Consider the following 576,716-nt stretch of genomic DNA (forward strand, 5'->3'; position numbering starts at 1 on the left):
CATCTTTCATTGCTTTCGAAATAGGGAGGTATCTGTTTATACGTATGAAAAAAAAAGGATCAGTTTTGTTCTGGATATTAATAGATCGACCGTTAGTACCTACACGTGTCGCTTTGATGCATTGAGTTTCCACTGTTTTTTCACGTCACATGACAGACAAGCGAGATGAGCGTGGGCCGAGAACATTCCCACCAATCGAGCAATACCAGTGGTGACAAAGGTGTAGAATCGGAAAGAAGTGTTTCTTTTCTTCTTCATCCTGATCATGCGTTATCAGTGTGTACACGTAATCTTGAGATGAGGGGCTCTGGAGGTTTTTCGTGACGTCTTGTGGCAGGACGCCGACGTTGCGGCATGGTCCCAAAAATCTTTCACACATCGCAGAGGGCTAATGAAGGAAATGAAGGAAAGACAGATTGGAATAATTTTACGTTATAGCCGCCACTGTAATACCGAAAATAGATTTAGCTCATTCTTGGATCTAAAATGAAGTCAAACTTTATACTCGTGATGAATGACAAAATGCGAGAGAAGTGTTATTTGCTTCTGAGCTAACTTGACTTGCCAAATTTGCAGATCCTTCCAGGAAGGAAATAAGATGGCCAACCGATATCAACAGTTTCGTGCGAAAGCCGTCGCTGGTATAGTATTCAGCATCATGCTAACCAGTAGTCACTAAAACGCTAACATTTTGTAGAATGCTGATTTATGGGCGTGCATGGCATATGACATTCAATTGTGGCTGATTCATCATCACGCTATTGTACGTCCACTTGTCGGACGATGGCTTCACCCGGCGAGCTCCTGTTACCCGCGTCTATAGCGTCATCCCACTAGGTCCTGCTGCTGCAAACTTCACATTCTAATCGCGCCGCGTAATCCTCTCTCGCGCTGACAGCGCCCATTCCTTTGACACCCGTTCTATTGTTTGATAGGTGAGGTTCACCGTCCACGAGAAAACGGCAGCTTTGAAAGACGCCGGTGCTGGGGGCTCCGGTATATTGCTTACCACCCAAGTTTACTTTTAAATCGCACCCCTGAAGCTCAATACACGAGCGTACTTGCATTTCGCCCCGATCGGAAGGCACTTCGACGCGCCAGTGTATCGTACTGGCGAGTACTGGCCAGTACTGCATCTGTCTGTCTGTCTGTCTGTGTCTGTCTGTGTCTGTCTGTCTGTCTGTCTGTCTGTCTGTCTGTCTGTCTGTCTGTCTGTCTGTCTGTCTGTCTGTCTGTCTGTCTGTGTCTGTCTGTGTCTGTCTGTCTGTCTGTCTGTCTCTCTCTCTGTCTGTCTCTCTCTCTGTCTGTCTCTCTCTCTCTGTGTGTGTGTGCGTGTGCGTGTGCGTGTGCGTGCGCGTGTGTGCGCGTGTGCGTGCGCGTGTGTGTGCGTGTGTGCGTGCGTGCGTGTGCGCGTGCGTGCGTGCGTGCGTGCGTGTGCGTGCGTGTGCGTGCGTGTGCGTGTGCGTGCGTGTGTGTGTGTGTGATTTTCGTTAGTAAAAGGCAACATAAAGCACACGGACAATTAAGCCAAGGAAACATAGGAGAAATTATTTGTTCCTGCAACTGCAATGTTGACATGATAATGTAAAGGAAAACAAGATAACGAAGAACAAATTGGCGCCGTTGGTAGGGCCGAACCAACGAAATGTAGCGGGTGTTTCAACGAACACTTTCAAAAATTTTTAAAGGTTGCTTGAGGCAGATAGCACAATTCCAGTTGAAGAGCTGGTCTACTTGAAAAGGCGGATGTTAGTTGCACAAAACAAAGTTGAAATGCATAGTCGAGTAATAAACAATAATTCAGTAATTAAGTATCTAACTAATTACTTTATGGGCCATAATTCAATTTAGGAATTCTAGCCGTGGAGTTCAAAAGACGGATCGTTTCGGAAGGAATTTTCGGGAAGACAGCAGTTTCGAGACACTAATTCCCAGTTACTCTCTTAACAAAACGTCGTTTTCTACATGCAAGTACAAAAGTAGGTGGAACCGGAATGTATTTCTTTGTAAACTTCGGGAACGAATATGTGAAATCTGGTGTCATCCTGAAAATTCGTTACAAGTGGATTCGCCTTCCGAACTGCACAGCTACAATTCGTGAATTACAATATGTGCCATAAAGTAATTAGTTAAAATATGATCAGTGATATTTCTGTTAATGAGTCAATTTCGCATTTCAACTTATTGCGCAGGCATTGTCCGCCGCTTGTAATAGACCCCTTCATGAACTAGAATTTGGCTATCTGCCACGGGCAATGTTTAATAATTTTTAAATGTGTTCGCTGAAACACGCTCTATATTAAAGCGTCGTTTTATTTGCGTTTTGTTGTCGCTTTCTTTAGACTATCCAGAATTTTGACAAAAAAAAAGGCAGCGAGCACGGCCTTTTCTTTCAGTGGAGTTCCTAGGCAACGGGGTCATAATTTGTTTCTAATAACATGGCTTCCACAAGAATTATTAACGGAAATTGGCAAATGCCTTTTTCACTGTAAACTCGGCCATCGGCGCTTGCTTCTATGTCAGTTTGAAGGGAGTCAGCTTTTTAACGCACTGCCACTTGTTGAAAAACTTGAATATCGCAGTCAATTATATATTCCTACTATACAACACACAAAAACATCGCACACACACACACACACACACACACACACACACACACACACACACACATATATATATATATATATATATATATACACACACACACACATTGCCCCGTCTCCTGATGTCGTACCCGCCGTGGTTGCTCCGTGGCTATGGTGTTAGGCTGCTGAGCACGAGGTCGCGGGATCGAATCTCGGCCACGGCGCCCGCATTTCGGTGGGGGCGAAATGCGCAAACACCCGTGTACTTAGATTTAGGTGCACGTTAAAGAACCCCAGGTGGTCGAAATTTCCGTAGTCCTCCACTACGGCATGCCTCATAATCAGAAAGTGGTTTTGGCACGTAAAACCCCATAATTTAATTTTTTTTCCTGATGTCGTAGCAACCCAGGCCTTACCTTGCGCCGTGTGTTCGATACACTGTGCGCTGCCTCCCGACGTGGTGTCATATCAGTTTGACAAACGCCGGCCCCTACACATTGTTACGCAATCTGCTGTTCACCTTGACTGTGGCCGGCTCACACCGTCGCCGTGTGCAGGTACGGGTTGCGTGTGGCACGCCCCCCTCGGCGGCCCTGGATATGCGGCCGCTTTCTCTCAGCCAGAGGGAAACCAAAGCGCGTTTTTTTCCCCTCTCTTCATCGCACTTTCTTTTCGTTACGACGCATGAAAATAACCTAACAATGGTTATACGTACAGCCAAAGACTAGGTGGCATTCTAAACCAATATATGTGAGCACAGGAAATGAACTAATTGCCTTTTGCAAAGCAATCAGTACGCAAGAAATACATTTCTACCGAGAAGGAAGTGTTGGTTCGTACCCCGCCTATGGAGACAGCAGTACAACTCGCCGTGCCATAACGTGTATTATCTAGTACTGTCTAATGAAATACTCCTATATCTTGGTGGTGGTGGTGGTGAATTGTAGCAACAGGCGGGTTTAGCCTGGCGATCAAGGCCGGCAATTGCTCCGCCCGAGCGTCTCGCACAATACCGCTGAAGGGTCACCATATGTCCATCAAACCAGTCTCTCTTAAGAATTCGATGAGGAGACGTGAAGTTTCTTTGCGGACCATAACTGATCCCTCGGGAAATATAAGGTGTTGCAGGCGCGCATACAGAAGGTCCTTCTTTTGCAGATTCTTCAGGAGAGCGTCCCTTTCAACTTGGCATTGCTGGCAGGACCACAAAAAATTACCGACGATTACGTTACTTCCTAATGCGAAATTTGAGCGCAGCAAATAAGCTGTTTCACCTTTTCGATAGATTGAGGCAAAGAAATCGAGCAACACATGTATCGGAGGCGGCGATGAGCTTCTGCTTCAGCCTCGCTTACTGCTGGTTGCTCTCGACGGCGGCGATGAGCCTCCGTTTCGGCGGTGCGAACGGCAGGGTCCTCTCGGCGGCGGCGCTTAGCCTCTGCTTCGGCGACGCGTACTCCTGGATCATCTCGACGGCGGCGACGGTAAGCTTCTGCTTCGGCGGCACGCACCTCTGGATTCTGACGGCGACGGCGCTGGGCCTCTGCTCTGGCAGCTCGTTTAGCAGCAGCAGCAGCAGCAGCAGCAGACGGAGGACTTCCATCGGTCGTCTCGCTCATGGCTCAGAAAGAACTGGCAGATAATTTCGCAGTGGCGAACGGCAGCGGCAATTTCGGCTCGGGCGGTGCACATATACAGATCCGCCGCCACCGATCTGGCTCTCTGATTGCAACCGCACAGGGCGAACGGCAGCGGCAATTTCGGCTCGGGCGGTGCACATATACAGATCCGCCGCCACCGATCAGGCTCTCTGATTGCCACCGCACAGGGGTTGCATTGGAGGAGGAGCGAAGAAAGGAATTAAGTTCGAGCCGGCGCTTTGACAACCGGAGACTCGCAGGATGAGGGGGGAGGGGGGGCGGCGTGTACACCCAGCGGCAAACGATGGGGGCAGAAGCGCGCGCAGCAAGCGGACAACACGATAAAGGGAGGAGGGAAGAGATAGCAGCGACTGACTGATGCCGCTGACGCCGATAGTGAGTCAACCCCAGCTGCGGAGTTGGTTTCAGGGACAACGCCGCCGATGCCGACACAAACAATATGATACCCTCGCTTCCGCAGCGCTAAGAACCAGGTCTAGCCGTGGGAAGGTGGTCACGTATTCGTCGACGTGCCGGGGCCTACGTGAAATAACCGGCGCGTCGGCAACTGAAGAGCACCCTATCCGCCACACAAGAACAGGGGGGGGGGGGGGGACCCTTTCCTCCTCTTTCTGCATGACGGCGACGGTGTTCTATGCAGTCACGTTATCTTGACTCTCTAGCGGCGTCAGCGGCATCCAGCGGTGTCAGTCGGTCGCTGCTAGCGCTGGGGGGATGAAAGGGGGGCGGAGCTGGTTACGAGGCCGACGACAACGCCGACGACGACTCGAAACCCAGGAACGGACGCCAAAGAGCTGCGCTCTAAAAGTGCTCAATGTCTCCTGTCTCGTTGCATGCCGTACAGTTCGGAGAATTCATTCGCCCCGTTTTAAATAACCATGCCGGTGTACTAGCAGATCCAGCCCTTATCTTCCACGCTACCGCTTGCGAGAAACCACCATCGCTGAATGCTTACCAGACCATTATCTGGCACGTGATACGCCGTCAACAGCCGCGCGAGCGCTCACGGGAATTGTGTGGAGAGCGCGCAAGCGGTCGTCACCCTTTCGCTTTTCCGCCTGCGCCATACGATCACCTGTCAGCCGTAATAACTCAAGCGAGTTTGGCAAGGTGGCGCATGCTACTGCCCGACTCAAACGGGTGCTTCATATTTGTCTAGCTGCGGCATCCTCTCGCTCCTGTGCCATTGCCTTCCGCGTATTGTTTGGGCGCACCACTGCTCTCGGGCTAGCTGAGCTGGGAATATACCCTTTGATTTATTTAGTCCACAAGCCCTCCGACACTGAAGAATCCTGCGTGGTGGCCAAAGTTAACCCGCATGGCAAATAGAATTAGGCATAAAAAATATGATTGGGCTATGTGGAGATTGAATACAAAATCTAGTGCATGGAACACGCGGGCAAGGGGGTAGATGAAAATTCAAGACGATTAGCAAAACGAGAACAAGGAAAAAGCGGGAGCCAACGTTTCGACAAGTGGACTCCGCTTTTCTAGGTTTTGAAAAAGACAAGTCCCCTTGTAGAAACGTCGGCTCCTGCTTTTAACTTGTTCTCGTTTTGCTCTAGTCTAGTGCATAACCTACAGACGTAGAATCAACTGTCAGGTAGATTTATGTTGCACCTTGTTTTATTCTACGTTTTTTACAACTGAACATTACTTCTTTTCAATGCCAGGTAGGGGAAGATGAGTTCACATCACATCCTCTGCCACAATTCTTTTTATGCCTGTATCTATTTTGCTCTGCGGTCGTTGTGCGGTAATGTAAAGCACTGCATTTCATAATTGCGTCTATATAGCCACGTCTAAGACTGAAGACCTAAAAAAAAATTCCATGTGCTTCGCGAAGTTGCTCAAGTGCGCTGATGGGGCACTTTGCTTAGCTGCGATTGGTGCTTCGATGTATGAACCCTGCTAAGTACAGCACATGCCCAGAAACATAAAAAAATGGCCCTACAATGTTTTCATGTAGAGTGCAACTGATTGTAATCACAATCAAAAATGATTTTTTTTTTTTTGCCAGGAAGCAGCAGCCTACTTCACTTGCGACCAATGCACTCAAATGTAAGCGCGACTGCGAGCTACTTGCTAGTTTCGGTTGATCGCGGCCGAAGAAGGCAATATTGGGAGTACCCGCGGGCCATGAATTAGGTGTCAGTACAATGGTCTCTCACAAATTACACAGGAGCGTAGGTAAAAATCACCTTTCGTTCTTTTTCTTATCTAGAAATAAGAGTACATAAGCCCCCACCCTGAGAGCGACTAATCGCGGCGAGCACCCTGGCGGTTTCTAAAAAACAAGAACAGAAAGAAGCCTCCACCGTATATGTGCTTCTCTTACACGAGGCCACCGTGGCAGCAGAATAACGATAAACATCTATTATTTTAGCAAGTCACGGCCACTTTGACTGCTGACCTTGCGGCTTTCCATTGACGAAGTTTTTAAACGATAGAGGCAATGTGTTTACGGCCGTGTTTCCGCCGAAGAAGGGCGGCCGAACGGTGATACCCGTACTGACTGCGTTATTTCGTTCACGTTTCTTAGCATAAAGATACAGAATGGAGATCCCTGTGGGCGCTTGCGACACGAGCAGAGTGGGGAAAGAAGCGGCGTCTTGCTCTCATCGTTTCGTAATATCCCGCGGCTGCAAGCGGTCAAGCCTTCTACAGTTGGGACGTAGGCTCTTCATGCGAAACACGTGCGTCGAGCACCCGCGGGGCATAGTGGGAAGGCCCGAGAAAGGTCGATTGGAGAAGTGATAGAGTTATGGTAACCCTGGCAGTGCGGCATAAGCTCACGGAAGAAATAGCAAAAAAAGCGCACCTAAATGACATACGGTGGACCAATATATATGAGGAAAAAAAGGTGCCTCATAACTGAGCCACGCAAGTACGATCGACTTGGGTTTCCACGTTACAATGACTATTACAATTAATTCAGGTGTAAAAAGAAAAGTAAACGTTGTGCAAAGTACTAGAGACGCCAACAGTGAGCTTGCCGATGAACGTTGAGTAACCGGCCGCGGTGGCTTATAGGGGCAGTGGCGTTCCGCTGCTAAACGCGAGGTCACGAGATCAAATCCCGGGTCCCGGTGGCCCCATTTAGATGAGGGCGAAATGCAAAAGGCGCTTGAGTTCCGCGCGTTGGGTGCACGTTAAGGATCCCCAGGTGGTGTCTCCCATTACGGCGTGCCGCACAAACAGACCGTGATTTTGGCACAGAACGTTGAATAGATTGCCGCGAAATATTCTCGACATCGAATTTACTTTCGGATGATCCTGTCTCCGGTGGATGAGTCGCGAATACTATTTCGTTTTTTTTTTTGGCGGCGCGCAATACCAACAGTTGCATAGTAATTGTTTGTAGTCAAATGTAAACAAGTCTATTCGGCATGTCTAAACCACCACGCACGCATTGTTTCACGCACTTTTGAGATCCACAATACCCTGCTACGCTCTTTAATGTCTAGGTTTCGAAACGAGGAGCAGGAGGAGCGTTGTTGCTTTCGGCGGGCGGACCTACAGCCTTGCAAAAGCAGCCCGAAAATTGCTCCTATCGCATGCGACATACGGTCTGAAACTTCGCTGTCCAGGAAGCAACGCCAGGTATGAAAAAAAAAAACAAGTTGACACGGAGCGTGACACGTTGCGAGTTTTTGAATCGCCGGCGACCTACACGGCTCGCCGCTCACTTTCCAGCCGTGTGTCGCGGAGGAACGTTGGGAGAAGCCGAAGCCACTGCCCTTCCTGACATCCAATGTCCTCCTCGCGGGAACAAATTATCGCTTGCATTCATGCGCGGCCCCGTCTTTCGGTTCAGTTCATCTGTTAACATCGTACGTTACGCTTGAAATTCAGGACACTTTAGTATGTAATGTTCAAGGTCAGCAAAACCGTGACATTGCACGCACGACGATTATAGGCCAAGCCCTGCCATGCACCGCCAAGCTGGCGTTTGTGCTAACCCTCTACGAAAGCGACATAGGAGCGCGGCGTCAGTTCCTTTGAATTGAATAGAAATTGAAATGGATTTATTCATTATAAATTACAGGTTATAAAAACACTAATATACCAGAAGACGTCCCATAGCCAATGGTTGTATCGGGACTTCCTGTTACATATAAATATGCTTTTTCTAAAGATAAATTCGTTCCTTAATTAAAGAACTTAATTAACGTTCCTTAATCGCGCAAGGTTCACGCAATGGAGACTACAATAAACTGAAGTGGCTTAAGATGGCTTTCTTCATGTCTATGCGTCCTGGGGAGGCTTCTTCTATCACCCGAAATGCAGCGCTTTGCACGGTAGACTGTCAGCGGTCCCCTTATCTGCTAAGCCACTACGGTATGGTACCCACTGGAACACGATGGTCAATCTGTCCTTCTGTAATTCTTTAACAACATGTAAGGTACGCTGAATGCACTTGTCAAAGGTAAAGACTCGCAGTTACAGTTGCAGCGCAGGCCTCTGAAGAAAACAACAGGCTGAGGCTGATAATTCAGTTCCCACAAGGCTGCTGTGATGACGACGCGTTCACATTCCATAGAAGACACTACACTGCAAAAGCAGGCGTTCAGATGCAAGGACGGGGAAACAGTTGAAAACCCTCTTGCTATAGCAACTGCCCTTGGCACACCAAGAGCTGTCCTGAGACGTTTCCGATGTAAAGACTCCAATCGATCGTACGAAAACTTTGATGACGGTATTAAAGGGAAGCTGAAGAGTCTATCGAATTCAATGAGACGCTCATATACGGATGCGGGAACCTTATAAACCATGTAGGTAAAATTTGGGGGTTTTTTTTCAATTAGGAGCGACGTAATCGTCGGTTGAAATTGTGCTGTAGCTCCGCCCCCCGTTGAGTGAGCGAGCGGAGCGGAGACCGGAAACCGTGGTGTTGTGACGTCAACTCTGCTTTTGTGACGTCAACTCTGTCCGCGACCGTGCCTGGCCGCGCTTGTTTCTGCGTGCGTGCCGTCGTAATCTGCTTCGATCGACCCTGCATTCCTTTGTTGGTGCGTCTGCGTGTATGTAGAGTGGTAGTCAACGTGCGTGGTAGTCAACGTGAGTGGTAATCAACGTGAGTGGTAATCAACGTAAGTTGTAGTCAACGTGAGTGGTAGTCAACAAATGAAGGTCACTACACGTACTGCATGAACCGGGAAGCTTTTCACGCGTTTAAACCGTCTTTTTAGACTGCCGACAGCTTTGGACAGCGCAAAATTGCCGACGATCGCATCCACGCTTACGTTCCACGAGGAGGCATGCAGGAACACAACACTACAGTTGTTTGACCAGAAACGAGCTCACTAGAACGGTGAAAGATCGGCGAGATCAGTAGATCGCTTTGCAAAAAACATACTCACCAAAGAGCATTTCCAACACGAGGAGATCCCAAGACTTTGCATTCGTTCGTGTCGAAAGCACTGCTCGCACCAGCATCGTTTGCTTCTTCGAGAGGCCGCCTCTTCGCAATCGGCTCGTACATGTAGGGAGTAACGCCGAACTCCTCAGAAAAAACGCAGTCTCTCTAAATTTTCCATTACCGCCTCAGAAAAACGGCACCAAACTACCTGGCACCGCGCTTCATGTGTAGCGGCAGCGGTCGGTTGCTGGAGTTGACGTCACGAGGCGCACCGACCAATCACAGGCGGAAACGAGACGCGCGAGCTGGGCGTGTCCGCTGCTGCACTTTTCGTCGAAATAAAATATATTTGCGCTTTCTTTCGCTCAATTTCGATACGATATTCGAATTCAGGGGGTTGAAAACCATTATGTACAGATGTTCACTCATTTTTTCTAGTAAACCTTTCAGCTTCCCTTTAAGGCAAACTGGAAAAGCACGCGGTCATAAGAACCGGTGCCCAGTGCAACTTCAACGTCGAAGAATGGCTACCCTAGCGTACACTCGCCATCCTTCACATCGTGTTCTAGCGTGGTTCGAGAGAGTTCAAAATGGTTTTCAAGCGGTTCTCTTCACGACCGCATACAGTTAAGTGCGTGGCATACATAGTCCTGTCTGTTGCGTGTTCGCAAGACGGATGCGCCCTAATTTTCTTTTAGTTCTGCTTCAAACGTTTTGGTTATAGTTGTGGAGCCTTTGAAAGCGAATTTTTCTCGTAAAAAGCACGTGTGAAATTCAATGAGCAACTTTTTCGGATATATAAGAATGTCGTGCGATTAAGCTTGTTCGCGTCAGAAAGAATGATGAATGTTATCGTGGCACATCAGAACATAAGAGAAATTTTGCCTGGAAAGGCATGCAGGAAAAATAAGCTTGACAATCTGGCACAGCTGCAGGCCATGACAACGGCAGAGAGGAAGGGCCGGGTGTCGTGTGTTGCGTAACGGTAATATAAACGGTAAAAGCAAGGCAAAACGATTGCGAGAAAGTACACGTAAAGCTGTGCGTGTAGCGGCTCTACGTGTTGCTTGTGTAATGGCCGCACAAAGCAGCGACGTTTGAAGTTGACGTTAAGAGAACACAGGGACGAGCACAGTATGTCGACGTTCGAAGTTGACGTAAAGAGAACACAGGGACGAGCGCAGTACGTCGATGTGTGAAGTTGACGTTAAGAGAACACAGGGAAGAGCGCAGCACACGTTACAAAAAAAGAAGGCGTAAGCTTCGTATACACTAACAGTTTTATTCTATTGCTCTCAAAGGGCCGCTCCGGAGGTTCGGCCACTGCGAGCCAATCGCGACACAGACGTTGAATGCGACATGTACTGCGTTGGCACAAACATGCGAATTTGGACGTCAACAAATGTTGGAACAGGAGGAGACCGAGATCCACAGACAAATACGTGAAATTTAGGTACCAACAATACCGAAAAGAACGAATGGTTGTGTCGTAATTAGGATTCGCATAACACTGATGCCCACGTAGCGTATTTAGGACATGTGCGGAACTACACGTACAATGCGTTCGCCCGAGCGTGCAGGTTGTGTAGTTAAAGCCGAGTTCGACTCCTGTCGTCTAGGTCTCGAGATAAGGTTTAGCTATCAGGTGGCTCACCCATCACACTGAAAAACGCTTCATTGCGAAAGAAGCCCCGTCAATCCATTTTGTGCGATGTTTGGACGAAAGCCGCCGTTTTGATATGAAAGCTTGGCCGTCCTTCATTTCGCTGAAAGGCGTGACGGGGAACTAAAATTGCAAAGTGCTCACTAAAACTGTCACGTGTTCGCTTATGCCTCACTTTAGTCGTTCCAATAAGATATCACTGAACCATCGCGGCTTTTTTATTGAAGCTATGTGGCGGAACGAAAGATTTTAGTAATGCTAGTCGAAAGAGGCAGACATGCGTGTCTCACTCAGAACCGCCATAACGAAACGGCACGTTCCGGCGACTCACGTGGGATAATGTTGTGCGCTCCTAATTCGTTCGCTCCTAATGGGCTCGTCAACCTTCTGCATGCGGCGCTGAAGGCCGGCGCGCCGCCACGGCATGTTTGCCGCTAGCGTGGCTCGAGGGTCGCCCCGTATCTAGGGATGCCCCGAATTCCTCCACATTCGGGCATCCCTGCGTAGATCCCGCACTGATAAACCAACAAAGTGCCACCCGGCTATCTCTTCGTGCGGCGCTTGCGACGGGCCACTTGAAAAAAGCACTTGGGCTTCGATGTCTTATAAGGCTCAGTCGCGCGTGTTTATAATCCAACTAGCGCGAGGTGCGCTGCCGCGTCGATTCTGAGCGCGCTGCTCAGGTCTTCGAAAAGCGGCCCCGAGAAGCTCCCGCAGGTCACGCAGCGCCAGCACCGTGGATTCGCGAGTCTCCCACCTTGGAGGCCGAGGTTCTTGGCGGCCGCTCGCAGGGCGCACCGAAGCTTGTCGGCGTTCCTTCCTGCGACGCCCCAGCGCAGCCCCTCGGAGGCACGGTGCAGCTCCTCGACCACGTGGGTGCCCGTCACGCCGGTGGCTCCGAAGAGGACGATGTCGAGCTCCCGCGACGCGCTCATGCTGCCGCCGCCGACGCCTCGCGCCGTATGCGGCGAGTCTCTGGACCGCGTGCCTGTTGCCGCGCGCCGCCGCCGTTTCCTCCTCGCACGCGCGTCCTGCGTGTATCAAGCGCAAGATCGCCAATGGACTTCGGCCTCCCGCGGCCTCGGCCTCGCGCGCCGGCCATCGCCCCTGGATGATGCTGACGTCTGCTGCCTGAAAACCTACTCTCCCTTTCCCCCTCTAGCTTCTCATCTCTCTTTCTCCGCCCCCATCCCCTGTACGCTGCGTCGTGCTCCCATACAGGGCTGCAGAATTCAGCGTATTTTTCCCTCTCCCAAATCGCGTAGCAGAAGGTGGCGGTGGCGGGGCTGCAGGAAACACGCAGACGGGATGCAGGAAACAACGCAGACGGTGCGTTCCGACTCATGAGTGACACTTTCATTTTTTTTTTTGCCACGTTTATGGATACTCGTTTCAAGTGACGAACGGCTTCGCCACATTTGTGAAAATCTGGACCCGCCGGTTGAGCCATTTATCGGAAGAGCGAGAGAATGCCTTCCTTGCGTGTTTGGTCGTAGTGCCCTGACGCATCCAAACGAATAATTTTATACTGAAACAAAAGAAAAAAAAGAACAAAGAACAAAGCACGGAGCGGTTTTGTCACAGCTGCGGGGCATAGGCGTTGAAAAGTACGGGTAGTGCGGCGATCCAGCACCGTATAGATCCAGAGTCCGACTTATCCAAGCGCTCCTGTGAACTTACAGCAATAATATTTTTGTTCATATTATTTCTCTAGCCTGCATGGTGCAGAGGGTGGTGTCGAGAGAGGGAAAGAAGTATGCTTTTCTTGCGTGTATACAAGATTAACGTTTGTCGCGTCTTTTTTTTTCTTTTTTTTAACACTCACGTAGCCTTGCATGTACTGATGGTGCTGATGTGTTGGTAATCTGCGTTGGATAGACAACATCGCACGTAAGTGTATGGCAGATGTATCGTGCTCTCTGACTACACACGAAGCATGTCAGAGAGAGAGAGAGAGCAAATGATAAATGAAAGGTAGGGAGGTTAACCAGGACTGAGCCCGGTTCGCTACCCTACACTGGGGAAAGGGAAAAGGGGACGGAAAGATTAAAAGAAGAAGAGAAAGTCCGCTGGGGATATCGTTCCGTAACTGAGTCCGGATCACAGACGCTGACTCAATCCTGTAGCTTTCAAATATCGCAGCAGTACTTTTGTGGCCTTTTGTAGCTGCGATATGCGAGGCCGTGGTCCCAAGATCTTGTTCAAGGTGAACGGTTTTCTATCCAACAGGTCATGACATGAAGCATGTCGGGCTATACGTGAGATCGACTGATTTTATTCCCTTCGGTTGTTCTCTCTATTCATTAACCTGCTCCTCCTTGGAAATACCTGGTGGATTAACGTGGAAATCATTAATAAAAGAAATCATTTGTGGTATGTTCGCGCCACCTCGCGCAATAATGAATAAGGAACGCGGCGACACACTAGTGGACGATGGTGGCACTGCAGCCTGCCTCGATCAATAATCCAAAATATTATCCCTCTACAACTTTTCCAAATTAAAAACTGTTGCGCAAAAGGGATCTTTCTTCTTTTTTTCTTTGCGGTGAATCTGTTTTACAATGTCTGCGTTTCCCAGGAATCGACGAGATCACGCTGCTGCTTGCTACCTAATTGCTTGCCGCGAACCGCCACGTCTGTGAGGTCATCTAGCTGTGAAGTCATAAGACATTGTCTTGTTAGCCTTTTTTTCGATATCTGCTGCTAAGTTATGAGCGATTGTATCTTTCGTGTTATCAGGGTATGAAACAAATGTGGCATTATCCATGCAGAGCACGATGTCACTTATGCAAACCAGGAATCACAGTTGCCCTAAAATGCTTCATTGCGGCACACCAGAGATGACTGGCTCCTTCGTAGATGTCGCGTTGCCGGTGTGTACGAATTACGTCCTGCTGGAAAGATAAGATTTAAGAAAGTCAAAGGCACTTCCGTGCACAGCGTATTTATCTAATTTGTTAAGAACGATGGAATGGTGAAATAATTCAAAAACCTCGCAGAAATCGAATGTTTACACCTAATGCCGAGATGGCTACAACAGAACGCATATATAATAACTTCTTTTTTGAGCCAGGAGGGCCATTTCAGTTGAACGGTGATTCCTAAAACCACGTTGAAAATTTCGAAGAAATTTGTGGCGATTGAAGAATGACAGCAATCCCATTTGCATTATTTTCTCAATACCTATAGAAAAGAGAAGGTTATAGCAACAGGCTAATGATTATTTAGTGTAGTCTTATCATTGCGCCTAAAAACGGGAACAACGCGGGAAATTCGCAATTTTTGCGAGAAATGTGCCTGACGACGATATTATGTTATAAATGTGTGTACGGACAGTGCTTATGACATCTGGCGCATACTTTACGGGTTGAATCAGGATACCGCCGGCGTCCAGAGACTTGATTTTCTTTTTCTGCAGCTCCGATACAAGAGAAAAAATTCAGAAGAACTAGTTGCGGCGAGCAAAAGACATGCTTCATTCCTATTCACTGAGGGATTCAGCGTAGCCGTTGAGGCACTGGTGGGGTTTAGGGCGAAGAACTCGATCGGTAAACGCGAATGGCGTTTCGCCTCCATAAAGCCGCTGACCGTCTAATTAGAAATTATCTGGAATAGCTCTATTGTCAGTACACTACAACAGTGCATTCAATTCATGCTAAATCACATCACTTTGTTCACCAGCAGAGTCACTAAACATACCTAAAAAAAATAACCATCATTTGCAGGCCTAAGATTATTCCTCAATGTGTTTCGGAATTATTATAGCCTTTGAGTAAAGCTTCATCTCGAAATTTTAAAGATTTGGAATGCAAAGCATGTCTTTGTTTAATCACAACTACAAGCTTAGGAGTCAGCCGGGGATCCCGTGGTTTAGATTGTCTAGATTTTTTAAATATCTTTTTACGGGAAATTAGCATTATATGATGTTTTGAAAATATTTGCGAAGGCTGAATATGTGGAGCCACTGTCCTGGGCTTGGGAAACGCAGTTTCGTATATTCGAATGTTCGCATACCCCCCCCCCCCAAAAAAAAAAAAAAAACATATGTAAAGCTAACTTTTTTAAGGCATGGCCTTCAGCTACCGCGGCTCCTTGTATAAAAATAGAAGTAGAGGCTTTCTTTCTATATCCTTCAAAGGAAAGTAAACAGGCCGTGTTTCCTGCTTACCGTAATGGAAGCGCGAGCCTCTGTTCGAGCAGCCAAAATTCCACGCACCCAAAGCCCACGACGCAGAAGAGGTGACATCCGAACACACGTCCGCTGCTGCCGAGCCCGACCTTGTGTGCGCGCGCAGCCCACTTAATTGCAAAAGCATTCTCGAACCACGGACACCATCAAGGCAGGAGACGCCCGGCTAATGCTGCGGCGACAAGGGAAGACGCCGCGTCCATAAATACGCCAACAATTGGACAAGCGCGTCAAGCGATAGAGAGAGATAGATAGAGAGAAAGGCAAAGGAAAGACAGGGAGGTTAACCAGAGATTATCTCCGGTTGGCTACCCTGTACTGGGGGAGGGGAAAGGGGATGAAATAGGTGAGAAAGAAAGCAGGATAAAAAAAGGAAAAAAAGAAACCTAAGCACACACACGCACGTACACACGAACTATTTCTGTGGGCACTGTCACGCAACCCGCAAAGGTATTCCTAGTCTTACGCAGTGTAACCGTACAGTCCTGCGCAACACAGTGTACTGTCACAATTTCTCAGAAAGTCCCGTGTCTTTCAAGTATCAAGCGTCAAGCGAGCCATATGAAAAGGATTTGCGCTTACAGTGTAACTATTTTGGAAACAAACGCGCAGCGCTACAGCGCTAACAATGCACACGAATTCTCCTGATCTGGCACTACATTCTCACGGCACCCCCAACTGAACTAGGTCAGTAAGTGCAGCCAAATCGAGGAGACCTACAGAGAGCGGCATAAGGAAAGGCCACGCGGAGGTAACGTAAGCTGATACGCTCTGGCGCGGGAGATTAAATGGAGGAGCAGCAGCGGGACCTTCTGTGGCAGTTTCCTGCCCAACAAACTGATATATTTGCGCACAAGAAGACGGTGATAAACTTCTAGACGAATAAGCTATAGATATAGCTGGACTTATTATTCACCTTAAATGTTCCTTTAAACAGCGCCAGGAGTTAAAAGTTGATCGATTCCAATCCCTCGTCTATACGTTGTCTTATGTAGGGAGTCTCTGTTTTCTTAGGCGGTAGAGACATTTTTTAAATAATAAAGGCCAGGATTTAGAGAATCACCAGGTGTTATCTCGTTCTATAGTAGGTATATTTTGGGCGCTAATAACGTGAGTTTCAGAGTACTATTAAATAAAAGCTAGTTAACGCCTTTTATATGGGAGCCTCAGGGGCAGTTTGTATGGCATATTGGAGGTAGTGTCACATTCTATTGCTAACCCAGTCTTTAAGGATCTTGAAAATCACAACTGAGAAATTCCCTGATGATTACGATACTCCCTAAGCGAAACTTGAGCACAGCTTGTTGCTGCTCGGGGTTGCGTTTAGGCTAGGGATCCTCCATGCACATTTACCAGTGCCTCCGGGAATAGGAGCGAAGGAAAAAGGTTTATTTTACACTATCTACACTGCCTCCAAATACAAAAGCCCAGCCCATGTAGGAACGTATTAAATGTCTGAGCGCACATCAGGACACGTGGGCTCCACTCCCTGCACAAAAGGTCTCCGCTTTTAAAACCGTCGTCTTCCCTAGGATACTAGACTAGGGAATCTGATGACTGTATCTCGGCCAATCCTAATCGTTGAATCAATCGCAGAACCCTTCCCATGTTGTCGCACCATTCCTCTGGACTCCGCGTTGCATGTTGCACCCTCGCCCCCGCACACGAGTCAACCACGTCCAAAACTGGGAAACTCAAGTCGACGCCGTTCTCGCTGTAGCCCTCGACTTTGGCCCCTTTCATCAGTTAGTGGGCTCTTAGTGACGGTTAGGGCTCCTCTATTTTAACAAAGGTAGCGACAACTACACGTGCGCCTTCGAGGGGTTCAAGGAACAGCGCTAGCAGACGATGCGCCGCTCGATCCCATGCATGCTTCGGGATGTAATTAATTAAGAAAATTATTTAGCGCAGTTGGGTTATTCACTCAGATGAGCATTTTTGATTTCTCATAGAAGTAATGGCCCCCTCATGAAGGGTTAGAATGGTGCTATCTGCCACAGGCACATTTTAAAAGTTTGGTGCAGCTGAAAAAAAGCAGTCTGTATATCTCAACCCATAATCCGCTACGGAACAGAAAAAATAATGTGGCCTCGTGTCCAGATAAAAATTCTGCATCATGAAATGCACATTCGTAAACTGCCTTGCCAAATGCCCAAGACAAAAGAGGAACAAAAAACACCCAGCCCATCTTGCAAGTTGTTTTTTATTCATGAAGTGCCTGCTGGGATTTATCGCTCACGGCCAAAGCAGGCCTGAAAATATTTCATCGACCAGCGAACCCAACACGGAGACAAGGAAGGGTCCTACAAAAAGTCGTGCCGTTCGTATGTACATGTGCACCTCTGCAAAATTGTAGGTGCGCGTAGGTGTGCACCTCTGATTAGAAAAAAAAAAACACCTCTTGCATTAGCTAGAAAGGCTGTATTGCCTATATTTCTAGCGCTGCGTACAGGCTCGGCGTTAGCAATGTTCAAGGCGCCGAAAGATGGCGCCCCCACATCCGCAACCAACCGCATTGTTCGCGGTAGCCTAAAGTTTCGTTATTCCAAGCCCGCGACACTTACCTTCCTGACACACGGTACGAACGGCGATGCGAACTGAGGTAGGCCACTCACAGTAAGAGGCGTCAAATTGGCGGCGCTAGGCAAAATTGCGCGCAAAGCAACGTGCTCCTGCAAAGGCGACCATGAGCAGGTAGCCAAGAAGATCGCAACATTTTAGTGGCGCGCAACCGTAGCAGCCATTCGATTCGACGTGCGAACGACTGTAGCTCGGCCGAACGCCCAGTATACGCAGAGTGGCCGTCACCAAACGCGAACGAAAAGTATTAACAGGCGTGTCACACGCGACCATGGAGTACGAAATGAAACACGTTGACGTAATCGCAAGTCGGCGGCTTTGCGCGAGAACGAAAGAGGATCAGTTTCGAAGCGGGAATATTTTTCCAGCGGCGCTACCACGGCCCCCGAGGCAGTAAAGAATAGTAAAGCACCCAAGCAAATTATTTCCGCAGCGCCCGGTTGCCTGATCGCATTTGTGATCGCAAACAATGCGCAAGCGTCGGGCCACGAGGAAAGCAATCAGGCCACGCAGTTCCACGTCGCCAAAGGAGCAACACACTGCAGAGTAGGAGTCGTACAGTTTCCGCACTAGTAAGCCCGGGTAATCAACCATCCCGAACGCATTCTAAGGTACATGGATGAACCCATTATAATTAAGAAATAATGTTTGTCATTTGTGTCTCACTGTAAGTGGCATGGGGATCAAGAGCTCAGAGGAAAAAAACACTTGGAGGACGTTTAAGCTACGCCTTTAAGGGTGGAACGCGATAGCATTCAACGATCTCTGACTGCTTCTCGCGCTTCCCGGTAGCTGCAGCTTATGTAACCGTGATGTTTGCCGGGAAATGCTGGCGGCGAATGCTATGCACGAACACGAGCTTTCTGGTAGAAACGCGGCCTCTTGCGTGGGCCGATCCCAGAGGTAGTGCCCACAGCCACGCCCTCAATATTTACACCATTTTCATATTTCTGTTATTGTTTCCCACATTTAATATCCAATTAAGTCTGAGAGAATTTAACGTAAAAGGCATGCGCTGCCGGTGCTTTGTCTCACGACATTTGTTTGCGGGCTGTCATTATTCAAATTCCCAGGAATAACTTTCTCAAGAACGAGCAAAACGAGAACAAGGTGACCTTGTTCTCGTTTTCCTCATCGTCTTAAAATTCCATCTCCCGCCTTCCCCGTGTTTTCCCTGGATTTCTCAAGAATATCGGAGAAGGTACGAGCAACTTTAGTGATAGAATGGTGCGGCATATAACCCGCATATACCGTATGTCGTACAGCAAGGTGTGGCAAAACATGCACCTAAATATATACGATAATTCTCGCTCACGGACAAGTCCGCCGACGCCAGCACCCGATTTCTTGCGACACGGGGGCTCTCAACGCTGTCGCGTTAAAACATGAAATCGCGAGAAATAGTTGCTCGCGATGTGGAAATAAATGGCCCCCAATTCATGCTGTAAAGCCGGTTGGACAGCGAAGCTGTAAAACACTATAACGAGTACCCCTTGCGACGCATACGTTGAAGTTATTCACGTGGGGACATTCACATGCACTTTACGTAATTACTAGCCGAGGACTTTTCGACGGCCTGCGACTTGGCTTGCGCCACTGCTTCGTGCACATACAGAGAGTGGACCAGAGAGAAGCTAAATTAGCAGCTCCTCGCATGCAGGCTGCTCTTCGGGAGTCCTCGCCACACGTGGCCTTCCCATAGCACTGTTACGACACAAATCAGTTGCCAGGCGGGTTCTTCTTTTGCGTACGAAAGTGTAGCACGTCACTCCCTACTTCGTGTACTGTAGCCAAGCCGCGGTTGCAGCGGCAGCTTGTGCAACCGCGGTATTTACCGGGAAACGTGTGCGAGGAGCGCTACGTGCTTCGCATTTGCATGTAGGCGCACGAGCGCCTTGTCATCAATTACGTGGTTCGGATGCTTGTTTTGAGCTCGTTCTGCATTTAAACGTACGCTGTTTTGTATTTGGTACCCGTGGTTCCAAGGAGTGTAGGCGCTGTACGCTTCACTTTGCTGAGTGCTTGTAGCCTCTGCCTTACTGGGGTGTGGGACATTGCACTTGGAGGTGTCAGCCATAGATGATACTTTTCTGTCGACGTTACGCTACGACGAATTCCGGTATCTTAGCCATAGACAGCTTTGCTGTAAAACACTGGTTTATCTGTGGAATTACACGTGCCACTGCTTAAGTAGACGCGCCAGCATGCTCACAGCATGCCTTTCGAGCTTGCCTCGCAAACGCGAAATCCCCATACAAAGGACATTTCCGCGAAACGAATCTTAAAAAGAGGCCAACTTCATCGGCGAAACGGAGTGACCCACGAGGCAGGATCCGCTTTCGGAGTCAAAGAATAAAGCGACGGCGCACCACCCATGGGTCGACAGCATTGGTGTACACATTGACACCACAGAATGAAGAGCACGCTCTGTCAGTGTTCTTAAAGCGACACTGAAACGAATCAATAAATAAGTTACGGCTGATGAAGTAGTATTTGCGATATCTTTAGTCGCAGATTTCACGATAATAGGTTGAATATTCGAAGAACGAAGAAGGTCAAAGTGTCATTTCTAATATTGTGCCACAAAACAAACACCGGGACCTCACTGGGACATCACTGATTTCCAAGTACTTTTTCGTATTTGGCCGGTGTCGGCTATGTACAAGAAATCACACAGAAGCTCCTATGGGAGTTTTTTTATAACCACTTTGCCACTAGCTCATCTGCACGCGTCTCGCTGTCTTTTCGAATGTCTTGAAGCTTATTCCGTCAAGTGTAAACGACGTACAGGGCTGCGGTGACACGAACTGCTGCGGACAGCAGCACAAGGTGAATTGATGACGCAAGCAAACTACTGCCGGGGGGCGGGGGGGGCGCCAGGTGCGCTGATGACTTTCCGATCATGATAAGCTATTACCGTTCTTTAGCGTCTTCTCCATCCGCGTCGAACCACTATAGACCATTGTCAACCGTACCCCGGCGGCGGCTGCATGCGATGATGGCGCGGCGTGGGCCGTATCTTGCAAGCGATCTGCAATGCGGACTCAGTGCATTGAGTGCTGATAGCTTCGTGTGCGCTGTTTCCTCACCCTTTAGCTCGCGTTGAAGCAAGAGGCCGCATGAATGTCAATTCGCTTACTGTTGCGGGCCCTATATTGAAAGCGATTGTCTTACGTGACGGAAGGAGGAACGAATGGGTTTCCCCTTTGGGTGGGCATAAAAATTCTTATGCATTCAAGATCCCACAAACTTCTCATAATTCTTTGGCGTCTTTAGAACACGATATAGTGCATTTTTACCGATAAAACGCTGACTAGGCTCCACGGGATGCCATCAAAATCTATGACGTAACAGCGGAATCGATTGGGAACATCGAAGTTAAATTCTTGGGTCTTACGTGCCAAAGCCACGACTTGATTGGGAGGCTCGCCGTAGTTGAGGACTCCAGATTAATGATTGACCCCCAGGGGATCTTTAACGTGCGCCCAATGCACGGGACACGGCCGTTTCCGCAATGCGGCGTCCGCGGCCGGGGTTTTATGCCGCAAACTCTTGTTTAGCAGCGACCTTGTCCTTACACTGCTCTTTACAAAAAGAACAACGCAACTTTATGCATATTTATCCCGTGCAGGACAACAGAGAGAAAAATATTCTTTTCACTTTTAGTATGTATAGCAAAACAAACTCAGTATGCAGAGTGCGAATAATTAAAACAAATCCTGCCGGCTCTCAAAGTGCGCAATGTAAATTCAACAGGACTCATACGACATCAATAAATATATAGCCACAGCCGCTGCATACTCCTGAAGGTCAAGGTAACCTCCTGCTGACTCAAGCTTTATTTAGGAGCGTGAGAGTGCCGTGAGTGTCCACGCTCACCTTCACTTAATCCGAAATTGCAAATTACCCTGAAAAACAAAAGAAGACAATAAAGAAGTGACATGATGCTAAAGATTAAATCGCTGTAAAATAACTGTATCCAAACGCATTTTGCCTTAAAGAAATCCCAAATATTCTGCAGGCAGAAAATAATAAGAACGACACAGACGTGCGTTCTCCTTAGCGTAAGCAAATTTTTTTCTTTTTTTTTTATGGCTTGCTTTGCGCTGATGGGACAGCGATGCAGAGCTAGCTGTGCGTTCGCGACCTTTCAACGGGGAAAAATAATTTTCTGAGCCTCATTCAGATCAGACGGTGTAAATTCCCTTTGACACGAAGCAGTTGTGGCTTTGAAACATCGCCGTAAAGCTTACTTACGTACGAAGATCGGCGCGCGCCGAAAGTCGTGCTTCGACAGCGCAGTGAAACGGAGGAGGACCGAGCGCTGTATACTCCGGGCCGGTGTATACGTTTGGCTGCACTTAGGCGTCGTCCGCCACTGGCGCCGCAACGGTGGACAGGAATTCGAGAATTTAGGTTTGAAATTTAGCGTTAGAAAATCAGTTGTTATGGTATTCAATGAAAACAGCGAACAGACAGTGGCAATATAGGGCCAGGAAGTACCCCGGGTAAAAGAATATAAATACCTTAGTATACGGATAAACGAAGGCAATAGATATATGGAAATGGAGGAAAAAAATAACAGTGAAGGGGAAGAGAAATGTAGCCATAATGAAGCACAGAGCGCTATGGGGATACAATAGGTACGAGGTGCTCCGGGGCATGTGGGAACGTGTAATGGTTCCCGGACTTACTATTGGAAATGTGATTGTTTGCTCGAAATCAGGGGTACAATCAGGACGAGGTGGCAACCAAAGGTCAGTGGGACGCCTCGCACAGGGCGCTCGCGGGAAGACTACAAATGGAGCTGTGCAGGGTTACATGGGCTGGTCAAGTTTTGGAGTGAGGAAAGCTCACGGTAAAAGTGATTATGAAGAACGACTGAGGAATATGGAAGAAAGTATACGGGCTGGGAGAGTGTTGAGGTAACTTTACAGAAAAAAACATTGATTCACAGTGGAGGAAAAGAACTAGGAAGCTTACCAGCAAAAACGCGGCCTGTAGGGTGAGCAACACAGCAGAAAAGAACGCAAGCGGAAAGTCAGAGAGGCTGAAATAATCTCATCGGTGGCGACAGTGGAAAAGGGACCTGCCATGAGTAACTAATTAAGAGGAGAAAACGAAATCAGGAAATAAAATACAATTGATGGTAACTCAAAGGGAAGCTCATTACTTTTTGAAGCGAGATCGGGATGCCTTAGAACACGCACCTATAAAGCGATATATAAGAACGAAGAAGAAGCATGTGCCTGCTGCAGTAGCCATAGGGAAACGATGCAACATGTTTTACTAGAATGTGAAGACGTCTGCCCGGCGGTCGATTTAGGCACCACTGGACTCATTGAAGCACTTGGGTTCAGCGAGAGCAGGGGGAAAGTAAACGTGTCCGCAATAGAGATCGGTAAGAGGCGATTGGAAGATTTGTGGAAGAAAAGTAGGGAAACGTCAAAAAGCGGAGACGTACAAAAACAAAGTTCACAATAGGGGGTCAATATATTTTGTTATGGGAATGCATCGTGCGCTTTTTTTCTTTTTCTTCTTTTCCTTCTTAACCTGGTTAGGGCTTTACGCAGTATAATAACAAGAGCTTGGTGGCGCAACTTAATACATCCACTCGCTCAAAACATCCATCCATCTAAAGCCCCTTAAACTTCGTAAAGTAGTGACACTCTCCTCCTCTGTCTTCACTCCTCCTCGTTTCTCCTCTCTTTCGCGCTCCCTCCTCGACCGTGGCGCCACCTACATTGCTCTAGCGTATCAACGGCGTCAACATGCGCTCCTCGCCACTCCATAGACGCTTCTCGAGCAAAAATGGCGCTGAAGCATGGCGCGAGGGCCCACGTGATGCTATTAAGCCAACAGCGACGTGGCGGCGGCCTCGGCCAGAGCGCGCGAGGAGGAGGCAGCGTTCTTCAAAGCGTGGCACTACTTTACGAAGTTTAAGGGGCTTTACATCCATCCATCCAGCAGCGCCATCTCGTTGCGCTGTGGCGAGGTACTCTGGCACTTCAGTAACGGGCTTGAGGTACCGCGCCAGCGCTGAAACGCAAGCATGCTACATTAGGGACGTTTAGCGTGTCCGGTATTCGGGCAAGCGCGGGCGGTTTTCCGGTTTAGCGGGGGCGTCAAGGTGAGCGGCCCGATCGGTGGCGCCAGCTGGTGGCGCAAAGCTCAACCACACAAACACAGAGGTAATTACTGTATTCTGCTTAGCTGCTGGGGTACGTTTTCGATAGTGGCGTAATCGTGTTCACAATTACGCCGCTGCCAAAAATTTGCACGAGTGGCGAAGCAGGATATGGTGAGTTACGGCAGTTTTAGCTATGCGTTTGTCTGGTTGAGCTCTACAACACCAGGCGGCTTCACCGCTCACGTTTACGCCCCGACCATCCGGTAATCCGCCCAAAGCACTCCCGTTTACCGGAATAGCGTACAAGCTAAAAGTCTCTATTATTTCGGTGCTCCCGTAGAGCTAAATCAGACGGAGAAATCGTTTTTATCGGCAATCGTTGCATCGACATTTGATGACGCTTGTTGCGTTTGAGAAAAAAAAATGAAATCCGGACAGTAGTGCGGGATGGAGAGCTTTAGTTGACGGCATCGCTCTCATTAGAAAAATGTCTCGAGAATTTCAAACTATCACGCTTACGACATTGCGGCAAAGCAGTAAAGGAACGATATCCCAATTCTATAAACTGCGCTTAATAATACATTTAAAGCGCACAAAATGGATGTGCTATGCACGGCTCGGAATTACATTTCTAATTCGCGAATGGGATTGTTCCGCAACCCTTGCAAACGCTGTGAGAAGCTCACGTGCACTACGAACTAATTTATATGTAAAGTGCTCTAACAGGTGCACTTTATAGCGCTATACAATACTGGTTTTGGTATCGAGTTATGAGTTCCTAAACGTCGTGCTTTTATTTAATATAAAAATATTCCAAGTAAATACACGAGGAAAGTTCGCTCAAAAGAAAGTTGTAACACGGTACAAACAAACTTTGCATGCTAAAAATTTCATAAAAGGCTTACAACGTGTTGCGGTCCACATTGAAAATCGACATGCTGTTGTTACATATACTTCGACAAAACGAGCTCGCCTTGATGAAATGCATGATACGCTCCTCTCCCACCAAAGCGCCCAGCAATATTTATACCAGCTATTTTCGCTGTCACAGAATTTATAGGTATGTAATAATAAATAGACAGATAGAATGGACGGTTGGGTGCCACCACTTCAGATAACGCGACGGTGAAAAGCGTAATAAACTAGTAATTAATCAGCCTGAGATAATACCGTTCTTTGCTGCTAGTTTGAACACCGGACAGCATTTTTTCGATGCAGTTTAATGTGAAGATTTAGACAGAAGCGATAAACCGGCAAATCAAGCGCTGGTGGGGAGATTGTTCAGGCTTCCGTGGCATCTTGGGAAAAACGCCAGTAGTGACAGCGTGCGGCAAGTCAGCCGCGCAGAAACCTCAACAGAGTGTTACTGCGCGCGAGCTTCTGCGACAAAACTGTATCATTGGACTCGCCTACACTGTAAAATACTTTACACCCTTATAGGTGAAAAAGGGTGTAAATGTGTCTATAACTCCCACCCACAGGGTGTTAGTTGCATAAATCACACCCTGCTGATGTGAGTTATAGACACATTTACACCCTTTTCACGTTTAAGGGTGTAAATTATTTTACAGTGTATGCATCCATCTGAAACAGGCACTCAGACTTAATATTGCGCAGGTGCTCTGCGCATGCGCACGTTTTCTGAGATCCGCCCCGCATCGCAGTGGGAGCTAAATGCGAAAACGCTCGTGAATTTAGACTGAGGTGCACGTTATGCACCCCAGGTAATGAACATATTGAGTTGACACCATGGCGTGCCTCATAATGAGAACTGAGGTTAAAGAGCACGAACAAAACAAGGACACGAGGAAACAAACACCACCGACAAACGCTGACTGCCAACTTCCAGTTGGCAGTCAGCGTTTTTCTGTGGTATTTGTTTCCTCGTGTCCTTGTTTTCTTCGCGCTGCTTAACCTCCGATCTAAATATGAACCAACTAGCCCACATCAAGATCCTACTCATAATTACATCGTAACTTTGGCACGTGAAACAACGCAGTTTATTTTGTTAACGTTTTCTCTCTGCGTGTGTTTTTTTTTATTGAACGGTGTTAAATGTCTTCGGTCATGTATGTGCTCACCCACGCTTTGTCACTCTCGAGTTCAGCCCAAATCTTCACGTCTGACTCATTTTTTTTTTCTTCGCGAAATACTAGCATTGTGAAACATAGTTCCAGGGCACAATTGAACAAGTACGAGGAGAGAAAGACAACACGAACACCGGACTTCAACTTCAACAACTTCAACAAGTTCAACAACTTCAACAAGTTGAAGTCCGGCGTTCGTGTTGTCTTTCTCTCCTCGTCCTTGTTCAATTGCGCGCTGGAACTATGTTTCACAATGCTAATCATAACCAACTAGCCCAGCTGTCCATACTTCGCTAAATACGTTTAAACGCTACGGTTGAAAATACAGCACACCGATATGTGTTGTTAATAGAGATGTGCACATTCTGTCACCTTTCAAGGACGCTAAATGACAGACCGAAGGAAAGGAAGGACATGTACGTGCTGCTTGAGAGTATGTAAAGTGGGTATTTGGAGCGCCAGATATGTGACTACTATATAAAGCCTAGGAAGGCACCAAAATTTGTCCCCTTTTATATTTATATCCAGATATGGATTAGCCAGATATCTTCTAGACGTTTTCGCAAAATATTTTTAGTCATCTTTAGGCGACGTTTCGCAAGCATCTGACCAATATTTCTGAACCTCAGTTAAAGGTCTTCTGGTTTTCTTTTGCAAAGCGTCTTCTGCACGCGCACAAAAAGACTTTTTGTAGCCGTCCTGGGTAGTTGTAGATGTTTTAGCTCATTTTAGCTGATCCAAGATGGCTACACATCATCTAGATGGGCTAGCTTGCAGAAATGTACTTGAAAGCGTTTAGCCGGACGGGGAGAAGCGATCAATAACCATGTTGACTATATACCGGAGATACAAGTTGATAACCCGGAGTTATCAAAAAGAAAGTGAGAAAAACACACGACAAGTTAGAGGCAGAGGATGGAAACGGAAAGTTCCCCTTACCCTTACAAGGACAGCAAAGAGGAAACCTAAAAATTTGTCCGGAAACCAAACTTGTGGCCCATTTGAGACCGGTGCCAGCTAGCTGCTTTAGTATAAGGACGTTCTAGAGGAAATACTCGCAAATGGGGGAAATTGGCGTCTGCTACGCGTAAACGAAATATCCGGGAACGACTCAGCACAATGTAATAGAATGCGAAAATGTAGAGACAGCGGAGAAATACTTGAGGAAACGCAGAGCGGTTTTATTCTGATACTCCACTCAGAGAGGAGGGGAAGATGATAAAAAAGTGGCGGAACCCATCTCAAGATGATCCTTGATGATGATGCGTTTAGCCTTGAACTAATATAGTGACACATCGTATTTCCACCGCCGAAACCAGTTATATATGGGCCCTGTACTGCTACTGGATTCCTCTTTCGCTCTTCCCTGTGAACCCACAGCGCCATCTAGAGTCGCCGCCACGGAGTCTACGTGTGGCCTCCGAGATGCATGGCGCGCCGGTGCATGTCAACGCTGCATACAACGCATGAAACGCGTCATGGGACAACCGGGCTTCTTTCTAGACACGCTGCCAGTTCTAGAGGCACTGCCGAGAAGTCCACGCGTGGCTTCCGAGATGAGCAGCGCGGAGCGACGGCACCTGCGAACGCTGAGCACTGTTTCCCCGCTTGCAGCCCACTCGGAGGCCCACGCTCAACGACACAAATTACAGAGATGACCATTTAAGAACGGCAAATAGCCAGTGCATTCATGGCGCAGCTCGCTAAAGCGTTGGCGTGAAAAGCGTTCGTTAAAAGCGTCACATAGACAGTGCATTTGTGGCGCAGCCTGATAATGCGTCGGGTTGCTGTCCCTGAGGACCCCTTATTACGTGGCGCATTCCCAGCGACTCATACCTAGTTTCCCAATTTGAACACGTTCATTGGAGAGCCGCACACACCTACTGGCAAGATATCATTTAAAGGCTTCATTGAAGACCAGCAAAAACCGAGGGGCAGACACCTGGCGCACCAAGTCTCGCTCAAAGAAATTCTTCGAACTGCGGCGCGTACTGATTCCTGAATGTACAGTGGCCCATGAAGGCATGAAATAGGTTCACTGAAGAGCGGCACGTATGTGCACATTGGTGCATACTAAGTGAGCCAAGTTGGTCCGACAATGGTTTCGAACCCTGTTGTCACCACAGCAGCCCAATACGCTAACCATTCGACCGCCGACTACCCAGTGACCTAGGTAGGCGGGAAAACTGTTAGATAGATAGATAGATAGATAGATAGATAGATAGATAGATAGATAGATAGATAGATAGATAGATAGATAGATAGATAGATAGATAGATAGATAGATAGATAGATAGATAGATAGATAGATAGATAGATAGATAGATAGATAGATAGATAGATAGATAGATAGATAGATAGATAGATAGATAGACAGACAGACAGACAGACAGACAGACAGACAGACAGACAGACAGACAGACAGACAGACAGACAGACAGACAGACAGACAGACAGACAGACAGACAGACAGACAGACAGACAGACAGACAGACAGACAGACGGACGGACGGACGGACGGACGGACGGACGGACGGACAGACAGACAGACAGACAGACAGACAGACAGACAGACAGACAGACAGACAGACAGACAGACAGACAGACAGACAGACAGACCCCGAAAAGTGCATGGAGTACACGAAGAATTCTAACGCACTAAAGACAGGGTATTAGAAGTTATGATGGGGATATGAAGTAGGATATACGAGTATACACGTTCATGTCGAACCTATTGTCTGAGATCCTTGAATCTAGGCGTATGTCAGTTAAAAATTCTAAGAATGCCTTCCACGTTGGACTGACGGAAATGCCCACTTCCTTGAGCACTGGAGTTCACTTATAACGGAAGCGTTAGCTGTCTTTACGTTCATGTCGTTGAGAATTCTGTAGAAGTTGTTGCGATAACGAATGACCAATGTTGGCAACAAGGAGGTTCATTAAGGAGTGCCACATGTCCAGTGGCGCATACCCAAGTTCGCGTCGAAGTGGTTCAATGAAGAGCGGCACATACTCATCAACCCCAGACAACTACGAGAACAGCCGACGTTTTACAAGGAAGCTGTTATGGGCTACTTTCCCCACTATCGTGTCCGCGTGCAGCAAAAAATCCCGAAGATAATACAATGCCGGGCCCACCCCCCGACAGAGGTGAGGCAGGTGTTTAGCACTCCCCGCATGTGGGGAGTGCTTAACGCCGTCACAGAGTGGAAGAGCACATCTTTTTTTTTTAGACAGCGCTACCTTCGCGATGGACCCACGAAAAACAGCCAGAGGCCAAATACCGGCCCTATAGTCGTAACAGAAAAATGGGTCGAGCCCGACAAGAATAGAAAGTAAAAGCAAGAACACTTGCTTAGGCAACTCATCAAAATCAGGTACAGTATGCAGACTGGTATATTGCAACTATATATAGTCAAACCTAATTACCTCACGTAGGCAACGTGACCAGCTATTTGTCGCCATCCCGATTGAAAGGTGATTACATTAGCAAACATCATCATAATCACCACAATCTATTGACATTTCTGGTGCCGCTTGTCTTAACCAAACATAACTAATCAGGTAGTATGTTCACTACTCAGAACAGTTGTGAGACATAATTGTGCAAGCCCCATTGTGATAATGGATGTTATTTGTGAACAATTTATTTTAAATTTAGTGGTACTTTTATGCCAACCGGCAGCACACGACAGTAACCCAAGGGGGGAAAGCAAAGGGCAGGTCCTGTCGCGTCTCTACCGTTCTCGATTCAGCGCCGCGCTGTACTATTGCAACTACCCGTTTACTCTTACTAGCCAAAATACGTTTTTGTCCATAAAGTTAAACTGCAAAAACTACGACGCCTGTCAGAAAATGTGCTCTTTTTGGTGTGGGTAAGGGTAGATGTACTATCGCGAGCAACATGAGAGGGAACACGGGAACGCGTGGCAAGTAGCCTCGAAACCGGGTTAGAGTGACGCGCGGATGGGGCTGTCAAAAACAGAGGAGAAAGGGGGACCCTCTTTCGCTAACTGTTGGCAGTCCCACCTTTACTCCCACCACGCCTGCGTTTGTCGAAAACGGCAGCTTGCGGCACTTCACTGCGCGCGCCGATATTCTATAAGACGGTTAAGTGAGCAGTAACTCACAACGAGTCGTTTATATGCGAAGCATATTACTAGAGCTCAACCCAGCTCCTCAGGCGCGGCGGTGTCGCCTTCAATACCACGTGACACCGTGACGTCACGACAGAGGAGAAACGGGGCTCCAACTCGCGCCGTCGCTCGAGAGCTCAACCCAGCTCCTCAGGCGCGGCGGTGTCGCCTTCAATACCACGTGACTCCGTGACGTCACGACAGAGGAGAAACGGGGCTCCAACTCACGCCGTCGCTCGCGGCGTCGCCCCCCGCATCGGACGCGGTGAGCGTCGAGCAACGCAGCGTTCGGCGCGACAACGATTTATTCATGAAGTGCGCAACGCCGCAGACACCGACACCGACGACACCGGCTTTTCTGCGACACGAGCTCCTTAACGCTGTCGCGTTAAAATAAAGGCTAGTATGCTTCGCATCCTGGGCGTAACCTTAGCTAAGCCACAGTCATTTTTTTTTCAGTCATGCTTTTTTAGAGCGCAGCTCTTTGGCGTCCGTTCCTGGGTTTCGCGTCGTCGTCGTCGTCGGCGTTGTCGTCGGCCTCGTAACCAGCTCGCCGACGAATCTGCTCCGCCGCCGCGCATGCGCGCTGTCGGCTCTCCGGGCGAGGGAGGATGATGGAAGGGAGGAGGAGAGACTGTGGAGGAGGGCTGGCTACACAAATGGCTCTTTGGCGTCCGTTCCTGGGTTTCGCGTCGTCGTCGGCGTTGTCGTCGGCCTCGTAACCAGCTCCGCCCCCCTTTCATCCCCCCAGGGCTAGCAGCGACCGACTGATACCGCTTTCGTAAGTCCGCTACCGCACTCACGAAAGACGTCGTGCACTTCCTGCAACTCGCATTAACCGTCCATCGATCCACACCGATGTTAGTAGTGGGGGACTTTAATGTTGACATAAAGACAAACAGCAATTTCCTAACACTTATGCGGGAGAACATCCCGTTCCTCTCGCTCGTAACGCGTCCCACGGGTGTGACAACCTCGCGAGGCACTTGTATAGAACTCGTCTTTGAGAATCAAGCATTGGTGTACCAAGTCGAACATATATCAGTCTATTTCTCCGACCACAAAGCTTCCTTCATGACTGTCAAGAACTGTTAGTGGAGTCTTTGTTAAAGGAATACGTGTGAAAAATAAAAAAAAAATTATGTGATAGCGCATACATGTGTTGCTCGATTTCTTTGCCTCAATCTATCGAAAAGGTGAAACAGCTTATTTGCTGCGCTCAAATTTCGCATTAGGAAGTAACGTAATCGTCGGTAATTTTTTTTTTTTAGAGCGCCGCTCTTAGGCGCCCGTCGCTGCATTTCACGTAAGGTATTTTCAGATAACCCCGCCCCCCCCCCCCTTACGACCTGATGTATATCTTATGGAGCGCATCGTGTCAGACAGACAGATTTCCCAGGGAAGTAGCTTTCGAATATTTACGCTTGAAGTGAGTGCTGCAATTGGCCACACTTCGGTGCACAAAGTTATCAGTAACCGCAATATCAAGCAGCTTTATGAATGTGCGCCGGCAGTGAGAAGTTGCGCACTTTGTATAAAGAAACGCACGGTGGAAGTGCCAACATTTGTTAGAGCAGCGTCCTCCTTTCCACTTTGTTTCCGACGGCGGCCGCCAGGTATCGCCCATAGCAGGGTTCGAGGTTGTATGACACGCGCTCCTGTGTTCCAGCTCACATTGCTCACGATAGTTCATCTTTCCGCCATTACTCAGCGGTTATAAAGCAGTGCTGCTAAGCACGAGCACGCGCGTGCGATTTGCAGACGCAGCGTTTGCATACCAATCGGGACGAAGTAAGTGCTACTACGGATTAGGTGACCGAGACAAATCTTCAGGAGGACAATATCATTCCGAAGTTTTACGCTACCCCACATCTCGTGACTCTGTAGCTTTCTGACGTGAGGCCCGTTCAATCAAACGGTGAGTCAATTCACGGCGTTCAATAACGAAGTCTACGTTCTCTGCATGAATCTAACACGCCTGGCACGAGCAGCCACCTAGCTGCTCCTTGAAACTGCATAGTGGAACCTGTCGAATAAGGAAGTGCAACCCGTATCGTGAATTCTTAACCGCATGTGCCAAAGTGCTCCTCGTTGGTCACATCCCATTTTTCTCGTAAGTGCGTATCGGAGGACACGGTAAATTAAGAAATTATCGATGTCGACAGCCCCTGCTGCGTGCGTTCAGTAGAAATTGTTATAAACCAGCAGTATCTTGTTTAAGGGCTTTTACTTTCCGATATTTAGCGCTAGAAACTGATCATTAAAACCATACGACATGTGTTAAATGCGATTTTGAAGCGGCACCACATCGGCAAGAATGCGTGTATTCCGGGGGCTAATTACAGCCGTTTCTCTATTCAACAAACTTTTGCGACGTAACCTTTACATGACTACGTACAGAAGCCACATTTATATACGAGAGTGACACCAAGCATTTTCTGAAGAAATTCTATACAGCGCGGTTCCAACAATGTACTAACCGCGTGCACTTGCATGGCCCGGGAATAATTAGAAAAAGCGCACAACTACATCCAATAGAAAGATAAAATAGTAATACGCAATAGTGAGGGAAAAAATGTGAACAAATTCAACGCGCCGGCGAATGTGTTATATTCTCAAAAGTTGAGCATGGCGAGCATTGAGAGGGTTTAAGGACATCACTTGAAGCTTTACGCAATATTCCTTTCGAATGCGACGTGCCGATATAGTCGCCATGGGACGCTCTGCCACATGTCTGCGTGCACTGCACGCGCTGCGTCGCTTCACTCAACACCTGCCTAAAGCCCCTCAATAATTACACCTGCCAAAAGCGTCCAGCACGGATCCACCGAAGAGGGCGTGACCGAGACTGCCGTAGTAGAAATGGTTCGCGAACGCGTAGCGCGAGAAACTACCGCTACACTCGTCCACGTAGTTGTCCCCGTAGAAGTCCAAGAGCAGGACGCAGGCGTGCGGAGGATCGTCCGGTGCAGCTGCGATCTGGGGCAGGTCGATCGCGGCCCAGCTGAGGCGTTCCTGCAGAACGCTCCGTTGGCTGGTCAAGAGAATCCAGTCGTCGAAGGCGTCCGTGGTCACGTTCTGCACGACGTGCATAAAGCACGAGTATCCGATGCCGTCGCTCCTGCAGACGCCGGGCCTGTTGCACCCCCAGTACACTGGCACGCGCGTATCGACGGCGTCCGGAGAGTACGTGAACCTCATCTGAGCGTCAAGCGCACCCTTCACAAGAAAGGGCAAAACGCTGTCGGTGAGGCAGAGCTGGGATCTCCGGAGCTTGGCGGGAACGGCGGCGCCGGCGAGCCGCCGGAGTGCCTCGTGCATGCCTTGCGTGACGTTCGCGCAGAACCGGTCGAACGTCGTCTGCCGGTTGCTGGGAACGATGCGGTGCGTCGCCAGGAAGACGTGGTCCACGGCGTCGGCCGCGTCGTGGGCGAGGCGCTCGTTGGCCGATCCCGGTTCGAGTATGACGGTCACGAGGCCGCCGGGCAGGCTGGCGTCGAACAGGGCGCGGAGCCTGCGCAGCAGCATGCCCAGCACGCGTCGGTCGTCGGGCCCGCGGCAGTCGGCGCTCGGCTCGGCCCAGTGCACGGTGACGCCGTTGAGGCCGTATCTCATCGCGGCGCCCATCACGTTCCTCATCAGCAGTTCCAAGGTGCCGTTGTCCCAGCCCAGTCTCGAGAAGTGCGGCGCGTCCTGGCGGTAGCCGCCCAGGGCCAGCAGGATCTTGACGGCGGGAAATCCTAGCGCGTTCGTGATGTTTCTCAGCTTGTACAGGCCGTACTGCTCGTCGAACGTGGGCAGCCGACTCATGAGCTCTCCGTTTTCGATTCCCACCGACCAGTAGACTATGTTGGGGCACAGGATGAAAGGCAGTTCTTCGAACACGTAGTGCCACCGAGAGGTGTGGTAGGAAGAGCTCGTGTCGACACGGCTGTTGTTGAAGAGACAGAAGATGGGCCTGGCGGTAAGGTTTGTCGAGTTGCCCGTGAGCGGGGAGCCCACGCTTAGCGGGGGGGTCAGTTGCGGTAGGGCCACAGGCACGATGCACGTGGGTGGCACGTTCTTCCACGGGTCTGCGCTGTTCGGTGGGGACAGGGCCACCGTGGGCGCTGGCTGCCCGGGCACCAGGGTCCAGTTGGAGTGGACCAGGTACGGGACCAGCAGAAGCCATGCGGCCACGGCGAGAGGGAACGCGAGGGCAGCGCCCGTAATCCAGATCATGATGCAGAAGCGGCCAGCCTGGGTGGTCTGCTCCTCTTCAGATTCGGATTCGGATTCGGATTCGGATTCGGTAGACACCACCACGACTTCTGGTGCCTGGCGAGCACCCGTCGTCGCATGTGCAGGCTGCGCTGTGCCTCGGTTGGTCGGTCTGCCACCGCGGTTCATCCTGGTTCCGAGATAGAACTTTACGTGACGCCGCCTTGGGGATCTCTTCTTCTTCTCTTCAGTTGTCACGTGCCTGCTCGGATTTAATGTGGATGACTGTTCCTCCTTTTATGGCGGTGACGATCTGGTGAGCATGGCTCAAAGAAAACGATCGTTTTATTCCCTCGTGGTTGGGGTAAACTGAAGTTGATCCGATCATTGTTTTTTTTTTTACAGCGAAGCTGTTAAGGTGACTAGAAGCGCGCACAAACGTTATATTCCAGTTTTCAGTTTTCTGTAAAAACTAAATCACTCAAGAATTGCACATTTTGGAAGAATATGCGAGATGTAAAGGGCAAGATTCCGGTCAAGAGTTGATTGTGCATGCGTACTAGGGGTGAGATGAAAATTACTAAAGCCTCGTTTACGGCCTATTTAGTGGCGTTATAGAAAACGCTTCAAAAGCCTCTCCACTTTTCTGGGATGACGGAAAAGAGGTGGAAAATACTTATCTTGAATGAAATGGAAACCATTCTATGAGTGACAAGTACTGAAACTTCGGAGTGCGGAAGGTATTTATGTACTTCGAAAAAAATTAATGATCATTCGCCATCTCCCAATTTTTATCTGCATTATACACCACATTTAACTGATTTCCCCCCGTCACCTCGGTGAACTATGCCAGGCATAGCGTTAATATTTCGTTGAAATAAGGAGCATGTTTCGAATGAGGCGCGAAAAATTTTCAATCGGTGTAGGTTATTCACAGTCCTCGTAGAAACTTACCTATTCAATCTTTCCAGAGTGCCATACTGCGTTTATTCGGAATGTTTCCCAGACTGAAAAAATAACTGAACAAGATATCAATTCCACATTTGGCCCCAGTATACGGGGAATCGTAATGCAAAGTGTCGCGAGACATTAACGTTTCCGGTTCAAATAAAACCGTTCTAAAACATGCTTAAGCCTCGTCTTCTTTTTTTTTTTCGCTTTTCGTGTGTCATACGAGGTTGGTCCATCCAATTTTTGCAGTCAACTAGACAATGCGACTTGTCAATATTTGGCGAAAACAAGAGCTGCATCATGACAAATGCATAGGGGAAGTTTGGAACGTTTGGGGTAATTACGGGCTTTTCAATGAATTACGTATTGAAGTGCTCCGGACATGTGCATTACGAGTGGCCCAAAATTTACCCCCTGCCATACCACCAATATCAAATTCAGTGAACTTGGGGAAATGCTGTCGCGAATCTCTGTGCGTAATAAACTCACGTTTATCAAATAAAGATTTTGTAGAAGATTTTGTAGAAGATGGCAGTGTGTAGAAGTCACACTGCCATCATTAGCTACGTTTCCCAATGTCCAGAGAAAAGACTTATTTACGCTAAACTTATTGTTAGGGGAATCGCGGGACATCTTAACAGCAATGCGTCGCGTAATGTTAGCTTTTCCGGCTTAATTGGGAACGGTACAAACGATAATTCAATGCTGCTCTCTTTTTTTTTTTAATGCGGGATATGAACTTTGCATGGAGTCATCGCTGAATTAAACCACACAGCATCTTTATGTTAGGTGACAGCTAGGACCAAGTAATGGCTAATTCGGGCCTCGGCAACCATGTGGAAGCACTCTGGAGCTTTATGCGCCTTTACGAACGCGCGAATGGTTTAGCCTGTTGTCCTGGGAGAACTGTGAACACAACTGGGCTTCAAATATAGATGAAATTGGGAGGGTGGAAGGGGATACAATCGCCAAGGTTCTGGCGAAGTAAAATGTGCGTGGATCCATTAGTGCCGTTGTAAAAGTTCCTTAACAAGTGCTCGAAACGTCACATGCTGGAAATTCTCTTTCAAATGGACCCGCCATATACGGGGAGCGTATTAAAGGATGTGATTTAATTGCAGGTAACTGGAAGTGTTAGTGCAGCTGCTGGAACGAAATAGCTTCCCTGGAAATGGGTTTGTGATGCTGCACTGTGGCACTAGTCTGCTATCCGTCGCCCGCGTTTTCTTGTGTATTTATTTGCGCATTTGCTCATTTGTTTATTTTGTTGCTGTTATCCTGTCAAACCAAACACTCATATCAAGATCCCTGAATATAGCCTACAGCTGAAACCTTCAGCCGTCACAGATACATACGGCTGTGAATTCTCTAAAATCTGAGTGTCGTTGATCTTGTGCAAGATTACCTATGTGGTTTTTCGCGCAGCTTCCTGATTTTTGCTAACACGCACATACACACATGTATGTATGTATGTATGTATGTATGTATGTATGTATGTATGTATGTATGTATGTATGTATGTATGTATGTATGTATGTATGTATGTATGTATGTATGTATGCATGCATGCATGCATCTATGTATGTATGTATGTATGTATGTATGTATGTATGTATGTATGTATGTATGTATGTATGTATGTATGTATGTATGTATGTATGTATGTATGTATGTATGTATGTATGTATGTATGTATGTATGTATGTATGTATGTATGTATGTATGTATGTATGTATGTATGTATGTGCGTGTGTGTGTGTGTGTGTGTGTTTTATCGGCAAATGAAAAGTTGACAGTTCTTTATTGTGCATAATGATAAGGTTACAACTGAGGTGAGTAAAAACTTTATTGAATATAAACAAAATAAGGGACGATAAGAAGGCCGCCGTCCTGTTGTTTGTGTCCTTCTTCAGTCCTGGTCTTTTTCGCCTTGCCTTTACTCATTCAAGCATGAACCAGCTAGCCCAAGCAAGAGTTTTACTTAAGGGACGATGGTCGGGGCCTTTTCCAGGGCCCCACTGGCACGAGCGGTTCGCTGGGCTTGGTCCTGAAGAGCCAACTGGCTCTCAGGACCCCCGTTCGGAAGCCATGCCTCTCACTGCCTGTTCCTCATCAGTGTATGTTGGTGTAATACGGGGCTGTCTATGTGCCATTATACATGCATACAGAGGGAAGTCTTATAGTCAACAGACTGTACAGGGGACCTCCCATTACAAATAATCAGGATATGTAAATACAAAGCAGCTATATGCAAACAAAAGACACCATATTAAGTTAGTCACTATATAGCTAACGCTGTAAAATATATAATGACACAAAGCAATTATTAATAAAACTATAACGATCAAATTGTTATAATGAGTGCAAAAATTTGCGAATGTTTGATTTGAATGTGTAAAAATGAGAGAGTATCTTAATATGACATGGTAATGAGTTCCAAAGTAGTGTGGCTGAAAAATTAGTAGTACATTTACCACAATTGCTTCTAGGTTTTGGTAGTACATATCTGTTGGTAGAAGCGAAACGGGTAGACGTGGAATGTGGATACTGGCTGTTAGTAATTATATGGAATAGGACCTTCCGTTAACAAATTTGTAAACAAGTATTCCAAGTGAGTATTTATTTAGTTTCTGTAGCGATAAAATGCTTATAGAGCTGAGCAATAGAGATATTTCCTTTGTGTAGCTGCTGCGTCTAATGATGCGAATTGCTTGATTTTGGGAATGCTGTAGTGGGGATAAATGTGTGGGATACGTGTACCCCCATGATGATATGCAATGATTAATATGCGTGTGAATAAAGGCGTAATAGAATGAGTGTCTTCACATTAAAGAAATTGCGACGTTTACTTAATATTCTAATTCCAAATCCTGCCTTCTTTGTTAAGGGTGAAACATGCTCATGAAATTTAAGGTGTTTATCTAATAAGTAAAGATAATAAAAGTAAAGAAATAATAATAAATGAGTAATCAAATAAAGAAATAATGGGGTTTTACGTGCCAGAACTACTTTCTGATTATGAGGCACGCCGTAGTGGGGTACTCCGGAAATTTCGACCACCTGGGGTTCTTTGATGTGCACCTAAATCTAAGTACACGGGTGTTTTCGCATTTCGCCCCCATCGAAATGCGGCCGCCGTGGCTAAATAACCAAATAATAAAAGTGCTGATAGATGCACCGTGCAATTCTTTTTTTTTTAGATGGTGTCAAAACGTGTATTTTGTATGCATTTCACTCGATTGAAATTGATATTGTTATGCCTTATCAGGGTGATGCGGCTCGTCAGGCTGGCTGTAATAGCCTTTAGTCGATGGTGCCTACGAAAATTACTTTGTCATTTTTTGAACTAAGATACAACCCGGTTCACTTCAGCTTTCACTGAACTCTCTTTCTCTCGATCTCTTCCGCGCTCTGTCATTGTCTTCAGAAGAGCTCTTCCAACAAACCTTCTAAGACCTTCTAACGGCCCTTCTTGCTCCTTAGCATTATGAAACATAGTTCCAGCGCACATTTGGACACGGACGAGGAGAGAAAGACAACACGAACGCCGGACTTCTCTCTCGCCGCTGTCTTTCTCTCCTCGTCCGTGTCCAAATGTACGATGGAACTGTGTTTCATAATGCTAATCATAACCAACTAGCCCAGCTGTCCATACTTAACTTCTAGCTCCTTAATAGCCACACCAAGGGGGTATTCTGTAAGTGTCCACAAAGTGGTCTGTTGATCTCGGCGCGCACTGAGTGTACAGAGCTTGAAGCCGCTAGGGCAGGGAAATCCCCTTCGGGGAAATCTCGTCCACCCTTGTGAGGTAGTGGGAGACGGAGCGTAAGACAACGAGTGTCGTGTCGGAAGGGAAATGGATGCTCGAGCACAAGAGGAAGGGGAAGCCAGTGCGAGGGGAGTCGGCGAATGCGTGTGCCTCATACTTTCCCGTACTTTTTATCTGTGACGTCACTGAAAGGGGACATAGCACTGTCCTTGTACCCATTGTACGTACGAACACTGAGAGGCGAGTCGACGGCTTCGTATTTTTCGACACAGCTATGGAGCCTTACTGGCTCGTTTGAGCTGTTCAGTGGAGCTCAACGAATCAGCGTTTGAACGAAACGGCTTTTGCACTAGAAGACGCGCGCAAAGAAAGCGGGGTACAGGGTGCACACGCAGCTCTTCACGAGGCCGGCACCCTCTCCTGTCTATGTTCACGTCTTCAAGGCAAGAAACCCATTTCGCAATGCATAACTAACTCGCCTGAATCCCCACAGTGTGTAAGAGTATGTGTGTGACGTTCGGTAAGTAGTAGGGCGCTTCACTACCGTCACGTTTGGCCGGAAGCGAAAGTAAACTCAAGCCAGACTACCTAAACGCGTAGGGCTGACCCATGCCATGTCAATAGGTGCGCGAATGGTAATTTTCGAGACCGAAGCGAGTATACTTATTGAGTAGCACCGGAAGCGAATCGAATCGAACGTGAAGTACTTTTGGAACAATTTTCGAATAATGATCACAGTTATTGTAAAACGACGTTCGCCTGTTGGTGTTCATAAAGTGGGCAAGTTTCTGCGATTTCGCTGCTCGTTGTGAAACGTTCGTTGCTGAAAACACAAACGGAGCATTACGAATAAATAAGCAGTTTGTTCGCGCGCACTTTTCGGAGAGTGCGAAACTCCTTACAACCTACGTGTGGCGGGATCCGCTACGCGTGAGTTCTCGTAATTTATGTCAATGTTGTGCCCACTGGGATGAAGCATGTTTCTTTCGATTTGACGTTTATTTCCGCACAGTTAATATGTGGAAATATTCGAAAAATATTCACATTTACCGATGGTGGCCATTCAATCCTTTATGCGAATGTGCAAACTTTATGCGAAGAAATGCTACTGGCGGCGCAGGTCGCACAGCTATTTTCTTTCAATGCTTTCACTTGTGTCAGCGATGGCGCGATTTCCGTTGGTAACGACGCTCATGTCAGCCCCCTACTCACAAAGCATTCGTGCCTTTAGAAAATGCGCCCGTGTACTCAGATTTAGATGCACGTTGAAGTACCCCAGGTGGACCAAATTTTCGGAGCCCCCAACTACGGCGTGCCTCATAATCAGATCGTGGTTTAGGCGCTAAAATGCATAATTTTTTTATTCGTGCCTGTGTAGCTGCAATTACATCAAATGAAAATCAGTCAAGCGTTTTTTTTTTCATGATTTTATCTTAAAAATTCGGCTAGGCTGTACCAGGGGCTCAGCAGCAATGGGGTCTAGTGCATGGTGCAGAGGGTGCATGTGGGCATGAAACTACAGAAATGGAGACGTAACCAAACACGCAAGTTACATTTAACGGCGAATTGGAATGCTTGCATATCTTAGGTTGCAACTATTGTCCATTTTGCAATCCTGCTCGCTCCTTGTTCGTAGTCGGCCCGTTCGTTTTGCAGAGTGTGTTTCGGTGTTAGGGCATCAAGAAACGACTCCTCCACAGTGAGTCGTTTTTTTTTATTTTGTTTAGCTGCCCGAGTCTTTCCACGCCATTTGTGGGCCCCACGCGACGAACGCAAAAGCTTCGTGGCATAGGAAGTTTGAAATGCATGTAACAAATTGCACACTTGTAGGCCCTCTCACTCCTGATGAGCACCAGTTCGAGTTTCAACGGTCCCGTTTGAGGCCTTCCCCCTCAAACGGGACCCCTCCTGTTGGGATGGGAAGAAAACGTACTGCTGACCTCTGCATCTCAACACTGCGCGCGAGGCGAAACTTAGCTTTGATTGGGTCATCTTCGAGTCATCTTCGAGTCATTGGGTCATCGATTGGGTCAACTTCGATTGGGTCATGCGTGACGCGACAGTAGCGCGCCAGCCACTCACTGGGCATTAAATGCATGATCGAGTACTTGCATGTTTCCTCTGGTCAACGATACCAAAGTAAAGCGCATTACATTTATTCACGCATGAAACAGCTTACATGTCGAACTTATGGTGCAACTATAGCGGGGGCCCTATAGGGTCTTTCAATTGCGCTCGCTCTATATTCGTAGTGGGCCTGCCGAAGTCATAGGAGGTGGATACGAATGGGCACCTGCTTGTCTTGCTGACCGAGCCCTGTACAAAACCTTTCTGTACCCTGCCTGTCGAACGCGGCGGCACCATTGCCTACAAGTGCGTATAATGCCTGCCAAGAATTGCGCACTTCTGGTCCTTATAAGTCTTGATCAGCGCACATATGAGTTTATTGATTGTACTCTTACGTACTATGGCTGAGGCAGCTCTCTAAAACGTTACCATTCCCGTTCGGATCGACAAACGTACTGCCGAGTTAGGCCTCTTTGAAGGCCGAGCGAGGAGCTGATAATTTAACTACGATTGCATCAGGCTACAACGGCAACCTCTTTGCACGCGAAACGTGCCGGATCAAGTAACGGGATCTTTCCTCCACACATTTATGCTAAAGGAAGGCGCGTGGGTAGCTTATTTACATAGATAATAACGATAATGCTTAGAACGACATAAAGCTGAGCTAGTTGGTAAGGATTCATTATGCAAAAAAGAGGTGAGGCGTGCAGACAGGACACAAGAGTAGATAAGTGGACAACACGAACGCCTACTATCAATTGAAGGGAGCACTGAGGCGAAAAAAAGAAGCAAGACACAAAACTCACCTGCGCAAGCTCTGGCATGGTATCACCACGTGTCAGTCGGGTACATGTGCCTGTCTTCGTGATAGATAACTGTTAAGGCACCTAATCTCTTCCTTATGTAAAGTAATCTAAGGCTGACTCACGCACGCATTTCCACCATTATAGATATGCCATGCCTCATAAGAACGGATACAGGGCCAAACTTCGTGGTCGACCAGTTTACGAGTATCTGCTCGAAATTAACATGTCAAGCCAAATGACCATATCCCAAACGTGACTAGAGGGCGACGCTTTCTGAAGGAGGATGCTGTGCCGACGCAGTTTATGTTTGCCAAGCCTGTGAAACAGCGTCGGCCTCCTAAGGAACGAGCACTACGCCGCAGCAAGCCTTACAAGCCATCTTTTGCAAACAGCAAGCCCCGACACTGATCTCAGTCAGCACGATTGTAACAGTGACCAAGATATGCCCTCGGAGAACTGCCGCTTCTTCGTACGAAGAAAATGCGAAAAGGTTTAAAATTTTCTCCAGAGTCCAGTGTGCCTCCAAGAAGCAGCATTTGCTGCTTAAAAGTGCAAATCACACAATTGAGAGAGAAAGAGAGAGAGCGGGAGAGAAAAGGCATTTTTATTTTACGGATCAAGCTTAGGGAAGGCATCCCTATTCCTAAATTCCTTGAGCTCGGGCGGCCTATCGGGCAGTACATCGGGACCAGCTGAAGCTGATCCTCGAGATTGGAGCTAGAAATATTTTCCACGACTTTTATAGAAAACTGCCTCAGGTAAAGCGAGGCATGAACTAAAGTTAGCTTAGAACGTGGCTCGATAAATGATAATAAAAGTCATGAGTAAATCGGAAAAGAAATCCTTCGGCTTATTGTGACAATAAGTGGTGTCCAAATCCAAGTCTGAGTCAACGTTTATAAATACTTTGATACGTTATAGACGTTAACGATATAGATACATTTATAAAGTATCTATAAACGTTGGTCTGAGTGGCAGCTCTCACTAGAATTCTTTACGCAGATCTTGAGGCCAGCGTTGTGCTGGTTGCATGCGCCGTAAGTAATTTTGACACTGGAAATATGCGGTGAGATTCGCACACCATCTATAAGAAACCTGCAGAGCATCGTCAAACGTTTCGGCTATGTTTTTGGCTACTTTTCGTTCATTCAAAAATTGAGTCTTGCTATTCTTGAGCTACATTGTAAAATCATTTGGCGGTATTTTGTTGGGACCATCCGGCAACCCTGGAGAACAGACCGCGGCTATAGAGGCTTCTAGCCTCTATAGCCTCTTCTAGCCTCTGACCTTCTAGCCTCTGTACCGCGGCCACGAAGGAAGGAAACTCAGGAGAGGCCCTGACGTCACTTTTTGTGAAGCTGAAGCGAAGCCGGAAGTTGTCGTCGCTTATGGCGTTGCTCCGCCTATCGGGCCCGCTCTCCCCTCTTGTTTACGCTTCTCGCGAAACCACGCCGCGCTGCACGCATTCGGCCTGCTCGGACGCGCGCGCTGCGCAGCAACACTAAACAATCGCGATGTCTCATTGCATCACCGTTGCCGAATTCATGTTAAAATAAGTTCATAATGAACTTCGCAAATTGGGCCGTGAGGTCGAATCGGCTGCTTTTACCGGCTATTATGAATATAGAAATAAAGACGTATAAAAAAAAACATTCCTTATAAGGCCAGCCAAGTGAACTGTTCTCATCAACCACAGTACCGGCCGCTGCCCAGTTCTTGCGTGTTTTTTTTTTAAAGGTCACCATTATCGCTGCCTTCTACTTACTTTTCCCTGCTCGGGCTTCCTGGGGCTCTCAGACGGTCTTGCGATACGAAAAAAACGTACGCATTCTGACTGCACTGCAAGAGCGCACTGGAGACGTGTATGACACACGGACCCATTTGCGATCCATTTGGAGTTTATGAGCGCCAACACATTCTCGCTTGAGAAATCGATGTGCTTTATTTAACAAACTTCGGGTGGACGCGCATCACTGCGAGAGCGCGCCAGTGAGAAAGCAGAATGTCATTTCTGACTGCGTGTTTAGATTCACTGCGGCCTGAGGTGCCTTAACCTTACCACGGTAAGTGAAGCGTCACGGAACCAAAGCTTTGCGATAGCCGGCGCACGGTGCAGAACAGTACGCGCGAAGAACCGGCCTACATGCGACCATGGAACAGCCGTTTGATATGTTCGCAGGCATACATTCTGTGGAGCCTTGCCGACCCTTGCAGCGCATCCGCTAACCTTCACTTCCCTGCGCTTCTCGCGCGCACAGATAGAATACGTCTACGGTAGGGAGGATTCGTTCCTTAAGTCAGAGCAGCCGCTTGTTTCTCATATTCCAGGATGAAGCGTCGGCTGGCAGGCGCACGGTGTTAGGATTGGCGAGGGTTGGCGTCTGACACCACGTGTTGAATGGAATTTCAACCGACCATCTCACCCTGCCTGGTTGAAATGAGGCGCGACTTCGCCTGCTATTGCTGATCCAAGTGCAGAAAGAACTTTCTCTCACCGGACCTTTTACCAGGCCTCGTCGAAATGAAGCGTGGCTTTCTAATTCGCCATGACCGTTTCGAGTGTGCCTATCTGCCGGAAGCCCCGTAGTTTACAGCCTCTTGTGTGTGTGTGTGTGTGTGTGTGTCTAAACTCGCGCGCGCGCGACTTTAGGGGGGACCTTTCCTCGAACTGGACCTAGAAGAGAACTTCCACGAACCCGCAAAGCGCAGATAAGGCGGACAGGCGTCTACGATTCCGGTAGGCGGGACGACTTGTTCCTTAATTTTCAGCAGGCTCGGTATAACTAAAGTATCCTCGTATCCTAAAGTATCCTCGCGCCACCGCCGGTGGCGCGAGGATGGAGGGGCTTTAGGTATAACCAGAGGAGGGGGGCCCTCCTCTGGTTATATATATATAGAGAGAAATTGGGTCTAAACGTCCAGCCTCCTCCCCCCCCCCCCGGCCCGGCTCGGAAAATAGCTGGTATGCAGTACGTACTTCATGCAGATTAAGAGTTGACTTCACTTGTAATATGCCGTCATGTGTCATTAGCGAAACGTATTTTCTCTTTAAGCACGCCACAGATACTTGATCAAATCGATGCTTACTGCAACGTGGTCCCTTGAACACCGACGCAGCCGAATCAGTTAAATGAACGGTAGAAGGCATGAGTATTGTTTGGCAGCACTTTTTTTCAACCAGACACGATTACAAAGGTGGTGGACACCTGAACAGTTAAAGCGTTTTTTTTTTTGTTCGTGCGGACGCTTGCATACATGATCGAAGTTTGCGTTAGCTCTATTGTAAAGCGTTTTTCTGCCTAAACATGAGGCGTAGTTAATTCTTTAAAACGCCAACTGTGTTGTCCTTTGCGAGATAATGTTTACACCAGGCTGTGACGCATCTCCAAGTTACAAAAGCTGTATTAAATATGGCTAAGGCACGAACAAGTTCATCGAGCTGTAAAAAGTTGAGGTTTAACTACTGTCCAGAACCAGTCGAAATTCTGCATATGAGCGACATGTTATTTATAACAATGTTTTACGAAGTGAAACTGCTGTCATCCGTATTTATCACAACTTATTCGTTGTCACAGCACTTTTTTTTGGCAGACAAGTATGCCGGCCATCGTGTGGTTATGCAGTGTAGCTAATGCATATATTTCTACGTAAGGGGACTATACTATCATTTGGTTATGCAGTGTGGTTCGCGCATATAATTCCACTGACAACTGTCCAAATTGTGTCGCGAGACGTTGGCTGAAAGGAAATGACAATGATTTATAGTGACAGAATCGAGCACGCTGTTCGTGATTTAAGTAGGAGTTATAACTTGAAATTTGCAAAGTCTGACAAACCAGTAAGTGGCTAGACCTGGCGTTGGAATCTTGGTACTTTGGAAGTAGTACATGAGATTACTGTACGTAAGTGGGCTCTTAAGTACAACATAATTAAGTTGCTTAAAATTGCGGTCCCTATAATATTAAGCACTTGCACTTTATTCTATGCTCCGGAAATCAATAATGCACGTATGGCTACGGCAACTGCGTATCACGTGTAAAAGCGTAGTTTCATTTCGATCCAATTGGTTTCATTTGGACTGGTTAAATACCCGAATACTTTGACAATAAACTACGAAAACATGTACGTATCATTGCAGAAATATTTTAACATTTAGGTAAACACGAATCGCAGGACCATCTAGATAATAAACAAAATACTTTCTCACAGTTATGGCCGCACGTGATGCCGGCATATAATCGCTATCGCACGCACCTATCACAGTTTTAAGCATGTTTCCAATCATAGGCGCCGACTACGAGGGGGGGGGGGGGTTTCTCCGGGGCCCGAGTCCCCTCCAGTTTTCTAGGGCAGTGGAGGGATATGTAAATAAGGATATGTAAATTGTGCACTATGAATCAAGTTGCAGCTGTGACAAACCTGTACGAGAACACGAGCTTCGTGGGACTAAAAGCAGCAAAGGTAGGTGTCACTAGTGGAGCAAGGACATCATCTTCAGCAGATCACTTCATGCCTGTGGTAGAGGGACAACTACATGGCACACGGGCGTCTATTCTTCGGGACATCAGCTTGAGTGCAGTTATACTTAGGATAAGTCTAGATAAGAACAGTCAGCTCACAGGCAAAACAGCACCAATAGTTTTAGGCAACGGTACAATGAGGTGGCTGCCGAGGCCAATATACAGTAATAACAACAAAACCATACTATTCGGGGCAATAATAATTCAATGTGTTGAGGAACCCTCGTACAATTGGAAATACGTTTTTATTTTTTTTTTATTTTTTTACAACCCAACTTTTCCGAACTTTCACTGGGTACATGGACTAGTGAATTCTGGTGCCATGCTTCAGGAGTTATACTTCGTGTATTGGGCAATGAGATGTGTCAGAGGACAGCGTCAGAGGACATTCGACTGCTGAGGAATGGTCGTGTGCAGGGTACACTTTCTATGGAAAGTGATGTGCGTGCGTATTAGGGAAGTGCTAACCAATTCCTGCTTCAATAGGGACGCCACACTGAAGGCAGAATGAAGATCATCGCACCGGGTGTTGTGGAGCAGTTCTTATCAGAGAACTCTTGAGAGGAGGGCACACTGTCATGTTTCAATTATTAAAAAGATGCAGAACAAAAAGACATCAGACAGAAGTAGAACAATAGAGTAAACTGACGTGAACTGAGTTAGTGAATAAAGAAAGGACGCACAGAGTTGAGAGTGCCAGAGTAAAATGCGTAAACGAAGAAGTCATAAAAGAAACCACGCAATGACAGAGAGCAAAAAAGACAGGACATGCAGCGGAAGCGGCAATCAGACCTACAGCTTAGGACAGTGAGGGCAGCTGTCTTGGTGCAACCCAAACCAGCGTGGTGCCTCCAATGGATGACGTGCCTCCAATGACACTCCACTGACTAACATCCCACAGCTCCAACAGCAACGCTCCATGGACTTAGCAGGCACAAGGGGGAGCACCCACAGCAACGACCTGTCGGCACCTTTTTCACGAGGCCGGTACCCCAGCTCCTGGGGCTATGCTTTGAAGGCTAAGCTCATAGGTTCAAGCAGTCCAGACAGTTCAGCTCGACGACATCGCCACCTTCGGGCCAGGCCAGCCATCCCGACGTTGACACCAGTGATGCCAGATCTCTCACCATTAAAGTCATGCTATGCGACGTCAGAACCAGTTCAGCCTGCTTAATGCTGCGTCAGCGCAATTTCTGTATCGTTGTTCCATGTATTTTGTCTAAGAACCTGTCTTTCAGTACAACACTAGGACTTCTAGGAATTCTTGGTAAATACACCAGAACTTTTTTACTCTGGTTCTTTCCATGGTTCTAAACTAGTAACTTGCAGTACATGTGCAGCGTGTTTTAGTTTTGCTCTTAATTGTACTTAGGTAAGTATATTGCATCAGCTTATGCCTATTTTCAGCTTCGTTCCCGCATAACAGCCTCTCATTATCAAAAAGGTTCCTGCGTCGTGTATATCATTTAGAGACTGCGGCAGTGACATTCTTTCTCTATGACCCATCCTTGAGTGAGTCAGCTCGACACCTCCAAGGAGGTGGAAGTCATGTGCTCCGACTGCACGGTAATTTAGAAAATGCAATTCCTGGCAAAAAAACACAGCTAGAGGTATTCTGCTGCTCTCTTGAAATGTATCAACAGCTGGCCTTCTAACAGTGTGTCACGGCTCAATGCCCACCAACCACCTGTATGTGATGGCACTTTGGACGATTCTGCTGTCCGAAGTACTTGTCTACTACCTTAAACGCTTTTTCTGCCACTTCTCAATAAATAAATAGCCTAATATCGAAAAGTGAAAACGAACATAACGGTGAATTATTAGAGGGAAATGATGACAGATTCTTGCGTCCTTGTCAGAATTTGATTACATTTTCACTATGTAGCATGTGGCGATGCTGCATAATGCTAACTGACTTCATCACTCATGCAGCTAGTAAATAACTCGTAGACGCACCACTTCCATACCTTTATTTCAAACCACAGAGTATCATGCTGCCGAGTTACACCTTGTTCCATCTTATTAGAATAGAAAAATAAATAAATACAGAGCACGCAATAACAAACCAACTTGAAATCGGGCAAGATGGCCCCTCTGACGGTCTGCAATGCGAGATGTCTTGTGGCAAGAGAACAGCCACAATTTCTGTTACTGATGGCACAATTAAGCACCAAGAAGAAGTCCCACAAGATGTATAAATTGGGCATCGTAAGTAAACATGAAACTAAGAAGCCATAAGGTTGATTTGTCCCACCCCCTTGCTTACACAGAAAGAAAAAGTCCTACTAAAACACCAAGAAGCACTACAGAAATGCATGGCAAAATGTACAAATTCATGAGAGCCCCCAAAACACATAGTATAAGTAAACATGCACTTTTAATTTAGGCATACAAGCAGACAAAATGCTTTTTCTTCCTTGTTTCCAGTTGCCTATTTAAACCCGAGCAACCATGGCGCAAATTTCATGATGTACGACAGAAGTGCGATTTCTCAATCTAGATTACAGTCATTCAGCTTTAGTGCCGCTACAAAAAACGCAGCGTTATCACAGTAAATGGTCAACTGTAAACAAAATAAAAAGGAAGGCATTTAAAAATGTTTCTGCAATGCAGGAAATATAGGCACCCTTATTTATTGCTGCTCTCGTGCAAGCCACACAAAGCACAAATGTGAGAGGTGGCTTATGCCCTACTAGACAGCTAGATGACATTCCCACATTTCCATGCTAGTAACAAATCAACTTCCTCGCCATGCGTGAAAGCCTGGCACAAACCGACTAGATGAGGATCTGCACATCCCATGCAAGTGACCTGAAACAGGTTTTGCAGATTTTGGACAACCTGCACACTGATGAAACTTGAGGACAGTGCTAGAAATCACATGAGTCAATGTTTTTCCATTTTTTTCAAGCATCCCTGTAAACTGTCACACGGCAAAAGCTAATCCCATTTGCAAGTAACAATTACTATGGTCGGAAAAAAGGCAAAAATGTTCTGCGTGCTTTTCTCAACATTTTTTTGCAACAATCAAAAGTGGCATAAATATGCGATCTGCAGTTTTAGATTTGTGAAAAGAATATGCAATAGAAGCCAAGTCGAGCCGAGCCAAGTCGTCAACATAGTGGAGTGCATGGAGTTTCCTTCCTCCATGGCATGGAAAGAGAATTCACCTAAGAGAATGGCATTTACATATCGCCGCAGCTCTCATGTGCATGGAAAACAAGCACTGAAACGAGCAAAAACTGCTGACTCTTTAGACCGCAGCGCAGGAAGCAACTTCAAGAGCAGTGTGGGATGTTAACCTACCTGGGGGCAGGTTAAAGATGCTGAGGTGGTCGAAATTATTCCAAAGTCCCTCCCTACAGTGTGCCCAATAATGAGGTGGTCGTTTGGCAAGTAAGGAATAGCAACTGTACGAATTGGTATAGCAAAAATATACATTGCTTACATGGCCATCAAGCCAAGGAATCAAGAGCATATTTTTCTAATGTGCAAAGTGATGTAAATTAATGGAGGGTTTTAGAATAAGGGCCCCAAAGAGCTTCGCAGGGGTTAGCGTTAGGGTGCGAAGGAGTGAAGAGTTTTATAACAGGGTTTCGCTTTTGCGGATAGCATTTTGCACTGACAATGCCACTGCGGTGTCAAAAAGAAAGCTATTAGAAATAATTAAATAAAATATACAATTTTATGATAAGAATAGTAATTTTGATTTTCGTGTTTTAGCATCTAATTACAATTTCGAGTAATTCGATTAGCAGCAAATGATTAGTTGCGCTTAGTTTTGAGTAACCAACTTTACGTGCCTTCACCAGCCAAGCTAAGCTGCGCTAATCCGCGATCGAATTCGGAATCGGCGGCATCTAATGAATCAATCTTCATAACACAGGCTAGTTGAGAGAAAGCGATAACTGCAGTAACTTCTCCTAGCTTGCGAACTTCACGCGTTACCATGAGTCGAGCAATTTCATGCTAGGTTAGAGCCGTCGCTTCGATGGGCGCCACCATGTTTGTTTACGCCAATATTTTGGGGTGGCTTTTGGGGCTCCCGCTTAATCAGTGAAATGGCATGCCCGACACAAAACCCAAGCGAAGTTGGCGTCTCGTGCATGCTCAGTGGCTTCCACGCTATTTGCTTGGGGTCCCAAACGTTCGGTGCCCCTATTCTAAAGCTCTCCAATATCAAGTAGATAGCAATTATTCTCATGTGGTGAATATTACATGCGATCCTTTGCGGCCTATCGAGCACCTCCCGACATGCGAAAACATCCGTTCTGTTCAGATGTAAGGAAACACCGAACACAAGTGCAGGCTCAAGGTTGCTGGTTATTTGGGCTGGTAGCAAGAGCTTCTGGGAATTGTTTTCCAAACAGCAATTTTACTTGGAGGCACTCATCAGGTGAGTGGGAGAGGACGTGCAAAGGAAATGTCCAGAATTGCGAAGGCAGGATCAGTAACAATCTCGATAACAACACCCCTCTTCACACTGCTTAGTCTGTGCCACGGTATTAGGCCTTTCAGCAAGAGGCCATCATTCTCCAATCACCTGCTCACTCAATTCATCGGACATACCTTTGTGACTGACAACAAAGATAACCCCATTAACAACAAACAAATTCCATTAACGGAAGTTGATTTGCCATAGAAGGCAACATAAGAACAGCTTTGCACAGGGGCACCAAACAACATCAAGCTTCAGGAGTTCCTGGAGAAGCTTCCAGGAAAAGTTGGGTAAGTGTGTTGCCTGCCATGGAGATTATCTTGGAGAAAACGAGATGCCCTCTCCCAAAAGCTTTTTTTAGAGACAGCACTCTGCTTGTTTTCATATATTTATTTAGAGTAGAGGGGGGTGGGGGTGGGGAGGGGGTCCACCTTTGCACAATTCTGAGGCAGTGTTCTTAAACGGGCCCTGAACCACTTTCTATAGAAGTCGAGAAATGTATCTCAAGTTAAATAGACTACTTCAGATATACCTTGGTGCAAAAAGTACTCGATGCGTTCAGCAGAAGCAGAGTTGCAATCAAAGGTCACCTGTGATCCCAATCGCCGAGCTCGCGCTCCTTCAATGCCTTACTTTAATGCGGAGCCCAGCAGGCTCTGCCACAGTTGTAGAGGTCTCGGCGAGCGGACTTGTCCCAGCACCTTGCAGCAGTTGTGGCATCTACGCTACGCAGCAGACCGTAGCTACACGCAACTGTGTTGCACAGCATTTGCTTCCTGTACGACAGGGCTTGAATACGTGTCCACACTCATATAATCCAGTCTATGTGGTGCTACGTGGGGCAGACCGGCATTGTTCTGTAGCAGCTTGACCAACGGATAGTAGCCACATCCAATTTGCATGTTATAAATTGAAGACTGCCAAGGCGCCTAGCCAGGCGCGGCCAGGAGCCAGCGCATGCCGGCAAACGTGCATGAGGTATGACCTCAAGTTTCACGTCTTTCAAGGCTACTTGAGTGTCCAAAGGTAGTCAAAATGAGCAAGACCCGATGGCTACGACACCGATAAGCAGGGTGGCAAAAGTTGAATCCCTACGTGGACAGCTGCGGTCGAGCGCGAGTAGAGAAGAGTCTGCTTGTTTCGCAACGCAATTATTATAGAAATTTGATAGCCGACTTTCACTTACTACAGCCTGTAAACCAAGCAGCATCAATCAATATGCGCAGTAACAGCAGGAAGAAGCTCACTGATCCAAACACCCTTCTTGATTGACGTCAACTATTGGCCAAAATCAGCCGTGTATGAGAATCTGCTATGTGACGAACATAGCAGCCCAAAAAGATTGTGGAGAACACTTCTGTTAAAGAAGGAGTATGAGAAAAGGGTGGCTTCATGCTTCACATGCAAACTCCATGTTCCACGCACGACTATGAAATTTCGGCGAGATGATCACATCAGGGCACGCTATCCGCGGAATGCGTTTATTAATGAATCTTGAGGGATGGTTCAGGACCCTCTTAAGCAATCCTTTCAAGAGACTTCGTGCGATTCAGCAATGGACGTGCTGAAATATGTGACCAAGAGCATTTCTAGCTCTGAGCCTAGCTTGTTATCTTCACAAGGTGCCTGTAATGCTTTTGGTCATATATTTCAAAAAGTTCAATACCGAGTCATGTGAAATCTCACAAAAATAATCACATCTGCAAAAGTGACAATCCGTAAATACTACTCCTCCTTAGCTGCCTCTGGGCTTCCATATCTTTAGTACACTAATGAATTACCTCAGAAAAAAAAAGAAACGCCCTTCATAACAATAATGCAGTCTTGCGTGCAATCAAATTATTGGTTCACCTACATTGGTATGTAAATATATTGACAGTGCTGGAAAAGTGCACAAGCATTGTTAGGGACTTTTAAAACACATGCCGTTGAATACTTGCGATATGGAAAATCTATTACAATTTCGAACAAACGGAGTTTGTTCGAAATTGTAATAGATTTTCTATATCGCGGTTCGTGAATTCTATATAGCGCGGTTCCAACAATGTACAAAACGCGTGCACTTGCATGGCTCGGGAGTAATTAGAAAAAGCGCACAACTACATCCAATAGAAAGATAAATGATTAATACGCAATAGTGAGAAAAAAAATGTGAACGAATTCAACGCGCCGGCGAATGTGTTATATTCTCGAAAGTTGAGTATGGCGAGCATTGAGAGGGTTTAAGAACATCACTTGAAGCTTTACGCAATATTCCTTTCGAATGCGACGTGCCGGTATAGTCGCCATGGGACGCTCTGCCACATGTCTGCGTGCACTGCACGCGCTGCGTCGCTTCACTCAACACCTGCCTAAAGTCCCTCAATAATTACACCTGCCAAAAGCGTCCAGTACGGATCCACCGAAGAGGGCGTGACCGAGACTGCCGTAGTAGAAATGGTTCGCGAACGCGTAGCGCGAGAAACTACCGCTACACTCGTCCACGTAGTTGTCCCCGTAGAAGTCCAAGAGCAGGACGCAGGCGTGCGGAGGATCGTCCGGTGCAGCTGCGATCTGGGGCAGGTCGATCGCGGCCCAGCTGAGGCGTTCCTGCAGAACGTTCCGTTGGCTGGTCAAGAAAATCCAGTCGTCGAAGGCGTCCGTCGTCACGTTCTGCACGAGGTGCATAAAGCACGAGTACCCGATGCCGTCGTTCCTGCAGACGCCGGGCCTGTTGCACCCCCAGTACACTGGCACGCGCGTATCGACGGCGTCCGGAGAGTACGTGAACCTCATCTGAGCGTCGAGCGCACCCTTCACGAGAAAGGGCAAAACGCTGTCGGTGAGGCAGAGCTGAGATCTCCGGAGCTTGGGTGGAGCGACGGCGCCGGCGAGCCGCCGGAGTGCCTCGTGCATGCCTTGCGTGACGTTCGCGCAGAACCGGTCGAACGTCGTCTGCCGGTTGCTGGGGACGATGCGGTGCGTCGCCAGGAAGACGTGGTCCACGGCGTCGGCCGCGTCGTGGGCGAGGCGCTCGTTGGCCGATCCCGGTTCGAGTATGACGGTCACGAGGCCGCCGGGCAGGCTGGCGTCAAACAGGGCGCGGAGCCTGCGCAGCAGCATGCCCAGCACGCGTCGGTCGTCGGGCCCGCGGCAGTCGGCGCTCGCCTCGGCCCAGTGCACGGTGACGCCGTTGAGGCCGTATCTCATCGCGGCGCCCAGCACGTTCCTCATCAGCAGTTCCAAGCTGCCGTTGTCCCAGCCCAGTCTCGAGAAGTGCGGCGCGTCCTGGCGGTAGCCGCCCAGGGCCAGCAGGATCTTGACGGCGGGAAATCCTAGCGCGTTGGTGATGTTTCTCAGCCTGTACAGGCCGTACTGCTCGTCGAACATGGGCAGCCGACTCATGAGCTCTCCGTTTTCGATTCCCACCGACCAGTAGACTATGTTGGGGCACAGGATGAAAGGCAGTTCTTCGAACACGTAGTGCCACCGAGAGGTGTGGTAGGAAGAGCTCGTGTCGACACGGCTGTTGTTGAAGAGACAGAAGATGGGCCTGGCGGTAAGGTTTGTCGAGTTGCCCGTGTGCGGGGAGCCCACCCTTAGTGGGGGGGTCAGTTGCGGTAGGGCCACAGGCACGATGCACGTGGGTGGCACCAGGGTCCAGTTGGAGTGGACCAGGTACGGGACCAGCAGAAGCCATGCTGCCACGGCGAGAGGGAACGCGAGGGCAGCGCCCGTAATCCAGATCATGATGCAGAAGCGGCCAGCCTGGGTGGTCTGCTCCTCTTCAGATTCGGATTCGGATTCGGTAGACACCACCACGACTTCTGCTGCCTGACGAGCACCCGTCGTCGCATGTGCAGGCTGCGCTGTGCCTCGGTTAGTCGGTCTACGACCGCGATTCATCCTGGTTCCGAGATAGAACTTTACGTGACACCGCCTTGGGGATCTCTTCTTCTTCTCCTCAGTTGTCACGTGCCTGCCCGGAGTTAATGTGGATGACTGTTCCTCCTTTTATGGCGGTGACGATCTGGCGAGCATGGCTAAAAGAAAACGATCGTTTTGTTCCCTAGGGACGGTTTGTGCGCACCAGAGCGAGTCCCTCGTGGTTGGGGTAAATTGAAGTTGATCCGATAATTGTTTTTTTTTTACAGCGAAGCTGTTAAGGTGACTAGAAGCGTGCACAAACGTTATATTCCAGTTTTCAGTTTTCTGGAAAAACTAAATCACTCAAGAATTGCACATTTCGGAAGAATATGCGAGATGTAAAGGGCAAGATTCTGGTCAAGAGTTGATTGTGCACGCGTACTAGGGGTGAGATGAAAATTACTAACGCCTCGTTTACGGCCTATTTAGTGGCGTTATAGAAAACGCTTCAAAAGCCTCTCCACTTTTATGGGATGACGGAAAAGAGGCGGAAAATACTTATCTTGAATGAAATGGAAACCATTCTATGAGTGACAAGTACTGAAACTTCGGAGTGCGGAAGGTATTTATGTACTTCGAAAAAAAATAAAGATCATTCGCCATCTCCCAATTTTTATCTGCCTTATACACCACATTTAACTGATTTCCCCCCGTCACCTCGGTGAACTATGCCAGGCATAGCGTTAATATTTCGTTGAAGTAAGGAGCATGTTTCGAATGAGGCGCGAAAAATTTTCAATCGGTGTAGGTTATTCACAGTCCTCGTAGAAATTTACCTATTCAATCTTTCCAGAGTGCCATACTGCGTTTATTTGGAATGTTTCCCAGACTGAAAAAATAACTGAACAAGATATCAATTCCACATTTGGCCCCAGTATACGGGGAATCGTAATGCAAAGTGTCGCGAGACATTAACGTTTCCGGTTCAAATAAAACCGTTCTAAAACATGCTTAAGCCTCGTCTTCTTTTTTTTTTTCGCTTTTCGTGTGTCATACGAGGTTGGTCCATCCAATTTTTGCAGTCAACTAGACAATGCGGCTTGTCAATATTTGGCGAAAACAAGAGCTGCATCATGACAAATGCATAGGCGAAGTTTGGAACGTTTGGGGTAATTACGGGCTTTTCAATGAATTACGTATTGAAGTGCTCCGGACATGTGCATTACGAGTGGCCCAAAATTTACCCCCTGCCATACCACCAATATCAAATTCAGTGAACTTGGGGAAATGCTGTCGCGAATCTCTGTGCGTAATAAACTCACGTTTATCAAATAAAGATTTTGTAGAAGATTTTGTAGAAGATGGCAGTGTGTAGAAGTCACACTGCCATCATTAGCTACGTTTCCCAATGTCCAGAGAAAAGACTTATTTACGCTAAACAATTGTTAGGGGAATCGCGGGACATCTTCCCTTATGAAAATGGTTATGTCCTTTATGTTTACTGTATGTTTCCCGCAGTTCACATGAGGAAATATCCTTTATGTTTCCTCCATGTTGAAATTTGGCCACTGCTTTTATGTTTCCTTCGTGTGTCCTCCCTGTATGTATCCCTTATGTTACCGTACTTTATGTTTCCTCCATGTTGAAATTTGGCCACTGCTTTTATGTTTCCTTCATGTGTCCTCCCTTTATGTATCCCTTATGTTACCGTACTTTATGTTTCCTCCATGTTGAAATTTGGCCACTGCTTTTATGTTTCCTTCGTGTGTCCTACCTTTATGCATCCTTTATGTGGCCGCAGTGACTAAATCCTGTATTTTACGTAGACATGCATAGATGAAGAGTTCCGTGTACACATTTTATATCTATAAATTCTTCCTGAGTTAAAAAGTTTTGCATTGGTTTTCATTGTAAGGTTACTGTTCCCTACATGATGCAGCGCATGGATTGAAACTCTGCTATGGCACAGAAATTCATGACAATTTGTTCTAAAATTGCAAACTAATTAGCCTTCATAGATTATTTCAGTATAACACTTGGAGAACCACTGTACGTTCCTCACTGCAGTGCTGCTGTTCTAGTTATGTCTTTGTGACTAATATAATATGTAATGTTTGCATGGAAAGATCAGGTTGGATCAGTGCTTGCACTTTTAAAAGAAAGTTTTGACTATACTTTGCAAAAGTTTGTCTGAAACTACGAACAGTTTATTGGACTATCTGAATGTTACTTCAGTTTGCCACGTCTGCTCACAGCAGACCTCTGGAATGTGTTGCTTGGGTGAGAGCTCACAAGGCACCTGAAAAACAAAACAAAAGCCAATCTTTTTCACTTATTCAAAAATATTCATTTAAGCAAGAACAGCCTGGCCTGTATGCACACAGCGAAGAAACGTGGAGAAGTCAAAAACAGATCATAAAAACATCAGGGCAACACAGAAGCTTTTAACTAATTGTTTGAAAGAGACTGAGCTGCCAGTCCACTCAGGTATTAAATTGCTCACAAATTTTTTAAAACATTTCTGCAGCAGCTGCTAAGTAGTACATGACCTATAGGAGTAGGCAACTGGCCAAGAAATCTTTGTGTGCCTGCTTGTACAGATGTCTCGTAGTTATATCTCAAGTGGTTACACTGTTATATGGTAAAATTCAGGCGGGAATAAAACCAGCCGCAAACATCAGACTACATGGGAAATTATCACCAAAACTTAAAGATCTAGTAAATCAAATGAACAATCGATTACGAAGGGTCTAAAACCTAGACCGCGATTTTGTAGCGATCCCTTTTCCGATGCTACTCCTTTGCTCATTGATCTGACCGACATTCCGCTATCGTTATTAACTATAACAGCCAGCCGTGAAAGGTGGGTTATAAGAGTGGCAAACATCGAGCGCAAAGCATCGCAAGAAAATCGCATCCCTTATTAGGCAGTGCTACAAACCACTGTCTTTAACAATCGCAGGAACTCACATCCCGTTCTTCGGATGAAAATATTAATGAAAACGAGCGTCTGATTGAGATGCCTCGATTAAAAAGAAATTTCGCTGTTGTAATGTCGGTCTACATTTGCCCTACAATATAGAAGACAAATACACGAGCACGTCGAAGAACACAAACAATGCAGACAAGTTCTCGCGAAGCTGCACTTCAATCTGAACACTATCAATAAAGTAATCTTCACACAAGCTAATACCTGTTCAAGTGTCAAACATCGCAGTCGCGTGCCAACTCGCGATGCCCGTGACACATCGACATGCATTACAAACGTAACTTGCGGAAATTCATATCTACGGAAGAATTTCTTGCCGGGAAACTACCGAGAAAACAGTAACTTTCAGCGTTTACGTAAATATTTGCCCATTAAGTCCCAACAATCGGCGGTGGTAGCACATCACTCCATAAAGCAAGTAAGCGGTAAGAAATGATACATTTCACGGAAACTCCCCTCGTGAAACGCTTTGCTAAATGTGCACAGCAACATGGTCAACGTACGCTCAGAAAGTGTTCTGTTGTCGTTCCACAAAGCTTACTACATGAACCAAAAGCTGCGAGAATGCGCGCAAGCGTCAGATCTGCTTACCTTCAATGTGGTCAGCAAACGGCTTCTTCGTCTCGCAGGCACCACGCGACGACACTCTTTCCAGCGCGAACACTGTTGAATCGCCGATGAACACCAGCGCACGAAAGCACAACTGTCAACAAATTCTTTCACGCACCATAATTCGAAGCCACAGTATCAGGTATTCCACGAGCGAACGCGGACAGGCGAGAACAAAGGCCGCTCGCACGGGTGCTGTAGTACACAAGACACTGGCGTATCACACGAAACATAAGGCGAACTAATGGCGTTACACGAGTCCAGAGGTTTCCTGATGGTTAATGCACACGGTACGGATCACAGTTTGTTTAGGCACTTCGAAAATATGATTAAATTACTGTGTAACGAACACTCTCACCGCTCACAGCAAAACAACGTGACCCAGCTCACCGTCAACCGTTACACTGCGGCAGCGCCGCACTGCGGTTAAAACGTGAATTTAGCCTCCGAGATCTACATTTTTCTTTAGGGCGTGCATTTTGGAAAAGCACGGCCTTCGAGATTTAAAAACGTCGTTGCTGGAAGGAAGGCTGGTATTTAAACACAAATTATTGATTTTAAAGTGTCTTGGTGCGCTGCCTTGTTTTTTTAAAGTATATGCAGAGATTTTAGACGAACTATGCGCGAACGCTTGTCCTGTGGTTTGTCGGCGGACACGAGCCAATCAGCGCGCATCATGTGCTGTTCCATCGCTTGGGATGGCGCACGGTATCCGGGCAGCCGCGAGATCTGTGACGCCTACCGATCAGAAATTCGGAATTGCCACACATATACACGCTTCTTATGGTGCCCAGTGACGTGTTTTTGAGAATGTCAGGCTTTATCTTGCATAGGTGGCACCATATTTGCTCGTAGCGTAAGGAATGAAGGCGACAAAATGTGGCGATAGCTGGCTTGCAGCGGCAGCGGAATTTCGGCCAAAGTGAAACAGGCGTACTGCTTGCATGCTCGCGTAATCAAATACGGCCATACTCCGCACACAACTTTCATACTTAGCCAACTCACAATTATAAATTGTTCAGTTGTACGCCCAAGCAAGCATTTACGGGATCCGCGCTGCCCTGCTTCTACGCGTGCTAATATCGACACAGCAGTTACTCGTACTTGTGGTCAGCGCGAAAGCGACACGGACAAAAGGAAGAAACACAACAAGACGGCGCTGTTTCTTCGGAGTGTTCCTTGTTTCCGCGTTGCTTTTGCGCTGTTGCTAAAGGTACGATGAATCGTAACCAACTCGCCCACTATATGCTCTATGTTACCTACGTGTGTACTGAAGTGCACACCTAGGTAACATCCTGCCGTAAACACAAAGGACACATCCTACAAGAATTATAATAAGGGTTGTTTTCTTGGACCAAATGAAAGCATAAGTCAAGATTTAGTACTTACAATGACTCTGCTGAGTGTATCAATGCCTGTCACACAGTACAGATAGATCTGCCTATATTATATGTAAAGACAGTTGTTATGTGCACTCTATGTTACCTACATGTGCACTCAAGTGTACACTCAGGTAACACATAGTGCACATCCAGTTAACATCCTGCCGTAAACATAAAGGACACATCCTAGAGGCATAATAAAGGTAACTTCCTCGAGGTATACGTTAGGATGAGTAAACACGTAGTACACACAAAGTTCACATCCTGGAGGTCACACAAAGGACAAGGAAACATAAAGGTCACATAGGACACAAGAAGGAAACATAAAGGAAACATAAAGGCAATGGCCATTTTCATAGGGGTTAACAGCAATGCGTCGCGTAATGTTAGCTTTTCCGGCTTAATTGGGAACGGTACAAACGATAATTCAATGCTGCTCTCTTTTTTTTTTTAATGCGGGATATGAACTTTGCATGGAGTCATCGCTGAATTAAACCACACAGCATCTTTATGTTAGGTGACAGCTAGGACCAAGTAATGGCTAATTCGGGCCTCGGCAACCATATGGAAGCACTCTGGAGCTTTATGCGCCTTTACGAACGCGCTAATGGTTTAGCCTGTTGTCCTGGGAGAACTGTGAACACAACTGGGCTTCCAATATAGATAAAATTGGGAGGGTGGAAGGGGATACAATCGCCAATGTTCTGGCGAAGTAAAATGTGCGTGGATGCATTAGTGCCGTTGTAAAAGTTCCTTAACAAGTGCTCGAAACCGTCACATGCTGGAAATTCTCTTTCAAATGGACCCGCCATATACGGGGAGCGTATTAAAGGATGTGATTTAATTGCAGGCAACTGGAAGTGTTAGTGCAGCTGCTGGAACGAAATAGCTTCCCTGGAAATGGGTTTGTGATGCTGCACTGTGGCACTAGTCTGCTATCCGTCTCTCGCGTTTTCTTGTGTATTTATTTGCGCATTTGCTCATTTGTTTATTTTGTTGCTGTTATCCTGTCAAACCAAACACTCATATCAAGATCCTTGAATATAGCCTATAGCTGAAACCTTCAGCCGTCACAGATACATACGGCTGTGAATTCTCTAAAATCTGAGTGTCGTTGATCTTTTGCACGATTACCTATGTGGTTTTTCGCGCACCTTCCTGATTTTTGCTAACACGCACACACACACATGTATGTATGTATGTATGTATGTATGTATGTATGTATGTATGTATGTATGTATGTATGTATGTATGTATGTATGTATGTATGTATGTATGTATGTATGTATGTATGTATGTATGTATGTATGTGTACGTATGTATGTATGTATGTGTACGTATGTATGTATGTATGTGTACGTATGTGTGTGTATGTAGTAATGTATGTATGTATGTATGTATGTATGTATGTATGTATGTATGTATGTGTGCGTGTGTGTGTGTGTGTGCGCGCGTATTTTATCGGCAAATGAAACCTTGAGAGTTCTTTATTGTGCATAATGATAAGGTTACAAATGAGGTGAGTAAAAACTTTATTGAATATAAACAAAATATGGGACGATAAAAAGGGCACCGGTCCGGTTGTTTGTGTCCTTCTTCAGTCCTGGTCTCTTTCGCCTTGCCTTTACTCATTCAAACATGAACCAGCTAGCCCAAGCAAGAGTTTTACTTAAGAGGAAGCTTTAGCTCGGGTGCTCCTATCTAAATACATGTAAAAGCAGAATTCGTTTTTCTAGGAAACCACTGCACCAAATTTGACGGGGTTTGCTGCATTTAAAAGAAAAACTTAAAATCTAGTGACTGTTGGTTTCGAATTTTCGATTTCGGTCGTCAATTTTTTACAAAAATTTGGCAAAAATCGCAAATTTTCAGAAAACGAAACTATCAAGTTTACAACTCCGCAACTCAGCAAGCAAAAATGATATCGCAATTCTGTGAAATGTACCTGATAGCACATCTAAAGCGGACAAAATTGATATGTTACACATGAACCTAAAAAAATTGGGAAATGTGCAATTACAACTTTTGCAGAACCCTCGTAAACAATGTAACAAATTCACGTAAGATGGAAACTCACATAACAAATTTGTCCGCTTTGAATGGTCTAATGGATGCCTTTTACAGAATCGCGATATCTGTTCTTGATGCATAGCTATTAGTTTGTAAACTTCGTGCTTCTATTTTTTTCAAACGTCTGAATTTTTGAAAATCCTTTTAACAAAATTCAAGCCCTAAATCAAAATTCCACTTCCAACAGTCACTAGAATTTAACTTTTTCTCTCAAATGCAACAAATTTCATTAAAATCGGTCCAGGGGTTATCTCAGAAAAACGTTTTTGCGTTTTTACATGTATTTGAATAGGCCGCGTCGGAGTTGGGCCCGAGCTAAAGCTTCCTCTTAAGGGACGATGGTCGGGGCCTTTACCAGGGCCCCACTGGCACGAGCGGTTCGCTGGGCTTTGTCCTGAAGAGCCAACTGGCTCCCACGACCCCCGTCCGGACGCCATGCCTCCTACTGCCTGTTCATCATCAGTGTATGTTGGTGTAATACGGGGCTGTCTATGGGCGATTATAAATGCATACAGAGGGAGGTCCCATAGTCAACAGACTGTACAGGGGACCTCCCATTACAAATGAGTAGGATATGTAAATACAAAGCAGCTATATGCAAACACAAGACACCATATTAAGTTAGTCGGTAGCTAACGCTGTAAAATATATAATGACACAAAGCAATTATTAATATAACGATAACGATCAAATTCTTATAGTGAGTGAAAAAAATTACGAATGTTTGATTTGAATGCGTAAAAATGAGAGAGTATTTTAATATGACATGGTAATGAGTTCCAAAGTAGTGTGGCTGAAAAATTAGTAGTACATTTACCACAATTGCTTCTAGGTTTTGGCAGTATATAGCTGTTGGTAGAAGCGAAACGGGTAGACGTGGAATGTGGATACTGGCTGTTAGTAATTATATGGAATAGGAGCTTCCGTTAACAAATTTGTAAACAAGTATTCCAAATGAGTATTTATTTAGTTTCTGTAGCGATAAAATGCCCATAGAGCTGAGCAATAGAGATATTTCTGTTGTGCAGCTACTACGTCTAATGATGCGAATTGCTTGATTTTGGGAATGCTGTAGTGGGGATAAATGTGTGAGATACGTGTACCCCCATGATGATATGCAATGATTAATATGCGTGTGAATAAAGGCTTAATAGAATGAGTGTCTTCACAATAAAGAAATTGCGAAGTTTAATTAATATTCTAATTCCAAATTCTGCTTTCTTTGTTAAGGGTGAAACATGCTCATGAAATTTAAGGTGTTTATCTAAAAAATAAAGATAATAAAAGTGAACAAATAACAATAAATAAGTAATTAAATAACGAAATAATGGGGTTTTACGTGCCAGAACCGCTTTCTGATTATGAGGCATGCCGTAGTGGGGTACTCCGGAAATTTCGACCACCTCGGTATCTTTAACGTGCACCTAAATCTAAGTACACGGGTGTTTTCGCATTTCGCCCCCATCGAAATGCGGCCGCCGTGGCTAAATAATCAAATAATAAAAGTGCTGATAGATGCACCGTGCAATTGTTTCTTGTAGATAGTGTCAAAACGTGTATTTTTGTATGCATTTCACTTTATTGAAACTGATATTTTTATGCCTTATCAGGGTGATGCGGCTCGTCAGGCTGGCTGTAATAGCATTTAGTCGATGGTGCCTACGAAAATTACTTTGTCATTTTTTTGAACTAGGATAAAGCCCGGTTCACTTCAGCTTTCACTGAACTCTCTTTCTCTCGATCTCTTCCGCGCTCTGTCATTGTCTACAGAAGAGCTCTTCTAACAAACCTTCTAAGACCTTCTAACGGCCCTTCTAGCTCCCTAATGGCCACACCAAGGGGGTATTCTGTGAGTGTCCACAAAGTGGTCTGTTGACCTCAGCGCGCACTGAGTGTACAGAGCTCGAAGCCGCTAGGGCAGGGAAATTCCCTTCGGGGAAATCTCGTCCGCCCTTGTGAGGTAGCGGGAGACGGAGCGTAAGACTACGAGTGTCGCGTCGGAGAGAGAGAGAGAAGATTCTTGATGGGAAGGAAAGGTTGGGGTAAAGTGCAGCGCAGTAACTGTCTCTCAGCAGAGGACGCCTCAACCGCGCTGCACAAGGGGTAGGGAATGAATGTAAGGGGAGAGAAAGAGCACCAGAAACAGCAGCACGCCGCGGAAATGTGAGGGAGCTAAAGGCGGTCGGAAGGGAAATGGATGCTCGAGCACAAGAGGAAAGGGAAGCCAGTGCGAGGGGAGTCGGCGAATGCGTGTGCCTCGTACTTTCCCGTACTTTTTATCTGTGACGTCACTGAAAGGGGACATAGCACTGTCCCCATTGTACGTACGAACACTGAGAGGCGAGTCGACGGCTTCGTATTTTCCGACACAGCGATGGAGCCTAAAGGCCTAAATGTAGTCCGACGTAGCGTGAGCGTGCGCACACGTTACGTCACGTTGGCGAGAACAGCAGCACCTATAGTTCGACTAGCGCCTGGGCGATGGTTCGAACGATGGTTCGACCCATTGGCGCGGGATGCGGCCAACGTGCTCCTACGCGCCAGGCGTCTAACGACACTCGCCCGCGTGCCGATAACGTCTGACTATAAACGCGTCTTAACCGACTCGCTTTAGCTGTTCAGTGGAGCTCAACGAATCAGCGTTTGAACGAGACGGCTTTTGCGCTAGAAGACGCGCGCAAAGAAGCGGGGTACAGGGTGCACACGCAGGTCTTCACGAGGCCGGCACCCTCTCCTGCCTATGTTCACGTCTTCAAGGCAAGAAAGCCATTTCGCAATGCATAACTAACTCGCCTGAATCCCCACAGTGTGTAAGAGTACATGTGTGTGACGTTCGGTAAGGAGTAGGGCGCTTCACTACCGTCACGTTTGGCCGGAAGCGAAAGTAAACTCAAGCCGGACTACCTAAACGCGTAGGGCGGACCCATGCCATGTCAAATAGGTGCGCGAATGGTAATTTTCGAGACCGAAGCGAGTATACTTATCGAGTAGCGCCGGAAGTCAATCGAATCGAACGTGAAGTACTTTTGGAACAATTTTCGAATAATGATCGGCCGCTTTCACAGTTATTGTAAAACGACGTTCGCCTGTTGGTGTTCATAAAGTGGGCAAGTTTCTGCGATTGCGCTGCTCGTTGTGAAACGTTCGTTACTGAAAACACAAACGGAGCATTACGAATAAATAAGCAGTTTGTTCGCGCGCACTTTTCGGAGAGTGCGAAACTCCTTACAACCTGCGTGTGGCGGGATCCGCTACGCGTAAGTTCTCGTAATTTATGTCAATGCTGTGCCCACTGGGATGAAGCATGTTTCTTTCAATTTGACGTTTATTTCCGCACAGGTAATATGTGGAAATATTCGAAAAATATTCACATTTACCGATGGTGGCCATTCAATCCTTTATGCGAACGTGCAAACTTTATGCAAACTTTATGTAAAGAAATGCTACTGGCGGCGCAGGTCGCACAGCAATTTTCTTTCAATGCTTTCACTTGTGTCAGCGATGGCGCGATCTCCGTTGGTAACGACGCCCATGTCAGCCCCCTACTCAGAAAGCATTCGTGCCTTTAGAAAATGCGCCCGTGTACTCAGATTTAGATGCACGTTGAAGTACCCCAGGTGGATCAAATTTTCGGAGCCCCCAACTACGGCGTGCCTCATAATCAGATCGTGGTTTAGACGCTAAAATGCATAATTTTTTTTCCTGCCTGCATAGCTGCAATTAAATCAACTAAAAGTCAGTCAAGCGTTTTTTTTTATTTCGTGATTTTATCTTAAAAATTCGGCTAGGCTGTACCAGGGGCGCAGCAGCAATGGGGTCTAGTGCATGGTGCAGAGGCTGCATGTGGGCAGGAAACTACAGAAATGGAGACGTAACCAAACACGCAAGTTACATTTAACGGCGAATTGGAATGCTTGCTTATCTTAGGTTGCAGCTTGTGGGGGTCTTATTGTCCATTTTGCAATCCTGCTCGCTCCTTATTCGTAGTCGGCCCGTTTGTTTTGCAGAGTGTGTTTCGGTGTTAGGGCATCAAGAAACGACTCCTCCACAGTGAGTCTTTTTTTTTTTTTGTTTAGCCACCCGAGCGTCTCCCCGCCATTTCTGGGCCCCACGCGACGAACGCAGAAGCTTCGTGGCCTAGGAAGCTTGAAATGCATGTAACAAATTGCACACTCTCACTCCTGATGAGCACCAGTTCGAGTTTCAGCGGTCCCGTTTGAGGCCTTCCCCCTCAAACGGGACCCCTCCTGTTGGGATGGGAAGAAAACGTCCGAGCTCTGCCTCTCAACGCTGCGCGCGAGGTGTCATTGGGTCATCTTCGAGTCATCTTCGAGTCATTGGGTCATCGATTGGGTCAAATTCGATTGGGTCATGCGTGACGCTACAGTAGCGCGCCAGCCGCTCACGGGGCAGCAAATGCATGATCGAGTAGTGGCGTGTTTCATCTGGTCAACGATACCAAAGTAAAGCGCATTACATTTATTCACCCATGAAACAGCTTACATGCCGAACTTATGGTGCAACTATAGCGGGGGCCCTGTATGGTCTTTCAATTGCGCCCGCTCTATATTCGTAGTGGGCCTGCCGAAGTCATAGGTGGTGGATACGCATTGGCACCTGCTTGTCATGCTGACCGAGCCCTGTACAAAACCTTTCTGTACCCTGCCTGTCGAACGCGGAGGCACCATTGCCTACAAGTGCGTGTAATGCCTGCCAAGAATTGCGCACTTCTGGTCCTTACAAGTCTTGATCAGCGCACGTTTGAGCTTACTGATTGTACTCGTACCTACTATGGCTGAGGCAGCTCTCTCAAGCGTTACCATTCCCGTTCGGATCGACAAACGTACTGCCGAGTTAGGCGTCTCTGAAGGCCGAGCGAGGAGCAGATAATTTAACTCCGATTGCATCAGGCTACAACGGCAGCCTCTTTGCACGCGAAACGTGCTGGATCAAGTAACGGGGTCTTTCCTCCACACATATATACTTAAGCAAGGCGCGTGGGTAGCTTATTTACATAGATATTAACGATAATGCTTAGAACGACAGAAAGCTGAGCTAGTTGGTAAGGATTCATTATGCAAAAAAGAGGTGAGGCGTGCAGACAGGACACAAGAGTAGATAAGCGGACAACACGAACGCCGACTATCAACTGAAGGGAGCACTGAGGCGAAAAAAAGAAAGAAGACACAAAACTCACCTGCGCAAGCTCTAGAATGGTATCACCACGTATCAGTCGGGTACACGTGCCGGTCAACGTGAGAGATAACTGTTAAGGCACTTAATCTCTTCCTTATGTAAAGTAATTTAAGGCTCACTCCCACACGCACTTGCGCCATGATAGATCTGCCATGACTCATAAGAAAAGATACAGGGCCAAACTTCGTGATCGACCAGTTTACGAGGATCTGCTCGAAATTAACATTTCAAGCCAAATGACTATATCCCAAACGTGACTAGAGGGCGACGCTTTCTGAAGGAGGATGCTGTGCCGACGCAGTTTATGTTTGCCAAGCCTGTGAAACAGCGTCGGCCTCCTAAGGAACGAGCACTACGCCGCAGCAAGCCTTACAAGCCATCTTTTGCAAACAGCAAGCCCCGACACTGATCTCAGTCAGCACGATTGTAACAGTGACCAAGATATGCCCTCGGAGAACTGCCGCTTCTTCGTACGAAGAAAATGCGAAAAGGTTTAAAATTTTCTCCAGAGTCCAGTGTGCCTCCAAGAAGCAGCATTTGCTGCTTAAAAGTGCAAATCACAAAATTGAGAGAGAAAGAGAGAGAGCGGGAGAGAAAAGGCATTTTTATTTTACGGATCAAGCTTAGGGAAGGCATCCCTATTCCTAAATTCCTTGAGCTCGGGTGGCCTATCGGGCAGTACATCGGGACCAGCTGAAGCTGATCCTCGAGGTTGGAGCTAGAAATATTTTCCACGACTTTTATAGAAAACTGCCTCAGGTAAAGCGAGGCATGATCTAAAGTTAGCTTAGAACGTGGCTCGATAAATGATAATAAAACTCATGAGTAAATCGGAAAAGAAATCCTTCGGCTTATTGTGACAATAAGTGGTGTCCAAATCCAAGTCTGAGTCAACGTTTATAAATACTTTGATACGTTATAGACGTTAACGATATAGATACATTTATAAAGTATCTATAAACGTTGGTCTGAGTGGCAGCTCTCACTAGAATTCTTTACGCAGATCTTGAGGCCAGCGTTGTGCTGGTTGCATGCGCCGTAAGTAATTTTGACACTGGAAATATGCGGTGAGATTCGCCCACCATCTATAAGAAACCTGCAGAGCATCGTCAAACGTTTCGGCTATGTTTTTGGCTGCTTTTCGTTCATACAAAAATTGAGTCTTGCTATTCTTGAGCTACATTGTAAAATCATTTGGCGGTATTTTGTTGGGACCATCCGGCAACCCTGGAGAACAGACCGCGGCAACCTTCTAGCCTTTGTACCGCGGCCACGAAGGAAGGAAACTCAGGAGAGGCCCTGACGTCACTCTTTGTGAAGCTGAAGCGAAGCCGGAAGTTGTCGTCGCTCATGGCGTTGCTCCGCCTATCGGGCCCGCTCTCCCCTCTTGTTTACGCTTCTCGCGAAACCACGCCGCGCTGCACGCATTCGGCATGCTCGGACGCGCGCGCTGCGCAGCAACACTAAACAATCGCGATGTCTTATTGCATTACCGTTGCCGAATTCATGTTAAAATAAGTTCATAATGAACTTCGCAAATTGGGCCGTGAGGTCGAATCGGCTGCTTTTACCGGCTTTTATGAATATAGAAATAAAGACGTATAAAAAAACATTCCTTATAAGGCCAGCCAAGTGAACTGTTCGCATCAACCACAGTACCGGCCGCTGCCCAGTTCTTGCGTGTTTTTTTTTTTTTAAGGTCACCATTATCGCTGCCTTCTACTTACTTTTCCCTGCTCGGGCTTCCTGGGGCTCTCAGACGGTCTTGCGATACGAAAAAAACGTGCGCATTCTGACTGCACTGCAAGAGCGCACTGGAGACGTGTATGACACACGGACCCATTTGCGATCCATTTGGAGTTTATGAGCGCCAACACATTCTCGCTTGAGAAATCGACGTGCTTTATTTAACAAACTTCGGGTGGACGCGCATCACTGCGAGAGCGCGCCAGTGAGAAAGCAGAATGTCATTTCTGACTGCGTGTTTAGATTCACTGCGGCCTGAGGTGCCTTAACCTTACCACGGTAAGTGAAGCGTCACGGAACCAAAGCTTTGCGATAGCCGGCGCACGGTGCAGAACAGTACGCGCAAAGAACCGGGCTACATGCGACCATGGAACAGCCGTTTGATATGTTCGCAGGCACACATTCTGTGGAGCCTTGCCGACCCTTGCAGCGCATCCGCTAACCTTCACTTCCCTGCGCTTCTCGCGCGCACAGATAGAATACGCCTACGTTAGGGAGGATTCGTTCCTTAAGTCAAAGCAGCCGCTTCTTTCCCATACTCCACGATGAAGCGTCGGATGGCAGGCGCAAGGTGCCGAGGGCAGCAAAATCCACGTATTCTGCGTAACGCTCTATCAGCACGTGTATTGAGGTACACCTGTGGAGGTGTGCATGAACCTCGAACGCGCTCTGCCTAAAAGACTTCGTGCTGTCACGAGTACTGCGAGGAACAAGCAACAGTTAAGCAACATGTGTTTTAATATGCACAAAAGCAAGTTGTTATTGAACACGAACTACGCATTTATAACGTACGTTCTACGTGCCGCAGATGCACCATATGCGCTGTCAAAAGCAGGAATCACTGACTTGCGAGGCGTTCATCGTACAGATCCTGAAACGCAGGGGTTTCAGCCTGCGACGGCACGTTAGCGCGATTCCCCCAGAGGGCAAAATTTCCCGCGGATATTCCTTCGTCCGTTGCCATTGCCGTGGCGGGGTACATTGCGTACAGCGTTGCATGTGCGTTCATTTCGCGAACTTTAGTTCCTCCTGTCCCACCTGGCCACCGCAACATCCGGGAGAGCACGGTCCAGATAACGCAGCGCAACAAAACACGGAGACCAACGCAAACCTGCCCGCGCGGCGCCTTTGCCCCGGTACGAAACATTCGGAGCAGCAAGTGTGAGCGCACAAAACCATCACCATGGAGGAAGGAAACTGAGGAGAGGCCCACGTCGCCGGTGTATGGTTCATCACGGTCCATAATGCTTCGATGCGTATGGATAAGACGCTAAAGAGCGATGAGGCCTTATTGTAATCGGAACGTCACCAGTGAACCTGGCGCCGCCACCTGTAGCAGTTAGATTGCGTCATCGATTCACCAGCGCCGTTGTCCGCAGCAGTCCGTGTCACCGCAGCGCTGTCGTTTACACTGATAGGATCAAGTTTCATAACATTCATGACAGCGGGATATGCGGAGATGAGCAAGTCCCGCATTGCTTACTCATACTTACACTCCTACAGGAGTTTCTGCGTGACTTCTTTTACCGTTCGTTCTAGTATTGTTAGAGCAGTATTATTTGATAGCTTGTTTTTATACCGCGCGTAATGTCATTCCGCAGCGTGTCCTTGTTATATTTGTACTAACTTGTGTATCCTATTTTGTACTGCATCGCATATTGTATTTCCGTATTTACGTTGCACGCGAACTTGCTGTTTCTTTTTATTCTTTAATTTGCGAACTTAGCGCCACTGTATTGTAATCATACTGGCCTATGTATTACTCGCAATCGCACTTAGGGCATATCAAGAAATAAATAAATATTCATAAAAATTACCGTCAATCCACTTCCAGTATCAGCTACACCAGTTTGATCTGTCTCTTGTGTCGTCACCTCCCCCTCTCTTATCGGGCCCTTAACTTTAACTCTGTAACGCATTGTTCGATAGCTTGTTGCGCACTCATTTCCTTCTTCTCATGTTACCTTATTATGCAAAAAGCTTTCTGCACAAAATTACAAAATGCTTCCATATCTTTGCTGCTTGTCTTAGGCTGGGTACGGATATTAATAAGAGGGCTATACCAACATGTCAATTGCATCATTGCCAATGGTCCCAAGTGGGAGACATGGGATCTTTGATAAAATATGGAGAGGAAGCAGGGGTCCAAGAAAATGGTATCGCTCAACACTTGAGTGACAGCAGCCTAGAGTAGCTGCAGCCTCATATGTGAGGAAACAAGTGTGTGAAAATAAAACAAAATGTCATTACTTCATCAGTGCCCATGGAGATTTACACACACACATATATATATATATATATATATATATATATATATATATATATATATATATATATATATATATATATATATATATATATAACGAATTCCGGCAATCAATTTATTATATCCAGTGGGCATCATGCTGGCCCACTGGATTTGGAAGTGGAACGCTCCCCGGCTGCTGCATTTGCTCTTTGAGCGAAATTATTTTTTGACCATACGCTTAATAAAACTTCCTTGCGTTTGCCTTCCCGTGAGTTTAAACTGAAACTCTTGGAAGGACGCACACCAAAACGTCCCGCGAAGGTGCTTGCGCTTAAGGTGCGCAAGCTGACAAATGCCATCCTAAAGCTACCTTCTCCAGGCAAATATCCGCGCTTTGACAGCCTCGCAAAAATACGAAACGACGTCTACCCAGGCGAAAATGTAAGCCAAGCGGACACCCGCCTGCGTGACATGCGTTTCCCCGCAGGCCGGCTGAGGCCGGTGAACAATAGAAGGCAGCATCCACGTGACCCTGCGTTCCCGGATGTTGGTTCCCTAAGTTGGTTTCCATCTGTCCCTATGAGGCCACTGAATACCTAGTGTGTCACGTGATTGGGGAGGTTTCTTCCCTGTATTACTGCCGGAATATACAACAATCCTAGCGCGTGCAATGACGCAGAAACCACGTGCTTCTAAACGCCGTCTCTCCGCTTCGGAATGGCGCACGTCTGTGATCGAGCTGCCATAGGCGATGACGATCTAATCATACAGAGGAAGAACATGCTGCAAAACATCAGGAACGTTCACAGAATGGCCGTGGATGTCAAGAAATTGATGAAATGCGACGTATGTGGCACTTCCCTGCCTACAATGAAGAAGTATTCGGTGCACCAGATCGCTGCGCACAACTTCGAGGCTGACTACGTGCACCTGTGTTCCGGAACAATAAGGGTGAGGAACAGTTTTATTAAGTTTATTCTCAGTCATCGTAAGCAAATGACGTTTAAACGCAATATTATATGTCGGACTTTTTAAAATTTCTTGTTGCGCAGTGTGCCTCCAAAAGCAGTTGTTTATACCTTGCGGGCCTTTGTTTTTTCTTTCTCCATCTGTTTCGCGAAGAGTATCTTTTGCGCACGTGCCTAATTTATTTCCTTGGGGTATGTTGAAGTTTGTATTCTCGTTAAATATAATTTGTTTGTTTATCCATCTATGTATAGTACAGTCATGTGTGCGCGCTCCCAGCGATGCGCTACATGACATACGTTTGGCATGGTCTGCTTTCCTGCCCAGCAAGTGGAGTGAAATTTGACGTTTGCACATCTTTTTTTCTTTTTTAAGCGACAGGAGTAAGCTGTTCTGCGTTCTGACGTTGCTCTGTGCCACATGCGTGCGTGGCCTAGTCTTCGCCTCAATGCACGTTGCAATGCGGCAGAGACGCAGAACCGGGACCATACTTGAATTTGCGGATGTCGCCGGGATGGTTTCCCAGTGTATTGTTTGCAAACTCTTTAGTAGTACATTTCATAGAATAGAGCGAAATGTGACGCTCGCGCACCCTCCCCCCCTTCTTTTTTTTTTTGTTTCTTAAACGAGAGGAGGGATTTGCTCTGCGTTCTCACGTTGCTTTGCGCTACTTGCGTGCGTGGTACAGTCTTCGCCTCAGTGCCGACCGCAATACACTTGCAATTGCGGCTGTCAGCGGCTTGGTCTCCCGGCGTACTTTGGGAAAATTCTTTAGTAGTACCACAGTCCTTCAATTGAAGGACTCTGGTTGTAGGTTTCATAAAATAGAGCCAAATTTGACGCACGCGCAATCCTTTTTTCTTTAAGAAGAGTGTGTTAGGAGGTTACTTGGTAAGACATCTTTTTGTGAACTTAAACTGCGCTTGGGAAAAGACACCAACGTAGAAGAAGACAGGACGAACGCAGACTAGCAACTGGTTTATTGAAATCACACATAATGCTGCCTCTTCGAACCAGGCGCATGCCCAAGCCAGATCATAACCGCGTGACCATGGAACACTCCCTCGCCAAGCCCCTATCTACAGTAAAAATTCAAGCTCTTCTTGAAAAGAAGGAGCTTTTCAAGAAGAAACTGAGGGAAGGGACTCGCACTGTTCTGGGGCGTAGCTTGCACCACGTGCTCTCAGTTCGTCTTTGTCTTATCGTAACAGCATTGCTGTGAATGTGCAGTCTGATTCAATATTGAGGAAGGAGTGAGCATAGATCATGCTTAAGTTTCATACTTGTGTCTTATTAAAACAAAACTAATATGATAAATTTTTTGAAGTTATGGCGCATTGCGTATTTGAAATTCAATTTTAACAGAAATTTGAGCATGATCAAGGGTGACCTCATGACACAGTCGAGTTGAAGGTGAGGGAGTAAAATAAATGCTACGTTAGCCCGTGTCCAAAGCCTTCAAAGTGATTATTTTTGTTTGCATCTCTCTCCCCAAAGTACTTGTCACCATCTAATGCTATTTTGTGCTTTTATTACAGAATTTCATGAATGGAAAGCAGAAGAAGAGGGTAGCCAAAACTGCTGGTTCATTTTGCCCAGGGACCCCAAAAGCTGGCTAGTGGAGAGACAAGGATCCACTATTACTGTAATAGATCAGGTGAGGCAAGGAAAAAGGAAGGTCATAGTGACCGTCGGGAGAAAAGTCAGGGGAGCTGTAGGTCTGGTAAGATATGTCTTTCATTTATTACCATCACAATGGACAACACTCAGAGTCCGACACCTGAAAGCACCACCATAAAAGTTAGGTATCAAAGAAACCATTATGGTCATAAACCAGAAATTCAGCACTTGGGAATGAGTGACAAGGAAAAGGCCAGCGTAGCAGAGAACCTAGAAAGGGGTGTGCCCATGAAAACCATTCTAAAGCGAATAAGAACATCTGTGGCATCCAAGCTGAGGCCAGTGCACTTGGCAGAGTGCTCAACCCTGCATAACATCAAACGGCAGTTTAACATTGCTGCTCCTGAACGTTGTCACACTAATGACGCTGTCAGTGTAGACATGTGGGTGCTTGTGATGAAAGAAAAAGGTGAAACACTTGTCCGCCTGTACAAGGCACAAGGTGCAGTGGACCCAAGTGGTACATTTTCTTCAGCAGACTTTGCTCTTGTTCTGATGACAGAGCCTCAGAAGGAGCTACTAGAAAAATTGGGCCCTGCAGGGACTGTATGTCTCGACTCCACACATGGAACTATAGAGTACCTGTTTGAGCTGACCACTCTTCTGGTGCTAGATAAAGTAGCATCAGTTGTAGCTATAGCTTATTTCATCTGCAATCAGATGAATGAGCAAACTTTGACAGCATTCTTCAAATCTCTGGAGTCGGCCATGGCCCAAAAAGTGGCCGCTAAGACATTGATATCTGATGATGCCTCGCAATTCTACAAAGCATGGTCCAGGGTCATGGGTGCCGCAAAACAGAAACTTCTCTGTGCCTGGCATGTGGATAACAATTGGCGTAAGAAGACACTCGAGTGTGTAGAGAGACAGCTAAGGCCACATGTTTACCATAGTGTGTGGCTACTCTTAAGTTCCTCGCGGAAAAGGCATTTGAAGATTATTTTAAGCAATTCCTTTCTAGTGAGGAAGAAAAACTGAGGGACTTCCTGAAGTACTTCAAAGACCACTATGCAGTAAGGCCGCAAGAGTGGGCCTATCGCTTTAGGACTAGAGCAGCTGTCAACACTAACATGCACCTTGAGAGCAAGCACAGGACGTTAAAGCATACTATGCTGGAGAGAAAACAGAATAAGCATGGTGACAAACTAATTTCTGCCCTCATGGACTTGACAAATCATTTTTTCATGAAAAGGGCTAGCCAGATGATGAAAGGGGCAAAGGGTAAGGAGCTGAGAACAATTCAGAAGAACCACAGGTCTGGCAGTGAAATGGCAGCTTGTGCCAAAATAAATGAAGATAGCATATGGACTGTGCCATCTCAGTCTATTAAAGGGCTCTCATATAAAGTGTCAAAAGTGAAAGATGGTGCTTGCTGTCCTTTGAGGTGCAAGGAATGCGCAGTGTGTGTGCAAGCACAGTCACTGTGTGGTCATCGCTAATCCAACTAGCAGCAACAAGGCCCATGAGAGCTCACCCAAAGAAGCATGTGAGGCAAGTCGGGCATTGCACATTGTACAGAGTATAACAAAGCTGGAAGCAGCCAAAGCAGTGTCAAGCTCAACACTCTTAAGAGCAAAAATGGACTCAGTCAGACAGGCAATATCAGATGGTGAAGTCTCTGAGGGTGTGGCTGAGAAGGCAAACAATTTGTTTGAGCCAGTTTTCATGCTTGTGGAAAGTGAAAGTGACCCAAAAAGAAAGATGCCAGACCATTCAAATGAACCAGCCAACAAAAAAGTTGTGCACCTGTTAAGATTTCACTCTACAAAAAACCCTAGATTGTCGCAGCCATCATCTAGCCTTTCAAGGCCCACTGAAGCTCAAAAGGAAGTCCTTAAATAACAGCTTAGGGACAGCAACATAGAAACTGAAGAGATAACCACGTCAGCAAGGCACGATTACTGGTAACAAGCCGCCAGTGCAGTTAGGAAGAGAGAAGTGGTGCAGTAGTGCTGTGCTGTCATGCCTTATAGAAGCAGGTTGAGGGCTCGCATATAAACAAATCATGACATGTGGTCTCTGATGATTAGCCCGTCTGTTTTTGTCTGTGGTGTGCAGCCATATGTCACAGCTGGATGGTATGTGTGTTAGAGCACGAGAGATGCCTCCATGCTTGTTGTATGAGCTGCTGGTAAGTGTTCTGTGAAAATAGGTACAGACCCAGTGGTTATCTCTGGTAGGTAGCAGCTGTTGGATAGTAGTGTGTTAGAGCACGCCTCCATGCTTGTCATATGAGCCGCTGGTAAGTATGTCTGTACATAGGAAGCGCATTGGACGGTGTGTAGCGTTTCAGTGTGCAAAAGCCTCCAATGTGTTTTGCTACTTATAAATTTGTGTAAACACTCAGTAGCGCAGTAGTCATGATGTTGCACTGCTGAGCTCAAGCCTGCGGGTTCAATCCCAGCAAAGGTGGCTGCATTTCAGTGGTGGTGAAATGAAAAAAAAGAAAAAAAAAGCGTGTAGTTGAATTCAAGTGCACATCACAGAACCCAAGGTGGTCAAAATAATACTGAGTCCCACACTGTGGCATGCCTCATAATTCGATCTAGATGTTGTGTTCCATGTGATGTTCTTTATTGCCCATTTGAATAAACTTTTGTTTTTCAGATTACCAAAATAGAGGGTATATGCAGTGGTGTTGTGTGCAGTCTGGATAAGTTGCTCTGGTCATGAGCACTCAATGAAAACTTCTGCATATTTGGCTGCAGCAGACAGTGTCATAATGATAGTAAAGACTATGCAGAAAGCTTTAGGCCACTCTACATATCAGATCAGTTTTATATTGCATCCCTTATGGTGCTTATGGTGGCAGAATAATAATTGGCAATGCTTCCTTACACATTTAATATTTTTCTTTTTTTCTTTTGGAAGAGCAACCTTGGAAGAATAATCTACAACAATGCTCCTACCTTCTCTTTCACTGTCTCCCCATTTCTTTTCTACACTTCAACTTCATTCTACACACTATCTTATTCTCCTCTTCATCCTACATTGACGGTGTGGGAAAGTGAGCTAAGCGTGCATAAAGATTGCTGTGCAGAACTTAATTGCAGCACTGACGAAGACAAATCTTTGTCAAAAGGTTCATTACAGCTACATTCCCCCTCCAAACACTGTTTATCACTTCAAGCCTTCATATTCCTGTGAGCTTTTGTCTTGTTTAACAGTTGTAACAGTCATACTATTTATTACTATCAATAGCCAGCATACATTTAGCACTGCAAAGTGCTGTTTAGAAGACGTGTGAGTTTCTACTTCCCTTATGATAAATACTCCAGACATTCAGTCTCTAATTTATGAAAATCTTTCAAACATTGCCAGTGATGACCACCATATGGGTTAATGTCGGCATGGGACTGAGGCTTTCCCGCAAAAAGAACAGTTATGTTTTGCTCGTATCATGTGACTGACAGTTTCTGCTGTAATTTTTGCACTTGTCAACTGCACTGTGAAGAGTTCATTTCTGTAAATATGTGCTGGCCTGATTCTTCTTAATCACGCATTTCAGATCTTGTGCTGTGAGATGAGGAGGTGTAAAATAAAAACACCGTGTAGATTTCACAATGCCTTTAAGGAACCACGCAAAGCTTGGAGATGAAGCATTACATGCAACTTGAACCAAGTGTCTGGACACAGCAAGTGAAAGTTGTTTTGTCATGAGTGAGGGTGTCGGCGTTACTTGTAACTGCCTTTAAATAAAAGTTTGTTTCAAAACAGTGGCTCAACTCTGTGTTCCCCCGGTAAAAAACAAAACCATTGGGATCTGCAATTCTCTTTTTAAACATAATTGACCAATATGAATAAAAAAAAACTTTATGAATCAAGATATAAGCTTGCCATACCATGGAAACACTTGAAACTCCTTTTGAGAAGCTTACTCATACGCGAACACATTACAGCAATTATTTTCAAACGTATGCCCACAATTTGCCTCGTCACCATGTCAAGTTTCAAGGCAGATTTTTTTTTAGACTCCAGGAAGCCGTATGCTTAATTCTATCCATTGTTTACTGCATTGCATTTGATTTTCTATAACAAATAAAATCGAATTCTCCATTGATTGCACCGACGCTCACGTTATAATTATATGCTATTATTATTGACTACTCTTTTATATATATTCTTGGATGGTGGGGGCTGCACTGGTGGCGTTCTACGAATTTGCGCCGCGTGTTTGTGCGGGTAAACTTAAGCGTAGAATTTTTTTTTTTGCGCGTTATGAAAACAATGCACTGCAGGTATTTTAATTAATGCAACGAGCTGTATGAAATATCAGTCAAGGGCTTGGAAACGTCGCTATAGAGAATTCCGACTATTTTTTTTTTGCGTGTGTGTATTTGGAGTTGATGCACAGTTTTCTTTATTTACTTATTTTGGCTACATTGTGCCAATTGCGCTTCCATAGAATAAAGAAACGCGCTTCCGCGCGCTTGCCGACTCGATCGCAAGGGGACAGCCCGATCAACATCAACATCAGCAGCAATGGCGAGCAGGTGGAGACGGAATTGAATTGAAGAATTGAAGAGCAGGTAGTGGCGGCAAATGTAGTGATTAGGGAGTTGGGGCGAGCCCTGAAGTGTGATGTGGTGGAGGTGAACCGAATGATTGGAGGGAAAAACTTCCCCCCTTTCGGCCCGGATGGCATCCACTACACTACACCAGCGGGATGGCAGGTAGGAACGAGGGTGGGTCGTAGGGCTCAGGCTTTTTTGCAGGTGCGCAGGGCGGCCCTGCAAGCCAAAACCTAAAAGATGAAGGACAGGGGAGGGGGGGCAGGACAGGAGCACGGAGGAGGAGGAGGAAGAGGAAGAAGGCAGTAAATGTGGGGTTCATCAACATGCAAGGGGGAAGAAATCGCATTAAGTGGGACGAAATAGAAGAACAGTTACAAACGGAAAATTTTCAGGTATATGGTGTTGCCGAAACCCATTTAAGAGATGAGGAAGAGCCACCATTCATTGCGGGATACACCTGGGTTGGTTGCAACAGAAAAAGGGAAGAACGCAGAGGAGGAGGCCTTGGGGCGCTAGTGAAGGGACAGGACTGGGAAAGGGTAAGAGAGAGCTGCAGTGAGCACATGTGGCTCAAGGGCACCGTAGGGAATGTTGAGACAATCCTGGGAGTTGTGTATCTGAAAACGGGGAATGGGTCGAAAGAGGAGAATGCAGAACATTTCAAATGTATGGCCAAGGACATCAGGGAGGTAGCTATGAAACGGGAGATAATCATCCTAGGCGACATGAATGCACATTTGGAATACTTTGACGGGGCGACAGATGCAACAGGGCAGATGTTAGTAGATTTTTGTGAGGCTCATGATTTTGTGATAGCTAATACTGAAATTAAATGTGATGGGAAAATAACATGGGAAAGAAATAACACCCACTCGACAATCGACTACTGCCTAATGTCCCACAAGCTGTATGAACGGTTGGGATGTATGGAAATTGATGAGGAAGGTACAAAAAGCCTGGGGAGTGATCACAAACGAATCAAAATCAGTTTTGGAAGGACAGTACCACTGGTAGAAACTAAAGAAAGGAAAGGTATGAGCAAATTGAATGACAGGCAGCTACAAGAAGTGGCGAAAAACATTGAAAGCATGGTATCCAAGCAACCACAAAGGGCATGGACATACGACGAGATAATAGGTATTTTTAAACGAGAGCTAGAGAAGGGACAGATTAGGAAACTAGGAAGTAAGCAGGGTAAATATAAACCGAAAAGCTGGTGGGACCGAGAAGTTAAGGAAGCCGTAGAGCAACGCAAAGATGCGTGCAGAAAACACAGAGCAGCGAAGAAAAGGGGAGCCACACCAGAAGAGGTGGAGACTAAATGGGAGGAATACCTCGCAATGAAAAGAGAAGCAATGGCATTAATTCAAGCCAAGATAGCAAAAGTTGGGGTACAGTGGATGTTAGAGATACGAAAAAAAGACAGGAATGCCTCTAAGAAATTTTGGGAACACATTAGGCAACAGAATAAGAAGACAGAGGTGGTTCAGCACTCACTGACCACGCCAGATGGAACAAAGGTAGAGGGAGAGGAAGCTCAGGAATATATTAGGTTAACAATAGAGGCAGCATTTGCAGAGCCAGTGGGTAACGAAATGGAGAATAATGACAACAGCAGGACAGCATTAGAGGAGGAGTACAGAAGGATGACAAGTAAGGAATGGGACAGAATTGAACACAAGGTCCCAGTGGGAACAGCGACAGGACCTGACGGCATACCTATGAAATTGATAAGCATATTAGGCCAGAAAAGTAAACTAAAATTACGACAACTTATTGAACAAATAGTAGTAGGGGGAGATGTTCCACAGGACTGGAAATCAAGCAGAATGTTATTAGTTTACAAAGGTAAGGGAGCAGTCCGGTAAGGGAGCAGTCCGGATCTACCGGAGCAGTCCGGTAGTTCAAGTACTAGCCGGACTGATGTATGCAGATGATATAGTACTGCTTGCTGACACCCGAGAAGGACTACAGGAACTAATGAGCATATGTGGAGAGGAGGGAGAAAAATTGGGACTCCAATTGGGTTTCCTACAGGCCAATAACTATCACATCAGTCATATACAGAGTAGCAATGCAGATGGCGAAGGAGAGAATGGAGGAATGGGCAGAACGAGAAGAGATCTTGGGAGAACTGCAGAATGGATTTAGAAGGAACAGAAGGCTAGATGATAATTTATTTGTTATAACACAGTGCATAGAGATAGCGACAGCCAGGCAGAAACCACTATGGATAGCCTTTTTAGACATTAGAGGAGCTTATGATAATGTAAACCGAGAAAAGTTATGGAGCCAGTTGAGGGAATATGGTCTAGAGAGAAAGATGATAGAGTTCCTACAACAAGTTTATACAGATAATGAGGTAGAGATAACATGGGAGGAGGAAACTACAAAGCCAGCTAAAATAAGAAGCGGTCTCAGACAGGGCTGTCCATTGTCACCTCTGCTTTTTATGATCTACATGAGCCAAATGGAAAAGAGACTAGAACAGAGCACAATAGGAACCGACATAAGCTATATGCTGGAAGGGCAGAAGGTAGTTCAAGTACTAGCCGGACTGATGTATGCAGATGATATAGTACTGCTTGCTGACACCCGAGAAGGACTACAGGAACTAATGAGCATATGTGGAGAGGAGGGAGAAAAATTGGGACTCCAATTCAGTAGAGAGAAGTCAGGGGTAATAGTATACAATGCAGAAAGGGGGGAGCCATTGGAAATACAAAGCACTAAGATTGATCATGTTCAAAAATACAAGTATTTGGGCATATGGCTAAACGAGGGCAAAAAGTACTTGGAAGAACAGGAAAAAATCATGATTGAAAAAGTGAAAAGGAACTCGGCTGTAATGAAACACAAGGCACTTTGGAACTATAATAGGTACGAGGTGGTTAGGGGCGTATGGAAAGGGGTTATGGTACCTGGCCTCACATTCGGAAATTCAGTACTGTGCATGAAATCGGAAGTTCAGGCATGCATGGAAACGAGACAGAGAAGTGTAGGCAGGTTGGCCTTAGGAGCACACGGGAACACCCCAAATGAGGGAGTGCAGGGGGACATGGGATGGACGTCATTTGAAGGTAGAGAGGCAATAAGTAAAATAAAATTTGAACAGAGACTCTCAGCACTGGAGGAAAAAAGGTGGGCAGGAAAAGTGTACAAATATCTGTACATGAAAAGTTTGAACACAAAGTGGACACTCCGAACGAGGAAGCTGAGGAATAGATACCTACAGCCGAGGGAGGGGATCCAAAGTGGTTCTAGTGTGGGAAAGGAGGTGAAGGAGACGGAAAGAAAAATGTGGGAAGAAAGAATGCTCGGAAAGCCATCGCTATCAATGTATAGGTCACAAAAACAGGAGATTAAGAGAGAGCTCTTATTTGATAACTCGCGGGGCAGCTCACTATTATTCGAGGCTAGGACGGGGGTTTTGAGGACGAAAACTTACAGGGATAAATTTGAAGACGTGGACCTTCGGTGCGCAGCTTGCGGAGCAGAAATGGAGACCACTGAACATATAGTGCTGAGATGCACAGCCCTTCGCCCGACCCAGGCAGAGGGAACAGAGGCAGATATGGAAGGGGCATTAGGTTTTCCCGGGGAACGAGGGCAAATAGATGAGAAAAGAGTGGCAGTAACGAAGGGGAGGCTAGAGGATTGGTGGAGGAAGTCAAGGGATAGATAATAACATAAATCGGGGACAAAATGTTTCCTCTACTGTGAGGGGAGTAAAAACTAGGTTGGGAAAAAAAAGAATAATAATAAAATAGGAGGGGGGAGCAAAAGGCTAGGTGGCGCCAGCCGCCGCCCGTTACAAAGGGTATAGCCGCCATCCATCCATCCATCCGGATTTGCGCTTGCCGTGGCGTTTGCGAAGTTTTCAATAGTTTTCGCCTTTTAAGTGATTCTTTTGCTATTTTAACGTGTGGAGGTTCATTGTACGTCTGTTTTTTCAAGTTTGGCATGTGTTTTAACACATGTGAAGGTGTAGTCTTTTCTTCTTCAGCGGATATATGTACAAGACCCCGTTCACCGTCTATCAGGTAAGATGTGTACGTATGCTACACGCAAGCGTAGTGCTTCATTAAGCCACAGTGCACTACAAAGTTAAGCATGAACGGTACACAAAATTCACAAGTTCTAATTATTGCCAAGAACAACCATTGATTGGCGAAGTTCTCACAGGCGTTGCAGAAGTTGTTGGGCGCGGCAGTGCTGAACGTAGCGTTAGCGGCTTAAATCGTGTTTTTTTGCTAGTAACAACGTGTCACTATTTCATATTATTGGCGGCGTCTCCAGGACACCAAATCGGTAACGGGGACACCAGAGCTAGAACCCGGACTGGTCCATGGGTTGGGGCTCGCCGAGGCCTGCGCGTAATAGTAGTATATCTATGATGCCCGTAGGCTGTGTGTAAGTCGTACTTCCCGAATTTTCTGACGCATTTTAAGATCAGCTGTCCGCTTTCGCGGACAAAAAAGCAGGAGTCGGGGTGGTCCGTGGGTTGGGGCAACATAACCTGCTTCCAGTTTGGGACCGCCCTGCTTCCAGTTTTGATCCCTCCGCTACCCCTTGGGTACCCTGCCGCCTCCTTGATTATAATCTAATGCTCTCCTGAGGCCTCTGTTTGCCGGTTACATGTGCCCTCCTGGAGCAGTACTTGTAAATGAATCCGATCTATCGTCGCAACGAGAAAAGCGCCCCGCGATTTCTACAACACAGTCAGAACCTTGCCCATTGGTTTACCTATGTGTGGCCGCAAATACCTGAAACTCAATGCCAGTTCAACATATTTGTTGGCAAGGGTGTCAGGTCGTTGCTTTGTGTGGAATCGGCCTTTTCTCAATTCTTAAGAATTTAACTGGAATGCACCTGACCAGTGCTGCTCTGTGGTGCTTGCCACCAATCCCTTGGACAGGGAAGACATGAGTATCCCTGTGCATACACTTTATACGCAGTGGTGTGACCGCTTCCTTTGGGAAACTACCACGTTAGCGATATTGTGAGCGCAATGTGGCTTTCCTTCATCTTCCTCATCCGTACGTAGTGTGTCGCTTCTTCCTCGCCATAGCTCTAGCTCGGCAAGAATAAAGCGGTTCCTTGGAAGTGGTGAAGGTGCTGAGGTTCTGCATACCAAGGGCGTATAAGGTAACAGTGCTTGTGCCTTTAATATGTCGCATTCGATCATTTTGAGACGTGGTGGTGTTCATGCGTTAGCACAATTCCAGGACATCCACAATGTAAGAGGTACATGATTCTCCAATTGTATACTCTCTCCAGGTCTTTCTCGCAACCTCAGCACAAGTAGTGGGAGCATAAAAAAAACTGACAAAGCTGGTGCATGAATGTTGCCCAGTCAGAAAGATCTGGCTCTTGGATCAAAGCCAATTTTTTTTTACATTGTAGAGGCAGACGGGCATGCTGTGAAGTTTCTAAGAACTGTCCCACCATTGCTGACTCTGTTGTACATTTATCAAACCACTTGATTCTCACCAAGCTCAAGCTATGGTGACAAAGACGCGCCACATGCTTTACAGTCGCATATTGCACTCGCAATACATCTGTTATGCCAGTTTGCCGAAATGAGCACGCACAGTAGTGACGAATTCACTATGCGTGCACAGGGATTTGCCTTTCCTGTCCTATGGGCTGTTGGCAAGCATCACAATGCTACACTCGTCAGGTACACCTCAGCTTTCAGTATGTTTACATTCGGTTGCATGAACATGGAGGGAGTGCGTTCGCTGTAATCAGTACCACACATTTTGCTAACGTAGGCTTGAGTGGCTTTCCCATGCCTCCACTAAATAGTCGGAATACTTCCATGTATGATAGAATGATGAGCATTTAACCTCCAGACATGCAGCAGTCTTTACACCACTGCAAGGCAGAAGCAGCCTTCTCACCATGTTCACGCTCAAATAAATCCCATTATTAAGGCATTTTATGGGCCTCCCAAACCGCCTGCACCACCTGAATGATGTCACTTGTTGTTGCACCTGGCTGTTCATTTCATTTGGCATCCTCTGTTCGCACATATTCGCTTCCAATAATTCAAGAAAATTGCAGGGCTGGTTCGCAGTCTTTTCTGTTTTCCTTATTTTTTTTTTATGGCCTTGTAAAACTGAGAAAAGATAATGAAAAAAAGGAAAGAAACGCTGTCTTCCTGTTCACCAGTGAAAGTATTGTTGCATAGAAAGAGGCGCAGAGAAAAATATGTATATACATGTCGGACAGCCTGCACAAAGTTTTATCTCTGTCTCTTCAAACATAGCGTACCTGTCCGGGGTCAGTGGAATAGCTGTTCTGTAGCATTACCCCTAGCAGTGGAAGCACTGTCCCAGAGCTCTAAAGAGTCATCGGAAGCACAGTGCTAAACCTTCATCCTTGAAATGTGAAGAACGTCACTGGACAGGACGAGAGATGACAAGGTGAGACTGATTGGGGCAATGTTGTGGTGATGGGTGCCACCTGGTTAAGCGCACAGTATGGTCCCCTGTCCTGAGAAAAGCTTTTCTGGGAGCTCTACACAGTGGAAAGGGGACCAGAGAAGTACAAGTGCACCAGGGGAGAAATGAAAGTCGCATTGTGAAGCATGGTACTGTCATTTCTGGTTGCTTCATGACGCAGTAATGATAGTCGCAGCACAATATTTTCAATTTATTCTGGCAACTCGCGATATGCAAGTGAATGCTGCTTACTCTGATCATGTGGCTGCGTTTCAGTGCTTGGATATTTAAGGCCACGTTGCAAAATGCACAAGAGATTTATAATCGACTTCGTATACACAGAAAATACAAGAACAGTTCTAATAGCACTGAAAAGACAGAGCATTCATGGCGTCGTTCAAGCTCAGTGTCCTTGAGCGTGCACAAGAACTAGTCTAACTGATGTTATGACTAGCCTGTGTGGTCAACGATTTGTGTCGCGCCACCAAAGCAACAGCGAAAGGCTGGAGCCTTTAGATACGCCGAGCCGCCTGCAACCGTTGGAAAACGCCTAGGAGGCCCCAATAGCAATAAGACGTTATCATTTGTGCAGGCATTTTCGCCTTCTTACCCATGGCTTGCACAACACCCTGATGTCTGCTTAGTCTCCACAGTGTTGTCTCCCTTCAGCAAGTGGGACGATTAAGCTTCGTGTGTGCATTCGTTCTTTCTCTTCGTCCTCGGCAGGGAAGATGCCAGCGTTGTGTGCGTGTGTATGCGCATGTCAGTGCCTTTCCTTCTACTGAGCCAGTGGGGGTTAGAAAATTCGTTGAACACTTCCATGTATCGAGCGGCAGCCGCCAGCGTGGAGAGTGTTTTCTCTCTCCTTTTCTTGAGCGAGGGTATTCCAAACACTATAAAGGACGTCTTCGCTAATGGACTTCAGCCTTCAGTTTTTGAGCAAACTAGCATGTCTGTCGCTCACCATCGGGAAACTTGCAGAGTTGACCACTCCGTAACAATGTGAAGTAAACATTCATTGCTACTCGTTGAATTGTTGCCGTATCTCCTGCCTGGCCCCCTCGGCACTCATGAGCCGCTGCAAAATGCAGTCAGCGGCACGATCCGACAACCAATGGTAAGCTCCAGACCACCAAGCCCACGCTACTTCCACAGTCTTGGGTTCCCATCTTTAATATGGAGCAGCAGCAAAAAAAGAATTGACATCTGTGAATAAGGTATGCGGATGTGGGCTGCTTCCCTTGAACATAGGAGGCAAATGCCTTCGGGAAGTTCAGTTGCACTTTGTTATATGAAAAGGCGTCTCACCAAGATTGGAAGTTGCAAACCGACAAGTGCAGTGCATAGATCACACACTAACAATCCTGTCTCCAAATTATCAAAATGATGCACAGTGGGAAAATAACTGAAATTTTAAACAAAAGCCATCATGGTCTCAACGAAGCCCTGCTTCAGCCAGAGTCAAGGTTACATGCACAAATGTCTCTATGTAAAACGTGCTGCCTGCAATATCACCAACCATGGCACGTGACTTTCGTAAGCCAACCAATGTTAAATGCCATCCCTGGATGTGTGCCCCACAGCAAAAAAGGAAGAGAAGAAAAAAAGGAAAGAAAAGACGGCTCGTCATGCGAGTGTGACATGAACCCTTGGCTCCGTCATGAGGGAAGATGAAGAAGGAAGATCACTTGGAGGCAAAGGGGTTGAGTGCCGTCACTTTTAGCACTCGCCTCCTGGCAGCGTGAAAATGCAACATTTCAATTTCTTCCATTTCCTTTAATAACGAACTAATTAGAAATATTTGTTTGAGGAAATGCTCCCTTGACGGCATCTTACAACTTCCAATGTACCTATAACTAAAATTTGCCATGGTGCTTAATGAGAGGGGCTTTTCAGCCCAAATTAGATCCTGCAGACTATAGTACTGTATGGAAAATATGGTACATGGAACTGTAAAATTTAATTTTCCACAGCAATTTCTACCTGTGCAGTTGGAGTTGGCTTTGTCATAGCATAGATATGAGGACCGTGAAACAACCTTTATTCCCTAAAGATCCTGTCCTGTAGTATATTTGAGCATTTACATAAAGGCATGGAGACCCTCAGTGTGTTGCAATCTAAGTGGCAGCATATAGGTGGTGTGTGCTGCCTGTAGAGATGCCACTGTAAGCCATCTATGTATTGGCGGATTTCTGAATTGTGGATGGGAGAAGGCTCATGGCTGTTCTGCCTTTGCACCAAGCACTGCAGAGCACAGTGCGACAATTTTCTGTTTGTGCAGTTCGAAGAAAATTATTCCTGCAGTGGCAGTGACTACACAGAAAATGCACCCTACGAGAGTGGACAGAGTTCCAATGTGACTGTGGTTTGAAATGGTCCAGCCCCTGTGTATACAAGCACCGATTTTCCCAGACAAGTGTGACAGTGCCTGGCTTTGAATGCAGTGTGCTGCTTCATAAATATTGCAGTTGCCCAGCACTAAGCTGCCTGGATTATGTGGTTGCCATAATGACTTCTCTGTACCCGTGGGACAAATCTTTGCACTCGAAATAGCGACAGCAGCCATGCATTTCCTGCTGACATAGAATTAGGTTCCACAATGTCATCTGATGTATGCGCATGCTGTGATGTGGTTGGTGTGGCCATGCTCTTTTTTCCTCCCTTCAAGTATGCTGGTAAACTGCCACTAGTTACAGATGTCTGCAAGGAGTGCACACTGTGTGAGTGCTGCACATGAAGTGAAATTACGATCACTACAGTGATGATAAAGGACACATTGAAAGGTAATCTGACAACACTTATCAAGACTGTCTACAAGTTTTCCGTGAGAGATTTCCTCAGGGTTGACAAAAACCATCTTAGGGACCATTTAATGGGGTGTTACCGCCCACATTATGAGATGGAAGAAAAGGAAGCCATTAGGATTTCTCTGGTGGTGCAAGGTGCTCAAATAGATGGCTTTGAATTGCAGTAGACATAAATATTATCATTCTTTCTGTATGGGCACAACTTCTTTGCCAACCTCTCTGTCATCTCTGTAGCACATTAATTTAGGATAGTAACTCCACTCTGACGCAGGAGATGAAAGTGCATGCCAGACATGCTGACCACACTGACTTGGAGAGTGCCACTTTCTTAAATGTGGCAAAAGTCTGTGTTTTGGGCGAAATAAGAGCTCATAGGCAATTTTTATCTGTGATAAACAGAAATATGTGCTGCCAGTGGTCAGACGTCATTGAGGTCGAGCTTCTCAAGCAAGTAGATGCCATCGAGAAGACCAAAGAAGCCAGTGATTAACCATTGTGCGCAGCAGCTTCAGATGGCAAAGTCCAGCTGGGGTTTCTGTGCACAAGGTCACCAAGTGGCATTCCTAAGTAACAGATATTTTTTACCCTAAACTGCTACCCTAGAGTGGCTGGAACACGCACCGTTCGTTCCAAGCATGCAGCTGTTATCAAAGCTTAGTTTAGTCAATTATTGAGGCTTAAGATGGTTTTAATGAATGTACATTAAGAAACAATTCTAAAAGAATGTAAAAAAAATTTGAACTGTGTTGACTTTTTGGTGGCATACTGTTGCTATTCCTGAAGTTACGTCCTCAAATGACTTATGCTCCAGGTATTTGAGTAAAAACTATGGGTGTGGAAATATCAATTTTTTTAATTTCAAAGCTAATTCGAATAATGAAACCTAAGTGCGAAGCGAATATTTTTCGAATATGAATACTATTGGTATTGCAAAAATCCATTTCTTTTCACCAACCAGAGGTGCAAAATAGTTATACTACATAGACTGCATAGCAAATAATGTACAGGGATATTATGCTTCGTCGTTAACGAAATTCTCTAATACAACACTTTTGTTTGACAATGTCATAATTGTAGTTACTTAATGTTTCATGAAGCAAGGACAACAGCTCAACATGTTCGAAGAGCAGTGACACCTAGTGCATGTCACCATCGATTCAGACATCAAAAAGAGCTGCTTAAGTGTCTGGTATCAGCAGGTCGCTCTTCGCAAGCCGAGCCAACAGTGGGCACCACGCTTACACCATCGCTCAAACGGATCTTCTTTTTGGACCAAAATGTCATCATGCAAATATCTTTGAACCTGCGATTGTGGTAGTGAAAATTTCTGCCACGAGTGAAAATTTCTGCTGGTTGATAAGCTCATCAGAGTCTTTCCACAGTGCTGATGTGGAAGTGGCCCGTTCAGAAGCTTTTGTTGTTGAATGCATACTTCGGTTCCTTGGTGGTGAAATTACCCTTCCTTTCTCTAAATCCAAGGGCGAGATCTCGCATTCTGAATGTTTGCTTGCGCTCTCATTATTCGCCTTCACTGTGCTTTCGTCAGCGGTTGTCTGCTTGGTGAAGCGGGAGCGCCAATTGAACGCTGCCTACTCACTGATGTAGGAGGTGAAGACAACATTCAGAAAGTTAGAAGCTGGCGCAATTTCATCCCAGGTTGTTAATCCAGTTTGACATTGAAGCATCCTGGTAGTATTAAAGTACTTTAGAATGAGGTTCCAGAAGCATTGCCAAGTTTGCCACTTGGTGAAATTTGTAGTTTGGAACAATTTAGGCTCTTGGCGAGATTAGCAGTGAACACAGAGGTTTTCACATGGCGATTGGTGTTGTCCAAATGCATGAAGAGGTCACAGTATAGGTATTTAAGCTAGTGTCGGGTAACCATAAGCACCCGCAGGGGCCCCGTGACAGTGTCTCCTTTAACTTCAGATATGCTTCACTGCATGATGATAAATATGCTTCGCCGCATAACACGACTCTGCTGCAGCAAAGGTGACTTAAACCGACAACAGCCGAGAAGGTGCAAATAGCACTGCGCTGCCTGGTTCTTGCTGTTGGCCTTATTTTTCTTCTTTTCACAGTGTCCTTACTGTAAGTGCACTCCAGAGTTACAATGCAGGAATATGCATGTGTGCACAAGCTTTCTTTCAAGAGTAACTCACGATCATAAGTTACGTCATCATGGTTTCGTACTATGTTACGGCATCATAAGCGAGACATAATAAAGGGGGCCTCAAAGGCTGCGGGAGAGACTAATCTTTTGTGCGAGATTGTGCTATCCTTGCTGCACGCAGTGCAATATTATATGACTCATGTCTATGGTGGCATTGTCGATTATGAATGTTTCCTTACTGTGTTAAAAAAATGTAGTGCATCTTTCAGATAATAATGGCATTATAGCTTCAGAGTTGTTCCAAGTTTTGGGGACTTGTTCACTAAAAGTACATTATTAGAAAAGCTTTAGAATGTCTAGGTCATAATTGCATTTGAAGAACTGTAAGTCTTCCTACACATAGCAATTAGTAGCTTACTGTGCGATGTTGAAGGTGGTTTTTATTCATAGGCCCTACGCAGAGAGCAGCAACACAATGCCTGGCATGTGACCAGGGTTCGTAACAGTGTTTGCATTTCCAGTGCTCGTAACTGATTCCAGTATTAATGCATAAATTTGCTTTATGAATTCTTTGTAGGCAGAAGGTGCTTGAATATTGGTTGCATGAAATGCTCCAATGCACACTGTATACGTATAGGGTGTCTTTTATTACCATACAGATTTTCTTGTTTTCAAGTTATGAGCGCGGAAAATGTGGCATTCTTGCAGAGGAATTCCTCTAATGCACTCTCATTTCTTACAAATCTTGAAAGTTGCACCTAATTCAAGATATTCATCATTGAATTTCACTGGTAAATCGAGGCAATATTGGAACTGAGTGTGCTGGGAGTGCAGAAAAGAAGGTCCCGCTATCTCATCAGATGGAAACATCTTGGCCAGTCATTGTAGCTGCTGATACGACACACTTTGCCTGGCAAGCATGTGCGTCAGTGTGCCATGTCAGGCTATCATTTAAGCTTTGTCCCACACTTCTTGACAGGGCAGTGCCGCCTGATGTGGAGGAGGATGCACCAAGTTTTGATTGTACTCAATTGAGCACGATAATGAATATCTCAAAATAAGTGCAATTTTCGAGATTTAGAAAAAGAAAGGGTGTGCGTTCACATGCAACTGCCTCCAAATATGCCATTTAGAAGGCTGCCGTCAAGTTACTAATAAAAAAGTGACTGAATTTTTCAAAATTAATTTTCTGAAACTCGCATTATTAGCAGCATAGTGTGTCCACCTCACCTAGAAACTCCTTTGCAAAAACGCCGGGCTCTCCGTGCTCAAAACTTTTTGCTAAATATCTGCATGGTTAAAAAAAAGTAGATATGCACAATTGTTTATGCATGAAAGTCGTACACTATCACTTTTCAAGATTTTTGCCCTTCTATGCAACACCAGAAAAATTGGAAATAGAAGCTTCAGGTGACCTATCTGATTTGTTGCAAGTTGCATGGCCATATTATTGTTTTAATTTTTCGCTATTACCTTTTACTGTGATGTCGCCACTGCAGCAGCTCGATCTCGATGGCTGTGGCTTTTCATTCCAGGTCACAAAGCTGCACCCAGGTAGAGGCAGATTCCAAAAATGCTTGTGTACTTAAGTATAGCTGCACATTACAGAATCCGAGGCCCTCAACAATCATCCGTAGCCCTCTTGTAGCCCACGAGTTCCTTATATTTTATTAGGATTGAAGAGCAACGTTTGTGCTATATCCCTCTATTTCAGACGAAATAATGTGCATGCAAAATTATATCTTCATTACTTTACACCATAGTACCTATATCTGTCGTGCGTTGATTTTTGATGTCTTTGCATTTGCTATAGCAAGGATTTTTAAACATCAGCCACAAAAGAAAAAATAAATGGTCAAAGAACCAAGAAATGGTGTGTAGCAGCTCCCTTCTTTTTTTAATTGGCGGCAAGTTTTGCACTCGTGTACTTCAAAAGAAGTGTTACCTTCCTGCTTTGGAACTTTGTGGTTTTGTTCTGCCAGCTGCTTGACCAAAAGAAGCAAAATGTACTTCGGATATTCCACAATTCTGTATGCATTTGGTACAATAAAATTTGTTTCAAGAATGGACAAATGCAGTGATGGTTGTATTGAAAACTGCAACATGCCGATTTTAGTTTCATGCTTCATTAATTTTCTCAGAGCCCCAAAGAAAGCATGCGAGGTTTGAAAATATATCATGCGACAAAGTGCTGGCCTGCCATGACATTAGTGCACTCGGTCTAGAGAACTGATTGATGCTGCACATACATTGAACATGGTGGCCATGACCATCCCTCATGAATTGGCATTCCCTGCCTAAACCACCTCACCAACACAGCCTGTTAACAGCAAGAAAGCTGACGAGGCTTCCAAGAATTTTTATGCACTATTAGTATCGCCCTACTGAAATTACTCCATTTGTTTGCTGACAATTGTCTTGACAAAAGTGGAAGCCGAATCGGTTGTGTTCGATCAGTTTTATTTACATACAACCTATTATAATGTGGACCTTTCTTCGCCTCTTCAACTGTTCCACAGCTGCTGCTGCCATCTTGCATGCCACATCGAGGAGGGGGGGCAATGTACATGGCAGGTGCATGGGAGGATTTTCCAAGGAACTCTGGAAAGCTGTAATCAAATTGTGGGCAAAGTTTAAAAAGTCTTAAATACAAAAAGGGTGAAGAGTATTGTAACCTTGTACATGTTGATCACACCACATGTTTCAGCTGCAGCTGTAAGTGCCTTGTCTCAACCAAGCTACAGTTCTTGCAATGTTCCACTTGGTGATACTCAGTATGAATTGATAAGACTAGCTGCTATTCTAGTGGTTGTGCAGGCCACAAGGGAACAGTGCCTGGCCTTTGTGCTCGTATGTGTAAATTTCTCTCTGTCGGTCTCGCCCAAGCCACACCAAAATGTTATCCACAAGTGTCGTGCCAAAAAGGCCTGGCAACATCTCGTATTAAGCCGTTTGACCCATTTTATTGCACTGATGCACACGGTGCAACCAAATGTAGGAAATGACATTGCCTAGGTGATTAGTAAATTACCCTTCTAAAATACCACAAGAGCAACTTTGCTGTGGCAAGAGCCTTAGCAAAAACATAAGAGACACAAAAATGAAGGAAAAGCGACACCTTCAAGTTCCCGCACCAACTCACCGTGACAAGCACAGATTTTGACAGTCTGCTTGAGCTTAGTTATTTGGAGATACATGCAGTTGAATGCTTTTACGAGCATTGAGATGCCCCACTATGCTAGCTTGCCTTTTATGGCTATAGAAAGTTGTATACTGCCACAACTCTGCCTATTCCGATTAGAATCTATATTGAAGCTGCTTTGAGCAACAACAGGTGGTATTCTATTTCAGCGCTAATGATACATTGAGAGTAGTGTGCCTGGAAGGAATAGACAAAAGCATTGCAGAAGCTGCAGTACTTTGTGCTCGCTGAATGATCACACGAGAAGGTAAAGATGCCATCAGAAAGCATCTTTCGTATGGAGTCTCTTTAAAAGAAAAACACTACAACTAGACATGGTGACAGTTGTGGGCAAACTAAAAATATAATGATAGTTCTAGGTGTGGTATGGCATGTTTATGCTATTTCTGAAAAAATAAACACGGCAAGTGTGTCCATGCCAACAATTGACACAGGATGTGCAGATGCAAAACTGCAATACAGCACCACGCCGTCAAAACGACAGTATGCAAGTGGTGGTCCAGCATCAAAACTTCAATGTCCCTACACTGCAACACTGGGAGGCCATGCTGCGTGACAGAAGCCTGGGTGGCCAGCAGGCACTGCTCTGTCGGGCACAGGACGTGGCAGCAACTATTTCTCCTAAGGATTCAATAAACGGATTTCTCTACCTCACCCGCCATGCGATGCGCCATGTGAGGGAATGACAGTGCCACTACTCTCACAGGATATGGATGGTGCACAACACCACCTTGAGCATCGGAGCGCACGTCTGCCTGTGAGCTCTGTGTACTACAAACACAAGTGGTGCATGCAAGGTAACATTTAACACATCACTGCCAAATGCCATCAACGAACAGAAGCAGCAAAGAAAGCTGGTTACATAATTTTCACAGTGTGTCGGAACTGCATATTTTTTACATCCTGTCTGCATGCCGCATTGTTCATCACTGCTAAAAAGTGCATAGTTGCATGGTACTTTTTTTCGATTTTGTGCACTTTCTTTTGTCTTGAAAAAATAAAGCAGATGTCTCTCAATGAGCCGTAAGTACTAAAGTTGCTCAAAAGGGTAGTTTACTGAATTGATTGCATTTGAGTACTGCAGGCCTAGTTTCTTTCGGTCTTTCTCTTTTAAAGCCTCGGCACAAGTTAGCTGAAACACCCTGTATACTGGACAGCTTGCCTGGGTGCCCGCACCGCCGAGGCGGAGTATCTTACGTTTTTGTGGTGCACTTGTCGCCGTCTCGTGGCACCGGTCGTCCATCCTTATCGCGTACACGCCAGCGTCGTCTGGTGTTCCAATTGGCTGTAGCAAAGCGGACAGCTCTGACGGGCAGGAAAAAAAGTGGTCCGCGAGCGATTGGGCTTGCTGCCTCGTTTAACGCCTGCTTTTATCCGCCTGGCCAAGAGCTTTGCCCGGTTTAGCCGCTCCGTCTTCAGTGTGAACGTGCCTTTAGAGTAAAAAATCAACAGCTTACGCTTCCACTTTTTTGCTCGGTAGCTACATTCAATTTGCTTGCTCCTCGTCTTTTAGATGTCTAGGCTCCTCACATTTTAACGTGGCTGAATAGTGCACAAATCAGAAATGAGAGTTTCTGTGGCCTAGCCTTCTCACACTTGCAAGGATACCATCCAAAATTGACCTATTTTTCTTATGGGGTGCCCACTGATTATGAGGATGCTGACATCGAAGGATCTCGAGTGGTTCTCTAGCATTTTGGTGACAAACGGAATACAGTAAATGCCGAGCTACAACTGACTTGATATCTGTCAGCACCAATGAACGCAGTAGTTAGTATTCTCACTAAATTGAGAATCCAGCCCAACAGCAGATGGACACCAGTGGTTTGAATCCCCCGTGTTGGCAAATTTAACTGGCTGAAATCAAGCATTTAAAAGACACGCACTTAGTTCCATCCCTTCAATCTGTGAGCATAATGAAGATCAAAGGTCAGGTTATGTGGCTGCAGCACCTTCTGTTCATGCAGCTTACCTTGTGTGCAAGCCACATCTATTTACAACAGAAACAGCGCTTTCCACCCGTGAGCAAATGTTTGGAGTTAAAATATGGTAGAATATGTGCCTGTTTAATCACTGCAATGCATTGAGACACTTCCGACAACGCACGGCTGTACCAGAAAAGGTTTTAATTTTTTCCACTAATGCCATGTACTTACGAAATTTTATGAATGTACCTGCAGCTTTCGAGTAGCTCGAGCGTAAAGTGGCCTGTGTGTTATTGCTATTCAGCCGGAGTGCAATAGGAGCCAGTCAAATGAGTAAAACATGAAGTCAATGTGCACACAAAGACTACATGTACCCTTGCATGACTTCGTGCCACAGGTAGCTAACAGCTTCCAATTCACAGTTCTTGTAGTATGCTTGTGGCAGCCATCTACAGTGATCTATTTGATTTAACGGGGATGTGCATGTTGGCTGAAAAAGAGAAAATATGCTAGGAAATATACTAACACCGATGGATGCAATATATTCTTTCCGGTAGAGTTTTGCACAGAAAAGTTAGCAGATTCCATGCATATGTGAAAATCGGTTATAAGTGAAGCCTTTGTAATGTTCAGTAAAATGCAACCACTCGTTCACTTCTATAACTCTGCACACAGTGCATGTCCTGGTCTCGTTTAGTTCATTTTTGTCCATACTCTGTTGCTTTCGATGCTGACTTTCCGACTTCTCTGTGGCTGACTTCTTAAATTTCCTGTTGTATACTTAATTTCTTGCCTCTTGTTCTACGTGTCTACCCAGTGGTACATGTTGAGCTGCACTTAACAGGTAATCCAAGTTGCCATTTGGACACATGCCAAGCAGCACATATCCAGTGCCATACACAGTGACCAATATTGGCAGGACTGCAGCAGCCACCACCCACTGAGCAAGGAAGAGGCAAAGAGGGTTTCGTTTTAAGAACCGCTCATTAAAGTTATTCAATCAATCAATCAATCAAAAATATGTAGCAGCTTGCATATGTAGGAATGCGATTTATTCGCGATGCTAATAATTTGATCACCTGTTTTGGTAGCTGTGGGCACGAGAAATTTAGACACCTAACCGCACCAAAATTCAGCTATTATGAAAACGCGGAATTTCGATCAAAAGAGTCCATTTGCCGCTGTGGTGGTTTGAAGGACGGCGACAGAATAAACCAAACATTGTAGAAAGGGAAGTAAACAATCTGCGCAACCGCTCTATCGCGTGTTTGACAAAGAAATTGACGAAAAAATGTGCTTAACGTGATTCAGAAACATGTCTACACAGGAACGTTCAATGGTAGAAATTACACTTCACCGCTACAGAGTAGCGAAGTTGCCCTGAATAGTGGGACCAATATTTTCCGACCGCCCAACAAAGGGTGAAGTGCGCACAGTATGTACGGCAACACTTGCTTTGTTCACCGCAGTAATGCCACCCTGTAATGGAGACAACTACGACAAACGGTCCGCATTTCTTCAGCAGCGAGCAGCGAGAAAAAGTGAAACATTTTTTTACCGAGTCAGAAATAAGCCAAGCGTGTTCCTGACGGTATGTAACGGCATGCCGCTGGAAAAAAGGGGTCCATACCTCGGGGTTCAAATTCCGCAGACACGGCATGCGCTTCAGCGTAGCCGTCAATTTGCGGTTGAGCAAGCGACGTTTTTGCATTTTCTGTTCCGCATCAGCATCTTCTAGCCAGCGAGAGAGCACCTTGAAAACCAGCACGACGGGCGCCGTCTCGCTGAACAATCAAGGCCTAAAATTTAAAAGAAAACACAACTATGAGCGCTTATTGTTTCAAATTTTGTGATTTCAGTAGACTTACCTTGATGTTGTTGCATATTTCTTGTAGATCCATGTTGCTTTCACGGTCATTTCCGCCAATATAAAGAACGGCGAAATCGACACGCTCGAAGCGCATCGTGGAGACAGCCCACGCCAGCCACACTGAACTGTAGCCAGCAAAACTGAATGTGCAGTCTTTAATAGACTCAATTAGGCGCAGGCGCGACCTATTAAAGAATTTAACCTGACTCGCCGACAATGACGCCGCGCAAGGACGGCATGACTGAACACGATCCAGCGAGGCGTAACAAGACCACGCGAACGAACCTACGTGAGCCGGCAGAAACCACAGGGATTTAGCAGCAGCACCTAGCAGCGTCTTTCCCTAGGCGTACAAGTACCTATCTGGGGGCAGGGAGTACGGCACTGGTTCACGTCACATCCGGTTTGCCTCTAAACCGGGTACAGCCGGCCTGCGGGGATACGCTTCTCCTGCGTGCGTCGTGTAGGTTTTTGAAACCGCCATTACTCACGAGGCGGGGCACACTCAAGGCGCGTGGGCGCTGGCTTTGACGCGCCGGCAAGCGTAAGCGTAGTTTGACCTTATAATAATAATAATAATAATAATAATAATAATAATAATAATAATAATAATAATAATAATAATAATAATAATAATAATAATAATCAGCCTATTTTATGTCCACTGCAGCACGAAGGCCTCTCCCTATAATCTCCAATTGCCCCTGTCCAATATCATCAGGGAGGTTGTGGCCGAATACTGCAACAGGAATGCCAATTCCTGTTCTGGTGAGGGGGTGTCTTTGTTCAAGCTCAGTGGGCCTTGCAAATTTGGTCGTACATGGATTAGTACAGCCCCACTCGCTCTCGGCATCTTTTGCCGGTGTCAGGCGTCCCTCCAAGCCTGCAGATGTAGTGCTGATGCGACGTGAGACCATACGAGAACGTTTTTCATATTATCGAGAGTCTGCGCGGCAAATCAAAATTGAAAAGTGCCCCAATTACTTGAGAGTAGGTTTTAAAAATGCGGAACGCTTCACAATTTTGACTTAAGACCGATCCAATCAACCGTCGTGGAAAACCTTTTCTGAGCAAGCGTTTACTTAATATGGTGTCTTTTGTGTTTTCATATAGCTGCTTTGTATTTTATATATCCTACTCATTTGTAATGGGAGGTCCCCTGTACAGTCTGTTGACTATGGGACCTCCCTCTGTATGTATGTATAATCCCCATTTGTAACCTTATTAAAATGCAAATAAAGAACTCTTGAACTCTTAAAAGTATGGGATCCTAAACTGCCGAGTTGGCGGCTTTCGTTGATGAACGGCCCGCGATTACTACGCTATCACTTTTTCCAAAGATCGTGCACGTTTACGAGCGTGGGACGGGGAGACACCGCAGGTCAATCACCCTGCCGCCTTAGCTTGCAGGTGCTGCCTGTTTATTAGTATTTTATTGTGCCCCTTGTGTTTTCATCTCTGGCTTTGCGCGGGGTACGATTACTATGCGCTTGTGACCCTTTCCCTAGTGCGTTTTTTGTTTGTTGTTTTTTAAGGAGAGGAGCAAACACCTGAAACTGAGGCAAGCGTACCGGGGCGCAGAAGAGGCTCATTGCTCGAATAGCCGGCAGGCCACTCACACGACGATCCTCGTACAGGATTGGCGACCTGGTGCGGCGACGGACCCCCCTCAAAGCCCGTCGGCAGCGATTGGGCTGTAAATGTTTGTGGCGGCGCACCGAGGGGTAGAAACCATGGCCCAGTTTAACCCAACACTTTTGGACTCAACTACATGTGTTATGCACCATCAGTGCAGGCCAGATAGGGTCGCCCTATGGGTTCCAGTCCCAACTTGCATCTGAATGCGTACATCTTAAGAGTAAATAGTTATTGCGAGTACGAAGTGCCTTCAAGCTTCACCTCGGTCCGCTTCCATTCATCCGGAGCCTCCAGCGAGCTTATCGCCGCTATCTTTATCGGCAAATCTCTTCACTGGCGAAATACATCTACCCTCGAGCGAGAGGAAGTACCTGGATCCTTACTTCCACTACAACACGGCCTTAATGTTTTCGAGCAGCATGTGTCACTTTTGACATTGTCTGTCAGTTCTAATTTATATGTTGTTTGTACATGAAAATTATACTAGCACATTTCTTTGTACAGCGATACGTTTAATGCAAATAGAAGCGCTCGAAAAGGTTATGCGCCAGTTTTCTGAAAGAAATTATTCGCGAAGATTATTTTTTGAGAAAGCTCGGCGAATGTTAGGCGTAATACGCTACAAAAATTTGAATTGTGTGCAATTAGAGGTAAAAGGGACCCGCCGCGTTTACATGAATGCGACAGTGTCGCATCGCATCGCATTTTTAGCGCATCACATTCATGTAAACAGCAGTAATGCGCTAGAAAGGCGCCAGGCGAGGGTAGATTTACGGACGCGAGTCGACTCTCGCGGAGCATGTAAACGCAGGATCGTCGCATTAGGAATGATGGGAAGGAATTATTGAATTTGGCGTTGCTTTTGTAAAATGCACTTCGTTCGCAGCAAATGACTGTGTAAACGGCTTTCGCTTAGTATCAGGCCGCTTCGACGACAGGGTATTATGGATAACCTTGTGGTGTTTTCGAGATCGCTTCTCGCACGGAGGAAGGAAACTAAGGAGAGGCCCTACCCCCTCCGCGCGCTAGGAGAAAAGTGTGGCGGAAATGACCTATAGGTTCTCATTTTTTTGCTGCTTTTTATTTATTTTTTTTTGTTGCATGGCCACGCTTTTTGGGCCACAATGGCGGCGTTGTTATGGTTTTGAGCGGCGCTCACGTGTTGCTCTGGTAGGTTTCGTGCCGTGGCAAAGGCGCTGTGTGGGCGGGTTTGCGTTAGTCACCGTGTCTTGTTGCGCTGTGTTACCTGCACCGTGCTCTGCCGGATGTTGCGCGAGCGCGCGCGCTCCACGCGCGAAACCACGCGCAGTGCGGCGTGGTTTCGCGAAAGATGTAAACAAGAGAGGAGGGTGGCACAAAAGGCGGAGCATCGCCATGAGGAACGCCAATTTCCGGCTTCACTTTTGCTTCACAAAGAGTGACGTCAGGGCCTCTCCTTAGTTTCCTTCCTCCGTGGCTTCTCGTTTCGAACGAGTCGAAGCCTAACGAAAGAAACATTCGAGATGTCGGCGCTACCTATCGCTAGAGTCAGAAAATAGGCGCAACGGCGGCATATGGCCTCCGAGATCCGAACATCTCGCTGGCCAGCTAAAGCTGCAAAAAACGTGCGCTGCTTCGCGTCCGCTAGACTATTAGCCCCGAGAACGAACACGAGCGGTGCTGCGAGCGCCGCTCGCGTGACGTCAGGGCACGGACTCGCGCCTGTCGTCTGCTACAGTTCGGGCATTGTCCGGGCGCTTTCTGCGGTGTTTTCGTTTGTTCGCCCTCGTTCTCTCTGCTTGTATACTTATGGCGGTCGTCTCAAATACATTTCTACGACGTCTTCCTTTGCGAACATTTATTCAAAGAGCTAATTTATTATACAACAATGCAGCTCTCGAACGCAACGCTACAGTGCCAGCCGAAGCGACGCAGACCAGCCCATTGCGGGTTTTTCATACGCGGATAGACAATCGCAAAAGCATAGCCTATAGGAATCCTGTTATGATACCATACCTGCCGCGGTGAAACAAGTATGTCACAAAGCTGGCTATATATGACTTCTACAGCAGTTACGTTGATTTGATTCCGCTAAAACAGATTTGCTCACGACGAATAGTTCATGGTATAATATCGAATTTTTGCATTTCCTCACAGAAAAGCTCGGCAGTAGCACGGGGACTTAACTAATACTGGAGCTTAGATTCTACACGCCTCACTTGCTTCTTTAACTGCTTGTCGACATTAGGTGGTTCTTCACGTGTTTATTTTTTTTAAGCGGCGGAAACTTGAAGTAAAGTTAATGAAAGCTTACAGATATTTACAGAGTGCAAATAGGAATGTACCAATATATATCCCCTTTTCCGTGCTACACGTTCAACTCACCTCTTTATAGCGCGTTTGCTAATGATTAATAATGTATGTTATGTTCCTCTTTTTTGTCTATGTTACCAAGTGTATATCATTTTATTTCAATGCCGCAGCGTATTTTGCATTGTTATTGTGGAAATATTTCACTGTTCTTTCATATATTGTATAACTGCAATGTTTTATGGCCACTATATAAATGTAATTTATATGGCGCTTGATGTGTTACCCCATGCAGCCATATTGTACCTAAGGGGGTGAGGTCACCTCAAGCCGCGTCTGTGCGGCTTTTTTCCCTCATCCACCTCCATTTACCACTCCTCTGTACATGTGTGTCTGTAAATGAAAATTAATAAATCAAATCAAATCAAGCTCGCTTGAGAAATTTACTGGTGCTTGTTGCTTGAGGAATATGCATGACGAATCTGTTTGGCGAACTGACACAGGCTGCTCGGCCCAATTTTTTTAGTGAAGTATGCCTGCTGGACCGCATAGCTGCAGCCAAAAAGAAGTCGAAGCGTCGATGACTAGTAGTATGGGACATATTGAAGATATCGGAATTCCCCCGGTGGAGGGTCAGAAATCAAGTGAAAGTATTTGCAAGGCTTGTGGTGCTTTCTTTATGAATGTTTGCGATTGGATTGGAACAAACTTAATTTAGCCTGCAAGGTTCTCTTTTATATAACGACGAAGCGAATCGTTATCCGTTTGTATAATTAAATAACGCTGGATCGAGACATGGTGAGACAGAAGGTGCTTGAATTTTTCTTTTGTAGGCAATCTAAGCTGCGGTGTAGGAGCTCGAGAATACTTTAGCCATTCCAGTTGGCGCTGTAAAAAAAATGCTTTATGGTTTTAATACGAAGTTGTAGTGAACTGATGGGTTTCGCGAACATAGCGTGCCTCGCAATACGGACAGTCGATTATTACCGTTACGTGATCAGGGGTGTGCCATATTGTCGATAAAGGCTACTGAGGGCCACTATGAAACATTTCGTCACTTTCAATTGAGTGGCTCTCGATCTTAACAACGAAACTTTTCTCTCAGGTGATTGCTACTATGGTGTTTGTGAATTAACTATGTAAATACTCTACATGACGCGCCGTCGTGTTAGCAGCCATGAGAAATTCGTTTTTTTTGGAGGCCTGTTTCAGAGGGGGATGAAAGTAGCAGCCAACTTTTTCATAAGAAATGCGCACCTAACTATTTTTTATGCATTAATGAATGGCCATATTTGAAGAGAACAACACACCAGAGTAATAGGAATCATGATGACAGCTTCGATGGGCAGTGTCTTTCTAAGACCGGATAACATGTTGACGCCAATTACCAAATTTTTCTTCCACGTAAAATGCAATGCCTCTCATAGCTAAATACTAAAGGAATGTTAAGTGTTTAGCGAAGCATCATACACAACTTCGCGCGTTGAATTTGCAGATATTCTTTTTTTAGTCAAAATTTACCGATAGACACGGCGCATATATGCATTGCAAAACCTAGTAGACCCCTTTAACGCTACTTAGCTTGCGATATCCAAGCCGCAAAGTTTCTCGACTCACACGCTTTTGAAGAAGAAACTGTGGTTAAGGTATGGCAGCTGAAAGAAGCCGACGTATTCTTCAATACGTACGGCTCGAGCCACCCATACCCCAAGCATACACGAAGGGAACGAGCGCGCGCGGCAGCGGAGCGAGCCGGAGCGAGCGGCGTCCTGGCCGTGACGTCACTCGCGAGAGGGCGCCACTCCTAATTCTCGGGGCTAATAGCGTACACTATAGGTTGCGTACGTTAAACTAAAACTGTCTATTTGTTGTAAGCCCCCAAAACACATAGTATAAGTAAACATGCACTTTTAATTTAGGCATACAAGCAGACAAAATGCTTTTTCTTCCTTGTTACCAGTTGACTATTTAAACCCGAGCAACCATGGTGCAAATTTCATGATGTACGAAAGAAGTGCGATTCCTCAATCTAGATTACATTACGATTACAAAAATTTACAATAATCTAGATGACAATAAACGTAGTGTTATCACAGAAAATCGTCAACTGTAAACAAAATAAAAAGGAAGGCATTTAACTACGATTCTGCAATGCAGGAAACGTAGGCACCCTTATTTAGTACTGCTCTCGTGCAAGCCACACAAAGCACAAATGTGAGCGGTGGCTTATGCCCTACTAGACAGCTAGATGACATTCCCACATTTCCATGCTAGTAACAACTTCCTCGCCATGCGTGAAAGCCTGGCACGAACCGACTGGATGAGGATCTGCACATCCCATGCAAGTGACCAGAAACAGGTTTGGCAGGTTTTGTACAAGCTGCACACTGATGAAACTTGAGGACAGTGCTAGCAACCACATGAGTCAATGTTTTTTTTCCATTTTTTTCAAGCATCCCTGTAAACTGTCACACGGCAAAAGCTAATCCCATTTGCATGTAACAATTACTATGGTCGGAAAAGAGGAAAAATGTTCTGCGTGCTTTTCTCAAAATTTTTTTGCAACAATCAAAAGTGGCTTAACTATGCGATCTGCAGTATTAGATTTTTGAAAATATGCAATAGAAGCCAAGTCAAGCCGAGCCAAGTCGTCAACATAGTGGAGCGCATGGAAAGAGTTCACCTAAGAGAATGGCGCTTTACATATTGCCGCAGCTTTCATGTGCATGCAAAACAAGCACTGAAACGAGCAAAAACTGCTTACTCTTTAGACTGAAGCGCAGGAAGCAACTTCAAGAACGGTGTGGATGCATTGGGTATTGTTAACCTACCTGGGGGCAGGTTAAGATGCTGAGGTGGTCGAATTTATTCCAAAGTCCCTCACTACAGTGTGCCTAACAATGAGGTGGTCGTTTGGCAAGCTCCACACTTTAAGGAATGGCAACTGTACGAAGTGGTATAGCAAAAATATACATTGCTTACATGGCCATCAAGCCAATGAATCAAGAGCATATTTTTCTAATGTGCAATGTGATGTAAATTAATGGAGAGTTTTAGAACAGGGGCCCCAAAGAGCCCTGCGGGGGTTAGCGTTGGGGTGCGAAGGAGTGAAGAGATTTATAATAGGGCTCTGCCTTTGCGGATAGCATTTTGCACTGACAATGCCGCTATCCAGAATTGCAAAGGCAGGGCGATTGGTTTCTCGATAACACCATTCTTCATACTGCGTTGTCCATGCCACGATATTAGGACTTTCAGCAATAGGCCATCATTCTCCAATCACCTGCTCACTCAATTCATCGGACATACCTTTTGTGACTGACAATAAAGAAAACCCCGTCAACAACAAAAGAAATTCCATTAACGGAAATTGATTTATCATAGAAGGCAACATGAAAACAGCTTTGCACAGGGACACCGAACAACATCAAGCTTCAGCAGTTCCTGGAGAAGCTTCCAGGAATATAGGAAAAGTTGGGTAAATGTGTTGCCTGCCATTGAGATTATCTCGGAGAAAACGAGATGTCCTCTCCTAAATGTAAATAAAGCTTTTTTAGAGACAGCACTCTGCTTGTTTAGATATTGTGACGCTCTTAGGTGCATAGTGGTTTCACGCCTCAACAAACAGTATGTGGGGGCACCGAAGAGTGGTGAACGAAGAAGACGACGTGTGGCTGGCTGGCTGAATCTCGACAGGCACTCAGCTGATCAAGGCCATCGCTTCTAACTCTACCCGGCTTCAAAGTAACGCCTTTTGTGGGCGTAACAATATATTTACTTAGAGAAAAGGGGGGGGGGGGGGTGTTCCACCTTCGCACTATTCTGAGGCAGTGTTCTTAAATGGGCCCTGAACCACTTTTTATAGAAGTCGAGAAATGTATCTCAAGTTAAATAGACTATTTCAATTATACCTTGGTGCAACAAGTACATGATGCGTTCAGCAGAAGCGGAGTTAGCAATCAAAGGTCAACTGTGATCCCAATCGCAAAGCTCGCGCTCCTTCAATGCCTTACTTTAATGCGGAGCCCAGCAGGCTCTGCCACAGTCGCAGAGGGCTCAGTGAGCGGATTTGTCCCAGGACCTTGTGGCGGTCGTGGTATCAACACTACGCAGCAGGCCGGAGCTACATGCAACTGCGTATGCACAGCATTTGCTTTCTGTACGACAGGGCTTGAATATGCGTCCACGCTCATGTAATCCAGTGTATGTGGTGCTACGTGGGGCAGACCGGCTTTGTTCTGTAGCAGCTTGACCAACGGATTAGATGCAATTAGATGTGACCAACGGCCACATCTAATTTGCATGTTATAAAGTGAAGACTGCCAAGGCGCCTAGCCAGGCGCGGCCAGGAGTGAGCGCATGCCGGCAAACGTGCATGAGGTACGACCTTAAGCTTCACGTGTTGCAAGGCTACTTGAGTGTTCAAAGGTAGTCAAAATTAGCAAGACCCGATGGCTACGACACCGATAAGCAGGGTGGCGAAAGTGGAATCCCTACGTGGACAGCCGCGGTCGAGCGCGAGTAGAGAAGAGTCGGCTTGTTTCGCAACGTAATTCTTATAGAAATATGAAAGCAGACTTTTACTTACTACAGCCTATATACCAAGCAGCATCAATCAATATGCGCAGTAACAGCAGGAAGAAGCTCACTGATCCAAACACCCTTCTTGATTGATATCAACTATTGGCCAAAAGCAGCCGTGTATGAGAATCTGCTATGTGACGAAACATAGCAGCCCAAGAAGGCTGTGGAGAGCACTTCTGTTAAAGAAGGAGTATGAGAAAAGGGTGGCTTCATGCTTCACATTCAAACTCCATGTTCCACGCACGACTATGAAATTTCGGCGAGATGATCACATCAGGGCACGCTATCCGCGGAATGCGTTTATTAATGAATCTTGAGGGGTGGTTCAGGACCCTCTTAAGCAATCCTTTCAAGAGACTTCGTGCGATTCAGCAATGGACGTGGTGAAATATGTGACCAAGAACATTTCTAGCTCTGAGCCTAGCTTGTTATCTTCACAAAGTGCCTGTAATGCTTTCGGTCATATATTTCAAAAAGTTCAATACCAAGTCATGTGAAATCTCACAAAAATAATCACATCTGCAAAAGTGACAGTCCGTAAATACTACTCCTCCTTAGCTGCATCTGGGCTTCCATATCTTTAGTACACTAATGAATTACCTCAGAAAAAAAAAGAAACGCCCTTCATAACAATAATGCAGTCTTGCGTGCAATAAAATTCTTGGTTCACCTACATTGCTATGTAAATATATCGACAGTGCTGGAAAAGCGCACAAGCATTGTTAGGGACTTTTAAAACACACGCCGTAAAATACTTGCCATATGGCAAATCTATTTTAATTTCCAACAAATGGAGTTTGCGGAGCTTAATGTCAGTACTCTTGTATGCTGTCACAGTGCAAAACTAATATCATTTGAAAATAATTACTGTTGTCAGAAAAGAGATGAAAATGGCGTTATACGAGCTTTTGGCACTCAAGCATTATTTTGCAATTGCAATAATGTTATTTTGAATAATGCAATAATCCTGCTTGTTTGCAATCGATAAATGTTTTGAAATGTGTGCTCTGCCGGTTCAGACAATTTGTTCAAACTGTATACAACAGGAGTTGAAACAAGTCATGCCAGACATTCAAAGGCCGGGTAACATGGTTGATGCACAATGCTTGAGAGATGATTCATCTTACAAGAAAAAGGTAGTTACCCTTCATCCCTGCTCTTATATGCCTGTGAGACCAACACTGCAAGAAAACAGTTAATTTAAAATTCTAGAACAGGAACGTCTCCAAAACCATATGAAGACAAACTATGAACTGGTATCGTCGCAATTATTAACATGGCTGATATGGCCATCTAGCCATTGAGTCAAGAAGATATGTTCTGCAACTGTGATGCGATGTGATGCATTGCACTGTGATGTTCCTGAGAATGTCATGTAGCTGGCACTTATTAAAGGTCACATGCAGATTATTATTTTAATTTATAGCATTAGAGAAGCATGATTAGTAAGGAATGCAATCAGCAGACCCCTGGTGTAGAGACTATAGATTTGGTACCAAATGCTGAAAGAATGAGTTTACTTCTGAGGAAATGTTTTCAATTTATTTCGCTAAGTTTCCCCAGCGACAAAAGTATTATACATTTGCTGCGCTCTAAAATGGAGATGTTATTTTCGAAATGCCTCTCGTTTTTTAGCTGCCTGCTCATTTCGCTTGTTTTGACAGGTCTCCTGCCCCTCTCTTTTTTCTCTTGGCTCCCTATCGGTTGATTTCACTCTTTCACTTCTGGATGCCCCGTCATTATCTCCACAAGTGTCTTTTCCATTTCCTAGTCCACCTCCTTCTCCAGAGCCACCAGTGCCTTTTCCATTAGCAACGTTTCCAGTTTCTGCTCCAGTTCCTGTCCCGCTTCCTCCACCACTTCCTCCGTCAGTATTATTTCCCGGATCTTTTCCTAGTTTGCGTTTCCACCATAACCCCACAGAAGATGCCGCAGCACCGACGGTGGCACCTCCCGCTGCAACCCCAGCTTGTACAGCGACCGGCAGCCCTGCGGCTCCGAAGCTTTGGCACAGGGCAAACACGCTGCCTTGGGCAATGTAACCCCCTAGCGTTGCTTGGTATGCAGCAGCTGCCGAGCCCGCTACAACTCCACTCGATGAGAACCCAGCAGCAGCCAAGGCAACGGGTGCTGCAAGCACAGCGGCAGCACCTACACCTGCAAAAAAACGAATGTCAGTTTGCGTTGGGTTGGCCTAATAGTGCAGAGTATTGCACAATGAGAGAAGAGAAACAAGTTATAACCAGAGTTCAGCACTTTTCGCTCTCATTGTTGACTGTTAGGCATACTTGTGTTAGTGTTCATTCAAAAAGAGAATTTGATTTCATTTCTTTCAGTGACAACACCCTTGATTGAACACTTGCTAGACTTGTCTTTTATCATTAAAATTTTTTTTCGCACAGGAACAGAGTACTCATCTCTTACCACCTTCATGTAAAAGTTTATATTCCGTCATCCATATGAGATTATTTGGTGTGATTGTGATTGGTGATGACCGCTCCTGGCATTTTTGTTGTTGTGTGCTGATGAAAAATCACCATAGCAATGAAAACAACAAACAAGAGTGGCGGTGAAAACATTCATTGAGCAAAATACAAGAGTGTTGACCCCCGAAGGGGAGGCCACCTAAGTGAGCGCCCTCGCCTGGAACTCCATTGGAGACTCCATTGGAGCTGCTCAAAGCATGCGCCACCAGGGCACGCTGAGCACACGGTAGAGCAGCTGAGCAGGGTCTCCTTCCAGGCCTCTCATGTGGCAATGAGGAAACGGGGGACAGCGGAAAAGAGGGACAAGCAGCCACCATGTGGTAGGTGTCGGCCAGGACCCCACAATTGTGACAGTGCCTACTTGTATTAGGCAGAAAATGATGAGCCACAGATAGACACAAGTCGGTCTGTGAGCAGTGCAGGGTTCGCTCATCGGTCTTAGAGCACAGGACAGGGTAGGAAGGAGCCGACGACCATCGCAGTAATCGGACAAGATTGTTTGAATAGATGTGAAAGACTGGGTTCCAGGATCAGGCGAGGGGGAGGAGAGGTAATGTACCAGAGAAGAAGCGTGCGACTCATAACTCAGTGACCCAAGTTGTCTACTAGTTTGGGTCACAAAGTATGTGCTAGCTGCTGTCTTGATGAGCAGATAACATGGGCCACTACATGGCTCATGCAATAGTGTGTTTCGGCTCTTGCCATGCCATTGTCATCATATTGTAATCATGCAGTCATCATATTGTCATTATGTCAGAAACATCAGCACATTGTCGTCATGCTGTCGTCATCATGCATTTGTTGTCGTACCGGCGTTATCATGCCAACACCGTCATTCCATCACACACACAGTCGTCATACCAACATTATATCATTGTTATCATTGCAGAGTCATCATTCCAGTGTCACTGCTGAGTCGTCATAATACACGAGTCCTCATGCTGTCATGGTCATGCCAACTGTGGCGAGTGTCATGACAAAATGGCCTGATCTTGAAGCCAGCGCATGTCGCATATTCCCAAGCTGAATTAATGAAAATCTTAGGATGACCCTGCAGACTCTAAATAAAGGAGTCTCCAGCACTATGATGTCGCTAAATTGCTTGAATATGAATTGCAGTTATATCAACATTGATCGTGAGATGGGTGCTGCTAGGATGTTTTTCTTTACAAAACTCTCACAAAACACTTCAGAGATTTCAGTGATGGACACTGTAGACATTGGCATACGTCACTATGACCACAGAGAGAGCCCATAACAGCTATCGTTTTCAAAGGATAACTCTCATCTGACAACAGGTGTATGCTTTACTCCCTGGCGTGTGATATTTCAAGATGAAGGCTGGGAACGAAGCCAACAACACTGGTGTACAAACGTGCCAGATGGCACAACACGAGGTATTCAAATAGAAGATTTCTTAATTTAAAAAATAGCCTAAGTTTTGTAGCAAACATCTCCTTTGTTGGCGCCCTTGTCTCTGCTTCAGTTCCAGTTTTTCTGCTAGCTCCCTTGTTGCTGCCCCAGTAATCACAATTTTGGACTTTAATTCCCGTCTGAGTTCTCTCCGCCACTTCTTACATCAGTCACATTTTCGATATCCCCTACTCGTCTGCATCTCCAGTCTCTAACCACACTAAAACCAGCAGACATTGACCCTGCTTCCACTCCAGCCGAGGTGAACCTAACAGCAGTTAGGCCAAGGGTGCCGCAACTACAGCAAGGACGGCCTCACTAACATCCGCAAGAAAGATAAAAGCACAAGAAAAAAGATAAAACAGTGCAGTGCTGGTTCATCCGTACACGGAGTATCATGCAAAGCACGATGCTTAAAAAGGTGTTAAAAGTAAGGTTCACTGTTTCGGCTTTCATTTGTTCAAAAATAAGCGCACTCTTGTTGCTTATGCAAAGAAGAAAGTTTTCTTTCGCGGTGATATTCAACTAAGAGCCTGCCCTATGTATTTCTTTTCTCAGGTTAATACTCCTTCATATAAGCAAACACTGTTTTTTACGTTGTCAATTCAATGAAAGTTCATGAGTATGGCGATCTTACAGGCATGTCTTGTCTGAATAACGTACAATACCCAGCCTTTGCTTGTTTGTTGGAGTAAAGACACCACAGATATAAAAAAGCTAGCATGATTGGTTCCTTCAGGGTTGCTGATTGGCATGTGTTTCAACAGCTGGGACCACCACGCTGTGTGCAATGAAGTATACAGCTCTAGACCCGGCCTTGGCACATGTAAAGTCAACATACATATATCGCAATTGTTCTTGTCGTGACAAGCTAACTTCTGCGAACATGAAATGCGGCTTTCTCTCAGGACCCTGGTTAGTTTCGTGCACAAGATGGGCGGACCATTACAAAATTCCATTGCAAAATTCCATATACAGGGTGTCCTACATAACTTGAGACAAGAATTTAAAAATGAAAGGTGCGTCGGAAGCGAATTGAACAGAACACATACTATTCACAATTGCCTATAGTAACTCAATTTTTTGTTTTCGCCATAAGTCACTCATTAATTAAGTTTAACTACCCAACTCTTTATTTATTGGTTGAGGATCCCAAGCATGATATGAAGATTTGTAGAGCACCTTCAGAAACCACCGATTGAGTTGTTTCCTTTACGACATGTCTCATGTAGTCCTTTTTTCCGGGTTGCAAAGGAAGCCTAAGAAATATGAAAAAAGACACGTGACAGAACACTTGCGCAGTGGTATCGCGCTTCTCTCAAGCATGCGCTTGATGAACAAGGTGAGCTCCTGTCAGATGACGGCGAAAATAAATGCTGCTGGCCGAGCGCTGCCGATGAGATAAACACCCTGCCGCTTCCTCGTCACCAGTCACGATGCAGCTGACTTTGTTCACTGAACACAGGTTCGAGAGCAGCCCAATACCACTGCGCAAACGCTCCATCACATGGCTTTTTCCATATTTCACTGGCTTCTATTGTAACCCGGAAAATAGGACTACGTGAGACCTAGTGTAATGGAAACAACTCGATCAGTGGTTTCTCAAGGTGCTCTACAAATCTGCGTATCATACTTGCGGTCCTCAGCCAATAATTAAGAAGTTGAGTAATTAACCTAATTAGTTATGGGAGGAAACAAACAATTGTCCAAGTTACTATAGGCTATTGCAAATATTATGCGTTCAGTTCAATTCGTTTCCGACGCGCCTTTCCTTTTTAAATTCTTGGTTCAAGTTATGTGGGACACCCTATAAAACTCCAAGTGCAATGGCAGTGGTGGCTTTGTTGTCAGTGCAATGCCAATCACTGTGTTAGGTGGTGCATGGGATGTGGATAGTGCAGGCTAGACTTTTAGATGGTACAGAAAAAGTAACTGATTACAATTACAACTATTCCTTTCAAATAGTTAATTGACTATGGTTCCCGATTGCTGTCAAATGAAAATAAGTAAGGAATTACTCAAATGTAATCGATTACTTAAGTATTCCTTTCTTTCCCATTTTTTTAACAATGCACAAATACAGTAAAATAGAATGAGTTGGTCTGGCTCTATCAGTGTATTTTCTGCAGCCATTTCACATGCTGTCAACTTTCACCAAGAATTGCTCTTGAAATTTTTCTCTGGTAATCTTTTCTCGTTTGCTTACGAAGATTTCTGCAACGACACTGTAGAGGCGCTCAGTTTGCAAACTGGGCTGTATTGTAACGTGCGTACACATTGCTCCCAAAAAGTTGGTTACTCAAAATACTGTGATTATCTGGTCTGAGTCCTACTGAAGCACAGCACTTCATTGTTGCTGAGGCTAGGGGAACGCGCTTCTGACAGGGCGAGTGAAAAACTGAAAAATAGTTGGTAGGTTATTTCTAGACATAAACATTTGAAGTGTCTATCGAGCCATAGAAACGCTATGTCAATTTCTCGACCAAAATTTCACGGACCTATTCCCAATGTCCTTTACGCATTAGCCATTGAGTCCTAAACAACCTATTGTGACGGACGCCATCATACTTTTTCATTGCTTGAAAAATAGCCAAGTCTCCCATGTAATTTAATGTAATCTTGCATATCATATAGCCCTAAAAACACTGTTATTGTGTTACAATCTCAAAGATAGGTGTATATGAGTCACAGATGCATCATAATGATAGAAACATATGCGTTTAATGGCAATAGACTTCTTTCTATATCACAAATATCATAGGCTGCACTTAAGCAAAAAAGCATTGAGCAGCAGCTATTATTGCTTATAAAGGCCGCATAAGGGTGCTTCCAGAACAGATTACAGAAATTTATTATAAGAGAAAAGCTCACACGTCAGGCTTCCTTGAGAGATATGAAAATCTGCAACCCTGCTATTTTCAGGGGATCGATGCATAGCTGCCTCATGGAGCATAGCTACCTAGTGTAAGTTATTGTTCACTGCAGAAAGGAGGTAACCTTTGTACAAGTCTTTTTTTTCTCTTCTGGACACTAATTCCTGCTAAATAAAGGTGCTCGTAGTTGCAATGCCTGTTACGACTAGTTTTGTCAAAAATGCAACTGGTTACATTTAATTGGATACCGAAGAAAGTATCTGAACGTTACCATTGTATCTGAATACCGAGTATCTGAATGTTACCGAGTCCGCAAAGCATTCATTAAATTAACGTATTGTTGAAAACTTTATTGATTGCAAGCAATCAACTACATGTAATTCTATACAAGTCTGATGCAGGCAGAAGTACGCACGTCAACAGCGCAAAGGAAAGGCTAGACGGGCTACGAAGCATGCACTGAACGTGGACGCTACATAGTGCACTTTGTAGGAAGGCCAAGACGAGGTGGTGCAGATAGCAATGGACGGTAGTGTAAGTGGCTGACGGCTGCACCACGCAGAGAAATGCTGGTGACCGCAATGCAGTATGGTTAGCCAGCCTCACTGAGAGTTGCAGAAGTCGATGCAGCCGTCACTACACTGTAGAAACTCGGAAGCCGTGGAATTAACAGCAGTAATACATGTACGCCTAAAATTGGAAAGGTTGGAGTGACAATAAGGTATGGAAAAAGTTTGGCTGCAGGAGCAACTAGGGAACGGTGCACAAGGCCTGTTGCCGAGTGCGAGGGCAATGGTGGACTTACTAAAATACGCAAATCAAGTGGGGGATGAAGCCATGAGGTGGCTAGTGGCAATGCACATTTGTCCGTGGACGTAGTAAACCTGTGTACTAAGAGCTGGCCATTTGGAACAGAGATCTGTGTGGGCAACCCCAAGGACAGCACTGACTGCTGATTAAATTATACAAGTGATGCCGGTGATGGTAAATAATTTGAAATGTGTTCACAGTGGTGACTATGGGCATGGATGCCGGGTGCAGAGCCGGCAGGAGATCGGGCCAGGGTGATGGCTCTGAGACTATCCCACCAGACTGAGCAGATGCAAACCTCTAAGGCAGAGACCTTTGAATGCCAATTGAGGGGTAAAAAGTGAAGGTTTGAGTGGGTGGACAGTCAACTGGCGGGCAAATGTGAAGAACAGCATTCAACATTCTGTACAGAATGAAATACGCAGTGCATGGGAGCCAGCGTTGAGCCCGTTGTGTCACGGATGTCACAAGCTATCAATGGTGGCGTGAAAGGCGCATAGGAAGCAGGTGTGCTTGGTGGGGTAAAACCCTTAAAGGGACGGTATGTCCAGACTCTGGCAACAGAGGCCACACGCAGAGATCAGGGCAAGGACACCGAAGTAGTACAACTATCGGCTGATGGGGTAGACGCATCACTGGTTGAGAGGAGACAGCTAGCCTGATCGCGATGGCAGAAGGGCACAGAAAGGAACGTGATCAGGGCTGTCTGTGAGGCAGCAGGCATTGAAACAGAGAGGAGGCAAAACCAGTACTAGAGTTGAAAGTACAGGGCTTCATATGAGAAGCTCCAACAGAGCATATATTGCCCTAGATTTGCAACTTGGTGGACAGTACAGCGAAGAAGGGACAGATTTTGGCTTGCATGGCATCAAGGACGACGGCATACTTCAATGAATGAATGGTGATGCTGCTGAGCTACAAGATGCCCGATTCACGTTACCAGAGCAAAAGAAATGAGAAACAAATAGAGACGGATGCTAGTGATCCAGTGTTAGAGGTGCCTGCATCTTTTCTTTTATCCTATCCATTTTGTGCTGGTAGTGTAAATTAAGAATCTAGCAACCCATCAGCCCGTTATCAGCAATGATTCAGGATAATAGTGAGCTGTGTAAATTACCCTCCTGTTGAGTCATGCTAACCATACTCCTCTGGCTGGCCAAAATGGTGGACTTGGCAGGAGGAGCTAAGGAAAGTCCATGACAGCGTAAGGTGCTGATTCTTAGGTCTTCACTGTAAGGACGACATGACGGAGACTGACATGATAGGCCATCATCTTATTTATATTGAACGTGAAGGTGAAACAGCGAGTGAAGCAGTGGCTGCAGCATCTAACCAAGCCAGCGAAAAGGCCGGCGCTGGGTGCACGCACGTGGCAGCAGACGACCCCAAGTGGAGTCCGCTGCTGCCACGCATGATGACGTCACAAAAAGAAAACTTAGAAAAAAATACATGAAATGCTAACGTTATCGTTTTGTTGTTAAATACACTACGGCTAAATAAATAAAGCATTTATTTTGTGCAGCGTTTTAAAATCGAAAATGACTGTCGGCGCCTACACGCGTGCACGCAGTGGGAGGACCGTTGCGATTCCTTGTGGCTGTGTGGTGTGTACAAATCACTGTGTAATATCGGCGAGTACGAATAACGTTGCCGTTACGAAGCTACAGAAGCTTCGAACGAACTGTGCTGCATCCACGAAACAGCACGACATGTCGCATCATTTGGACTGTCGGTTTCGAAGAGTCGTGGTAGCACAGCGCCGACTGCATATTGGGTCACTGTGTAATATCGGCGAGTACGAATAACGCTGCCGTTACGAAGCTACAGAAGCTTCGAACGAACTGTGCTGCATCCACGAAACAGGACGACATGTCGCCTCATTTGGACTGTCGGTTTCGAAGAGTCGTGGTAGCACAGCGCCGACTGCATATGGTGCCGACACGGATCATGCATATTGCAGGGTGTGTCGTATGTAGCGATTCTTTAAGTTGTGTGTACGCCTTCTGGCAAAGTCGGATGCCTATTTGGCCTTGGACACCACGTCGACACACTGCTCTCGAGCTCGAAAACGCAGAAGTGGTGCGCGTCGGCATTGACGTCGATGTAGGGTGCATACACATTTCCAAATCGTTGTGCAAAGTAAGGGCGCCTTTTGTCGATGAGCAAAGTGCGTTCAAACATTTCGCCTTACGCACGCAGAAGCGTAGTAACGAAAGCCTGGACGTGAAACGTGAATCTAACAGAAAGGCCTGTTCCCGCCTGAAGGCAATGTCAGCAAGTGTCCGTGACGAGTGTCAAGTGACTCACACGAGGCTGGGCGTTGAAAAGTGTCTCTCGAGTGCCGCTGCTTCAGTCTGGCCAGGGCCCAACCCGCTTTCATGAACCATTTGAAATGCCCAGTGTATTAGTTGCTATAGATTGTGGTGCAGCGAGACAGCCATTCCATAGCAGCCATGAAAATTACCTGTGGAAGTAATAGTAATGCGATAGGCTTTCGTGGTGATTGTCATTATGTATCACATGCATCGGAGTGCGATCATTTACACCCTGTGCTTGTGTTTAGATGAATGCTTTATCTTCTGAAGATACGGTACAGCACCTGGATCTTGAGTGGATCTTTCACTGTGCAGGCTATACCAAAACCTCTCTATCCTTGTGTGCTTCATTTTTGCCAACTGTCTTTGCTCCACAAAGAAGGCCAAGTTTCTTTCACTGAGTTTCACTCACTAAGGGAACAGGCTTGTGCGACTTGCAATCAACAGGGGTCAAACACATGTGGTAGAGCTTTAGTTGTACAATATTCAATTGGGTGCCATTGTACATGCACCCCTAGGAAATCATTTGCTATGGCAAATACTAACGTAGTGGCATTTCTTTTTAAAATTTGTATGCCTTAATAATATTGTTAAAATATAGAAGTATGTCTGCAAATTTAATAAATTTGGAGATCCTCACGTAATTCCTAATGCATGTTGGTACATTATATTATTCCCAATGGACTCCTCAGTATCACTGTTATTTCTCAGCATTCTCCCACAACAGGTATTCTTTCATCTCTGAAACAAACGAAAGTCCTCCCGCTTTTCAAATCTGGTGACTAAGGCATTTGTAGCTATATATAGATTGATCTTCTTAGCACCTTATTCAAGTAAAATGTTAGAATACATAGGTTATAAGCATACTGTTGAATTCATTGAATCGCATAATGCCCATGTAAGTTCTAACATGGTTTTTTGCATGGATTTAGTATGATGTCGCAGTTAACTCACGACGTCACTCATGCTTGTGTTTTCTAGCAATGTCAATCATGATTAATAGTTTGCACTTCATTTGCTTGCTTTTTTTCACATTGCATGGTGTGTGCATATTATTCTTGTATGTATACCTGAATAAAAAATTCAGTTGCAAGTCAGTGCTCCTGTTGCGTTTTCACTGTCCTGCATACTTTGTGCACTGTTTCTACTCTTTCAAAAACGCACTAACTCGTCCAGCTCTCAGTATGGAAGCTTAAAGTCAGCTGTTAAAATGAGAATCCAATAAACATGGAAACTGTCTGTAGGACAATAGCAATGATTTTGCTGTTTGCAACATGCAGTTTGTACATGTTTGTACAAGAAGATTTCAGAGAGATATACAGAGTGTTACAGTGCGTAAGGTTGAATGGTCCCGTCCCTGCCATATATACTGCAATATCATCATAAGTGTGCACAGGTCTTGCACTGCAAGCCAGAGACTTGCTCCAGGGCTTTCTTATTTTATTAAGTGTCAGCTGCTTGCATTGATAATGTGGTTGGTAAATTGCTTACCTATTTCCCACCTAAGTTCTCTCCATTTCATTCTGCTGTATTTATCGAATTGTTTTCAGCACTGTTCTTTCAATGACATCAAGGGTTACTTTCATTTTGTGTCAAGGTGTTTTCTAATGCACCAAGATTAAAGATTCTGACAAGTTTTCAAAGCTGACACAATGGCAAAAATATTCTTTTCATTCTGCTATATTTATCGAATTGTTTTCAGCACTGTTCTTTCAATGACATCAAGGGTTACATTCATTTTGTGTCAAGGTGTTTTCTAATGCACCAAGATTAAAGATTCTGACAAGTTTTCAAAGCTGACACAATGGCAAAAATATTCTCAGCCATAAAGTGTGCTCATTGAGACACCAGGCACCCTGTCCCACAAAACATCCATCAATTCTATTTTTAGATAAAAGCACATCAGTTTCTTACTTGTCAAGCTACATCTCTAGGCACCACATGGTCTTTCCAAAAAGAAGATTGCACAAGTATTTAAATGCACTGTTTAAAAGTTTACTGTTAAGACTTGTGTTTCCTTCATTTCAGTTGCAGTATGTGAAGTAGGTAGCAAGAGTGTTCAGCTTTAGTGCATCTGCTGTTGACAGAGCTAAGCTTACATGAAGGTGAAAGGGCATCCCTGCATATATCAACCCAATGTAAAGGTATGGCTTGATAAAGACATGTTGTGCTGGAAAGGTTAATTAAAGGTCAGCAGGATTCTCTGGTAATGTGGCATGCACAATACAGCTGGGATACAATATGCAGATCACTTTGCAATTACTCATTCGCTTCTTGCTTTCTTTCTGCAGCATAAGTCTGCATGCTATGGTGTTATTTATCTTCATAACATCATAAAAAAAATTGCAATTCATTGCTCCACCAAAGGCACCATCAGCCAGCTAAGCCGTTCTTGACATAAAGCTTCTCAGCCTGGTCTCTACATATGTTAGCTTTGAGAATGTCTTTTCACACAAACTTATCACAGGAACTCTGGAAAGGAGGTCAAGAACGTAACATAAATCTTTGGAAACTGATTTGTCCAGCCCAGTATCATTTTACAGTCCTGGCTTTCTTGATGCCAGTTTGGGACTTAAGAAGCTGCAGCTTAGCATGCAAGGTGTCGAATTATATATATTTCAGAGGAGCTAGACTTGAAAAGCCATTTTATTATCCCCCACATAAAGGTCCAAAAGGCTCTACATGAAAACTATGAGATAAACTTGCGTAAATCCCACGCAATGTGAAAATTGATGTTATGTGAAGTATTTTATAGGTAGTTGGCTATGCCAAGGTGAGGTATTGCTATCGGTGATTCGAAATGAACACTCGTGTGAAACTTCCTTTTGAATTTCAAATGGAGGTGACCAACAACGGGTGGGTGTGCTGCTGCTGAGACACCTGAATCTTTTCATGTGAGCCATCTGGTTCCAACGCAGGTAGCGTGAGAGTCGCATGACAAAGCTGGAATGACGACAACGCAGCGAACACGATGGCATCACAAACATAACTATGAGAATGACTATGACTAACTATGAGAATGTTGAAATTATGTCCTAACAAAATTCACTGTATTGTATTTATTGTCTTTGTAACCTGTATTACCCACTCCCCTCTGTAATGCCTTTGGCCCTGAGGGTATAATAAATAAATAAATAAATAAATAAATAAATAAATAAATAAATAAATAAATAAATAAATAACACATCCACACTTCTAGTGGCACAAGCTAATATACAACTTGGGCTACTGGGTTGGCATAAAAACATGTAAGAGTAACAACCCCATTATTGAAATCTTTCAATACAAACTATAACAAAAAATTTTGTGCTTTGTTGCACCTATAAAACTACATAAAAAAAACGTATACTAACATAAGCAAATACACAATAAAAAGTCCATTACAGCAAAAGCAATATTGTATTACTTATGCGTATTACTTTATTGATGAGGCCATGAAAGTAGAAATGCCAGGTGATAACACTTGCCAAAGCTCAAGCAAATGTCTCGTTTAGTCCACTTCCTGTTTGGTGGACTTTAATTTGCTGGTCATTGATGCTTGTACACGTTGACATAGCTCCTGCCAGTCATGGCAAAAGCTGATATTATTGTGATTATGGCATGCAGTTTTTAAACTCCAAGCCCAGCTGCTGCTCTTTTTTTTAAGCATAGCTTCCTTCAGCTGCAGCAATAATATAAAATTAATATGTGCTGGGCCAATGTACAGATATTTCTGTACTCTTGCATGTCATCCTATCTTCTCACTTCTCCCATTTCTGCCCAGGATGATGCAGTTGATTCGATTTCCAAGGTTGCTTTTGCATTGCTTGTAATTAAGCTTGGAAGGCAGCATTCTCCACTCTTTTTCTGTCCTTGCTGGATTAAGCAACAAGCGAGAATACTGCTTCATGTGGCCCAGTGGTTGCTTTATTTTGTCCTCCAGTGTAATAGCAGTTGCTACGAACTTAGCAAGAACCTGGTCCAGATGCCAGCAATCCTTTCTGCACCTTCGTCACATATGTCTGACAATGCAAATTATTGGCAGAAAATTTGCAGATCATGCACTTCAACTTGCTCACCAGCTTCAATGCATGTTGCTATGCAACGCTGGCAGCAGTTTGTCCAGTTAACATATTTCACTGCCAAAAAAACTTGTGTGTCTGTATCAGCATCACTCTTTTCTCTGGTGTTTGGTCGGATGAAGTTCTGCAAGAGAAGAATCTGCCAGTCATCGCACGAATTCTTGCGTATACATTAACCAAAATATTAATTGAATTGGTTTAAGCAATGTAGGTAGTTGGGCGAGTTGGTCCAGCATTGCAGGCTTGTAAATGTATATAAGATACAAGGACAATTAAAAGAAAGCACAAGAATCAGTAGTGCATGTGCTACATGTGTGTTGTCTTTTCTTTTGTACTTGTATTTTAGGTGCATTTACATGTCTGAAATTGTTTAAGCATGTCGCATCTTAGTTTCAACAGGTATGGCTGACTAGATATTGTGCGGTTTTTGGTTTTTCTGCATGGGGTTTACATCTGAGAGAGAAAGAAAGGAACAAGGAAGGCCGGGTAAGTTAACCAGACGTACATCCAGTTGGCTATCCCTGCATGGGGGTGAGGGTATGAGGGTTTAAAAGAAAAAAAAGGAGGCAAGTCGAGACAGTTCACTCGCACAAAAGACAGATGGTGTCTATAAGTATCTTTTCAGATTCGTTTATTTTAGAAAGTCATAAGAGCACGTATGCATAGCTTTCTTCATTAATATGGCCAAGCACCCAGGATCCTAGCCTCTGTGAAAGGTCGACTATCCAGTTGTGTGGGTAAACTCTAAAAGGGCTGACATTGGATATCAAAGACTGACAGGGGAGGTGTTCAATGGTCTTTTTGCAGTTACAGTGGTCACATTTAATAACAAAGGACAGTGAATTTGTAAAGGCACTTGATCAAGTATGCCTCTAATTACCAGGGGTTACAAAGAAGGCCCAGATGTCATAAACAGTTCTAATAGGGCTTTCTCTCACCCCGAAGAGGAAATGGTGATGTTGCAGCACGTGCAAACATCTTTGAAAGTGGAGGCTAGTGAGTAACAATGGTTTTTGAAAATGTAGCCTGAGAGCTCACCACTTTCAAGCAAACGAGATGGTACTCAAGCAAGATGGTGGAATGTTGAATATGTGCTCTGAGCCCTTTAGTATGTATAGCTATGTAGGCCGAGATTAGGTCTCTCTGCTGATTGCAATTGTAACAATTCAACTGTCAACAATCGTGAGTGTGTTTTACACACAGTAGATTCAAGAAAATGCTACCTCGAGACGTACCATGGCTGTATCACCAATTTAACCACTTCAGAGCTAAACTTGCATTTCAAAATGCTAAAGGTCTCGTTAACGGCCATGTGCTCAAGAGGGATTTATTTAGAATTATTTGTCTAGCATATGCCACACATGTACCCGCCTGTTGTGTTAACTAGGACAGGGACCATTGATTTATATTTGCAGAGGCTTTGTAACAGTGAGGGCTGTCTTTAGGAATTCAGTAGCCACACAATACACGATTTGTGGTGCAACCAAAAATATATGTGAGCTGTGCTCCACAAAGGCAATGAGAAAATCACTTTTGCGATAGTGCATTTCGCACGGATGTAAGTGTAAGTCAGTGTGCTTTTTTTCTTTTTTTGCTCACTTCCTTTCTTTAGTCCCTTGCCGTCTAACATGGAGAATAGTTTTCCAAGCCTGGGGCTGGGGCTTCTCTAGATGCAATTAAATTTTATCTCGAAAGAGAGAGAAGAGCTAGACGTTGAAGATTTCACAGCCACTGACAGTCCACAGTACACTCTAAAAAAAGTTTACATCCTTTAGGGCTTGTCTTGTCCTACAGCGATAATCGTCATATCTGCCTTACTTGCATATTTCCTTTCTTGAAAACTCGGTGTTGGATACTTTACTGTTGAGACTGCTGTGTCAAGCTGATTACGCACAAGCCGTTCGTGACTAGGAAGTACCGGCCTCGCAGCATTAAAGAAAGGAAATGTGGGCAAGATAAATGACGATTATTGTTTGGGGACAAAATACAACCCACAGGGGGCAAACTTGACCGCAACGTATACATCTTGTGGGCTAAATTGTACAAAATGCAGTGCAGAGGAGCATATGTGCTATATATATATATATATATATATATATATATATATATATATATATATATATATATATATATATACACACACACACACACACACACACACACACACACACACACACACACACACACACACACACACACACACACACACACCTACACGTGGGCAAAGGTCTTGTATGTGTTTCTTAATGGTTGTTTTTTTGCTTTATCTTCACCACAATACAGACAAGTTATGTGGTGAGTTATACAAACTAACTGCATTGCTGTGAAGCATACTGAGATTGAAAGGGGGCTCAGTTCAACTCTCACGGGGACTATAATAAGAGTCCCTAATTACACACGTGCGTACACGTCGTCTCCGGTCACAGTATGAGCACAGAACCATCTTATATGGGTACCGACATGCATTCAGAGGTGTTTCTGGTGTGGTGTTTTAAACCGTTTTTTTTGCCCTCAGGATTCCTCTCTGTTTGCGCCCTCTTTACACAACCGCTCGCGAACAACAATAAAGCCAACTAATAAACCCAGCTATTCGCTGCAATGCATAATTGTTGTCTGCAAATGGGCTTTGCAGCAGCATTAAGTATTATGCAGTGAAGCGCTATCGTAAAAATTTTTAACTCCGGTAAACACATTGCGCTTCATCATGTTTTCGCAATGTTCAGTCTCGCAGGTAGCCAGTACATATATATATATATATATATATATATATATATATATATATATATATATATATATATATATAGTTCATCGCAGCCACTGCAACTGCTGAGAACATATCGTAAAAACTTGATTTGTGTGCGAATCAAGTTTCTACGATATGTTCTCAGCACTTGCAGTGGCTGCGACGAACTAGCTTTTACACCAAAATCTATCGGCTTCATCGCATAAAATTTTTGCTGCAGTGAAAATGTATTCGACGTGTACCATACATATCCGACTGCACTGGTACAATAAACCATCCACAAAATTAAGCCAATAGCTGTTTAGCTTGAGTTTCGTAGTTTTAATGTCTTCGTGCGAGTGAGATGTTTCCAACTTTCTAGTTTTTTGTCAGTGAGGTTCATTATTACGTTGTACTGCAAAGAAGCTGCATGTCAGAAGTACATATTCTTTACTCGTTGCACAGTGACTACCAAATTAGTGGTTCTCGCCATGAACTGCTGTCCATATTCACAATGGTCACAGTGATCTCACAGTTCCTGCAAATCAGTACTCATTCAGCTCATACTACGTGTCTTTTGGTGTGCGCTACCAATCAGTGATTCATTCTGTCTGCTGTTTGCAGTCGTCCATTAAAGCTGTATGTGTTAGTACTTAGAAACTGGGACAATATGCAATGATTTACTCATTTTTATGTGTTGTATTGACATTTTTTAATTTTTTCCTTTCTTATTTCCAATGCAATACAAGGCGTTGTGCAGGCTAACGATGCGGTACTTGTAAATTTATTAAGATAGCTCTGTTTTTTGAACACTCTAAACATGCATGGTTTTGAATTTGTCTTCGGTTATATGTGTAAACGGCAGGAACTCCTTTCTGGTATAACGTTCTTGGTTGCAGTGAAGGATGTATAAATATAGCTGATTTCGTAATAGCTTCACGATTTTTTTGCGCCGCAGTTCTTTGATAGCGCACTACCAATACATACAGAATACACTATAAAAATGTCTTTCCGCACTACACATTAGAATTTTTGGCGAGGTGTTTGCACCTGTGAAATTCAGGAGCCGTTGTGTTGTGGCTGCCCAATTTACGTGTCCGACATTTGTGGCACGTTTGCTAGTATAGGAAACAAAGGTGGCAGTCAGGAACTGCTCTGCTTCATTTTTACCCAATCATGTTGGTGTTCTGATCTTTTAGGTAGTCAGAGTTGTCAGTTGATAGTTCTGTGTCTACTGTCATTGAAAGCTTCATAGTTAGCCTTTGCGAAACATGAAATAGATTATCATATCTTGGAGGTGAAGCAGTGCACTGACAAAGACAAGGCGAAGACACCTAAGAATTTATGACACTAGCTGCAAGGTATGATGATTAATCAGCAACTAGCCCAGCTTTCCACATTAATAAAATATATCATTTACTTGTAGCGTGAAAGAATGACGCAATAGAAATGTCAGCTTTTCATATGAAAGTATGCATGCACGTGATTCATGCATGTGTGCTTTTTTGATCCAGCGATTCCACAAAGGCCGCCCTGTCAGAATAACTTATTCTTATGTGAGAATAAACCAAAGTTATTGTTGAAATGTTCTTTCCCATACTCACTTGAATGACTGAGATGCCCTTGTACTTAACTAGGGATAGCTAGTTGGTCAGCACACTTGGTCAGGCAATGGCCTGGCCAACTAAGGTACCACTTTGCCAGAAATTAATGGTGGTTTTAAATTACACCTTATTGTGCAAGGTTTTGTGTAGAGAAAGTAGATCACCACACAATAAGTTAAATGACTGACAGTCACTGAACAAAAGAATCTTCTGCCTGGAGTCAATGTTTGGACAAAGGGACTTGCCTTATTAAAAACTGATTTCCACATAGCTCATCGCTCGCAAGGGTCGAGGAGGATATCAGGTGCGTAGGAGTAAAATGAAGGCTGTGGAAAGGGGAAGTGGAAGGCTTTGAAGGCAAGGATTAGTTTGCAATAGTAAAAGGGGTGTGCTAAGTGTTCTTCCAAGTGGAGTGACGAAAACAACCCACAAACTTCAAATGAACCATTACATACAAGTAGGCGTCAACCTACTGTGGCAGCCTTTTAGGGAAACCTAATTAAGGTAAGGCTTGCACTGTCAACTCTGTGGACAGCTGAAAGTCTCATAATCATTTCACGTTATGTCCTGGCCATGACCAAATATAATCTGGAGCTCCTACTGTTCCACTTGCCCTTTCTATTTACTATGATATAGTGTTACCTGAAAACACATCTTTCTTGATGGACAGCTCTTAAACTTGCAAAGCCTTTGCTCACTTTCACATACTCGGGCTTCTTAAGCACAATATCAATTTTATTAGCTTTTTGTCAATGGGTAACTGTTCTAAGACCTGTGGTGTACAAAAATTATTTATCTTCCGATGGTGCTTACTTGTTCAACATCTCCCAATATTGCCCACCATTTAATATTTAAGACAACAGCAGTTATAGTGGACTAAGGATGACTGTATTGACTGATGGAACTACCCACATAAAAATATTTCACTTTTAGTACTCTTAAGAGTTCAGCATTTGAATTGTTGAAGCATTCAAATGCGGTCAAGTACACTGGGTTACAATTATTGGATTGTGTCTACATTAGAAAGAAAAGAATGAAACTGCTGCCATGTCATGTATGGAACACCTGGCTTATAAATTAAGTCATGAACTCAAACCCTAGCAGGAACACGGATTTTGTTTTTTCTACAACAATGGTTTTTTTGTAGGATCATTTCTGATCTGATCACTAACTCAGCCACGCTAGCACCTATGAGTGGTATACATGACGGCTAAATTAATATTTGGTACATTATATTTTAAGCTTGTTTTTTTAACTAGTATATGCACTTGAACTGATTTGACTAATGGTTGTGCACCTGTGCTAAGGTTCCCTTCTTTATATATTGGATATGCGTTTAACGGGTTCACGGCAACTCCATTTTTAATAATCACTCTGTTGTGGCAATCTAAATGTACTGACAACCATCATCTTGCACTCATTTCTCTCCTTCCAAGTTGAAAAAGAAACACAAAAGAAAGAACCATGGTCACTAAGAAAAATGTTTTGCCTTTAGTGTACTTATCTGACTAAACCTGTATTCCATACATACTAATACAACTAGGAAGACGTTACAGCATGGAGCCCCTCTGGTTGCTTGAAAGTTCCGAGATTCATGCAGCTCTAATTAATATCAATATAAGTGACCTTTCCTCTGCATATGTTCCAAGTAGTACTTAATGAACAGGATTGTGGAAGTATATGCCTAATGCTGATGCTATTAAGCCAATTTGTCAAAAGACATTGCTACCTGATTTGTGTGAAGCCTGTCTGCAGCTCCTTTTTATAAGTTCAGGTGTATAAAAAAGGGTAATATTATAAACCTGATGATAAAGCAGTCATTGTAGAGAGAATCTGGTTCATATTTTAATGTCTGGAACAGGAGCCAGAAATATCACCTATCTCATCTGCCATTGTTAATGATGTGTGGGCATGTCCTACATACATCATTCTTAATCTGCTTCTGAGCCCCCCACCCGGGCCGGGCCCCTTGCTTTAAATCATTGTCCAAACAAAAAGAGCATGTAAGTGGCTGTGCTAAGACTTGTTCTTCATTACTGCCTTTCACTGAAAGCCATATGACCCCAAGCTCTTAACAGTATTCCTTTGTCTAAGCAATGCAAATTTGTGTCATCAAGCTTATTAAAAAGAACTGGTCTGCCAAAGTCATTTTCATAGTAGCCTAATAATTTACCCGCAGTTTCTTTGCAAAAGCTACCCAACATCTTTCACCGCATGCCTTGCATTCTTAGACTTTTGTCCTTGCTGTCTAGTTTTGGAATTGCTGACGTGCATCATTTCAGGCATGCTTTCTAGCAAGATTGGTAGACTTAGCTTTCCGTCAATTGTACAAGCAATACTTGCCAGGTGTGCAGCTTGTGTTCCCCTACTTGATTCTGAAATGAAATACTTGTACACATAGTGGTATGTTTAACATTTTCCGTGCCTTCGACGAGCTAGGTTCGTCCGTGGCTTTTTGCTAAAAACGGCCAAAAACAAGCTCAGCTCATAAACACTATTTCGCATTCTCTAGCATTGCCATGGACAAGCCAAGATGTGTCTCAATGCTTAGTCAGGCTTTTGATCGAAAGCAATGCATAATCCATGGGACAGCACAAGAAGAAGCAAATTTATTCTTTCTGAGCAGGTAAAACACGTTGTCAACTGAGGTTTTAAAAATACATTAGCCACTTCTCATCAGAATGAAATGAATTATGGGGTTTTACATGCCAAAACCATGATATGATTACGAGGCACACCGTAGTGGGGGATTCCGCATTAATTATGACCATCTGGGTTTCCTTAATATGCGCCAAATGCACAATACATGGGTGCCTTTTCATTTCGCCTCCATCGGGGTAACAGTGCGACATGGAAGAGGATAAAAAAGCGCTTGGTAGTACATACTGCACGAGTGTGCTTAACTGAGCTGGTTAGTGCACGTTTATAATTGAATTTACCAGTGCTGAAGAGTGGCGGAGAGAAGACGACAGACAGCGTTTGAGGGGTGAAGCCTCAAAATACCGTAAATAATTCAATATAGTAGCTTCGTTACAGCCACTTTTGTTTTCCAGAAGGATACTATGCCTTGATGTCACGACACAGTATATGGTCATGTGGGAGCAAGACATTACGATGTTATGACACTCGCTCTAGCTCATTCAGTCGTCCACTGTGCTGCTACATTGACCTTCAAAATTTGCAGTGCACAAGTCGACTGAGCTAGCCGGAGGCCTCAAGAGAGTGTCAAAACATTGCAATGTCCTTTTCTCACATGACCACGTACTGTGTTGTGATGTCACTACATAGTATCCTCCCAGAAAACAAAACTGAAACCGGCTCCAGGAAAGCTATTATACTAAATCACGCCACTCCAAGGCTTGTTATTATATTTTTAGAGCTCTAGAGCCTTAATTTAATGAGAGAAAAAAAGGAATAATTGAAGATATCATGTCAGTACCTCTTCAAATGGAACCTTGCAGACAATGTTCGGCCTAAAGTGTATTGGGTGCTTTGAATAAGCATTTATGGTCTTAGGATGTGTTGTAAATGCCAAAGAAAAGTCGAAGGGGGACAGCCCCCGGGCATAGTTTTGTTGGTAAAGTACTTTATATCTTTTTGGTGCAAATATTGGCTTGCATAGGTGTAACTGACACAACAATTGTTGAAGCTTGAAGCAGCATCAACTGTGTCACGGGCACTCAAGCAGTGGGCATTCCTTCTCTGGACAAAGACCTAGAGTGAGGGGGCAGGGTAGAATTGAAAAATATTGCCGTCCATTATGAATGCAAGGACATACTTTATGTTATGCACAACATACGGTATCTGTCAACAATAAACTTGCGCACAGTCATAAAATACAGATATGCCTTCTCGTGGATAGACATACATGGATGCCTTATACACGACATTTAGCATGACAGCTATTTGGCTTTGCCAAAGTATGCAGTAGTCTAACAGCCATGCAAGACTGTATGGCAAAATCTATGCAAATTAAAGGGCAGGCTATTGCTTCATGTCAAGATAACTTGATTCAGTACAATACCAGTGCAATTTATATCTCGGTATATCTGCCCAAAATAGACCCTATTTACACATTGCACTTCTGCCCACGTTAACTCTCACACTACTGCACACAAATGTTAATGTTCTTTTCTTTCCCATTGCCGAACTCCTATTTTGGTCACCACTATAGAAGTTTGACTAATTAATAACTTTTCTGCTAAGCAATAACTGCACACATTCAGCTTATGCAAGCCACACATCCCGATTTGCTCACAAGGAACAAATTCTATTCCATTTATTTCAGGCTGAGTTTGCACAGTTATGCAATTTTGAAGCTGTGTATAATGTTTGATGTATCGTACAGTGGGGCAGTGTTATATTAATATTGTGTTCAAAAGGAAATCCTTTTTCTTTAACATAACGTATTATTTTCACTCTTTTCTTGCATTCGGGTGCTTGAGTTGTTTCCCGCAATTTTTCTGCATTCAATTGCGTGACTGTCTTTCCAAGCTGCCAAGTGCCTTTGCTTCATCCTTGTGCTCCTCCTGACGCCTTCAGTATGATGCCTGTCCGTTTGATCACACACGAAAGTGCAAAAACTCTCCTTTGACTTATCGTTCTGGTTCTGATCATGACTGCCACACCTTATCTCAAAGAATCCTTGTCTCGTTTTTCTGCAAGCTTCATCCCCCCCTCCCTCTTGCTTTGTTTTGCGTTTTTGTCTTTAGGATAAATGTTTAACATTACTTTAGCAGTGGTGCTAGATGGGCTATCAGTCCCAGTTAAAGGTAAGCTGTCGCCGTCTTCAGGGCAGACACAGCACCCATTCACCGACACAGCATAGCAGACCTGCTGACAGAGAACAGAATGGCTTTTGTGGCACAAATTCAGATTCGCCTCCGAGTTTCTGTGTTTCTGGAGCTATGACTGTTGCTTCTGCAACGCATCTGTTTGCTGTGAGAATATCGCTACTAAAGTAGTGTGAAATTCTTGCAGCATTCTTTAGACCGAGTTACTTAGCTTTATCAATGGGCATCCTCTAGTCATGTGAACAAACCCAGCTCTATGGCCTGCTTATTAAAATCCCTGTTGGCTTGGCGGATGTTTAACGCGCTTTTTTGTCTAATTTGGTCAATCGGACCTCGAGCTTCACTTTACTGCAGCAGATGTCCAATTCAAAGTATTCACAAGCCTCTACGTCACTCTCGTTGAAAGCAAACTAAGTTGAACTTAACAACTATTTGTGACACAGATGTAAGTATTCTATTACTTTTCTTTGATGTCAGTGTGCAAGAATATTCCCATAATTCTCAGCCACTCAATGTCCCATATTTCAGTCTTTTAGGTCCCTAGGGCACTTGTGAGTGCACAGACAAGGATGCTACATAATTGTTAGTAAACACTAGTGATCCTTGCAGTTCCTCCCATTTTTAATACTGCCATGGTGGTACTGGATGCTTGTAGGGCAAAGCTTCCAAATTTCAGATGGGATGACCTCAGCGTTCCAGCCTTGCAGACCTTGGAGAGCCCATCACGATGAAGGCACAGATTATTGGCAGACACACAGCTGGTGGTTTCAAGGGCTAGGCCTGCACGATCAGCCTTCCGATGAGACTTGCTATCCCAGCTTTGTGAGCTATGGAGCAGTCATCGTTTTGGTGGCAAGATAAGTCTGCACTCTATGCGCCATTCACTTCAAGGACTAGGCCTTCAAGATGGATGTCACTGAAGAAATTTATCGTCCCAGCCTTGCAAACTTTGCAGTTGTCATTGCAGTTGTCCTTCGCATCGATAGGCCGGTCATTGGCTGCTCCAAGGGCTGGGCTGACAGGTTGTGTCATTCACCTCCGGGGGCATCCTGGCTTTGTGAACTTTAGACTGTTGTGCTGAAGGGCAAGGTCAGACAGGAGCTGAAGCAAGCAGAAGGTGCTCCCACCTCCCAAACTTACAGATGACGCTTGCAGCCATAGTACGAGTCCTGGGTATTATGGCACAAAATGTAAAGAATCGAGACAGATGCCATGGATACCCTGATCTTGCTCCTTTAATGGAACTCTAATGTGAACGATCATGATAGAAGAGTGGTGCTATCTTTTCTGTTTGCAATAGGTATGAGGGCATTCAAGGCAAGAAAACAGGAAAATTAAAGGACCTATTTGTACATATTAAGTAAGGGACTAATCACTGCGGACCACGAAGCCCCGGGTGACAAAAATGAAGGGAATAGCTGGAACATGGATGAAAGCCACATAGGAAGGTTGCCCCATGGATTGTGCTGAAGACATGCAGTCAAGACTTCACTGGACCAGGGCAACCAGTCAAAACCTGGCCAACACATCGCTACAAGAGTACGGTTTGTAACTTCACCAGGCTACAGAATTCTAACACAAGGCCTGTGAGCTCCCGCTTCTGTGGCCAGAACACAAGCTTCTCGATATGGTTCCCGCTTCTTTGGCCAAGTGTGGACATTATGTTCGAGATGTCTTGGACCCTTCGGTCAAGCCTGTAGTTGCTGGGGTGAGTGCAGGGCTGCTTCCATCTTCTCACCTTGCAGCAACAGTGAAATGTTTTTATTGGCTGAACAATACTTTTTTCATTCGCTTTGTTTTGTGCCACTGCTTTATTTGTTGTAGTCTGCTGTTCACGTCGAAATACCATCTTACTCTCAGCTTCTAACTTAAATCTTTACGATTTACTTCCCCTTCCATGGGTGCATTAAACTTTTATTGCATGTATGCGATGGATTTTTTTTTTGGGGGGGGGGTACTATGATGTTTTTGGAAAGTCACCAATTCCAAATATAAATAAGCGACATGATATCTACTGATTATTGGTAGCCATGTGGAAAACAGGCAAACGCAATGAATATGTAATGGCTAAAAAATCACTCCACATAGTTAGATGGTCTGTTGAGATTTTTAGGCCTGCCAAAGTTATAAGAACACGACAGTGCAAGCCATAAAGTACTTAAATTTAGAATATACAAAATAGTATTCGGTTATTCACTATGTTGACTGTTTATTAAATAAAGACTGGCAGATTTTATTCCGTAATGATGCTGCGAACAGCCATGCAGCTCAGTATAGTTGCAGCCGCAATGGGTCTGTGCTGCGCAGAAATGTAAATGAAGTTTATTAATTAAATATTCACATAACATCTGACGAGAACTTAGTTGCCATATACATGCAGCCGTGCAGGTAGGTCTCCATGATCAATCAGCGCAAAAATAATTAGGCCATAAAAATAGCTGGGTGGCTTGTTTTATTCGAAATTGATTTTGCCCAAACTACACACAAATGAAAAATCATCACATAATATCTCAATAAGACAAACATAAATGAGGGGGGAAATGGTACGACAAGGAGGACAACAAAGCCAGAAAGATTGGGCTTGGTTCGAAACCTGACATCAGCTTCAAAGCATGGCCAGAAGGTTGGCCCAGGATGCTAGAAAATATATGTATGTTGGGAAGAGTTCGAGGGCATTGTGGTCAGCTTCATGCTTGATCCATAGTACTATCTGCAATGCGTGTCAATAATTGGCCTCCTGAAAGTTGTTTCCTATGTAAGCATGGCTGTGTATGTTTCAGCTCAAGAACAGGACCTGCTTCTGTGCCTGAATTGACAGGTGAGCACGCTTAATAAACCAGAGCATGTCAATAGTGTACTGAGCAGGCGTATGTTAGCAGGCTAGGATTTTATTTGTCTTTAGTTATATTTCTCATCATTTTACCTGTTGCACAATGCAGACCAATGAAGGCCCAAGCACAAGAGGGAAGATGAAAAAGTGAATGCATACATGACTTTCTTTAATGACAAAATGAATGTTTTCTGCATCAATGCCATAATACATACCTGCCAACTTTTTCAATTTCATCACAACAAGTCAGATTTTTAGAGGTTGCTTATAATTCTTCTATTGACACAAATAATTATAATGTGGGCATTTCTTAGGCACTTCATCATCTGCACATGACCATCATCACATCGTGTTCTTCATCTCTTGTGGGGACCCAGCTTAAGATTGAACTGCGCCTTCAGTGTGATCGGTCCACCATGTCTTCGGGACGTATTAAAGGTCATGCTAAATGCTACATCACAGTAACATTTTTTCATTTGCATCTTAGTAAAGGCAAAAACTGATCTTAACGGAATGCAAATATTATCAATGGGAAATTTTCAGAGCCAGACTACTCAGACCCACTCAGGTATTCAGGCTTACTGGCAGCAATGCCACAATAAAACGGCAGGTAATATTTTGGCTGACGTTACATGAATATTTTGCGAATAAACATCACAAACATTTCTTTTTCTATGACGCAGATTATGTTTGCTGCGAATATAGAGCAGCGTGCCTTTTCCTAGAACCTCTACAGAATGAAGCCATGTAAGGTTCCCAGAAATGTTACATAATTCAGTTTCCTAAAATCAGCTTCGCCACAGTACGGTCTTGTTATGCAGTGAAGCATATGCAATGTACAACGGCGAAGCATATTATAAAAGTGGAAAGGGGCCACTGTCAGGGACATATAATGTGTTCCTTAAAGTGACAATAAAGAGAAAAATTATTTCTTCTGCATTAGTAAATTACCTTTCTACAACACCAAAAACACCACTCTTACCAGTATAAGATGCTTGGTAGACCAGAAAAAGTGCAAAAACAAAAGACGGGTGGTGACGCCTCCTTGAAGTTCCCAGACCTGGTTGCTGTGACGTCATGGATTTGGATGGTATCTTCTAGGGCCTACTTAAGTACATAGCGGTACAGACTGTCTACATTGTGTTCTAAAGGAACCAAATATGAAGTTTCTAGAATTTTTACTCAGCCAACGCTGCCCAAATGCAAAAATATACTTTGAAATCCCTGACGTCACACTGACGCAGCTGTGTCGAGGTTTTGGCGTGAATTTCAAATACTGATACTTCGAACTTCATTTTCACATCTAATAACCAAACTATTGTTTTAAAATGACTGCCTGCAGGGTTCTAAAACAATGCTTTATTAGTCTAAACTGATTTATTGTTTTGCTTTAGTGTCCCCTTAATGATACGTCTGTGCACCCTCCGTCTCCTGTCAGTAAAAGCACCAATACACCTATTTATTGTACTAGCAGGCCATCAGAGCTACTTTGGACATGGCTGGGGCAATGTGAGCTGTTATTTCAACTACCTTGCAAGGATGTAGCTATTATTCTAGAAATATTAAACACTTAAAAAACATGAACACTATAAACTTTGGCTTGATAAACAAAACGTTACTTTCTTACAGCTAGGGCCGCACTTTTCACCCCAGAACATGGGCCTTAAATCTCCACACAAACAGCTTTGAATGGCTGCCAGTAGTTATTACATGTGTCGGTATTTGTAGTATGACAGGAGACAGCAGGTGCGTGCATGTGTAATTAAGGAACACGCATGTCCTGTGACAACAGCCTCTTTTCATTTTTGACATGCTTCACCGCGTAACACAGCTGTATTACGGAAAATCTGACTTTAGGAAACCGACTTCCACAACATTTTTGGACCCTTGCCCAAAGTCAACCGAATTTCTTATGCAGAAAACAATTCCCAGAATTTTTTACCATATTTTAGTATTTTATGTCTGCAATGGTAGTACTTTTTGGATTTAAAGTTGAAGAGTCTGTAATACAAATGGTTTGTTTGTGTGTAAAATGTCTATCGGGGTATCTTAAGCACATGTGTAAGCACATGTGGTGCGCACGTCTGTAATTAAGGAACACACATGTCCTGTGACTACAGCTGTATTACGGAAAAACTGACTTTAGGAAACCAAATTATGCAACATTTTTAGTCCCTTGCCCAAAGCCAACCAAATTTCTTGCGCGGAAAACAATTCTCAGAATTACTATATTTCAGTGTTTTCTGTCTGCAATGGCAATACTTTGTGCATATAAAGATGAAGAGTCTGTAATACAAATGGTTTGTTTGTGCATAAATTGTCTATTAAGCGCCAAGTAGAACACAAAAGCAAGATGACATACAACACAGAAAAGCTTAAATTTGGCCTTACAGCACAAGATAGCACGAATTTTAGTTCTTGTGTAAATGTCTTTTGACCATAAGTTGAAAAACCCTGTTCACTTAATGTTGAAAATAAAAGCTATAAGGAAAAGTACACAAATTCTTAAGGAATGAAAATGCACAAGGTAGGCTCATCAGAAAGTATAAGCTTTGCCTTTTAGTGAGAGTTTCTTGCAAATTGAAATGTGGTTTGTAATGAGAGGTAATTTTGAATGCTGATAATTGTAAAAATTCTATCACATTGAAGTCGTTTAATAAGGATCTAGCTTCGCTTTTTCCTCCAAGTTTGGCGTCGGCATCTAACCAAGTAGACGTAGCAGGATACAGCTGTACAATGGACAGGGAAAACGTGAATATTTACAGGACAAAAGACTCCTGCCAGATAGACTTAGCGGAAGGGCTCTGCACTTGTGTGATGGGTGTATTTATTAGCTCATGCAATTCAGAGATGCTCAAACAGTAAACATGTTTAGTACCTCGTAGCGGCATGACTGTCACCTCTAACGCAGGCGAAAAAGATGAGCTCATATGCAGGTAGTGCGAGAATAGATCACGCTAGCGCACTTGACCAAAGCGGCCGCGGTGTCAGCCTGCCCCGAGATCCCGTGGCACCATGGCTGGCTTAAACAAACAGTGGCTACGGCAGCTACTTCTTCGCTCTGCCTCCCTCAAAGTGATGACACAGCTGACCGAGCCCAGCCTTCCCACAACTTGGTGACCAGGACGACTGAGCCCTGCCATGCCAGCATCAGCGCACCGACTTTACCAAGGCGAGTAGTGACGTGGCCTCGCACGGTTTGGCAGAAGTCTTGCGATTGTAGGGGGCATGGGAATTCTACAGACATGCTGGACATCTGGTTCATCCCGCTAAACAACTATTTCCTTCTTAACAAGGTTCCAGGCTCCGGCTCTCAGCCCCTGCTCTGACTTGTACAAGGACTCGTGGGCAGCCGTCCTTGCTCACTATGTCACCTCGAGCACTCACTCTCCTCCAGCTGGTGCTCCATCACAACAGCTCTCGCCATCTATCGTGTCATTCTGAATATGGTCGTCCCACATCACCTGCTTCCACCCGTGCCGGTCGTCAGCATGCGCCAACCCCAGCATCAAACCTCTACGTGGTCCATGAGCTTCCTCCCCAACTCAAAGGCAGCTGCTCGACGATTCTTTCCAAGAAATACACTGGGCTAAACGCAAGTGCCTTCGGCTACTTTACAGCTCGTCGCTGTTCTTCCTTAGACGTCCCCACAAGCTGCCCGCTTTCCACTCGGGGCAACTCACTCATCGCCAATTCAGAGGCTCAGCCACCGACTCAACAAGGCGCAAATTTCACTCTCGCTGGCGCGGCGTTGCCACAAGCACAACCTTCGTGATGCATTGAGTGACCACTGCAACCCTGATGCTATAGGCATTCGAGATTCCACTGAAAGCAGCAGCAGGCAAGCTTTCCGATGTTGTGCTCACATCTTTCGCAGATGCATGGCCTACCGAAATTTTGCAGGAGCAACTTTGCCATCTGGTTTCTTCAGCTCGAGAATCACTTCTAAGTCAACAACATGAGTGACCAACACTTGCGCTATCTCCACGCAAGTCCCAAGCTGCCAGATGGTCTACTTTTGGAGCTCCGACTTCTACAGGCCCGTGCATCTACGAGTGCCTGTGGCAGGTTGCGATTTCTCACTTTGGTATCATATGTGGCTGCGCTTCACTCACAACCTATGCTGCCGGTGCTGCCTGGTGTATATCTCTCAGATTGCGAGAACCCGACACTACCAATGACGACACCGTCTGCACACTTTACCTGGGGGCTTTACCATTGGACTTTATTTCAATTGCACTTCGCACTAGGAGATGGGCTCTGTAGCCGCGCGGCTATCACTTCCAACATAGGCAAAGAAGATGGGCTCACGCACAGGCAGAGCAAGAATAGAACATGCTAGTGCACGCGACCTGAACGGCTGCTCCCAAGATCCCGTGACACCATGGCTGGCTGGCTTGAATAAGCCTAGTTACCTCTTCATGCTGCCTCCCATAAATTGGTGACCAGGACGACCAAACCTAGCCTTCGCACAACTTCTTTGTACATACACCTCTGCTCACAGTGCTTCCGTCGCAAGTCTGAAAACATTGCCTTAGCCTGCAAGTCATTATTGCATTCATGTAATTAACAATGAGGACTTGTTAATTTGAATTCCAGCAAAAGGGTTAAACAACTACACAAGTCGGAAATCAAAATGGAGTGACTCCCATGCATTATGGGAACCAATGTTATGGTAACATTTTGCTGGTAACCCAACATTGTTATGATTAACGTGAAGTGTTGCTAGGCGGACCAACATGTTTGTGTAAAATGAACTATGTGTGTAACAAAAGCAAAAAGACGTCAGTGACTATGATTGTGTGACACTGACAGCATGATTTCTACTCCGGCCATTTGAAGTCAGCTTACAACATGCAGACTGTTGCGTTCTACATGTGTACTGGACGAGCATATGAAAGAGAAGCATGGATTGTCAAGTTATCAGTGATTATGTGTTATACAATCGTACGTACCTACGGCTATGTCATGTGATGTATGTTAAAACAACGATGGCTTCATAGGTTTCTCAGCCCAAAGCAGTTTTTTAAAAACCCATAAGGGATTTCTTCGAAAAAAAAAAGCTTCATAGCTGAAAAAAAATTTTCTCCAGGTCCTGGGATGGAACCCAGGACATTGTGCTAAAGTCAGGTTGATGAGAATTTTCCTTTTCGTGAACCCTCCTTGATTTTGCGGGCTTCCACAGAACTGATTTATTTATTTAAGACAACCTTTTCGTTGTCTTAAATAAATTCTGAATGAATGAATGAAAAAAAATGAAATGATTTGCCATTAATCGGTCTTAGGAGCAGGCAAATGGTCGACGGCCCTAACTTTGACCGCCTAAATGCCTTGGGGTAGCATACAACAGTTTATTGGCTACTAGCCTGCTTCTAAGGTCACATGCAATTAAAATGAATTATATTAACTAACACATGCAGGATTGTTTTAATAACATATGCCTCCATGAACTCATGCACTGCCCAAGATCATAACACGCAAAAAGCACAGTTCACATTAGTAGGCCTTGCAAAGCGTGCCAAGATGCACACCATGAAATTTATTTGAATTGTTTGAGTGCTTCCTATTATGGCCATTTAATGGGACACTAAAGGCAAATACTAAGTAGATGTTGCCTATTAAAGCAGCATTCCATAAACCTCACAGTGCTTCTTCCATGCCAAGAAGAGATAGTTTACGAGAAAATTGCATCTGAAGGGTTCGCATACCTAGAGAGCAATTCAATTCGCCTGCTCCTGAGGACAGAGTGGCGACGTTGTGCCATCACTGCCCTTCACTTCCACTGGTGAGTAAAACAGTACCCTACAGACGGTGCTACAGTTTTCTGTGCAAAATGCGTAAGCCCGGCCATGTAGCAACCGAGCCAAGACAGAACGTTGGACTCGCCGCTGCAACTGCTCTTGATCAAGTAGCACGGACTGTTCGGGAATCCCGCAACATCACATAAACATCGAATTCTCTGTAACTTGCAGTTTGGGCGAGTTTCGCGAGCCAGAAAATCCAGCTCAGCACTATGTGATAACGAAACTACTAAAACATGTAAGCGTGGGCGATGCTTTCAAGGGTAACCTCAATGGGTTCTTTTTTCTAAATATCAAATAGAACTAGACGAATAGCATTTTCTTTCATCTTATAATGCAATGCAGCAATCTTTTTAATACTAGTAGATAAGTCCTAGCGACAGAACTTTAATGAGGAGTGCCTTCATCATCGGGCTGGTACTTTAATGTGCTGGGGCAGCCTCTAATTGTGTATTGCAGTTACTTCCGTTCATCAATTACTGAAGCTCTGTTCGCAATAACAGTGATGCCTTCGACGTTTTCGAGCACTAATCTATTACTTTAGCTTGACTTAATAATTGCCTTTAGTGTCCCTTTAGACACTAGTCCCTCTGACCTGCATAGGACTTGCCACAGCAGAGAGGTATTGCGCTGATAACCCCCACAGCACAACACACAAAGTGCTTGGCATGGTTCTTTGTACATCCTTGTCTCTCAGTACTCGTGTTACAAAGACACAATTGGGCTAATCACTTCGGTGCGGGAGAAACCATTGGGGCATCATATCTACTAGTCAAGTTTTTCAATTTGTGGCTAATTCTGAGCACATATGGCACGAAGTCATATCTAGTGATATCTGTTCTTCTTATGTCTGATGGTGTGTCCTAGTGAGGAACGCTTCACCTTTTAAAGAACAGATTTGGTAACGGCATGTACAACTAATTGAGTAAGTGGGATTTCAAATGCCTGTTCATTTGATCAAATCACATCAACAGGCCACTTGCCCCAATTGGGCAAATGGCCAATAAACCATCATACCCTGTCTTAGGGCATCAAGGGGCAGCCGAAGTCAGAGCCCTTGAACAGTTGCCTGCTGATGTATTTTATGATGCCTGCAGTTAAGACGTCTGCTGCTGTGGCTGTGAGTGGTAGTGGCTTATGCCAAGGGGATGGGAGGGTGAGTGCCACAGTAGCTGAATTGGTAAGGCACTACATGCCTAATGAAGGTGGTGTGGATTCAGCTCCTACCTACAGCAAACTATCTTTTCGTCCACTTTCATTTCCCTTATCCATACTATTTATAAATTCCAAAAATGCATATTTAATTTACCCTATGCTTTCTCCGAGTTCATTATTTATTTTCATCATCTGGTCAAACAATTATGGCTCAGCTCGATAAAGGCTAATTCAGCTTGGAAGATAAGAACATCCGAGGAGGCCAAAGGAAGTGACTTGGTCGGCAATTGTGGATACTGTTCAGAATCAGCTTTAAAAACATAGAAGGTTTTCAGCTAAGCGCATAGCAAAGACAGTCAACTTGTCATAAAGGTGCTTAGAGTAACTACTCACTAGTGCACTAAACATGAAAGTTTTAGCTAAGTGTGCCCAAATTGCTGACAAGAAATGCGGAAATAAGGTTACTTGTCAATCTAGTATATGCTCCCGACAGAGCACCTTGGTGGCGAGCGTCGCAACACCCGTCACAGCAGAAGCGCAACTAGCGAACAGGTGGGGGAATTAGGTCATGCGTGCCATGGCCGAATCCATTTCCTGAAAGCTGAAGAGCAGCTCGACAAGGACTTGCTAATCAAATGTAAGCGGAACAGACGCCACTAGGCCTGAGGTGTACAAATTGTACACCTCATGTACAAATATGCGCACAAATTTACCCACAGCTTCAAGAACATGCCTGCTAGATGCAATGTCCCATTTGTTCCTTTATACACCTGTCAAATTAGCCCAATTGTGTTCTCGTACCTAAAGACAAGGGTGTATGAAAAATCACGCCAACCATATTGAGCATTGTGCTGTGGGTTGGTCATAAGATATCTCTCAGCTGTGGCAAGTTCTACGTGGACCAAACGGCCCAATGCCTGAATGACTATTTGAGGGAGCATTCAAACAATTTAAATAAACCGGATGGTGCAGCACACATTGCAAGGCCTGCTCATATGAGCCGTGCTTTCGCACATTATGATCCTGTGCAGGAGTAGCAACAAAACATCGCATGAGCTCATGAAGGTATATTTTATCAGAGAGTGCACATGTTAGTAGCACTTCAATTGCCTTAATTCCCCAGAGGTGCACTTGTTTAATGGCTATTTGTAGCATTAAAAGACAAACTAGCACTGTCACAACATTCACCTCTTGCCTGTGCACAAAATTTGTACACTATGTTTCATCCTTTGAATCATTAAATCAGTTAGTAGTTCGCACTTTCATGTGTCCTTCCTCTGTAAATAGATTTTCGCACACAAAAACAATGTGCAGCAGACTTCACCAATTTGCCCAAGACGAAGTCCTAGTCAGACTCAAAAATCTCCTTCAGAGATTTTCTTACTGTGATGAGAATTTCTGTCACTGCATGGCACTCTGTTCGAACAAGGCCTTCACTGATAAGATGGGAGAAAAAAAAGGTTACAGAGGCAAAAATTGTCACATTGGCACTCAGATATATTCCCTAATGCAATGCCTAAAAGATTTTTTTTTTGTTGGACAAGAGGATCAGGGTAAGGCTCATGACTAATGAGCATTCTATTGCACAGATGAAGGGATTAACCAAACAAGCCCTGCAAAGTCAAGGAAGATTCATACAATGGAAACTTGGCATTTGCTTGAGAGTGGCATGCAGGGACCCGCAAACCCACACCGGTCATATTAGCGTGCATCTCACATCTATAACCTAATGCAGGTTCCTGCAATGAACCTACATCATGTTTGTAAACAAAAATTGAGCCAAAGTAGAACTATGAGCGGCTGGGCCACGTTCTGCAATATTTGTCTTCATAGTTTACATTGGGGTTGCTCAACATGTTCCTTTAGAACTGTGGCGAGCAGGTGCTCAAGCAAGTCGCGATTCGCTAGCCGCCAAAATCCGATAAACAAACAGTATGAACATGCAAGACAAGAAACAGTACAGGTAAATGCGACATCGAGTGCCATATAAAAATTGCAACAGCTCACTTACTTAGGCAATATCTTCAACAGCAATCCTACGAAGGATGAAACTTTTTTTTTTCGCGATCGATGCACAACACTAAGCGGCAACTGCAGCAACAAGCATTTGGAACGAGTTTAAACGTTTTTTACCATAAGAGCAAAAAGTTCTGCCAAACTGAGAGCCCACATATGCTCCATTCACATCAGTAAATTCAACAAACAAGAGCAACAGCACTGAAAAACGTAACAGGAGCTGCACAAGACCACACTACCAACCATAAACGCGCTCCAAGGCATAAAGAAACGAGCTGCTCCAGCGTTGCGCCCAAGTGTGGCTCGAGATCGCAAGCTCGAACACCATCCGGTTCTTCCAGCGCAACTAACTAGAACAACATTCTATCACACAACACAGTAAGAAGCCGTAAAATTCTGTTTTAGCTAAGCTGAAAAGCTGAAGCAGCTCCAGCAGCGCGCGCAAAACTATAAACCGGAACACGCCATACTTGTTTAAAAACGTCATCATAACTGTGACGTCACTTCCGTGCGTGGCAGCAGCGTTTTAGTATGGCATTTCGCTCCTACCACGTGCGTGTCAGCAGTTTACGCCCAGCGAAAAAGCTAGTTCTGCCCACAACATGCACATGTACCGCAATGATGATGGTATGTGATGAGGATGCGTGGAGATGACAAAACGCTTCTTAGGCAGAGTATCATGCATAAATTTCAAACCTGCAGGTGTACTGGAACCAACAGAAAAACTTCAAAAGCTGCGTTAGAGGCCTAAGAAAGTGCTCTGTCAAACAATCCATTAAAATTCAGCAAACTTTAGCGATAGCAATAGCTCTTAGAGTTCATTTACTGGGACAGCAGCAGGCTATCACTATTAACACTGCCCTTTTGCTAGCTAGTTAGCTGGCTATGAAAATAGCTCTATCGTTTCAAAAACATAAAATCCTGTTTCAGTGTTGTGTTTCACTCTCCAACAGTCTTTTTCGCTGCACTTTCAAAAGCTTCAATAGGAACAAATTCTTTGGAATGGGCACGTCATCTTGAGCCTCTACAGATTTCCCTCTGCACTACATGCACACATGCCTACATGCTACATGCCTGACGCACAAAACCTTTCACAAGTTGCATAGCAAAAATGTTGCATGCTAACTCGGTGGCTAGTGCATACCGATACTGTGGTGTTGTGGATCTAACAGTTGTGAATTTCAGCCTCTCTTCTCACAGAAACTCGGGTTAGTGAAAGGATGCATGCACGAGGTGAAGTGTCGCCCTATTAAGAAGCCTGTAGCTGCCAAGTTTTGCCGATGGCCATTTTTTCTCCAGCAGCAAATCTTTCATGAACTCTCCCATCTCGAAAGCTCCGGGGTCATCAAACCAGTCTCAGCTTTTGACTAGGTCTCTCCACTCATCATGGTCAAGAAAAAGAACGGTGCCCTGAGACTTAGCGTGCACTTGCGTGAGCCAAACAAGTCTATTGTGCTGGACAGTTTGTCCTTGCCTCACATCAGAGAAATCCTCGAGTAACATGCTGTTTACTTTTCAAAGTTAAATATTGCATCAGCATACCATCAGGTTCAATTGTCGGTGTCACGCAGGGACTTTACAAAATCTGAACAAGTCATCATGGGTTAAAAAAAGTAGTCTGCTTTGGGCTTGCATCAGCCCCTGCAATTTTCCAGAAAATGATGTCAGGTATATTGAGGGGTTGCTCTGGAGTGCTATGCTACCTTGATAAAATTTTTGTCTGGGGTTGAACGCATGAAGAACGTGATGCCATTGTGTAAATTTTGTTACCACTTATCAGTAACTCTGTCATGAAACTCAATAACAAGTTCGTCTTTGCTGTCAATGAAGTACAATTTCTGGGTCACAATTTGAATGCGAGGCCCTTGTCCCCTGTTGAGTCTAAAGTCAATGCTATTATCAAAGTTCCTTCTTCTACCTACTGTAAACCTTTGCAATCATTTCTGGGCTTAACTGGCTATGCTACGTTTCATGCTGCATTATGCATAGATTGAACCACTGCACGCACCACTCTGCAAAGGCTAAACATTTCAATGGTCTCAAGAAGCCAATCAGGGCTTCAATAACACCAAAAAGTACAGTCGAACTTCGTTCATACATTTTAGAAAGAAACAAAAAAAGCACTAACTGGGAAAACTTACAATCAGTAGTAACTAAAAATTTGACAGACTCAACTGTAGTTGACGCCTATGTAACGCGAAGCGTTGCTCGAATCGTTGCAGCACAAGGCACCAGACGCCAATGCGTCTTGAGATGATGGGTCTCCGGCAGTCTGAGATGCATTTTGTTGTCTTCCTATTACACAGTGTTTTAAAGTGGCGACGGGAAACCGAAACCAAATTGAGCTGGCTGACGATGCTGGGTGCGCTATAGTGAAACACGATGCTCACATCACACCATCTGCAGCTCAGAATGGCGGCACGTTTGGGTTATCGGCTACTAAATGTGTGCAGTACGATTCTAACGGCACTACACCTTATGTGCTGTAAAACTAATAGGTGAAAATGCTTATCGCAATAGGGTTGTCAGCAACAGCTGTGAATGCGGCGGCAACAACCCAGGAGGAGGTCGTTTTCTGTGTTCCGAATTGTGAACACTGGTGCCGCGAAACCATACAGAAGACAATTGTATCCATGAGGTTCGACTGTATTGCGGCTAACCCAGCTATATAAATCTTTGATGAGGAATTTGCTATCGTTATGACTGCTGATGCTTTCGACTTTGGGCACTGCACCGTTTCTCAACAATGCAAAAGTGACCCATTCATTAAAACTGCTTTTGTTTCGAGAACCTCGTCTCCCCCTGAATGCAGGTATATTGCTAGTGAGCCTGAAGCGCTAGGATGTCTCTTTGCTTGCAAGAAGCGGCACGTATACTTGTGGGGCCGACATTTTACTTTATGCACTGATCATCAAGCTCTTAGAACATTAGTTTCCACTGATGTACCAGGCTTTTGCACTACAACTTTAGCACACAGCACTGCAAAGTCTCTAACAGTGTGATAGCAAATGCTCTTTTTAGACTGCCCTTGAAACTGCCTGCTTCTCAGGAACTCGAGAAAGAAATTGTTTCCCTTGTCACTCCATACATTGGTAATGCTGACCTACAAGCAGCTACAGCGTGTGGACAGCTACGTTTTCTGTGCAAATGAGTCAGCCTTCCAGATTCGCTACGCTCATGCATCTGGTTCATGAAAGCCATCCTGGCATCATCAAAACTAAGCAACGCCTTAGAGAAAGATATTTGTGCCCTGGCCTTGATAAGCAGGTTCAGAATGCAGTTTGTAACTGTGTCGTGTGTCAAGCAGCCTACAAGTCTGCTAAACTGATCTCTGCAGCCCAGCGGCCTGTTAACTGGCCAATAAACCTTGGGAAAAGCTGGAAATCAACCTTTCTGCTGGTTTGCCATTACTGTAGTGCATTATTACTCTAAGTGGCTTGCAGTTTACACATGTGGTCACCTCAGAAGCTATGATTGCGTTTTTGTTAACACCTTTTTCGGTGTCTTTCGGGGTCCAAGTGTCACGTGCAATGGTCCACAACAAAAGTCTCAGTTGTTTGAAATTTTTCTCTCTGACAGAACAGTTCCTCCCGTATGTTCATCTAATTACTATACACAAGCCCACTGGCCAAGTTGAAATATTTGTCTTAACAGAGCAGATTTAGCTTGCTCAACTAGAATGTTGTTCACTGAAGCAGGCTGCCGTGGACATGGGCACATACAGGTTTACAGCTCAGGCTACGGCAGGTCTGTCAGCTGCATAACTTTATAAGTGCCAGCCTCTTTCTGGAATTGACATTACTGGTTTACAAACAACATTATCAGTGCCTCCCCAAGTTTCAGATCCTGTGAGAACTACCGTTTTCCATAGATTACAGGCAGCTAAAATGCATGTAGATCGTAAGTTCGGAGCAAAACCTCCCCAACTACCGGTGGGCCTCGGAGTACATCTGCTAGGAAACCAAAATAAATACAGCAGTCCCTAAACAATTCGCAGTCAGGTTGGACCAAATGTCATCAAGCTGAGTGATGGAAATGTGTGGAACTCGTCCAAGTTGGTTATCGTACATGAAGAACACGACAATAATGGCCAACAGGATTCCCATACTCCTCCACTTAACTCTCCATTCATGCAGAACAATACTTTTACCCAAAACACCTATCTTAATACTTCAACTGCCTCGACAAATTCCAAAAACATGTTATTGCGATAGCAGTTATATGGACACTCCAGGTGCATTTCCGACATCGATGTCAGCGTCGCCGTGAGGTTCTGTATAAAGTCCAAGGGCGAGACAGCAATAGAATCGTTGGCGCGCACCTTGCGTTGTATGTACGAGTGAAGGTGTGCAAGGGGTGCCGACGGTCGCAGCTAAATCTCGTCCGCACGAAGGGGACGAAAGTGGGCAGGAAGTGCGCCATCTCCCATTATGCGCGAGGTGCCCAATGTTGAGAGGCATCGGGAGGAGGTAAGAGAGGGAGGGGGGGGCAGTGTTCTACTCCAGCTGCAAATGCATATGTGTTAGCTGCGTGCAGCCACATCTTGAAAGTTGTTTTGGGGCAGAGTTTGGGTGCGTCGGCGGCTCGCTGTGCTGTGTGTTCACAGCGCTCCCTTTTCCTTGAAGCGATAGACAGCATGAATGTCACTTAGTTTGATGCTACTACTGCATTTTCTCCTGCCAGCATTTTGACAGCGAGTTTCCGCGGCCATTGATTTAGATGTGTTCATGTTTGCTTGTGAGCGTGTGACACCGTGCTTGTTAATTTAGTCAGTGTGCTTATGTTTACAAGTTTATACAGCCACTAAAAGTAATATCCTTACTTCTTATAGCTGCCCACTTATTTGCTATCGCAATCAATGCTTCGCCTTTCGGGCTAAACTGCGACTTTTCTTTAGAAGTGCAAAAAAATTGCCAGAAGTCACCGAGTATTACTTTCTTATCTAAGTTCCAAGAAAGTGAACACCTACGTGTATGCAACAATTGCCAAAATTCATGACGAGTTAACTCGTTATCGCCCCTAGAGGATGTTCATTGTGTTGGCCAGTTGTCTCGTCATCGGCATTTAAGGGGTTAAGCAATCCTTCCTTAAATATGTCTCCAAATCGCTTCCTCTTGATAAGGGAGAAGATCAGGCATGGTATCAAATACAGCCAAATATCTTTAAACGAATTCTTGGGACCTCCAAATTTCTTTATAAGTTCCCTTTGTTGTAAAGGTCCCACAACGTACTGCCCATTGTAGAGCAGGCTAAGCTTGTTCAACAAAATAAAACCTTTACTAACACAAATTCTAGAAAAACTTAGTGAAGCAAGTCAAAAGTATTTTTGTCCACACTTTGACAGAATGTGCAACTGCAGCAAAACTTACTGCACCTACGTTCACTGCACTCTCTGTGACAAAATGCAGAAACCGTGCGATGTAAAGCTGCAGATCGTCGAACACTGCCACCGTCTCTCTTGCAGTAAAATTCACAGTTCCTTTACAGAATCTTCATCACTGTTGCCTTTCTTGACAGTTGTGTCCTTTTTATTTTAGATGGCTTTAAAGATGTTGTTGTTGGTCAATTAGGATTGCATCATGTTGTCACAACTGCAACGTATTTGTCCGGCATCACACTCGCTGCTGGCGTTACGACAAACAGTGCACAAGTTTAGAGATTCCAGGAGCAGCACAACATGACTGTAACGCTCGCTGACTTCGGTATGCTTGTCAAGGACATCACTAGCACTGCTATCAGCACAAAGCACACTTTGGTGATGTCTGCGAAGGGCTCCGAGTCAACACCACTACGTAGCATTATTTCTAAAGCAACAAATCAGCCATCCGGGACGCCTGGATTCTTTAGTTGTTCAGGCAAATTCGATGTATTGATCTTTGTTGTAGAGGCGTTCACAATGCATATGAAACATAGGCAATTGGCGGGGAAATCAACCCTTCGTTATACAATCGAAGCCACTTATAATCCTACCGGTTTTAACAATATATCAGTTATAACAATGAGAAGCTACTGCACCATCAACTTTTATGTTTTCCAGGGTGAAATAGCCCACTGACTACAATGCCCCAATGCCGCATTATCAGTTATAAAGACGAAGTCTGGCTGCTGGGTGTACGTGCCGAAAGGTAGTAAAATGTGAAATCCTTGAAAGAGAAAATGAGAAATTCAAGCTGCTGCATGATAGACCGCTGCTTCAAATGCCGCCGCACGCTCAATTTTCAGCCATCTCCGCGTGCCTCTTTCCCGTCGCCCTTCCACCCCTCCAAACACAAATGGGTTGCGGCCATAGCTCTATGCCACCCCACCTTTGAAACATGAATGGACCGCGCCAACTGTGCTGCTCGCAGATTGCTGGCTGGTCCCTCATTCAGCAAAGTTCTGCAAACAGCTTAATCACTCGTGTTCGTCTTTGTTGGCTGCGTCGAAATCATTCCTGGCCACGCAATTTCTCAGCCTTGTTTGACCAACAGTTGGTTTGACTCGCCGCCGAAGCAGAAGATGGCTGATGTGCCCGCTGATCATCAGCCATGAACAATGTTGCCGGTGGAAAGAAAGTGCAGGGCTATGGATTTGGAAACTAAGTGCTTCTAACTGATGCAGCGATCGTCGCAAACATGCTTGCATCGCATAGCGACGGCGACGACGGCAGTGATGATGTGGTAGGGCAGGTTGCCTCAATGTTGTCCTCACAGGCAGAGGATACAGTCCCTCCAGGGCTTCGTTCTCACGAGGAACCTTTTACTGCACTACGTAGAGCACCTGGATGCCTTCGAGAAGGATGTCGGCAAGCTTCACGTAAAGCATGCAAAGCTGACGGCGATAGGGTTTTCTCTTGCAAGCCAGTAAGATGTATGTGGCGAGATGCTTGTGGAGATCTCGCCTCAGCGTTTCTTCTGGATTTCTCAAGCTGACAGGCTGCCGTGGCAGCCTTCTCGCAATTTTTCAAAGGCCCCTTTAGGGGTCACCAAAGCGATGCCTCGGTGGTGCTCGCATAGCGCTTGCCACCCGTGGCCCCACTTTGAAGTTGTTATAGCAGTGCCATTCCTTAACGCAAGACACCCGCGGTTTGTTAAACACGATCGGAGGGGCCAGGAAGAAGTTAAATGAGTGAACGCAATCTGCAGCCGGATGGAGGAAGGTGGTGGGCAGGGACACTGGCCTGCCCACTATTATAGTTTTCTCACAGCATCTCTGCCATCCCCCTATTTTGTTTTTTTCATACAACCTGGTTACAACAATTATCGGTTATAACAATGGAATTTTCGTGGCACTTGAATATTGTTATAAGTGGGTTCGACTGTACAGGTCATTTTGCTGTAGAGGCGTTCGACTGCACCAGCTGATGTGCCGAGCCGACATGCATCACTCCTCAAGTTCTCCCGGGAGTGTGTAACAAAGCAGATAGGCTCAGTCGAGGAGGCACCTTCGCAACAAATGGCCAAAGTGCCCAGCCACGATTCGTTGTCTTCGGTCACGCTTGAAGGGCATTTATCCAACCCGTCATGCTCTACTGCTTCATAGATGATAAAGTGTTCACTCTCAAACCTCACGAAAGGGTGCTTAGGTGAGCCCCAAGGACGAAACTCTGCAGATGTCTCAGAGTCAGTTAAGGTTCTAACAGTGAACACAAGTTCGTCCATACATCCTACATGCCCTTGTCCCGTATGTATCTGAAAGGGCCCAGCTTAATTTACGTATTACGTGCCTTAATTAATTAATTAATTTATTTATTCCTCAAATGACCCTGGAGAAGGGTTTTACATCATGGGTATACATATATGTATGCATATGTATGCCATTAATGTATGCATATAAATTTGCTTGGATGGAATTTGATCATTTTTACGATACTCCTTGTAATATTTTTATGTGTCGTCCTTCAATAATCCAGAGCTCCAGGCAGCATCATGTGATATCGCGTAAATATAGAGTTTCTCCATACATTATTTCTTCTTAAATGCTACTTAAAAGGGTCCTGCGCAGGCTCACTGCAATACATAATGTAGAAGGGTTAGTCCAAAATCTGGTCAGCTCATCGCACAATACAAATGTGTCCCACTATAATAATGAACAATGAATAATGTTCCTGCACTCATACCTGTAATAACCATTGCATAATGTTGCTGCGTTATAATGCACATACGATTACAAAGGTCTTACTCGTTGTGCATCGAACAGTAACATTATATCAAATCATTTCTACTGTAATGTTACTAGTCAACCTTGCACACGTGTTGTTACATCCCTAAACTATGTTCTGTGCCTTCAATTTGTACCATGTTGATGTCACCTGCTCATGCTCACTGCGCATCTGTAGCCTTAGTTCTGTAATATGCTGTCGTGTAAACATGTGTTATACGTATGAGCTCATTGTGCAGCCCCAAGTTTCTTCATTGCTTTTAGGAGGAGATGATGTGGTGTCATTCTCTGGCTCACGGGTTTTGCTTTTAAGGGACCTCACAGTGCGCGCCCCTACAGTTCATGTTCTCATTCAATGTGAAATCGCCGAGTTGCATGTGTACAGACCTACAAGGCTGTGTGAATATTAAAATCAATTTCTGCCTCACTATCTGTCTGGCCTCACATCCTTTCACCGCGCCTCACCCCACATGCGATTCTCTCTCCCCTGGATGGCATCTGCACTGCCATTGTCAGCGATGTGACAAATAACCAACAAATACGAACCACACATTGCCGATCCCCAAATGTGGTTGTGAGTTAACAATGTTTTCCTTAGCTGCAGGATGTAAAGGATGCTAAAGAGAAACACTAATTTTGTGTAGATAGATGAAGTATCATTACAAAACTCGGCTTTTGTTAATTTTGGAATAATAGGTTGACTATTACAATACAAAATCAATTTTCTTTATCATCTGAAGAATTCCTAATGCTTGCACATCAGTGCGACATCGTGGACCTCAATGAACTTAAACTTTTGCACCGTCGTGGCTCATTCACCCATTCACTTCCGTGGGAGCGCTGAGAAGACCTTAGTGCAAAGGGCTGGCTTCGAGCCGGCCATCTTAAGAGCAGATGTTTCCACCCTTTAGAGCAGATGTTCTCGCATGTTTTTCATAGGTGGCAGAACATTGAAAGTTGTTTTCTGTTTTTTTTTGCAGTAAACTATTTTGCAAATGTATATAGCATAACTTAGTTACTTTCTTACAGTGCAGAACACTGAACGAAGCATGAAAACATGCCGCAGAACACCAGACAAAGCAAAGTGCAGCACGGCAGGAAGCGAAGGGACTAAATGTTATCGAAGCTTGCCTAGTTTAGTCTTGAGATTTTATTTTTCAATACAATGTGTTCCCTTCTTACCAAAAACACATTAACTAGGACCAAGCAGACACTGGCAAAATTCATAGCATAAGGGCAAGCTGGTGATGGAACTTCCAAGATGGCGTCACCACCAGACATTCACTTTTCTGCTTTTCTGGCCACTTTCCTTTCCTTGCTTACCAGGAACTTTTCTGGCTTACCATAGCATCTTTCAAGGTACAGTGGCCTTTTTTTCTTTCATATTCTAGAAAAGTAATTTGCTAATATAAGTGAAGCAATTTTAAAGCAAAGCTTTCTTTGCAAACCTCCTTGTGCCTCTCTTGCTGACCGTGGCTGGCGACGGCTGCTGCTGTTTCAGAGAGTTGCTAACACTCAGCTGCGGGACGGCGGCGCCATCTAGGAGCGATGGGTCATACTGCGTTGCCTGCAGCAGTGGAAGGTAGAGGAGGGAAAACCGGCCTTCGCATGCAGGTCATTGGTTGCTGGTGGAGAGTGCGAGGGATCGTGTAGTGGAGAGCCGCGATGAGACAAGAGGAGGGCACCGGAGATGGTCTCGCGCTGCGTATTCGTTGTGCCACCTCGCTATTGCGCATATGGTCACATCTGCGCCTCCAAAGGGAGGTCAGGTACCCCAAAGAAATGGCGCAGAAAGTCAGCTTGCCTCTTTCAATCCCTGTAACACTTGTTGCATTCAAAGGCGCATTGCACTCCAGAGCTCACCATTCGAGGCACCCTTGAGCCAGATGAGAAGGTCTGCATTAACACTGCCTTAAAAGTTTTGCTTTACATAGATTCCAACAGGGCACATTGGACCTGCTGCATTATTCTCTTTAGTGTCCTTTGGGAGTGAATCGGATGGTGCCGGACTCTTGCACGTTAATAAATCGTATATTAAGAAAGCGGCCAGCTCGGCTGACCAAGCCGAACTCTTGGCTTGATACAAGCATGCCCCATGCTGCTTGGTATAAGCAGGTCGATTGCATGCCCCCTGTTCGATCTGTACATGTAGCGCAACGATAAAAGCAATGACAACGACATGAATACCAGCATCCTATGAGAAAGGACGGTGGACATGGCAAGCCCAGTTTCAAGCTTTCAAGTGCTACTCCATCGATTTCATAACAAGCAGAGAGCCAAGCACTTAACACTTCTCAGAAACCTTTCACACATATACAATCTAAAAACAAGTTTACACTCTTTGGGGCTTACCTTGTTTCCAAACAAAAGCCGTGTTCCGTGTCACCTACACTTCCTTTCTTGAAGACTTCACTCACTACTCTCTTTTCAAGAGTGCTTTCTCATGCCGATAATGCACATTCCATTCGTGACCTGGAAGTACCGGGCAGCAGTAGTGAAGAAAGAAATTTGATGGAGGATAGATTACGATTACTGTTTGGAAACAAGGTAAGCCCTCAACTGTGTAGACTTTTTTGATTGTACAGGAAAATGCCTAGGCTCAGACTCGACTGTTGGAAGTATCATTCCAGGTTAAGAGATTTTGACTTTGACCTTTGTCAGCGACTCGATAGATGGAAGGGCTTTTGTTAAGGACTTCATGGATGAAACAGGCAAGGAGAGGCGTGGAAATGCGCCACCATGATAATGCTACTAAATTTGAACTCAGATGCAAACATCTCGTGCAGTTTACCCACCAACTGCTACTCCAGCCACGATGCCTGCGGTCTTGAGCTTGTCTTTGGCCTGCAATCCCACAGAGACCAAAAGAAAATGAGACTTTGAAAAAAGAAGATGCAGGAAGCACATCAGCATTGAAGTTCAACTTACTAAGCTTTTTTTTACCCAAAGCATCGCGCAAGATGCCCACAACAATCTTTAATGCAATAAATACTCACTGAGCCCCGATTGCTAAGCTGGCGGATCTGCCGGGCCATAATAGTCACAGCTGTAAACCAGGCACCGTACTTATCTTGATACCAAAAGGCCTCAGATGCTTATAGAAATTGTAAAGAAAAGAAAAGCCTTGCAGTCTGACAGTATTCATTTCGGCTAAAAAGCAGAGTACCCCTTATAAGTGTAGTGAATAGTGAGGCAAAACTATTGCTAGTATTATCGATACTAACAATCGCTTAGTCATTGCTGAACTATCAACAGAACAAGAACTATAGATAACACCAACGATAGAACACTATTGATAGTAATATCAACAGTGCCCTACCGATTAATTAAGTTCACGCGATACACCGCATTTTAACAGTGCACATAAGCTTAGCTCCATTTCCTTTTACTGTGATAGCAATTATGTGGACACTCCGGCCCATTTCTGCCGTGGCCGTGATGTTCCGTATAAAGTTCAAGGGCAATAACATTGTCGCTGCACCCTGTATGCTATATGTGCAAGTGAAATTGTGGAAGAAGCGCGCAGTCTTCCATGGCACGCAAAGCATCAGGAAGGAGGGAAAGAAAGGGAGGGGGATTTCCAGCGGCTGCTGTGTATGGCGCGGCCGCACGGGCCTTATCTTGAAAGCAATCTGCGATGGGCACAGAGTGTGCGAGTGCTGACAGCTTAGTGTGCACTGTGTTTTCAACACTTAGTTCAAGTTGAAGCGAGAGGCAGCCCAAAGGTAAATTCGCTCTCTGCTGCTGCTGCATTTCCTCATTCCAGAATTTTGACAGCGAGTTTCTGCGGTCATCGAGTGAGATGTGTTCATGTTTGCTTAATGCGCATGACACCATGTTTGGCAATGTAATTAGTAAGCAAATGTTTACAAGTTCATACGGTCAATAAAACCTCTATCCTTACTACATATAGCTGCCTATTTATTTTCTATCGTAATCGATGCTTTGCCTTTCGGGCGAAACTGCAACTTTTTCCGAGTGTTTACTAATGGTCAGTTCTGCAAAGTTTCAGTGTTATATATAGCTGAGAATTCCGAAAGTATCGAGTGTACTGTCAACAGCGAACGACTGCAGTACTATTGATAGTATTACTACTATTATAAATATTGTCACATTATTGATACTTTCTTTGTAAATTATCACAATATACTATCAAGTCAACTATCAACTGGTAGTTTTGCATCCCTAGAACTGATACGTTTTCTAAGTATCGTAGTTTCCTGTTATAAGATGCAGTTATTTTTCAAAAAAGTTTTGTCAGTGCATTTTGTACCATGTATGACTTATAATGCATAAAACTATGTGTAATAATGGGACCAATATAATGTTGTTGTTTTTTCGTGAGGACAGGAAAGCATGTGAGGCAGCCTTCTAGAAGAAAAACTAATTCATTTTAAAAGTCGCGTGATTGTGGCGATAAGACGTCAGCTCCTCAGGCTTGCCATTATGGCTCCCTGAGCATACAGGCTGGCCATGAAGGCTGTGCCGCGTATGCAATAAACGCCGCTGTCGTGGCCTAGACAATATAAGTGCCTCCTAAATTAAATATCAAGCATACTAGTTTGCTGTATAGTTTGGTTTTTCCGAAAGAAAATGTTCACCCATGATATTGATATAGAAGAAAGGCAATCCATTTTCTATTACACTGTGACACCCGACATGAACATGTTAAAAAAAAGCGGCACTTAGTTATCGGAATCATCATTAGTAGTTATCCATGTGACAAATCGCAGCAATCTAGCAGTAGTCATAGTGCTTCCAGCTTCGGGCCACTCTGGGGCCCCACCAGCTATACGCACGTCGGCGTCTTGCACCGCAACCATGCCCACCAAGTGGGCATATCAAAACTTCCAACCATAATGTTCCGCACGAAGAAGCTGCTGACCCAGGTCAAATTTGAAGAGCATAAACGCAAGCTTGCCGAACCTGCAAGAACAAAACTTGTCTCGAACCACTCGGGCCACACTAATCAGCACCCACCAACGTCTCATGCTGCAATGATTCGTGCAACGTTTCACATTACATAAATGTCAACTACAGCTGAGTCTGCCAAAATTCATACTGACTTCTAATCGTTCAGTTTCTTGGTTATTACGTTTTTCTATGTTTTTGCCATAAACATATAAGTGAGGTTTTTTTGTATTCACATATCCTGCTCAGCAAAACCAAAACTGGTTTGTTTCGTTTTTCCAAAACATGGATACCGGATGTCAGTAAGCTAATATGGGCCCTCCGATGCTTGCCGCTATTTATTTTCGTGTATGGTAGCATTGCACTTTCATGTGTAGCGACAACAATGACAAGCCAAAAATGCCAAGTCAGCTCTCCTCTAGCCTTTTCTATGCCGTGAATGAGCCTCCCTCATACAGGAATTTTTTCCAACATTTGCCCATGACAAGCGTCACCTGTCAAGGTATACTTGCTTCCATCTACTGAGTGCCACAGACAAGTAACAGTAATTTTATTCTTTTCATGTGAATTTTGCACTACTAGATGGCGCCAGCTTCACAGAATACTCATTTTCTTGTGGGCGCAGTTGCTCTAAAATAGCAAGAAGCTGGCTCTCTTGGCTTTTAAAAAAGACGGTATGGAGTTAAGCAGCTGCAGTGACAACGACTGCCCTTTTCAGTACCGGAACATGTTTTTTTCTCCACCTCAAGTATTGAAGTAAACCTTGAGAGCTTTAGCGACTTGTTTTTAGAGCTTCAACTGAGCAATGACAAATGCAAAATGTTTAAGCCTCTAGCAAACTCTTTCGCATGGATACAGTAGACAGAAATGCTTTGCCAAGTGTGCCTCTGCAATTCCTTTCTTCACAACACCAGGATTTATGCATCGTATTGACAACAAAAGCATGCTCGACTTTGATTCCAAGAAATGTCAGGCCTCTTACAGACATTTTGCTTTGCTCTGCCACACTCTCCCAAAAAGTGGAGAGAATGTAGCAGAAGTGCTCTCTTGCTCTCTCCACTCAAAAGAACCCTGTTCAGCTCTAGTATGAGCCGTATGAATGTATGACAAGACAGAATCTCATGCACATGGTCTTTGTGCAACTCACATTTAGTACAGTAAAAGCTCGTTAATTCGAACCGCAAGGGGAAGCCGCTTCAGTTCGAATTAATGAAAGTTCCAACTAACGAAAGTGAAGGAGGGCAACAGTACACTGCGATTTGGAAGCAGTAGGGCATGTCAGAAATTTGGCGTGTCAGAAAGTGATGGCGTGTGCCGCGGGCACACGCCATCTTCAAGTCGAAGCTCTGGGTCCGACTGTGCCACATCACCAGTGTCCACCGAAACAAACGTTTTTCCTCCTCCTGAGCCGAGGCTTAACACCATCACAATGAATCGCAACGGCCGATACCTCCTAAGCTGAAAACAGAGGTGCACAACCGATGAAGACTGCCGAGACAAAGACGCTGAACATGTGAAGGTGGCGAAGGCCCCGATTCGTTGGTTCTTGATTGCAAGCGCAGCTGCGACGTACTTGATTCGCTGTGTTTTAGAGCTTGCCGTGCCATCTCCGCACAACATTAGCAGCTGTACAAGATTTGCAAAGCCTCCGAGATTCACAATGGGCAAGAAGTCTCGGAGGTGACGTAGAACGGAGAGGCGGCAGCCACCGCTGCCTTCTGGCTGACCCCGCGTCGGTTAGATTTTTTTCCGCTTTTGCCTTCTCTCGCCGTTCTCTCCGTTTCGGAGGCAATACAGCCTTGTGTGTAGGCAGTAGGCGTGTTTCTCTGGCCGTGTGCCAGGCGAGCGTAGTTCGAATTATCCGTGAGGGAACCTTCTCGCGTTCGAATTAACGAACTTTTTTATACATAGACTTCTGTGGAGCTTGGCCGGACCAAATCGTACAGTTCGAATTATCCATAAATTCGAATTATTGAAGTTCAAATTAACGAGCTTTCACTGTATTTGTCGAAATGGAGATCGACAAATGGACGGGATAGAGGATCAGTATTGAATTTCTTGTTAAATTCGGTAAGAATGGCGAAATTCATCAAATGTGATGCCAAACAGAATTACTGGATGCCCTAAAGGAAAGAAATGTGTTCAAGTGAGCTAATGGTTTATGGTCAAGTTGTGAAGACTTCAAAGACAAAGCAAACTCAAGGGGCCCCTCTACCTTGTGCAACGATGAAAACATACATTATGTGCATTCTCTTGTGCTGAGTAACCACCAACTGACTGCTCGAATAATGGCAGAATCCCTTGACAAGGGAAAACCATACATTCACAATATTTTGACAAAAATTTTGAAATGAAAAAAGTTGGCGCCAAGATTATGCCGAAACTCCTGACCATCAGTTGCCAAGAAAAGATGGTTACAGTAATTGGAAAACTTCAGACAACAGCGATGAGTATTTGCAAAGGCTCTTCACAAGAACTATTTAAAATCCAATTACAAATACAATGAAGCTAAATACAACTCTAAGAGTACTGCTCAATAGTTCAATATATCAATAATTAGAAATGCGAAAATATGCCTACCTGAAGCTTATCAGGCATTTCCACACATCTTGGACAGTTTCCCAAGCTCATGAAACACTGGACTTATCCGATTTGCTTCTTCAAGGCCACGTCTAAAGAACCAAAGTTTACTTAATTTTTGCACATGAATGTTACAAATAAATTGCCTACGCTGTGGAGTAGTCTTTCACAGTGTTAACAATGCTATTCCCAGGAGCCTGCATTGCCCGAACGTGAAACTACGGTGCACCCAGGGTTCGTGCAGAACATTTAACTTAAAATTCAAGGTAAATTCAAGAGAATGAGCAAAACGAGAACAAGGTGAAAGCGGGAGCCAATGTTTCAACAAGTGTACTTGTATTTGTCAAGGCGACAAATGCTTTCCTCGGCACAGTATTTATAGGTAGGATTCTTCTAAAGGGAGGTGGGGCTAAGGCGAGCGCGTGAGGCAAAGACTGAAGGTGTGTTAGCGGCAACGGGGTAGAATTGAAAGCCCACTGACCTCTAGCGAAGCAGATAATAAAGGGGTGCTATTCACATGGTCGGAGACACAGCGGGTAACATTGCATAAGCCATCCCCATCCTTTGCTGCCACTGGTGGAAAAAGCCCCGCCCGACAGATGGCACTAGCGAGCTAAGACAGAGTGGTGGACTCATTGCTGCAGCTGCTTTTTGGTCAAATAGCGTAGACCATCCGGGCATCCCGCGACATCATATGGAAGTTGAGTTCTCTGCTACTTGCAGTTTGTGCGACTTTTGTGAGCGAGCAAAAACAGCGCAGCACTGCGCAATAACGAAACTACCGTAGTGAAACGCGAAAGCGTGGGCGACAGTGAGTCGAGCAAAAATGAAACCTTTCGACCCCTCGCGTCATCACCAGGGGTAACTTCAATGAGTATATTTTTTTTTATGATGTAATAGAACTGGACAAGTAGGATCATATTTTGTTTTATGATGCAATATAAGATTGTTTTTTGCAACGAATGGTTGAGTACTAGTGACAAAATTTAACTGAGGAGTGCTTTCGTCATCGGGCAAAATGCTTGAATGTCCCGGGGGAGTCACTAACCAAGTCGTGCGTTTACCTCAATATCTCGATTGTTAAGGCTTTATTTGCTATAATATTGACGCCTTAGAGATTCTCGAGCACTAATCTATTACTTTAGCTTGACTTCATATTTGCCTTTAGTGTCCCTTTAGGGCAGGGAAACAAAACTTATTCATACACACACAATGGCAAATGGTGAAATTGTCTTCATAGCTGCAATTTCCAGCAGCTAGGCAGTTTCTGAGTTATACACGCACGTCAAGCTCTTTGAGTGGCTTTTAACAATGGCTTTCCCCACTGTAATGATTACATTGTGTTCTAGCAAGATATTTAGCAATGTCTGGCTTCAGCCAAAGATATGCATTATGATAATGCCAAATGGCTGAAACTTTCCACCACACATTCCTGGAGCCTAGGCCTCAACAATGGAGCCAGAATGACTGTGGTGTGAAACAATTATCAAAACAACAAAAATGGTGACACGGCTTTGTCGCTTTGTCTGGTTTCGTCTAGTTCCACGATGGCAATTACAGTTTAAATAAGCCAGTCGCTGCCAGCTAAGGACCTGCCACACTAAATCGCATAGCAACACTCTGAAAGATGATATCTAGGATTATCTATCTAGGATATCCTAGGATATCCCGGAGATAGTGCAGTCTAAAAATGTTGGGACGATCCCGAAGATAGTGCACACAATCCAACGCTACTCCAACACGTGCGAGAGGTGACGCAATAGAGTGCCGTGAGAAGTGAATCGGCCCAATTCCGATCCCCAACTCGCTCAGGAAGACCCGAGGAGGCCACGCACTGAGGTCATGGCGTCTCGAAGGTCATGCGCCGACTTCGTGGCAGTGCCACTAGGTAGTGCCGAAAGTTTATAAAAAAGAACGAAACAGGAGTCCCACTTCAGTACATGCCTCATACATAACTCATTTTGATGGTGCCAATACACTGTCTCACTATATTGATCCAATGCTAAATGCATTACCGTCGACAGCTATTATGACATGCGTTCTGCCCAATTTTTCCTACCACGCAATGATGCAGCAATTTCAGTGAACAGCTGCTTCTTTCTCTTTATTCCAGAAGAGAATGTCACACAGCAGACACCTCCCAGTCCACGACATCAGCGGTGGCAGGTTATGACACAAAACTCTGCTGCCATCTCTGTAACCATAGGGCACATCAGTGCATCCACAGAGCTCCACTGATGTCAAAGTTACCATTTTGGACACTGCAAACGGCTTTTCTTGCGCCCCCTTGCTGGCCCTAGGCTGAGACTGTATAACAAGTATGCTGTGGGTCACTTTTGCACCCTCGTCCTTGCCTGCAAGGCATTGTGTGCACTGACGTCAAACAGCTTGGCAACTTCGTCCATGCTTGGCTAAGATTTACAATAGCAATTTCTCATGGCAGCTCAAGATGGGCTAAATTAGATGGGCTACCAAAGCTAAACCCTTAGCTTTGGTAGCTTTATGCTCATATATGTCTGCATGAACAGTGGTACTTTTCCTTCTAGTTCTACATGTTTATAAACAATGGCGTCTTTTTTAAAATGCTTCCTCAACCAGGTAATTTCTTTTAGAGTTTGCTACACATTATTGTGCGGTGCAGTAGATTCAAGTGCTTTGTCTATATAGACACAGTGGTTAACAGAGAGACCAGAGATGAATTAGATGTGCAAAACATGCTTATGCGCGTCTTCTATTGATTCTTCTACAAATCTGCAAAAAAAATTTTTCTAGGAAACCTTAGAGCAAAGACTTAAGCTTACCTCAGAACTCAGAAAATGTTGCTTATCAGGAGGCTTGCCATTGCCTGGAGCAGAGGGTCCAGGCGCCGAGCCTGAGGGCGTGGGCGTTGTGTCTGTGTCTTCCGATTCAGTATCATCTCTGTTGTCCACAGTGGCACCAGGCTGGTGGGAACTGGCAGAAGCAGTCTGTGAAGTATGCCGCTCTCCGGCAACTGTGCTGTCCACAGTCCTTTTAGGCTCGCTAGTTGTAGCAGAAGCAAGTGGCGGCGCTCTAACTTCAGACACTAATCTTACGCCCTCCAATTCTGCGATCAGTTCCCCGTACACAGGCCTGCAAGGCTGGCTCGTCCTGGAAGAAGCGCGCAGTGGTGCTCTAGCCTCAGGTACTAAGCCCAAGTCCTCCGTCTCAGCAAAAAGTTCTCCATGTGCACTCATGCCAGGCGGCATGGAGCTGGTAGGTGCATCCAGTTGCGGCGGAGCCATGGCTACTGTACTGCACAAAACAAGGGATCAAGCTCAGTTCACTATCCCCTTTTCCAACTTATCAGTTGTTTCTCATAGGTAATATCCTGTGCAACAGGTGCGGCACTATCAGAACACAGGTTGACTGACTAGTGGTCTTTAATGACTTCAACTACCACTTGAACTATGAGACACAACGAGCATATCTTACAGTCAAGATTATTCTTCACTTTGGATTGACTTTGGCCAACTGCCAGGAAATGAATGAACCAGCAAGTGAACGCACACAGGCGAAGCAGAGGGTATGATGAATGCAGGGTCAATCTTCATCCTCTGCTATCTTTCACACGTTCTACACACTTACCCTGCTGGTCACCGATTACCTCCACAATTGGTCCTAATACAGGACAAAGGAACCACCTTAGCCTGGAGTCAACTGCATCCAGCCTCTTTTCACGCAATCCCTAGTCGCTCAATGTATCTTTCTGCCAGGTTACACTGCACTCCTATCCTCAGGCTGCCAATTCGTTTAATTTAATAAATAGCCAGTTACCTACTCTTCCAATTACACAACATGCCAACTCCCCTTAATACTACTAACTCTCGGCTAGAATATCATCTATTTGAATTTTATCACTAATCTATGGTGCTGTCTACCCAGCGTAGTCACTATACATTGTAGCAGATGTCAATGCCATCCGATAAAAGAAAAAATGCACTTTAGTGTGAAGGACCAGAACCTGGGGGAATAATGGGCGTGATAAATTGAAAGGCAGACCAACTGCATAACCAGGTAACCTCTTGTGTTTAGGGTTAAATCTTTTTATTTAGCCAGTATTACAATTCACATCTGTGTTCCTTTTTGTTGTTGTTGTTGTTGCCACAAGTCTTGCATTCTTGTTCCTAGGTTACAAAGTATAGGTGTGACTTTTACCTGGCAGGCTCTGTCGTGCATGTAGTTTTTTTATCTTAAAGCTTTTCGTTGTCAAGTTGTTCTGCACAAATACAATTCCTGTTACAATCCCTGATGGGATTCACAGTATCAATAAATGAAATGAAATCTCTGTGTTTCAACGATAAACTTGTAGCTGCAAGTCAGTACACATGCATGTTACCTTGCTTTCTTAATCCTCACATCATTGAGCACCATACTAACAAGTATAAACATTCACCAAACGCCACAAGTTTCCCTACTATTGAACTATTCAGGTTACAATATAGGTGTAAACGAGAAGAACCAAGGGGCCCGTTTTTTATTAGTCATATCATAAGAAGCCAACAAACACTGACACCAAGGACAACATAGGGGAAATTACTTGTGCTTAATAAATGAAATAAAGAAACGATAAATTAATGGAAATTAAAGCGGATGAAAAAATTGCCTTCCGGGATGTTTCGTTCATGGCCAACGCCGCCGACATCGACGCCGACGATACCGGCTTTTCTGCGACACGAGCTCCTTAATGCTGTCGCATTAAAACTTGCTGCAGGTGGGAACCGAGTCCACAACCTTTGCATTTCGCGTGATGCTCTACCAATTGAGCTACCGTGGCACTGTTTCCCCATCCACTTTCTTGGGTATTTATGTGTCCTAGTAGAACCCTGGGAGTGTTAGCCAGCGCCACCACTCACAGACCTTGGCGGCGAACGTGGAACGCCCTTTTTGCCGCAGGCGTCACGAGAACGTGATCTTTTTTGGTGAAGGCAACTGGTCAATAAACTCACATATGCTACCTGAAGGCATCAATGTAGCCAGATTTGAGACCCTTGTTATGTATTAAATTAGAAGAAAGGGGGTTAACCCAGGGGCCCGATTTTTATTAGTCATACCATAAGAAGCCAACAAACCCCGACACCAAGGACAACATAGGGGAAATTACTTGTGCTTAATAAATGAAATAAAGATACATTAATGATCGATATATATACTTGACCGCAGGCAGTTCTGCAAAGGTCCTTTATAGGCAGACCCTAACTGCACCTAGCCACTAAACGAATGAATAAGGTGGCTCTAGCTTAACCTATTCAGAGTCTGTATCAACACTGATGTAACCAACTGCTGTCTAATCACTAGCCACTGTTGTCGGCCTTCAGCTTTAAACCAGCCGTATAGCCTCCATATTACAATATGGCAAAGCGACATGAAGAAAACAATGCCAACGTTAGCTGCCCATGAAATAGCAGAAACTTCACGACTTGTGGACTGAATTGAAATGTGGTTCCTTGCTACTGTTAGATGCATGATGCCATGTAGAGCTCAGCTAGCATGCACTGTCACCGTCACTGACTTGAACAAGCAGACAACGGTACCTGCGTCAATTTTAGAGGGTGCAATGAATACTAAAAATATATATATAATTTTCGTTGGGCAATGCGGGGGATGCGAGCGTTATACGAGTAAATATGGTATGTGCTGACATTCTCGTCGGCTGAATCTAAGCTATACGAACTACTAGATCAAAATGAAATTGATGCAATTGCCACTGCGCACGAATGCAGCATGCGACGCCGCGTGACATGAACAATGTCCCGTGCACTTACACACATTTGCACACGGTGGCGTAGAAATGTTATATTCCTGGCGGGGTTCTCTAGGGGGAGGGAGGGTTCGTACAGTGTTTTTACGCTGGCTATTGCCAGTAGTTCATTTTAGGGAGTAGTTTCCAGGGCGTATGTTTATTGGCATGTGTCGTACGTTGTCGCCGTGTGTATATCGCCAGTACCATGACACATGCACCACCGAGCACAAATCTGAAAAACAACACACTTGTGCCAGCTGCGATGTTGTGCAGGTAGAACACAGGCCCCTCTGCTTCTGAAGCAGTAATACACTCCGCAATGAATCTTTTCCTTTTTTTTTAAATACACGGAAACAAAGCCTGCGGCTGCAGAATACCAGGTCACACGGACATAAACAAGGCAACGCACAAAACATTGTTCAAACGAACAGAGGATCAAACAAACAAATACATTGGTCAAGTAGGTATATAAAGTCGGGGAGTGTTTCAGATGCAGCAACTACAGCGGTTATCCTGCGACGTGAAATGTGTTTTTTCTGGCAGGTGTTCGTTTGATAAAGTCGTTCGCCACAAGATTTATCGTCGGATACAACTTTAGAAAAAGGGGGCGTTCACTTCTCCGAGGCAGATGCACACGAGCATTCACCAATGGGCGTGCACTCTCGACCGACGTCATGAGCCGGACGGCCGGTGACCCCACCGTCGGAAAAGATGGCCGCCTGGGCTTCGAACTGGATGAAGTCACGTCAGCTGTGCGCGTAAACGCCCCGTCACAGTGAATTCCCAAACCGTGTCTGATTGTCTATCACGCTGGAAATATTACTGCGAGCTTAGGATGCGGCATCTGTGCTGCGTGCATTTATTCTAAGCCGTGATCCGGCGAAGAAACATTGCATCGAGCATCGCTGACGCTGCGCTACGCTTTGCTTGAAAACAGGATCCCACAGCAACCGTTGCAAACACTGTCAAGAATGGCGAGTTGCGCAACAAGATTGCCACCTTGCCACCCGATTACGACAAGGGGTGCAAGACGCGCACCTCTCCCTCTCCGTCGCTGCAGCTGGGAGGCGTTCAAAGAAGCGGCCTTTGCGTTGGAATCCGCCGCCTTCCTCCAGCCCCTTCGACATTGTGACGGGACTAGTTCGGTGCGTGAACAATGATTCCGGAGTTCCCCAACGCGGAGCTGATTTGAAACGCTGGACAAGCTGCCGTGGGGACGACGTATTTTGAGCGTCTCACGCTTCGGCCTAGCACGGAACAACGAGCGACCCTCGATCAGCGCCGATAGTTTCCCGGAACGGTACCCCGCGCGGTTGCCTCTGTGTACAGAGCGCGGTTGCCTTTGTGTACGTAAACTGATCTTCAGAGCAGCTGCGAGTTGGTGATGTGTAAACGAACAGTCGCCGCGTCGTAGGACCGGCGGATCGAGTGTATAAAAACTGTGGTTGTGCGAATGCTGAGGACACACTTCTCTTGAGCAGTCATGTTAGACTGAGTCACTTCTCTCATGCAGTCCTGTTGGACTAATACTCTTTTTCTCAAGCAGTCATGTTAGACTGATTTAGTTTCTGTAAATAAACCCTTTTCCTCGTTCTCGTTGAGAAACAGTTCTTCACTTCTTCAACGATCTCAGCGCAAATAAGTTGGACGACGGCATGGGCCAGCTACCTTCAAATTCATGCCGTACTCCAATCTTGGCAAAGGACCACGGACGATGGGATTGAGCCCCCAATCCTGACAACTGGCTGACAGCGGTGGGATGGACTTTGCGACATGGTGCTGTATCTGCGGTGAGTGCTTGGTTTTTGCTTTGACTCTCTAGGCTTCATTGTGTGGTTGTTCTGTTTAGAACAGTAGGGAAGCTAGATTGTTGTGTGTTAGCTAGGTTGTGTTTTCCTAGCTAGATTTAGAGAGCAGAATCAAGGCAGTAAAGCAGCAGTCATGGAGTTAAGGACACTGCTGAGAGACGAGTTGTTGATTGTGGGTGAGGAACTGGGCCTAGATGTACGCAAGGAAATGCTCAAATCGGAATTATTGGAGCTAATTTCCAATCAGGCCAGTGAGCAAGATATTGAAATGGGATTGGAACTTCTCAAAAAGAGAGAGAAACGGGAAAGAGAAAGAGAAGAACGGGACAGAGAAAAACAAGAGAGAGAGGAACGCGATAAAGATCGCGAGTTAAGAAAAATGCAACTGGAACTTGAAAGCAAACGTTTGGAGATGTCTCAAGGAAGTGAAGGCGCTCTGGGTCGATCAAGTGAGGCAGAATCGTACCGCATGGACAGGCTATTAAAGCCATTTGAGGTCGGGACCGACATAGGCTTGTTCCTAAGCAATTTTGAAAGGACTTGCGAGAAGATGAACTTCGGCCCGAGTACATGGCCACAGCGGTTGCTGTCTATGTTGCCGTGTGAGGCGGCGGAAGTAATCGCCAGACTGAGTGTGCAGGATGCATATGATTATGCAAAAGTTAAGGCTAGTCTCCTGAAGAAATACCGCCTTTCAGCCGAAGCTTTTCGGCAAAGGTTTAGGAGCACAGGCAAGAAAGATAGCGAGGGCTATCCGGAGTTTGCATATAGCTTAAAGGCCAACCTAGTTGAGTGGCTTAAAAGCGCGGAAGCGTACGACAGCAGAGACATGATCATTGAATGCATGTGTCTAGAGCAGTTTTACAAAGCCATCCCTCAAGCTGTGAAACTGTGGGTGCAAGACAGAGGTAATGTAAACACTGTGGAAAGGGCGGCTGAATTAGCCGAAGAGTACGCAACCCGTAGAAAATTGAACGCCGAGGAGGGAAACTGGGACGGTCGAAATGGACCGCGGAAACCATTTCCGTTCAAAAAGGGTGCGCAAACTAGACGATCCGAGCCTGTAGACATGGCGGAAAAGCCCGCAGAAAAGAGCGAGGAGAAACTTAACGGAGAAACCGCACAAAAAGAACAGAAAAGAAAATTCAAATCTGTTAGACCAATTCGCTGTTACAAATGCCACAAACTGGGACATATAGCTGTAAACTGCGAGAAGTCTAGCGTAGTTTTTTCCTACGTGGAGGAAAAGGATGAGAATATGGAACTTTTAAGTCCATATCTCCACGACCTGCAAGTTAATGGAAAACCATGCCGAGTGCTAAGAGACAGTGCCGCCACGCTGGACATTGTCCATCCGTCTTACGTGATGGTAGATGACTTCACCGGAGAAGTAGCGTGGATAAAACAGGTTGTAGAAGAACACAGCGTGTGTCTGCCCATGGCCAAAGTCAAAATCAGTGGACCATTCGGGGAACTAGAGACTGAGGCTGCAGTTTCCAAATTTTTGTCACTGCAGTATCCCTACATCTTTTCGAATCGTTCGAATCAGTTACTGCGTGACAGAGGGCTCAAACTGGGAGAGGGCATAGTACAGGCATTGACCCGAGGCCAAGCTCGTAAGATCGCGGCGCTTTCGGCTGAAAATGCTCAAGCTCCTCCAGCGGAAGCAGAAAAGGGCATAACTTCAATACCCGAATCCGAGCTAGGCCCGAGGGACAAAAGAACAGTTGAGGAGAGCCTGCCAGCTGACCAGCTCAATGAGACCGTAGCACTAGAGTGTCAGAGTTCTAGCCTGCAGGAAGAGCAAGCAGACGCGCTCACAAGCGAGACAGGGTCGTTATTATCACCGGCCTCAAAGAACTTCGATCAACTCTTACGCGTGGATAGAGAGTCACTGGCAGCTGAGCAAAAGAATGATGAGAGCTTAGCTAAATTACGTGACACAGCTAAAGAAGGCATTGCTAGGCGCAACGTAACGATACATGAGAAAGGAGGATTGTTGTATCGGCGTTACAGAGATCGAAAGGGTAAGATTTTAGATCAGTTAGTCATACCTACTAAGTATAGGGAGGACCTTTTGAGTCTTTGTCATGGAAATGGGTGGTCCGGCCACCTAGGCATAAACAAATCAAAGGAAAGATTGCTTATGGAATACTACTGGCCTGGCTGTTTCAAAGATGTAGAAAACTTTGTAAGATCATGCGACGCCTGCCAGCGTTCTGGTAAACCAGGAGAGACTTGGAAAGCTCCACTGAAGGTAGTGCCCTTAATAACAGAGCCTTTCAGACGACTTGTAATAGACACGGTAGGGCCTCTTCCAAAAACAAAATCAGGCTACAGGTACTTGTTTACCATGCTGTGTCCGGCTACCAAGTTTCCAGAAGCAATCCCTTTGAAAGAGCTCAGCTCCACCGAAGTAGTAGACGCGCTTTTGACAGTGTTTGCACGAGTTGGGTTTCCAGCCGAAATTCAGGCAGATCAAGGGTCAGTATTCACGAGCGCACTGACTTCCACATTCTTGCAAAAGTGCGGGGTAAAGTTAATACACAGTTCTGTCTATCACCCTCAGTCAAACAGTGTAGAGAGGTGGCATTCGGTGCTTAAGCGAGTTTTGCGTGCGCTCTGTTACGAGCACAAGGAGGACTGGGAGAACGGTCTGCCGGCAACTTTGTTTGCTTTGCGAACGGTTCCACATGAGGCGACAGGGTTCTCACCAGCAGAACTAGTGTATGGGAGGACACTCCGGTCTCCACTGAGAATGTTAAGAGAGATGTGGGAGGAAAGAGGGGAGAGTCCAACCGTGGTTGAATACGTGCTAAATTTACTGGAACGGCTAAGCGCAACCCAAGAACTAGTCGGAAAGAACATGGAAATAGCTCAAAGGAACGCCAAATTCTATTACGACAAGAATGCCAGGCTTCGTACGTTTAAAGTTGACTTAACGATGAAAGCAGAAAAGTGTAGGTTTGGTTGTTCGCAGGTTACTTATCTGGGCCATGTTGTCGGTCAGGACATGAGACGGCCGGCTGAGCTGAAAATAGCTACGATTGGAGAATTTTCTCAGCCGCGCCCGAAAACGGACCTTCGTTCATTTTTCGGACTTGTGGGGTACTATCAACGGTACATTCCGAATTACTCGCAATTGGCAAGTCCATTAACAGACGCCCTCCGAAAGGGAGCACCGAGTAACGTACACTGGGATAAGGACAAAGAGAACGCTTTCCAAAGTTTGAAAACGCTATTGGTTTCTCGCCCTGTGCTTCGCGCGCCAGACTACACAAAGGAATTCATAGTTCAATGCGACGCAAGCGACAGAGGTATGGGCGTGGTACTTAGTCAGGTCGGCGACGATAACGAGGAGCATCCTATCCTCTACGCCAGCCGTAAACTAAATGTAAGAGAGGAAGCCTACAGCGCTTCAGAGAAGGAATGCGCTTGTTTGGTTTGGGCCGCCCAGAAGTTGTCGTGTTACTTGTACGGAGCGAAGTTCATCTTCGAGACCGACCACTGTCCTCTGACGTGGCTCAATCAAATGTCACACAAAAACGGCCGCTTGCTCCGATGGAGCCTCACTCTCCAAGAGTACAACTTCTCCGTTAGATATAAGAAGGGAAAGTTGCATAGCAATTCGGATGGTTTGAGCAGGCTAATTTGAATTCTGCATTTGAGGGTTCCGCCTAAATTTTGGGGTTACTAGTGTTAGCTTTTCTTTAGGCGAAGAAAATCCCCTCTCATTTAGCAGAATTCCCTCCATGATTGCTGAATTGATCAGCAGGAATTTGCTTCAGAAATTGGCATAGTGAAATGTAGCATTTTTTTTTTGTTTCTGCACTTATGTTGTTGTTGTTTTTTTTTTTGAAGCCTAGCGTGTCTAAAGTGAGAGCCAATGCACGTCATATCGGCGCAGAGCCGTGTTGTGGGGTTCATTTTGCAGTTGCCTGTCCTTGTTGGATGTTTTGGGGCGGTGACATCAATGCACAAGTGGTCGCTGCGAGCCAAGGCATCAATCCCCCCCTGACCAGCAGCCGTTCTCTTCCTGCCTAGCGGTTGTCAGCGCTAGACAGTCGAGACTTTCCGGCCCATGGAGGCGCTGTCAAGAATGGCGAGTTGCGCAACAAGATTGCCACCTTGCCACCCGATTACGACAAGGGGTGCAAGACGCGCACCTCTCCCTCTCCGTCGCTGCAGCTGGGAGGCGTTCAAAGAAGCGGCCTTTGCGTTGGAATCCGCCGCCTTCCTCCAGCCCCTTCGACATTGTGACGGGACTAGTTCGGTGCGTGAACAATGATTCCGGAGTTCCCCAACGCGGAGCTGATTTGAAACGCTGGACAAGCTGCCGTGGGGACGACGTATTTTGAGCGTCTCACGCTTCGGCCTAGCACGGAACAACGAGCGACCCTCGATCAGCGCCGATAGTTTCCCGGAACGGCACCCCGCGCGGTTGCCTCTGTGTACAGAGCGCGGTTGCCTTTGTGTACGTAAACTGATCTTCAGAGCAGCTGCGAGTTGGTGATGTGTAAACGAACAGTCGCCGCGTCGTAGGACCGGCGGATCGAGTGTATAAAAACTGTGGTTGTGCGAATGCTGAGGACACACTTCTCTTGAGCAGTCATGTTAGACTGAGTCACTTCTCTCATGCAGTCCTGTTGGACTAATACTCTTTTTCTCAAGCAGTCATGTTAGACTGATTTAGTTTCTGTAAATAAACCCTTTTCCTCGTTCTCGTTGAGAAACAGTTCTTCACTTCTTCAACGATCTCAGCGCAAATAAGTTGGACGACGGCATGGGCCAGCTACCTTCAAATTCATGCCGTACTCCAATCTTGGCAAAGGACCACGGACGATGGGATTGAGCCCCCAATCCTGACAACACACGTCCTGCCTGTTTGTTCCATGTCTTTTTATTTCGTTCCCGAGTGAAGTTACAAGAAAAGTTTGCCAAAGTCTGGTGCGGGTGTGTTCGTGTACCGTGTCGCTGCGTTTCTCGTCTGACGGGGTGAAGTGATGGAGCAAAACCATTCTCAGGAGAAATGACAAAAGCATGCGTGCATGAAACAAACCTACGAGCGTCTCAACAGAAAATATTTGCAAAAGAAGCCTCCAACGCAAAGATTTGTCGCCCTCAATTTAGCAAGAACAATCGTTGTCAGCAGTGAGATAGCCGAGCGTCTAAACGGCAGTGTTCGAGCGTTGTGTAGCACCGTCGATTGGTTGGTTTCCACCAGTGCTCACCGCATGTGCAAGCTGTAGAATAAGTGCTGTGGCACAGTCATGCATAAGTTGTGTTGCCAGCGCTCGATATGGTTTCCCACAACATAGCTTCGCGCTGCTTTTCGATTCTCGCGATACATTGCAATTAAAAATTCCCAAGCCAGTGTCCAGCAGCTTGTGAACTCGCTCCTATAATACCTCTATCCGCGTCTGTTTGTAAATGTGTATATGTTTCTTGCATTTGTCAATTTTTTTTTATTTTCCAGATTTCTTTATATTTGAGTTTTTCTTAGTTTTCGCATTTGTATGTGAATACATGCCTGCTTCCATGCATGGTTTGCACTTACTCTTATTTCTGTCCTGTTATTTTATATTAGCATTTGTTTTTGCTAGCTTTCTTTCAGCAAAGTCTTTACACATTTTCATTAACCAATCTCATTCAAAGCACTAAATCCTGTACACTGCAGGGCTGGCGTCTTCCATCTCATTAATACCTTTTTCAATGGTCTACCTCGTCTTCTCCATCTGCCTACTCGCTGTGTTTTTTGTCCTTGCTTCTTGTTCTGTTGCTGCAATGTGATTAACCAACTTGCCTCCAAAAAATGTTGATCGCTTATGAAAACAGAAAGGTTTAGAGATACATTTTCTTAAATACGTCAAGTGGGTTGCACAGTAACTTTGCCTCTTACCTCTGCTCATGTTTATGCATCAGTGCGTGTGGCAGCTCACCAGAAGTGCACATGGAAGGCTGCATATTGCAAAACAACACCTTGCTATGCTGTTGCATTTTTCATGCATTCAGTCTTAGTAAACAGACAGTTTCGCTGCCCATCACATATGATGGTAAAAATTTTCAACATGAATAACATGGTGCAGTGGGGTGACATTTCCTGTCCGATGCTTTCGTCGTTGCAAAGACATTTTTCAGTGAGTGGAGCCCAGCAACGCAGTAGATTGAGAGCTTTTGCAACTTTCACTATTTATTAGTTCACAAATGTCATTGTCTGAACCTGGCCGTCGATCACTACGCCGATGGCTTAATAAAACACAATAAAACACATTGCCTCAATAAAAACACATTCAACACCACTCAGCATTTTTTAGTTCAAACAATGCTAGCAGAGCTATTCAGGGTGAATAATTGTGCTTACATTGGTGTTACTTGCCCGGTCAGATAAACAAATACAACAATGGCTGCGGCATGACTGTGATTTGATAAGCAGGCTGCAAACGAAGCCTTTCAAGCGTGCCCTCAACTACTCCTATTATTAGCTACCCAACTGAATATTTTGGGCCTAACTAAGCTAATGATGTTTGATAATTGTTCTCTTATTTGCATTACTTGCCTGGGCCAGCTAACGAAAATAAACAATGCCACCACGTGAATGTGTGTTTGCATGCAAGCTGCCAACAGTAGCTGTCATTTTCGCATTGATTGCTGCCATTTCACCAACAGTGGCGATGGCTTGACTGTGATTTGACGTGCAGACTGATAATGGTGCCTTTCAAGCGTGCCTTCGACTACTGCTATTAATAGCTACAGGAATGAGTATTTTGGGCCTAACAAAGCTAATGATGTTTGATAATTGTTCTCTTATTCGCGTTACTTGCCTGGGCCAGGTAACCAAAATAAACAATGCCACCACATGAATGTGTGTTTGCATGCAAACTGCTAAATGTGGCGGTCAATTTCGCATTGACTACTGCTGTTTCACCTACAATGGCTATGACATGTCTGCTCTTTGAAGTATAGAGGCTAAAGGTGCCTTTCAAGCATTCCCCGACGACTGTTTTTTCATCACAGGGCCCGTCACGCTCATAGGTGGCTGCCCAATAGAGTATTTTGGGCCTTCTGACATTGGCATTATTCATATCAACGGGCTGGAAAAAACAGTAGAGACAGCACAACTGCACGCAAAGCACAATGTGCTTTGGCGTGCAAGCTGCTAAGGGTGGCTGTTAATTTCATGTTGACTACTGCTTTTTTTGTGTGAAGCTGGACAGTGGCTGCCCGAATGAGCATTTTGGACCCCACATATTTATTCAGGGTTAATAACTGTATTTGAATTCAGATTTTCCAGCATTTCAGCACGTTTCCATGCCAACACTTATATTGAGCACGATCTGTGCAGGACGTTGCTTTTTCAGAATTGGGTTTCCATTAAAAGGAATGTGTCACCAAATGAACTGCTTATTCATTTGAGAGGTCATGGGAGAATGCTTGGCTGCTGTGCTTGACGCACAGTACACCGCTTCAGTGATAGGAGATCCATTGTTGCATGTGCCGAGGTATGTGTGGCCGGCAGGATGTCTGGACCCCACTTCATGCAGAGTCAGAGACGAGGAGAGCTTTCTCGGTGAAGAATTCTTCATACAATGTTTACATGTTGTCACCATTATCAGGAGAGAGACCAACAGAGCAGCTGCAAGCTGCTTAAATAACACCCCTTGGTCCCCAGATACCCCCGACAGTCCCTAAGGGCGAAACAAAGTTGACAGAGAGAGGGTCCGGGCAGCCTCTCTGGTCCTAACGCCGCTCTCGGTGGCTGGCGCTTCCTCGAACCGCGCTGCTACGTCGGGCTGATCTGGTGGTCGGTGAGAATGGTGTGCCGGGGAAGTTTTATGGCCCGCATAGGATAAAGGGAACCAACTGCAATGCATGAGGTCGAAACACAGCCCCCCTTTGGAAACCTTCCCAAACACAGCGGGAGTTGTTCGTGGTGCGGGCGCCGCCGGACAAAGGAGGGGGGGGGGTTGCAATGCTGCCGGTATAGGGAGGGGCCGAATAGCAGTCTGTGATCCGGTGGCCGCGTCTGTCGTGGATGCCATGCAGCCGAGAGAAAACCCGAGCCGTGCACGTAGTCGTGTGCTCGAAGCAGGCACCATGCAGGGATGAGTGTTGCCTCCACAGTCGACACACCATAGCACTGACCTTCCGTCAGGTAAATCCCAGGGCACAAACATAACACCATATAGGCTTCGAGAACTTGTTAGTGATCTTCTCGGTTGTCGGTATCTCATTGCGGCGAAAGAAATCGTGCGCACGACCTCGGCGCACACAACGTGTCATACTTCGCGCTGCGTCTCTCTTTTCTCCGCATTTCCTGGGCGCTTTCGCGAGGCCACCAACAGTTTGCTATCCGAAATATGCGAACTTTTGACCTCCCTCCTCACCTTGAACACTGTGCTTTTGCTGACACCAAGCATCTCGAGTTTGTAATGGTTGCGATAAATTCATTGTTTAATATAAGTACTTGTTCAATAGCAACTGATTCATTTGAATCTCAGAACAGGAGCAGTAAATGTGCCGTCTACATGTAAACAAGCGCAAAAGCCATGCAGAGCTGCTCTTTCTACTTGCAACTCACTTCAACTTGCAACGAAGCTAAAGAGCAGACGACGGGCAGCGTTGTGGAAGGCACGGGGTTATTTTTCTGTCGCGATCCGGCATGTGCTCTAGCACATCAGAGCTCTACCAAACCAGTCATCAAAATACAAAAGTATTTACTTATATTGAGAATTGCGCGTTTCAGAAACAAGTTTTTTTTTAGCACAATTATTTTAGTTGCGGAGGCAATCGGACGTCGTGCTTCAGTCATCTGGGTGGGGCCTCCCCTTTCTTCTAAAGTTGTATCCGACTATAGGTCCATTCACCGAGCAAGTTCTTTGCAGCAGTACAGCACTGCGGTATGGTTGAGTCTAGCTAGTCCCATTACGGAACACAGAAAATTCTTCGCTCTTCGGAGGCATAAAAAAGATGGCTTTGAAGTGCAAGAAGTGACCGGAACAGTCAGTGAAATTCAGAGAAACTTAACAACCTAAGGAAGGAGCGTCCTTCAATGGCTCACCATCTTTCCCCGAAAGAAGGTCTTTCGGTCATAAAATGTTGCAACTGTCACATTACACTGCTTTGTAATTTTCATCAACATGGCTTAATACAGCTTGAGGCAGCCTGGATCAAGGTCTCGTCCCCTTTGTCTAACGCATACAAATACATGCTGCCGGCTTATCCCATCAAACTTTTCCACATGTGTCATGTGATCCCACATTTCTGGCGGAAAACACTTGCAGAAAGATGCATGTACAGTGTCAACAACTTAGGAAGAACCATTGCCAATAGAAATCTTACAGAGAACTGAATGCATCTGCGTGCAATCCTTTATCATAATGACGGGGTGCTTTCCTTTTTTTCTTGGGGACGCTTGGATTTAAAAGCTCAATCTTTAGTGCTTTGCTTGACAAGTCACTCCAAAAACTAGAAAAATTGTCTTGAAAGTGGCCTACACTTTCTTTAACGGCCTTCGTTAAGAGTGCTGGATCGCTAAAGTGCAGGTTGGTTTTTCGCAGAGCATTATTAACAGTTTCAAGCCTTTAAAAAACAAGTACCATCAGCCTGAGCATAAAAAAGTCGTACAACTTTCCGAGCACTTTTTCACAGCCACTAGCTCGGGCTGATGTCTCGTTCTTTTCGTCCGATGAAACCTTGGTTTCATCAAACTACTTCAAATAGTTCAAAGCAGTTGTTCAAAACAGACTGAAGTGAGCATTCCTTTAGTATCCATCTCGCTTTGCAGAATTAGCTGAGTGCTTGATTTTCTCCCTTCTGAAACTGCTCGAACCAACCGAGACCTTTTGGAGAATTCACAAAATTTGTCAAGTCTGTAAAGAAGCTGACCAAAACCTGGCATCGATTAACTTTCATGCATAAGTGTAGCAATGCCAGGTTCAGAGTATGAGCAAGGCAAGGCCCATAAAACACCCTAGGCTCAGCATCCTGTACTAGAGCATGAAACCCACCACTTTTATCAGATATATCTGCAGTGAAGGGAGTACAAACGTCTTGGACTTTGAAGGGAGTACAAACGGACTTTGGAGTCTGCAGTTACGTAAAGGCCAACAAACACCTCCTCCACTTCCAGGCTTTCTGTAACGTATCTAAGATAGAAGGATACCTGTTCATGTGTGGTTATGTCGGAGGTCTGGTCAGCAAACACGGCAAAAAACACAGCATTCTGCACTTCGTTCCTTCAGAAGCAAAGCAGACTATGCCCTTGTCTTGCTTGTCTGCTTCACTGGCTTCGCTGCCATACAGAAAACTTAGCCTAGGCTGGTGTGACTCGGTTTGCCGCTGGGCAGCAGTCAGTTGCTCTGCGTGTGCACAACACCACTAATTTGTAACATTGTATATCCATGATGACCCAGCTTTCAACCTGTGCAGTACAGGCTTACAAGTACAAGTTAATCAAGATCATGTCCAAGGGATAAGTTAATCAAGATCATGGGCCCCCGTAGCCTGTGCCTGTTTGCACATATTTTGTGGTCTCAGACACTGCTCTTACAACTTGCATGATGTTAGATTCCTTAAACTGCACCACGTGGTTCAAATTTACATAAACAAACATACCTTAAAGGGCCCCTCACCAGATATGGCCATATTGAGCTGACAAGCGCAGAGCATACAATGCGTGATAACAATCATGTGTGCAAAGTATTACATCGCTACGCATCGCGGAAAGATCTGAAATTCCAAGCAGAACGTCGTTTTTCGTTCTCTTCACGAGCGCCACGCTCCAAGCCGGAGGATGACGTACTCGTGTCCCTGCGCCTAGGTACTCGAGTCTGCAGTATGTCGTCGCTCATGGTGACACGTGACTTTGAGAATTAATCAAGGCACGATCTGTTATTTGTGTGATCTGTTGATTGAACTGACGAACTGAAGTTTAGAGAAATAATAAAACACACGAACGGATTGCCTGCGTTTTTTTTTTTTTTTTACTTTGGAACGAAGCAAGCAATACTTGCTCCCACGGTCGTGGGGTCACGTGCACAGGTACCAAAAACAACATTTTCCACCATGTTCCAGCACATGATCATGCTCTGCGATTCGCTTGTTCTGCCTCAGTATTCGTGTAGCATGGTATTATACTGCTTGTCATGTGTCTTTGTACACGGTGCACAAGATCATACGCTCAGCGAAACGATAACAGCTCGCACGCAACTACCGCAGAGGAAATGCGCATCACCAAAAAAGAAAAGCGAGGAGAAAAAAAAAGTGACGTATGTGTCATGTGATCCTCGAGGTCTGGCATAAGAGAACGAAGGGAAAGATTTTCACTTGTGAAGGCTAGACGGGGCGAGTGGAGAGGGAGTCTCCCTATGCAGTGGAGCCCACCTGCTGAAATAATAGGTTCGCGGCACAGAAATATTTCTATCTCAGATATTGACAAGCTGACATGAGGAATGTTTGCAGTGGAACGCTCCCTAGAGGACACGTAACAACTTCCAGCATATAACCAAAATTTGCTATGGGGCCTGGTGAGGGGCCCATCAAGTCTTCTGAAGGGCATTGACTGTACGGTCATAGGATATTAGAAAAGATGGCTGACCAATTTAGAGTGGTAAACTATTGTCTGAAAACTGTATAGTCACTCTTTTTTTGGGAAAAAGACTCAATAAGTAATAGTGAAAATAAAGGTCCATCTTGGATTTGGGTTATGTTGGCATAGAAAATGTTATCAAAGCTTTTTAGGCAGAGTCTGTGGTTCCATTAATATTCAACGTAGTTGTTCTTTACTGATAAACAATTCACTAAACCTGAGCAGACAATGCCAAAAACCGCGAAGACATTGCACGGTGGTGCAAGAAGTTCCACATGGCGTTCTCCACCTGGCGTTCCCATTCATCTTTCACGTTTGCATCTTTTGTGGCTTACCAAACTTCCCATCTTGCCAAGTCACTGTTTTGCTATTGCAGAAGCTTAATTTATGGCGCTGTTTGGCCATGACTAGCCCTTACACCACTAAACAACACACATTCATTCAGAAGCTTAATTTACTAATCTAGTGTAACTATCATTTTTAGCGTCCTGCTAAAAGGGCACCGAAAGCTTTTTGAAGACTGTAAGAAAACATAACCAATCTGTAGACAATGCTGGCATCAACATGCGAGCCGAAAATTACTCAGCTGCTTGCTAAAAGAAAGCTCAAATCTTACATAATAAATTGATTGTGTGGGCTTCAAAGCCCCTACTCTTTTTCAGCCTCAGGCAACATAAGCCTGAGCCCTCAATGTACCACACCTCTGAAGCATTGATTGGTAAGAGGAAAATGTTCATCAGCATACATACTATTTCTCTCTTTTCAGGCATGTGCCCATGGTCTCATCGTTAAAGCATAGGGCTTCTTTGCTTCGGGACTGAAGTATAGAACTTATAACCATAACAACCAAAAGTTCTATATATCTATACATATATATCGGGAACATACCTAGTGACACCTAGTGCCCCAAGCATGCCATAAACGGCCAATAACATAAAAGCTGGAATGTGGAGGGAAAAATTAAAGAAAGCTATCGCTTTAAAAGTAGCGATAGGTTTTGCACTGATACCAACACGATCCCACCAGAGAGAAAACAATGCATTGAGCAAAACACAGAAAGTAAACGCTGCATACTTAGCATTTTTATAAAGCAACCCTAAAGACTATTATCTCACTTGTTTTCAAAAATGAGTCGATTCTACAGACTTCGTTTTCACTGTTTTACATTCATTTAGAGACAGTGTCTTTCTTGAAAAACATAGGAAAGGCCCATTTCCACTTCTCATGCTCGCAATGACATATATACACAGAGCCCTTCATTTTCGGGTAAAACACGGTAACAGCCTATTTTTGTACCTCGAACAAATTTCAAGAAAATTTAGTTGAAACATTTTTCCCCAATGTTCACCCTTTTATAAAGAATAATTAAATGCAGGTGTTAAAAAGCTAATCAACACTGCCCACTCTTTGCGAGCTAGTTATCAACATATATAGATACTATTACATGGATGTGTAAAGTGCCTTATGTTCGCTTAACACACAAGGGAAAACCTGCATTATAATATTACAACATAATAAGTACCTGCTGACCTTGAGTGAACGAAATTTGCTATTTTTTTTTAGTATCCGCATTTACAACAATACCACAACGGAACATTCTACTGAATTTTCCATACATCACATACCTATTTACTGTAATGAATGATCTAGTGAAGCAACATGTTCGCTTCCCCTGGACACAGGAGGGCGGCGTCAGACACAGAGCGTTATTTAGGCATGCCAACCAAGATACCTGCTCACAATCGATTTCATTCAAGCACATACTAGTGAAATCTCCTTTGTGCATTTCCCAAAACACTGAGGCTCATCACACAGTTTAAGGTTCGCTTTCTCGTATGGGTTCAAGGCATGCTCTATGATCCTTATCATACATCACAAGACTACATTGATAAGAGCCGAGCTCAAGTTTTGCATGACACCAAATTGATAACTATACATTATGGTGGTACTGAGATCAGAGGTACAAATACGCTGTTAATACAATTTTGATGATAATGGAGCGAAACGTGACAACGATGAGTTATGTGGTCACCAAAAATGAAATGGTTCAGCCATATGCATGTTACAGCTCACGCAAGTGACAATGCAAGTTGCGAGCCGTTTCCACTTCTTTCGAATGTGACAAACAAATACTTGCTCAGGACCTCAGCAGAATTATACGCTAGCCACGTGCCTATATGCCACAAGCTTAGCGACTGCCATAGTGCTACACCATCCCTAGGCAGTGCTTTGAGTAGTGTATAAGAAATCATGGCCTCCGAGAGGTCTTGTTCCAGCCATCCCAACACGAATACGTATTAACATCACAAGTGTCATGAGCCAATTGTGGATCTAACTCCGCGAGTGACAAGTTCTCTTTTGTTAGATTCTTTTTATCAGACCTATAAATTTCTTTTAAAATATTTCTTCAGCGCTTTCCTTGGCTTCACTGTCTCTTGGCTTCATACGGTTGCTCCAAATGACCAGGTGTATCGGAAACCATATGCAATGGCACTACCAAGGTTGCCTTTTGGCCATTTCAATTCAATTCACAAACATTTTCCGAATTATGCGCTAAAGGCTTAGTTATTCGTCTTAGGTGTAAGGCAATCAAAGTCGCTATTAAAAATGACATAAGTGCAATATACCAGGGCTTTGCCATCGCGATTCACTTCACACATTGCACGATTTATGCCCATGAACAATTTTGCGAGCGAGCGCAGGACTTCTAAGGGATGCGCAGAGCTCACGCTGGCCAAACATGAAATGGTGTGAGCTGGCTCACAAAGTGCCAAGAAAACTTAAGAGACTTGCGTAAGTAGTATTAGAAACTGATACCGTGTCAAGTGTTTTGTGGCATGACCATCTTATGGCACCTGCACCTTGAAATTTGCACACAAGTGGAGCAGTACATTATTACTACTACACTGGAGAATTATAAAACACATATTAGTAGCAGAAGCAACGCATGAAGCAAGTGCGTGTGGCCTGTGAAGCGTGAAAGACACCGTAAGGAGAAAAACTAGAGCCTACTTAAACCGAGGCCAATTTTGCACAACCAAACATGCACACAGTAAAATTTATAGAACCAATAAGGGAGAACCGGTGCTCTAAGATTGAATTTCTTGTGAGCGTCCGCCATCAGTAATGCAGCAGTGCCTTCTACATGCTTAGTTACTACACTTAGGCGGCATTAACACGGTGGCAGGTCTTGCAGGCTTTGGCTGCATCCAACTGACACTCAGATTCGTGGTCTCAAGCAGCGATGCATCACGGGAACCATTCCCTCCAGTAGCTATCTTTTGAATTTGCCTCGACGCAACTCTCCGTATTATGAATTTCCTCGCTGGAACTGGCTTCCTCCAAGCCGTCATTTACTTTTTATGCAAAGCATACTAGCCGCACAACCACGCTCTTCCTTGCTGCGCCGCGCGCGGCCGCGTAGCTACCATATGACGTCATAACAGCTGCAAAGCGGACGCTTAAGCTTCGCCTTCAAGAGTGGAACGCGACAGCGTTCCCGTCGACCCGCCAAGGGGTATAAGGCGCAGCTACTACGCGCCCCGCACCGGACGCGGTGAGCGTCGAGCAACGCAGCGTTCGGCGCTGCAACGAAACGTGCGCCTGAGCAAGCGACGCACGCCTGAGCCGACGCCGACGACACCGGCTTTTCTGCGACACGAGCTCCTTAACGCTGTCGCGTTAAAATAAAGGCTAGTATCCTTCGCATCCTGGGCTTAACCTTAGCTAAGCCCCAGCCATTTTTTCCCTTCAGATCAACAATATCTCCAACCGCGCCTTCTTAAGCGGCGCTCAAAGAAGCGTTCGAAATGTCGACAAAGATGCCAGAAATGCAAAAAGTGAACAAAGTTTTGCACTCTACCTGATGCGCCAGGTTCGCCAAGGTCAACGACGTTTCGGCGACGGCGCGGCTGTTCTTTAAGTTTACTTCAGCAAAGTTACGGAATTGTATCACCGGTAATCACGACAGTGCCGTCAAAGCATGGGAACATTCATTGAAACAATTATCAACAAATGCTCTGCACATCTCTCCACGCCGGGCGCGTTTCTATTTACGTCCGAGCCCAGCGCTCGACCGCTGCGCCTCCATGCGCCGCTCGCGCGTAACACGCTTCTGGGTACTTTTTTCGCTGAAGCGCCACGGCAAGCGCCCTAAATCCCCTAGATTCCTCTAGGTACTTGGGGCACTAGGTAGGTGTTCTACGCCTGGGCGCGCAGTTTGCTCAGCCAGCTCGCCACCGGCCTTCGGCGATGCCGTTTGACTGTCTGCCGCCTTCATGCCTCGGCAACGACCCGCCGTTTAGCGCGTTTGGGTCTTCGGCAAGAACTGTGTTGTTTTTGCGCATACTGCGGGTCTTCGCAGAGTGTAGAGGTAAGCATTTCCATCTTTTTTTTTTATTCTGAACTTGGTGTGATATTTTGGCTTCGCTGTGTGGCGGCTGCGTCTTGCTGCTGGACGCTACTGGACGCTATACTTGTGCAGTAATCCGCGTTTCTCACATGAGATGAAGCGTACGCTTCCGTCCTTTGATGCTGGTGTCTCAGCTTCACTGAAGATGTCGCAAATACACTGTGAAAATTGTGGCATTTGAAACAGATCAGCCCACGAAACATGTTTTTTAATTGCTGACGCGCTTCTGACTGGTGTTGTAAGTCGCGAGCCACGTTTTTCGTGGCGAAATACGATTATGTCCAGCCGCCAAGTTCAGCCTGCTGCGCGCCGCGCCGCGCGACTTCTGCTACACCAAGTCAGACTTTTAAGGCCCAACCACACGCGGTGAATCGTGCGCGCCTGGCTGCGCGTCACGCGTCTGCGAGGCCGTACGCGCCTGTCCTACGCGTCTAGAGAGGGCAGACGCGCAGGAAACGCGCGCGTCAAGGAGGTCTTGATCTTGGGCGTCATTTTGAGCGTATTTTGAGCGTACGCGACGGAAGTGGCAGCTTGTGCACCGACGTCACGTGGGCAGCATGTATACTTCCGGCGGTTCGGAAAGGTTGTTGAAGTTTCAGAATCGTGCGGAGACGCCGGGAGTCACCGCTGGTTTCGTGTCGATAGATCACAGAGGCTATGGAGGCGATCAACAACGAAGCGCTGATCGCCTGCGTTGAGGCTCGACCGGCGCTTTGGTAGCAGGCGAAACACAAGCGCCACTAGAACAAGCACTTGACGAGGTGGTCGTGGATCGTCATGCCCAACGCTGCCGAACAGGTGAGTGCTCGGAATTTTATACGGGCGTCATAGCGGAGCAGTTTCAATCGCGATCGAGCCCGATCGGGGTCGGATTTGATGATCACGATTGCCTGTACCGCGCAATATGCGTAGAACCGATCGTGATCGAGAAATTTGATCGCGCTCGAACGCCATCAAAAGCCTAGCTGTGTGGCACTGGTATAAGCTGCCTCTCTCATCAGCAGACTCGCAGATGTCGAAAACGCGTTTCATCTGTGCAGATGACGTTATCACAGCGCTGCAGAAGTGATGGAAGTCCCTGGGGAATAAATTTCGGCGCCTGGGAAGACGTCAGAAAGGAAAGAGCCGCGCCGTGCCAGCTGTCGACGTTCACAACGACGTCATCTGGCTGTTTTTCGACCAGATGATGTTTCTGCGCTACGCAATGGAGTGTAGACCGTAAGTGATCTTGAAATTTCCATCTTAGCCGGCGTGTTAAAAATGAAACACGGGATTTTAGTGCTTTCCCTTTACCACGTTGACCGGCGATGCCGTATGTTTGTATTATAGCTGGCAATGCACCGCACTTATGGGAATCGACTCAAAATAGTGCTTATACACAAGCAAGTCGACGCACAGTATGCATTATATTCAGCTTTGTCTAATTGGCGATAAAATATTTGTGCTGCATCGCCGCTCCGATTATCGCATATTTCGTTAAATGTGATCCGGTAAGGGGACATACAAGCAGTACAAGAATAGCTTTGTATATTTATTATTTAGGTACCCACAAAGCCAGTTTGGCTTTCCAGTGGGGAGCAGAGAAAGCAGAAAAACAGGTACAAAATAACAAGTAAAATAGCACTTAAAAACCTAACAATAAAGCATAAGAGAGAAGTACAGAGAATATCACATACAAATTAGCAGGATGAATAAAAAGAAAAGGACTTGCATGATGCACAAAAAAAGAAAACACAAAACATGCAAGTAGTTTTTTTTATTCTGTGCACTGATCCTAGAAGGCAGCGTGCAAGTCAATGGCCAGTATTTAACTGAGTATTGAATGTTGCTATATTCACGTGTACCTTGGGCACTTCAATGCACAGTTTTAATTTTGCATTTTGTTGCTTGCCAGCAGTGTGCAAATCGGTGCATCATCACAGACCCTCAAATATTACCTAGCTTGCTTAGGGATTCATTCAGTGTCATCATGCTGCAGGAATAAATGTGCCATAGTACTGACAACATTGTCAGCTGTGTAATTGATAATTCATTTTGTGTCTGCTCAGCAGTGTCCTTGCTTATTATCAGCCTGTGGTTATTCTGCACATCTCAGGTGCTGTGGTTATTGGTTTAAGCGAAGCTTTCACGATGTTTGTAGAGAACACTGTTCCTGCTTAGCAAAATTTCTGAGGAAGGACTAGATGATCCAGTTTAACACATTCGCACTGTGCAAAAAATGATTATTGAAATTTTGCATGCCAAAACCACGATCTAGTTGCATTATTTTAATTGGTATTTGCATTACGTCCAGTACTGGTCACTCGTGCAACACAGTAGCCAGTAGTCAGCTGGGATGACAATGGTTCAATGTCTACATTAATATCAGTATGAGGCGAGCTATTTGGCAAGACAGTAGGAGCAGCGGTAGGAAAGTCCAGAGAAGAGGCAAAAAAAGCTTGGCTGTAAGAAACCTTCTGGAAGGGTTTGCTCGCTATGGTCAGCTTTGCTGGGCCAAAACACCCTTTACAAGGCAGATGGCAAGAAGACAAACATTATTAGACGTAACTTCCAAAATACAAACAACAAATGCACTGACTACTACGTACACAGCTTCACACTGTTTAGACGTACATTCAGTTAAGAAAAACAGTTTAGAATGAGATGAAGTTTACAAACAAGTGAAAGGAAAACAAAGTTACAAGCCAAGAACGTTTCAAGTAGAAAAACTAGAACAGGAGAGAGCCTTATGCTAAAGCAAGACCTAACAGTACTAGTACTCTATGTTTAGAAAGTGCAAGCATAGGTCTTTCAACATGAAATTTATTAAGTGGTTTTACTGAGTAAATGTAGTGGAATGCTTCCTGCTAATTATTTCAAAACTGAAACATTCCAAATATCATGCACTGTTTTCAGTAGAAGTAATCACTAGGCTTTTGGCATGCAGATCTTGTAAGAACTGCTTAAATGCATCACAAGCAAAAACAGAAAAAGATACAAAAGCTACACTTACGCGCATGCAGAAACTGTTCATTCTGGTTGTGTAGGCAAGCCACTTTTGTCCCTACAAAACTGATTCAGAGCTTCAGTGTACTCTAATAAAATCACACACTAAAACAAATGTGGACGGATTTGAGCCTTCATATATTTTTGCATCCAGACTGGCACATTATTTACACATTGACAGTATGTGCAAACCTTATTACGCTCACATGCAGGATGTCCACCAACCTTCCACCAGTGCCCCCATCGAGTGAGGAGGGAAGTGCTGCAGACATCTTAACAAAAAATGTGCCAGTTTTCCGATCTGGCAACACTTGAAGCGCCATCACCGTGAAGTGAAGAGTCTCAAGCGCCAGCATCGACTCTGTCTTCGGCGTCGCATGAGTCTGTGGAGTCTCAGGACATTTTGGAATCTCTTGAATCACCGATGTTTCAAGAAGTTCTGGTTCCTGAGGATTCTGAGGCACACCACAGCAGTCCGCAGTCAGGAGCATCGCTGGCTTCAGCAGGCAGCCGTAGGCTGGATACGTTAGGAAGCATTGCTTCTGAAGCAAAGTCAAGGGGGAGGAAAAGGAAAAAGAAAGATTAGAGTCAGTTAATATTGGAGGAATTAGGCAATGTTTCAAGTGCAATCAAAAGATACAAACTACAGGACGACCTTGAACTTTTGCCGTCTCTCTGCTCAAACACATTAGAGAGGTCAGTGAGGATACGCATCTCGACTTGAAAATTAAATTGATGCAAGTAGGAGAGTAATTCAAAGATTAATGTTTTTTAATGTATACTTTTTGTATAATAAAGCCAAGAGACAATGAAACAAAAGGAAATCATTGATGAATTTAATTGCTTTATATCGAAATGGAAAAATAAGGAGGAAAATGAAAGTATATGAAAAGGTAGCTTCCCACTAATGGGAGACGAACCCACAACCTTTGAATTATGCTTGCATTTCTTTACCAGTAGAGCTGCAGCAATGGCTATCCCTCTGCAAACTTTCTTGGGCCTGTATGTGCATGTACTAGATCTCACCCTGGTAGTGTTAGCCAGTGCTACTCGTGCAAGAACACTCCAAGAGCCTAATCTAGTACACATAAACATTCTATGAAATTGATGGTGGAATAGCCTTCAGCTCAATTGGTTTTGGTTTTAGCTTCCACCAGTGGCAAGTTATATTTTCTCCACTTTCATTTCCCTTCTCCTTGTGATGTTGACATTACAAATAAGATGACAGTTATTTTCCTCTATGCTTTATATACGTTTCCTTGTCTGTTGTTGTCATGTCAAAGCCCCTCAGCTCTTCTTTTTTGTTCATTTTACATTGTGTTGTATCCATATTTTTGTGCGGTATTCAAGAATTTCATAAAGTTGATATCTGTGGGCCTGGTTGGCTGGCCATTGCTGCTGTAGAGATGTGTGAACATGTTTTAGCAACACACCTACGATAAAAAAGCACTGACTTGCAACTAAAGGTTTGTTGTTGCAAGACAGACGTTTATCGCTTTCATCTGTGTTTACTCATTCAGCCTGTCTTGCAGCAATGAACCTTTTTGAGTTCACCACCTGTGCATGTAGAGTTTGTGCATGCATGTAGAGATGCCTGTACATGCCTGTAAGTAAAAAGAAATGTAATGAACCTTCAAGCAGACCCCATTGAAAATTTCGGTTATATGCTGCAAGTTGTAAAGCCTGTCGGGGCGTTCTAGCAGCGCAAGCATTTTTCAAATTGTTTTATTATTATTAGAAGAGGTAGCAGAAAGGGAAAAGACTTGCCACCACATAGCCAGGAGGCGAGGTTCACTGCCAACATAGACAACCTCTACCTCTCCCACAACTATCATCCACAAGCCACATTCCTTGCATTTTTTTCTTTGTGTTCTGTGGCTCAGTTCCAGAGTTGGTTTTGCATGTTCTGCATTGGATGTTTGGCCAAAGTCTTTGTACGTAATCAGTGACATTGAAGGCAGTGTGTAAATTACACTTATACGTATGACCCTGCTTCTCTGGCAGGAAGCAGGGCTACCTGACGGGAGCCGTGAACATGTGACCTTTAAAAAATTTCTTAAGCTGCAAAAAATGTAAGAGATTTATGCGGCTGTCATGCTGTTCTGCAGTTGTTTAATACTTTGCAGGCACGATTGCCACTATATGACTTACACACCACTGCAGAGTCTAGCCGCCTCAATCCCCACACAGTAAGTCAAGGCAACATCTTTTATGTCTTACCGGGATGCCAAGTAGCTTGAATGCAAGTTGAAAAAAAAAATTAGTACGCATGTCTTGATTGTTTGAATACTAATTATGATGACATGATTTTTCTTGACAATGATCTACATGGCTGTAGGGGCCCTTTTCGGGTGACATACGATCAAAATTCATTTGTGTAGGTTAGCTACCACCTTTGATACTGCATGTGCAAGCATACCTCAGTGCATGTTTTACAGGTTACGCAAGGTCAAAAGCACTGAGGTAGCTTTTGTGCGATGCCAGTCGATGGCAGTTTTTTTTAGAGTTAGCCGTAACTGTTACACTGGTGATGCAGTAAGTGGAAACTTTCAGTCTCTGTGATCATGCGATCATTTTTTTCTTGTATTTCTTTTCACGCACATTGTCAGTACCATCGTTACTATTTCTCGTTTTGTATCAGCATTTCGTGTCCCATTTATTTAGTTGTTTATGAGTTAATAAATGGTTAGTTGTGTATAATTCTGTATTCTGTGGAAAGAGAGAAATAAAGATGATTATTAATATATTATTATTGTTATTATGTATTAGTATTTTTTATGCACGCCCATTGTCAGTCGTTTCCTTCTTTCTTTTGTTTTGCTTCAATGTTTTGTGACTCCTTCCTGATTTGGCTTCCAAAAGGCGGTGAACAGTAATATGTAAATAAAATAAAATAAATGGTACATTAAATGACAATAAAACGGTGTTCTGTATTCCTCCAATCGCACATTATTACTCTAGGGGCAACTGTCCTTTACCAACCTCAATGCTACAGCAAGTCATTCTCCAGGCTCCATTGGTTTCTCGAATGTGGTGCTGCCGTGTGAGGTCCTCTGCTAAAAAGCTCAATAGCTTGTCCAAGAGCTGCGGCGCCTTGCGAAAGAACTTGTAGAAAAATCCGTGGTCATCCTGACGTATCCGTTGCATCTGTAAAAAATGGTGCATTATTGCTTGGCAGCAAGACCATGCCCTGCCCACATACACGCGCAGGTAGCAGGAGCTCTACACTTTTCCCTGACACACACGTATAGCCACTAGCCATCATTAATTTTACCCCCTGCTTTGTTTATGTGCTTGAATACAAACAGTGGTTCGGCAAAACAGGAGAGCCAGTCAACGGTATATTAAAATGGTGCGGCCACTGCCAAGAAACTTCGAAATTAGTCGCACAAAATTTTAACCTGCCCCCCAGGTCACAATTTAATTACATAACACTTCATATTCTACAGTCATACTTCTGAGAGACAGAAAATATAGGAAATTGCATCTCGTCCACAAGCTTCATATAAGACAACCAACACGTGTAAAAAGGTGTTCTTTAATCTATGTGCTATCTAATGGCACAAATATAACTAGCAGTCCTAAGCTTTTTGTAGGGGTGTGCTAATACCGAAAAGTAGATTTAGAGTCGAATCAAATGAAGAAGAAATAATCTGGATATCAAATCAAATATCGAATAGCAGAAAATGTGTTACAAAACTTTATCCTTACAAATTTTGTGCAAGAAAAGAGGGTGCTACACAAGCTCTGTGTAAACAGTATGGTCTACTGTTAATAATGAAGGGAACTCCAAATTAGTATTACGGATTGTCTGTTAAATGGAATCAAGCGCTTCTTCCCCTGTGAAGCTGAACAGTTAATGACCGTATGTCGTAAGGCATTCACGGGTTAGACAGACGGCGGTTGAATCGTCGTGAGGTGTCACCACGTATCCAATATACTATCTGTATGCTTCCGGCGGCTAATCAGCCCGATCTTCGCCTATGCTTTCGCGCTTTCCGAACTACACCCTGCTCTTGTCGTTCCCCCTGTTCGCGTACGTCACGTTATCGTTTCGATCGGTGCTGTCAACCTGGACGAACCTTGCACCGACGACGCGATGCTGTTCTGCGAATTGGGCGTTCGCGCGCTGCGAGTACGATCCCCGCATTACTACTTTAACCCTTTCACTTATGCGCGCACTTAAAAACGCTGATAAGTAATTGCTGTCCTAACGAAGATAAGTCCCCATGTCCAAACACTGGCTCCTAGTTCTACCATTGTAGATCATCGAAAGGAAAGAAGTTACTCACAGCCGTAAAGTCCTTCTTCTTTACGCAGTTGAAAGACTGGGCGGACCCACCAACGTCACCGCAGAGGCCGCAGACGCTTTCTGCGCTCCCGCCGCCTTTGCAAGAGCAGCAGCAGCAAAAGCTTCTTTCTCATGTGGTGTACATTGCGGGGAGAGAACGCTGATACCGGCGAAGCAAGCGGCTAAGCAAGAGCTCGGCAGCAACGTCGGGCGTGGTCGCGCGCAGATGTCAGCTGCAGTTGTGAGCAAGCAGACGCTATCGCGCGTGATGTTGATAATTGACGTAGCTTTTCTTGACATAAGGATGTATATATAGGAACAGCGTGATTTATCAACTTAAAAACAATGTACTAGCTCTAACATTGATAAGTTAAATAAAAATGGCTAGCCATAATGAAATTAAAGATAAACTTTTCTCAAAGCCAAAGACGACCGTTTCCGTCATCGCTGGGCCGCTGGTCTGTCAGCCCTGTGCTACGCGCAGCGAAGCGCGCACGTGTGCGCGTATCGTGTGGCTGGACGCCCTTCCCTTCATCACCCGCGTACGCGCACGCAGACGCGTACGCTTACGTGTACGCGTAGCGAGACGCGTATCCCGGGCTGCGTGTGGTTGGGCCTTTAGCCGTTTTTGTAATGCGGGTGTCACACGGCGCACTTTTGATCGCGATCAAGCTCGATCCGGATCGAATTTCTCGGTCGGGATTGGCTCCTTTGCACAAAATGCGCGAGAGAGCCAATCGCAGTCGAGAATTTCCATCCAGATCGATCCCGATCGCGATCAGAAGTGTACGTGTGACACCGGTATAACCCACGTTGCACGGTATACGCACCGCGTTCAACGAATTTCAGTTTTTGTCATAAAGTGGCCATAGCTTTATGTACCCTACCTGTTTCATCTAGAAACGTTTTCTGCGCTAGATTTCACTGTTTCACTCATGTGATTAATGTCTCTAGTACTCTTTTGTGATCATTTTGTACCATGCTGTGCCAAAATTGATGATTTACTTGGCTTCTTTTTACCTTTTTGAAGTAGTGCATTCAACTCTGTGGTCATCGGTTTGGGTCTTTTGAAAAAAATACAAGCAATTTAGTTGAAGTATGGGTTTACTCTCTTAAACTGCTAAAAGATACAATGTGTAAACATATTTTTATTTACCTTGAATTTAACTCTCATATAATTAATACCTGGTTGACTCTAGGTGCAGTTTTTGATGCCTTAGAGATTCTCAAGCACTGATCCATCACTTTTGCTTGACTTAATATTTGCTTTAGTGTCCCTGTAACTGTAATAAGTCCTGTAACTGAAATAACTCACCTTTTGCATGTGTCTCATCCCGTGTGCTGCAGGGCACTGACCTCAGCCTTGTTCTTCAACTCCTTAATATTGAATTGCCACATCATATTAGTATTAAAATATGCCCTAACATAGTTGGCTGCATGCCGTACCATGAGGCTCCATTGGCCAAATACTTTTAACATTGTGTTCACATACTATTCCATGTATCTGACACTGGGCAAATGAGCTCTAGCTTCTGTTATACTGTCGCATGATGATGCACTCAGATTCAGAAGTCAGATTGTGCACGTGTCTTGAGTACTCTCGTTCTTTCAAGGAAAGTGGGTTCGTCATATGATCTTATGTGCAAGTTTGAAGATGATTGTATTTGTTCTGCAATTTACCCCATCGCTGCCATTACTTATGAAAGTGTGATGATATTGAGATAAATGACGACAGCTGAAGCCTGTGGGATTTCATATTATGATTGCAGAATACATTTGCTGTCATCACTGCTGATGACTTATACTTGGCTTTCCTGTTGGGCACAAGCTTGCCAAAATAAAGCTTTATTTTCATTTGTTGCATTTTTTTCTGCCATCTTGAGCGCTCCAGCCAGTGCGTGACAGTACCTTAAAAAATTCCTTGCTACAAGGCATGCCTGAATATGTCGGTCTCCTGCACACTATTGACTTGTCTTGGTGTAAACACATTAAAGTGTGAAAAATAGATAACTTGCATATGTCCTGCACTTATTTCATGTAGCTATCAAAAAACTAACTTGCTGGCCTGGTGCCAACTTGTCTAATCTGTGAGTGTTTGTAAGCTGTAAACATTAACACAATAATATTAACTGGACTGCATGTACACAGAACTAAGACGTGCGCATATGCCGATGCTCACTTCCCTACAAATCTAAATAAAGAAAACTAGCCACACCTTGAATTGACTATCCTACTGAATGTGAAAGCATGTCTTACCTAAATGGTAATTTCGCTCCAGTTTAGCTCCATACATAGTTTGCAGAAGGAACAATTGCCAGATCTAAGGACAATAAAATTCTCACCTTTTAGCCATGTGTATTCATTGTCACCTCTATTTTCTTATGTTTTCGAGTAAAAATATTAATGATAAAAGTAGTGAGGATCATAAGCAGGCAGTGTAACTTCAGCCAAGCGTATCAGTAACTCTAGGTGAATCCACACTGACATGGAAAAAACTGCTCAGATTCATGTTTTAGGAAGGGCAACAGCTCTTTGAGATGGTGATTGGTAAGTTTGGCAAAAACAGAAGTATGATGGATGGCTGCTTAGTTGGCTTACATATTTCATGTGAAATGTTTTGAGTATAATTCATGGTATGTTAACTGAGAGGTGGTTCATGATCATTAGTCTCATTTGCTTGTTCAAGCTGGAATGTGTTGTTCAAGCTGGAATGTCAATACTCAGTTATAAGAACTGCACTAAATGATTTGAGCAAATGTTGTGTGTCAATGTTGAAGGGCACAGATTGTTGTGACAGAGAAACAAGAAAGAATAGTAGGCTGCCAATGAAAACAATTTATTCTCTAAATGTGTCAACAGCAGTTACAAAACAACTTGGCACATTTGCCCTGCAAAAACATAACAGACAGTACAACAAAGAACAAAAGGTGAAAACTGAAGTCACAGAGGAAAGGCGGCAGAGAAAATGAGCTGTACAGTACCAAAAGGATGTTGTACAAAACAAAGATAGCATTTTTTCAGCTCATCTTACGTGTCTTCCATGGTTACCTTTTTCATGCAGTGCACCCTCTACCTCTATTATGCATTTCTGTTGTATCAAGGCATGTCTTGATGTTGCATCATGGCATGTATTGGTATTGCATCATGGCATGTCTTGATGTTGCATCATGGCATGTATTGGTGTTGGTCGCTTATCCAATCTCCAACACAGGACTAATGCAATAAAAAAATTAAAATGGCGTGCTTCATGATCAAATCATGGTTTTGGCACGTACTACCCAGAATTCAATATAAAAACTTTCATACTCTATTCACACTAGGTTGAGAACGACACAAACAGAGCTAGAAATGTTCTTGTGACCAAAGTAACAAAATTTATGAAGAGCGCCAGTATAACACTGCCAATCACAATTTACTGAGGTGTGAGCAACCGAGGGCCACCATGTGGCATCAATGTTTGAAGCACGACTTATGCGCAAGGCTGGCAACTTGTAAGCTGAATGGACGCTACTCATACAATGCTTTGAGGTGTACCTTACTGCTACCAATCAAGAAGCCATGCATGATAAACAAAAGCTAGCCCTACAGCTCACTATAGCCACAGCACTGGTGGTTGTTACACACGTAATGAAGGAGTGGAGGACATCCGAAGTGCAAGCAGGATTGCCAGCAGAGCACGGGACAGTGCTCGACCTGAACCGGTGCTCATTGCTGCGGACCTTTCTGCATTCACGGCCCATGTTCAGTAAACATATTTTTACTTACAAACCTAGATATTGTAAGCACTATTAACATACTTCGTCTTTTTCACTTGTACATAGCCATCATCATCTTCCCTGTTCTTCTACTTCGCCCATGAGCTGGGGCGTTTTCTTTTTGGAATAAAAAGCGCTTGACTTGTAAAGTGGTGGAGGTATGTCAAGATACCAACATCCTCTCGCGTTGCCATCCTCCCTGGAGCTACGTTCCGGTTGCTGCCTGTGCCCGGCTGCCCCGACAACGATGCAGATTTTGAACCCCGGCTCTTCCAGCGCCTCTAACCCTACCACATAGCCGACTCCGCCTGCGGTGCCCTCTTGGACTGTGACGAGCCCTCAACACGATCCCCCTGTCTTTGAGCGACTCCACTACAGGGATGACGTCGACGATTGGATCAACCACTACGACCGCGTCAGTTCTTGCAATAAGTGGAACGACACCCAGAAATTGAGGCATGTCGCATTCTACTTGACCAATGTTGCAAAGATGTATTCCAACCACGAATCCGACATCGCGGATTGGTCCACGTTTACCTCCAAGCTGCGGCAAATCTTCGCTTCCTCGTCTGGCCGTGCAGAAGTCGCCAAACAGAAGCTGGGCACGCGCTTCCCAACTTCCACAAGAGTCTTACACCTCATACATAAAGGATGTCTTGGCTCTGTGCCACCGTGCGAACACTAGCATGATGGAAGCCGAACGAATTCGACACATATTAAAAGGCATTGGGTCTCGCGTTCAACGCCCTAATCATGCAAAATCCGGTTTCTGTCTAAGACATCACTTCGTGTCAGCGCCTAGACGAGCTGCAGTCTGTCTTCAACATGACAGCAGCGATCCTCACGTTCCCCATTATTCAGATCTACGTGCTCTCATCTGCACCATCATCCGCGAAGAGCTTCAAATACAACACCTGAGGCGTTCACCTGCTGCCTGTGCCCCCCCCTTGACTTGTCGGGGTCGTAAAGCAAGAGTTGACAGCGATGACTACATCCACGACTCATTTTGCTCCGGTAGCGCGCCCCACACCTATCTATGCAGATGTTGCTTCACTACCCACCCCTACCTACTGACGTTACCTATGACCATTTGGCTTTGATGCGAACCAGAGCACTTGCTGCACCATCCTACCCTCAGTGGCGTCCACCTCGTCTGGTTTGTTTTTACTGTGGTATACGCGGCCATATATCTTGCTTCTGCCACCGTCGCCAGCAGGATGAAAGGTGAGGTTATGCTGGCATGAGAGAGACCGCACTCAGCGACCAGACGCCTACTATCCCGGATCGTTCTCGTTCTCTCAGCAGCGTTCTCCGTCTCCTCCAGCTGCTCCCAATCTGCCTCATAGTTCTCGTTCGGCCAGACGTCGTTCTCCTTTGCCTTGCCGGTGCTCTCCATCACCACTTCGCCCCACTTCCCTTCTTGCTGACCACTACTTGGGAAACTAACTGTTGCAGTTTTTGGAGGGGAAACTGCTTCCTATCAGTCTTTGAAAATTCCTCCTATTCGCCCAGCCAACATGCTTTATGTAACTGTTGCAGATGTTCCCGCATCAGCTCTCATCTATACCGGTGCCACTGTTTCTGTTCTTCGTAGTGATCTGTGTTCACAGCTCCGGAAAATAAAAACGCCTTATCTTGGACCTATTTTGCATGGTGCTAATAATGCATTCATTCACCCCGACGTGCAGTGTACTGCTCGTGTTCTCATCGACGGGATTCGCCACCACATTGAGTTTATCATCCTTCCAAAGTGTATCCACGAACTTATACTGGGTTGGCACTTCCTCCATTCTGCTTCAGCCTTCATTTCTTTTTGAGAGGAAGTTGTCCATATCATGGATACAGCACTTGCACCTCTTCCAGGCTCTTCACCTCCATGCGTGAACTTGGCCATCGCTGTAGACTACGTCTTGCGTCTTGGTCATGAAGATGTTGTAGCTATAACATCCGGTCGGGTCGCCGATGGAGATGCTCTAGTCGCCCCTTCTTTCCGCTGTGCTCCTCACAGAATTCTCATTGCCGCCTGTCTTGTCCGGTTTTCACATGGCCGCGCCATTCTGTCTGCTTGCAACACGACCCCAGATCCTGTGATGCTGCCCAAAGGGATGACTGTGGCAGCCCTAGCCAACACTCAACCTATCTCTATAGTCACACTTTGCCCTTCTTGGTTCCCAGCACCAATCTCAGGTTAGGATTATTCTTTCCTTCCGCTAGCTGCTCTTGATTCTGACCTAAGAGCCGCGCAGTCCGAAGCCTTACTGGTGGTCGTGGCGAAGCACAAAGCCTGTTTTGATAGCTGTTCCTCTGTGTTGAGCCAAACTTCTGTGGCTACACATTGCATCGAAACTGATGGTTCCGCTATAATACAACGCCCCGATCGTGTATCGCCATCCGAACGAAAGGTCATTCAACAACAGGTTGCTGACATGCTTGCGCACAAGATAACACGGGCTTCTCCTAGCCCCTGGGCTTCTTCCATGGTTCTGGTAAATAAAAAAGATGGCTCCGTTAGCTTTTGCATCAATTATCGAGCGCTCAATAAGATCACACGCAAGGACGTATATCCGATACCTTGCATTGACGACGCTTTGGACACACAACAAGGGGCGGAGTATTTCTCCAGCCTTGATCTTCGATCAGGATATTGTCAAATTCCGATGAATGAGACTGACAAAGAAAAGACCACATTCGCTACACCAGATGGACTTTATGAATTTAATGTGATACCTCTTGGTCTTTGTAATGCTCCTACCACATTTGAGCATATGATAGATAGCGTACTTTGTGGACTAAAATCGAAGACCTGCCTCTGTTATCTGGACAATATTGTCATCTTTTCGTCTAACTTCAGCCAACATCTTCATCGATTAGACGAAGTTCTCAAGTGCCTTGCAGATGCTGGTCTCCAGATCAATAAAAAAAATGCAAATTTGCAAGCAAGACAATCAAAATATTGGTCCACGTCGTCTCAAGAGATGGCATCCAGCCAGACCCCGAAAAGATTAGTGTTCTCCAGTTTCCTCGCCCCCGCAATAGAAAGATCTACGTAGTTTCCTTGGTTTGGCGTCATATTGTCGTCGACTTATAAAACTTCGCTGCAGTAGCGGCTCCTCCAAACAAGCTACTTCTTACCAGTACCTCTTTCACATGGACTAATGACTGCGAGTCGGCTTTGCAAGCTCTCAAGCAACATCTTACTTCCAGACCACTGCTTCGCCACTTCGATGATCGAGGCCTCACCATAATCCATACTGACGCAAGCGCACAAGGTATTGGCGCAGTACTTCTGCAACGTAATGCAGCCTCTAAAGAGCAAGTCGTAGCATATGCCAGCCGAACACTTTCTCCAACTGAGCGTAACTACACCATTACAGAGCAAGAGTGCCTGGCTATCATTTGGTTGATTCAGAAATTTCGCGCATACCTTTACGGCTCTCACTTCACCATCGTCACCGACCATCGTGCTCTGTGTTGGCTGTCAATGAAAAACATGTCAGGACACTTAGGACGCTGGGTATTCCGCTTGCAGGAATATGACTTTACAATAACGTACAAGTCTGGAAAAAGTCATTGTGATGCAGACACATTGTCTCGCTGCCCTCTCTCGCGCTCTCCAGGTAACGCGCTGTCGCTTTCCCCACCACGTTGTTCCGATGCTATGCCTGCCTAACACCAGCTCTTGATAACACCCCAGGACCAAGTTACGCTTTCATCATGCTCTGATTTCGTCTTGCTTTAGCGGGCCGACTCCTACTGTCGAATTCTCATGGATTGCCTTAGTGGGTTCGCTGAAACACCCAACAGTCGCTTGCTACGCCAACTTCGACAATTCCGCCTTCAAGGTTGCGTGCCACGCCGCTACGTTTTCTACCCAACAGGTCACCGGTGGGTCCCAGTTCTACCTTGCTGCCTTCGCCTGCAAGTATTAGAGGCACTTCACGACAACATATCGGCTGGCCACTTAGGCTTCCAGAAGAATTACGACCGCATCAAGACCTGCTGTTTCTTGCCTGGCCTATCCACAACGGTGGCCAAATGCATTGCCTCTTGTGCGTCATGTCAGCACTGCAAATGCTCGTCATCCCCTCCTGCTGGTTTACTACAACCTCTCCCTTGCCTGGACGCACCTTTTGAATTTGTTGGCATTTATTTATATGGTCCCTTGCCTTTGACATTCTCCGGTCACCATTGGAATGCCACATCGGTCGACCATTTAACAAGATCAAATCAAATCAAATCAAAATCATGTTTATTTTTCCAAAGAACATTGGAAGGAGGCCCGAACAAAAAGTGGAAGCTAGTCCACTTGATGGGGGTTCGGGCCCCCTTTAACAAGGCACAGCGAAGGTGACAAGTCGACAAATAAACAATAGAATCAATTATACATAACAAGATAATAACTAGTTTACAATAGCACAGGCGTACAAATGAGAAGAAAACAATCTTATCAACATATAAGTGAATTTTACATTTTCTTAGAAAGTTGTTATTCGACATGTACAAAAAAGTTGCGGAGCCTTGTTCTGTTACTATTTTTTATCGTTAATGTCTGCTTGTGTAGATAATTTATTAGCATAGGAAGAGAACAGCGAAGCATTTGCTCCCCATAGGATGTTCTCGAAAATGGTATTTGCCAGGGTTCCATGCTACGAGTGTCATGTATCGGTGTTCGAATTGTCAGGTCTGCAAGGGAAGCTAATAAATTTCCAGGATTGTTGATGCTTTGTTTATATTTTATCGCCAGATGATACGAGTAAAGATTGTGAGTAGAAACTAAATTAAAACGATGAAAAAGTGGTTTAGTATGAGCGTGGTAATCTACATTGGCTATATGTCGAAGAGCTTTCTTTTGGAGTACGAATATGCGATTTAAGTTCGTTGTTGTGGTTTTCCCCCAGACAAGGATACAGTAATTAAGATGAGAAAGGAACAGAGCATTGTAAATTTTTAGTTTAACCTCTTGTGGCAAAAAGAATCAAAACTTTGCTAAGACACCAACAGACTTTGCAATACGGGTAATAACGTGATTGATGTGCAGATCCCAGGACATGTTTTTATGAAAACGGACACCAAGTGCCCTAACAGAGTCGACAACTTCTACAATGTCATTACCGAGGAGAAGATTACCTTCTAGCACAGCACGTGATTGTTTGGGTGAAAACAGGATTGCCTTTGTTTTATTAACGTTTATCTCCAATGAATTCAGCTTGCTCCAGGAGTTCAATTTGTCAAGGCAATCGTTTATATCGAGGTGAAGTGTAGTAGTGTTAGAGGTTCGGAACAGTAGTGTCGTGTCATCCGCATAAATAACAAATGTCGGTTTCGCGCTTATCTTAATTATGTCGTTAATGTAAAAGTTAAATAGAAGGGGACCAAGGATGCTCCCTTGGGGAACACCAGCATTCACATTTTTAAATGAGGAAAGAGAATCACCTATCACTACGGCTTGCTTACGAAATTTTAGGTAAGAGGTTAGAAGTCGTAGGGGTGTGCCTCGTATACCATACAGCTCGAGTTTTTTTAGCAATGTTATGTGGTTCAGGCGATCGAAGGTCTTTAAAAAATCTATATATATACCAGCTATAAATTCCTTCTCTTCAAAAGCTTTTAAAATTAATTCCTTTTGGTTTAATAAAGCGAGTTCTGCTGATCTGCCCTTATGAAAGCCGTATTGAGCGTTAGTTATTAAGTTGAAGTGAGAGGCGAAATTTTCAATTTCACCATGCATTATTTTTTCTAGTGCTTTTGAGAACACTGGAAGAATGGAAATAGGGCGATAGTTAGAAAACTGGTTTTTATCACCTTCTTTGTGAATAACAATTGCTTTAGAGAGCTTCATCTGCTCGGGGAAATTTCCAGTACTAATCGCATGGTTATAAATATGTGCGAGTGGTGCTGCAATTATATCAATGGTGTACTTAACAGGTTTTAATTGTAGGTTATCCAGATCGCAGACATTACTATTCTTCAGCAGGTTAAATGTCATTTTAACCTCATGCACACTCGTAGGGTTCAGATATATACTATTTTTATTACTCTGGATTTGATCAACAGCCTCAAGATAGTGGAACGTGTTCACTAGATTGACAAAAAAAATCATTGAATGCTTCAGCCAATTGGCCACCCTTTAAAACCAGACCATTTACGCTTATCTCTTGAGCACTTTGAGCCGCAAGTGAACGATTCAATAATTCATTTATCCTTTTCCATACTACATCTGCCTTTGCATTACGGTCCAAATTGAAAGATGTAAATAGGTATTCCCTTTTCGCATTACGAAGAAAGGCGGTTGTATTGTTTCTATGTTGCCTGAATTGTTCCCAGTCATCAGGGTTTCTCGTGGACAAGAACTTTATATAGAGTTTGTCTTTCTTTTTTATCAGTTTAAGGCAGAAGTTCAAAATCCAAGGTTTCCGCGATCGGCTGGATTTTTTTATAGTAATTAAAGGAAAAGACTCATTGTAGGCTTCTTTAAACAAATGTAAGAATGTATCATATGCTTCATCAACTGTATCTGCGTGATATATAGGGTCCCAATCTATTCTTTTTAACTTAGAGCGAAATGTTTCAAGCGTGATTCGATTAATGTTTTGAATTTTCCAATTATCTGAATGTTGTGTGGCAATCTTATGGTGTGGCGACCTAATAAGCAGAAATATAGGTAAGTGATCGCTAATATGGGAGGCGAGAACACCACCTATATTATCATGCGGTGCTAAATTGGTAATGAATTGATCGAATAATGTGCTTGTGGCCGATGTAATGCGTGTTGCCGTGTTAACTGTGCAGTGAAAACCATTCGAATCTAAAAGCGTCTGGAACGTGTGCCATGGGGTGGATGCGTCCAACATATTAATATTAAAATCTCCGCCAAGGACAAGTGTCAGTTCATTTTGGTTTACGTACATGAACAGATCTTCAAGGTAGGCAAGGAAATTGAGTAAATTCCCATCAGGCGGGCGGTACATGACAGCAAACATATGATCATTGGATCGGACAACAAGACTCTCTACGTCATTCGTCATTAACGAATAGTTTTCCATTAAATCGCATCTGACACTTTTCACATACATAAGCAACCCACCACCATTTCGGTTACTTCTGTTTTTCGAAAAACTGCTGCAATTTTCATGTTTTGGAGTGTCACTTTCTGAAGTAAGCCATGTTTCGGTTAGAAATATGAAGTCAAACTTAAAATTGAAAGAGTTTAACAGAATACCTAACTGGTCTTCTTTGTTCCGTAGCGACCTTACATTCAAGTGGAAACATGTGAATCCTTTAATATTTTCTAATACAAATATCTTATTTACGTCATCAGGTGTAACGGCCATTCCTTTGTGAACCGAGCAAAGAAATGCAGTTATGTAGGCTTACTGAATCTTATCAATGTCCCGTGCACATGTCACTCGGACAACTCGGGAGTCTTCATCTTTACGCGCGAAAATATGACCATTTTTGACCCACAAAAACTTCCAGTTTGACACTCTCTTTTTCTCAATGGCCATGCCCAGGAGCCGCTTCAATGGTGGACACAAATGTTCGTTCACAAAAATGGGTTCATTTGAGGAGTGGCCAAGGTCATGCATGGTAAGCCTAGTCTTTTTCGCCTTTTGAAGAAATGCGTCACGCTTGCAGCGGCTCTTAACCCTTTGAGGGTCGAATTATTTTGAAAAAAACTTTCCCAGGTGGTCAAATTACTTTATTGCGGATCTTGAATGTACAAGATGTATAAAGTCAAGAATAAATAGTAAAAAAAAATTAGGAACAGTATTTTGGTGTCGGCATCACTCAGACCTGTAAAATGTTCAATAGTATTTCAGAGTATGGTACTCCTTGAAACACGGGTCTCTGCGCAGCGCCTTATCACAGTCTGCACACCTAAAATGCGTGTATGTTTTTCTCTTGGAGCGATGAATTGTGCTGGCGCACCCATGAAATCTCTGCGTGCGGCTGCCTTAGGCAGAGGTCTGAGGCACCCTCTCGCGTAAGTGCGTTGCCGCGGAGAGCGAGAATACCTCGTGAGCGGGAGTGATAAACAAGCTAAGAGCAGCGCCAATCAAGGTAGAAATCAACTTCCGCCGCCCCTGCGATTGCGTGCCGACAAAGCGAAAAATCACATTTCGCGTGCCTCCGTTGCGATCACGCGGAGGAACCGAAACCGTAAAAGCGCTTTGCCGCTGAGAGCGAGAATACCTCGCGAGCGGCTGTGATAAACAAGCTAGGAGCAGCGCCAATCAAGATAGAAATCAACTTCCACTGCCTTTGCAAGAGAGTGCCGACAAAGAGGAAAATGACGTTTCGCACGCCTCCGTTGCGATCACGCGGCGAAACTGAAACCGCAAAAGGGGTGTTGCCGCAGTCTGCGTGATGCTCTCAAGCTAGAAGTCAGTTCTGTTTATCTCCCCAAGAAGGTAGCACAAATTTCAGACGCTTCTTGTAAGTCCTATGAGGTGGCAGCACCTCCCAGTGAGCACGCATCATCATTATGGCACGAAATTTCAAACGGAGGGTCGAAACCGTACCCGTACGGCATAGACCTTGCAGGACAGAAAACCGCTGCCGTACATGTACGGCAAAAACCTTCAAAGGGTTAAACCGCACGACAATGTTAGATGGCGTGTGATCGTTGCGAGTTTCCACCCTGTGCACAACTTCAATATCATCCGGTTCAACCTTATGCTGAAGCGATGTTCCAATCTGGCACACTGTCTGTACAAGGTCTTCACTTTTGCTCTCCTGCACTCCCTTTATTTCGACGTTGCAGTTCCGGGAGTATTGCTCATTAGCTGTAATCCTGAGCTCTTGCTCCTCTAGTTCCTTTTTAATTTTAGTGCATTCGGTCATGAGAGTGTCATTGGCTTTCTTTAACTCCTGGTTTTCTTTTTGAAGGGTTTCATTCTTTTTCATGACCTCTTCAAACCTCGCGTTGAAATTGTCAAGGCTTTTCTCAAACTCACGAAGTTCTTTTCGTACATCGCGTTCAAGCTTACTCTTGAATTCCTTCATTTCCCTTCGGTACTCCTCTCTTATTTCTTCAAAACGCGAAGTCATGGTGTTTCACATACAGCACCGGCCAAACACGATAGAAATTATTGGCAGCAGCGAGTACGACAGGGAAAGAAACAGATTCGGACAAGCTTTGAACTATGAAAGCCAACTAACCTGGAGGGCGAAAAAGTAGACACGCTTAATTCTGCGTTCTCTCCTGTCGTCTCGCTGCAGCCAAGTGACCACTTCCAACGACGACTACGACTTTTGTAGCCTCAAGTGGCTCCCGGCGCAGACGCAGAAGTGTTGAGTAAAGGCACACGCCCCCCGCCAAGGCAACGACGGTAGCACGTTGTGAAGTTCAGTGCAGTCGTAGGTCACAGTGGTCCACGGCTGGATTGCATTCCGGGCTTATCTGGAGGGCGAAAAAGTAGATACACGCTTAATTCTGCGTTCTCTCCTGTCGTCTCGCTGCAGCCAAGTCTGCAGCCAAGATATACTGAGACTGCCCCTCTGCGATCCGGTTCCGCTTCTGAGGTCGCCGACATTTTCTTGCACTCCATCGTCTTGCGCTATGAGGCTCCTCGCCTTTTTCTGAGTGACTGTGGCAAGGGGTTTAATTCCCAAGTTCTCGAGAAGTTCTTCGGGCCGCTGATACTGTGCACAAATCTACCTATCATGCACAAACCAATGGCCTTACTGAGCGCGTCCACCATATGCTGTTTGATATGACTTCCGTGTACATCCGTCCTGACCACACTAACTGGGATAAACTTTATTTTGTGACATTCGCATATAATACTGCTATTCAACGGACTACAGGCTACAGTCCTTTCTTCCTTGTGTATGGACGATCTCCTTGCACCATATTCGACTGAGAATTCTTTTTAGCACCTTCTTCGCCTAATGCATCCCTTCCAGAAGATTTTGCTGCCCGAGTTGCACATTGCCGTCAAATCGCCTGGCAAAGCACAGAAGCTACCCAAGCTGAGTGCAAACGTCGCTTCGACAACAAACGCCATGACCTCCATTTTCACCCTGGAGACCAAGTCCTGCTTTGGACTCCAGTCCGCACTCCAGGCCTCTGTGAGAAGTTCCTTCAATGCTACATTGGCCCATACACCATTGTGCAGCAAACATCTGCAGTGAACTATCTCGTCCACCCAGTACACTCCGTCACTGACCGGCACCGCTGGAATGCCGAAATCGTTCACGTCTTGTGGATGAAGCCCTTCACTCGCCGTTTAGATAATCTCTAATCTGCGGCCAGGCTGGCTGCTTCCATGACGGGGGGCAAGTTAGCGTAAGCACTATTAACATACTTTGTTGTTTTCATTTGTACATAGCCATCATCATCTTCCCTGTTTTTCTACTTCTTCATGCATGAGCTGGGGCGTTCCCTTTTTGGAATAAAGAGCACTTGACAGCTTGGTTGGTCTCAGTCTTATAATATTAGTGCTAGATTTCAATACAAATAGCAATATCATCCTTGAAAAGTCGCTTAAAGGTATAGCATGATGAAGGCAAGAGAACTAGAGGTGGACTCTTGGTAACATGCGGATGCTGCATGAAGTATTTAAACCACCTCAAGAAGGAACAGACAATTGATATAGGGTTCAGGAGCAGCTGGCTATGCAATTTCATAAAAATAACAAACTGCAAAAGGAAAGGGGCATGTTAGCATTAGGTAACTACTGCAATCAGACTTTGTGAGTTACAATTACTGCTTGAAGATTGTCCTAGTGCAGGCCGAAAATGGGCATTTTCGATGACTGACGACGTGTGTTCAACGTATTCACTGTCCTTAAGTGTGCTGAGACATATTTAGTGGGTCAGCTGTGAGGTCTCCATAGAGTGAGTTCTTAATGGCGTTTGGCCCCAGGTACATCATCCCGCATACTTTGGCTGAGCACATGCCCACGTTTTGTTTTCTTGATTTTTCCAGCTGTTCTTGGTTGACCGGCAGGAATGCGTCCAGAACCTTTCGGTAGGCCAGGTTGGCGCCTTGCCAAGCTTGTTGGCTGTACCTTAATTTTGTTACCATGCCTGATAGTTCTTCCCATGGCCTTTTGCCTCAACATGTATGCACACACAGTGCTGCTGGTGTTCAACTTTAACAGGTCTTCTGTTATGGACTTGATAACAGCAGCATAGTGAGGAATGCATTCACCAAGTCCATGGACGCACTGGTATGCTTCATTGAATGCAGCACTTTTTTTTGTGGTCCTGCAAAAGTCACGTAAATAAACATGTTAAATCTTGAAAGTCCTTTAAGCCAAAAAATGTTTTTTGCTTTGAAGTGATGTTAAAGCCAATGCACTTACAGACGTGTTAAAACAAAAAGCCAAAGAAGAGAACAGGGACACAGACGAATGAAGCCATAAAAAATACACTCCTTTGATAAGTTGTTCAAGACACGTTTTAGTTTGTGGACATCTTAACAGAGTACATTTTCTAGAAATCTACAAGTTATGGATAGAGATTGGATATTGGCCAATAAGAAAAAGGCTATATTAAGCACCCAAAAAAAGGTACCTAAAGGTGTATTTTAAGTGCTGTAGAGGAAACAATATGCACAAGCTGTTTGCACACAGTCATCTTATTTGGCATGTGCGAATAGTGGATTTTGAGCTCGAAGCAAATATTGATTTGGATGAATGGGATGAAGTTCATGTAAACATTAGCCGGTTGGACTGAACAAGCGTTGAGTTGAGCTGCCCAACTTGTTTGCAGCGTGTATGCACACGTAGAAGGGTCGTGCCCGCCAGTGCCAAGACTTGTGCAGGAACACTGTGATGTCGCGATTTAGGTGCCAGCAGCGGTAATAGCATCAGGATTAAGCCAAAACAAGCAGTGTGCAGCTCAACTTCATCGTAGCAATAAGACCCACGAAATAGAGCTGTTGCATACGGAAACGAACCAGAAGCTCAGTTAAGACGCGTTGGTGTCTCAGCTCGATGCCGTGTGCCATCGTTGTCTGGACTTGTCAGAAGCGAGTTCATGTAAGCGCGGTCATGTGGGGCTCAGTCAGCCCAATTTTTTACTGCCCACTTGCGTTGGGTAAATGTAAATGCAGCCTTTGTGGTGCTAGCCATGCAGGGGTAGGTGTGGTCGCTTGTGACTGACATTGGCACAGTAGACAAAATAAGAAAGCTCACAAGGTGACCATTGCATAAAATGTTGCATTTTAGTGTAGTTTGCAGCAGTTTGGGTCACAGAACGCAGAGCCTACTCACCACACCGCAAAGGAAATTGTCGATAAGCACAGGGTGGCTAGTGTGGCTGTCGGTACTGCTGTTGAGCAAGTGCATTTTGATTTTAAACGAGGTGTATGTTTTGTGCATCAAATATATTCAATAATATTTTTGTGGAAGGGGCGCTCATTGTAATAGCTACAAGAATAATTAGCAGTTGGTTACATTCTTGTACTGAATGCACCTCTCGCGGCTTCTTTTACAGGCTGTGACACAATCACAACTTCCTTGAGGTTGAACTCTCTTATCGTAATGAAGTTTGTGGGTGCCCATATGACACAAGCATAAGGCTAGTCTGGGTAAACTACTACTGCCAGTACTCTCTAATTAAGCTTGATATCTGAAATTCATCCCATTTATGTGACCAATGTATATGCCTAGTGGGAAAGCCCGATGACGCAACTGCAGTGGAGGAGGAGTCAGCTGGGTGTGTTTAGATGAGGACAGATTGCAGAAGCGGCTCCAAATATTTATTTTAGGCAGGAAAACCATTCCACAGAATAGGACAGAGACTACTTTGTCACAGAAGAAATCTCAACTGTAAAAAAGTGCGAAAATTGCATTCTCAGGCCGCAAAATTTTGCAACTTGAAGAGCGAGCGCATGGTATGGAGAGTAGTTTTCTACACATTAAACATTTTACTTTAAATCTATTGAATTAAGGTGAATTCAGTATGCAGAAGAACATTACGTTGTGCGATCTGACCAAGGAAATTCCTTATATGTTGGGCAGTGTGCAAGCACAGATTGAAAAAAAAAATGTGTGCATGTTCGGTTTGGATTAGTACTTACTTCTCTGAATGGTTACTTACTAGGCACAAATAATGCAAATAATTACATTCCGAAGTTTTAAACCTAGAGCTGCGGTTCTTCCACTTTCGTATAACTTCATCACGCACACCTCTCGACCCTAGCTTTGAATGATAAACCCGCCGTGGTTGCTCAGTGGCTATGGTGTTGGGCTGCTGAGCACGAGGTCGCGGGATCTAATCCCAACCACGGTGGTCTTTTCTGATGGGGGCGAAATGCGAAAACACCCATGTGCTTAGATTTAGGTGCATGTTGAAGAACCCCAGGTGGTCGAAATTTCCAGAGTCCGCCACTACAACATGCCTCATAATCAGAAAGTGTTTTTGGCACGTAAAAACCCATAATTTATTTTTTGAATGATAAATTAGTTAATCTCTATTAACCTCTTCATAGCTTCGAAACAGCCCTTTATCACAATAATTATTCTGACTGCCGGTGCATGATTGCCACTTACTCCGGCTACTGTGAAATTTGTTTTCTTGGAAACAAAATAAGCATAAGTATGCTGTTGACCTTGATAAGTATCCCCATCGTTGAACAGTGAAGTGAGTATCTTAGTATATATGTTGCATATTTGTATCAGTAACAAAACATAGCAACATAATTTTGCAGGAAACTGATCACAAGAGATGAACGTCAAGTGGTTTTACAGAAATTGGAAATTATTTAAATTTTTTGAGGACAAAAATAGTTGATACTCTGACTTTTTTTTTACATTTACCATCCAGTTCCTAGCAATAAAAAATGGTAAGTACACTCTTTTGTAAGTCATGTAGCACATTACGAATAGAGCAAAAGATTTTCCATACGAAGCAGTTCTAGGCGTACCCAACCAGGAAACCCATCCATCCGTCATGTAAGATGAATCGCTATAAAGAAATTAATGTGTAAAACAAAATAAATTCAAAAAGAAAAACGTTGGCAATATTGAATTTTGAACCTAACACCCCACACTCCATAACTGAGTGTCTTATGCACTGGGCTAAATACCCACGCTTGCTGAATATAGCTGAACCATATGAATGTTGTACCGGCAGTACAAAACAAATGTCAAGAACAGTTTCTGTGAAGGCATTGTTGAAAGATTTGATGATGGTGGAATAAAAGCCATCTCTAGGACCACATGTACAGTCATCTTGGAGTGTTGTGCATGTCATTAAAACTCAGACTTTGGGAAAATGTAATGCCAAACACGCCACATCCCCAATGCATTTCAGTGGTCACGGGATGCGCCTTGCATTGAGGGTTCCTTCACCGACCGAAATGCCACTGATCTCCAAGGGCTCTCGCGCTTCGCATCTCGCAGCACAGACAGACAAGCAGTCAAGGAATTGATATAAGGAGTGATGAGGGGTTGTATGGGTCTTGTCACGGTTGCTCATGACCCGCCGTGGTTGCTCAGTGGCTATGGTGTTGGGCTGCTGAGCACGAGGTCGCGGGATCGTATCCCGGCCACGGCGGCCGCATTTCGATGGGGGCGAAATGCGAAAACACCCGTGTGCTTAGATTTAGGTGCACGTTAAAGAACCCCAGGTGGTCAAAATTTCCGGAGTCCTCCACTACGGCGTGCCTCATAATCAGAAAGTGGTTTTGGCACGTGAAACCCCAAATATTATTATTATTATTACTGTTGCTCATGGTTCAATATTGTTGGATGAAGTGCTAAAAAGGGCTTATAATGTTCACAGCAATACTAATAAGGTTGATAGTAGTTGACAACAGTTGGATTGTTGGATTGTGTCCCATAAGGACAGATAAGTGTTAATAAGGACCCAATCAATTGCGATAAGATTGATAATGACTTATAAAAGTCGATAAGCGTTTATACTGACCGGCCGGATCAAGTTTGATAAGATTGATAGTGGTACTGGTTTGCACGGAGGTGAGTAAGTGGTATAATGATTATGCATACTTGGACAACACCTGTGGAGTTTCTCCATGAATTCTTTGACGTTTAAGCCATCATTTCAATATGCCAAATAAGCCCCAATTTTTTCTTGTATGTCAAAGTGGAAAGTTAGCATTTTTGTTCATGCCATGCTACGATTAAACTCAATTTACCTTAATTCTGTGAGAGAGGTTGTATAGATAACTTCTTAATGTGTACAAAACTGTATTCTCTATACCACGCGCTTTTTAAGTTAGAACATTCTGAAACATGGAAATGACATTTTTTCGCTTCATCTTAAGATTTTTTCTGAGTGAAACAAAGGCGTATGTGGGGAAAGTAGTCTCAGCTACATTGTGTGGAAAGGTTTTTCTGCGTAATAAAAATATTTTAGTTAACAGAAAAAAATATTCTAGACCTCTTTTGTGACTGTCATTAACTGATCACACACAAATGACTCTTCTACTACAGCGGTGTCATTGCAATTTCCCACTGGCTGGCACACCGGTCATATAAACGAAGCATTTTAGAGAGTAGTGCCAGTAGTAGTTTCCCCAGACCAGCCTTCACCAGCTTGCTATGTGCTCTCTTATGTGCTTGATACCTTAACGTATGGTAGGTGAAATATTGATACAGGAGCCCTGAAAACTAGGGGTGTGCGAATATTCAAAAATTGAGTGTTTTAATCGTATTCGACTCGACAATAGGTACTCAAGAATTTTTTTGAATATTCTATTGGATAGGAATATTCTAAATAAATTGAATATATTTCTTTCTGTGCAGGAGTAAACATGCTTCATAACATTTAGTTTTAACCAACGTAAGCAAGTGTGTGATTTTGTGCTGAATTTCGCGATTTTATGCAACTGGCAAAATTTTATTTGTAAAACATGCTTAGCTGCTGGACTTCTAAGCTGTGCAGGGAAGCTAGCCTCTCTCTGGCATAGGACACGGATTTGCAAACAGCGAGGGTGCACTCTTTTGCAGGTTGCAATCCTGAGCTTATTGCTTGTCAGCAAATTCAATGAATTTCGGCAGGTACAGGGTCAAATGCCTCTGAGTTTCCGGGAAATTCATGCAGTATAACAAGGCACAGGTTGGTGAGAAGACAACCAGCAGAAATTATTGAATTTTTAAGAGATAAGAATCTTTTAATATACCTTGCTAGTTTATTTTTGTACCAATGACAATGTAATTGCAGTGTTCTAACATGTTAAACCAACTTGCTAATAAATGCATGTGCATATCATTTGATATTCGATTGTAAGTAATCATATTCAAAAATTTTTATATTTGCACAACCCCTACTGAAAACCCAAGCTCATGTCATTTCGTGGCTTAGAAGAGGTAAAAAAGGTGCGATATTAGTCGCTTTTCCTTACTAACAGAAAAACAGCGAGCTTGGAATACGATATGAATGTCATTTTGATTTTGTTATTGTACATACGAGGAAAATTCCAAATGAAAGTTCTCCTATTTTGGTGGGACATAGAGAAACTGTTGATACGGTGTTGGCCACAGTTTTGAGTGGCGCTTCCTCCACTCCCAAATAAGCCTGCATGCACTTTGCTCGGATGCTCACTCTTAGTTTGGCAGCCATTGAAAATGAAGCTCCCGTTGAACGCTACTGCCAAGTGTGAAGTTTGCGCAGTTATTCAATTTTTTTTATGCAAAAGGCGTGAAGCAGGTTTAAATTCATTGGTAATTGATGGAAGTGTATGACCACTCGTGCATGGATGTCAAGAACGTTTGCAAGTGGTGTAGAGAGTTTACAGCCGGCCGTACTGAAATTCACGACAAAGAAAGGTGCGGTAGGACTTCAGTTTCTGACGAGACAGTCGCGAAGATTGAGGTCATGCGTGAAGATCGGAGGGTCACTCTGGGTACTCTCTGCATTTTAGTTCCCGAGGCTTCCCGAAGCACCATCCACAGGATTTTAATGGAAACGTTGCAATATCAGAAGGTGTGTGCAAGATGGGTACTGTGGCATTCCACTTTACACCTGAGACAAAACTCACGCAAGTTGCGACATCCCTCTTTGCCCCAGCCGCGAAAATTCAAACACAGTCTGCCGGTAAAGTCATGGCAACTGTGTTTTGGGACTGGAAAAGGGTACTGTTGGTCAACGTTTTGTCTGCTGAGACAGCAATAAACACTGACAGATATTGTGACACACCAAAAAAACTCACAAGGGCAATTCAGAACCGGAGAAGAGACATAAGAACCTCCCAAAGTCAGTCCTTATCTGAACACACTCAATATGTGAAGATGTCTTGAACAAGTACAAGTGTTTCTAACTATCTCTTGTTAAATTAGTGCTCATGTAGCCAATCTGGGAGCGAAGAAGATAACAGCATCTTCTTTGTTTTCTATATATTGAACTTCACGGGGTCCAAATTCTTCAGTTCTTCCATCCTGTAGAGCTCTGAAGAGCAACGTTTTGCTGTTCAATATTGCTTTATTGCCAGGCATAGTTGTTCGGCAATGTCATGTCCGTAACTTGATGACATCGTGGGTGAAAAATGAACAAGTAAGGTGGCAACCTGTGCTTTGGGTTTTATGATGGTGAAAGCTTATGTTTCTATTGTTCTGATTCAGAAGAATAATCATTTCCGATACACTACTGCATGCGGCCTCTGTGAAGCTTTGTAGAAAAGATGGCCGCATTGACATTGAGCATGTACCAGGGATGAATTCTGTATGGCTCGGACGAGTATTGTCACTGCTAACCAAAAAGGTGACAGCTGTGCAGAATCCTTTTCGTATCTCCGAATGTATTCGGCGAATCTGAAAATTTTTTAATGGCAAGCCTTTGGGAAGGGCAATGCACTCGCTGCAATGCATATTTCAGTTTTCATAGAAAATGTTCCCGGGCCCCTCAAGCTTTTTGTGGATACTCATGTACCATAAAACTAGTAATTATGAAAGCCAATTTTCTCGGAGTGTATCACTTAGCAAAGGGGGTTTGTGAGCAGTGACAAATGTCAAGACAACAAAAGCCATTCTAATGACCGTGACGAGGACAAAAGTACCCTTAGACTGTGTAAATAATTCTTCGAGGGGAAAAATGAGAAAATGCAGCCATTTCGTTTCAGCGCCTAAGCAAAGCAATTTTCAGGTACAAGGTGGCCCAGTTAGTTTCTTGGCTGATCTGTGAAACGTGCCACATTTTTTTCTTGCAGGCTAGACCACCTGTCCAGTCAGCTTGTTCGGCGAGTGGCTGGGTAGGTAGCTGGCTGAAAATGCTACCTGTGCACATAGTGGAGAGCACAAGCAAGGCAGCAGTACATGCATTATAAGTTGTTAAGATATAAGGTTACAGACTTGCAAATCACTGATCCTCTTGGTTCAATTAGTAATTACAGTTGGTCCTACTGTGACGCTGAACAAATTTTGCAGCCAAATCTGATAAATTGAAGAAATTTGAAAGGTGAAATCATCAACATGCACTTGTATTAGTCATCTTTTTCTTTCTTCTCTCTAAGCAACATGCTAGGGTCAGGCTTTCCACTATACTATTAGTGGTTGCTTTTCACTGGTGTTTTTGGTGTGGAAGACTAAGCTCTTTTTTTGTTGCATTGTGTATTGCAGTTTTTAACATGTCACCTAAGAAGTGGAGTAATTACTGTTTAAGAATAAACATACTGAGATGCATATATACATTGTTGAATGTCATTTCTGATTGCGCAATAAAAATGCATCTTTTTCAAAAAATAATGGCTGTCCTCATTACTGTTTGATACAAGTGCTGGGTGTTTCAGAGATCAAGTATCATTTATAGCAAGCACATATTTAACAACTGCACTGTGAAATGTAGCTCATACTGGACCTACTGTATACACATATACAACACATTGACATATTTTATTTAATAACTTAAAAATTTAATGCTAGAAATTGCAGTTTCGGTGCCTTAACTTTCTTTGCACTATGTGTTGCACTTGATTAACTTGAAATGATCTGTAGGAACTGCTCACTTTTGAATTATTGGCATGAAATTGCTTCAAGACTTTTATTTCCGAGAATGATTATGTATTTATTTAAAAAACCTTACAGGCCCAAAGGGCATTGAGTAAGGGGGGTTTAGTTATTACAATGAAAGTACAAGCAAACTAGTAACATCGTAATGTAACGCAACAAAGCAAATTGCAAAATACAAAACAAGGTTCCAATGCAAGTGAACAAAAAAATGCAACACGACAAAATATGTTTGCGAAAAAAGCGCTAAAAGAGCATTTGACTGCAAGTGCAGAAGAAAATGCAATACATCTCAAAATAAACAAATTATGGGCCTATCGAACTAATCCAGAACACAGCACTATTGCAAAAAATTCACCTCATGCTTGTGACAGAAGTTATGTATTTATTATTATGTGTTATTGGTCCTGTAAACTCCCCCCCTCCCCTTACACAATGCTTCATTGAAGAGTCTAAGGTAGAATGAATAAATTACTTCACAAGGAAACATGCACCTATTGTGATGGCAAGAGATTTATACATTTCAATCCATAGGCTTCTTTTACTAGTCAGCACTTGAGCTGTTTGGCATTACAGAGGCACCTAGGACTTTTTTCACTTGTAACCAAGCCAGAAACCTCTTACTCTTAGCGGTTTTCGATCTGGTGGAAACAAAAGCTTCTCAAGGAGTGCAAACTGTACTGGAATGCAGATATGTCGTCTGTGTTGTAACATGGGAATCGATGCCAAACCATCTGGCTCTCTCAGGACATCAGGTAGTATACATATACTGCAACACTGCAGTAGCTTTTACACATACCATGTGTTTCAGTAAAATAAATGTAAAAAAGAGTTGTATATATTTGTGCATTTCTTCCAGTAATCCATTATTTGCTGTGGTGGACATCAGGTGCATATCTTGAAATTGTTTATGAAGATACAAACAGCTTGCTAATTGGATTTCTACCTATTACTTTTAGAGGCCATGTAGTAATGAAAGTCAAAGCTAGCCAGTCAGGAAAGTATTCGTTAGTAGGTATCTGAACTGGCAGCAGCTACAATAAATGTGCATTGGAATGAAAAGTTGCACGTAAAATTTTCACACACTGACCAAACACAGTTAGACGGGAGAATGGAGAGCAGGATGTCACTGCATCTGGAATATCTTTAAACTGGTGCTACTTGCGAAGCTTCTGTCAAGTATTCTTCCTGCACGAGGTAGGTGCAGGTTGGCAATCGCATGATTCCAGAGTAAAAAGAAATTGCATTAAATTTTGTTGGCATATTGATTAGGGATTTGAATATGTACACCTGTAATTTACTGAGACTAATAATACTTGAATCCCCTTATCTGAGAAAATATGTATTTATTATCCACATAAAATTGTTTTTTACCATCCATATAGTTAAGCAGTCTCTATTTGTTCATGACAGTACATACAGTATTATACACCTTTTGTTATACTAGTTTGGATGGATATCGCAGGAGTTTTGTTGAGTGCTATCCTAAAACTACCAGAAAGGTGCACACAGCAAGCACCCAGATCTAACTAAATATTCTCTTCAAAGAAGAAAATATATTTGGTCCCTGACAAAACAGTGCCCGATACACACTTGAACCATGTTAACGTTTAACAGTGGGCACTTGAGACTGCAGTTAATCGAAATGTTATGTGTAATGTAGGGTGCGCATTGTGCAGGTGATGCTTGTGGCTGAGAAGCCTGTGTGTTGAATGATGTGTGAATATCTTTACTGTTATTTGCCTTCTTCTTTACCACTGTATGAAGAAGAGATGTAAAAAATAGACAGCGAGAAGGGTGCATGTACACCCGTGAGCAAAAGTATGCGGACCACATGGTCGTCGAAAAAACAGAATTTCGTCGTAATTAACACGCATAAACAGAAACAGACAAGCGCACTAGACAATTCGTAATGCCAAGTTTAGACTGCAGTCTTTAATTTCAAGTTGCATTCACAGACAGAGGAGAAATTGATTTTTATCGCGCAATCCCTGGTCCGTATACTTTTGCTCACGGCTGTACATGCATGCCTAACCGTACACAAAATAAAGTTTATCCAAACAAAGTGCCACCACCAACTGAATTTTCTTTCACAGTACAGTTTTTTTTTATAACACCCATCATGATTGGCTAAGGCAGAACTGCTGGCATGAGACAGCGGGATTGAATTGCAACCACAGTGGCTGCATTTTGATGGAGTCAAAATGCAAAAATATCCATATGGAGCCTGCATTGTAATGAATGTTAAAAAAAACTAAATCGTCAAAAGTAGTTGGAAGTCATCCGCTATGGCATGCCTCTTAATCATACGATGGTTTTGCTTTAAACATCCGAATTATTTTATTTTTTTTGTTTATAACACTGGAGGTGCACATGGGTATTATTCCTTATACTACAGCATGCTGGAGAGCAATTTCCGTGTTGTACAATGAAAGTGATGTGTTGCTGACACACATTTCCAAATTTCTTGATATGAAATGCTATGAGGGCCTCTCTTGCCACTGACTCTCCAACCCTTCTCATTGTCTTCAATATGAACTCTCCCAGTAGCTATAATAACTAAAGCAATGAGTTGCACTTTGCCAATAAGTAAAAGGAATGGGTGGAGTATAGCAGGCCAGAGTCATACTAATGCAGGCACCTTTTCGTACAAAAGATAGCATGTCACTTCACTTGATCCCCCATGGCACCTGTACAGCACTTTGAGTGGGAAATATGCACTTCACATGATAAGCAATGGAAGTTGCCTGCCAATAATAAGATCCCCTTCAGAACAAGAATCTGTGCTTGGTCACATCAACGCTCTGTATCCCATTCGAATGCATTTTCATGACAGCATTTTCACGACCTCCAAAAAAAGGAAAGCCTTGAAGTGGAACAACCTTGCAGTAGACAATCGCAAAGTCCAGTGGAGCTGCTACAATGATTAACACAACAAACCTTTTTTTTTTTACAAATTGTCAGTGTACACTGATTGTCAGTGTCAGTGTACACTGAATGTCAATGTCAGTGTACACTGAGCTTCAGGAGGCCCATGAAAACTTAGAAAAAAAATTCATTTAAGCAAGCAACACCTTGGAACTCCGCTCAGGCACTGCACCCTTTCCCATCTATGTGGCTGGAAATGCCACCGAGCACATTAGTGTGGGTAAGAGGCCTATGAGGCTATACCGTTGAAAATTTGAGCCTTTCAAATTTTGTGTGCTTTTTGAGAGGTTCAGCGGTTTTTTTTGTAGTTTGCACCAACGTTACTAGACTAGCTTCAGTTTTAAAACTCGGCGCCGTTGCGCGGAACCGCCACCCGACCGCGCGTTCGTGGCGCTGCAGTCGCGCCCGGCTTCACTTCCTCACTAGCCGGCTACGCGGGCGGGCCAGACTAAGCACGCGGTGCAGCGTTGGTGTATTCTGTGGTTCGTTGTTGGCGGCGAATTTCAGCAAGCATGTCATCCGTGAAACTGTAGCCTTCGCCGAGTTTCTGAAGAATATCAGCAGACTATGCCGACGTGCTGCGTACCTGGCTGCATAGGCCGCTATCGGAACGATGTCGACAGTTCGGCGCACCACTTTTAACGCGATAGCGTTAAGGAGCTCGTGTCGCAGAAAAGCTGGTGTCGTCGGCGTCGGTGTCGGCGTTTGCGGCGTTGACCGTGAGCGATAAATCACGGCAGGCGCTTCATAAATATTTCTGTGCTCCCAGCAATGCGACGCTTCCCTCGGCGTGAAACAGAGCGATTCCTCGTGCCGACCGGGAACTCGCTGCGAAATCAACGGCACGCGCTCGTGCCACTGCTCCCGCGTTCGTCGTCGTCTTCCACAGCTGGCTGTGTGGCCGCCCATCTTTCCAGCGTAGAATTTCACTTTACTTACTTCGGCATACACCCACCGATACCTTCACAAGATTGGACAAGCACGGGACCCTGAATGTAGCGTCTGTCACACTCTCGAGACAATAACCCACGTACTTTGCGTGTGCCCTCAATATGCGGCCGAACGAAGAAAACTCAAATCTACTGTTGACAGCTTGGACTCCCGCCCCTTTTCAGAAGAAAAGCTCTTGGGCGCGTGGAGGAGTGTTGACTGTGCCCAACGTGCCATAAAAGCACTTGTGAACTTTTTGAGTGAGACTGGTTTAGACGATCGCCTCTAGAAGCTGTGAGACGTGTAGTCAGTGCGAAATGTGTTTGCGCAAAAACTTTTTGTGGCAAGGTTACCTTTTGTATGGACAAGATTAATCTTAGTGTATTGCGTCTCCAGTGCGCATCCGCATATTGGACAACGTGTATATAGTATCTCATTGTACCATATCATAATCATCCGCCACCTACCTTTCCCTGTATTTCCCACTTCCCCATTCCCCAGTGAGGAGTAGCAGGCTAGAGACACGCCCTCCAGGCCGACCTCTCCTCCTTTCTCTTCATTAAAATCTACTCCTCCTCCTCACTTCACTTCTGTCATCGTAATGGGGAGGCCGCGTTCACGGGGGTATGAGCCATTGCTTAAGGGAGTATGAGCCACTCATGGTCATACCTAACGGAAAGATTTAATTTTGAAGAAATTTAATTTCGAAGAATGACAAGCAGCAAATCGCAGGCGAAGGCTGCTAACCACGCCGCCGAGCAAACTCGAGACATCGAACGCAAGTGACAACTGAGGACATACCGTCAGTGACGTCGTTCTCTCTCGCAGCCGATTGTGTAACCTCATAACTGAGAAATACTTTAATGAACCCTCGGGATTAACCCAGTGATAAACACCGGGGCCGCACGTTTCAGCTTCGCTGATTAAGCATCTTCACGGAATAAAAAATCCGACTTTTTTTGTGTGTGTGGCTTGTGTGTACAAAGACCAACCTCATCTTTCTTTTTGTAGCGCTTCTTTGGCGTGGTGAGAAGCTTCGGTGGGGATGAAGATCATCCTACAATCACGCACTTTGGCCAGATATTCAGGCTCGTGAGCCTAAACTGCGCGAAACGTTAAGACGACAGAACGTTTAGAAACGCAGCTGCTGCGCTTGGCTCTATGCGTTTCTTCCTTTCGTGCAGTTTACCCTTCTTTCAGTATTAACGAACTAGCGCGATAAATCTTATTGCTGTAGGTGGATACCGCTTTCTCGTGGTATCACTAATTCGGACAAGGGCGAACGCCAGCGAGCGTGAAACACACGCAAACTACCCGTCCGCACGAGCTCAAGGCTGTGACGAGGCGTCTGCAGTGGAGCCCGATGGAACAGCGTTGCCCTCTGGCGGCTGTCACAGAAGTGGCGACAGCGGCTGTAAGCGCGCGGGCGGGGAGTTTTACAACTGAAGCTAGTCTAGTAACGTTGGTTTGCACTACCAGAAACGTAGCTATACGCCCTCCATTTAAACACCAAATGAAAGTAATGGTACGGCCTCTTCATACAAATACGGTTCACCGTTTAATTGGCAGTGGCAAACGAGTACAATGTTTTTCGTACAACTGCAGCACTGCCCCTCATACATTGAGCATACTTATAACTTCCTTTTTGGCTGCTGCTTGAGCATTTGCAATTATCGCAAATGCGGATTCGCACCGAGTTTCGGAAAATTGCGCGGCTGACAACGTTTCTCGCATATATGATTCTGCAAACGCGAATTCACCATGGGAAACGGGAATACAGGAGTGCAACATGGTGTGGCAAAATAATTGAAGGACGAATAATGCAAAATACATTGTCCAGCGTTTTAAATCGCAGCATAGTCGCTAAAAGTTTATCGGGGATAGGTATGAAGCTATGTTTGATACTTAAAAAAAAACACACATTTATGTTGGAACCTTGAAAAGGAATTAAAGGCACGAGTAACACCAGTTTATTAGGAAACAATGCGTTCTACATGTGGAGCACTTGTACTTGATTCAAGTGATCGCGTCGCTAAAGAGAGCATGGGTTTTTCAATACAGGCCGCCTAGGCTATTCCGAAACAAAAGTTGCGTGCGCAAGCTAGAAGTAACACAGGACGAATTTTTTTCAGTGTGGATAAGGGGATAAAGGCACGTGACAAGATGAATATGATCCGTGAGGCGCTTCGATCTACGAAAGCTGGGATAATCGTGTGGCATGGAGCGTTTCTCGCACCAGCCATATCATCGCTGCAATGAAACGTCCTTCTTCACATCACTGCCTCTCTTCCAGGCGAAACAGTAGCAAGGCACAGGCGCCACACATTACGCGTATTAAACAAACTATCGCGTGCCATCCAGGGAGAAACAACAAAAAGCTTACGCGCGCCGAAACTTTGCGAGCAGATGGGGCGTGCACGCCCCAGGCATACCGCATCTCCCTAGTGCCTAGGGACGTACCTAGAAGGATCTAGGGCGCGTGCAGTGCTGCTTCGGTGAAAAAGTACCTAAAACGGCGTGGAGAGCATTTGCTGATGACCATTGTTTCAGTGAGTGTTCCCACGCTTTGACGGCGCTGTCGTGATTACCGGTGATACAATTCCGTAACTTTGCTGAAGTAAAGTTGGAGAACAGCCGCGCCGTCCCCGATACGTCGTTTACCTTGGTGAACCTGGCGCATCAGGTAGAGTGTAAAACTTTCTTCACTAGTTGCATTTCTGGCATCTTTGTCGGCATTTTGAACGCATATTTGAGCGCCGTTTAAGTAAGCGCGGTTGGAGATACTATGTGTTGGAAGTGTTGGTTTGAAGTGAAAAACGTAAATGACGGCTTGGAGGACGCCAGTTCTAGCAAGGAAATTCATAATACAAGGAGTTGCGTCGAGGCAAACTCGAAAAATAGCTACTGGAGCCAGCGTTGAGGATGCGAAACCGAAACTACGCAACACTTCACGAGTTAGCTGATCTGGCAGTGTCTCGGTGTTGCCAAGAGTGTCCAAAGGTGTACCTGGGTTGATTTGTCTTGTTTTGTCTTGTTTTTACCGCGACGGCGTGTAATAAACGGCTAAGAACTAAACTTTGCTGGCCGACAGCCCCCGCCCTAAGACCGCCTTCTTTAACGCAGCACTTGTATATTATCTGAAGAGTAAAACATTATTAGCAGATAGCAAAACAGGCTGACTGCTGCATTGGTTTGCATGGTATGTGTAGAGAATGGTTCCCGTGATGCATCGCTGCTTGAGACCACGAATCTGAGTGTCAGTTGAACGCAGTCAAAGCCTACAAGCCCTGCCATCGTGTAAATGCCACCTAATTTTAGTAACTAAGCTTGTACCCGTACAAAAACGACTGTTGGTTAACCATTGATATATTGTTGGGCAATTCTTGAAACAACGGACTTCAACAAATTTTCAAGAGCAATTCAGTTCACTCAACCCTTGCACAACAATATTACCGTTTAGTGTTCTCGATAAACAATTTATTGGGTAATTTGTGCTGATTTTTCTAGGTGTTTTTTGTGTGTAGCAGTTGAGTTCAGTATACAATAATTAGGACTCGCATATGAAGACATTCAAAAAATTAATTGCGAAGCGTTCTAACCTCATTCCTGTCACTTTGCGGCAGGTAGATTCTTCTTTCGCCTCGCTTTCATTAAACGAAAATAATGTGTGACCTAGGGGGCGGAATCGCACGTCGGCCGTCAAGCACGGTACTCAAACCAATAGGCCACGAGCGCGTGCATACTCCTCTCATTAGAAAGCCAGTAAGCTCTGAAGTGCTTGGCGCTTTCCCCTCGTGCCATTTCCTTGTGTTGTCGCTACAGCTGGCGCTTTCAAGCGCCTATCTCCGGGACCGCCCCAATTTCGTAGCCGTTTTCGCTACGTAAAAACTGCAACGTTAGATTGATTCATGAGCGCCCAAGTTCATAACGAATTATTTCTACGCCGGTGTACAAATACTATCGTCGTTTTAACATACACTAGATGACATAGCCATTGGTACGATCCAAAAGGAGCCCGTTTCGCGGAGCAGAAGAATGCGAAATTCACTTGCAAACACGGTGAATACGCGCATGTGGAGTTCTTCAAAAGTAGACACGCGGACAGCGAGGCTGTAAATAAGACAGGTGCCGACACGCGACGACGCTACCTTCGAGCATCGGACGCGCTGTGGCAGCCGTAGGATGCAAGCGCGCACACGCTACAAACATACACGGGTGAGGTCGTCGAATTTCCTGCGACGTACCCTCTGCCCGTAAAGCAAATATCGTTTTTTTATCCAATGTCCGTGGTACTATAGATCAAAGAACGAACGCGCTTTGAGATCGCAGCGCGCAGTCTCTTTAACCATTGACTTCAAAGAGTTTCGGATTCAGCAACAGCCGCAATAGTATCGCAGCTAATCGCTGTATCTGCGGCTGCTCTCGACTCTCGCTTTGCAAGAAGCACGCGATTTATTTGCGCTTCGCGGAACTGTCGTCCTCTCATCTCCCAAGCCTGCATGTCTCGTACGTTCAGTTAAATAGAACAACACCAAAGGGAAACGAAAGAAATACAAGTAAGGGACTCATATCATACCTTACATGTCACCTCGTCATCTGCAAAGGCACTACAAACTATTTTAGAGGCATTACTTTTGTAAATATAGCAAAATTAGTAGTAATTTTTAATGCTAGGTAGCGCTACGAACGTCAAGATAGCGTTCGGGTGTGTGTGTGTGTGTGTGTGTACACGCGGTTGCAACCATTGTAGCTTCGTTTTGCGCACACTTTTGCAACAGTACACATGGTTACCGCTAGTTTCGTAGTCGCATTTTTGGTCGTAGCACTTATTGTTTGCGCTGCAAATTAGGTTGTTCTTAAAAATTTATGAAGGGTAGTGGATGAAAAATTATTGCTAATTAATTAGCGCTTTTTCAGTGCCGCTATTTTGTGTTTGAAAGGTTTTTAAAACTGAATACGATAGTGAAGCTGTGAACGGCTTTCGGACTCAGTTACTTGGTTACAGTTGTGCGCCTCTTGCTTCTTGATGAAAATATTTCTTTTCTTTTCGGACATCATGATGCACATTTTTAAAGTGAAATACTTTAACGACGATAAGTTGGACGTTTATCCTTTGAAGGCGTTGGCTCACCCAGCTACTAGTCTTCGACTGATGTGCGAGCCTGGTTGTTTTGATGAGTTGCGCGGCAGAGGTCATGATGCCTGTTGGAGAGAAGGCACCCCGAAACAGTCGCAGCCGAACTTCAGCAGATAGGTAAGTAATCTCGTTTTCTTGAGCACGTAGCCTTTTTTCTATTTTGACATTCACGAGTGTAAGATGTTAAGCACACCGTTCACTTTCTTAAAGCAAGCCGCGTGCCCCGGAACAAAAGCGCGCCATACTAACTCTCGCTGCCGCCGTCACTTCGTTTGAAACAATGGTAGGTGAAGAGGCAGCGGCGCCCCACGTGCGTAAAATTGCATTGCTTCATTTGTTGCTGTCTAATAACGTCTTCTTAATTTGTATGATAGAACACAATTGGAACATAAGGATCGGCTTCTCTGCGCAGTGATAATTTTGTACAGTGACCACGTCATCATTCATAGGGGCTCACGTGGGCCGTCTCAGCGCTTGTTATCGCATTCCGATACGGGAGAGGCGCGCTGCCACTCAAGGTATTTATCCAGGCACTGCGAGCTTAGGAGAACCGCGACAAATAATTGTGCAGCTGTGCTACGCTTGTACGTACCACACTCGCACCGGAAGGCAGTGTTGCACTTCACGCTTACGCATTTCGTAACTATGGCGGTCGCCGTGGCAATTTGGGGCTCGAGGTCGTGGATACGATCCCCGCAGCGGCCGAATCCCAAAGGAGCGGAATGCAAAAACGCTCGTGCATTGTGCATTGTATGCACGTCAAAATCTTCAGGTTGTCAAAATTAATACGGAGTCCCCAACTACGACCTGCCTCATAATCAGATCGTTGGTTTGGCACGTAGGACATCAGAATTATTTTTTTCAATATGTAGTGGCTCATCGTATACCATACGGTTAGTGCGATCACCTTTTGTGCCGTAGCAGTTAAGCGGGCCTTGATTTAGGTTGCAGCTAATGATGCGGCGCACCGCAAAATATATTTCGCCTCTTTGGGATTTGCGTAGAACGACCAACCGATTAGTCAAGCTTCCGCGCTGTGACTGCACACGGATACACAGCGCAAATGAACAGAGGTGTTATGACGACGTCGGCAAAGAACACAGCCGCCGACGGGATCGCCTATCACTGCCAAGACTACCACAGTAAGCATCTTTATCTAGCGCGGTGGGTTGCCCTTGAAGGCGTACTGTACAATAGGCGATAACCGAAACATGCCACCGTTCTCTGCTGCCTCTGAGTTGGACCGGTCCGAATGTGCGTTGCTTGCAGAAGTTAAAGGAGCGCCAATCGGCGCGTTGTCGCCTTGAGCTAAGCGTCGCACTCGAGCACCGTTTGCGGGGCGAAGAATGACGCGTGCATGATGCTAGCTCACTACGCCGACGCTACCTCGCAAAACGCGCAAGTGCGCGTACGCGACGTTCTGCACACAAATCGCGTGGGATGATCGGAGCCACGCCGGAGCGGTTAGCTTCAAAGAAGAGGTACAGTCGCGGACAGAATATTATGGACCATGAAATTTAAGAAAAAGCTGAATATCTCCGCAACCTCACAACGCAATCTGGTATTTGCATTTTGGACCTCGACTAGAATATGCTAACAACGTTGTCGTGGGCAGTTTTACTGGTTACTGCTACAGGCTGCTCGGGTATTCAGCGTTTTTGGAGATCCCGTGTTCCATTTTATTCTGTCCGCGACTGTACATGTTCTCACTCGTATAGGCAAGCTCACACTCGCATCGCTCTCGGCGTATCTTCAGGTCAATCCTTCTGTTTGACTTCTGCCAGAAGATTAGATATCTGCTTGGTATCTGCTATGCACTGTCGTGTGGTCTTTGGTTCTGCGAGAGAGCCGGGAATGTTTTTCCCCGCTGTGAAACATCGCAGTGCATGTTTTAGCTAACAGTTACCGTAGCAACCCATTTCTTCCTTTTCTCGACGGCACTCGTAAAGAGTCGCAAATTTTCCCTTGCCAGTATACTGTGTACTTATATTTCGTGCGTAGTTATGTGCAGTGTGTGGCAGATTCTTAATCCGCGTAATCTCATTTTCTGTCCACATTCCCTTCTCACAGGTTACGCATGCAGCAAATTCCCAGGTGCTAAATGTTCTACGTCAAGAGCACCTTGGCGTCGTGCAAGAGACACCCGTTTATATGTGGCTGATTCACTAGAAAGTTCGCATCTCGGTTGCCATTCTCCATCAAGTGGGATTTTCAACTATTTTTTCTGCTGCTCTGTGGGGTACTAGCTGCCGCATGGACACTGTGCAGGCTTACTTTCGATTTGCTCTGGCGTTTAGCAGTAAAGGATGGGCTACCATTTGAGGGGAGGCATTTACGTTTGTTTGTTACAATGTTTACCAGCCTAACCAAGTGATACGTGCGTACAGTAAACTGCATCACGAACAGAGGCGGACGACGGACGAAGAAATAGGTAGGAGCACACACGAGCGCAAGCTCAACTAAAAGTTTACTTTTGATGACAGTGGCTATAAAGACACTGGTCAACTTGACAAAGGTAAAAAGCCATGCATGCGCGGCAGAAACAGCCACGTGCGACAAGAAGAAAATATGAAAAAGCCATGTCATGTAGAATAACCCTGCTTGAAAAACGAGAACTATCGGACAAATTTTGCGCTTTTTCGAAAGATTTGTTCGATAAGTGATACTACCCAACGAGCAATATACTCTTTTGAGAACTGCAACTTTTTCCCACTAAGGGCAACAGATAACTTAGTTATGCATTTGTTTTGTTTGTAATCTATAAATATTGCTTCTGGAACTCCTCTGGTGTTGCGGTATAGAGCCGAAAGAACGATTGTTTCATAACAAAGACCTGAACACAGGATTACTTATGGAAGCATTATTTATTGATCACGAAGAAAAATTCATAAGCAAGATTTCTGTGATCAAGAGCAAAATTTCTGTGAAGAGCTGCTGCAGTACTTCTCGTTAATATCACTTAGAGGACAAACCCTTCAGTTTTCATGTCTTTGTTAGTTTTTGACGCCCATGTTTTTTCTACAGGACGTCTTTCAGTCCTTATTGTTGTGGCGGGCTGTTTCTGCTGCGCATCCATGGTTTTTCTTTGTGAAGTTGGCGAGTGTGTTTGAAATCTTTGTCTTCCCGAATAAACTTCTAGTTGAGTCAGCGTTCATGTGTGTTGCTACCTTAATTCATCCTTCTCGTCTCTGTTTGGGTGGTTTTCAAATATAAATGTACACCGAATTGGCGAAGTGTCCATAGAGTTGATACGTGAAGTTATTTGCGCTGTTTATTTCAGGAAGAACACTATAGGGTCTTATCTTCTCTTTGTTTTTAGCACTGATGTACATTTTTCTAGTTCAACTTCAAGGAGTCCCCTGAGGAAGCCAATAAGAGTGATTGTAACTTCCTTTGTGTTTAAGATTTATGAATTTAATCCATTCAAGGCATTACATGTCACATGCCTGTTTGTAGGTATACAAGCGTTCGTAGTTTTTAAACATATTAAGCTCTACTTTTCGGTTCTCATGACGCTGCTTTCTACTGTGCTGCATTCTCTAGGCGCAGGAACCTTTTTTATGTGGTAAGTGCATGTGTTCTTTTTGTATATATTGGATGAAAAATTGTCCTGAGCTTAATTATGCATGTATATCACTTGTAATCTTTTTTCAACACGGGTGCTGTATCTCCCTCCGTCTTTGTTACTGCTTTGTGCCAATTGTTATGCAACTTTTATGTATATTATGCAATAAAATTCTGGTAGCATTTTAGTGACATTTTAAGTGCGCAACTGAGGTCATTGGTGTTTCGTATACGCATTTATTTGCGTTTCTCACTCTTTCACCAATGTGGCTGTCCAGTCATTGAAACCTTTGCTCATCCTTTATTACTATTTCTAGGGTACTTGATATTGCAATGCAGGTGACCATTTATTTGGCTGCTTGGAGTTTTGTTAGCCGTCTGTTACTACCAATTATCTGTGCTAAATATTTTTTCTCTTATCGTTCAAGGTATTAGCCTTGCCTTATCTCTTTATTGACTGAGGTACCACTATAGTCGCTGGGTATAGTGAAAAAGGCCCCAAAAAGTGCTCTAATTAGCTTTGTGCAAGTCCAGAAAAATTAACTGAAAATGAGCTCAGTAAATTGAGGAAATACCACCAACAAACTCTTCTGTAGCGCAATTTAATATATAAAAATGGTGTACTGTTGTTGCAAACCTGGCTCGTCAGAAACATGATTTAGGTATTCACCATGCCAGACAACTTTCTAAATGATGTCTCATCAATAATAGCGAAGTTGAGTGATGTTATTTTATAAAATCATTGGGCAAACTGAAAATATATACATCTCGAAGACAAAAAGCTCAAACAAGTCTACTTTAGTACTTCATTAAATTTTAATCGCGGTGAAGACGTGTGCTAAAGCTTGTATATATTTACGTGAAGTCATTTGTTTCAAGTCTGTTATTGTGCCTTCTCCCAGTCAGCCGTAGCTCTTCCTGTGATGTGTTAGTGTACGAAACATTTTAATGTAACATATTCAGATGTCCCGTGTATTCACACGCAAGCGGCTTCAAGTGTTCATGTGTTCAAAGTTGGTTGTTAGAAGAGTATACTTAAGCCCTGCCTTTTGAGTCGCTTTGCCTTCTATTCATAAACTTAACCGAAAGTGAAGACCGCAATGATCGTTTTGATTGAATTCATATATAGGTTTTTTCAGATGTATTTACGCTGCTAGAGTGCTGTAGGTATGTACTAGCCTATGTCTCCAGGTTCGATGTAGCGGTGCCTCATGTACTGTATAATGTTTCATGTGCACGCATCTTTAGTGTAAACAATTGTATGTTGTGTAACTGTGTAATTGTGTAATATTGTGTAACTGTGTAATTGTATGTTGTGTAAACAAATTGATCAGTCTCTCCTTTGCGTTTGTTTGTGTTTGGGAAAGTTAAGAGCAGGCACCGGGGCATGCAAGTGTGAACAGCAAAGCAATTTTAATATATGAATAAAAATCCACTAGCCCAACGAAACGTCAATCATATTTCAATGGCGACTTCTGAAATATCAATGCCATCTCAACTGGGCCACAACGTACTTTTCAGTGCTGTGGCAACAATAACTCAACAGGTCAACAGAACTACCACAATGTCAGTTCAATGCATTATCAATGGTAACCCAACACCACTCAACAAAATGAACACAAGCCGTCTAAGCGCAATGTAATTTTAATGGTAACTTAACAATTATTCAACATTGAGACACCCAATGGTGTTCCAATCAAATTTCAGTGGCCAATATTCAAGACCACTCAACAATCAGCCCAACAATTCTCCAACAGAGTCTCAATAATTCCTCAATAAAGAACTCAACATTGACCAACGATATTTCACTGCCTTCTCAATAATTTTTTTGTACGGGTAGAAGCCACAGCTGCATTACTGGTGGCGGACGCTCACAAGAAATTTAATCTGAGAGCACCGGTTCTTTCTTACTGGTTCAAAAATTTACTGCGTGCATGTTTGGTAGTGCAAAATTGTCCTCGGTTTAAGAAGGCTCTAGTTTTTCTCGTTATGTGGTCTTTCACGTTTCACAGGCCACACGCACTTGCTTCATGCGTAGTTTATGCTACTAATATGTGTTTTATAATTTTCCAGTGTAGTAGTATTAATGTAGTGCTCCACTTGTTTGCAAATTTCAAGGTGCAGGTGCCATAAAATGGTCATGCCACAAAACACTTGACGCGGTATCAGTTTGTAATACCACTTATAGAAGTCTCTTAAATTTTTCTGGCACTTTGTGAGCCAGCTCACACCAGTTTCATGTTTGGCAAGCGTGAGCTCTGCACGTCCACTAGAAGTCCTGCACTCGCTCGCAAAATTCTTCATGGGCACAAATCGTGCAATGTGTGCAGTGAATCGCGATGGCAAAGCCCTGGTATATTGCACTTATGGAGTTTTAATAGCGATTTTGATTGCCTTATACCTAAGACAAATAACTAAGCCTTTAGCGCATAATTCGGAAAGCGCACGTGAATTGAATTGACCACGTGCCAACTGTGCAGCACTTGCAAGTCAGTTTGAGATTGTCGGAAATTGCCAAAAGGCAACCTTGGTAGCGCCATTGCATATGGTTTCTGGTACACTTGGTCATTTGGAAGAACCGTATGAAGCCAAGAGACAGTGAAGCCAAGGAAAGCGCTGAAGAAATATTTGAAAAGAAATTTACAGCTCTGATAAAGAGAGTCTAACTAAAGAGAACTCGCCCTCGTGGAGCTAGATCCACAATCAGCTCATGACACTTGTGATGATAATACGTATTCGTGTTGGGTATTTCTTCAAGGATAGCTTGGGCTTCCGTCTTTAATTGCATTTTGCTTATTACCATTTTGAATTTTAAGGAAGAAAAGGTAATTTGTGCTAAGCTTTCCTTGATATCATTGTCGCGTCATATGGTTGTCAGTAAGGAAGAAGTTGGCGCCCATTGATCCTTGATTCCTCTTGCTTAATGGTACGTCCACACTAGCGACAAAAACGCGCGCGACACAACGCGCGCGGCGAGCGGTGCTGTCGCGCGCGGCAAGATTCACGAAAAGCGGCAGCAACGCGCGGCAAACGCGCAAATGGGTGCGAGACCCATTTTTCGCGGCAGACGCGAAACGTCCACCAATCAGAAGCGAGCCGCTTTACGAGCCGCGCTGTTGTGGCGCCACCTGTCGCATAAGCAAAGAATCATAATCTATGGGCTCTGAGACTGAACAGTGACACGCGCGCCGTAAAATCTCAGAGGCCATTTCCAGTCAAGGGGGCTGTTTTTGTTAAGCCTTACCACACCGCCACTGAGGCGTCGACGAAGAATTCGCCTCGCAATGGAGGCGTTTTTGGAAACCGTTCGCGGATATGCGTACCTCTATGATAAATCGAGCGTCGGACAAGGAGCTGCGCGCCAACCGCTGGCACATTATGGACAGCAGTTTGGCATGACAGGTGAGTAATTGGTGAAGGTGGGGAAGCAGAGTGTGCGCCTGGCCCTCAGTGTCCCTGTACCGCACTCAAAACTTTCTTGTCCGCTGTCTGGCACGTCGGCGTCGCACAAGTAAAGAACAAACAAGTATTATAGTATTCACAGTCACCAGTAGCTCCTCGTCCGTATCCGACATGCCTGAGCGTGGCCGGCAGTGGCGCAAAAAAACACACACTTCCGATGGAAGACGAAATGGGCAGAACGGAGAGCGCGTTGTCGCGAGAAGTATCGAATGGAACGAGACAACGCGGGACTCCACGGGCCGCTGCCGCGTGCCGCAAAACGCGACTGTGGACTTGCCCGCACGCGTCTGCCGCGCGGGCGCTTGCCGCGTGCGGCGTGTCGCGCGCGTTTTTGTCGCTAGTGTGGGCGTACCATAACCGAATGGAAGTATTGCAAAGTGGCATTGAAACATTTAGCGAGCGCCACTAAGGGAAACAGGAGGCAACTGTTCGTTAATGAACTGCGCATGGGCTCATAAATAATGCCATCAGTAAGTGTGTAGCAAAGTGACGCAGCTGTTAGAGTTCTGACGCATCAGCTCACCAGGGAGACGACGATGAAGGGGGATGAGCTCCGGCAGGGGCAAGTCCAGATCCGCAGATAGGATGACGACCAGAAGTAGCATTGGAATACCTTGGCATTTGCTTTAAGTTTATACTGTACACATATTTACATACAAAACGATGTCATACCTATTGTCGACGGCCTGCCTGACCGGCCTGGTCTCCCGTGGGGAAGTGGCGCCATGTGCTACTGTCTGCTTGCTCTCCTCAAAACTACCCAGAACATTCCTTAAATGAGCTTCTGCAGCATTCAAGGGACGCGTGGACCGGCGTGAGGCGCAGGCTTCTCCACCAATGGCCTATTTCGACCAATCAGGCAGGCTGACAGAATCCAATTAGAGCCAGAGTTTATGAGGCCAAAAATGGTCATGAAAACACTCCGCATACCAAATCGATTCGCTCATAACTTATCAAGTTTTCACTCCCGATACAGCCAAGCATGGGAGGAGGGCGCGATACGTGCACGGAGTGATGGCGTTGGCTGGGTGGGAGCACATGACTGAGGTGCCGTTGCAGTCATTTCCGCACAAAGGCTTCTCCCGCATCGAGAGACCCACTACATCCGCGGTAAAAAGAAAAGGGGCCCGCAGTAAACTCTTTTCGCAACAACTGTGTGTATGCAGAATTTTCATCATACTTACTACGACTTGACAGTTCTCCGGTGACTTCTGTTTGCTGAGAAAATTTGACCCAAACAAAGTTGGCACACCACCAAACTGTTGTTAATTTCTGCACCACGTTGTCCTAGCATGTCTAACTGCATGCATGTTTGGAAAGATTCTCTTACATTTGAGCGTCTGCTCATTGCCTGGCATTCAGCCACCTGCACCAGTCCCGAAAGCTGTCAGCATCATAATACTCTGCACCGACAAGCATTTTCGCGTGGCATTTAGTTTCATGAAAGAATGATCACAGGTCCCTAAAGGGCGCCACCAATTTTTGTAGGCTTACGGGCTGGTCTTTTGATAATTTGTGATATGTTTAACACAAGGTGTCTACTGTCAGGAAAAACCTACAATTTTTTTGAGACTCTGTCAGTTCTGCAATATATAGGGAAAGAAACAGCAAATCTTCACCGTAGTCTCTTTGAATCAAATGAAGTGATGACCTCAGTCGTTAGGATGAAGCTAGCTAGCTAACATGAAGGAATGGAAGTTTTCAACTGAACCTACATGGTCTGCCAATAAATATGTGTATTACATGTTCTGTGAGCATTGCGGGTTGGTTGGCCCAGTAGTTCACTTTTGTTAAATAATCTCGCCCTCAAGGGACACTACAGGAATATAACAAGTCAAGCTATAGTTAGCTACAACTTAAGAAAGCAAGAGAGGCCTTGCCCAGGTGACCGAAACGCGGCAGTCCATTGCCTCTGTGACTAAAAAAATAGTTCCACTCACGCGACTCTGCCTAGTTCGAAGTGCGGGCTGCCATGTTCTCCATCGGCGGGATCACCGGCTGTCCAGCTCATGTCACTAGAGTGTGCGCCCGTTGGTGCAGGCTCGTGTGCATGAGCCTTTGAGGGGCAAATGCCGCTGTCTTCTAAAGTTGTACCCGACTATAGATTGACAGAAAATTTGTCTAGGAGTATCATTTTTTGTGTGCCAATATTTGTTTTAGAGCGCAGCTCTTTGGCGTCCGTTCCTGGGTTTCGCGTCGTCGTCGGCGTCGTCGTTGTCGGCGTTGTCGTCGGCCTCGTAACCAGCTCGCCGACGAATCTGCTCCGCCGCCGCCGCGCATGCGCGCTGTCGGCTCTCCGGGCGAGGGAGGATGATGGAAGGGAGGAGGAGAGACTGTGGAGGAGGTCTGGCTACACAAATGGCTCTTTGGCGTCCGTTCCTGGGTTTCGCGTCGTCGTCGGCCTCGTAACCAGCTCGCCGACGAATCTGCTCCGCCGCCGCGCATGCGCGCTGTCGGCTCTCCGGGCGAGGGAGGATGATGGAAGGGAGGAGGAGAGACTGTGGAGGAGGTCTGGCTACACAAATGGCTCTTTGGCGTCCGTTCCTGGGTTTCGCGTCGTCGTCGGCGTTGTCGTCGGCCTCGTAACCAGCTCCGCCCCCCTTTCATCCCCCCAGCGCTAGCAGCGACCGACTGATACCGCTTTCGTGAGTCCGCTACCGCACTCACGAAAGACGTCGTGCACTTCCTGCAACTCGCATTAACCGTCCATCGATCCACACCGATGTTAGTAGTGGGGGACTTTAATGTTGACATAAAGACAAACAGCAATTTCCTAACACTTATGCGGGAGAACATCCCGTTCCTCTCGCTCGTAACGCGTCCCACGGCTGTGACAACCTCGCGAGGCACTTGTATCGATCTCGTCTTTGAGAATCAAGCATTGGTGTACCAAGTCGAACATATATCAGTCTATTTCTCCGACCACAAAGCTTCTTTCATGACTGTCAAGAACTGTTAGTGCAGTCTTTGTTAAAGGAATACGTGTGAAAAAAAAAAATGCTGTGATAGCGCATACATGTGTTGCTCGATTTCTTTGCCTCAATCTATCGAAAAGGTGAAACAGCTTATTTGCTGCGCTCAAATTTCGCATTAGGAAGTAACGTAATCGTCGGTAATTTTTTTTCTTGCGTGGGAAATTGGTCCCGGAAGTCCCGCTGCTGCCCTGCAATCTTAACAGCCCATGCTAAACTAGACGAGTTGAAGTAACCTCCATGTGCGCTCCCTCTGTGCTGCCGTTATATACTTTAGCAATTCTAAGTATTTGTCCACGCTCTGCGGCTTTGTTTGGGTTCAGATTTCTGGATACGGTCACTTACCGAGTCCAGGAGCTGGCGAGGGTGACGCTAGCATTTGCCTCGGCAGATGTAAACAGGTCTAGCGATGTTACTCGCCATGGTAGAACATAGGAGCCGCCTTGTGAATCGGCTAATATTAACGTTGACAGGTACCATAGTCCACAACAAACAGTGGCGCCACTGCACTTTTTCATTTTTGTCGTTTTGTTGCTTACATAAGCTCTGTTTCTACTACGAATGATGAGTTGGTTATAACGGCAGCGAAACTTATCGATGTAATATTTTTCTTTAGTGTGCCTATAATGAATTATGAGTCTGGGGACTTGTGAATTTGTTTGCGATTTGCGCACCTTAGTGGATAGTTTGTCGGAGTATTAAACATGCTCATGAATACAATAACAAACATCACCATATGCATGCAGATAGAAGCATAGGCAATCTCAGGCAAAGGATGCAGTGTAAATCCCTGCCGGTTCTTCGTCTAGTGAAGCATTATTGTTGGACTATTAGTTGGACTCACAATAAGATGTAATGCCTGCAGATTTGACACGCATGCACTGTTTAAAATATTGCGGGCTTGACTGGCATGGCTTCATGGCCGCCCCATGCGCCGCACTCCACAGCTAAAAAATGCACTCCTGCGCAAGTGCCCGGCGGCCTCGAGCTGGTGCTGTTAGCCGACAGCTCTGGCGCCCATGGTTGCAGCCATAGGTGGGAGGCCGGGCAAGATTTCATTGCCTGGTGTGCACTGCCTCTCTTTAGACGTGTTGCGTAAGATTTTTCACACAAATTGAGAATATATGGTAGGCAATTTTTCAGCCCTTCCTCATGCTCTGCCTAGAACATATTAGTCCTTTTGTGTGTTTCTTTCTTCCTGTACCTTTCTAGATGGCGCAAGCACAAGTTTGTGTCGCCATCTGCCTGCAGCTGCAGAAACTAGCGTTTCAGGGAGGCTGACGCGTGTTGCCCGCTCCAGGAACACGCAGAAGTCCTCCCTCAAGCGCTTCTTTCTGGAGGTGCTGGCAAGTGGCGACAAAAGTTATTACTTGCGTTGTCGCGGCAGCAGGTCGCATTCCCATAAGGGCAGGAAAATTTGCCATTCATTTGAAGAACCAGGCAATTAACTTTGTGAACTTTTAAACCAAACGACGTAGCCTCCAAAATGTGTTCCTTTCTGCAAAATTTGAGCTAGAGCAGTGCAGCGGTGAGCTCAAAATCTTTATTCGAACAGGCACAACCAAACATGCAAAAGCCGGTATATATATATATATATATATATATATATACACACACACATATAGGGTGTGTCCGGAAAGTCACGTGATTTTATCTGTAGAAAAACGTTTATTCAAGATATTTTTACAAACATGTACAATTCTTCGAAGTAGTCTCCTTTGGCATCTGCACGTTTTTGGCCAGCGACTCTGACATGCACTGTACACATCCTGGAAGGCGTCAACGGGAACCTCTTTTAGAGCCTTTGTCACTGCAGTTTGTATGGCTTCAATGGCCCCAAAACAGACTCCTTTCAAGGCACTGTTGATTCTCGGAAAGAGAAAAAAGTCTGCCGGAACCAGGTCAGGATTACAGGGGCGCTGGGGAAGTATCGCCAAGTTGCGCTTGGCCAGGAACCCCCATACACGCAGAGAACTGGCTCGGAGCGTTGTCATGGTGGGTGCAACTGCAAGGTATTAGTGATATCGTTTCGCGCTCGGAGAACCCTTTTTTCTCAATCTCTCGAGAACATCCACGTAATAGGTAGCATTGATTGTCTGCCCTCTAGGTACGAATTCTTTGTGGACCACACCCTTGGTGTCGAAAAAGACAATTAGCATGGTTTTCACTTTCGACTTCCTCATTATTGCCTTCTTGGGGCGAGGGGACCCCGAAGTGTGCCATTTGGAACTTTGGCGCTTCGTCTCAGGATCGTACTCAAATACCCACGTTTCTTCACCGGTATGACACTGTACAAATAATAAGGTTCGATTTGCATGCAAAATTTCACTCGCGATCACCGCTTGTCGATCGACAGTTTGGGCACCAGCTTGGCACACACTTTCCGCGTGTTCAAATTGTCACTTACGATGCCGTGTACGGCGGTTTTCGGAATATTTAAAGTCGGTGCTATCATCTGCATTCTGATTTGACGGTCGGTGTTCGAAAGATCACGAACATGACACATTTTCGTCACTTTTGCTAGTTGATGGCTGTCCAGAGCGGGATTTATTATCCACGTATTCTCGGCCCCTTTTAAATGCCTTCAACCACCTTGAAACTTGGAAATATGACAGAGCAGAATTCCCCTAAGCTTGCTGAATCATTTGGTAGATATCGGCAGGACTTTTATCGAGTTTAGCACAGAACTTGATTGCGTACCGTTGTTTGCATGTGGATGCCATCACATGTCGTGACAGAGCACTATGAGGAGGTTCACGGAAACAGCGGTCCTGACTCTCCCAGAGCTTGAAGCAGACTACGCTAGGTAATGATGAAACGCTAACAGCCCCCCACCTAACCCAACAAATCTCATCGTGATACGACGAATGGCAGCGCCGAAAAAAAAAATCAATTGTACTACTTTCCAGCAACAGCCTAGCGTTTCTCAAAAGTGACTTTTGACAAAGGCTTGTCCACCAGCTGAAACGTCCGTAAAATATACTGTTCCAATCCAATGTACCTCGTACTCTCTCTCTCTCTCTACATGTATATGCATGTGTGTGTGTGTGTGCGCGCGTGCAAGTTGGTGAAAGCGCTCATCAAGCCAGATAACACCGTGATTAAGGTTGTGCCGCAGACGTAAGAACACGCAACACTTCACGACATTTTTGGTGCTTGGTTGAGAGCGAAACCGAAACGAAAATCACTAACCTGAGAGCTGCCACTCGCACGGTGGGAATTGACATACCGTTGGGCGAGGCTGGGAGAAGAACGGGAAGAGCAAAGCTGAGCGGAGAGCGAATGTGAATGTACCTGGATTGGCGTTGTTGTTTAAGTGAATGTGCCCATGCTTTGGCGGAGCTTTCGCGACTACCGGGGCATGAATTTCGTAAATTGGCTTAAGTAAACTTGAACAGCTGCGCCGTCCCCAATACGTCGTTATTTTTGGTGAATCAGGTGCCTCAGGTAGAGTGTAAAATTTTGTTCAGTTGTTGCATTTCCGGCTTTGTCGATATTTCGGACACTTATTTGAGCCCTGTTTACGTGGGTGCCCTTAGAGATATGTGTTTGCAAGTGCTTATTTGAAGGGAAAGAAAGTAAAAGAGGGCTTGGATGATGTGAGTTCTAGCAGAGGAATTTCATAATACTGAAAGTTGTGTTGAGCCAAACTTGAAAGACAGCTACAAGAGCCAGTGAAGAGGATGCGAAATTGAAACTACAGGCAACACTTCACGAGATAACTGAGCTGGCAGTGTCTTTCGGAGATGTCAAGAATGGCTGAAGGTGTACCTGTGCTGATTTGTCTCGTTTTTTCTCGTTTTCGCCTCGACGGTGTCTAGTAATGGGCTAAGAACTATACTTTACTATCCGACAGCCCTCGCCTTAATATGGGCCTGCTTTACACTGCACTCATATTTAATCTTATCAGTAAACCATTATTAGCAGATTGGGAAACAGGCTGGCTGCTGTGTTTCTTGTCGGGGTATATTTAGGGAATGGTTCCTGTGATGCATCTCCTTGTGAGACGGTGAGTCTAATTTAGAGTGTCAATTAGATGGTCAGAACTTACAAGCCCTGCTAGAGAAACGCATGTAAATGACACATAAGTCTAGTTACTAAGCATGTAAAAGCCACAGCTGCATTACTGATGGCGGACGCTCTCAGCAAATTCAATCTTGGAGCTCAGTTTTTTTTATTGCTTTTATAAATCTGACTGCATGCATGTTAGGTTCTATGTTGTTACTTACGTTATTCTTACTTATATTCTTATATTCTTCTTATATTCTTACTTACGCTCTTGCAACCGCGGGAATTTCGGGTCGTCTGCTCCAATTTGTGCATAATTTTCTATCGGAGCGCTGGATGAAAGTGCGCGTCGGAGGAGTAACTAGTGAATACCGAAATGTGAAGTGTGGTGTTGCACAAGGCAGCATATTATCGCCGCTTTTGTTTAACACCGTACTCGCCGCGCTTCCAAGTCGCTTGCCTCGGGACACTGACTTCCGTGTGAGCATAGCTGTCTGCGCAGATGACATTGCTCTTTGGATAAGCGGCCCTTCGCACCTTGGTCCGCGGCTTCGTGCAAGCTTGCAAAGAGCTCTGAACGCTACTTCGGAGTGCTTGGGTGAAGTTGGCCTGCTCATATCACCTGCTAAGTCGGCTGCAATAGCATATCGCCCTAAACAACGCGCTCGCTGAACAATGAGCCGACTGTATCTTGACGAATCGCCTATAAACTGGGTGCGACAACACCGTTATTTGGGGTTAATTGTGGATGATCCCATCTCTTAGCGTCCTGCCATTAAATCTGTAGGACGCAAATCGCACTCCCTCTTTAAGTATGTGGCCGCCTTGACTGCTCCAGGTGCTGGCTGCAACCAAACAATGGCTCTTCAGGTGTACCAGTCATCTGTACTCTCAGGCATGCTGTACGCATTACCAATCTTGAACATACCACCTAGTTTGATGGCCCAACTGGAGTGAGATCATCGCGTTGCCCTTCGCCTAATGCTTGGATTACGTCGTGGGGCGCAATCTATTGCATTACTCACTGAAGCGCATCAGTTACCCCTGAGGCTGCAAGCAGATCAGAGAGCTCTGTATCATATTGAGCGTCTGCACCGCGCATCAAATGGTCAGTCGCTCCTTGATCGTCTCATTCACCGCCCGTTATCTCGCATGGGAAAAATGGCGGCATTATTTATGAATATCACTACCATTTCTGAACATGCTGCTTCAGATACGTCTCCGCCTCCAAAGGGTATCACGAAACACATATTCCCCATTTACCTCACAATACCTGACATGCAAAAAAAGTCTGATATGGCTTTTTCGGCAATATTCCAATTGGCTCAGTTCCACATGTTCGAAATTTTTCCAGAATATGTTTAAGTTTTCACATATGCATCTGCGCACAATGACGGTCAAAGCGCCTCTGCTGCTTTTTTCTGCCCTTCAACTCAAGTACGACGTATCTTCCGAATATCTCATCCAACTTTGTCAACAACTGTAGAGCTAGCAGTGATTAATATTGCACTGAAATACGCGTAAGAGGAGTTAACTACATCGAAGGTTGTCATTTTTAGGGACTCTTGTGCTGCCCTCAGGTTACAACGCAGTGAGCTCGATTGACCTCTTGTGCGCAACATTGCTGACTCTGCAAGCAAAATTACATCACGTGGAGCATCTCTCGTTGCTTAATGGATACCTTCACACGTAACAATCGCCGGAAATTAGGCTCATTGGCTTGCTTCAAGTTGCGCTCATAACAACTGTGACTGTCCAGAAATTTTGTGCAAGCTTGATGACGCTCGTTTGATGATTCGTCGCCACCTACTCAAGCAGCATCAAGATCAGCATGTCGTAAATGGAACGTTCCCGCTCCGTGTTCGCGCTCGAGGCATGCCTCGTCACGCTAGAGCACAACTGCTCCAGCTGAGGGTTGGTTGCGTGAACGTGCACCAACGTTTATACAGGCAAGGGCATGTGGCAAGTCCATTGTGTACGTCTTGTGGCTTCTACGAGATGCTTCAGCACCTTATATTTGAGTGTCCCGCTTTCAGTGCGCAGCGCATGTCGCTAGTGAGAGACTATCATCTCCTTGGCTTGCGGTGTGCGACACTCGAGGAATGTTTATACCCCAGTGGTTGTGCGCCTAAACAGGATCAGGCCATCGCGCCCTACTAAATTTTCTAGAGTTAACTAACTTAGGTTCACGTTTGTAGCGTGAACATTTAACATTCTGTACTAACGTGACGTTCAGTGACCGGCCGTACTGTGTGTGATCTGTACTGTCTTCTAAAGCTTCATCCTTTGAAGATAGGAGGTGGTGGGTTCAAACACCTTGTAGTGTATATTGTGAACTGACTACCGGTGAAACCGTGATTTCGTGCAGCTGTACTTGGCGTCTCATCGTGGAGCGCACAATTAGCCGCATAGCGAACTAGCCATGGATGTGATTGATAATTGTGGAGGCTGTTCGACGCGAAGTCACTTTAATTCCGGCTGTAGAGTCGAAACTCGGCAGAACAATGTGCATAGTGTACTGTGTTTTACTTTAGTCTTTAGATTTGTCTTGTTGCTCTTCCTTTCCTCTTTCCTCCCCTCTTTCCTATCTTCCATTTCTGTGTTGCCGTCACCTCCCTTCAGAAGAGTAGGCATGCGTTGTGGCACTTGACAGCCTGCTCCTCGCTTTCCCTTTCCTGTTAACTGTGTATATGTGTTCAAAACAAATAATAATAATAAATACGTAGGTTATGCTTACTAATTTATTTTTCTAAACAAATTGCGCAAGTTCTAGTAGCGTATCGTAGGCAGTAGAGTTTAATGCGTTCCTTTTTTCGCAACTTGCAATGTTATGGTTTGCCTATTCTGCAGTGCAATGACGTTCATGTAATATTTTTTACCATTCCATGCTACTGGTGCCTGTTTTTAGTTTGCTTTTGCATGCTGCTTTTTCTTTTGTCTTGCCGTTTCATGCTTATGTAACTGTGTTTCCCCTTTAAGGTATTCACAAATATGTTTAAAAATAAATAAAATAAACATGCCGTGGGTAGACACGTGGAAGTTTACCCCCCTTACCCATTAGCTTCCAGAACATCTGTAATGAACTTACAAATATATTCAAAAATAAACATGCCGGGGGCCCTATAAGGACGCTGAAATGCCCATACAAAAGCAAGCGCCGACACCAGCAGGTGACCATTTTAAAGCTTTGAAACCAACTCCCAAAGCGGTAAACATGCATAGAACCCGTAAATTGCGAAGTATAGTGCATGTCCGGCACATAACGAACGCTTGCAGATATATTCCACTTCTACAAACAAACGTGGATGTAGTGGTAATATTTGTGTGGAAAAGAAATTAACGTATTTGAGCATGAATAGGGGCCAGCATGCCCTTTGTCCCTCAAGGACGGTCAGCAATCATTTCCACATCGGTGATCATGCAGCACAAAAGCATTTCTTTTCTCGCCTCATCCAAGACACAGAAACAGCACCGGAGCACCCGAAAGCCTTCCCAACGCACGAAGAACCGTCGGTTTCTCAAGCACCACACTGTGGTGAAGGACCCGGCCGCGCCCCCCGCTGAACCTGCGCTCTGTCCATGTGAATGGGCCGGCTGGAACAAGACCTTTCAGAGGCCATGATTTCCTATACACAACTGAAAGCACTGCTTAGGGATGGTGTATCACTATGGCAGTCACTAAGTTTGTGGAATATATGTGGGTGGCTAGCGTACAATTCTGCTGAGGTCCTGAGCTAGTATTTATTTGTCACATTCTAAAGGAGTGGAAACGGCTCACAACTTGCCTTGTCACTCACTTGCTTGAACTGTAACATGCAAGTGGCTGATCCACACCATTTCATTTTTGGTGACTACATAAAAACTCAGCGTGATCAAGTTTCGCTCCGTTATCATCAAAATCATATTAACAGCATATTTGTACCTCTGACCTCAGTACTACCATATATAGTTATCAACTTGGTGTCATGCAATAGTTGAACTCAGCTCTTATGAATGTAGTCTTGTGATGTATGATAAGGATCATAGAGGATGCCTTGAACCCATACGAGAAAGCGAACCTTAAACCGTGTGATAAGCCTCAGTGTTCTGGGAAATGCACAAAGGAGATTTCACTAGTATGTGCTTGAATAAAATCGATTGTGAGCTGGTATCTTGGTTGGCATGCTGAAATGACGCTCTGTGTTTTACGCCGCCTTCCTGTGTCCAGGGGAAGAGAACATGTTGCTTGGCTAGGTCGTTCATTACAGTAAAGAAGTATGTGACGTATGGAAAATTCAGTAGAATGTCCCATTGTGGTATTCTTTTAAATGCGGATACTGAAAAAATAGCAACTTTCATTCATTCAAGGTCAGCAGGTGCTGAATATGTTATAATTTTATAATGCGGGTTTTTTTCTTGTGTGTTAAGCGAACATAAGGCATTTTACACATCCATGTAATAGTATTTATATATCTTGACAGCTAGCTCACAAAAGTGGGCAGTGTTGATATGATGTTTAACACGTGCATTTAATTATCCTTTACAAAAGGGTAAACATTGGGGAAAGAATGTTTCAACGAAATTTTCTTGAATTTTGTTCGAGGTGCAAGATAGGCTGTTAACCTGTTTTACCCCAAAATGAAGGGCTCTGTGTACATATGTCATTGCGAGCATGTCACTGGCGCGAGCATGAGAAGTGCAAATGGGCCTTTCCTATGTTTTTCAAGAAAGATATTGTGTCTAAATGAATGTAAAGCAGTCAAAACGTAATGCGTAGAATCTGGACTCATATTTTTAAAAACAAGTGAGATAGCAGACTTTAGGGTTGCTTTATAAATATACTAAGTATGCAGTGTTTACTTTTTGTGTTTCGCTCAACGCATTGTTTGCTCTCTGACGGCATTGTGTTGGTATCAGCTCAAAACCTATCGCTGCTTTTAAAGCAATAGCTTTCTTTAGTTTTTCCCTCCACTTTGCGGCTTTTATGTTATTGACCGTGTATGGCACGCTTGGGGCATTAGGTGTCTCTACGTATGTTCCCAATATATATGTGTAGATATATAGGACTAATGGTTGTTTTTTGAACTTCGGTCCCGAAGCAAAGAAGCCCTATGCGTTAACAATGAGACCATGGGCACATGCCTGAAAAGAGAGAAATAGTATGAATGCTGTCGAATATTTTCCTCTTACCAATCAATGCTTGAGAGGTGTGGTACATTAAGGGCTTCGCATAGCAGCAATTTACTTGGAAAAAGTGGGCGCCCTCATCTTCTAGCTGTTAATGGAAACAAAGTTGGGGAACGTCTTCGTGCCTGAAGTTCACTATGCGCTTCTCATCTTAATGTGGCACATTTCTGTAAGGTAAACCATATGTATCTTGTGATTACCAGCATGCTTTATTGCTTTCTCTTCAACAGCCATCATGTTAGCTGATTTTTTCATTGAAACCTGAAAGCACCTCTCTTCTTGTAAAAGACGTGAGGCGCAAGTACAAAGATATGAACTCAAGGTTGTCTCGGCCAGGAATCTTTTTTCTTCTTCTTTTGGCGGTGCACTTATAGTAACTCATTGAAGCAGCTGTCTGACAAATGGATTCGAGAACGAGAATCTTTACGGCATCACGGTGGCCTGAATGCGAGAAAATAATGTGAAATCTGTCACAACACACCGAGATGCCAGCGCTGACGTTTCAGAACAAATTTTGAAAAGATGCATGTTTATCCTTATGTTATATTCGAATGGTCGTTTTCAGCGCTCTATAGGGCACTGAAAAGTGGCCACGCATTCGGGTGGTAGAAGCCGAGAGCTTGGACTACGTTTGGGTGATTCTTTCGGGGCGTCAGCCTCCGACTCAAGCACTCGCAACCGCTCTGAGTTCCGTGAGCGCGATCTAGCCGAGAGGAGTGTCCAGCGACACCCACTGCCGTATTTTGACGCGGTTGCCTACAAATGACAGCGCCAGTGCACATTTTTGCCATTGGGAGTTTTGGAGCGTCGTGCAGGTTTGTTTGGCTGTGTCCGTGGCATTTTCATGTGCCACTGCCGTCAATATACACTGAGCAAGGCATAATTGCACGATGTCGAAACGAAAGCCACTAATAAATGCGGAAGAATCATCAGTGATGCTTTTAGAGCACCTTCAACCGAGGGCCTTGAAGCTGGGAGCTCCTACAACGACTGCCACATTTGTGCGAACAAGTTTGTTGAGTTGTTCGCCGAGCATCTTCAAGTGCTGAAAGTCCAAGGCTGCGTTCGAAAGGTAGTCAGCAATTACTCCGACAAACAGCTAATGTAATGTTCAGCCGCAAAGCGAAGTGGCGCCACTGGCGCACTGCTCTGAGATCACTCATGCATTCGGTTGATACACTGCATCTCCCGCTCAGACTGCATGCTTTGCTCGTATCTGCCAACTCTGCGCCAGAGGACCAGAGTGGCCAACCGAACACACCATTAGTTTTCGTCCTTCTGGGAATTTACCTCTTACCAGGAAACTAACGAAAGTAGTGGTTTTACAGAATTACTTATCAGTCTGAAACTGATTTAATATTTCACTTTGGTGTTGCATTGACAACTATCGCTGCCCTGTTTCTTGGAAAAAGTCTGGAAGGCTGGGTACGACCCTTGCTGTATAGCTGGTGCTTGTGGGCCATCGTGCTTTATGGAATTTCGTTGCTTCATCGCTTATTTTGCCTGAGGCTGAAAAAGAGTAGGGGCTTTGAAACCCGCACAATCAAATGATGTAAGATTTGAGGTTCCTTTCAGCAAGCAGCAGAATAATTTTCGGCTCGCATGTTGATGCCAGCATTGTCTACAGATCGGTAATGTTTTCTTACTCTTCAAAAAGCTTTCAGTGCCCTTTTAGCAGGACGCTAAAAAGGATAGTTACATTAGATTAGTACATTAACCTTCTGAATAAATCTGTGTTGTTTGGTGCCGTAAGGGCCTGTTATGGCCAAAGGGCGCCATAAATTAAGCTTCTGCAATAGCAAAACAGTGACTTAGCAGGATGGGAAGTTCAGTAAGCCGGAAAAGATGCAGACATGAAAGATGAATGGGAACGCCATGTAGAAGTTCTTGCACCACCGTGCAATGTCTTCACGGTTTTTGTCATTGTCTGCTCAGGTTTAGTGAATTGTTTATTAGTAAAGAAGGACTACGTTGAATATGAATGGAACCACAGACTCTGCCTTGGAAGCTTTGATAACGTTTTCTATGCCAACATAGCCCAATGCAAGATTGACCTATATTTTCCCTATTACTATATGAGTGTTTTTCCCCAAAAATAGTGACTATACAATTTTCATAGAATAGTTTACCACCCTAATTGGTCAAGCATTTTTCTAATGTCTTATGAACGTACAGTCAAAGCCCTTCAGAAGGATTGAAGGGCCCCTCACCAGGCCCCATAGCAAATTTTAGTTATACGCTGGAAGTTGTTACGTGTTCTCTAGGGAGCGTTACACCGCAAACATTCTTCATGTCGGCTCATCAATATCTGAGATAGAAATATTTCAGTGCCGCGAACCTATGATTTCAGCAGGTGGGCTCCAGTGCATAGGGGGACTCCCTCTTCACTCTCCCCATCTAGCCTTCGCAAGTGAAAATCCTTCCCTTCGTTCTCCTATGCCAGACCTCGAGGATCGCGTGGCACATACGTCATGGACCTCGCCTTCACTTTTTTTTTCTCCTCACTTCTTTATTTCGATGATGCGCATTTCCTCTGGCGGCGATGTGTGGAAGCTGTTATCGTTTCGCCAAGCGTATGATTTTGCACGCCGTGCACAAGGACACATGACTAGCAGTATAATTCCATTTTACACGAATACTGAGGCAGAACAAGTGGATCGCAGAGCATGATCATGCGCTGGAGCATGGTGAAAAATGCCATAGTTTTGGTACCTGTGCACGTGACCCCACGACCGTGGGAACAAGCTGACGAAGCTGTAGTATCTCTCTTGCTTCGTTGCGAAGTAAAGCAAAAAACATGCAGGCAATCCGTTCGTGTGTTTTATTATTTCCCAAAACTTAAATTCTTCAGTTCAAGCAACAGATCACACAAATAACAGATCGTGCCTTGATTAATTTTCGAAGTCGCGTGTCACTATGAGCGAGCCATACTGCAGACTCGAGTACCTAGGCGCAGGGACATGAGTACGTCATCCTCCGGCTTGGAGCGTGGCGGTCGCGAGGAGAAGGAAAAACGGCGTTCTGCTTGAAATTTCAGATCTTTCCGCGATGCGTAGCGATGTAATACTTTGCAGGCATGATCGTTATCACGCATTGTATGATCTGCGCTTGTCAGCTCAAAAGGCCAGACCTGGTGAGGGCCCTTTAAGGCATGTACTTTTTTGCTTCAAATTGGAACCACGTGGTGCAGTTTAAGGGATGTAACATCATGCAAGTTGTAATTAAGTTTGAGAGCAGTGTCTGGGAACACAAAATATGTGCAAACAGGCGCAGGCTACAGGAGGGCATGATCTTGATTAACTGATCCCTAGGCCATGGTGTTGATTAACTTGTGAACCTATGCTCCACAGGTTGAAAGCTGGGTCATCATGAATATACAGTGTTACAAATTAGCGGTTATGAGCTTCATTTAGTGCTGCTGATGTTTCATTCACACGCAGAGCAATTGACTGTTGCCCGGCGGCAAACCGAGCCACACCAGCCTAGGCTAAGTTTTCTGTACGGCGGCGAAGCCAGTGAAGCAGACCAGGTTAAGTACTGCCAACCTACCCTCCTCCTCCACGCTCCTCTCCCACTCACCCCCTTAGCTTCCGGCGTCAAACGGAACTTCCGTAGCTGCAGCTTTCTGTTCTGACTTGAAGTGTTATGTATATTTAGCGTTGTTTATTTGTCGTCGTTGGAGAGGCTTTAATTGCACCAGCTGCGGCTTAAACTGTGAATGCTATTCCATCCCAGAACCACCGCCTATTGTAATCAGCGATCTGATCGTGTTCGCTGCTTCGTGTCAATCTCCAACGGGTTGTGCTACGAGAGACAACGTACAGTGGAACATAGTGCCTGGGCGCTTGGAGACCGCTTTCGTATTTCGTGCATTTGGAAAACAGCGACCGTGAAGTACTCCTTCAGCGTAATACAACAGCTTTTCCCCTTTGCATTCTTCTCATGGTGACTGCCACAGCTCTGCTATGCACGCGCGGGCGTCTCACCATCGGCCGTCAAAGCAGAAATTCCCGCAGCGCAACTCCAGGAAGCGGAAACGACGGAACCGGAAATTTTGAAACCGGAAATGCGGGAACTGGATTTGGTGTGAGGGGAAATGGTGGCGCACAGCAAAGGTTGTCGCACTTAAGAAAGCGGCGGCGGCGCATGGATGGAGGGGCTTTAGAGCAGACAAGCCAGACAAGCCCATAGTCTGCTTTGCTTCTGAATGAACGAAGTGCAGAATGCTGTGTCTTGTGCTGTGTTTGCTGACCAGACCTCCGACATAACCGCACATGAACAGGTATCCTTCTAGCTTAGATACGTTACAGAAAGCCTGGAAGTGGTGGAGGCGTTTCTTAGCCTTTACATAACTGCAGACACCAAAGTGCGTTTGTACTCCCTTCACCACAGGTCTATCTGATAAAAGTGGTGGGTTTCATGCTGTAGTGCAGGATGCGGAGCATAGAGTGTTTTATGGGCCTTGCCTTGCGCACACTCTGAACCTGGCATTGCTAGACTTAGGCATGAAAGTTAATCGGTGCCGCGTTTTGGTCAGCTTGTTTACAGACTTGATAAATTTTGTGAATTGTTCTCCAAAAGGACTCAGTTGGTTCGAGCAGTTTTAGAAGGGAGAAAATCAAGCACTCAGAGGATTCTGCCAAACAAGATGGACACTAAAGGAATTCTCACTTCAGTCTGTTTTGAACAACTGCTTTGAACTACTCGAAGTAGTTTGATGAAACCAAGGTTTCATCGCACAAAAAGAACGAGACATCAGCCCGAGCTAGTGGCTGTGAAAAAGTACTCGGAAAGTTCTATGACTTCTTTATGCTTAGGCTGATGGTACGTGTTTCTTAAAGGCTGGAAACTGTTAATATTGCTCTGCTAAAAAGGAACCTGCACTTTAGCTATGCAGCACTCTTAATGAAGGCCGTTAAAGAGAGGGTTGGCGACCTTCAAGACAACTTTCTAGTTTTTGGAGTGACTTGTCAAGCAAAGCACTAAAGACTGAGCTTTTAAATCCAAACGTCGCCAAGAAGAAAAGGCAAACACCCCGTCATTATGATAAAGGATGGCACGCAGACGTATTCGGTTCTCTGTAAGATTTTTATTGGCAATGGTTCTTCCTAAGTTGTCGATGCTGTACATGCATCTTTGCGGAAGTGTTCTCCGCCATAAATGTGGGATCACATGACACATGTGGAAAAGTTCGATGGGATAAGCCGGCTGCATGTATTTGTGTGCATTAGACAAGGGGGATGAGGCCTTGATCCAGGCCGCCTCAAGCTGTGTTAAGCCACGTTGATGAAAATAACAAAGCAGTGTAATGTGACAGTTGCAACATTTTATGACTGAAAGACCTTCTTTCGGGGAAAGACGATGAGCCATTGAAGGACGCTCCTTCTTGAGGTTGTTTAACTTCTGTGAATTTCACTGACAGTTTCGGTCACTTCTTGAACTTCAAAGACATCTTTTTATGCCTCCGAAGAGTGAAAAATTTTTTGTGTTCCGCAATGGGAGTAGCTAGATTCAACCATACAGCAGTGCTGTACTGCTACAAAGAACTTGCTCGGTGAATGGACCTAGATCTTGTGGCAAACCACATTATCAAACGAATACCTGCCAGAAAAAACACATTTCATGTCGCAGGATAACCAATGTAGTTGCTGCATCTGAAACACTCCCTGACTTTATATGACTGCTTTACCAATGTATTTGTTTGTTTAATCCTCTGTACGTTTGAAGAATGTTTTTTGTGTTGTCTTGTTTATGTACGTGTGAGCTGGTAATCTGCAGCCCCAGGCTTTGTTTCCTGTTTCCGAGTATTAAAAAAAAAAGAGTCATTTCAGAGTGTATTACTGCTTCAGAAGGAGAGGGGCCGGTGTTCTGCCCCCACAACATGGCATCTCGCACAAGTGTGTTGTTTTTCAGATTTGTGCTCGGTGGTGCATGTGTCGTGGTACTGGCGATAAGCACACGGCGAAAACATCCGATACATGCCGATAAACATACGCCCTGAAAAGCACCCCCTAAATGAGCTACTTACAATATAGCCAGTGTAAAAACACTGTATGAACCCTCCCTCCCCCTAGAGAACCCCCCCCCCCCCAGGAATATAGCATGTCTACGCCACTGTGTGCAAATGTGTGTAAGTGCATGGGACAGTGTTCATGTCACACCAAGTCGCATGCTGCATTCGTGTGCAGTGGCAATTGCATCAATTTCATTTAGATCTAGTAGTTCGTATAGCTTAGATTCAGCCGACGAGAGTGCCAGCACATACCACAATGCTCGCATCCCCCGCATTGCCTAACGAAAATTATATTTCTTTAGTGTTCATCGCACCCTCTAAAATTGCTGCAGGGACCGTTGTCTGCTTTTTCAGGTCAGTGACGGTGACAGTGCATGCTAGTCGAGCTCTACATCGCGTCATGGATCTATCAGGAGCAAGGAATCACAATTATATTCACTCCACAAGTCGTAATGTTTCTGCCATTTCACGGGTAGTTAACGTTGGCATTATTTTCTTCATGTCCCTTTGCCATATTGTAATATGGAAGCTATACGGCTGGTTTAAAGCTGAAGGCCAACAACAGTGGCTAGTGATGAGACAGCAGTCGGTTACATCAGTGTTGATACAGACTCTGAGTAGGTTAGGCTAGAGCCACCTTATTCATTCGTTTAGTGGCTAGGTGCAGTTAGGGGCTGCCAATAAAGGGCCTTTGCAGTTTCCACTTGCATTGAACCGGTGCCCTTATTGTTAAGCTAAGTGCTACTGGAAAGTATTTTGTTTGCGATTACATTGCTGGAGACTCATTTCTGCGTTTGTTAGAAGCGATCGCTCGGCGCTACCCAGTGTGATGGTACATGCCAAAGTAATGGAAAACAAAGCGCAGTGTTCTGACCCTTTGCTCTTGTATGAATGTTTCCATTCTGTGCGCTTACATTGCTGCGGCTTTGCTGCGCGCTTACATACACGGTACGCCCGCGGCGCAGCACTTCCGCGCTAAGCGACGCTCATTTTGGTCACTTCGTATTTATATATAAGCGCGAACAGCGAGCGATGTGCTCAAAGACCAGTGCAAAAAATAGGCGCACGCCAAATCTGTGCGCCTGCACCAAGCCGCGCCGAATGGAAAGCAGCGACAAGCGATCTTATAAAAGCCTAGTGCAAAAACCAGAGGCACACCGATCTGCGCTCGAAAAAGAAACTGTGTAGAAGCCTAGCGCAGAAACCAGCCGCACAGCAATCTGCGCTCGGAAAAGCGCGCGCAACCACGTAGCGAGCCGCGCCAATCCAATCCAGAAGCCAGAGTAGAGGAGGGGGTGAGGAAGTAATGTGTAACACTAAGCTCAGTGTTACCCATAATTTCCCCAGGTTCTGGTCCTTCACACTAAAGTGTATAACTTTATTTTATCAGATGGCATTGACATCTCCTACAATCTATAGTGAATATGCTTGGCAGGCAGCACCATAGAATAGTGATAAAATTCAAATGGATGATATTCCAGCTGAGAGTTAGTAGTATTAAGGGGAGTTGGCATGCCGTGCCATGTAATGTGAAGAATAGGTAACTGGTATTCATTAAATTAAATAAATTGGCAGCCTGAGAATAGGAGTGCAGCGTGACCTGGCAGAAACATACATTGAGCGGCTAGGGATTGCGTCAAAGTAGGCTGGATGAAGTTGAATCCAGGCTAAGGTAGTTTCTTTGACCTGCATTAGGACTAATTGTTGAGGTAATCGGTGAACTGCAGGGTAAGTGGGTAGAACGTGTGAAAGATAGCAGAAGATGGATTGACCCTGCATTCATCATACCCTCTGTTTCGCCTGTGTGCGTTCACTTGCTGATTCATTCATTATCTGGCAGTTGGCCAGAGTCAATCCAAAGTGAAGGATAATCTTGACTGTAAGATATTCTCTGTTGTGTCTCATAGTTCAAGTGGTAGTTGAAGTCATTAAAGACCACTACTCAGTCAACCTGTGTTTTAATATTGCTGCACCTGTTGCACAGGATATAATCTATGAGAAACAACTGATAAGTTGGAAAAGGGGACAGTGAACTGAGCTTTATCCCTTGTTTTGTGCAGTACAGTAGCCATGGCTCCGCCGCAACTGGATGCACCTACTAGCTCCAAGCCACCTGGCATCAGTGCGCATGGAGAACTTTTTGCTGAGACAGAGGATTTGGGCTTAGTACCTGAGGCTACAGCACCACTGCATGCCTCTTCCAGGACCAGCCAGCCTTGCAGGGCTGTGGACGGGGCACTGATCGCAGGGTTAGAAGACTTAGAGTTAGTGTCTGGAGTTGGAGCATCGCCACTTGCCTCTGCCGCATCTAGCGAGCTTGAAAGGACTGTGGACAGCACAGTTGCTGAAAAGCCAGATACCCAGCAGACTGCTTCTGCCAGTTCCCACCAGCCTGGTGTCACTGTGGACCGCAGATATGATACTAAGTCGGAAGACACGGACACAACGCCCACGCCCTCAGACTCGGCGCCTGGACCTTCTGTTCCAGGCGATGGCAAGCCTACTGATGAGCAAGATTTTCTGAGTTCTGAGGTAAGCTTATGTCCTTGCTCTAAGGTTTCCTCGAAATTTTTAGCAGATTTGTAGAAGAATCAATAAAATACGCGCATAAGCATGTTTTGCATAGCTAATTCATCTCTGGTCTATCTGTTAACCACTGTGTCTATATAGACAAAGCACTTGAATCTACTGCACCGCACGATAATGTGTAGCAAACTCTGAAATAAATTACCTGGTTGAAGGAGCATTTTAAAGAAGACGCCATTGTTTCTAAACATGTAGAACTAGAAGGAAAAGTGGCACTGTTAATGCAGACCAATATGAGCGCAAAGCTGCCAAAGCTAAGGGTTTAGCTTTGGTAGCTCATCTTGAGCTGCCACGAGAAACTGCTACGCTGTAAGTCTTATCCAAGCATGGACAAAGTTGCATATCCGTTGCCAAGCTGTTTGACGTCAGTGCACACAATGCCTTGCACGCAAGGACGAGGGTGCAAGTAACCAAAAGCATACTCGTTATTACAGTCTCAGCCTAGGGCCAGCACGCGGTGGCAAGAAAAGCCGTTTGCATTGTCCGAAACGGTGACTTTGATAACAGTGGAGCTGCATGGATGCAGTAATGTGCCCTTTAGTTACAGAGATGGCAGCGGAGTGTTGCGTCATAACCTGCCACCGCTCATGTCGTGGACTGGGAGGTGTCTGCTGTGTGACATTGTCTTCTGGAATAAAGAGAAGGAAGCAGCTGTTCACCGAAATTACTGCATCATTGCGATGTAGGAAAAATTCGGCAGAATGCATGTCATAATAGCTGTCGACGGTAATGCATTTACCATTGGATCAATATAGTGAGACAGTGTATTACCACCGTCGAAGTGAGTTATGGATGAGGCATGTACTGAAGTGGGAGTCCTTTTTCGTTCTTTTCTATAAACTTTGGGGACCACCTAGTGGCACTGCTGTGAAGCCTGCATGTGGCTTCCGAAATGCACAGTGCGTCGGTAGGTGCGTACGCTTTGAAATGTACCATGCGGCCGTCAATCTCCTCTTTCTTCTTGCTGGAAACTCTGTGCCGTCTAGTGGTGCTGCCAAGAAGTCGGCGCATGACCTTCCAGACGCCGTGACGTCAGTGTGCGGCCTCCTCAGATCTTCTTGACCGAGTTGTGGATCGAAATTTGGGCGATTCACTTCTCACGGCACTCTATTGCGTCTCCTCTCGCATGTGTTGGAGTAGCGTTGGATTGTGTGCACTATCTTCGGGATCGTCCCAACATTTTTAGACTGCACTATTTCCGGGATCATCTCGGGAAAAGGCTAGAAACTGACAAATCCGATATGTGAATGTGGTGGTAACTCGCCAAGGAGCATCGAAATACAAAAAACCATTGAATAACTGAGGTGTTGCTCAAGAATTGTTCTGAGACAATTTTGAAAACTGCTTCAAGTGAATTCACCAGAAATTCAAGTGCTACTTATAAATGCAGTTTACTATTTATTTTTTATCTTCACCACAACTTGAGACACGCACGTATTGAACTGAAGCAAATTACTGTGTACAAAGTCGGGCTTTGAGTATAACATTGAGTATAGGTGCACAGGACTAATAAGAAGTAGACACACACAGCGCTATGTAAAAAGTTGGGCTTGTTGGTTTTTCATGACTGTGAGTGCAACGCAAAGTATACAGGACGGACAGAAGTAGACACACAGAGTGCTGTGCGTGTCTACTTCTGTTCATCCTGTTTACATCACACTGCACCCTTAGTCAAATTACCATATCTATTCTGTTATAAGTTTGTCGCGATTATGAGGCGAGGGTGCAGTTGGGGAAGCCCAAGAAAAGGAACCTAAGTGCGCACTTTGAAACTCTTTGATATTCTGTTACCATATCTTCCGGTTCGACAGGCAATTCTATCTGAGCCTTGACCTGGTTTTGCGACTTTCACACGCACTTCACCTCGTTCAGACGTGTTAGCAATTGTGCTCTCTCAGTGTATTCGCGACCTCCTCATAATTTTCTCTGATAAACATTGTCAGATTTGCTTTAAGCATCTCTGGCTTCTTCGACACGACTTCTCCGTTCAAGTTTGAAATCGTATTGAAAGGGCTGTCGCCTGTGCAGCTGCATGATTGACGACTATCGATCGTGGTGCTTCCCGTTACGGCCTGGTGTTGAGCCAGACACTGCTGATTCATTTTTAAACCCATCGAAGAAAAAGGTGTTGTTTATATGACGTCCGTCTTCGGGTATCCATCACGGCACCATGTTTCTGAAGGACCAGAGAGACGGCGGAAGGGATTCGTCTGTGCTTGATTTCGAACAACAAAAAGAATTTAAAAGCTTTGTGCACGGTAACACAAGGTAACACTATCCACATAGGGGCTATGCCATGGACAATGTCTACCGGCAAATAATCCTAGATATCTTCTTTAAGAGTGTTGCTATGCGATTTAGTGTGGCAGGTCCTTAGCTGCCAACGACTGGCTTATTTAAACTGTAATTGCCATCGTGAAACTAGACGAAACCAGACCAAGCGACAAAGCCGTGTCACCATTTTTGTTGTTTTGATAGTTGTTTCACACCACAGTCATTATGGTTCCATTGTTGAGGCCTAGGCTACAGGAATGTGTGGTGGAAAGTTCCAGCCATTTGGCATTATCATAATGAGTATCTTTGGCTGAAGACGGACATTACTAAATATCATGCTAGAACACAATGTAATCATTACAGTGGGGAAAGTCATCATTGAAAAGGCACTCAAAGAGCTTGAAGTGCGTGTCTAACTCAGAAGCTGCTTAGCTGCTGGAAATTGCAGCTATGAAGACAATTTCACCATTTTCCGTTGTGTGCGTGTGAATAAGTTTTGTTTCCTCTCCTTACAGGGACACTAAAGACAAATATGAAGTCAAGCTAAATTGATAGATTAGTGCTCAAGAATCTCTAAGGCGTCAATATTATCTAGCCTTAACAATTGGGAAATTGAGGTAAATGCACGACATGTTTAGTGATTCCCCCACGACATTCAACCATTTGCGCGATGACGAAAGCACTCCACAGTTAAATTTTGTCACTAGTAGTCAACCATTCGTTGCAAAAAACATTCTTGTATTGTATCGTAAGACGAAATAAGATCCTACTTGCCCAGTTCTATTACATCTTTTAGAAAAAAGATCTCATTGAAATTACCCCTGACGACAACGCGGGTGGTCGAAAGGTTTCATTTTCACTCAACTCAGTGCCACCCACTCTTTCAGCGTTTCACTAGTTCGTCATTGCGCAGTGCTGCACTGGTTTTGCTGGCTCGCGAAAGTCGCACAAACTGCAAGTAGCAGAGAACTCAACTTCCATATGATGTCGCGTGATGCCCGAATGGTCCACGCCACTTGACCAAAAAGCAGCTGCAGCCACGAGTCCACCGCTCTGTCTTGGCTCGCTAGCGCCGTCTGTCAGGCGGAGTTCTTTTCACCGATGGCAGCAAAGGGTGAGGATGGCATATGCTATGTCAGCACTCCCCCGGTTGGGGGGCAGATGATTCGAATTTCGAGAAAAGCATTCGGACCCTTCAGGTGCAATTTTCTTGTAAACTAAATCTTTTCTTGGTGCGATACAAGTGTTGCGAGGTTTGTAGAACGGTAGTTAAACAGTCCGTGTCGACATAGTATTTGCCTTTAGTGTCCCTTTAAATTTTGGCCTTAGGCATTCGCACAATCCTTGAATTGACCTTGGAAAACAAGTGGAAGGCGGGAGATGGAAATTCAAGACACTGAAAAAAACTAGGACAAGGTAAATGCGAGAGCCGACATTCTGACAAGTGGACTTGTCATTTCCACGCCAACTAACGCTTTCCTCGGCACAGTGTGTGTATGCAGGGTTATCCTAAAGGGTAGAAGGGGTAAAGTGGGTGAGGCAATGACCGAAGGTGTGTTAGCGGCAGTAGGGTCCGCTAGAGGTCAGTGGGCTATCAATTCTACCCTGTCGCCGCTAAGACACCTTCGGTCGTTGCCTCACGCACTCACCTTACCCCCTCCTCCCTTTAGAAGAACCCTACCTATATATATATATGCTGTGCCGAGGAAAGCATTTGTCGCCTTGAGAAATACAAGTACACTTGTCGAAACATTGGCTCCCGCTTTTACCTTGTTCTCGTTTTACCTTGAATTTTAAGTAAAATGTTCCGCACGAACCCTGGGCTAAATGTAGCATTGTGTTCGGGTGATGAAGGCTCTTGGGGATGACATTGTGATCAGCATGTGAAAGACTACTCCACAGTATGGGCGATTTATTTGTAACATTCATGTGACAAAATTAAGTAAACTGGTTCCTTCGACATCGCCTTAGAAGCAAACAGGATAAGTCTAATGTTTCATGATCTTGGGAAACTGTCTAAGACGTGCGAAAATGCCTGATAAGCTTCAGGTAGGCATATTTTTGCATTTCTAATTGTTGATATATTGAACTATTGAGCGGTATTCTTAGAGTTGTATTTAGTTTTATTGTATTTGTAATTTGATTGTAAATAGTTCCTGTGAAGAGCCTTTGCAAATACTTATCGCTGTTGTCTGAAGTTTTCCAATTAATGTAACCATCTTTTCGTGGCAACTGATGGTCAGGAGTTGGCAGTTTCGGCATAATCTTGGCGCCAACTTTTTTCATTTCGAAATTTTTGCCAAAATATTGTGAATGTGTGGTTTTCCCTTGCCAAGTGATTCTGCCATTATTCGAACACTCAGTTGGTGGTCACTCAGCACAGGAGGATGCACACAATGTACGTTTTCATCTTTGCACAAGGTAGAGGGGCCCCTTGAGTTTGCTTTGCCTTAGAAGACTTCACAGCTTGACCATAAACCATTAGCCCACTTGAACACATTTCTCTCCTTTAGGGCATCCATTAATTCTATAGGGCATTACATTTGACGAATTTCTGCACCTTTCTTACCAACTTTAACAAGAAATTCGATACCGATCGATCCTGTATCCCGTCCGTTTGTCAATCTCCATTTCGACAAATACTAAAAGTGAGTTGCACAAAAAGCATGTGCATGAGATTCTGCCTTGTCCTACATCATTACAGCTCATACTAGAGGTGAAGAGGGTTCTTTTGTGTGGAGAGAGCACTTCTGCTACATTCTCTCCGCTTTTTGGGAGAGTGTAGCAGCGCACACATGAAAGGTCTGTAAGAGACCTGACATTTCTTGGAATAGAAGTCGAGCATGCTTTTGTTGTCAACACGATGCATAAATCCTGGTGTTGTGACGAAAGAAATTGCAGAGGCAGACTTGGCAAAGAATTTCTGTCTACTGTATCCATGAGAAGAAGTCTCCTAGAGGCTAAAACATTTTGCAGTTGTCATTGCTCAGTTGAAGCTCTAAAAACAACTCGCTAAAGCTCTCCAGGTCTACTTCATTACTTGAGGTGGAGAACAAACACATTTCGGTACTGAAAAGGGCAGCCATTGTCACTGAGACTGCTTAACTTCATACTGTCTTTCTTAAAACCCAAGAAAGCCAGGTTCTTGCTGTTGTATAGCAACTGCGCTCATAAGAAAGTGAGTATTCTGTGCAGCTGGCGCCATCTAGTAGTGCAAAATTCACATGAAAATAATAAAATTACTGCTACTTGTCTGTGGCAGTCAGTAGATGGAAGCAGGTATACTTTAACAGGTGACGCTTGTCACGGGCAAATGTTGGAAAACATTCCTCTATGAGTGAGGCTGTTCCACAGCATAGAAAAGACTAGAGGAGAGCTGACTTGACGTTTTTGGCTTGTACTTGTTGCTGCTACACATCAAAGTGCAATGCCAGTAAACACGAAAATAAATAGCGGCAAGCATCGCAGAGCCCAAATTAGCTTACTGGTATCCGGTATCCATGTGTTGGAAAAATGAAACCAACCAGTTTTGGTTTTGCTGAGCAGGATATGTGAATACAGAAAAACCTCACTTATATGCTTACGGGGAAAAAATAGAAAAACGTAATAACCAAGAAACTTTACGAGTCAAAGTCGGTATAAATTTTGGCAGGCTCAACTGTAGTTCACATCTATGTAACGTGAAACGTACGAATTGTTGCAGCATGAGACGTTGGTGGGCGCTGATCTCATGAGGCCCGAGCGGCTCGAGACAAGTTTTGTCCTTGCAGGTTTGGCAAGCGTACGTTTATGCTCTTCAAATTTATCCAGGGTCAGCAGCTTCTTCGTGCAGAGCATTATGGTGGGAAGTTTTGATATGCCCACTCAATTGGTGAGAATGGTTGCGGTGCAAGACGCCGACGTTCGTCTAGCTGGTGGGGTCCCGGGGTGGCCTATGAAGCACTATGACTGCTGCTAGACTGCTGCGATTTGTCACATGGATAAACTCCTACTCTCATCACTAATCATCACTAATGATTATTTTGATAACAAAGTGGTGCTTTTTTTAACATGTTGATGTCGGGTGTCACGACGTAATAGAAAATTGCGGTGCCTTTCTCCTGCAATATTATCATGGGTAAACATTTTCTTTCAGAAAAACTAAACTGTACGCAAACTAGTATGCTCGAGATTTAATTTAGGAGGCACTTACATTGTGTAGGCCACGACAGTGGCGTTTATTGCGTACGCGGCACAGCCTACGCGGCCAGCCTGTACGCTCAGGGACCCATACAGGCAAGCCCGAGGAGCTGACGTCTGATCTCCACGGTCACGCCACTTTTAAAATGAATTAGTTTTTCTTCCAGAAGGCTGCTGCACATGCTTTCCTGTACTCGCAAAAAAACATCATATTGGTCCCATCATAACACATGGTTTTATGCATTATAAGTCACACATCTGACAAAATGGGCTGACAAAACTTTCTTGAAAAATAATTGCATCTTATAACGGGAAACTACGATACTTAATAATGCATCAGTTCTAGGGATGCAAAATTATCAGTAAATTGACTGTTCATAGTACATTATCATAATTTACGAAGAAAGTATCAATAATGTTTCCAATTAGCCGTATCCAATTACGTTCCTGTCGATTCTGGTGTTCCCCAGGGATCCGTCCTCGGCCCCCTACTGTTTTTATTATTTATTAATGACATTGTTAAAAACCTGTCGGTACATGTTAAGTTGTATGCGGGCGACTGCGTACTTTATGAGAAAATAAGTTCGACTGATGATCAAATTAGGCTGAATAATGATTTTGCAAAAATAGTTTCTTGGTGTGAGAAGTGGCAAATGTCAATTAACTTTGAAAAAAAACCGTATTTATGAGAATAACACCTGAAAAGATCCCTCTTCTGTGTTACTACACTGCTAATAATAATTTTCTTCATGAAGTCACAGGATATAAGTATCTAGGTCTATGGAACTCTGATAACCTTTCTTGGACCAGGCATGTCGAATATGTTTCAGCAAACGCTCTCCGAAAGCTTTTTTTTCTTACGACGCTCGCTTACGCTAGCAACCCCTGGTACACGCCTCCTTGCCTAAAACACTATTATTATACCAACCTTAGAATATGCAGTAATAATCTGGGACCCTTTTACAAAGGTAAACATAAATAAACGTGAAAGAATCCAAAAGAAAGCAGTAAGGTTTATATATAACACTTACGGGGGAGCATCAGTCAGTGACCTCCTGAAGAAAAGCGGTTTACCCTCTATTCCTAACAGAAATCGCATATGTCTCTTAAAGTTTTTCTATCAATTATTTAATAATAATTTCAAAGTTGACACCTCCAATATCCTTACGTATTCCTCGGGGTACCAAACTAGAAATAACCAATCTCTTTCTATAACACCATTAAATCCGCGAGTTATTTGTTTTAAATATTCCTTTTTTCCAAGGACCGTCACTGATTGGAATAACCTCACGTATGATGTTGTCAGACAGACATCATTACATTCATTTCAAGAGCATTTGAATTGATTGTTGTCAATTGACCTTGTCGCTGTATTCTCTTGTTGAATTTGTATGTGCAATTTTGTTTTCTTTGTGTCTGTAATTCTGTATCTTAACACAATGTTTCCCACCTGCTATGACCTTGTGTACAAGATCGCAGTATTCAAAAATAAAATAATAAATAAATAAAATGTGACAATATTTATATAGTAGCAGTACTATCAATAGTATTGCAGTCGTTCACTGTTGACAGTGCACTAAATAGTTTCTGAATTCTCGGCTAAAGATAACACTGAAATTTTGCAGAACTGACCATTTAGTAAACACTAAGAAAAAAAGTTGCAGTTTCGCCCGAAAGGCGAAGCACCGATTACGACAGAAAATAAGTAGGTAGCTATACGGAGTAAGGATAGGGGTTTTATTGGCCGTATAAACTTGTAAGCGTTTGCTTACTAACTACATTACCAAGCACGGTGTCACGCGCACCAAGCAAACATGAACACATCTCACTCGATGACCGCGGAAACTCGCTGTCAAAATGCTGGAATGAGGAAATGCGGCAGCAGCAGTGAGCGAATTTACCTTTGGGGGGATGCCTCTCGTTTCAACTTGAACTCGGTGTTCAAAACACAGCGCACAGAAAGCTGTCAGCACTCGCACACTCTGTGCCCATCGCAGATTGCTTTCAAGATAAGGCCCGTGCGGCCGCGCCATACACAGCAGCCGCTGGAAATCCTCCTTTCTTTCCCTCCTTCCTGATGCTTTGCGTGCCATGGAAGACTGCGCGCTTCCTGCACAATTTTACTTGCACATATAGATAGCATACAGGGTGCAGCGACAATGTTATCGCCCTTGGACTTTATACGGAACATCACGGCCACGGCAGAAATGGGTCGGAGTGTCCATATAATTGCTATCACAGTAAAAGGAAATGGAGCTAAGCTTATGTGCACTGTTAAAATGCGGTGTATCGCGTGAACTTAATTTATTGATAGGGCACTGTTGATATAACTATCAATAGTGTTCTATCGCTGGTGATTGTTCGTATCGATAATACTATTGATAGTTTTGCCTCACTATTCACTACACTTATAGGGGGTGCTCCGCTTTTTAGCCGAAATAAATTCTGTCTGACTGCATGGCCTTTCTTTTCTTTATAATTACTATAAGCACCTGAGGCCTTGTGGTGGCAGGAGAAGTACGGTGGCTGGTTTACAGCTGTGGCTATTATGGCCCAGCAAATCCACCAGCTTAGCAATCGAGGTTCAGTGAGTGGTTATTGCATTAAAGTGGTTGCGGGCATCTTGCGCGGTGCTTTGGGTAAAAAAAAAAAAGCTTAGTAAGTTGAACTTCATTGCTGATGTGCTTCCTGCATTTTCTTTTTTTCAAAGTCTCATTTCCTTTTGTTCTCTGTGGGATTGCAGGCCAAAGAGATGCTCAAGACCGCAGGCATCGTGGCTGGAGTAACACTTGGTGGGTAAACTGCACGAGATGTTTGCATCTGAGTTCAAATTTAGTAGCAATATCATGGTGGCACGTTTCCACATTTCTCCTTGCGTGGTTCATCCATGGAGTCCTTAACAAAAGCCCTTCCATCTATCAAGTCGCTGACAAAGGTCCAGTGAAAATCTCTCAGTGTGGAATGATACTTCCAACAGTCGACTCTGAGCCTAAGCATTCTTCTCTACAATGAGAAAGGTCTACACAAATTGGGGCTTACCTTGTTCCCAAACAATAATCGTAATCTATTCTCCATCAAATTTCTTTCTTTACTACTGCTGCCCGGTACTTCCAGGTCACGAATTGAATGTGCATTATAAGCCTGAGATAGCACTCTTGACGAGAAGGTAGTGAGTGAAGTTTTCAAGAAAGGAAGTGTAGGGGACACGGAACACGGCTTTTGTTTGGAAACAAGGTAAGCCCCAAAGAGTGTAAACTTGTTTTTAGATTGTATATGTGTGAAAGGTTTTTGAGAAGTGTTAAGTGCTTGGCTCTCTGCTTGTTATGACATCGATAGAGTAGCACTTAAAAGCTTGAAACGGGGCTTGCCATGTCCACCGTCCTTTCTCATAGGATGTTGGTATTCATGTCGTTGTCATTGCTCTCATCGTTCTGCTGCACGTACAGATCGAACAGGGGGCATGCAGTCGACCTGCTTATACCAAGCAGCATGGGGCATGGGGCATGCTTGTATCAAGCCAAGAGTTCGGCTTGGTCAGCTGAGCTCGCCGCTTTCTTAATATCCGATTTGATTAACGTGCAAGAGTCGGGCATCCTCATCCGGTTTACTCCCAAAGGACACTAAAGAGAATAATGCCGCAGATCCAATGTGCCCTGTTGGAATCTATGTAAAGCAAAACTTATAAGGAAGTCTTAATGCGCACCTCATCTTGCTCAAGGATGCCTCCAATGGGGAGCTCTGGAGTGCAATGCACCTTTGAACGCAACCAGTGTTACAGGGGTTGAAAGGGGCAAGCTTACATTCTGCGCGATTTCTTTGGCGTACCTGACGTCCCCTTGGAGGCGCAGATATGACCATATACGCGTTTGCCAGGTGGCACAACAAACACGCAGCGCGAGGCCATCTCCGGTGCCCTCCTCTTGTCTCATCGCGGCTCTTCACGTCACGATACCCTTTCACTCTCCACCAGCAACCAATGACCCGCATGCGAAGGCCGGCTCCCCCCCCCCCTTCTATTTTCCACTGCTCCAGACAAACCAGTATGACCCATCGCTCCTGGATGGCGCCGCCGTCCCGCAGCTGAGTTGGAAAGGAAAAAAGAAACCGAAAAGGTGGTGGAACAGGGAGATACGAGACGCGATCGCCAAACAACAGAAAGCATCCTGAGAGCACAGGCAGGCAAAGAAGGCGCAGTTGCGACAGGATGAAGTTACTAATGTGATATACACCGTAAATGGGAAATATACCGGGAGAAAAAGTCTATGGTTCCAATACTGGTGCAAGCAAAATTAAAAGGTGAAAGTGAACGTTGGTTGTCAGAAATACGTGAGAAAAAGAAGGCCGCACCTAGAATATCTTGGAACCACATAAAATTAATAGGCAGGAAGTCAAACTCTATACATAAACATATCCTAGATGAAGATGAAAACAGACTGGAAGAAGAAGCGGCAATAAATTACATAAAAAAAATAACAGCAGAATCTTTCCAGTGCAATGACGAGGTTGTATTTGAAGAAAACGAGAGCATGAAGGAGACCTGGGTGGAAAAGGAGCTGGTGTTGACAAATTTCAACGTAAGGAAAGCCGAAGAGAAAATTCCTAAGCGCACAGCCACAGGGCTAGATGAGGTTCCCGTCAGGCTGATTAATGAACTAGGACCAAAAAGTAAGGAAGCTCTGGTGGAAGCAGTGGAAGAAACTTTAAAAGATAAACGAATACCGGACATTTGGCGACAAAGTATAATGAATGTAATTTATAAAGATAAGGAGGAGAAAGATAGAATTCACTCGTATAGACCGTTGACCATTACATCGGTTATATACAGGCTAGCAATGGGGCCAGACATGGTTCCCCCTCTCCCTCGCAATATGGAGGATTTCTCTTGCCCTGTTCGTCGGGCCGCTCGTGTCCGCACCCTTACATCTCAACAAGGATCTCACCCCGGAGTCTTCTATGTGGATGTCGCGGGTCCTTCCCCCTCTGGCTACTTTTCAGCTACCATGATCCAAGAGGGAAACAGGATTGATGACCTCTCGTTTCGGGCCTCTACTTCAGCTCAGGCGGAGGATGTCGCCATTGCCTTGGCTGCCTCCCACCCCACTGCAAGCGTCATCTCGTGCTCACGCTCTGCCTGGTCCGCCTTGCCGGTTATGTCTCGTGAGTCGCTTCCTCCGGGCCGCCTCCTGGCATTTCGTACATCACCCTGTCAGTCTTGCCTGGTCCTCACGTCACGAGGATTTTCCTGGTTAAGAGGCTGTTGATGCGGCCGCCCGCATGCTTCTGCTCCGGGACGTTGCCCCTCACCCCCCCCCCCCCTCGCCTGATCCTGCAACCCAGTCCCTCACATCTATTGAAACAATCTTGTCCTATTACTGCGATGGTCGTCAGCTCCTTCCTACGCTGGCCTGTTGTCTGTCTAAGGCCGATGAGCGAACCCTGCACTGCTCACAGACCAACTTGTGTCCATCTGTGGCTCGACATTTTCTGCCTAATACAAGTAGGCACTGTCACTATTGTGGGGTCTTGGCCGACACCTACCATATGGTGGCTGCTTGTCCCTCTTTTCCGCTGTCCCCCGTTTCCTCGTTGCCGCATGAGGCCTGGGAGGAGACCCTGCTCAGCTGCTCTACCTTGTGCGACCAGCGTGCCCTGGTGATGCGTGCTCCGAACGGCAGTCATCTCCACTAGAGTCCCGGACTAGGGAGCTCACTTACGTGTCCTCCATTCGGGGTCTCCTCTGTTGTATATTGCGCAATGAATGTTTTCACCACCACTCTTGTTTGTTGTTTTCATTGCTATCGTGATTTTTCATCAGTATACAAAAAAAAAATGCCAAGGGCGTCCATCACCGATCACTATAACGCCAAATAATAGGCAGTTTTAGTACTGCGTCATGAGGATACGTACGCAGCACGCAAGGGCTTTGCGGAACGTAGGAGCGCGTGTCGCGTTGGGGCTTTTAGTACTGCGAAATGCCTACGTACGTAAGAGGGCGAGCGTTAGACGCCGGGCGCGTCGGAGCGTATGGCCGTGTCCGCCAGTACGGCGAACCGTCGGCCAAACTAGACGCTGTTGATCTCGCTAACGTCATGTAACGTGTGGGCGCGTTACCGCTTCGTCGGACTATATTTAGGCCTTTAAGAGACTCTACTTTTAATGCGGATATAATGCACGAATCATATCGAGAAAAATAAAAAAAACGAGTACTTGCTTTCTCAGGCTGGCACGGTCATTTGCGATAAACTGCGCCAAAAGCAGGTCGAGCCTTTCGCGCAAACAGCACACACTGAACACTTCCTCAAAAACAAAGTTCCTATTTTTGCTATGCATTCCCAACGTGCAGGGTCTGGGAATGCCTTCTGCGCGTTCACTTCACGCAGCAAAGCCAAATCGTAGGCCATTGAAAGTACCGCCTTCCGCGAGTCGCCTTTGACGCTGCCATCTTGGGAAACTCTTTTGTCTCGCGCTCTCCCGAACAAACGAGAACCACGAGAGCAGCACGCAAGGCTGCCTACGTACGCACGCAAGAATCGGATGCGTGCGTACGCAGCGGCCGCGTACGCATCTCGTAGCGTTTGTGTTGCGTTCTGCACATGCGCAGTTTGCAGAACGCAGCGATCTTACGTACGCAACGCCGTTGCGTACGCTACGTACGCAGTACTAAAACTGTCTAATCTCGCATATGGATGACGGAATGTGAACTCTTACATGAAGGCGGTAAAAGATGAGTACTCTGTTCCAGTGTGAAAAAAAAATTTGCGATAAAAGACAGGTCTAGCAAGTTTTCAATCAAGGCTATTGTCGCTGAAAGAAATGAAATCAGATTCTCTTTTTGAATAAACACCAACACAAGTATGCCTAAGGATCAACAATGAGAGCGAAAAGTGCTGAACTCTGGTTATAACTCGACTCTCTCCTCGCACTGTGCAATACTCTGCACTGGTAAGCCAACCCAACGCTGGCTGACATTCGTTGATTTTTTTGCAGGTGTAGGCGCTGTCGCTGTGCTTGCAGCGCCCCTTGCCCTGGCTGCTGCTGGGTTCTCATCGACTGGAGTTGTAGCGGGCTCGGCGGCTGCTGCATACCAAGCAACGCTAGGGGGTTACATTGCCCAAGGCAGCTTGTTTGCCCTGTGCCAAAGCTGGGGAGCCGCAGGGCTGACGGCCACTGCACAAGCCGGGGTTGCAGCGGGAGGTGCCAGCGTCGGTGCTATGGCATCATCTGTGGGGTTATGGTTGGAAAGCATACTAGGGAAAGGTCCGGGAAATAATCCTGACGGAAATAGTGGCGGAGGAAGCGAGACAGGAACTGGAGCAGAAACCGGAAACGTTGCTAACGGAAAAGGCACTGGCGGGTCTGGAGAAGGTGGACTAAGAAATGGAAAAGACGCTTGTGGAGAGAATGACGGGGCATCTGGAAGGGAAAAGGTGAACTCAACCGATGGGGAGCCAACAGAAAAAACAGAGGGGCTGGAGACCTATCAAAATGACCAAAATGAGCAGGCAGCTAAAAAACAAGAGGCATTTCGAAAATAACATCTCCATTTTAGAGTGCAGCAAAGATATGATACTTTTGTCGCTGGGTAAACCTCATTAAATCTCTTACTAAAGCAATTAGTTCAAAATAAGGTTTCCTTGCTGTCACATGGGGAAACATAGGGAAATAAATTGAAGACATTTCCTCAGAAGTAAACTCATTCTTTCAGCATTTGGTACCAAATCTTTAGTCTCCACACGAGGGGTCTACTCATTGCATTCCTTATTAATCATGCTTCTCTAATGCTATAAATTAAAATAATAATCTCCATCTGACCTTTAATAAGTGCCTGCTACATGACATTCTCAAGAGCATCATCGTGCAATGCATCACAGTGCAATGCATCACATTGCAGCTGCAGAACATATCCTCTCGACTCAATGGCTAGATGGCCATATCAGCCATGTTTGTAGTTGCGACGATACCAGTTCGTAGTTTTTCATATGGTTTTGGAAATGTTCCTGTTCTGGAATTTGAAATTAACTGTTTTGTTGCAGAAGTTGGTCTCACAGGCATATAAGAGCAGGGACCAACCATGTTACCCAGCCTTTGAATGTTTGGCATGACTCGTTTCAACTCCTGTTGCATACAGTTGGAACAAATTGTCTGAACCGGCAGAGCACACATTTCAAAACATTAATTGATTGCAACCATGCAGGATAATTTCATTATTCAAAATATTATTATTTCAATTGCAAGATAATGCTTGAGTGCCAAAAGCTCGTATAACGCCATTTTCGTCTCTTTTATGACCACAGTAATTATTTTCAAATATATTAGTTTTGCACTGTGACAGCGTACAAGAGTACCGACATTAAGCTCCGCAAACGCCAGTTGTTGGAAATGACAATAGATTTGCCACATGGCAAATATTTCACGGCGTGTGTTTTAAAAGTCCCTAACAATGCTTGTGCGCTTTTCCAGCACAGTCAATATAGTCACATATCAATGTAGGTGAACCAATAAAAGGATTGCACGCAAGACTGCATTACTATTATGAAGGGCTTTTTTTCTGAGGTCATTAGTTATTGTCCCAAAGATATGGAAGCCCAGAGGCAGCTAAAGAAAAGTAGTATTTTCGGACCGTCACTTTCGTGGATGTGATTATGTTTGTGACATTTTGCATGACTCGGTATTGAACGTTTCGAAATATATGACCGAAAGCATTACAGGCACTTTGTGAAGATAACAAGCTAGGCTCAGAGCTAGAAAGGCTCTTGGTCACCTATTTCAGCACGGCCATTGCTGAATCGCAGGAAATATCGTGAAAGGATTGCTTTAAGGGGCCCTGAACCACCCTTCGGGATTCGTGAATTACCGCATTCCGCGGACAGCATGCAGTGATGTGACCATCTCGGCGAAATTTCACAGTCGTGCGTTGAACATGGAGTTTGCAAGTGAATCGTGAAGCCACCCTTTTCTCATACTCCTTCTTTAACAGAAGCGTTCTCTACAGTCTTTTTGGGCTGCTATATTTCGTCACATAGCAGATTCTCATACACGGCTGCTTTTGGCCAATAGTTGACATCAAGAAGGGTGTGTAGATCAGTGCGCTTCTTCCTGTTGTTACTGCGCATATTGATTGATGCTGCTTGGTATACAGGCTGTAGAAATTGAAAGTCTGTTTTCAAATTTCTATGAGAATTACGTTACGAAACAAGCCGACTCTTCTCTACTCGCGCTCGACCGCGGCCGTCCACGTAGGGATTCAACTTTTGCCACCCTGCTTATCGGTGTCATAGCCACCGGGTCTTGCTAATTTTGACTACCTTTGAACACTCAAGTAGCCTTGAAAGACGTGAAACTTAAGGTCATACCTAATGCCCGTTTTCCGTCATGCGCTCACTCCTGGCCGCGCCTGGCTAGGTGCCTTGGCAGTCTTCACTTCATAACATGCAAATTAAATGTGGCTACTATCCGTTGGTCAAGCTGCTACAGGACAACGCCGGTCTGCCCCACGTAGCACCACATAGACTGGATTAAAGGAGTGCGGGCGCGTGTTCAAGCCCTGTCGTACAGAAATCAAATGCTGTGCAACATAGTTGCGTGTAGCTACGGTCTGCAGCGTAGCGTAGGTACCACGACCATCGCAAGGTGCTGGTACGTGTCCGCTCGCTGAGCTTTCTGCGACTGTGGCAGATACTGCTGCGCTCCGCTTTAAAGTGAGGCATTGAAGGAGCGGGAGCACAGGGGACCATTGATTGCTAACTCCGTTTCTGCTGAACGCATCGTGTTCTTTTTGCACCAAGGTATATCTGAAATAGTCTATTTAACTTGAGATCCATTTCTCGACTTCAATAGAAAGTGGTTCAGGGCCCGTTTAAGAACACTGTCTCAGAATTGTGCAAAGGTGTAACCCCCCTCTGCTCTGAGTAAATATATGAATACAAGCAGAGTGCTGTCTCTAAAAAAAAGCTTTATTTACATTTAGGAGAGAGCATCTCGTTTTCTCCAAGATAATCTCCATGGCAGGCAACACACATATCCAACCTATCCCGTATTCCTGGAAGCTCCTCCAGGAACTCCTGAAGCTTGATGTTGTTTGGTGCCCCTGCGCAAAGCTGTTTTCATGTTGCCTTCTATGACAAATCAACTTCCGTTAATTGAATTTTTTTGTTGTTGACGGGGTTTTCTTTATTGTCAGTCACAAAGACGTATGTCCGATGAATTGAGTGAGCAGGTGATTGGAGAATGATGGCCTTTTGCTGAAAGGCCTAATACCGTGGCACAGACAAAGCAGTGTGAAGAGGGGTGTTGTTATCGAGAAACCAATCATCCTGCCTTCGCACTTCTGGACATTTCGTTTGCACATCCTCTCCCAATCATCTGAGCGCCTCCAAGTAAAATTGCTAATTTTAAAACAATTCCCAGAAGATCTTGCTACCAATCCACATAACCAGCAAACTTGTGCCTGCACGTTCGTTGGGTGCTTTCTTACATCTGAACAGAACGGATGTTTTCGCATGCCGGCAGGGGCTCGATAAGCCGCAAAGGATCAAATGTAATATTCACCACATGAGAATAATTGCTATCTACTTGATATTGGAGAGCTTTAGAATAGGGGCACTGAACGTTTGGGACCCCAACCAAATAGCGTGGAAGCCACTGCGCATGCGCGAGACGCAAACTGCGTTTGGGTTTTGTGTCGGGCATGCTATTTCACTGAATAAGCGGGAGCCCCAAAAGCCACCCCAACATATTTGCGTAAACGAACATGGTGGCACCTATCGAAGCGACGGGCTCTAACCTAGCACGAAATAGCTTGACTCATGGTAACGCGTAAAGTTCGCAAGCTAGGAGAAGTTACTGCAGTTATCGCTTTCTCTCAACTAGCGTGTGTTATGAAGATTGATTCATTAGATGCCGCTGATTCCGAATTCGATCGCGGATTAGAACAGCTTAGCTTGGCTGGTGAAGGCACGTAAAGTTGGTTACTCAAAACTAAGCGCACCTAATCGTTTGCTGCTAATGGAATAACCTCTAAATTGTAAATAAACGCTACAACACGAAAGTCAAAATTACTGTTCTTATCATAAAATTGTATATTTTATTTAAATATTTCTAATAGCTTTTTTCACACCGTAGTGGCGTTGTCAGTGCAAAATGCTATGCGCAAACGCGAAGCCCTATTATAAAACTCTTCACTCCTTCGCACCCCAACGTTAACCCCCGCAAAGCTCTTTGGGGCCCCTATTCGAAAACTTTCCATTAATTTACATCACATTGCACATTAGAAAAATATGCTCTTCATTCATTGGCTTGATGGCCATGTAAGCAATGTATATTTTTGTTGTACCACTTCCTAGAGTTGTTATCCTTAAATTTTGGAGCTTTACTTGCCAAAACGACCACCTCAATATCAGGCACACGGTAGTGAGGGACTTCGGAATAATTGCGACCGCCTCGGCATCTTTAACCTGCCCCCAGGTACGTTAAAATACGTACCCAAAGCGTCCACACCGCTCTTGAAGTTGCTTGCTGTGCTTCGGTCTAATGAGTCAGCAGTTTTTGCTCGTTTCAGTGCTTGTTTTGCATGCACATGAGAGCTGCAGCGATATGTGCGCACCATTCTCTTAGCTGAATTCTCTCTCCGTGCACTCCACTATGTTGACCACACTTGGCTCGGCTCGACTTGGCTTCTGTTGCATATTCTTTCACAAATTATCTACAACTGCAGATCGCATATTTCAAGGCCACTTTTGATTGTTGCAAAAACATTTCGAGAAAGCACGCAGAACATCATTTTTGCCTCTTTTCCGACCATAGTAATTGTTACTTGCAAATGGGATTAGCTTTTGCCGTGTGACAGTTCACAGGGATGCTTGAAAATATGGAAAAACATTGACTCATGTGATTTCTAGCACTGACCTTGACATCAGTGTGTGGGTTGTCCAAAACCTGCAAAACCTGTTTCAGGTACTTGCATGGGATGTGCAGATCCTCATCTAGTCGGTTTGTGCCAGGCTTTCACGCATGGCGAGGAAGTTTTGTTACTAGCATGGCAATGTGGGAATGCAATCTAGCAGTCTAGTAGGGCGTAAGCCACCTCTCACATTTGTGCTTTGTGTGGCTCGCACGAGAGCAGCAACAAATAAGGGTGCCTGTTTACTGCATTGCAGAAACATTTTAAATGCGTTCCTTTTTATTTTCTTTACAATTGACCATTTTCTGTGATAACGCTGCGTTTTTTGTAGCGGTACTAACGCTGAATGAGAATGTAATCTAGATTGGGAAATCGCACTTCTGTCGTACATCATGAAATTTTCGCCGTGGTTGCTCGTGTTTAAATTGTCAACTGGTAACAACGAAGAAAAAGCATTTTATCGGCTTGTATGCTTGTATACTTGTATACTTGTATACTATGTGTATTTGGGGCTCTCATGAATTTGTACATTATGCCATACATTTCTATAGTCCTTGTTGGTGTTTTAGTAGGACTGTTTCCTTCTGTGTAAGCAAGGGGGTGGGACAAATCAGCCTTATGGCTTCTTAGTTTCATGTTTAGTTACGATGCCCAGTTTATAAATTTTGTGGGACTTGTTCTTGCTGCTTAATTGTGCCATCAGTACCAGAAATTGTGGTTGTTCTCTTACCACATGACATCTGACATTGCGGACCGTTAGAGGGGCCATTTCGCCTGATTTCAAGTTAATTTGTTATTGCATGCTCTGTATTTATTTATTTTTCTATTCTCATAAGATGGAACAAGGTGTAACTCGGCAGCATGATACTCTCTGGTTTGAAATAAAGGTATGGAAGTGGTGCGTCTACGAGTTATTTTCTAGCTGCATGAGTGATGACATCAGTTAGCATTATGCAGCATCGCCACATGCTACATAGTGAAAATGTAATCAAATTCTGACAAGGACGCAAGAAACTGTCATCATTTCCTTCTATTAATTCACCGTTATGTTCGTTTTCACTTTTCGATATTAGGCTATTTATTTAGTGAAAAGTGGCAGAAACAGCCTTTAAGGTAGTAGAGAAATACTTCGGACATCAGAATCGTCCAAAGTGCCATCACATACAGGTGGTCGGTGGGCATTGAGCCGTGACACACTGTTAGAAGGCCAGCTGTTTAACACATTTCAAGAGGGCAGCAGAATACCACTAGCTGTTGCTTTTTGCCAGGAATTGCATTTTCTAAATTACCGTGCAGTCGGAGCACATGACTTCCACCACCTTGGAGGTGTCGAGCTGATTCGCTCAAGGACGGGTCTTAGAGAAAGAATGTCACTGCCACAGTCTCTAAACGACATACACGACGCAGGAACCTTTTTGATAATGAGAGGCTGTTATAGGGGAACGAAGCTGAAAATATGCATAAGCTGATGCAATATACGTACCTAAGTACAACTAAGAGCAAAACTAAAACACGCTGCACATGTGCTGTAAGTTACTAGTTCAGAACCATGGAACGAACAAGGGTAAGAAAGTTCTGGTGTATTTACCAAGAATTCGTAGAACTCCTAGTGTTGTTCTGATAGACCTGCTCTTAGACCAAATAGATGGAACACGATACACAAATTGCGCTGACGTAGCATTAAGCAGGCTCAACTGGTTCTGACGTCACATAGCATGACTTTAATGGTGAGGGATCTGGCATCATTGGTTGCGACGTCGGGATGGCTGGCCTGGCCCGAAGTTGGCGATGACGTCGAGCTGAACTGTCTGGACTGCTTGAACCTATACGCTTAGCCTTCAAAGCATAGCCCCAGGAGCTGGGGTCCCGGCCTCATGAAGAATGTGCCGATAGGTCGTTGCTGTGGGTGCTCCCCCTTGTGCCTGCTAAGTCCACGGAGCGTTGCTGTTGGAGCTGTGGGATGTTAGTCAGTGGAGTGTCATTGGAGGCACGTCATCCATTGGGGGCACCACGCTGGTTTGGGTTCCACCAAGACAGCTGCCCTCACTGTCCTAAGCTGTAGGTCTGATTGCCGCTTCCGCTGCATGTCCTGTCTCTTTTGCTCTCTGTCATTGCGTGGTTTCTTTTATGACTTCTTCGTTTACCCATTTTACTCTGGCGCTCTCAACTTTGTGCGTCCTTCCTTTATTCACTAATTTAGGTCACGTGCATTGACTCTATTGTTCTACTTATGTCTGATGTCTTTTTGTTCTGCATCTTTTTAATAATTGAAACATGATAATGTGCCCTCCTCTCAAGAGTTCTCTGATAAGAAACCTGCTCCACAACACCCGGTGCGATGATCGTCATTCTGCCTTCAGTGTGGCGTCCCAATTGGAGCAGGAATCAATTAGCACTTCCCTAATACTCGCGCACATCACTTCCCATAGAAAGTGTACTCTGCACACCAACCATTCCTCAGCAGTCGAATGTACTCTGACGCTGTCCCCTGACTCATCTCATCGCCCAATACACGAAGAGTATTACATAACTCCTGAAGCATGGCACCAGAATTCACTAGTCCATGTACACAGTGAAAGTCCGGAGAAGTTGGGTTGTAAAAAAAAACTTATTTCCAATTGTACGAGGGTTTCTCAACACATTGAATTATTATTGCCCTGAATAGTATGGTTTTGTTGTTACTACTGTATATTGGCCTCGGCAGCCACCTCATTGTACCGTTGCCTAAAACTATTGGTGCTGTTTTGCCTGTGAGGTGACTGTTCTTAACTAGACTACTCCTCAGTAGAACTGCACTCAAGCTGATGTCCCGAAGAATAGACGCCCGTGTGCCATGTAGTTGTCCCTCTACCACAGACATGAAGTGATCTGCTGAAGAAGATGTCCTTGCTCCACTAGTGACACCTCTCCTTGCTGCTTCTCTTACTCCCACGAAGCTCGTGTTTTTAGAGCGCAGCTCTTTGGCGTCCGTTCCTGGGTTTCGCATCGTCGTCGGCGTTGTCGTCGTCGGCGTCGGCCTCGTAACCAGCTCGCCGACGAATCTGCTGCTCCGCCGCCGCGCATGCGCGCTGTCGGCTCTCCGGGCGAGGGAGGATGATGGAAGGGAGGAGGAGAGATTGTGGAGGAGGGCTGGCTACACAAATGGCTCTTTGGCGTCCGTTCCTGGGTTTCGCGTCGTCGTCTGCCTCGTAACCAGCTCGCCGACGAATCTGCTCCGCCGCCGCGCATGCGCGCTGTCGGCTCTCCGGGCGAGGGAGGATGATGGAAGGGAGGAGGAGAGATTGTGGAGGAGGGCTGGCTACACAAATGGCTCTTTGGCGTCCGTTCCTGGGTTTCGCGTCGTCGTCGGCGTTATCGTCGGCCTCGTAACCAGCTCCGCCCCCCTTTCATCCCCCCAGCGCTAGCAGCGACCGACTGATACCGCTTTCGTGAGTCCGCTACCGCACTCACGAAAGACGTCGTGCACTTCCTGCAACTCGCATTAACCGTCCATCGATCCACACCGATGTTAGTAGTGGGGGACTTTAATGTTGACATAAAGACAAACAGCAATTTCCTAACACTTATGCGGGAGAACATCCCGTTCCTCTCGCTCGTAACGCGTCCCACGGCTGTGACAACCTCGCGAGGCACTTGTATAGATCTCGTCTTTGAGAATCAAGCATTGGTGTACCAAGTCGAACATATATCAGTCTATTTCTCCGACCACAAAGCTTCCTTCATGACTGTCAAGAACTGTTAGTGGAGTCTTTGTTAAAGGAATACGTGTGAAGAATAAAAAAAAAAATTCTGTGATAGCGCATACATGTGTTGCTCGATTTCTTTGCCTCAATCTATCAAAAAGGTGAAACAGCTTATTTGCTGCGCTCAAATTTCGCATTAGGAAGTAACGTAATCGTCGGTAATTTTTTGTACAGGTTCAGTCACAGCTGCAACTTGATTCATAGTGCACAATTTAGATATCCTTGTTTGGATCATATTCTTTGCCAAACTTGGGTGTGTTTTTTATCGTATGTGTTAGCCTCGTTCCGACGTAAGAACGTCTCATCGTCCAAAATCATCCCTGTGTTGTGCATTCCATCTAGCGACCACAAAATTTTTGTTGTCCATAATATAAAATTGTAAGACTATGAAATGCCTTTTTTTTGCTTGCAAAAAATAACATATTCAGGAACACTATAGACAGAAAAGGACAAATGGCATGCGCAAAAGATGTGTTAAAAGGTTCTAAGAACTAAGCAAACACCGCACCCGCATTAAGAACGCGTAAAACAATATACGCATATGCAGTCCTACTTGGCTTCGACAAACTGGTTGTAAATACAACATGACTTTCTTATTCTTGCTTTCTTTATCTTAAATTTGTGATCTATGGTGTGTGCAGCATGCAACTTGTAGCATGTGTGGGTTGGGTGCACTTAGATGTATTTTTCTGTCCTGGTAACCTTGTATATCGTAGCCTTCTTCCCACTTCCCATATAAGGGTTTGTCATCATCGAAAAAGTTCCTGTCCTGTGTATTCCACTCAAAGGCCACGACAAAATATTGGCAAGTCTGCCATCTTCATATTTTCATTCATTGAGTCGAGACAATTACTCCGACCGGATGCTGCATGGTCGGCCAGAAATATAGAACTAAATTAAACGCAACAAAGGTTCGCATACCTCCTTAAAATCTTTGAAGACATTTAAATTTGAAAATAGAGATTCAAGGGCCCTTAAAGCTCCATAATAATAAATGTCATCTTTGAGTTCCTTGAAAACTAGAACCTAGGCGAAGAGGAAATATGCCCTATAAACTTTGTTGTCTATGACTTTCCTTCATCGGTCCGACGCATTTGCCACTCATGCCTGGCAACCTGGGGACCTTCGAAATTCAGGAGACAAATAGAAATTTAGGGAATACAGCGCAAGGAAGACAGAGACAAGGAGGATATGTACCTTGTGTTTCTTGCGCTGCATTCCCCGACTAAATATATGAGCCAATTTGTCCCAATGAAGGTCCTGTTTGACCGCAATGTAATCTGTCTATAAAAAATTATTAAAGAGACTGACAGTCAATTTTCATGGTACCTATTTTGTAATGCAATGGAAATTACCGGTCGGTGTGTGTATTTATGAAGTGGAAATTGAATGGAACATTTTTAATTATTTTTCGATGGTCAGTGAGGATGTGATCGTTCCTTGGAAGCATAGATGGAACGTTTTCATTTTTCCGGGGCCCGACCAGCTTTATAAACCCCACGTATATATTTATAAACGCGCGGATAGGTAACCTATCAGAGAATATGAGAATTTACAAGACCTCATAGTAGGAGACCGTTCAGTTTCACCGTCTGAGTCCTCTCGCACCGCCAAGAATCTGTCGTCTCTCGGTGGTGTAATCTTCCTTCATGTAATTGTCCTACACTTGTCTACCAATAATATTGCTTCGCCTTTACAACGAAAGGGCAGCCTCTCTCTTCTTTGTTCCCTTTCTGTGAGTCCGAGCATAAGTGCTGCTGTGCATGACTGCTGTTCACTCTGATTTCAAGTACATCCGGCTGGGCCTTGTTTCGGTTACTCAGTGAATTATACAGGGTGCCCCGACTATCATGAACCAAGACTTAGAAAAGGAGCAGTAGCGTTACTCCAGCCGCCAGTAATTTTTGGTACTGAGATTTGTTTCTGTATTTGTAATTCTCTATCTAACGGGAGAAATACTGTCCTAACTATCAAGGCGTCAATGAGACATTTGTAGGCAGCCCAAAATGACATCTAATTGCGATGTTTTCAGTGACGTACTAATTGCATACAATTGTTTTCTGACTGGCAAAGAAACATCACGAAATATGAGATACCATGTGACTGTGCTCCCACCCGCATCATAAAGCAGCCCCCTCCAATAAGCTGATTGAGAGGTACTGCACTGCCTGTCGGAAACGCGAAGACACAGCACATCACCTACGGAAGGAGCACCAACAACAGTTTTCACGTTTCGCAGCTGTTCCTTGCTCTCATTTCTACGACACACTTGTTATCCGAGTCTCAAGGCCAACTGGTCCCATTGATAACAACAGCCCCTTCATAATGCGGCCAAGCGACGCTCTTACTACGCACGAAACGCTGAAAGCAGTGGAATAGGCATGGAATATTTCAAAAACCCGGCTCTGCTACCACCGTACCGCAACACTGGGCACAAATAGGGGAAGTAGGGCGAATGCATTCTGACTCCGGTCCCCGGCGTAGCCATGCCACTTTGTGCGGCTAACAGATGATTAGAAGCGTAGCCTTACACGGACCTTCACTCCGGCTTGGACAGGCTAATTTGGCTGCTGACAGGTGTGAAGCATCGTAGCGTGAAGCGTGACAAGTGCATGTCGCCGTGGTGACATCCCCCCTCTGAACGGCCGCCGGGCACAACCGTTCCGTCTCATTTTCTCGGGTATCATATTATGAACATGAGCGGAAGCACCACACTGCTGCATCTTCGGGAAGCAATTCTTAGAGCGCAGGCAGACAGACAAAGAACTTTATTTACAAACAACTCTATTTACAAGGTCCTGATAAGCTTTGCCCATGGCAGAGCTGCGGGCAGCTCCCACGTGGGGACTGGTAGGCCGAACCTTGGCTGAAATTGAGCTTGAGGAACTGTTCCGAAAAGGCGTCCTTCGCCTGCAAGTGGTGTCCGAGGCTACTATTAGACCTGAGAACGAACTACATGGGCGTGACGCGTGACGTCAGGGCACGGACTCGCGCCTGTCGTATCCTGCAGTTCTGGCGTTGTCCGAGCGCCTTCTGCAGTACTTTCGTTTGTTCGCACTCGTTCCATAATCTTGTATACTTACGGCGGTCGTTCCAAATATGACTTTACGACGTCATCTCTCACGAAAATTTATTCAAAGTGCTTATTTCTTAGACGACACTACAGCTCTCAAAGGCAACGCTACAGTGCCGGCCGAAGGAGCGCAGACCAGCCCATTGAAGGTTTTTCATGCGCGGATCGACAACCGCAAAAACCTAGCATATAAGAATCCAGTTATACCATACCTGCCGCGGTGCAACAAGTATGTCAAAAACGCTGGCTACATGTGACTTCTACGACAGTTACCTTGATTTTAATCCGCTAAAACAGGTTTGCTCACGACGAGTAGTTCATGGTACAATGTCGAATTTTTGCATTTCTTCACAGAAAAGCTCCGCAGTAACACGATGACTTAACATTGGAGTTTAGGTTCTACCAGCGCCACTTGCTTCTTTAACTCCTTCTCAAAATTAGGCGATTCTTTTAGGTGCTTAGCTTAAGTGGCGGTAATTTGAAGTAAAACGAATTGAGGCTTACGGCTGTTTACAGAATACGAAAAGGAATGTACCAATATATAATTCCTTTTCCGTGCTACACGTTAAAATCACTTAAGCAATTTACTGGCGGTTGTTGCTTGTCGAATATACATGGCGAATCTGTTTGACGAACTGACACAGGCTGCTCGGCACAAATTCTTTAGTAAAATATGCCTTTTGGACCGTATATGGCTGCAGCCAGAAAGAAGCCGAAGCGTCATTCATTTGTAGTATGGGACATATTGAAGATAACGTAATTCCCCGGTGTAGGGTCAAAAAGTGAAATATGTAAGGCTTGTGGTGACTTCCTTATGAAGGTTTGCAAAGTTCTCTTTTATGTAATGACGAAGCGAATAATACTCCGTTTGTAAAATTGAACAAGTTTAGACCTAGACATGGTGAGGCAGAAGGTGCTTGAATTTTTTCATTTCTATGCACCCTAAGCTGCGCTGTAATATCTGGTGTATATTTTAGCCATTGCAATTGACGCCGTAAGAAAACTGCTTCATGGTTTAAATTCGAAGTTGTAGTGAGCTGATGGGTTTCGCGAACAATGCGTACCTCGCCATAACGACAGTCGACAACCAGTATTAGATTCGTCGGACGATCTCGCCGCTGCCACCATTTGAAGGAGTTGAAGGTCGTAGAGAGGAACTCGGTGAGCAGGATTTATTTACATATTAACATTTTAGGCAAGACATACATCGACAGTTTAGCGTGACTCCCATATGGAGCCCGCAAGACAAACCTACAGCAAACAGCTTACGAGCACACAGCTCACTAGTACATTTCTAGCATGACAACGAGCACTCAGCTCCCGACGACGAGCACACCCTAGCAGCCGACAATCACTGCTTATAAGCCCTTGGTCCCCCCTTTATTCCCGGTGGACGGATTCCCAGTGGACGGAAACGTTCGTCCAGTCATCGTTCGACGTCACCGTAGATGACCCGCCCTTTTGGAGGATGAGGGCTGTCATACACGTGCCGCACATACACACAGGTGAAAAGGGCCGGAGCCGACGTCAGAGGGCTTCGTAGAACTCTGCTTTGTCCCGGGAGCCGCGGCCGAGTACCACATTCCAGAGCTGACCGCGCGCCACGTCGCTGCCGGCCATTCGCAGTTCTCCGAAGTGCACCCCGTCCGGCCGGATTGGAACACATGCAGCGGGCTGAAAGCTGGCACGTTGCCACCCCGTCCGGCCATTCCTAACACCAGCTAGCGCAGCGGTAGCTGCGCTAGTTGGTTGTGCCATATCGTCGATGAAGGCTACTGAGGGCCACTATGAAATATTTCATCGCTTGCAATTGATTGGCGCGTGATCTTAATCACGAAACTTTTCTTTCATGGCAGCACCTGAAATTTCTAAATTAACTATGTAAATACTCTACATGAAGTGCCATCGCGTTAGCAGCCATGAGCAATTTGTTTTATGGGGGCCAGTTTCGGAGAGCAATGAAAGTTGCGCGCCTCTATTTCTTTGAGCATTAATAAAGTGGCCATATTTGACTAGACAACTAACCACAGTAGTAAGGGTCATGATGATAGCTTCGCCGGCAGTATCTTTCTAACACGGATAACGTTGACACCAAATTCCAAGATTTTTCTGCCATGTAAGATGCGATGTCTTTCATAGCTAAGTACTAAGGGAATGTTAAGTGTCTATCGAAGCATCATACACAACTTCGCGTGTTGAATTTGCAGACTTCCTTTTAACGCAAAATTTATGGACAGACACGACGCATATATGCATTGCAAGACCAGTAGGCGCCTTAAACGCTACATAGCTTGCGATATACAAGCCGGAAATTTTCTCGACTCATGCGCTTTTGAAAGAGCAACTGTGGTTTAAGCATAACAGCAGATAGAAGCTGACATGTCCTTAAGTATGGTTCGAGCCACCAATACCTCAAGCACACACGAAGGGAACGAGCGCGCGCGGCATCCGAGCGAGCCGGAACGAGCGGCGTCTTCGCCGTGACGTCACTCGCTATTCCTATTGGTCCAAATACTCGCCGCTAATTGTCGGCGCTAAGAACTCTGCTGCCGTAGGCCCTAGTGGTTTATAGTTCAAAGCGAAGAAGCAAGTGTGCTTCTTGATCTTCTCTGAAACATAAGTACCGCCACCATTTGGTGCGGACTCCGCTTATTCGCCATGTAGACATTAGCTTCCGCTAACCATACCGCTCACCTTTTCGTTGTAGAAAGCTTCAACATATTTTAGCAACTTGCAGACACGCAATAACAGACCTGTCTCTCCTCATCGCACAAACTGACGGCTACAGATGACAGCTTTTCACTGTGTGGGCTACATTATTGCAAAACTACAGGCGCATTTCTACCGTCGCTTTCGCCCTGAGGTAGCGTGTAAAGTCTCAAGGACGATAAAATCGTCGCCGCTCGCCGTGTACTGTATGTGCGAGTGAAAGCACGCGAGGGAAGTCGACGATCGCGACTCAATCTGGCGCGCGCGAAGGAGGAAAGCGGAGAGCAAACGCGCCGTCTTCTGTCGCGCAAACAGACGGCTACAGGTGACAGTTTTTCACTGTGTGGGATACATTATTGCAACACTCCAGGCGCATTTCTACCGTCGCTTTCGCCGTGAGGTTGCGTGTAAAGTCTCAAGGACGACAAAATCGTCGCCGCTCGCCGTGTACTGTATGTGCGAATGAAAGGACGCGAGGGAAGTCGACGATCGCGACTCAACCTGGCGCGCGCGCAAAGGAGGAAAGCGGAGAGCAAACGCGCCGTCTTCCGTCGCGCGAAACGCCGTAGGGGGATAGTAAGAAGGGGGCGGGCGGTTGGGCTCCGGCAGCAGAGGCGCAGTTCACGACAGGGTGCCAAGGGGAACTGACGATCGCTGCTCAATGTCGCCGCATTACGAGGAGGAAAGCGAGGAGGCAGCGCGGGAGGGAGGGAGGCGCCTTCGGCTCCGCCAACAAGTGCGTACTTTGCACGGTCGTGCTCGTCGCATCTTGGAAGAGATCTGCAGACAGCTCATACCTCTGTGCGCGCTGTGTTCCCGCCTCTCTTGCCTTAAAGCTATAGACTGCACCAACCCGCCGTGGTTGCTCAGTGGCTATGGTGTTGGGCTGCTGAGCACGAGGTCGCGGGATCGAATCCCGGCCGCTTTTCGATGGGGGCGAAAACACCCTTGTACTTAGATTTAGGTGCACGTTAAAGAACCATAGGTGGTGGAAATTTCCGGAGTCCTCTACTACGGCGTACCGCATAATCAGAGAGTGGTTTTGGCATGTTAAAAACCATATTTTTTAGAGCGCAGCTCTTTGGCGTCCGTTCCTGGGTTTCGCGTCGTCGTCGGCGTTGTCGTCGGCCTCGTAACCAGCTCCGCCCCCCTTTCATCCCCCCAGCGCTAGCAGCGACCGACTGATACCGCTGGATGCCGCTGACGCCGCTAGAGAGTCAAGATAACGTGACTGCATAGAACACCGTCGCCGGCAGTTCGCACCGCCGAAGCGGAGGCTCATCGCCGCCGTCGAGAGCAACCAGCAGTAAGTGAGGCTGAAGCAGAAGCTCATCGCCGTCGCAGAGAAGACTCTACCGTTCGCGCGGCCGAGGCCGAGGCCAAACGCAAACAAAGGCTCGCATTTGCTGCGCTCAAATTTCGCATTAGGAAGTAACCTAATCGTCGGTAATTTTTTTTTTACTTTATAGACACCACGAAGGTCCCACCGTCCGCTGCTGCCGCCTCGCTTGCTCGCAACAGCGTTTTGACAGCGGGTGTCCGCGCTCAACAAGTGTGATGCGTTCATGTTTACTTGTGCGCGCTGACACCATGGTTGGTAATTCAATTAGCAAGCACATGACGCCAAGATTATATGGCCCATTAAACTACTATACTTGCTTCGCATAGTTGTGTACTAATTTGCTATCGCAATGGATGGTTCGCTTTTCTTGCGAAACTGCTGCTTTAAGTTTCACACAATAAGTGGTTCCTCACACGAGGCTGCACCGACTGCAGGCCTCTGTCGCTCGTGTTGACGATGCCCTTTTCTCGGACTCCTGTTTTCTCTCAAGATTTTATTAAATGTGTCATGCCTCCCGCTTGGTGCTATTCGTATTTGTGCAATTGACGTGTTGGTATAGTCCTGTTAGTAATATCCAGACCTGCGCTTATACTTTAGCAGCAAATATATTGAAGCATGTGGTCTAAGTTTGTGCGAAAAACATGGAGGATAGCAAGGTTGCTTGAGAACAAGAAAATGAACGCGCAAAGCGGGATTAAATAATACGGTACAGACCGGAAGGGCCCGATAAAAGAGAGGAATTTAGAGACATCAGGAACGGAGCAAACAAGCGTTGCTGATATTGTATATGGACTGCCGTAATTTATTATATATATATATATATATATATATATATATATATATATATATATATATATCTTACAGTCGGTAATCTATATTTAAATGTCCATGGACATTGATGAAGTAAAGACACATGCTTTTATTTTCACACAACGCTTGTTTCCTCACATGGGGCTGCACCTACTCTAGGCTTCTGTCGCTGAAGTGTTGAGCGATGTCATTTTCGTGGACCCCTGCTTCCTCTCCAGATTTCATTAGAGATCCAATCTATCCCACTTGGTGCCTTTGGCAACGATACAATTGACATGTTGGTATAGCCCTCTTATTAATATCCATACCCAGCCTAAGACTAGCAGCAAAGGTATAGAAGCATTTTGCAATTTTGTGCAGAATACTTTTTGGATAACAAGGTAACGTGAGAAGAAGGAAATGGCTGCGCAACAAGCTATCGAACAATGCGTTACAGAGTTAAAGTTAAGGGCGCAATAAGAGAGAGGGACGTGACGACATAAGCAACAGATCAAACTGGTGTAGCTGATACTGGAAGTGGATTGACCGTAATTATTTATGAATATTTATTCATTTATTTCTTGATATGCGTTAAGGGCGCTTGCGAGTAATACATAGGCCAGAATGATTACAATACAGTGATTACAATCTGCACTTTTCTTATCCCTTCACGTTACACCCATCATTCTTCTTTCCATAGCTCGTTGCGTCGTCCTCAATTTAAGTAGAACCCTTTTTGTAGGCCTCCAGGTTTCTGCCCCGTAGGTGAGTACTATGCTGGAAATATGAGGATAAATGAACTTGGAGTTAATCTAAGGACGGCGCAATGGGGAGGAGGGAGGGAGGAGGCGATGAAAAGTATGATTGTAGGCCTGACGTTGACAGATAGGCAGCAGTGCGACGTTAGAAGTGCAAAGCCGGCGGCTGATATTAAGGTGAGGTGAAATGAGCCAAGTTGGGCAAGTCCATACTGTACAGAACGCACAAACATGACCCGTGATCTCCTATAGTGTGAGAGTTGGCCCTGGATAAAGGAAAGATAAGTTCACATCGACACTCGAATGCATCGACTCATGAAGTCCGGGAATGTGCAGGCCCAAATGCAGTCAGCTGCTGTAAGGGACGGGTAACTGGAAAGCTGACTGAAACCGTTGTCCTATAATGTATTAAAATATAAGCTGATGTTAACAGCGATGTTTAGCAAAATTTGAGATTGTTGCTAGTTGACAATACATAAGGATGTCTGTTGGCACATTGGTTGTCAAAGCTCGTGTGACTTAAAACGCGCAGAACCGTGGCCTCCAGAACGATGAGTAGCATCGTAGCGCACGTACAGCACTCCCATTTCTTCTTTTGCGTTTGGCTTACGCGCAATTACTATTATTCCAAAAACCATTGTTAGAGATAATACATCACCACAGAATCTCATTGCAGTGCAAGAACATGTAGTAGGTAGCGGCTGCACAAGCCTACTTTGTGCCAGTGGACGGCGTGTTTACTTGATGTAGACCTTGGGACTTCGGCATGGAAAGCAACCTTATAGCTCGCAGGACTGGAAACAATGTCTAAGAAAACCCGTCCTTGCGTCAGAACACGGCCTCAATGCAGCGGCTCTGGCAGGGGTATTCTCCGCCGAAGATAGATTTAATACCAACAATCTCGACAAGGTATTTGGAATTATGCTGCATAATGAAGCCTAGTGCAGGCCTCTGTGATTCCTGCACATGCACTGCTTGTTCGTTCCCTAACTTAGCACTTGTATTTTAATGAGCATGGCGTCCATTGCCGATAATGATAGATAGGGGCTTACTGGAACGGGATAACTTATTTTGTTGTAGCGCCAGCTGAACGACAAGGACAACGGAAAGGCACATCTGACACACACAGCGCTATTGCTGAAAGAACTTGATTGCGGTTAAAGAGCTGTAGGTCCTTATCACCACCCTCCATCAGCCTTGGGGACGTGAGCCTGGGGACGTATTATCGGACGATCACTCGGCGATACTATCGCTTTCACTTGACGTAGTGCGCTCCACCAGCCAATCAGCTCATCCGGTTTTGCCCAACTAGCCAATCAGCGCGCGCCTGATAGCCGAGACCATAGTATCAACGAAGTGATCGTCCTAGATTACGTCCCCTGATGTTCGATCATCTGTTTCTGCAGCGACGTCAAAAAATGCAAAAAAATAGCACAACTGCACGATGACCAAGGTGATCCATTAATACCGGTGGCCCCGAAAATGTTACCTGAAAGGCACACAATGAGAAGTTGCGGTACGTAGTCATATAGCATGCATTGCGGTAACAGTACTTGAAAAGTTGCGGTACGTAGTCATATAGCATGCATTGCGGTAACAGTACTTGAAAAGTTGCGGTACGTAGTCGCATAGCATGTATTGCGGTAACAGTGCTTGTTTCAACTGCGTGAGACCGGTGACTGTGTATGCGATGCTATAGAAAGGTGCATAACAATGGAAAAGCACGGAACAATGTACACACGAGTGGGATTAAACGCAAGCGCTTGTTCACAGTTGTACTGGGCGGTAGCGTCCTTTTTCCGCGTGGCGAAGTAAATTGCTCGTTACAGTACAGTTGGGCGACGTTTGCACATCGCTCGTGATGCAAGTTACGTTTCTGGCTGCGATTATCTGGGCTTTACTTTTACAAGTGCCATGCAAACAACAATGCAGTAAGCTCACTCTTTTTGTTTATATTTCAAAATGAATAGGAGCAAAATGGTTGTTTAGTCAGAAGCTCGCTTACAGTGAGAAAAGTGCACAATAAATCGATCCACAAGGCTAACTTGTGAGCGTAGCCAATAAGTGGCTTGAGGAGCTAAATGCTCACATCGGCACTGCAATAGGTGTTTGGCAAGGTTTTTGCTCCACATTCGAAGCTGATGAAAACGAAAATGAGAGTGAATGCGCAGAGCAAGAATAATACAGACACAGAGGTCAAATTATGGTTGAACACCGTGTTTCGTCTTTATTATCCCTTGTTGTCATCAGCCAGCTGATCTTTATTTCTGCTGCATGCACCAGCAATCTCACAAAGCTTATGTGTCTAAATATACCTGTAAGGAAATACCAGGGACTTTTACTCTCGAAGTACTGTCAAAGGAAAGGCGGTATTATTGACTTTCGTATACCCAGCAACGCATGTGTAGGTAGCCAATGCTCAGGAATCGCCGTTTTCGACAAAGTTATTCTGAAGCAGTAAATTAAAATTAAAAAGATAGATACAACTAAATGCGTTGCTTGAGTTATCTGAGGGGTACTTCAATTTGGCCCAATTGGTGTGACAGATTGCAAGTTTACCGCACGCAAGTAAACGAGGACACAGCAACACATATACAGCGCTGGTCCTGTGTATACGTGTTCCTGTCTTCGTTTATTTGCGCCGGTTAAAATTCGCAGCACTTACAAATGTCTTTATTTTCATTTTACGCAAGAAGTATACTCCCACGCAATGTTGATGCACCGCAGTAGTCACAACTTTAGTGTCATGCAATATTAGCGTTTACGTACTAAACTTCTCGCAAGTTTGCGTTAAAGCGAAACGACCAGTTGAGGTGGATGCAGACAGTGGCGGGTCGGCGATGTTCTATCCTTGTCGGATCAAGAATGTTGTGGAGAGGTGCATACAAAAAGAAGGACCAAACATATGTAATAGACACCTGCACTGTCGCTTGTGCCACAGTGCTGGTGTCCAAGTACGTTTAAGACTTCTATAATATTTCGGTCAGGGCGCCAAATATACATACTGGAAGATTAGTCAACAATAGGCAAATACGCAGGGGCATCTGTAGTCCTAGAATGGGAGGCGGACCAAATATAAGAAATTTACAGAAACTCTTGAATATCACGCACAATTCCATTAGGAGGTGTTTGTGTCCATTATATATGCCTATGAAGCTGCATTCTATACTCACTTGCTTCACGTCGTTGTATATTGCTTTGGTAATCTACACAACACATTGGCGCGCGCTGTCGGTACCTTGAGGGTCAACATGCACTGCTTATATACACCAGTGCGTAAGCAGCTTTCTTGTATATGTACATAGCTTAAAAATAAAAGTTCCTGGCAACTGTATGGCAATTCGAAGAAATCCACTTTGAAAAACAACCAATTATATTCGAAGTTTCGGCATGATTCTAGTTGGACAATGTTGCGGTAAGTCGCTACCTGTCGTTATGCAGTCCTTACGTGTACGAAACCTTTCTTGCCAAAGGACCGTCCATGGCTGAAACGTCGAGGGTAACTTTGTTGTTCAACGTGGATACGTGGATTTCCTTTCACACACACACACACACACACACACACACACACACACACACACACACACACACACACACACACATATATATATATATATATATATATATATATATATGGGCGCCGACAAAAGCGCTTCGCAGAGCGCTGCCACAGGGTGCAGTGTTGCCGCTAGGAGTGGTCGCGCTTGTACATTGTCCTTTATCCGGTGACCTCTCTTTGACTTGTCAACTGTTGATTTGGCACTCGGCGCAAGGCCGCCTTCATCTACCAGAACGTTGTCGATCGTGGTCGCCAATTCTCTCGGTTGTCTATGCTGGTGCCGAGCCTTGCGCATTTGCACTGCACGCGCCAAGCCAATATTGCTCTTTCTGAAAGGCAGGAGAGAACCATGCGTGCAGCAAGTACGCTGGAACCTCTGACCGGTACGAGTAACGTATAAATAACGGACACGCTCTGCTTTCAATTCAATTGAGAGGGGGGGTTATAATTGTGCAGGTCGTGAACGGTCGATTTCGGCTGCTGGGCTGGAGTGGCGATTCGCGCTGCTTCAGCAGAACGAGGCAGGGCAACGCTTCCTCCATAACAGAGGACCTGTTCACTTCGATCTATCGCGTAATGTTAGCTTGCCCGACTGCCATAGAATCTAACGTGGATGCTCCCGAGTACGGCGCAAGTGATTTTGACGTCACCGCTTTCGTCACGGCGGGCTTGGCACTGGAAATTTCGGTCCTTGTAATTTGGCGTCATCAAACAGATTGCACAGGCCTGCTGACTAGGAGGCGTCGGCAAGCGCCTCTTTCCTGCATCCATCTCACTCGCATTGCGCCAGCCAATCGGCGATGGCCGAAACAGACAGTGTACTAGGCCAACGCTACAGAATATCGCTCATTATTGCATGGTAGGGAATGTATTGCCTAATTTTTTTAATGTTCTTTCTGCATGTTATATTTACAAAACATACATACATCTATTCCCTCTAGATGAAGGGCATTCATAATAGGACGCTTCCGATCGCTACTATGCTAGAGATTTTCGTGATTCACATCATATGGGACAGGCCGGAATTTAGTTTCGATCTACCTAATCGACATTTTGCGACCATTGCTAAATGACTGTTTCTTAGTGTTCATTACGTGTGTGCTGAGGCTTTCTTTCATTGCGACGTCACAGAAGTCTCTAAAGAAATATCCGTGTATATTTTCTTTCCATTTCTATATTTTACAGAACCTCGGATGTGTGCCTATGGAAGAGGTATGGTGATCTATGAGTATTTTTATGCAATTTTTGTTAGTTCTCCAGTCTCTAACGTCATTGTCGTCAGTACTCTATATGGTTTTATATATTTCTTTCTTTTTTTTTGCGATTGGCTAATACATGGTCGCAAACGACGTTGTAATATTATACCGATTGTCTGAAAATGATATTGTTGAAAAGACCAAACTGAAGATATCTGCACACTTCAGATATGCACTTTAGTACTCAGATAAGAATTGCAGTGTACGGTATGGTGAGAGGATATTTGACTTTCGTTTTCGCCCTGAAAATTGCATCACTACCAACATGTCTTCCAAAAATGCTTCAAGGCTTATAGACATTTGCATACCCATGCGCACTGCTCATTTTCACACTGAATGGTGCCCGAATTAAGTGTGAAATTATGGGTAACTTGTGGATGCTTGACTTGCACCGATCCTTGTACTTGTCTAGAGAAATACTGTTCCCGAATTTTAGCGAAGCCTGAACATTCCTAGAGCAAGTGTACCAAAATCCAGGCGGCGGCCAGGGGAGCAGTGTTCGCACGTGGTGCAAACACTGGCGCCATCCCTGGCGAGAATTTCGGCAGAGTCTCTCGAATGACCGGCGCTTTTCACCAGCGCTTTACGTTCGCCGTGTAGGCCGCAAGAGCTCGCTTCAGCTGTACAAGAATCTCCATTCAAAGTGGGGAAAACATGAAGCGAGCACAGTCGAGCGTAAGCGTCGACGGACCTCTTGTCTAAACTGCTCCATCACCTCCGCGTGGTCCGGTAGTTGATGGGTACTACGGTGATGGGCACCACGGTACTGTGCAGCTGCTGCACAGTACCGTGGTGCGGGAAGCTTGGTTTCACGTACACGCAGGTGGCACTGGAAGCGGTGCCGCCCAAGTTACCAGGAGTGAGCTTCTGGAGGTGCGCATGACGTGGACTTCCTGGCTCGTACCACCCATCAACTACCGGACCACGCGGAGGTGATGGAGCAGTTTAGACAAGAGGTCCGTCGACGCTTACGCTCGACTGTGCTCGCTTCAGCAGCTGCTGCAGGGTAATCGCACTCGATAAGCATAAGATCCAAGTTTTCTGACGTCACAACATCGACCGGTTCGGAGCTGTTTTGCCCTTCGAGGCGCCGTGTATTTATCACCACCAACCGGCTAATCGGTGGGCAACTATTCGGCACCTTAAATGTGGCCCTACAATGCTTTTGTCAGCTCTTCATGGCAGGTCTTGTGAACAAATCGTGCTGTTCGGGAAACGCACCATCATTTGCTCCCGAAAGGACAGGACGTCATGTTTCAGTGGCTGTCAGACCGTTACAGTATCTCCGGCAATGACCTCGCCGACGAAGCTTTTAGGAAAGCATACGAACGCACAAACGTCGTTTCTGTGCTTTTATCAAGGGCTGTCGCAGCCTTGAGCAAGCCACCGCACTGTGTGATGAAATGTTGCAGACCTTAGTTCACTCTGCAAGCGTTGCATTCTTTCGACCGTTCTATGCAACTGCGGCTGTCACCTGGGCTGCCGTGAACGGAGGAAACAAAGCTGTGCCGCTTACGCGTGGGTGTTGCATTCATCGAAGCATATTCGTTTTTTATTGCAATGACCGATAACGCCGAGTGCAATGTCTGCGGTGTCGAGGAGGCTATAGAACACTTCCTGCACTACGCATTCTTTAAAATTGAAAGTTGTGAACTCTGCGCAGCTCTAGACCAGTTGGACAGAAAACCATGCACATTGAACAAGATCGTAAGACCGTGGCCTCGTATATGACAGCTACAAAAGACGACAATAAGCGCTGCTGCGATTTCTGGAGGCTACCGGACTGATTGGCCGCGTCGCGAAACGGTCGCGAAACTTGTGCACGACAAGGAAGCAAGCTGCTGCATGGCTGGTGCTCAGATGGCGTGGTAAATCATCCAATAGCACATTTCAAGTACATCGTACTGGTTGGTAGAAGGCGGTTTGGCAAAAATGTCTCGTATTTTTGCGGCAATATCGTGATGCGACGATGACCGGAGATGGCTGAAAAGCGCTTCGCGCGACGCAATCCGGCCTTCGTCGAAAGTGTTTATAACGTACGGGAACCAAAGGTTAACATTTATCTCGTATAAAAAAAGGCAGGTACACAGTGTAAACATGAGCAAGTTGCCATTGGGTAGATTCAGGACTGGAATTTGCCTGGGCAACATCTTGGTGCTCCGTTCGTCATTGTGAAGAATACGACACTGCCTGAATGACCCGGTAGGTAAGATAAGATGTATTACTAGCAGCGCAAGCAAATGTCTTTTTCGCCGTCGTTGCAGCAGCGCCACCACAACATACTGTTAATACTACTGCGGACGCGCTTGTCCAGTTAACAAGAATTGAAAGACTTCTTACCAAGGTACAAATACAATAGTGTTAATTGTGCAAATCTTTGATATTTCTGTGGCTGTGTTTTGCTACTGCGGCCTTGGACCTGTCCACCTGTTAACTAGAAAACACAATGGCCCGCTCCAACATCCTTCAGTTTCTGATTTTTCTGAAATGCATTCATGCAGATTGCAAGCAAGCACTTCCACCTGTACAAGAGAAATGGTGTCGCGGGTGTCAAGAAAAACAATTTTTGACGTCAAAACAAGGAAGTGCCAGAAGTTTTGGTGGGCAAGTGGCTGTGAAACTTGCAACCTCTTTAAGAGCTACAGGGAATGCCAATGGATGTGTTCTCCACCAAAGCGGAACATCAAATGGTGGCCTTGGGGACATAACGGCCGTTGAGTGTGCTGTGGAATGTGAATGCGTGGTCGACTTCTTAGATTTTCTCAATTTTTTCAGTACTCTGGTCCTGTATGTTTTTGTAGCTTGAAGTCTGTTGTTCTTGCAGCGTCATTACAACAGGCGTCTGTGTGTTATTCGGTTCGCATTATCGTTGGCGTTTTCTATAGTGGTATGAGAAAAACTGTGCGGAAACTCCTTCGCATTTACCCTGCCCCATGTTGAAAGTGACTGTCTGTGTGAGCTAGAAGACACTTTCATTCGGTCTCTACACCAAATTATGGTGAAAGTGGCATATATATGTCATGTCATAAGAAGGCAACAAACGATGGCCTTAGGACAGAATAGGGACCATTATTTGAAGTTCCTAATGGAAATAAATAAACGATAATTACATGGACATAGAAGTGGACGAAGAACTAACTGGCCGCAGTTGTTTTTTCAGCGCCGGTACTTAGGTACCGGCGCTGAAGGTCAACGTGTGGGTGAACGTCAACGTGCAGGTGCGCTGCATTCGCATTGACCAAACGGTTATTCCGCCATACGTATACCGGCATAACTGTTAACAGGTGAATGGGAACAGTGAGCTTCTAACAACCATCGAACATCCTCACACTCCTGCCTTGCGCGTAGTATAAAGTGTCTTTATCTTTAAGTAGCAATTTTTTTTTTAAATAAGTCACACGTAAACTTCAGAGGCGAGTGCAGTTTTGCTTTTCAGAAGCATGAGTGTCGCATAACGCGTACGGGATACGGCGATCATCGGTTACTGTTTTTGTGAGGCCAAGCTATTGTGGACAGGTGTCGGAGAACCGACGAGGGCAGGGATAAGTAGGGGTTGCGCGATACGGGAACAGCATATCTTTTCTTCCTCTGCGTCCAAATGGTAGCGCCGATGGTCGCGGGCGTGGCAGAGCCACTATCCTACCTGAGAGTTCGCTTTGCCACGCGCTCGGACGTTGTAGCTAATACTGAGCACAATAGTAAATTTGAAGTAAACTTCAATTTGTAGTAATAGGAAACATTGGTTGCGCTTTCTAGACAATCACATGTAAGGAGACAGGACAGGCGCAAACTAACAACTGAGGTTTATTCCAGAAAAAACACTTATATAACTAATAACTAATATAAGTGTTTTTCTGGAATTAACCTCAGTTGTTAGTTTGCGCCTGTCCTGTCTTCTAACATGTGATTGTCTAGAAAGCGCAACCAATGTTTCCTATTACAATGAACCAACTTGCCCAACAACGCATCCTGCTAAACTTCATTTGTAGTAGCACTTGTGCATTATTGTTTGTCTGGTGGTCAGTTGTGTTTCGCTCTGCTAGAAACACGAATGCCAATGTAAGAATGTGTTTTTTTGTGAAACTTAACTGCGTGGAGTTCCAAAAGGTGCGGACAGTTTGCGAAATAGCGAAAAAATAAGAAAGCAAGGATGGACGCCGTACGATTTACTGTGGATGGCGATGGACTACGTACTTATGAAATGCTCCTTCCTTTCTTTAGATACTCTTTTGGAATTGCCATCCTGTCTTAGTGAAGTGATCAACAAGGACAAAAAGCTAATATGCAAGCAGTACCGCAGCGATTGAACGTCTCGCTTGCTGCTACGCAGGAACTACGACGCGCAGGTTAGAGAGAGAGAGAAAGACAAAAATCCAAGGGCGCCTCAGCAATTCTTGAATTATGCGGATTTACGTGCCAAAACCATTTCCTGATTATGAGGCACGCCGCAGTGGGGACTTCGGACCACCTGGGGTTCTTTAACGTGCACGTAAATCTAAGTACACGGGTGTTTTCGCACTTCGCCCCCATTGAAACGTGGCCGCCATGGCCGGGATTCGATCCCTCGACCTCGTGCTTTGTAGCCCAACACCATGGCCACTAAGCGACCGCGGCGGGTTCTAAGCACTTATTATGAGTTGTGAATGCGAAAGCATTAATGCCCAATTGAACGCCGCTGAGCGGTCCTTCGAGTTATGAGCTCCTCGTTGGCAAGCGAGCGCGTTGAAACGCTTGGCCAGCGCCTCCTAGATAGCACAAGACTGGTGTGTTTTAATCCGTGACGTCATGCTAAACTTGCCCGACTGCCATAGAACCTAATGAGGATGCTCCCGAGTAATCCGCTGTGACTTTGACGCCTCCGCTTTCGTCACGCCGGACTGGACAATCGGTCCAAGTAGCATGATGTAATAAAGCATATCGCATACGCCATCTATCTAGGAGGCGCTGGTTCAGCCAAGTGGCTAAGACGCTCGGCTTCGGAGCGTGGGGTCGCATAGGTTCGAAGCTCACCACCACCAACGTTATTTCTTTTGAATTTCCTCTGTTTCTTTATACATTTATTTCTTTATGGCGATTACAGAGGTGAAGTTAGAACGCAGGCGCGAGTTTGCGCGGGCAAGGAACGAGCGGATAACACAGGCTGCCGAGAGCGAGGGTGAAGTGTCGTTGCGGCGATGCCTTCTCTCCTCGTGCAACGGTTGACGGGCCAGCGCGGCTGCACGTGAAGCATTTAGCCCGCCCTGCTCCGTCGAGACGCGCACGTGACGTGACGTCGCAGCCAATGAGAATTTAGGTGCCGTTTCGCAGCTACAGACGCCGGCTTTTAGGTTCAACGGGACATTTGGGGTGCGATCTTGTACGCGTTCCAAAATAGAACGGAGGTGGTCCATTCCACAGAGCCGCACACGATTGGTCAATTTGAACCATGACGAACGGCATGACGTCGGTTGTGATGCGATATCTGCTGTCAACCATTCCGTGTCGTCTGCTATCGGACGAACGCAACGGAACGGACCGCCTATTTCATAACGTAAAGAACGGACCACCTCCGTTCGATTTTGGAACGCGTACAAGATCGCACCCTTGATGCTTTCTCATCAAAATCACATGAGACAAGACACGAGCCCTAACTTCAAGCAACACATTTGTCGCCACTTCATCCACCAGTACTTATACCACCGTCATATGACGTGAAAACGAGATCGAATGACCATTGTGCGCGGAGCACCAGTGCAGCCAGCGCGGCGGCGCATCAAAAGGCAAGCTGCGCAGGTCTAAAGCCCCTGCATCTACGCGCCACCGCCGGCCAGGCTAAGTACCGCCAACCTATCCTCCTCCTCCACGCTCCTCTCCTCTCACCCCCCTAGCTTCCGGCGTGAAGCGGAACTTACGTAGCTTCAACTTCCTGTTCCGAGTGGAAGAGACGCAATGTTTTTTGGCGTTGTTTACTTTCGCGTCGATAGAGAGGCTTTAATTGCGCCAGCTGCGGTTGAAACTGTGAATGCGATTCAATCCAAGAACCACCGCCTATTGTAATCGGCGATCTGGTCGTGTTCGCTGCTTCGCGTCAACCTGCGACGGGTTGTGCCACGAGAGACAACGTACAGTGGAATGTAGTGCCTGGGTGCTTGGAGACCGCTCCCGTTTTTCGTGCATTTGGAAAACAGCGACCGCAAACTACTACTTCAGCGGAATACAACAGCTTGTCCCCTTTGAATTCTTCTTGTTTTGAAGCATACATCCCCTCCAGCCAGCACGTATGGAGGGACTTTAGTGAAGGAGTTCGCGACGCCAATTTGTACGGCAGACGCATAGAGTTTATGTGGTTGATTCTGAGGTTGAACTTGTCTCGTACGGCAGATCGAAGGTAACGAACGCCCCAAGTGCGAGCACTGCGTGAAGAACTGCAATGACGTGAAGCTATGAAATATAACAAGTTCAAATTTGCGTGGAGGGCATTCAGTGACATGGTGAAAACAAGTGTGCTTTTCTTGTGCGATATGAGCGAAGGTGTGCTGTGAATTGGAATTGGTGCGTGCGCGCGTGTTGTAACGCGTGCAAAGGTGTACGGCGAATTGTGTTAGTGTTGTGACGCGAGCAGATGTGTACGGCGAATTGTGTTCGTGTGTTGTGCCCCAGCCCATGGCTCTCCGCACTTTTGTCAGAGAAAGGGGACGACAGGCAAAGCGTACGGGCGCAGCGTACGCAAACAAGCACGTAGATGCACACGAATGACGCTTGGTGGAATGGCTAGAGCGAGCTACTCAAATTAGCACCGGTCGCTAATCACGGGCGTCTCACCATCGTCTGCAATCACAGTAGAAATTCTCGCAGCGCAACTCCGGGAAGCGTAAACGCCGGAACCGGAAATCTTGAAACCGGACATGCCGGAAGCGGAAACGCCGGAAGCGGAAATGCCGGAACCGGATTTTGTGTGAGGGGAAAAGGCGGTTGGCGGTACTTAAGAGAGCGGCGGTGGCGCGTGGATGGAGGGGCTTTACGCAGGTCCAGTGACGCCTCGAGACGCGGCTTCGTGCCGTCCGTTGTTCGGCCACATAATGCAGCGCGCTCTGGTGAAGCGAAGATTCCTCGCACGAAGCCACCGCCTTGCATGTTAACCAAGGCTTAGCTTGCGAAGCCGACGGATTCATCACCCTCAGACAAATGAGCTGCATGAACACCAGAAAACTGTTCTCCTTTCAGAGCTAAGAATACTCGGGCTTCGACCGTTACCTGCTCTGGGTCGTGATTGGGGGGCAACTGTTTGTACTAGACGTAAGTGCTTGCCCGTGTCGATGCAATTCATCAGGCTGACGGTGGTGAATCTATCGGCCGTGTACGGTACACAAGCGCGGTTCGCCCTAAATGTGGACGAGCCTGCACATCACGAGGTGAGCGTAAACAGAACCATCCAATAACACAAGCATACACTGTAACGTTGTCACGAGGATTGATGGCATGGGCTGATGTACAATCAGACGAGAGAACGGCTCGCTCGTCAAGAAACACGCAAGTGTTAAATAAGCGCAAAACTTTAGGAACACGATAAAAAAGAGCAAATACGTTACGTAAAGAAGATAACTATTTACATTTATACAGTAGAGAAGCAAAATAAAATTTGAGTAGAACCTGTTGCTGAGCGAGTTGGCTGAGACGTAATATATAGATTGTTGCGCTAACAGGAAATAAACACTTGGGATAAAAAGTAAGAAACAATAGGTTGACATCGATGCGTACATCGGTGTCGTCTAGAGCGATTACAGTGACGTTTTTAGCAGCTGCGTCTCGTTGTCAAGCAGAAAGACAGGCGTATCAGTAATGCAACCCGTGCCTCTCTCTTTTGTGTGATTTGCCTCCAAAAGTTGTCTTGCAAGCGTGTCACACCACTCCTGCCAATTATCTTAATCTCACTCAGCAGTGGCTCATATCTGCCGGCCAAGCAAACCATGGAATACGCAGGTAAGTGAGCGTCATCTTTGTTCACTAAGGACAACTCACGCTTCCGTGCCTGGTCATTCACAGATCTCCCCGTTTGGCCCACGTATAGGTTAATTAAATTATGCGGTTTTACGTGCCAAAACTACTTTCTGATTATAAGGCACGCCTTAGTGGAGGACTCCGGAAATTTCTACCACCTGAGGTTTTCAACGTGCACCTAAACGGGTGTTTTCGCATTTCGCCCATATCGAAATGCGGCCGCTGTGGCGGGGATTCGATCCCGCGACCTCGTGCTCAGCAGCCCAACACCATAGCCACTGAGAAACCACGGCGGGTGGCCCACGTAGGTCTTACCACATCTCAGTGGTATCTCGTACACAACGCTCATCGCACATTTCGCGTACGGTATGGTGCGGTTTTTCTGGCATACTGACTTTTTGTCCACGCTGCTTATGCGTTGGCACAGTCCAGCCAACTTGCGTGGCGCCGAGAAAACAACGCACACGCCAAACCTATTTGCGACTTCAAGTAATTTATATATATAATCTTGTTACCGCAAAAACTTGCTCAATTGATTTCTCCGTCCCCGTGTATTCACAAAGCTGTTAAGTAACGGTTATTCTTTAACCACATCATGCAACTTGATTTGAAGTTCTAGAACGCACCCGTTTTGTTATTTCGTTTTGCGGGTCAAGTAAACGAAGAAATGCAAATCGACATGTGCCAAGTGATCGAACGAAAAGCTTTGTCAATTGTGCTTCTTATTTGCCAGCGAACAAATACATACAGGATGGGCATGACATCGACGGTAAGAGCATGCGCTGTAAAAGCTCCAGCATGCACCGAGATTTAGCAGCTATCTGTGTGATATACAAGGACGCAAGTATACGGCGGTCCGTTAATGTTCTTGTAGCGACTCCGATACCCGGCATTATAATTCACACGCGCCTCCTTCCCCAGAGTGATAAACATATGTACCTTCTTTCAGTAACGCATTTTACGAGACCGAACGCTCTACAACTCGTCACGGTCTCTAGGGGGCCACCTGGCAGCGCGCCGTTTCAGGCAGCACGTTCACGACTGAGGCACCGCACGTATCGTAGTCGGGGCGTACTCCTGCAACTGCGACAGAAGGAAAAAGCGGGCGCTGCTTATTTCCGAGACAAAAAAAGAAAAAGAGAGACGAAACGAAATGAGGGTGGTGCGACGTGACTGCGCGGGGAGATGGAAAGGGGGCGAGAGGGCTGTGGAAGGGTCGGGAAACTTCAAAGGATGGCAGGGAGGAGGGAACCCAGCGGGGAGCCGTCGAGGGGGGCGGCGAACTTCAAAGCACGGTGCTTCTTCCATTCGTGGAGTGGCCCTTCATGTGCGGGGCGGCAAACTTCAGACGATATCGCTGTTTTGATTTGTTTGAGGGCTTTAGTTCAAACGAAAGCGCCTCAAGGAACAGAAGTAGCGCCATCGTTTGAAGCTCGCCGGTCCCCTATCCTCTCTCCTTCCCCTCTCCCCCCGCTCTCAACCGTGCGCCGTCTCTCCACTTTTCTCTCTACGCGGCGCCGTCCGGAGCAAGTCTCCCCCTTCCGATTGGTCGACTGTCGTCACGTGATGGCGCGTTCCTTTAGAATGTTTCTTTTTTTTTTCAGCCCAGGAAAAGCGCGAGGATCCAGACGGCTTTCCGGCGCCATTTGGCTGCAACTACGTCTGCGCGCGTCGGTGCAGGCGTCGCAATATTCAGCGTCGGTAGCAGCCTTCCAGAGCGCGTCGTTCAAGACAGCGCGTCTGCCTGTTTATAGCGTTTTTCGTGAGTTGCTGTACCGACGCTTGTCGTTTTCGCTTCACTGAGGAACAGAAGCTTTTTTCCTTGCCGACGGGCAGGCGTGATGTGGAACGAAGAAAGGTTTGGCTGCATCGAATCGGCCGCCCAAACTTCGACGGAATATCGTCGGCGCGTCTTTGTGAGGTAAGTTGTATATTTTCAAATCACGCCGTATCCGGCATGCTTGTTCGAAAAGGTTTATGCCCCCAGGGTTTTACCACGGGCGTCGTTTGCTGTTTCGTCTTGTACCGTTTTGGCGCACTGCTCCTTCCTGGATCACAGGCGAGCAATGTTGGCCTTAAATGAAGCTAATCGCAGTGGTTAGCTTGTGTTGAGACAACTGATATGCTAACCACACTGTTAGAATCATATATACTAAAATTCGTTAAGATACGCGTTTCTTAAGCTTCTGTCAATTAGGGGTGTGTATTAGGTATTGTCTGTTATACTGCTTGTATATTGGCAAACAATTCCAACATGCTAGGAGGCCCTTCCACAACCTAGGTCCTTTAGCTGTGAAAATTTTATCACGAGGCGATGCACACTAAACCAATTATTTAGAACTATGTCGTTAGTCGGTCCTTTTGAGTAATGCTTATTGGAGGCGAATCGTGCATGAGGCTTCAGGAATGAAATTTACGTAGAATGTTCCAGCGAGACGGCTTAATTGCCTAACCCACAACGTTTTAACGTCATTCGATCGTCACATCGCATTATAGGGAAAGGCAAACCGGGTTATATAATGCAGAATGGACGCACGAAATTTTGTCCGTGGGCCCACCCCTGTTCAACGCAGTTAAACAATAAATCACACGCACTACATGTAATGTCAGGTAAGAGCCATATACCAGAGCCAACTAAAGAAAATCTCATTTAATTAATGTTTTTTATTCTTTACCGAAAAGCACCGAATGGGCATTCCACATCACTTTTGTCCCCGTTACGTCGCTGCGTTTTGCCTGACAGTGGCATTCACCCGATTTGTTTTGTGCATTTCGCCATAGCTTGCGCAACCTGTTTGCATAATAGTAAAGCTGCATGCGATTAAACCTGTGTGGTGCATGCGTCCAAACAATAGAATAGCTTACATGTTGCATAGTAAGAATATAAACACAACTGTACGCTTCGCATTTATTTGTGTAGAATTCAGTGAACTGATTTCCGAAAGCTCTGCCACACAAATTGTGCTTTCAATCTATCTCGTTTCACGTTTAGGATCATTTCTCGAAGGACCGATTCGAGCCTTTGATTCTGAGCAAGTTCGGGGAAAAAGACAAGCTGAAGCCAGACGCTGTACCCAGCATTTTCATTCACGGAAAACTTGCAATGCCCACAGAGACTCCTGTGCCGCGTGAGTAAATGACTTTGCAGCTTGAATATTACAAACGTGTTCTAATTGCGTGTCCTTCAAACCAATTACGGTCTGAATATGTGCACGCTTACGCAAACTTATTAGTTTTACTTGCAGCATTGTTTTTTTTATCTAATACACACCCACTGCCCTATAGGCATAAAAGGGGGGATGCAGGCCATAACACAAATTTGGCCTGCTTAGGTGCACGGGGTGTCATTCGAGTGTGCAGTCACTATTTCCATCTCTAGTGGGCACTTTTGTTGGTTGCTTCTGCTTTCTGCTAAGCAGGGCAATGCACTTTATGCCATTTGATCTTCCGGGAATTGGTCAAAAGAGTGCAGCCTTAAGCTTTAAATAGTTGACAGGACGTGCAGCAATGAGAAGCCCGACTCAAGTTATCCACGTTTGTTAGCACCCAGAGTTGTCAATGCCTATTGGCTAAACAGTGTGTAAAACACAATGTCTGCCCAGTTCACATCAACCACACACGCAAGACAAGGCAACCGGGCGCTGAAGTCAGTCGCCTTGATCTAGTGTAAACGATCTCACCTGTGTTCCGGAAAGGGGGGCGGGGTGGAGGGATGGGCTGTGAGGCCAGGATGCCAGGAGACCTCTGCTCTGGTAAAGATCCGGTCGTCCCATAGGCCGAAAGTTTTCATTTTTCCGGGGGGAGGGCTGGGGCATGCCCAGCTTTCCGAAACCAATATATATACATGTAATCATCATCATCAGCCTGGTTACGCCCACTGCATGGCAAAGGCCTCTCCCATGCTCCTCCAACAACCCCGGTCATGTACTTATTGTGGCCATGCTGCCCCTGCAAACTTCTTAATCTCATCCGCCCACCTAACTTTCTGCCGCCCCCTGCTACGCTTCCCTTCCCTTGGGATCCAGTCCGTAACCCTTAATGACCATCGGTTATCCTCCCTCCTCATTACATGTCCTGCCCATGCCCATTTCTTTTTCTTGATTTCAACTAAGATGTCATTAACTCGCGTTTGTTCCCTCACCCACTCTGCTCTTTTCTTATCCCTTAACGTTACACCTATCATTCTGCTTTCCATAGCTCGTTGCGTCGTCCTCAATTTGAGTAGAACCCTTTTCGTAAGCCTCCAGGTTTCTGCCCCGTAGGTGAGTACTGGTAAGACGCAGCTATTATACACTTTCCTCTTGAGGGATAATGGCAACCTGCTGTTCATGATCTGAGAATGCCTGCCAAACGCACCCCAGCCCATTCTTATTCTTCTGATTATTTCTGTCTCATGATCCGGATCTGCCGTCACTACCTGCCCTAAGTAGATGTATTCCCTTACTACTTCCAGTGCCTCGCTGCCTATTATAAATTTCTGTTCTCTTCCGAGACTGTTAAACATTACTTTAGTTTTCTGCAGATTAATTTTTAAACCCACTCTTCTGCTTTGCCTCTCCAGATCAGTAAGCATGCATTGCAATTGGTCCCCTGAGTTACTAAGCAAGGCAACATCATCAGCGAATCGCAAGTTACTAAGGTATTCTCCATTAACTTTTATCCCCAATTCTTCCGAAATCCAGGTCTCTGAATACCTCCTGTAAACACGCTGTGAATAGCATTGGAGAGATCGTATCTCCCTGTCTGACGCCTTTCTTTATTGGGACTTTGTTACTTTCTTTATGGAGGACTACGGTGGCTGTGGAGCCGCTATAGATATCTTTCAGCATTTTTACATACGGCTCGTCTACACCCTGATTCCGTAATGCCTCCATGACTGCTGAGGTTTCGACAGAAACGCTTTCTCGTAATCAATGAAAGCTATATATAAGGGTTGGTTATAATGCGCACATTTCTCTATCACCTGATTGATAGTGTGAATATGATCTATTGTACCCGCCGTGGTTGCTCAGTGGCTATGGTGTTAGGCTGCTGAGCACGAGGTCGCGGGATCGAATCCCGGCCACGGCGGCCGCATTTCGATGGGGGCGAAATGCGAAAACACCCGTGTACTTAGATTTAGGTGCACGTTAAAGAACCCCAGGTGGTCAAAATTTCCGGAGTCCCCCACTACGGCGTGCCTCATAATCAGAAAGTGGTTTTGGCACGTAAAACCCCAAATATTATTAATATGATCTATTGTTGAGTAGCCTTTACGGAATCCTGCCTGGTCTTTTGCTTGACAGAAGTCTAAGGTGTTCCTGATTCTATTTGCGATTACCTTAGTGAATAGTTTGTAGGCAACGGACAGTAAGCTGATCGGTCTATAATTTTTCAAATCTTTGGCGTCCCCTTTCTTATGGATTAGGATTATGTTAGCGTTCTTCCAAATTCCGGTACGCTCGAGGTCATGAGGCATTGCGTATACAAGGTGGCCAGTTTCTCTAGAACAATCTGCCCACCATCCTTCAACAAATCTGATGTTACCTGATCCTCCCCAGCTGCATTCCCCCTTTGCATATCTCCTAAGGCTTTCTTTACTTCTTCCGGCGTTACCTTTGGGATTTCGAATTCCTCTAGACTATTTTCTCTTCCATTATCGTCGTGGGTGCCACTGGTACTGTATAAATCTCTATAGAACTCCTCAGCTACTTGAACTATCTCATCCATATTAGTTATGATATTGCCGACTTTGTCTCTTAACGCATACATCTGATTCTTGCCAATTCCTACTTTCTTCTTCACTGTTTTTAGGCTTCCTCCGTTCCTGAGAGCATATTCAATTCTATCCATATTATACTTCCTGATGTCAGCTGTCTTACGCTTGTTGATTAACTTCGAAAGTTCTGCCAGTTCTATTCTAGCTGTAGGGTTAGAGGCTTTCATACATTGGCGTTTCTTGATCAGATCTTTCGTCTCCTGTGATAGTTTACTGGTATCCTGCCTAACGGAGTTGCCACCGACTTCCACTGCACACTCCTTAATGATGCCCACAAGATTGTCGTTCATTGTTTCAACGCTAAGGTCCTCTTCCTGAGTTAAAGCCGAGTACCTGTTCTGTAGCTTGATCTGCAATTCCTGTATTTTCCCTCTTACCGCTAACTCATTGATGGGCTTCTTATGTACCAGTGTCTTCCGTTCCCTTCTCAGGTTTAGGCTAATTCGAGTTCTTACCATCCTGTGGTCACTGCAGCGCACCTTGCCGAGCACGTCCACATCTTGTATGATGCCAGGGTTAGCGCAGAGTATGAGGTCTATTTCATTTCTAGTCTCGCCGTTCGGGCTCCTCCACGTCCACTTTCGGCTATCCCGCTTGCGGAAGAAGGTATTCATTATCCTCATATATACATGTATGTACATATTAACTTTGTTATCAGTTGCACTTGAAAAAGCTTCGTGTGACCTCGAAGGAGTGCTCACTGAAGTGAAGGCCTTATATGAGTATGTACAAGACCTCATAGTAGTAGACAGTTCAATTTCACCCCGTGAGCCTACTCGCTCCACCATGCATCTGGCGTCACTCGGTGGCGTAATCTTCCTTCGTGGAGTTGTCGTCTACTTCGCTATCACTAATACTGCTTCCCCTTTCCCAAGTAGGTTAAAGAACAACAGATTTTCTTCAACCTGCTTCGCCTTTCCGGAGGAATTGCATACTCTTTCTTGTTTTTTTTTTGTTCCAGTATAAGCGCTACTGCGCATGACTGCTGTTGATTCTGATTTAGAGGGAATCCCAATTGGGCTCATTTCGGTTATTGAGTGCATTGTGCAAGGTGTCGCAACTATCGTGCACCAAGTCTTTAAAAAACAGAAATTGCGTTACTCCGAAGAAAAACTAGTGCATATGGTTTTCAGTACAGTGGTAGCCGCCAGTAAATTTGTCGTTACTAAAATTTAATTAGTTAATTATAATTCATTATCTAACTCGAGAAGCACTGTCCTAATTATCAAAGTGTCAATGAGCCATTTGCAGGCGCAGCCAAGGGACATTTCCCTGCGGTATTTTCAGCGACGCACTAATTGCGCACTAACTTTTTCTGACTGGTGAAGGAACCCCTAGAAATACGAAAAATTACAGCCGACTGCACTCCCACCCGAATCATAAAGCAGCGCCCGCAAATGAGCTGATCGAAAGCAGCTGCTTTGCCTGTCTCAAACCAGAGGAAAGAGACAGCGCCCCGCCGAGATGATGATACGGAAGGAGCACCAACAGTCTCTCAAGGCCGACTGATCATATTGATAACAAGAGGCCTTTGATAACGCTGCCGAAGCGCCGCTCTGACCATGCACGAAATGCGAAAAGCAATGGAAGAGGCCTAGAATTTTTCAGAATCCCGGCTTTGCTCGCACCGCGTCGAAAAAGTGCATGCGCAGCTATATTTCGCGCCAGAAACTTGCTTCGGACCGAAGCCAAATTAAAGTGACGGTTTTGTATTTGATGAAACTGTATACCTGCTGCAGATTCAAGCTCGTTGCAAAAATATAGAAGCGAAATAAACAGACAGGGAAGCGACCCACATGTAGAAAAAAGGCAAAACCGATTCGTTCAAAAAAGTAAATGTACCACACTGACTAGCTCGGATCGCCAGGACCGCCTTTGGGCCATCCAGCATGCCCGGGAAGTTGCCCGGTCATTTGCAGGATATTGACTAAAGTTGTCACACACGCACGCTTCTAAATGGGCCGAATCGGGACGCGTGTACATAAAAACAGAAGAAAAACATTGGATTTCAGTGGCCCTTATTTGTGAATTCTTAAGCCCCGTTGAACACCAGCTGTTGCCTAGAGGATGCGTTCCAATAGATGTCCTTCTGCAGCTACGCAGTACTAAGCCTACATTATCGCATCTTCTGTGGCTTTCTCGGTGACCGACGCTAGAATTCTACAGCAGGCATCCGTTGTTTTTGCCTTGAGCTCATCGGTCCTCGTTGTCTCGATCATGTAAACGCAATCTCTCACATAACCCAAAAGAAAGAAATCGATTGGAGAGAGGTCAGGTGACCTACCCGGTCTATTTACAGGCCCGCGCCTTCCAATCCATTGCGCATGAAAAGTCGCATCCAGCCAGTTGCGTGCTCGACTGCTGCTGTGTGCTGGCGCCCCATCCTGCTGATACCACAGAGGCGGAAGACGTAACAGCGGGACTTCGCTGAGAAACTCATCGACCACTCCTTCAATGATTTCGTCCGCGTAACGCTGTCCACTCAGTGTGTGATCGAGGATGCGATCGATTATAGCACCGGCGTGAATTCCGCACCACACGTTGAGCGACCATTGGTACTGGGGCCCTATGCGCTTTACCCACTGTCTATTGGAATCACTCCAATAGTGTGCATTATGGAAATTTGCCTGGGCGTTTCTGCAAAAATTGACTTCATGTGTGCGCATGATGGTGCTCAAAAAGTCCAGTGACTCATCGGCTTTTTGAGGACCCAGTTCAAGAAATCCAGACGATTCTGCAGGTCCCTAATATATATATATAAATCTTCCAACCATTGGTGATGGTTAAAATGGTGCGAGCGAAAGGCTGATTGATCTAGAAATACCCACACGGATGACTTGGACATTAGTACCAGGCCGGCCACGTTAGGTACGCTTATTGCGGTTTGAGGACGTAAATGCTAGAACATCCGTGCGGAGGCTTAGGACTCAAAGATGGAACCCTCCGCCGCTGTTTCTGGAAGCTGCTGCTTTGTCTTAGGTTTTACAATAGTTGATGCGTTCAGGCTACGGCCACATTGCCATGACTAATATATATATATATATATATATATATATATATATATATATATATATATATATATATATATATATATATATATAAAATGTATGTATGTATGTATATAATGTATGTATGCATGCGGCCTTCCTCTTTTGCCATTTGCAGCTCCCAAGGCAGGCAAGGATCGTGTTTTCTTTCTGCTCGTTAGATAAAGACATGGCGAATCGGAAGAAACAACACGCACCTTTAATCCTTAACACTTGCGTTGTCAATTCGCTTTTGTGGTGATAGGTAAAAAAAAAACCATCCGTGCACTTTATCTACGCTAAGACAACAGCTATCACAGGTTGTTTCCAACTAACACCAAACGCTGCATGTTCCTTCGGCCGGTGTGAGGCAGATAACGCACTAGCTCGTTCACGATGTTTTTCTTTATTTTGTTGTAGCTAACTCGGAGGGAGCCTGTTCGAGGGCGCTGCTCCAGATGCGGGTGGGAGCGCACTCACTTGGTATTTTTTTTTCATGTTTCACGGGGTTTATTTGTGTGTCGGAAAAAAAAAAATGGCTGTGGCTTAGGTAAGGTTAAGCCCAGGATGCGAAGCATACTAGCCTTTATTTTAGTTGTTGAACCACTGTTTAGCCTGGTGAACTGCTGTTGCTTGGCTATATTTGGTTCGGCTAGACGAAGAAACAACTCATGCATTACTTCTTCGCCTTCAAGAGTGGAACGCGACAGCGTTCCCGTCGACCCGCCAAGGGGTGTAAGACAATGGGCTACAGGGCAGCGACTACGCGCCCCGCATTGGACGCGGTGAGCGTCGAGCAAAGCAGCGTTCGGCGCGGCAACGAAATGTGCGCCTGAGCAAGAGACGCACGCCTTAGAAACAGCTCGTTTCTAAGGCAACACCGCATTCACTAGAGGCGCTTTTGTACCGCTTTGAAGCATCGTAATCGTGGCTCAGTGGTAGCGTCTCCGTCCCACACTCCGGAGACCCTGGTTCGATTCCCACCCAGCCCGTCTTGCAAGAGTTGAGCCAAAGCCACTTCTCCTCTGTCGTGACGTCACGGTGTCATGTGATTTCATGGTCACCGCCGCGCCTGAGGAGCTGGGTTGAGCCCTCGTAATATGCTTCGCATAAAAATTAGTGCGCAATTAGTACATCGCTTACTCTGCCGCACTTAGATGTCCCTCGGCTGTGCTTAAAATGCCTCACTGACAGTTCTATAGTTAAGACGGTACCGCTCGAGTTACATAATTATATGCACTAGGTTTTCTTCGAGTGATGCAATTGCATTTTTTTTATGAATCTTGAACCATGGCTAACCGGGACACCCTGTACATATTTGACTTCTACATGCAAGTGACGATGTTTCCATCCCTAATAAATCTAACTTATTGGAAGAGTTTCTCTTTTGTGTTTCGTGAGTCGTTGTCATTACTTACTGGAAAGAGAAGCAATGTTGAAACACAGATCATTCACGTGAATTTCATAAGTCATTGGTAAGACTTTGCTGTAGGGGTCACTGATGCCTGCGGGCATTTTTAATGGTCAAAGAAGCACGCAAAATAATTTGAAGTGATTTGAGCGTACATCAACATATTCATTCTCTAGGTATAGGCTGTCCATACCTTTAAAATTAAGGGTTAGTCGGCTACCTCCTCTTTCAGAAACATATTAAAGTTTGATTTGTGTATAGATTTGAATATATTGTGTATGTGCATGGTGTATACAGCGGAAATTAAAAATAATGTTGAAGTGAGAAAATACGGAGGCGGTTGCCGCCGCAAAGGCTTCTAATGCGCATGTCATTATTGTCAGGATTTCGTCCGCTCCAAGAATAATACCACGCAGCACACCAGCAATGGTCCAAGCATGGCCCAATTTTGGCAGAACTTTGTACCAGTCTTCAGCCAGTGTTGGCATACTGGCAATATGCAACCCAATCTAATGCTGGCCCAGAGTTAAAGCCACGATTGGACCAATGTTATGCCAATGCAGCAGCCGTTGTGCTGCCAGCGTAGGACCCGTGTTGAGCCATATCATCGCCATTATTAATGTCAGCTTTCAGCCAATGTGGTTTGCATGACGAATACCGTACGTACGCTGGCTCTAGAGTACGCAGCCAATCTTACTGTGCCCCTTTTGCTAGCGGCATTTTTGATAGGAATTGTCCCCATGCCGTCTTCCTCAATAGTAGCTAGGAAAGCTCGACAAAAAGATATTATGTCAAGAAACAGAAGTCCTCTACACTTGCAAATAATAATAAAAGAATACTGAAATTCACTTTTATGACAGTTCATTTGCGAATAAATTTGCACAAACAGGCATTTTCCATGGACTTAGATGGGAGACGCTCGGTTATGTTCAGTTTATTTACAGGCAGTGCCCTCAGGATAGGAATTGGACAAGGTGCCGAGGACGGTGGGCTGACCAGGGGTTTCAGGGCAGGGAGCTGACGTCTGTAGGCACGTTGGCCAGTGCTTGCATGACGGCGGGCTGGTCAGGCCTCCGAGGAGCACGATAACGCGGTGGTTTCGTTGAATTTGCTACCACTTCCCATAGCGACTTCACGATTTCTTGGAGGAGATGCTTGCACATAAAATAAAAAGAAATATTATCAGATATGTTGGCATGACAAATTATGTGGCAGTGTTCTCGTTTGAAAAATCGACATACCGCTAGAATACAAGTTTGAGCAGAGAGTTGGAAGGGTTGAACCAAGAAATTTTTTGCAAGAGATTTGTTAGGTAACACTCTTTACTATTTTTCAACATATAGGGCACATTTCGTAGAAGGTGTAACAGAGAATATTTAGAACGCAAACATAAAATGCGCAGGACCCGTCCGCTTTGTTTACACCCCACTCCTAGTAAGCGTAGAACTTTATAATTAAAGAATTGCAGCAAAACCTGCTACAGCACAAAAAGCATAGTTTCAGATAGTGTAGACACAATGCGGCCTTCGTACGAAATTTTTCGTGTAATATACGAGAAGTTAGGTCTGGAAACACTAGCAAAATAGGCATTCATTGTATGAAAAGAAATACTGCCGGTTAGATATTATGCTTTACCTAGAACAGTAAGAAGAAGCGCGGTTCCTCGGTATGACTAGCAGGATCAGGCAGCGCGCATGGCTTGATACAATCGAAGTCCTGGAATTTGGGTGAAATTCATAAACAGAGATTTACACGTGTTCTACTCCGGGCACTATTTAAAGATTGCGAATAAAAAGAGCTATGTAATTACAGGCACTCTACATTAGCCATGGCTGTTTCAGTAATATATACACCGCGTCATATTGCTTGGGTTGGCAGCAGTTTATAACATTCATCCTAAAACATCACAAAAGAATTGTCGATTCGGCTCACAGCGTTCTTGCTCAGTAAATGTTGATGGGTGTACACGAGCAATTTATCAGCACCTCAATTTCCGCTGGCAAGAAATGAATAAAATAGGAAAGCATACTTCAGTGATTGTTTCTGCTGTGCGCTAACGTACTGCGATAGCAGTATTTTTGAGCTGTGAAGATTACCATTTCATTTTAGATTGCCTGCTGATTCCTGAAATAATTTAATTGCGTTCCGTCACTACAGGGACTTCGAAAATGATCTAGCGCTGTATAACGTTGCAATCGCCACCACTCGTTGTTTATGCCGTCCAAAATTGATGCAGTGCTGAGCATGAATGGAAAAAAATTCAACGTTAAGGACGCCGCGAAATCATGAGAAATGTTAGACTTTCAACGGTAATATACACGCAAATCGTGGAAATAAAAAGTGAAAAGAAAAAGGGTTGAGCAGCTGGACATAATTATAAAGGCAAGAGTATCCTGAAATTTAGCCCTTTGAAACAACCTTGCTTGTAAAACACACAACTTGCTGCCTCGTTTCTTAATTCACTCCGTCTGGCTCCTTATAAAACTTATAACGCGCAAAACAAATGCCCTCGCCATTGTAAGATCAACACTTCTGTGTATTTGAGTTCATCCCACATCGAAGACGGTGGCCACCAGCGCGGACTTTTTTCTACTTGTTGTTTCGCCCATATTAATTCTGCACGAAAGAGGGGACGCGTGCAGACAGGACACAAGAGTAGAGAAGTGGACAACACGAACGCCGTTCGTGTTGTCCACTCCTCTACTTTTGTTTCCTGTCCTCTTTTCTGCATAATGAATCCTTACCAACTAGCTCAGCTTTGTGTCATTCTAAATAATAATTCTAACACAAGAATTCGTGGCCACTTTGCTGCGCATTTCAAGATGTAGGCTTCTCAGTAGGAATGACGAGCGCAAGCGAGCAGTTTTCACGATATGATAGCGCTGACAAGAACGGACAAGACTGCAAGCTCTCAGGTGGTGTTGCACCCAGTCGGTGAGCTAGCTATGCGTAGAAGAAAAGAGTAAAAGGAAGGGGTGAACGGAGAAAACGGCGTAAACGCCACACATTCCCCCCGCTGGACCTAGCTCGACGGCGTTCTTTAGGCGTCAGTTAAGGAGGGAGACAAGGAGGACAATAGTGACCCCGTCGCGTTCCTCCCTGCCTGCGAGAGCAGCAAATTCGACACAGCGGCTTGTAGCTGTCTGAGCGCTTGATTGATAGCGTGGGCCAGGCTCACGTGGGTGCGTGGGGGAGAGGCAAGTGGGGTCTGAAGGACGGAAGGTTAGGCCGAAAAAAAGAAAAAATCGGGAATGCGCCGTGCCAAAGGCAGGCAAAGACGAGAACGTATCGACACCGACAAGCACAAACTTTCAACAAATTTTTCTTTGTCAGGGGCATTCATACAAAGAGCCTACTACACATGCACGAACAAACTCATTTTTTGGAAGAGGAGCATGATGATTATGTCACCGCAACGTGCTATGCATGCCAAACAAACAAACAAACCAGCAAAAGTTTTCTAATACATATGCACTCCATCTCAATGCAATATAAAATGGTTCTATCATCTCTGAGGCACTGTAATTATTGATTCTCCTCAGAATCGTGATCCTCCAAAACCGCGAAGCGCACATGCAACATATACAATGCGCAGGCATATACGCAATACCCCGTTGTTTCTTATGCCAAACTCATCTTCCCATGCACGATCAATAAAGCAGTGGCTTGTTTGCCCGTTATGCGACTTCCCCTGCTTGCTACGTTGTGCATTGGCTTTTCTCTTTAGGGGGCACATTTCGGTGAGGGCGATGTGCAAAAACGGCCGTGTACCATGCATGGAGTTGACATGGAAGAACCACACGCGCTTAGTACAAATCCGCCACCGCCCCCCTACGAGGCTCCTCATAATCACATTGTGGTTTAGACACGTAAAACTCCATATGTTAAGTTTATATTGACATTTTAACGCGATAGCGTTAAGGAGCTCGTGTCGCAGAAAAGCCGGTGTCGTCGGCGTCGGGTGTCGGCGTCCGCGGCGTTGACCGTGTGCGATAAATAACGGCAGGCACTTCATAAATAAAAAGCAACTTCCAAGATGGGCTGGGTGAGAAACCAGGGTCTCCGGAGTGTGAGACGGAGACGCTACCACTCAGCCACGAGTTTGATGCTTCCAAGCGGTACAAACGCGCCTCTAGTGAATGCGGTGTTGCCTTCGAAACGAGCCGTGGAAAGTTATCCTGCAGCGTATATAGGTAATTATGAACATGTAACTTACAGAAGTCGCAATTACACGAGTAGCGAAGTGCGTTTCCGCTGCATTTCTTCTGCGCTTTCCGCACACGCAGAGCCATCTTGCGGCAAACACAGAAGACCCCCTCCTCTCCATGTAGGGCGCTGCCTCGACAGATGGCGCGCCACGCGCGCATTGGAGCTGTGAAAGGACCGGTGCGAGGGGGGTCGTTGCCCGGACTCTCTCTCCCCTGCCAACGCTTCGCCTTGCTCCCTCTGCAAAATCGGGCGTCCTTCCTTTCTTTAGATCACTATCTGTCTATCTCTCTGCCCGTGCCGATCACGACGTTTGGCTGGCGTGCATCATTTCCTCCTCCGAGATACCGAGTTCTTTGGTTCGTTCCGCTTGCTCAGGCGCACGTTTCGTTGCTGCGCCGAACGCCGCGTTGCTCGACCATATGGCTCGACGCTCACCGCGTCCGATGCGGGGCGCCTCGTAAATGATGGCTGCCCTGTGGCCCACTGCCTTACACCCCTTGGCGGGTCGACAAGAACGCTGTCGCGTTCCACTCTTGAAGGCGAAGCTTAAGCGTCCTCCAATTTTTAAACGTTACTTAAGCTTGACACATTTGTTTACTTCAAGCCCTGTGTTGTTTCAAAAAAGCCAGCTTAGTAACCCATGTTGGCAAATCCACACGAATGTCGGTCCAATATTTGCCGCCTTCTTGAATCGCAATGCTAATATTGTTTGTTGCATGTGCAAACAGGGCCAGCCTTGGATCTCTATCACAGTGGTACAGCCAATATTCGATTCACGCTGTTTATCTTAGGCCATCATTGCTCAAGCACTCAGAATGGCACAGCCAATATTGGAACCTTGCTGTTAACCTTAGGCCACCATTGGGCATGTATTTAAAATGGCACAGCCAATATTGGAACCACGCTGTTAGCCTTGGGCCATCACTGGGCCAGGAAATGCCATTACGTATCCAACATCGGCCCCAGCTGACGTGCCGCCTTGGATGTAGTAAGCTATTGGCCACTATAAATTTTAAGTGAAAAGGTCGAGGCAAGTCAAACGAAGCCTGAAATGATGCGGGTGACAAAATTCTTGTGATGACACTTCAGGGGGTGGGGGGGGGGCGAGGTTAGGCTTTGGCATCGCCAGTGGGGATGGGGTGTGGGAGCTCTGTATCCTCCGGAAAAATCTGGAGATGGCTGGGGCCCCGGAGTTCCCCCTCCCCCCAGTAGACGGCGCCTATGGGTCGCCTATTTCTATTTTTGAACCAGATCGGCAGCTAATCTTTATGCGTCTTTTTTATACTATAGCCACCAGTTGTACTCATGATGACCTGCCTGGCAGCTACTCGAACGGTAAGAACAGTGGGCGTTCAGCCCACGAAAATTATTTGCATTGAATTTCTTGCATGCCATGCTTATCTATCGTGATCTCTGTAGGTTCACAGTGTTCTACAGAAGATGTAGGTGTGGGGGTCCTTGTGACTGCGCCGGCTGGGGTTGAATGTAAGTTTCTGCGCCTTTATTGCACTTCAGCAGAGTTTGCTGTCGGGACAGTTGGCACATGAGGCTAGGAACAAAAACAGCCCATGAAACGGGACAAGGAGAGCTAAATGCAACACTGACTTTCAACTGAATGTTTTGTTGGAGCGACCCAAAATATATACAGGTAAGGACAGTGTAAACTATGAACGCCTCTTCAAAGTCTGTTAGCCAAGGTTTACGTCCTGAGGCGGCGTACATGTTACGTATCGCGTATGTGCTATTTTTATATGAAAAATGTGGCTGTCTATAGGTCTTACTATCTAAATGATTTCGACGAGATGAGGCATTGTAGATGTACATAGGAAATCAATAAATCAACAGTTGGTACCTATACGCTGTTAGTTTATAGCACTTAAGAATCACCTGAATTTTCGGGCGTACAATGCAGGATGTCCAGCTAAAGGTAACCAATTAATGTTTTAAAAACCGCGGAATGACCCAGGGGCTGAAACCAACTCGGTGGCGTTGAGAATCCCACGGCCTGGTGTGCAATACATTTTTTTCGTTTTGCAAAGTCAACTAGTCTGAACTAATTGACCAACTTTTTAAATATTGGCTTCAGCAAGAAGCTGCCAATGTGAAAGTTGTGGATCACGTTTAAATACAGCCGGCTGAAGTGTTTAAAGACAAGTACCATTGAGTGAATTTCGTGTACTTGCCCTTAAAGAAAGCCCGCGATATCCAAAAACTGCGTGATAGCGCCACAATTTAAGCCCCCCCCCCCCCCCCAGACGAGCGATCTGGAAACGCAAAATAAACCTGGACTTGGAGGTGTGCGTAGTGCTTACCTCTTTTCTGTGTCCCGTTTCTTGCGCTGTTTTTGTTCTTAGTGCAATGCACCAGTTGCACCAGATTTAGGTGAACCTTCACCAAGCTACCATTCACTATATAGCCTCGCCCGCATGATCTGGAGCCAATAGCTTAAACACGCAACACCTATAGTAAGAACGCTTCTGCTAACAGGTGACTACATACATGTATAGCCCGGAAAGAGACCACGGCAGGCTCCTTCATTGTTTTCTTTAGTTTGTCATGCAATATTTTTGTCTACGTAAAGGTTGTCAAAGGTTTTTATTGTCATCCATCCGCGCTCACCAACACCCCCTTATATCTCATCATTTAATTTTTGTGTTGCTGTTAGCCGCCACTCCCTACCGTGATACAAATTACTCTTTTTTTGTGTTCTACACAAGGTATTAAGAGGACACGATTCTAATGGCAATCGCTTTGTTCGGCAGTTCTGCTTGTAAGATTTCGCTGTGTCGCATGCAGGCATTCAGCTGTCCCCGGTGGCCACATCTGCAGCCACTCTGCAAGCAAACGAAGGCCATGCAGAACGTAAGTCGTCGCTGCTGCACGTGCCTTTTTAGTCGGCACAAGCATAAGACGCAATGGTTTTCGTCTTGTAGCATCAGATAGCAGTGCGCACTCAACCGTGTCGCAGAATATACGCGGATTCGAGTGATTTGTTTATTATGGACTATAAACGTTGCGAATTCGTAAAATATCTTGCACTCGAAACAGAGCGTGAGAAACGGGCACTCAGACAAGACACAACCCGAGCGCGTACTATCAATTGGGGATTTACTGGACGAACAGAAGTATACAGGCAAACAAAGAAAAGTGAGTGTGAGCCGCGATTGCACACTCACGCTTTCACTCGCACATACAGCATACAGCGGGCGGCGACGATTATATCACACTTGCCCTTTAAGGCTAAACCCCATTAGCGCGATTTTGTGCGCGACAGCGACGAGCGACGGGTTCGCGCGACGGATCGGGCCGTCGCTTGAACAGATCGCTCGGTCCTGTCGCGCGATCGCTCGGTTTTGCAAATCTAGAATTCGTCGCTCGTCGCCCGGAAGTGCTATGAGCGACTAGCCAATAGCGCAAAACCGGAACTGGATGTACATAACTCCACTACTTCCGATTGTCGCACGGAACGAGCAAACGACTGAATGTTTATAGGTGCAAGGATAAGAACCTACTGCAAGACTTTCAGAAATATTTTATGCTGCTTTTTACAGTAAAATACATCAACTTAAGTTAATAAAGCACGCGTCACGCTAGTTTCGGCGCCTATATTGCTGCCCTCATACCGGCAAGACTGGGGAGACGTCGCTCGAAGTCATCGCTCGCATGGGGTGCAACTTGTAGGCGACGAGCGAACGCGATCCATCGCGTCGCTTGTCGCTGTCGCGTGCAAGATCGCTTGCATGGGGTTTATACTTTATACGGAACCTCACAGTGACGCCGACGGCGGAAATGCGCGTGGAGTGTCCATATAATTTCTATATACAGGTAAATAAAACAAGGCTGGGAGTTTTATCAGGCACGAATAAAGGAAACTAACGCGAACTGCATGAACCCCGCGTGCACACTCGATCAACTTGTAAGCAACGTCAACAGAATCAAAAAATGCATGCGGCAGCATAGAATATGTCGCCGGCTTTTCCACAAGGTTAAATTAAATTGTTGTGCGAATGAAAGCGAACATCGGAGTAATAAAATCTTTCAGCTTTGTGGCTGTTTGCGTTAGCAAACGCGGGGAATAGTTAGAGTTGCGATTAAGAAAGCGTGGCAGAAATGAAATACTGTAATACACAACTTATATTAGTGTTTTCGCGCAGCTGAAAACGGTTTTCTTGCTTGCAGTGTATTTTCAGTAACACTTCAAGAATAGTCCACCTCTAAGAATAAAATAACGGCAACATTTTTGCATGCGTCCCACCTAGCAACGGTTGCGTTCTGTGCGCTTTTTTTTTCTGTCAGCACGAGAGGCCACCCTGCTTTGTCGGCTGTACCCGGGAACGCTTCCTATTGAGTATTTCACTTTTCGCCTCGGACGGGGCGACAATGCCTCTCGTGACAAGTAGCAAGAAGACTCCTGAATATATCATGTGCAGTTCACTGCACCGTACAGAAACGGATCGCACGTATCGCGCCAGGGTGCTTCTAGTTTCTAATCCGGCTAACCTCTCAGCGCTCCCCCTTCCTATCTATATCTATGCGTTTACATGTTATGGTAACGATCAATACAAGCGTAACCACCCAAATGCATGGACTTTGCCTGAAGCTCATGATGGTTTTGGTTTTCGGGGCTTCGCGACAGAGGCAGCCCTTTGCTTCATACTGTCTCGTTGCATTGACGGTGAAGAAACCGCAGTGGTGCAACGCAAGTCACGAAACTAACTGTTTACTGAGCGAACCCTGTGCCCAGGAAAAGCAAGTAACACATATCACTATGATAGCGGCGACCACACTCGTTGATCGGCGAAAATGACGAAGTCCAGCACAGACGCGTCAACTATTTATACACAACTCACTGAACCTTCCAGAGTAATCCCTTGTGCTTGCCTATCTTCAAGAAAGTACACCACTACCCTCGTCGTGGATGCAGTCTGGTAACAGAAGGCTCGGCAACAGCATAGGCGAACAGATACAACCAGCGATAGCATTCGAAAAACTTCCAATACAGAAAGATGGGTCTTGTGGGCGGTGACAGGTGGTCACAGTGAAATATAAGTACATACACGTGGCATTATGCAAGCGCATCTTGCTACTATTTTGGAGTTGCGTTATACAGGCAGAAATCACGTGTCCTTGCTTTCCCCGATAGAGGTCGTGCCTAATTTACGGGTACACTTTCTTTTTTTCGTGCAGCTTACTCATCAACGAGGAACGACGTTTTGGTTCTCGCCGCCTCGCAAGAGGGCCAAGCTGGTTCTTCGGAAGCCATCGCTGCTCTGTGGAAGCGCATAGGCGAACTCGAAGACCAGCTGGAAAGCGCACGGCGAAGGTTATCGCTCGCGCAGCGCGGCAAGAACCAAGTGACGCAAAAGTACGAGAGGCTCAAGAAACAGGTCGGACACTTTCTGGCGCCTGATCAGCTGGACGGCATGGGAAAGGCGAGCATGAGGGGGACCAAGTGGACGGACGGCACCATTCGAAAGGCGCTGAAAGTGCGACTGGCGTGCGGATCGCGCGGCTACAGCGTTGTGAAGGAAATCGTCGCCCCGCTGCCCACAGAACGGACGCTGCAGAGGCACCTGGAGCAGCTCAGGTCCTCGCCGGGCGCACTGCAAGAACTTCTGCTTACCCTCTCCGACGAGGTAATGCGAAACGCAGCTAGTACGCTGCAGTGACCTATGTTCAGTTGAACGGCAGGATACTCTGACCGCACTCCTTCGTTCTGACGGAGGCGTGGATGCGAGATTGCGCTGCGAAGCTCTAAAACGACACAAACGCAGGAACATAATCGCACGCACAGGATGAAGCGCTTGTGTTTTTAGAGCGATGCGCGACAGCTTCCCTTGCTTGATGGAGGTGCAGCTGTCCTATACGTAGCCGTTCACTGATGGTGGGCCATAAATTAATATTCAGCTACACTGGTAGCTTTTGAAACTGTTATTCCTTTGCCTGAATTTACAAGAGTATTCTAAGCGAGTCTGCAGCGTAAGCTTTACAGCTCATTTTCTTTGTTCGTACATTTAAGCTAAAGAAGGAGATGTATACTACAGCGCAGCTTTTTAAACTACGTATCTATGAGCATTTCATACACATCATCATCATCAGCCTGGTTACGCCCACTGCAGGGCAAAGGCCTCTCCCATATTTCTCCAACAACCCCGGTCATGTACTAATTGTGGCCATGCCGTCCCTGCAAACTTCTTAATCTCATCCGCCCACCTAACTTTCTCCCGTCCCCTGCTGCGCTTCCCTTCCCTTGGAATCCAGTCCGTAACCCTTAATGACCATCGGTTATCTTCCCTCCTAATTACATGTCCTGCCCATGCCCATTTCTTTTTCTTGATTTCAACTAAGATGTCATTAACTCGCGTTTGTTCCCTTACCCAATCTGCTCTTTTCTTATCCCTTAACGTTACACCTATCATTCTTCTTTCCATAGCTCGTTGCGTCGTCCTCAATTTGAGTAGAACCCTTTTCGTAAGCCTCCACGTTTCTGCCCCGTAGGTGAGTACTGGTAAGACACAGCTATTATACACTCTTCTCTTGAGGGATAATGGCAACCTGCTGTTCATGATCTGAGAATGCCTGCCAAACGCACCCCAGCCCATTCTTATTCTTCTGATTATTTCTGTCTCATGATCCGGATCCGCCGTCACTACCTGCCCTAAGTAGATGTATTCCCTTACGACTTCCAGTGCCTCGCCGCCTATTGTAAACTGCTGTTCTCTTCCGAGACTGTTAAACATTACTTTAGTTTTCTGCAGATTAATTTTTAGACCCACTCTTCTGCTTTGCCTCTCCAGGTCAGTGAGCATGCATTGCAGTTGGTCCCCTGAGTTACTAAGCAAGGCAATATCATCAGCGAATCGCAAATTACTAATGTATTCTCCATTAACTTTTATCCCCATTTCTTCCCAATCCAGGTTTCTGAATACCTCCTGTAAACACGCTGTGAATAGCATTGGAGAGATCGTATCTCCCTGCCTGACGCCTTTCTTTATTGGGATTTTGTTGCTTCCTTTATGGAGTACTATGGTGGCTGTGGAGCCGCTATAGATATTTTTCAGTATTTTTACATATGGCTCGTCTACACCCTGATTCCGTAATGCCTCCATGACTGCTGAGGTTTCGACAGAATCGAATGCTTTTTCGTAATCAATGAAAGCTATATATAAGGGTCTGTTATATTCGGCACATTTCTCTATCACCTGATTGATAGTGTGAATATGATCTATTGTTGAGTAGCCTTTACGGAATCCTGCCTGGTCCTTTGCTTGACAGAAGTCTAAGGTGTTCCTGATTCTATTTGCGATTACCTTAGTAAATAGTTTGTAGGCAACGGACAGTAAGCTGATTGGTCTATAATTTTTCAAGTCTTTGGCGTCCCCTTTCTTATGGATTAGGATTATGTTAGCATTTTTCCAAGATTCCGGTACGCTCGACGTTATGAGGCATTGCGTATACAGGGTGGCCAGTTTCTCTAGAACAATCTGTCCACCATCCTTCAACAAACCTGCTGTTACTTGATCCTCCCCAGCTGCCTTCCCCCTTTGCATATCTCTTAAGGCTTTCTTTACTTCTTCCGGTGTTACCTTCGGGATTTCGAATTCGTCTAGACTACTTTCTCTTCCATTATCGTCGTGGGTGGCACTGGTATTGTACAAATCTCTATAGAACTCCTCAGCCACTTGTACTATCTCATCCATATTAGTAATGATATTGCCTGCTTTGTCTCTTAACGCATACATCTGATTCTTGCCAATTCCTAGTTTCTTCTTCACTGTTTTTAGGCTTCCTCCGTTCCTGAGAGCCTGTTCAATTCTATCCATATTATACTTCCTTATGTCAGCTGTCTTACGCTTGTTGATTAACTTCGAAAGTTCTGCCAGTTCTATTCTAGCTGTAGGGTTAGAGGCTTTCATACATTGGCGTTTCTTGATCAGATCTTTCGTCTCTTGCGATAGTTTACTGGTATCCTGCCTAACGGAGTTACCACCGACTTCCATTGCACATTCCTTAATGATGTCCACAAGATTGTCGTTCATTGCTTCAACACTAAGGTCCTCTTCCTGAGTTAAAGCCGAATACCTGTTCTGTAACTTGATCTGGAATTGCTCTATTTTCCCTCTTACCGCTAACTCATTGATCGGCTTCTTATGTACCAGTTTCTTCCGTTCCCTTCTCAGGTCTAGGCTAATTCGAGTTCTTACCATCCTGTGGTCACTGCAGCGCACCTTGCCGAGCACGTCCACATCTTTTATGATGCCAGGGTTAGCGCAGAGTATGAAGTCTATTTCATTTCTAGTCTCGCCGTTCGGGCCCCTCCACGTCCACTTTCGGCTATCCCGTTTGCGGAAGAAGGTATTCATTATCCTCATATCATTCTGTTCCGCAAACTCTACCAATAACTCCCCCCTGATATTCCTAGTGCCTATGCCATATTCCCCCACTGCCTTGTCTCCAGCCTGCTTTTTGCCTACCTTGGCATTAAAGTCACCCATTAGTATAGTGTATTTAGTTTTCACTCTACCCATCGCCGATTCCACGTCTTCATAGAAGCTTTCGACTTCCTGGTCATCATGATCGGATGTAGGGGCGTAGACCTGTACAATCTTCATTTTGTACCTCTTATTAAGTTTCACAACAAGACCTGCCACCCTCTCGTTAATGCTATAGAATTCCTGTATGTTACCAGCTATATCCTTATTAATCAGGAATCCGACGCCTAGTTCCCTTCTCTCTGCCAAGCCCCGGTAGCACAGGACGTGCCCGCTTTTTAGCACTGTATATGCTTCTTTTGGCCTCCTAACTTCGCTGAGCCCTATTATATCCCATTTACTGCCCTCTAATTCCTCCAATAGCACTGCTAGACTCGCCTCACTAGATAACGTTCTAGCGTTAAACGTTGCCAGGTTCATATTCCCATGGCGGCCTGTCCGATTTCGTACACAATCGCGAACAAAAGTTTTGAGAGTCTAAAACTGCAGTTAGACCGCTAACCGCGGTTGACCGCCAACCGAGCTTGGCAACCTCGGTTTAATGCAACCGACGTTTCGGAAGCGGGCAAAATGGCGGATTATGTCGGCCGTAAAACTAACTCTACGGTCGACTGTGACCAGCGTTTGCAGATTATTCCCAAATTAGGCTAAATACTAACCTACCCGTGCAAAACGCAGTCTAACACGTTAAAACACTCAAATGTGACAATTGTATTGCTGAAAAAAATTACCGACGATTACGTTACTTCCTAATGCGAAATTTGAGCGCAGCAAATAAGCTGTTTCACCTTTTCGATAGATTGAGGCAAAGAAATCGAGCAACACATGTATGCGCTATCGCAGAATTTTTTTTTATTTTTCACACGTATTCGTTTAACAAAGACTCCACTAACAGTTCTTGACAGTCATGAAGGAAGCTTTGTGGTCGGAGAAATAGACTGATATATGTTCGACTTGGTACACCAATGCTTGATTCTCAAAGACGAGATCTATACAAGTGCCTCGCGAGGTTGTCACAGCCGTGGGACGCGTTACGAGCGAGAGGAACGGGATGTTCTCCCGCATAAGTTAGGAAATTGCTGTTGGTCTTTATGTCAACATTAAAGTCCCCCACTACTAACATCGGTGTGGATCGATGGACGGTTAATGCGAGTTGCAGGAAGTGCACGACGTCTTTCGTGAGTGCGGTAGCGGACTCACGAAAGCGGTATCAGTCGGTCGCTGCTAGCGCTGGGGGGATGAAAGGGGGGCGGAGCTGGTTGCGAGGCCGACGACAACGCCGACGCGAAACCCAGGAACGGACGCCAAAGAGCCATTTGTGTAGCCAGCCCTCCTCCACAGTCTCTCCTCCTCCCTTCCATCATCCTCCCTCGCCCGGAGAGCCGACAGCGCGCATGCGCGGCGGCGGAGCAGCAGATTCGTCGGCGAGCTGGTTACGAGGCCGACGACAACGCCGACAACGCCGACGACAACGCCGACGACGACGCGAAACCCAGGAACGGACGCCAAAGAGCTGCGCTCTAAAATAACATCTTTACACCGCTGCAATCAAACGTCGGAGCAAAATTATTAAAAATTAAGGCTGTACGCAATACATCACGTGACGCGTCATCAGACCATTAACCGTGATCGGGATAGCCAGTGTCACTCTAGCGGACTATGGTTCGCGTTAACCACGGTTGAGCGAGTTAACCCCGGTTAAGTTTAACCGTGGTTAAGCTGCCGGTGTAACTAGAGTATAACTTCTGCTGCGATACCCATTTTTCGCAGTGTTGAACGGGGAGTGTGTGTGTGTCAGTCGCGGGTTCAGTGGTGGCTAAGATAATATATATGTAGAATTGTGGCTTATGTTGTGACTTAGCTCCAAACCCCCTTCGGTACTTCTTTCTGGTAAAATTGCAATGGAAACAATCCATGACACGTGTTCTTGTCGAGTTATCGTTGGAGTTAAATGGATACGAGCATTTTTTCCCACAAATACAATAGTGGGCCGAAATTCACACGGTGAACTTACAAGATGGAGCGGTTCATATGAATGCGCACCCACCAGGGGCTCTAGAGAGCACATCAGGGAAAATGACCGGCTATACCGGAACATTTGTGAACAATAACTATTGTTGCGAACGCTGAACAAGCTGTGTCCTAAGTATTTCTGATATTCGTAATGACAGTGGAGACGTTCTCCTTTTTCACTCATGGAAAGCGAAGCTGGAAATAATGGCAGACAGAGAGGAGGACGGAGTGCAATTCGCGCGTATCATATTACTGGTCGCTATTTCGCGTGCACATTTCCTTACGATTACAAAACTCCAGTATTTCTAATCACATATTTTACTTATATGGCATTCTTCAACCGCAGAATACTCTCAGTGCTTTGAAAGCATTAGCTGTCCATGAAGTAGGTAAAAGCAAGGCGCAGAAGACCAGGACTTAGGAAGAACACAAACGACAAGACGGGCGCCACTCACAACTAAGTTTATTTTCGCAACAGGCCTGCCTTATGTTGGTCATTCACTCCGAGTCACGCACAAAACTTTAGAAGTAAAAAACAGCAATCTATCGACCATTGAGGAATGTTATCTGCACAGCTATCGAAAGAGCAAACAAGAACCACACGTGGATCAGCACAGGAGCCAACTGATCTAGTACAGCCTTTTTCCAAGCCAACGGGGACCAAAAAACCAGACATAAAAAGTACCGTCTACACTTCACTACCAACCAATGTAACCGCAACATAACACACTTCAAACGCCTAAGGCCCAGTCAGTGATAAAACCCGCACGATAGCTGCTCTTTCGATAGCTGTGCAGATAACATTCCTGAATGGTCGATAGATTGCTGTTTTTTATTTCTAAAGTTTTGTGCGTGACTCGGAGTGAATGACCTACATAAGGCAGGCTTGTTGCGAAAGCGCCCGTCTTGTTGTTTGTGTTCTTCTTCCTAAGTCCTGGTCTTCTGCGCCTTGCCTTTACCTACTTCAAGCATGAACCAACTAGCCCAAGCAAGAGTTTTACTTTAGCTGTCCATATAAAGGCTGTATTTTTCTAAAGGTGAGACACTTTCTGATAGTGATTAAAAAATTTAATGACCAATGATAGTAATGCAATTAACAGCACCAGTTTAAGTCAGCTAGGGATGAAGGCCCCTTCATTTGATCTCCGATTAGGCCTGTTGTACCACAGCCAATTTTGTGCTTTGATTATCAATGTCTTGATGTCATCATTCCTCCTAACCCTGTGCCTCTCTTGAGTAGAATTTCGCCCCTTTCGAGCTCCTTGTGTTATTCTAATAGACGTGTGGATAATTAAAGTTACGTCACCACACTTTCGAAAGCTGTGTTGGAGCAACCTGTGACTCCCGTCTCCGTTGTATTTTCTCAGGTGAACCACGTGCAGGACCACGAAGACCACACTGGCATCATGGACGAAGTTCAGCTGCCGCCTACCCCACGGCAGGCGTCAGCTCTTGACTTAACAACTGGATCAATACTTGGCATACCAACCGTTTCGTTAGCGGACACTCCTAGATGACAGCATTGCTAAACATGACCTCGTTCTTACATTTGGCGGCGCAACAGTTCGAAGGTAGTATATCATCGCGCCCCGCATTTCATTGAAAATTCCTTCAGTGACACACTGGTTGACTAGATCCCCATTTCAATACTGAAGAGTATAGGACTAAATTTTCCTGAAAGTGGACGCAAATGTTATCGGACATAAGAGGTGGGAATAAGGCATTTGGAAAGAATTCCAAATTGCTGGAGGCAAATACCGTTGGCATTCTAATTTCTGTCCTCACCCTTGCGATTTAAATCGCAAGTCTATGGCAGACGTTGCGGCATGTTCTAAAAAACGATCAAGTAATTGCTGACGCAATAATATCCACATCAGGGAACGGCTCATGGCGCTGAGCTACGGTTGAGTGATACCGGCTTGGACATGGTGTTATTCTTGACTTTCGAAGTGCTTTCTTGCGTATTGTTTTCGTTTTTGTTGCTTTTGTTTGTGTGTGGCATGTAGTATTCATGTGCTTGGAGATATGTGAATAAGAGTAATTGAAAATCAGCGATTTTGGTGTAGTTTTTTTTTGTTCGTATCGAGTTGTGTTCCAGACCTTATTGAGCAGTATTGCTTATCCAACTAGCCGAAACATACGCCGTGCTAAAAAAACAATTAACATCTCATGCAAGGGCAATCAATTTTACTTTCGTATAGTGTTCGATTGAATTGGACAAACTTCAATAAAGGTCCTGCAGGACGCACGTCTGCGCGCAGTGGGTGTCTCCCACGCAGCGACCGACAGGGAGTACCTGGCGGCCGTTTCGACTAGTATCGTCCAGAAAAATTTAACATGCTATGATGTGCGTAGAGGCAATTTTGTAAAAATTGATTATAATTTTGACATTACCGTCATTGCGCACTGAAATCTACCTTCATATTTTGGCCATCACACACAATAAAAGAAAGAGATCGTCAGTTTCGCAGTCTCGCTTCTAATTAATGATGTTGCGCTGCGTTGCGCTATCTTCTACCTTGAGGACAACTATCCCAGAAAGCACTGCCTACGGCTCGTTTTCGTCAAACTGTAATATTTGGTTCAGAATCATGACCTTGATAAAGACGAAATTTGCAGAAATGAAATTAAGAATGTACAGTGACGTTTATTATCAATATAATCGCCTTGTATATCGGTACAATCGCCTTGTATAAAATTTATTTATATTCACAGCATTCACCAAGCAGTGTGATAAACAGTACAAACAGGGCTACTACTAGTTACGGCAATCGCTCATAAGCTGCGAGATAATTGAGTAAGAGCGAATTCTTTTGTTTTCTGGAGTCCCATTAAACAAGACCCCACGGAAAACGAAGCACGATGTTGTGCTAGTTAGTGCGTAGCTGTCGACGTTTATTGCTCAAAAAGCAGGCGGAAAAAAAGAATAGATGGATAGGAAGAACCTGAGAGAGCAACAAAAAAGGTGACAGAATTGAGGAATGACCCTCTTTTTGTCTGTCTGTTATTTCTTCCACTTACCTTTTCTGCCCCAAGCATAGACTGCTCTGGAGAGTGAGTGAGTGAGTGAGTGAGTGAGTAAAGACTATCTGAAAACAAGGTATTGACGGATGACCTTTGTTAGGCAGCCACGAGCCCCTGGGCCCGGGCGGCTTCTTCAGCTCTCTCGATGACCTTGGCCTGCAGGTCAGGGTCGGAGCTGAGCAACACGGCCTCCCACTGCTCAGTATTACTTATTTCGGGATTTGTGTGATTTTCGGCTGGGCACGACCACATAATATGGAATAATCCGCTTTTTGCTTACAATGCTTATTAAACCTTTCTTCAGACCTTGCGTTCATTTAACCCGGTACCTGCGCCAGTAGTGTTTCGCCAATACGATACGGGCTGCTGCAGTATCCCATTTTCTGATTACATGCTGACATAGCAGCTACGCAAAATGACTAATTTTCTTTTACCGGGCTTGCGACCACCACTGCAAAATATCTCCACCGCTTACCGAAGAGCAATATCCCTTAGTATACATGGCTGCGTATACGGAGTGATCATTTTCAGGCTTTCGTAGAATTTTTAATGTCGCCTGCCGCAGAAAGCATAATGCTTGTGCTTGAGCTGGATTATTCAGAGGCGGATATTACTAGCACGAGGAATCGATACACATATTCAACTAATTAAAGAAACCTTGAATGAATCGAGTTATTTATTTTTATGACAGTTATGGCAGTTTATCAATTAGAGCCGGTGAGTTGGCAAGACGTGTCCACTTCAAATTAATCGCGAGGATGACACCGGTTTTGAAATATTTCCCAAAGTACGGGTCAAAACACATGGGCTTTCCGGTCACTTTTGTGATTCCATGCATAAACGAGTGTTTGGTAAATAAGTGGAACAACAGTGCGTTTCCTGGGAGCTTAGGATGCATGGGTGTTCTTAAGTTCGAAGCTTAGCATCATTGTCGTGGTAATGACTTTGTCGGTTGGTATCTGAAGCCTCGCTCTCGAGGGAGTACCAGATGTCTCATCCAATAAGCTCTCGTCAGCCGTCAAGATTTGTTGAGACGGCCCCTTCGAATTCTACCTGAAAGCACTCTTACCTGGGATATCGAGAGGTCTTCCTGCGCAACGTGTCTACAGCTTAGGTTACGATGACGTCGACTTGCCAATGGACGCTTTGGCGTCATCGCAGTGGTTTTGTCTATGAGGAGACGGCCAGGAATCATTCGCCAGTTAGCAAACATCGTGGAGTGATTCCGAGCGTCGGTGAGATTAAAGTCGTCGTATTTCAGCACCATGTAGTGCACCTCTGTGTGTTCCCGCTACCATGTTTTGTAAAGGTGAGAAGCACGGCACAGTGAAAGTACGGGATGAACAGTGACTTGCTAGACTGCTGGGTCAAAGCTACACTGGCGCTCTAGAGCTGCTCCGGAGGAGAAAGATTTAGGAATGAGTCGTCTTCTAGGCGAGGGAAAGGTGAACTTCTTTTATGAGGAAAACGTGGCGTAATATGATGAAACTATCTTGAGAATGTGGCTAAGTGTTAAGCGAAAGATCCTCGAACTATAAAATTAATGGGATAGAACATAGTGCATTTGCACGTAAATTATGCGGCCACAAATAAATACGAGGGCGAACTTTTGGTCTCTTAGAAAAAGACAATGTATAAATTCAAATAATACGAAATGATGCCATAAGAAGACCAGAAATGAAGCATAAAATCGGATGCGCCGGGATTTATTGATCGTTTAGTGTGAACTACCGTTGCGAAATAAAGTAGGTCGAGGTCTGATGCACTTGCGACTGTCGAGAAGAACGGCGTCGTGCTTCGCGACACCTACCAAGGTTATTGGATAGGCAGCGCTTCAGGAATGTTCGCGACCCAATCCAACATGGCTAAAGATTCCAACGATTGTGCCGTGATCCTCCGAGGAACTTCGATGACCACTCACTTGACGCACCTTCGCAACGGTACCGGTCATCTTGCTCTATGCAGCGAACAATGCGCCGTAACCACATCGCTACGGCTCACAGCGTTTTGAATACGGAGAAAGACTGCGGAATGGGCAGTGAGCACTCCCGGTTGGCCGCGATTGCGATAGTGTCTTGTGGTCAACATACTGCAGTTTGAAGCGCCCAAGGAAACAAAAAAGTCGCAGTTTCGCCTGAAAACGCAAAGCATTGAAAGCGGTAGCAAATTATTGGACCGATATGCGTGGCCAAGTTTGTAGTTTTATTAGCTGTAGAAAGTACTGTTAGCATTCGCTTGCTAACTTAACGAGCATGGCTTCAAGCGCGCACAAGCAGACATGAACACGTGTCGCTCTATTATCGCGGACACGTGTTTTGGAAAGGCTGGCGCGATGAAGAGCGTCGGCAGCGGCATTCCACATCGTGCTGCCTCTTGCTTAAACGCGAACTATGCGCACGAGGACACATCGCACACGAAGCCATCGGCTTTTCTAGGTAGGCTAGCCTTCGAACCCATCGAACATTACCTCAAAGAAGCGCTACGCTGCGCTTCTTTGAGGAAAGTACGCTACCTTTTCCCGTGCGCATATCTCACGGACCTCCTCCCTTGCTCGCACCCTCCCGCCTCCTCTTGCATAAGCGAGAAGACGCCGACGCACCAAGAGACCACCCGTGCTCACCCTCGCACCTACAGCAGACGCAACGCGGCCGCGATCTTATCGCACTTGGAATTTATACGGACCCTCACGGCGCAGGCAACGTCTGAAGTTCGCCGGGAGTGACCATCAATTGCTACCGCAATAAAATAGAAGAGATATACTTGATATTTATGTGAGGAACCCAAATATACCCAACCCCAAATGTAAGGCTATTCCCAACTTTTTTGAATTCTGCGATCAGCCCTTCACGATTGGTAGAAAAAAATTCCGAGCCGTGACCCAATGCGCCTGTTTGTCACGCGACGTCATAAAAACGGCGAAAATGCCCCATCTGATATTTGCACACTGATTACGCATGATTAGGCCGTACGAAAGAAGAAATTTCATATTCGACGCCTCGTTCGCCATTGGCGAAAAAGGCGCTGTTTGATCATTAGCTATTGTAACTTTTTCGGGCTGCGCCCACTTTGCCTGCTTGTCACGCGAAGTCACAAAACCGGGAAAACTCACCGCGTCAAAGTGACGTACACGCTTTAAAGACGCGTTAACGTGCCGAACAAAACTGATTTTTTCCTGAATAGCTGAAGACTGCTCCGGTCCCGAAAGGAATAAATGGCTGCCCGCCGGCCGCTGTGACACTGGCTACTAGAAGCTGCCGGGGTGCGAGGATTTGTATGCGTATAAGAAAAAAAAAAATTGCGTAGCTGTACAAGGCATCGAGACCTTTCGGCACGTATTATACATTTCTCTCCCAACTCTACTTTGCTGAGGATCTGTTATAGTGGCATTTTTAACCTTCTGATGCTCGGAGCAGTAATTTTTATGAGCCACCGCAAGCTAAGTAAGGGGAAGCGGACCAATCGCAGTCGCCGGCACCACTCTCCTCCGTCCGGTTGTCTACTTTCACAGTGCTGGCTCGGCCCCATCGAAACTCTCTCCACTTGAGCATGCTCCTCGCCTTTTCTGAGCCAATTAGATAAGAAAAACTGCTCAATGTAGGCAGTCTTAGTCGCTTTGAAATAAAAAGAAAAAGCGCGTTTGATTGTGCCTTTCAAACAACGCTGCGGGTTACCACCCCATGATTGAGTCGGTGGTTACGTAAATTTGACGTAAGGAGATTGGGATAAAAACAGATTGAAATAGCTTAACATTATAGGGCCCATAATGTGGCACACGTTCGGGGGCTAGATATTTTGAACAAACAGCTCGCGTTATATTTGTGCAGATACAGTAAGCGTTTCAACGCCATTGCTATTCTGAGCTCTGTCTGCTTTTTCGTAATTTTGTTCTCTTTAGCAGGCAGACGAAAACACCCGCACATCTGTGAAGTGGCAGTCTGGCAGCCCACATAGTGACGCAGGTGGACAAATAATTATTAACAGGTTCAGTTGACATTTATTTACAAAAGCACTAATTAAACTTAAATCATCAAATCCGTTTTTAAGTAGGAAAGTTATGTTCTTTCTGGTTCAGTTTTAGAATATAAGATTTACCCTTCAGGAAGGCAGCAAACCATTTGCAGTGATGACGTCTTTTTCTCGTTGAATGAACATTAGCGTAGTGTTGTATCACAGGTATCCAATACTGGTTCGCTCTGCCTTTTGATTTTTAATAATGACCTTTCGAGTTCCTTATATAATAGTAATTATTTTCTTTACTTAAACGATGCGACTAATGTAGCATAGGCTTAGAACACTGCACGACTTTCAGACAATGTAATCTATATCGGACGCCTGTTGAAAGAATGGTTCCCGAGAATTTATGAAATTCTGTAAGCATAAACACAGCTAAGTGTCGATTAGCAGTTTTCCATTCTCTTGAAAGATCTGTGACACCTAATTTACAATTATTGATTAGTTATTTTGAAGTTACTCCAGTATATCTTGCGGAGTTCTTAGGAGTAGTTGTAGATTCAACCTAAATTTTGACGCTTATATTGATTCTGTTATTCGAAAAAGTGGTTTTTCGCCTATAAAAACCGTAAGTATTGTTATGTTTTAAGCACTGCTACACTTCTCTCACTTTGTGACGCGCACATTCACTAACATTACTTATTGTACTACTGCTTGGTAAAATTTGTTATACCCATATATCGGGCTGAGTAGTAAGTATTCAAAAACAGGCCCTAAGAATTTTTCATTTTTACACAACATCCTCCGTCCACGGCGGCCGCATTTCAATGGGGGCGAAATGCGAAAACACCCGTGTACTTAGATTTAGGTGCACGTTAAAGAACCCCAGGTGGTCGAAATTTCCGGAGTCCTCCACTACGGCGTGACTCATAATCGGAAAGTGGTTTTGGCACGTAAAACCTCACAATCAAAAATCAATCAACATCCTCCGTCATCTAAGCCTCCATTCCTCCAATGGTTGTACGAGTTATTGTTTGCATATAGAAATTTAGTTTGATGGTTCGGCCTTTTAAAGTCACCTACATTCAAGTTTCAATTGATGTTTCTTTATCTGACCGGTTCAATAATAAAAATGCAACGTTTGCTTTATCAAACAGCTTGCTCCATGTATATCTGGAACAGAGCCATGTATATCTGGAAGAGTATGGAGTTCGTTTTTTAAAATGTCACCGTTAAGAAGCTTTAGATCGTATTTGAATACTTACTTGCTTTACCAGTTTACAAGGCATTATTATCAGCTTTATTTAAAAAATCTGTTTAGTTGATCTTCTTGCCAACGTATTTTTTAACCACGCATAATATTTTGCTATCCTCATTTCATTCACTTGTCACTGAAAGCTTGCTTCATCCAAAACTGAGTTGAAGCCCTTCCACAGTTTATGTTCAGGTCACTTCCTGAAAACGTCTTCGATCTATGTATTGTGAACGCATTGTTGTTACTAAACTTTATTGTTTGATCGACTGATTGACTGACCAGTTCAAAACGCGCCAGTCCAACGCAGCTCCGGACGTGAAAAAGGAGACTCATCTGGTCAACGAAATTTGTTATAGCTGTTTCTAGCTACCAGATGCCACTGTCGTGTACAAATAAATATTGTCTACTGTCAAAAGCAGAGTTAATTCAATATCCCTCGTTCTCGTGGCAGGAAAGAAAAGAATAAAATATATGTTGGGTACAACCCTTTTTAGATCAAAACTGCAATTTCTAGTGAAACTGGAAGAGGTGCGGAAATTGTGGTACTTTCGAGAACTGTGTCGTGATCTCACGGGGAACTTTAAATTCGGCTGGGTCAAATTGAGCATTCAAAAGACATTCACCTTGTTCATTGTGAATGCCGCGATTCATTTGAGAGTGCTCGGACGAGCCCTGGGCACTCGTCCGAGCTTGGAGTGCGACCGAGATGCTCTTGGCTTTGGATCCCGTGGCGTCTCCGTTTAGCGAACGTTCAGTTCGGCCATGCTTTCCCTCGCCCCGATGTCGGGAGGGCAATAAATAGGCGTAAGCCGTGTCCTAGCGCAGTAGCGAAAACTACTGTGTACCGTTAAAAAATAAATTGTCAGGTGGATGGCGTGCCAGGAACCTTTATTCCTGAAGATTTTCAAGTTACCTAGCTTCTTATGTTCATACTCTCTGTGGGTGTAATTCGTGTTTAATATATGAGATCCGTTGGTAAATACTTGGCGCGAAAACTCGGGGTAGCGCAGGGGCGCTCCATGTTGCAAGAATACTGACGTTGTCCTGCTTAACAAATAGGTGAGTACCTTCATAACTCTATACTTTTTCGCATTCGTCGCAAAAAAAAAGTTATGCATAGTCAATATATTTATAACTGGGAAGGAGAGAAATGTCATTGATGCTGCACTGTCTAATAAGGCGTACGAAAATACCAGTCAAAAGCGGGCTCCTTACAACTTTTATTGCTATGAGGTAGCGCATTGCCGGGCCTTGCATCCATAAACCTACAAAGCCGAGACGCATTTCCATGTATGCGCTGTGTTACGTCAATTTAATACTTTTGTGCATGGAACGTTTTGTCGCATGATGTGTGCATCAAGAAAGATGGCAACTATTCAGAATCACAATTTATTAAATTATCTGTCACATTGCATGCTATTACGCGGCACCCGAAACTCGCAGAGGCCAGCGTGTTGCCGCTTTTGTGCATTGCCAAAGAACTACACTGAGCCGCGATTACCCATTGTACGATGAGCATTCTCACTTTGCGCGCTGAGTCTCAAAACGTAACCCTTGAATATGGATACATAGAACCGTTCACGAGTGTAAAATAACAAAGACATTGGCTACAGCATTCGTGTTATTGAGATAAGAGTAATATGGACACTCCAGACGAATTTCCGCTGTCGTCGTAGCCTTGATGTTCTGTACAGAGTCGAAGTGCGATAACATCGTCACCGCACGCCGTATGTTTTATGTACGAGTGAAGGCGGGCTAGCGTGGGCCGACGATACTTATTAAATCTCGCGCGCTTAAGGGAGGGGAGAAGGGAGGAAGAGCGCCGCCTTCCATCGCGCGGAACGAACCGGGGGGAGGGGGGGGGGGTAGGGAGAGAAATTGTGCTCCGGTAGTGGCTGCGTCTTTCGCAGCCGCGCAGGCGCTATCATGAAAGCAATCAGCGATGGGGAGAGACTGCGCCGAATGCTAACACCTTTGCGGGAGCTGTGTTGTCGCCGCTGAGTTAATGTTGAAGCTAGCGTTAGCCAGAGGCAGTACGAAGGTTCATTCGTTCGCTGCTGCTGCTGCCGCGCTTCCTCATTCCAGCGTTTTCACAGCGAGTGAGCAAGGTCGATTCAAATAGGTCGCGAAGCTTCGGGCGAAAAGCGGTTCAGTACAGATTGTCACCGACATCAGCATGGGGGGGTTATGGGAGCAGCGATTGAAGCGCGACTATGTTTGGAGGGAATAAACATTGGGAAAGAAAAACGCGTTTTTTAATTGAAACGAGACACAGATTCATTCAACGAACATAAAATTCCTAGTCAATTTTGTATATGCGTGACGAGTTAAGAAAATACAAGTTTAATTTTATTATTAATAATAAATGCATTTCTTTTCAGCGCCCATCGCTACAGGGGGCGTTGACGCCACTATCACTCGCAATGCAATGCACGTCTTGAAATGGGCAGAAAGGCGCACTCGTATCACCTGTTGAAATAGGCCCCCCTCAGAGTTTGTGCTTTCTTGCTTGCCGAAGTTTGTCTGAATTTGGTGACGCGGGTAGCTTCATTGCTTCTTAATCTGTTCAGTCAAAAGTAGTGAGTTACGACCGCCAGATAATTGTATAGTTGTTTTCGCGCGACTGCGCTAGCCGATGGGCTTGCCATCCAACAATAGGATCAGCACTCTACACCTAAAGCTTTCGTCGGCCTCCAAAGAAAGTATGTTCTGTGCAGGGATGCGATTTCGACAACCGTACGGCTGGCCTTTTCCTGCTTCGCTTTCCACGCTGAAAGCTCGAAACGCCCATCAAATCGAATGGCGGGGCATTTGAATATATAACTCCAAAGGAAGAACAACAAAACAAATTTCGCGCCTTCGAAAACAAAATGACGTGACTTCTGCTTTTAACGGACATGGCGTCACATTATTTTTTCTTCCGCCGGAAGTGATCCCACCACATACAGATGGCGCTAAGCCCCATGGACCGCCGATGGACCACCATGTTTTGAACGTTTGGGCTCCTATGGAAGCTTCGCTACCAGGTATATTTACCTTGGAGTGAGCGCGGTCATCGAGCGAGATGCATTTATGTTTGCTTCTGCACCCGTGACATCATGCTTTTTAATTTATTAAGCGAATGTTTACAAGGTTATACGACCGACAAAACTGCTCTCCTTATTTCGTATAACTGTCTACTAATTTGCTATCGCAGTCGATGCTTCGGCTTTCGGGCGAAACCAACGTTTTATGATGCAATATTTCACCGGCTTTGGTATGTGTTGACACCAGGTGCTGTTAAGCCAATGGTCAATGACCAGTTTTCGGGGCTAAAATACAAACTTCTGAACACGTACACTAGAAATCCCACAAGTCACTCTGGACAGCTTGTGCGTTTCCTTCAAAAACATTGCTCGAAAAAGAACGCGTTGTCCTAATTGTTCTGTCACTTTGTAATTGAATCAGCTTGCAGCAACTTATTGAGCGGCGATGTTATCTGGTGTTTTTATCTGCAGGTACTACTTGCTTGGTGCATATGGGTGTTCGCGCCTCTTGAACCGATTTTGCTCACATTATTATTTCGGCCAGTTGTTTCTAAGGCAGTGTGTGTCGGGTGAGCTTGTTGCACAATTGCATATGTTATGGGCGCTCAACCTGCGTTGAAAAAGTGAACAACTTTAGTTTCAGTGTATGGCAGCTTAGAATTCAAACCAGCAATACCTCTAGTTCGTGGAACCAACGAAGTGATTTCTCTCACTTTACGTACTCTTATTTTCCCAGGAAGTGGTGACTTTGTGACGAGTAGCTACGCAGGTAACTCTCAGGCAGTGCGTATATCTGTTCTATTCTTAAGCGCCTAAAACACTAAAAATGAAGCTTTAAGTGGCAAACAAAGCGAACCAGAAGGTTTGTGCTTCTGAGCGACAGCATAGAACACGCGCTGAGACTCAACTTTTTATTAGCCGACTTTGTTGCATGACCACCAGGTGGCGTCATGGCGCGTTGCAATACTCCTAGTACAACACGTTCAAACTGGTGCGTGTGTATATTGGCTTGGTGTTTGTGTTTTATGTTGTACTTATGTTGTACTCGGAAATGCTGCACAGCGAAATCATACAAGCAACTTTTTCTTTCACTAAGCGGTCCAAACACCTCTTAGAAAGCACAAAGCATACGTACCCTTTTTTTATGACGTCATGCTTCGCTAGAAATTGGTGACCAGAGGTGACGTCGAAACCACTTTGGTTTTCTAGGGAACATCCCCACTAGATTTTACGGCAGTCGGATCGGACCTGGTAGCAAGACGTCATGGTTCGAAGTATAGAGTCCTTTTGCTATCAGGAGACGTTGTCGTTCCCCATCTAAAGCAGCTTGGAGGCAGCCACAAAGGAAATAATCATTGCATCGTTTTTTTTATTTCGGAAGTTTGTCCATTGGCATAAACGAATAATTATACAGGCCGGTTTAATGGATATTGATCAGTAGGACTGGGCGGCTGGGCCCATTGGGCAATTATCATACTCTGGTGGTTTCGTGCTTTTCATCCTTGCTTTAATTGTAATTGGCTTCGATTGCGACAGGACATCTACGTTCCTGATACTCCAGGATTTTGCTCCAAGCGCAAACGTAAAAAAAGACTCAAATAATGGCTAAAGTTCCTCTAATAACACAAATTAGAAGTCCATGCAAACGAAGAATTCTCACTGCAATATGAAATAAATCATTTTTTCGAAATACCATGCACTCTACGCAATCATCTATGCATAGCAACCTGCAGATGTGGCTTTTACATTAGAATACAATCGGAATTATAAGTTTTCTCATATTTTATAACAAACTATACGGAACACATATATGGCGGATGTGGGCTTATAGCATCCTGAAGTATACCACACTTCTGTGGCTCAGATGCCTCACGCAGGAACCCATGTACCTTTCACCACGGGATAACGATGACCAGTTTACAACTACGTTTACTGGCATCAGTGGAGGATTCTCACTTAAGGAAACAACGTTAACGACTAGAAATCATGTGGACGTACAAGTGGATGGTGGGTAAACGCTTTCAGTTCCCAGTGCGTTAAGAGTTCAGCATGTGTTTACTATAACCATTTGAAAGTGAAAGTGAAAGTTTATTTTCTTTTCAACGAAAAGAGGGCGCCAAGACAAAAGGCAAGAGCCTGACAAGGTCCCGGTCACCCGTAAAACAGTTGGCATTGTGCATAAGCACTTCACAAAAAAATACATAATGAATTTCTCAAGCATTGTAAAAGCATGAAGCAGTAAGTTAACATGCATAAAATTTTTACAAGAAAAGAATTGAATACACAACTTATCGTATTAGGGGTGTAAAGACACATCTTTTTATACAAACATAAAAATATCAGTCCTAAAACAAAGAAACAATATCACAGGTAGCAAAAAAATACAAATAAATACAACAAAAGGTAGTAAAAAAATACAAAGTATGTCGACTGAATAAATATATCATTCCGTTTGTTCCAATAGGTATTTTTTAATAGTAGATTTAAAGCGTTTTTGTGGAAGGTAATACTCAGTTTCAAAGGGAAAGTTATTTATTACCGTGGGAATCTGGTAGCTTAGTGTTTGCTTGCCGTAATTGGTGCGTGTGATAGGAACAAGCTTACGTTTCGTCCGAAATGCATAACGGCTGTTGGAATTATCTGGGCATGAAAAGAACAATCTATGATGATGGATGTACTTAAGTAGACAGAAATTGTATACTTCTTTTACTTTAAGGATGCCATATTTCTGAAATACCGGTAACGTAGGTAAATCTGAAGGTCTGCCATGAAACCCTTCAATGGCACGTATAGCGCGTTTCTGAATTGAAATTAGTTTGAGGTAATTGCTGGACGTCGTAGTTCCCCACACAAGGATACAGTAAGATAACCTTGAGTACAGAAGTGCGTAATACATGGATATCTTTAACCAGGGGGGCAACAAATGAGATATCTTATACAAACAGCCGACTGTTTTACTTAAATCAGACATTAATTTGGTGATATGAAAACTCCAAGAAAGATTCTCATTGAACCAAACACCAAGAAATTTCTGGTTTGAAACACGTTTTAATTCAGTATGTTCGTAGCAAATTTTCAGAGTGATACTTTCTACTGTATTAATAGGCTGAAAAATTATGTAGTTAGTTTTTGATAAATTGAGGCTTAGCCGATTCGTCAATAACCAGTTATGTAACTTTCTTAAGTATGCATTTGCCGTAGCCTCCATTTGGGACAAGGAGTGGGAAGAAAAAAATATATTCGTGTCGTCAGCGTACATGACGAGATTAGGCGATTCGGATATGTTAGCGATATCATTTATGTACACTAAAAACAATAACGGTCCTAATATAGATCCTTGAGGAACACCATGCTGAATTGCCAATTTCTCTGAGGGTATACCATTAACTTGAACATACTGTAATCTATTATTTAAATAGTTCTTTAGCAAGTCAGATGCAATACCACGTATGCCATAACTGTTGAGCTTGCGTAGCAGGGTGTTGTGATGAACGCAATCGAATGCCTTTCGGAAATCTAAGAAAAGACCAAGAGTGAACTGTTTCATTTCGATATTCTGTCTATATAAACTACAGAATGTGCATGCAAATCTTGTTGCACTTAAGGAAACAGGGCCAAACCCAAAAGTACTCGGGTGCTGTAATAATAATTCCGTGATAGCACAATATTGAAGCAATTACTCCGAAAGCAACATAAAATCAGACAGTCAGGTTTCGACAGAATGCATTAAATGTCGCTCTATCAAATGTCACGATTTGACTGCCTCCGAATCCGAGAGTCAGTCACGTAATAAAGCAAAACAAACATTGCGCCGGACGCTTTGGCGACGAGGCGTCCCACGCGTAAGAACGAGCAGCGCACAACCGCAGTCGACGCCTAGAAAGCGGCGTGGGCGCTCCGCGAATTGATCGCGTCTCCTTTTCGCCTCCGCGCGGTAGCGGAGGAGAGGGCGCTGTTTCTCGAACGCGCCAGTTCGGCCATCTTGTTGAGGAGTGGCGCCTTCTCGAGCGGCGCCTTTTCGCCGCACTTGCCGCGGAAGTCGTCCGCGTCCGCGTCGTCGGCGGCGATGCAGAGCGCCTCGCCCGTCAGTACGTCGATCGTGTTCGCCTTCTCCTCCAGTGTGCCGGGGTCGTCGTACGAGACAAAGTACCGCGTGCCCTTCATCACGCTCACGATCCTGGACCGGCTGTCGTCGTTGCGCTGCGGCGGCTTCACCGTGGCGCAGCACTGGACCGTCTCGCATATGTCCGAATATCTCAGCACCACCCTGCGCCCGTTCCCAAGCAAGACGAGTTAGAATGCGTGTAATACAGGTAGCTCGAGGTAACCCTCATTTCAGAGGGTCTCTAAAGGGACGAACCTGTATAGACCGTCTCGCTGTACCTGCAGCTGCTGATGCGTGAAGAAATGCACCGGTAGGCGCTTCGGATTTGCAGCGGCATTCCTCCCGGGAAATTGTGCGCTCTAGAAACCGACATACAGACGCGCAAATGGGGGCTACTAGACATTTTAGAGTAGGCATGCGAAAGGCGCGCTTCACAAGATGCAAACCGAGCTAAAATGGCCAGCAGCACGCATCAAATCAATGAGGGCTAATCTTGGCCTCCATGTTTCGTAGCGTTTGATAGTTTCAAATTACTTTTAATTAGCATAAACATTCCGCTGTTAGACACGTGGCACGACAATAAAATTGTCATTACCTTGACGTGGTAAAAAAAAAATAGAGCACCCGCGCGCAGCATTTAGGAGAGTACCGCCGTGACCTAGTTGACTTGTCAATTTTTCGCTCAATATGAAGATCCGGAACATCTGAACCCTACACAAAGTGCTGTTAAGCCTGGGAGGACTCCGAACAAATTAGTACATTGCTTGTTTTTGAGAACATATAGTTTCGGTTTAAATACCGTTCATTTTAGTGCATATCGTGCTCCGTTTTCACCCGTCCTTGGCCCGGTCCAGGGCCTTGCCCGCCCCTGGGTCTACTCTTCATCTTTTCACGAAGACTTCCGCCACAAGTGGACACCATACGACTCCCGGTCCGACGCCAGGCTGGCCCTCCAGGCCCCTCCAAATCTACGAAGCGGCGCGGCGCCGCGCTAACCCTAACTCGCCGCGCCTGCACCTCTGACATGCAGCGTCTCACGAAGACCCGCCAGCCGACAGCCACCAATGCCCCGCTGGCCTCCTCTTCTACCGCCGCCGGTGCCACTGAGCCTACTCTGTCAACGCTGAATGTTACCAGCGACGTGCCTAATTCTAAGCCGGCAGCCCTGCCTCAACCGGCTGCGTTCCTGCACTCCGCACACGCCACCGTGCATATTCCGGCCACGTTCAACGCTGTGAGCAACGCTGAGAGCTCTGACTCGACCGCCGCGTCGCAGTCGGCGTTCGTCGCCTCAATGCCTCCTACGACCAAGTTCCACGCTGTCAGCGACGCCAAGAGTCTCGGACCACTAAACGTGTCGCAGCCTGCAGCGTTCACCGTCGCCGCCACGGATGCCGCCGCGTCTATTCCGGCCACATTGGCGCCTGTTGTAAAGTGCTGCAATCAGACATCAGAATCGCAGCTGAACGCGCTTGTTGCAGCCGCTCCCACCGGATCCACCACTTCTGCCGTGCTGGACAGTGCAAACTCTACGCCCACCAACGTCATTCCCAATGTTTCGAGATGTGTTTCTGTCGCCCCTACCTCCTTGACCACTGTGTATCCGGCTGACGACTCGTCGGCGGAGATGGATTTCACGTCATCCCCAGACAACGACCATAATACGCCATCATTAGAAAGCGGCTGGAGCACCGTCAGTACCAGCCGCAAACCTGCCTCCGCCGCCCGCCCTCGCACCGAGCTCATCTCAGTTGGGATCCAACTTCCGCCCGGTACCCTCACTCCCAAGCTGCCTCTTTACGACTTGCTTGCCGCCATCGTCTCCGCCGCACATCTCTCCTCCAAAACCAGCGCAGAGATCACCCTTCAGGCCAAGCCAGCTCAGAGCCTTGTATTTCTGAAAACACACTCCCCTCTCACCGCCCAACTCCTACTTTCTCTCACGCATCTTCAGCTCCACGGTAAGCCAATCACCGTCAAAACATATGCCCCCAATCCTCCCATTTCCTGCCTCGGCGTCATTCATAACGTTGGTGGTCACTTTACTCCTACTCAGCTCATGCATGACCTTGAATCATACACGACTGATATTCTCGCTGCTCGTATGATGGGCAGCACAGAATCAGTGCTCATAACCTTCGCTGGCACCGTCATACCCCACTTCGTATATTTTAAACGCGTCGCTTTCCGATGCCGCCCTCATAAGCCTAAACCCCCCACATGCACCCGTTGTCTTGCTCTGGGACACCGTGCTCACCAATGCCCTCAGCACGACGTTCCGGCCAAGTGCCGCCGCTGTGCTGCACCCCTACCCGCAGATCCTACCGCTCACGCGTGTGCCCAACCATGGTGCATTCATTGCCAGGTAAACACACATCCCTCTCTCGACCCCACCTGCCCCTTCCTCCTCGCTAAACAACGCGAGTGTGCCAGAGCCGCGTTTCTCCGTCGCACAGCTTTGCGCAGGGCCACGAAGCCCACCCCCTTCTTCCGCCTCCTTCGCTAATCATGCATCTCCGTCAAGTCAGGCTCCATCACCTCCAGGCTCCTACGCCGCTATAGTCAAAGGGCCCTCGGTGCAAGCATCCCTTTCTTCCTCTACTATACCCTCGCCATCCCTGACTGACGAGAACCGCTCCTTCGATCTCCGGCTCACAATGCTTGAGCGTCACCAGCGCGAACAACAGCGCATCTCCCAAGATTTACAACAGCAAATCCACGCATTGACACAAACCCTAAAGACAACAACCTCCTCTCTTACATCCCAGCTTACCAAGCTAAATGAGCACCTTGCCACGCTCATCACCCCGTCCCCTAACGCCCAGGTCGCCCCATTGGCTGACCTGGTAGAAACCACCACCACTGCACACCACACTCGCTTGCTTCAGCTCGAAACTTCGATTGTCCAGATCCTCACCACCCTCCAAACCCAATCCAAGCAATTGGAATCATTCGCTTCTATGCTGGGCTCCCTCCAGGAGTCACTGCCCCCGGCCAAAAAGAAGGAACGTGTCCCCGCAAACTCTTCTACCTCTAATCTATCGTAAACATGGCGCCTGGAGAGGACCTCGAGATTGTGCAGTGGAACTGTCGAAACCTTCGCCACAATAAGACCCCCCTCCACCAGTATCTCCTCACCCGCCCTTCCCTGCCCCATTTTCTCCTTATCCAGGAGACTCGGACGGCCCGCACCGTCCCAGGTTACCGCGCCTACCATGCCACGACGGGCACGCCGCTTGCGTCCATTTATGTACGCAGCGACGTCCTCGTCGAGCCACTTGATATCCCCTCCAGCCTCCGTAAATATTTAGTTGGTGTTGTGTATTACCGACCTTCATCGCGCATCTCACTCGCCTTTATGTCTTTCTATAATCCCCCTGCCACATCCTCTTTGTTCACTGCCTTGAGCAAGTTCCTTCATTCTATTCCCGCCACCACCCATCTCCTCCTTGGGGGCGATTTTAACGCCCCTCACAAGCTCTGGGGCTACCCCCAGACCCTCAAGCCCGGCCGCCTTCTCCACTGTCTTGCCCAGGAACGCCACCTCACCCTTCTTAATACCCCTGGCTCCCCTACTCGAGCGGGCACTGTCTCACAGCGCTCCACGACACCCGACCTCTCTTTCTCTCGGGGCTCCCTTTCCTTTCACTGGCAGGTCACAGCTGAAATGCTCCTCAGCGACCATTTCCTCATTCATATTACCGCTTCACTTTCCCACATCCCTCGATCGCACTCAACCACTCACACTGACTGGCACGCATTTCGCATTAATCTCCTTTCCGCCTCCTTTGAATCTTACGATGACTGGACGTCGCGCATCTCCGCTGCGCTTTCGACCAGTAGCCGTCGCGTTCGCTCACGGCATCCTATCCCTGACCCGGATCCTCACTTTCTCCGTTTATGGCGTCGGATGAAACGTCTCCAACGTTCTTTGCGCTCCCAACCCAAGAATGCCCAACTTTCCTCTCGGATTGCTGCTCTGCGGGCCGAGATAGTCGCCCATGGCACGTCCCTCGAGCATTCTCGTTGGAGTGCGCTTTGTGACGGCCTCGATTCTGCATTACACTCGCGATCCACGTGGTCCCTTTTTAAATCTTTCTTAGGTACGAAGCCTGCACTTGCTCCCACTCTAGCAAAAGCCCTCACTCAGGGGACTCCCTCCGAGGTCTTTGACAAGCTCACTTCTTTGTATCTCCCACCCCCTCTCACACCTTCCTACCCAGCCTACTCTGGCGATCCTAACCCAGACCTCGACCGCCCTTTCACTCTCCGGGAGCTCGAAGCTGCCCTGGCTGCTAATGCTTCTCGCTCGGCTCCCGGTGAGGATACCATCACATACACTACACTCCGCAACCTCCCCGACCACTCCAAGGAATTCCTCCTTCAGACTTTCAACAATGCCTGGGACAGCGGCTGCTTGCCGAGCGCTTGGACATCCTCTCTTATTTCTATGATTCCGAAGCCGGGCAAACCTCCCTCCCTTTCTAACCTTCGCCCTATCTCCTTGACGTCGTGTGTTGGCAAGACCCTTGAGCGAATGGCTTTGACTCGCCTCTCTGATCTTATTGAAGCGAAAGATTTCTTCCCCCACTCTCTTATCGGCTTTCGACGGCGCGTCTGTGCACAGGACATGTTCCTGATCCTCCAGCACACCTTTCTCTCACCCAATCCCAGCCAGATCCACGCTCTTGTGACTGTTGATGTCCGCAAGGCCTTCGATGGTGTGTGCCACGACCATATCCTGTCTCAGATCTCCTCCCTAGACTGCGGACACCGCATGTACTCTTATCTCCGCTCCTTTCTCTCTAACCGAGTGGCTCGTTTCCGAGTGGACACACATCTGTCCGATCCCCACCCGCTCACCCGTGGCACTCCTCAAGGTGCTGTTCTCTCTCCTATCCTTTTTAATCTGGCTATGACCCCTCTCGCCTCCCAACTAGCCCAGATTCCTGACCTCCACCACATCTTTTATGCCGACGACATCACCCTCTGGTGTTCGTCTGGTTCTCCCGGTCACGTACAGGACACCCTGCAACGTGGCCTCGATCTCATCAACTCCTTTCTCCCCACTGCTGGCTTGTCACCTGCTCCGGAGAAATCCGAGCTTCTCCTTCTTAACTACTCCTCATACCAGCGCTCCCACAACGCCCTAATCTCCCTACATCTTTCCGGCTCTCCCATTCCTGTTGTCCCCCAATGCAAAGTTCTTGGCTTCCCGTTACATGCAGCCAAGAATGTGCAAGCCCTACACCACGCGGTCAGGACTTGTCACTCGGTAACTCACCTCCTGCGGCGCGTGGTCACTCGGCGCTCGGGCCTCCACGAGGCTCATGCGTGCCGAGTTGCCCATGCGCTCGCCCTCAACAAGTTCCTGTACTTTGTGCCTTACGCTTCCTTCACCCACACTCAGCTTAACACCCTCGAAACCGCCCTTGTTGGCCTCTACAAGGCAGCTCTCAACCTCCCTATCACCACCTCCACTGCTAAGCTCTTTGCCACAGGCCTCTTCCATCCTCTTCGTTCTCTTCTCTCTCTCCACCGTGACTCCCAGCTTGCCCGGCTTTCTCTTACCCCTCAGGGTCAGTGGTTACTGGCCCAGGCGGGTATCTCTCCCATTCCCGTTTCCTCCTTTACCTCTCCAAAATCCACCCCGGCGCCCAATCTTCGCATTCTCCCCCTCCCGTCTAATATGTCCCCTGTCCTGCATGCCGGCCGTCGTCACGCGGCCGCGCAGCATCATTCCCCCCTCTTTACTACCCAGGGCGTAGCCTACACGGATGCCTCTTTCATAGCCCCTCGAGGTTCCTGTGGCTACGCTATCTACCATCCCCACCTCCCAGCACCTGAAACTCACACGAGTGGGCCGTACCTACACCCTCCGGATGCACTCTCTCTCGAGGTCCTTGCCATTGTACATGCCCTACAATCATTTCCCTCCCTGCCCTCGCTCCCAGAGTACACGATATACACCGACTCCCAAGCCGCCATTCGCCACATACAGAACCGCACCCTACCCCATTCACTCCAACAAGAGGTCGAACGAGCGGTCTCCGCACTGCAACCTTCCACCGTTTTCCTCCGCTGGGTCCCTGGGCATTCGGGGATTGACGGCAATGAGCTGGCCCATCAGCTCGCCCGTGATGTTTTTAACCGGGCACCGCTGATCCCCTGGTCGGGGCCCTCGCAGGATTCTGGGGGACTCTCCCTGCGCCGCACTATCAAGGAAGTTTACCTCCAGCTCCGTCTCGACAAGCGCCTCTACCCTCCCCCTCATCCATCACTCACTGTGCCGGAGGCTCGCCTTCTGCGGCACATCCAAATGAATGCACTGGTTACCCCTTCCCGCCTCTTTCTCTATCGCTATCGCTCCGACCCCTCCTGTCCCAACTGCCCGTCTACTTATGCAGACCTATCCCATTGCCTATTCTACTGTCCGACTGCTCAGCAATCAAGTTCCTACCCTCCCCCTTCGCTTTCCATCACCACCTGGCTCGACTGGCTTGGCGCTGAAGGTGAAGAAGAACAGCGTCGACTGGCCGCCCAGGCGGTCGATATGCTCGGCCTGTAATTTTTGGCTGAATAAAAGTCTTATACTACTACTACTACTACTACTTTAGTGCGTCATGGGCTCATGATTAATTGCATCATTCGCTTTCCGGCGCCCACTGAGGATACCGCACGGGAGTGCATGCAGAAGAAAAAAAATAGCTATATGGTTTCATGAGCCAACATGACTACGTCAGCATAAGGCACGCAATAGCGCGGAACTCGAGGTTACGTTTAACCATCTGTGATCCTTTTTCATGCAGCTAACTACACGAGCGTTTATGCATTTCAGCCCAATGGATGGGGCAGCCGGGGCCGGGTTTGAACCCTCGAGCTCAGCAGCGCCACGCCACAACCGGTCCGCTAACATGGAAGGTCATCAAGATGATACGTGCACCACCGTGCTCAGCTTGTTTGCGAGCGCATCTCTCAGGCGCCTGATCACGTGGTGAGCGTCCGCGTTTCTCGGCTTAACCGAGCGAACGAAAACAGCGACAGATTTAGAGCGAACGCGGAGCATAGCGGGGAATGAAAGACGGCGATTGCGAACAGAGGGCAGGCGGAACCGGAGGAGAAGGATGCTGCGAAACCATGAGGAGAAAAGCGGAGGAGGAGGGTAGGGCGAAAGGCGTCAGAAGCACAGTGCCGCGCAAGACTGGCTCGGCGCGGACGACGGATACGAGAAAGCGCGAGAGTAGCACGCGTCTATTCACCGATGGCACCACCGATACCATACCTGGAAACAAAGCGATGCATGAGCGGAAGTCTGTCTGCGGCGGCTGCTGTGAATCGCACCCACGCGTCACCCACGCGATGCCTCTCGCAATATACCGATTAGCGGGGCCATCGCGCCCGACTTCGCTCGGTTTGTGACGTGCCGCACGAGGCAGAATGTCCGCGCCAGCCAATGCGAAATGAAAACACGTATAGACTTGCTTATTGAGGGTGCCGCCATTTTGCGATCGTTCGGCGCCATGCTGGTTTGTGGGATTGCGCTGGAGGGTACACGGCGAACGGGCTGTTGACGACGAGTGACAAGTTTTTGCGCTTTCCAGAGAGTTGGTAATAAGTTGTTTGGATTGGAGAACTTCTTAGCGTGTCGTCACTAAGCCTCTAGGTCCCATACAGCCTCGATATTGAACGGCGACGGGCCTAGAAGCGTTCCCGGCGCTCTCCCCACGATCGAAATAGGAGGCGAGTCAAGTCTGGACATTGTCGATACGCAACGTATACATGCAACGTGTTCTTATTGTATGTCTAGCCGTGAACACAAATACGGTATCACTCAGGCGACAACAGTCCGAGGTATCTCCGTGTGTCATGCGGTGTGCCGCACCAGCGTACATCCCATACCATGCAACTGCGAAGCTCCAAGGAAGCACGTATTGCTAGCTCCCGTGGTCCTAAAAGTTTCTCTGTAAGATTTTCTAAACATTGTTTATCTGGCACCTGGGCATCAAGCTTAACAAAATAAAAAAATGGTTGTGGCTTAGCTAAGGTTAAGCCCAGGATGCGAAGCATACTAGCCTTTATTTTAACGCGACAGCGTTAAGGAGCTCGTGTCGCAGAAAAGCCGGTGTCGTCGGCGTCGGCTCAGGCGTGCGGCGCTTGCTCAGGCGCACACTTCGTTGTCGCGCCAAACGCTGCGTTGCTCGACGCTCACCGCGTCCGATGCGGGGGGCGACGCCGCGAGCGACGGCGCGAGTTGGAGCCCCGTTTCTCCTCTGTCGTGACGTCACGGTGTCACGTGGTATTGAAGGCGACACCGCCACGCCTGGGGAGCTGGGTTGAGCTCTCGAGCGACGGCGCGAGTTGGAGCCCCGTTTCTCCTCTGTCGTGACGTCACGGTGTCACGTGGTATTGAAGGCGACACCGCCACGACTGAGGAGCTGGGTTCGCATAAAACAACTGTAAAATAGCTAGATGAAAAGGGCCGTTAACATGGATAAAATGAGCTGATGATAGGGGATGCGAATACGCCACGATAAACCAGACGCCTGTGACGCGTTGAAAGATTGTGCGCACTCTTAGGTCTCGAACGGTGCCTGTACGCGCAATGGCGCCTCGCGTACTCGAGAGAGCTGGAAAACGGACTACGCTTTGCAGCAGCAACTTCATTTCCTGCAGTAACACTGCGCGCGATGAGCGGCGTCGACAGCTTGCCGGCAAGATTCAGAAGCACGGGAGAACGCATCTGAACTAGGGCCAACCGGCACACGGTAGGCACGGCTTTGGCTTCAGAACGGGAAAGAGCACACCTTCATTTCTCAGTCGGCACTACCGTTTTAATAATACGTCCTCGGTCAACTTCCGCCAGAACGTTGTTTGCCAAGCACGATAATCTTAGAACACGTTTGAACAGAACATGTTTAATATATGTGCACGATGAAATAGTTAGCTTCATCCATTCGCAGTAGTTGACCGACTCGAATGCGCACCTTTCTTTTATATCCCAGTTTGATCATGGGTGCCCAGTTCCGAGTTCTCCGCCGAACGCTCACTGTGAACAAAAGCTTCCGAACATAGACGCGACGGCATCAAGTCTTTTATGTTTATGCTGGCACTACAAAGCGAACGTTTCTCTTGTATCGCAGCGGTGTGCACGAAGTCGCTGCGACTCAAGATGCACTTCACAATTCCTTCCTAAAGTTGTTTTTGCGGACGAATGGAGCAGAGTAGTAGCCCGTCGAGCTTGAGTCATCTGACATCGCAGGAATCCCAGGCAGAACACGTTAGAATCGCCCTAATTCGCAGCTAAACCGCTACCTTTCCAAGCTGTGGCTGGCAGGAAACGGAATCCGGCCATACCAGCGTGAGGAGGAAAGTGGCGCGGCGCGCTGGTTCGAGGCTACGTTCCTCCTCGCCCATAAAACGGTGTAAAGAGCTGCGCTCAAATTTCGCGTTAGGGAGTATCCTAATCGTCGGGGAATTTTTTAATGAGGAGCGACATCCTATCCGTCCTTATTCTCGCGATAACGTTAAAGATACCGTGCACACGTCGCAGAAAATCCGGCTTTGACGTTCTGTGCCCAGCGTCGGACGTGGCTTTGGCCAGAGGAATTTCGAACCAAATTCGAAACCACGCATACGCAGCCATTCTTTTACCACCAAAATTGCTCATACCTTTTTTTCAAAGTTGTTCCTCGGAACTTTGAGAACGGCAGCCCACAAAAAATGTAACAAAAAAGAAATGAACACCGACAGCCCACATCCCTTATGTAGCTCTTCTCATACTGAAATATGAAAAGTGCGAAGCAATAACAGATCGACAAGAGGTCGCGTTTCTACCAGAAGCCTTGCCTTCGTGCATATATCGTTCGCCGCCAGCGTTTCCTGGTAAACGTTGCGGTTACATAAGCTGCAGTTGCCGGGAAGCATGAAAAGCAGTTGGGGGTCTTTGAATGATATCGCATTCCACTGTTCAAGGCGAAGCTTAAGCGCCCTCCATATTTTTCTATGACAAATAAGAATACAGTTTATTCCATGTCTTTGCTAAACGACGCCAGCAACCTCGTGACATGGATGACGCGATGATGTGGATGACGCAGAGTCTGGCATTTCTAAGCCAACCTAAGCATGAAATTAACATATATGTGTCTTCCAATGTCAATTATTACACGCTAAATCTCATACTTCTATGCGTTTAGAAGCGCGTGGTGTGGTTTCGATAACTTTAAATATATGCGTCAGAGCCCCTTTAACGAGCACATTTTCTTGTTGTGACACACTAACCAACCTCTTTCATGCTATTACGTCTCATGGTTACCTGCCAACTTCATAAACTCACCGCAATAGATAAAAAAAGAAGAAAGGAAAACGTGACATGCTCACTGCGTGTCGACCCGTATTCCCATCAGGCTTAGGCCGTAGCAGATGTTGGTGATTTTACGACCTCCAGCGGCGACGTTCGTGGCCCTGTCGTTCTTCGCAAGGGTCAGAATGTTCACAATGTTCAGCTTCGGCTTCGTTCCCGGCTGATTCGGGTCCGCTGTCGGCTGTTTGACGTTCGTGTAGTTGAAGTTGTTCAAGAATATGGCGTCGGGTATGTTGCCGGAGCCATCTATGGGCGGGTGCGTCTGGTACACGTTGGCCAGCACGTTAGGCTTAACCAGCGTCCGGTAAGGACCGCTGCGCAGGATCGCCGACTCGGAGCCTGCATGCAGCCAGCGAAGTGACGTGAGGCGCCACAGCTCACTTTCTGGTCGGTTAAGCAGTACGCAGAGCATGCAGAGCAAGATTTTCAGAGCGCGATGAAGAATTCAATGCTGACTTAGGGCGGACATACACACAAACCGCAGCCTCCATCAAATGTAGTAGCGCGTGTAGGACGTATTTAGAGTCGGACACAGTTGCAGGAAGGTAGAAGACTTGCAGTGAAGCCGGCGCAAGCCTTGAGTTGCTTCTTTCTGTGGGAGCAGCTCGCTCTACTTCTAGAAAGTTCTGCGAGTTATTCGCATCGCTATCCATCACCTAGACCAATTATAATTGTGATTTCATAAGAATCTGACGCAAAAAAAAAGAGATACGGACATTATTAGCAGCATCAGCTAGCAGCAACAGCTCGTGCTCTAGCCTCAGGCGTCGGTTACAAGCGATGGTAATACGTCTATATATATGTGTGAAGGTAGAAGATAACTGGTGCCGTTATTTCAAAAAGGTAGTTACAGTGGAAGCGTTGTCGTAAGATAACACTTAAAATTGTGGTGTCAACGGTTTCCAGTGGAACTGTCTTCGTTGTGACATATGGCATGTTTGACAGTTTGCGTGTATAACGTCATTCAATGTCTGCACGAAAGTGGACTCAACGTAATAGAATGGAGAATAAAGAGACAGAAATTTTTAGCTATGCGCCTCAAGTAACGTTTATAACGCCAAAACGTTCGTGAAGACATATTTGACATATTTCAAGGATTTTTCTTTGCCATCCTTTCTGTCTCGCTGTATATATATATATATATATATATATATATATATATATATATATATATATATATATATATATATATAGATATATATATATATAGTCATATAATGAGAAGCCAACAAACACTGACGCCAAGTACAACATAGGGGAAATTGCATGTGCTTAATAAATGAAATAAAGTAATGATAAATTAATGGAAATTAAAGTGGATGAAAAAACAACTTGCCGCAGGTGGGAACCGAACCCACAACCTTCGCATGTCGCGTGCGATGCTCTACTAATTGAGCTACCGCGGCGGCGTTTCCCCATCCACTTTCTTGGGTATTTATGTGTACTAGTAGAACCCTGGGAGTGTTCTACTAGTATTGTAGATATATATATATATATATATATATATATATATATATATATATATATATATATATATATATATATAAAAATAAAGATAAAAGGTAAGGGCCAATTTTTTATCTAGAACGGATGGTTCTACCATAAAATTTCGTAAACTCTGAAACTTAAAATTTGTTTTGCCGACAGTTTCAAGAATGAAACACCATTTATCAAGTCAAGCTTAGAGTTTGTGTCCTGATTTGTCATGGTGGAGATTCCTCACAGTGATGCAATAAGAACGAAGGCACACGACAAATGCAATCCCTCTGCAACTGTAGGTAGCGAAACTCTATTAGTGCTTCTGGCTCTTGTACTCAATCGTAGTTTTAATCGCACTTGTACAGATACTTGCACGTCTCACTCTTGTACGTATTGAATTGAATCGGAAGGCTTTTCTTCGGGTCTGTGACACTGGAGCGGGCACAAGAATAGATCTGCATTTTGAACCGCTCTTGAAGCGCCATTGTCTCGAAACTTCATTTCATGAATGACGTGTCCTAACTCTGCAAAAACCGATAGGTTCTAGGTAATTTACACGTCGTGTGCAGTCATGACGAACGCAGCCTATATCGATTGCTATCGCATGATGAGAGCAGCATTCCGGGCAATTTGGTAATCTATTGCTTAGGTGATATTGCGCGACAAAAAAAAACGACATGGACGTGAGAGAAGACGACACACCAAGCGCAAATTTGCAACTAAGCTTTATTGTGCCACTGAATCGATTTTATACATGGGAAACAGTGTAGACCGCGCACGCGCTGACAAGAAACATGCGCTTGTTTCTTGCAAGCGCATGTAAGTGCCCGCTAGCAGCTAAGCTGCCACGTTAGGTTTCTTCTTCTTTGCTTTTTTGGCAAGCATTTTTTTTGTCAATTGATAGAGCGTTCCAATTGTGCTGTAAAAGAATTCCGCCGCAGCTTTACAGGCTTTAGCCAAGGTACTTATCTGCCGCGCGAACTGTACGTTTCCTTTCAGCATCCAAACGCTGGGCAACTCACCTTTTGCGGCAACGAGTTGGTCGATGAGGTCAAAGCACTCCTTTACGCTGAGGGCCGTCTCGTTTCCCTTCATGTAGAATTCGAAGCCGGTCAGGCTGAGATTCTTCATCTGGGCCTGAAGATGAGCCACCGTCTTGTTCGGGCAATCGTCACTTTCAATGGTCAAATAAAGGCGAGACCGTTTCCCAGCCGCTTTGAAAAATTCACGCTGGCTTCTCTCTGCAAATGTGATTTTAAGTACACGTTAGCATATAGCATGATCAATCTAGCGCCGGAGCGCATGGATTTGCAAGTGAAAATCCATACACTCCTGCAAATCATGCAAATCCATGCAAATCCATGCAATCATGCAATCATGCAAATCCATGCAAGTGCAATCCTTGCACTTGCACTTGCGCGCTATGAGTGCGCATGTGGAAATCCCTTTTATTTTTTTCGCACGCGTCACTCTACTCCGTTTTACATTTACATTTACATTCGTTGTGGAAACCTGGAATGTGGTAAAGTCCGAACTCTCGCTCCATGCATTTCGCTGTGCCGTTTAGTCTGCGACGCCTTGATACGAATAACTAATTTATCTATCCCAACTCGCCAACGTTAGGTTGCACGCATCGTTTGCGGAGCTTTGTGCTTCCAGTACATGACGACCCACCATCTATTGGTCGCGAGCGCAAACTCTGCGCTATACGGATGCCGGTGGCAGAAACGTGTTCCTTCTCCTGTTTGATGATAATGAGGGTCAACAATATTTACGTCATATTGATGGATATCAAAGCATCAGGATAATTGTTAAGTATAGACGGTACAGGGTGAAAAAGAAAACATTTCGTTCTTAAGTCCGAATATACTATTTATACCTACTTTTTTTCTTTATTATGCGACGCTTTATGATTTGTTCGCGAATGCCAGCAGTCAGGTAAGTCTGTTTACCCTTGTTATCGTTGCTTGCTCTGTATAAAACACTTTATGTGCGGTATGGTATCGCTGGCGTTTCAGCTGCTCTTTAGCACGACAGCGTGTGCCTGAAGCGAAATTGAGTTGAAAGCATGTGTCATATTTCACTCGCGGATTCATCAACATGCGCACGCTCTTTATCCTGGCATGCTTGCAATACGCACGTGCGTTGTTACCGGCATAAATATGAATTTGCCCATGCTGTAATTGAGCTTGATTCATGTGATAGTTTCGCTCGTAATTTGGGGAAGGAGTGCATTATTCTTGCTAACAGTGTCATTTTACTAAATGTGCTAGGCGTTTTCACTGCATTTCAAAGCTTATGTGCGTCTTTAATTTACCAAGCGTTCCATCGAATCACGATATATTCTGTGGTCGGCGATCTACCTGACGAGCAGCGTCGCACAAGACAATTTTTGTTGCAAAAATATTCGTTCTAAAATTGGTATTTATGTATTGGATAGATAACTAAGTTTTCCAGTGCGAAGCGAACAAAACTCCATTGCATGATGTGCGCGGGATGTAAGTTACATAACCCTAAAGCTCGCGTAAAAGACATGCCTATATACAGTGAGGCCGATGTCGCTCATCGCAGAGATTTGAGAGACACGTTTTCCGACAATCCTTTAGGCTATAATGTGAGAACTAGCAAAAGGTGTGGGGATACTCGGATGACGTGATGGCCAAGAATATGCACATATACAGCCTCGTCGCAGGAAACTGCATATGCGCAGAACTTCATTGCAATGCTGTTGTAGCCTATGGGTATGTTCCGTGTTCGGCGAGTATTCGAGGCTACGTAATTTGACTGCTGAGAAAACAACCTCAACTCCAAGTAACGGAACATGCACGTTTCCTAGACTTTGCAATGAATTCACGCCACACCGCATCAAAGAAAAAGAAAGCCAAGAAAAACCCAATTTCTTGCTATATTGAAATACTCTGGCGTGTGCAAACCCAGGAAAACATACAGTGTAAAGCACATTTAGTGTGTAAGAAAGCGTAACAGTGTTTCCTTCTCCACCGGAGGTCTTGCCGTCATAGCTTGGAAAAGTTGCGCTGGGCCTTCCTTGTTGTTTGGACAACAAAGTAGGCTGCGCAGTTTCCGACTTTGGTGCTGTCTTTGCAAATCTCTCGCTGTTTTTAGCCAGCTTCTTCGGAAATAAAACTAGAAGCGAGGTGGCCGCTGTCTGTCTAGCAATTTGTTTAGCAATCTACGGCCAGCATTGAAACACAGTCCATGTGAGTACCCAAAGTACCACGCTCCAGCGTCCACAAGATAGAACACACCATGATATACACACAACGTGCAGCCCGTGGGGCGTTTTGATTGACGTTCATAAATCTGGTGCGATTTGCCGGTTTTCGCCTAGGCGCAGTACAGTAAGTTAAAATGAAGCTGGTTGCGGATGACGTATTATAGGTGATGTGGTCTCCCTTCATTTTCTTCAACACCGCGTCAGCTAAGGCTGTGCCGTGAGGGCCTGTTGTAAATTTGTGTTTTTGCTCGTGGAACGAATTATGGTTCGATATTTGGGCACCTTGCGTACACCACGAAGTACATTAGCAATCGAAATAATAGCGGCACACGTTTTTCAACTTTACCCGAGTAGACATGCCAGTTCGTAATTCGAATGAGCGAATGTGTGCACGAAATTTAGATTCGCATCCGGGACAGTTCCTGCGCCCATGTAAATGCAGTTGCGTTGTAGTGCCCCACGATAGGCCACAGTCAAGCCGCTGGAGTTTGCGATCCATGAAGAGGGATCGTAAGTGCGAATTTGCTGACAGTGAAGCAAAGCTGCCTTGATTTCGAGTGCCTATAAACGCCGACAGTAATGCATGTCATGTTGCGCGGCTAAGCAACGAGGTCGCGGGATGCAATCTCGGCCACGGCGACCACATTTCGATAGGGACGAAATGCGAAAACACCCGTGTTGTAGGTGCATGTTAACGGCATGTCATCCAAATTTCCGGAGTCCCCCCACTACGGCATGGCTCATAATCAAGTCCTGGTTTCGTCACGTAAAACCGCTTAATTTAATTTTAGTAATGCTTGCCGAGTCCTACACGGCTTACGGCCAACACAGCAGCAAAATGCGAGTAATCGACCACATTTAAGTGCTTGTTTGATCTACCCCGTTGTCAATACAAGAAGAACAAAATATTGATTAATTGTAACTCAAGTGACTCGTGGCTTTATTGTCATTTGCTATATGTGACCCATATGAATAGCACGGCAACAGTAGCGATAACAGTACGAGTGTGGCGCCGTTACTTGCACACCGTCCGGATTCCGGCACATTTTTTACGCAAACAACTTGCAGATATGAGTGAATAAAGTAGCCAAATTTATAACGAAATTAGTTTGATATGGACCTAAGTTTGGTTCGTTTAAGTGTCACACTGAGGTTGTTATTTCAGTGATAATCCACAATGGCGGTGAGAAGAAAGGTTCGAAACCATGCAGGAGTATTGGTACTACTAAGACAAAGAATAGTCTGAGCGAACATAAGATTATTTGACGTCCTTAAAAGTTACGCATCAAATACGCTGTCTGTTGTGGCCTAGTTTGTTCTGAGCGAGTCAGGTAACGCGCGAAATCCATGAAGTAGGGCGGGAAGAGAGACAGGACACACTGTAATCTTTGGCTTCCCGCCTTTTTCTACGTATTTTGCGCAGTGCCAATTGTCTTCTCGCCTAGACGCGTTCCACCTGACTACAATTCGTGTTCTTGTTTCTGTGCGATCCAACTGTGCGTATATAGGCCTTTGAAATAATTTCTACTGCTTCATTTTTCTTAACCTGCTTGTCAAACCTTTTTTCGAAATCAGGTTCCTGCGTTAGGGAGCCCAAGAGGAATTGCATTTGTGTCGAGGGTGCGCAGAAGTTGGCAATGAAGTGTGGCGGGGGCAAGCGTGAACAAAGAGAAGCAAAACACGCAAGGCCCAACGTTCGAGCCATCTCACTTCGCTCGTTGACGTCGGTACCCCAGGGCGTCAAGATGAGATGCGAGCAGAAGTCGGTGGCGGGTTGGACAACGTCGCTCCACAGGTCCTTGCTGCGCATGCGGCAGATGAGGAACGACCGCACGGGGACTGGGACATGCGACAATGTGCGCCTTGAGACCGAGCTCAAACTTCAAGGTGCATAAACGTGCGACTACAGCGTCGGTAACAAGATCCGCTATAGCTTTTCTCCAAGCCACTGGGCTGGACGCACGGCTTTAGAGAGTCCACAACCCTGTGAATTTGTATGTACGCATCTCTTCCTTATGCCATCATCATTCATCAGCCCTTTCCCTCCCCGTCCCTCTTCCCTAGTGTAGAGTAGCAGGCCAGAGCAAGTTATAGCTCAGGCCGACCTCTCTGCCTTTCTGTAAATAAATTTCTCTCTATATATAGCCTCGGAGAAAACTCTCGCACTTCATTGCGTAAGTGTGGCAACACAGAAATCATACCTTTGTCGTTCAAGGTGCTAACATTTCCACATGTGTCGCGCATCAGTAAGCAAACTTTAGCCATCTGTTCCTGTTGAGTACCGCCTCTGAACTCAGAGCTTTGGAACTGGGTTTCATACTATATTCGGTTTCGCACCATGTCTGAAAGTGCACATATGTTCAGTTTTATTGAAACATTCCGGAAGAGAGGTGATTTAGTACCTTTTGTGAATATTACTGGTGTCAAACTGAAGTTTCAAAGCCACGTCATCAATGCTGTCGAATTGTATTACAAGGGCTGCCCAGGATTTCCGGGTTAAAGTCTGATTGAGGGACACCGCGACATTTATTCGTGACTTGGTCCGCTGCGACATATTCAGCTCAAGTTACTCTCAACCGCTTCTACGGCTGACTTAGGTTATTCGTGTTCGATGAACTGCCGTTACGCCTATCGGAACCTGCAGTAGCGTATGAGTGACAATAGCTTTCTTATACCCAATACGTGCTCGTGGGTTATATTCCGTTCCTTGCGAAATTGCCTTCCAAATATGGTTGAAATATTATTGGGCTCCTAGTGACTGAATGGTTTTCTAACGAAACTTCGATATATGTTGAGTTCCTAAAATATTAACCCTATCGAAAATTCTTTTCGTGCAGAGTGCAGCAGTTTAATGATTCATTTTGTATCTTTGGCTATTTGTCCAGCACATATTGACTAAAAGATAGGCATGATATGTTTATATATGCAATATCTGAACCCATGTCTCGTTTGTACAATTGCGCTGCGGTTTTTTTTTTATCGTAACCGTGAAAAAAGGATTGCCGAATACCTTATTATAGATTGTCCAAGAACAGTATACATTACACAGCCGTAATGGAGGCATTTGCCACGGCGATCGCATGCTGATAATGAAGGAATGCACTAAAACTTCTACAACATGGCCAAACTTTTTCGATACCATCTAATACAATGCATTTTGTTTGTTAAGTGCTATGCCAAACGTGGTTAGTCGATCAGCCTACTAGCCGGAGTTTTCAAGCAATGCTAGTAAATATGCCTTGCGCAAACATTTCTTTTTTTTTAAACGCTTACCTCGTGGATACTGAATCTTTTGGGAGCGAATATCTTAGCGACTCACAAATCGGCTTATGCAGTTCTGTTTCTTTGTTTTTGAAGTTTCCTTCCAAAGTGTCCACAAGGTCCACAAGTTTACTTTGTGTAGTTGGTTGAAATTTCTAGCACATCGAAACACATTACTCACCTGCTGCTACCGGTTCACCTCCGAGACCTGAAGAAAGTTAGGAGAAAATTTAGGGTTTAATCCAATACAAATCACAGGAGAAATCTGTTCTCAGCTGTACTGAACGCGTGATTATTGATATTTTCTAATAAAATTATCACACGTTAATTATTCTGCGTGCAGAATGTCTTGTGGATTCAATGACAGCAAGAGTTATCTGCAACATGATGAACACTGGTTCAGCTATGAGCGTTTGTTCTGAGTCTAGTGAGTGGGTAGGGTCCGCGATCTAGTGTCATGTAAAGAATGTAGCCAGAGTGCGTTCCGTAGCTGAGGTGCTGCATAACTACATTAGAAGAAAACCAGTTTTGTGTGCTCTAGCTGAAACGAACAACAGTGAAAACTTAGTCGCTAGGTATATTGCGTATGATGGTTGGAAAGGTGCACGCTGAAAAAGCACGCATCTTACGTATTAGCTTGCCTGCACTTGTCGATGAGAAAAGAGTATACCGCACAAATTCCAAAGTTCAGTGCAGGAGCTGCAACAACTTTCTTTTCTAAAAAAAATGGCCAGGCTTAGCTTGGTTAAGCCAAGAATGCGTTGCATATTGCGCGAGTTGGGGCCCAGCTTTTCCTCCGGCTGTCGTGACGTCACGTCACGTGGTTGCGCTGAAAGGTCAATGGTGGCTACCCGGCCACGCCCAAGGGCTGAACTGAGTGATTGCAATATGTAACGCATAAAAATAGAAGCAACTTATTACAAATAGCAAACTTAAAAGAGAATAGATCCACATATGAGACGCGCAGCAATGAACAATGGCTCATACCCTCAATGGTGGCTGCCCGGCCGCGCCCAAGGGCTGAACTGAGTGATTGCAATATGCAACGCATAAAAATCTAACCTGGCGGCTGTTTATCGGTAAAACAACCGAACGCTCATGTTGACACACAAAATCACGTGCAAGCGCCCTGCGCTGTCAGCGAAGCCAAAATAAGAGGGGTCAGTGCTTGTATCCTTTGTCACTTACGGCTGACGACGAAGATGAGCGCTAAGCCGAGGAAACCCAGAATCACGGGTACGATGCAGGTGAACAAGACGTAGCTTCCGCTTCCGCGGAAGTCCAGCTCTCCTTGTTCGCGGCGTCTGTACAGGACAGAATGGAAAATGCGCAGACTATATCTCAGTCGCCGCTATACTTGTGATTTCGTTTACACTTGCCAGCTCTTACGCACACCATGTTGTCGCTCAAGTCTGCGTACATTGTATAGGAAGTGTTTCACGCTACAATTCGCAATCTGTCACTTGCGCTACGCTTAGTTTAGTTGCAAAACTTTTGATTTAGGCGCAGGAAATCGGACGCATATTCTATAAAAGTGTTCTCGGTAAGCTGGAGCGACCTTTACGTTTCCAGATAGTTGAGCAAGGAGATTACTAAATACAAAGAATATTTATAATACCGGCTAATGTTTAATCCCAAAACATGTGATTGCATTTTTTGTCAGATGTGCTCTCTGGCTAGTAATTAAGGTGATCAAATTACCCAAATTTTTTTATCTGGAAGACTATGTGGTGATTTACATGGTTAGGCAATGTGGAGTGAAAGTAGAGAAAGTTGGCACAGGAAAGACGCAAGCTGCCGGTGACTCATTCTTTTAGTGCGGGTCATATCACGCGAAACGTCCCAGACCTAAAAAGTGGCCATCGCATATTCTCTTGCAATAAATTGGGATAATTGTAGATTGCGTGTGAAAAGGTTTCGCTGAAGTATTTTCCCCGGAAAAAGAATATTTGGTGGCGATTGCACTCGTTGAATGGTTCGCGGAAGAAGCAAAAGTTTGGATGTAAATGTTTTTTAGTGAGGTGTGAAACTACTCGCAATGACAAATTTTATTTTGGTATGTTTTACTGGCGTGGTTCTTTTATGTGAGGTAATAGGTGAACACATTTATGAATTTACCGTGCTTAATGGGCTCAGTAAGAAAGGTAAAAAAAATGCGTTTTAGAATTGTTTTGCATAATAATCGTTAATGTCTCTAATATTTTAACCACGCTCCTAGAATAATGTGATTTGAAGCTGGCGCTGACTTCTCGCATAGACGAGCCTGGTCCAAAGACAGAGACGCTAATGAGCAACTTCTTTCATGAACTGGTAAAAAGTATGGTGACCTCCCAGGATACATGGATTGTCACATCTATCAACGTTATTTTTGATGTTTGGCTGCGTTTATATCAGGTGCCTTTTCTACGTGTCTTTGGCTGCGGACCACGTAGTCTCCTCCATCGTTGAAGTACTGCTTGACACTCGTTAGAAACAAAGTTGGAGCGAACCACTTTGAAGAGTGCTTAACGCAACAGAAAGAAAAACAAAACTAACAAACGCAGCACTTCGCAAGAGAAGTCTGAGGCATAATAAAAAGAAAAAAATAATAACCGGACATATCGAGATACAATACCTAACATAAAAAATGCGGACTAACGAACAAGGTAGTCGGTTATTCATAAACGCTTTTTCGCTTTGAAGTTACTTAGAAGTACGTTGTTAAAAAAGTACAGCGTAAACTTATGCATCCTAGAACTCGAGAAAAATTTAATTTAGGACTTAAAGAAACATGATATATCTGCACTTGACTTAAAGTCCCATAAGTTTGAAACGCATGCCACAATACTTGAACGTTAAAGTAGCGAACAAGTTGCTAGTATTCCCATTCATTTTAATTGTCTATCAGCTCACGATATATTCAGATCGAAAAGTTCATGTTCACAGAATCACCTTGCGTTCGCTTTCAAGTGAATAAGACAAAATCATGTCTCTGAAACTGCCTATTGAACCTTTCATAGTCGCACTTTGCTTTTCAACGTATTATCTTTTATTTTAAAATGCCTCAACACAGAAGCAGTGTCCCGAATCAGTAAGGATTAAACAACTTCGCGCCATTTTTTAAGATTTAGCTCGAGCAATTATTCGATGAGAAGATAGAAACAAACGCGATCACTTACCGGGGTCTGTCATCTGTTTTGGAAAGCAAGCGATATAAACATGGTTAGTGTATGAGTGAACTTATGAACAGGAAAAATGAGAACAAACTAGTCTGAGCACACTTTGTATTACATGTTTGCGTCGCACGAACAGATATTGCGTCGGGATGCAGAAAGCGAGAAAGTTCGCGATTGTGCAAGAAAATTTAATTTGGCTCAACCGGTCGAAAATGACCGATAAATACTAGTGAAGCATTCTTGGCAAAGCTGAGGGTTTGGTAATTTCCTAATTTTTCCCTATTAGCGGCCTCTAAATAGTGCCTAGACTTTCGATGCGGGCGCCTGATGGTTAAGGCAATTTGACAAATGTCCCATGACGTCACCCCAGATTGTTCAGCGTGCCGCGGACGGAGTGTAACCTCGGAGGACATGGCAAAAAGTTCTGAATAATGCATCGCTTCCGGCGAATGATAGTAGCGGCGTTTTCCCCCTTCTTTCTTCCAGTTTTGCTACTTCAACATTCGCTTTTCTAGAATATCGTGACGCATCTACTCGTATGCTAAACGTTTAGGTTTGCACGTTTGGACACTGTTTGAAACTGCGCTCTTTGCGTGGCCTAAAATGCGTTTCAGTTGGTGAGTGCCAGCTGTTTCATGTGATAAGGAAATTTTCTGACATCGCAAGGTAGGCCCTCAAGTAGAAAGATACCCACTGTCTTTACTTGTAACAAATACTTGCGTTATTTTAAGATACTAAGGCATTGCGTACATAGAAGGTCAATATTCGCAATCAATTAACTTTTTCAATAACTACGATTAGCGTGACGTGACGGAAATATTCATGCTGGATAGTACTCCTGTAGTAAATCGTAATACTCGTACTTCGCTATCAATATGGTAGTACGTGGATTTGCCTAAACATTGTCTTTGTGGTTTCTTACGACTATGTGACTTTGAAATTTGATAGCTTGCTGCAAAAAATTATGTTATAATGCCATCATTTCACAGTGGTCATGCATGTGCGCATATACTTGTTGGTTTGGTGTGCTTAAAAAACTATGAATGCTTGGTAATCGGGCAAGACGCAGCACAACAACGTCCCGAGAACGTTTGAGGCCCAATGTGTGCACGGGCCTTATCTTGAAAGCGATCTGCGATGGGAACAGAGTTCGCCGAGTACTGATAGCTTCGTGTGCGCTGTGTTCTCGCCGCTTAGTATCCGCGCGGGAGCGAGAGACAGCACTAAAGTCAATTCGCTCACTGCTGCTTTTCAATTTCAAATTTCGCTTGAAGAATACAATGGTACTGCGGCGGCCATTAAAGCGGAAGTTTTGGTGTCGGTGGGGCTGTCTCTTCTGGTGAGTCGTTTCCAACGCTACTGGCGCAGCGAAAGACCACTCATTATTACAATCCATGTTAGCCGCATGCCAATTACGGGCGCGCATAAGTTCATCAGAGAACACTCACCGCTAAATTAGGGAACTCGACCATATTGTGGGATTTGAGTCCCAGTATCACTTCTGCAGATCATTGATATAAATTTTTGTTGAGTTTTTTCCTCAGTACGTACCATCGATACTTTCTAGTAGCACGTCATTCAGCCTCGATTTAGGTTTGTATATGACTTCACCACAAGATGCCCAACATAGCACAACATTTGATGCTCGCTCGATCATAGTTCAGTTGTTTGATGCCGACAATTCAACAAAAGTTTGTCTGCTGAACAATGATATGAACAAATAATTAGGGTTACCTAGAAAGTCAAGCGTGAAAGCTGCTACAATTTCGGAGCCGACTACATCTCGTGTAATCATGGAGTGGATGCGGACGCAGAAACATCTGTCTTCCCGTAACATGGTCAGTTAGCCCTAATTTATCTTCGTTCTTTTCTGTCACCCTTACTTGCCTAATGTACTTTCTATACGCATTTTGATAGAATGAGTGAATCTACATCAGGTGCCATTTATGCAAACGGGAAAAATACATGTCCCCAAACTTACCGGTTTCCGGCGTGTCGTAGGCTTCTGTAAATCGCGTCATATTAAAAGATATTTATTACATCAAAGGTACCGTTCAAATAGCTGGCTTGAACACAATTTCCGGAAAGCCTTACAAAGATAAGGCGCGCTCTAAGCGAGAAAAACGCACTACAACGCAAGCAAGATAGGGGATAGTTTGGCCCTTAATGAGCTCTGCTGTGAATAAGAAAGAAAAGCACACGCACTCTTTAGGAAACTATATACACCATGCCCTATGACATGTGCAACTTCAACAATGTTCAAAAAGTGTCCAAGCAAAGAAACAAGACTATGCGAGACTAATACTAGAAATCAGCTTAGCATTTAAAATGCGGGCGTAAGTTTTCTATACAGAATACATTGCGCAGTACAAACAAAGGACAAGTCGACACTGGGCAAGCGCTGATTATCAAATAAAGTATTGCGCATCCTGCATATATATACACATATATCTAATATGTGCTCAGGATCCGCACTAAAACCTTAGTGGAAAATCAGCGCCTGTCCTGTATCGGCCTGTCCTTTGTTCGTACTTCGCTGTGTCTACTGTGTAATGACAAATTACCGATATGCCCAAACCTGTTCTCTTCTGCGTAAAATTGCTTCCCCGAAATGATTCTACAGACGTTGGGATATGATGGCACCTGCAAACACTTCCAGATCTGGAAGTCTTTGTAGGTGCCATCAGACCCCAACGTCTGTATCACCGTTCCGGGAAGTAATTTTACGCAGAAGAGAACAGGTTTTGGCATAATCCTAATCGACCCAGTGTATTCCAAGCAGAACGTGTAAATCAATTATATACTTACGCGTTGCCACGCTGAAGGCAGCCGATTTTTCGCCTGTAAGGACTTCTGCACACGGAAATGCATGTTTGCCAAAAGAAGAGGCTCAATGAGATGGGCGAACGAGAAATCTTCATGGTACAGATGTCATGTAACACTCGTATCTACATCTCGTAAATCTTGTTTTTACTCTCGCTACAACGGAAGCTTTTGGCAGTTAATTTACCTATTATTTTGAGGCGATATCAATACTTTGATGCATTCGGATATTTTCGTGGTTGCCTTTCAACTTATTTCTTCTCACATCAGCGTTTAACCAACTAGAACATTATTTTTCTTCGGTAACAATATTGTAATGTAGATTATTAAGACGAATATGCGTCCACAATATTATGGGGCTTCCACAATATGTGATGTTGAAATGCATAAAACCTTTTGTCCTAGCAGACACTTATTCTTACCATTTGTATGAAAGAGAAGACCGAGTCGTGTACTTATCGTCACTGATAACGACGAACTGATCAGTGGCATTTTTCGTAGAGGCAAAACAAGCACGATTTCCTCAATCCAAAAGAACCAAGAGCTCCTTGCGCTTGCAACCAATTCATTTTTTTTATTCGGCGGGTAAGAATGTTCTGGATCTAGACACTCCTCTCGCATTTAGTTATTCACACAAGCACCAGAAGTTGGACAATGACCTTTAAGAAATAAAGATTACTACTAACACTCGCTGCTGCCAGGGAGGACCCTGACTACGACCCTTAGGACAAAAAAGAAACAAACACACACACACACAAACGAACAAAGAACCAAAAAAACAGGACAGCAAACAATGCAGGTGCGATTAACTGTGATATAAATGAGCTGTCTACATAGTAAGTGCCCATCGTACCCTAAGTTTCTAGTAGAAAATTATAATATGTCATTAGGCTCACGCTTTCTGCGCCATCAGCGTCTGCAGGTGAAATATCGAAGCACCATACGTCCATTCAGACATTCAAGACCTGTCCTAATGTATATGAGAACCCTTATAGTTGTGTACTGTATCAATAATTACATGGTATATTTCTGCCTCAATTAATTTAGCTTTTGTGAAATGACCGACAAATACTTAGAAAGTGATTTTATCAGTGTTCACGTCATTAAAAGCGAGGTGGAGGCCTGTGTTGCATTTCTTGTCTCTTCTAGGAGCGTTGCCTCCTCGTGTGAGTAATATAAACAATTGAGAGCTTGGGCGGCTTTCAAACGGCGCAAATAAAATTTGCTGTTCACGGCGGCGCGGTCTTTATTCTGACATCAAAAGCAAACACCGTATAACGTGTATATACGGGACAAATGTTTAGGCCTGCTGCATAGTAGGAACACTGCTAAAGACACAGATGTGTGATGTACTAAGGAACAACGGGCTTTGCACTTGCCTGGAGTGGGGATGGGCTCTTCGAAAGGGAGAAAAAAAAGAGATTAAAAGGCAAAGCTTGAAGAAAATTATTTCAAACTTTTTTCTGCAACGATGAAACACACACACAAACGAACAAACAAACAAACAAACAGGACAGCAAACAATGCAGGTGCGATGAACTGTCATATAAACGAGCTGCTTTACATAGTAAGTGCCCATCGTATCCTAAGTTCTTTCTAGTAGAAAATTACAATAAGTCGTTAGGCTCACACTTTCTGCGCCGTCAGCGTCTGCAGGAGATATATCGAAGCATCATACGTCCATTCAGACATTTAAGTCCTGTCCTAATGTATATGAGAACCCTTATAGGTGTATGCTGCATCAATAATTATTTATTTATTTATTTATTTATTATACCCTCAAGGCCTGTGAAGGCTTTACAGAGGGGAGTGGGTTACAAGTGAATCCAAACAGTAAATTTGCAAAAGAAAAATATACAACATAAAAATACAATTTGACAAGTAATTCAGTAGGACTACAATGAGCAATTATAAAAGGTGTTACAAAAAAGGGCAAGATATACAAGCACATTAAACAGCATTTTAGCAAGTAACGTTGGTTAAGGCATCACGAAACAAAGGATTATCATTGATGGACACAATGCTTGCGGGAAGGTGGTTCCACTCTAGTGATGTCCGAGGTACGAATGACTGGGAAAATGTATTTGTGCTGCAAGAAGGGACGTGAACCTTGTAAGAATGATCGATGCGACGAGATACATAGTGTGGAGTATGGATGAATACATCACGTAGTTTTGTGTGGTGAAAAATTTTGTGAAATAATGATAAACGGGAGACTTTACGTCGAGCTGCAAGAGATGGAAGGGAAAGGCCAGTTTTCATGGCTGTTACGCTGGCAGTTCTATTATAATTCGAAAGAATGAAACGAGCAGCGTTATTCTGAACTAATTCTAATGAGTTAATTAAGTTTAGGTTACTAGGGTCCCAGACAGATGCAGCGTATTCTAATTTCGGGCGTATTAGTGTTTTATAAAGCAATAATTTCAAGGAGTGAGGAGCCTTAAAAAAGTTACGCCTTAAGTAACCAAGAGCGCGGTTAGCATTGTTCACTATATTAGTAATGTGAGTTGCCCAGGTAAGGTCGTATGTAATATGTATTCCTAAGTACTATTCCTAAGACAATTTAAATAGTACACTTCAGATACGTTAGGTGTTCTAGATACTTGCATAGCTTTACACTTGTTAACATTTAATTCCATTAGCCATAAACTGCACCAGTTAGATATTATATCAAGGTCCGATTGAAGACGGTTAGTATCACAATGCGTAGTTATTTCTCTAAAGATAACACAATCATCCGCGAAGAGATGAATGTTAGAAGTTACTTGTGAAGGAAGGTCGTTAATATATATTAAGAACAACAAAGGACCGAGAACCGATCCTTGGGGCACTCCGGAAGCAACAGAGCACACCGGTGAATCGCAGCCATTAGCAGTAACGTATTGTGAGCGATGAACCAGAAAACATTCGATCCATTTTAAGAGATTAGCATCAATATTCAAACGGGTCAGTTTGTGGACTAGAAGTTTGTGACAGACTTTATCAAACGCTTTTGAGAAGTCTAGAAATATGCAGTCGGCGCGTGATGAACGATCAAGAATTCGATGCAACTGATGAGTGAAAGATACGAGTTGAGTCTCGCATGAGTATGATTTCCTAAAGCCATGCTGAGCAGGTGAAAAAAATGTGTTATCCTCAAGAAATTCCACGAGGTTTGTGAATACAATGTGTTCTAGAAGTTTGCAGCACGTGCTGGTAAGTGAGATGGGGCGATAGTTTGTTGCTATGTTTTTGTTACCAGATTTATGGAGTGGAACCACCTTCCCCACCTTCCACTGATAAGGTAAAGTGCTGGTGTTGAGTGACTGTTGAAAAATTTTTGTTAGTATTATAGAACTGTATGCGGAAGTGCTTTTTAGGAACTTAGTGTTAATTGAGTCAAAGCCAGGCGAAGAATTGTAGTCGAGCTTGTCAATAAGTTTAGCAACACCAGATGTGTGAACTATTACTGGAAACATGACTGGATAATTATAGTTACGTAACTCGGGAAGTTGTTTATTTAGAGCTCCCGAAAAATTTTTGAGAAAGGCTTCGTTAAGGTGAGTTGCAGCACCGCTTTTAGGAACAGGCTGCCCAGTAGAGTCGTTTAATAAGATTAAGTTATCAGAAACAGGTTTAATTATTTTCCAAAATTTTTTAATGCTAGTTTTAAGAATAGATGGAAGAGTAACAGCAAGAAAAGTACGTTTAGCGAGTTTTAAAGCTTGAATGTATTCGTTAGAAGCCGCCTTGTATGCCGTCCAACGAGAAGCACTTGAGGACAACTTAGCTGAGCGGTAGATACGCTTTTTACGGTTAGACAGTCGTTTAATGCGATTGTTATACCAGGGGGCTTGTGGGTTAGAAGTTAAGATACGGCTCGGAACATATGTGTTCATTAGTTCCTTTAGTTTATGAGCAAACAGGTCCCAATTAGTTTGTACAGAACGGTCATCAAAGTTAATTAGGAATGTGTCAAGAAACGTATGTAACTCATTATTGATGGCCCCGAAGTTTGTTCTACTATAATCTAGTATCGTTTTCCTTTTCTTGATATTTTTCGGATGTTTGGCACTAATAGTAAAATGCATTGCAGAATGGTCGCTTAAAGGCGGAAGGAAGGTAATGTTGGAAGTTAGTTTGGGTTCAGTAGTAAGTACTAGGTCGAGAGTGTTTGATATAGTAGCAGTATTCCGAGTTGGTTCAGTGACCACTTGCGAAAAGGAAAAAGTGGAACACAAATCTAAAAATTCCTTAGCCTGAGACGAAAATGGGAGTAATGAAGGAGGCTGAGAGTTCCATTTAATGTTCGGAAAGTTAAAGTCACCTAACAAGTAAAGGGGCGATGATGGAAAGCGTGATGATACGTTATTAATTACATCATGCAATTCACTAAGGAATGTGGACGATGAAGAAGGAGATCGGTAGCATACGCCTATAATTGCCTTCTGGTGATGAATGGTAAATGAAGCCCAGACGATTTCGAGGTCAGTAGCGACAGAAATTCGTGAAGAAGGAATGTCGTTAGAAATGGCAAGTAGGACGCCGCCTCCACGACTCACAGTACGATCCTCCCTATAGATAGCGAAGCGATGGGCATCCTCGAAGATTTCAGAATCATTAATGTTGTTCGAAAGCCACGTTTCTGTTAAGGCAACAATGTGTGGAGAACAAGTGTCAATTGCTGAGGACAATGAAAAATATTTGTTCAGTACACTTCTAATGTTAGTAAAAAAGATGGACACATGGTGTTGTGAAGACTGTCCACTTCCCCTCTCGCTCCGCTAGGTTAAATTGCCTGCAGGAAGTATGTTCTTTGCGTGTTGGCCCTGCGACGGTTTTTCTGTCACGCATTTCGTTTCGGCGTCAAAAACGTAGCACCTGTCATTCATAAGTAGTTTGTCGTATCTGAGTTTAAACGCAGGTGCGCCGGGCTGACTTTTTCCAAACTCGATAAGATTTCCCCGAGCGAGACGGGTTGCTGGGGAGTAATCTTCACTAAGAGTGATATTGCTTGTTTTAAGCTGATTACGTAGTGAAAGAATATTTTCTTTTATTTTGAAACTCGAGAAGTTCACAATTACAGGTCGGCATTTTCCCGGTAAAAAAACGCCTAAGCGATGGGCGCGTTCGATTGAGTCGGATGAAAAAGATGGAAGTACGGTTTTTAGAGCAGATAAAACCTTGTTCTCGGTTTGTTCCCAAGTTTCTTTAGCGTCTGGAATGTTGCGAATGATAAGGTTATTTCGCCGAGATCTGTCTTCAAGGTCATCGGCGCGAGCCCGTAGAATTGCGTTTTCTTCTTTTAGGGCTCCGACAGTGTTCTTCATAGTAGACAGTACTACACCCTGTGCCTCGAAATTATTGCATTTTTCTTCCATACCGTCCATCCGTTTGCTCAATACAGTGAATTTCGCTTCCATGTTTTTTTGGCCATTCTTTATAGTTTTAATATCGGCGGCTTGTTCGGCTAAAGCTTTTGAGGACTGGAGTGCGCGAGTGTGTATATCTTTGATAAAGCGAAACATTATCTTCATTTGTTCTGCAGGGTCGTCAGGCAGTGTTTCAATATCAAAAAGTGCGTCCGTCCTAGTATTAGGCCCAGGGTTTGTCTCAACATCCCCTGAACAGATCAACAATAAGGCAAACGACGAAGTCAAGCATTCACAAATGGTCTCACACAACACCCGTGGGCATGGGAACAGCACTAAGAAGCGGTCGTCACTTTTTCTCGCGTATAAGGAAAGTTTAGTACACACCTGCACAGGATAGAGGCAGAAGTTACGGGCCATGCCGAAAGTGCTGCTCGAGTGCCCACTGAAGGTGACGATTCCAGGGAAGCCGTTTAAATGTGCCTTGATGGATGATGCTGTGGTCGATGTGGTTGGCGCACGGAAGACGAGTCTTGTTGATGACACCACGGCAGGAAAATGTGCGTCGACGTCGATGTAAGCACAGGTTGCGCCAGGAAGATGCGCGGAAACGCATTCGAAGCCGGTGGGTGTGTCCGTTGATAGCGCCAACAGGAGTCCGATAGCAGCCTGCACAGGATAGAGGCAGAAGTTACGGGCCATGCCGAAAGTGCTGCTCGAGTGCCCACTGAAGGTGACGATTCCAGGGAAGCCGTTTAAATGTGCCTTGATGGATGATGCTGTGGTCGATGTGGTTGGCGCACGGAAGACGAGTCTTGTTGATGACACCACGGCAGGAAAATGTGCGTCGACGTCGATGTAAGCACAGGTTGCGCCAGGAAGATGCGCGGAAACGCATTCGAAGCCGGTGGGTGTGTCCGTTGATAGCGCCAACAGGAGTCCGATAGCAGCCTGCACAGGATAGAGGCAGAAGTTACGGGCCATGCCGAAAGTGCTGCTCGAGTGCCCACTCTACACGGTATATTTGTGCCTCAATGAATGTCGCTTTTGTAAAATGACCGGCAAATACTTAGAAAGTGCACGTCTTTAAAAGTGAGGTGGAGGCCTGTGTTGTATGTCTTGTCGCTTCTAGGAGCGTTGCGTCCTCGTGTGAGCAATATAAACAATTGAGAGCTTGGGCGGCCTTCAAATGGCGCAAATAAAATTTGCTGTTCACGGCGGCGCGGTCTTTATTCTGACATCAAAAGTAAACACCGTATAACGTGTATATTTGGGAGAAATGTTTAGGCCTGCTGCATACTAGGAAGACTGCTACAGACGCAGATGGGCGATGTACTAAGAAAAAAAGGGCTTTGTACTTGCCTGGTGTGGGCGCGTGCTCTTCGAAAGGGAGGGAAAAAAAAGAGAGGATTAAAAGGCGAGGCTTCAAGAAAATTATTTCAAACGTTTTTCTCCAGTGATATTTGCTGCTGTTGATATGTTAATGCGTTAAAAATAATGTTAGTATTCCTCATTGATGCAGCAACAGTTGGAGCTTTCTATTAATTTACCTATTTCAAATACTACAAGCCAATTCGGCTAATGCAGGATGAACAGTGTGCGCTCGACAAATGCATAGTATTTGCAATGACACAATTAGCCATCACCAGAACAGAGGGCTTGCACACTTAAAGATCAAGTTACAATATTTATTTGGACATACGACAAGCGGCATCATTAGTGTGCCTACTAGTCCCACATTGATGAAGAAGATGATGTGAAATGATTCCCCAGATTAAATTAGCATTTTAGGAGTGGTTTCGAGATGTTCCTAGCGCCTGTAGTTCAATGTACTCCTCAGGAAAAAAATTAGTGGCGAGCCTCTATTCTAGGGCTGCCTTTCATCATGTCCACGCAACAGCTATCCCAGCAAAACGTTTTGACCGACAGTGCAGCGAACGAGAGCACAGCAGCTCATAATGAAAGTAGTGACTTCTCTTGCGTGACATAATGTTTAGCAATTCTTTGTGTGGTTTACCTCAGCAGTAATTTTTCTCTTTTGAGCATTGGGATGGACGCCGCGAGGGCCTCGTAGTGAATATTATCTCGAGATCTTGTATTGAGTAGAAATGTGTTCGGTCCGAGAACAATGTTCCTAGAGAGCGCAGCGTCAATGCAGATACATATTAATGAAAAGCTAAAAATGGGTGAACTGTTATAGAAGCATGGCTAAATTCAGAGCGCGAAGTGTTACGATACCGGCTAAGGCACAAGAAAAGACTGGACACTGCGGTACTTGCAAGTGAAAGTTTTCTTCGAAGAATAAAGACATTAGGACGACAACACGCTTGTCTAGAAAGCACAGATTGCAAGAAAAAAGAATACCTGCATCTATAGCAAAATATAGTTGCACATACGCAGGTCATAATGTTCTGTCCCCCCCCCCCCACAAAAAAAAGGAAGCATAAATGACCAGCCACTTTTTTTAATATACGCAAATAATTTCTAATGTTTTCTGAAACCGACATTAAAGAAACACAAAACAAGAACAAAGCAGAATAGCATAAAGATATATCGCACGTCGTCGAGACCACGTTGAGGATTTCTTTGCAAAAAGGAAGTAAACAAAACTTGACCAATTGTTGACCATAATTATGCCTGTTTATTGTTCCAAAATTTTGATCATAAATAAAGCTGAAACCAATGTGTTTTGCTTGCTTGCTTGTAAGAGTGGTGTGTCCACATGAGTCTTACTTTTTTTTACCCTAGTTTGCACAACTACGCTACAAAGCGTTCTCTCGAACGTTGCATATCAGTGATTTGCGATAATTAGCGGCATGCTTTCGTCGAATGGCCGGAAGTTCGTTAAAAATGAAAACTTCAGGACAACTTCCGTATTTAAATGCGCGATTTTGTCAAGATGTTCTTTTTTCCCACTGACTTTGCACCACGCTTTGTAGGTGACGGGGTGTCCGGTTAACGTCATCGTTGGAAATCGGCACTCTTATTTTTGGAATTTGATATCGTGTCTATCAATTAATAACTGAATGCGGAAACCCTACTCAAGTTTGTTGTCACCACATAGTGTGTCAGCAATGGCCGTCAGAAGGCCTTACGGGCGATTTCCTGGTCGGATGACCCGCAGTTTTGTGCGGAGGCTGCGTTTGCCCCCCACTGCACCACTTCGAGTTGATTGCCTTGACATTAAAAAAAGTTTAAGGCAGTATCTAGTTAAAATACACAGGGGCCACCACATGCAACATGTCTATAAAAGCCACCGGCGACGCTCAAGTGACAAATACCGTCCGCTGTGGAAAACAGCCAATGCTGAATGAAACCGGTCGGCCTCATGAAGTATGTTAGTTTGCGCGTAGCCTAACAAAGAAGACATGCCTTAAAACAAAAGGCGATGCGAAAGTTCGTCAAACTTCTACATTTAAAGGCCGATCAATTTCTTTATTTATTAAACCTGAGAAGTTCAACCGGGGACATTACGTGAAGGGACAGGCAGGTCAACAGCGTTTGAAGATAGTAATTAGTTGATTATAAATGAGTAGTAAGAACTTATTAGAAGTAACGGCAATGAGTTGCCACTGTGATGAGTGCACGAACATCATTTCAGTCACAAGTAGCATAGAGGATGGAAAATTTGAGCTCTAACATTTTATAAACCTGCGGGCGAGTGTTACCGATTTCATAACAATTTCTGTTTACGTCCGTCCCCGTAGCGCTTAGAAAAATATAAAAAGCTTAGTGTTTACGATCTTCGATATGTTTTTTTTTATAGAATAACGGGTAAAAGGTACGTATTCATGATTCTCCTACCCATTATAAGATTTTCAATTTAAGAACAATAAATTGAAACATTAATACGTAATTTCTCCTGTAAAACGTACTAAACTGTTACTAGTCTGTTACTTATGTATGCTGAAATGGACGTTCCGACTTATTTTGTTCCTAGAGTAGTCATTAAATCTATTCGCTATTTATGTGGTCAAAAAAAAAAGAAAACGTCATTTAGGATTTTCTGATGTTCCACTTGTGAAAATTCGGTTTTGGTTTATTGCAACTTTGTAGGCGCCTTTCATTCATCATCATCAGCCTGGTTACGCCCACTGCAGGGCAAAGGCCTCTCCCATACTTCTCCAACAACCCCGGTCATGTACTAATTGTGGCCATGCCGTGCCTGCAAACTTCTTAATCTCATCCGCCCACCTAACTTTCTGCCGCCCCCTGCTACGCTTCCCTTCCCTTGGGATCCAGTCCGTAACCCTTAATGACCATCGGTTATCTTCCCTCCTCATTACATGTCCTGCCCATGCCCATTTCTTTTTCTTGATTTCAACTAAGATGTCATTAACTCGCGTTTGTTCCCTCACCCAATCTGCTCTTTTCTTATCCCTTAACGTTACACCTATCATTCTTCTTTCCATAGCTCGTTGCGTCGTCCTCAATTTGAGTAGAACCCTTTTCGTAAGCCTCCAGGTTTCTGCCCCGTAGGTGAGTACTGGTAAGACACAGCTATTATATACTTTTCTCTTGAGGGATAATGGCAACCTGCTGTTCATGATCTGAGAATGCCTGCCAAATGCTCCCCAGCCGATTCTTATTCTTCTGATTATTTCCTTCTCATGATCCGGATCCGCCGTCACTACCTGCCCTAAGTAGATGTATTCCCTTACGACTTCCAGTGCCTCGCTGCCTATTGTAAATTGCTGTTCTCTACCGAGACTGTTAAGCATTACTTTAGTTTTCTGCAGATTAATTTTTAGACCCACTCTTCTGCTTTGCCTCTCCAGGTCAGTGAGCATGCATTGCAATTGGTCCCCTGAGTTACTAAGCAAGGCAATATCATCCGCGAATCGCAAGTTACTAAGGTATTCTCCATTAACTTTTATCCCCAATTCTTCCCAATCCAGGTCTCTTAATACCTCCTGTAAGCATGCTGTGAATAGCATTGGAGATATCGTATCTCCCTGCCTGACGCCTTTCTTTATTGGGATTTTATAACGCCTTTATAACATTGTAATAAACGCACTGCTTGTCTCTACAAGGCAATGAACCTTTGGGCTCCTCTATGAATTGGTGATGTACATGTTGCGACAATAGGAAAAGGCCATTACATTTGTGGATGGAACCTGCAGCTTCATTTGTTCCTGCGCTAAAGTTAAACTAATTCCTTCAGCTGGATTTTGGAACACGGGAACTCCGTACGAAATGGCATAGATTAAGAGCCCTCTACATATGCAACAGTAACTTTCAAATGGCAGATTAAGTGTCGATCTCATTCTGTATTGGTGGACAATACGCTGTAGAACTTTTCACGCAAGCGTAAATCTCAGTAAATTTAGAAACTCGAATGCTTCTACACGCTAAATCAGCACAAAACGCAGCATCATATTTACACACCTGAACGTCCTTCCAGAGTGGTCTGGACAATCGGCGACATCCCTCTTGGCGACACTGGCGTCGCTGCCCCTAACGCTGTACGTGACGTCGGAGCCACAGTTGCCATTGGCTGACGGTGACTGCGTCAACTCCTCTGCCGAAATACTGGGGGAAGCAGGCCTTTTCAAAAAGCATGCGAGGAAAGTTGCAAGCAACATCAGCTTCAGCACACGAACAACGCTGTACGCTGTAGCTTGCGCCAGAATACAAGTATGAATAACGGGTTATTTAAAGTCTGGAAATAAAAGTACGATAAGGTGCCACGTATTTTTGGGCTTCTAAGCACAAGAAGGTATTAATGTTTACCATCATCACCAAAAACAAGTGAGTCACTTTATCTCTAAGCAGGTCGTCGCCAGCATGGAGTGCCGTGGAATACGTGAATAAATCTGCCAGCTTTCGCTTCTTTCTTGACATTGAAGTGAATGTTAGAATGGTCTTACGACTTTGTAATCCACATTATCGTATTTTTATAGTTTCACTTATCCTTGCTTCTATATTTCCACAATAACCTTATGGTATTTGTATATCCTTAACCTATTTCTTTTCTGCCATTGGCACTCCCTTTATTAAATTCTGTGCTTCCCTGTCGTAGCCCTGGTATAATATACTGCCTTCATGCCCCTCCCCTTCTTAGGCTGCAATAAACGCAAAAGAAATAAATTAGAACAAACTCTGCAATAGGCGACCTCTAATGATGTTAGTTAAAACCACAGGTCTGACATGTTTTTCTTCGGAGTAGGTAATTAGTGACCGAGCGTGCTGGCATTTCAATACCGTTACTTGAAAAGGTAACAAATAGTTTGTTCAACTATTCTAGTACAGTGCCCATTATGCATCGTTAGCTTGCTAACGATGGTTAGAAACAACGGTTTCGAGACTTTCCGCGCCGCTCAGGACACACTGCTCTATCGGCCATGAAAGAGAAGAAATATTCTTTCGTTATCTAAGCAGTTCGCTTTTTTACTCAGGCGGTGATTTTTTAACGCGCTCCGAAGTTTTCACGTTCGTCAAACCAGAAGGCAAGAATGGCCGCCCGCTGTCAATTGGTTCGAAACGCGACTTTCGAAAACTTTACAGCGTGCACTCTGCGTCACAGGACATGAAGGAGGAGAACTGTACTTCTGTTTTCTAAGCAGTTCGTGTTTTTTCTCACCAGGCGTTAATTTTTGGATGCCCTCCGATGTTTGGCGATCGTCAAAGTAGAAAGCAATAATAGCCGCCTCAGGTAGCAGAACGCCCGCTTCGAGAGGTCGCAGATCTCGCAATTCCGCTGCGTCTGCGGCTGATTTTATCGATGGATCGAGCAGCAGCGAGTCTGAAGATGCTGCCTTTTCGTCGGACTTGACTCTCAGAAGCCAGCGCGGAACAAGCCAACAAGCCAGCTGGGCCAGAACATCGGCGGCCGCAACCTGGCATGCCAGACTGTAGTGCTTGCACTTAAATTTTTGTTGTGGAATACCTGCTGAGCGTTCATATTACCTGTTCAGATTTAGATTTTTTTCGGTGATAGTGCCTATTAGACAACAATACGTTTTGTATATCTCGTAATTTTTGTTACATTGATTTCTTAGTAAATGCAAGCGTGTCTTTACGTAACTTTGTTCACTTTTATCCCACAATCTTGATTCTGGCAATTTATATGTTTTCACGATATACATTTCGTTAATGAAATATTCATTCGTGAAAAGTGCATTCATTCTGGTTTTTGTTTATGTATTACATGAAATATTGAATGCAGTAGTTCCTTAAAAAAATCGGGAGTATCTACAAAAGCTCCCATTATCTCCATAGTAGGGAAAGAGTTAAGGGACGCCTTAGCGCGCATCTGCAAGGATGGTTGAAGAACGAAATGATATGTACCAAACCTATTATTAAGCAGTCAGTTTTATTAGAGAAAAATTACATCGTACTTAATCAGTCAAGGGGCCAATTAAAGTTGAGGGTTGTAATTTCCGACGATTTATTAGCCCCGTTAAAAAAGCAAGTTGTTCCGTTTGTGGGTTTTCTACAGGTAACTTGTGTTTATGCGTTATGATCGCACTACACATAAGCGTATTTGCGCTCACAAACACTCATCTGACAGATATCACACTTCACTGCTTTCTTGCATGAGTCCACTCCGTCCTGCATCCATATTCTAAAAGCTTTTCTTTTCACTCGTAAGAAATCATTGCAATCGGAAAAGATCACTTCTTATTAGCCATGTTACTAGCCAGGGACATGTTATTAGCGTAAGCTAATAACATATCCAGCCTCACGATTGGCTTAAATTTGTTCGTATGAACACATCTAGCTTAAGATATTTTTGTGAATATTACCTCAGCTTACTTTACTCTCTCAATCATGCATGTTCTCGACTACCTTTCTGTTACGTTCGCCGCACTGCTCTGCTCTGTTACGTTCGCCTCTGCTCGTGAAATCATTTCCTGAAATTTCCTCCATCGCCTTTAGCTCATGTTGAATATAAGCTACCCGCATTCCGTGAAAGCTTCTCCTTCGTGAATCTTTTCGTTCACGACATGTCCAGCATCAGGATAGGCTGAAATTTTCACGTACGAACAATTCTGGCGTAAGAGCTTTTTTGTGAATGCGTGTCCTGACCTGATTTTCCAGGTTCTTTTGTCCGTCCACCATATTTGTGCACTACACGTTAATGCTTCTTTGAAGCACGGATATTTTTTCATGCAAAATCATTATATGCCCATTACGCGAAAATCCGTGGTAGTTTGCGTGACCGAAAGAAGCTACAAAAAAAAAAGAAGCCTACGGCAAAAACAACAAGAACACGACCAAAATGATCGAGTTGAGGTCAAATTTTTCAGGAAGGTTCCCGTAAACAATGTAGATTAATCCCTTTGAAAAGAAAGTTTCGTACAATTCCGTTCTGGGACGTAATAGAACCCGCGCCTCCTGGGCACGAGACGAGCACACGTCCCCGATGGCCCAGTGGTTCCAGGGTTCTCGCTGGCTAAAAGTGTGCCTAGTGCGTGCGTCTGTGCACACGTCACGGCGAAGCCATCTGGTTGCCTAAAGGTGGGGCCAAGTGCGTTCATCATTGGGCACGGGACGGCGCAGCGAATGGGGAGGAGGTGGCGCCACGTCATGAGTGTATAAAGTGAGCGCATTCATCATGTTCGAAGGTCTACAAACGGTGCAGTTCTTTCGCATTCCCACACGTAAGCAGTCTTAAGGGGATCTGCCCATGTTTTTTATTGATCTAGGGGAGAGCGGTATGCATCGTTCGCTCTACTAATCAATCATCCGCACCGGGCTAACACAAGAAAAAACAAACAATCCACAGATGCACTGGTGCTTTTGCCAGTATTAAGGCAGTCGAAAATTTAGTAGTGTGTTTTGACAGGACTCCGAGAACGCTGCTGCCAACCTAACTATGCATGCTGTAGAATTTGCTTTGTGCTTACGCTTGTAGTAAGTAAGTTTGTGCTTACGCTTGTAGGTGGTTAAGAAACTGTTAAGGTAGGCCCAGCTCAGAGCCCCTATGTTATTATAGTTATTATAGTATTGAGTTCGGACTAAAACTAGTTTTCAACGTCGCTTTCGAAAACCTGTAAAGCGCTTCTATAATAAAATGCATATTCACGCAGGAACTCCTCGGCAGTTCTCTAAGTATGCATAAGCAATGCATCACTTGCTCATCTCCACGCAGCAACGGTATCATTATCAATGTTATGAAACTTGATCCATATCAGTATAAACGACTGCGCTGAAGCGATATGAATTGCTGCGGACGGCGGCGCAAGGTGAATCGATGACGTAATCACACTGCTGGTGTCGGCGCCAGGTGCGCCGATGACGTTGCGATTATTGTAAGCCGTTACCGCTCTTTAGCGCTTTATCCGTTCGCGTGGAATCGTTATCAACCGTGATCGACCGTACTCAGGTAGCGGCTGCTTCTGGCACGGCGGAGCGGGCCTGTGTTCGCGCCGCTTAGTTTGCGTTGAAGCCAGATCTCGACGTGCGGTCCCTATCGTGAAATCCATCTGCGATGGGGGCACACTCCTACGAGTGCTGATGACTTCGTGCGCTTTATCTTCGTGACACTTATGCTATCTTCGTCTGGTCGTTTCTGAGCGCTCTGGAGCGCTCTCGCGAGCGGCGTTGTCTTCGGCTGGTTGAAAGAGGTTGCGCGCCCTGCGTTCGGCTGGTTCTTCTCGATTGCTCTCCTCCATCTTGGAGCGCTCTGAGGCGCTCCGAGCCCTGTCGTCGGAGCAGTCATCGAGATTGAAACGTCATCGCAGCGCCGCGTCGCTGCTGTTGGCGACGGCCCACCGTAACCTTGGCAACCTAGGCCACTGCATGCTGGCGTCTCGACGAACGCTCGTCCCGCCGGCACGTCTGCCGGTCGTTCCGGCAGCGCCGGGAGCTTTGGATAGGCGAATCATCGGACGTTGGCAGTAGTCACCTGGTTTCGCATCGGCAATTTCCTCCTCCGAGAGCGAGTCGCACGTTCGGCTTGCGCGCTTGTCCTCTACCTTTGAGCTCGGGAAACGCCCGATCTACCCGACTCTGCTTCGGGGCATACAGGCGACCAGTCGAAGATACCATTAGTTCGCGTCGAAGCGAGAGGCAGCACGAAGGTGAATTCTCTCGCTGCTGCGGGCCCTATCTTGAAAGCGATCGTCTTACGAGGCGCACGGAGCGACTGGTTTCCTCATTGGGTAAGCACAGAAATGCTTACGTATTTAAAGAAATGCATATGCACATCGTTTTACTCACCTAGTGTTGAGGAGCAAGAAACGGTGGCGAGTAGCGCGATGGGCGATCTTCTTCTTTGTCTTCTTTCATTTAGGCCAATTTCAAATCGCGCGGTCGCACGTGCCGGAGGTGTTTCGGTAAACTAGAATATACGAAAGAACACAGCTTTGTAGATACCGTCTCTTCGGTTGCTGTAAAAATAAATATTGTACTGGGCCAAAAGCTAAAGCTTTCTCTAATACATTTTCAACGGGCAGAAACATTACCAGGGTGATTGCCGTTGGCTGTACTATTGCCATTGAAACAACAAAGCGACACCCAGTCTTGCTACCGCCAAAACGGGTCATGTTTGGCCGTTAACACTTTCGTGACTGCGGGAAAATCGGTAGTTTTAGGGTAGTCTGGTAATTATTTTTTTTCCTGCCACAGAAAATTATTCATGTTGAAGTGTATAATATCAAATTGTAGAACAAGAAATTACCTTTCCAACGGTATTAATTTCAAACAACATGTTTATTATTAATAGTACGAAAAAATTAAGCAAAACGAAAAAATTGCAACAAAAGTGAGAAAGATTGATAAAAACATCAATGCTGCTTTGCACAAAAAAAAATATTTTAAAAAATCCAAATATGCATTTTCAACAAAAGGGCCATATGAAATCAGCCTGCAAATATTAGCTCTGCATCTACAAAAGTTCTTCAGGTACACAAGAAAACATTAGACCTAGTGTCGTCTATCGTGCCACCGTGAGAAGCAGTTTCTCGATGAAGTGAAACAGTGGTTATCTGCACGTTCCCAGATTTGTTTTCTGCGCAACTTTTCTTTCTTCATAGCACAGTTTACATTTTCTATATCTTTCCACTTTTTGTATTTGATGCTGTTGAACCTAAGGTGCGCTCCGAGAGGGAACAACAGGCGCAACTGGGGGGTCCGCAAAATGTGGGTCATCATATCCCAGCAGCTGGTCGATTAGTTCTAGCCTGAAGGCAAACTGGTTGAAGTGCAATCTTCGCGATGATTCTGGGACTTCTGGATGCTGCTGATGATGCTCGTCAAACATCATAAAGCTATTTACTACAGCTATATCGATACAGTGGAAAAACAGTGTCTTCCACCAACGCACGGACTTCGTAAGAATGTTGTAGGATCCGATGAGCTGGCCAGATTTATCCACTCCAAGCATGCCCACATTGTATTTCTTGATCAGCACCGGCTTCTCCACGGACACTTCTGTCCTCATATTCCCAACTTTCTTTCTTCGCTTTGTAAAGACGAGTTTATTCGCTGTCTGCGCGGTAGACATATCCACACACTATCCACACTGTCGTCGTCCGTACTGAAGTCCGACGAATCGAAGTCGTCTTCCGAGTTTGTGGTGCTGTGATCATCCACAAATTCGAGCCCAGATGCGTCGGAATTCGTCGAGACTCACCGTTTCCATGGAGCGGATGCGCACTACGTAAATGCCATCTCGAAAACAACGAGCGCTCGTCACCCCGACCATGCAGGCGCTTTAAAAATCCCTACACGGTGGAAAAGAGAAACACACATCTGAACCTGATAAAATAGTCTCTCTTTAACCTGTTCGATGGCGCTAGCTGTCCTAAGCGCTCGGAGAGGCACCAAAACTCGAACTTGTACCACCGAGAACATACTGTCGACGGGAATAGGTGCGGTCACGAAAGTGTTAAGCTGCAGCGGGCCTCCTCACTCGCGTTTCTTCCGGGACATGGCTGCCGTCCAGTGGCGTCCTGAAGTCTGTCCGGGGCACATGTCCCACGTTGGCATCGCAGAGCATAATTCAAAAGCGGCACATACCCAGTGTAACATAAGCAATGACCCAAGATTGTTCGACGTTTGAAATCAAACCCGCATTTAGAGCGATAGCCGTACTACTCCCGGCACAAACCCAGAAGACGCCTGGTCCCGTAAATCTGACCTTCGAGCTCATCGAAGGTCAAACTGGGATTTAGCCTGCCAGTACCTTTGGCTGCTGCGTACGCCGCGTGGGCGGCCATACCTTGAAAGCGATCTGCGATGCGTACAAAGTGCGCCGAGTGCTAGTAGCTTCGTATGCGCTGTGCTTTCGACGCTTAGTTCGCGTTGAAGCGAGACACAGCGTGAAGGTCAATTCGCTCGCTGCCGCTGCCGCGCCGAGTCGCGCGTGTGTGTTGTCTTGTGGTGCAATTGTAGAGGCGGAAGTTGCTGAGGGTGCCGAGCAGCGTCAGTGTCCTCTGTCAAAGCAAGCAAAACCGTGATCTCGCTCGACAAACTTCGTTTACCCGCGTTCAAGCACGGCAATATTTCACAGCACAGCACCCCGATGCTTTAACCATTTGGCAGTGAACTGCCCAGTGCGCCAAATTGGCGTCTAGATGGCTAGATACAGAAAAACAAATATGCAGAGCAACAGGAAATCATTCCGCAAAGAGGATGAAGTTTCCGAAATATGCTAGCCGCAATGAAATTGTGTTGTTGGACCCGAGCTAAACTTTTCTCTGTATATTCAACCGCTGTATCTACGGATTAATTCCGTTATCTTGTTGCTAGGGCTGAAAGGATTGGCTTGAAGATTTCAAGCAATGACATACAATAAGATCACAAATAGTAGGAAAAGAACGCACAATGTTCTTTCATGCGATTGTTTGATAGTCTGTAAAATTTTAGTCATAAATACCAGGGTGCATCTGCCAAAACTAACCTGAATGCATTGGAACACAGCGTGTTCTTTTTACATGCATATTTTTTTAGAGCGAATTTACGTGTGATAACTGTTTTCCATATGCGCGAGCTTGTTTACTTAAATCATTTTTCTGGGGTTACGCTGATCTTCAACTGCCTCAAATTGATTTTGTTTTGTTTTTCGTCCGATGAAAATACATACAGCTTCGTGAAATGTATGTGAATAGCGATGTTCCTTACACTGACTAAATTAGAAAAACAATTTAAGCAGCTGCTTCCAGCTAAAAATGGTAAAAATATTAATTGTCAGCATGCTAGCGTCCGCTAGCATATCCACAGTATTTATCACTTCCATTCCCCATTGCGCAAAACTATACTTGGTTATTTCTTTGTGGATGAAGATATCTATATATGTTCCTATTATAATTACCTTTAGTATTTAAGCAAGCTTTTTAGGCAAGATATAAATCACTTTTGAGCTCTTTATTTCACTGCATTTGATATATCCATTATGGCGTACGCGATTTTAGATTCGATGTGCTGAGCTGTGCGTCGAATACAGGTCCCAGTACCTAAAACACTTCCAGGTATTTGAAGACGCACCAATGTTTATCAAATAAAAATAGTAACTTGCTGATGAATTCCCAGCTTTGTTAGGCCGCTGTCCCCTGCACCGTAGCTCTACATGAATAACGACAGTTTGTGCAGAGAAGAGTACTTGTGCCGCCATCTGAAGTCGCGCGCACGAACCATTATTTTAATAGCTGCTGCTGTTTGGTAGCGTCACTCACAGGTGACAGAGCCAGTCCTCTGTATTCATCTGTAAAGTGTGCAAAGCTTACAGTTTATCCTCCCCGGCACATTAAATATATCGAAGAAAAACAATTGAAACATTCTTACATTGCCCCGAAAGCACTTTGAACTTCACTTCCTTCAGAGGGTAGCATAACTGGTGCTTTGTAGTGCGACTTTCTATATTGTCATTTCCTTAGCACTAGCAGTGTGGTTTCTTAGTGTTTTGTTTCTTTGTGTAGCCATAAATTACCATTTGGCATTGAAATATTTAAGTACTACTTTGCCTCTCTAAACTGTCTTCATACAGTTTGCGTTGCAAGTGTATAACATGCCGACCGTGACTTCATTTATGCGATGGGTACAGAGTTGATACATTTTGGCACAGATACCAACAGCACGCGAGAGTTTTGAAGCTTCTACCCTAAAGTGTAAAGCTGATTTATGCGTCAGAGCCCCTTTGACCGGTCTTACTGACAACGAGTTTAGGTGTCTCAGGCACTACTTTGACACTGCATTTTAGTTTCATTCTTACGAGTTCACATTTGATCACTTGATGCATGCGCGGTCGGAAGTGCATAAGAATTCCGCCTCCCCGCAAACCCTTATTAAAAGGCATGTTGTGTATGAGCACAATAAACCTAAGTACTTTCCAACGCAAAACATTATTGCTAATGCCAACGCATGACGAGACACGCTTGGACCATGATGTCTTATCACAACTGGTCAAGTTTTTATCCCTTTTGCCATTTACGTGACACTCATTCGGACCGTCGAGTCAACTACGCGGCTTATAAAACACAGCTAGATAATAGGCATGATCAGTTCATGGAGTAGGGACAACTACAACAAAGAAAGAGTGCAGCAAATAGAGGCAGGGTCATGGGCTTAGGAAAAAAAGAATCGGAGCAGCAGCAACATTTGCCCGAGCCTGTGCACTAAGAATTTCAATTTATACTCGATGCGACCAACATACCGTACTGTATTTATCGCTGCAGGCTAAAACTGTACTTACGTCAAAGTTTGCTCGGCACCCCGACCACACAAAAACTTTACCCGGTATATATGAATTGCCAAAAGATTAAAAGATAAAAGTGGAGGATGTGCACAAGGCATAACCGCATAAAACTGCGCGCCGTCGGCCAGTCAGCCACAGAGACACACATGCATAAACAGGTTGGCCGCAGGACCCCATGATACTCACACTACTGCGATAGCTATACAGTGTTTGCCAGACTGGTGGGCTAGTTCGTGTCGCTTTACGTGAGGCGAAGCGCAAAACTGGACACACAGGGCTACCGAACAAGAAGGCGTGACCCTGTAAAGATGGAAATAGACACGCTGCTGTGCCTGCCACGTCTTCAAGTCTGCTGTAACCTTGCATGACCCGCTTTGCACTACAACTCACGCAAAGTGATAGTTCTGCTTCCTTTTTCTTTGATTTTCGTTTTCTCTTTCAAATAAAAAAAGGATGAAAAGTGCGGCAGAACACATCTCACGACGAATGTCGACATTATTGAAATTAGCAATGAAGCAGAGTAGCGACACACCGTATTGCCGCAATAGAGACGCGTCATGTATCAGGCTTGTCTGCAGCCGGGCTGCTTCAACGCTTCCTAGATAGCTACGTAGGAGGCGTTGGCTGCTCTCGCTAGCTTCCCTCTTCACACACTGGGTCATTCAGTGGTGCCACCACGAAGTCTCCCGGTGGCGCACCCCGAAAAGTGGATGAAGTAGCGCAACGCTGCTAATCGCAATAGTAAAAGAAAACAGAAGAACTATCAGAGCAGGTTGAGCATGCTAACGCCCTGCGGTCAAACCATGTGTGCGCGCCTGCTTCTGGTAACGACCAGGCCGACCTACAGGTGGCGTGCCCCGTGCCTCCAGTTAAGCTTCTGGGCACGCGCTGCGCTGTTGGCAATTCACTTCATGCTGGCAGTACATGTGCCAAACTGCCACCAAGACTACAAATAAAAAAAGGACAAAACAGTGCAGTTTCACTAAAATGTGTCGCGTTGGTCAAAATTGTTGTGTCATCATCTCTTAGATAGAACCGGCAGTGGCACTCTGACGTCACTGAAGTCTTGAACACGTGCTTGTGTGTGTGTGTCTGTGATGTCACTGATTAGTGGCACTGTATAGCTATATAAGACTGCCACGTAAGTGCCTTGTGGTTCTTTTCCGTTGTATTGCAAGTGGCAATAAACATGTGTTCTTGCAAGTAGGCTGCTGCGTACTTGAAGACACAAAAAAATCAAACAGGCGGCGAAATCCTAAAGGAAAATTTCGATAGGGAATTCCGGTTTGGGCAGCGGAACGACGTCCGCGGAACCTGCGACGACGGTCTTGCCGCCGCTCCCGCTCGTTGCGGCCACGAAGGCGCTATTATGCCAACGAGCCAGTTCTGCCACCTTGGTGAGAAGAGGCGCCTTGTGGCCGCTGCACTTTCCGGCGAAGTCGTCGGCCTGCACGTCTTCGGCAGCGATGCAGAGGGCGCCTCGTGTGAGCGAGGTGACCGCGTTGACCTTTTCGGCCAGCGTGTCGGCGTCGTCGTACGACACATTGTACCGGAACGGGTTAATCACTGTGGCGACCAGCGAGCGACTTCGGTCGTCGCGCTGGTGCGACTTGTCGACCAGGCAGCACTGAACCGTTTCGCACACCTCAGAGTACTTGACCACCGTCCTGCATTGGTCAGTCGCGCAAGTAGTGGAATTATTACAAAGCACGTAATCGCGGAACTGCACGAAATTAGCACAAAACCCGTCCTTGCTGGTTGTTTAGCGGTGTTAATGCGATTGGCATTAAAGAGCTGATGCGCATGTAATTTGGTGGTTGCAGATTCCTTTTTTCTTTATCCGTATCTTTTTTGTGGCCACAAGCACAGCGCGAGATGACGCACCACTGCCCGTGGTCGAGACACGTGTGTGCGAGCTGCTGTTGCGGATGCCACGCACTGGTTTGAAGCTGGAGTGAAATGCAGCAGGGCGCTGGTTAGTGAGATATGCGGTATTCAGAATGTTCTACAAATAGGAGGATGAACAAAATGAGAACGAGGTGAAAGCGGGAGCCAACGTTTCGACAAGTGGACTCATTTTTTCAAGAACTTGCCTTTTGCAAGTCCACTTGTCGAAACGTTGGCTCCCGCTTTAATCCGATTCTCGTTTTGCTCACCCTCTTGAATTTCCATCTCCCACCTTCTCCCTGTCACCCCTGCATATAGGAATTAGCACAGTTACCATACGTATGGGTTACTTAACAAGCAGAAGCGTGGTTATTACAACTGGACAGGAAGGGTGTTTTATGGTCGAAAAACTGAGGCGATAATAGGCAGTTGGATGAAGTTCTAGCCCTGAACTATTAACGGGATTAGCATCCTCAAGTTAGTGCACGCACTTTACGTGGTCTGTCTACTTATCTAACTTTGCCACTAACGGCTTTCCCGCCAAATTTAGTTACTCTTGCTGTGGTCAAGTAGGTAGAGCATTAAGCTATTGCGCGGACGGAACACGATTTGAAACCAACTGCCTGGCTAGCATGCGTCACGGTGTATGGGTCACTAGGTAAGTGCCGTACTTTAAGGAACCTGTTTCACACAAACGTGGGTTGCTGGGTTTTTGCCTCTCCTTCATGAACCTCCTCCACCCCACCTATAGTAACTGGGCACGTGCAACTGCATATGCAGCACTCTTCGATTAGCTTCTCTGACGCCAGCTTGGATCACTAGGTACCTGCCAAATTTCCAACGCCTTTCACGCCCACTTATGTCGCTAGCTATTTGCTACTGGATATGTGCTACTGTTCTATGAGCCTCGTTGAAGGCAATATTGGTCACTGGTGTGCGCCACTGGGTACGTGCTGTTCTTCCATGACCCCAAAATCCTCGAAAATGTATCCGGTATTGGACGGAATCGAACTCGCACCATGTCAATTCAGACAATGTTGTGTGAATAAATATTCGCACACGAGCCACGTGCAGACTCTGTGGTATTGCCACTACTTGTGCGCTTGCTCAGTCGAAAAAGTTGCGTTACTGCAGAAAAAATATTTTTATTGCTGAAAATAGTATGCAAGATTAGAATAGTGTTTTATACATGGATGACATATTTGCATTGTCATAGAATTGCAGTCTTGCGTTAATTAAGGAAAGAAAACCCCGCTATGCTGTGCCTGAGTACCACACATACACAACGCCAAACTACTGTGGCATTGGAATGACGCACCATTGAATTCTATATCGCGGGCTGACGTAGCCACCATCTACGGCTTAGATATCATTTGCTGCAATACTCAGAGAGACGCGGTCACTCTTTTCCCAGATCCTCCAACTTCAAGCCCCCTATCCATGCTTCTTCTTGTCTATATCGGTGACAGTAGCTTTGTTTCTCTTTTTGCTACGACAGCAAACGTTAATGGTGTCCTCCTTCGCGTGTAGTCAAACCTGCCACTTTCAAGCGGTCACTTGCGACACTGCCTCGGTTCGCGAGATTTTACCACACAGAGCCCAACTGTAATATCATGTTCCTATGGGTGGGCAGCGCAACCCGGACGAAGGACGAGAGGAAGTACACAACACGAGCGCAGACTAAGAACTGGTTGATCATTTCTGTACTTCCTCTCGTCCTTCGTCCGGGCTGCGCTGCCCACCCATAGGAACATGTTCAATCACCAACTCGGCCAGCTTGCCCTCTTAATTCCGTAATATCATATAGTGTTTGCATTTGTTGGATTACACGTTTCCAGAAGCTGTGACGATTAGTACACAATGGTTACAGACGGATGCACAATGATAGACGTCGACGTAGAGGTCGCGCTAGTATAAAGGTGACCTTTGATGTTTCTGCACAGAAAAAAAAAACGCTTCACAGAACACTTCTCACGATACCTTCAGACGATCCTGCGCTTAGCATAGAAGCATTACAGCGGCACAACGTATCGCCACCGGGGAAACGTCTTATGGATGACGTGTGTACTGCAGCCTTAATCCTGTCTATGGCTTCGATGACTTATCAGCATCTCCTCTGAAACAGGGTGGTGACATAGTCGCCGGGCCTGCTTTATTTAATTAGGTAAACTATATGGAATGGTATGAAGAACTTTATTTATGTCCTGAGGGATCAGTCTTCGGTAAACTATACATCCTTTTCATTTTAGTAACCTTCTATACATCTCTTTAAAGGGACTGGCAGCCAATTTTTATGGTACCCAATATTTTAGTGCAATGGAAAGCTTATTAGTCTGAGTTTCCAATCATACAGTGGTACGCGGGAAACGCCTGCGAATATTTTTCATCACAATATCCTTATCTGCATTGAGGATGTAGTCGTGCTAAAGAAATATGTTGGAAACAATGATCACCGACTGCGATAGGAAATATATGTTTTATGAAGCGTTGGATTATTTTCACAATGATACGTGGTGGGCTATCTCTATGTTCCAGCGACGGCGCCCTCCAGGTATCTCGAAGGCCATGCTTTGGCTTGCCACATGCGCCAGGCTTCCTTAGAGCGCAGCTCTAAGGCGCCCGTTTCTGTGGTGTGGGCGTCTCTCGTCTTAACAGAGCAAACGGGCACAGTGAAAGATGAAAGAGCGAACGCAGACTGCAGCGGGGGATGAAATACGGTGAAACGCACTTTTCAGGCGCACATACTTGTCAACTTTAGCCCCCCATTTGCGAACACTCTGCGTCCCATGTGCCTATGGGCGCTCATACGCCATCCAGCGATGCCGCCGCGAAGCCTGTGCGTGGCCTCCGAAATGCATGGCGCACTGGTTGAGGCCCTGAGAAACGTATTATGCGGCCGCCGGGCTCCTCTCTTGCGGTTCTCTCTGGATCCGCTGCACCATCTGGTAGCGATGCACGAAAGGCCGCACATGGCATCCTTCATGCTTGGCGCGCCGTTGCGTGCGAATGCTGGAAGTTCCCTCTCTGGTCGCAAAGCCACAGACACATGCTCAGTGATGCAAGTTGCCGACAAGTTCATCGAAGAACGGCACATATGCAGTGTATTCATGACGCAATTCATTAAGGCGTTGGTGTGAACGACGTTCATTGAAAAGCTGAATAGGCCCAGTGGATTTCTGGTGCAGCTTACTGAAACATCTGGCTGCTGTTCTTGAGCAATACCTGTGCAGAGGGTTCGATTCTTCCAACCACAGCTAACATTTCAGTTTTTCTAATGACTCATTCGGCTTATCAAAACTGTCCATCGCGAAATCGGCTGGTCGAAATGTAGTCGCGGTTCTCTGCCGTTACCTCGATACTGTTGCACGCTGCTGACCTGTGCACATGCTGCCATGTATCCGTGCTGCTGTAGTACCCGCGCTCGGCGCTGGTTCGATTCCGCCCAGCGAATAAATTAAAAGGATCTCTTCTAATGCAGGTCCTTTTAATTTGAGTCCCTCAGGACTCAAATAAAGTTCTTGCCGTGTCCTTTTATGCATCGTAATTCCTAAGAGTACTTCACACGTTATCTGGAGGATATGTATGCATACATGTATGCATGTTATGTCTCTAAGTGTTCTCTCGTCCACCTGTGTCACTTGGTCGTCTATGATCAAGTGGCTAGCGCATCGTGCTGCTGCGCTGAGGGACAACCGCAGGACAAACCTGGGTCACAGCGTATGTGGCAATGTGTACATATTTAACGCTCTCGACATGAACCTATTTGACGCTAACATGGAGCACTGAGTATATTCCACTAGGGTCTCCGCTGGTCTTTAGTGAACCTCTTGGATGCCAGCCTGGGTCACTGCGTATGTATCAGCAGGCTTGCACTGCTCAACGAATGTCATTGACATCAACTTGGGAAATTAGGTATGTACCACCGGAATTTGCCACTCTACAGTGACACAAAAAAATGTGGCCGAACCTATTTCACCGCTATTGTTGATAACACTGCGTTAGCGTGGAATCAATATAGCGACACAACCAACCGTAGGAAATGAGTTATGTACGAGGCGTGTCCTACAGCACGACTCCTCTTTCGCGCTTCCCTGAGAATACGTGGCGCCATCTAGCGCAGCTGGCGCGAAGCTTGCGTGTGCCCATCAAAATGCATGACGAGCCTGTGCGTGCGAACCTTTAGGCACACGTCATGCGGCAAACGGGCCCCTCTCTCGCACTTTCTGGACACACTGCGCCACCTGGTGGCACTGCCTTGAAGTCTGGACGTGGCCTCAGAGAGTAGAAGCGAGGGGCGCAGGTGCCTGCGAAAGCGAAGAATTGTTTCCTCCTTTGCCGCACGCTCAGTGACACATAGTCAGTGACTCAAGTTTGCAAGAGATTCACTGAACAGCGCTGCAGAACCAGTGTAATCATGGCGCAACTCGCTCAAGTGCTGGCGAGAGACGAGTTCATTCAAACTGGCACGTACCCAATCATTTGTGGCGCAGTCTTCTAATGCTTTGGGTTGCTGTCTTTGAAGAACCCTTATGATATCGGTTTTATTCTGCTCAGCATCGGAGAAATTTAAGGGATGTTTTCGTCATTAGTGAGCGGCACAATGCCTGTCGCACATACCTAGTTAGCCAAGTTGGCGTCAAATACGCTCGCAGATGTGCGAGCACACACATACTGGCACAGACTGTAGGGGTTGAAGGACGGACTTCGGGATGAAAACCCAAACTTGGGAGTATTTATTCTACATTATATACAGAGAGGTGAGACGTCAATGAACAGTCGTACTGTCATTACGGGCCGGCAGCAACTCGGACGCTGCGGCCCGCGGCAAGAAGTTTGAGAGAGGTGAATCAGGGAATCAGGGCATGTCCCAGAATGCTCAGGTCTCTCTGGAAGGCTTCTTATAAACCCTTCGAGCACTGGAAGTCACGTCATGTTCGACCAATAGGAGAGTCCGCTCCGATGACGCCACTTTCCGCCAATGGCAGGCGCCCGTGCGATGGCGTCATACCCGGCGAAGAGAGTCAGCGCCTGGTCCTCCACTCTTGATCACTTGTTCCCGGTACTGCGTTCTTGCCTCGCAGAATTGCAATCCACTTCTAAGGTGGAGAAGGAGGGGGGGCGCTCATGCTCCATTGTACAAGGGCCCACCTGCTCTCGGTGACTCGGCTCCGCAGCGGTGGCAAATGCCTTCTTCAAAGGCGAAGGGGGACGATTGAGCTCCATGGTCCCAGGGCCCCTTCTAATCCCGGCGGCACACGACCTGGGGGCCGCAAACTTGCTTGCACGTGTCTCCTCTGGAATGCGCTTTCCTGCTTCTGCATTCCTCAATTAGCTGTGCTGCAATCCGATGTGTTCTGGGGAACTCGAAGTAATCGCAGGAAACAGCTCCATATCTAACAGCTCGTCCTCGCCCCGGTTGTTCTGAATGGCCGGTGAACTCAATTCGCTGGCCATGAGGAACGCTGAAAGAAGCTGCAGGGTACTGGGGTCGAGCCTCGTTTGACAACCCTCGGGATCCTGGGCCCTGGAGAACATACGTCAAACAAACCAAACAACACAGCGCTGCACCACGCGTAAGCGCAGGCTCTTCACCCCTGACTCGCCATATTACTGAGTCAAAAGCAACCCCGATCTTTTATTTCCCCAATTTTGACTAAACAGTTCCAACCACCCTACCAAACAGCTATCCATTTCTCCTCGATTGCCGACAAGACCAGAGTACTATTGTTGTTGCAAAACAAAAGGGTCGTTGACGATGCAAACAACAAATGAAAACAGCCGAACATAACTTAAGTGGCCTAACTACACGAACAGCATGTTTCCAATCTATCGCAGTGGCGTACTTATCGCACGTATTGGTGCCACTGAACAATCTGGTCAACCTCACAAGCACGTAATCACAAGCGCACTAGCCTTGTGGTCACTAAACAGAACGCGTACTTGCGTTATAGGCAAACTTTTGATTTACGCTTACTCACGTTTCTTCCCTGAAAGTTCTACAGGACACTTGACGTAAACGAACAATTACACTTGCGGGACTTACACACTCCGCAGAACCCTTAAAATAATGCGTCTTCTACTAACTCTTTGCACGCACGCTCACTAAAGAAGTCAGAATACGGCTGCCCTCCACACACACTAGCAACCCAGTCATAAAGTCTGCTTCCTTCCGTCCACACAGGACACGCGCTAATGGAACTAAGAACGCTTCTCCGTGCAAATCACGCACTCACTGAAAATTTACGCGCTTAACCTTAGAAAATTCAGCACTTAAAAAGAAAGAAGGTTAAATAAAACACACGCGCGTTACGATAGGCCTCTCAACAATAACCTTGACCCTCAGGTTACTCACACACAAAAAAAAAGCCCATCTACTTATTAATGAGCATCTCGCGAGACTACATGTTTACTTAAAACGCGTCTTTCAAATCTCGAGCTTCTCGAACGAAAATACAAACAAAGCTCATACCTTTACATATTGAAAGAAACCCTAGTCTCAAATCGCGAAATTTTCCGATGCTCAAAAATAAAAACAACACATTTCATTTCTACGGAAGGGCTCTTGGCCTCCCGTTTCAAACGTTTTTGACTGACTCATACTCTGAGGCGTCCCCGAGCGGGTCGCGGCTTGAAAACTACTCTGGCTCCCGAGGAAACACAAAAGGGCTGATTCACTATCAGCTCCCCCAAGACGTTATGGTCTCCTGCCAATTTGCGTCCTGGCGCCCCGCTTTCAACACGAACTCGATTGACCGCGTCGCTACTCCCCACCTGGTCTCGTCCTGCCACCTTGCGTTTCTTCGAACTGCACGCTGAGTTATGAAAAGAACTACGGAACGACGAGGAGTTTAACAGCCTCGTGCCCTTTGTCCGCGTCCGTGCAGAACATTCTTCGCGGTCCCCTTTTGACCTGTGGCTCGAACGTTCTGGATGCGTCAACATCGTCCTAGACGACCGCACCTTCTTCCTCGCGCCCTGCCCTTTTGGGTTTCTCGCCATCTTTGGCGGCGCGACATTAGTTACCGTCTTTCGGTCTTTACCGCGCTTCTTTTTACGGCGCTTTCTCTTTGCACTCGCTTTCATGTCGCCTCGTGCCTCGTGCTGGCCGGTACACATTTCGTCGGCCCGGATCGGTCTCTTACCCGCACAGTCTGAGTGATTCTCACTTAAATCAACACTCTCTCTGCCTCGACTGGCGGATAGCTCAACCGACTCTGGAACAATGCAGCAGGCTTTACTCGAGTTAGACAACTCGCACTCTTCCGAACTGCCCTCTACTACATCGCCCAGCTCACGCTGTGCATCGGCACACAGCCCGTCGGTTTCGATCGCTGTCTCACGCGCACAGTCCGAATGATTATTAACTAAATCATCCCTATCTAGGCTATCTAGACTGGCGGAGAGCCGCACCGATCCCTGAACAACGCAGTTGTATTCTCTTGAGCTACACAGCTCGCAATCCTGAGAATTACCCTCAACTGCATCGCTCAGCTCGCACTTCACTTCTGCACGCAGATCTGACCTGACATGGGTGCTCGCTTCTGTCGGGTCAGAAGTACCCTTCTCTTCGCTAGCAACCTCGCTAACATTACCAGCGACGCACACACTCGGTAACTGTGCCAATTTGTTCGCAGCTGGCCTAGCTGTCTCTACAGTCATCTGTTGGCACAGCACCTCGTCGCTCTCCTTGCGGCCTTTACCGGCCTCTGTTGCCACTAAGGCATCGTTAGCAGCTAGCCTTTTCCCTTCACTTATGAATCTGCAGCCAATTTCACAGGCACTACTCTTTTCGTCGGCTTCTGGCGAAAATCTGCTAGATGCTTCCTCATTCTTTCGCTCTGTATTTCCTACAGAATTCTCAGACAGCCGTTGTCTCTGTGCCAATAATTGATCACAATGCTGTATCTCTTTGATCAGTGCTGCCTTCTCTCTCTCATACTTCTGCTCACGCTCATGTTCGCGTTTTTTCTCACGTTCGTGACGCTCATACCTAAGAGTAAGTTCTTGAAGCTCCTGCTTCCGTTCATTCTCGCGCTCTTCACGCTTACTCGCACTCTTAAGTTCACGACGCTCTCGCACACGTACACGACGCCCACGCTGCCGTGGCTCCTGTATCACCTCCCAAGCAAGCTTAATGCTTTCATCATCATTGCCACTATCTTGAATCGCCTTTATGATAGCTGGCGTTTCCATCCGTTCGTCCGCCTCAACTCCCAAATCGTCGCACACCAACAACAAGTCTAACCTCGTCAACCTTCTAAGATCCATGGCAGCTGCCCCGACAGGTGGTTAAAACTGTTTTCCTTAATTAATTTGTGCAAATACACAATGCAACAAACTCCCGATTCCCAGAACTATCAAAATCAACACACAACACTTGAGTCTGGCGAATCAAAAGGAAAAAAACCATGCGCTCACTTACGGTTGCAGCACCCTGCCATCCGGTTCATTTGTCCGCTGTTCCCGGTTCCTCCGGTCTCCCTGGGTCGAAGGCTCGCTCCTTCTTCGCTACTCCCAGTTTCTTCGGACCTCTTTCGACGAAGGCTCTCTCTTCTTCGCTCTTCCCGGTTCCTTAGGATCTCTCTCGACGAAGGTTTATCCGTAGCGCTGCCACCAGCTGATGCATTCGGAGGCGATCCTACCGCTGCCTACCAGATGTAGGGGTTGAAGGACGGACTCCGGGATGAAAGCCAAAACTTGGGAGGGTTTATTCTACATTATATACAGAGAGGTGAGACGTCAATGAACAGTCGTACTGTCATTACGGGCCGGCAGCAACTCGGATGCTGCGGCCCGGGGCAAGAAGTTCGAGAGAGGTGAATCAGGGAATCGGGGCATGTCCCAGAATGCTCAGGTCTCTCTGGAAGGCTTCTTATAAACCCTTCGAGCACTGGAAGTCACGTCATGTTCGACCAATAGGAGAGTCCGCTCCGATGACGCCACTTTCCGCCAATGGTAGGCGCCCGTGCGATGGCGTCATACCCGGCGAAGAGAGTCAGCGCCTGGTCCTCCACTCTTGATCACTTGTTCCCGGTACTGCGCTCTTGCCTCGCAGAATTGCAATCCACTTCTAAGGTGGAGAAGGAGGGGGGGCGCTCATGCTCCATTGTACAAGGGCCCACCTGCTCCCGGTGACTCGGCTCCGCAGCGGTGGCAAATGCCTTCTTCAAAGGCGAAGGGGGACGATTGAGCTCCATGGTCCCAGGGCCCCTTCTAATCCCGGCGGCACACGACCTGGGGGCCGCAAACTTGTTTGCACGTGTCTCCTCTGGAATGCGCTTTCCTGCTTCTGCATTCCTCAATTAGCTGTGCTGCAATCCGATGTGGTCTGGGGAACTCGAAGTAATCGCAGGAAACAGCTCCATATCTAACAATACCCACCCAGTGATCCAATTTGGCATCAAAGAGGTTCCTTGGAAGCTAGCACAGACCCGAGTGGCACAAACGCAGTAGTCCAATTCGGCGTCAGAGTGTTTCTTAGAACGGCAGTACTTCCCCAGTCCCGCGTCAACCGTGACTCATGTTGGCAAGAAAATGGGTTCGTCGAAAGGCGCATTTGTACACATTGCGATATCCTAAGTGACCCAAGTTAGTCCGATGGTTTCATCCAAACCCGGTTACCTGAGCTCAGCCGCCGGGTGAGCTTCATAGATAGATAGATAGATAGATAGATAGATAGATAGATAGATAGATAGATAGATAGATAGATAGATAGATAGATAGATAGATAGATAGATAGATAGATAGATAGATAGATAGATAGATAGATAGATAGATAGATAGATAGATAGATAGATAGATAGATAGATAGATAGATAGATAGATAGATAGATAGATAGATAGATAGATAGATAGATAGATAGATAGATAGATAGATAGATAGATAGATAATTATCCCCGCGAAAGTGCGTGATGATTACTAAGAATACGAACTGCATTTGAATACAGAGAACAGGGGCAAGCACAAAGAACTGTGGTACATATGTAAATTTATTCATGGATTTTATACCGTTTGTTTCCAAGAGGCACATGTATGAGGCCAAGTATAAAAGTATAATAAAATTAACGAAGTGAATGAAAATCAAGCGCTTTTCCATTGAGGGGTACTTACTGGCACTGCTTTTTTGTTGAATGTTTCGATTTTTCAGGCTATAACTTTCGAAACATCTCAGAACATACACATTTCGTACTAGTGGGTTTGCCGAATAAAAAAAATTAAAAGAGGCCATTTAATGTGATAAACTATTCTACTAATATGCGCTATCCAAGAGCCCATGGACCAGCCACCCGTGATCCAAGTTCGGAAAACGCACAACTAGGTAGAGAGATGGCTAGATATAAAGACAAACACACAGCCCCCCAGGAACTTCGTTTAAGTACCCTGAAGATGCTAATCGCAGTAATAATAAAGCTTCTGGTCTTTTACGAAAGATTGCTAAGGTACAGGCCGCTAAAGGGGCAGCGTACTCTGGCTCACATACTCACCGCGTGTCCATGCGAATCCCCATGAAGCTCAAGCTGTAGCAGATGTTTGTAGTGTTGGGGGCTCCCTCGGTGATGCTGGTGGCCCTTTCCTTCTGCGCGCGGATAAGCAATTCATTTATGCGAACTGTGCGGACTGCTGCGTGGCTCGAATCTGTATAATTTAAGTTATTGACAAAGATGGCGTTGGGTATTTGGCCGGAGTTGTTGACTGGGGTGTGCAGTTGGTACACGTTGGCGAGCACATTGGGTTTCACCAGAGTCCCGTAAGGGCCGCTACGCAGGATGGCAGCGCTGGGGCCTGCATGTGCAGGGAGCGTAGCTCTGGTATCACTGGGCCAGCACTAGCCATGACTAGAAAAAAAATACTTGTAATGATGGCAATGCGCGCCAGCCTAGTAGCAATGACGACAGCACTGCGCGAAATAAGAGCGCTGCTCGAAAACCTGCCACCAAAACTAGCGCGAAAGAAGTAACGATCACAATTTGCAACCGCCGCTATGATGAACATTGATATGCCAACCATACTGCGAAAACCAAAGGAATAAAGGGTACCTGTATATCAGCACAGTATGAATGGCAAACTCATATCATGAGGGTGCAATATCAAAGAGGAGGAGGATTCTGCCTGTGTATCAACTGGCATGTCGCATGCATCAGCTTATGAATACATTGAAAAAGCGTGTGCTAGTACTATGAATGTATCCTATGACTACGGTCAGACGCTGGCACACTCAAGTTCGAGAGCTGTAGCAAAATATAGAATGATTCAGAAGAATGTACATTCAGGCACATAATATATATAGTGGCAGAATTACAATGAAATGATGCTCATTTAATTTATCGAGCAATAGCTTTCGGCTACTCGGTGAAGCATTGCTAGGTCGCGGCAATGAACGACGATAAGCCAATGGTCCTTCTCGCCTTAAGTGACAGATCATCATAGATCCTTTCCGGGGTTCTTATACATTTTCTTTGTGTCGCACAAATTTATTTGTGCTTTGATGTCGTTCTTTGATTGAAAGATGCATCCATTGAGACAGAAAAACTGGATATATTGAAAATAAGCACAGATTTGGCATGAGAACGTTGCGAAATTGTTCAGATTGACGGCAAACTCTCATCTGCTAAGAACATATATGAAGGCGTTCCTCAGGGCTCGATCCTTGGCCCGCTGCTGTTTCTGCTATTTATCAATGACCTACCTAATGTTCTAACAACTACGGACTGTATATTATATGCAGACGACACCACTATTTTTACTTGTGCTAACGATGTCGACGAGCTACAGCAAAATGTTAACGTTGATCTGCATAACATAACTTCCTGGTGTCAAAAGAACATGTTGTGCATCAATCCTCTAAAAACAGTTTTTATGGTTTTTCATTCCTTCCCGACACTAATTTCGAACTCTATATCGGTGCGTCTTGAAAACAACTTAATACCAATAACTGTTAGCACTAAGTTTCTTGGCGTAGTTTTAGACAGGCATCTGAAATTCAATCTTCATGCGCAGTCACTTGTCCGTAAGATATCGTTTGGAATACGCGCCATAATCAAAATCCGCTCGTACTTTCAGCCACACATTATCCATTCCCTTTATCATGCACACATTCACAGCCATTTATCTTACTGCATATCAGCCTGGGGAAACACCTCAGCCAACTTCAACGCATGCAGAATCAGGCGATTCGCCTCATGACTTTCAGCCATTTCCTATCGAATGCAACGCCACTTTATTGCAGTTTAAACATTCATTCTCTTCATCAGCTCTTTCAGTTAAAGTTAACAATCGTGATCTATAAGTTATTTCGTAATATTGCACACATTGATGGCTTTGTTATTGAAACTTTTGTAAATACTAACACTACTAGGTTCTCTGAACTCGATAATCGTCTTTTGCTTAAAGTGCGCACAAACTATCGTAAGTTCACTACCACATTTGCGGGAATAAAACTATGGAATTCTATTCCACATACCATAAAATCATCCCCCACAGAGCATATATTCAAGAATCAGGTTAAGAAATACTTTATGCAGCAACTCTCTTCATCCTAACCACTGCCTTTGTGATTGTAATCATAATTGACTTAGCTATTGTACTACACGTTTATTACTCATATTTTTATTGTATTTTACATTTGCATTGCTTATTCACTACAGAAGTCTTCTTCGCAATTTTTTGCCTTACTAAAGAGTTTTGAGTTCTTCTTTTTTCGCGCTGTTTCTTATTTAGTCTGTAATGCCACCGTAACCAATGCTTGATCTGTATTGTCTTTTTTTATTTTTTCATGTATGGGAGTCCCCCTGACAGTTTGTAACTTTTAGACTCCCTGTGTAGTGCTCATTTTGCATACAATTCTTGTAAATCTGACATTGATGAATAAACTTGAAACTTGAAACTTGAAACTTGAAATGAACAAGCCTTCAAAGTCATGTGAGGTCTCTGCGAATATATAGAGCTTTCAGTCAATCTAATTGTGGGCTATTTTATGTATACCCATCTGTAACGACTCCGCAATTGTGATTTACGGGTGGCAATGATATTTAGATTGCCTGCGCAACATCAACAGCATTCTTTGTATTATCTGACAAAAAAACTACCACCCTCAATGAGCCCTCCTTCAACGAGCCCACGTCCGAAAGCGTTCTGCACAAGTTCAGACAACTAAAGCTAATACACAACCACGAGCCATCTAAAAAATAAAAATACGCGCTACTTTAGGGTCTATAAAATCGGCTCAGCTAACCTTTCCAAGAAACAAATCGGTCAATGAGATTGAAGCACGCCTTCACGTCGTCGGCGCTCTCGTTTCCCTTCATGTAGAATTCGAATCCGTCGAGATGGAGGGACATGAACCGGGTCGAGAGGTCGGTGAGGCTCGTTCTGGGACACTCCTCAGGTTGCACTGTCAGGTAGAGCCGCGTACGGTTGAGTGCATACTTGAAAAATGCCTGCTGGCTTCGGTCTAGAAGTACCAGAGGAGCAGAGAGGATGATTGTAGCTTTCGTTTTGTAGCAAAATCTGGCTCAGACATTGAGATCTGCCGCATTATGCGATAACACATGGACGCATACAGGATCCCGTGTTAGACGCTGTGAATTTCCGAATTACCCTATGTTGAGCAAGTTAGATGCACTTTATACTGAATAACTATCCTACGCAAGAAGATGGCACGGAAAACATGAATCGGCTCTGTAGTCTGTCTTGCATCCACTTTCTTTTTTTTTGTTCCCTAATTTATTGACACTTTCTCTCAAGTGCAACTCTCGTAGCGCATGCTGTAATGTTCTCGCTACTGGCCCTGAATTCATCAGTTCAGCACTGTAACTAGTATGCCCAAAGTTCTGTAATTTGAAAATTTTTGGACGGTATACGCAGTGATACAGAACACCGTGTGGGCACCTTCGTTGCATTCATTGTCGAAATACTCGAAGACGCGAGCACGAAGCGAGGTATGCTAAAACTGAAACAACGAACTGGAGTTTTCCTCATAAGAAAATTGAACAGATCAGAACAGAAATTTTATTCAGATTATCAAAAATGGTATGCAGATTTGAGTACACGTATTAGGGAGTTCGAAAGGATACCGTCTGGTCGAGGTGGAGGCATACTGAAGGAAGAATAAACACTCACCAAAATCAGGAAAATGAAGAAGAGCAAACGATCACGTGTCGAGGCCCCCCACTGGATTGGTGTTTACAATAACAACCAAAATGTACAATTGTTGCTTGTATGCTGGGAAGTTGGCGCAATAAGCGTGTGTTCTGTGTAAGTATCCGGCAGGTTTCCTCGTGTGCTATTTATTGCATGTGGTGTTGTCTTGATGTTAAATGATGCAAGCAGTAAGCGTGTGGATAGGGCCTTTTCCTAGGCGATCATAGCTCCTGAGCCCCAGTTGATGATACAGACTGCCTTCTCGTGATGCTCAGCCAGTCCGCACGATGCCATGTTCAACTTTTTCGCGTCCTACATGTGGTAATTCTCTGTTTTACGGAAATTGCCCAATTCAACAATGTGCGTTGCATCACAGTATTTACTACGTTTGTGACGTATGGTAAAATAAACAGGCACCCCTACCGGAACGTAGAATCAGAGCTGCAGATATTACCAACAAGCGTTTTCACTTTTGTTCCTTGTCAGCAAGAACATGCTCCTCTTTAGCAGCCACTCTGCCTCCACGCTGTCGGGTATGACGAAAATGCAGAAGCCACAGTTACCGCTGCGTTCTACCGCGCATATTACGCGTTCACCGCTTCAGCACCTGTACGGATACCTTCCCAACGAGCTTCGTGCTATAGTAGCAAGAACTAGGACGTTTAACAAGGACTCAGAGCATATTGTCCAAACGTTAAAGCATCCAACCACCAATGATGATAACGTAATGGCTTCATTCCAGGTAAGATGTTCACTTGTGTCCCAGTCGAACTTGCTGCGCAATACTGCAGAATCGAAAGCGACGATGCACTTCCTTTCCCTACAGCATTCCACACAGAAGACCTGTGCCGGCTCCTGAACTTCTACTTGTGCAACGACATATTTTGCGGTCAACAAGCCTCTTTAGAAGGTGCTCTATGGAATGGCCATGAATGTTTCAGTCTCAGTGGATTGAGCTAATTTGCGTTTGAAGCCATCGAAGAATCGGCGCTGGCATACTTAGATCAGGCTCCCAGGTGTTTTGTTAGTTGCGTCGACTAATGCTTCTGCACAATTCGCCGCAACGCAGTGATTTCGTCCTGCAAAACTGCGTGTCTGCCATTGTTATTCGTGTAGTACTTTGAGAGAGTACTCAAAATATAAAAAATGTTTATCCGGTATATTCGTTCACAATGATCCCGCCACTACCATCTCCAGACAATGCTGCAGTGCCTATTCAATATTCCATAATAATGAATTCAATAGATCTTTCAATATTATGTCACCTTAGCCAATCGTACAACTCTGTACACCATCTCCCATCTTTGTTCGAATTCATTGCGAAAAAAATTGGCAACATTAGGGGGCCGAAGCAAGTACGAGCCGTTCAAGTGGTACAGTCAACCTCACCGCGCTCGTCAAAGTCGTCTCCCCAGAGCGTCAGTACTAGATGCGTGCAGAGCTGGGCTGCGGGAGAGACCACGTCCTCCCACAGATCCTTGCTGCGCATTCGGCATATCAGGAACTTCCGGTCGGGCACTGCGAAATGCCGGGTGCGATTGTTGAGGGCGCTGGGTTGTGCACGCGGTGAACTGTGTGCACTGTAGTTATCCCAGTGCGGTGTGCAACCCGGCCCCATGGCTGCTGCTTCTTTGCATAATAATGGCACTGCTGCCATTTTATAGGCTCAACGTGCACGATAAATTTATGTTCATGAGAGCAAATTCCTTGGAACTTTTGCGCATGCTAATGGCGTTCCTGCTGCAGGCAGCAGTTGTGAAAGAGTGACGTAGTACGTAAGTCGAAGGCTAGCTTTATTAACGAATATTTAGATGATGGCTTCGCAGTAAACGCTTCTTCAATCCTTCGTCGAAGAACGCTTCAGTGTTATTGTATCTGATCAATTTAAAAAGGTACATTTCCCTATTTTGTGATGGCATTAGCCAGTCCTAATCATTTATATGAGTACTTAACACTTTTGGGATAAACACGTTTTAGATTTATTTGTCTGACAGAGAAGGTGCACTACCAGACAGTATTACATAAAGCGTGTAGTTGATAAGACATTTACCAGCTGCATTCATAGCAGGGTCCAAAACCGAAAAGATTCTCGAAATAGGACCACGTTCAATAAAGCCAGAGGACGCTTTGCACCAAAGTAAGAAATTAGGATCCAGTTTCGCAGCGGACAATCGTTTGGGACCAGCTTCATTGAACGGTTTTTTATTGTTTAGGAAAGCGTGTTATTTGCAACGTATTTTTGAGCTCACAATTATTAAACGTGGAAAGTATAAAAGCAGTTTCTCGCACAAAGTTTGGAAACATTTAGGTAAAAAAAGAAATTTCTAGCGTCTACCCTTCCGCGGTAAAAAATGATCCACAGTTTATTTGCTATGCTTCTAAGCTCTGGAAATTTGAGGAAACTCGCGGAAAATTAATAGAAGTGTAATTGTTTAAGCGTGTTGCACAAGAGAGCAACAGCAATCCGAGTTAACGCGGTAATCTGAATCTGCCTTTAGGGAAAAAAACCAAATTATGTGGTTTCACGTGCCAAAACTACTTTCTGATTATGAGACACTCCGTAGTAGAGGAGTCCAGAAATTTCGACCACCTGGCGTTCTTTATAGTGCACCTAAGCCTAAGTACGTTGGTGTTTTCGCATTTCACCGCCATCGAAATGCGGCCGTCGTGGCCGGAATTCAATCCCGCGACCTCGTACTCAGCAGCCTAACACCTGCCTTTAGGACATTATTGTGAACAACACATGCAAAAAATAAATAAATAAAAACTTGTTGTGCCGCTATAGAAAATGTGATGACACTCTTCTATAACCATAGCTGTATTTGATGCAAGTAGAACTGTGCATTTGGAAAATTCGTCCTTTTCGACGACCCGTTGCAGATTCACGTAAAACATGACGATAGGCTTGGGGACTTCTTTCAGAAGTGCCTGTTTGCTCGGCATTTATTATTCGGTCTCCCAATGTCCTTTATTCGCTAGGAACTGTCGCCCCTAATGGCTGTCAAATGCGATTTGCAGGCACCGATAATTAGTAATTTATTAATAAATATTTAAAAACTAATTATTTAGCTATATCTTTAAATTGAGTCAATATTGCTTCATACATTTAGTAAACAGCCGATCTGAGGCCGTAAGAGCCCGTTCCTCTCTCTGGTGGCTACTGGTACCTGAATTTGTAGAAGGTATAAACATAATCGCAAAGACGGCGACTGGGTGTGGTTTAGGCTCTTTTTATTGCCGCTGAAGTGTGGCAGTACGCAATGACGTATACTTTCTAGTGAACTCGGCGCAGCTCTTAGCCGCCATGGATATACGGATCTCCGACAGCTCCGGCTTAGAGCAATGCGCTCTGTCAGTGATGCTAGAGGCGCAACAAACAGAGGCTGTATTCCCGAGAGTGCCTATGCTGTTTTAAGCGCAATAACGTCGTTGCATATATATATATATGCAAAATATAGAAAAATTTAACTTTAACTTACAGCAGTTCCCGTTCTTGCAGAGCTCACCTGCAGCCTCGGTTTTACCTCCGTGACCTGTAAAAGAACACGATCAAGATTGAATCGTAGTTACTGAAAAAAGTCTACTCCATGCAGTATAGGCAAATATGACTTTTTGTCCTATTTCTAATGGTACAGAAAGCCTGCGCAATTGAAATGATCAGTAATATTTCCTAATCTCATAGGTGCAACCCATGTCAAGGCTTCAGAGGCCCTTCTTGTTCATTATTCGAGTTTTCCACGCGACAAATAGCTGCGCATGGCAACGATTCATTACGTAAAGTAAAACGTACAGGGCGCCCCAACCATCACGCACCAAGATTTAAAAATATGCAACTGCCACGTAGCTGGAGAGAACAAAGTTAATGTTGTTTGCCGTCGCTTGGAGATACTCGTCAATTTCTTCATTCTGCGTAATTGCACAATTAGTGGTAATTATTTGATCAGCTTCTGAAATATTATAATTAGATAGAAAGTGTCACTGGGAAAAATGTAAGGCAACATGAAAAACTCCCCGATACTGCTTTACGTTGCTCAATACGTGCTACATAAAGGTGCTTTTCTGAGCGTGAAATAAAGTCCGCGACCGCAGGCAGAATGCCTCGAGGGGACAGTCGCGCGGCGATTTTGCGTGTATTCATGGGCTTCTCAAGTCCGACGGTTTCAGCTGATGCTTGACTGCAGTTCGGTAGCCAACATTTAAAGTCGCAGCTGCAAGTTTATTTGCTCCAAATGAACGATATTTGAATCGTCGTATGCGTATTCTCGTAAAGAAAATCATTTGATATACTACGGAAGCTTAAAATATCTAACATATGGAGTGCGAGCACACTGCCATCATTACTGATACTTGTTATACTAATTTGCTGTCAGAAAGGTACGCTATAGTATTACATAAAGTATTGGGCACGTGGCTCTTACAGAAATTGAAACACAGTGCAGCACGTGCCTTAGTACAGTTTCTTGGAGCACCGGGATTACCTAAAATATTAAAACTTCTTATAGTAACCGTGCTAACGGTACTGTTTTTCCGGAAGATATTTCTATTTTTTAGATTTGCACATGTTCGTGTTTTCACGACTCATTTCGTTAAGGTGCTCTCGTGTGCGTATTCAAGAGTGTTATGTTTCCTATCAACGAGGGACGCGATTTGTACTTTTTCATAAATATTTGTATTTTGTGAACGGCTTAGGATGATATTTTTTGCGAATTTGGTTTTCACATGTGAATTTTTGAAGTTTTGTCACTGCATTATTTCCTCCGTTTGATGGAAACGTTTACGTCCTGTGAACTATATTAATTAATTGCGGTGCTTTACGTGCCTGAACCATGACCTCGGTATGAGGCACCACGTAATAGGGTACTCCGGAGTAAATTTGACCACATGTATTTTTTTTAACGTGTAACTCAATCAAAGTAAACGAGCGTTCTTTCCCCAGTCGAAATGGGTGGTCAGTGGCTGGGATTCGAACTCGCTACCTCGTGCTTAGCAGCCCAATGCCATAGCCACTAAGCCTTCACGGTGGCTAGTTTAAGGCATATCTAGCAGAGAATACCGAAAAAAAAACCTTATGTCGCTTTGCTCACTTCAGTTCCAGTTTTCTGCTAAGGCGATCTTTGGGATCGGCTCAATCATGACTTGTGCATAATCCGAGGATAGGGTGGCAGTGGGTGGGGGGCCGGGTGGCGGGAGCCCGCCAGCTATTCATGAAGCAGGCGGATGGTTGGGTGCAAGTGAATGTGAGCATTATCCGGGAAGTGGCGACATGGCATGCAAGCAGGTTTTGGAAGTGTGGTGGCGAGATAGGAGAAGCCGGAACCGTCTATTATTGGCCAACCAACATCTCCTTGAACACGAACGAAATAAAAAAAAACTACCTAACGCCGCGAAAGAAGTAACAAACGTACTGATTCCTGTGCGGTGAGGATAATTATAATTCGCACTTACGGCTGATGACGAAGATGAGCGCTAAGCCGAGGAAGCCGAGTATAACGGGCACAATGCAGGCAAACAGAACGTCGCCTTTGGTTTCGTGGAATATGAGCTGGTCCGTGTCACGCCGTCTGTACACAGTGCAGGAACAAAAAATAAATGACGAGGCTCCTAAGATTCTACTGTCATGAAATATTTTGTACTAATGCATTCAATCGTTTGCGCACTTTTATCAGAGCTATCAATGCAACTAAGCTCGTAATCCAAAATTATTTTCACTCAATTCTCAATGAAACGTCCATCTTAGTCCGTTTTGCCGTTTAGGGGAGCTATGTGTATTCGACAAATAGTAAGTAATCCAAAGCTTCCGTGCTAACAAAAAAAAAACACTAGAAGGCAAAGCGAAGGAATCTTTACTTGTGATGGAACGTATTTTATTAGTTGTAACTTTAGGAGTAAGGGAAATCTAAAAAAATTGATTACACGGCAACGTGCCTCTAGCTGATAGTGGAGTTGAGAACTTGTGACAGAGATGGCGTGACTCTGGGTGGAACATGTTACACATAGAAAATATATTCGGCAAACTACGTGTGACCTTTACTAGGAATGTGCACACCTGTTACTTCTTTTTTACACTTCCACTGGATGAACACAAAAGAATTAAGGATGAAAAACTGACAAGAACAATTTGACTGCCTGTACATGGGACCCTCTGAGGGTAAATGAAGCATTCTTCTACTTCCCCTTTACTTCACCAACTGTCCGCATTACGTCTACCTACCGTTATTGCGTCTACGTGACGTCGCCCCATGTCGAACCGTGTAGTTGCGCACTTACTGACTGTTCCGACAAAGTCCCGTAATATAATAAAAAAAAATACTGCTTAACCTGAGCTTCAACAACGTGCACAATGCAGTGCGGCAAAAGAAGGGTGATAATGTTATTGCCTTTTAAGTGCTTCAGCCCTTTCGCAAAATAATATATATAGGTGTTCAAGTAAATTCGCATCACTTACCGTGCTCTTCCCTCCTCTTGTAAGAACAAAGAGAACAAAATGCAATTAAAGATTAAAATACAACATACAAAAACATAAAAATACGGATAACTATTACGTTCGTCAAGAGCTCAGCAGAGGTAGGTGTTATCGCACCAGCAGAGATAAATTTTTGCGGGGCTTTCTATGTGTACCTGACGTTATGTCTCGTCCGAAGTCAAAACGTTAATACATACGCGTTAAGGGGATGCTGATTCTTACAATACAACGGCATGTATGAACACCGTTTCCCTTACGTTTCCGCGTTCCCAGTGTTTATCATCTACACTGCATAACAAGCAAGACACTCTCTGGCAGTGCATATCTATTACCACTGAGCAGGTGGTAATATAACTGTCGATGTTCTCAAAACTCCCGCATTCGTTACCGAATGTACGCTATTCAATACAGCCAGTCAAGTCAATACAATGAGGACGAATCGTGCCTGAACCCAAGGCGCTTAACATGCAACATCTTTCAACATGAGCGCTCAGGTAGCGCTGACATCATTGAGCCAATAGACACATGAACAAAATAGAGATTTGTAAGAGGTTAGTGGAGGATTGGTGGAACAAAAGTAGGTGAACTACAAGCTGAGACATACAGAAACAACGTTCCCAAAGGGGTTCAGAAAGTTTGGTGATGAGGATTCTTCACGGTTTTTTCCTTTTCTTTTTTTACTTTTTCAACATAGGTGGGACATTAGGAAATATAATATCAAGAGCTTCGCGGTACAACCCACCACCCCGTGCCAAAGGGGGCGCTCACAACATGCATCCACCCATGCAAGAAATACGGTCCATCCTGATGTCTACGTGTCAGTCTTTTCGTGTTTCATGTTCTCAAGTAGTTTTCCGATGTGAACCGAACAAGCATACTTCTGATTCACATTTTGCAAAAAAGCTCGCTCATAGAGGATATTATATGGTAGCCCCGAGTAGACATACATGAACATTACTAAGAATAACTTTACCCACATCGGTAGTGCTCTCGGCGCCTGTAATAGAAAGTCGTGATTCAATTTCAGTTAATGTATTTCGTGGCACGACGTACTCATTTTGACCGTATCTCCACGTGAATAACGCAAAAGCATGAAAGAAGCGAATTAGTAATACTTACGCTCTGCAAAACATAAACACAGCGAAAGTAAGTAACGTTGGTCAAGACTTCTATTTCGCATTTAACTTCACTGTGCAGTTCCAATTAGCAGCTAAGTTCAAAAGTCCTGAAGATTCAAAGAAAGCCGTGGCCGCTAATATGAGGACGTTAGAAGTCGCATTCGCTTATAACTGTAGAAATAAAAACACGTTTCGCCAAATTGCATAATCACTCAGCTCATATTATTACCGATGAGGTTAAGTTTCCGTGTACTGCATACGATACAAATAGGTGTCCGGAATTGCGCGATAGTTCATGTAAGGCGCTTATCACCCAACGCTATATTAACGGAAATGTAGATTCAATTGTGCACATTATTTTTTATGATTCCAATGACAATAAAATGAAGAACTGGATACACGGTGACGCATCGCACGTCACCGTGTCGTGTAGAATAGATGCTTTCAGAAGTGATGACCGATATTAGCATGGCGCTCATGGCCCATACCTGGCCCTTGCACCACTAAAGAGTACACATTAATTAATTAATTCATTCATAATTATATGCTATAGTGACGTCACCAACAACAAGTGAGCGCTGCTGAGGTACGTTATGCATCATTGAGCTCGCAGCAAGCCTAGATGAGTATGAAACTGGAAAGTCGATGTCACTACAGCCATTACAGCGATTACCCTACAGTGGGCCAGAGTAAGCTGTCATGTTGTACTGCGTACACCGGCCCTAGTAATACGGGATTACACTCTCTGCTTCGTACTTCTAAGTCACATGGTTGGATTACTCACTGTGTCTGGGAACGAATCAAAATTGATTATCTGCCTGATAACGCATAACTCTGCCATGTGTGACTGCATCCCTGCCGTTTACTTTATGACCCGTAGGACTATCGAAAATTTGAAATCGCTCATACACTGCGATTTTGAGAATACCGGAATCCTTCCGTGAGTGGACGGTCTTGAAGATTATTTTTTTAATTACTTGGATTTAGCAATATGGTGCTTGTAGCTATGTACAAATCGTCGCGAAAACATGCCGTGAACGCTCAATAAAAATTACTGAATGGAGCAATTTTTATACATCGATCTACTACCTCATAAATTTGCACGCTTCCCAAAGTTCTTAGGCCTTGCTAGCAACCTTAATGGACGTCACTCATTGGCAAGGGAAACAGATTCGGCAATGCGGATCGTGTTGCACCACGGAGTGAAACAGTGATGCTCATTTAGTTTTGCCCAGGGACAGTGTACAGGCATGGTTTTGTACGTTGTGGCAGATTGGCGTAACGACATCTCTTCTTTCTGTCGCAGCAATGCGGATCTCGTGAATTTACCAAAAGTGGTAAGGCAGAGTAGAAAGGATTTGATGTTCCGTTAAGGTGCAACAACATAAGTAAGTCTACGAAACGAGTATACCGAACAGTCATCGACGATGAAAGGTTCAGCAGTTCATAAAATATGCTTAACAAGTATGTCAAAGGAGGCTGTTCATCCAAGAGCAAGGATGAATATAGTATAAGCTTTCCAGCATCACCGCGGGAACAGGATTACCTGAGCTTAATTTGTTCACGTACTTCATATATAAAAGACATTGCAAGAAACAGAAACACGATATTTAACTACGCATTGAGAGGACAATTTGCAGAACAGTGGAGAAAATGCAAGCACTTGTGCCAAATCGTGGACTTTCGGCGTATCTGCCATGATGTTCAGATGCGCTTGTAATTGACTGGAATTATTTTTCAGCCCAGTTTCTTGATATAAACGCCTGTTCCGATTTGCTATTCACAATGCAACCGTGTACCTAGATGAATGTCTGCAATATCGCAGTGCTGAAATACTTACCCGTTGTTTTTGCAAGCGTTGCTATTTTATGTGCGTGCAAAAAATAGAGCATCATCGAGAAACAAACGATCGAATATACCAGTCATGGAAGAATGTCAAAGCAAGATTCTTTTTCTGATTTCAAAAAGCGACACTACTGGGCGGACAGGTGCATTGGGAAATGACGTGAGAATAGGGCCTAAATTCTCAACATTGAAACACAAGCATATATATGTAATCGGGAAGGCTTGGCAACTGAAGCAATTTATTTACAAAAAAGTTGTAATTGTTGTAAACCTTGTTTTTTACGAAATTAACCTAATATTCGCTTTAGTTCCTACCGGCGCCAATCTTAACAATGTGATCTCTTTTTAATAACGTCTTATGGTTTCATTTCTGCACCGTGGCACCAGTACTAATTCAACTGCGGTTTTAATATCTTATGGCTCACCACTAGTAGACCGTTCAAAAACTGCTCAACTGCTAAAAAAAAGCATCTACTTGAAGTTTTTTTTCTTTTGAGAAGCACAACTTGCTCTCTATAGCGAGAATACTTGCACGTCAGAAAACGCGAAGTAATTTACATGCTGCATGGATAGGGCCTGTACGTAGCATACAAACTATCCAATCATGCAAGAAAAAAAAGATTGTGCGACCTTTTCTTTTACTATGGTGTCTTTGGGCGGTCATTTTGGAGCCTTCTAAGCGCTCACAAAATGCTGCTCGTGCTCGGTTGGAGGAAAAGGGGCACTCAGGCTACATTCGGGTGGTTCGTTCTGGTAGCCCGACACCCGATAAGAGCGCCGCGAAACACTCTCAGTATCGCCGCCGGAGCAGCCGAGAAGTACGGTGGGTTTCCGATTTCTTGACCCCACTCTTTCCCGTAGTTAAGGTGGCGAAGGATAACTTTCGTTCCGGTCATGGCGGCAACGATCATCATCCACGATAATGGAGGACGATTGCCTTCCCCCTGTCCACGTCGCTATCGCGTCGCCGTGCTTCTCTTTTTCTTACTACTCCGACAAGCAGCTTGCTGTTCGATTGGCACTACGCACCTGCTAACTTGGATTGAGAAGGCATCCGGAATCAGATCGTTCGGATTGGGAAGGATCGAAGCGATTACTTGAAGTTGTCGTGAAAGGAAAGAATACGATCACGGTGGATGCCCCTCCTTAAATATGAATTAAATACGCGAACAGTCATTTTAGAAAATTCAATACACAATAAAAAAGAACAAATTTATTAGATGATAAAATAAATTTTCGCGGGGCCTTCGAGACTAATGAATAAAACATTTCACGTAGATTGTTGCCCCTCTTAGAATCAAGGTGGCCCAATTACCGGGGCTTGCTTTTAAATATGTTCCTTTCTTTTAGGCCTAGTAGTCTATTTAGGCCTAAGTGCATTTAGGTACATGCTTAGCTAAGTATTTTAATACTGTCTTTATAGCCACTAACGACTTCATGGCTTATTATTGCCAAAAAGGAAATTTTGCAAGACGTCATTTTCTGACTCTCATTTCACAGTTCATGGTCGAACTAGAAAGAAATGCCAACGGAACACTACTAACAAATGTGGCAGATCGTTAAAAATATGATTGCAAAATGAGGGCTCCAATGCGATGCCGAAATTCACGTAATATTTTATTGCCGGGAAGCTAGATATACAGCCAGTCATGTCATTCGATATTGTTAGCGAACTGAGCAAATGGTGTAACTACGTTTGTTTTTAAGTGGCATTTTTCTGAAAGGATCTTTTAAAGAATTCTATTAGGATCATAGCTTCAAGCAGAACCTCCCGAATCCCTCATTGTTAATGGTACGTTCAACATTATAGGATTGGCTCGCGTTGGTACGAAGCAACAGTTCTAGCGTAAAAATAATTTCATGAATCCCCTGGCACCATATTTTAATCACCGCACAGCCCCGCAAAATGCTTACGCTGTCATGTTCCCAATGTTTAGGATTCAAATTGGGTTGCTAGAAATTATTGCCTAACAAGAATAATGCTTACACTGCAACAATTATGCGATGGTAAATTAACAGCCAGAAGATTATGCAACAATACAGAGGGTACTTTGTAGCCTTCGGACCTATGTAGATACAAATCTTTGCGCAGGTCGCCATTCAAGGCCATTACTGATAGCGAACTCCGACATTAGCAGTAGACCTTTATTTAGTACTCCTAGTATTGCACCGTACTTTAACGGCCGCATGCAGTCACGAAGCACGCGCCATAAAAGCTTAGCCACGAAAAAGGCATTGACGATGGTGCAACTAGCACCTCGCCTTTTGGAGTCATTCATCGTCACATACACCCCAATTATGGACGTGAATTTCTCAATAGTCGTTTTTCCGACAGGTTTAACATAAGATAGCACCTACCTGGACTCTGTATTCGCTCTTTGGTAGCTGATGGAAGGCACGAAAAAAAAACCCAAATAAGGTTAGACAAACCGGGAAATTACTTAATTAGCATGGCTAGTAACGGTTCTTAAAGTACTGAAGTAGCTAATACCCCGAGGGCTAGAACTTTATCTTTCAAAAACCTCACCTATGTTGCCGGTTTCCACACAACTTTCTTGCTAAGTGCTGGATCGCGATCCCGAAACGTCGCCATGAAAACCACAGCTTTCTTGGATTGCTAAATTTAGGCTAGCTGTCGTTCTGAGAACTCTATGTGACTTTTATTTTAGTTTTGTGCTACCACAGTCTCTCTTATAAAAGTCGATGGGTCATCCTGATTGTAGCAGAACTCTTTTGCCTACGAGTACCTTAACTGATGGACTTGGAGGTACAAAAATGGCAATAAACCAACTTCACTCACGGCATCTGCCGTCGGGAGTGTTTCCAGCCTGGGACCGCACAGCTGGAGACAGTCCATCTGGTGTCAAGGTACCAGTTGACGTCATACCACGTGATGGCTCAGAAGGCGGTGACGCCGATCGGAACGTGCGCGCCGCCGTGGCCATGATGACGCCGGAGGCTCCTCGTCGCAATAAATGTCACAAACTGCGAGGATGACGTTACGAAAAGCAAATGCTTTCACGTATGGGTATCTTCCACGTGTACAATGCCCAGTAGTCGTGCATTTACGCATTGGAAACGAAGAAGTGCAGTGCTTTAGTCGTGCACCCATGTGCTTGTCTGCAAAGTATCAAACGACTGAGCGGATCGGGAATAGCAGACATTTCAAACGAACGCCCGTTAGGCCATTGCAATAGTAGGTACTTTGCTTGCTGTCAGGGAAGAGAAATCACATGCATGAACGCCTTTACACAAGACGCACTTGCTACTGCGTAGCCCATTATAACGCGTCACATCCGTAAATCATCCAATGCAGAACGCGCGAAACCACCAGTTAAGAGCGCTACGGATTCCGGCAAAGGCCCTATTATAATCCCTTATGCCACAGGCGCTTTTTCACAATTCTTAATGAAAAAAAATTAAATAAGAAGAGTACCTCGCATTCAGCAAAAAGAAGGGGCACAGTTTGGGTTATCTGTACGCAAAATTTGATGTGTCTGAGTTAGTTACCACTAGTGCATTACCTTGCGTATTAATGCCCTTCAGAGGGTAAATATTCGCGTTTGCGTGCGAAATTGCGCACGTAGTTTGGAACGAACCAGCTTCGTACGGCGACGTTTTAAAGTAAGTGATATTATTATATGCAGCTAAAGTTCTTATAACTATTCAAACTAAATAACTTCATTGGAAACTGGGTTTTGATCCTTCCAGGCAGCGCAAGTCTGCTTTTCTTCTTTTTTCAAATTTTCTAGCGGAAGCTTTCGCACCGCCTTTCTTCGCTTGGGTGTCACCATTGCCGTGCATATAGAGCTAATCTAGGCTAATCAATATGATGTCCTGATTATATGCATAGCTGATGAATGACGAGGAAATCATCGCTGCAGATCACTTTCTTTTCTTAGAGACACCAAGTTACACCCTTAAGATGATGATATACAGAGTACTAGACAGCTTGTGCACTCAAAGAGACCGCGTAGAAAACTGGGAACTAAAAGAAACAACGTGTCACTTGCTCGTCGTCAACGTTATTAGCACCGCTATAATTTTCTCGAAGAGCGGCACAACAGGCGTAGCAGTTGAGTTAAATACATTATGTTACGTCAGATACAGTATATGGGTCGTGCTGCGAAATCAGGATGTCACATTAGCTTTCATTGCACGTGGTTCCTTGCTATGCAATCTAGTGTTGGCATCCAACAGCGTCCTTTGCATTTTCGCCCATTCTACAGCGTCCACATCGACGGTAGTCAGACCTGCTATCCTATGGACAGCCAAAGCCCTAAGCTGAGTTTGAGCCCCCCCCCCCCCCCCGACAGGCTTAAGTGAGGCAATGAAGTCTTATATTTCCGCAAATTAAATTTCCGTAATAAATTCCATAAATTTATTGGCTACATCTAACTATGCCCCGAAGACAACCTGAAGCTTCTGGGAAACGTTGAGCAGCAGCCGACGCTTCTGCCGCAAGTGCCACAGCTGCCATGTAATTGATTAGGACAGTCTTCATTTTTGTGCTTCGTAAACAGCTGGTAAATGCTGATAACGTCTGTTCTCATCGCTTTCATTTGTAATGAGTGGACGTGAAAATTTCACTTACGGAATCTTCGGGACGATAGTGAGACCAGCGAGCAGCAAGACGGGCTCTGTTCTTCTTCTTCTTCATCTCCTTCGAATCACCCGCTAGATAACGTGAGTGTGTTCTTGAAAGAGGGCCTTATTTTTCTTTCTGTCATGTTACACGCGCCAGAAATTCACTTCTGGAAAGTCCCATCCCAAAGGGGTAAAGTGTCATTTCTACTTAAGGTTCAACTTTCCTTCATATAGCCTCTATGGTAGTTGCCTTTAGGAATCTCCACTGTATTGCCCACAAATTTAAGCATAAGTGCTCGAGTTCTCTCTGTGCTCAACACGGCTCAACATGAACCTTGCCTCTCTCTATCATGGAGGAAACGGAGGAGCGTAAACACTTCCATTCTATAGATATTCAGTGGCTTCGAAGAAGCTTAGTGTATGTAGCTTATTCGGATGCCGCAATAGCTAAGTCTGACGCTGCTTAGTAATGACTTGCGGTTTGTATCAATTTCTGGCTGCTGTAAAAAATAATGATCACTGTCAGGCAGAGGTCAATAGTGCACACAATATATTAAGCCTTAGTTTGCACAGCCATACCGAGTGTCTCATGACCCCGTGCGAAAGCCTTATGTGAAATCGGCTTTACTTTCGTGAAATTGTCCAGTAACACAAGGTTGATAAGTTGAAGAACACGATAAAGCATAGTCCGTCGTTTATAGTAGCGTGTCTGTTCACTTGTTTTAGCTACTGCGAGCCGTGGCGGGAAGACAAACACTTTATGCGAAAGACCGTCAGCAGTCTCACTATTGGCTAAGCTTATATTTAGCCATAGCCACTGGAAAAGAATCATAAAACCAAGATCAAGTGTGTTTGAGAGTTATTACGCAGAATGCTAAAGTAATGACCGTCAGTTAGCGAACGACTACAATACAGTTGGTAGTCACATTTTAAAGCAATGAAAGGTAGGCGCATACCTTGCTGAGATAGTCATGCGGAAAACAGATGACGAGAATAAAATTTGCTAAATAATATTGATTTGCAGCCCATTTGGCTAAGACACCCGACTAATGGTCTCACGTTACCGGTGTAATTTCATATGACGCGAGAATGCTCTTACCGAATTGTTCTAGTGGTAGCACATCTGTTGGGAAATCAAACGGCACCGAATGGTCCTAAAAATAATACCCAAGAGGCGCGCGACAAGCCAAAGTATGGAAACATGCGTTGAGTTAACAGATAAGCAGCCGGCGGTGTAGATAAGAGAGCGAGAGGAAGTAGTTTATGTTGTAGTTCACAGTGAATTCATATGGGGTGTAGGGCAGGTCATCTAATCCCTAGAGCACACCACAGGGACGTCTGCGTGAGCAGCCGTTTGATGTGTTGCGACACCACGTACCCGAGCACACGAGGGTTGGACCTTCCCGTGTGTAACCGTGCGAAGCCATGACGACGACTGTGTGACGACGCAGCAATGAAGACGATGGTATGGCAGCGGCATGGCCACAATGGGATAACGACGATGTACGATGACAGTGGTTGCACGACGACCGCATCAGGAAACCTGTTTGATGACAGTGGCGTGACGGTGACAGCGTAATGGAGTAGGAGTAACGATTACCGCATAGCCACGACGGCATTTTGACGACGGTCTGATAATGGGGGCATGATGGCGACTGTTTCAAGATTACGGCAAGGCAAGGATGGCATACTAGCCATTGAATGACAGCAGCATGTTTACTGTACAATAGCGAAGGAACACTTATGTCGGTGAAACGACAAGAGCGGCTTGACAACGGTGGCGTGACGGCACGGCGATGACTTTACTGAAGCAATGACAATGCTAAAACGACAGCGCGATAAAGGCTGTATGACGACCATCGTGTGGCGACGATGTATATTTCAAGGTCATGGTGCTGTTGAAGCATCCAGCTGGTCTTCGTGAGAGCTGGACGATGCGTGCTTCTCTTGACACTGTCAAATTCCGTTGTACTGTCGGCTCCGATTTGCTAACATGGCTTCTAGGGCTTATTATTTGCTAATTTGCAATGGCGGCTTATTATTAACGCCGCCATTGCAGAATTTGGCAATGAAGCGGGATCTGGCAATGTCGCTGATAGCAGCTCTGGTAACTGGCCTGCGTGACGTGGGGGAGCACTCACCGTTGTCTAGGTCGTCCTGCGTCACGTACAGTAGAGTTCCTGCTGCAGCCACAGAAACGCTTTTCACAAGCTTAATATTTCTTCTTAATGTGTCCTAATTAGGTGGTACACCCTTGACAACATTGGGTTATCAATCAAGGCAAAATAAATGGTTCATTCAGTTACTCGTTGTGCCATTGGCGATAATGAATTCACTCATAGCTCTCTCAGCAAAGTGGTGCTCTGTAAAACCTAGCAAAATGAGTCATTCTTCATTATGCCCTGCCGTAGATGATAAAAAACTATTTAGAAACAATGACTTCAAACGAGATTTAGGTGGAACGTTTTGTGGTGATTCTTATGCATTTTGAAACGCGTTCGTACGCCAGAATAATTCATAAGAATAGACGCCAGCTAATCAAGGATGCGGAAGTAGTTATTTTGAAGGCAATTAACCAATGACGAATGCAAAAACAAGGAATAGCAAATTCTGTCCATTTGCAGGTTGACTCCTACCGTCACTGAAACTAATTTATATGACCATTTTATGTGTCAGGGGTTTGCTCGCTACCTGCGGCGTAACGGTAATCAGACAAATGTTACCGGATGCATGACTTTATTAACGCATATTCGTATCCCGCCTGTTTGCATCGTGGTATCGGGTAGTGCTTTGAAGGAAACGGCCGGCAATCATCCCCGACTATCAGCCTCTGATCAAGTAGGGCTGGTCAACCTTTGGAGGTACCAGTTTTATCCAACAGTTCTGAAACAACAAAGAAGTGTTTGGTCATATTAACCAAGAGCGCCAGTGTTTTAAGCATGTGCACAAATAAAACAGATGTTAATATCTAGCTTTCGAGCTTGAATTGTGTTTGAATTTATCTATTTAAAAAGTTAACGCCACTGGTACTGTCGTTGCATGTTGCCGGCAAAATTCCAGCAGAATGCACCTCACGATGAATGTACACGTTATTGAATTTGACAGTGAAGCAATGTTGGTACACACATCGTACGGTCACATCGCACATCGTACGGTCACAGTCGAAGCGCGTAATGCAGAAGGCATGTGCTGCAGCCTCTCTGGCGTTTCCTGCAGGACACGCTGAGCCATATAATGGTCCAACCGCGAAGTTCGCGCATTGACCTCTGATATTCGTGGCGCCAACTTGCGTAATCGGTCTTCGCGGATGCTCGAGGTGCAGCGTGGGGTGCTGTGGTGAAGGGGTCGGTGTGACGGTCGCTCGATTGCGTCTATCATGGAAGGAACCTCAAAGGATGCGTTTTGACTAAAGATCGCAGTGAGAGGGGCTAGGCCCACAGTCTTTAAGACCCTACCTTTGGGTTAAACAAAGACCGTCAAGCTGACGGGAAAGTGGCTGATGTATGCGGATAAGGTTAGTCGCTTTAAAAGGGTACATGTAACTGCTCTTTACTTTAAAGCATATATTTCGCTATTAAAGTAACTGCATGCTAGGGTGCCATTATTCATGTCCTCACTAATTTTGCTCTGTAAACACACTATTCATTCTTCATTTGAGGTGCTGGGTCCTACACAATGCTAACTAAATCATCTAGTCACACTGGCATATATGTATGAGGCTATAATAAGCCACGACACTACGCATATTGAGTACTGGCGGTCTATGAAGTGCATCCAAGATTAGTTGGGGCTAAGGAATACATTAGGTGAAATGCGAACATGCAAATTCTAATACCGAGTTCACTATTTCTTTTGACGTCGGTAGACAGGCGTCCTTGCATATAAACTATTCCCGATGTTGACAGAAAGCAGCCACGTATTAAACATAAAAGTTGAATGAATGCGGTATGAAGTGGCGCTTACGCACCAGCATCCGTTGGTAGAAGATCGGCCTGTAGGAGCAAAATTTCTGCACAGAACACAAACATCAGACGCATAATGTAAGCGGTCTGTTCCAATACGGTCGGCTTGAAGGTTTTGTTTTTCTATTTCGGTAAGAGAACCCGAGGACACTCTGTATTATTTGCCTCAGGATCAGGACCGCTACTTTCTTATACTGATTAACGTTGGAGCAGAGAACAAATGCCATGTAGGTTGCGCCCAAAGAGAGAAAGAAAGAGATAAAAGCAAAGGACAGGCAGGGAAGTTAACCAGGTAATATTTGCGGTTGGCGCTCGCTTTATCGAAGAAAATCTGCTTTGATGACGATCGAGACGGAGCAAAATAAACATGCCTACGCACGCACGCACGCACGTACACACAAGCGCAAGGGCTCCCGCACATACACACACAAGCAGGAGCTATTCGATACAGAAACTTTGGGGCAGGTACAGCAATGCGGATCGACCACGTTGAGCTCACACAGCAAGACAATACAGGCGTCCGCTTACGACCGAGATGCGTGATCCACTGGTTCCGGATAGAGCAAAATCGGGATCGCTAGTGTCCGTGCAGCGGCATTCGACCTCGACCGAGGTACAGTACCGATCGGGTTCAAACGCAATCCATACCAGTGGGACACTGTTACTTTCGATCGCGACCGAGCACGATCTATATCGAAATTCTCTGCCATAACTGGCTCCGACCCGTATCTTTTGCAAGGATCCAATCGTGACCGCGCAATTCGATGCGAATGTGGCTCGACTGCGATCCAAAATACGCCGTGTGACACCCGTATAAAAAACTCACCGCAGTGGCTGAGTGGCCACGATGCTGTGCTGTTCATAGAGAGTGGCTTTGACCAGTAACTTCTAAGCTGCGCATTCGAAATGATTGAGTTGCCTTGATTTCAAGTTATCATTGCTTGTTGTGCAACACATGTTTCTCTTCTTTTCATTTTCTTTGTTACGTGTGCCACGCATGAGCTTTCAGGCAAGCCGTGAATGCTTTGGAATGATCAGACAACGTTTGAATGTTTCTACTTTAACTGTGACTGTCAGTAATTTATCATCGTATTAATTGTTTTTCTTGGTCCCCCGTTTGAGAGTTTATGTTGCAACCCCAAAGCTTCAAGGCTGTGATGAGGCAGCACAATCTATCCTAAGCTGTGAAGTTGGGGTTTACAGTGAGGTACGCACTGTAGCTGCTATGGTGTTAAATATGTGCTTGGAACGTTTAACATTGCAAGCCAGTGGGTTAGTGGTTGTGCATATACCACATTTTTGTTTTGCAGGTTTTGGATGATAGCATGTCGCAGTCTAACTGTGTCTCCCTTGATGTTGGTGCAAAGAAGGATGTTGACACCTGTTGGAGTAAGCTTCATGATTCTGAGCTACTATGTTGAGTTATTAGGAGATAAAGTTGTTCCAACATAGTTACGCAGCCGCTTGGCAACTTGTGCTAGGCATCGCCTGCAGCCTACATATACACTAATGCCAGTCTTACAATGTTTTTTTTTCTCTCTTACATGAAAATACATCATGGCACTACAAAATATGAAAAGGAAGGCGTCACGAGCAAGTGCTGAACTGTCAAAAGATAATTTTTAAGAAAGCGGAAGGGCATGGTACGCTCCCTGCACAGTACACATTTGTCACAGTCCCTAATGTTACAACCCTGCTGCTCCTGCTCAGCACTTTCACCCCTGCTGTCGACAACAGCAAATGTCTGTGCCAACTTAGCCTTAGGTCAAAGTGCGCATTAAGCTCTCATATTGCACCAACCTTCTTTAATCGGTGGGAGACGTTGTGCACATGAGGAACGATGACTTCGCGCGCATTATCTTGTCTCTTACCTACAAATAATTCGTTGCCTTCCAGCTTGAGACTCCTAATGATAAATTCACTCAGAAAAGTCAAAACACCATTAGCATAGCCAGCTCATCAGTCTATCTAACTGTCTGGGGAAGCTGTCTTGTAAACATACTTAATGAAACGCCATTCAATGTAGCGTCGAGCTCTTGGTCTACCATATTAAGAAATATCTCACTAAGCACAAATGCAACTTTCGTCCCTTCGCACACCCCTAACTTCTTTGTGCAAACACCATATCTACGGAAAAACACAGAAAAATAAACAAAAGTCGAATATTTATCCTCGACTGTTATTTGGTGGAAAGATGGCATTTACACACAAAAGTCAGGATTAGGAGTGTGTATAGGGTCTGAAGTTGCACCTTTGCTTAGTAAAATATTTTTAGTAAGGTAGACCTTGATCTCGATGCTGCATTGAATGGGCTTTTATTAAGAACATTATGATTGGGTAGGTCAGTGATTGCCTTGCATTGGTGGACGGTGTGTGATTGTTCGGCAGTGGGAACATAAGACATCCTTGCAAACAGCCAGCCAGCATCAAAGTTTTTCTTGCCATTTGAACCAGTACAGCTGCTCTCCTGATCTCTCCGACACCAGGCTAATGCGAACACATAGGGATTTGGCGGCACGTGAGATAGCAAAGCCTTACTATATTCTCGAGCAAGGTGACTTGTGTGTAGCGCGGCCATCTGTCATGTTGCTCAGGCTTGAAATAGATTACCTTGCCGCTAATGTTTAAACATTTTAGATGCCATTTTGCATCTTACGATATGTACATTTTGCAACCTTTATTTATGTGCTTTCAGTAAACATTCTGTGTTGGTCGTACAGCACTTGTCTATCATGTCTCTTTCTCATCGTGTATTTTGGTGCTGTAGAATCAAGTGTTGATTACCAACACACACAGAGTACTGTTCATCTGATTCTCTTTTAGATGGAGCGTGATGACGACAACTACGTATCAACAAATGTCCCACTACCTACACCTGGATCTGCTCCAAGGTACACTTCAACAGGTAACATGTGATTTGTATTTATTGCTTTCACTAATCATGTTTTCTTGTAGCGTACCAAAAGAAGAAATCAAAGTGACAGCTGGAAGTTATAGACATTGTATCCATGGCCATCCTGTCTATTGCTTATTTTTCTTTTTCCCCTTATCTTTTCTTCAGGTCCTTGCACTTCTGCTTTGTTATTCATAGTGGGTCACTCCTCATTTCATTCTTTTTAAGAGGCCTCCTAAAGTAATTCCTGAAGACATGCTTGAGTTTCTGACTAACACAACTCCAATCAAATTGTATTCGTGTTGGTATACCAATGCCTTCATTTGTTTTTGCGTGACTGAATTGAGCACCGGGAGCAGTGCATCAATATTGACACTCCAGGTCCTCTACCTTTTTTGTAGCCCAAACAGTCTGTTACCAAAATTGAGGATGTCTTGAATACCCTTTATAATTCTGTTTTTGTTATTGTACTGCAGTTCACCTTGTGACCAGCTCCTAATATCTGTAATCTGCAATTCTCCTGGTAACCCTAACACTAATTCTGCCTGAGGTATAGCAGTCTCGTCTGAGAAACTAAATCGCAAACTGTAGCACAAGGCACTGATGTGAGAGTTTGTGATAATAAAGGTGCCTCTGCACGGCACTTCCACCCACCAGTGAAATCTTATTGCATTATCTTACACTGGCACTGGGTCACTTGTGCTACCGGTAGCATGAGGTTTGTCGCTGTGTTTTGCGAGATAGTGCACAACAGCGCCGAGAAGCTGCACTTTGACTGCATGTACGAGATGGCACAAGTTTTCTTCATGATGGGGTTGGCATCTGTAAACAGAGCCTATCATAGGTTCTACGTGCTTTATAAAGAACACTGCCTTCCCTTAATTTGGCTGCATTTTTCCTTAGTTTTCTGAATTACACTGTACCGGTTCCTCCAACAAAGCATCTGCATCTGTCAAGGAACCCTGGTCTGGCATGATGTTAAGAAAAAAACTTGTAGATTGTGCAAAAATTACTGGGACTATCCAAAAGAACTAACAAGCAATACTAGTTGCAGTGGCATTTGTCCTTGTTATGTTTAACTTATGGCTGACATTTTCCTTGTATATGTTCATGTCTTTGCATTTATTTCACCTTCTGTGTTAGCGACTGTGTTCTATGCAAAATTCTTTTAGACGTATTTACAATGGATTGTTGGTCCCCCATCTTAGTTAAACAGTGCAGGATCAACAGAAGGAGCTGCAGCACACAGACGGACATCAATGTATGCTGAGTGAATTGCTCACTGTGCAATCCTGCTCCCTCACCTAATCGACCTGGGCTGCTGTTTGCCCCTAGGTCTATGCCAACGCCTTGAAGAAAGGCCTGTGCTTATGACTTCAACGAGATGTCTGCCACCGCTACACCGCTACCCCTGTCACTGACTGAAAGGATACCAGTTACCTTTCACTGTCGGTTGACAGCGTTTATCTGTAAGTTTGATGCGTTTTTATAGCACCATGATCAATAGTACCACAACATATTTAGCAGGGATGAAACAACACATGAAACTGATAAAATACATTCTATTTCAAGATTGCTTGTGGGAGCTCCTTAGTGTTTGCAGTCAGTCTGGAGAGATCTGCACTATTGCAAAACACACACAGGGAAGGTTCCTGACCGCAATCGCTACATTCGCTTTAAGCCATCAAAATGTTTGGAGCTATCATCGCGCTACCGACGGCATAACAGCGGGTGACAACCTGCTAACTGGGGCCGTTTTACTAAGTGGTGCCAGCGCTGTGAAATTCTTGCGACTGCTGGCGTCTTTGAACATAAAGGTTTTCACAAAATCGAAGTACACGGTCTATCAAAAGGGCTACCTTGTGCCTGCCATTATGGCAGAAATACAACATAGGTTTCAAGAGAGTTGGAACCATGTAGTGTTGCACTTCAAACTGAAAAAAAATGGAGAAAGTGTTAGCTGCACTCTGTGACAGAAATAAGCTAAGGCTTCTGTATGGAATAGAAGCACTGAAAATAATTATTGAACACTTCATTTCCTTTTTTTCTCATCTGACATTTGGTATGCAAATACTTTGTCCGGTATCCTCGATGATACACCTTATTGGTTTTTAACCCAAAGAAACGTACCACACGAGAGGGGGCTCACAATATACAGCGCTGTGTCCTGTGTGCCTTCTCTCGTATCGTGCGTTTCTTTGCGCGGAAAACTATTAACGTGCAGCACAAACTAGCTCACCAATCTGTTCTGTTGAATTTTACACACCACCTTGTTTATATTCGAAGCAACTGTGGCAAATATTATATAGCGCGTGCTCAAAACTCAAATGTGCCACTTAAGTACAGCCTTTGCCATAAATTACTGAAAAAGTGCCCCATGGCTTTACCAGTATCCTTAACAACTAGCTCAAATGTTGTCACCTACCCTAACATAACTACAAAATTCAAGCAAAATGGAGTTTTAAAGAGAACGCCATGGCAAGTGTGTCGACTAAGTTCTATGCATGTGCTTAAGTACTGCTTTTGTGAAAACAAATCGCAACAATTGCTCATAAGTGGCACGATGCCGTTTCGAGCATGTTTGCCTATGTGTTAAAAGCAGTCAGGAATTTGAAATAAAATAATTTTTATATAAATCAGGTGCGTAATGTGTACAATCTGTGACAAAATCTCCATACTTAAGGCTGTGTTAGCAGCATTAGGAATAAACAGTGAACGCTCATTTCATATTTCTCCGCACCTGATTAGTGGTATGCAATTGCTTTGTCCGGTGTTGTCGACGGATAGAGCAAAGCACCTTGGTTAGATTAAAAGAAACTATGACTGATGCAATCGGTAATGGATCGAGGCACGAAATATGAACGGGGAGGCTTAGTTACTGCCTTTGCAATAAAGTGACGTACAAGGGCTCCAGGTTTATGAGTACGTTTTTAAGTGTTTACCAGCACTATGACCAATGTTCTGCTTGGTACAATGTGTGATGAGTATTTACTGCGTTTTTTAAAATTCCTTAACATGTGCTATAAAGCGTCATATGCATGTAAAGTTTCAGAAGGAGAAGTGTTATGAATGAATACTGTATTTGAGCTTCTTGTGCAAGCCATGTAAAATGACTGCATAAAGGCAGAATGCTTGCAAACTGAAACTTGCCAAGAATGGTGTTAAATGTTCTACAAGGTAAATATGTCGTCAATGTGGATTCTGTGGTAAGGCATACATCCTCGGCATAGCACGCTACGTTTTCTAAGCAAATTGGGCACCCTTACCAAGATCGTAGCATTAAGACTCCTTTATGAGTAGTTGAGGCGAAAATAATATTTACATATTTCCCTTCGTGTACTATAATTATCCAAAGTGAAGAGGTATTGCAGTGAAGCGACAGAAGCCTCCGTTTGAGCTGTTCATTACCTACATCCGCTTGCTTCCCAGCATCCAAAGGCCGACGTAAAGCTTCTGCAAGAGGGAATATGTGAAATAAAGAACACGCATTCGTTTCTTGAGTCGCCACTTATGTTAATCGCTAGACTTCCTGCAATATTCGCGTGTAATTTCGAAATAAACCGATTTTATTTGGTAGTTTCATGATGTGAGAAATCACAGGTCTCTTTCGCCACTAACTTGTACAATAGCTGAATCGATCGTGTGAGATCATGTGCATACTTGTAAATTCAGTATGCAGCACTGCATATAAACGCCCTGCGTTTGTATCCTGTCACTTGCGCTTTGCGCGCATTGTAGGGTGGCTTCTGATAGGCGAAATTATCTGTTCCGTTCAGATCTGAGAAAGCGCGTGACACATGGACGTGCTCGCATTCGCCGGTTATACGGTTTGGCAGCGCTATCTATCGGTAGCATTCTCGACAAGTAAGTGCCCTTAGCAGTGTAGATTTCGCAGGACGAGGGCAGCCCATTCTTGTCTTCCTCCGTGCTTGAACAAATTTGCGCGCGATTGGTGGCGGGAAGCGTGCGTGTGCCTTTTATGAATGAAATACCACCCGAGTTCCGCGCATCAAAACATAATTTTTTTTTTTTGCGGCACGGATGAACGTATTTCGCCCTGAAATCGTCAGCAAGCATCCTTGGATCAGATCACATTCGACCAAAGTGACGCAAAGCACCTTACAAACGTGCGGTGCAAACTGGGGCGTCCACCCAGGAGAGTGCTTGGAGCGCTACCACACAGTCCTCATGTGCCGCTGAGCGCCTCGGTAAAAAATAGGTTTTCCGAAATAAATCCCTTGCTATGCATTTGTTTACCTGAGCGCTTTTGTTGCTTGGCATGTAAATGCACGAAATGGCTCTATGCTCGAACGACCACAAATTGGGTAAATGTGCATGACGGCAAATGGTCAATACAGCAGACATTTTATACCTCTTGTCTGGTCATGTATGCAAAAACGTATACATACTTTATAAATATTCAGTTTATTGTAATACTCCAAGAAGTATGCTTGCGTTATTAGAAATTGTACTCGTATCACGGAACTATTCACTAATACTGCGCATTACACTCCAAATAAAATAAAAGAAGCGGCTGTAATTAACAAGCAAATGGCGCCCAGGGAATCCCGTAAAGGCGAGAGTGCAATCGTGCAGAAAACTTACCCGCTTAACTTTGGATGAGTTGAGGCACATTTGTATCGGAGCGACGCATGTAGCACTTCCGCCCATAGTCAGATTTATTGCCTTCGAAGACGTAAACATAATTGTAAGTAACTCCTGATGATGATGAGCGGTGTTTAATGGCGCAAGGGCGAATTGTGGTCAAAGAGCGCCAGAACAATGCTATTAATGATGTGAGACGGTGCTCTGTAAAATGGTGTATGTAGTATATGGCTGTAAATGGACCTAAAGTGACCGCAATATGTCTAAAAACTATGCCATAAATGCATGGGCATGTACACATTGAGACGTTAAATAGTTAAGAGTTAACCGTGTTCGGAGATAAAAAAAAAGGTGAGAACAGTGCCTGTGAATGGTCGTGCGATCGTATGCGTTGGTGACTATTTATGCAAGGCTGGAGGATATCTCGCTTCGCCTCCAGAATAGTAATACATCTGAATAGTCATACAAGGAGGGACAGTAAGACGAGCAACAATTATGAGATGATAGCAATCCCTCCCTTCCATGAAAAAAGGGGGGAGGTTGCAAACCTGCCATTAGTTAGTAGCTCTGTGTAGATTTAATTTGCGATGTGCCAACATTAGGGAGGAATTCCATCAGTGTGTTTGGTTTAAAACGTGATTCTGCTCGAAGGAATAACGCAGGATGTAGTAGAGTACACCTGCGAATTTGGGAAAAATATTTCTTTCTCTGAGCTTCTAAGTGCTTACATTCCATTACGACATGTACTACAGCGGGAATTTTCCTACACCTGCTGCAGGTGAGAGGTTCATTACCTGTGAGAAGGTAAGAATGCGTCTCAAATGTGTGTCCTATTCTCATTCGGGTGAGTGCCACATCCGTTTGCCTTGCTCTTTTTCCACTGACGCAGTTCGACATTTGGGGTTTTACTAAGTATAATTTATTTTGCGTTTCTTTGTCCCGCTGTTGCCAGTATTCTTTCAACTTCATATGCAGGAGAGGTTTTTCGATCGAGGACTAACACTACTACGCTGCTGCCCACGGCTTCAGGGAGGACAGTTGTTGCATTACGGTCAGCGAGCTCATTGTCATCAGTGCATCTATGCCCTGGCACCCAACCTAAGGTTATGTGGTGGTGGGATAGATATGCCATGCGAAGCTCAGGGTACAGCTAATTAAGTACAGGTTTTTTGTGCTCCTTCAAATATATGGCTGTTTTTACCAGACTTAGCAAGTGTTTATATATTAAAGCTCTGCTAAGCCTTTGTTTTGTGATGTATTTCACAGTAGACATTATCGCAAACGCTTTGGCATCAAAAATACTCATTTGTGCTTTGCGAACCCCTGACAACGTAAAAGATTATCCAACAGCGGCAAAGGAAACTTTTCCAGGAGATTGGAAGCGTCCGTATAAAATTCAGGGCACGAGTATTTTCCTTGCAATTCTAGGACGTTACTGCGTATCCATGCCTCACGAGTGTGTCGAGGTATGGATCACATTCAATGTATTGCCACAGCCAGGGTGGTGTTGTGTGCGGCGGTGACATTATTCGATTGTCAAAAAATGGGATGCCAACGTTGTCAGCGAGGCTTCTGATACGCAGTTAGAAATCACTCTTACTTCTGGTCGCCGCAAAAACTGGGCAGCTGAAGAGAGGTCATTAATTACGAGGTGGTAGGAGTGTTTAGGGCCCTCTGAAGGGACCTTCAAGAAGTTGTTAAAGCTGCAATATTATCTACACAGATTGTGTGACCACTTGTTTGTCTCAACATGGCGGCTGGGAACGGGGCTTATTCTAAGAGCCCCAGTCGCTAACTGGAGCATTAAGTGGTGGACAAAATCAAGCATCCTAAGTGCGGTTGGTGTTGCAGATTGATATACGACTGACCCATTATCCAGGCGAGAACATATGAGACTCCCATAAAGATTCATTAACCATCTCTTGTCACTGCCCCAAGTAGTGTGACAATATGTTTAATATATTGGCTGTTTTAGGCACTTTGCCTTGAAGTATTTACTGTGGAGATTAACATTAACTTTGGCACAAAATATACTTCAAAAAATTTGTGCTCGCTAAGTACAGGCAGATTCACTCCATGCATCTCAGTAGCAGGATCTGCAGCTCAGCCCCTCTTTCGAGAGAAAATCACTCAAGTGCTTTTTTGATTGTTGAACCTGAAGCCATTCTCGTTTGTCCATTTCGACATTTTCTCAACAGCTCGCCGGACTTGCCTTTCAAAGATGCCCAGATTACAACACTTAAAAAACCTATCTGGACGTGAACGACGCAAACAGAATAAGAAATTGTAGGTGATATGGTAGAACGAAGCGAGTTAATTTTACCAATAAGCAATGTGCAACTGAGGACACCTCCATGAGGTACACCAGTTTCCTGAATTAAAAGTCTCGAAAAGGTGTTCCCAAGTTAACGTGGAAAGTCCGGTTTTAGAGATAACATTTTACAAGACTCAACATACTGCCTCGTACCCCCATAGAAGATAGGTCTTGCAGTATTCCATAGCGCCATGTTGTATCATAAGCTTTCTCAATATCGAAAAAGACTGAAAAAAGATATTGCTTCTTGACAAATGCATCTCTTATATTCGCTTCTATTCGAACAAGGTGACCAACAGTTGATCGGTTTTCTCTGAACCCCCGCTGATATGTACCAAGTGCATAGCCATTTTCCATATAATACAGCAATCGTCGTTCAATAATTTTTTCGAAGTGCTTACATATACAACTCGCGAGTGCTATAGCTGGATACTAAAGATGGGTCCTTTCCTGCCTTTAATATAGGAATTACTACAGCCTGATACCACTCATGGACCTTGGCTGCAGCCAAGGTCTGGGAGAGGTGGCGCTGGCTAACCTTCCCCGGGTTCTACTAGGAAAGATAGAATACCGAAGAATGTGGATGGGGCGTCTCTTTGCATGTATAGCACTTGCGCTTTTCTTTTGCCACAACAGGCGTCGCACCAGCGGGATCAATGTAGGGTCCGCTAGCACGTTCGCGCTTTTCCGTTTGCGCTTAGATGCCGTGGCGCTCGCTGTGCATAAACGCGGCGGCGTCCATACGGTTGTACGTAGCCCGCACTCTCGAAGTGAAATGTCACTAATTCTTTCCTTTATTGCCGGTATTTTGAGGATAGGAAGCACGAAATACATGCATACACGAGGGAATCGTAACAGTGTAAATGCTAAAATGGCAGGCAACAATTCTTATCTGGCCTGTGAGAGTTGAAAGAGCTTAAATGGCAGAAAATCAGCCAGCATAATCCATACTGGTGGTTCCTCTTGGATCCGGCAGATTTCTCTTATATACGTGGCATTTTCTATGAAATACTTTCTGGGAGGACGAGTATGAGCATCTGCATTTCGAACAGCCATTCTTCTTTTCCATACGCGGTGTAGGTACAGTCAACCGCAAAAGTTTACGGGACGCAGGATCTGGCAAGATGCTGATTTCTCGCGATGCATGGTTACACAGCCTCGAATTAAATGTTCCAGCATGTAGTAGCCTTCGCCACCTAGACAGTGATTCATTAAATACGAAGTGTGATGCCTTAACACTGCAGGAATTCACATTTGAAGGGGAAACCGCATCCCGTAAACTTTTGCTGTTGACGGTACATCAACATGCCCATCTCATAGGGCAAGCGTCCGGTTTTAATTGACTACAGGAAGCGAATTCCATAAGCAGTGACCAGCAATTATTTCTTTAACGTTCGTTTGAGGATATCCCATAAGAATATGGCATTCCAGCAGCCATGAATATGTGGTCGATTGCTTCTGATTTCTAATAAATTACGCAGTTTGTATTCTACGAAACAAATACACTATTTTTCTCTTGCCAAGGTTTAACAGGAAGTCTGTCGCTATCAAGTCGAAAGAACTAAGACTTTGTTGATGCTTTTAGTGGCATCTTTTTGTTCTCTTTAAGACGTCTGCTTCAGGCCTGATCGCATACAAAGCTCATACAGCGCTGTAGGCGACAAATCACTTACAAGGTCCTTATACAATTTCTTGCGCGTAACTGCACTCAAATATTCATAATATATCGTGCATGCAAAATATTGAAAGAACAAACAACTTCATGAAGTATATCGCTAAGTATGGACAGCTGGGCGAGTTGGTCCATACTGCAGCTGTCCATACTTAGCGATATACTTTCTAGTACATTACCGGCGTTCGTGTTGTCTTTCTCTTCTCGTCCATGTTCAATTGTGCGCTGGAAAGATGTTTCATAATGCTATTCATGAAGAAAACCACACGCACTTGGTTGACTAATGGCGTTTGCAGAAACGACCTAATAACGTAGCACTTCGCGCAGTCTTGTCTGAATCAATGTCATCAAGGAATCATTGCCGTGACCTTTCAAAAAACGGATTCTACTTACAATCTGCTTGAGGAATAATTGAGGAAACCTAGTCTAACATATTTGACTGAACGAAAGAAGTACGTTCAACTCGCTCATTGCCAAGTCGAACCTCACACATACACGGTAAATATTCTGCATATCATTTGCAGATTTACTCGCGACACGCACAGAACTTGCAAAAGGCCAAATGACTTTGCAACAAGAATAATATTACATACAGTTGCGCTTTCGCGTGTGCTCGCGCAAACGCGATGTTTCTGTTTTCAAACGCTATACCGGCACGCCCGAGTGGGCCGCTAGCGGTGGGCCGGTCAGGATACCGGGTCCGCCCGTGACGGAGTTCAAGTAGGCTTCAAGCACTCAGCAAAGAGATGCAAAAGGTGCATACATTCTTTGGAATCACGCATACAATATAGATAGAGTCCGCAGCAGCGTGCTGCCTATCGCTTGAACGCGAACGAAGCGACGAGAACACAGCGCTCACAAATCTCTCAGCCCACGCCGCACCTTGCTCCTTTCGCAAATCGCTTTCAAGACATGGACACGCGCACCTCTCTCCAACGCGAAGCGGCGAGAACACAGCGAGCGAAGCTATCAGCAGTGGGTACTCCCTGTCTGCGTCGCAGATCGCGTTCTCGATAAGGTCGTAATGGTGCGCCTAAAGGTTCGATGAGAATGGATAAGGCGCTAGGGAGCGCTAACAGCGATATGATGACGGGAACTTCATCTGCGCACCTGGCGCCGCCACCTGCAATAGTTTGCTTGCCTCATCAATTCAACTTGCGCCGCTGTCTGCAGCATTTAGTGCACACACGTACACACACACACACACACACACACACACACACACACACACACACACACACACACACACACACACACACACACATATATATATATATATATATATATATATATAAAAGAAAAATATCCAATACGTCCCATAATTTTAGTTCGCAGCAATTATACCTCCTGCTGTGCATTATCGTTCATTAAACTTTTCAGAAACCCTCTGTGTGGTGTCTCAACGATGTTTGTTTCAAAATAAGCAAACCGTGAGACCATGCATGAAATTAAGTGTTTGGCTACCCAAAAATGCTTTGTGGCAGTTAATAAATACAAGTTAGTAGAAGCACAATGGGCTGTATTTCTTCTACTTCATTTCTGAAGTTCATTTAAGCACAAACTGCGTGTAAATGTGGGAGATTTCTTTGAGCTGGGCAACGAAGCAATTATTCCTAAAGGGACATTAAAGTGAAAAATGATTTCTTCTGCATCAGTAAATTGCCGTTCTACAACACCAAAAACACCACTCTTACAATGATAAGACGTTTCGTAAGCCAGAAAAAGTGCAAGAACGAAATACGGGCGGCGACGCCTACTTAAGTTTCTGCACTTGGGGGCTGTGACGTCTATGATTTTTATGGCATCTTCTAGGGCCTATGAATTACATATAGCGGTACAGATTGAGTACATTGTCTTCTAAAGGAACCAAATATTAAACATAGCAAGTTTCAGGAACCTTTATTCAGCCAACGCGGCCCAAATGCGAAAACATACTTTGGAATCCCTGACGTCACGCTGAAGTACCGGCGCTGGGGTTTCGGCGCGACATTCGAATACTGCTACTTGGACCTTCATTTTCTCATCTAATAATCAAACTATTTTTTTAAATGACTGCCTGCAGGGTTCTCAAACAATGCTTCATTAGTCTAAACTGATTAATTGTTTCGCTTTACTCTCCCTTTAAGCATCTCAGCCGAAATTCACTATACTCGGGTATATCATCATGTGCTCCCTGCAAGGTACTCTAAAACAGCACTTTACGTGCTATTGAAGCTGCGTCTTTTGCTTGCATAAACTTTGACCTCACGATGGTGTATTATCATAGGGAAAGGTTTCAAGAAAATGAACATTTTAATGACAGAACGCAGCAGAGTAGCTAGGAGTTGTGGTGTTTAGATCAAGCTCTCAGAAAAGGTACTGAAGTGTTACCTATACGTTATGTTCAGAAGAACGAGTACAAAAGATATAAATTTGGTGCTGGTATAATTGTAGCACTGGCTAGTACTACGAGTGGGATACTTTCTTGCAATACATACTGCGTTAGATATTATACTAACTGCCGTGCGGCTATAGACGTCGTCGACCTCGCTGGTTCAGATGTACCAGCTGTCACTGAACATTTGTTACATATTTCATGGGTGCTTGATGCCATAGGTATTCCGAATCATAACAAAGCGAGTGGTAAAGTTTTTACACGACACAAAGTGAAATGTAGAAGTTGTGAAAAACAAATAGAGCCAAGAACTTCGAAATTCTTACACATGTAACGGAGTCCAGATTAAGCGGAATGTTCTCCAAGCAAGCCTTGGTGCCTGAGTTTGAAAAATAGTGGGAAAATAGCGCAGTTTCACTGATTAGTTTGGAAGCGTGTCAGTCAAGGACAATGTCGCTTTATAATATCAAACCTCTCACCATGTCCATTTTCATTTTGTTCTACACTTCTTAGCCCACTGCGGCCCACATTGTCAACTAACTTTTGCTTCTACCTGTTTCTCCCTGTACATATTCCTGGTATATTGCGGCGAGCTCTCTTCAAAAAAGTTCTCCAACATTTCAAGAGCGTGCACAGAAATTATAATCACATTGTTTGTTAGTGATGTACCATAAAGCGTTTTCCTTATATATAGCTACGAGACGGGTACCACACGAGCACGGAATACGAAACAGAAAATAAGCACAAAACCGCGGGCCCTAGATTTCTTCATTCGAAAAAGGCGAAGGCATTCGTTTCCAGCGAGTGGCAGGCGGCTTTTACATGGAGCTGTAAAAGCAAATTGTGACATGCGTGTTGACCGTTCCGCCTGCGAGGCAGAGCTGATCGCCGCTTGCGTGCAAAGCGCCGACGTCCTCACTGTGACACAAACACGCCGGAACGCACTTCCGCATCAAAAGGAGCACAAAGTTAAGCACTTGCACCGAGCAGCCGATGTAGTTTCGAAATAGTGTACTCAGCTTTCGTACAGGTTATACATTGTTGAATCTTCCGAACGATGCGTTATTTGTTTTCTCTTTAACCTATACACTCCCTCCGTTGCAGGTGACTGAAAGTAGAGAATTTTACGAGTACTGGTGATAGGTAGGAACAGTTATTACTAACAAACAAGTAGGCCGAATTCAAGGAACTTCGGAGGAGACATACCCTTGTGTTGTGCTGCAAAACATTTGAAGAGCCAGTGGCAGCTGTCGTGCCTTCTGCTAGACCATTGTGTTCTTTTGTGTGCTGATACATGACAGCTCGATCTTGTGTACCTTTCACTGTCAGCATCCTTTACACACCTGGTTGTGAAAACTTTTCCTTTTTGGAATATTGCGAAAGAAATTGATCACAGGTTACAAAAGACACGAATAGGATGTCCATCCTTGCTTTTTGTGCTACCATGTTACGTGACTCTATGTTCTAACACAAACAAGCGAGCATTAAGGAATTACGTTTTCTATAGAGCTGAATTTTTAATCTTCGTTTTGTTTAGTACTTTTCATAAGTATTCCGACCAATTTTAACACATAAGTATTTGTCCCTGCATATTATGGGATCAATAGACACTCGGATGCTACTATAATAACATCCGATTTGTAAATTTTGTTCAAGAATAGCTCGAGGTTCAACTACATACGACAGGTCAAAGCACCATAGAAACAGCGATATTAGCTACGCTGTGTGAAAATTGCATTTATCGAAAAAGGAAAAAAGAAAACATTTGTGGAAATCAGAGTTATATATGTAATGTGCTTTTGAAATTTTGTTCCGAGTGCTCATCAGAACTCGCTAAACCAATCTCTCAAATTTCGCTCGAGAATAAAGTAGATTCCATTCAGCTCGCTTTCTTTTCTTTGTGTCAGTACAATGTTAATCCACCACTGCTGAAGCAGTTAAAATAGCAAAGGCCTCACCAGTTGCCATGAAATATATTCAGCAATTCTCAACAGTGCGCTTGAAAGAAAACAAAGAGGACAAATTTTGTATTAACTGAACGTGCGATTTATCTACAAAACTCTGATTCAATAAGTTTCGTGATTGATCGTCATCCCGACGCTTGACAAATATTAGAAGCATCAGCTGGCTAACAAGGTGGCAACTGCTACAGTATTAATTAGGTCACGGTAGTTATTCAGGTGAACTTACGATAATAGGTGCGGTGGACCCTATATTGGTAAACGTATTTTAAAGGTGTAAGTGCACTCTGTAAAATTATATTGGCACAGCGAAGACTGATTATCATAGTGCTCGTAATAGGAAGTAGCGGGTTCATCGACACGCTAAAGTTCTTAGGAATAAACTAGCTCTAAAAAGTAATGTATATATTATCTTTCTACGGGTTATGATCAGAACAAAAAGTAAGTGCAATGAATTGTGTTCAACGACAACTGCTCTGGAATGAACCAGGAAGCTCCATAAGCGCAATCGGTTATTTGGATGAGAACCGGAATACTTTGTCGGGCGTTCTTAAATATTAAAGAAGGAGACATTGCAAAAAGAAGCTTTCGATAATAAGAACGCTGTTAGGAACTCTTTTAACAGTCTCTACTCCCCCTTTCCCAGACCACCATCGCAGGGTAGCAAAGCAGACACTCGCTTGGTTGACCTGCCTGTATTTCTTCACGTTTTTTTCTCTTTCCCTCTTAGCAACCTGCCCATTCTAGAATTGTGTTTTGTGCGTGAGTTAACGAGCAGACGTTATTCTGTGCTAACCTATCCTAATCCGATTCCTCAGACAGCGTATGTACCATTTCAAGAACAGCATCTGCAACTTGAAACCTAATGAAGCGCAAAGGGCCATAGCGCGCGACCTACTTTCAGAAAGATTCACGAATAAACTTACCTATAGAACACTCGTCCTCCTCGCAGGCTATTGCTGTTTTGTCTGAATTTCTCATTACGAGAAATAAGATGAGAGCGCGAACAGCGTAGGCCATAGTGCGGCCAATGGTGTAGTGCTTGCGGTCGCATAAGACCCAAGTATGAAAAAAAAGAAAGAAACAGCTGTGTAATCTGCGTTTCCGTGAAGAGAAAATAGCGTGAGTTGCGCCATTGGGAGTGACGTTTCGCCCATCGCTCGCGATTCCGCGCATTTCTTTATTTTATTTTATTTTTTAGTATTCATCGCGTGCTTAACCAAGGGGGTGCGCGAATGGAATTTTGTTTTGGTTCCGTGTTTCAGCCATACTTATTTTTTACTTTGCATTTCCGAATTCCAAACCTGCCATGATGGCACGGTGCCTATGATATTCTAGTGCGGAGCACCCCGTATTTTGTGCGATTCTTGTCGACGATGGCCGCATTCTGATTGGGGCGAAATATAAAAAAAAATACTAGCATGCTTCGATTGAAATGCATGTTAAAGAGCTCCACATTGGCCAAGTTATTCCGGAACCCTTCACAACTGCTTCTCTCATACGCTCACAGCTGCTTTAAAACGAATCAAACTCAATACCAGAAAGTATTTTTTTCGTTGTGTTTTCTTTTTCTTGTTTTTTGTGCATTTTTTAGTTACCAAGAGCTCAGCAAGGTATATTGCAGTGGCGTTTGGGTGTTTACATATCGTGTGAATAAATAGCGTGAACTCACTTCTAGGTGATTTTAGAACAGGCATTTATTCGCCGAGCATGCGCTGGCGTGAGTTCACGGTATAGCTTCTTCGAATAATGATACAGGCTGCAGAATACAGTGACTCCAATACTTGATGTAGGCTAACAGATATGTTCGTCATTTCCTCGTCGTTTTTTGAATAATGGTCCAACGAAAAATTCTCTTAAGTTAGCTTGTAGTGAGAGGACTCAGAGCAGGAATTTAGAGGAAATAAATATGTAAAGAAAATGTGTTTTCGGGCCTTATTTGTCACAATCACGATTCGATTATGAGGCACGCCGTAGTGGGGGTCTCCGGAATGTATTTGAATCAGCGAGGGGTTTTTACGGGCACTGAAAGCAGATACCCGAACGCTTTGAATTTAGCTCTCACGCGAGTGCGGCTACCCCAGTCAGGATAGAAGCAATCAACTCGTGCTCTCAGGCACTGGTACTCTGAGGTTTTTTAGCGCACAAAAAGGGACGAGAGACAGTGGCAAGACGCGGACACAGCGCTAATTTCCAACAATTCGACAATTCCAACAATTTTTTTTTGATCAAGACCCATAAACTGGAATGGCCACTGCGTATTATAGTGTCGCAAGGTAGAACTTGGCAAAAGTCCGTAGGGATTTTTCTTCAACGCAAGTTGAAGTTGCTTGCAGTGAATGATCCCTTTCTGACCAAGAACTCAGAAGAAGTAATAGGTTACCTGAAGACGCATGTAGACAGTAATTTGAAAGCTTTCTCTATAGATGTAAAATTTCTATATTATTCACTGCCACATCATGACTTATTAGTATGTGTTCAAGAGGCTATTGATGCTTACGATGAACTGAAGTTTGTAAACACCATCTGCATATCTTCACAAGGTTTTCTTGAACTATTGTCTAGGTATCTGCGCTCGACGTTCTCCAAGTGGGATGGAAGTGCTTATCTTCAGAAAGAAGGAATTTGCATTGCTTCCTGTATTGCGCCAAATTTAAGCGATCTTTATCTTGCTCGTGTAAACGGGATACTGGATGCCAAATTAGAAAACTCAAATGTAAAAAAAGGTGCATAGGTACTTTGACGACTACCTTGTTTGTCTTAATGTCACGCAAGTGCTAGATCTTTTCAACAAGTGTTTACAACCGCTCACTCTTACGCATGAAACGCCACAGGATGGTACTTTGCGATTTCTCGATATAAGAATGTTTTTTGAGGGACACCAGGTGTGCTGGGCATATGAACCAAGGTCGAACAAAGCGCTACTGCCATTTTCATCGGGCCTCTCTAAGTTTGTTAATAGGGGGATCGCAAAGTCAAACCTAATGAATTCGCTTCGCCGCTCATGTCCTCATAAGTGTTTGTCCAGTTTTCTGGCGCAAGTGGATCGCCTGAAACAGGCCGGTTTCCCGCAGCATATCATCACAGCTGTGGCCGAAGGTCTCCTTAAGACCGCAAAACGCGGGCGACAGGATGAACAGTTTACTTCACCGGAAAATGTGCGAGTGAAGCAGAAACGCGCAGTAATACCGTACATCCACAATATCTCGCACAGACGGAAGAAGATTGGCAATAACGCAAATGTAAGCGTCCTCTTTTCAGCACCAATCAAGCTGTCCAACTTGTGCAAGGCCAGCTGCTGTGGTTCTGAGAAGCCCAGTTGTCGGACAAATCACAAGGAATGCTACGTTCATTGTGAGAACAATATCGTGTATGAACTGCTCCTGTCGTGCGGCAAAAAATACATCGGCCAAACGGGAAGGTGCGCAAATGACAGGTTGCATGAACACACAAATAATGTGCGAACTGGAGGAGTGGGGCATCTGGGTTTTCACTGCAGAAAGCATGGGTACAGTCCCATTTATTAACAGTGCACAGTGATAGGAAGAAGCCCTGCGCAAACAACACGTGAGATTATTGAAGCAGCGAAGATCGCTAGTTTGGGGAACGCTTGTGTTAGCGCGCCTTCAATCGATCTTTCAAGAAAAGAATTCGATTTTTTAAACGTGGCACAGAGGGGGGCCTGATGGCGATTACATTTTAATCTTGCAATTACAAAAAAAAAATGACTATGCATGGTCGTTCTTTCATTTTTGATATCATCTTAACTTTCCATTACACATGTCTCGTTACTGTCTCATTTGATTAGAAATCAGTACATATGCGCACGCCTACGGTGGTATCTGTTACCTATATGTATGTGCACCGCTTCGTGCAATAAAACAATCGTTGGAAGTTAGTGCTGTGTCCGCGTCTTGCCACTGTTTCTCGTCCCTTTTTGTGCGCTAAAAAAACCTCAGTTATGGAATACCAACACGCCCTAACCTACGCTCTTTCAAGTTACATTACTTGTACTCTATCTCCCGAATCATTTGCAGCACTGCCCAAAGTGCGAGGCGTACACCGCTGATATAGTTGCGCAGCGGAATGTACTTCCGGGATTAACTGTCTGATTGTTGTCGGGAATAGAGAGCTTTATTTTGCTTGGTACATGGTACGTTAAAGGCTGTAGCTGACATGTTAGGACCTTTGAGCAGGCATGTCGAATACCGGGAATCGAGTAGCCGCTCAGCAGACGACGTGGTGCGAATGAGCCCATCTCGAGGGGCATTCAGCCTTGCTATCGGCTAATAAGTCATCGAGCTTCCACGGTGCAGCTAACGACTTGTGAAATGGAGCACAGCTACCGCGGTTTCTCAGCTGCATTTAAAGAAAAAGTGTAATTGCTTGGTGAAAACTAATTATGTTGTTTATTTCACATTGTTGCAGTATGTTCACGAAGTCATGAGCATCTACGCGTAAAATGCACGAGCACGCTTCCGTGTCACATAATCACGCGTAAGTTGAGCCAGTATGAGTTTGCCTCTTCGGTAGCTGGAGTAATAGAGTCATGCCGCAACCATCCAGGTAATGAATATTTTTGCTTCTAATATGCTCTGGGAACGTTCTCATTTAAACATCCGGTGATTACAGATAGCTAGGACTTGGAACTAGCGCTTGCAAGGGCATCGTCAACTCAGGGTCCTTGCGAAGTTGCTTGCAGCCGCAGGCGTTTTGATGCTTTTATTATTATTTGTTACAAAGGGTTTGCTGAAATTGTCTTTTGTTCGAATGAGTGCTTTTGTTATTCGATGCCGTGGCCCACACGAATTTCACTAGATGCGTGCCCGTTTGATGCCAGTGGTAAGCGTTCAATTGATCAAAATTATTTCTGCGGCTTGATATTTTTGCAGCTGTGGCGTTGGCTGTTCTCAACGTATCTTCGCCTATCTATTGTTCTCGTCAAGGCTACATTTCAGCGAAAGGATAAAACGAGTACTGAAAGTAGGATCTCCTCTTTGAGTAGAACATGCTTGTGCCCCTGCGTGCCTCACCAAACTCAGTTTTGATCCATCGATTATTTCGCTAAAACGTACCAGCGTGTGGCCGGCAAATGGGGGCAATGTGCTGGCTCTAGGAAGAACAGATCCGCAAACAACATTACAAGAATGGGGTTCCGTTGGAATCGTGCTCAGCTATTGCCTTGACTTTGCAAATGCGGACAAGTTAGGCTTTCCCGTTTAAATGTAACGGTAAAAGCGTGTATACTTTATATCAGATCTTTGCCGCAATCAAAGCGACCAAGCTCTCATTGCCATCCATACACAGTCAGAACGGTTACAAATCCACCGTGTCATTCCTGGGTAGAATGAAATACAGGCGTACTAATCTTGTCTGCACTCACTGGGCTGTAATGCTACATTGTACTTAGGTTGGAATTGTAACAGCACATTACGGATGATAAACTGCTACAAAGGACTGCAAATGCATTTGCCAAATGACGATACTTGTACCCGCAGAGCCGTCGCGAGATGTAATCAGTATTGCAGTATATACACACTTCAAGCACACTGACTGAAATGTATTGCGGGTCACCGTGTCATCTGAATGATAGAATTGGCAGGGCTTTATCTCGTGCACTCTCAGCAGAGGCTGTGGCACGGCACGTGTTTCCCAAAGCGTCCTCTACTGAACACAACAGAAGCATACCTATTTCTTCATTTCCAACGCAACGTCATCATTTCTTTTGTACTTAAGCTTTCCTTAAATATCTCAATGCACTGGAGCTGCATATCCGCTAAGTGTGTAGCCAAATAACTCGAAGTCATACATGTAAATCGCATGCAACAAAAGCACCTGCTGTCGCGTGAGCTCTGCGAAATAATGCGCAGAATCAGCGTCGGATTCTTCAGAAACTGTCTTTGTGTTCTTCTTTGGGAACGACCAGCCGGCTAGTCCAATCCTTGGCAGCAAGGAGGCCAGGTCTCGGTGAAGCGATTCCACCTTCAGAATGATGTCGTACCTGACCAGTGAGACCAAAAGCGAAAACGTTACTTCTCCGCATTTGAAAATGCAATCGTGTTTACAAAAAAGTGGTCCCACACACAGGTACGCGTAAATAAAGTACTGATTTTTAAGAGTATGTCACTTGCATGCTTGTTAACCCATGAACAGCACCATTCTGATGAACCCCGCAAACACAAGGAGATGGAGTGGTGTTTAGCACATTTCATAAAGTAAGTGCCCTCAGCACACGGGCTGTGTAATACATACATAATTTTAACGATTATGTACCTTTATGAGAAAGAGAGACATAGCAACATATATTTAAATGAGGCCTCTACACCTTTCAGCAAGGGGAAGGGAGCTAGTTATTGTTCACTATTGAAGCTTCACACGCGAAGCTTCACAATGAGTTAAGGGTCCCTGATGCTAGCCCCTGGTGGCACCCAAGCCTCAAACGACGTCACCTCCTTGGGCCAGCTATTTCCGCAATGCCTTCAGTCCGTCGCATTCCCAAGCAACGAGCTAAACGACGAGCTATTCTCGTTAGGATGGATAGTTGGGTGTGTTGGTTAAGCATGATTTCTGAAGTGAAGGCGCTAAAATGACGGAGGCGCCCTGTGTGTGTGTGTTTCTTCTTTGTCCTCCGTCACTTTAGCGCCTTCACTTCAGAAATCGAGCTATTCTCGTTAAGGCATTTTTGTTTCGCGTAAGAGGAGCTTGACTTCTAACTCAATCACTCAGAGGAGTAGAACCTCGGCGAAGCGGGAAAAAATTCTGGCAAAGAACTCTCTCCATAATGACATAATCACGAAGGCCACAATGCGCGAGAACAAGAAATCTAATCAAATGTTTGAACATTGGAAACCCGGAAATTCCAGGTTTTAAAGCGATAATACGATGGCTACTCGAGGAGAAGCCTGTTTGAACAAACGGGAGAGTTCGGCGTACCATACACATTTCTTTTAGCGAATTCCGAGTGTAAGCGTCGGTTCTTGCGAGAAGCAATTTGAACAAGCTGTAAATGACACTCATGAAATAACAATTGCAACGTGGCCATGCAATGTTCAACGAGCGTGACCGCATGTTGTTTTGAGAAGGGTAACTTCAATGTTCTCAAAGAAGCGAATTCCTTAATCCACTGCCAACTTCAACGCCTGAATATCACCGGTGTGCTTTATTGCCGGTTCCAAGCCATTAAATTTGTTGCTGGCTGAAAGCGAAATGTGTGTGTGAGAGAGATAGAAAGAGAGCAAATCATAAAGGAAAGGTAGGGAGTTTAACCAGGACTGAGCCCGGTTGGCTACCCTACACTGGGAAAAGGGAAAAGGGAACGGAAAAATTAAAAGAAGAATAGAAAGTCTACTGGGGATATTGTTCGGTCACTCAGTCCGGATGACAGACGCTGACTCAATCCAGTAGCTTTCAAATATCGCAGCAGAGCTTATGTGGCCTTTTGTAGCTGCGATATGCGAGGCCGTGGTCCAAAGATCTTGTTCAAGGTGAACCATGTTCTATCTAGCTGATTGAGAGCTGTGGAGAGGTCATGTCTTTCATTTTCAAAAGATGGGCAGTAGCAGAGTATATGTTCTGACCCTTGTTTCTCTACCTTTATCGCGGACCGACGTAGCCCAACACCTAAGCAAGGTAGCACACTGTATGACATTAGAGAAGTTACACACACCTGAATTCACGCAAGAATGATTGCATTCCCTCGACCCCTTTATGCAACTGCGGCTGTTACCAGTGCTTCTGCGAACTGAGGAAACAATGCTGTGCCACTTATGCTTGGGCGTCGCATTCACCAATGCATATACATTTTTTATTGGAATGACTGATAGCACCGACTGCGATTCCTGCGGTGTCGAGGAAACTATGCGAAATGCAATGTTGCGTTGTAGAGGACAGCAATCCCCCCAGTGAACTCAAGACCTTTTTTCTAGATGAAATGTACACTTCATAGATTTGTCAAGTGATGTGAACTAAACACTGTCATCAGCATCATAATAATCATCGTCATAAGAAGCCTACTGCATGCGGGCTTTTTGGCGAAGGGCAGTGTGAGTGATCTGAAGTTGGCCCCTGCCTTGTAATTGATTGATTCAATGTGCGCAGTTTTTTATAATCTCGTCACAGCATCAGTTGTCTGCCGTATTCGGCTGGTTCGATGTAATTTCGCTACTCTAAGCAAAGCTATGCATATCACAACATCGCTTGCCCAACCACTCGTACTTTTCGTATTCTAAGCTACATTATGAGCTAGATCCGTGCGATATCTAATGTGTCGTACCCTGCTTTAGTTGCTCACCAAAATATGAATAGTAAAGAAAACTAATAACTCGAGCTGGATTGAATGACCGGTCTTCCGTAACAACAAATTCGTCATTAGTAGCCAGCATAGAACTTCTGCAATGAAGAAAATGACAAATGAAAATTTAGAGGAACGCTAACTAATTGGTGGTACCTCTCGTACAATATCAGCAATGGCTAATTCATAGAGAACGGTAAAGAGCAAGGTCACGTGTTGATCAGGTAAACTCGTCCGCTTTGGCGGGGCGATTCCAATATAAGCGCCTCTGCGTCTCGGCGGAAATTTCTTACGCATTAAAGCCATGTGTTGGCACTCGGAAAAATACTGTAAACCAACAGAAGAAAACGTGTCAACGTAGCTGAGCCTAACACATTTTAGTACCTATTTAAGTATACGTGAGCTGACTAGTATAGTAATGATCGTTTTAGTGAGAGTTATCCAATTGAATTGAATTAAAAAAAAGTACGCATAGAATCTTTCATTCCATTTGTCCTTGCGCGGTCCGTATATATAGATCTCTTCTGATATTTTTTTTCTAGTCCTCTTAGCTACCTTCAAGCCGATAAGTTAGCAATGTGAGAAAAAGTTCAGTATAATACGACTGGCATATATTTCCTAATGCTACTCGATAGAACAGTGCAGCCACAGCTGAACAACCACTTGATATTGTAGTAACAGCTGGATTACCTCATGGTACAAGGCCGGCATCGGCGGGTGTAGGGCGCCCAATGCGGGTCCCAGGTCTCCGCAGACGTGTTCAGTATGATGTTCACGAATTCGGCGAACGTGAAGGTCCCGTTGGGCCCACTACCACGGAAGCCGCTTCTGTACATTCTTTTGGCGCCCACGATCATCGGCCGTGTAGTGCGAATCTTGTTCACATACGCCGAGACCAGTCTTTCAAACGGGTGTCGCACTGTGATAGCCTTTGTGTAGTTGGCGACGAGGTGGTCTCTCACGTAGGCGCTGGGGCACCGGACACGAAACCTTCGCCGGAAGGCGCTGTAGATGCCGTCGGCGTCGGCAGCCACCGCGGAAACGTTCTCGGCCAGCAGGACGAGGGCCTTGATGCTCGACGTGGCAGCCTTCGGTACGGAACAGAATGCGAAGCGCCTAGTGTCCACGAGATAGAGAGATCGCGGGCCACGTGTGCACATTGAACTGCTTACGTTCGCCGAGTCATCCACAGAGCTCTCTGCCTGTAAGATGCCGGCGTATTTCTTGCAGTAGGCCTCGATTCGGACGAGCCTTCTAGCTAGGTCGTCCACCTCACTGCGTTTTTCTTTTTCTCCCGGGTAGACGGATCGGTTGACGGAAGCGCTGCAGTCGCACGTTGAAAGCTGCGTGGAATGAAATAAATTGATACGGAAAATAGTTTCTTTGCAGAATTCAAGACTAAAGCTTTCGCACGGCTTCTTGTGTGAAATTGCAATTGAATTCACTACGGGCAGTGAAGCACTCATCGCATTTCAGGAATGTGAATTACAAGATAATCATGCTCAGCTGAGGAAAATATCAAAACGAGTTCTGAAGTGTACTTTCGCTGATCCTATCGAATTTCTTTTCTTGAATGAGGATGAGGAAAATGATGATCACTTTATGGGATCCCCTTTGAAACAGGGCGGTGACAAATAGTCACCTACCCTGTTTGATTTAATCAGGTATGCTATGTACGTTTCTTATCTAAAATATTTTGTACATCTCAATACTTTTCCCTTGAAAACCTACCTCGTACCTCTAGCTGTGACCATAAGGTATCCGGCCATATCAATATCTTCCCTGATTTTGCTGCACAACACACGAAACGCCTCTTGCTTATGTCGACTGCTGACCGGTTGACGCTTCCATCCACTTTAAACCCAAGCGCTTCTGGAAGTGTACATTACCAACGGTTCTTACTTGGTGAAACCTTTCACGTTTCATTAGGATTTGCTCATTGGTCTCCGAATTTTCGCTGCAGCATACGCGGGCCTCATCTTATTTTGAATATTTGCTGCGGTGTGTTTTTGTTCTTAAGCAACCGGCTCGAGCCTCAAATAGCAAGGCACTGCCCTTTGTCTTATCGAGCAGATTTTCCTCCTAATTTCTTTCTTCTCATTCTTGTAAATATTTATGGTTCTTTTTGTTTCGATTCTTTGCATCCACTTAACTGTGTTTGCCTCTCTCACATTCTCATCACTCATTGTTTTCTGTACACAGTTTCAATCAACCTGTACTTGATTGTCAACATTCTTCACCTTTTCCTCCATTCTGTGGCTACGTTTTCAGGTACATATACTTAAGCACTTTACTGCCCATTTAGTTTCATCCAATCTGTACTTCCCTAATTTCAAAAGAGGCCCAATACATGTCACTTTGCATTGCCTTATTTGTGATTTTACTGTGGGCTCCCAAAACCAACCGGCCTACCGATCTTTGGTCAACTGCGACATGATATCGGACTTTAAGCATATAATGACATTTGTGAACGTTAGCGCTGGCGTCATGACTCTTTTTGATATTCCACGCACCACGTAATTCTTATTTTGGCCCCACAGTGTTCTGTGCTTCATTGCTTCAGCATTCCGCTTCCCCTTTATTTTCAGATTGTCTTTGTAGGTGTTTGGGTGTTTCCTTCGTTCATGTATACGACCATGTGATCATATTGCTTGACTATAAGTATAACTTGCTGTTAGATTGACACCATGTAATTACAAATCTATTCAAGAAATATCGTAATTTCTGATTTTTTGATGGATAGATTTGTCACTGCCTTGCCACACATGTTCGCAAGTGTCTGTGAATTTGTTTTATTGTCCGCTAGTTGCAATATGTCGTCCAAATACATCAGTCCAGGCGAGCTTTCGTCGCACCATTTGTCCATTTCACATGTGGGATAAATCAAAGCCATATTCATTGTGTTCCAGACATTTTTATGTGCCCTTAACATAAACTGTGAGCAACAACGGAGACAGAGACATCCTGGCTTGATCCTTTGGAGAATTCCCATCACTTCATTACCTCTTCCACCCTACCACACAACTTGCACTCGGTTGTCTTTACATATCTGTCGCAGCAGCTCCATGAAATCGTCATCTATGCATTCGTGATTCAGAATGTCCTATTACAATTCCATGTCTACGTTGTCATAGGGTCCTCTAATTTCTAGAAATACAATTAGATAAATATCTATTCTGAGCTATTGAAATCTTCATGCACTGAGTTAGTACAAACATTTCCTCTAAGCGTCTGCCGAGCCTGAATCCGATCTGCAGTTCTCGCAGCACATCATTTTTCTCCACCGACTTGCACAGTTCCAATTTTATGGCTTGTATTGTCATTCCATGCATAACCGACGTTACTGTGATTGGCCTATACACTTATCTTAACGCAGGCAAGCGTGCCCTTGTGTGTGCTCGCTCATAAATAATGTAGACGTGAACTAATTAAGAAAGCACACATAGTGGTCCTGAATGTAGACATGGTGCCTAATGCATCCCTCTGAAAATTCAGTGAGAATTGCCGCAGAAACTATGCAGTTCTCAGCGGGTATCCAGAGCACAAAATGTTCGAACGTGTTCAACTTGGACAACATATTTTGGTTAAATTAGTAAAAAAAATCGTGAACGAATAGTGCTACTATCATTTACCTGCAGTAGCGATAAGAGCCGTGATTACGCTATTCGAATAAAAGTGAAAAGCAACCGCTGTTGAAGCAGATCAATTAATGGTATCACAATAAAAAAATTACGCTGTTTTGTAAAGCTCGCCTAGTTCGGTCCTTTTTTTTATTATCAGTGTTCTTGGGGTATAACAAATTCATATAGAGTGCAGCCTATATATAGAAAAGCACATAAATGATCAGTCTAAGGAACTGCAACATGACGCCATAGTGGGACGAGCATTCCTGCGTAAAATAAAGAAATAAAACAAAGCAGAAAACGCTTATTTTTCTTTCGCCTAATGCGAAGAGCAAGAGGAACAACAATTACCCGAAGCGCAGCTGGCGCTGAAACTCTGCGTGCATCAATGTTGAATATTGATATTTATACTAACACTTGTACAATATTCATCGTTCTTATTTAACTTGGCCACATCCACATTTAGTTTAATAGTTCTTGTGTAAAGATAAACGTACTAACATATATACGTTTAGGATTTAGGCACTAATAATAGTGTTATCTTGCGGTTTATCTAGCCTACTAAACACCAATGCATAACAATTGACTATTCAGTGTCATTCAAAGCATAATAAATCTTTATTCATGACACGCACCAAATAACATTAGCTTAGTGCAATACCCGCTGTCTTCGTAAGGCCTGCAATGGTTACTTGTTAAGCACTGTAAGTGCGTCAGTAGCGTCTTAATACTCGGGAAAACATGCACATAATCAGTAAAGCTTCTCTTTGGAAGGTTATATACCTTGTCATTAGATGCTCCACGAAGTCATAACTGCCTTCATGGGTTGCCATATTAATACAATTGCTAGGTCTAATAAGGCTTCGAACGCCGACATCTTTGAAAGTCTCACTTTCTGCGCGCATTGTTTTCATGGTAGATAGAATGAAGAGAACAGAAGGCCTTCGATAAACTATAAAGTGATACGCCATTGTTTAATCAGCCGAGTATAACCCTCCATTCACGAAGGGATTCAAGCGTACGAAACGTGCCTCAATGTAACTTCGCCACTCCTAAATCATAAAGGATGCATTGTTACAAAAGGCACGCGAGGGCTGTCGGTTTGTAGGAGCACTTCGCCACAAGAATCTCGCCCACTAGAGCGCCGACTTCAAGAATAGGAAATGCGTAATGGACGACATCCGGGAGCCTATGACACATCGACGGTGCGAGCTCACCTGCAGAAATAAGTTAGATGAGCCGGAAAACAGCAAATCAGTGAAAAATAAAACAATGCAACACAACACCTTTGCAAAGAGCCGATGTCGTCCGACGATAGCCAGATTCGCCAGCACTACAGCAGCCACGACGAGGGCTAGTATGAGTGGCTTAAACGGCGGTATTGCCATGGATAAAAAACCGGCCTAAATCGAGCGCAACATGCCTGACTCGGTGGCGAAAATTCTCGCATACTGTATACGGCCGGCGCAAGTCGACGATGGGCACAGTTGTCAAGAGCTGGCAGGCTCAGTTGCGTCGCCGGATGAAATATGAACGCTTCGTTCTCCTTTACTCCGTCGTCGTTCTTGGGCCTTTCTCGTTCTCGAAAGGCACCAGCTGGAGCTGACGCGACGTGTTCTATGGAAACACTGCCCATACTCCACGCTAGTGAAGCCCTAATTCAAGTCAGACGCGCAAGGACGAATAAAGACGCCAGATTTCCAACCTACAATGACGGGAGATCAGTAACGAGAAAGAAAAAAAATAATGCGACAAACTGTTATGGTGACACATTTAGGTGTAAAAGTAAGAACTGCAGGTGTTCCCTGCTCGCGCGTCGTCTTTTTTTTTCTTGGATAAAAGGAAGCATTTGCCAAAATAGAATGTATAAGAGCGATTGAATGACGACGTAGAAAGAAACATATACACAGAGATAGCGCTTCACTTTTAACTATAGATTTTATTTTCGCACGCATCGACGTATATATACCGTACGAGCGGGAACAAACGCGACAGGAAAAAAACAGCATTCAGGGGTGCATATGGATCAACCGTAGACGTGTGCAAGGCATTGTGAAAACATATACTGCAATGGTTACAAAGATAAACCATGCAACCGTATCTCCTTTTGAGATAGCGACATTTAAGGCTTTCTCACACACCTTTTTTTGTAATTTTGCAATCTCGTAGGCTTGCACAATCTCCCCTGTCATCCTGCTTCGAGCCCCATACAGAACGGAAGTACTTCAAACATGGGTTTGCAAGAACAATCTCGGCAATAAATACCCAAATGACCCGAGATTACCGTAGTGACGTTATATCGATGCTATTTTAATCTCTCATTGATACATCTGCCGGTTTGGTCAACATACGTTCTTCCGCACGAAAGTGGAATGGCATAGACAAGGTTATGAGTGCAAGCTACAAATTGTTTGCGATGCTGAGTAGAACATGCGCGCCTTTTGTTATTCTCTGTATTAACCTGTTTACGTAGCTTCTTTAGACGCTAAGGCGCGAAGAATAACTCCAATGTTTGCCACTATTCTCCTGAGATTATGCGAAATGCAAAGAATGTATGGTACCCCAGCAACTTTCTTTGCTCTAGCAGTGGCACTGTTTCCATTCGATGCGTTTTTACACTTCCTGTTTAAGAGGAAGCGTTAGCTCGGGTGCTCCTATCTAAATACATGTAAAAGGAGAATTCGTTTTTCTCGGCAACCACTGCGCCAAATTTGACTAGGTTTGTTGAATTTAAAAGACAAACCTAAAGTGTAGTGACTGTTCGTTTCGAGTTTTTGAGTTAGGTCGTAAATTTTTATTAAAAAGTGGGAAAAATAGAAAATTTTCAAAAAACGAAACTATCAAGTTTACAACTTCATAACTTGATAACGAAAAACGATGTAACAATTCTGTGAATTGCATCTAATAGTACATCTAAAGCGGGCAAAATAGGTATGTTACACATGAATATAAGATAATTTAGTAATATGGAAATACAGATTTTGCAGAACCCTCTTAACCAACGTAACAAATTCGCGTAAGATGTAAAATGAAATACCGAATTTGTCCACTTTTAATGATCGAATGGGTGCGGTTTACAGACTCGCGATACCTGTTCTTGATGCAGAGCTATGAATTTGTAAATGTCGTGCTTCTATCTTTTTCAAACGGTCGAATATTTGAAAATAATGTGGGAATACATCGCAAGTCGAAGAGCTAGAGGAGACGGGCATGATTTCGCATTTAGTTGTGCTAAGTTGCATTAGCCATTTGTTGCACCAGTTAAATAGGCTATCCAGGTTGTCGTCCTGTAGCTTACCAGAATCACTAAGGTTAGTTATTTTGCGAGAGGTGACACAATCGTCCGCGAACAGCCTAATGGTGGAATTAGAGATACAGTCAGGAAGGTCATTATAGTAGATTAGAAAAGCAATGGACCAAGTAGCCTTGTGGTACTCCGGATGTTACAGAACAAGGTCTCGACGAAAATTCGTTAGCGGTTGCATACTGGGTCCTGTTAAAGAGGAAATCTTGTAGCCATGCAAATACTTTGGGGTCAATATTAAGAAGGGAAAGTTTAAAGATCAGTAAATCATGAGAAATAGAATCTAAGGCTCTCTAGATGGGGTCCAGAAATACGCAGTCGCTGTCAATTTTTTGATCCGCATTATTGAACAAATCGTTCGTAAAAGAGAGGTGCTGCGTTTCACAGGAAAATAATTTTCTAAAGCCATGCTGCGCGTTGGTAAAGAAAAAGTTGGTCTCGGGAAAATTAATAAGATGTGAATAAATTATATGCTCCAACATTTTACGTGTGATGCGCGTTAAGGAAATTGGATGGTAATTATTAACGGAATGGACGTCACCTGATTTATGAACCGGAATCTGATTTATGAACTGGAAGCTGGCTTCCAGTATTTGGGCAGGGCAGAAAGCTGTAAAGACTGGTCAAAAATTTCCACAAAATAATAGATGAAAACAATTCCGTGCATTTTAACATCTTTGAGTTTATGAAGTCAGGGACACAAGGCGGAAAAATTCTTAGATTGCTCATTAGTTTGCCGACGTCCACCCAGTGAAAAAAGATGGAATCCATAGGAGGAAAATTTTTCGTTTCTTTTCTATTTTGAGAGATACCGCATGCGCTAACGTTCTGTTTCATGGATTTCTTATAGAACAAGCGCGGTGCATTTTTTATGAGAAATCTTAAGCTCGGTAATTTCTCTGAGGCCAGCTACTCAAGTTGATTAAAACACAGGAATGTTTTTTTTTTGTTTACTCAACCTACTTGAACGAAATTTGTTGCATTTAAAAGAGATACTTAAACTACAGTGACTGCAGCAAGCATAATTTTGACTTAGGGCATGACGTGTTTTGGAGGAATTGCCGGAAATTGGCAACATTGAAAACATCGAAGCACGAAGTTTACAATTCGTAACTCAGCATCAAAAACAACTACTGCATTACTGTAAAGTGCATCTTATAAAGATCAATGAATTTAACCTTACGTAATTTTGCCATAACGTATGCCGGGCATTTGCAAATGTAATAGTTACATATGAGTGCTATATTTCCAGTAGCGTATAACATTTCTGTCCGCGTTCGATGCAGTTTACAGAATTGCTATATATATGGACAGAGTTGTATATCTCAAGTATTGTGTTTTGTAATGTTGCAATTTGTGTAATTCTTTATGAAAATGTGGACAGGCTGCATATATATATGTGCTCTGAAATCAGTACATCGTAACTTTTTATTGAATATTCAACAAACTTCATCACATTCAGTGGAGCATTTTCCCAGCAGAACGATTGCCCATTTTCCATGTGATTGAGATAGCAGCCTCCGAGCCAAAGCTTGCCAATAAGTTCGAGTTAGAATATTATATTTGTTAATAGGTTATGTTTGTAAAGCTGCTTGGGATGGAAGAGGAAGAAAAGAGGGAGGAAGAAAACTAGAAGAGCGTCCGTTTGGCTAAAAATAACTAAAATCTTGCTTCTGGAATGCTACAGCGGTTAGAGTGAATAATTTAGAAAATGATATAGCTGCGCGTGGTCCATAGTAGATCTACACAGCATGTACTCCACAAACAGTCCGTATTGGCTCCTTCTAACTTTGCACGCGTCCGCTTGGAATATACACCCTGTGCTCTACAGTCATCACTATTTCCTAGCTACTGTCTACAGTACACCTCTACAAAAGTAATTTGTATTTGTAGAGCAGCATGAGACGACGAAGAGACGAGTAGTAGTTGTATTCACTCAGGTTTTATGAGGGTGTGGGTGAATGAATTTGTTATCGAGAGAGCAAGCGAGTGAGCATGTTGTGTGCGCTAGTGTGTGTGTGTTGGTAGCCGCGTTTACATAAATTCTACATTGCCACATCGCATTGCTTTTCTAGCGCATCACATCAATGTAAACGGCGTTTATGCGCTGGGAAGAGGAATCTGATTAATGGGCCAGGAAATGGTAAATCACATGGTCACGTTCACTCACTTCGTGCATGTAAATGCTGGCGTATCGCATTGAGGAAACGAGAAAAACAGAGGCTGTGTGTGTTTGTGTTTGTGTGTGTGTACGTTAGTCTGCATGTATGTGTATTTGTCTACGTGTATGTGCCTGCGTACGCCCGTGAAAGAGTAAATTCGCTGTAATATTAAATTTAAAATGAAGGATAGGTTGTTTTGCAAAGTGATATGAAATGTTCTCTTAAAACAAGATGTCTAATGTTTCATTCTTATAGCCGCGTTTACACTGTTACTACCTTAGCGAATCACGACAATTCAATGTGATAGCATTTACTTGCGGTGTGCATCTGCTTTCGTCCGAAGCAAGCCGGAACCTGTTTTCGGCGGGTGCGTTTCGCTGGTCAAGGGAAGCGAGCACAAGCCCTCAACCGTATTTACTTCTTTATTTTATTTACTTTTACAAACTGCAGCCCTCTTGGGGCTATGGCAGGAGTGGGTAACTATACAATAGTATAGCATAAAAAAAGGGGAAAGATAAGCAGCACGAAACCAAAATCTTAACCAAAACAAAAAGGAATATAGATCAGTAACATTCAAATTTAAACAAGAAATAGTCCAATGGAAGGGACCCAATGGCACCTGGCAGCCGATTGCAAAATTCAATCGTTAATGAGAAAAAAAAACACTATATTTAAGCACATATGTTCGGCATCGATATGGTACAATATCTACATGATGATATCTCCTAGGCGAGGAAGGTTGCGTAAATTTTAAGTGTGTACTAGGGGAATAAGTGTTCAAGGAGTTAATTAATGAGTGCAAGAGCTTCTATGTTGCGACGGATGCTGACGATGGTTAGATTTAACTTTGAATGTTTAGAAGACGCAGAAATATTTTGATGCGATGCGCAAACGTTTGCATGCATCGCCTGAGTAGACTTGGCCTTCTAGATCTTCCTCTGCTGGCGCATTAACGCGATTAGCATTCGTGTCGTATACAACCAGATTCCATGCGTAGAAATGCGATGGAAAATGTCACTTGTCGCTGTCACGTAAGCGACACTCATAAGACTAAACTCACAATACGCGCAGTTGAGCGTTATATAAGGTGTTTTTCTTTTATTTTTGTCGCTTGGGCAACAAGCAGGAGTAAAGCTAAATGAGTACTCGCGCGAAAATAGACCCCAACTACTCGGAGCTGTCGACTCCAACGACGTTATGCACATCAGGCTAGGAAGTGAACGCTAGGGTCATTTCATAAGTAAACGGCGTCAATAACTTTTAGTGACGATAGAAATCAAACAATTGCGTCACTTTTCAATAATAATGTTCCTTCACTTTAACACATAATTCACACCCCTCAACCAACATTTCGATGCCCTTCAAAATATAGTGTGGAAATTTTGTATGTGAAATATCGCAGACTACATTCCTCACTATATCATTTGCTGGGGGGATCGTTTTACCGCGAATATTTTTATTTGTTTTTGAGGAGATATGGCGGTCACTGGGCGCAAAGTATATATGGGCTATCAGGTGAGTTCTCAATCTTCTCGAAGCCACCCCAGTCCTTCGCTGCGTATTTAGCAGCGCTCGCCGTGTGAAGTGGAGCGTTGTTGTGAAGCAGGCGGGCCCCATCACAGAAAATCCCTCACGTCTTCTAGTTTATTGCATCATGTAGCTAGTGTGGAAGTGAGCCGTAATGCTGTGCGTTCATGGTGGTATTCCTTTCCTCGAAGTCGCTTAGCAGAAGCTTCCAGCAATCGCAAAAGATCGTTGTCGTCTTCTTTGTCGAATGACTTTCCTCGGTGGCGTTTCTCATGGTTCGCACCCTATACGGATTCTCTTTTGGAACGGGGGTCATAGTAAAGGACCACGGTTTCATTCCCTGTGATATTCGACTCCAGTACTTCTCTCTCGTTGCTACGGCAAGGTTAAGAAGTCTTGAGAGAACAGGTCACGCAATGCTCCCTCTGCACAGAAGAAAGCATTCGGGGCACCCATCTTGCACTGACCTTTGTCATGTGAAGCGTCTCATGAATTATAAGCAACACGGTAGTTTCCGAGTGTCCCACCTGTGTCGAGATTTCTTTCAATGTTATCGCCGCGTCGTTCAACATCTCCTCAACGAGAGGGACAAATCCATCGGTAATCAACTCCGCGGGCAACGCAATCCAGCGTTAATCCACAATGTTCGCTTTCTTCATTGGCGAAACTGTTTTGCCCACTCCTTCACGGTGGAATACTATAAGAAAACTTCCGCGTAGACACCATGAAAACGCTGCTTGATATTTGGAGAAACCTGTTCTTTGTTGCGGAACAGAACCACGGCTCGATACTCGATATTTGACATTATGGCCACTTCCTCGTGTTTGTCAAGCGAGCGCCCACTACCGGCAAGCACTGCCGCTGAGTTGAAACTCATACGCTGGCCTTCCAATGGATGGCGCTGTGTGCCTGGGGCGACCGTTTTGAAATCGCCGTGCAGTTGCCAGGCCAGTAACATGTGCTTAAGGTTTTGCTCTCGTGTCTGCAGCATTGGTAAGATGCCTTTGAAGAGATGGCCCCCGGCACGCGTACAGATTTATCCTTATTCCTGGGACTGTATTTAAACAGCCAACAACTTTCAAATTACCGTTCAGCGCAACGCGCCCCTGCATGATTTGGAATTTGCTCGATTCGTATCGTTTCAATGTTGTGTGTACGTTTACGCCGAACTTTGTTCATTTGTGTGCGCGTTACAAATTCGGTAGTGCTTTCTGGAAGTCACTAAGCCACAGCGATTACACAGGGAACGTTGGCCGAGTCACCTATAAAAGCCGACGCGCTCGATCTGTCGATCAGATTTGGACGATCGCCGACTGTGCTCGCCCGTGTCGTTGTAAATCGTGTATCACTTGCCTTGGTTGGCACAGGTTCGCGTAAAAGAAAGTTAGAATCGTAATTCGCAGTTTTTTTACTGTGTTCATCACTGTCACTGCAACTTGACAATGTAAACATATCTTCTGATGATATAACTCTACACGAGACGGTGTGTATAATGCTACCGTCAGAGTATACCGAGAAAACTGTGACGTGAAATAACTCTAATCTTTCAGAGAGGAGTGCTTGTCGTCAATATTTTGGAATACAATGCCGAAATATATTTTCGTATTTAACAAAAAAAAGTCATTGTTTCGCCCGGCAGGCCAAGAAGCACTGATTGCAATGACAAATTATTAGACAGTTATGCGAACTAAGCATACTCGTTTTATCATCTCCCCGGACTGTTTCAAAGATTCGCTTACTAACTAAACAACAAGAACGTTGTCATGCACGTACAGGCAAACATGCGCACATCTCACCTCATCACCGCAGACACTTACAGTCATAAAATGATGAAGAGCGGCAGCAGCGGTGAGCGTTCACTTCGTACCACCTCTCGCTTCAGGGAGATATAGGCGCGCGAGAACACAGGCTCATGCAGCCATCAGCTATCTCAGGTTCGCTGGCCTTTCAACCTCACGCAGGTTGCCGCCAAGACAGGGCGTGCGCGGCCCCGCCTAACCCCGGCACCCAAAGTAGATGAGATACCCACTAATCTAAAGCCCCTTAAACTTCGTATAGTACTGACACTCTCCTCCTCCACCTTCACTCCACCGCGTTTCTGCTCTCTTTCACGCTCCCTCCTCCACCGTGGCGCCGCCTACACTGCTCGAGCGTAGCAACGGCGTCAACATGCGCACCTCGTCACTCCGTAGACGCTTCTCGAGCAAAAATGGCGCTGATGCACGGCGCGAGGGCCCACGTGATGCCATTAGGCCAATAGCGACGCGGCGTCGGCCAGAGTGCGCGAGGAGGAGGCGGCATTCTTCAAAGCGTGGCAGTACTTCACGAAGTTTAAGGGGCTTTACACTGACCTGCCTCCTCACTCCGCCTCACCCCCCCTCCCTGCGCCCATGATAAGACGGCGCACACCGTCCCCGCCTTCCTCCTTTGCGAACGCGAGCACTAATTGGCGCATCAAGCCACCATCCTTCTCGGCTCACCCTCGCAAGCTTGGGATTTACAAGGGACATCACGGCGACGATGGCGGTTGAAATTCGCCAGGAGTGTCCATATCATTTCTGCTGCAATAAAAACAATCAACATTCAAATACAATCACACCAGGGCCGCGTGTATAAAAAGTCGGGTGTCACGACGGCGTAATTTCTCTTAATCTTTAAAGTGTCTTAAATTATTTCAGTCTGTCTGAAGTATTTCGCAGGGTTTTTTAAAGTACCTGCGACGCAGAAATTTTTGTCGATTTCAGTGCAGAAAAAAAATCTCAGTAACGGTTGTATATGGAATAAATACGAACTGGTTTTAACAGCACTTTTGTAAGATGTCATTTACAGTTTGATCGGCAATGGTTAGTGTTAATAAATAAAACAGGTATTTCACGTTCACTTACAAAATATAATTACAAATCGTAATCAATCACTCGGGCTCACGGTTTCAGAAAAGTGTTTTATTGCGACACTATCTGCCTAGTTCTAGGCATTTTGGTAGGTGTAGGTCTTGCTACACTTCGGACCTCCGTAAAAGACGTAAATGCCTGGTCGACAGTGGAATAGAACGTCCGCCTTTGGGCACACCAGCCCAATGCACTATCTACTGGGCCTCGATTGCATGCATTCTCCTCTCGTGCAAAAAAACGATAGCTCTTTGAGATCTACGGCGCGTGCGTCACGTGCAAGTTCTTTGTGCGCTTTGCTCGTGAGACATGGCGATTTTAGACACTGTATCGAACTGTTCTGTCCTCTTATTGGCCCACATTCCACAGTACTTCCCACCTAAGAACTAACGCTACGCAGAAACTGCGCGACTTTACCGCATTCATGATTAACCCAAGTTGAAGATGCCTAAACATTTCTTCGCCAGAGTACAACTGCCGTTCACGTTTTAAGAGATCGTAGGGCATGGACAAAGGTACGTGCGATTTGTCGTGGATGACGCCTCACGTGGATCTCTCACTTGCTAAATGTCTATTGAGAACTCGGCAATCGGTATGTCGTATGAATTCCCATCGAACGAACACTGTAAGGACCGTGCAGTTAGCATTCTTCTTCACCGTCGTCGTCGTCTTGCTGATGTTGTGACAGGCTTGCACGTGTGTGCCTCTTGCACACAACTTCTGCATTTGCACAAGAGCAATGCTGGACCCATTGACGCTTTGCGGTGCTCCAGAAAACACTAGATTGCCCGATGCCTGCAGAATGCTTCGTATCAGATCGATTCTCGCAGTGCGGGGGACATAAATGTTTTGTTTTTTTTTACCATCGCGAAACGGCGATACTTATTTAGCACAGGAATGTCCATATTGGATTACTGTTTCCACTTGTGAGGCTGCATCAAAAATGTCGCAAATATGCGTGCTATTGATTTTTCTTGTGTGTGTGTCGTCCGGGCGCGGTATCCACAAAAATATTTCTCCACAGAACCTGTACATTTTTTATGTCTGGACGCACGACTCAAAATATCACCTTACCTCAGCCATTCTGAACGTGTGTCTAGGTAAGAAGAAACTTAGGTGAATAAACAACACACAATCTTCTAAATGAAGTCCCCCCTGTCTCTCTGTCCCCACCGCAGGGCTGTTTCTTCCGCTGGTTGGATACGGTTGTCGGACCCGCTGAAAGAGAATGTCACGCTGAGACAGGGTTTCTGCCACGGTGTTCGTGCGTAAGCCTTGTGTATACACGCCGTCCGCTCTGAAAAGAGGATTGATTAAGAGGAGGTGATTGGTTCTTCACTACAGCCATCTATATGCAGTGCCCGCTGGAGCGCAAGCAAAACGAGAGAAAGTAAAGGTGTCCTTCAACCGACATACGTCCGCCGCACACAACCAGGTCTACTGCTCTTTCTTTTGCTTGTCTACCTTTTTTTGCAAGGTACCGTGACAGCACCCAAAAGGCTATGTGTAGAGACTCAGAATGGAACTTAATTTGCTCGCCCTAGAAGGAACGAGAAAGTGGATAAGGCGAGGCAGATATTGGACTACTCGGCATTTTATGTACTAGTATTGCTGTTCTCACCGCCTGCCTATGTTTTTTTTTGTCTTAATCGCAAAGTCTATGTATGTGCCTTCCTGGAATGCCACGCTTCTGTCTGTACTTTGAATCAATGTAGTTTGAAGCTTGGATGCAATGTGAACAAGAAAAAAAAGGTAATCAATAGAACTCACTCACGTAGCTGTTACAAAGTATGATGCTTTCCTATAAGCTACACATTATCTAAACTAGGACCAAGGATGTGGCTGTAAGGGCTAGCCGTAATGAAGTAAATCGCATCCTCATTTGATGAAAGATTCGACACTTACAGAAGCTTCACATTATATATAAGAGAAAATACTGTACGAACTGTACCTCTAGCATCAGTGCCCCTCTTCTTCCTTTTTTTTATTTCCACGAATTTTTATTACTGTGGACTGTGGAAAATGCACGCAGTCAAACATATCGGCAGCAATTATCGATGAAAATACATTGAGATACGACGGGAGCTAACAAAGAAGGGAGCATGCAGTAAAAAAAGAAAATAACAGCGCATGCACAAACCTGGATTTGTGAGCCTCAAACGGGTGCATTGCATAAAATTACTAAATTTGAATAATTTATTCTTCCAAGCTACACAGGGGATTGAATAGCGAATTTTTTCTATACCAGTAGGCGTACTGGGTAAACGTTCGCTGTAATATAATTTCATATTAGAGCGAACTTTCCTGCAAGGTGACAAAGAGCCCTTTGCTTACTACGACACACAGATCAGTCCTCCGGAAAGGGGCATTTAAAATGCCGCAATTTTTGTCAAGGCTCTCCCAACCTAAACTTATCCACGCTGCTGTTCTCACTATGGCTCAATCATTTCTCTTTCATGTCGAGCAGGTGCCCCAATACGACATTTTCCATCCAACCCGGACGTGACAGCCACTGCATTGGAGACAAATACACATGCAAGTGGCAACCCCAGTACGTCACCGTCATTCGCGGTGTAAGCTACACATTGCGACGCACAGCTGAAAGTGCAGCACGCCCAACGCGATGCATGGCGGCCAGAGACATTAGCGGTGCGGAGAAATTCGAGGCGTCTCGGTGCACTGTAATGCAAAGCCAAAGATAATAAGCACGGAACTACTTTAAAGAGGCCCTGAACCACTCTTAGAGCTTCGTGAAACAAACGCTGTCCGCAGATAGCATGCGCCTCTAGGAACATCTCAGCCAAGTTTTGTAGTCGTGCTCTTTGGGCAGAACTCGCAAGCTGAGCGCGAAGTCGCCTTTTTCTAAAACACTCTGTATTCAATAAAAAACGTTCTCTTCACTCTTTTGGTGCTGCCATATTTCGTCATAATACAGATTCCCATACGCGGCTGCTATTGGCTAATAGCTGACACCAGTGAAGAAGGGTGTTCGAATCCATGCCTTTCTTCTTACTTTTACTGTGTGTATTTATTGACGCAGTTTGCTGAAGTAAACGAAAATCTGTGTTTCGAATTTACGTAGGAGTTGTGTACGTGCAAAAGCAAGGCTATCTCCGGCTACCCTCGCCTTGCACTGTAGAATGGGAGTTGTTTACGAGCTTCCATTTTCCTGCGGTCACGTCTCTATCGGTCAAACAGGTCGATGACTGAACATTAGATTGTCTGAGCATAGGCGCTCACCAACGGGTAATGCCTACTCATATGACGCGCGGCATTGCTCTGAGCATGGGTGCACCCCAATCTATGAAGGCACCAGAATACTTTGCGCGCGTAGAAACCAGAATATGAGGGAGATTATTGGGGCCTACTATGTCACGAAAAAAAAAAGGATCGCATTGTGTAAGCATGCCATCATTAATGTTGTGTGGCAATGAATTTGAATTTTTAAACCGCCTCGTAGAGTAGCATTAGATTCCAGGATTTTGTGTTTTTGCTTGCGCACTGATAATGATGGCATCGATGGGAGAGCACGTAGATATGGGTAGTAGTGCATAAGTTTGTGTATGCCTTCAAATAAAGTTATTTGTGAGTTCAGCGCTGTCCTGCGTGCTCCTGCCTTCAGTCTTCGTCGTCTTGCGCCGCCCCTTCCAAATTTCAAGAACACTTTTGTGGCTCTCTGTGCCATCGGCGCGTACAGCCAGGGTCCCAGGATTAAAATTTCAATACCGCAAATGTACGTCACCGTTTCGTGCATGGAATACTGCTTTAACACCGCGGTGCTTCAAGAAGAATGCTTGAGCAAATACCGCCACTTTTTTTACACGGAGCAAAAAAGCACGCAATCCCTTTCATGTTAACTTCTCGGGTTTGAATATTCCGCTGTGCCACCGCCATCTCGGAGCCCATTGCCCTGTCACGTGGTGTTTCGTACTACTTCCGCCGCATGGCGCGCATTGCGCCCAAACTCCAACTCAACTTCGTGAATAAAGGCAGTGCCTGCGCGGAATAAGGTTCTTGGCGCCCACTGTGCTCGCGCAGCTAACAACGCTTGGTCGTACATCGTAAAGCACCACTATTCTGTCGTCTTGTTCCTTAAAGTGGAAGTAAATAACATAGACTGAAAGCTAAATTTCATCCCACAGCGCAACCACACAGCCCACTTTAATAATATTGCTGCGGACACTGATCAGGAAAAGATTATCATGTTACAAACCGAGCTACGACATCCGTCGTGAAGTCAGCTTAGCTGACAGAAGACTACAACACACACGGTTACGTTGCCTTTGGACAAGACCGTGCCCGCAAGAGAGAGACCAAGGACATGTGGTACATTGTTTACGGGAGCTTAACAGTACGTTGAAGATAAACGTGACACCACGGCATGGTGTCCACAAACGCTGTGCGATGATCGTCTCGGTTGAATTTCTTAATAACGACGATAGGATCTTGGCAATTTGCACTGTTATGCAATATCGCGATGCTTTAACTGTGCGATTTTGCAGCCACGTCCCCTAATAGATGACGCTACGGACTAACCTGCTCTTGCGCAAAACGCTACTTTTGCAGCGTAAGTTCGTATTGAGCTCGCAATACGTGGTGGAGAGCTCAATGTGGGCATTTCCGTGTCAGTCGGATGGTGCGGAAAGCGATAAACTTTGCTATGGTGCTTCATGCACTTTGCGGGTGTCCCCTTGCGGGTCTCTATGTCCCTAACCATTTCGCTGCCAGTGTGGGTCACTGGCAGATGGTCTACCGTAATGAAACAGGCAGAGCATCCTGTTGCTGTGCTTAGGGAAGCAGGTTCAAAACTGACCACCCGATCAATCTGGGTCACTTGGTTGGTGCCGCTGGGTACGTGCAGCCCTCACTAAACCTCCATCATGCGACTTGGACCTCCGAGTGTGTGCCTCAGGTTACGTGTTGCTCTTCAATAACTACCTCTGACGCCAACTGGGGTAACTGGGTATGTGGCAGTGCGTATGCGCTGCTCTTGAATGGACGTCTTCTACCCCGACTGAAATCACTGTACGAGTGAAACTGTTTACATGCCGCTCGTCAATGAACCTCTTTGATGCCAACTTGCACCGCTCTGTATGTGGCGCTATTCAAGAGAACTCCTTGGCGCCATCTTGGCTCTGTGGTGCTAGGTGTCTGTCGTTATTTAATGACCATAAAAAGCTTTAAAATTTAGCAAATGTGTGACTCAGTTAGGCCCACCTCATACTTATTTGGGCAATCTAATAAATATGAACAGATGTGCCACGCGCAGATTTCAATAGTAGTGCCATGAGATGGTACAGCGTGTCCAAGAGTACGTGTGATCCAGGTTTCATATACCTAAAATATGACGCATTTAGGTTGTGACACTTCACTGGGTCACTACATTGATTCAACGCTGATCGCATTCACGTAGACACTCTTCGGGAAATGGGCGCCGCCGGATTCTTTTTATAGCGAAGCTTTCTTTGCCTACGCCATCCCATGGTTTCTCCTCGGTCGCTCGATTTGAGAGTCGATCGGCCGGTCACTGGTCGGCTTCTCGCCGAAGTATATCCCTCGTCAGTGCAGAATAAACAAAAAGCGCATCCGCCGGTGGAATTCGAACCTCAAACCTCCACTGAATGTGTGCAATCGGCTGTGAGCTTCACTCTTCTTAACACGTACTAGCTCTTTCAGATCGTCGCCACGGTTGATTATGATAACGATTTCCATAATGTGGCACATACCGACAGCCTTGAAGCGGCCGAGAACCATGTCCGCGTATTTATTATAATGAATTCTGTAGAATAGCTCATGCCCACTTTGAGCGAACAAGAAGGGGGACGGGGCATTAAATATCATATCAACGCAAACCAGCCATTCCAGAAGATCTCAAAATGATGATGATGATAATTATTTTCATACTGCGGCACATACCCACTATGTGGCATAGGCCAAAAAGCGGGCGGTACACTGCAATAAGCAATGAAGAACACAAATATGGTTGATCCCTGTTTCATGCGAATCGGTAGAACAATACAGTGAAGCGTGTCTTCACGGATGCTGCTGCATGTTTATTGTATCTGAAGAATGAAGTTACAAGGAACTGTCAGTGGCATCCAACCATTTCCCAGGGATCCTCGACAATTGCCGCACAAGCGAAAGTTGTCGAACGACTCTCGACCGGGAAATATCCCCCGGAGACACTGCATGGCACGCTCCGGAGCACCGCGCAAATCCGCCATAAACCGCAGGCGTTCGCGAACAGTACAATTGAAACCGAACGGGCTGTTAGTATGTAGCTCACGGTCCGCTGCACCGAAAGGCGCACGATTTGCGGGTGGAAGAATGTGTAGCGGGTTTGCTTGGCGCGCGCCGTCCGGCTGCCGAGTCGCTTCGGCGAAGGTACGAGCATTTCGGTCCGGCTTCGTAGTATCTCGGGCAGCCAGTTTAGTAGCGACGCGCTTAGTTCAGGAATGCGAGTGACAGTTCGCTGCGGATACCGCGAATGCGCGAAGGCGTTGTGCTTCACGCTGACGTGTCTCTCGCCGGATCACAGCGAGATTCACCCATCGACATCGTTGCCTTTCTGCGCTGCTAAGTGCAGCAGTTTTCTCAGTTGTTGCTAGCGCAAGCTGAGCAGTAGGCGGCGAGTAAGGACTGCTGATGCATTTTGAAGCCGTACTCCGTAGGCGACGACGCGTCGCAGGCTAACCCGACACGAAAGACAAACCATGCGCGCAAAGTGCGTCGCCATTTCAGTATTTTCACCGCCTACACCAGGCTACACCTCGTTGGAGCTTCCACGGCGCCGAGACCACCGAAGCACTAACTGTCGGCGCTCGTTAGTGTCAAGGTGCAGGACTTCGCTTCTCCGCTCCTATACATGGCAGCGCCATCCCTGTCAAGCGAGTGTACTTTACGCTTTCGTGCCGACGTCACATCCGTTACAGGAAGTTGGCGGTAGACACCGTCGTAAAACACTTTCGTGGTAAAAAGCGAACCCAAGATTTGTCATATTGCGCAGCACAAATGCGCAAGAGCACAAGTGTTACCTTCACGCCAAACAAGCGCTAATGAAATCGGCAATTTCAAAGCATTTCATTAACCGCAATATTTAATCTTCGCTTCAGATAGATAGCACCACGAGAATTCCTCTCACGGATTTTTAAAGATCTCTTTAGGTGGAGGAGATGCCACAATGCATAAGTAATCACTGGGGAGTTACGAGTGCGTAACGCCAACCTTTAGGCTCCAGCTGTTGTGGGTTGAACTCGCCGAATCACATGGATGTGTGAACGTCCTGCTTTGCTCATGAGATTGCATGCAGAATAACGCAAGATTGATAGGACTCTCGTATAGACTAATGCGCTTTTCTGCGATGCTCCAGCAACCGCTCACTTCTTAAGCCTAAACTGAGGCTCTTTCGGCCACGGCGGCCGTACTTCGATAGAGGCGAAAGGCGAAATCACACGTGTGCTTAGATTTAGGCGCACGTTAAAGAAGCCCAGGTGGTCCATATTTCCGGAGTCCACCACTACGTCGTGCCTCATAATCAGACCGTGGTTGCGGCACGTAAAACGCCGTATCTTTAAAAGATCGAGCCTCGTTGATTATCCGTCCCTGACAGCCCTGGACTGCCCGAGAGAGAAAGAAAGAGACACAGGCTTCAATGATATGATGGCGATGTTAACTTGGCCGATCGCTCAACCTGGGCTATGCGAGCTGGTGCTTATAGCCAAAGAGCGTAGCGTAAGCAGCGTCTCGGGCAGTTTTGGACAGTCGGGCACGACAAACTGAAGAGGACCACTGGTGCAGCCAGTGGCCTTGTCACGACGACGCTATGACGACAATGAGAAGATGATTCTAAAATGATTAAGATGATTTAAGAACGGTAGGGTGCCGACGAAAGCATGAGGATAATGCAATGACTGCGAATGTGGTGACTACGACGGCGGGGCGACATTGGTGATGACGAATCCGGTTTGACTACGATCGGAAGGACCACGACTACATTGCGACGACGGCATAATGGCGAATGAATGACGGGGAGGGAAGATGAGCGATGGTAATTAAGGGTTACGGACTGGATTCCAAGGGAAGGGAAGCGTAGCAGGGGGCGGCAGAAAGTTAGGCGGGCGGATGAGATTAAGAAGTTTGCAGGGACGGCATGGCCACAATTAGTACCTGACCGGGGTTGTTGGAGAAGTATGGGAGAGGCCTTTGCCCTGCAGTGGGCGTAACCAGGCTGATGATGATGATGATGATTATTATGATGAATGACAAAGATGACGTGACAATGCCCTCGTAATCACCACTGAGCGAGGATCACGTGAGTGCGACGCAATGACCGGGAAGGAATGACGCTGACAGGTGAACAAAATCGGTATCACGCCGGGAGCAGGACGAAAATGAGATGAAGATGACTGTGTGACCGTGATGGCGTGATTACGACTGCACGACGAGAATTTAATGACGACCACTGTAGGTAGAACACGGCTTGACGAATGAGCGAGTGACGGCGATGGAACTTATCCAGTTGCACGGACATGGCATCGCACTACCGGTGGCGTGTCCAACGAGAATCGTAGACTGCGCAATCTTTGGAGTCTGCCCACCAGTGGAAGCCGCACTAACAGCCTAAAACTGAGGAACGAGCTAAGAAAATGTTAACGCATTAAAACATGTACCTCAGGAAACTGAAGGTCAAATTAATTATTTTCCTCAGCACTTGGCTGTCAGAAATATACGACTGACAGTTTTTCAGTTACTCGAAGAGAAAAGCATTGCTAATTTTTTTTTAAGCTTCATCTTCATATAGACCCGCTTATCCGCTGTGTGGCAGCAGCGTGTTCAGGATGTTAGAAAACTTCATGTACTGCACATTTGGCAGTCAGTCTGCCCCAGAAAAAGAGTATTTTAGTCGCACACTATACTGTGCGCACGTATTTTCCATGTGTTCCAATTTAAAGAACGTGCGCCATGCGTCGAGATCGTGTAGGGGCTTTTTTGTTGCAAAGAATTAAATTTACTGTTCGAGCACTCCAATTCTACAGCAGAATTGGTGCGAGCTGGAGAGTGCTATAAATTTATTGGCTAGTGTAACTAGTGTTGTTCCAAAGGGCTTAACCGGAAGAATACTATTTGTGGCTTATGCATTGCTATGGAGCCAAATAGGCACGCACAACTCTTCTTGTTAGCTAAACTAGGCAGCCATCAATATTGCCCAGGCCTTAAGCGGAACTCTTCTCCAAGTATTACAGAAGGCAGCATCTAAGTCACCATGTCAAGAGAAGCAGAAACTCTGTTTCATATAGGTATGCAACCTTTACATTAGATCTCGAAGCAATCTACGTTTTCTTTTTAGATTTGGAGAGCATTTAGATGACGAAAATGTGTTCTAGATAGGCTACAGCGGTCGGTTTAACGTTTAATCTCATTTGGCGCTAAACGAAACTGCGATCAATGAGTTTTGAAAGCAGGGAATAGAACCTGCGCCAATGTAAGTTAATGCAGTTAACTGATACATCGAAGACAAGAAAACTGCACAAGCCATTTTTAACGCGCTTGGTTAGTGCAAGGAATCTGTGTTGCCATTGCATGTTATTTACCCAAGTCTTCGGAAACAGTTCCAGTTCAGGCCCTTCTTATACCAGAATCCTTTAAAACATATCCTATATCCGAACTTTGCGACGGCGGACGCATGTTCCTGAATTCTGTACCGGCTAGAAAGATACCGCTGTTAGGCAATGTGTTCGAACCACTTCTTAGCACTTCGTAGCTGGTATTATACGGGGGTGATCACTTTTAAGACTTACGAAATTTTTAAATATCCCCTCTGCACATAGCATAATACTCGTCCTTCAGCTGTAATATTCGAAGAGGAGCATATTACCAGCGCCTAAAATTACCATATTACCAGCGCCGTCCACTAATTCATCAAATATTCACGAATTAGGTTCTTAATTAGTTACTTTATGGCAAATATTGCAATTTACAAAATGTAGACGATGAGTTTCCAAGGCGTATCCGCTTGAAATGAATTCCCAGTGTTACACCAGTTTCGACTTATAATTTCTCAAAGTTTGGTACGAATAACAGGGACGTTCCCGTTACTTTTTTGCTTGAACGGGTAAAAGACCATTTTGCTAGAAAATTAAGTGGAACAACAGCGCATTTTTACGGCGACTTTGATGGCGCACATCTTCAAACTTATGTCATATTGAAGTTCATTCTGACTGCATGCGCCTTGTAAACTCACCGGCTACAATTATAAAATTGCCGCATGTGCCGTACAGTATCTAGTTAAAAAAGTAACTAGTGAGCTTTAGTTATAAGTTGAATACATTTTTCGATTTCTCGTGCAATCAATGTTAGCCTCTCTCAATAATCCAGCTCAATGACTGCAATTAGTTTATCTGCCACAAGCTATTTTTCAAAGTTCCGTGGAACTTCAAGATGATCACTCCGTATAATGATGATCCGTGAGAAACGCCTGAGGAGCATTTTCACTGACAACCTTGTGATATGGATGCTTCGAGCTCCCGAGCAGGTTACGCTTCAGGCTGTATTTCGAGTGATATTTGATACGAACAATCACGGCGACTTTGACCGCTACAGCCGTACAAGCTTCTACCTGACCTCCAACATGAAACCGATTAAACGAGACGGGAAAAATATACTACCATTTAAAAAATCACCTCGTACCCAACAGATACACTGCATCACACCCAAAAATATGCGTTCATATTGTAATGAGAAAGCAACGAGGTGAAATATATTTGAGGTGATTATTTACACCTATATATACACGCAATATCACCAATCCGCGTACTATCCTAAGTGCCCCTACATCGTCTTCGTTTCGTCGCGTCCACGGAGGCCTTGCTGACGGACTCCCGTGAAGCAAAAGTTACAGTGACTTTTCACTCCGCAAACGCGGATGACGCGCAAGCGTATCGGTGCTTTAGCCCTCGGTGCGCCTAGACGCCCACACTGCCTGCATCACAGATTTTATTCAAGACAGGGCTCGCGTGGTCAGGCAGTACGCATCAGTCGCCGGAGGAGGAGGACTCGTTGTAAACATTCGCTTGCTATCTAAATTACCTATCATGGTGTCAGCGTGCGCAGGCGAACATTAACACTTCACACTCGATGAACCCGGACACTCACTGTCAAAACGTTGGAATGAGGAATCGCGGCAGCAGTAGCGAGCGAAGGGACCTTCATGCTGTATGTCGCTTCAATGCAGGCCGAGTGCTGAGAACACAGCGCACGCCAAAGCTACGAGCCATCGCCCCAATTAGACGGCTAGATGGTGCCCCTAAAGCAGATAGCGTTAAAGGCCTCGCGACAGCACGCAACCGTGGCCTGCGACAGTAGGGTGGTATTGCTGGCAGGGTACTACCGTTCAGTACCACATGGCGGCACAGTGGTAAGGGGAGCGTTGTAACAGCTTGGTGGCGCAACCCACCATCGCGTTCCAAAGGGGACGCTCATACCATCCATCCATCCATCCCTCCATTCTCGCATTCGTCCCTCGTGACAGCTAGCACTTTGAGGCGCTGTCGTTGAGACGCTGCACCTCTCGTCGCATAGTATGCGATCAGAGGCGGTGACAGGCGCTGTACGGGGTTGCGATCGCGTTGCTTGAGGAAGTGGCGCTCGAACTACCGATTGGCTTCCGCGAACGGGTAAGGTACGGTGGTAAGAGGCAGCACCCCCCTCCACCCTGTAACAGAGCACAAAAATCTATGGGCACTTTGCTGAGATGAACTGCGATAGGCGAAAGCCTATCTATGAATGCCTCTGTAGCATGTTGTGTGAACTGTTCTGCGAACGGACGCCACCGTGGCCGCGAGCATGGTATGCAATCACAGCCCTATAGCTTCAAAGTTTATCGCCGATGTGCACGCACCCACACGTGCATGTCCGCGCTCTCCCAAGCTCCCACTCGCACAGCGATACTGTCATGGCGCCTCCTCTTCTTGCTCCCTTCGCTGGTGGCGCCTCCTCTCCTTGCTCCCATCGCCGGTGATCACCGCTTACCTGCCTCCACCACGGAATGCGCCCAGACACTTAACTTAACTTGCGCCCGGACGCTTAACGTCTCTCATCCTCGAATTTTGGCGTTGTCGTTGCCCATAGCGCTAATTAAGTGTGCAGATGAAATTTTCAGACAAACTGAAGCCAGTACGGAGGTCCATGTGCCTCCAACGTTCGCTTTTTTCGTGACTTCAGACGGACAACGCAGGTTTCGCGAGCTGGCCCGTTACCCTTGCGCATAAAACAATATCACGGATTATTGGCTAAAGCGAATTGCCCATAGATGTCTATTCAAAGGAGGTAAGCGTAACACCCACCTAGGGGGGCCTGTGACTACGGCGTTGCGATGCTAAGCACGAGTTCACGGGATCAAATCACAACGATGGCGGCCGCATCGCGATGATGGCGAAATACAAAAAAAAGACAGAGAAAAGGTGTCCACTCCACCTTGTAAACGGTGGTTCGACAGCAAAGCGGTGAACAACTATAGCGATCAGCCATTGCGACGTCGGTTGAAATTATTTACGTGGCGACACTCTCGTACATTTTAGCTAATTCTTAAGCTAAGACGTTTCTCCGGCCTGCGACTTGGCTCGCGCGGCTACTTCGTGCACATACAAAGGGTTCGCCAGAAATCTTTGCCCGGAAACGTATGTGGGGCGCGCTACGTACTTATAATTTCATGGAGGCAGGAGCACCTTATCGTCAATTATGTGGCTCGGTTGCTTGTTTTGAGCTTGGCGTTTATCGAAACGTAAGCCCTGCATGTTGAAAGCGTGATTCCATGGAATGCATGCACTGCTCACTTCCCTTTTTTAATTTATTCAGCATTTATTTAGACGCAGTGAAGGTCTTGGATGGCAAGGCTAAAGGCAGAGCATTGTCTCCCTGACCTAGGCCCTGTCACCCATACATTGCTCAACAGAAAGGTAGTATATCATAAAAAATAGTATACACACATATCAATAGCGTGGATTGCACATACACAGCGTACATTACAAACATACAAGCACTTTGATGAGTGCTTGTAGCCTCTGCCTTGCGGTCGTATAAGCCATTGCATTGGGGGGTAATAGCCATAGGTGACGATAGTTTTTCGTCGTCGCTGCGCCACGAAGAAATCCCGGCATGGTAGCCACAGGCAGCTTCGCTGTAAAGCGACCGCGTAGCATGCATTGGGGGCACGGTAATAAACACAGATGGTCCAAATTATTCCTGAGTCCCTTACCTAAGTCCTGCCTGAGTCCCTTACCTAAGTCCTACGGGTTTGGCGCGTAAAACCCAGAATGTATTTTTGAACTTTTAGGTATACCCAACGTAATCTTTATTTCGTAGTACTTAATGATTACGTATCGAAGCATACTCAGTGCTCCGATGCAGATTGCGTTGTTATCCGTGCTTCGACACTCTACAAAGGTTAGAACAAATTCTGTGGTTCTACGTGCTAAAAACACTACCTGATTATGAGGCACCTGCGTATAAAGGGGAAGGTCGGATTACCCGCCACATGACGGCCTGCACCACCACGTTTCACCAACCGCTTTCGCCTGACTACATCAGGGGGGGGACTACTCTTAAGCCGAGACCACACGTACGCTTGCGAACTCGCGCAAGCTGGCGCCTGCGCGCCTAGCGCCGGCCGCGCTTCGCGAGTAATGGCGGTTTGCGTCTACAAATGCCCGTGACCGTCCGCGCACACTGGGCTCACTCACAGACGCCTTGGCAGGCGCCGCTGCGTACTTTGTTATCGACAGTGTTTCAAAATGCTTCGATGTCTGTAAATGTAACTGTTATATTTTTGTGGCTGTTAGATCAGCGCAAAAAAAGAAAAAAAGAAAAAACCACTTTCTTGCATGATATACACCTGCATCACGGAGAGTTGAATGTTCCGCGCCGTAGCTGCGTAGCCAGGCGCGCCGACTCGAGGCAAGCCGAGCGTGCGATAACAGGGAGGAACTGTTGCCCGAAATCACGCCGCGCTTCGATGCGCACGAGCCATGCCGCACCGTCTGCGCATGCGTGGACGCGTGAACGCGCCCTTACGCGCGTCCGCAGGTGTACGTGTGGTCGGGGCTTTGAAAGCGTCGTTAGAAAAGAAAGGAGGGACATTGTGAAATGTGAGGGCTTTGTTTCGCAGATTCCACACCGCTGTGCCCTCTGCTTCTGTGCAGCAATTTAAGGCCGGTAGAGGGGGGAGAGAGAGAGAGACAAAGAGGAGGAAGGACAGGGAGGTTAGCCAGTGTAAGTACCGGCTGGCTACCCTGTGCTGGGGAAAGGGGTAAAGGGGAAACGAACAAAGAAGAAGAAGAGGAGAAAAAAATTATAAGGAAATACAGGAGTGGCCTAGCCAACAGAGCATCGTCGCTTCTGGCCGCTTTTTCGGGAATCGCGTCCTACTATCAGATAGCGTTACGGAGACAACTGTTTTCGCAGCAGCGCTTCATTACTACATTAGCGCATCGCCACAACGGCAAATGTTTCATGTCAATGAGTTTTAATTACCTTGCTAGCTCATATGTAGTGCTATTTTGGTGATATGTTGTTAAGTCTCGACTGCATCTGCGCAATCGACTGCGCAACTAACGCTGGCAACTGTTCCAAGGCGGGATCAGTTAACCAGAAATCTTTACATTAGCGACAGTTTTTTCCACGCTTGTCCCGAGAGTGTCACGAAATACATTTTTTCTACACGAAATTTTCGCACGCAGGCATCATGTAAAGCTTTGTCGTAAAATGATACACGGGTTGCAGAAGTGTTAGAGTATTCGCAAACGCAATTGCTAAGCTGCACGCGAACTAAGTGGAGGACATTTCGTTGCTCAGAACAAGACGGCAGGTTTGATTTCTGGCTCGAGAGTCAGCATGGTAATGGGGCTTGAATGTTAAAATGCTTCGCCATACTTATGGCGTACACTGAAGAATTCCCGGTGTTCCACCAAAGTTCTGAGCTTTCTCATTTGGCGTAAATAAACAAATAAATAAACTAACAAACAAATAAATAAATAGGTCAGTACTTAAATCAGTAAATTTTTGCGCATGACCTGAACAAAAATATCATAAATGTGGTGCTAGCTACAAGAGTACCGTGAGGCTCACCCAGACAGCGCTTTCAATACTGCAGCACAAATAAACCGTCCATAACATGTCCGCATTATATCTGCGAAAGTGTACCGTTGAGGAATAATCTGCGCAACCAAACGTCGGTCATACAGGTTGTCGTAACTAAAACGTTACACTCTTAGAGTGACATAAAAAAAACTGTAGAGGTTACATCACAAAGGCTCGAAAACAGATGAATCTCCTTCATTTAAATTGGTGATACATGAACGGGTTACGCAACTCCTGAGTGCATGTGCATAGCGTTGTTCACTGTTCTGCCCTGACACAATCTCGCTGAGCCACGGGCAATCACATTTTTGGGGGCCTTTGCTTTCCGCAGATTTTTCGAGGCTCTCTTTTCTAAGCCGTAATCTGATTAAGCTTGAATTTTCGATCGCTGTATAAAAGTTCTCGGGATTTTTCACGCAATACTTTTTGCAGCAAGAGCACACGAAGTTGTGCCCTGCTTGTACCGTGTATATAAGCTTCTTTTCGCTTTGCTATGCAGTGTGTTTGAATACCTTACATGTCCTTTAACATCATTGTTCTTTGAAGTCGCCGCTGTAATGAATTGTGTGTCACAAAAAAAGAACGATAAAGAATATACCTCAATAAATTGTTCTTTATTATGCTTTTGTTATAGCTAGGCGGCGGCCAGCAATTGACAATTTGTTTATGCTTCAGCGGTAACAGGGAAAACGCTCTTGTCAATGGGTAATTGAAAAGGCGGCCTCTTGCTCTCTGTATCCTCCTCTCTCACTCTATCTCTCTCTCTGCCCTTTCTCTCTTCCTCTTTCCCTTAGCCCACTAGACCAAGGCACATAAAGCGCACACGCAAGGCTAAATGGCTTCAAGATTCTCCACTGGCAGAACGTCATTCTTTCTAATCCTCTTCCGTAGTGCGTTGGTTCAGTGACTGCTGGAAATATAGAGTGAGGCCGCGGAAGTAATCGCGGATTCAACCGTCGCTGCCTCTAGAGTATGCCGCTAATTGATTACGGCGCACTCGCCGGTGTCGTAAAAAAATTTCCCTTCTCCGGTGCTGTTCATTAGGACAAAACGTGCGGCAATTTTTTCTCATTCTGTAGCGAACAGCCCTTCTCGGTGCAGCAAATTCGAATAGCAGCCGTCGTTGAGTCTGTTTGTAGGTCGCCGCTTTCTCTCTTTCTTATTTTCTTTGGTTTTTAAGTGCCCTTTCCTTTGCTCAATTCGCCATCTGCTCTCCAGGGCCGTTTCGTTAACGAATATCTGCCCTCGGTGGGGAGGTTCTCGGCGTGAGTGTACCTCACATTTTCTGCAAACGCTACGCCGACGAATCTTCTGATGTTTGCCTTACCCAGTCGAAAACGCGCTTATGAATTGTCTTGCCTGAAGCGCACCATTCAATGTCGATGGCGCAGTATTGCAGAACTCGCACGACGGCGTACAATGGAGACACTGAAAACTTGCATTTCGCCTAATTTTTTTTATACGTCCTCACGGTCTTGAAACGACAAATGAAAATGCACAGGACCATCAGGGGCTCGTTTCCCAGAGATATGCTTGAGCGGAGCGTGAACGGTTGCGACGGCATCCGCAATCTTATAGCTATAGTTATACACGAGTACTTTTACCAGAGAGACTTTCTTGCGCACTCCGCCATAATGATGCGCAAAAAGAGTCTATCTTCCGTGCAATAAATTGGGAATATACGAGGAGAGAGATGACCAAGGTATGCCCTCTGCAATGCACATACAACCTTGGGATGTGTTCACATACCGTTGCAATTTACACTGACGACAACACGGTTAGTAATTGCAGTCTGGAAAGTCCGAAAGTCCGTAACAGCGTAGTATGTAAACACACAAAACAAAACGAAAGCACAGGAAGAAAATAAATCGGAAAGAAAACCAGTGAGGCTGCTGCGAAGGCGTTTCCGCGACAGTCGGATGGTGCGACATCTCATGCGGTCCTTGTAAAATGCAATAATCTCGCATAATGAGTTCCACAGCGTAACAGGGCAAATCGCTGCTGCCGGAAAAAAACAGTGAAGAAGCAGTTCTAGAACGTGGTTGTAGCCAGCCACAACACATATGAATGAAATGTCATGCCGAAAACTGTGATGTTTAACAAGCAAGATTTTAAGTTTTAAGATGAGAAATGTGTCGCAGTACAAGCGAAGAAAATACGCAATCCTAATCGCCCTTCCTATTCTTTATGCGCATGATATAGAGGAGCTGTTGGTTTCTAAGGTGAGCTTGAGGACTCTTACGAACTGAATTAACAAACATACTGTAAGCGCGCACAAGCAAACATCAACACATCCCATTCGACGAGCGCGGACTTTCGCTTTGAAATCTGTGATGCTAGCCAGCGCAGCAGCAGCGAGCTAAGTGACCTTTCTGCTGTTCCTCGCTTCAACGCAAAAGAGGCGAGTACAGAGCATGCACAGAGGTATGAGCCGTCTGTAGTTTCCTGTCAAGGTACGGCGCGCGCGACCGTGCGCGGCAGCGCAAAATACGCACCAGGGTTGCCAGATGACTCCAAGGAAAAAAAAATCGCCAAATGATCTCAAAACGTAGCCCCAAATTAGCCGGACCCACGTTTCTCGTGAGCGAGAAGTAGCCAAAAACGTAGCGAAAAAATTGGAGAACACTTACGCTTCGCCTTTAAGAGTGGACCATGATAACATCCAAAGATCCCTGGCTCCTTCTCCCGCTTACCGGCAACTGCAGCGTGTGTAACCGCAATGTTCACAGGGAAACGCTGCCGGCGAATGCCATGCACGAATGCGGATTTCTGGTGGGAATACGGCCTCTTGCGTGGGTCGCGATGCAGTGGAGGCGAGCACTATCTGGAGGTCTTGCGAGGAACCCGGCGCGCCGCTTCATGGCCTCCAAGATATCTGCGCGCAGGCGCGAGCAAACGGTGGATGCCGCGGCCGGTCTATGCATGGGAGAAACGATGGAGGAGGGCTTTGTTTGAGTTTTGGCGTAACAGAATTATGCTTTCTCGTATATTAAAATTACAATTGGACGTCCTGACGTCATATGATGTCCGTAGGTTGTGTGTAAGTCGTACATTACGATGTTTCTACGTATTTTAGCTTGAAAAATGTAATTAGCTCAGTAACTTTCTTGGCCCGGATGGAGTGCTTGGGTATGTGTGGTCTGAAATTGTGGACGCTGGACACCGACAACAGATTTTCTGCGACACGTGCCCCTTAACGCTGTCGCGGTAAAACGCTTGATAATGTACTGCAGGCGTCTTATAGATGGTGTCGGAATGTCACCGCGTATTCCCGGCTACAAAAATTACTTCAGCCGCACGAAACCAGCACAGCACTGGCTTCAAAATCCGCATAAATAATTCTAGAGAGAGCTGCCACACAGACGTGGATTAAGACACCAGTTATTGTTAGAATGAACCGAAGTATTTCTTTTCTGATATACTCATGACGTTATTGGCATCTACTCAGCCATGTGCTGAGCTGTCGTTAGTTCACGCCTCACTGTACCCGAGCCATTTTTTCTTAAGAGTGAGGCAAAATATTTCCAACTCCAAGTTGGAGGATCAGCTTCACATCTTCCCGATAGCCTTCCAAAGAGGCGGCCCGAGATTAAGGCATTAAATAGGGATGCCTTTGCTAACCTTGATCCATAAAATAAACAAGTTATTTTTCTAGGGCTCTCTCTCTTTTTTTTTTCAATTTACTCAAGAACAGCTCGACGCTGAGTTAGCCAATGCTGCCTCTTGGAGGCACACTGGACACAGGAGAAAATCTGAAACCGTCTCGCATATTCCTCGTGCGAAGAAGCGGCAGTTCTGACTGTAATTTTTCCTTTCAGTGAGAACAAAGAGAACCCACTGCTGGCCCATAACAGAAGAGGTGAATTAAAGCTTATAGTTTTAAATGTAACCTGGGTAACGTGAAGGAAAGCTTGCAGTGTCTCATTCAACATGCGATTTGTCAAACATTCTTTGTCAACGGAGCCTGTCAGAACACGTGTTCGACAGCTGCGTTCGAAAGTAGCAGCACAAGTAGGGACGAAGCAAGCTCAGACATTATTGGGAACGTTGGATTTCCGGCACTGATTTTTGCATTCCTGAGGCTTCATGATACTAGAGCAGAATATTTTGTTCTGATCGACAATTGAGAATGCGGTGTTTCGCTGGCAATAATCCCTGTGGTATTAGTATGAAAAAACATTGAACTTCGCTATAGTTAGGCAGGGATCCGCTGGCAAGATTCGTGCAATATGAAAACGTCTACTTCAGTTTCTGTGAATGCAGACATGAATGCGTGTGTTTTCCGAGCGGGCTGTGTGCCTTACTCTCAGTGCGACTTGCAAAGAATAATAAATCTAGTTTCACTAGGGAACGCAGAAAATCGCCTTTAGGGTGCTTGAATGGTCCTGAGGATGGGACCTGAGGACGGCGCCTTCGCTCTCAGGTTTCTTTCTTTGCGCGCACCAGATGGAGCCACGATCGGTGGCTCACTCCCGGACGCTTTCCCTCGCACATACAGCATACGGCCCTCGGCGACTATATTATCGCCCTTGGACATTGTACGGGACCTCACGGTAAAGCCGACGCCGACGGCAGAAATGCGCCTCGCTTGTCCGTATAGTTTCTAGCGCAATAAAAAAAAACTTGATCTGCAGGTCAAACACTTCGGTTGTTGCCATGACTGGTCGAAGATTCCAGCGTAATAGATGGTGCTCGCATAAGTTCCCCAATGTACCCCACTATTCACGTAGCGCATACCCTCTGATTACGCATCGTTCGATGAGAGCAAAAGCTGCATGTCGAGTCAAGAATGACGCTCAAGAAACCTCGGATGCATGCAGGTGCAGGTCGTGCTGAGTGATAGCGTTTGTTAGCGGGCTAAACGCAGCGCCTGGTAAAAAGATAAACACGTACACGCTTGAATACTGTACACATATCATGCGCACGTGTAACATACTGAAAGTGTATATTGTTTTCACGCACTGAACATGTATAATATACATGTCGCTCACTTTCCATCCTGACAGTCCACTTCCATGGTACGGCGGACGAAACCATCCTCCATAATGCCGTTGCTCTGAGTGCTGCTCCACCTGAAGCCGTATTTGGCCGCATTTTCAGCCGTGTGTTCACACCGACCTAATTAGGTCGCCCTAGACCATCACCTAAATAGCATCAGCGCTGGGGCTATCTGACGACAGCGTATTGCAACGTCTCACTTTTATTCGGCACTACGACGGTATACTGCACGGAACTGCGCAGCAACCGTATAGGCGCCCTCGTCAGAAATCGATTGCCGCTCGTTATGCGAGCGGCTGGAGGACCGAGTCCCACGCGACTTGTATAAATTCGATTTTCTTTTTTCTCTTTCAACTATGTTTCCTCCTCCCAGTCCTGTGCGCGGCAAGGAATCACGTCCGAGCCAAAATATCCAGGTTTCCATGGACCGAGCAAACATTATTTGCGATTCCTCCGTTTACCTTACGACCAGGTTGGACGCGAAAAAAGAAAAAAAAGAAAGAAAAACGAGAAAAGAAAGGCAAAGAAAGCATAAAGATGTGTAATGAGTCCACGGTCCTCTGCCACATTTCATCCTTCCCTTTTCTCCCTTCAGCGGTCCTGCCAGGTGAGAAAGTTTCACATCGCTGTCGCGACTCCCTAAAAGCAACACACATAAGCGACATAGCTGCTGCACATGGAAAGATGATGGTGTTGCTAAAAGGAAATGTATTTGTGCATAGTGCTTTTGCGTGTGTTTGAGTTACACAGTGCATTTCGCGCTACTTCCAATGAAATTTGTGGACAGAGCTTGGAAAAGCAGCGCTTAAGAACGTAAGCCATCTGCACCACATTTATCAAAGCCACATGTTTTAAAGCGAATGTGTCTTTCACTGTTTGCGCTCTGAGGGGCTGGCTCTTGGCTATTGGCTTATGAATGTTGGCTTCTGGCTGCTTGCTGCTGGCTTGCCCAGCATACAGCTTTGGCCCCTGCGACCATGCGACTGGACACATGGCGCTGGGTATACGGCTGAACAAACTCAACAAAGGAATTGGGCCCATTTCGGGCACAACCGTTTTGTACGAATCTACACCTCGGGAGACTAGTTATGTGCAACTGAGCACGTGCGACTGTGTTAGCGCAAATATTTGTCGAATAGCTCCGAATGGGTGTGTACCACTCGGTAGCTGCCCGAGTAGACAAGCAGAACAAGAGGCGAAACGTGAAGAGAACAAGCTGGAACTTGAGTGTCCAATGTGAGAAGTGCATTCAGCTACAAAGAAATGAAACGAGTGAAGCGAGTAGGTATCAGCAAATCATTAAAAGAAATCGCGTATCACTTGTTAGCACACATCCGTACGATCCGCTCGTTTTTATGCGCGGACTTCGGAGTCTGTGGTGTTCAAGATTTTGGTTGGTAGGCGCCTGTCGTGCGCGTACACCCCCCGCGCACTCGCAGATCTGTGCTGCAACGATTCCCATAGAATCCGCAAACATGTGGGAAGAGTTCGGATTCACATAATAGGAAGAATACGCGTAGATGCTGTTGAGTTTCTTGGTGCTGCTATGATAAATTTCATTGCAGCTTGCATGACAAAATTTCGAAGAAACTTTAAAATATTTTCGTATCTTTTCGTGCTTGTTTGTTTGTGCATAACTATTTGTCACTATGCAGTCCTGGTGCGTTTCGAGGTTGTATTTGTAAACGCACTTAGAAAGAGCTTTTTCAGCCAAGTGGAACGTTGCAGTTATTGAGCAACCCTATTATACATACTGGTGAAGCCCTAAAACGTCACCTTGTTAAGTTCTAATGCAAGTCACCAGGAGGCTTTCAAGTCCTCTATTTGAAAACTTTTTCTAGACATACGAGCATTCTAGTTCAGCTTATGTGCTTTTCAATGTATGCTTTATAAGAGTTTTCGCAGGTTATTAAGTTCTATTTTAAATGCGGATAACCATCAAACTATAAATTTGACCATTTCGCGTATATATTGCATGCCGTGGCTTGTACAGTGGTTTATTTTTATGCCGCTTGAAGTGTGGAACGTACCGGCATCATGGGTGAAGCAAGCTGTAACTACCATTGCGGTGAATATTAGGAGAGCTGCACGGAAGGCAATACGGTTTCTCGCTCACCACACTGACTTAGCACGGAGATGCCTAGAACGATCCTCAAGGGTTCAAAATCGGGTTCAGCAGAATGCCATAAGAACTTAGCTACTGCTTCGGGCAGAAAGTAAAGCGTCCTGGTATCTGAAAGTTTCAGAATCTGTCATGAAGCGATGTGCAAGATGTGTTGTCTCTGCCTCGCGAAGACCCATCCTTTCCTGACTTCCCTGACTGAAAGAGAACGCAAAGGCTAGCAAGTTTCCGCACCAGTGCTCCTGCTGAAGTGGTTTCATTAGAGGCTGAGGTTGGCGTGTGCCCGCAAACCACCACGATTTCGCAAATACGACGATCATTCGTGTCCTACTTGCGCCAGAAGCCCCCCACCGAGTTATGTGTCGCAATATTGATTGCCTGCGGACGAACGAGCAATCAAGCACCACAGTGGAGGAGACGAGCACTACTTAGGCTGCTCACGTTGAGCAAGGACTCCAGTGCTGAGAAAGTTCATTGATTTCTCGTTGGGAAGTGTCGCGTGGTTACCGTATAGCGCGATATAAAACTGGCGTTGCTCGAAAGACGAAGGTTCAAATTACTCTTTATGAGTACTAGATCCTCAGATGGTGCTTGTGGCTGTAGCTTTCAAGACTGCCGACACCCTTGAAGCGACTAAAAGGACGTGCTCATTGAGAAAAAAACAAAGTGGGAAGCGCTAGCTTATCAGCAGACGTCAGCAACCAATTCCTCCATAGTGCAACAATTTCGGCCAATTCTCTTGTTCTTCATTAGACAATGTTTACACTGCTGGTGCACAAAAACAGCTAACATGTGCTCGGCCCGGAAGTATTCGAAATGTAGTTAACCAACAGTGAACCAATTATTTCAGCAACATAACTTGTGAGCATCTCTTGTTCAGACTTACTGTTCCACGTCGTCCACTTGAGCGCTCACTCTGGTAACATCGTCGGTTGCATGCGTTGTGCTCGTCAAAACATGTTTCGCTTTACCTAATATTGTGCCACACGGGTGTTATTGACTCGTCGGTCTCGGAAATACTTCAGCCAGCTCCGCAAGAACCGTTGTCCTTATACGCTATTAGGCATTCTCCGTCATCGAAGGAAAATCTCCACTGCAATCAATTGATTATGCCAAAAGTGAAAAAAAATAATTATGGGGGTTTTGCGTGCCATGAGTCCTTACCATGCAATTAAATATGTGATACGATAGTTTTCGAATTATCTTTTTAATAAGATACAGCCCCCACTGCCAAAATTTAAACCCTGACCTCGAGCCTGGCAGCGCTGCACCGTAGCCACTAAACTGCTGCGGCGGGTTCATTTAGAAATTGGTCAAAGTGTTTGGAGTTTTCGCATCTGCGGTTTTTGTATCTGTTCTTTACTTGTATTGATTCCAGTAGGGAAGAAGAGGAAACGAGGATGTTCAGCAGTTTCCCGTCTGGACTCCAATCTTCAAGGGGTCATTCAGGTTGATTTAGCAAGAATCTTTGTAAAGATTGATGTCCGTCTCTGAACTTGGATGGCAGCAGGATGCCGGAGTGGGCGCCCCATCTGTTCAAGAACGTCTTTACTGTGTATACAACGTTATCATTGTTCACTGCAATATTGCCTACTGTGTACTGATGATTACGTCCACAGATGCGCCCGCTCTCACAGTTTTGTGTGGGGCGAAAAACCACCCGCAAATTGCCCAGCGAAAAAGCTTCCTATTGAGTCCAGCTTTCCAGTGCTCGTGGCCGCAGGGGAGTTCGAGTCCTAGCAAAAATGGCCAGTGTTTTGGTTTTTTTTTTCGTTGTATTCCGCTGTCGAAAATAAGAATGACGAGTCGGCCTCGCACCGACGACTTGATGACGGTGGACGTTGACATCACGGAAGGCGGACCCTGTCGGCCCTGTTTCGAATTCTTTGCAGCTGTCGTAATAAAAATACATCACTATCCAGTCCATTTGCTTGCAACTTCTAAAGAAGCTGAGCAAGCTATGGGTATATCCAAGTTATCCGTAACATAATCGCTAAATATAGATGACAACGCGGGCGCTAAAGGTAACGCGATCGGTAGTTCTTGGTTTTCAGAAATTGTTTTTGCAATCTGTCCGAAAATCATTAGAAACTGAATAAAATTAACCATTGCAACATTGTCAGCGTTCAGTTACAATTTACATCAAGACGATAAGTATGAAGACCCTAACGGAGGTTAAAGGTAGAAAGTGTATAGAAATTTATTCAATAACAATCATTCTTATCCAGCGTACCATACTGCCTTCGCACACATACACTTTTTGGGTATTTCAGTTTTGTAATTCTCGGCCTCAACATGCAAGGAGTAATTAAATGGCCGCGATGAATGAGCGCCAATTCCTGCGGGCTGTTGTTTTTTTTTTTGCTCTCATGTTTCACTTTACTGAAAAGGTTCTTTGTAAAATTTTTAAATATTTCTCTGATATATATCGCATATCACAGACACTTCATGGATGCCATGCATATCATCACAAATGTCAGCACTTGGCTATATGAATTGCTCATATTCCATCGTATACACTACAACCACGAACATTGCCGTTTGAGCTCAACTCTTATTGATACCTCAGCTTTAGTTACAAGAAACGACTTTTGCGTAGCTTCCGTCTGCGATTGGCCTTCCGCGAAACGATTGTTTTGTAATAATACGACTGCTACCATGAGCGAATGGGACGCAGACATGGACGAGAAAAAAATATACCTCTACAAAGACTGATTCTCCAAAACCGAACACGCTAATTTTGCCCGTCATGCGTTCTACGCTCAGTTCGAAAATGAAACCATTAGCATTCTACACAGCATGCCCACGGTACACGCTGCAGAAACAGCAGCCAGCGAAAGGACGAGTGAATAAACACGTTTGCAGCAGGTGTAGATCTTCTCGTTCGCCAACCGTCCGGTCTGTGTGACTTGGCAACAATCCACCGTTCGCAAGAGGGCTTGCGTCAGCTTAGTCTAAGCTGAGATGGAAAGAGCGGAGTAACCAGACGTTACTAATTAAGGCGGCAGCAAGGGAAGGTCACGCGCGTATTTCAGCCGGTACAGTTCGTCTGGAGAAAAAACAGGGCGGGAAAAGTGTTCCACGTTAACCATGTTTCTTGGGTGACAAAGTGCGAAGAAGAAACATGCGTAGGAGCATTTATGCGGCCAACATACAGGACCTTTTGAGCGGTCGTGGGACTTTAAGATGCAGCAGTGGACATTTCGCTTATTTTTTAGACTTTCTTCAACCGTAATTTTCTTTGTATAGTCAATAAAGCCAGCGTAATTTTATTGTGTTCCAGGTAAAATCGATTGAAAACTGCACCGTTTGTAAAAAAAAAGTATTTGAGGCCGTTGTGCCGCGCAGAAATCTGTATTCGGTTTTGATAACTTTCTACCATTATTGTATACCAGGGACCCAAAATTCATGCCGTTAACGTCCTTATCAGCCTATTTGCGTGTCCACTGCAGGATGATTACCTCTCCCAGTGATCTCCAATTACGCCTGCTTTGCGGTCGCTGATGCCAGCATGCGCTTGTTTGTTTCCTAGTTTCAACGCTTCCGTTATTTTCTGCCATGTTCCACTGCGCTTCCCTTCCCTGGCACCGATTCTGTAACTTTCACAGTCCACCGGTTATCTGGCCTACGCATCACGTCACCTGCCCAGGTCGATTTCATTCTCTTTATGGCAACTAGAAAATTGGCTATCCCCGCCTGCTCTTTGAATAAAATCCCTCTCTTCCTGTCTTTTATCGTTACGCATAACATTTTTCGGTCCATCGCTATTTGGGCGGTCCTTAGTTTGTTCTCCAGCTTCTTTGTTAACTTCCCAGTTTCTGCCCCATATGTTAGCACCAGTAGAATGCAATAATTGTACACTTTTACACTCAACGAGGCTGGTAAGCTTCCAGTGGTGACTTGGTCATGCCTCCCATATGCACTCCAATACATTTAATTCTACAGTAAATTTTCTTGTCATGATCGGGGCCCCTCAGTGATTGACGTATATAAACGTATTCCTACACCGACTCTAAATGCTAACCAGCGATCATGATTTTTTTTTTCCTTGGCAGGCTAATGAGTATTACTGTTGCCTTCTGCATAATAGTATTCAACCCTGCTGACCCACTTTCTCGAGGAAGATCATCAATGATCTGTTGTAATTCATCACCTGTATTGACGAACATGACAATGTCTCTTGCACCGGAGGTTGCTGCTATGTTCACCGTCAAACCCCAGTTCTAAGCCTTCCCAGTCTAGAGCTTGAATACTTCTCCTAAGCATGCAGTGAATAGCATGAAGTAGATTGTGTCTTTTTGCCTGCCTGACACTTTTCTCAGGAGGTAATTTTCAATTTTTTGTGGAGACACAAGGTAGCTGTGGAGCCTTTGTAACTATTTCTTAGATATATACGTATGCCGGCTGTATATTTCGAATATGCAATGCCTCCATGACTGCTGGTACTATATCTGCTGAATGAAATGCTTTTTCGTAATATATGAAATCCATATAGAGAGGTTAATTGTACTCTTCACAGTTTTCAATTACCTGAATAATAATACAGACGTCATCCCTTGCAGATTATTCCTTCCTGAAGCCAGACTTCTCCTGGTTGATGAAAGGCAAGTGTTACCCTGATTTTATCAGAAATTATCTTCGAGAATATTTGATATAATTTTGAAAGCAAGCTAATACACCTATAAATTTTCAATGCCTTATCGTCCTCCTTCCTATGGATCAGTATAATTTTGGAATTCTTCCAGCTATCTGAGCCATTTCGTGTAAGAGGCAGCGAGCTTTCCATGCATAATATATCCTCCATCTTTGAATAAATGGACCGGTATTCCATCTGCTACTATCTATCCATGCTACTATCCATCTACTACGTGTGCGCCATCAACGCACACGTGGCGGCGCCGGAGGGCACGTTGCGGGGGGTCATCCACGGGGTGGACGCGGGGACCTCGCCAGAAGAGCTCAAGGCGAACCTTAGAGTCCGAACGCAAGGAGTCAAGATCTTAGCAGCCAGGATGCTTGGACGGTCGAGCACGGCAGTCATCACATTTGATGGCCCCATAATCCCGAAGCAAGTACTCTACTACGGTGGAGAGATGTGGTGCTATCCATACCGCCCGACGAGACAAGTATGCTACAAATGCTGCCAGCAGGGGCATCGGTCGGACGTCTGCCCGAATCCGGAGGCCAAGGCCTGCAAGCAATGTGACTGCCAAAATCCTGCGGAACAACACCAGTGCACACCCAAATGCCTGATATGCGGGGGCGACCACGTTGCAGGCACGCGGGACTGCAAGCAACGACTCAAGACGGCAGGCGAGCTGCGAGGAGGTCCCCAGGGACATCAGCAGCAGAGGCGCAGCCGCAGCCGAAGCAGAGGCGGCGCAAGAAGACCGAGGTGGTTCCGAGACGAGGGCCAGGACCAGGGTCAGCAAAACTTCAAAGCCTACCGGAGCGGGTCACGGAGCTGGAGCCGCGACCGGGGCCGAAGCCAGAGCCGAGGGTCCAACCGGGACGGATCCTATCCACCCCTGGGCGGCACGGGCCAGCAGCAGCAAAAACAGCAACAGAAGAGCGGCGGCGGCGTTAAGGTGAGCTGGGGGACCGGCCCTCCCAAAACACTTTTTGCTTCGCACTCGGGACCACACACTAACAACACGCAGACAGCGGCCGAAAGGCAACTAAGTGAGGAAAACAAAAGTCTCAAACGCGAACTCGAGCTAAGCCGAGAAGAAACGCGACAACTCAGGAAGAGGATAGACGACCTAATTAAAGAAATGCAAGCGCTCAGACGAGCGGGGTACTCGCCGATCAGAACGCCAACGCCACCACCGCAGGCCGTGGCACCAGTGCAGCAAAACACAGAGGAGAAAAGCTTCAATGATGAAATCAGGAATTTCATGACTAGCGTGCAAAACCAAATGCAACAGATGCAAAATCAGATGCAACAAACGCAACAAAAGATAGCTCTGCAGGACCAGAGCTTCCGTAACTACGTTAAAAATCAAAACACGCAGAAGACCACTAATGACGCCAGGGATAGGCTATACAATGACAGGAGATTCGGATCATAAACCCAAGGTACAAGCAACAGCAGTAACAACGCAACATGGCAGGACAAAACCAACTAGAAGTATGGCAGTGGAACTGCAGAGGGTACAAGCGCAAGCAAGGACTCCTGAAACAGTTCATATCTACGCGAGAAAATCCACCAGATATAATCATGCTACAGGAAACCAATAATACCCCCGCACTCAGGGGTTACACGTGCCAGGAGAGTGGCCGCACCGCGACCCTCATCAGTAACAAAGTAGTAACCATAGCGCATAAAGAAATCGAGGACACCCAGATAGAACACGTGATCACGGAGGTGATTCCCAAAAGGAAAAGAAAGGCTAGAAGTACGTACATAGTAAACTTGTACAGCCCACCTAAACAGACAAAAGGAAACTTTATTAAACTTTTCGCGGAGGCCAAAAAATTGGCGGGACAAAACACCCTAATCATAGCGGGAGACTTTAACGCTAAAAGCCCACGCTGGGGCTATAAAAAGGAAGACAAGAAGGGACGAGGCATCTGCACGGCGGCAGAAAACACCGGGTGCGAGCTGCTAACCGATGAAAACCAGCCGACTAGACAGGGAAACAGCGTCAGTCCAGACACGTGTCCCGACCTAACCTTTATCAGGGGCGCCAAGCAGGCAGAGTGGGAAAACCTGCTCGAGAACCTTGGCAGCGACCACCACATAATAAGAGTCAGCACGGTGGCAGACAATGTCAAGAGGAAAATTGGTACGGCTCGGCTGACGGATTGGGACGCCTTTAGAGCACACTGTCGACAGCTAAAGGGTAACATTACCTCGGTTGAAGAGTGGAGCCAGCAACTCAAGCAAATTCAGGAAATGTACACGCAAGAAGTGCATAGAACCGAACAAACACCGGAAGTAGACAAGCGGCTCCTCAGGCTCTGGGAGGCTAGACGCGGGCTCACCAAGAGATGGAAAAGACAAAAGCTAAATAAGAAGCTAAAGAAGAAGATAGCGGACATCACTAGGCAGACGGAGGAGTACGCGACGCAGCTGGCCAGACAGGGGTGGCAACAGTTTAGCAACTCGCTGAACGGGACCCTAAGTACGGCCAAAACGTGGCGTATCCTGAAGGCCCTAATGGACCCTAGCAAGAACAAGTCCGAAAGCGGCAAATCGATCCAAAGACTGGTCCACCAGTACGAAGGTTCCGAAGAGCAGCTCCTGAAAGAAGTCCGAGAAAAATGCTACGGGAAAGACCAAATCGAAGGTTACAAAGGAGATTATCTCGGTGAGGAAAACCCGAAAATGGACCGACCCATCACAAGAGCGGAGGTCACCGAGGCCGTGAGAGCGGCCGCCAAGAATACAGCGGCGGGAGCGGACAAGATTCGAAACTCGCTCATAAGAAACCTAAGCGACGAGGCAGTCGATCAGCTGACGTCGTACCTCAACATGCTCTGGCAAGAGGGGAAGGTACCGGCGGAATGGAAACACGCCATCGTGGTCATGATACCCAAGCCGGGCAAGAAACTACAGATCGAAAATCTCAGGCCGATCTCGCTTACGTCGTGCCTGGGAAAACTGTATGAGAGAATAGTCACCAGAAGGATCCAGCAGCACCTGGAGAACGGGAGGTGGTACCCTGACAGCATGTATGGCTTCAGGGCCAACCTATCGACGCAGGACGTCCTCCTGCAACTCAAAGAGGAGGTGCTCGACACAATGCCCAAGGCGGGTGAAAACGTTGTGATGGCGCTCGACATCAAAGGCGCCTTCGACAACGTCAGCCACGCGGCCATAATGGAGGGCCTCAACAACACCAACTGCGGAAGGAAAGTACACGACTACGTCAAGGACTTCCTAACCGACAGAACGGCAACGGTAGGGCTGGGGGAGTTGAGGAGCGACACCTTCTCCACACCGTGTAAAGGCACACCCCAAGGCTCCGTGATATCGCCCGTGCTATTTAATGTGGCGATGATCGGCCTGGCAAAACGACTCGGCGAGATTCAGGGCATCCAACATGCGATGTACGCGGACGACGTCACGGTTTGGGTCACGCAAGGTTCACTGGGAGAAAAACAAGAGAAGCTACAAGAGGCTGCGCACTGTGTCGAAAAGTACACCAGAGAAAGGGGACTGGTATGCTCCACAGAAAAATCCGAATTACTGAGAGTAGGTAGACACCCCACCCAAGCAACGCTGGAAGTAACGCTTGATGGTCAAAACATCCCGGAAAAGAATATGATCAAAATCCTGGGCATGTGGCTACAGGGCAGCAGAAAATGCAGCCACACCATCAGCCTGCTGAGCAAAGTGACGGAGCAGGTGGGCCGGATGATCAACAGGGTCTCCCAAAAAAGATACGGCATGAAAGAGGAAGACACACTCAAACTCGTCGGCAGCCTGGTCGTCAGCCGAGTCATCTACTCGCTACCATACCACGCGATGACCAAAGGAGAGAGGGAACAGGCGGACACGATAATCAGGAAAGCATACAAGACGGCTCTCCATCTGCCAAAAAACACTTCAAACGAAAAACTGCTCCAACTGGGCATCAACAACACTTTCAGCGAACTGGCGGAAGCCCTGCTTGAAACGCAAAAAGCCAGACTCAAAAGCACCCCTGCAGGGAGAGCGCTCCTGACTAGGCTGGGACGGGACACGAGTGGACACGTAGATAGATACGCAGACATGCCCGACTGCTTAAGAAAAACAATAAGTGTTAGGCCAGTACCTAAGAACATGGACCCCAACCTCCACGAGAGCAGAAGGCAGGCGCGAGCCGAATACGTGGAAAAGACACTCGCGCTACTAGAGAACACGGTGTACACGGATGCTGCCACGTACCCGCGAGAAGGGAAGCGCGCGGCCACGGCGGTGGTGGTGGACGGCGACGGGAATCTGATCACATGTGCGACGGCAAAGGCAGTCGACACAGCGGAGGCCGAAGAAATTGCCGTGGCGCTGGCGGCAGTAGAAGGATATAGGACAGGCAGGCCTCTAAACATCTTAACAGACTCGAAGGAAGCGTGCAGAAATTACACGAGGGGCAGGATTAGCAAAGCCGCCCTCAGAATTCTTGGCGGAGCCAACTTCGCCGAGAGAAACGTTACGCACAAGTTAATCTGGATTCCGGCCCACGCAGGCATAGAGGGTAACGAAAGGGCAGACAGCCTAGCTCGAGAGACCACGTTCCAAGCAGAGCAGTCGCGCGCCCCGGAGTATCACCCACACGCTTGTGAGGGAGGATACACAGAAATCTTAAACTTATACAGAGGGACGAGAGCCAAATATCCCCCACCGCACAAAGCTCTAACGCAGGAGGAAGCAACGAGTTGGCGCAGATTGCAGACAAACTCCTTCCCAAATTTATACATCCTAAACAAAATGTACCCAACACAATACAGAGACACCTGCCCATGGTGCGGGGCCACACCCACACTATACCATGTCACATGGGAATGTAAACACAATAAATCATTCCACCAACACAATAACCCGAGTGCGGAGCAATGGGAGAGTCGGCTTACCAGCTGCGAGCTCACGGCCCAAAGGGCCTTAGTGCAGCACGCTAGTGAGGTAGCTAGGCTCAGTGGAGCCCTGGAATAGGGGCCCACCCTTGCTGGAAGAGGCTCCAAGTCGCCGGCGCCCAAGACGACCGAGACCTCGAGACGCTAAATCCTTGAAGGAACCAAAATAAAGTTTCTCTCTCTCTCTCTCTCTCCTGGGGCATGCCTTGCAAGGCCCTTCTAACTTCTGCGCTCGGTATATAGTAAGTCTCTGTAACATGTTCATCACTACTTCCAATGAAGCTTCTGTGGCTGCACAGGGAAGTGTACATGCCAGTATAGAATTCTGCTGCTGCTTTTACTATACCATCGAAATCGCCGATGACATTACCCTGTTTATTGTTCACGGCATATATATTGCATTATCATGCAGCAAATTGGTGCATCCACACCTAAAGATGCGTCTGTAGGCTCATATTTTGTAAAATTGTAAATAGTAAATGTTTCGCTCTACCACGTCTCACATAGACTGTAAGAGCGACTAAGACATGTAAAACTACGTTAATGACTCAAGAGAAGATCATTACGTCTGATAGAGAAAAAAAAACACCATTTTTCTTGTTCTTGTTGTTTGTAAATGACCTCATTGCGCCAAAAAGTTGGCAAGTTCGAATGGAAAATGGCACCATTGTACTCTTTCTGCCCATTCTGCATGAACGGATTTATTAACAAGTTTTAGAAGAATATTACGACTAACCATGATAAACACAAGCTCTCACTGAGTATATGCTCAAGAGCTAAGCATTGTCTGTCTGTCTGTCTGTCTGTGTGTCTGTCTGCCTGTCTGTCTGTCTGTCTGTCTGTCTGTCTGTCTGTCTGTCTGTCTGTCTGTCTGTCTGTCTGTCTGTCTGTCTGTCATTGAACAGACAGACAGACAGACAGACAGACAGACAGACAGACAGACAGACAGACAGACAGACAGACAGACAGACAGACAGACAGACAGACAGACAGACAGACAGACAGACAGACAGACAGACAGACAGACAGACAGACAGACAGACAGACAGACAAGACAGACACACAGACAGACACACAGACAGACAGACACACAGACAGACACACAGACAGACAGACAGACAGACAGACAGACAGACAGACAGACAGACAGACAGACAGACAGACAGACAGACAGACAGACAGACAGACAGACAGACAGACAGACAGACAGACAGACAGACAAACAGACAGACAAACAGACAGACAGACAGACAGACAGACAGACAGACAGACGGACAGACGGACACACAGACAGACAGACAGACAGACAGACAGAGACAGACAGACAGACAGACAGACAGACAGACAGACAGACAGACAGACAGACAGACAGACAGACAGACAGACAGACAGACAGACAGACAGACAGACAGCTCTGAGTTTTATGCCCTATTGTATTACTCCATTTATCATCGCACTCAACTCGAGTAGCATGCTTTAGCATTAATTAACTCTCCCCCATTTTCCATGAAATGTTTTTCTTTTTCTTATCACTACCATTCAGCTCATACATAGTTTCAGTTTCACGCTGCGGCTGTGAGGAGCCGTTGCAGAAAAATCTGATCTAATGAAGACCATTGGAGTGGACATCGAAAATAGGGAGCAAACAGGACATTTAGTGACGTACTATGTAGTTATGGGTTATTTCATAAGAAGCCAACAAACAAAGACACCAAGGAGAGGCATGTCCTTGGAGTCTCTTGGTTGGCTTCGTATGATATGAACAGTAAAAGAAATCGGTCCCTTGGTTTCCTTCCTTTTCGTTCATTAGTTATTGGTTACTTCCTTAGTAGTGCGGCATCTCTTAGGTTCACTCAGACGTAGAGTTCCTTAATGCCGCGTCCCATAATGCCACGTCTCCTGCCACGTCTGATTAGTTGCATCCGCTGCATTTGTCTGGAAGGGCGGCAAGAAGACTGTAGTGTCTCAGCCACATCAAGTCAGAACAAACTTAAGCACCAGAATACATCGATCAAACCTTAAACCTTTTATGTGAACCACTACACACAAACAGCGTGACTTAATTACCTTTTTGACCCAACATGTAAGCGGAAGCGGTACATGTTTTCACAAAGGCTGTGAACGTCCTAAGTGCTGCGGTGGAATCGTGAGCAAACAATTCGGCGAAACCGAGGGCGACCTCCGAGTCGTACTGGCATTTGTAATTACGGCCCTAGTATGGTTGGAGATCCGGCAAATTGGAACCATTAATTCGCAACCAGCACGTTGTGTGCCATCGACACCCTTGCTCACGATACTTAGCTGGCCACCTCTGGCAGTGATGTCTTAGCTCCCGCTTTAGTTAAGCCGTACAGACCCAACTTCCTTATTGTTCGTATGACGTAAGTTTACTTTCAGCAAATACATGATCGCCACGCTAACGTCACATCTCGTCCCACGGGAGTAAAATCACTGCGAATTCATTTTGCCATGGCTGCTATACCGAACATACAAGGGAAGGGGACGGACAACGGTGCTCTATTCGTATTGGGTGTTCTGTTTGTTGCCCCCTGACGGCGCGATAAATGTGTACTAGCTAGCCTAAATTTTAGTTCGTTGTCCTGAGCTTTTACACCCCGACAAGTTCTTTTCTTTACAAGTTGCTCGTAGTACAATATCTTTATTCATTTACACAGCTGTTTATTGATATTAAATGGGAGGAATGATCGTGAACAAAACCTTATGCTTCTACTAATTTTTCCCATCGCAAATGCACGTGGATAAATGTGGTGGTACAGATTAGTTCAATATTCAATCAATAATGACAACTTCACGAGGGCTATACATGTAATGCCATCGCCCCATTTCGTCCGCTGTTCTGCAATCTTCAATGCCAACCTTTTACTCGCGGAAAGAAAAAGAAACGCATGAGATATTTTGTTATCTAGGGACAAGTTGTAGCTCACAGCACAGTGGGCTTAATATCTGCAAATGTCTGCGATGCAGGCAGAACAATCCGGAATATATGAAATTGTAAGTGGATGACACAGAGTTTACGACAGAGCACTGTAATTTTGACCGAGAACAAGAACACTGCGAACTAGCTTCCATTCTACAAAAGCGGACAAATTTAGGCAACTTGCGTTCTACCATCACTTGCATCTTGACGAGAAAACCAGCGTGTTTTTATTTTCCAAAAAAGTATCACGTGATTTTATTTCCAAATACAATGAAGCCTGTTTTCAGTGGCCAGCACTTTTCTAGCTTTAGTGCAGAGCGGTGGTGCGGGGATCTCAAAGCAGTGTCTTCACGCGTATACCGTTTTCTCTTTTTAAACTCGCGTGTATTCGGTACAAGCGAGTTTATTTTCCGTAGATATTCAAATAAGTGTAGTAAGAAAGTTTAGTCTACCATGCTGGATCATTTCAATGTACTTATTTTGTGTCACCTTCGGTGGGGCAGCGTTATGGATTGACCTCAACAAAGAGCTACTTGCTGAAGAGAGAGCGATTGCGTCATCAATCTTCCACGTGACTATTTTCACAACAGCTATTTCTAAGCGTGAGTCCATTTGATACCGCCTTTCGCTTACGTCTGAACTACGAAAGCATGCCGTAACTCAAATGCGCGTGCTACAAACACGACGGCCATGGCTAACTCGCCACCCACCTACGTCTCTCACGTCGATTACGTTGCCATTCGCGGCGTAACGTGAACAAATATAAGCGAGTGTGGGCACAAAAGAAACTTCGGCAATCTTTCATCTGGTTCCACGAGCGGCCGAGGAAAGTCGCCAGGGGCGCGTGCGCGCGCGTTTATTAATCTTCATTGCCACCCCACCTCGCCGACCGTAAGGTAAACAGGCGAGTCGCAAATCCTCATCTGCGCCCGACATGTACGTATATTTCTCCCGCATTTCGCTCCGGGTGCCATTTGCCGCCGCCAGCCTAGCGAGGCGAAAGGGGAAAGAATATTGAATTACGCGAGTCTCCCGAAAACGCTCTCCCCCACGGGCGCCTGCGTCCGACGAGGTGGCAGTGGTTTTTTTTCCTGGAGTGGAATGTGCGGTTTCCTCTACTTACGTGCAGCACTGTAGGTGAACGCCGGGCGAGGAGAATCATTCTGCAAAATCAGGGACAGAAAAAATTCTGGGAAAAGTTAGGCCATAAGGCATTGTAATGGTACATTCATGGTACGGTGTTTCGATCAGAGGAAGAAAATCGAGAAACTTGACAACAACCAAGCACCGTGGTTTGACTCGTACGCGAACATTTACACAAAAAAGAGCAACACATTGCTCTCAAATAATGTATTAATAAAGATAACCGTAATCGCGTGCATATTTTCGAGCCGTAAATGAAACGAAACCTGCTGCTAACTACTATTGAACACCTCATACCCAAATACAGCTCCTATTTTGAGTTGTGGGCACTCTTATGCGACAATTCATCTAGCCGCGGAACCTTTTCCGCGTTTGCGGAATTCTATATTCATTTACCTCACTTTTTCCCGGCAGGCTTTTACAAGATGGGTTTACAGCACTGATGCGACAAGCTTCAAAATCTATGTAGAGCTCTTCATTATTTAATGCTAAATATGGGAAGTTTGTCCACCAACAGTGCCGTATACCCCACAATCATAGGTAGATAAAGCAGACATTAAATCTGTAACGAAATTACAAAACTGTTAAAAGTATATAAAAAAATGATAAAACGCTAACACAGCAAGTCAGTGGAACATGAAAGGTCCTCTATGTTCACGTGACATATCCATGCTTCCATACATTTTGATATAACGGGAGTTCCTCGAATTGCATACAATGCGAATCCTATAAACCTAATATCATCAAATTTTCAAGCTTTGAAACGCCTCGCACGATAGCGCTTAGAGCTCATGTTTGGGGTAGTACACGGAAATATTGAAGTACACGTTGCGAGTGTATACGTATATGCAAAGTATGCGCAGAGTCACAGCAGCTATTACGTACCATAGTGAGGGAACATTAAACAATTAGTAGCACCGTTGCACATCTCGCAAAATCGCTCTTGAAAGAAGCGCTAAAACGGCTCCTAAGAGGTACGTTTCAATCACATTTCTCTAGTTTATATCGTCTAATTATTTAACATTCGCAAAATTAGATGACAAAGATGACTTTTTAGCATGTTAGCAAGGGAAGCGCCGAAGTGGGCAAAAATTGCATGTCTGTGTAGTGTGTGGGCACGGTAAACTGGTCGATATATATAGCGCAACTGACAGTGGTCTCCTCTGGACCACCGTCAGTTGCAATCCGCTCCTCGTAGATGCAGGACGTGCGTCGAGTGAGCACTTGAACAAATCTTTGCAATGAGATGAACGTGGTTTAAATCAAGGACCCTGGACTTCAAAGAGGCCGAACTAACGCTGGTGAATTTCTCTCGCATTTAGGCATTGGAGGCATTCTGATGTAGTTGTCGAAAAATAGCCTCACTCATGAGCCCTAGGATTGGTTCAGATGAGGGGACGCATGTATTTAGTTACTGAAAAGTATACAAAATGCATAAAAGTGCGTATAAATAATGTTTAAAAACAAAGTTTTCAGAGCATCAGTGTTTGTCTTGATCGAACAAGCCTCGTAAACTATGTGGCCTTTTAATGACATTGGCATTCTTTGGGAATAAGGCGCACTTTTCTACATGATGTCCCCTTCTAAGCTCTTTCATGCTAGTTTGGGCCACCGGGTGTGTGTTCGGATTGGTAAATCTGGAACAGACAAATTAGATCTTTGAATGTGCGCAACTGAGCATGTGCAACCTGAACCCGAATACGCAACTTGGGACATTGGGTATGGGCAACAGGACAGGTGACATTAGGTATGCCAACATTCTTGGCGAATTCTCCAGAAGGAGCAAGTGCCACTGTATAGCAGCCACTTCGTGCTACTGTGCCTTGATAGACAACGGCAAGAAACAAGAAGTGAAAAAATCTGAAATGGAAATTTGAAGCAGTCAGCTACACAAAAGTGAAAAAGCCAGTGGCAAATACAGCCAAGTCTGGAGAAGGTCTACTGAACGCGACGCAGCTATTGAGTGCATTCAGCGAGGTAGGTTGAGCTGTGCAGAGAACTGAAGATGTAGATAATGAAGAAAAAGGGGAAGCAGTCGACAACACAGAAGTAAAGGATTTGGCATTATGGCGTGTCGCCACATTATTTCAATGCTAATTCCCTTAACATTGACATTGATTGTAAGATGAATTTACCCGAAAATGTACAGCTTACGTGTGTTGTGCTTCTACACCCTTTATACTTACGGTGAATTTCGTAATAGGCTCATCGACAGAAGTGCAGTCACAGTAAACTGTCATACAGAAATGCCCCATCCGTGTCTCGCCATTTCTTGAGAAAGTTGCATTTCGAATGCACCAGTTTAATAGATCATTCCAACATGGTGGGTCATTTGAGCAGGCGTGTTTTAGTCGTAGAGATAGATTAAAATCCGTCGCGAAGTTTCCTATTCCCAAAGCTCACAAACATTACTGCTCATTCTATACGGAGGGAGATACTCCCCTAGTTTCCGAGCATTATCGAAATGGCCAAAAAGTTATATTGCAAAACTAAATGGTCCAGCATCACAGGCGACCTGCTGAAAATTTCAAAAAAAAATAGAAGGGGCAGCTAACGACGGGTGATTCCTTGCAATGAGTGCCGTTCTTCGATCGTGCCGACGGGAGAATGACAAGAAATAGCTCTCCGTTTTGTTTTAATGAAGATCAGTGCAGGGGGAACATTTTTTGTAGTAACATTGGGTGCCACGTAATTAGATAGCGCAGCTGTCCTGGGAAAACGGTACTTGAATTCGTGAACACAGTTGCCGTCCCGCTCTCGACATAACAGATGCATGTGCAAAGTGGTAGAGGGCTGAAAAATGTGTGTCTTTTGTAACATTTCGTGCTTTGTATTCTCCCTACACTTGAATGCGTTAAGATATGCAATACGTCAAGGATTTTGGGTGGCTTGAGATAAAATAGCCGTCTCTTCCATATACCACCGCAATTTAAATCTTCTTACGATATTAACCTTCTATATAATGGTGCCCGACTGTGCCGTAGCCGGCGTTCTCAATTTTTACAGCGAAGGCTGCATTTGACTAACCTTCCGTAGTTCTTTCTGCGTAAAGCTTTAGAAACGGGCTTAGCGATTTCTAACAAAAATATACAGGTGCGGTGTGGCGGTACAGATATCAAAATGCGGAACAGATTAGAACTCTCGCCGTGAACAGCGTGACGTCAAGATCATCGCAGTATATAAGCAGGAGAGGTATCGGCGCTAAAGACAGCGGCATTATCGATGTGGCGGACAAGTATATTTTGTACACCCGAAGAGCAACATGCGTACGAGGAGCGCCGGAGGGAACAGCAACGATAATGTAAATGGCGCCGGTGCGAAACGACCACCGACGAAGAATGACGATCCCGTGATGCTAAACGAAAAATACAATCGTGAGGCTGGCAACCTTCCAACGAACAATGACGCGAGACTCGCAACGCAAAAAATGACAACCATTCCACTCTGTGATGATGGAATGGCAGCAAAAGCACTTTGCTTTTCGTTTCTGAGCTTTGACTGTCGCCAGCGTGCGCTGCCATTCCATCTTCACAGCGTGGAATGGTGGTAATTTTCATGACAAATTTAACAGCCGTCACCTGCTGTTCCTACTACCGTAAGGGCAATTCCTTCTTTGCGTCCATGAAATACAGGAAAACTCGGAAACGATTAACTTTGTTCAAAGAAGACATGATAATATCGATTTAACATCGATGCTTACAAACGCACTCAACTTCTTGGGCAGTAATATACCGCCATGTGAAAGCATAAGAAATTGAAACAAGACCACGTTGTGTACTTCTTTTTGTGTTTGGTGCGTGCTATCGAAAGGAAGGCATTTCTCACAATAGGCTTAAATTTACAGCTTCCTTCATCTCGTTTCCAGTTTATTGCGGGGCGTATAGGCATCCAGCCTCAAATGGCCGTTTGTATGCGCCACTTACCATCCTTCCTATGGGTGCTGAAATAAACTTACTTAATTTTATATCCTGGACCAGCTGCCCACCGCAGCCGCCTATATTTACTGTCGGAAAGCGACCAAAAGCAAGGGATCCTCCGGGAAATGTGCACGGCATATCCCTATTTAAAATGAATAAGAATTGCTCAGTACACTTATGAGATATAGAATATGCTTGCGGAACATTCCCAAAAGTGATTTGAAAGAATCCCAGCTTCTCATTTCTGAAGGATACTATTTCTAGTGAACTGTTTCTGTTCAAAACGCAATTTGCGGTACCTTTGAATTTGAGTGAGAAATATTTCGCGTTTGCCCATTGGCGTGTTCAGAAGTGCGAGGAGCGTCGGTTGATCATTTCCACGCTCTGAAAATAGAAAAAGGAATAAAACTGCATTCCAACTGCGTTAAGTTCTACACGTGCGACCAAGTTCAGCAAAAGCAAGCCCTGACGTTGCTCATGCCCATCCGGAGTGCTGGGAATGAGATTTGCTTTTCTGAGTAACGCAGCAGGGAGCTGTTCAGAATGGGAGCTCCAGCGCTGCCCTTAGCCTTTGGTGAAGCGCTCCGCGCCGAGCGCGTTCTCCCAACTTACTTTGCCCGGTTGGTGCAGAGTCGCATTTTTAGGTTGGCTCGAGAGGAGAACGCTTGTGACGCTGCCAAGCAAAACTTGAATAGCGCATGTGCGCTGGCGGATGCTCGTCTATTGAAGCAGGGGTTAAGGTCAAGTAAATAGAAAGCGTGAAGCGCTCAGTCAGAGGATTCAAAGAACGCGCGAGACAGGGCAAGCGAGACGGCATTGGATGAAAACGCGACGGCGGGCCCGCACGAGTGCTCGAAAGAAAAGTACTCTCGCTTCCGCGGAAACCTAGACTCAATCAATCAGAAGGCCACTTTTCATTTTGCTGCTTTATAATGCGTACGAAAGACGAACGAAACATCCGAGTGGCGAAATTAGATACGATGAGAGCTGAAAAGAAAAGCCTTTCGTAACAGGAAATATGAGCATCGATTCTATTGATTTTCAAGTTCACGTGGAGAGAGCGAAAGCAGCGCTCAGTTATTGGTCCTTCCTGATGCGCTGTGGAAAGTCCTAGTTCTTTCATCGTATAGTAAGTTTTCTTTTTAACTTTGTTAAGATGCGCTTAGCATAAAAGCGCTGTAGTAACACTGCGTATTGCCACCGCCGAAAGGCGTTATGGATGAGGCGTGCGTTGCAGCTAGACTCGTCTATTGCACTTCGATGGTGATGATGAGTTATTGGTCTCCCCTTTTATGTGGACCGGTGAGTCACCTAGACTGCTTGAGCTATTAAGGTAGGCTATACATGCATTTCGCTCTAGCATATTATCTGCAGCTCCTTGAGTTTCTTTTTATCTTCTTTGAAGCTCTTATATCTCTGTTGCACCATTACCTACTCTGTAATGGATTCGGTATTATCAATCTCTTTCTTCCCTGCTTTTTCTTCAACAATACTGAACGTTTCTTGCTTTTCTCGTGTGCCGACCGATTAATCCTTTCATTTACTTTGAATCGCAGCGCTACTGGAATGTGTACGTTACCTACGGGTCTCAGTGGTTGACTCTACCTTCGCATTCCAATAGGACGTGCTGAGGTCTTCCGGATTTTTTTCTGCAACAGTCACATGCCCTAATTATCCTGTTTCGAATACAATCTCGGGTGTTTTTTGGTCCTTAAGCACCCAGAGCCTCAAAAAGCAAGGCACTGTGTTTTGTGTTATCCTACCCATTTTGCCTTTTAACAACTTTTTTGTCATTAATTTAATCTCCATGGCCTTTTTTCTTTCGATCATTTGCATCCCATTTACTACCTCTGTTTCTCTAACTTTCTTTTTGATGACTCCTGGTTATTTATTTACGCTTTCAATTACCCTGAACTAGTTTGCCAACTTTCTTCACCTCTTCGTCCATTCTGTATCAACGCTTGTGAATTACAGATACTTCGGTACTTTAGTAGTCCATTTATTTCCATTCCCGTGCCTGAGTTTTTCTTGAAAATTGATTTAGCTCGGCGTTTCTCTAACTTGAAATAAGGTCCAACCCATGTCTCCTCGCACTGGCTCGTTTCTGATATTACCATAGCTCCCCGAAGCCAACCGGCCTGCTGACCATTGTTTAACTTTCAACCTCGACAAGATATCCAATTTGAAGCAATTCCCCTCTGTGCGTTTAAAGCACAGAGGGGAATTCGCGAACGTTAGTGCTGGCCACCATTATTCCTAAACAGGTTCTACACACCACCGCATATTTACTATAGCCCCGAAGGGCCCAGAGTTTCATTGTTGCAGCATTCCGCTTCCCCAACCCTTTAAGATTATCTTGAATCGTGCATCAGTAAGTCTTTGTTTTTGTGTATAACCAGTTATTTCTTTTGCTTGACTATGGGTGTGACTTGCTTTTGAATTCAACTCACGCACTTACGTGTCTCTTCATTATTGATCATAATTTCTGATTGGTCCGTGCCAAACCTAAGGCCTTCACTTGTCGCTGCATCGCCGCTTATGTTCGCAAACTTCTTTAAATCTTCTGCATATACTGCTTGTAGCAGTAAGTAGTCCGCTTACATCAATCAGGGGATCTTCCACTGCACAATTTGTCTAATACGCATCTACGATTAACCAATGCCTAAATCACCGTTTTCCAGTTATCTTTCTATGCTCAAAACATAAAGCGTAAGCAACAATGGCGAGAGAAGATACCCTTGCTTCAATACTTCATTAATTTCCCCCACTTCATTACATTTGTGACATTTCCATGCAATTTATACTACGTTGTATCGATGTAACTCCCTCTGCAGCTCCACGAAATCGCATTGTATGCCTTCCTGCTTGCGAGTATCCCATAGCCGTTCTCTGTCTCCGTTGTCGTAAGCTCCCTTCATACCTATAAATGCTATCCATAAAGGTATATTCTTGGGTAATGAAGCCTCCATGCACGGAGATAATACAACAATATTCTTACCTAAGTGCCTCTCGGGTCGGAACGCATTCATTAGTTCCCCAAGTATATCATTTTCTCCACGCATTTTCAAAGCTCTAGCTTTATCGTTTACATTGTAAATCTATATCTCCCCTTTGTCACTGTAACGGGCCTCTACTACCTTGTCATATCGTTGTCACCTTTGTCTTTGTAGATAACATTCATCTTGCTTTCCCGCCATGCGAATGGAACTGCCTTCATTTTATTCACTTGCACTACAGTATTGTCTTGTTCTCTGTGTACCTTCGTCTCTCTACCAGCTGTTTCCTTAACCGCGTTTAGATTTCATCGGTTTCATGCTGGGGCCATTTTTTCCGCTTTTTTTTTCAAGTAAAATTTTCTATGCTAAATTTCGATCTCTCGGGATTTTCCATCATTTGAACTGTTTGAGTCTGGACTACACTGTCTTTCTTGCCAAACTTATTATTATTAATTGGTTCGATGTACCACAGCGCGTCGTCTCTGCCTAATATATTACCGTCTTCATCGCTTGGCGCTGTTTTGAAATTTTAAGCTGGAGCACCGAGTGATCTTCCCTCTGGATACTCTGATTTCTCTCGCGGCGCAGCCGTGAAGTCTGGGCGTGGTGTATTTTTAAATGTCTTTTGAGGCAAGATTATATGAATGATAGGGTTGGGCGAATAACCAAAGTTTTCTTACGGACCGAAAGCTATACGGACCGACTCGCACTAGGATTTGAAACATAACTATTCCAGACTAACCAAATCTTTTGGAGCAACCGAAAGTTGAATTGTGGTTACTGTTCTCCGTCTGCTAAACAACTTATCACAAATGATCTGAAGGCAGGCAACAACAAAAGTTTTTTGAAGGAATGCAGAAAACGATGCTTAATGCAAGCTTTGTTTCGTTTTTGCGGTGAAAGTGTACAAGACAACCTGTGATTTTTTATTGTTATCTTTCATTTAATGTTCCTGACAATGTAGTCCTCTAACGCTTCGACCTTTCTGTCTTTTACCTGCGATTTGTTTGTTGTAATCGACCTTCCTATATGTACATGAGTAACGTTTTTATCTGTTATGCTAAAACCTGTGGTGTTTTCTTGTAAGGGCCCTTTTACATGCGTCTACGACCGGTCCTCCAGGAGGCACTTTCCTGATAGTACAAATTCTTATCTCATTCTTTTAACATTCTTTTGTCCTTTTAGGCTTGCTAGTAGTCTAGCAGCCATTCTTTCTTGGGAGCTTGTTTTAAACAAGGCTCCAAAGTTGTTGAGAGATTGTTCGCTCCGTTTTAAGACTAAATGTCGCACGCAACAGCCACGTAACATCAAGAAGGAGCTTTGCACCGATCCTCACTTCCTCGTATGCGTAATCATGAGAACGAAGATTAAAATTTGCAGATGGGTATTTCGGAAAGCATGCATACCAGAAGAAGTGTGCCAAGTGGGACTGTGTTGGATAACGACTGCCTCTAACTTTTCAATACAAACATATCCACTTACTGCAGTCACGAAAAATCAAATGATTAAATTTAATTACCTAGCTGGCAGAGAACGACACTTATCATCTCACTTCACGTCCCCTTAGACACATAACTAATCTGCATAGGTGAACTTGACGTACCTTCCAGCGCCTAATTTTATGAAGACTGTAAAGCTTAATTTGGTCACCCTGTATATGTGACGCAATTTCGCAGGACGGTTGGTTTCGAACTCGGTTCCCTTAGCTCCGCATCCCAATCTAACCATTTCACCATGGACTACACAATTAATCAAACTGGTTTTATGCCGGCACATGCGTACTATACGAGAATATACTGTAAAATATTGAGAATGCCAGACAACTGGGAGCGTAAGGTTCAATAACTTCTAGATGTAGTCTTGTCCGCATCATGAGTGCAACTACTCAACATGGTGAGAAAGAGCGATTCCGGAAACAATGAGCATCGAGGCCCTATTTTGGAATACGACTGTGGCGAAATGTCGTCACAGGTCTCCATCCAAACTTTTTTTTACAAGTACTTTGGACGGACTCCGGATCTTTTTATAACAATATTAAATATATGAATGCTTCAGGCGACCTCCTGGCGTCGTCGTCGGCTTAACCATCGTTATGATGTTCAAAAAGCGCTCCAAATCTTGCTCCGCGCTGGCCAACAGAATAAGAGCATCAGACACACCATCTTTTGGGTACCTGGGCAAACTGAGATTGAGGGCAACCAAAGGGTTGATAGGATCGTTCGCGAGCATGCAAACCGAGTGGACCTAAATAGAGATCCTGAGGATTTCATGACAGTGATCCCAGCGTACTCTGACATACTAAATTACCATAGAAGGACGAGGATCAGATATCCCCCGCCCCACAATACACTCACTCAACAACAGGCAGTTTACTGGCGAAAGCTGCAGACAGGAACTTTCCCAAATTTACATATACTATACAAAATGTTCCCAAGTCAATACAGGGACACATGCCCGTGGTGTGGTGCAATACTCACACTTTATCACATCACATGGGAGTGCAATACGAATAAGGAATTCCACAAAATAGAAAATCCGAGTGCGGAGCAGTGGGACTCCAGCGGCGACCCTAGCCTGCAACGGAAGCTGGTGGATCATGCCCGACGAGCAGCCACGCTCAGTGGTGCCCTGGAATAGGGGCGCCAACCATGCAGGCCGGAGATCTTCATCAACCAATAGAAGATCAAGACATCCGGCCCGACCGCTGAATTACTCTTTCTAGAGTAATAAAGTTTACTTCCTCTTCCGTTTGAGCCCAAGCGCGATGACATCGTGGCCGCGCACCGTATGCTAGAGGCGAGAGCGAAACCTTGTGAGGGGGAGCCGAGGATTGGTGTTGGCGTCATGCGGCAATCTCTTCTCACGCTCGCCAGAGAGGTAGAGGGAGGTGGTGCGCCCAGGGAGAGGGGTGGGAAGCCAGGTGAGTGGCGCATCGCCTATTTTTCTGCCGCTGCGGCCTCTGAGCGCGGCAGCGCGCGTTCTACCTTGAAGGCAATCTGCGCTGGGTTCGAAGGCTAGGTGGCATGCGATCCATGATGGCTTCGTATTCGCTGTGTTCTCACAGGTGTAGTTTTCACGGAAGCGAGAGGTAGCACGAAGGGGAATTCGCTCGCTGCCGCGGGCGCTCTTCATGATGCCAGCTTGCTGACAGGCCCTGTCCGCGGTCACCATGGGAGATGTGTTCGTGTTTATCGGTACACACGTCACAGCGTGCTTCTTAATTTAGTTATTAAGGGAATATTTATGACAGTTTACACAGTTGATAAAAGGACTAACTTTCCTTCCTATACCTGTCTAATAATCTGCTATCGCAATCAGTGCTTAGCTTTTAGGGCGAAACTGGGACTTTTTATGAAAGGACATATGACCTATCTCTTTCGTTTTGGCAAGTTTCGCGTTAGGCGGCGTCGGGCATTCACACTCTGAACAGCTAAGTATATGCCTCCCTCTCTTCAGAGCTCATTATGGGTGCGCTGAGATTCAGCCTGCCCGAGTGGACGCAGCCCGCGTAGATGGGCATGCTTATCACTGCTTCAATAACTACCGACTCCGCTTCCGTAGCACTGATGCGCGTTTTCACTGCAAGAAAAAAAATGGCATTCGATTCGGTGCCCTTCAACGCGAAAACTTTGACAAGGACCATCTCGCACATAGCGCAATCATGCAATTGCGATGCGCTAACGATTCACTTAAGTGATTGATGCAAATACATCCGTGTTTTAGCATATCGCAATTATGGAATCGTCGAAGTTAAAACTGCGGTCTAGAAATGGACAGAGACGTTAGCTTACCGAAGCAGACAAACGCAACTGGTCTGCGTAGGCTTAGCAACGCTGACAGCCCCTCAAGTTGTCGCCGTCAGTCTTCGTTCGTTAATAGGTGCAAGTGACACTTGTCCTATTGTTGGCTTTGTAGCTCAAAGCAGCCTATTACTGACGCTTCGTCGGTAGACTGCTTTAATCACGCCGCTATGCAGGCCACTAATAAAAACAAAAAAAATATAGCATGAACTAACGTGTCCTATCAGTGAGCCGTTACCACTGCACCTAAGGAAGGTGGGAACTTGAGGCGCTTTCCGTAGTACAGGTAAATTAACAAGAGAGAGTGGTTTTCATTTTTCCCTAACCCGAATAGACTTCATCATCGACTAGATGGGTAGCAGCACAGTGTCTTGACGCATTGATTTCCTGTGAAGAATTTTAGCAAGTTCCCCTTTCTGAAGAGTACAAGGGATCTGCCTTCATAACACCCTTTCACACCTACGAATATAATCAACTACCCTTTGGATAGAATAATTTCTGCTTGCTACCATAAGATACTGAACGGCGCCTTGCGACCGTATCCCGGAGATTGTACATCGATGATATAATATTATACCACAGAAATGAAGCAAAGCACTCAGAGTATCTCGCTTGTCTACTTCAGGCACTGCGTGATGCATAGCTCAAGAATAAGGACGAGAAAGGTGACTTTTTGAAGAGACAAATGCGTTTCTAGTAGAATGTTTGAGGCAAGAACAAGACAACCAAGCTGATGTCAGTGGAACGAATTTCCAAAATGCAAAAGCCGCATGACCCACTCTCTTTCCGGGTATTCCTTGGCATAGCAGGTTATCTCTTTTCGTTTATAAGGGATTAGGCGATAAAGACAAAGTGTCTGTCAGAAATGACCAAGAAGAATGGCCAGATCTGGTGGACCCAAGGGTGCAGCACTGTTTGTCAAAGCCTCGCGGACACTGTTTGATGAGATCCGACTCCGGCGCTTCCACACTTCAGGTCAACTTTTGAGCTGAAGGCAGTATTACGGCACGTAATACTAATTAGGCTCGTATTACGGCACTAGTGTAGTGCTCTGCCAAAGGAACACAGAAGCTAATCAGAGCCAGCAACAAATGCTCGTGAGATGATATTCCCATACATTTTTGAAAGCAACCCTGTGTTAGACGGTTACGGGAAACTATGGTTTAGCACTTCTAATGACGGTACTTTATTTAACTCTTGTCTGGATGGCCGACGCATTAGGCTATTTATCAGTCATAAGGACTTCCCTAACGTTCCTAACCTCGCAGAGCCTTGTGGAAGAATTGCGATGTGAGTTAGTGAACTGCAGTAGTTTATGTTCGTGGTGCATCACAGGCCCGGAGGGCAGACGGAAGATGCAGACGCACGTTCGAAACTTACGGTGACACCAGATGAGAAGAATATGAATTCAACTTTTCTGGGAGACTGAGCCGAAGAACTGAACTTCCATGAAAGTAAGCTGCAGTAGTTTATGTTCGTGGTGCATCACAGGCCCGGAGGGCAGCCGGAAGATGCAGACGGACTTTCGAAACTTACGGTAACACCAGATGAGAAGAATATGAATTCAACTTTTCTGGGAGACTGAGCCGAAGGTCTGAAGTTCCATGAAAGGAAGCTTGTCGCCCCCGAGCAATGCTACTGCAAATATTGGAAATTTACAAATAATTCCCCGAACTTTGGCGGCCACGATAGGTTCTGGCAACTTTATCGCTAGATTGTGCAGCATTTCCAGTGGAAACATATGAAAAATGGCGTTCAACGCAACGTCCAATCTTCTCATCAATGCGAACAAATCCGCATACCATCTGAGTACTGACAAACTGATCTTACCTTAACATTCTCATACGGTACTCGAAGTCGTCCATGTGGATTTTAGGGAGCTCAAGAATAGGCTACAGGAATAAGAAAAACACAGTCATTTCCAGTGGAAATAGATGATTTCACTAGATTACTAGCCGCACACCAGGGAATTTAAGACGTGAACAGTTTGATTCCTCTTTTTACCCAATGCATCTTTAAGAACACGAAGGTTATAATATCAGGCATTGGACCAGCTTTTCTAAGCCGAGGAACAAGGACTCATATTGCAATGCTGCGCGCCCTACCATCCTACTTGAAGTGGAATCGCCGAGAGAATAGCCTGGCACTTGAAACAGTAATTTCCATATATTCACGCTATTAAAGCGGATATAAATGTTACTCCGAGGCCACCATTGCTCATTATTTTTAGTGCTTACTGCACGCCCTACCATCCTACTTGAAGTGGCATCGCCGAGAGAATAGCCTGGCACTTGAAACAGTAATTTCCATATATTCACGCTATTAAAGCGGATATAAATGTTACTCCGAGGCCACCATTGCTCATTATTTTTAGTGCTTACTGCACGCATTGGCTGTAGCCCATTTTTTTTTCCAGACATTGGGAAGGCATCACTGCATCCCGTATGTCAACATGTCAGTTTTGCTGGCCACCTACAATTGTGCTAGCAGAACAAACTACGGAAGCTTACCAGTGATACCGTGAAGACACCAAGAGAGATTTAGACCGTTGCAGTAACACGCGGATGTCAGGTATACAGCTGAATCATTTCGCCTTTTAGAAAGAAGTCTTCCTTGTGCGAAAAAACTGTAAAATAAAAAAAAGGAATAGGGTTTTACGTGCCGAAACCACTTTCTGATTATGAGGCACGCCGTAGTGGGGGACTCCGCAAATTTCGACCACCTGGGATTCTTTAACGTGCACCTAAATCTAAGTACACGGCTGTTTTCGGCGAAGGAAGTGTACACAAGACCGCATCGCGTAGTGCAAACTACAGTGCAAGAACGTGTCTTGGAGAGAGTAGGTTACTTCTATGATGACAATGTCCTAGAGTGTGCAACTATGAGGAACGGGTTTTTCGTATCACACCTGGATGGAGGAATCTTCAAAGAATGGGAAAGGTACGTGGCCGTTTCGATGTTAGGCGCAGACATAAAGAACAGTGGGCGAGGAACAGGCAGAATAAGCACAATATGGCTGGTCGCATAGCCTAGCTCTACTCTGTGTTATTAAAAATTTTATGATATGAGTGTTTCTTGCAGCACTATATTTGCTGCAAGCCAAATGTACCTCAATGCGTGTTCATCCACGCTGAGTCGTCTGCTCAGCGTCTGCTTGCCATTTTGCCGACACATGCTTCAAGGTTCGCGGATTGACGCACCCAATAGTTCGACGTTGTAACGATAAGCTGCGTTTAAGTGAATGCGATAGCGGAGCTGAGATTGGTTTATGCACGTTCTCAGACGCTCCCTTGCAGCCTCATACCAGTAGCAAAAGCCAACGCCCTTAGAAGTGTTACTCCGCGCCGCATCATCTCCTCAGCGTCTGTTTCCAGTTTTCTCGCCGCCTCCACCAAGTGCCGTATACCAGAACAAAGTAGTGTGTAATTATTCAAGGCAAAAGTACTATTTAACAGCGTTCCGCATTGTTAGCGCATCACCAGCGTTAAAGCTGTGGCGCGATCTGGTAAATGGACATCGAACCACTTTTAGGGCTTGCCGCCACCTTTGCCGCCTTAGCAGCGTCAAAACGAAGAACCGATTTTAAGAAATTGTCACAAAACATGACGAATACTATGTTCTCAGGGTGAGATAACATTAATAATTGGCGGATTTTACCGTGCTAAAGAGAACGACCGCGATAGCCCAAGCAGTCCTCGTCGAATTCATTGTCAAGCTACTTGTCATATAAAACTATACGCCACTGGGTGCTCCTTTGAACCGGATCAGTGTGTGGCATCGCAAGCGATGTGTCTGCGACGCGAAACGCGTAAACCACTCCCTTTTCGCTTTTGACACATCCACATTGAAATTACGGACAATCACCACAGGGGCAGTGTCATCGTCACTAATCCACGCAAAGTAGATAGCCGTGAGCCTTACGGGGCTATGGGTCATTGCGTCTTTTCTTTAATTTCTTACGGGTGTATAAGCCATTGCTTACGGGGGCATGATCCATTGATGCACACAGTTTTCGACATGCTGTTCTGTGTGTAACAAAGAATGGAAGCGCTGTTTACTTCGGTTTGTTGCGAGCTTGTAATCTCTGCATTACAGGGCTATGTACCATGTCATGTTTTGCTTGCTTATGGGATTATAAGTGCTAACAGGTGTATGAGCCATTGATGATGATAGTTTTAGTGTGTGGTCAGGAAAATTCTATCGTACCCGGCAGCCATATACAGCTCCGGCGTAAAAATAACTAGGCTCGTAAAAGGGAACTACATAGAACGCCCCTGAGATAAAGTGCACGGGACCCGCCCCGTGGTTCCTTAGTGGCTTTGGTGTTGCGCTGCTAAGTACGACTTCGTGGGATCGAATCCCGGCCACGGCAGTCGCATTTCGATGGACAAGAAATGCAAAAACACCCGTGTACTTAGATTAAGGTGCAAGTTAAAGAGCCCCAGGTTGTCAAACATAATCCTGAGTCCCCCACTACGACGTGCCTCATAATCAGATCGCAGTTTTGGCCCGTAAAACCCTGTAGTCAACTTTTCTTTCTGTCAAGTGCTCGTAAAAAAATACGCGCTATATCGGCTAGTGGCATCCCCTGTTGTTCATTGTCCTATTTGCAAGTGAAAGAGGACAATGTGGCGACGTCAAAAGCCGAGACGTTTTCGACAAGACTGGTACAGGAACGCGGAAAAAAATAAAGGGCAACGGTAGTGTAAACCGTGCCAACGGAGTCGCCAACAGAGGGGAAATGGCGCCAGTCAAAAGGGGGACATAATCAAATATCCACATCGCATTCTTTCATTCGCAGCCCAGCGGACGAAATTGAGTTCCCTTCCACGTCGTCTGCGAGCGGCACTTCGAGGGTGCTGTGTCGTCGGAAGGCAGCTCTCTGGGATAAAAAAAAATGGTTGTAAAGAAGAGAAGAACAAGCAGACGAAGAAGACAGGCGCGCGTGCGGCCAACACAAACACGACGAGTTCGTCTCTCGCCAGCCGTACGGCGGGCTGCCCGGTCTACGAGGTCTTTTCATTCGAGCTCGGGCCGGGGAGCCGGACAAAGAACAAGAATGAATGAACTGATCACGTCCGCTTAATCAATCCTCTTTTCAGAGCCTGCGCCGCTGTATACACAAGGCTTACGCCGGCCCCATGGTGTGTGTCCGCCATTTCGGAAAGAACATTCTCGCACTTTGCTGCTTCGCCGCCGGAATCAGTCTACCAACGGGAACAGCAGACGACGAAGAGCGCAGGAAGAAGAAAGAAAAAAGACAGCAGACGACTCGCTCTCCCTGGAGAGAGTGAGCTAGTGCGGTGTTTACTTATGCATATTAGATTGTGTGTCTGCGTGCGTGTGTGTGTGGCGCGTGTGTGCGTGAGTTCATGTGTACGCGCGCGCACAATCATTTAAACGACTCTTCTGACTGTAGCGTATACATAAGAGGAACAGATGCAGTTGCGTATGGTAGTGAAAGATATAAACATATAAATTAACAGGCAGGATATCCATTCATGTGTATATTAAACATTCCGTAGATATGGCCATGTGAGGCATTAAAAGGTCACAAATGGCCCCTGGTGCGCGCAATTCGACCCAATCTTTAGTGTGTTCACATACAGCTTCCTTGTTTCTTTACCTTAGTCCAGATATTACATTTTCATAAGGGGTTCTGCTTGCACGTTAAGAAATGGTTGCATTGAAATGTTATTTTTAAGCGCCAAATTTTGTGAAAAGGAAAGAGACGCGTTCACTTCTTGAAAAAAGAAAGGCCCAAGGAGGTAAGAACGCAAGCTAGTTCCAGTAATCATAGAGGATAATGCTAAGCCACTAGAGGAAAGACGCTAGTGTCAGCGTTCACTGTCAAATTAAGGGATAAAGCCTGTAACGGAATGATGAGACATTAACGGGGGACATGTAGTCTCTTCGCCCTACTGGCTTCACACCTTGGAATTTCTTGGAGTGACGTCGTTAGGCTAAATGTTTATGGCAATTTTTTGTATGAAAACAATCGGTCTTGCTTAAAGACTCTAATTTCTACTAGTTTATGGTTTCACACCGTCTCAAACGTAAATTATAGGTTAGAATTTATATTTTCGAACCATATGCATTAGGTAGAGGTTATTCTCTAAATACATAAAGAATTGCGTTCGCATAAATGTCGCGATATATCTTCACACTGGAATTAGGTGAATGAGGCAGTTGGTAACACATACTGAATTCAACAGAGCCATCAAAATGACGATGATAGACGAGACAGGACGAAGTGCTGACTTCTACATCGGTGTATTTCGTATGTTGTTGATTTTGATCTGTTTTGCGTATTCAGACAGTTAGACCACTGCGCCTGCGTGAGTTGTGCTAGGTTCTCTACATATTGCCAGTGCGTTTAAACACCTTCTTCGGAACCAGCACACCAGCTCGTCATGTCTATCCTCGTCATTCTCTGTGCACTGATATATAATATATATATAGTAGGCTAGGAAATTAATGAATTGGGTACTTAAAACTCTCGCCTGCCCTAAAAAAATGTATCAAGGCCAGAACACAGCCCAATTAAGCAGCAAGGAACATTCACAGAAGTTGCAACGCGTCTTGTAAACAAATTCAGATCAAGTTGTGGAAAAATTCATGTGCTACCGATGAATGTCGTGGTTGCTAAGCAATTGCCGAACCAGTTTGCAAAAACGAGGTGAGGCGTGCAGGCGTGTTGTCCACTTCTCTACTCTTGTGGCCTGTCTGCACGCCTCACCTCTCTTTTGCATAGTGAATCTTTACCAACTAGCTCAGCTTTCTGTCGTTCTTTGCGGAACCAGCTTTTACAGCGCAGCTCTTAAGCGCCCGTTCCAGCGTTGAACGTCGGCCTGCCTCGGCGTCGTCGGCGTAACCGAGCGAACGATCAGAGAGGAAAATGAAAGAGCGAACGCGGAGCGCAGCGGGAGATGAAAAGAAGAGAGCGTGAGAAGGAAAGCGGAGGAACGGGATACAGAAATAGAACGAGGCGGGGAGGAGGAGGGTGTGGCGAAAGCGTGAGAGGAAAAAACGCGGTGCCGCTCTGCGGAGAGGACGGCTACGAGATGGCGCCAGAGTAGCGCGCGCCGCGTGTTCACCTATGGCATGCGGCGAGCGTGACCACCGAAACCCATATATGAAAACAAAGCGCTGCATTAGCGGAGGTCTGTTTGAGGCGGCTTCTGTGAATCGCGCCCACGGGTCACCCACGGGCTGTCTCTTCGCGATCTGCCAAATAGCGAGGCAATCGTGCTACACTTCGCTCCGTTTGCAGCGTGCCGCGCGAGACAGATTGTCCACGCGAGCCAATATATTGCGAAATAAAAGCACGCATAGAGCTGCGCTCAAAGTTCGCATAAGGGAGTAGCTTAATTACCGGTGCATTTTTTTTATGCAGAAATTTTGTACTAGACAGAGCAGTCCTATATCGACTTCAGCACATGCTTGCTGACGACACACCAGTGGTAAGACTTCGGAAATTTTGACCACTTAACAATTAGTTCTTGGTAATGTCATCACGATAGCGGTTTTAATACGTCCCCCTTGTGACAATTAATGAAGTCTAAACATAATAGGTACCTCTTCTAAGTGCCTCGATTTATTGCATCGTCACATGGCAAATTAATTTTTTCGCCTTGTCTCTTACAGCATCTACGTAGTGTGGGAAGGACCTGTTTTTAATCTCGCCCTACTCTGCATGCTGCATCTCAAGTTTAAAATTCTTAGAACTGAGGTGAAACAGCGCGAAAAAGACGAGGACACAAGGAACAAATACCACAGACAATCTTACTAATGCAAAATTATTCAACCCTTCATTAAATTTTACCTATAACTCATCTTGAATTCCGTCATTCTTGCCAATATCACCCGCGGTATATGTGCGCGGCTCACACGCATGTGGACGCTGCATTTATCGAACCCAGGCGCCCCAAACACGCTATTGCAAAGATAGCTGCAATATGCTCACTGCGCATCTCATTGCGATGTCATCTAATAACCGCCTTATGATCTCTGGCTTCCTGTTCCGTTTCCTGTAGTGAGTGAACGCAATTATTGGAGTAAGAGGTGGGCAGACAAAAATGTCAAACAAATGTGACGCTGGCCTCACTGGGGGACAATCCTGCTGTATTGTGTGAATGAGTTAAGACCCGAAGGAATCGACGAAGTCTGTTGCCCGTTTTTCGTTTTCTTTCAGGGCGCTTACTACAGTTAGGTAATTGACGCACCCACATTAGTACGTGTTTACGAAACTATTGTCTCCAATCACATTACGCACTGATACAATGATGCACTGATATATCAATGTGGCGGGATCAAATCCCGGTGGCGGCAGCCGTATTCCGATGAGGGCGAAATGCAAGAGCGCCTATGTACCATGCCCATGGTGCATGGTAAAGAACCCCAGGTGGTCAAAATCATTCCGGAGTAACTAACTCTCACAAGCATAACCTCACTGAGGGTTTGGCACCTAAAAGCCCCGAATTTAACCTATCATTGCTACATACGATAAGATAGATGATCTGGGCAAAGGAGGTTTTACTTACTTACATGACAGTCAGGTGCATTGTACAGACAACACAGATATTGAAGTGTCTAAGTTATCGCGTAGGTGTAATTTAGCCTGTGTTGTCTAGCACGTTACTTCCATGTCATTAATTAAAAGATGCCGGGCGCTCATCGTCTAATGTATCACAATAGGACAGGCACATTGATGGAATAAAACAATCCCCAGTTGTGCATGCTAGCAACATTCAGAATGGCTGGGGAAATGATGGTAGTCATATAGACAGAAGCGGCATCGGCAAATACTCTGAGCATACTTCATTTCGAAACTCCAAATATTACTGTGCCTGTGAAAAATTTTGCCTGTCCTCTTGAGCCTTCGTGAAAATGAATGGTTGACACCAAGCTCTAGCACCGTACCCTTAACTAAGATCGACTGTAAACAACGCCAGTGACTAGGAGGGCAAAGCGGTAAGCAATGGAGGAGGAAGAAAAAGTCATCTCTCTCTCCGCGTTTCCACCGCGACTTACACAAACGAAAGTTCACCGCTTCAGGCAAGCTTCACTTCACGAGTGTTACAACATGTGCGTTGGAACTACACACACTCTTTTTATTTTGTTTTCAAAAGGAGATCGTTCGAGTACATCTGCGAATGTTTCCTCCAACACACACTGCACAAAACCGCACAAGACACACGGCACATAACTGTCGTGTCACTGTTTTTGCTCTAACAATCGATTGAAACCACATGCAAGGCCTAACGTCCTTCCTCATTTTTTGTCGTCTCTATCCTCCTGTTTCTGTCGTCTGTTTTGTACTCCGGCCAACGGCGGTGGCATGTGTTCTTTTTACTAATATTTTCGCATCGGCGATGATCTATGGGCAGAGTATGAGATCAACGCAATATTTCAAACACAAATACAAGTGCACTGATCGCGTGTAAGCGGGCTATTCTCGAACGAGTGACCGAGGCGGGAGGGGATAGCAGATGTTCGCATGCTAATGCCCTACTGCGGCCTATAATAGCTCGCAGGTCGTCGAAAACGATTCGGCTGCTAATGTGCGCTCTGCACGGCGTCTGGAAGGGCGAAAAAAAAGCAACAGATTCACAAAACTACATATGATGAGATCATTGTTAGTACTTTGACTTATCGCAATTACCTCTTATCAATAAATTTATATGAATGCTTTTACCGCGTCTGGTAGCTTGTCTACGCAAACATTATTATAGGAGTTCGGTGCTTGTAGAAAGGATTCTTGAAAACTGCATATCTGTGGCCACCAAAAAAAATGACACTTGAAATGGTATCTGCTTAACAAAAAGAGATAAACTTGCCTGCGAGCGAACACAGAGCATGAAGTACTTGCGAGTTCAAAACTATGGAAAGATGGAAATCGAAATCGCGGTTTGAAATATGGACAATAAGATTACCACATGTGCTTATTGAAGAGGCAAGAAAAACTAAAATAAAGTGGCGGTCAATACCTGACAAAGCAGAATAAATGCAGGCTTCTTCACCTGGACAAGACTGGCGTTCGCCAGACCGTCACGACACTGGACAATCTGTAAACTATCGACGGGATGTCGTGACATGGCCTACTGAAAACCGCAAGTTTAGCATCTTCTATATATGACTACAATGCGCTGCTCCCTAAATTATACTACACAAATTCATGAATACAGCGCGAGAAAAAATTAACCGCATGCTCAGTATGCGCTGGACTCGGCCGGGCTAATGTGCGTTCACATTTTCTTCACGGTACGGTGCAATAAACTCTGTGTTTGGTCGTACAATAACTCTTTCTAGGGCTGTGAAATTCCTGGAATTTACTACATTTTAGCGTAACTAACTTAGGGGCAAGAAAATTGCACGCTGATAAAGATGTTTGAGAATGAACTAACGACGCTCAATGGACGACACAAGAACAAGTGACCAGCGTAACTCCAAGGAACAGGAAGGAAGCGGTGTTGATGGCAGCGAAAATGGGGGTAGCCTAGATACAAGGTAATAAAGAGAAATTGAGTTGTGTAGGGCATATTTTGCGTTATGCAGATGGCCAATGGTCTATCAGAGTTACATAATGGGATTCTATACTGAAGGCTAGCGATCGATGATGGCAGAGAACAACGTCATGTGATAAAATTCGGAAACCGGAGCCATAGAATGCTGTCAATTGAAGCAAGACAGGGGTAAGTGGGAATCGCTGGTATAAGGCCAATAATTGCAGCGGCCGTCAATTATTGCTATGACGGCTATCTTTTTTGCAAGCTTTCTACGAGAGAAACGAGATATTATATTTCATGATACATTTCTGTAGTTTATTGCATAGATGTTAGCACACATTAAGGACGTACAGAAATGCTCATATAGGTCGTTTCTATATCAAATATCACTGCAGTTTCCTTGTCTCTTACAACTTCGGGTGGGATAGGTGTGAAATATGCCCAGAGCTAGACAGATTCTAAGGAGGAACACTGAAAAAAAACTACACTCAGAGTAGTTGCTGATATCAACCAATATTACAGGAGATATCGAATGCGTGATCTCCTGCAGCTGTTTGCAGTGTCATTCATTAACATTTATCTGTCTGCCACGAAATATATGCAAGTATGTTAATCAATCAAAATTCATATGTACAGTGCTCACGGAATGAAATGGGACACGGAGCATTCAGTAGAACCCTACTTATGTGCAAAGTACGCGAGAGCACCATGTCATGTCGCTAGGAATTCGGTCACCAAAGGTGACGAGGACTGTGATGTCAGTGTACGCGCCAGAATTACGTCGATGTGACACGAACTGCAACCAGTTGAAACGAAAGTATGCGCATTACTTAGCCCTAAATTGACGCGTTTCATTCCGTGAGCACTGTACAATGGATTTATACGTGAGGTGGAAAAATTAGAGTCGAGTCAAGGTCACAACGAGTAATCTATGCTATTTTAACCAGGAAGTTCCCAATGAACTCATGGTTAATCTCTCGACACAATGCAAGCTCAGCTGTTAGGAATAATAACAAATGTCACGTTGTTGAGCTGTCAAGAACGGAGTTGTATTCGTAAATGAGGCCTCTGCAATGTAAAGGTGTTACTCTTACAGTGGCAGCAGGCTTGATTAGGGCAAAAAGAGCACGTAAAAAGGATAACTGGGTAGCCGACGCAGGCTTTATCGTATTTTAGTCGTAGTTACCCTTTATGGACAAGTAAAACTGCGTTGCAGTATGAATCAGTGACCGACTGAGTTCAGCAAGTGCTAAGAATTTTTACTTCGGTCCCACAGTAGCCGCGCGATACGAGAAATTGTGACGACGCACTAATCTATTGGCGGCGACCTTTCGCAGTAAGATTGATAAAATTAAAGTTTGTCATATTTTTTTTCTTCTGTTATTGTACCGCTTACCGCGGAATTCACGGAATAAAAATTCTGGCAAATTATTTTAAGTCATATTTGATTTAATCTCCTGTGTCCATATAAGTTTCCCCGTTGCATTTATGCATAAGATACGATGACAAAGGGTCGATACAAACGATTTACATATTCACGTGCAAGTCAGTGTCCTCGTGTTGAGTGAATTAGGCACTTTGAAGAGTGAAGAAAACCACGTTTTCTCCATGAGTGACGTTGCTAATATAGTGTTCTCCGAAGGGCCGTAGAAAGCGTGCAACATACCGTAGCCCTCTTTTTATAAGGCTTGTGTGACCGACGCATCGAGACGCATATCCGTGGCTCAAAAAGCACTGCTCAGGTGGAGCCACTGACAGTCCAGATGCTGAGTCCCAATCTGTGTTTGATGGTGCATACTATAGTGAACTAGATTGCCGGCACGTGGGATAGGACATACAGAGGGAACCAGCGCTTCGTCCGTCCGTTTTGTTAAGCACAACCTAAATCACAACATGATAATAAGTACCACTACCACTGCAATCTTCACGGACCGAAGCACCCCTGCAGTGCCCGAAGTCGTACTTCATCATCATCATCATCAGCCTGGTTACGCCCACTGCAGGGCAGAGGCCTCTCCCGTGCTTCTCCAACAACCCCGGTCATGTACTAATTGTGGCCATGTCGTCCCTACAAACTTCTTAATCTCATCCGCCCACCTAACTTTTTGCCGTCCCCTGCTACGCTTCCCTTCCCTTGGAATCCAATCCGTAACCCTTAATGACCATCGGTTATCTTCCCTCCTCATTACATGTCCTGCCCATGTCCATTTCTTTTTCTTGATTTCAACTAAGATGTCATTAACTCGCGTTTGTTCCCTCACCCAATCTGCTCTTTTCTTATCCCTTAACGTTACACCTATCATTCTTCTTTCCATAGCTCGTTGCGTCGTCCTCAATTTGAGTAGAACCCTTTTCGTAAGCCTCCAGGTTTCTGCCCCGTAGGTGACTACTGGTAAGACACAGCTGTTATACACTTTTCTCTTGAGGGATAATGGCAACCTGCTGTTCATGATCTGAAAATGCCTGCCAAACGCACACCAGCCCATTCTTATTCTTCTGATTATTTCCTTCTCATGATCCGGATCCGCCGTCACTACCTGCCCTAAGTAGATGTATTCCCTTACCACTTCCAGTGCATACCTATTGTAAATTGCTGTTCTCTTCCGAGACTGTTCAACATTACTTTAGTTTTCTGCAGAATAATTTTTAGACCCACTCTTCTGCTTTGACTCTCCAGGTCAGTGAGCATGCATTGCAATTGGTCCCCTGAGTTACGAAGCAAGGCAACATCATCAGCGAATCGCAAGTTACTAAGGTATTCTTCATTAACTTTTATCCCCAATTCTTCCCAATCGAGGTCTCTGAATACGTCCTGTAAACACGCTGTGAATAGCATTGGAGAGACCGTACTTAAGTCGTACTTAAGTCATCATACTCATTCACACTGGTGTCTGGCAGAGGCCGCGCCAAAAAAAATGGTGACTTTGGTCTGAAAGCAACTGTGTCGGCTATGTCGCATATGCTTGTTCCTACTAGGAAACATAAATGTCCAGTAAAGTGGATGGGGAAACGCCACTGCGGCAGCTCAATTAGTAGACCATCCCATGCGAAATGCGGAGGCTGCGGGATCGTTCCTCACCTACGGCAAGTTGTTTTTTCATTTACTTTAATTTCCAATAATTTATCGTTTCTTTATTTCCTACATTAAACACAAGTAATTTCCCTTATGTTGTCCTTGGTGTCAGTGTTTGCTGGCTTCTTATGAAATATCGGCTCGGTCGTTCACTGCTCAATTGCAGTCGCACGACTGCAATTGGAAACTGCACAGAACTACTCAAGCAATCAGAGGCAGAGGAGTAGGACGTGTGTATACGTTGAAGCCTAATTCACGTGCGAACGACATCAATCGCGAGACAATTCAGTGCGGCGACAGGCAGGTCGTGCTTGCCGATGTGAAGACCGGTCACCGTGAGTCGCTCCTCGGTGGCCAGTAGCGGTTGCTTGCGTGACCTATACCAGTCGCCGGTGTGAACTTGTCCTAAACAATAATTCCGTTTCTATGTGCTAAATATGTAATGCTTTAATGTCGCTACAATGTATATGGACGAAGTTGACGCAGGGAACGACAGATAGTTTGAATAGCACTTTGATCTCTGCCACAGTTATGCTCTTTTGAGATGGCAGACACATTAAGACATTAACGAGAAAGACAAATCTGTTAATGCGACAGCGTTAAGCGCACCGTGTCGCTTAAAATCCGCCGGCGGCGTGCCATGTCCGGCGTCCAGCATCGGCCGTCGGCTCGACAAAAAGAATTTCGCACACCGCATACCCAGGCCCTTCACGTGGCACAAAGAAGTTACTGAACAAATGAAATTTCGTAACCTAAAATATGTAGAAAAATTGTGAAGCACGCTTTACACAGAACCTACAAACATGATATATAGCGTCAAATTGTAATTCGAATTGACTAGGAGACGTAACTCTGTTACGTCAAAGCTAAAGAAAAACACTAACCCCTTTTCCAGCTTTTCTACCATGCATAGAGCGGCCGTAGCCTGCCACATTTGCACGCGCATATCTCAAAGGCCGTAAAGCGTTGTGCCAGGTTACTTGCAACATCTCGAGATGGCGCTCACCTCCGCAGCATCATTGCACAGAGAAGAATAAAGAGTTGATGGAATGCATAAGTGCTGATATTAAGGATTTCGGCAATGATGCTGAAATTATCCTCTTTGGTGACATGAATGCCCCCATACACGATTTAGATTGCTATACAGATAACTATGGGAAGTCAATGCGGTGAGCAACATAGACTCTGTATTCACGATAACGAGGTCAAAGTGTGAAGGACATACCACGTGGAAAGTGGGAAACCGGCAATCAACTGTTGAGTACTGTCTGATTACAGAAGGAATTCATGATAAGTAGAGAGAAATGGTCATTCATGAGGAAGGGTATAGCAACATAGGGAGCAACCATAAACGCATCATTTTGAAAATGGGATATGTACTTGCGAAAGAGAGCAAGGAGTGCAAAATGGCCAGTCCAAATTTGAACGCTGAACAAATAACAAATAGTCACTAGACTCGAAGAAGAACTTGGGCAAATGGCCAAGTAAAGAGTGGGAATAAAGTGAGCTTCCAAGTGTAATAACGACAAAAATATGGAAAGAGAAACATGTTCGTTGGAAATGAAAAAGAAAAACAGAAAAGCTGGTGGAACAGGTAGATACGAGAAGCGATTGCCGAGCGACGGAGAGCATCCAGAGAGCACAGGCAGGAAAAAAAGGCGCAGTTACTGCAAAATGAAGTAGCCAGTAAATGGGAAATATATCGGGAGAAAAACTCTATGGTTCATATACTGGTGCAAGCAAAATTAAAAGGTGAAAGTGAACGTTGGTTGTCAGAAATAAGTGAGAAAAAAAAGGCCGCACCTAGAATATTTGGGAACCACATAAAATGATTAGGCAGGAAGTCAACAACAATACAACAACATATCCTAGACAAAGATGGAAATAATATGGAAGGGGAAGCGGCTTTAAATTACATCCGAAAAATAACAGCCGAATCTTTCCAAAGCAATGACGAGGTCGTGTTCGAAGAAAAAAAGAGCATGAAAGAGAACTAGAATGAAAAGGAGCTGGCGCTAACTGGAAATAACTGGAATTTCAACTGGAAGAAAGCTGAAGAGAAAATTCCTAGGCGCACAGCCACAGGGCTAGACGAGGTTCCCGTTAGGCTGATTAATGAACTGGGACCAAAAAGTAAGGAAGCTCTGGAGAAAACAGTGGAAGAAACATTAAAAGATAGAAGAATACCACACAGTTCACGACAAAGTAGAATGAAGTTAATTTATAAAGGTAAGGGGGAGAAAGATAGAATTCACTCGTATAGACTGTTGACCATTACATCGGTAATCTACAGGCTAGCAATGCAGACAATCAAATTAAACCTGCAAACATGGGCAGAGAATAACGGTATATTAGGAGTACTTCAGAATGTGTTCAGAATCGGTAGGCGTCTAGGTGAGTTTTCCTTATTCAGTATATTGAAACATACAGAGAAGAAAGGAGGCCATTATATGTGGCTCTTTTAGACATTACCGGAGTGCAGGACAACACAACACATTGTGGGATATTCTGGAATGGGACGGCATGAGCAACGAATGTATAGAGCTTTTGAGAGAGATTTACCAAGAAAATAGAATTTGCGTTGAATAGGAAGGTATGAGGAGTGAGGAGAAAGTTGATATCAACAAGAGACTGAGGCACGGGTGCCTTTATCCCCACTACTGTTTATGATGTATATGATTAGGATGGAGAGTGCGCTAGAAGGAAGTAATGTCGGGTTTAATCTTTCATACAAACAGGCGGGTACAGTAGTAGAGCAGCAGCTTCCAGGTTTATTTTGTGCGGACGACATTGTGTTGCCAGCTAACAAGCAGAGTGATTCGCAATGTCTGGGTAATATCTGTGTTCAGGAACGCAACGATTTAGGTTTGACCTATTTAGCGTTGGAAAATCAGGTGTTATGGCATTAAATGAAAACAGTGAACATACAATGGCAACACACGGCCAGGAAATATCTCGGATAAGAGAATATAAATACCTTTGTATATGGCTAAACGAAGGCAACAGATATATGAAAACGCAAGAAAAACAATAACAGTAAAGGGGAAGAGAAACGCAGCCATAATGAAGCGCAGAGCGCTATGGAGATACAATAGGTACGAGGTGCTCCGGGGTATATGGAAGGGTGTAATGGTTCCAGGACTTACTTTGGGAAATGCGGTTGTTTGCTTGAAATCAGTCGTACAATCAGGACTCGATCGGAACCAAAGGTCAGTGGGACGCCTCGCATTGGGCGCTCACGGGAAGACTACAAATGAAGCTGTGCAGGGTGATATGGGCTAGATTAGTTTTGAACTGAGGGAAGCTCGAGATAAAACTGAGTATGAAGAATGGCTGAGTAATATGGAAGAAAGTAAATGGGCTGGGAGAGGTTTCTGTACAGGAAAAACATTGATTAACAGTGGAGGAAAAGAACTAGGAAGCTTACCAGCAAGTATGGGGCATGTAGGGTGGGCAACACAGCAACAAAGGTCGAGCGCAAAGTCAGAGAGCCTGAAATATTCTCATGGTCGGCGGTAATGGAATAGAAACCTGCGATGAGTAACTACTTAAGAGGAAAAAACGAAATCAGCAAACAAAGAAATTATGATAACTTAAAGGGAAGCTCATTATTTTTCGAAACGAGATCAGGATACCTTGTAGCACGCGCTTTTAAAGCGAGATATAAGAAGGAAGAAAAAGCGGGTGCTTAATCCGGTAAAGCTAGGGGAACGAGGGAGCATGTTTGGTTAGAAGGGAAATATATCTGTCCAGCGGTCGATTGAGGCACCACTGGCCTCCTTGAAATCCTTGGGTTCAGCGAGAGGAGGGGAAAAGTAAACATGTCCGCAATAGAGATGAATAAGAGGCGTATACAAGATTGGTGGACGAAGAGTAGGGAAACGACAAAACACGGTGACGTACAAAAACAAAGTTCACAATAGCGGGAAAGAAAACTTGCTCATGGGAATTCATCGTTGGTTCTTTTTTTTTCTCTTTTTTTCTTTTTTAACCTAGGAGGTCATTAGGCAGTATAATAACAAGAGCTTGGTGGCGTAATTCACCGCCCCATTCCAAAAGGGACGTTCATTACATCCATCCATCCATCCATCCATCCATCTATCCGTCCGTCCGTCCGTCCGTCCGTCCGTCCGTCCATCCGTCCGTCCGTCCGTCCATCCACCCACCCACCCACCCGTCCGTCCGTCCGTCCGTCCGTCCGTCCATCCATCGCGGCTCACCCAAGAGGCCATGTTTCGACCAGACGGCTCGCCTTCGTGCATTGCGTTCGCCGCCAGCGTTTCCCGGTAAACATTACGGTTACGTAAGCTACATTTGCCGGGAAGCGTGAGAAGCAGTCGGGGATCTCTTAATCGTATCGCGTGTCAATCTTCAAGGCGAAGCTTAAGCGTCCTCCAAATTTTTGTCATAGTTTATGGATATAGCGGAAGTATCATGGGCTTATTTTATATTACTAAAAACTCAATCTGCCTTTTAGCGCACCAGGCACCATGGAAGGAATAGACAAGCAAACCGTTTAATATGCAATATGACAGGTCTGTCCCGATTCTACAGGTCGTCTTGTCTGAAAACGTCTATTCAAACGAACGTATTGACAATGTCAATACCATGTTTAAGGAAAGCCGTTGGTGTATATAATGACAACGACAACACTCTCGCAGTCAGCATTTAGAAAAATATGTTTTGCTCAATATGATCCTCATCTGTAATACTACCCTCTAATCTAGGGAAGCACAACAGCGTAAAACTTGCAGAAACAACTTGATAATTATAGAACGTTACTTAGCTTATTCGAGCATTTCACTGTTTTGAGACCACAAAGACACTTTTCCACAAATGTCAAATTATATGAATATGCCATCTGCGCGTACGCAGATTGTTAAAAACTTACAAAAATGTTGCACTAGGTAAAGCAGATTTATTTCTCGGTTTACCAAGCCTTTAAAAAAAGCACGTCTTCTCTTTTCTGGTATCTACCGCCATACTGCATTCATTTTTCACGCATAGGTTATGAGAAAGAAAAATTTGAATAAATACTACCAACCACACTCAATGTAGTTATTTCGAGGAGGCCTGATTTACAGCATGTCATATAAAAAAAAACTACAATGCTTGCAAATGAAAATCTAATAATGCATCGTGCAAGAAGTCCAGTAGGTATCTGTAACTACAAACATCGTCGCTCCACTTCCTGAAGCCAGCATGCCAATTACTAGGAAGGCTAGAACGTCCGAGCGGGGGCTCTCGGGTGTGTCGCGAGCCAAGGCAAGTTCAAACCAGGTGATACGTATCGGTGACTTGCTCAAGGGTCGTGCTGTTGGCGCAGGTGGCGTCGTCCTTGACGAAGTCCTTCTACTTGCAGGTGACAGCAAGGGTGAGGACTATTCCAGCCCATATTCTCCTCGGAGAAGCATGCTCCGCCTTCGTGAGATTGCGAGGGAAGTACAGAGCAGACGGCAGAATAAGAACACGCGTATCGAATCTCGGGAAATTTCGTTCTGTTCGTTCTGTTTCGCACTTCTTCTGAAGCTCATGTGTCTGTGAAAGCAATGTAGCTTTCCTGAGTTGATTGATCCTTTCCGTGGTACTCAAGCAATCGTTGTCTATGGGCACTTAAGAAGTCATGTGAATACTGGTGAGGCTCCCTCAGTGACGTAGTATATGCATTGCAGTTGATGTAGATTGGAGTCGCAGATATCAACCGTATATTTCTTAGTATCTTGCATAGACGAACGCGTAGGTGCGATTCATGCCGAGCGTCCACCGTAACGTGCGATAGCAGCGTCTGTGTTCATAACAAATAGATCTAAGGGAACATGAAGAAGCAACGGCATCTTGGGCTTATGCTTCTTCTTGCAGCCGAGCGATTTCTTATGTAGTTTGCAAGTGAACTTCTCAGGGGCAATTCATCCACTTGAGTGATCGATTAGTGATGATTTGCGGAAATAGTTGTACGATTCAGCAGTAACTAAGAAAGGTTGCCTCTTTATAACGTGGTCTTGTTCATGGCGGATTGCCAATTGTTCCATAGTGTTTAGCTGGGCGTGCTTTTCAAGAGCGATTACAGGAATGTGAAGGATTGTCACTAAATGTGGCGGAGCGCCTACTTAGACAGCCGCTAATATTTTTTTGTGTGCACTGTCGCAATGTATACCCTATCAAGCTCAATTTATTCTATCAAACAGCGGCAACAGATCGAAATAATCAATCCAGAAGCGATGAAAGCAGCCACCACTCTCCCTTGTAATGAAGGAGCTAAAAAGGAAAGATGTTGATATCCTAGCCATTAGAACCCAAGCTTGTTTGACCTGTTTCTATATTTGTTTTTGCAACTCCTCACAAGCGTAAATATACATTGCCATATGGATATTGTGTATTTTTTGCAATTACAAATGCTTATAATGTCATCGGAAAATTGTTTCTGCAGCGGCTTTTGTGTTTCGTTAACATTAGCTAAATATAAATTTTCATGTTATTGCTGCTGTTGCGGAGGCTAGACTTTATTCAAGCTTCGCTGGTGCGAAAACTTTCTCTTGTTCCCTCGTTTCGGTGCAACATTCTGTTTATCACAGTGAAAAATAGAATGATTGATTGATTTTAGAGCACTTCACCTAAGGTGCAGCTAAACAAATTCTCAAACTTGGCACTCGCCTCCAGGCTGTCTTTCTTGATCATGCATTGAAATAATTACTTTGACAGCGGGTACACACGGGAAGACTATCCGCATTCTCAGATCTGCACGCAAACTGTACTACACCCTATGAGCTCAAACGCACGAGAACTCCAAACGCAAGGAGATGACCGATGCTTTGTTAAGAATGGAAGTTATTCAGCAGAGAAAAAGGACGTCAAAATTACAGTGCAGTTGTTTCGAGGGTGGTGGAAGATCGGTATCCCCCGTCGTTACAAGTTTTCTAAAGTATCAACTTTAACTACTTTGCGCACCACATTCTCGCGAACTCATGCGTTAACCCCGGAGCAGGAATCCGCGGCCTTTGGTAATGGTAATAGTCAGTTAACGAGCACTAACTACTAAGTACTACATAAAAGCCTAGGTTTCAGTAGTTCCGACAGTCTGGAAGGAAGTTACTCCACGTAGGGGCTTCTTGGGCCTTTTGTTACTACGGCTTCCCCCGATTGGACGAGAGGCAAGCTGCCAAGCGGTTCGTTTGAAGTCCTTCGTTAGAAAACTCATTACTGCGCTGAGACTCGAGCAACAAAACACTCCTGCTGGTTCTTTTGAATGAAAGCCAAAAACGTTTTGGAGCTAGAAGAGCCGGAAAGAAATGATTGCTGACAGTGAAGGTTACTGCGAAATAGTGAACTAGTGGCTACGATAAAGAACCGCTGAACAGTTTTTATTTGGTTATGTTTGAGCACTCTTACTCTTTAACATCAGGAAGAGGTTTCCTTAAGATGAGCACGTTGGGCTCAATATGTTTCTTTCCTTGAGAGAGGTTTCGCCCTACAAAATGATATCTAAATTCATAGTTTCACTAAAATTGTATTCTCACTTCAATCACCCAAGACACGCTGTTTTCGTTGACACTAACTTATTCAGCATACCCATTCAAGATTAATTATTCAATTGTTCAAGGTCAATTTCTAGACCAAGATCAATTTATTCAAGATCATCCCGTTGAAGGATAATAGTGATGTTAATCTAATGAGTCATTTATTTTTGATCATGATGCCAACGACATTGTGAGCGCAGCCGAAAAGCTACCATATCTTGTATCATCTTTATGTTGTCACGTTATGTTACTGATTCTGCAGGTGAAGCATATAACCTTTTTGCTGCTTCCTGTGGCATCACTACTTCTTGATTGTGAAATTTATTCCTCGCGTTAACGCATTGAGGAACGCTCGAGAGGAGGTGGTTCAAAAGTTATATAGTAGCTAAACACAATATTCAAATCAAAATTTTCTTTGTGCTACCAAGTTTCGCGTCTTTGCGTAAAGTGTCTCGCGGGCTGCAGTGCACGTAACTGCGTTGTATATCACAGAAATCGACTGCGAAATATTTAATTAAGCCTACTTATCTGCGTGATAAAATACTGAGTTAGCACATAAATACCATATTTATATTGTGCATAGAACCTCTACTGATTCTGAACTTTCAAAAAATTATGCACTAACAGCAGTTGCCTAAGTGTCGAGTGTTTGTCGTTGGTAATGTTTTATTTATAAGCTAGTGTTACAACTGCAAAAAAAAAGGCGGAAATAGAGCACTTCCAACAGATTAACATATTGCTTGTCAACAGCAACTTATTTTTCATCAACTTTTTTTTCCCCTGTAACCATTGTGTACTCGCCCTGCTTCCCTAACCATTCGCCGACTCGCGTGGCGCTTGTGGCATAAAGGCAGTATTTACAAGCATCTTTTTAACTATCGAGTTCTTTGCTTCTTTTTATGTCCCTGTGTTGCATTGTTATATGTTTATGACCTTTGTTTTTATTATCTACCTTGTATACGCTCCCCCCTTATGTAATAACCCGACAGGGGCCTTTAAGGGAAAATAAATGATGATGGTGATGATGCCACGAGTTTATTTAATCGCTCTTGACTGGAACAAAACACGGTAGATCTGTTTCACAGTATGGTTTTCAGTGTGCTTCCCTAGTCCGGGTAACACATCAATGCAGGAGTAACGTGGCAAAAAGCATCCATCGATTACAATACTTACTAATGCGAAATTTGAGCGCATCTGGATACGTGTTTTCATTTTGCGAAATATTGAGACTAAGAATGTGAGACCGCACTCACCGCACCGACTGGCAATGGGCCAGTGCTGTCAGTGCCTTCGCAGAGGGAGCGGGCAGTATGAGAACGCTGGCATGATGAGTGGCATCGGAGCCAGCTTTGTTAGAAGACGACGATGAACGCGCGAATAGTGGCTCGAGCGCATTATCGCGGTTACTCCAAGCGACGCCAACGCATAACCCAAGAGCGGGCACGTAAGAGCTGCCCTCTAATACTGAGTCTAATTGGTGTTAGGTTGCTGAGTACGAGGTCGCGGGATTGAATCCCGGCCACGGCGGCCGCATTTCGATGGGGGCGAAAACAGCCGTGTACTTAGATTTAGGTGCACGTTAAAGAACCCCAGGTGGTCGAAATTTCCGGAGTTCTCCACTACGGCGTGCCTCATAATCAGAAAGTGGTTTTGGTACGTAAAACCGCAGAATTTAATTTTAATTACTGAGTCGAATTTCAGTAATGTCGCTTGCTCGGCGAATTCGTTCTTATTAGTAGGTGAAAGAAACTAGCGGAAAAACACGAAGACAACGAAGAACCAAACCATCGATTGTCCTGTGTAGTCCTTCGTCTTCGCGTTTTTCCGCTTTTTTCTTTAACCCACTAATGGTATTTATATCTCTTTCTCTTTTTTATTTTTTTTGCAGCTACATCAAGTTATCGGAATGTATCCAGAGCTTAGGTTAAGTACCGAAAGTGTCAGCTAGTCAAAGATCAATCCGCTGTCCAGCGAGTTTATCGATGGACAGTCCTTCTTCGGTAAGGTGACTATCGCTACACTTGCGAACTGTATTATAAGGATGATTGAAGGTGCTTTCGAAATATACACTTTTTAAAGAAGTTCGCATCCTTTAGGACTTTCTTGCCTCACAACAATAATCGCTATCTGCCTTGCTTGCGTTTCGTTACTTTCCCACGTGCTGTATTAGAAGGGAACCGTCTAACTGATCGTAGCCAATTCTCGGTGACTTAGAGCCTTGATACGTACCATTACTTGGTGTTATGTTTCAGTTTTGCGTAATATTTTCCCATGGTACGTACCGTTTATGGGTAAGTTTATTGGTGTTATGATTCTACTTTGCGCAATGTTTTCGTATGTTATCTTTTCTGTTTGTGCTTTTATCTTGCCTCTTGTACCTGTCCTGCTTGGGCCTTTTTTTTTGGTCTGAAGTGTGAAATAAATAAATAAAAATAAAGTAAAAAATACTTCATGCTCACTACATTCCCGCCGAGTGTGCTATGTCACGTTCATAAGGCGCATCACGTTTGTGACCTGAAAGTACTGGGCTTGCAGCATTGAAGAAAGGAAGTGTGGGCAAGATAGATGACGATTGTTGTTGTGCTACACCGTACGCCCCAAAGAGTGCAACCTTTCCTGTTAGTGTAGTCTGCTTTGTTGGCTGTACCAGCGGGGACAGTCATTCATTTTTCACTTTTCCGAGCCTTTTGTTGGGGTTGGTCGATATATCGAATATCATCTCGAAATTCCGAATGGGGACAATGAGCAAAAAAAAATTACTTCTGATTTTTAAGGCATAATTATTTAATCGAAAACGAACATCACAATCACTCGCTTGTTTCAATCGAAAAACAATGCTCTGCTCATGCTATTTCAAACGAGAGCTTTGTTTCAACGAAACTAGCGTAAGTAGCACAAATTAGGTTCTACAATAATCACTGTTTTATAGGGTTTCATATGATGAGAGATGGTTCACCTGCTCAGCCAGATTTTGCACAGTCCGAAAACAAGCCAATAGGAAGGCGTACATTCAAGCTACAGGCTCGTCTTATTTTTGTGTTGAACGAAATAACAAATCCACCCAGGGGCAGCAAATGGTGTGCCGAAAATTTTCTAACTTTTCATATAGCATAAGGGCATTTATGACTGCCCCTCAAAAGTTATAGTTCAGGCAAACAAAAATATGCTATTTTAGGTGGAACATACTTAAGGAGGTGGGCGTCAAGGTCCTTTTCCTTTCACCGTCCAATGATATTACACAAGAAGCAGAAACGAACTGATTAGCGCCCTTGTAGAAAAATATAGTTTTAATAACGATAGTGAATGTTTTGTCGAGTATGAGCTATTGTAGCAAGGTGTCTAAAGAGGTACTAAAGAGAAACGCTTGATCAGTTTACAATGGTAAAGGTTTAATTGAGAACTATATTTCGCCAAGCTCGTGGTATGATGCCGTATACTAGAAGACAAAATGAAGGCACAATTTTTATTGAATATCTATTACACATTTTTATTACCCGTCAAAATTATAGAGCTGGTAGGTCCGTGACGCCATGAAATTCAAATCCCAGTAAAAGCTTTCAGCTCTCCCCAAGTTGCAACTCATGCTTGTCTAGAATTCAATGTAGAGCATTGCAGATTAGAAAGACCTATAGCTACATGCAGACACTGTCAAAATTTATGACTTGATGGGTCTCTGGTGATGGAACTTGATCGAGGAATCGACACCCCTCGTTGGATTTTGCGTCTTTTCTGACTCACCAAGCTTCATAGATTCAGAACGCCGCGGTGGGAGTTTCTTTAATTGGCACACTAGGAAAGCAGTTTACTAACGCAGCTCAAGTAGCTTTTTTCTTTCTCTTCAGTGCTTCTTTACCCTTTCTTTTGGACGAGAACTATCGCTCCAGACAGAAATGTTTATATTTCACAGAAGTGTGGAAAGTACGTTGGCAATGAGGATATTCAACGAGAAGAAAAAGATATATACACACTGTGCGGTAACATCGTCGGCAAATGGTTTGTTGCCTCTGGATAACAGCATGTACAACACTGGAAGCGAAGTTCATCCCAAGTAGCGAACATTTTCTTGCAGAATTCGCTCACACATCTGTCGTTACACGTGAAAGAGAGGTGTATATTACATTTGCTGATGATGGCAGCGCTGTACAAGGGAACACTACAGAGAAAAAAGAGAAGGATAGCGCAAGGCGTTCATTCGCCACTGAAATTTAGGGTCACCTGCAATAATATGTACAGAGAAAATTACCGAGCGAACGAAAGTCAGCGCCTTGACCGGTTTCTTACTTTCCCTGTAGTGTTGCATTGCACTGTGTAGCTATCATGAATTCATACAGACTCGCCTGACTCTAATTCCTTCTGCATTTTCTCCACAACACCGTTGTGAAGCCTGTGCAGCGGGTGCTCTTGCCTCGGTCTGTCACCTCTGACACTTGTTGCCTCAAAACATGGTTCGTATCCATGAGGAGGTCGGCTACACTGGATTGATTGAAAGTACACCTAACGAAATATCAAATGGCGCAAGGACAAGCATTCAAAGGAAAGGATTAGGCAACTAAATGATAAGGAAAATTTTGAGAGAGCTTTCAAGGAACAGCGTGTCGCGTGCCAAACTTCTTTTGCTTCGTCCTCTGTTTCTGCTCTTATACAACAAACGACGTCTGTTGCCTGACGTTCAGTGTTAGCCGAATACTCTAAACTAAAAACTCCACACGCAAAAACGAAGCCAAGTAAAAAATGCATTTTGTTGTGCCTGTAGTCAGCACTCGCCCATAGAGCGTTAACATAGCACTAGCATAACTACTTGACGGGTAGAGTGCTTTAATAAAATAGATTGACACGGTTCGCACAGCGTATACCCGCAAATCGCGACACTGTTTGTCTAAACACATTCCATCGCGATTCCTGCGTAATGACTCGCGCGGAAGATAGTGGAACGAATGCGGAAACGAAGGCTGTCAATGGCGTGAGTCGGCATTCGTCCAGCCAGGCGCGACGGGCTGTGCGACAGACTGCCTGAAGATGTCGCGTTCTCAATGCGCAGCAGTGCCCGCTCTCTTTGGGAGCTAATTAACGACAGCCACTCACGGTTTGCTTGTTTGAAGCAACAAGAGCGAAACAAACGAGGGACGCGTTGGCTCAAGTGCGGCTTGCTTAATTGCAAGTGCGAGACTCGACTCGTGCCGGCTCTCGTGCAGAGCTTCGCATAGCCGCGCGGAACGCATTCGGGGGCGTGTTTGCGGCGTTGCGTGGTCACGGCGTTGCACATTTTACACTACGTATCATCATCATCAGCCTGGTTACGCCCACTGCAGGGCAAAGGCCTCTCCCATACTTCTCCAACAACCCCCGTCATGTACTAATTGTGGTCATGCCGCCCCTGCAAACTTCTTATTCTCATCCGCCCACCTAACTTTCTGCCGCCCCTTGCTACGCTTCCCTTCCCTTGGGATCCACTCCGTAACCCTTAATGGCCATCGGTTATCTTCCCTCCTCATTACGTGTCCTGCCCATGCCCTATATGAACCTCCTATATGACCTCCTATATGAACACTGCGTATATTGCCAGGTATATTATGTATCTTTATGTTTCGTGCACCGAGTGACAGGCCACACCAAGCACCTAGCTTACGAAAGAACGTACAAAGGTGTAAAAAAAAACTGCAAGCGGAGCTTGGGGCTTGGGATACGTAAACACGCTTATGTTGGCTATGTATAGATATCCCCGTGGCTACGGAAAAATCGCGAACCATGGTGATGTATCGACATCTAGATGGTTCACGTTTCGGTAGTAACTACTGTTCTTCATTCATTCATCGTTATTCTACATAAAATTAACGCAACAGACATGGGGCGATGGTGCGCCACAAAAGCATCTCGTGTGGTTCGTTGCAAGTCTCGTTTTATTGCGATAACTATATGGACACTCCAGGTTTTCGCCTTGCCCGTGATATGCCTGACACACACGCACAGCCATATATATATATATATATATATATATATATATATATATATATATATATATATATATATATATATATATATATATATATATATATATATATATATATATATATATATATATATATATATATATATATATATATATATATATATATATATATATATATATATATATATATATATATATATATATATATACACGGCGTACACCGCGTGTCAGCTAACTATAGCTAGATTTTAAAAATGTGCCAATGCACTCTAAGAGGATGCGACCACATGCCTATTGCTCACTTTTTTGTATATTTTTGTAAACTTATAAATTGTTTGTATATTTTGAATAATAAACCAACTTCTGCAGGAACGAAGCTACGAAACAACATCCAATTAGAAAGTTGTAGAGTGCTTTGCAAAACGTCTGATTAGGCAGTTTACAACTTTCTATCTATTAAGTATTACTGTTCTTCAGCTTATATATATTTATGCATATACAGGGTGTTTCAGATTATTTTAGCTAGAGTTTAAAAATATGCCGATCCACTCTAAGACAACGCTACCAAATGCCCGTTGTTCACTTTTGTATGCAGTGTGTCGTGCTATTTTTGTAGTTTACTAATTTTTTTTATATATACATTAATTACCTAACTTCACAAACAACGAAGCTAGGAAAATAAATTGCAATTAGAAGGTTACAGAGCGCTTTGCAACATGTCCGATTGGGCCGTTTCTGTATTTATATATATTAAGTACTAGTGTTTTTTTTTTCAGTTTACTGCAGATGCCCGCCCGCGTACTTATATTTAGGTGCACGTTAAAGAACCCCAGGTGGTCTAAATTTCCGGAGTCCTACACTACGGCGTGCCTCACAATGAGAAAGTGGTTTTGGCACGTTGAACCCCATAATTCAAATCATTCAGATTCCCGCGAAATAAAAAAAAAGATTGTCTGAAGGCTTAGCTTGGTTAAGCCTGGAAGATTGCGAAAGCAATACCCTTGGCTGCGCCTTGGTTCGGCTGATGGTGTCGACATGGTTGCCCTTCGTTAAGCTTATGGCTATACATCATCCGACATTGCGCAAGGCAACGCGCCGACCACTGCGAGGAGCCGAGCTGTAGCCCCATTTATCCTCCTAGTGTGACGTCACACCAGCGAGCGCCCTCTCTCGGTAGCGCCACAGCAGCCGCGCGCAAGGCTTCGCCTCCATCATCGATGCCGCGAGCTGGGGTCCCATCTCTCGGTCTGGCGGACGTCACACGGTCACGTGACGCGCAGCTGTGCAAGGAGGCGCCACGACCACCGATGGGCCGAAAGTGCGAGCAGTATTGCTTTCGCAATAAAAAAATGCCACGTGACATAACCGCTTGCGCGCCATGATTACACTACTCCCAAGCGTTCCGCACACAGGCGAACGTAGCATTTAACCGGGCGTGCTGCCTCTGCGTCTGCTAATCGCTATCATGAATCGCCTTGAGGGAAGCACATCGCTGGCCTATATGGCACAGCCAACGCCTTCGTCACTGATCCTGTCGCCTTTCGAGCGGCAGCATGCCCTGCTAGATGCTGCAGTCGTTTGTACGCAGACAGTTTGGCAGCGCTGCAATCCCGGCCCGCAAGCGGGTGTGTCACGTGGTATCTTGTGTATTTCGCGGCAATCGGCAGTAAGCTGAAAAACACTAATACTTAATAGATGGAACGTTAGAAACTGCCTAATGGGAGGGTTCGCATAGCACTCTATCGCTTCTTAATTCTAATTTCCTGCCTGACTGCGTTGCTTCTGAAGTTGTTTGACTAATCTTGACTAATTATCTAGTTAGGCAAAATGCAAAAAATAGCGTGACACATTACATACAAAAGTGAGCAACATGCATTTGGTCGCGTCGTCCTAGAGTGTACTGGCGTATTTTTAAACTAGGGCTAAAGTTAGCTTTAGCATTTTCAGGGCGTTTCACTGAGTCTCGAGGTCACAATTGAATGTTAAATTATTGGATACAAATTTAGAGCATAAAAAAGAAAAAAATTACCGACGATTACGTTACTTCCTAATGCGAAATTTGAGCGCAGCAAATAAGCTGTTTCACCTTTTCGATAGATTGAGGCAAAGAAATCGAGCAACACATGTATGCGCTATCACAGAATTTTTTTTTTTCACACGTATTCCTTTAACAAAGACTCCACTAACAGTTCTTGACAGTCATGAAGGAAGCTTTGTGGTCGGAGAAATAGGCTGATATATGTTCGACTTGGTACACCAATGCTTGATTCTCAAAGACGAGATCTATACAAGTGCCTCGCGAGGTTGTCACAGCCGTGGGACGCGTTACGAGCGAGAGGAACGGGATGTTCTCCCGCATTCTCCCACAACCCGAGACTCGCAGGAAGAGGGGGGAGGGGGGCGGCGTGTACACCCAGCGGCAAACGATGGGGGCAGAAGCGCGCGCAGCAAGCGGACAACACGATAAAGGGAGGAGGGAAGAGATAGCAGCGACTGACTGATGCCGCTGACGCCGATAGTGACTCAACCCCTATCCGCCACACAAGAACAGGGGGGGGGGGACCCTTTCGTCCTCTTTCTGCATGGCGGCGACGGTGTTCTATGCAGTCACGTTATCTTGAATCTCTAGCGGCGTCAGCGGCATCCAGCGGTATCAGTCGGTCGCTGCTAGCGCTGGGGGGATGAAAGGGGGGGCGGAGCTGGTTACGAGGCCGACGACAACGCCGACGCGAAACCCAGGAACGGACGCCAAAGAGCTGCGCTCTAAAAGAAAACGGAGAAAGGAAAAGAAAGGGAACGAGCGGAAACACTGCCACTCTCGCGTGTGCTGTCCTGTAACCATCCAATGATAAGATTGTTTAGAGACTCATAGAAACTGCATGTGGGAGCGTGCACCGTTTCTGCACTGAAAACTGCCACAGAAGCCCGATACTCTAACGACAATTTGTAGATGAATAGCATGGAATCCCGCTATTCTAATCATTACGAGGCCTAATTCTGCAGGCCTTGCACAACGGATGCTTGCATTAGCAGGTGGAATAGAGTACCATTAAGAATGTCTCGCGTGCAGGAGACGTTTTGTAGCTGCCAGGGCGTTGTGTCTGCCAGGGCGTTGTTGTGACAAGAATTCCCGATCTATTTCTGTTGCTCAGTCCGTGCTACATAAAAGCTCGCAAAACGAAAATAATTGTCTCCCGACTATAGTCACACTGGACTTTATCTTTTTTTTGGGGGGGGTAGGGGGGGTCTTTCCTTAACAGTCGGAAAAAGCTTTTACGCAGCAGGTTATATGCAACAGAAAGCTGGATCGGGAAGGTTAACAATGCATCAGCCTCGCAACACTAACTGGTGATGAAATGAAATCTTTCCCGGAGCCGTGGCATCGTAGCGACGGAAGCCAATCTCGAAGGCGATGCTTCTTTGTACTGCAAGTGGGGCACGCGATTGGCAGGAACCGAGAATACGTCACGGTCGCCATTCGTAGCATCGTTCTCGCATGTGCGTCTTGGCGGTGAGCCCGAGAGCGCTTCGACGGGCGTTTTCTATTTCGTGTAGCTTTCATCGTGCGAGTGACATAACTGCCGGCCCATTTCGACGGCGATGACCGTGCTGTGCCGTACGGTGCAATATTGTGCGGAGCAACATGTCCGATGTGCTTCTCCAACTTTTCTCGAAACAAAATGCACAGCGGCGTCCCGTCGCTTCCCGACGTCGCACGAGACTTGTTCGAATTGCGGTCGCATTGCCGGCTCCGTAGCACCGAGGCACAGGCTTCAAAAATTAAACTTTTTTAGTTGGAACGCGGGCTCAGAGCCCAGTGTTCTCTTATTATTGCATTTTTTTGTGGAACCATAGAATCCTTCCGCCTTCAGATCTAACATTTAATTGAGCACAGTCTTATGGCTCTTCAAGATTTCGGGAGCGCCGACACACCCTTTAGTTTTTGCATACCTCGTTGCACGTTGGGCGTCATGTAGCCCGAGACTTTCAGCAATCGCCTCGAAGCAACCAAACAATAGTAATGTTATTAACAGTAATGATAACCAAAGCATCGAGTCGCATACTTTTCACGGCACCTGACTAGTTAGTGTAACTAACCCCGAGACTTTCAGCAATCGCCTCGAAGCAACCAAAGAATAGTAGTATTAATAGTAGTATTAGTAACCAAAGCAACGACTTGCATAGTTTTCACGGCACCTGACTAGTTAGTTACACTAACTAGTCCCCCGTCCTCTTGAAAACCCGGGACGGCTAGAGTGTCGCTCACGAACGAAAAAAAAAAAGTTAGAAAACTACGATGCACTTTTTTTTCCTCTCAAAGGAGCATGCTGTCGACGACGGTTCCGACACCTTATTTACGACGACGACGCAGTTTGCCGCGTAGCGCGTTCGCGCAAAGCACTTCCCGTCCTTTTTACGTCTTTGCTTTTTTATTTTTGCTTCGCTCGGGCTCGCTGCGGCACTTAGCGCTAATTGCTCGTTCCTCGGAGCCGCTGACGCCGGGGCTCAACTGTCAGGGGGGGGGGCGTAATGACGTGCTCCTCCGACGCGGCCGCTTTGTTTTCCTTTGCGCACTGTGCAACGCGCTCTCGGAACGAACGGGTTACGCGAACGGCTCCCTCTGTTCGCTCGAGCGCGCTCGGGAAGTGTTTACGCAAACTCGGTTTCGACAATTTACGCGGAAACATTTAATAACCCCGTACGGCGTTTGAAAGCGACCTCGCACGGAGACGACGTTCCTCTAACTTTTATCGCCTCATTATGGAAACTGTTTTCGCATCGTATATGGCTCCGTTCGCAAGAGCCTGTGGACATCTTCCAACCGACGTCTCGGATAATGCGAGTCATTCGAGTATTGAAACGTAAGCGCTGCCTTTTGAAATAGGAATGAATTGCAGCTTGTCTTTTCCTGTTTCTCATTTGTTTTCTTTTTGGAATTGTACCCATGATCTGCATTATTAAGTAAATTAAAATAAAATGCTGCCATTTAGGTTCCCAAAGAAGCATAAGATTATGAGGCATGCCGCAGTGAAGGACTCCGGAAAATTTCACTCACCTGGGGTTCTACGACCTGCGCCCAATGGATGGCACGCGGGTGATTTTGCGTTTCGCTCCCATCGAAATGCCTTCGCCGTAGCAGGGAGTCGTTACCGCACCCTAGAGCTTACACAAGCGCGACACCGAAACCAATATGCCGCCATGGTGGCTGTGCTGCAGCAGAAATTTGACGACTTACAAGGCTTCGTCCGCCAGACGGGTCATTTTTGTTTACAACGGTGTGGCTGTTAACGGCTTGCTCCCGTAGCCGCTCTTGTGATCCCTCGTGCCGCCTGCGCTTGTCTTAGCAGTGCGAAAGCGCGTTACAAGAATTTTAACGCGACATCGTCAAGGAGCCTGTGTCGCAGAAAACACGCTGTCTGTGCCTGACGTCGCTTCGGCAGAAAGATTTTCCAACCACGCATACCCAGGCCCTCCATGTGAGGCAAGGAATTTACTGAACAAACTGAATTTCTCCCTCTAAAATACGTGGAAATATTGTAAACAATGACCTGCGCACAACCTACGAACAAGATAGCTCTCGGACTGTCATTTGAGTATATGAGAAAACTTAATTCTGATACCCGAAAACTCGAACAATCGCCTTTTCCAGAGTTTCTACAATCCATACGCCGTCGCCGATGGCGTCCGCCATTTGCGCGAGCTGGTGCGTGAATTTCTCAGCGTCCACGTAGCGGCGTGCCCGCTTCCTTGAAACACTTCCAGATGGCGCTCGCATCCGCCGCATCGCGGCCCACGCAAGAGGCCGCATTTCTACTCGAAAGCCCACCTTCGTGCATAGCGTTCGCCGCGAGCGTTTGTCGGTAAACCTTACCGTTACATACGCTGCAGTTGCCGCGAAGTGCGAGAAGCAGTCAGGGATCTGAATGCTATCGCGTTCCCTCCTTAAAGGCGAAACTTAAGCTTCATTCAGATGTTTTAAAAGAATAAAGTCGGGCATTGCCCAGCGATTTTTTTGTCATCCCAAACCACAGATTGCACGATAATGATTCTGTCTCTCGGCAACTTCGCCGACTGTGCAACAAGGAATGTCGTGCATGTGCAATAACGAGCCTGGTATCTTGGGTGTTCGTGAAGGCTGACCTTCACTTTCTTTTCTGATATTAAACCTGTTATCTCAAAATCAAGGAAGCTGCAGTTTGTAAGTAATGCTTTATGAGACAAAACTGATTTAGTGTTTTCCTATAGTGTCTCTTTTGAACTAAAGTTAAGCAAAAGTAAGACGGCCTTTTGCGCTTCTGGCGCTCTCAATGCGAACTGATGCTCACTTGATCTCGTTAGCACATAATTTAACAATATAGACCAAAGGCTCACGGGACGAAACTAACTGAACGAAGAGTCACCACTTTGCTTGTTCCTTCCGTTCATGCGGTTACATGCGCTCATGCGGCGTTTAGTCTTTAACGTTATGCCAAATGTGTCAGCATGTGTCACTTCATGTGCGCGGGTAGGTCATGAAGCGTCTGATATTGTAGCGGATAAGGGACTTTCACATAACCGTTAGTGTTATTACCGGATGTCAGTGGGCTTGGGTAGAAGAGTAAACAATGCGTCCAAATGCTTGAGGAACGGGAATCCCTCAAAACACGTAAACGTAGCATTTTATTCACTGGGTGCGCAAGTTGGTCGGCACAAGAACCCGTACCTGCATTCTTGAAAAAAAGAAATATGGCGCTGGGACGGCAATAAATGTGAAATAAATGTGAAAGTATTTTAGTTACTTCTATTTTTTTATTGGAATAAGACGATACAACTTCTCCTGCCAGCCCAATGTATGAAGCCTGGTTCCTAACACTTCGCTCTTCATCCGCGTCATTGAGCTCAGCGCTGTGCGTCACTGTTCACGGCTTCATAACCAGTCGGCAGTGTTTTCGTTTTACATGTCATAGCGCGTAGGTAGTAACGCCTCTCAGGCTCTCAATCCTGCGCATCACCACAAAAAAGCAGAGGGTAATACAAGAAAGACAAACCAACAGAGGAAATCGAGTCACCCTGCAATATCTTTATTATGTAAGGAATAATTTAATTGAGATAGGTGTATGTTCGTCACAGTCTACATGAAGTATTCGTGGCCATGGCAGTACCTGCGTGTTTAATGATATTATGCGTAACACAGCAGCTGACAGGCGAATGTGGCATTCGGATGGGGGCGATGCGGAGACGTCGTGCCATCGTTAGCGTAAAATTTCCAAGCTCGAAGAGGTTTTAAGTGTGACGGAATGCTACCGGCAAATTGCTTTTGTGCCAGGCAAGACAGCTCCATCATAGCGACCGGTATATCAATGCTACCGACAGCCACTGAAGTCAGCCGACAGAAGTGCATTTAACTTGCTTGGTCCCCAGGACTGAGTTAATGACACACACTCAGCGGAAGCAGGCTTACCTACACCCTATATATGTTTGCTGAGCCAAAGCCTCCCTACAAGGTTTCCGTACATGCATCTGTTGCTTAAGGAAATCGCGACTGACACTTTCTTTTTAATTTTTAGTAAACACGTTATAAATCCCATGAAGTAGCACAGTTATACAGTGCTGCATTTATCCGTGCTTGTAGAAGAAAAAAAAAACACCTTCCTTGCCCACCGTACAGATGGTAAACAAGCAAACATGAAATGTGCGGCCCCGATGCTCCTTGCTGGGTAAATTCCGATGGTATACTAAACTAATTCTCAGTTATTGGTTAGGTTTTTGTGTTTGTTATTGCGGTTACGCACACGTTTGGCTTGGGTTTACCACAGCGTTTATTTGAAATTACGCACATTGGGCTTCGCATAATCACCAACATGGAGGGGTGCAATGTGTTGTGTGTTAATCCAGCGGCTTCATCAAAGTCTCTCCGAATAATGTTACGCATTTGTATTTCCTAATGCGTTAAGTGAAATGTTTATGACTCAGTTGTGCGCTGTAGTTATGAATTGACACACCGGGGCCGCACATTTCATTTAGTTAAAGACAGGGACACATTTTGAACCTATTGCGAAGTGGGAGTAGGGCTGCTGTAAAAGTATTTCTTTAAAAATTCCATAATGGTATTGCCATAACCCCGTCCCCAGCTGTGTCTCTTCCCTGCAATAATACGTAGATTCCTATGCCTACTCACCGTAAGTCACGTAAGACGAATGCAATGGCTTATGCGCCCCTAAGCAATGGCTCATACCCCCGACGTAGGGTTTCTGTGGTCGGACCATGATTGCTTCGCCTTAGCATATTCCGCATCGCTGTAAGAACCACATATGAACAACGATCCCATCTTTGAGTAACGGCTGCGCATAATCTCATCCTTTTTCCTTTTGTTCTCACTTTCCTGATTGAAGCCAACATTCAAAAATACCACGCGCACAACATTTCCAGAAGAACAATCAGAACGCTTTGGTGCTCACTGCGCATGTTCCTCTGGTTTGAGCGGTCTATAAAGGAGTGACGCAATAAAATGATGTCAGTTGAGAGTAGCGCCTTGTCCTGTCGTCTTTCTTGTGTTTGTAGTTTTGCGCTAAACAAAGTATTCAAGGGATCCGCTATTAAACGTACCTAAAATCAGTAAATCAGCACGTCTTGTTGAACAAACAAAGAAAACGCTTTTAAAAAACCATTAATCCCAGAAAGCTGCCACTGGCCTCCGCCAATCCTTCCGGGACAGCGCATTTGTCCGTCGCACTTTCATAGAGTTGCACTTGCTGTGAATCTTTAGGGCGCTCCTAAATCAACGTAAACAAGACTCGCCGACGCGCAAAACAGAAGAACGTCTTTCGCATCGGAGATGGCTGCAGACGGCCGGAAAGCGCAGCTGCATGGCCGCATACCTTCGGCGAACTGCGTGATTCACGGCGCATACTTTACCCGCCGAGCGCGATCGATAACCGCTCGGGGGCGCAACACGCACGACCTCGCTGGCACACATTACGTGGAAAAGACAGCTTACGGAGTGGTTTCTCACGCACCTGCTGTTCGCGGAAGAGCTGATGGCGTCGGGCCCGCACCCCCGTCTGCAATGCACAAAAACAGTGGTGACGGCTCTATAGCCGTCTGCTAGATCGCGGTAACCCACTTCGCGGAACACTTTGGCTCGCGGAACCACATTAGTGCTAACTCTGCTTTTTTTGATAACTTTCACAGCTTGTTTTACTACGAATAATTAGGAACAATACAATCTGCGATTCTACTCTTTCAACGCTGTATTCTAGGCCGCTTCATTTTTGAGTGCTGGTAGGAAGGCCAGATTACTCCTGGCGTGTCCTTAGACAAGGCGTTCCAGTTAATATTTTCATTTCGCTTTCGTGCTCGCGATGTAATTTCGACAACGCTGAACCGTGGTTTTCATAAGACGTAATTTGCTGGCTGAGACGGCAAAGGATAGTTTGCCGTAGAGTGGTGGAATGCACGCTTTCTTTCCACCAGGATATCACACAAGCGAGCCTTACACTATGTACGACAATAGCTGATGGCTATCATCGCCACTACTGACGCCAGTAAACATCTGCGACACAAATTCTTTAATACATTGATGATGAGCATCGAAACTTTCTTTCTTTTTTTTATTCTAATGAGGCTGAAGCAGTGAGAAATATGGCATTAAAGCGCGACACGTACATGAATTCAAGTACAGACCTAAAATAATTGCAGATGACTTCCCTTTACTTCTTCAGTTTACTTCCAACACAATGTTGGGGGTCCTCCAGGTAAGAAAGTTGTCATAGACATCTTGAGGAGACCTGGGCACCATACAGACAGCAAGCGAAGTGACACACTCACAAAACGAAAATTTCACAGACTTGACATCACTGGGTATTATATATATATATATATATATATATATATATATATATATATATATATATATATATATATATATATATATATATATATATATATATATATATAGTGCCATAAGCTAGATAGATAGATAGATAGATAGATAGATAGATAGATAGATAGATAGATAGATAGATAGATAGATAGATAGATAGATAGATAACTTTACTGAGGTCCTGAAGGAATACGCCCCCGTTTTAGGGGAGGATCGTGGGCCGCTTCCAAGTATGGCCGGGGAGGCCTAGCCTCAACGCCGCATCGTGGGCCTTCTGGACAGCCTTGAGTTGTAGTAGGGCGAGGATCTTCATCATGGCACGAGATTCATCTTCAGAGAAGTCTTGATGCCCTGCGTGTAAAGAGGGGCAACTCCAGAGCATGCATCTAAAATCACTGCGATCGTTCCAGTCTGGACAAAGTGCTGAAATGTCTGAGCAACGACTGTATAGAAATCGAAAAGTATACTTGACGGTGGCACATGCTACTGATTTCTGAGGCAATCGATGCAACCACATTTTATGTGCTTATCACAGGTCATTGTTTGCGACAAATCAACTCCTAAACACGGAAAGACTACCGTCTGTACGCACTGCCGATTAGCGTGAACAACTGGATATTCAATGGTCCTATGCGTTTTACCCTACAACACTGCCTTTATTTGACCCTTAGTTTTAGAATATTGTTTTGTGTCCATTCGCGTCATATTCGAAAGCACTTTTGTATTTACTTCATCAGCCAGTTTAGTGTTGGTTCGACCAGCAAGCAAAGCTAGTGTAATCGTCGTAGTGTGTAATTGTTCGGACAGTCGATATTTAGCTTTGAGTGGCGTAAATTATTATTAGCAATTGGTCTAAGATACTAATTTATGGGACAGCGGCTCAAAGGGGCTAGATTTAAGATGAATGTCCGGAAATATTCACAAAGTGACTTCACTACTGCTTATAGTGAGCTATTACCGATAAGGTTTTATCTGGGAGTCTCGTAAATTTGTACCTTACAATTTTTCTATCCACTCAATGTTGCGGAGACCTCTCAATTTTTTTGTGTCCTGTCCTGCTAGCCTGGTAGGACAGTGAGGAACTCTTCTGTCCGCCACCGAGCTAACTGGGTCGTGAGCAGCCTTATACTACTTCTTTTATTTCTTCCTTGGACAAATTTCGCCGCTGCCATGATAAGGTCGGCGTATTGACTGTTAGTCCAATAGGATTTAAACCAAACTTTTCATCCCGCTCAGTTGGCCTCTTGAAGTTTACTTTGCTTTTATACTCACTGACGCTCAAAACTACGCTTACGCTTTCGCAATTCAAATCCTAACTCATCTCCGAAGCAGGTTAACAGACCAGCGTTTTCATTCCCACACTTTGATCATGAAATGGCAGTAGTGCCTGCGTTTTCCCCAATACGAGCTATGCATACTAAGGTTCTTTTTTTTCGTTTCAATTTCAGTTTATTATTCTTTAAATACAATGAATGGGTAAAAGACAATATAGAGACGAGGGTCCGAAAGTCAAAGACGCAATGGGGCCCCCGGTTTTGCTGTGACCAGGGCGATTATGGCAACAAGGAGATACTTTTTTTACATGAGCTTTCGAAAAAATTCCGGCAGAACCCATCTCGCAACGAATATCGACGGTAATGCAGTGAGCAGTGAACCAATTTCGCGGCACACTTTCTTGCCAACGCCGGAACGTCGGTACAGTCGCATTCCACTCTACAGGTTCCCCCTGCACACACCGGGCCATTTAGCGACGCGGTCTCTATTCCACCAAGCATCGGACAAATTTAAAAGGTATTTGTTGTGACTGTAGAGTGGTACCTACTCAGCGGCCCATTCACGGTTACCTAAGTTGGCGTCGAAGAGAACCATTGAACAGAAGCACATACCTACTCCCACTGGCCAGGGATCCAAGTTTGCTTTATTGAAGAGCAGCACAGACCAAGTGGCACATTTCCAATGCTACAAGTCGGTGTCAAAGGTGTTCATTGAAGTGCAGTACTTACCCAGTGCTACATAACCATTGCCACGTATCCAGTGACCCAACTCGGCGTCAAAGAGCTTCGTGGATGAGACGCGCACACCCAGTGCAACACTTGGAGCGAGCTCCACAACTGGAAAAGCTGGCGCTGCCGTCGTCGTGACGTAGTGTGAGGGATCACGTGGACACAGCGGCCACGTCGCCTGCTTCCAAAGCGCCGAAGCAAGCTGAAAACGAAAGTTTAAATTTCCACCTGCAATGCGGTTGTGATAAAATGGGGAGGTATTCCTGCTTCGGCTGTCTACTTGGCAAGACTTGAAAACACCATAATATGTATTGGCTGCCTTTGAAGGCGTCCAACATTGTCAGCTACTGCTCCATGCCGCAGTGCAAGATGTACGTAATGAAGTGAAGTGTCAATGTTCACACGTACCCGCGGGAAAAGAAGCTGCGTGAAGCTTGGATCGCGAAATTTAGAAACGGCAAGCAGCCATCGGCTACAACCCGGGTGCGCAGCAAGCACTTCCGCCGGGGAGATTTCTGTTACGACGTCGGGGCTGCGATGTTCAGTGAGTAGCAGAAAGCGCGCACTGAGACGCTCGCCCGCGCGCGCTGCCCGTATAATATTATGAAGCTTTGATCTATGAACTTTTTAATGCCAGACACTGCCAAGTTAACTGGAATGGAAAGTGAACGGCAAGAAGCACATTATAAAGAGGCGTGGCATAGGCTCACGTTTGTGTTAGCACGAAACAGTGAATGTATACTGAATTAAGAAAAGGAAGTAGCTGGAAATTGCTCACTCAGAAGATTGATAAATATGCAGCGCGATGCAACTTGAGAAATAATGATATTGAAAAGTCCAGCAATGTAGAGGAAACGAAAAAATGACTGAATTGACGCGACGGCACATCACAAGTCACCGTAGGCTTCAATGTCCCCAATTATTACCAAATTATTTTTGAGTAGCTCTGATAGTGTCCACGTAACAATGGTTGCTGGTGTACTATCGACGGCTCATATCCTGTCACCTAGATTTTGTAACGGGGTGCGAAAACGCACTCGCAGCGAAAGCGAAACATTGTGCGCGTAGATGCATGCAGACGCACAGTCGGCCGCTGCGAATCCATGCGATCGCTATGTTGAGGCTTCATTCTGTTATGTGCCATTTGTTTATACAGACAGCCTACTATAACAACATAATTCACATAGTGTGCTCTCAGCGATTACCGACATTTCACGCAAGAAACCGGTTGGGGAGACTCCCTCGTGGCGACAACGCGCAGTGGTCGTTGATTGTACGTATTCGGTTAAGAGATAGCGTCTGTAAACTATACTGCGATTTCTGTTTGCCCAAGATTATTACGTTGATAGTAAAGAACTTCTGTCGTTTCGAGAGTACTTACAAAAATGACCAGGTGGGCTCCCGCGTGGTGTTTTTATGGAGCGCCGACAGCCAAACCCAATAGGAGGGCGTCACGTTATCCCTCATACTACGTAAGCGAGGCGCTTCCAAGAGATGGTGAGTTCGTAAGTCCTCGCCGCCAATACCGAGTGAGCCAAGTTGTTCCGACGGTTCGTTTCAAACCCTGTTCTCTGAGTACAGCAGCCTGATCTTCTACCCATTGAACCACTGACTACCAGTGACCCAAGTTAGCGGGACAAGTTTTAGAGACACTGATAGATATCTAGATAAAGAGCCAGACAGTGAGCCCTCATGAAAGTGTGTCAGGGACCCTAAAAATGCTCACCGCATTAATGCGTGTTTCTTGCTTGGTTATATGTAAATTCCTCCTTGCCCTGACTCGTTTTCCGTTGACTTTATTGAATAGATTTTGTTGTTGGTGTAGACTAGCAGGCGAAAAAATGCTACATCCCAGATATGCACAGAAAGACATACTGACACACTCCGACATTTCTACATCCATGCGCATTCATACGGATGCATTTATTTATTTGTCTCTATGTGCATCTCTTCAGCCTTGTCGCCCGTGTAAGCAATAAATTGCCTGTGCTAGACAGTGTGCTCATTGATGATAATCAGTTCACTGATGAGTTTACTGATTACTGCTTTGATTACGCCTTGGCCTGCCCTTTCTCAGGAATTGGTACTGCTACTGCACTTCCACGTCACTGTTAAACTTGAGAAAAGAAAGTATTACGGTAAAGGCGCAAACTTCTTTTAGCGAGTTCCCGAACTACTTCCGTAAACACGTATTCTCCAGAGGTACCACCCTTTCGTCGGTCAGCATCCCGGTCCGAATAATGGCACGCACTGTAAGTGAATCAAACTCTTGAACTGGCTGCTCAAGCCAGCGATTGCCGATCACGCGTTGAAGATGGAACAGGCAGCTGGGGATCGCGAGCAGCTCACTCGGACGCGATATCCGCAACGAAATTAAGCGCTCCCCTCTGACAGCCCTCATGCTCGCACACACGCACGCCGACTTGCTCGCACAGACTCCAGGAGCGCCGCCGAGACGAAGCTTTTCCCTCACGCGAAATCCTCGTCGGCGTCTATTCCTCCTCTCTTCCCTGTCCCTAGGGGATAACGGAACGGCAGTGTGTGCAGACGCCCTCACCCTTCTACCCCAAAGACTTCCCTGACCGTTCTGCTCGAGCAGATTAAGCGAACGTACGGTGTTTTGCCCCGCGAGACACAACAATGCGCGCGCCCGGATCTGCTCTGAGCCCTGCTTTGTCCGAAGATTGCGGAAGTGGCAGCCGATTTCTTGGCATTGTTTGATGTAGTCCATGTACGTACAGTGGATCTTCGACTTCCAACACAGAAGAAGGAAATGGTTGTTTTTGCACTTGATTGGGCGCGTGTGTGCTCTTGTCTCTCTTTCCCTCTGTGTGAGTGAGCGAAAAGGAGTGAGTCCATCAGTGAGTGCGTGAATAAGGCCAAGTGCGTGTAAGAGAGTGAGTGTGTGGACTATTTACTGGGAGTAAATGCTTGTGTGTCTCTGTGTGTGTTGCGGGGGGGGGGGGGGTCTGTTAGAGAGAACCACGATGTAAGTCAACGTATGTGTCAGACAGTGAGTGAGCCAGTAAATGAACTTTTATCTGTAAGAAAGTGATTGATCCAGTGAGTGAGCGCATTCATCTGCGTGTAAGCCATTAAGTGAGCCACTAAATTAGTGTACATGTTAGAAAGTAAACAAGCAGTAAACCAGCACGTGCTTAAGATAATGAGCGAACGAATAAACAAGCACGGGTGTATGGGGATTAGACAGCCATGCAATTAACGTTTAAAAGAATGTGTAAGCCAGTGAGTGAGCAAATAAGGGTGTTGATGTAAGGTACGGGTTTGTGGGCGTAAGAGATTGAGTCAGTAAGTGGGTGTGCATGCCGGTGAGCGAGAGAGGGAGATAGAGTATGAGAGGAAGTGAGCCATTGAATCAGTAAATGAGTGTGCGGAACACAGTAAATTAGCGTACCAGAGAGCCAGTTAATATATGTGTTGCGTGCTTGCATCCACGTCTTTCGAGAAATAGGGAAACGTTGTATACTTGCCTATAGATTGCGTAACAGGTTACAATGGTAAGAATATCAGAAGGCGGCGTGTTCGTGAATATTGTCAAATTTATGCGTTCACCACCGCACCAAGCCTTCACTTCGCGGTGGCAGCGCTGGATGGCACAGTGTGTCCAGTCAAAAGCGCGAGAGAGAAGTCTGAATGCATGCGTGCCTTATACATGATGCGTTCCGGTGTTGGCAGTACGGTAAGGTGTTGCACTGATTTAAACCTGGCACCATTAACGATGACATTCACAGTGAGATGAGTCCCGCCATATTTTTCGTCATTGAAGAGCGGCATATGTGCCGCATTTTGTGTGTGCCCAGGTGTGGCACATAGCAAATGACCAACGTTGGCGTTGATGTTAGACCAACAGGGCCATTTGCCCACCCATAGATGAGGCTGAATGCCGGCCTTCTGTAACACCACCGTGATTGCCAGGCACAGAGACCTACACACGCCCGCAATTGTTGGAACTCTTTGAATTCCCAAAGTGAAAAGCATGTGTTATAGGCAGTGATCTGTCACATTCACACAAAATGCAATGCAATTTTTAGACTACTGGCAAGTTATCTGTGTAATCTCATTTTAACTGACCCACACGGATACATCACTGTGGTTTTCTGCTTGGGGTATGGCTTTCAGTTTAGCTTTTCTTGTTGCTTCTGTATAAGCGAAGTTTCGTGTCCGTTGAACTTTCACTTAAAATACATCGCTCGACCCATGTATTCCTCTTCTGTGTCTGCGTCATTGATGCTATCATTGTTACAGACAGACAGACAGACAGACAGACAGACAGACAGACAGACAGACAGACAGACAGACAGACAGACAGACAGACAGACAGACAGACAGACAGACAGACGGACGGACGGACGGACGGACGGACGGACGGACGGACGGACGGACGGACGGACGGACGGACGGACAGACAGACAGACAGACAGACAGACAGACAGACAGACAGACAGACAGACAGACAGACAGACGGACGGACGGACGGACGGACGGACGGACGGACGGACGGACGGACGGACGGACGGACGGACGGACGGACGGACGGACGGACGGACAGACAGACAGACAGACAGACAGACAGACAGACAGACAGACAGACAGACAGACAGACAGACAGACAGACAGACAGACAGACAGACAGACAGACAGACAGACAGACAGACAGACAGACAGACAGACAGACAGACAGACAGACAGACAGACAGACAGACAGACGGACGGACGGACGGACGGACGGACGGAGAGACAGACAGACGGACGGACGGACGGACGGAGAGACAGACAGACGGAGAGACAGACAGACGGACGGACGGACGGACGGAGAGACAGACAGACAGACAGACAGACAGACAGACAGACAGACAGACAGACAGACAGACAGACAGACAGACAGACAGACAGACAGACAGACAGACAGACGGACGGACGGACGGACGGAGAGACAGACAGATAGACAGACAGACAGACAACAGACAGACGGACGGACGGACGGACGGACGGACGGACGGACGGACGGACGGACGGACGGAGAGACAGACAGACGGACGGACGGACGGACGGAGAGACAGACAGACAGACAGACAGACAGATGGACGGACGGACGGACGGAGAGACAGACAGACGGACGGACGGACGGACGGACGGACGGACGGAGAGACAGACAGACGGAGAGACAGACAGACGGACGGACAGACGGACGGAGAGACAGACAGACGGACAGACAGACAGACAGACAGACAGACAGACAGACAGACAGACAGACAGACAGACAGACAGACAGACAGACAGACAGACAGACAGACAGACGGACGGACGGACGGACGGACGGACGGAGAGACAGACAGACAGACAGACAGACAGATGGACGGACGGACGGACGGACAGACAGACAGACAGACAGACAGACAGACAGACAGACAGACAGACAGACAGACAGACAGACAGACAGACAGACAGACAGACAGACAGACGGACGGACGGACGGACGGACGGACGGACGGAGAGACAGACAGACAGACAGACAGACAGACAGACAGACAGACAGACAGTTTATTCCGGAATCACTTATCATCATAATCATCATTATCAGTAGCAGCCCACTGTATGTCCACTGCAAGACGAAGGCGTCTCCCTGGGATCTTCAATTACCTCTGTCTTTCGCCAACCGATTCTAACTAGCCCCCGTGAATTTTCTGATTTCATCGCCCCACCTAGCCTTCTGCCATCCTCGACTGCGCTTCCCTTCCCTTGGCACCCATTCTGTAACCCTAATGATCCACCGGTTATCTAACCTACGCATCACGTGACCTGCCCAGCTCCATTTCTTTCTCTTAGAATATCATTAGAATTATAATATCAGCTATAACTGTTTGCTCTCTTATCCAAACCGTTTTCTTTTTGTATCTTAGCGCTATGCCTAACTTTCTTCGTCCATCCACTCTCTGCGTGGTTCTTAACTTGTTCTCGATGGTCCATGGTTGGAACAGCAGTGGTCCAAGCATGGCCCAATGCTGGCAGAAATTGGTACCAATATTGGACCAATGTTGGCATATTGGCAAAGTGCAACCCAATCCAATGCTGGCCCAGCGTTGAAGCCAAGATTGGACCAATGTTATGCCAATGCAGCAGCCATTGCGCTGCCAGCGTAGGACCAGCGTTAAAGCCAAGATTGGACCAATGTTGTGCCAATGCAGCAGCCATCGTGCTGCCAGCGTAGGACCAGCGTCAAAGCCAAGATTGGACCAATGTTATGCCAATGCAGCACCCAGCGTAGCACCAGCGTTGAGCCATATCGTTGCCGTTATTAATGCCAGCTTTGAGCCAACGCAGCAGCCATTGCGCTGCCAGCGTAGGACCAGTGTTGAACCATATCGTTGCCATTATTAGTGCCACCTTTGAACCAATGCCTTTGCATGACGAATATTTGATATACGCTGGCTCTAAAGCACGCAGCCATTCTTACCGCAAACCTTTTGCTAGCGGAATTTTTACAGCAATTGTCCCCATACCGTCTTCCTCAATAATAGCCAGGAAAGCTCGACAAAATGATGTCAAGAAGCAGAATTCATGTGTACTTGCAGAGAATAATAAAAGAATACTCAAATTGAGTTTTATGACTGTTTATTTGCGAATAAATTTTCGCAAACAGGCATTTTCCGTGGACCTAGATGGGTGACGCTCGGTTATCTTCAACCAGTTTATTTACAGGCACTTCCCTCAGGATAGGAATTGGGCAAGGTGCCGAGGACGGTGGGCTGGCCACGGGTTTCAGGGCAGGGAGCTGACGTCGGCAGGTAGGTTGGTCAGTGCTTGGATGACGGCGGGCTGATCAGGCCCCGAGGACCACGATAACGCAGTGGTTTCTTTGAAATTGCTACCACTTCCCATAGCGACTTCACCATTACTTGGAGGAGATGCTTGTACTGTAAAATAAAAAGAAATATTATCAGAGATGTTGGTATGACAAATGTATGCGGCAGTGTTTTCACTTGAAAAATTGCTATACCGCAACAGTACCATAAGTCTGAGCAGAGAGTTCGAAGGGGTGAATCAAGAAACTTTCTTGCAAGAGATTCGTCAGGTAACGCTTTTTAATATTTGGACATATATGGCATATTTCGTAGAAGTCATTACAGAATATTTAGAACAAACATAAAATGCGCAGGATCCGTCCGCCTTGTTTACACTCCACATCTAGTCAGCGTAGCACTTTATAATTAAAAAATTGCAGCTATACCTGCTACAGCACAAGAAGCCTAGTTTCAGACTGTCTAGACACAATGCGGCCTTCGTGCGAAATTTTTAATGTGAAAACCTAGTAGTTCCGTCAGGAAGCACTGGCAAAAGAGGCATTTATTATACGAAAAGAAAGAAATACTGCCTTCTGGAAATGATGCTTCACCTAGAACAGTGAGAAGCGCGGTTCCTCGGTATGACTAGCAGGATCAGGCCAGAATCAGGCAGGATCAGGAATTTGGTAGAAATTCACAGAGATTTATACGTGTCATACTCCGGGCACTATTCAAAAGCTGCGAATAAGAAATAGCTATGTAATTATAGGCACTCTACATTAGCCAGGGCTGTTTCAGTAATATATATACCGCGTGATATTGCTCCTTATAAAACTTATAACATGCGCAAAACAAATGCACTCACCATTGTAAGATCCATGCTTCTGTGTATCCGAGTTCACCCCACATCGAAGACGGTAGCCACGAGCGCCGACTTTTTTTCTGGTTTTTCTTTCGCCTGTATTGTTTCTAACACACTCAAAAATTCGTCGCCACTTTGCTGCGTATTTCACGATGTAGGCTTCTCAGTACGAATGACGACCGCAAGCGAGCATTTTTCACGATAGGAGTGCGCTGACAAAAACGGACAAGACGGCAAGCACTCAGGCTGTGTTGCACCCAGTCGGCGTGCTCGCGATGCCTAGAAGGAAAGAGTGAAAGGAAAGGGTGAATGAAGAAAACGCCGTAAACGCCACTTCCCCCCCCCCCCCACACCTGGCCTAGCCCGACCGCGTTTTATGGGTGGCAGCGACGGAGGGAGAAAAGAAGGACAATAGTGGCCCCACCACTTTCCCCTGTGCTCCCAAGAGCAGCCAATTCGACACAGCAGCTTATAGCTGTCTGAGCGCTTGACTCATGGCATTGACCAGGCTCACGTGGGTGCGTGGGGGAGATCCAAGTGGGGGCTGAAGGACAGAAAGTTAGGTCGAAAAAAAATCCGGAATGCGCCCTGCCAAGTACAGGCAAAGACAAGAGGTTGTTGACACGGGAAAGCCAAAACCTGCAATTATTTTTTTTGTCAGGGGCATTCATACAAGGAGCTTACTACACATGCACGAACAAACAAATATATTGGAATAGGAGCATGATGATTATGTCACCGCAACATGCCATGCATGCTAAACAAACAAACAAAAGTTTCAATAATACATATGCGTTCCATCTCGATGCAATATAAGACGGTTCCATCAGTTCTTAGGCACTGTAATTCCCGATTCTCTTCAGAATCCTTATCCTCCAAAGCCGCGGAGCGTACATGCAAAATGTACAATGCGCAGGCAAATTCGCAATACCACTGCTTTTTATGGAAAGCTCATGTTCCCATGCACGATCAATAAAGCAGCGGCTAATTTTATGCGACTTCCCCTGCTTGCTACGTGGTGCACTGGCTTTTCTCTTTAGGGGGCGCATTTCGGTGAAGGCGAAGTGCGAAAATGGCGGTGTGCCATGCATGACATGAGTGAACCACAGGTAGTTTCACAGGTGGTCGCAGCTTGCGAACATATTTCTGGTTCCTGCGCAGTGTGCCTGTGATCACTGCGTTAGTTTTCAAAACACGTTCTTCAATCTCAGCAAGTCGTAGAACACTAAAAACCGACAAGGCGAAAATTGGCTTATTACGGGCCAGTGCCTCCGAAGAAAGTCAACAAGTAACCCATATTGGCAAATCCGTACGAAAGTCGGTCCAATATTTCCCGCCTTGTTCAACGGCAGTGCCAATATTGTTTACTGACTGTGTAATGTGGGCCAACATTGGATCTCTATCAGAATGGCACAGCCAATATTGTTTACTGACTTTGTAATGTGGGCCAACGTTGGATCTCTATCAGAATGGCGCAGCCAATGTTCGTGCCACACTGTTAACCTTAGGCCAACATTGGGCCAGGAACCACGCTGTTAATCTTAGGCCGTCATTGGGCCAGGAAGTGCCAATACTTTTCCAACGTTGGCCCGACCTGACATGCCGCCTGGGCGAGCTTCGTTTTCAGCCTCCAAGTTTTCGCCCATATATGAGCACCGGTAAAATGCATTGCGTGTGCACATTCCTTTTCAATGATAATAGTAAGTTTCCAGTCAAAAGCTGACAATGTCTCCCGTATGTGCTCCAACCCGTTTTTATTCTTCTCTAAATTTCCTCCTCATGATCAGGGTTCCCTGTGAGCAAGTGACCTAGGTGAACGTACTCCTTGACAGATTCTATAGAGGTTGACTGGCAATCCTGAACTCTTGTTCCCTTGCCCGGCTATTGATCGTTATCTTTGTCTTCTGTATATTAATCTTCAACTCCCCTCTATAGCTTTCTCTATTGAGGTCCTGAATCATGTGTTGTAATTGGTCCCCAGTGTTGCTGAACAGGACAACGTCATCTGCAAACCGAAGGTTGCTGAGATATTCGCCGTTGATCCTTAATCCTAAGCCTTAACAGTTTAATACCTTGAGTACTTCTTCCAAGCACGCAATGAATAGCATTGGAGAGAGTGTGCCTTCTTGTCTGACCCCTCGCTATATAGACATCTTCCTACTCTTATTGTGGAGAATTAAGGTAGCCGTGGAATCTCTGTAGATATTTTCCAAAATATTTACGTAAGTGGCCTATACCCCTTGATTACGTAATGCCTTTGTGAATGCTGGTGTACCTACTGAAAGAAAAGTCTTTTCGGAATCTATGAAAGTCATATAGAGAGGCTCATTGTGCTCTACGTATTTCTCAATTAACTGATAAGTGACATAGTTGTGATCTATGGTAGAGTGTCCCTTCATGAAGCCAGCCTTTTCCCTTCATTGACTAAAGTCCAGTGTTGCCCTTATTAATTTGAAAATTATCTTGGTGAATATTTTGTATAATAATGAGGGTAAGCTAATGGTCCTATAATTTCTTAAATCTTTAACGTTTCAATTTTTGTGGATTAGTATAATGTTTGCATTCTTCCAGTTCTCTGGGACTTCTGAAGTGAATAGACACTCCGTATAGAGAGCCGCCAGTTTTTGAAATATTATGTCTCCTACATATTTGATTAAATCGACTGTTATTCTATTCTTCTCCTGCCGTATTTCCCTGTTTTATGTTTTGCAAGGCCCTTCCAACATCCTCGCTAGATATAGAAGGAATCTCTGCAACCTGTTCATTGCTGCTTCGAATGGAGATATCGTGGCTCCTCCGGGTACTGTACATGCCAGTATAAATTTTTTGCGCTGCTGTTACTATACCTTCGAGATTGCTGATGTTACCTTTCCTTGCTTCGAGATTGCTGATGTTACCCTGTTACCTTTCAATGCATACATCTTGGTTTGTCCTATGCCACGTCTCCTTCTCACTGATTTCGTGCTGCGTCCATATCTTGCGGCTTCCTCAGTCTGTCTGACGTTATAATTTCGAATATCCCTTATTTTATCGTTGTTGATCAGCTTTGGACCTTCCGCAAATTGTATCTGACCTCTTGAGTTGGGCGCTTTCATTCTTTGCCGTTTCTTTTTAGGTATTTCGTTACTTAGGAGAAATTTCCTACTGATTGCCTTGGTGGCTAATCTGCCACTTCAACGGTGGCTTCTGAAGACAGCGTGGTTACGGTTTCATTCATTACCTCAATGCCATCTTTATCTCTCTGTTCTAAGGATGCATATTTGTTTTTAAGTAGCAGCCTGAATTGGTCTGCCTTTACCGTTACGGCGTTTAGGTTGGCCTTTTTCTTCCTGACAAATATTACTTTCTTTCATCATATTGACGTGAATCCTAAACCTCACCATCCTATGAACACTGCACTTTACTGAATATAATATCAATATACTACAATATCATAATTCTGGGGATAAATCACTTTAGGTCACACGCAAAATAAAGACTAGATGCCTAACATTCCGCTAAAGTATACTGCAGTGCTGAGCAAGATAACGTCATATTGCTTTTCTAACGCTACCACTACACCATTACCTTTACCGCTACCTTTACCGGTTCGGCTACGTTTCAACATTGCACGTCAATACACGCATACTGAAAACTTGGGGGGAGTGGCAAAGCGCTGTGCCGACAGGGGAAGAATAAGTGCGTCATAAATAACAGCTCTCGCGCTTAGACAGGCCACAGAACTTGCGGACGATGAAAAGGGGTTGCTTCACACCTGCGGCCGACGACGGTATGACCGCAGGGCAACGTCAGGTTTAGTACGCTATTTATTCACGAAAGCCTCGCTTTGGGAGACGTTCTGCCGCATCGCTGCCTGCGGCGTACCCTGGCTTATGGCGACATCGCACGCTCGATATTTTGCGAAACCCACAGTCGTTTCCACGAGGGGGGACGGGGGGGGGACCTTCGTCGGCGCAAGCCGCTCATTGGAGCTCCCCCACGACGGGTGTACTCTGTCACCTAGCTGTGCCGCGAAGCGTAGCTAATGACGCGCATTATGCAACTGTTCCCGCGAAGCGAACAGCCGTCCCCGCTTGCCCCAAAGCAATACCCTGTCGCCCACCTGTGGTGCAGCCGTAACAATGAAATAGAGCGCGCTGCGTTACTCACTGCCGCTCGATGACGAAGCGGCACGTCGGGGTCGGCCAGCTGTGTTTTCATAGCTGGCGCGCCATATTGATTGTGCGCGAAAGGTCCGGTAGCGTGACTTCGTCACGTATCCACCGTCAGCGGCAAAGCGAGAAGGCGGTACTAGCGCCGAAATCGCGGTCGCTGCGGTGGAGACATGCAGGAATTTGCAAAGAAATTGCGTCGCATGGGCAGGGAAGTTGTTTCTTTTGTGGCGGGCGATGTAGGCCGCTGCGAGGTGACTCGGAGAATTGAAACTTGTTGACAAGGTATGACGCCCGCATGGATCGCATGAATTCGGAGAAGCGCCGCAGAGAACAGACAATATTTTGATCACCTGGGGTCTTTAAAGCTTTAATGCCTAGCGTAAAATTTAGGCTAGGCTCGTTTTGTTATCTCAAATTTTAATTTAGACAAGGGATATTTAACGCATTGTTTGTAGTATCCTTCATCACCTACTGAAGCGCGATTTATGTAGTGCATAGTTGATCAAAACAATTAATAATGAAATAATTACTGAACTTACTTTGTAATCACTTACTTTGTTCTGTTTTCCTTTGTACAAAGAGTCGAGCCAATAGTCTCTTGCAGAGGAGCAGAATTCCTTAGCTGAGCTCTGGTCCGTCCTATTTCAATAATCATTTTTTCTTTTTGAGCCATAGCTGAACGTTCTATAGAGGTGCAAACCTAAGAAAAAGAAATAGTGGGAAAACTGCTCCTAAACACTCGTTCTATATAATTTTTATGATACATTTTTAACGCGTGTTTCGATTTATTCCCTAGAAGGTTACGATGTCTTGACGTAGAGTTTGGGCGCGTGGGAGCAGGAGATTGAGTTTTGGCACACGTTGCGGTTAGATCGACCGCAGCGTATGTTGCTAGTCACTCGGAGGCTCGCATTAGTATCATAGCAGACGACCGAGCGATCCACAGCGAGTATCAAAACCACGCAAATGCGTTGCTCCCACATGATCTCCACCTTCATTATGATGTCACGACATAATATAAGTGAAACCATAACTCGCTGCAGACACCGCAATTAATTTAATCATTTGGCGTGCTCTGAGACTTGCCGATATTTTCTTTTCCTCTTGGATCCCAGATCTTTGTTTAGAACAAAACATTGAAGAGACCGGAACATTGTGTGTGTGTCGGGGGTAGGGGGGAAGGGGGAGGCAGGCTCGTCAAGAGGCAGTTAAGAGGCAGCTTGACGGTGAGTAACATGGTATTTTTCATTTTTAGCGGGCTTTTTTTTTTTACCAGCCTGAAATAATTAACGGGCAGGAAATGCCTGGCTGGAGACATGCTAGTTATAAATCTCTTCGAATTTTGAACAAACTGTTCATTATTTGGGCACGCTATTCGACGCAGTAAATAAGAATAGGTAACTGCATATAATCATAACTTGAATAGCACTTGGTTATTGAATGCACTTTGTTATCTTAGGGTGTAATAGCCCGATTTTTATAAAAAGCTTAGTGCATGATTCCTGTGACCCCTCTATGTACAAATTTACGTATAGAGTACAAATATACGGAAAACAAAGAATGAAAAGAAATTACGGTGGAAGATAAAATTATTATACCTACGGTGTTCTTTTGTCACAGGCCTGACGAAAGGACACCTTGGATCTTAATATCGTAGCTTGCGCTGCGTTACATTAATTTTATTTCGCGTTGAACAGCTTGGCTGGGACACACGGTAGAACAAATAATGGTAGCATGTCAAGGTTTATAAAACACTCTGCACTTGTACATATCACAGCTGTATCTCTATCATTGCGTTCATCATCATAACCTCCGCAAAAATCATACTAATAGCTCCATAACATGTAAAACATCGCATTGCAGATTAGAGACCTATCACAAGAAATAACGGTAATCACATTAAAGTCCCCAAACATCTCGAAAAGATGACTGAGGCCGCAATGCTTTTTTTTAGTGTTTCACTAGCGCCAAATCTTGCGAATCCCACAGTAAGCACACTAAAGAATCCTATTTTCTTTATTAATTTGAATGTATCCTTCGGCGCCTTCCAAACATCTTAATTTTATGCGAAGCATATTACCAGGGCTCAACTCAGCTCCTCAGGCGCGGCGGTGTCGCCTTCAATACCACGTGACACCGTGACGTCACGACAGAGGAGAAACGGGGCTCCAACTCGCGCCGTCGCTCGCGGCGTCGCGGCGGTATATAAGCAGCTGCGCTTGCCTCTGCTAGACACTCACGAGGTGAGATGCTTCCTGGAGACAGAGCTGCTCGTTGGAATGAGAAGCGAAGGTTGCGGCGTGCTACAGAGACTGTTTCTATGTGGCTTTGCTACGGCGCAGCGACTATGCGCCCCGCATCGGACGCGGTGAGCGTCGAGCAACGCAGCGTTCGGCGCGACAACGAAATGTGCGCCTGAGCAAGCGCCGCACGCCTGAGCCGACGCGGACGACACCGGCTTTTCTGCGACACGAGCTCCTTAAGGCTGTCGCGTTAAAATAAAGGCTAGTATGCTTCGCATCCTGGGCTTAACCTTAGCTAAGCCACAGCCATTTTTTGTATTGCCAAGACACAGACCTACCACTGTCTGTCTAAACATTCGTCTAAAACAAGCACACCAAGCAAAACACACAGAAAGAGACGTGCTGATGCCGCTCAGTTGTTGACCTTCTTGGACCTTCGCAGGCCTAAGAGCATCCAAACACGGCGCGCTCTCACGAATGGTGTGCTAAAACAAATAGAAATCTAAAACCAAATACACCAAGCACAATTAAGTTTCTATTCCCTGCTAGACTGCGGAGGCTTTCTTGTTCTTGCAACACGAATCTGTAATTCAGAGAGCGGTTTGCACCGATTTTATTTCTGCCTTTCGTCCACAACAACTTTACTGTGTCCGCCATGCTTCCATGCCTCGGAGGCTCTGCAAACAGTTTTCCAGACTCCCGACCAAAGTTGTGCACAAACGGCCCACATGGGCTTCGGTTTCCTTTCTTGCGCATCTTCCTCTTGAAAGCTCACTGGCGCCAAGATCGATTTCAGTCGATACTGAGATCTAATTACGGGTATCCTTCCGCATCGACCTATGGCGAAACCTGGCACAAAAAAATATTAATACGAAAAGCACGTACAATCAAGAATCCAAGGAAAGGCATCAGCTCATGTCCGTTTACCTTTTTCTGTTATCGCTTTTTCTTTTATCGCTATCGCTTCTTCGGCTACAACTTGGCGCCTAAGGGGAATCTTCGTTTTTTTTTATTACCTCAGACGTTAGCCTCAGCCTCAGACGTTACCTCAGACGTTTTTTTTTTTTATTACCTCAGACATTTTTCAACGATGCGAAGCCAAGTAACGAGTTTCCAAGAATACAGAAGATGGAGGCCTTGGAATTTCGACGGCCGGCTTCGACGGTGGGCTCCTTGAAGAACGCGTGGAGCTGCGAAATTGGACGAGTAGCGCTGGCATATGCGGCAGTGCAACTTGTAGCCAACTGGCAAAGTTTCGCGAGCTTGTACGGGAAACCTACACAGCTGTTGTCTCACCACCGCTTTTGTTAGACGCCGACACGCTTAATTGCGGAGAGAAAAGGGAAGGACGCAGAAGTTCGAAGAATTTTTCCGACTGCAACAGCAGTTTTTGGCTCGTTTGTAAGTTGTAGAGGCCCTCGTTCACATGAAAGCAAGGAAAAAAAGGTGAATTACATGCAAGCATAAATGTAGAATAGTATAGTATAGTATGTGACACGCTTAAAGCGATGTTGACAAAAATTCCACTCAGTTGGGGTGCGTGTAAGAACATTGCCATTCCAGCATTTCCCCACGTAGAAAAAGGATGGAGTCATCAAGTGAAGCTGACAGTGTCCGATGCAGCTAATAATAAAGGCCTAAAGTATAAAGAAATGCTAATGATATATGACTCGTAGGACAAAAAAATATTGTTGACGAAGCATCTTTTTTCTGCGTAAACAAATCTCTTTTAGAGCAATACCCGTTGATACAAAAAATTGGCAGTGCCTGTTAAGTTGCAGAAGGTTGCGGACGTTGCGGCAACCAAACGCGATGATTTTCTAAGGTAATCTTCAAGAATAAAAAAAAAATATTCATTCCACGACAGTAACCGGCCTGTTAAACTTTGAGCTACGCTGGGGATGAGCCTGATGGAGAAATAGGTAAGCGCGAAAATTAATCAAGCGAACGATTTTAGTACGTTGTTGAATAAACCTGGTTTCATCCGTTTCACCTCATGAGTACATATTTGTCGGTGTAAGTAGACACGATCAGATGCACGATACATTTTCGCAACCAGCCGTGGTTGCTTAGTATGGTGTTGGGTTTCTCAGCACGAGGTCGCGGGATTGAATTTCGGCCATGGTGGTCGCGTTTTGACGGAGGCGAAATGCGAAAACGCCCGTGTAATTAGATTTAGGTGCACGTTAAAGAACCCCAGGGGGTCAAAATTTTCAAAGTATCCCACTACGGCGTGCTTCATAATGAGATCGTAATTTTGGCACGTAGGACCCCATAATTGAATTTCATATGTTTCCGCACTTACTGCACCAAAAGCCCGTGGTACGCATTTACGCCTTTTGTGCTAAGACCCTTCTGAGCTGGTAATGGGTACGGCTACCTTTCTAAGTTCTTGTGACACGCTTTTGAATACGTTTTTCTACGCTTGTAATGCTTGTAGTAGTACAATATCAAACCCAAGTGAGGAGTGATTACAAAACTCTTTCAAAGGCAACCTTATTTCGAAGGCAACAATGTAAAATAAGCGTCGTACGATTGTATTAAGCAAAAGTAGGTAACTAGGCTTTTCTTTTATATAATAAGAACACATGCTGTTTAGCGAGAAGTAGAGTACTATTTAAACGGGCAGACAGCGCAGTTATGTAAATCGGGTTGACGGGCGCAAAAACGGAGAATAAGGTGCACCTGCCAGCTCGGATAAGTGATTTGTGACAGTGGTTGTGATAAGTGACCTCAAGTGACAATATTCATGGTACTACTGTATTTGGATTATTATGGACTCTATGACGCATGTAAGCCTGGCGAGCTGTGAACATATTTCTAGGGATTGTAGAGTTACATAATCATCCACCTCAGCAGGCATGAGGCAAAGGCAAGGAGGTTAAGTAGCCTCAAAGAACGAATAGCATTCCACTAACATGCATTGTACAAAGTGCACAGAGACGTGCCACTGCGACAATGTTGTCTTGCCACGAGACTCTTCTAGTATTGTAGTTTGTCTTTTGTTAATTTCTGTAGCATGGGAGGCGGCGGAAATCGTCGTTGGAAGTTTACGACACTTCAGCTATTCTAACTCTGGTCCTTCGAGAATGGACTTTTGCAATGGGCCGCAATTCATTCTATCTGCTCTAACGAAAAAGTCATTTCTCGGCGAGGTTTCGTGTTCACGAACATTTTGATCTATTCCGAGGTTCGAGTCTGACGTTACATTTCATTAGTTAACCTTTGTGGCTGCCTCTTAGAGAGACGCGAAGAACAACTGCAGAGATGCGATGAGTGCAATAGAGGAGACTAGACGTTTGGCAGACAGGTCTGCTAGCGCTTGAGTGCTGTGGCTTGCTGTGTTGCACTGGGGCGAGGATGAACTGGGCGAGAACCATTGCCGATTGTTTGTCAACGCCCTTCTAGAAACCCATTCGCTGTATTAAAGGATTGATGTTCTAGGAGGCTTGTATTTGTACCAGGGAGAGTGTTAAAGCAGCGTTCCTTTTTTTTTGTCCGTTGCTTAATTCATCAAAAAAGAAAGCCCGTAAGCAGTGAGTGTACAGACGTTTAATGTAAGCCTGAATGTATAAGCCGACTCGTGACATATGTGTTGCATCCAGCGGTGCGAGCACCAGCGCGGGAGGATACGCCCATCTCCATCTCGCCAGCCTGACACGGGGGGAAAGGGCGGCAGAGGAAAAGCAGGTGAACCCTTCCCGAGCACTCAATAACGTCATGTAAACCTTCACACGCCCCAGTGATTTCGCACAACAGCGCGTGCGGCTCAAAGAACTGTAATAGCTTGCCGTGCGGCTCAAAGAATTGTAGTAGCTTGCCCTCGGGGACCAATGCACCTAGCGAGAGTGTCCCCCTCCCCCCCTTCACATCGGTACCTTGGTATTGGCAGTTAAAATTCGAATAGCGGCCGCCAACCACAGACCACCGCCAAAATGGACGAAAGGGAAAATGCATTCGCTTCATGGAGGGACATGATCGAAGAATGGATAATGATGGCGATGACAACCAAGAGGCGAATTTCTTCGTTTGCAACGTAACGGCATTGTTAAGGCCTGAAGTTCAGTCCTTCGTTGCTTAAACTTATGAAAAGACCCCGCAAATAATTAAGGAAAGGGGGTACGGGAAAGGGAAGCTTGAGTGGTGTATATAAATAAAAAACATTTGGGGAGACCTTAGCAGTGCATTAGAGTGGTCAGATTTTCGGTTGCGTTCACAGCACACGCATACTCAAAGGGAATAAAGGTGAGAAAGAGAGTTAAAGAGCGATTACTTTCAACCATTTTCATCTATCTGCCTGGACGTTGCTTCCTTAGAGTCCGTGTGGGCTGAAAACGACGCAGAAATGAACCGTTGCCCACTCGGCCCAGCTTGTACACTTGTACGATGGGAGTGTCACTGGCCACCCCCTTCCATAGTTAGGAGTTGTGAAGAAGAGGCAACAGAGAAACGTGTTGGCCTCATCGACTGCTTCCGCGACTCAACGCCGGACGCTAAAACGTGCCACGGAAGTGCGAGGACTACTTGGCCAAGTCGATAGGAAATAAATATTAAGAATACGCCTGGCCCGAGGCCTAACATGGAGGGCCTCGACCCGGTGCTATGCGGGATACGTAAACCAGGAGAGTTCATCTACCGGTGCCCTGAGTGACTGAGCATTATTAATGTTTTGGCCGCACGGAGTACTACTGCAGGTCTTGCTTTCTGGGTAAGAGAAAGACTCGAGGCAGTCGACGGCCGAACAGTCAGGCATTCGTGAGATGGCGGCGTTATAGGGGCAAGCTACGAGTACCTTCCAATGAAAACGACGCTCTTTCACCCTGCGTAGATAAAAAATAAATAGAAACAGTAAAATACGTTACTCCTCAGAGCAGCACGTGCAAATGCATTCAAGGTGCAACTTGCACGTGCACTGAGCTTGTCTAAGCTTGCTCACTTAAGACACTTCTAGAGAACAGCGTAAAAATACCGTTCAGAATTTAACACTGGTGGAATAACTTCTGTTTTCAATCCATGGTTGTGGCGCTATTGTTATTTTCACACCAGGCATGTGAAAATGTGCGCATATATTATTCAGGAATCGCGAGCGTACGGGCACCGGTGTAGATATGGAAACGAGATTACTTTCGGGTGACGTAATAATCCGTGTTCTCACACAAACGATCCCATGCTTGCAGCCGGTACAGTGGCAATGAGAAATTTACTCGACGTTTCGCCCATTGTTTGGCGCAAATCGACAAACAAACTAGCATATTCGCTTAGATAACGTTCTCAGTGACCCAGAGTTTTCTATTATCAATGATTGTTTAGCAAGATAGACCAAGAAAAACAGTTCTTCCTGTCTGTTGCTTTTGAGAACGAAGGAACCGCCTTTATCAAGAAACGGGCAACATGGATGTGAGCCTTTTTTGATGCAAACTTTGCTCTGGGCCAAACCTTTTTTTTTATATGATGAGTATCACCTTGAAGGCATGAAGACTTTACAGAGGAAAGTGGTATAATTGAGAACCACAGGAACAGAGCACATTCCTGGCCATACAACGATATATAGTAAACGAGGAACACTAACGATGGCTAAGGTGAAAATGACTGATCCTGGAAAGTGATTACCATCCACTGAAATCTGTGGAATGAATCAGCACTACAAAGTACTTTTGCGACATGCGGTATACTACCGCCTTTATTACCGCGCGCGGCACGTGAACATATATAAGAGGACGGTAACAGTTGATCAAACGATGCACCTCAAGAATATAATCAACGAATTTCTCAATGCGAGCATTTCGTTGCAACATCTGCACTTCTCCCCTGTCGCAATACAATCTACGTGGGTGAGAATCGAACCTTCAACCTTGCGTTCAGCAGCAGGTAACGCCGAATCGACAGAGCCACCACGGCTGCCGCTTATCAAGCCTCTCTCGACGCCATCTACGCGATAGCTTTCAGTTCCCCTGTGAGCAGTGGTCGGGCGGCGGCCTTCGCTGCGGTGGCAAAATTAATGAGCCCGCATCGCTGGGACCAGAGCACTCCGCGTGCTCTTGTGGTTTATACGTGCTGCGAAATACTGCGGTGTTGCGCTTTCCATCGATTGAGGAGGCCTGCAGTATGCCTCCGGCCACACACCGCATGCCTTATATCTATATATATATATATATATATATATATATATATATATATATATATATATATATATATATATATATATATATATATATATATATATATGCGCGCCAGGTTGTGTTTACGTCAATGGCTTCCAGAGCATGAGGTTGCGCGGTTGGATGCTGGCGCGCGTTCGAAGCCAGACCACTCAAATTCGCTACAACTCCCTCTCGGTTACCCTTTATTGATGGCGACACCCGGTTGGGGGAGTGCTCGGACCCTGATCACTCGGCCGAGCCGCCTGCCCTTTTGCAATACCCTAATGTTCTTAGTCGCTGCGGCGAGTCGCCTGCCATTGCATGGGTGCGGTGTACTTTTCATTTCATTTGCCGCTGAGCATACCCTGTGATTGATTCGATGCCCGGCATCAGCAGCCGCATGCATGCCCGCGGGCGTGGAGTGTAAAAAGTTTCGCCTAATTAGATTTGGCTGCGCGTAGAACACCAGGTGGGAGAGATAAATAACAGCGTGGCTCCTGGATATGGGATCACGTACTCACCGGGACAACGGCGCCGGGATGGACACGTGTTTGATGTGAAGCATTCTTTGGCTCCTAGTAGGCACATCGTGGTACGTAGGCACCAGATATGCTTCAGTCTCTGGTCATTTGGAAGCTCGTTATTTCCTACGCAAATGTACCCCACTGTAGAATGAACCCTTACGAGAAAGAAACCCACACTGGCTTGTTTCTCGGAAACCCTAATAGGTTTCCGCCGTAGCTTCAGGCTACTCTCGGGTGGATGGCAAATTTGTTTTCCTTGAACTATTTATAACCAAGCTGTGCTAGTGCGAGCCCGTGCTACTTGTGGCCTTGGCGCCAGACTGCGAACGTCATCCTTGCACGTGATCTAAGGAGCAGGCGCCTGCGATTGCATTCACAAAAATATTGACACGTGTACTTGTCGCCCGATAAAGACAAGTACACGTATCAATGCTAGAATTGTTCGTAAGAGGACATTCCAGCCAATCCTGATGCTGGACGTATTATACTCGAAGGTGGCCAATCAATTGCAATTGGCTGGCCGCTCCGGAATAACATAAAGAAAAAGCGGTTGCCCATTTTCTGTGTCATTGTCCTCCTTTCAATGCACAAGGAAATGCACTCTGCACCAATATTGGCAAAGCTGACAAGCACTTCTTTACAGGAAATAGAATTCTTGGACCCCGTTTCCAGTCGACGTCATCCCTGGCTACACTAGAAGCAACAATATGTCTCTTTTTTCTATTGAGCACCGTCACTGAATGAAAACCTGTAGCAGTTTTTTGTTTTTGTTTTTTTTTTTGAAGTGGGAAACACAGCGACAGGACGATTACTGGCACAAAGTGGACTACACAGTCGACGCCTGCGTTGTATACTTTTTGTCATTCCTCATTTTGCCATGGTGTTTCCCACTTCAAGGGCATGCAATGTCAATTGTAGCCCAACGATGTTCACTGCTAACTACCACAGTTTCCAATTGCTTACTCGTGCTTTTGCGGATGCAATGTTTTCGTTTCAACTTTTCTCAACACCGTTCCGGTTACTTTTTCTTTCCTTCTGTCTAGAGCAGCAAACTGGACAGTTAGTCCGATTAGTTCCTGTCGATGCAGACGCTTTCTAGAGAGGACGTGTTATCGGCCCTTCTCTTGTGTCGAGGTTGCACTCTCGCGCTGGTACTATAATTATGTACAATGAACTTGCCATAACCAGTGCCTTCTTTCCTGTCGTTATCCTATCTATGTTTCATGCCTTACTTCTCTGTCTTCCCCAATCGGATTTCTTTAGAACTACCCTATTCGAGGATACACGGCTACAATGTAACATATGCTTTTGTCGTGATAGGCCAGTCAGGCTTGTCCCCTAGTTTTCTCCCAGGTATAAACACTACTATCTGCAGCCGACGTGGTGCTCAGACCTCGCGCATCCCTACAAATTGCAACAGCGCCCGATGCCCCTAGTTTTCCTCGTGCAAATGTAACCTGTGATAACGCGTACTTTCAGAGGCATACAACGGCGACTGCAGCAAAAGCCGGCCTATCTCTTCCCCACGGGGCAATGAGGTTCCCAAAGGGGACTGGGCCGTCACGTATGCCCGCTCAGGTAACAGACGCTCTAATGATAAGCGCATGCATAAACACACAACCGGCTTCCTGTTTAGAGGACCAGTTTCGAAGGCTACCCTTCCGGTCCGACTCGTTCCCGAAAGCAAGCCCCATCTCCTGTTCCCATTCCCGCATTTTCCCCATCTTTAGAAGCACTGAAAGGATGTTCCCCATCAGGAATAAACGTATCATCTTTTCTTCATTGGCAAGAACTGTGCGACGCATGAAATAGATCGCGCAAAAGTAAGAGAGTGTATTTTACTACTCCAATGTTGTTGTTTTTGTTACTTTCACCTCAAATGGGAGATTGCCTGCAGCCGCCTCGAGCAGTAAGCAACACTGTGTCAGAGCAAGACTGACAAGGCTGACACGATTCAGACGTACTTCACATTGAATCCCGGCCATGGAAACCTGGTTATCATATAAACAGAATGCGAAGACGCCATTCTGCTGTGCTTTGCACTCATGTCTGGGAGCCACAGGCGGCCAAATTATTTCAGAGCTTCCCCGTACGGCGTCTACCATATCACCGTTGTTTTCCTTGGCTTATTAGGCAGCAACAAGCAGTGACCCATACCACCTTCAGTCTACAACTTCAGTATCAGCCGGCAGTCCTTTGCAGGCTGGCCTTAGTGCAAAGAGAAAGAGAGAGAAACAAGAGAGCGAGGAAAAATAAAAGAGCGACACAGAGAGCTGAACCAGAGCAGAAAATCATGCTTGCTGCCTTAGGCTGTTTGAAGGACAAGGACGAGGTAGAAAGATAAGAAGGAAGGGGAGAGTGATCACAGTCTGTCACGATCATAGCCCAGGATAACAGCTAACCCTTGTCAGTGCTAATGTCGCTTGTGCAGGTTTAAAAAAAATTCTAAGAATTGTCGGCGGAAAAGAGGCGAATAAAAATGGCACAATGTGTAGGTTTAATTCGAACGTAATTGCCAAATGCAATTTCTCGTCTCCCTGTCACAGTGTTTATTCTGCAGAGTGATGAGAACGAAGCACAAACAAAGATGAATGGTGGTCACATTGCGTTCTATGAGATCGAAAACACGGTACAAGGATTGCTGGAAGAAAAAAAAGTGCACAGTGAAAACAGTCGCGAAGCCAGCGCCGCAATCGAAAGCCACACTCTTCCAAACTGGAAGCTGGCCACGCGCACGGTTATTACGAAAGTGCCTTTGTTACCTGCGCATACGTGACGGCGGCGTGCACCTGGGACCACTGTCGGTGTTATCTGGAATACACGCGGCCACGCTAACCACAATTGCCGTGGTACCGGAGAACGAACGTGTTATCTCACTGCATTTGTACAAAGGCGGAAACGTAGAGGCATCGAGCGTTTTTCAAACTGCGTAGCGGCGCAGGGCTCAGAGAACCATGTCGGAAGCAGATAGCAATGTTTCTTCCGGCAACAAAGCCTGTGCAAGTACCGAGCACGTAAACCGAGCAATCCAGTAAACCTGTCCGTAGTACATAGATATTATACGTGTAGTAGCACGCACAGGTGTTGCGACGCGTACAAATTGACCTCGCGTACACAGAACATAAGTGATGATAAATGACCACTTCAAAAAGAATAAAAAAAACATCCCTTCAGGGCTGCAGCGTGCTACAGGGCTAGAAAACGGACGAACAATAAGAATGCCAGCCCCTCTTTTTAATCCCTTAAAGAAGTTGACTGTGTTACCTAGAATACATTTATTCAATATATATATATATATATATATATATATATATATATATATGTGGTGCTCAATGGCAAGAACCTAATGAGATTTATAGGCTGCTTAGGTGTCTCGGTTATAGGTGCTACACTAATCAGACGCGCTACTAGATACCTGTGGCCTCACTACAAGCAAATTACACGTAAAATGAAAAGTATAAGAAAATAATGCATGGAGCAGCGTTTATCTATCGCACGGCAGTAGAAGGTGACACCCAAGTGTTATCCCGTCTTGAAAACATTAGTCACCTAAATATCCCCTCTATGGGAGCACTGCAAAGACTTTGGTAGGCCTCGGAAATTGCAGGTGAACTCTTGCTGTAAAACGCACGACGTAACACTATTCCATTGTTCTGGAACACGGCAGTTCCACGAAATTGCACCGAGTCTCTCTCATCATTCTGTTGATGAGCTGACATGAATTACAATAGCTGAACTTCTTGTGTTTTGTTTCCGCCCTCGAATCTTCCCATTGTCGAACAACTGTCCGATAATGGTAAACTCGGCAAAATGGTAGTTATCCGAATGTTGGAGCCAAGCCTTTTGTTTCTATAACCTTTTAACGCGTGTCTTCTTGTCGGGAATGCCTTAGGCGTACTGCATCAGTCACTTTGCTGCAGACAAAGTGGACAGCGCCCCATCTTAAAGGATAAAAGCGGCCCAAGAAACCAAGTTGAAATTTTTAGGGTCAAACTTATTTAATCTTGCATGTGAAGTCTACGCGAAATCCGAAATGGTTTACCTTCAAAAATAGTTTACGCAAAATACGTGTTGAAATATCATTGGACAGCCGCACCGTTGAGACTTATTGCAATGGTGCCATTAACAGTAGTAACTACCAATACCGTCCACGCTACCACACCGACGCCAACGCGACCGCGCCTACAAATGGTCAGTAAACACCCACAGAAATTTACAGGCCACCCCATCACATGAAATGGCATGATCAAAGTCATCGCGCGCTAACACGTCGAGTTCACGCCGCGTATTGTTACGGTAATGAAGAGAAAGCGTGCAGAAACTCAGAAACTCATTGTTTGGTAAACATACCGAGTAAAGCTGTCTGGCTCGATATGGCTATCCGCAACGCCAAATGCATCGCTTTGAGTGCTTCCACTGCCATGACGTTTATGAAAGGGAGCACGCAAGCATGTGGCTGTGACAGCTTCGTGCGATCCCAACCACGATGTGCTGTGGTCATGATCGAAACAGCATGACAGACTGCCATGTCAGCTGGTAGTCACGCTAACGTACCTTGCGATGACATTCTTCTGCTAATACTCTACAAACGGAGCCGGCGTAATGGTTTGTATACATCTTCGCAGTATGCCATACAGAAGCGTCCATTATGGTAATGGTTCGCACCCTATAGGCGCCTATCACCTTACGGGCGCTGTAAGGCATGATTTTGACGTCGATTATCGGTAGCTGATCTAGGGCTGCAATGACGGCAGCAGTCGACAGTGATGCATGACCTCACAGCTAAAGCCGAATGCGAAGTGGTGGTAACCTTAATGTCTGACAAAGTTTCCGAATCGCTGCCAAGAACACTTCATATATAGTGGAAAGATTTCCTCGGAATTGGTTCATTTCAATGCTTTAATTGTGCCTGCTCGTCTTGATTATTATTTCTCAAACTATACCTTTATATTACTTGCTTCGGGCACAAGTCGACGGTTGGATTGCGAAAACAAGATATAAGTGCCGATTTCCTTCGGCGTCTTCAGGTTTCATTACGTTGCTTTTCCTGAAAAAGTAGTTTCGAGGTCCACCGAGATAGCACACTAATTAGCTTTTCCTTGTGTATTTAGGATTAGCTAGAAATGGAAGCTCATATAAGCTTCAACGTATAGTCTCCATTTTTTAGATATCCTTGGCCGTTACCGCGCCCAAGGCTCCCATGTTTGACCTAGACATAGTAGGGATGACGTCTTGAACCTATCCAAGGTCTCTTAACCGGGAAATGTACCGAATACTTACATCAGGGAAAAATGTTTCTAAAGAATTCGCAATTACTCCAAAAAGATGAAGTTATTGTTGTTGTGTCTAAAAAGCCGCAATATTTAGCAAATTTCTCACTAAGTTACCTACACTGGTTTTGAGCGTCGCCCTTGACGTCTAAATATTATTTGCCTTTCACGTTTGCGGGCCGCTCGCTGGATACTCTTCCCTTCGCTTTGAATAATAAGCACAGCGGTTTTTAACTGTTACGGAACGATGTTACATGCAAAGCGCTCGCATGCTTCGTTCCACAGTGCCTTCGGTGGCAAACAAACATGACGATTAGAATAAGCGAAATAATATTTTAGAAAGTGCTGCTTTTGATCTCCGAATTTTCATTCCTTGAACAGCGCGCAAAGTCATTCTTTCATTTTCACCCTATATAGACCTAAGCGTTTATGACATGGTTTCACTGGACTAATGAGAAATTCATATGTGCGTGCTTGCTACACGCGTGCATTTTTTTTTTTTGAGGACTTCAAGGTCGTGCCATATTAGGCAAGATTTATTTGTTTCAACACATCTAGGATGTGGATGGAATTGTTTTGAGCAGAATACTGTCTGATCAGCCCCGCTGCGTCAGTCCTCACAGTGGCCCCAAAATGAAATTCACTGGACCACTGTGGAAAAAATGCATTATGAATGTATGGTAGACTTTATAGGTACGGCTGAACGAGAACGTAGAAAGAAACAGAGACACAGCGCTTCCTCGTTCTCGTTCAGGCACGTCCTCGTTCAGTCGTTCAGTCGTTCAGTCGCACACTCTACCATGGATTCTAACCAAATAGCCCGCCAACGGGCTAGATGAATGTGTTATTATGTGCAATTATGAATGTGCTAGAGTCATTATTTAGTGTCTGACCTACTGTATATATGCAAAAATAAGCTTTTGCTGTAGCGGCCACTCGAGGTCCCATTCCTAAACAGACATGCACAACACAACCGCAAATATAAGCCATAACAAGCATGTATGACATACGTGCATAATATCATAAGAAGCCAACAAACACTGACACCAAGGACAACAAAGGGGAAATTACGTGTGCTTAATAAATGAAATAAAGAAACTTTAATATAATGGAAATTAAAGTGGATGAAAAAACAACTTGCCGCAGGTGGGAACCGAACCCACAACCTTCGCATTTCGCGTGCGATGCTCTACCAATTGAGCTACCGTGGCGCCGTTTTCCCATCCACTTTTTTGGGTATTTATGTGTCCTAGTAGAACCCTGGGAGTGTTAGCCAGCGCCACCACTCACAGACCTTGGCGGCGGACGTGGAACGTCTTTTTTGTCGTAGGCGTCACGAGAACGTGACGCCTGCGGAGAACGTTGGCTTCTTATGATATGAGTAATAAAAATCGGGCCCCTCGGTTAACCCCCTTTATTCTCGTTCAATACGTGCATAATGTGGTATAAATGTTACAAACAGGGATAAGGTGCCTCAGAAAGGCTTGCCAACGTTTCGACAGGAGGACCTATACTCGTCAAAAGCGGCCGCGTCATCCTCGGCATGTTAGTTTTAAAGGGTTAGTACAGTGACTTCACGTGCGGTTGTTGTTGGTGGCGGCTGGTTGAAGAGGGAGAGACTGCAAAGAAAATGAGGGTTGTCACCTGACGTCGGCAAGCGTGGTTTCTAAGACGAAAGGACAAGAGTGGGAGAGTGGGAATGCAGGGAGAAAAAAAAAACAGGTAAAGAAACAAGAAGAAAAAGACCAAAAGATAAAAAAAAACAAGAAAGAAAAAGAAGAGCACACGAGGTTGTTGGGGGATCGAGAGGTTAAGGAGCGTTCAAGGGTGTCGTTCACGGCAGGCTCTTGTGACTTTAGAAGAGCCGGATATCCGGTCAGTGCGCGAGTAACAAAAAGACAAAAAAAAGAGACCACTTGAAAGAATGACTTGAGTAGCGTAGCAGCAATGCGTCGGGTAATTTTGAAGGGGTTAAAATAGCGACAACGAGTCTGGGGTGCAATGCAAGAGGTAGCTGGAAAGCAGCGGCATGGTCTTTCAAGGGATGTTAGATCCAGTAGCTCAACGTAGGCGTCGTCACGGCGTTTTAGAGAAGTGGCGACAACCTGTGTGGCTGACGCGCAGGAAAAGGTATCCTGGCGTCGGGGACTTTGGAATGTGTCGGTGAAGGCTGTTCAAACAAATAAAATAAAATGAGAAATCTGTCAGCCCCATTCTTGATTTTGGACACAGTGCATAAAGTGTCAGTAGTGGGCGAGCAAAGGAAAGCTTCAACCTAGGGCCAACGTATTCAGAGGGAGTTATTTTCGTCTGAATTTCCTGAGGCTCAGGCTTCATTTGTGGAGCCACTGTAGTTGACACCGAAGCTCAATCTTGCACTGCGCCCTTTATCTCATTTATATATTTTGGGCATTATGATGGGATTATTATCATCAGCATATTGCTTTCACACGGCAGGACGACAAGGATAGTGCTCCGAAGATGCCTGTTCGCGGAGCAGTGTATGTCTTCGGCAATTCAACACAAAGATGTCGAAATCAACGGCAAGCTTATGCAAGATTGATACGGGCAAAGTCGCCAATTAGCGGTTCCAATTTTGCCGTCGCCGTTACGGTTTCAAATCGAAGCTTTCTTGTCCAAACCTACCGTGGTTTGGCGCGTCTGCCCCGGCAGTTTCTAGCCTAGATAAATGGACTGAGTCTAGAAGTTGCCTGTCACCTACCGGAGCCGACCTCGGGCATGATGTAATGGAGATTGGCTCATCCCGGAGTCAGCGTTATCCGCGGTTGCGTGCGTCATGTGGCTCACGTGGTGGCGGTCTCCACGCCTTGGCGTTTTGCCGGGCTGCCACATGATGGGTAAGCGGCGAAATGCATTGTAGGAGATGAACACCTTTAGAGCATTTGATTAACCGTGTCACGAAAACTTCGCTTCACTGAGGTTTCAACGTGCATGTTGCATCTCCGTCACTTTTATAGCAACGCTTCATATTTTTATGCAACTGCTTAATACATTGATATGATAACTGATTACACGAATACCAAGAAAGAGTGTCAATACAACTACTGAATTGGAGACAGTTTATTACCTTTTTGGTACGGCACGTTGCATTCGGCATTCCGCAAAACAGACCAACAACACATTATAACAGCGATGATTGTAAACGTCTACGAAAACTGGATGGAACATACTGCAAAGGAAATTCAGTTTCCACTTTGTTTTCGCGATCCTCAGCGGTAAACTGCTGATTGTAGAGGTGTTTCTTGATATTTTTGCAAGCCGACGTAAAACCGTGTCAAGGAGTTTGATTGCTCAGCCCGTAGCTCTGCTACACCTAGCGTTTCCTAAATTGATTACTAGAGAAAACCACGGCACTGCAATTGTTCAGCCGCTTAGTGTGGATTTGTCTATAATTTTCGAGCTCGTGGCTATAAAGTTTCTTGAGACGATGTTTATTGCGCTTTATTTTTCTAAATTTCCAAACATTCATATTTTTTACTAACGTGGCAATGTAAGTAGTATCTGTGCACATGCGTATTCATTCAGAATTGTCGCATTTGTACAGCAGCATTTTCGCCAGAACTAACAATTGGCAAAATCACAAAGCCGTATGCCGCCGGAATGACAAGGTCTAGGCAAATCCATGTTTTTTTTTATTGCTCCCAACCTATCTAGCTTAAGCAACATAGTTGCAGCGCCCGTAGACACAAGTGCCAGAGTTGCCCCTTTCAATTTTTGCCGAAAGCTCTATGCCAAGGCTTGGCTGAAGGGCGGTAGTCCAACGCTGTCCACTCGTAGACGTTCATCTTCCGACAGCTAAAGCATTTTCTGTGCTGTGCATGAATCTAAGAGAAACTAACTGCTCTGAATCAAGCACTCATATTTTTCGTTAGGGCGAGATTACAAATTGAGGGGTGTTTCTCCTCTCTCTGTGTAACTCATTGATGTAGACACGTTTTTTTACGTAAGTAAAAGAAATTATGCTTCGGAATCTTCATCTCAACATGAACTGTGCCAAAAATAAGATCTTTATTATAAATTTTCATACATTCAAGACGCAACGTCTCGCATCATTGATTGTGATGCTGGCTGCCCTCATCAACGAACAGGTTGCTGAAGGATGGTTGAAATAATTAAAGAACCAAATCAGTAAGCTTGAAGATGTGTTGCTGGCCAATGCCCGCGGTGTTACTTGTAATATGAAAATGGCAGCTCAGCTTCCATCACTTTATCACATTGACGCGTTGTTCGCCGTTATCTCACGGATCGGGGCAGCTTCTTCTCGAGCCCAGGAAATTTTTTCAATTAACATGGAATGCATTCTTTCCGGAAGGAGTCGAAGTCTTAACTTGCTAAGCTTCGAACACATTTATTGTACTTTGAGTATGTTAAAATACTTTGAAAACTACGGTGCCACAAGGTAATACCGATGTGGTTTCCATGCGGAAGTGAATAAACAAAAGTTTGTCACCAATTCTCACTTCTTGTAACCAACTTCTTACCGTTAAAACAACAAAAAAACAGGGTTTTAAAGAAGACTTCAGCAGTCTGAGCTCATTGAAATTGTCGTTAGCGTCTCTTTGAGATAAGCAGCAGCGCTTTAGTAGCTTTTGTGTCCGCATAAAGAAAAATGAAAGTTAGAATTGTTAGATTTATAATTAGCACATTTTAAGTACTGACTGGAGGTTCCCGTTTTTGATATTGGTTTGCTCTAATGCTTTTTAGTTTTCCTTTCCCCTGTGTATTAGTACTGCAACATTTCGTTCCGTCAAATTTTAGTGATTTATGTTTTTACCACGTGTATTGTTAGTTTTATAACTAAGGTGTTTTTAATTGTTTCTCGTTGCTTTGTAAAATTCTCAGGTCATTCTGTATTTAAGCGACAGACTCTAGTGCAGTATATAAATGTTTACTTCTCCGCCCCCTACACCGCCACAACATATTTGCCAAACTGCATACTTTAAGGGAACAATAAATAATGATGAAGACAGGTGCTGACATGCTGGTTTCTCTACTGCCGCACTTTCAGAGATAGGTAAGATATAAGAAATCACTCCTGCACAAACCGATGACGAAACAACAATAGAATGGTTCTTCATGCAGTCCTAAGCGATGAAGTAATTTTCTGTAGCGTTCGAATGCACCTTTGTGCCCAGTGACTGTAGCTGCCCTGTGAAGTATTTCTACTATTATTGCAGCAAAGCTGTTAACCTTCCCGTTGTCGGAATTTTTCGTGTCCATACGAGAGCAGAAATTATCATCATCAGCATTCGCTTATACACCCCCTAAGCAAACAACAATGCAATGGCTCATCTTTCGCGTACTGCAGAGACTACGAACACTCAGGAAGTGAAGCGGCGAGTGCATACATTCATTGAAATCATCCATACAACATGCAGAACGGCTTACATTTCAATATATGACAAGGTCGAAACAAGCATCCGAATCATGAATTAAGCGTTGCACACCCGCCTCGTCAGCTGCAGTGGTGGTTTCCCCACAGCTTCAGTGGACATACAGTTTCGCAAGTCGGTATGGCGAGTCGGTTTTTTCGTGGGGCAAAGAACTTCAAGAAAATGGTATATTGCACAGCAACGAAGTCGCAGTGAAACTTGTCTCTTTGAAATTCCTTCTCACGTAATGTCGGAACATGATAAACAGCGAAATTCACCCTCCCTATGCCTTTTTTCACGCACCGTTCGGCATCGCTATCATAAAGGCCTGCTCACACAGCATTTCATTCGTTCGTTAGTTTACAGGGTCAATCAATATTCCGCATTTAATGTACATACACTGTAGAAGCTTTGGGTATCAAATAATCACTGGCCAGGAGTTTACCTGTGCACAAGGTCATTTTAAAGCATGTATTGTTCGCTCAGTTTCCTTAGGCTCAGCTGTTCGTGTGTCCAATGCATTATTCCCAAGATTGTTCCTGACCTGTATAATGAACTACAATATTAAAGCCCTTGCGGCCTCGCGGATCACCGCAGAATGACATTGGGGACGGTAATTAATGTTGCACGTTAGCGTGCACGTTGCGGTATCATTGAATTCGATATTGTGCTACGCTGGCTCTTTTGTTGTTGTCAGTTGACTTGCGTTCCCTGCGCCGTACAAGGGCACACGAAGAAATCCTTGTGGACTACAGTTCCGGCTCAACTGGGGCCAACGTCAAGATAGCAGGAAACAGATTTTGCGGCATCGATTCGCATGCATGATTGAACACGAGCCTATTTCGTGGGCGCCCACGCATGAGTTATTCACGACGTCTCGACCTAATTACCCTACTCGCATGCATTTCGATCCCGCCGGAAAGCCCGGCTAGGGACATCAAGGGCTTTCTCCTTTTCATTTTTGGTTTTGATTGCGTCAAGATGAGACGCAGATGCCTGTGTGATGTGTCCACCTAACAGCGCTCACTTCTGCTATCTCAGCAATGGCTTCTAACTTGTAGCCGCCCTCACCCTGCCATCTTTGAAGGTTGCGTGATCGTAAATGTACAGGTCATTGCGATGGAATCGGAAGTCAAGGTCGCGCCTACCGAAACTGTACCGGTACCGAGCCAACGTTTTTTTAAGGATATCTATCCCATCATGCCATCCCTTTCTATTACACACTGAACGCGTCATCGTGCGCGGGTCGGCTACAAGTGAAGTGTCTTTCCTCTATATGTTTACCCAACTAACGCAACTACTCTCTGCAATTTCCGCTAGCTATTATTAGTGAATGAGGTATACAATAACTCACATTTCGTTATGACTACAGGGTCTTGGTAGACGTTAAAATAGACGGTGTACCTGTCCAAGTACTCGTAGATACTTGAGCCCACGTATCTGTGTTGAGTGCTAGCCTGCGTAGACATTTACAGAAGGTCCTCACCCCAGCAGCCGCCCGAGTGCTTCGTGTGGACAATGGAGGCGTGCTGATTGTTCTCGGAATGTGTACTGCGCGTTTATCTATAACCATCCGCCCTACTTCTGTTCTCTTTGCTGTGATCCACAACTGTCCTCACGACGTTAACCTTGGATTTCACTTTTTATCCAATCATGCAACTCTCATCGATTGCGCAACCGGCGTTCTTCTGTTGGGACTGACTCACGTCGCCGATGCTCCGTGCAGCGATCCACCGCACTTGTGCTCCCTTCAAGATATGCGTCTGTCACCAGAGGCAGTCACTTACATCGCTTTGACCACACAGCCACAGATTCCTGATGGCGAATATGTCCTTCACCCCATCATCGACGTGCTTTTGAACCGGAACGTTGCTCTTCCGCATACGCTGGTGACGATTAATAATAACGATTACTACTTTCAGCGTGTGCCCTCAAGTGGTTCCAGCCTGCATGTTCTTGGCCAGCGTTTCTAGTACTTCCGAATTTGACATTGAAAGTCTGAATGCCGAGAGTGGTTTCTTAGCGCCAATTACAGCTCACAGCTCTGGTTCACTAACGGATGAATTCGCGAAGATGATTGCACGTGACCTCATCTCCACGTGACGTGGAGATGAGGTCACGTGACGTACGTCAATGACGTACGATCAATGACGTACGTCATTGCACGTGACGTACGTCTCCTGCTCTAATCGTACCGTGACATCTTTGATTTTGACGACAGGCCTTTAGGCCAAACGTCTGTTGTTCACCCCCGCGTAAACACCGGAGACACGAATCCTATGCGTCAGCGTCCCTATCGTGTATCGCATACATAACGTCGAGTCATCCAATCAGAAGCGGACAAAATGCTCCCCAAAGGGGTCACCGAGCCAGGCCAGGCCTTGTGCTTCGCCTGTCGTCCTTGTGAAAAAGCAAGATGGTACCCTGTCATTCTTGCGTCGATTATAGTCACTTAAACACGATCACCCGAAAAGACGTCTACCCACTACCCAGCACTTCCACCAATATGTTACGGGGATGTTGGGAGTATAGAAAGACTGTATTTACAATATAATATGCAAGATGAGTCAGAGTAGTCAAGGTGGCTGAGCACCAACAACACGCAGCAACCAGTGTCTCACGATCTTCCTCTCTCTTCTTTCATGCTTCCGTACCAATATATAGGCATCAAAGGGACACTACAGGGAAATTAGTTTCTATTAGCAACTGATCCGTTTAGTATAAAAAGAGGTAACTCATAACGTCAGGGAAGGCTTGTTAAGCCAGAAAAAAAGGTGAATTAAAATGCGGGTGGCGACGCTGTTTTGAATTTCCCGCGAGAACTTTTCCTGACTTAACGGTTTTTATAAGCGTTTCCTCTAGCCTTGTTAATTTTCTACTGGTAGAGGTCGATTGCACACGATTCTAAAGGGGCCATCGATTCAACTTGGAGAGATTCATAGAAAAGTTCTGCAAAATTTCTATGTCGCCTATGACTAAAATTTCTATGTTATATAACTAATAAAAATCATGCCCCTTGGCTAACCTCCTTTCTTCTCGTCTATGTGGACATAGTGACTCAATCGGTTTAACGATGCGTTGTTATGCATCGCTCGTCTCCCTTCGTCTTCCCTTCGTCTTCTTCCTCTGTGCTGCCCATTGGCCACTGGCGATGTGGGTCGCTACACTGTCGCGTTCCGCTGTAGTTGCTCTTACGCTGGTAGTATGGTAGCACAGATGCCTCTTCAATTCTACCACTTGGCCCATTATAACAGATGGCCTTCAACACTCCTTCTTGCTTATCTGTTGTAAAAACGATGTACGGACCAGTGAATGGAGTCTGAGTCCAATCCTCACCATTCTCATTGATTCAGGATCTACCTCTGGCATCTCTATGTTGCGGCGACGAGAAAGTGCATCTTCATAGTCATCGAGTATGCCTGTCACTGTTGATGGGTTTTGGGGTGTTCCTTTATATTAACAGTGTCGACTATGCCCAGTTCGCAAACAGCCGGCAACCAACGGATAGTACAGAGCGTAGCAAAGTGCGAACTGCACCTATGGTGTAGGACCTGTTGTTTTGCGACACTGCTGCCTCCAAGGCGCTCTTCCAGCCACCCTTGAACTCTGAATATAACTCGACGAACACTTTGAGGACCGCGATCATGAGAATTATACCAAAGAATAAGCCTCAGGAGCGTAAGGTGCTGGGTAGCGGAGTGTGATGTTTTTCACACTAACCCAATTGTGCAGCTTCTCACTTCCGAACGCTGGTCCATTGTCTGCAATAATTACTTTGACATTCTTGAAGACCTCTTGAAGGTCTGAAAAATCGTCTCCAGAAGATTCGGGGCGATCGCGTTCTCCGGCAGCCTGACGTATCTCTCGCCATTTGGTTGAAAGCCCACGATGGCGGGTGGCCCCTCATGGCACGTGATGTTGGTCTTCATTCGCAGGCTCCAGAGCTGAGCGGCGCCTATGTAAAGTTTCAACCAAAACGACACAAATACAAGAATTCTTTTAAATCCATGACCTCGCATTGGCCTACCTGCGCTGAACTTTTACTGTGAATAGAATGTGGAGCTCCCATCTTTAATGTCTTTTCCAGTACACTCAGCCTACTATCAAGAAGTAAAAAAATTAAGATCATCATGGCACGCTTCGAAAGTAGTCTAAATTGATTTATTATATTCCTTTTGTGTCTCTTTACTATATTTATGCTGCTGTTTTATCTTCGATAGAGACATAAGCAGAGCTCTGCATCAGTTTATAGCTTTTTAGACTATGGTATTGTTTGGCGTGAATGTCAGCCTATAATAGAGAACATGACGGCTAACGTTTGCTTGCTTCAATTTCACATACAAACCTCAGCGACAGCGTGAGGTCACGGACTTCAACGTATTTTGGCGCCTTTTCAGGAGACTTTCTACAGAGCAAGTCTTGCACACTTACTGCGTGGTGCCATAGGTTAATTCAGAGTGTAAATTGTTTCACGCTTAGCAATAAACTCTTAAGTCGTACAGGGCAGACTTTACGAAAGTCCATGACGTTACATGCATATTTCGCGGAAACACTGAAGGAGTTTTACTGCAGTTCTTTTGTGATTGCTTTTTTGTTCTCTTTATGGTGCCACCACTTACAGTAACAATGAACTTTTTCGCGTGGCAGAAGTGTAAACTAAATAAACATCCGGTGAAACACTGCACTTTATTCACACTTTACCTGTAAACAAATTTGCGCCACCGAAAATAAAGAGGTAATCAAGCAAATGTTCCGCACAATAGCATCAAGTTGCAATGTATGTTATGTCACATAGCGTATACCGCTTCAGAGTATGTTATGCTATACCAAATACTGTTATAATAATACTCTCCGTGTTCCGTTTCTGAAGAATTATGCTGATCAGGTCACGTATAATTATTGCAGCACACTAGAAAACGTTTCGACTTAACATTGCGCTTTAAAAAAACATTCACCGACTTTGGGGCGTCTCTGGTGCCCGTAGAATTATCGTGATGTGACTTCCTGACGTTTCGATTCTTGAAAATTCTGCGTTCGCTACTTTCCTGCGAAGAATGCTATGTAACGCTGATAACGACCATGCCATTCATTACCTTGAAGAGCCACGTGTTCATTGTAGAAAACGAAAGGCACTCAACATTGGTGATGATTATTGGTTTGGACAAAATAAGCTAAGGGTACAAACTTTTCGTGTTCCTCCTTGCACACACAAGCTGAATTTTGTGAGTAGGAAACAGAGTGATGCAACGTTAACATAAGCAGAAAAAGCACAGTAGCGAATAATCATAATCAAGAGTTTCTCTTCGTAGAAAGCATGTTCCAGCCCTTGGTAGTTCCAGTATACAATGCTTGTTTAAATAGGCGACATGTAAAAAGGTGATAAACCGGAAAAGCTTTGTGGTTAAACCGGCAATAAACGTCTCACTGCGCTCTTTTGCCCATTATGAAAAAGGATAGCGTCCTTAAGAAGCGTAAAAGTGCGATTGTCTTACGTACATGGGTTGGAGCTTGTGTTCTGTCAATAAAGTGGTATTGCTAATAAGCGCTTGTTCTTTGTTGCATGCTTGCATCTCTATGGTTGTGCTTCGCGAAGTTTCAGCCCACTTTCACAGATAAATCAAGAAATCCGCACCAAGATCGTGCGACATAACGTCGCTTCTATGTTCTGAGCGAGGAACGCTTATTTTTCGCCAGAATGTACAGTGCTAAGCTAACAATTCCTATGTGAAATACTGGCACTAGTATTTGTCGGAGCTAGACATTTACTGGTTAGGAAATACTCGAAGGGTGTCCTAGTACACCGATTTACTCGAGCTCAGTCCTGGCTCGAAGTGATCTTGCGATTGGTCAACAATGCTTAAAATAGGAGTTTACGGGATTATGCATGGCGCGGAATGTTGCCTTCATGTGTATAGAAAAATCAAGCTACTTGGAGAAATAAAACGTAATAATTAACGCCACAAGAACATGTGATCGACGCAATCGCTTGTACTACCTGTAATTCGCACGGGAGCTCAACGATCGCAGCGCCAGAGTGTTGCCTGTTAATTTTTGTGCGGTACTCCACTCTTAGGTAAGCGCGCGGAAGGCTATTTTTTTCGCTAGGCCGGTGATCTCGGAAGCCGCGCGGCGGATGAAGCCACGTTGGGGAGGGGGAAGTGCTACTTTGGGCGCCCTCCGTTTTCATCGACCAGCGCTGCAGTCGGACGCCCGGCGGGCGGCGGACGCATGCGCAGAACTGCCGCGCTCTCCCGGGTCTTTCAGTTTTTGTTCGTTTTTTTCCTTCGAGAGCGCGCGCAGGGATAAAGCGGAGGGTTTGTTGTCGTTGGGCAGCGGCAATTCGGCACGGGCAGCCGGTTCGCGGTGGCTGTCGGTTCTGTTTTCTCCTGCGCCGTGTCTGGCTTCGTCCAGTCGGCTGCGGTACGTCCCGTCGCAAGTTGCTACCGAGCCACATGGGACGAAGAACGTCCACTACGCTGCGTCGCCGGCATGTATGGATGCAGCGGGGGCCGAGCTGCGCGACTCAGCGACGAGGAAGCACTTGAGCCCGCACACGCTTTCCGTCATTAGCGCCTCGGGGACCGCGGTTGTTGTCAAGCTGCCGGCGGAGGCTGCGCTTTCTGCGGCGGCGTGCGGTTTGTTGCCAGCGTTCACGTTTCTACGGTTTGCGTGGGTGACCCCGACGCGCAGTTCCCGCTGCGACTGTGTTTCACGCTTACGCTCAAGAGCGCTCGACAATCAAGTCATCTTCTCGGCACCGCTTCACCGCTGACTGTGTGACTTTGCAGTGCGCGTGTTCCGTTTGAGTGTACGCGATGTTGCGCGCTAGTCAAGTCTTGGTGGCCCTTCTCTTCAGCTTGGCGCTTTCGGGCGTCCTCTTCGCCGAGGCCGGCGATGCGTTTCGCAGCAAGGTACCGCCGGGTACAATTGGTACGTGACTTGTGTTTTTGAACCTTCACTGGCGTCTCTCGATCGGGCTGCATGGAAGTTGGGAGGGTGTTTTGCATGTCGTATAATATGCTCTTGATTCGGCATCCGTTTGAGCCGCGAGTGCGAAGTGCAGAAACGAAATTTGAATCGCGCTCGAGTGGACGCTATTGTAGTGCGTCGCATTGATCGGTCGAGTGCACTGTCGCACGCTGTCCGCGCTGTGATAGACTTGATAAACATGAAAAGGTGCACTTGAATCGGCACGAGTGTCAGGGCCGAGTACTTAGAAATGATACCCGGACGTATGCGTTCGATCCACGCTGAAGCAACGCGCGATCTTTGGAGCTTTGCCCAGGCGAGCAACATGGACTAATTAGAATGTAATCGTCGCAGTCGTTCGTTCTTTATTTTTTCTTAAATGAAAGAAGCTTATCTTACCTTTCATTATTTCCGAGTAGGCGAATAATGGTCCTGCCAGGCCTGCGCCGGATTGTGTTTGACTTGCATTCGACTTTTCGAGCAAGATCGACGCGCAAAACACTTTGAATACAGCAAGATCAACGCCAATCTGTGTTGAGAACTGAATTAGTGGATTTCGAGTGGCGGTTGTGTCATTGCCAACATTAATGCCGCACTTCACAAATACTTAGCCATATTCACTCGTTGGAAAAAAAGAAAAAACGTATGAAAACTCAGTACGCGTAGGGATATTGTAGTGATGAATGTGGTGCACTTACTGCTAAATATATAAGGCTTAGTGTTAGTGTTTTTCACGTTTCCCACGAAGTAGCGCATTCTTTTTTCTAAACACCTGTGTGGCGCTTCATTAAAAGGATTAGAGCGTGCCGCCAAACCTGTTGCTTCTTTCTTGTTTGCACCTTCATTAACCACATTATGATGAGGATTGTACGTGGTCGTACATTTTTTATGTGCTACCTACACATTATGTTAATGATATGTTGCTGCTTTTGTGTCTTGAACACCGAGTTGCGTTTTAACCAGCAAGCTTTGAAAGCAGCTCTCTAGCGGTCCAGTGAAATGCATTTTATTTCCATGAATTATCTTTCATGCATTTTTCATGCTGCTCTTTTGAATGGCCCATAAATCAGGTGTAAGGCAGGTACTTGGCTAGATGTGAACGCATTAATGTATTCCATTCCATGTACAAGGGATGTAGTTACCAACATGTGAGCAGCACTGTATTTGTAGTATACATGTATGTACAATTTCATCAGAAAAGGTTGCATTCTTCGGGTGTTTTCATATCTCCAGACAGTAATTATCCTGTGTTTTGCGTGCCTTTGCTTTCTTTAACACTGCGCGCACGGTACTTCCAGGCCACGAAAGTGTGTGTTATTAGCGTGGCATGGCATATTTGGCAGGAGAGGGGCGAGCGCCGAGTTTTCAACCAAGAAAACTCAAGCAAAACAGATGACAATTATTGCACACATGTCAAGTTTTCAGAACATTACGTGAAGTTTACGAATATGAGTTCATTCCTCGATTTTACGAACGTTTCGTTAAGTTTAACTAAAAAACAATCCTGCTAGCGAAAAGATTTCGCTCGCCAGTCCCTGAATCTTGCGTTTGAAGTCCTGTGACGGTGAAAAAATACAAAATGGGTAATTGATTCGAGCAAGTTTATTTATTCCAACAACTTCCGGAAACAGTCACTGAAATATTCCCTGGGATCTAAAAGAAATGTGTTGCTTGTCATTGCATTTTGTAGCTATCTGCGTACGGCGATTAAAATTAAATCAGCTTTACACAGTGCACTTCTATATGTGAAAAGGCGTGCGCTCGAAGAGAGCATTCACTCCAGCCCCTCAGCTTTGATGTCATGTCAGCGGGATTTTACGATTTTCAATGTTGACAGGTATGCAACTTTTGTTTGCGCACAAGCCGCCAGGAGTGTGAACCGTATTTAGAGTGTATCCCAATTGTAGTGCTGTACTTAACGATATGCCCTCCAACCCTGTGCCTTCCAGAGTTGGATCTCCTCAAGATGCTGAACATCAGTACACTGCACAAAGGAGTGGGCCGTACCACAGGCCCGATCTCTAGTCTTCCGGCGTGGAAACTTTTCTCCGGTCTGAACGCTGTCCAGATCCCTCTGGAGCCCGAGTCAAGCTTTCAGCACCAGCTGGCGAGCAGCGGAGCACTTTCAGCCATCTTTGTCACCCGACCCAATCGCCACAGCGTGGCCACATTGTTCAGTATTCACTTACCGGGAAAGATGTCGCCTCTCGTGAGGGTCGCCGTCAATTTTAGGACCCGGCGCTTTGTGCTTTCTTACACTGTGCCAGACTCTATAGCTATGCCTTTGTCAGACGAAGATGAGGGAGCTGGCAAAGCAAGTAGACGGGACCTCGACATTGCTGACGATATCAGCGAAGCAGATGGCACTGAGCCGGGGGCCGATGATGCAGATGAGGCCTTCCACTTGAACTCTGCTGACGTGCGACATGTCAAGTTCATGCTAGCTTCAGCTAAAGCACTCAAGAAGTCTCACGGCTGGACGTGGATTGCTGTCACCTTGACACGAGAAAAAGTAACTTTGTACGAGAACTGTGAAAAACCAGTTGAAATGGAGCTGGTACATTCTCCATTGCTGAGGTTTCCGAGTGATGCTCTGGTCTACTTTCGCCAAGAACCTGGATTGAAACGCAAGTTTGTGGTAAGTGTGTGTGTTTACTTATCATGTGAGCTGATTGTATTCTACCTAAGAGCTATAAATGAGAGCGTAATGCAAAGTGCAATGTAGTTAATACAGATAATTTTTTAGGGGTATGACTTATATTTAATAAAATGCGTTCACGAGACAATATACCAAGAATTGTTATGCACTGTTCAAGCATTTGTTTTTTTATATCCGTATGGCAAGTTTGTTAATTCATGCTAATTGAGAGTTTGTATATTGTTTACGTAAAGTTTCAGGACAGTTTCAGCCGCCATCTCTTGTAAGCAGTAGTTCATTTTATGTACTTTTGCCCCTCAATGCTCAAACAAGTATCTTGAACACTACGCTGACTAGAATATCTATGCGAGTCGCTCTAAAGTTCGTGAGGTATCCTCCATATGTCTGATAAATACGCATCATTTCATCACTTTCCCTTTTCCATAGGGAATTTATTTAGGGTGCCATTTAGTACATTTAATACTAGAACTGCTTTCATCTTCATCAAACATTCCAATTGCGTTGTGCCGACCTTGACGAGCAGGGGGCCTGGAAAGGTGGCATAGGCCGCTTAAAAAAATATTAGGGAGAAGTCGTCGTTACATACACACGAGCTGTCTGGGAGGCTTGCCGTAAGAGAAGCGCGTCGTGATCACCCAGTGAAATGCAGGTGGCTTTGTAGGCCGGAATCAAAGCTGATGCTGAGCTGGTACTTTACAAGTGCTTGGTCTTGATCATAATGCATGTGAAACGTGTCGCGCTCCTGAAAAAAAAGCTCCCGCTGTGACCGGCGCCTTCAGGTCTATAGACGCATGTCTGGTTAGGACAGTTACCCGGAAGTAGCAGCTTGATCTGATCGAGACTGCAGCTTAGGGTCGCGTTCGGAAAAAACTGGATTCGTGATGCCTTCACAAGCTTGTCCCAGCAGGGTGAGACTCTTGGCCAAAAGAAGAGTGGGTGCTCAGGAGTAGTGTCGAACGCAGCATGGAAAACGGGACCGGTTTGGAAGGCTACTGGTGACTTCCGATTCTTTGCTTCTGTTCATATTTGGAAGGTAATGGGAACAATTTTGTCGCTGTTAAGCCGCGAAATTTAATCCTGAGCAGAGAACTTCTTTTTAACTATCATGAAGCGAGCAAATTGCGCAAGAATACGAAATTAGGTGGTTTTACGTTGTGAAAGATGCCCTGGCTATGAAAAATTCCCAGGCGCAGAGTTGAATAATCTGTTTTTACGCAAAGTGTAAATACAGCTACTAGGTACTCCCAAGTCGCCTCCCCCCCCCTCTGTATAGAAAGCGCTCATCGGGGCCCTGTGCTCACCAGCATAGCGCTGTAGGAGGCCGACGGGCCGGCCTCGCATCACGTGATCAACTAAGTCACACGTTAGACATAAATAAGGCTGAACACGAAGATCGCGATATCATTTCTACAACTACTTTATAGAAAATCGACGCCATGCATATTCTGGTGGTGGATGTGCTGGAAGTGTGCACAAAGTCATGCATTAGTTCATTAAGGCTGATTCCAAGCTTCGTAGGTGTTGCATAATTGCATTTGTTTGAGAGGAAGCTTTCAGCTCGAGGCGAACTTGAATTTCTCTATTCGAATTTGTGTAAAATACGGAAATACTCATTAGACAATCGCTGAAGTGGCTATAGAAGACTGGGCTCTCATTTTCTTTGTGGCAGTATAAAAATCTAAATTATGGGATTTTACGTGCCAAAACCACTTTCTGATTATGAGGCACGCCGTAGTGGAGGACTCCGGATATTTCGACCACCTCGGGTTCTTTAACGTGCACCTAAATCTAAGTACACGGGTGTTTTCGCATTTCGCCCCCATCGAAATGCGGCCGCCGTGGCCGGGATTCGATCCCGCGACCTCGTGCTCAGCAGCCTAACACCATAGCCACTGAGCAACCACGGCGGGTAGTGTCAGTATAAGAGAAACCAAGTGACTTCTCTTACAGTAAAGTTTTACAGCTAACTTGCCAAGGCGACTGCCATCGACAAAGATAGTTCCATCCATCGATACGTCGACCATCCTGTCTGAACCACATTACCTTGTTTTATCGCACTTTTAACCCACAGTGTCTTTTCATGTATCGGGCACTATCATGGCTTTGTATTTCCGTGTATATATATAGGGACCGCGGAGGTAAATAGCCATCTTAAAGGTTCATGCACTGCATATGTCGACAGTGAACGAACGAAAAGCTGGAACTTACGCCAAGCAACGTATCGACCGCTCTGTAGATAGACCGCTTCCCGTTAGGTTCGTGGCTATGGGACGGGAACGTGCGCCCTCCTCACTGACCACAGTAATTATCCAGCCAAAGTGGCAAGATTAACTAATACGGCTGTAAGCAACTCTGGTTGCGGCGTGCGTGCCATGGATTGAACTTCTTTTCAAGAAAAGCATAGAGCGAGAGGTTTCTGTTTTTGCATCTCGAGGGCGCTTTGAAATTTCGAGATGGTCTGTTGATTTGCATAAGGACGCAATTTCGGTAATTAATTACTTTAACACATGACAACGGCGCGGAAAAAGGGGACATGTGCAGACGATGCCAGCGGAGAATAACAGCCATTTATTTGAAAGGATAGAAGTATATTATCGGGCCAAATTAAGATGCGCAAACGGCGAAAGATTCATCAAGTATTAAAATAGACTAATAGAATATGGTCAACGTCTGTTGTGCAACTCTGCGCTTGTGTTGACCTAGCGGTTGGAAATTCTACCGGTTGTGTGTTCTTCTGAACTAGTCGTACCATGGTGTTGCACCTTCGTGACGTTCAGCAGAAAGAACATAAATATATTTCGTGACATGCAGAGAATCTTGGCACGTTTACCTAGCCGTGCACGTGCTATCTAAACTGGGAAAGGAACCTGGATGCGTGAGGTCCTAGGATAAATAATCCAGTAGAGTACAGCATGTAACGTCTTGTTTTCATTAGGAATGGATTATGCCGAAAAGAACGTGGGAATGCCGTCTTGACCTAGTAGTGTTTTGCTGTTGGTGCGAATATATTTTAGTCTATTCAAGTCGGTATTCTGTCGAGTACGAGCTTCTTATGTATGCTGTCTCATATGGCGGCTACGTTGACTATCTTTACGTGAAATATAACTTGTTCAATACAAAGGGTGGGAAACTATTGCATATAGTTAACAGAATCGCTGTGTTGGCATGATCACATACATTTCATACATATGTATAGGATCTGTAACACTGTGAGAAGTAATTAAGTCTTTCATACATCTCCATAAAACTGCTAGGGATGAATATTTTAAAGAACTAAAACACAGCGGTGCGAGAAAAAAACTATAGCGTTGCTTGGCATCGCTATACAGTCTGCATCAAGCACTTCGCGGACTCGCCCAATAATAATGCTTGTTAGTCACAATTTTGTTGGATCGAAAATTTCTTCACATGGGTGGACATATTTTTTTTTTCAGCAGAGACAGCATTTCTCTCTACCAACGGATTACATTTTGTATGTTTAATGGTATAAAAAATCCTTGAAATGATAAAAATGTACGTGTTTGCCAAAGTAAGCTGATACCAAGTGATACTTTTCCTGTTTGCTGATCATAGATTTATACCATTCGAAATAATTTGGTGGATATCATAGTAATATTTCTTTATTATCTCCAAGAGCTGCTGAATATAACATGACGCCTGGTAAATCCAGTATCAGAGTGCCCACACCGTGCAAGTTTATTTCTGCCTGTCATCCCTATAACTTCAGTTTTAGAGGAACCTCCCCTGTGTAATGAGCTTCCGGACGGGAGATGCAGTTGCTGCATTTATGAACTTGTCCATAGTTTTTCAGTTGAGTCCTTGCTGAGCTTGTCTTGGCAGGAATATTAGAAAGGCAACACGTTTTTCTCGGATGTCGTCTGGTTACCCATTACATGTTTCTTTCCCATAGATGTTTTGCCAAGTGTCCCTATTCTTGTCACTAAAGACTGCAATCGCTGTTTCTCGTTTGTGCTGTCATCCTATGACAGCACGTCACTCATTCCTAATTGCTTCTAAGAATTGCGATTTCCATTCTGCAACATTTTCACTTTTTCTTACAGGGCTCGGTTCAAGTTGCTCGCTTGTACAGTAACCGCATCACGTCGCGGCCGTGGAAGTGCTCGAGTACTGGCACTGCAAGCTTGGAAGAATGAACTCGGCAGCCAATGTTGTGCGAATCACCCGCCAAGGGCTTCACATTGTGATGAGGAGTACCATTCACGCACATCCTTATCAGAAAAAAAAAAACGTGAAGGGATGTGGGCCACACGTAAATCGCAAATTTCGGTAGTAATTATGTGAATATTGGTCAAAAGTTGGTCGCTGGGACCATTTTTGTGAGCAGAATTAACATGTGCCTGCATTACAATTTTCATACAGTGG

At 45.3% G+C, this 576,716-nt stretch overlaps 10 protein-coding genes and 2 long non-coding RNA genes across 23 annotated transcripts in view; 4 read left to right on the top strand and 8 right to left on the bottom strand.

Annotated features, from left to right (window-relative positions):
* The window catches only part of LOC135904162 (saccharopine dehydrogenase-like oxidoreductase), a 75,597-nt gene extending 63,204 nt beyond the window's left edge, over positions 1 to 12,393 (bottom strand). Inside the window, exon 1 of one of the 2 annotated variants that reach the window (XM_065434771.2) lies at positions 12,029 to 12,393. In XM_065434771.2, the coding sequence (XP_065290843.1) occupies positions 12,029 to 12,206 (178 nt within the window). In that variant the 5' untranslated portion in view covers positions 12,207 to 12,393. The remainder of the gene's footprint in view (positions 1 to 12,028) is intronic. The other variant, XM_065434770.2, reaches the window with a different exon arrangement.
* Positions 12,394 to 57,175: 44,782 nt separating this feature from the next.
* Positions 57,176 to 59,223, bottom strand: LOC135904215 (uncharacterized). Its single transcript, XR_010565040.1, has 2 exons — positions 58,571 to 59,223; positions 57,176 to 57,289 (listed from the first exon to the last, which is right to left on the bottom strand). It is a non-coding gene; the product is annotated as an uncharacterized lncRNA (long non-coding RNA).
* Positions 59,224 to 92,200: 32,977 nt separating this feature from the next.
* On the bottom strand, positions 92,201 to 97,138 carry LOC135904161 (uncharacterized). Of its 2 annotated transcripts, none has more exons than XR_011508979.1 (3): positions 96,755 to 97,138; positions 96,517 to 96,685; positions 92,201 to 92,368 (listed from the first exon to the last, which is right to left on the bottom strand). It is a non-coding gene; the product is annotated as an uncharacterized lncRNA (long non-coding RNA). The 2 variants fall into 2 exon arrangements; XR_010565028.2 differs by lacking the exon at positions 92,201 to 92,368 and adding an exon at positions 93,345 to 94,391 and having other exon boundaries at positions 96,755 to 97,132.
* Positions 97,139 to 106,682: 9,544 nt separating this feature from the next.
* Positions 106,683 to 178,972, bottom strand: LOC135898616 (uncharacterized protein DDB_G0284671-like). Of its 2 annotated transcripts, none has more exons than XM_070526682.1 (4): positions 178,795 to 178,972; positions 158,578 to 159,044; positions 151,081 to 151,129; positions 106,683 to 107,424 (listed from the first exon to the last, which is right to left on the bottom strand). In XM_070526682.1, exons 2-4 carry the CDS (start codon positions 159,037 to 159,039, stop codon positions 106,874 to 106,876), a joined length of 1,062 nt encoding a protein of 353 aa, XP_070382783.1. In that variant the 5' UTR covers positions 159,040 to 159,044; positions 178,795 to 178,972; the 3' UTR covers positions 106,683 to 106,873. The 2 variants fall into 2 exon arrangements, with proteins under 2 accessions (XP_070382783.1, XP_070382782.1); XM_070526681.1 differs by having other exon boundaries at positions 106,684 to 107,424; positions 158,578 to 159,049.
* LOC135898601 (uncharacterized) lies at positions 178,973 to 261,275 on the top strand. 3 transcript variants are annotated; one of them, XM_065427652.2, is made up of 4 exons: positions 178,973 to 179,304; positions 245,532 to 246,003; positions 255,254 to 255,302; positions 259,498 to 261,275. In XM_065427652.2, the coding sequence occupies exons 2-4, from the start codon at positions 245,542 to 245,544 to the stop codon at positions 260,043 to 260,045; spliced, it is 1,059 nt and encodes a 352-aa protein (XP_065283724.1). In that variant the 5' UTR covers positions 178,973 to 179,304; positions 245,532 to 245,541; the 3' UTR covers positions 260,046 to 261,275. The 3 variants fall into 3 exon arrangements, with proteins under 3 accessions (XP_065283724.1, XP_070382781.1, XP_065283730.1); XM_070526680.1 differs by lacking the exon at positions 178,973 to 179,304 and adding an exon at positions 197,890 to 197,961; XM_065427658.2 differs by lacking the exon at positions 178,973 to 179,304 and adding an exon at positions 215,584 to 215,832 and having other exon boundaries at positions 245,537 to 246,003.
* On the bottom strand, positions 182,251 to 186,655 carry LOC139050337 (uncharacterized). Its single transcript, XM_070526571.1, has 4 exons — positions 186,621 to 186,655; positions 185,311 to 185,475; positions 182,554 to 182,870; positions 182,251 to 182,284 (listed from the first exon to the last, which is right to left on the bottom strand). The coding sequence occupies exons 2-4, from the start codon at positions 185,473 to 185,475 to the stop codon at positions 182,251 to 182,253; spliced, it is 516 nt and encodes a 171-aa protein (XP_070382672.1). The 5' UTR covers positions 186,621 to 186,655.
* A 29,944-nt stretch (positions 261,276 to 291,219) lies between the features above and the next one.
* LOC135899817 (uncharacterized) lies at positions 291,220 to 316,579 on the top strand. Its single transcript, XM_065429169.2, has 7 exons — positions 291,220 to 291,536; positions 292,608 to 292,743; positions 305,310 to 305,354; positions 305,439 to 305,504; positions 306,816 to 306,881; positions 309,207 to 309,655; positions 315,892 to 316,579. Exons 2-7 carry the CDS (start codon positions 292,719 to 292,721, stop codon positions 316,039 to 316,041), a joined length of 801 nt encoding a protein of 266 aa, XP_065285241.1. The 5' UTR covers positions 291,220 to 291,536; positions 292,608 to 292,718; the 3' UTR covers positions 316,042 to 316,579.
* Positions 300,307 to 369,778, bottom strand: LOC135899794 (uncharacterized). Of its 5 annotated transcripts, XM_070527493.1 has the most exons (14): positions 369,717 to 369,778; positions 364,938 to 365,096; positions 360,912 to 360,929; positions 355,578 to 355,595; positions 354,184 to 354,228; positions 353,357 to 353,380; positions 351,379 to 351,391; positions 349,409 to 349,524; positions 348,402 to 348,428; positions 346,670 to 346,798; positions 342,747 to 342,965; positions 340,263 to 340,584; positions 330,141 to 330,244; positions 329,904 to 330,047 (listed from the first exon to the last, which is right to left on the bottom strand). In XM_070527493.1, the coding sequence occupies exons 2-14, from the start codon at positions 365,041 to 365,043 to the stop codon at positions 330,037 to 330,039; spliced, it is 1,152 nt and encodes a 383-aa protein (XP_070383594.1). In that variant the 5' UTR covers positions 365,044 to 365,096; positions 369,717 to 369,778; the 3' UTR covers positions 329,904 to 330,036. The 5 variants fall into 5 exon arrangements, with proteins under 5 accessions (XP_070383595.1, XP_070383593.1, XP_065285205.1 ...); XM_070527494.1 differs by lacking the exons at positions 329,904 to 330,047; positions 330,141 to 330,244 and adding an exon at positions 300,307 to 300,964; XM_070527492.1 differs by lacking the exon at positions 330,141 to 330,244 and having other exon boundaries at positions 329,002 to 330,047.
* On the top strand, positions 333,770 to 338,147 carry LOC135899787 (uncharacterized). The gene has a single exon (XM_065429119.2). The coding sequence runs from the start codon at positions 333,796 to 333,798 to the stop codon at positions 336,451 to 336,453; it is 2,658 nt and encodes an 885-aa protein (XP_065285191.2). The 5' UTR covers positions 333,770 to 333,795; the 3' UTR covers positions 336,454 to 338,147.
* A 4,818-nt stretch (positions 369,779 to 374,596) lies between the features above and the next one.
* Positions 374,597 to 404,296, bottom strand: LOC135898590 (uncharacterized). Of its 2 annotated transcripts, XM_070526924.1 has the most exons (12): positions 404,238 to 404,296; positions 402,444 to 402,628; positions 402,002 to 402,028; positions 399,639 to 399,659; positions 397,654 to 397,677; positions 396,663 to 396,678; positions 395,663 to 395,778; positions 393,697 to 393,750; positions 391,607 to 391,735; positions 389,310 to 389,528; positions 386,563 to 386,860; positions 374,597 to 375,857 (listed from the first exon to the last, which is right to left on the bottom strand). In XM_070526924.1, exons 2-12 carry the CDS (start codon positions 402,586 to 402,588, stop codon positions 375,446 to 375,448), a joined length of 1,461 nt encoding a protein of 486 aa, XP_070383025.1. In that variant the 5' UTR covers positions 402,589 to 402,628; positions 404,238 to 404,296; the 3' UTR covers positions 374,597 to 375,445. The 2 variants fall into 2 exon arrangements, with proteins under 2 accessions (XP_070383025.1, XP_065283712.2); XM_065427640.2 differs by lacking the exon at positions 399,639 to 399,659.
* A 2,679-nt stretch (positions 404,297 to 406,975) lies between these two features.
* Positions 406,976 to 437,374, bottom strand: LOC135899774 (carbohydrate sulfotransferase 9-like). 2 transcript variants are annotated; one of them, XM_065429105.1, is made up of 9 exons: positions 437,211 to 437,374; positions 432,992 to 433,644; positions 429,847 to 430,012; positions 422,377 to 422,429; positions 419,856 to 419,901; positions 415,691 to 415,771; positions 414,494 to 414,538; positions 408,198 to 408,239; positions 406,976 to 407,113 (listed from the first exon to the last, which is right to left on the bottom strand). In XM_065429105.1, exons 1-7 carry the CDS (start codon positions 437,310 to 437,312, stop codon positions 414,494 to 414,496), a joined length of 1,146 nt encoding a protein of 381 aa, XP_065285177.1. In that variant the 5' UTR covers positions 437,313 to 437,374; the 3' UTR covers positions 406,976 to 407,113; positions 408,198 to 408,239. The 2 variants fall into 2 exon arrangements, with proteins under 2 accessions (XP_065285177.1, XP_065285184.1); XM_065429112.1 differs by lacking the exons at positions 406,976 to 407,113; positions 408,198 to 408,239; positions 414,494 to 414,538; positions 419,856 to 419,901.
* A 131,599-nt stretch (positions 437,375 to 568,973) lies between these two features.
* LOC135899763 (uncharacterized) overlaps positions 568,974 to 576,716 on the top strand; it is a 10,212-nt gene continuing 2,469 nt past the window's right edge. Inside the window, exons 1-3 of the mRNA XM_065429095.2 lie at positions 568,974 to 569,635; positions 571,624 to 572,312; positions 576,395 to 576,716. The exon at positions 576,395 to 576,716 is cut by the window's right edge and continues 2,469 nt beyond it. Coding sequence (XP_065285167.1) covers positions 569,521 to 569,635; positions 571,624 to 572,312; positions 576,395 to 576,487 — 897 coding nt within the window. The 5' untranslated portion in view covers positions 568,974 to 569,520 and the 3' untranslated portion in view covers positions 576,488 to 576,716. The remainder of the gene's footprint in view (positions 569,636 to 571,623; positions 572,313 to 576,394) is intronic.

Source organism: Dermacentor albipictus, chromosome 10 (assembly GCF_038994185.2).
Source record: "Dermacentor albipictus isolate Rhodes 1998 colony chromosome 10, USDA_Dalb.pri_finalv2, whole genome shotgun sequence".
Classification (NCBI taxonomy): domain Eukaryota; kingdom Metazoa; phylum Arthropoda; class Arachnida; order Ixodida; family Ixodidae; genus Dermacentor; species Dermacentor albipictus.

Excerpts from the sequence above, each read along its gene's own strand:
- LOC135899794 (XM_070527492.1), bottom strand. The coding sequence starts at position 365,043 with ATGGCAACTGTGGCTCCGACGTCACGTACAGCGTTAGGGGCAGCGACG. Across the intron at positions 353,381-354,183 it reads TGCCTTCAGCGTGGCAACGC|AAGCCTACGACACGCCGGAA; the intron begins GTAAGTATATAA and ends CGCGATTTACAG. Across the intron at positions 348,429-349,408 it reads GCTCATCTTCGTCGTCAGCC|GTCTCGGAGGTGAACCGGTA; the intron begins GTAAGTGACAAA and ends AACTTTCTTCAG.
- LOC135898601 (XM_070526680.1), top strand. The coding sequence starts at position 197,897 with ATGGTGGACACAAATGTTCGTTCACAAAAATGGGTTCATTTGAGGAGT. Across the intron at positions 197,962-245,531 it reads AGTGGCCAAGGTCATGCATG|TACAGTAGCCATGGCTCCGC; the intron begins GTAAGCCTAGTC and ends TGTTTTGTGCAG. Across the intron at positions 255,303-259,497 it reads CGTGGCTGGAGTAACACTTG|GTGTAGGCGCTGTCGCTGTG; the intron begins GTGGGTAAACTG and ends ATTTTTTTGCAG.
- LOC135898590 (XM_070526924.1), bottom strand. The coding sequence starts at position 402,588 with ATGGCCACGGCGGCGCGCACGTTCCGATCGGCGTCACCGCCTTCTGAG. Across the intron at positions 393,751-395,662 it reads GCTCATCTTCGTCATCAGCC|GTCACGGAGGTAAAACCGAG; the intron begins GTAAGTGCGAAT and ends GTTCTTTTACAG. Across the intron at positions 375,858-386,562 it reads GGGATTCGCATGGACACGCG|GACGGTGGTCAAGTACTCTG; the intron begins GTGAGTATGTGA and ends TGACCAATGCAG.
- LOC135899774 (XM_065429105.1), bottom strand. The coding sequence starts at position 437,312 with ATGGCAATACCGCCGTTTAAGCCACTCATACTAGCCCTCGTCGTGGCT. Across the intron at positions 422,430-429,846 it reads CAGAGCTCACGCGACAGCAG|GCACCAAGGCTTGCTTGGAG; the intron begins GTGCTTTTGTTG and ends TTTCAAACTCAG. Across the intron at positions 419,902-422,376 it reads ATCTGGACTCCGTTACATGT|CGCACAATTGAACATGGACG; the intron begins GTAAGAATTTCG and ends ACATCTTTCCAG.
- LOC139050337 (XM_070526571.1), bottom strand. The coding sequence starts at position 185,475 with ATGCAACGGATACGTCAGGATGACCACGGATTTTTCTACAAGTTCTTT. Across the intron at positions 182,871-185,310 it reads TGACTTGCTGTAGCATTGAG|AAGCAATGCTTCCTAACGTA; the intron begins GTTGGTAAAGGA and ends ACTTTGCTTCAG. Across the intron at positions 182,285-182,553 it reads GATGGGGGCACTGGTGGAAG|CAGTTCTTACAAGATCTGCA; the intron begins GTTGGTGGACAT and ends GATGCATTTAAG.
- LOC135899817 (XM_065429169.2), top strand. The coding sequence starts at position 292,719 with ATGCCCACAGAGACTCCTGTGCCGC. Across the intron at positions 292,744-305,309 it reads CACAGAGACTCCTGTGCCGC|CCACCAGTTGTACTCATGAT; the intron begins GTGAGTAAATGA and ends TTTATACTATAG. Across the intron at positions 309,656-315,891 it reads TGCTTACCCTCTCCGACGAG|GTGAACCACGTGCAGGACCA; the intron begins GTAATGCGAAAC and ends GTATTTTCTCAG.
- LOC135899787 (XM_065429119.2), top strand. The coding sequence starts at position 333,796 with ATGAAACGTCTCCAACGTTCTTTGCGCTCCCAACCCAAGAATGCCCAA.
- LOC135898616 (XM_070526682.1), bottom strand. The coding sequence starts at position 159,039 with ATGGCTCCGCCGCAACTGGATGCACCTACCAGCTCCATGCCGCCTGGC. Across the intron at positions 151,130-158,577 it reads AACATTTTCTGAGTTCTGAG|GCCAAAGACAAGCTCAAGAC; the intron begins GTAAGCTTAAGT and ends GTGGGATTGCAG. Across the intron at positions 107,425-151,080 it reads CGTGGCTGGAGTAGCAGTTG|GTGTAGGTGCTGCCGCTGTG; the intron begins GTGGGTAAACTG and ends GTTTTTTTGCAG.